Source organism: Elephas maximus, chromosome 1, assembly GCF_024166365.1.
Source record: "Elephas maximus indicus isolate mEleMax1 chromosome 1, mEleMax1 primary haplotype, whole genome shotgun sequence".
Lineage (NCBI taxonomy): Eukaryota > Metazoa > Chordata > Mammalia > Proboscidea > Elephantidae > Elephas > Elephas maximus.
In genome coordinates, this window is record NC_064819.1 from 25,089,025 (window position 1) to 25,665,740 (window position 576,716).

Sequence of the window (576,716 nt, forward strand, 5' to 3'; positions counted from 1 at the left end):
ATCTTCTCACAGGTAAAGTGGCCAACCATCCCTGGGAGTAAGGCATTTCCTTGGATGCAACTTTTCTAGTGTTAAAGATAGTTCTGGATGAACCTGGAGAACTGGTCACCCTACATCATTTGTCAGCTTTAGGCTTGGATACTTCTTCCTCTAGGAAGCTTTCCTTGAGCCCCTGAAGTTCTAGACTGTTAGGTCTCCCTGCTGAGTAGTCTAGCCCTATTCTTCACTCCCCTTTCATGACTCTTCTCACATTCGTGATTACTAAGTTCATACCCATTTTCCCTCTTATCTAAGTAGCTGTCCTTGTGCCACCTCCACTCCTACCATCCTGGTCTGAGCCACCATCATCTCTTTGTTGAATTACTGCAGTAGCCTAAATTTTCTTGCTTGCACTCTTGTCCGTTTCAGTGTAGTCTCAACACAAAAGCCAAAGTAACTTTTTTAAAGCATATGACAGATAATATCACTCCTCAGCTCAAAATCTTCCAATGATTTTCCAGCGTACTTCCAAAGTCATTGGAAACCCCGGTGGTGCAGTGGTTAAGGGCTATGCCTGCTAACCTAAAGGTCAGCAATTTGAACCCGCCAGGTGCTCTTTGGAAACCCTGTGAGGAAGTTCTCTGTCCTATTGGGTCTCTATGAGTTGGAATCGACTTGATGGCAGTGAGTTTGGTTTAGTTTTTTTCACTGATCACTGCAAGGCCCCACAAGGTCTGGCCTCAGTTAACTCTCGGTTCTTATCTCCTCTTTACTCCCCCCTTTACTTAGCTCCAACTTCCCTGGTCCACTTACTCTTTCTTCGACACACCATGGATGCTGCTGACTCAGGGACTTTTCTTGTATTACTGCTTCTGCCTGAACCATTCTTCTCCCAGGTGTCCACATGGCTCATCTGTCATGTCCGTCAAGTCACAATCAAAGTTCATCCTCTCAGAGAGGCCTTCCCTGACCTCCCTATTTACAATAGGTCTCCTGCAGCTGGTACTCCCACTTCCCCTCTCTGCTTCATTTTCTCATAGCACATACCACCATCTAACATGCTACTTATGTCTTACTTAATTTATTTTGTTTATTGAATATTCCCTCCACCCAGAATATAGTTCGTAGGAGTAGAATTTTTTTGCTTTTAGTCACTTCTATATTTCCAGAGTCTAAAATAGTGCCTGACAGAGAGTAGAAACTCAAAAATATTTAGAGTGAGGAAATGAATATGTATACACGTGATTAAATGAAGGAGTGAACAAACGCAGTGGAAAAGGCAACTGACTGAGAGTCACAAGTTTTAGCTCAGCCAGGCAGAATTTGGGTGACTTTGAGAAAATTACCTCCTCATCCTAGTTTTGTATTTTCTAAACCTATAAAATGAAGAAAACCCACTGCTGTAGATTCCAACTCATAGCGACCCTGTAGGACAGAGCAGAACTGCCCCACAGAATTTCCAAGGAGCACCCGGTGGATTCAAACTGCGGACCTTTTGGTTAGCAGCTGTAAGTCTTAACCACTATGCCACCAGGGTTTTCTATAAAATGAAGGGGTTGGGATAAATACTTCTTAGTGATTCTACTAGTACTGGTATTGTCAAAGACCATGTGTCAATGCTAGGTAAGAAAAGAATCCAAACTTTTAAGTAGGATTCAAAAGCAAGAAAACAATAGCAAGAGAAAGAGCAACCTTGTGCAAGTTCCAATTGAGAAAAAAACAAAAAACAAAAAAAAAACAATGTACTAGGAACCTGAGAATCCCAAATCTGAGGAAATGCAAAGAAGGCAGGTGACTGCGCCAAGCTGACACAGATAATTTGTTGTAGGGCTAGGATGAAACCTCATCCCAGCTGCAAATTACTCTAGCTGCCTGGAAAATGAGACCGAGGAAGGGCCAATCACTATCTGATTACAAAGCCCTGTACAGATACAATTTGTGATTAGAACACTGCCTGGAAATTTTTCTTCACACCCATCCAATGGCTCCCAGTGTGGGTGTATTCTCAAATTAGTCATATGAGAACACAGAGTTTAACAGAAGAGAGACAGAAGTTCTAGAATGTTCCATTTGAAAAACTATCATCCCTTCAACAAAAGCAAATAGCGCACTATGCATACAACTTTGTCTCCTGCCGTGCTTGCTGTCTCAGGTGGGAGCAACGAGTCAACCCTCATTTAAAAGTGGGTATGTGGGGAGAGGGTACAAGGGCTGGATTAGTAAATTTAAAAGAGACAATTCAAGTGCTACAGCTGCCACACCCGGAGTGCAAGGGACCAGACTGGTTATTCAACTTCTTCTGTATAGCTACTGTGTGGATAAAAACTCAAGCTCAGTAAGGTCAGCGAGTTACTCCGCGGTAACCAAATCCCTGCTGTTGTGATGATTATCGGGGTGATCTCCCTCTGCCGTTGTGGTTGAATGGGATTTTGCTGTTGTTGCCTTGTTTGGTAGTACGGCTATGGCAAATATTGCAAGTGCAATTGTTGCTGTTGAAATGTCCTCTTGGCAGCTCTTGGTGTGGGTATGTGGGTGTGTGTGTGTGTGTGTTGGCCATCCTACCCAGTCTTTACAGAGCAGCTCTGGGAACTTGGTTTCCACCACAAGGAAGTAACCATGGATTGGATTTAGATTCAACTAGTATATATCAAATTCCAAGTTCATGCCAGAGGTTGTATTGGTTGTTTTGTGCTGCTTCAAAACCTTCTGAACTAGTACCATTGGTTTGATAGTACAGATAAGGAAACTGAGGCTCAGAGAGGCTACCTACTCAAGGCCCTACTAAGAGCAAGCTGACAAGCCAGGATTTAAGCTGAATCTCTGACTACAAGTCCAATGCTGTTTCCATTTTACTGCTGCCTCATCATGAAACGGAAGAAGGAGCAATGATGTCCAGACTGGAGACCTGGGCTAAAGACACTGTTCTTTCTACAATGCCTTCTGCATGTTCTTGTAGCTTTACCTTTCTGGTCCTTGGTTTCTTCATCTGCTTAAAAAAAAAAAGTTGCCGTTGAGTCGATTCCAACTCATAGCAACCCTGTAGGACAGAGTAGGACTGCCCCATAGAGTTTCCAAGGGGCACCTGGTGGATTCAAACTGCCAATATTTACCACTGTGTGAGACAGGGATAATCAGGGCTGCTTGAGTTGAACCAGAGGTTAGGAATTTGGAGCTACGTCCACTTGCCCCTCCTCGTCTTGCTCTGTGGTATCCCTTGAGCTCTGTGTAGTAATACATTCCAAAAGCTCTTCTGGGTAAGCTCGAAGTCACTGCCAGCTCTAAAGCACTCCAGGTCTATGATTCTCACTATAGATCTATGGTGCCCATTGTAGATTTATGGCACTTACTGTAGGTCTATGATAGTTACTATAGATTTATGGTTCTCAGAAATCTCTACTCATATCCAAATGCAGACTATCAAGTCTCTCCTCTAGATCAGTACTGCAACTAGTCAGACTTCAGACTCAAGAATATAAATGTCTTCTTAGTTTACAGAATCATAAAATGTTAAGGGTGGAAGAGACCTTAGATAGGAACTAGCCCAGTAACTCCACATATCTAATAAAATGGCAATTGTTTCTAGTTTTGGAGCCCTGGTGGTGCAGTGATTAAGAAGGAGGCTGCTAAACAAAAGGTTGGCAGCTTGAATCCACCAGCTGCTCCTTGGAAACCCTATGGGGCAGTTCTACTCTGTCCTATAGGGTGGCTATGAGTCAGAATCGACTTGGCAATGGGTTTTAGATGGGAGTTTTTGTTTTTATTGAGTAATGAAGTCTCAGAGAGACTATTTGCCCAAGACAATGAACTAGTGTCATGGATTGAAATGTGTCCCCCCAAAATATGTACTAATTTGGCTAGGCCATGAATTCCAGTCTTTTGTGGTTGTCTTCCATTTTGTGATCTGATGTAATTACCCTCCATTTTGTGATATGTTGTGAATCCTAATTTCTGTCTGTGGTTATAATCCCATTTGTGAATGTGTTGTGTTTGTTATGTTAATGAGGCAGGATTAGGTTATGTTAATGAAGATTAGGTTGTATTCGTTATGTTAGTGATACAGAATTAAGGTGTGTCTTGAGTTAATCTCTTTTGAGATATAAAACAGATTAAATAAACAGGCTAAGTAGTAGAGTTGGAGGAAGAGAGATGCCAAGTTACATGAAGACCCCCCAGGAGCAGAAGCTCAGAATAGACAAAGATCTTTCTCTAGAGCCAACAGAGAGGAAAAGTGTTCCTCTAGAGCTGGCACCCTGAATTTGGACTTCTAACCTTCTAAACTGTGAAAGAATAAATTCCTGTTTGTTAAAGTCACCTGCTTGTGGTATTTCTGTTATAGTAGCACTAACAGACTAGAGAACTAAGACAGCTAGGTAGCCATCTTCTACTTTATCAGCTATCCTCTGTACTCAAAAAAGGTGATATTTGCAGCATATAACAACCAGTAAGTTCTAACCAACCAGAAAAAGTAAATCATTAGGGAAGGATCCAAGGGATCCCTCTATGTCAGGCCTTATCCTTTCAGTTCCTGGATTCTGAGAAGGTCCCATAAGTACTGGAGGAGGAGAGATGGAGGTGACCAGGGAATGGGGTAGTCTAGGGTCTGGGGCTGGAGGACATGACTATTTGTAAATGATCCGGGATTATTTAATAACTGGCATAGCCATTCTGGTGCATAACAGTGGAATATCAGTCTTAGCCTTTAAATATTTATTCAACAATAGAATCCAAAGTTGCAGGGTTTTCTTGTAGTTGCTGAAACTTATTTTTAAGGCTACTGAGGCTTTGTCCCACTGCTAATACTGCTTCTTTTTAAGGTGGGAAAAAAAGGGGCCAGGAGAGCAGAATTTCTACCAGGTAAGTGTCACATCAAGGAATTCCACCCAGATCCACACAGGTGCAGACTGCTTCTAAGGGGCATTGACCTACAGATAATGCTGTCTCTAGTAATTAGGTTGACATCATCTAGCAGCTTGAGAGGATTTGAATCCCTTTCATAATTCCTGTCACCTCCCATCTGGTGATGAAAACTCCAGGTTGGAAGCTGGTGATTATGCAAAAGCAAATGCAAGGGAACTGAAAGGTTACACTCCTCAAGGGAAACATTTTCGCAGAGTTTGATCCAGGCACAAGGGGAAGCAAAGAGCTGAGGTCCTAGCTGATCACGGGTGGGACCATAAACAGGGAGCCAAGAATCATCAAAGAATTTTATACCCATGGGAATAGAAGGCTCCCTCGTGGTCACTTGGTCCAACCCCTATGTAAGACTTGAATCTTCAAAATAAATCATCTGCAACCTCATCGAGACTGGAAGGTGCACTCTTTCTGGATGACCTGGTCTCCGTCACTTCCCAATATGTCTATAGATTGTTTCCTCAAATCGCAATACTCTTCCTCCTTCCTTGCTTCTTTTTTGGCCTATCTCCTGTCTTCCCTGCCTCATTTTAGATACTATTTTCTTCCAGGAGTCTTCTCTGATTTTCCGAAGTCTGCATTGGATGCACCTTAGAAATGCTTCTACAGCCTCATGTAACAGTCATTGCATTAGTGTTTCTGTCTCTGCTCCATCCCCAGACTGTGAGCTACATGAGGGGAGGTACTGGTTCTGTCGTGACTAAGGAGCTCTTAACACAGGGCCTAACACCATGAAAGCATTCAAAACATGTAAATGAATGAGTGAATGAATAAGTGAAGGCATTGCTGCAACTTGACTGCTTATAAAGTATTAGCATTTTAATCTTATAGGATTCTTGCCATGCTTGTGAAGAAGAGAAGACTTTCTATGCTCTGAGAAGTAATACTTTTATTCCTATTTTATGGATGAGGAAAACAGACTAGAGGGAAAGGGAAAAAAAATCTGATACATATTTAGAACATTTTATGGGCCACTCACTCTGCTAGGAACTTTCAAACCTTTATCATTTTTATGCTTGTAACTGACTTTTGCAAAGTTATTTTTTATCAAACTTTTAAAAAATTTTATTTTTTTAATTTATGTAGTTAAATTCACTCTTTTTGATGTACAGTCCCATGGGTTTTGACAAATGCGTACTTATGTGGCCACCACCAAACTATAACATAGAACTGTCCCATCACTCCCCCCAAATTGCTTCCTACTACCCCTTTGGAGCCCTGGTGGCTCAATGGTTAAAAGTTTGGCTGCTAACCAACCTATCCCCACTCCTTGGCAATCACTGATTTGTTGGCCGGCTCTGTATACTTTTGTAGAATTTTAACAAAATTTCAATATTTATTAACAAATAAAAGAGATCAAGCCTCAGAGAACTTAAGTAACTTGCTCAAGGTAAGAAGCTTGTGGGTGGGTGATGAGATTTTGCCTTTGAACCCAACACTTGTGATTCCCTGTAGAGGCGCAAAGTATGAGTGTGGAGCCAAGGAAAGTAGCTGCCACATTACATTCTTCAGCTCACATGTCACCTTCCATAGAGGGGACTCTGTCCCAGTCAATGTTCTGTTACAGGTAGTGCAGACACTGCCTCATTACCGAAGGCACCATCTGATAAAACTCCACCTCTGATCATTCACTAGGTGCTGAGGGAAGACTCTGTTCCTACCCAACGGAATAATCCAAAAACCATTATGATCTGCAGGCTTCTTAGTAGACCATGGTGTAAGAGATTGGTCTGTTTCCAGTTGCCTCACTTACCTCCAAGACAAGAGGGTTCTGGGAGGAGGGCACTACTAAACATTTAGCCTCCCGACTCACCAGCTTCCCCCGAAGGCCTGGGGGCCCTTTTCCAGAAGTGGGTAAGACTGCAGGTGAGCCTGGCTTGCACAAGGTGGTTGCTGCTGCTAATTGGGTTGATGTAATTAACATTTGTGGTTGTTCTCCTGAGAAGCCAGCCATGGTCTCAGCATAAGCAGCCTAGCCTGACCAGTCTGGAGCAGGGAGCACACGTCTTATTGGAACACTGCAAGCAAATAGGTTTAAAAGCAGCTTCAAAGGAGGAGCCTGGACTGCCGCTGGAAGAAGGCCATTTCCCTGGGAGGTGTTGGCATTGCAGGCCGTGAGGGATAGAGAAATCATTTTATCTTCGTCCTGCTTTTAAATCAGGGTGGCAGGATGTTGGTGCCACTTTTGTCTGAAAGATAATCTCTTTTCTAAATAAAAAATAAATAAATAAAGGACTTGAGACTTGTTTGGGGCTGAAGGAAGTGAAGTGAGCTGTGACCTGCCCTGAAGGATCCAGGAAATAGTTATAGGTCTCCTACTTCTGCCAGGTCACATTGCAGCTCCTTCTCCCCATCATCCTGAGACTCTCTGCCTGTCTTCTCTTTGTGGACACCTGAAGAAATAATTTGCAACCCACCCAGCAGCTCTATGGGAGAAAGTCCTGGAGATCTGCTTCCATAAAGATTCAAAAACCCTGTGGAGTAGTTCTGTCACATGGGGGTAGCTCTGAGTCAGAATTGACTTGACACCACCGAACAACAACAACAGAAAGTCTTCCCTTCAGTCTTACATCCTTTGTTGCATAACATCATCTAACTGTACCACCCAGTGAGGTTGGCTCTGCTTGTGAGGGCTTCTCCGATCAGGGACCCAGACACTTTAGGTGCAGGAGTCTCCAGAGAACCCTGCTTTTGAGTTCTGCAGTCTCTGCTGAGGGCCTGCAGAGTGGTAAAGAACCAAACTCAAGGCTTTAAAGCCAAATTGGGGAGAGTAAGTGGTGAAAGAAAAGCCCCAAATTCTGGCCCAGTTACTAGCTGGATGATCTTGGAAGAGCTGTTTACCTTCCATGTGAATATTATCTTCCTCATCTCTACAATGGAACAAATGATATCTATGTCACAGAGCTGTAGACAGAATAATGGACATCAATTGCCTGGCATACAGAACACACTCAATAGCAGCTATTATGGTCATCCATATCATCATCATCACCATTTACTCACCATTACTCACCAGTGTTAGACATTTTTATAGATTAAGTATCTGAGGTGCTCTCTATCTTTTGCTGCCAATCCACAATATAATACAATACATGGAATGCTCCACTAATGCCCAGTCTTTATTCCGAACAGAACTTCTATCCTGAAAGCCTCTTCCTTTCCACCCTAAACAGGCTTATATCACTGAAAAGTAAGTATATAAGAAGACCTTCTCTCTCCCTGAGCCCAGAGCCCAAGATGAAGCCTACACTTCCAGCCCTTACCCCTTTCTTCCAGATTTTACTTAGTCCCTCTGGTCTTATAGAATCAAAGTTCTCCCCTAAGTACAAGGTGACTTTCAGACAAAATAAAAAGATGGTAAGAAAATCTCAGGGGGCAGTTGTGGTTCAGTGGCAGGATTCTGCCTCTCCACATGGGAGACCTAGGTTCAATTTCTGGCCACTGTACATCATGTGCAGCCACCACCTGTCTGTCAGGGGAGCCTTGAGTGTTGCTATGATGCTGAATAGGTTTCAGTGGAGCTTCCAGACTAAGACTAGGAGGAAAGGCCTGGATATCTACTTCTAAAAATCAGCCAGTGAAAGCCCTGTGGATCACAATGGGCTGGTCCTCAACCGATCCTGGGTATGGTGCAGGATTGGGCAGTGTTCCATTTAGCATTTGTGTATGAGGTAGCCATGAGTCAAGGGTCCCCAGGACTCAGGAGCTGACTTGGCACAGGCTAACAAAAACAACAAAGAAAATCTCAAGAGATCACAGGTCGGTAACACACAAAACTAGATGTCTCTTGCTTTTCCAACTACTGTAGCTCTCCCAGTCTGGAGATGTAAGTAGTGAAGGTGGGTGCCATTCCATCTGCCCAGGGCAGGTATTTTTATCCCCTGCAATCTCTCCCTATTTCAGGTTCAGTTTCCTGGGCATCAGGAGAAAGGGTGTGAGACCTACAGAATAAAAAAAAAAAATTTTTTTTTTAACAGGTATGTTCAAATCATGAAACATGCGATAATTCAAATGCAGAAAACTACCCTTTAAGCTCAGCTAACTAATGTAGGACTAGTCGATGTAATGTTTCACTCATTGGATATTTCTTGGATCAAAATGACATCAGATCCCCTTTTCTCACTGTCTTTAATTAGAGCCATCTCATTCCATTTCCTTCTTAGACCCCGACAACTTGAAAATTTGGGCAAAATGAAAAAGGATGTGGATGAGGTTAAAAATTAATTCACTAAACAGTCCTTTAGTTCATAGGAATCCTGGCAGCATGTCTGAGGTTAAGGGTTAATTTAACTGGTGACTCTGCCCTTTAAATATGCATGAACTCTTCATCACACTAATATTTGGAATTTATGGATCAACTCTCACCTCAAGGCTTGGAGCTTGTGTTGACATTACCTCTGAATTCTCTTACCTTCTTTAGGTGAGGACATTAAAAAACAAAAACAAAAAACCAAACCCATTGCTGTCAAGACCAACTCATAACAATCCGATAGGACAGAGTAGAACTGCCCCATAGGGTTGTCAAGGAGCACCTGATGGATTTGAACTGCCGATATTTTGGTTAGCGGCTGAACTCTTAACCACTACACAACCAAGGTTTCCGAGGATATTAAGAACTTGGAGAAAATTTAAGATTTAGACCATGATCACATAAGAAGTGAGTAAAACTACTTAATCTCTCAATTCCTATTCTTACAGCCATCGTGGAGACTCAGTTTCTCACCCATAAAATTGAGATCATAATTACCCCTTTCTCATGGTAGGAAGAACTGTGTTAAAAAAACGGAAAAGAGAAATACCTTAATATCAACAATGATTACTTCTAGAGGTGGGATTATAAATTAACACTTTTTTTCCCTTATTTTCTAATTTTGAACACTGACTAATTTATGAATTTTGTTCTAAAGAAATATAGTAAAAAAAAAGTACATCTCTACTAAGGCTGTCTGCAGTGCCCTACAAAAGAGCTTTAGATAGTCAAAAAGCATACTGAGTGAGTGTTACTGCTGTTTAGTCACTAGTCAATTTCTTACCCACTCTGTAAACTCTTAGGTCTTACCAGACAATAGTCCCAAAGATGCTGATTCAAAGGGTATGCGGAGAATCATTCTGTTCTCTTACAGCCATTTAAAAACAAAAATCATTTAAACTATGCCTTTCTGTTCCAGTGCAATACATGGCCAGTAGCACAGTCCAGAATCACATCACTCTGTGTCATGCTATTGAGGTCCAGGTCTGGTAGAATGAAGAGAGCAGTTGGGTGAGGACACCTGGGGTGGGGAATAGAGCACTGAGTCATTCAATTCTCACCAGATGTTAGCTGTAAGACATCAGCCCACCCAACAGCCTTAGGCCAAGTCTCTTGGCCTCTGTTTCCCAATCTGTGGGCCCCAATGCTGACCAACAGTCCCCTCTGGCACCTTATAAGGCAAAGTTAATTAGAAAACTCACCTCGTAGGAATGCTACAGAGAAACCTTTCACAAGGAGTGGAGCCATAGAGCCCAGGGGCACCATGATGCAGTGGTGGAGTTGTCTCTCAGCTCCCAGACCTGATCACTCCCCAGCCAAACAAGTGGGTGACCTACATGGCAAAGGCCAGGCAACTTCCCACGGGGCCAGCCATGAGGACATAGCATGGGTGTGGCAGGCCCTCAGAGTGCGGGAGAAAGTACTAGTTACACCCTAGTGTCAAGAAGGGAAGGGAAGATGCCGACCAATTCACTAACTCATTTTTTAAAAATTGTATTAGTATAGATTGTCTGCTCCTAAGTATACTATCTGGCCTTAATGTGTCAAGGGCTGTGGTACGTGCTATAGGAAAAACAAAGATGAATTAGATACCCTGACTCTCAGGTCTATTGGAAAGGCTGACCTTAAAGTATTAAATGCTCTGTAACAATTGCTATAGGAGTCACTGAGTGGTACAAACAGTTAAGCCCTCGACTACTAGTCAAAAGGTTGGTAATTTGAACCCACCCAAAGGAGCCTCGGAAGACAGGCCTGAGGGTCTGCTTCTGAAAGGTCACAGCCTTGAAAACCTGACGGAGCAATTCTATTCTGAACACATGGGGTCACTGTGAGTCGGAACCAACTTGATGGCAGCTAACAACAACAATAATTGCTATAAATGAAGCTCTATACAAAAAGCCTTAGTAACAACCCAAGAGGATCAGTAAAGGTTTCACATGGGAGTTAAATTTGAATTGGGTCTGGTAGGATGAGTATGAGTTTGCCAGGCACTGAAAAGCATACCACTTGGAGAAGCATGTGCGTAAGAAAATAAACGGGAAAAAATAAGACAACATAAAAATTCCAGCTTTTGAAAATTCATTTTATCTCCTAACCATTCCATAGGTCTTAATCATGTCATTCTCTAAAATTTTCATGGAAGTTTCACCTCTTTACCTAAAATTTACAGTAAGACTAGTATTCCCAAAATAGTCCAACAAATCAAAAGGGAGGAAAGGGGGAAAAGGTAGGAGCTGAGCCATTAGGTCTTTCTCAAAAAAAGCCCACGTCTTTTCACTCTGAGACTTTAGGCTATTCTGTCTTAGAAGTAACATGAAGCCAAGCCCAAGGTGGCTCTCAAAGATTCTTCCACTCCATCTCCCAACTTAATTATTTGATGTAATTTTATACCAGGATGGTTGGGAACCACCCAACAGCCATCAGTGTCTATACATGTTTCTTAATGTTGCTATTCCTCTTGCTTTATCTCTCATGTTGTTTTTAATGTTCTTATTTCCCAACCTTCCCTACCCTTGGCTGTATAAGGAGGTGTCAACTTTCCTGTTGGAAACAGTTATATGCTTGTTGCTGCTCTCTAACACATAGCATAGAGTTGCCATGAGTTGGGATCTATTCAGTGGCAATGGGCTTGGGTTTTATTAAGTCCTTGGGTAGACAAACAGTTTGTGGCCATCTACTAACCTAAAGGTTGGAGGTTCGAACCCACTCAGCAGCACTGTGGAAGAAAGGACTTGTGATCTGCTTCCATAAAGACTACAAGCAAGAAAACTGTATGGAGCAGTCCTACTGTGTAGTGCATGGGATTGCCATGAGTTGGAATCAACTCAGTGGCAGAGGGTTTGGTGTTTTTTTTGTTAGGCACCATGAAGTTTGTTTATATATATTTATAATCATTCTGCACATATATGTATTTATGCTAATGGGCATTCCAGGAGATGTCTAGGAGGGAGCTGAAATTATGGGACTAGAAATAAAGAGAAATTGAAGCACTATAGATATAGATTTAGGAGTCATCTGCATAAAGCACAATGACTGACTGATATTATACTCTTAATAAACGTGTGTGCATAGTCAAAACTATGAACAAGGATAAGCTTTTCTCACAGAAACGTATGGAAGGAGAAGAAAAGAAGTTAAGGATAAAACCTTGTTGTAACAATTATTTTTACAGACCCAAAAGGATTATTGACAGAAAAGAAGAGATTAACAGGAAAGAAGAAGAAGGACAAGAGGGTCTTGGAAGCAAGGATCGAAGTGAAAACCCAGATGCTGGGTGCGATAAAAGGTGTGGATGTGAATGTGTGTGAGGTGGACTTGGAATGACTTAAAGGCCATTGGCTCCGACTCTAATCCGGGCCAATATCTAGACCCTAGATCTTCAGTATTATAACCACTCGTTTCCAGAGATATGGAGATGAGACTAAACCCTGATTAACCCAGAGACTTGCCTGATGAAGGGTATGCAGCTTCCTAATGAGTAAGAACCTTCATCCTGTATCATGATTGTCTAGTTTTATGATTTATTAATATAGCTTAAGATTTATGAGGAACTTTCACATACATTATGCCACGTAAAGCCTAAAATAAAACTTTGAAATAGGTCTTTTAATCTCTATTTTCACCGGTAAGGAAATTGGATTATCCAATGTTCTTGCTACTACATCACACTAAGGTTGCCTTGCTCAAAAATGGGAGCTGCAGAGTGGCCAAATACAGGGAGTCATTCTGATTTGGGTCCTGATACACTGGGACTTCTTCAGAAGATAGGATAACGGAATGATATTCCACAGGAAGAAAGAAATCCTTTGGGTATTTTAAAATGAACAAGCAAAAAACAAACCTATTGCCATCCAGTGGATTCCGACTCATAGCAACTCTATAGGACAGAGTAGAACTGCCTCATAGGGTTTCCAAAGAGTGGTTGGTGGATTCGAATTGCTGACCTTTGGCTTAGCAGATAAGCTTTTAACCACTGCTCCACCAGGACTCCTTGGCTATCTCGGGCTCCTAGATATTGATAATAGTAATATCATTTGCAGAAATTTTATAGTTTAAAAAGTACCTTTTTCACTTTAAAATTCCATTGTAAGAGCCTGATATTTTATTGAAGTACTAGAGTCAGAATTTCTATCCCCATTTTAGAGTTGAGGAAAATGAGACTCAGAGACAGTAAATAAACTACTCACAGTTATATGGCTACACCCACATATAGCTCTTCACATTCCTTACATGGAATTAAATTTTAAAAGGCTGTGGAAAAGAAAGTTGCCATTTGGTGATGTTCCAGAGAGAATTAGTGGTGGTGAGAATGGGGTTGGAGATAATTCCAAGATGACATATATTCTGCCAGAACAGTTAAGGGAGTGGGTTGGTGAGACTGACCCTCTGGTGCAGGTAAATATGAAGAGACATGAAGCAATATTGTAGGTCCAAATATCTCTGAAGCTATCAGGGGACTGTGAGTGACAAATAAAGTCTATTGCCAGGTGCATTTTGATTTGACATGCTCCCTTAGTCACATGGTGCTTCTTCTTACTTTCATGATAGGGTTAGGTATTAGGTGTAGATCTCTATCAGGAACAAACCATTGCCTCCCTTAAACTGAAATGAATCTTTTATGAGGTAAAGGGCCTTATCTAGACTGGTGCCTGAATAATTTAATGGTTTTCTGAACTAATTGTACCCAGAGGCATGTACGTTGAATAAATTAAGTGAGATAAGCTATCCTTATACCTGTGTTGGTAACATATCTCTTTTCTACCATGTTCTATTGCTGTAACCCTTCTGAAAAAGTGACTCAGTCTCACCTGAAGAGAAATGGAGCTGAGCAGTTGGTAAGGTGGATGGATATGTGGTCTGTGACTAAGCATTCCCAGAAGTGAGGGTTGGTTTTTTCCCTCGAGGCACAGTACAGTATGACAGCTGTTCTCCTGAGACTCCCCTGACTTGATTGTCAATTTCCTTAATCCAAGTTTAGTTAGTACCTAGAAGAAGCCATATTGAAGGGCAATAAGAAAATGTCCCATTTGGCAACTCTCCTCATGCCCGTCATAAAGCACTGCTGATTTATGGTGAGAGTAAAATGGATTCCATAGTACCCAATACAGCAATTTTACGGCAGTGGTTTATCGGAGTTTAGTCATTTCTAATGAGATTGAACCACACACGGAGGTGATAATGCAAGGTTTGGTCTAATCATTTGGTTCTCAAACTTGGTTGCACATGGGAGTCCCTTGGGGAGTTTTAAAAAAAAACATGCCAATGCCTGGGCATCAGAAATAGTAAAAGCCCCCATCCAGGTTCTTCTAATGAGAAGTAGAGTTTGACAACCACTAATCCAATCAATGCCCTTTTTTTGGCATTCGGTTTTCAGAACATTCTCATGTCTGTTATTCAATATCATTGACACAATGATGGTGTGCCCTGGTCCAGACAGGTATTGTTCTCTCCATTTTATTGTAGGTATAAAAGTCACACAGCTGGTCAGCTGCCAATGTCCTATTCCTTCTTTGGTATCTTCTTCCATTAGTCAACGTCCTCCTTGGAGTAAAGGGTGCAGATTACATGATTATATGAAAGTTAATGGTAACAGCTTTGTGGAGAAATACTTGGGTACTCAAACGGTGCTGCCCATAGTCCCACTCTCAATCTAGATTCTTATGATTCTTTGCACTAAACATTAGAATTCAGGTTGGTAATCTGTCAAGTCTTTTCTACCAATTCTATTGCAAAGTGAGACCCTAGAACATTCCTCAAAAACTGGAAGTTGAGGCATTAGAAATAATCCTCCTAGAATTTCAAGATATCTCAAGGTCAGCCAGACAAACCCGGTAAAAACCAGAATTGCAAAACAAGTATTTATACTTCTGTGTTTATAGGTACTGGTTATGTATAGTCGAGACGTGGTTTTGTGCTTCTTTGGCAAAACTGTTTTATTAAGGTTTTCCATTTGTCACAGAACAATATTCGGAGAGACTACAAGATATAGTGAAGAGAACATTAACTGGATTCCGAATCAGAAGAATAGATCCATTGTGCCACCACTAATTAGCATTAAGACTTTGTATAAATCACTTACATTCTCTGATCTCAGTTTCTTCATTTCCAAAATGGGATCAATGCTTAGCATACCTACCTAATAAGGTTGTTTTAAGATACAAATGATATATTCAGTGTGAAAGAGCAGAATTAACTAATTTTATATAAATATGATAATTTCATAGTAGATCCAATGGGGTCTTCTTTGATGGCTGTTATGGATTGAATTGTGTCCCCCCTCAAAATGTGTGTCAACTTGGCTAAGCTGTGATTCCCAGCATTGTGAGATTGTTCACCATTTTGTTCTGATGTGATTTTCCGATGTGTTATAAATCCTGCCTCTATGATGTTAATGAGGCAGGGTTAGAGGAAGTTATGTTGATGAGGCAGGACTCAATCTACAAGATTAGTTGTAATTTGAGTCAATCTCTTTTGAGATATAAAAGAGAGAAGCAAGCAGGGAAATAGGTGGACCTCATACCGCCAAGAAAGTAGTGCCAGAAGCAGAGCTCGTTCTTTGGACTGGGGACCCCTGCACTGAGAAGCTCCTAGACAGGAGGAAGATTGATGACAAGGACCTTCCTCCAGAGCCAACAGAGAGAGAAAGCCTTCCCCTGGAGCTGGTACCTTGAATTCAGACTTCTAGCCTACTAGACTGTGAGAGAATAAGTTTCTGTTTGTTAAAGCCGTCCACTTGGGGAACTTCTGTCATAGCAGCACCAGATGACCAAGAGAGTAGCCTTGGAGAATTAGAGAAGTCTCAGTTGGGCACTTTATTTTTCTCAACACAGATGTATAAACCTCAAGAGGAAATTCCTTTTATCATATTTATCAATATGGTACAATGAGATAAATCTGGGAAAAATACTGTCTGTATTTTTACCATAGGGCTAGCATAATATATATATTTTTATCACTAGCTGTAATTTATTAACTAATAAATATGTAAAGAAATATAGTAGTCACTTAAAAGCCATGTGTTCAAAGAATGTTTATGGACATGCTCATATAGTGATAAACGAAAAAAAAGCAGTATATTAACTTGTATATATAGTATTATGACAATATAACAAAAAATACAAAATATAAATTAATTCAACAAATATTTTGAATACCTACTGTGCACAGTTGTGAAGCGTTCTCATGGCCATTGCTCATAAACATAACTGGTTCAGTGGAAAATATTCCATAATATACTCATACCACAATTCGCTTGAACAATCTCTTCTTATTGGCTATTTAGAATGTTTGTGTTTGTTTTTGTGTTGTTATTATAGGGTGAGGTCTCAGCGCAAATCCTCACTGCTCAGAGGATCCTTTCTGGGTCCCTTGAGCTTGTACTTCATATTAAGCAATGTTGCGATAGTTATGTGTGTATATATTATTCATGCATATGTATGTATATAATGCATGTCTATATAATGTATATATGTATGTATATAATGCATGTCTATATAATGTGTATATATATAGATATATAATGCATATATAGACATATAAAAATACCAGAAAAAAAACCTCATTGCCGTCAAGTTGATTTTGACTCATAGTGACCCTGTAGAACAGAGTAGAACTGCCCCATAGTGTTTCCAAGGAACTGCTGGTGGATTCCAACTGCTGATCTTTTTGGTTAGCAGCTGAGTTCTTAAGCACTGTGCCACCAGGGCTCCTTTATAGACATATAGACATTTATAAAGTGTATATAAAAAATTTTTTTTATATGTGTAATATAATGTACGTGTATGTTCATACATATGTATGCATGTATATGTGTGCATACACATGTGTATGGCTTGGGGTTATAAAATTATAAAGTTATTTTTATTTAGTGAACTGTGCACCTCTGCAGATAATGTAAAATGATTAAAAAAAAAAAAAACGCACTAGGTTGAGATAGCACCTAGAATCTAGAGAAGATGGGTGAAGTGACCCAAAAGTGTATGGAGAGAAAAGGACCCTTGTCTTAAAAGAGAGAGTCCAAATGGTAGAACCTAGAGCCCCAGCTTCTGATTAACACTTGTCACATAAATGTTCTCTGGAATAGAATAAAGATCTTGATCAAGCTATCCAAAGATAGGGCAGGTTCACAGAATGTTTGCTTCCTTGGAACTCCTTGAGGAACATACGTATTGTTTCTCTCTTTATCTGCCCACAAGTTGAGAGCCTCCCCAGACCAGTTTTGCCACCAATAGGTGACTCCTTCTTTCCTAGTTTAAAAACAGATAGGAGAATAGTTAAATGCCTTTCCTTTCTCTTCATAAGAAGAGGAAAGAGAAAAAAAATCCTAAATAGTTTTGGAGGTAAATAGTGCACTCTATAAGGAAAGCTATAAAATTACAAGTATCAGAATTTTAAAGTTCAAGTTTAGTAAATGGTTCTATGATTAATTTTTTTTTTTATTCAGTGAACTTTCTTATACATAAATATTTACCTACATCTTTGATAAGATTCTCTAGTAGACCCTAGGAAGTAAAAACTCTAGGTCAAAGGATATGATTATTTTAAAGCTCCTTCAACATGTTGATCAACTTGCTTTTCTAAAGACTGCACTAATATATACTTACATCGAAATGAATAAAGTACTCATTTGGCCTTGCCTGCAACAGCAGTTAATTATTGTCAATTCACAAAATACAAAAAGATAATTCCCTTGTTTTCTTCAAACCTTCTTTTACATGTATCAGTGCAATTTTCACATTTTCTGTTACCATTAAGTATGAAGTGAGCTTCTACTTCAATTTGATTCCCTTTATCAAGTTGCAGAAGTTACCTTCTATTCCTAATTTGATGAGAGTTATCATGAATGGCTGTTGGATTTTGTAAATGCTTTCTCTGTATCCATTGAAATGATAATTTTTCTTAAGTATTCTGTTTATACTATGAATTACTGTGATTGATTGTCTAATTCTCAATGATTCTTGCATTCTTGGGATAACCCCGTTTTTTGTATGGTTTATTATCATTGCTATATATTGCTGGATTCAAGTTGCTAATATTTTGATAAGAATTTTTGCATCTGTGCTCATGAAAAACATTGATCTTTCACACTTTTTCATTTAATGTCTTCATCTGGTTTTGGTATCAGTATAATGCTAGCATCATGAAACTAATTCACCAGTCTTCTATTTTATGAAAAAAAATTGTATATGATTGATTTTATTTTTTTGTATACATGTTTGATATAATTCACTGGTGAAGCTATCTGGGACTGGAGTTTTATTTGGGTGAACCAGTTACCAACAAGTTGATTCCAACTCAGTGCAACTCCATATGTGTCAGAGTAGAGCTGTGCTCCACAGGGTATTCAATAGCTGATTTTTCAGAAGTAGATTTCCAGGCCTTACTTCCAAGGGGCCTCTGGGCGGGCTCCAACCATCAACCTTTCGGTTACCAACGAGTCTGTTAATCTTTTACTCCACCCAGGGACTCCTACTTGGGTGAAGGTTTAATTATAAGTTCAATTTCTCTAACAGATATCAGGCTGTTTGGCTTTTCTATTTCTTTTGTGTCAGTTTTAGTTTCATTCAACAAAGTAGTTCATTTCATCTGTTGTTGTTGGGTGCTGTCAAGTAGACTCTGACTCATAGTGACCCTATATGACAGAGTAGAACTGCCCCATAGGGTTTACTAGGCTGTAATCTTTATGGGAGCAGATCACCATGATCTCCCATGAAGCAGCTGGTGGGTTTGAACCTCTGACCTTTCAGTTAGTAGTAAAGGGCTTTTACCATTGTGCCAACAGACGATCACCTAGATTACCTAAATGTTGGCATAAATTTATTTAAAATATCCCCTTATTATCCTCTTAATGTTAGTAGGTTTTTCAGTGATATCCTTTCTTTCATTCTTGATATTGATACTGATATTTTGTGTGTTCTCTCTTTTTCTTATTCAGTCTAGATAGGCTGAATTGTGTTAACCTTTTCAAAGAACCAGCCTGGCCTAACTGATTTATTTTTATCCTTTGTTCATTTTCTAATTCTTTCATTTATACTTTTATCTTTATTATTTCCTTTCTTCTGCTTCCACTGTTGAGTTTACTCTTATTTTTCTAGCTTCTTAATGTCAAAGCTTTTTGGCCCACTATTTTTCTAATATAAACATTTAAAGTTAAAATTTCTCTTTAAGAATGTGTGCAGAAAAGATATAACATAGCAGGCCTGAGACTGCTATCCTTACAAAGCCTAACTTGCAAGGTTGGACCTTGGCTGACACCTGGAAAGTTAGATTTCAGGAGGCTTCCCACAAACCTAACTGGTAAGAGCGGCTCACTCTGCCTAAACTGTTTCTGCAAACAATACGGTTTATATTGAACAACTGCTTTTCTTCTGGGAGGATGGCATTTTTGGTACATGTTAGGCAGAGCCCTGATGGTGCAGCGACTAAGAGATCAACTGCTAAATGAAAGGTCAGCAATTTGAGTCTACCAGCCGCTCCTTGGAAACCCTATACTCTGTCCTACAAGGTCGCTATGAATCAGAATTGACTTGATGGCAATGGGTTTGATTTTTTTGTTTTTGGTTAGGCAGAGGATACCTATGTAACCAGCCCCAATAAAAGCCTTGAGCGCTGAGTCTCTAATGGGCTTCCTTGGTAGACAACATTTCACATGTGTTGCCACAACTCCTCGTTGGGGGGAGTTAATTGTGTTCTGTGTGACTTCACTGGGACAGGACACTTGGAAGCTTGTGCCTGGTTTCCTCCAGACTTTGTACCTTTTCCCTTTGCTGATTTTATTTGGGGGTGATTTTGGAAACTCTCAACACAGTACTGCTTGAGTTGCGTCCAGTTTTGAGATTCTGTGTTTTCATTTTCCTTAAATTCAAAATAATTTCTCGTTTTCCTTGTGATTTCTTCTTTGACCTATGAGTAAATTGTTTACTTTCAAAGTATTTAGGGACTTTTTAGATATATACGTTATTATTTTCTGATTTAATTCTGTTGTGGTTAGAACACATGCTTGGAATAATTTTAACTTTTTTATATAAACTGAAACTTTTTGTGGTTCATAATATGATCTATCTTGGTAGATGTATTTTGCATACTTGAAAATTTGTTTTTCTTCTTTTTTTCCATTCTTCTAATGTCTTTTGTTTTAGATTCAGAGTAATGTTAGCTTCATAGAATTAATTGGAAGTAAACTCTTCAATTATTTGAGAAGATTTTCTATAGAACTGGTATTATTTCTTCCTTAAATATTTTGTGGAATTCACTACACTGCCATCTGGGTTGACCTAAAGATTTCTTTGTGGGTGGCTTTTTAAGTAAAAATTCAATTTTCTTAATAGAAACAGAACTATTCAATTATCTATTGCTTCTTGAGTGAGCTTTGGTAGTTTTTGTGTTTCAAGAAATTTGTTTATTTCATCTAAGTTGTCAAATTTATTGGAATAAAGTTTTTCATAATATTCTATTATTATATTTTTAATATTGGTATATTACACACATTTTACTTCTGTGTCCTGACACCAGCTACACATGCAGCGCTTCTTCCTCTGACTCTAACCACCTGGAGCTAGGTGAGATCTTGCAAGTTAAAAGACACAATACTCCAGACAGCCAAGTAGACCTAAGAATTCAGGTGCCAGCCATAATCTTGGGAGTCCTGTGGGATCCCCTCACTTCTGACCTGCTGGCTACAAAATTGGGGGTTCCCTCTACTCCCTCAGAATACCAGCCTCAATCTCGGGGGCCCTCAACTCCCTTATTTCTGACCTCCTGGCTCCCACTACTCCCTTGGGTTAGGCAATTCACTGGACCTACTCACAGAACTCATGGAAAGCATTCTAATTACAATTATGCCTTTATTACAAAGAAGAGACACATGGACCAAGGTCTGGGAGGTTTCCCAATGCAAAGCTTCTGTGTCTCAAAGAGGGAAAATCACCCTCCCAAAAGTAAATATCTTTTGCCAGCCAGGAAGCTCATGGAAATTCAGTCCCAGAGTTTTTATTGAGGATTTTTGCCATGTCATGTGAGGTGATCATCATGAGGTGATTCATCGGGAGGTGGATCCCTCTTGCCATGTCAACAGGTGATCATCACAAGGTGAATTCCTCTAGTCTAGCCAGCTCCTACCCCAGAGTTACTTTTCCTGTGTAACTTGTCCATTTTGGAGTCCTTATGGAGAACACTTAAACTAATTGGAAAATTCCAAAGTTTTAGGAATTATCTCTTATGACCAAGGAGAAAGACCAAGTTCTTTAGGTCAAGCTAATGAAACTCCACAAAGGCAGAGCATCAACATAAATTATTTGGAATCCTGCATGAAAGCTTTGTCTCTTCAGCTCCATTATTTATTTATTCAATTATTTATATTAGTATTGACTTGTGGATATTTAATTTATACCCTGAGGTATAACTCGATATTACTTAATTTTGTTGCTAAAATTGTTCTAGCTGTAGCCATTGGAAGTTTTCACTTGGCCTCTTTGTCCCTTTGATATACCCTCAGCATTATGGGAATTTTTTTTTTCTTTGAGCACTTCCTGTACCCTCGTGAGTTACCAATTATGATACTCCTAAACGTGTAGGCAGGAATTAGACAAATGAGTTGGAGGATGGATGTTGGGAGCCAGATTTCCTACTATTGGAGTGGGAGTTTACAGATAAGCAATTGGTAACTTGTACCCCCATGGGTGGGAAAACCCTGGTGGTGTAGTGGTTAGGACCTACGTCTGCTAACCAAAAGTTTGGCAGTTCAAATCCACCAGGCGCTCCTTGGAACCTCTATGGGACAGTTCTACTCTGCCCTGTAGGGCTGCTATGAGTCAGAATCAACTTGACAGCAGTGGGTTTGGCTTTTTGTTTTTTGGACCCCCATGGGTACAGAGCTTATGCACAGTTTCTTTTGCTATTAGTTTTAGAAATTCCACTTATTTCTAAAGTTAATTAGATCAGCACTTTTTCCCCCACCTCCTTCAGTGATCTTGTTTCAGACACTTTTAATACAGTTTTATATTCTTGTCATAACCTGCATTCTTCCTGGGATCCACCCAACCTCCTGAATTTTTTTTTTTTTAATTGGCATACAGTATGGTTCACTCTTTGTGCTATAAAGTCCTATGGGTTTTGACAAGTGTGTAATATCATATATCCTCCATTACAGTATCATAGAGTATAGTTTCACTTTGCAAAATTACCTGTGCATCACCTCTTTAACCCTCTCCTGCCGAACCCCAGCCAACCTCTCTCTTTATAATTTTTTAGTCTCTATATAGTTCTTCCTTTTCCAGAATATTGGATTCATATAAAATGTTGCTTTTTCAGACTGACTTCTTTCAGTTAGCAATATGCATTTAACATTCCTCCACGTCTTTTCATGGATTAATAGCTCATTCTTTTTATCAGTGAATAGCATCCCGTTGTATAGATATACTACAGTTTGTTTACCCATTCGCCTGCTGAAGGACATCTCGGTTACTTCCAGGCTTTCTGGTAACCACAAATAAAGCAGCTATAAACATTTCCGTGCAGATTTTGGTATTTATATACATTTTTAAATCAGATGAGTGTATACTTAAGAGTGTGATTGTTAGATTGTATGGTAAGACTAAGTTTAGCTTTGTAAGCTTCTGCTAAACTGTCTTCCAAAGTGACTGTACTATTTTGCATTCCCACCAGCAATGAATGAGAGTTTTTGTTGTAGCCTTGTCAGAAATTGGCCTTGCTAGTTTGTTTGAAGCCATTCTAATAGGTGTGATGTAGTATCTCGTTGTTGTTTTAATTTGCAATCACTATGAACCCCCGAGGGGCCCTGATGGTGCAGTGATTAAGTACTTGGTTTGATCCCACCAGCAACTCCAGCTGTGGCAGTCTTGGAAATTACTGCCTTGGAAACCCTATGGGGCAGCTCTACTCTGTCCTATAGGATCCTATGAGTGGAAATTGACTCATTAGCAGTGGGTTGATGAGCCCTAGTGTTGCAAAGGTTAAGTGTTTAGCAGCTAACCAGCTGTGAACCGAAAGCTTGACAGTTCAAACCTGCTCAGTGGTTCCATGGGAGAAAGACCTGGCGATCTGCTCTCATAAAGATTAAAAAATCAAAAACCAAACCCATTGCCATCTAGAGTCAATCCTGGCTTATAGAGACGCTATGGGACAGAATAAAACTGCCTTGTAGGGTTTCCAATGAGCAGCTGGTGGATTCAAACAGCGGAACTTTTGGTTAGCAGCACAAGTTAACCGTAGTCCATAATCACCACGCCATCAGGGCTCCACTGTAAAGATTATGACCTAGAATACCCTCTGGGGGCAGTTCTACTATCACATGGGATCGCTATGAGTAGAATATCAACTTGAGGGCACCTAAAAACAACAGCGACAAAGGACATTGAGCATCTTTTCATATGCTTATTTGCCATCTATGTATTTGCTTTGGCGAGGTGTCTGTCCACATTTTTTGCCCATTGTGTTTTAGTTGGGTAGTTCGTTTCTTATTTTTTGAGTTTTAAGCAATCTTTGTATGTTTTGGGTACAAGTCCTTTATGCAAGCATTTTCTCCCAGTCTGTGGCCTGTAATTTCAGTCTCTTAACATTGTCTTTCAGAAAGCAGAAGTTTTTAATTTTAATAACATCTAATTTGCCAATTTTTTTCATGGATTTTTATGGATTTAGTATTGTATCTAAAAACTCATCACAAATCTCCAAGTCACGTAGGTTTTCTCTTATCTGTTCTTCCAGGAGTTTCATACTTTTGCATTTTAAATTTAAGTCTATGACCAATTTTAAGTCAATTTTTATGAAAAGTGTGAGGTCTGTGTCTAGGTTCTTTTTTTTTTTTTTTTGCAAATGGGTATTCAATTATTCCTGAATGATTTTTTGTAAAACTGTGCTTGCTCAATTGAATTGTCTTTACAACTTGTACATTGACTATATTTGCATATTATATGTGTTGTGTTAAGTCCTCTTACTTCAGTTTTCACCACTAAAATATGATGATACCTACATGTTTTTTTGGAGATGTTATTTATCAAGTTGAGGAATCTCCTCTCTATACCTAGATTGCTAAGAATTTTTATCATGAATGGGTGTCGGATTTTGTCAAAGGTGTTTGTTAGCCTTTTGTTGAGGTGGATGACACTGATGGATTTTCAAATGTTGAACTAGCATGCATACTTGGAATAAATAACACTTGGTGTGGTGTATAATTCCTTTTATGCATTATTGAATTGAATTTGCTTCTGTTTTATTGAGGATGTTTGCATCTACGTTCATCAGTGATGTTGGACAATAGTTTACTTTCTTTGTATTATCTTTATCTGGCTCTGGTATTGAAACAGGCTGCTCAGCCATATCTTGAATAGTACCTGAGCCAATTTTTTTTCCTTCTTCTTTCTCTCCTTTCCCTCCCCTAGCCCATCCCTGCCTCCAAGTAAGATCCTGATGTTAGCTCCCCAAATGGTTAAGTGTTAACCAATGTTTCCTCTAAGACTGTGGAAAACAAGTGATATTGATCTAAGCCTGTTAAATAAGACGAGGGGTGGTGCCACCTACTCCCTGAGCTGATGGGATAATGGCAGGAAAAGATCAACATGTTTGATAGTCTGGTGAGACAGATGACTTTAAGAGGAGATCATTCCCCTCTGTCTCCATATACCGGTATATCTAATAAAGCTCTTGCTACCCACCTCACCCCTGTCTCAAGAATAGGCTATTTGCAACAGGTGGCTCTATCTCGCAAAATTGAGGTAACAGTGTGAGGGTCACTCTGACTTCATAGAATGAGTTAATGTTTCCTCTGCCTCTATTTTCGGGAAGAGATCCTGAAGAATTGGCATAATTTCTTTCTCATATTTGGTAGAATTTATCAGTGAAACCATCTAGAACTGATTTTTTTTTTGGATAGTAATATAATTATATTACTAATATGCTTGTATCTGTCAAAGAAACTCAATTTCTTTGATAGACATAAACATACTCAGATTATTTTTCCTTATGTGTTTGTGTCTTTCAGGGAATTGGTCCATTTTTTTTCTAGGGTATCCAACATAGAATTGTTCATTGTATTTCTTCATATGCTATTAATGTCCTTGGAATTTGCTTTTAGGTGCTACCAAGTCAGCTATGTACAACAGAACAAAACACTGCCCACTTCTGCGCCATCCTCATAATCATTGTTATGCTTGAGCCCATTGTTGCAACCATGGCGTCAATCCATCTTGTTAAGGGCTTTCCTCTTTTTCATTGACCCTCTACTTTACCAAACATAATGTCATTCTCCAGGGACTGATCTCTCTAGATAACATGTTCAAAGTATATGAGACGAAATCTTGCCATCCTTGCTTCCAAGGAGCATTCTGGCTGTACTGCCAAGACAGATTTGTTCATTCTTTTGGCAGTCCATGGAATATTCAATATTCTTTGCCAACACCATAGTTCAAAGGCATCAATTCTTCTTCGGTCTTCCTTATTCATTGTCCAGCTTTTGCATGCATCTGAGGCAATTGAAAACACCACAGCTTGGGTCAGGCGCACCTTAGTCCTTAGAGCGACATCTTTGCTTTTGAGTCCTTTAAAGAGGTCTTTTGCAGCAGATTTGCCCAATGCAAGGCATCATTTTATTTCTTGACTGCTGCTTCCCTGGATGTTAATTGTGGATCCAAGTAAAATGAAACCCTTGACAACTTCAATCTTTTCTCCATTTTCCATGATGTTGCTTATTGGTCCAGTTGTAAGGATTTTTGTATTCTTTATGTTCAAGTGTAAGCCATACTGAAGGCTGTGGTCTTTGATTTTCATCGGTGCTTCAAGTCCTCTTCATTTTTAGCAAGTAAGGTTGTATCATCTGTATAACACAGGTTGTTAAAGAGTCTTCCTTCACTCCTGATGCCCCATTCTTCTTCTTGTAGTCCAGCTTCTCAGATTATTTGCTCAGCGTACAGATTGAATAAGTATGGTGAAAGGATACAACCTTTACTGACTTCAAACAACCCAGTATTCCCTTGTTCTATTTGAATGGCTGCCTCTTGGTCTATGTATGGGTTCCTCATGAGCACAATTAAGTATCCTGGAATCCCCATTCTTTGAAATGTTGTCCTTAATTTTTTATGATCCACACAGTCCAATGCTATTGCATAGTTAATAAAACACAGGTAAACATCTGTGATGGTTAAGATTGAGTGTCAGCTTGGCTGGGCCATGATTTTCAGTATTTATATGTGGTCACTCCCATGATGGGATCTGGTGTGAGTAACCAGTCAGTTGAAAGGGAATTTCCTCGGGTGTGTGGACTGCATCTGAATATATGCAGCTTTCTGGCTTTTTTTCTCACCTTGGATCCTGCAGCTGCCTCTTGTTGGTCTGACCTCCTGTTCTTGGAACTTGAGCTGTCAGCTTATCTGCTGATCTTGGGATTCATTGATCTTCACAGCCTGAGAGCAGGAGCCCTGCTCTCCAACCTGCTGATCTTGGGTTCACCAGCCCCTGCAGCTATGTGAATCAAGAGAAGCCTTGTGGTCTTGCCTGCCAATCTTGGGATTTGTCAATCTTCACAGCCTGTGGGCAGGAGCTCTGCTCTCTGACCTGCTGATCTTGGATTCACCAGCCTCTGTAGCTACATGAATCTGGAGAAGCCTCTATCCTGATCCACAGACTTGGGAGGTTCCAGCCTCTACAATTGTGTGAGCCATTTCCTTGATATAAATCTCCCTCTCTATATATTTTATGGGAAAACCTGGTGGCATTTTATATATATATTTATATGATTTACTGGTTTTGCTTCTCTAGGGAACCCAGCCTAAGACAACATTTTTCCAGTATTCTCTGCTTTCAGCCAGGATCCATCTGACATCAGCAATGATATCTCCATGTACTCTTCTGGATCTGGCTTGAATTTCTGCCAGTTCCTTGTCAATGTACTGCTGCAACTGCTTTTGAATTATCTTCAGCAAGATTTTACTTTTGGGTGATATTAATGATATTGTTCAATAATTTCCACATTTGGTTGGATTACCTTTTTTTGGAATAGGCATAAATATGGATCTCTTCAGTAGGTTGGCCAAGTAGTTGTCTTCCAAATTTCTTGGCGTAGACAAGAGCACAACAGCGGTGCACCTGTTTGTTGAAACATCTCAATAGGTATTCCATCAATTCCTGGAGCCTTGTTTTTTGCCAATGCCTTCAGTGCAGCTTGTACCTCTTCCTTCAGTACCATAGGTTCCTGATCATATGCCACCTCCTGAAATGGTTGAACATCAACATTGGGATTTGTAATAGTGAACTCTTTCACTTCTGATATTGGCAATTTGTGTCTTCACTCTCTCTCTCTCTCTTTGTTGTTGTTCCTTAGCCTGGCTAAAGGTTTTATTGATCAATTTTACTGAAATTTTCAAAGAACGAGTGTTCCTTTAGTTGGTTTTCTCTATTGTTTCTGGTTTCTAATTTCATTAATTTCTGCACTGAGTTTATTATTTCTTTCCTCCTGCTTGCTTTAGGGCTACATTCTTCTTCTTTCTCTAGTTTCCTAGAGTGGAAGATGAGATTATTAATTTTAAATAGTCCTTCTTTTCTAATGTATACTTTCAATTCTAAATTTCTTAATTCTTCTTTCACTGCATACCACAGATATTGGATTTCATTTAGTTCCAAGTACTTTTTAATTTGCTTTCAGACTTTTTTGATCCTTGTGTTATTTAGAAGTGTGTTGTTCAATCTGAAAATATTTAGAGATGTTTCACCTAAATATCTGTTAGTGATTTCCATCGTAATTCATTTATGGTCTGAGAACATACTTTGTATAAGTTCAACTATTGAAAATTTGTTAAGGTATGTTTTACTGTCCAGAATGTGGTCTTTTTGGTGAATGTTCCATATAAGCTTGAGAAAAACATGTAATCTGCTGTTGTTGGATGAAGTATTCTATAAATGTCCATTAGATTGAATTGATCGATAATGCTATTCAGGTCAATTATAACCTCACTGATTTTCTGCCTGCTTGATCTGTCAATTGCTGACAGAAAAGTTTTGAAGTCTCCAACTCTAATACTGATTTGTCTATTTATCCTCGCAGTTCTGTCACTTTTTGTCTCACATATTTGGATGTTGCGGTTAGGTGCATACAGATTAAGGATTGTTATGTCTTCTTAAATAACTTATCCTTTTATCATCATGTAATGCCTCCTTTATCATTGATAATTGTCCTTGTATCAAAGCCCGCTTTGTCTGTAATGGAGTCCTGGTGGCGCAGTGGTTAAGAACTAAATCTGCTAACCAAAAGGTTGGCAGTTCGAATCCACCAGCCACTCCTTGGAAATCCTATGAGACGGTTCTACTCTGTCCTATAGGGTTGCTATGAGTTGGAATTGACTCGAGTTCAGCGGGTTATCTGTAATTAATATAGCTACTCCCACCTTTCTTTTTATTGAAGTTACCCCGGTGTATCTTTACTTTTAACCTATCTGAATCTTTATATTTAAAATAGGTTTCTTGTAGGCAACATGTAGTTGCATCTTGTTTCTTTCTCCACTTGAATATCTCTATTCAGACCATTCACATACAACGTAGTTATTAGTATAGTTGGATTAATATACACCATGTTTTTAACTCTTTGGTTGCTTGTTCGTTTTTTTCCTTATTTCTTGTTTCTTTTTGCTTTTTTTTCCCCACCTTCTCTGGTTTTCATTGAGAATTTTATATGATTCCATTTTATCTTCATTAGCATATCTATTTCTTTTAAAATTATTTAGTGGTTGATACCTATTTTATATATATACACATATGTGTATTATATACATATAATCTTAAGATGGTGTTATTAGGTAAAGTAGAAGACAGCTTTATAATTGTTATAATTATTGTTTCTTTTTATTTCTAATAATGCTTATTGCCTTAAAAATCTATTTCTTATTAATATTGTTAAAAAAAATATTGTTACACCAGGTAAATTTTGGTTAATATTTGCATAGTGTATTATTTCTGTTCTTTACTTTCAACCTCTCCGTATCCTTATGTTTAAGATTTTGCTCTTATAAATTGAATACGTATTTTTATTTTTATCCAGTTTGAAATATTTTGTCTGTTCACAGGTTATTTATCAATGATACTTTTAAAATGAAATCTATCACCTTGCTATTTGCTTTTCGTTTGTTCCATCTGTTCTTTGTTCCCTTTTTTCTCTTTTGTTCCTTTCTTTTGGATTAGTTATATATATTTTTCAAATATTATTTTATTTTCTCACCTATTATTGGTTTTAAATTCTTCTTTCTTTTCTTTTAAAGTTTACCTTAGAGATTACAACATGAGTCTTTAATTATTAGTGTCTACTCTAAATTAGCATTTTTTCCCACATCTCCAAAAATGCAAGGATTTCCAGTTCAATTCCATTTCCCACCTTCCTGTCTTTTGTGGTATTATTGTCAAGTATTTTAATTATACGTATATGGTAGACCTCTCATTGAATACCATTATTGTTTTGTACAATCAGTATTCATTTCTTTTTGCCTACGTATTTACCTTTTTATTTACTTTTTCCCCCTCTTACTTATTTTTGTCTAGGATCGTTTTCCTTCTACCCAAATGAATGACCTTTAGTGTACTTTTTAGGGCCTGTCTGCTAACAATGAATTTTTTCACTCTTTAATATGAAAATTTATTTTATTTGAAAGATGTATTTACTTAGTGTACAAGGAACTGCCAGAAATTCAAGCCAGTTTCAGAAGAGGAGGTGAAACCAGGGATATCATTGCTGATGTCAGATGGATCCTGGCTGAAAGCAGAGAATACCAGAAGGATGTTTACCTGTGTTTTATTGACTATGCAAAGACATTCAGCTATGTGGGTCATAACAAATTATGTATAATATCATGAAGAATTAGAATTCCAGAGCATTTAATTGTGCTCTTGAGGAACCCGTACATGGATTAGGAGGCAGTCATTTGAACACAACAAGGGAATACTGTGTGGTTTAAGGTCAGAAAAAGTGTGCATCAGGGTTGTACCCTTTCACAATACTTATTCAATTTGTATGCTGAACAAATAATCAGAAAAGCTGGACTATATGGGGAAGAAAGAGGCATCAGGATCGGAGGAAGACTCCTTAACAACCTGTGATATGCAGATGACACAACCTTGCTTGCTGTAAATGAAGGGGACTTGAAGCACTTACTGATGAAAATCAAAGACTACAGCCTTCAGCATGGATCACACCTGAATGTAAAGAAAACAAAGATCCTCACAGCTGGCCCAACAAGCAATATCACGATAAATGGAGAAAAGATTGAAGTCACCAAGACTTTCATTTTACTTGGATTCACAATCAACATCCATGGAAGCAGCAGTCAAGAAATCAAAAGACACATTGCATTGGGCAAATCAGCTGCAAAGGACCTCTTTCGAGTGTTCAAAAGCAAAGATGTCACTTTAAAGACTAAGGTGTGCCTGACCCAAGCCATGGTGTTTTCGATCAGCTCATATGCATGTGAAAGCTGGACAATGAATGAGGAAGACAGAAGAACTGAAGTCTTTGAATTATAGTGTTGGTGAAGAATATTGAATATTCCAGAGACTGCCAAAAGAATGAACAAATCTGTCTTGGCAAATGTACAGCCAGAATGCTCTTTAGAAGCATTCTCACATACTTTGGACATGTTATCAAGAGGGATCAGTCCCTGGAGAAGGACATCATGCTTGATAGAGGGTCAGTGAAAAAGAGGAAGACCTTCATTGAGATGAATTGACACAGTGGCTGCAGCAACAGCCTCAAGCATAACAATGATTATGAGGATGGTGCCCGACCTGGCAGTGTTTGTTCTGTTGTACATAGGATGGCTGAGTCGGAACCAACTTGACACCTAACAATAACAACAACAGCATACAATATTAAATTATGATTTTTATTTTTCAGTAATTAGAAAATATTATTCTGTTGTTTTCTGGCTTTCATCATTTAATTGAAGAGCTAGGTTATCAGTCTTTTTGATGCTTTTTTGAAAGAAATGTGCCCATTTTTCTGGATGATTTTAAGATTTTCTTTTGCCATTGGTTTTTAGAAATTTTACTTTGCTGTGTCTAAGTGTGGTTTTATTTATATTTATCCGGACTGAGGTACATAAAGCTTTTTGAATCTGTGGCTTAATTTCTTTTGTGAGTTTTGCAGAATTCTTTTATCTTTTTTCTCTGTGTGTTTCACCTGTAGGACTGTTTCTAGGGTTTATTTATTTATTTTTGTCTTAGATTTTGACCATTTTGATCTATCTCCTGGAATAATCTATAATTTTGGATTCATTGCTGGACATTGCATATAAAATATGCACCTCTGTATATCTTTTTTTCTGGACTATCTTTTATTTTCTTTTGGATCACATATAGGTTAGAAGCAGATAATTTGAATTTTATAAGGGATTGTAATAATTTCAGGCTAAGTTTCAATCTTTGTGAGGAATGGTCTATTTTCAGTTTGCCTTTACTCCTAAAGAATCATAAGAGTTATGTAATCCATTATTTCTCTTCTTTTCCCATTTCTTCCAGGAACTTCAATGCTAAGCTTAATGCTCAAATATTATAAGTTTATTAACCTTGCTTTGTATGTTTATTTCTTGCTCCTGTAACAAATACGTCTTCTATTTGTAATTTAATTGTGTTGAATGAATGGATGAATGATGAATGAATGAATTCTAAAAAACACTTGAGAATAATTTACAATATGTGTACATTATTGTTAATATTCTGAAATGCCTTCTAGAATTCATTCATTCATCATTTATTATCAGCTCCCTATATTATTTAAGGCACCAATTGAGTTCTAAGTAGACCTATGGGAATGAATTCTACATTCCTTGACTTGAAATCATATAAGGGGAAAATAACTAGACAAACCAGTGACCGGAATAAAAGAAAGTAGAAAGAATATGTAAGAGATACATAAACAACCTGCTGCAGGAATACAAATAAAGTCATAATACAGTTTGTATGGAATGATGAGGGAGAAATTCCATGGAGGGGGTAGCATTGAGCAGACATATGAAGAATAAGTAGAATTACTAGCAGAGGGTGATTACTCCGAGCTAAGGTAGCAACAAGAATAAAGGTATAAGGAAGAGAAAAATAGGGCATTTTGAGAGAAGAATCTGTCTAAAGAATGGAATAGATAATGTGGGATATTGTTGTGGGGATGAACTAAGGGTGGGTAAGGCTGATCTAAAAACTACTTATTCTTATGCCAGTGATTCTCCTGGAGGAAATACGACCAAGTGTTATTCTTTGGTGATATTAATATTTGTACTTGTTCTTTAATTACCTCCCAAGAGATGTGTTTACTAAGCAAAAAGCAAGAAATAATGACTGCCTCCAGGGATGAGTGTAACCAAGCAAAGGGAAACACACCTGCCTTTTCGGTCACCAGTAGTAATATTTTAGTTTCTTGTGTCTTGAATGGTGTAGCTGAAGCCACGAGTTGGAACGGAATGCAGGCCCGCTCTAGTGTGATGACTCAGGCTGACTGTTAGACTTGCAAAACTGAATGTGGGTGGTTTTGTTGTGTAATCTTCTCCCTTAATCTTGCTGCCTGTAATGAACTGCTTCGACTGTCTCTTTATGTGAGTGCCTGTTGGAAGTAGGACATGCATGGAACTTTTTAATGGAATCTCATCAAATTTAAAGCTATGATTGAAAAATTGTTCCCCTTAGGTTAAAGAAGGTCTCTCTGGTTACAGAAGAAAAATAAAAGAAAGGATCAAGGCAAAGAAAGAATATCAAAAATCAAAGCCAGATTCAGCAGCTGGTCTTATTTTATTTTGGGATTTTAGAGTTTACAGAATAAAATAAGTTGGTCAAGTTTGCTTCCCGTTTGATGTGAATTTCAGTTCTGGGACTTAATGTTCAGAGCTAATGTTTAAATGCAGTGTTAGAGAGAAAATGTGAATATAGAGAATAAGAAAAACTGTATATATTAAGGAGAAATTGAATCACCAATGAATATTTTGTTTACCGTGTTGAAAAACAAGCAAAAGCGATCCATGTTTCCAGGTAGCATACCACCACTTCAACTGTTTCTCAATCTTTCAGTTAACATTCCTTCAGCAAACATTTATTGAGCACCTACTGTATGACAGGCTCTCTGCTAGCTTCCAGAAATAGAGTGATAAGAAAAATATAGTCACAACCCCTGATCTTCTGGAGCTTAGAGGCTAGAGAGGATCAGCAAATATTTATCAAGTAATCATACTTAAAAAAACCAAACCCACTGCTGTCAAGTCTATTCCGCCTCAGAGCTAACTTATAGGACAGAGTAGAACTGCCCCGTAGAGTTTTCAAGAAGAGCCTAGAGGATTCAAACTGCCCACCTTTTGGTTAGCAGCCATAGCACTTAACTACTACGCCACAGTCATACTTAGGAAAGAAAAATTACCAATCAAGATAAATGCGCTGGAAAGGAAGAAGCACAATTCTGCAAGAGCCAATAATAAAGGTATTATAAATAAATTTCTCCACCCTTTGCTGACCTCATGAGTGGATGGTACATAGTGAATTGGTAACACTGGCTTCTTGGTGCTGGGGAGAGAACAGGAATCTTAGAGTGAGATTCTTGCTGTCATGACAATTATGGCTTTTCCATTGTTGATAACCTGCAAGTCCAGAGGTTCCTAAGGATTTCCAGAAGTTAGGTTAGTCCTTCCCTACCTGGACTACCTCCTTGACTGGTCCTTTACTTTCTTCCAATCTGTCTTTGCAGTGCTGCCAGAGAGACATTTCCAAAACCCAGCTCCTAGAATGCCTCACTCCTCCCAACATTTTGCGAAATTTCTTTACCTGTTGTATTTCTCTGCTCCTTTTCATACATAGCCCAAGTTAGAAGTCCTGGCAGACAGAGCCTTCCATGATCTTACCAGACTCTATCTAGCCTTGCCAGATTTGCCTTTTGTCATCCCGCTTCCCACTTCACGCACCCCAGACTCCAGCACAGTTAGTATTTTGTAGCAGAATCCTACATTTATCTGAAATATAAATGTGCTTTTTCTCTTTCTGGAATGAATTCCATGCATTCTTTGCCTGGAGAGTCCTCATTCATTCTAAAGACCCAGGTCAAATGCCACTTCCTCACTGAAGCCTTCTTCTTCACCCTAAGGCAGAGTTAGTCATTTCCTTGGTGTTCCTTCAGCACTTTGCCCCTACATTGGTCATAGCTTTTGTCATATTATACTGTAACTCTGCTTCTGTGTCAGTTTATCAAATAGATTGTGAATGTTCTGAAGCTGAAGGCCAGGCCCAATGTAATTCTATAATCTTGCTTTGGTCCCTTTTATGTTGGTGCCTATTATTGTGTTTTGCATACATTAATATACAATTGTTGAAGGAAGCAAGAGGCCTGGGGTTTTTGGTGTCATGTCTTTTTTATTTCTAACTAAATGATGACCCTTGGTGCACTCTTATAGCCTGCTGGTATGAATGAAGTACAGAGCTCAGATGGTTCTTAAAATTGCAACTTTAAGGGCCAAATTAAGGGCTCTTTGATATTTAGGACTAAGAATGGCCCGTAGCCTACATGGAAACTGTGTATAAATAATAAATTGGTGCCCTTTTCTCAAGACTCTTTACTTCTGACTGTTGAAAAATTATCATTGTATATTGACTGTTGTAATAAGTATACAACAGATATATATATAAGATGTATATGACATATATATATATATGGTATATAAGATATCTAAAAAAAAGGTTACAATCTTTGGTTGTCGTGCCCATGTACAGTTCTCAACCTGCATGACAATATATAGTGGGTTTTTAGAGAGATAATATGCTCTCTAGTGTAAAGAAAATAAGATCCCCAAAGAAAAAGAAAATTATAAGTCAATCCAGCAGATGGATAGCATTATCATCATTTGTTTTTATGCCTATCAAGACTAATTGAAATGGGCAAAAAGAAGCCTAAAATGACTCCCAAGTTGTTGGATTAGGTAGATGAGAAGTAGAAGATGATGCTACTTACTACAATAATTGTGACAGGAAAACATTTTAAACCCATGATCAATTTTTTTCTGGTTATTTAATCTACATGTGCACACATGGGACTAATCGAGACAATAATTGGTCCTGGCCTTATTGCCTTAAGATAGAGAAGTTTCAAGACAAGAATTAGATTATTACTTGCTAGTGTTTACCTGGATTTCGGTTTTAAATCTCTTAAAGTAGCTTAGAGGATTTGAGCACAGAAAAAAATACTTAGAAGAAGATGAGAGTTGGATTCCTCCAGCCCATAGAAATTTTTGTTGTGTTATTTTTTTTAAATGTTTTATTGTATTTTTGGTGAAAGTTTACACAGGAAATTAGGTTTTCATGTAACAATTTCTCTACACATCATTCAGTGACATTGGTTACATTCTTCGCAATATATCAGTGTTCTTATTATTTCCATTTTGGTTGCTCTCTTTCCATTAATCTAGCCTCGCTACCTTCCCCCTCTCCACCCTTTGCCTTCTCATCTTTGGTCTAGGGTAAATGTTTACCATTTGGTTTCCTCTTGATAAATACAATATTCACTGGTGATATTATTTATTTTATGGGCCAATCTGTCACTTGGCTAAAAGGTGATCTCTGGGAGTGGTTTGAGTTTCAAGTTTACAGAGTATCCCATTATCACTCAGAAGGAAAGATGAATATATAGGCATTGGTGGGCATTGGAGAAAGTAGCCATGTTCTTTGCTCCAAAATGGGAGTACTGGGAAATTAACAACACTTCCATATGGACATGGTTGTTTGTGAGTTTAGGCAGATGGTACCCTAAACAGGATCAGAAAGGTTAGCATGCTCCTAAGCCTGCCATGGAGAGAGAGAGAGGCCTGTGTCGCCATAGGCATGGGAAAAATTAATCTTTCAGAAATGATTTTCACTAATTGATGACTGAGGACTAGATGGGATGATGAAATCCGTAGTGGATATCTGAGTGGACAGATGGCTGAGTAGACAGACCTGCAGTCCCACCACAATTCAGACTGAACTTCAGACAAAGAAGAAGAAAGCCTGACTTGACCAAGACTGTTTCTCCCATATTGACAAACTGCGAGCTTGAAATAAAAATTAAATCAAGTTTTAATAAAAATTAAAACATTGAATTTCTTGCACGTCTAAATTTGTGGGCTGTGATTCAATATGCTACAACTGGTAACAAAGTGAAGACTAGGCTTACTGGGCATAGAAGGAGGTGCGGACAAAGGATGATTGAACGATGATGAGCTTGAATTACCAATGAGACAGCCAAGTGCTATATGCAGAGAGTGTGGAGTACAAAGACATGTAAGGCATAGCCTCTACCTTCAAGAAGCTATAGTTGGTCTGTAAAGCCAGATTCATTTTTCAAAAGATCAGTAATGATCCAAGGGAATATTTGCTAAATATTACAACCACAGAAGTAACTCAGATGAGGGCATGATCAGTGCAGGCTGGGTAGCCAGAAAAGGCCTGACTACAGAGGTAGGTCTTGAACTTGGCCTTCAGAGAAGCATAACACTTAAGCAAATAAAAGAAGTAAACAATGGCACAGAGGTAAGGATGGGGCATGGTGCATTTGAGGGAGAGTGAAGGCTAGTTGCATTAGGACAGATGGCTCCCTTATGTTGGAAATAACTGTTTCCGCCTGGTCCAGGGAATGGTTCCAGTAACAGTACCAGCTTCCACAGAGTCAGTTTCAACTCCTGGTGACCCCATGTGTGTCAGAGTAGAACTGTGCTCCATAGGGTTTTCTTTTTGCTGTTGGTGTCGTTGTGCTTTAAGCGAAAGTTTACAATTCAAGTCAGTTTCTCATACGAAAACTTACACACACATTGTTCTATGACCCTGGTTGCTCGCCTGCAATACGACCGCACGCTCCTTCTCTCTGCTCTGTATTCCCCATGTCCGTTCACCAGATCCTGTCCCCTCTGCCTTCTCGTTCATAGGGTTTCCAATAGCTGATTTTTTGGAAGTAGGTCACCAGATCTTTCTTCCCAGGCACCTCTGAGTGGACTCGAATATCAAACCTTTTGTTTAGCAGTCTAGTGCGTTAATCATTTACACCACCCAGAGACCCCTCAAGGAGCAAAGGCATGAAATCATACTCGTCTAAGAGGTTGAAATTCAATCTGGAGTCAATGAGGGGCCATCAGAGGTGTGTAAGCAGAGGAACATCCTGTGAAAATAAATACATACAAAAAATTAATTCCCAACAATATGTAAGTATGCTTCTAGGAAACCAGGAGGGCTTGCTACATACAACCACTCTAGAACAGTCAGTGGAATGGGAGAGGCTATACTCAAAAGGCAGAGAACTAAAGATACAAACTGGAAACTGGGAAAAAGGGTCAACTAAATATCAAAGACTCACTAGTAGTGTATCTTTACATTACAGATTACTTATATGAACATGTTTTGCTCTTATTATCGAAAAGACAGCATTGTAACGTGAATGAATGAGTAACCCATGTTGACAATTGGAGTTTAGTTTGTTCATTGAACTTGAGAATTATGTGAGCTCCAGGGTTGTTCCTAGAAACTGATTTGATATTGATTTTCCTGGGTCCTTACCATGGGTTACTTGGCTCCACATGACCTGATATGGTGCCTACCAGTCTCTCTGACATTATCTCCTGCTACTCTTGGCTTGCTTCACTCTGTTGGAGCCACACTTCTTCCTATTTCTTGCACAAGACAAATAAATATATTTCTATCCCCGGCCTTTGCTCTTAATATTGCCTCTTCCCAGAGCATGACTCCACAGATCATTACATGGCTCACCTCTTCACTTCAGTTCTCTGCTCAGTTGATTTTACCACACAGGCTTTTCTTGGCCATCATATCTAATTAATAATTTCCTTCTTCAACCCTACGCTTTTCTTTTGGCCTTGCATCAGTAACTGACATTATAGACTCATTTGCATGCTTATTATTTATCTCTTTACTAGAACATAAACCTCTGTGAGGTAAGGTCTTTGTCTATCATCTCTGTAAGTCTTGCCCCTAAAAGGACACCTAATAGGAGTTCAATAAATATTTGTCATACAAATGAATAAATAAATGAAGAACATGGTAGAATTGGAAGGCTACCAAGGGTCGTATAGCCTAAACTTCCTATTTCACAGCTGGGGAACTGAGTTCTGAAAAGGAAAAATAGTTTGCCAAAAGTGGCAAGACTAGAACCCAAGCACCCTGACTTGAGCTATGAAGGACCATATACTCTTCCATTCATTATCGAGCATGGATCAGCTGGCAAAATCAATGGTTCCTGGAATTCTAAGCCACAAAATTTGATACTGCTTTATTAACAAATATAGATTCAACCTATGTCCAATATTCCTACTCCAGAAACTTCCTGGAAGATAACTATGTTGTCATTGGAAAGAACCATGGACTTAGAGTGCTAAGATTGAGTTTAAATACTCTATTTTAGTGGCTCTCAAACTCTTTGATCAGAATCTCTTACATTCTTACAAATTATTGAGGACTTCAGAAAGTTTTTTTCATGTGTGTTGAGTCTATCAACATTTTGCCTATGAGGAATGAAAAGTGGAAATTTAAAAATATTTTTTTATTTCAAAATAACGATAATAAATCCATTACATGTTAACAAAAATAACATTTCTTTTTTTAGGAAGAATAACTATATCTTCCAAAACAAAAACTTTAGAAGAGCGGCATCGTCTGGTTTAATAAACAGATAGATTCTCTTATGGCTTCTACATTCAGTCTCTGCAATATGTTGTTTTGAAGTATATGAAGAGATATAGCATTATGTAGATGTATTGTTGAAAAAGAGAGTAGTTCAATAGCTTTTACAGATAATTTTGCATATTTCATTTTTATACTGCACTGCAACTCAACAAGGGATAGTTTCTTAAGGCTATGTGTGATGTGAAATCTGAAACTATATTGTCTGAAAGTAGTACCTTTTATATTCTGTTACATTAAAATTTATTGATCTATTTTGTATTTTGTGTGGCTCTTCTATCCATGTGTGATTTTGTAACATAATGCATTGGCCATGTAGCAAAAAATCGGTTCACTGAATTTAGTAGATCATTCAGATGGTGTCCACACTATCCAAAAAATTACATTATTCATATTTTCATCATCACTGATTTTATTAGAAAAATCAGTAAGTGCTGGGAAGCTGTCAAGATCACAGCGGCAGACACAAGTTTTCTAAAATTCTAATTTTTGCTTGAAAGTTTGAATTTTATCACTGGTAACAAATGCCACCAGGTTCACTTTATTCATTTGCAAGAAAATATCAGCCAAATCCATGTTCTGAATAACCATAGTGTAAAAACGGCTTGGGGGCAGTGCCTAATCTCCTCCAATCCCACAAGGGGAAAGGAGACCCAAGATCAATAGTGCAAGGCTGACTCCCATGAGGCAGAGGCCAGACAATCCATCTTTACTAATTCTGAACCCAACCATTCCTCACAGCACTCTCTAATTCATTGCAGTGGTGACACAGAACTCACAGACCACATTCATGATTATGGGAAGTAACAGTTACCATTCGGGTTCAGGAACACTCAGGATACAGTTCTTCCATCAGGATAGACTCTCCCCAGCTATGCTCATGGGAATGCCTCTCCCTGGCCCTCAGCCTCTGCCCAAAGGCACTCTGCTTTCTCTCTCCATGGGCCGAGAAGCCCACCGTACCATTTCCTGCTGCTGGGTCTCTCCTACTGGCTCTCTTCCCCTGGTGGTGGTGGTGGTGGTGGTGGTGGTGGCGGTGGTGGTGGTGGCGGTGGTGGTGGTCTCCTCCTCTCTGCTCTGGAATTGTCTCTCTTTTAAGGCAAAACTGACCAATCCCCTTGGTAGGCTACAATTATCCTATCACACAGTCACCTGGGTGGGAGTTACAAGACCACGGCTAGAAAGGCCACATGCAAAAGTAATTAATCACATTGCACATAGTCTTTCAAGTAAAATGATGGTCCACAGAAAAAAAGCAGGTAGTGCAGCTCACTACTCAAACCATATTCGGAAGTGTTCTATACATACCTCCCATTTCATGCATAGAATATTTATAATGAGATTTAATAATTTTTAATACTTTTTTTACTTCTTCAAGAAAATTGTGGCTTTTTTTTTCCCTGTGAATGTGTGATGGTGAAGATCCATGAGAAGGTGACAGAAGGTTTTTACCCATCATTAAGTTTGCCTTTTCAGTGCAAATTTCAACACAATGAAAAAGGCAACTCATGTCTCGGTAATACTATGAAAGTAGTTTTGACCTCACAGATCCCTGAAAGAGTCTCAGGGATAATCAGGTGACTGAGGACCATATTAAATATTGATGCTTTAGTAGTTATATGAGTCCTTGGGTAGCACAAATGGCTAAGCGTTGGGCTACTGACAGAAAGGTTGCTGGTTCAAACCCACACAGAGGTGCCTCAGGCATAAGGCCTGGGGATCTGCTTCTGAAAGGTCACAGCCGTGAAAACCCTATCAAGCAGTTCTACTCTGCATTTGTGAGGTTGCCATGAGTCAGAATGGACAGGGTGGCAACTAACAACAGCAGTTATTAGCTCTCTTTTCTTGTTCAAATAATAACTCCAAGCCTCAGTTGCTCATGTGTAGAATCTAGATAATACCTTTTCTGCCTTATAGAGTTGTGTTGTTATTATTGTTATCATCATCATTATTAATAATCAACATTTTTTGTGACTTTACCATTTGGTGTGATTGGGTTGAAAGTTGCACTTGGTCATGTCACTTGTTTCTGGCAACCACTTCCCTACTTAATGAGGAAATTGAGTCAGAGAGAGGTGAAGTAACTTAAGTAAGGTCACACAGCCAGTAAGTGGATGAAACAAGATTTAACCCAAAGACTGACGAGCTCCAATGATCTTGCTATACCATACATAATAAAGCATATGTAGTACGCCAGACTATACATGAAAGCATCTGGCAGTGCCTGAAAATTGATAAATGAAGGTAACTGTCTTGAACAGAGAGTTCCAAGTCAAAAGAAAATTTGAGGGGATGTAGGAAACGTTGGTGGCGTAATGGTTAAGTGCTACCTTTTGTTAAACAAAAGGTCGGCAGTTCAAATCCTCCACGTGCTCTTTGGAAACCCTATGGGGCAGTTCTACTCTGTCCTATAGGGTCGCTCTGAGCCAGAATCGACTCGGCGGCACTGGGTTTGGTTTTTGGTTTTAGTGATAGTATGCTATTGGTGTTAAGGTCTAACCCCCAAAAAACATACCCCTTGCAGTTGAGTTGATTCCATGCAGTTGAGTTGATTCCAACTCATAGTGACCCTAAAAAAGGTGCCTTTAAAACTTTTTTTTTTTCAGATTAATTTTTTTTTTTTTTTTCATGTGTGCCCTTGGGCTTGGGCATGTTTCACTTCCCACAGTCAGCAATTGTGACTTCTTTTGGAGAACTTCCCCTGGGCGACTGGAGTCCTTTACTGGAACACAGAGAAAGCTGGAATTGTCTGGAAGATTACATACCCCAGGGATGGCTCTTTGCCAATGACTGGAGGTACAGGATTTTGAAAGCTCAAGCTCCGTGGTCCCACACTGGAACAACTTTGAGGTAATTTATTTTGAAATTCACATTGAAGCTTCTGTCTCCAGGACTTTACCTAACACTATCCTTGCTTTGTTGGCTCCCCGCTCCCCTTCCTATCCTCCTTCCCCCACTTTCTTACTGTTTTTTTCCTTGCAGCACTTTGTTAATAAATCATTTGTACATTAGGAATTCTTGTTTCTGGGTCTGATGTTAGAGGATCTTACCTAAAATAGTGACTCACCCAATTCCCGTTTAATGTCAATAAGAATAATATGGCCACACCTCAGTAGTCTTTTGATAGGCATCCATGCCTTTCTCTCCATTCACATTCTTCCAAGACTTGTAAATGCAAGATTCTTACTCACTGTAGCCAAGTGCAAGGGAAGCCTTACTGTAAAGTAATAGCATTTTGCAGGAAAATAACCTTGGGCGTGGATAGGTCCTGGTTCCTTTGCTTCCTGGAGTTCAAGCAGAGATTTGACCTAACTCATTTCCTCCCCACATTCCTGGCTGGTAGACAAAGGCAGAGAGGAAGGAGGAGCTGAGTCACCAAGGCTTAATTCACTTGTCTGTATCTTGGCCCCTAGAGTTTGCTTTAATTGAAGAAGCTTTCAGTGGGATTAACTTTGCCGCAAAAAAGCACATTGGGTTTCCTTTCAAGGAAAACCTTCGGCTATATTGGAACGACATGAATACTTAAGACCTTTGAAGAATGCAGGCATTTTCCAAGGCTGATGGGAACTGTCTCTCCAACTGAGCCCAGGGAAGTTAAGTCACCTTCCCCTGTGTTATCTCTGTCTATGCATTAGGAATCTCCAGGCACAGTGCTATGTGGGTGCAGTGGCACAAGCTGACTGCATCTGATGACACAGGTCCTCTCCCTTCAGGCCCACCTGGGGTTCTCAAACACTAGGGGGGTTTCCGGAAAGAAGACCTGAACAGGGAAGGCAGATTGTAGTTCTCACCTAACATCCTAGGAAGTAATTTCACTGTCAGGATGGTGCTAGTGTACTATTGCTTGGTTCAAGACAAACTGAACTATCCTTTGCCCAAGAAAATCAGAGAAGCATTTAGGAACCACCACCACGGAGTGAATGAAAGAGTATTACACTGGTTGTGAGGAGACCCAGGATGAGGTGGTCTCTATGAGCTCAGCCATTGACAAGATTCTACAATTTTGAAATTCTTTCAGTAGTATGAAGAATTCTATGGACATTTAATGGTTTCTGGATCATCTGGTGTCAACACAGAATGAGCAACTCCATGTATGTCACTGATTCCAGGGCATTAGAGATTTTCTGCTCCCTCCCCACATCTTGAAAAATTATAGAAACTACAAGATGCTCCAGGGGTAACTGAGCCACTGTCTGAATGTTATAAGGGGTGGCCAGCCCCACTGGTAATTTTTAGATGTTTAACTGAGTTGTAGAGCACCAGGAAACTAGACATTTTCTGAAACTGTAATCTTTTCAGAGGCAAAAACTCCCAAAGTAGGTGCAGTGGTCTCTCCTTCCTGGCCTTTCCACCACCAACGGCAGTTGCCACATAGTTGATTCCTACTCATGCTGGTCCCACGTGTGTCAGAGTAGAACTGTGCTCCATAGGGTTTTCAGTGACTGATTTTTCTGAAATAGGTTACCAGACCTTCCTTCCATGGCACCTTTAGGTGGTCTTGAACCTCCAAATTTTGTTTAACAGCTGAGTGCATTGACCATTTGCACCATCCAGGGACTCCTCCTGGCCTTTATTCATACACCTTTGTGTATGTTCCCAGCCAAATGAAGCCACCTATTGCCTGACTCCCTACATTGCCACACCCTCACAGCTTTGCTTGTGCTATTCATCCCATGAGATAGTCCAAATACTTCTTTCTCTCCAACATTACCCTCAAACTCCCTAATCTAAAGCATCTTTTCTTCCTCCAGGCTCTACCTAATTGCTTATGTCTCCTTCTCACTCTGGAAAGCCTTATAGATATTTGTTTATACATCTGTAACATCCACTACCTTCTCCCAAACCCTAGACTATGAGCACCTAAAGGGCAAGGATCAGGTTTATCTCACTCCTGAAGATACTCATAGACACTGGCATACAGTGGCCATTATGATCTTCCAGGCCCAGTAGCATTGGCACGTGTTTTATTCAACCATGTCAAAAGAGGCAGTGAGATACAGAGAGAAGAACAGGGCTTTGCAGTTTAAAAAAAAAAAAAAAAGTGTGTTTTAATCCTGTTTCTTTTATTTACTGTCTGTGTGACCTTGGGCAAGTTGTTTCAAGTCATTGGATCTCTGCTTTTTTGTGTGTAACATGGCAATATCAACACTTAATTTCCAGGGTTGTATAAGAGAAGCTCAATGTAAATAATAGACCTCAATAGATGGTGGCAGCTGTTATAATTATGTTTATGATTATTATTCTATGTCTATGAGAATGTATCTGTCTGTACAATGAAAACCCTAGGGAGCAGTTCTACTCCGCACACATGGAGTTGCCGTGAGTCAGAATCAACTTGACCGCAACTAACAACAACAACTACAATGGAAATCGACATAAAAATGGAATGGAGGAAATACTCTAAATTCTTGGTCTGAGTTCATGTGGGGAAATGACAGGGAAAGCTATATAGGCCTGTAGATGGAGTGCTTGATTTATTAAAATGCACACAGTTGCGTGTGCACGCACAGACATTGGTTTGTAGTAAATATGAAAAAATGTTAATCATAGGTTCGAGGGGGATAGGTAAATGGATGAGTGTTGTATTATTTTTTTAAAGTTTTCCATTTTTTTTTTATAGTACACATTCTAAGTTTATTGATGAAAATTCCATATGGCATCATAGAAGGTAAGGTTTTCTTTGTTGACACTGCATCCTTCTTCTTCAGTAGGAAGCGTGCCACCGGCAAGCCAATGACCAGTTGGGGAGAAGATGCAGTAGGTATTAGTGGGGCTTCACTTTCCAGAAAGAGTCCAGTTGAAGATGCCAATGGCCGGTCAGAGCTGCAAACCCCCAAGAGAGTACTTCCCAGCTGGAAACAAAGAGCCATCTCATCGCCACAGTTCTTGCCTTTTACACACAGAAGCTGAACCACAGCTGATGCCACACATCAGTGTAATTAAAAAGGAAAATTTGCAGAAAGAAATATATGTTTGTGTGAAGATACATTTTGAATATACCATTTACTGTCTACCTTTTCCCTTCCTTCTACTAAAAACCACTCTAGAGAAAGAAAAACATATTACCTGCATTTTTTTCACAGTATTTATTATTAACTTAAAAAAATAATCTATCAAACCTTTATTAAGCACCTAGTATGTTTTAAGAGAAGAAGCCCTGGTGGCTCAATGGTTAAGCCCTCGACTGCTAACCGAAAGGTCGGTAGTTGGAACTGACCAGCTGCTCTGTGTAGGAGAAAGGTGTGGCAGTCTTTTTCTCTAAAGATTACAGCCTAGAACACCCTATGAGGCAGTTCAACTCTGTCTTATATGGTCCCTATGAGTCAGAATCAACTGGACAACACACAACAACAACAGCAGGTTTTAAACCAGGAGCTCTGATGGCACGAAACTAGGTTGGTATCTGAAGGACTGATGGTTTGAACCCACCCAGCAGCTCCTTGGGAGAAAGACCTGGCAGCCTGCTTCTAAAGAATTACAGCCTAGAAAATCCTATGGGGCAGTTCTACTCTGTCACAAGGGGTAGATATGAGTAGGAATTGACTTGATGGCACACAATAACAACAACGTTTAAGAACTTCCTCTAGGGTTTGGAGTAGAAAATTGAGTATTAAATGGCCACAGTGAACAAGGAGCTTTCAATGTATATGTGTCTACAAAACAAAACCAAACCACAAAGCTGATTTTGGTAACATCCAAAAAGACAAAGGTTATATTAAAAATATTTAATAACCCTAATAGAATGTGCACAAACCATTCAGAACGCACCCACTGACCAATTAGATTGCGTGCCTGTGCTAAAAAAAATAAATGTTTAGTGAGTGGTTTCAGGCAAGCATCATCTATCTTGTGTCAAAAAGCACCTGGGCTTTTCAAAAGGAATGTTTGACAGACAGGCAGTGTAACTGAAAGTTAAGTGAGGGATTTATGTATATATATTTTTTCTGAAGTGTAGAGGTTATATTCGTTTTCTGCCTCACAATATTTAAAATGCTTTTTAGCTTTCAGGAACAAAAACAAGATCAAACTAAGTGGCAGAGGTCCATCAGTAATGTATCATAAAACAGGGACAAAACTGAGTGTTATATATAGTCATTCTAGTGGCCCGCAATCAAGAAAGCTTGTTGTGGAGGTGTGATTGGACTTAGTTCTTGAAGGAGAGGCAGCACTCTGAAAGATACGTTGAGACAGGTGAGGGAAGGGTCCAGCCATTCTGTTGGAGAGAATAGCATAGTAAATGCACAGGAGTATGAAAATTCAGAGATAGTTTGCTCATTCTACAAATAGTTATTAAGTGTCTACTAGGTTGGGATTCATCAGTGAACGATAAAAGGAATCCTGCCTTGTGATGCTACATTTTAGCAGAAAATATTGAGCAGCCGAGGTTGGCTGGAGGATCAGATGGAATTAGACTTAAAGAGTAAACCAGTGACAGGCTGTAGATGGCTGTTATCCTGTTGGCAATGGCCAACCATCGAAGAGTTTTCCTTCAACGAAGGGCTTGAGGAACCTGGGTGCATTGGTGTAATCTGAGGCTGACAGATTCTAGAACACTTATCCTGTCCCACCTACTGCAAGACCACAGGCTTCAGCTTCCTGGATGTATGTGTGTATTCAGGTTCAGGGAAATGACATACTAAAAAATTATGTGCTGATTTGGAGATAGAGGTGCCATGGAAAAGAGCTCTGAATTGGAACCAAAAGACTTGGTGCGACCCCAGATCCTACCACTAACTGGCTTTGTGAACTTGGACATGCATGTAACCTCTCAGAGGCTCAGCTTCCTCAACTGTCAAATGCAGCAAATAATGCTTGCTCTACCTATTTCAAGGGCTGTTCTTTGGAGTCAAAATATAATTTATATGAAATTTCTTAGAAAATTGTGAATCAGTATAAATGAACAGTATAAAGATGAATTCTTTCTTAATATAGTCAATCTAAACCATAAGACCTTTTACCAGACCTTCTTTTGCTTTGCTAATCTTCATTTTTTTTTAATGAATAACCCCCAAAAAAAAAAAAATCCAAGGATTCACCCACAGCAGACACATGGAGGTCTTCTCATTAAAATAAATAAATAAATAAAACTGTCACTGTGAGGTCATTAAATACATGTTAGGCCATTCTTAAAAAATGTTTTGCAGTATTAATTCATCTCACCTCACAATGGAGCCCTGATAACACAAGTGGTTAAGCTTTTGGCTACTAGTCAAAAGGTCAGTAGTTCCAATCCACCAGTCACTCCTTGGGAACCCTATGGGGCAGCTCTACTCTGTCCTATAGAGTCACAATGAGTTGGAATTGACTCGACAGCTATGGATTATGGGTAGTCTCACAACAAAGTTAGGTTGTACCAGAAATGTTCCCATTTTACACATGAGGCAAAGAGAATGTCAAGTAACTTTTCCAAGCCTGCCAAGTGATGAAGTCACGTTGGGAACATAGGGAATCTGACTACAGAGCCTAAGCTCTCATTTATCCTCTTATTCAACACACATTTTCCGTAGACAAGATTCAATGCGAAATACTAAGGTTGCAAAGAGCTTTGTTGCTGGCTATATAAGGCCATTTTGTATTTGACCATTTTCTTTGGTCTGTACTGAGTATTAAAGGCAGTACAGCTTGTCTGACATTATGATTAAACCAAAAAACCCATTGCCATGAAGTCAATTCCAACTCAGAGTAGAACTGCCCCATAGGGTTTCCAAGGCTATTAATCTTTACGGAAGCAGACTGCCACATCTTTCTCCCGTGAAGCAGCTGATGGGTTTAAACTGCTAACCTTTCAGTTAGCAGCTAACTGCTTTAACCACTGTACAACCAGGGCTCCTTTCAATGTTGCAATTAGTCCTAATAAAATCAGCCTAATAATGTGCTGTCTTGTGTCCAGTCCACTTCAGGCATTTACACTAAATTATCAGCCCCTGAAGGAATTTGTGTTTGTAAGTATCTGTCTAGACCCTGTGACTGATGAGACCCTTACACTATATTTGATTGACCTAAACTGACCTTTAAAATCGAAAGCCCAAACCCCTTGCCGATAAGTCAATTCTGACACATAGCGACCCTGGAGGACAGGGTAGAACTGTCCCATAGGGTTTCCAAGGAGTGCCTGGTGGATTTGAACTGCCAACTTTTTGGTTAGCTGCCATAATTCTTAACCACTACACCACCAGAACTTCCAACTGACCTTTAGTGATTAGCAAATCTATAGTCAAAACCCAGGTCTCCAAGACTCACTCCATTACTTTGTCCTTGTCTTCAAGGAATCTAGTTTTGTGCATATAACATCTTCTCTGTACACCTTATTTCTGACTTTCCCAATTGTTAAAGGAAAAAATGACTATTATAGACCAAAGAGGGTTCCTGGGTGGCACAAATGGTTTGCAATCGACTGCTAACCTAAAAATTAGTGGTTCAAACCCACCGAGCAGTGCTGCAAGAGAAAGCTCTATCAATCTGCTTCTGTAAAGATTGTTGTTGTTGTTAGGTGCCGTCGAGTCAGTTCTGACGCATAGCGACCCTATGCACAACAGAACGAAACACTGCCCCGTCCTGCGCCATCCTTACAATCGTTGTTATGCTTGAGCTCATTGTTACAGCCACTGTGTCAATCCACCTGGTTGAGGGTCTTCCTCTTTTCCGCTGACCCTGTACTCTGCCAAGCATGGTGTCCTTCTCCAGGGACTGATCCCTCCTGACAACATGTCCAAAGTACGTAAGACGCAGTCTTACCATCCTTGCCTCTAAGGAGCATTCTGGCCACACTTCTTCCAAAACAGATTTGTTCGTTCTTCTGGCAGTCCATGGTATATTCAGTATTCTTTGCCAACACCACAATTCAAAGGCATCAACTCTTCTTCAGTCTTCCTTATTCATTGTCCAGCTTTCACATGCATATGCTGCGATTGAAAATACCATGGCTTGGGTCAGGCGCACCTTGGTCTTCAGGGTGACATCTTTGCTCTTCAACACTTTGAAGGGGTCTTTTGCAGCAGATTTGCCCAATGCAATAGCTGTTTTGATTTCTTGACTGCTGCTTCCATGGCTGTTGATTGTGGATCCAAGTAAAATGAAATCCTTGACAACTTCAATCTTTTCTCCCTTTATCATGATGTTGCTCACTGGTCCAGTTGTGAGGATTTTTGTTTTCTTTATGTTGAGGTGTAAGCCATACTGAAGGCTGTGGTCTTTGATCTTCATTAGTAAGTGCTTCAAGTCCTCATCACTTTCAGCAAGCAAGGTTGTGTTACCTGCATAATGCAGGTTGTTAATGAGTCTTCCTCCAATCCTGATGCCCCATTCTTCTTTGTATAGTCCAGCTTCTCGTATTACTTGTTCAGCGTACAGATTAAATAGGTATAGTGAAAGAATACAACCCTGATGCACACCTTTCCTGACTTTAAACCAATAAGTATTCCCTTGTTCTGTCCAAACAACTGCCTCTTGATCTATGTAAAGGTTCCTCATGTAAAGATTATAGCCGAGAAAACCCTATGAAGCAGTTTTACTTTGTAACATACGGGGTTGCCGTGAGCCGGACTCGACTTGAGGCCGAGCATATAGACAAAACACTGAGTCTTTAGTGACAAAGTTTTACTGTCCAGAAGCAAACCAATCCAGCACAGAGTCTAGGTAGGTTGTTAAGAATGAGATTCAGGGGAGGAATGGGTAAGTCTTTTAAAGCCAGAGAGTGCATGTTGGTCTCTATCCCACATTAGGAAAGCAAAGGCTCCAAGCATGGTTGATTGGCTAGAGAAGATGTCTGGGTTTGCCAGTTAGGGAAGCCCTGGGCTGGTTGGAGGTGGTCTACGGTATTCCTGAGGTGCCTATCGGGGGATGATGGTGTCTGGATGCCTCTGGTATATACATGATGTGCCCAAGTCAGATTATATTGCCTTTCAGGTCTGCACTATTGCCTATAGGCTAGGAGGTCAGAACAATCAATGAGGTAGCATGAAATCAACCCATCACAAGTCATCCAAACAGACTTTCTAAAGTCCTGTAGTATGAAAGATGTGGTACAAAATCATTAGACCTAGTCTTCCCCTGGCTTTAGGAGATTGTCCATCTGGGAAGGACATTTGCCTCAGTCTCTCTAAGGGGTGCCAGACCTAGGGCTAAAATGATGTTGCTCTTGGGTCAAGACAAAACCCGGATTTTTCCAGAAGAAATTTTTGATAGATAGGTGGTCTAACTGGCAGTAGCTGAGAAGTATACTTATATATATGACTTTTTCCTTTTTGTTTTCTTTCGTAAGGGTAGGCAAATTTATTGTTCATCCTTAACCCAGGTACCACAGTGAAAATTTTCTTTTGTATTCATAAAAATAAAAAACCAAACCCATTGCAGTCTAGTAAATTCCAACTCATAGTAACCCTATAGGACACAGTAGAACAGCCCCACAGGGTTTCCAAGGAGTGCCTGGTGAATTCAAACTGCTGACCTTTGGGTTAGCAACTGAACACTTAACCTCTAAGCCACCAAGTTTTCCTTTGTATTCATAATCAAAAGCAAAAAAAAAAAATCAAAAGGATTAAACAAGTGGCAGAGGCAGAAGGAGATCATTTGCACAGCACCAAGAACATAAAATCCAGATTGGGTCTAACACACCTCCTTGTCTGAATTCCAAGGACTGCTTAAGGCCTTGGGTGTTTGTGGACAAACACTAGCATGGGGGATGGAAATACAATAAAGCAAACAGAGAAAGACCTGCTTGTAAGCAGCACCCTAGTTCCACTGAGAAAGAGAGAGTAATAATAAAAACAGCAAAAACAATAAGGGTCTTACTCTGGCATGGAAGAGAGACCTCTCCTAAGTAGAGGTTGGACTGGATTTCACTGAAAATGAGAAAGGAAGGTGTGTGGCCTAGCTGGCTCTTACTTGCTTTTGGCTAGTTGAATGCAGCCTTGCTATGAGATTCTGGATAGTTCCATTTCCTGTCTGAAACTCAGTTTCCTACTCCATAAAGTAAGGAGTTGGACTAGATGATTCTTAAGATCCTTCTTAGTCTGTGCTTCTATGATTCTAGGGCTGTGTCTTTCTTACGCTCTGAATTTCCCACAGACTTTTGCACTGACCAGAGGGTATTGAGGGAAGTTGAGTAACCCTTTGGCCAGGAAACACAAAGAGAGCTCTCATAGCAACAAAGCCCACGTGCCACCTCTGTGCAGACATTTGACAAGCTCTGCCTCACCGACAGATTCTCTTACCTCACCAAAGTTTACCACCTCTGATCTCACCATGAATGCACCCAACTCAGCCAAAGTGAGGAGGAGAGCCTGACATTACACAAGAGTACCATGGAAATAATTAGAGTGGAGTTTGTAAGAAAGTAGTCTTTCAGCCAAGAGACAGGGGAGCTCTTTTCCTGGGGGGAGGAAAGAATGCATGACACTCATGAGACAGGCAGACATTCACCGCTCCTATTACCCTCACCAAGGGAGGTCAAGGTGTTACAGAGGCTGTGATGATGAGGAAAGAACTGTGGTATTGTACCCCAGGACAAGAATTAATGAGGCTAAGGAGGTGAAAGATGAAGGGGTGAAGCAGCCAAGCTAGGTTATCGTGAATAGGATATTAAGCCAGTAAAGAAGTAGGGCAGTGTAGGAGAAGACAGAACTTCCATTGATACCCAAATGTTGATTGAACACTAGCCAGTAATGGGACAATATGGTGCCTTCTGCTGAGCCTTTGGTGAGACCAGCTTACACGTGATTTCCTGTCCTGCATGTAAATCTGAAGGTATCAGAGGCCTCAGGGTAGGGGTTGATAAATGAAGTAGCAAGCAATGACCTCCTAGGAGTGATTCAAAACTCCTGGCAAAATGCAAATAATCCTGGTGCCCTACGCACCATAGAGGGAATCGCCAGCCAAGCAGGAACATAAGGTTTGAGTGGAAGACGGGGTAAAATGCAGATGTCTTGGGCAAAGAGGAAGAAAGAGAAACAGGCAGGGAAAGGGGATTTTCTAAGGACAAGTTTCATATTTTACTGAGAGTTTATGCTGCTTAGTAGTAAGTCTCTTAGGGTGAGAACACCTTAGAGTCCCTGAGAAAGCAAAAAAAAAAAAAAAAAGGAAGGGAAAAGGAAGTTGAGATGTCTCTATTACAAAAATAGTTAAAAAAAAAAAAATTTTAAATAGCCAAAAAAAAAACAAACCCCAAAACAAAACCAAAACTAAACAAAAAACTTCCCAGTGGCCTGAGAGCCATTTTGAACACCAGGTTTTACAGGTTTTAGACAAATATTTCCTAGGCTTCTCCTGCCTGGGTGAGATTCACAAAAGGGTACTATTAGAGCATTCTTTTATGACTTCTCTGCTGGGTTTTTACAAAGCCAAGAATTTATTCTAATACACCAAATGTGCTGGTGCCTTGATGCCTCTTGACTTCCAGAATTCTTGAGAACAAACTTTCTGAACTTTTCCAAAATGCATTTGGCAGGAGGCCTCGCGGAATGACACAGCAGAATTTTCTCTATTATTTCACAACCCAGAACCTGACAGTGGGCTGATCTTTGTGTTCTTTCTCCTTTCATTCTCATTTAAAGTTCCAACTTTGCTCTATCCTAGGTATTGTTGAGTGCTTTCTCTAATCTTTACTCATTAATGGGGCACCAAAAGAAACCAAACCTGTTGCTTTCAAGTTGATTCCAACTCAGCGACCCTATAGGACAGAGTAGAACTGCCTAATAGGGTTTCCAAGGAGCAGATGGTGGATTCGAACGGCCATCCTTTTGGTTAGCAGCCAAACAGTTAACCACTACGCTACCAGGGCTGCCATTAATGGGGTACAGCAATATTCAATGGAAGGTATTGGTAAATTGGAGGAAAATTGGACACAAATGATGTGAACTGAGCTAAATAAATGGTAGGACAGAATGCTCAACAGGGACATGATTTGTAGAAGGTAGTACCTAGAGTTGAAGGATATCAATCTATTTTTCAAAATCACCATAGTTTCTTGTACAGATCCAACTGCCATATTGTCAAGATTATAGAGCAAATGTCAGACAAACTAAAGTGCCCGCAAAATGCTTAATTTTGTATCTGTTGCTCCCTAAGTTAAGTTTTCTCTGCTAGAAACTTCTTCCCAACAATTCACCCTCTGTATCCAACTTTTACTCAAATTACAAAATGCTATTCCTCCAAGGTCCTCAGCTGAAGATTCTCCTCTAGAATCGCAAAAGGGAAATTCACCTGCCTGTACTTGCTGTCCACTTGGCACATAGACTGGTTCAGGATTAGTGAAGGGAGTTACAAATCTTATAAATGTCAAGGGCACACCCAACATAGACTCTAAAAGCACCACTTTAAACTAATGAACTACTCTTCTCTGACGGAAAAAAAAAAAAGGTGTATGGATCTAAGAAGTTTCTCTAAAGAAGGAACAAGTTTCCAGATACTTTTAGTTCCCCGTTTAGTGAAGATTATGACTTTAAAGAAGGAGCCTACTGGTGCAGTGGTTAAACGCTTGGCTGCTTACAGAAAGGTCAGCAGTTCGAACCCACCATCTCCTCCTCATGAGAAAGATGTGGCAGTTTGTTTCCAGAAAGATTTACAGCCTTGGGAACCCTATGGGGCAGTTCTACTCTGTCCTATAGGGTCATGATGAGTCAGAATCGACTGGACAGCAGTGGGTTTTATAGCTTTAACAGAGGAAATTGTTTTCAAACAGTAACCTTATGTCTATAATGCAGAGATGTTTTATGCCATCCTTCAGCTCTCCCCCAGAAAGGATATTACTGAAACACAAGTTAGGGTTTCAAAGCCCTCATTTTACAGATGCTGAAACTGAGGTGCAGAAAGTTAAGAACCTGGCCCAACTCACCATACGTCATTCATTACAATGTCCACTCTGCCTCCCCCCATTTCCATGAAAATCTATTCATCTGTATAACTGATTTTGGAATAAGTATGAAGCATCAGGGGAAGAAAAAAAAAGAGATGTGTCAATCAAATTCAGAGACGTGTTAATGGACAGTAAGATTCTTATGGGTACAAAGAGGATGGTAGGAATCTGTATTCAAGGCTTGGAGGTATCTTATATTCTAGTTTACCTAGTAACGTGAAGGAGAAAAAATGGCTGAAGGAAGAATGAACACTGCCTCCCGCTAGAGAGCGGGTGCTCCGACTCAATATTATGGGTGTCTTCCCAGGGTCTTGGAAGGCTCCAATGTGTATCCACCACTCATGTACAATCCTTTATTTCATACCTTCATTTTGCCATGAGAAGTGCATTGCGTATCAACTAGGATCCCTTGGCTACCTTTTTAGGTCATCCAGAAGCTTCACACAAAAGCAGAAATGTAGTTGTTGGATCTGAGACAGCCTGTGTAAATCTGACCTAACTCAAGCATATTTAATCAACATTAGGTCTTTGGTGTCTTTTAACTATTAATATTAGGTAAGTTATTCTAATAATGCTCAGTATATCAGGAAAAAAAAAGGCATCATTTAGGATCTGGGTTCAATAAACTTTTTTTTATTTTTTATATTTTAAGCAATTTCACGAGTGCTTTTTACAGAAGAGTAAGGAGGTAGTGAAAAACATGAGAAATTTTAATAAGAAATCAAGCATAAAAAAATAAACATTACCTTCCAGTCAATTCCACAGCAAACCTAAAATTTTGTTCTTTATTATTAACTCATAGCTACTCCATAGGACAGAGTAGAACTGCCCCATAGGGTTTCGAAGGAGCAGCTGGTGGATTCAAACTGCTGACCTTTTGGTTAGCAGCCAAGCTCTTAATCACTGTACCACCAGGGCTCCTATTTCAGAGGTACATACACACAAAAGAGCAGATATCCTCTGAATGCAACGAACTGTTCATCATTTATCATGTACTCTGGTACACATCCATCTCGTAAAACTGATTTCAAATACGTTTCTGCTAGTTTCTAGATTGTCGTTACTTCTGGTTGTTCTTCTTGCACTTGCAACTCCAAAATGAAATACTTGAAAATAATTTTGGAATTGATGGCTCATAATTTTGTCATGGAGGGGATGACCATCTTCTTTGCTCCAAATTGTAAAACACTTTTAGATTTAGAAACACCAATTAGGATAAATCCGATGAGTTTAAAATTTCTGTATCCTTCGTTTCATTCCAGTTATCTTTGACACAGCCCTGCCTTCGGCATGTGTCCACTGGTGAACCCTAGGGGGTACAGTTTGGTGCATAAGCATCATAAGGGATGAAAGAATACTGTCATAACATCCTTTCAGAAAAACAGAATGATCAGGTTATTGTCTCAAAATATTATACAGAGAAATAATTCCTATTAAATGACCAACAGAATGAGATGACTACGTATCTTTTTTAGCCTCAGAACAATATTGATCAATCATTGAACCTTGTGTTTGAGAAAATTCACCTAGGATATCATCACATTGGGTCTGAGATTTAATTTATAACACCAATTTCACCATCATCATTAGAGTCTAGGGTACTGCTGGCTGTTTATACGTATCTTCTGATTTAACAGTTCACTTCTTCTGACGTGAAAAGAAAAGCCACTTTTTTTTAAAAAAGCATCTAACTCATTTTCAGGCAATTATCATAGGGTTTGTTGGGCCCTCCTATAAATCTAAAACACATTATGGAATGCAAATGGTTACAACTGTAACAAATGATTACAACTGCTCAAAAGAGAAATCCAAAACTAAATTGGGGTCCGAAATGTCACATTATAATGGCATTATAATGGCGAGAACTGTGAACATCATTAATCACTGATATACTCTACATCATCATTGATTAATGGGAAGTTCATAATTCTTTAATTTTCTTTTATTCAAATGGCAGCATTCTATCAACAATTTCATTTCTTGGAATCCATTTTCTATATTTTCAGGAAAAAGAATTGGAATCTATTGATACTCCTAGCTTAAGCTGAGCCTACCTTGCCGATATGACTGTATGAGTATCTTCATAACGTGATTACATCTATAAATCGAAAAGCAAGCTGACATTATATATGTTAGTCTGTTGAATTCTTTTTAAGTCTAAGGTATTATATCAGTTTCATGCCATCTAATGTACGCCCATAAAAGAATGAACTTTCTCATTTCCTTAAAAAAAATATTAGACCATCAAGAGATAATATTTAATTGGCTCAATCAACATATATAATAGCAAAGGTGACATTTAACACTGTGTTTATAAGGAGACATGGCTCCACCACAGCCCACCATCTGCAATGTCATTCCCACATACCAACTGCTGTTGAGTTGATTTCAACTCATGGTGACCGCATGTGTGCCAGAGTTGCACGGTGCTCCATAGGGTTTTCAATGGTCGATTTTTTGAAAGTAGACCTTTTTTCCAAGGCAACTTTGGGTGGACTTCACCTCCAACCTTTCAGTTAGCAGCCGAGGGCTTTAACTGTTTGCACAAGTTGAGAACTCCTTTGTTTCCACAAAGAACCAGAGCAATCTGCATCCTACTGTCATGGTGCTGAGGAGGGATTGCTGAACATCATGGGAAGCTCACTCAGACATTAGGAATGTCTGCAGTCTAGACCCTGTTCCAAACTCAACTTTTTCTGACTTTACGCAAGTAAGTGATTAAACCCCTAAGGGTCTCATGTACCAAATGAGGGTAGCTTCCTGGTCTTTCCTACTTCACAGGTTGGCTAAAATAAGAATGATTATTTATCCTGGGATGAAAAACATCAATACTTGAGTCTAATATTTCTTTCACTGTCTCCTCCTCAATAATACAAATGAGGTTGAATGACGCACACACACACACACATACACACGCACACACACACACGACATCAAGACAATACCATTTCTCATTATGTTTTTATTTATTGTCATTTTATTGCATGTCCTGGCAAATATAAGTGGCTTGTTAGATCTGCCTCTGGCTCGCCAAAAGCCCATAACACAAAATACCAAAAGACAAGCAACTGGAAGCTTAAAAAAAAAAAAAAAAAAAGTTATGTCTATAAGAAAGAACTTTTCAAAAAGCATATAAAACTTTTGACATTTGCATAACTTTTTGTACAATTATAAAAATAACAATAAAAAAAATACAACCCTTTGACTTTCAACATCCCACATCCTGCATTTTAGAGGAAACTCAATGAAAAAAAGACAAATGGATTTAATGAAGAAAGGTCTGTTCTCCCTTTCTGTTTATAACTACTTTCAAAGAAAAATCTTCCCCTTCTTCAGCTAACTGCATTGAGTTGAGGCTGCAAACAACTCCATTAAGCCCATTTCCACTTGTTCACTCTTATCGCTCTTAATACTCTTTCACCCTGATCCTACATATACATACACTCAGGAGTAATTTGCCACCAGGATGTGAGGCCAGTCAGGTGCCTAGCCTCAGCTACTGCTAAACCCATGAGATACACTACCAGAATTTCTGAGTACCTGGCGCTGCGTGAATAGTGCTGATATAGTTCAGACGAAGTCCTACATGGCTTATCAAACACGGCAACAGAGGAAGCCATTTGTCCTCCCAGCATTGCCAGGGCACAGCTTTCATTCTTACCCTTGAATGAGTTTTCAAAGCTGCATGCTTCTTCCGCAAATGAACAGTACTTCTTACCATTTAAGCGCAATAAAAAATGTTGAAATCAAGGACTCACTCTCTTTAACATACAAAATTAAAAAAATAACAATAAAAAAACAACTCCCCCCATCTTACAATTATGGCATTACCTCTTTAGTTGACATTTTATTCTTATTAAATGATGATGTTTCCATAAAAATATTTTAAAAAATTAAAAAAAAGGCTGCAATTGTGGTTCTGGAAAACTCACCAACCCAAGGGGAAACAAAGTATGCAATTCACATGCAAAACATATGTACACTTTTTAAATGAATCTTGTACATTACATCGTTGAGGCAAATTAGACCTTTTGCACCTTAAAACAAAAATGGCAGCTAGTGTGCAATGATAGTCCTTTACCAGAATGTACTGGAGGATATCAGAGCCCATTGGAATATATACAAAATAGCCTTTTTATAGCTTGAAATCAAAATAAAATATTTGCTACAAGACATGTTTCTGAAAGGTCAAGAGGAATGCTGTCATTTCCATGGTTTCCCTAAGTATGAAGACTAGTTACTACATCTATTTTAAACCTTAAAAAGATAAAGGTCAACAAGCTTCTACATGCAGGAATAGAGAGAAGAGGGGGGTCTTTAAAAGAAATATTTACCAAATAATATTATTTCTATTTCCAAGCAATTTTCAAGAATCTCAATTCATGGTTTGCTGAAGTCTCTTGCTGTTTCGTAAAGACTCAGAATTTCTGAATGGTTTTTGTTTTCCTTGGATGTTGTTAACAGGCAGTAAAACTTCACTGCAAGAACTAGACAGATGGCAGCCATCCCAATCAAATCAAATTTTATCCCAATAAGAGTAGCAAATTTGTCATTGAGTTAGTCAATCTAGTAGTGAAATTGAGTGTGAAGGCTTCAGTAATGGCAGCAAATGTCTTCCCAGCAACTACTATGACAGAAGGTGTCTTGTATTGAATTTGAGGGGGCAATACTGATACACCCAAATACAAGATTCCAGGTGTCTGAACTGGCTGCCACAGTCCTTTTAAGAATTTTGTCTGTGACCCTCATTCACCATTCTAAACCAAAAACCAAGTAAGATGTGTCATTTCCTTTAGTTTGTGTGACTGTATGAATACGGACTTTTTCTGGTTACTAGAGAAAATAACCACAAAGAGAACCACCATCTCTAGTAGGGATAGCAGTAGCATAGGATACACCAACATAGAGAACTGTGCACGTATATAGACAGGCTCACCCACATAATAAAGAATGGTAAATATAACTGAATTTAGCCAAAATTTTGATCTGACATCGTTTAAAAATCAAAAACTCAAAAGGATCTATACATCATGATCATATGTTTCATCAAGCTCTTGATACCTATTACCACATATGGTAGCCCTTGAGAGAAGGAACATAAATAAACCAGCCAAAAAGAGTAAAATAAAAAAAGTAAGTGCAACTCAATTTCTGTTCCTTTAAATTACATTTTAAACAATATTCAATGGCTCCCACCCAAAAATATATACTGTATATTTATATATTTATATATATAGTCTTAGACTATAAGGGTGAAAATGCTTTATAAAAGTCAATGAGAAATCTCTGCAGCTTAAGGAGACACCCACTGCTTTTTTGCCTACTTCTACCTAGCCATGGCCAACTCCAGTCCTGCAAGCAATAGATCTGAAGGCTTAGAGCCAGAAATGCAATCAGGCATCAGGCCAGATGTTAGCATTAGGTAAGAGGTAGCCTCTTACTTCTCTTTCCCTTAAGAGATCAGGCTAAGAAGAGGAAGGAGTTAGGTAGAACGCTTTCAAGATCAAGAAGTAGTGCCTTGTAGAGGGGTGGGCAGATAGGAAGACAGTAAGGAGAACCCACACAAATGGGCTCACTCTCCCTCTTCTTTGATGCGCTGTTGCTTGTTGCGACGAGCGTCCATGTCAAAGTTGAAGTCATTCCACTCGTCACGGGGCGGGAAGGAGATGGTCTGGCGGAGGGTGAAGCGTACAGCATCAATGACACGCTCACCCCGGGTCTCACTGGAGCCCACACTGACTGTAGAGGCACCGCTTGGGGTCCGCAGGAGGTGGGGAGGAGAGGAGAAGTCATGGAGCTGCCGGTGGTCCAGGATGCCCTTCCAGATGGCATGGCGGAATTGCTCAGGGATTTTTAGACTTGCCAAATCCTGTGGAGGGAGTTGGGGAGAATTAGGACAAAGAGACAAGCAACATTTAGGCCACATCACTATGCCATTCCCCCGTGGTCTGGTTTAATTGACCTGAATTTATTGACCCTCTGCACTGGAAAATAAAATTAGCTCTCTGATAGCCTTCAATTTTACATTTATCTAAACACAAAGATACAACCCTGAGGTGCCATCTCGGCTTGTGGATTAAAAAAAAAAAAAATTTTTTTTTTTTACTTCACTTATTCTTTACTGGCCTCGGTTCCTTCATTGGTAAAATGGGGATAATAGTCAGATTACCAAACCAAAAAGCCAAACCCGTTGCCGTCGAGTCAATTCCAACTCATAGCAACCCTATCGGACAGAGTAGAACTGCCTCCTAGAGTTTCCAAGGAGTGCCTGGTGGATTTGAACTGCTGACCTTTTGGTTAGCACAAATAGCACTTAACTACTACGCCACTGGGGTTTCCAATTAGAAGGTATAAATTCCAAAGAGAAACATAAGATGAAGATATCTTCAGATTCTTACATCTGCCTGGCTTTAATCACTAGAAGAAAGGTATTAAAGGGATGTCACCACCACTGGGTAGGATGAGGGGATGGGAAGAAGAGATTACTAACAGCTATTTATTGAGCACTTTCTATATGCCAGGCACTGAGCTAATTAATTTACATTCATGATCTTATTTACTCCTCAGATTAGTGGTAGATGCTATTACATCTGTTACATTGGCAGAGAAACTGAAGGTCAGAGAGGTTGACAAGTCTAAAGTTACATAACTAATTGAATGAACTGGAGGCCAAGGACAGCCTCTGGGACTATGCTTTTTCTAAAACTGCCATAGTGGCCAAAAGGTCTCTTGGTGTTTGGATAAATCAGGGTATCAAATGCAAAGAAGTTATGTCAATGTTTTATGGATGGGGGTGGAAGGCATTACAAAAAGAGTAAACCTTAACTAACTGTGGTGGCATCTCTTAATTTATTTACATTAGCTTGTTTCCAAGACAGCTCACATTTTTTTGTGAGGGCAGGATAGTTTGGTAGAAAGTACACTGTGCTTGGAGTCAGAAGACCTTGATAGAGGATCCTATTGTCACTGACTAGCTCTAGACCTTCATCAAGTCACTCATTCTCTACTTGCTCCACTGGTAAAATGGGGATGCCATCCCTTTCTAGGTCAACACATAGTGTGGGCACATATTTAAATGTGGATATGAAAGTATTTTGTAAATTATAAAACACACTCCATGAATCTTAGTTTTTATTACTACTCTATATTATCTTAGTACTTTATAGGGGATACTTCTAAAGATCCAAAAATTTAACCATATTCCTTTTTCCAGGAAAGAAAGCCAGACAACAGACCGGTGCTGAAAGACAAGCTGAGAAAGAGGTGTCTACTTCCAGCAATGAGCAGGAAGAAACTGAGGTGAGGATGAAGAAAATGGAAACATCCCAGCATTTCCCAACTCAGAAATCTGTAGTATGGTGCCATGTTTTTCCACGATATGAATAAATTGAATCCTCAGGTCATCAGAAAACCTCCCAAGTTCCTATTCTAGCAGAAGAATATGCTCTAGAAGATAATCCACAAAAAGATGACTTGGGATAGTTCTTGATATTCCTGAGACTCTAGGATCACCCTTCCTTCTAAGAAGTCCAAAGCTCCTTGCAAACCAGACTTTAATAACCTTCTGATCTCTGGACAAATTGTGGCTGGTGACTGACATGTAAGAAACCCGTGGCTCAGAGACTGGCACAAGACCCAGTAAACACCAGCAGAGATGGACTTGTGATGAGTGCCTGTAGATCCTAATAGCCAAGGGAACGTCTTGACATAATCCTCAGTAGAAAGTATAATTTTAAAAATATGGGGAAGGACAGATTCTATGTTCTGTCAAGCAGGGCTCTGTCACAGGAGACTTCCATTGGTTTTTCAACCACGGGGCCACTCTGTTGCCTTCATTTCTGTGATGGTAAAGTTATCAGAATTCTGTTGGAACTTACTTCTAAAGCTTTCTCTAGAATTTCCACTTATAATTTATTCCATCAAGGGGCAGCAGCCAAGGGTGATTCTTGGGGTGGAGAGGAGGTGGGTATAGGCTCAGCACAGCATATACTGGTCACCAAAGGGCTGGGGCATTCTCATGCTGAGGGGGCCTCTCTAGCATCGGTGCTCAAGGAGGGGGGGAAAGAGGTCCCAAACATAGAAGCAGCAGCAAAAGCAGAGAGCATCTTCTTCTACCCATGCAAAGCACCCTTAGAAAGCTGGAAGAGAGGGTAGTAAACCCCAAAGAGCAGCACCTGAAGAGCAGCCTGGGAGGAAAAGCAGATTGCTATAAACCAAAGCAAGACTAGCGCTTATGTGAGTTCAAGAAGAGAAATAGGAGGCAAGAAAAAGTTCTCACCCATCCAACTTGTTTCACAAGACAAATCAAAGAATATTATAGCTGGAAGGGAATGCTTTTGACTCTAATTTGGGTAACTGAGGCCCAGAGAGGCAAAGTTAAGTGATAATTCCAAGTTCTCACAACTACTGAAAAGGGGCATGGGATCTGAACCCATGGCCTGTGATCATTCTCAGTGATCAGGCAGGAGCAGTTGAATCCCCCTAAAGGTCTGACCTTAAGGAGAGGCAGAGAATGCCAGGTAATAGAATAACAGGGTAATAGGCTAGAAGCTTATAGCCCAGGGTTCTATTCCTGGCTCTGTCATCAACTCATCTAGGCAAATGACAATATTGTCTTCTCTCCCTATTTTTTAAGTGAGAATAACACCACCTGTTCCCTGCTATCCTTCAAATCCTATATGAATTAATGAGAGCATTTGAAAAGTTCTCTTAACTCTTTAGAAATTATAACTTTCTTGAAGGTGGGAAGAATATCCCCTCTTGCCCATTCTGCACGCTATAAGGATACAATAAACAACTGCTGACTGATTAGTGGCCTGGTCATTTCTCTAATATGGTTATGGGTTCCATCAAAATTGCAAATTGGGGGTACCACAATGACAAATCTTAAAACCTGGTGAAATTGAACTACAAGGTGGATGTCACTAGAGGGAGGAAAGGAAGAAATAAAACTCAAGAGAAATGTCTAACAGTTACTTACATCCATGGAGTAATGCTCAATCTGATAGATGGTGGTCAGCCCCTGGGTCGTGAAATAGTCCAGACATGATGAACAGCCCAACCTCGCTAAGAAACTGCAGAGGGAGGAGGGAGGAGGAAGGAGGAAACAGAAAAAGAAAGTTCACCCCAACTGCATTAGCGAGATAAAGGCAAACCCAACATTTTGCCATTGGATGCCCTACAGAAGAGACTATGGGCATAAAAAATATATGTGGGCCTTGGATTTGAAGTATGGAGATGACTAGTCACTTAAACCTCCAGTGCTGATGTTGAAACCAACTGTAAGGATTCCTGCAGAGCAGCAGTTTTCAAATGGAGATCTGGAAAATTCTAGGGATTTTGTGTGAGGAGCCATTGCAAAGGGTGAAAAGGAGGAGTAGTCAAGCTGGCCAATTCCCAGTCCTTTTGCCTCCTAGCTCTTCACTTCAAAGAGAGCATCCGCTTCTTTTGTTTTAGGTTTTGGGTATCTGTGTATGGATCACGTGATCAAGAAAAAATTGCAGGCCACTACTCTATGAAGGATTAATGCCTTTTGATTTCTGTCTTCAGCATACAGATTCCCTCCTCCTCAGTACTGGTGTCAGATTGATGCTGCCACCATCATCAGAGAGCCAGACCCTGGGTGGGATAAGTCATGCATTTTGGCCATTTCTGTCACTGACATCTGCTAGTACTGCTACATCAACCGCATGGGGGCCAACACAGATCATTCCAGCAGCCAAATGAAAGAACTGTTCTGCACGTGAAGCAGAAGAAGAACATGCACACTAGGTGTAAGACGTGGAGGAAACAGATGTTTCAGGCTTCATACATGTCTTTCTTCTGGCTGCCTGAAATTCCCTTACCTGGAAGTGTACCCACTTCCCACATGGCCAAGGAGTAGGGGTCATTAGATTCTGGAGAGTCCCTGTCAAATTTGTTAACACTGAAATCATTTTATGGAAACCCAATTCCACAATAATTGTGCCATGGTAGCTGAAAGCTATGAGGCCTAGAGAGCAGGATAGGGAGCAAGATAGCGAGTTCGTTGCCCTTTTTGGAAACCCAGCCCTGAGCACCAATTTGGAGGCCACAAAGGACGGTGTAAAAATGTGAGGGAGGAGAAAAGGGAGTAAGTGAAGATGAGAGAAACAGGCATGAAAAACCACATGCCTATAAACACACATTTTCACTTTTTCCCATGCAGATTATAGTTTTCTTTGATTAAACAATGCTGACTGCTCTGTAGATAAGAGAGAATAATAGGGGCTGTACTTCAACCATGGGACTGCTTTCTTTCATCCAAACTGTCTTATTAACTTTGATAGTGTCCACCCTCCACCACCCAGAGATGCTTAGTCCAGGCCGCCAGGGCCATATACTATGGACTCACCTGACAATGCTGCAATCTGTGGGGTACGGAGGTGGGGGGGTGCAGTGGGAGGTGGATGGCATGGAGAGCGGGGGAGGAAGGGCCTGGGTGGGGCTGAGTCCATTCATGTCTCCAGCCATAGGCATGTGGGTGCCCATCATAGGAACTGAATGGAAGCAGGAGGAACAGAGAGGGTTACGACCGTCATCACATTCCAGGATCCCAGTGGTCTATCTTGCCTGCTTTAATGTTACAAAGGGCCTAATCTATCAGCCTTTCTTTTCAGTCTGTCTCTCATTACACTCCTTCGCTCACCATATGTCTAGTCAGACCGAACAGTCATCAAACTCCAAACGAATTGCATACTTCTTGATCTTTGTGTCTTCTCTTAGGACAATCTCTTTCCACCCCCTTCTCTACTTTCAATTCTCTATCCAATTGCTCACTGCTCTTCACGCTAATATATTCTGCCTTATACCTGCTTCCACGGGTTGTATTTCTGTCTCTCTCACTAGACTAATCTCCTCAAGCATAGAGATTAGATCTTAGGCGTGTCTAGGCCCCTGCAGACCCTAGCAGAATGCCTGGCACAGAGTAGGTACTCAGTAAACACACCTTAAGTGAGCAAAATGGTGAAAGAGAAATCTTTGGAATATTTATTTGGAAATGGGGGGATCTATTGCAATATTTGTAGGGAACCATAAGCCTTATAAGGAAGGAGGCGATTAAAGATGATCACTTTTTCTTATGGTCCATTTCAAGATTGTATCCAGAAATAACACCAACTTGGGTATTTCACTAAACCATAAGCTGTAAACATTCACTGATAGACAAGAAAGGCTTAATTCCAATAATATTCATGAAATAAAGTTTGTTTTCAGGTGAAAAAAAAAAGTTACTGAACAGTATGCTAGAGGGGAAAGGTGTCTGTTACAAACTAGCTAACTAGTTAACCAAAGAGCGTAGACTTATTGAATCTCAATCTGTTTTCCCCTCTGACCTTCCTGACTACAAATAAACAAACAAACAAAACAATAGCTGTGAGGGATAATTAAGAAAAAGTAGTAAACTGTTAAGTTATACAGAAATGCAAAGGACAGTCAGCATTGTCACTATTTCACCATCCCAAGAGATAATGTGAGGAGTCTAAGATGTCACAAGAAAGAAAAGAAAGTAAATAAATAAATAAGCTGTACCTATTTCTTTTAGTGTCCAAGTATCATACCTGCCAAGGGGTCAGGTTTTGAGCATTAGGATTCATCATTAGTGAGAGAGTGGTCTGGCAGGTGTCAGGCAATCATGCCACATACCCTGCAACCTCATTAAAATATAGACATGTGCCACTAGACCAGAGAGAGTCACTATCCTAGCTTTCCAAACACTTCCTTAATAAAAGCCAGTCTCTTCAAGGCAGCGCTGAAGTATAAGTTAGAAGCCTTGATGAAAACAAGGAGGGATTTCAAAGGACAAGCCTGAGGCACTGGTTTTTGAATTACAGGATGTTAGCTGTGCAGTGCTCAGTCTCTCACACACCTGAGGATATTTTAGATGCCTCTGGCTTTTTACTATCATTTTTTTCTTTCATATTTGGGTATCCACTTTCCTAGATTTAGTTCCAGCGTATAAGATAATTATATTTATAACAAAGCTATATGCCAGTCATCATCCATTTGGAGGTCCAATTCTCACATTATATGTCTCTTGCATTTATATTTAGTTGATAGGAATAATTTATATGTGAATAACTAAAAGGGAGGTCTTTTTTTCTACAGGTCCATCCCCAATTGACAGAGAAGTTGAGAAAGCCAAGGTTGTAGGAATACAGAATCACAAAATATTAAACGTGTAAAGTGATAATTTTATAACTAAGCATTAGAGAAGTGACTTGTCCATAGTTACACAGCTAATTTTGCAATAGAGCCCAGATTAAAATCTAGTTCTCCAAGTTTTGAGTCCACCACACCATGCTACTTCCCACACATTGGATACATTCCCTTTCTACTATTTCAAAGGTTGGCAGTGGTGGGATCCTAGCCATGTTGGTAGGACATGGACTGTTCTTTTCACAGAGATTATTATCCATACTAAATTAACAGCCTTAGCTATTTCTAGCAGTATGCTTTGGAATGAAACACACATCTTAAATGTAAGAGTATCACTATGAGAAACCCAAGCCACTCAACTTCCATCTACTCTGTCCCACTCTTTCTCTCACTTAGCTTAAGAGCAGGCCTTTCCCCCTCCCTAGAGTAGAGTTTCCTCCTACACTAGCCCTGCTGGTCCTGCAGCTGCGGCTACAGGGAGATGGTCTTACTGTTGGCTCCCATGCCATCAGGAATGGTGGTGGGAGTGAGGGCGTTGCGCTGCTGAGGGTTGATAAGCTGGCTCACAGAAGGCAGCTTGTTCATGCTGTTCATTTTGTTCAGAGGTGGGGAGCTGTTACCGTATGAAGACTGTGACTGCATCGAGGTCCTGGAAACACAAACATGGAAATGATGGTGAGCACGGAACACCAACAAGTGAGGACTGTTCTTTCCCAATAGCTCTCAGTTGAAAACATGGTCTAGAATGTACATTTGCAAAAACAGTGCTCCAAGAGTGATGATAAGAAGTTGTTTTTGTTTCCGAGAACATTTCCTAACTAAGGAGGGAAAGCAAGACTATCATATTTTTTTCTGAATATGCAGCGTAAAAACTTGGATACTTTCTTTAAGCATCTCCTTTGTGAAGGGAAAATAATTGCATTTTCCTCTTTCTTTTATTATTCCCCCCATCACTCTCCCCTTTCTTGTCCTTTAACTCAAACAAGTTTGAAAGCCACTAAGGGAGAAGAACTGAGCAAAGACCCATTTGATTTATGAAAGACATGGCTACACCAACCTCAAATTGCAGCTGAGGCATTCTGTTTGGAGCTTCCTAGGCCATTTGGGCTGTCTGAAAATTACTGCCAGACTAATCAAACAGGGTATTTGGGAACACACCCTGATGCCATGCAGAAGCTTCAACTTGGAAATACGTTTCTCAGCTGAGACGTTCATGGGCTGTGACAGAACCCATTGGAATGCCAAGAGCCTCTCTACACAGGAGAACCCTGGAGCTCAAACAACTGTTCTGTTCACTTCCCACAAGTCTCCTGGGTGACAAAGGAACAAAAAAAATAAAGTTTTCCATTTAGCATTTGAAATTGAGTTCATCCTATTATGTATTTATGTATTATATTGAGATTCCCTATCTAACTGCTATTCCTAATATATATTTTTTTTCCAATATAGAACTAATGATGTATACTAGAACAGAGGCAGGATTTAGAGTTAGAAAATCAAGGTTTAAGCCTGCCCATCAGTGCATATTAGGAGGCTACAGGTTCCTACGCAAGCCACGTGATATCCTTGTCCCAGTTTTCTCACAAGAAAACTATACGAAAGTTATACACGTACTGTCTGAGTTAGATGTTAGAGCAGGAAAACTAAGATATAGCCCCACCATTAAGATGCTCATTGGGTAGTGGATACAATAGGGATAATTATCCAAGCTACCTCATAGGGCTGTGGTGAGAACTGAAGGAGACAGGATGAGGTAGAAATTTTAAAAGTATACAGCATTTACAATGAATAATTATTGTGACCACAGAATAAAGATTGGGCGTTAAGCATGTTTCTAATCTCTGGTGGGAAAAGTTCCCCTCTCACAATCCTCAGAAGTCCCTGGGTGGCGCAGTGGCTAATGCACTCAGCTGTGAACCAAAGGTGGGAAGTTCCAGTCCACCCGGAGATGTCTGAGCAGAAAGAATTGGGGGTAGAACTAGGTCTCCTGGCTCCTAGTCCAAGAGTTCTTCTGTTTCTTTCATTTTGTAACACCTTCCCAGAAATAAGATGGTGGTGTGTAATCGGTTAGAGAATCAGGAAATGGGTGATGTAGTAAGAGAAATGTGGGAGTCTGATTTCGGGCAAAGCACAAAGGATGTAATAAAGGGACCCAGGCTAGTGATTACCCACAGACTTCCTAATTCACACCTCTCCCTGGTGTAGGAGCTTTGCATAAGGCTCAGTACATTACGATCTACTTAGGAACATCGCCAGTCCATAGAAAAACACAGGGCAAGGCAGCAAGGGGATGCCTCGCCAGCTGCAGCTGCTTCTAGCTGCCTTTGTCCACTACGAACTATCTTAAAGATGCTAGGTAGCCTCAATTCAAAAGGCAGGTTGGTACTCCCTAAGGTAAGAGGCCTGCGCCTATCTCTTCTGCTCCCCCAAACCCACCAAGTGTACAGCAAGAGCCAATGGAAAGCACTGCTTGAACCATTAACGTCCAGCATTAAGAAAAGAACACATTAAAGAGCTTTGCATTTTCCCTGGACCCTCAGTTATAATAAATGCCTTCTTCCAAATCCTGTAACCACTTCATCCTAGCTTTCCCTTTGTGGCCTTTATTTTTGACTTTTTTACTATGTCAAATATTATTTTTCATTATAAGGTACCTCAAATTGTTATTGAAGAAGGCAGGTCACAAACCACAGATGAACAAAGAAGGAACATGGATTTTGGGTCAACCAAAGATCTGGGTTCCGCTTCTCAATTTGACAGAAATTAATTAAGTGACTTTGGATGTTACCCAAGTCTTCTGAGTGTCATTTTCTTCACCTGTACAATAGGCATTATACTGCTTTAGAAGAATTGCTATGAAGATTAACTGGCACCTTGCAGGTTCTCAGTAAACTTTAATTCCCTTCACTCTTCCCCTCTCAAATACTTAACGCTCTAGTTCCTGGTTAAGGGGGTAAGCAATATCAGAACTAAGGGGACAAACAGGTCAGAGGTGGCACAGATTCTTAACTGAGCAAATCTAGAAGTTAGGGTGAGGTGATGAATTGGGATAACAGAGTTTGAAAAGGTCAGGAATTCTGAATGCATCTCCCTTAATGTAGATGTGAGTTTTAATGCCACGAGGAAGAAGGTCAAGGTTGTCTGTTTATTATTAGGTTTCACAATGTCAGAAACAGAAGGGACATTCTGTTGACTTTTGTTCACTGTGGAAGAGGCAGCAAGGCTGAGTAAATGTGTGACCAGTTGAGAGGCCTTGAAAGAGAACCATATTGTCCCTTTGCAAATGTAATGTCATAGTCTGTTGTGGGCACCCCCCAAAGATTTCTGGGGAAGCTGAAGGGATGAAAAGTGTTTAAGGAGAAGAGGAGTTGTAACTTCCTGGTTCTCTTATCTTCCTCGTTACCCGCCACCCGAAAAAAATGATACGGAAACACAGCTTTCTGGTGGAAAAAAAATAACAAAGTCTAGGCCTCAGTATATTTTCTGAGAAAACTTACTAGATTCTTTTAGGAATCCAATGTCACAGAAGTATTGAAAGGCACTTTCAGGTATTTCTAGTTTGAAGAGAAATCCTGATGAGGCCAAAACCCAGTTCGAAACTCTAACAATTTAGGCTTCTGTACACCCTGCTAAGAATAAAATTCAAAATTTCAGAGCTGAAAGGGGTCTGTAGATCATCCAGGATCAGAAATTATGTTTCCTGATTTCAGATCTGGGTCGTCAAAAAAGTCAAATACTTGAGAGGACACAAATTTGAAACCATTCTCTCCACCTTCCAGGAGATGCCTACAATTCCACCAAGGGATTCTTTTCATTTATAGTTTTCACTGCCAATTATAAAGCAAGCTCTCTCGTAGAATCTGGTGTTACTTAAGGTAAATCTATTTCACCAAACCTTTTCTGGAATGCAGAATTTCAGAGAGCAAAGGGGTGTTGAGTGAAGAGCAGAATATCCGTGGTATGAAGAAAGTCAGAAAAAGTGAAGACATGGAATCTCAGCAAAATAATTGTAACTCCTTTTAAATGATACCCAGAACTGCCTGTAACCTTTTCTTTTTAGCTGGGTAATCTTGGTTCTAAGGCGAAGGCTTCAGTTACTTTCTAGTTAGGTTAACTGTAGTTTTCAAATATTTTGCATCATTTCAAATATGCACATTTATACAAAAGTCACTATAAACCCATCAAAAGCTGGTATAACCATAAGGTGAAAGAAAAAAAAAAAAACTTGAAAATCAAATATTAAAAAACTAAACATACTCACCAACTCTTTAAGGGATTTTTGAATCAAAGTTATTAAATTAATTGAAAGCACTTTGCGAGGGTAACAAGAACATTTAAATTTAATAATATACTTTTATCTCAAACATAAAGATATTTTCAAGTACTTCCCTAAGCTACTAGATTAATTATTTTTATGTAAAACAATTTATCAAGCTTGTAAAAGGAATGACTCAAAACTCAGAACATAGTGTAATTTTTAAAAAGGCTTTGGACAAGGTCCATTACAGATTTCTGGTTGAATATTTGCTAATGCCTTCATCATGCAAGCCATTTGATTCAATAAATCTGGATTTGGTTTAAACTCCTTTCAGTAAATTTGTGAATTTAAGATACAACTTGAGGCTGGTTTGGAGATGTCAACAAATGATACTATGGTGCCTGGCTCCCTACAACAAAATTAAACATGCATAGACCTAAAATATATTTTTAAGTTAGTTTGGGCATTGTAATTGATTCTTTGAATTGCTGACCCTGGTACAGAGTGCCTTAAATTAAAACAATCACATACTGATGGAAGTGTAGACAGAACCAAAGTAATTATTATTCTTGTTCTTTAGACTATACATAACTTAAATGAAAATATTCTAGAATTTAAGGCAAACAAAAAAAAAAAAACAAAAAAAGGCCAGAGAGACAGAAAAGAAAGAAACTTCAAGATAAACCAAGATGCAAAATTTTATTGAAAATTGAAATCACACATCCATAAAACAACAGCCTCAATAACAAGAAAGCATTGCCAAGGTGACACGGAGTAAAAGAGCTGGTGATCCAGTCTGGGGAGATGGGGAAGGAAGGATGTCTTTACAGTCTTTATACTATTGTTTTAAAATATGTCTTACAAAAAGAGAGAGAGATGATCTAAACTCTCTGAGTTAAAGAAAAAAAAGCAATCTGCTTTTTCTATCTTTAATTTCTAGGCCAGGTGTGTTGACTTTAACATTTGTCTACTAGGACTTCACATGACCCAAACATTAGTGTCCTGGACAAATGGGTCTACGTGGAATCAGTAACACGCCTGGGTTGATAGTAGGATAGAGCGAGTGGAGTTCCAATCGAACCAATTAGTCATAGATTTGGTGAGAGGAGTTTCCATCCCTTTTGGACATCGAAAAATAGTATATAAATGCCCAGGGAGTATTGTTGGGGTGTTTTTTATTAAAACCAGAACATGTGTTTACCTGCCTGGGTCTAAACAACTGTTTTTGGAGTAGGTCTCCTGGGTTTCCATATGCAAGGAAGACTTGCATCATATTAGATGCTGACATATATGGTGGAGGTAGGATGGGGCACAGCATTAAGGAACTTTCTACCGACATAGGAGAGGGAGATACTAATAACGAAAGCTCTCAAAAGAAGTCAAGAATAATCCCAAATTGGCTACTTATGGCAATTATCATCTCTCTCTGCCCAGCAGTACACTTGACACCTTAGTTTGTTACTACTTGCAATTTTATTGCATGACCAGCATTAACCAGGCCTGAGTCAGTCACCTGTCATTGACTTATACACAGACAATGGGAACCGTTTGCTCCTTTACTGAAAAAGGCATCTGAAGTTTGAGACCTGCTCAAAAGCTTTTTTTCTGAGGTTTAGAGACACAGAAAGTAACAGAAAAGGATTCCAATAAACATCTTAATGCCCCTCTCCCACTTGGCCCCTCCCTCCCTCCCAAGAAACAAGAAAAAAGAGCTCACAAACACAGTGGTTCCTGACTGACCAATGCTATACCTAAGGATACAAAATGCAGAAAACGTCCTTTCTTGTAAGGTTTTGCGTCCCTTCAAAAGATTTTCTCACTAGTGGCTGTGTGCCTTTGAGCGGTTGGGTCTCTCTGAGCCAAAGTGTCTTCAAGTCTTGCTTATGAGGGCTGGATACACAACACGTGCGCACACACACGCGCACACACACGCATACCCACATATACACATACACACATGGAAACACAACAAACACACTTTCAAAATGCAGAGATGGGGCTCTACGGGTAGACTGATCGGTTTGGGGGGTTGGAATGTCTAAAGAAGACGTCAGATTGTTTCGGAGTTTCTCTCCGGGGCTCCACAAGCTCATTCCTGAAGCAGGCTGAAAGGAGACTGCAGAGAGGAACCAGAGAAAAGAAAAGATGAAGGCTTAGGACTTCATACTTTCAAATAAACTAAAGACAGAAACACACTCCTCCTACCTTCATGATCATAGCATAGACAGAATCGAATGCCTGGAAACCCACTTGTGCTTCTTCCTTTTATCTGCCTTCTAAATTACTCAAAGTCTTCTCCATCTCAAGATTTTTATGAAGAAGAGATAAGACAGTAGTACTTAATCAAAAGTCTACAACAGAATCACCTGTGAAACCTTTAAAATTCCATTTCTTTGGATCTCTTCTGAGACCAGTCTTGGGCACAGGTATAGGCCATTTTTAACAGGTTCCACAAGTGATTCACATACACACTTCGGTTGAGGACTTCTGACAGATGGGAGGTCAAGGTGCTTAGCATATGGTTTACCGGACTAAATTAATTGAAAAATGGAATGCAGAGACAAGAATATACTTTAGTCTGTCACAAAATGTCATCTGCCCAATTATTATACCTCATTATTGTTCTTGTCTAGCCTAACTAGGAAGTATGAAGAAATACGATCTTATCGGTTTGGGGGGGTGCGTCATCAAGCATTTGCAAAGAACTATTAATGAGCATTTTGTATGTGCCAGATTGAGAAGGATAAATATCTTAATCCTTTCAGTCACAAACTTGGTCTATAAATGCACAGATCAAACTCATGAAAGCAACTTTTGCATAATTAAGAAATCAATTATGCAACAAGAATGCCAGGAACCAATCCTTTTATTTTGCTAAAAGTTGTGTAATGCCATGAACTGTTGGGAAACTGTTTCCCAGAGTGGCTTTTTGAATCACATTGGATTACTCATTTGAAAGCACAGAGCCATTTTCACTTGGTTAATGCTGGGATTGAGTAAACAATGTCACCAGGGAGAACTGGTATCATCTGAAAATAAAATGCCAGAATACAAAGTAATAGGAATCCAATTTATTGCCCACTACAGATCAGTGGCTTTTACTCCTTGTTTGCATATTAAATTTGGAGAATTGTCTTGAAGCAAGGATAGCATGAGACATCATGTGCTACAGATATTGGATTAGTGTTCTAGTTATGATAAGAGCATATGTGATTACAGATATCGAACAAGTGTTCTAATTCTGATAAGACAAGGATTCAATCTTTGAGACCTAGAACTGAGGACAGTTCTGCAGCTAGCTGTGAGAACTTAGAAAACTGATTTAATCTCTGAGTTTAATTAATCTTTCTGAGTTTCTCTTCATCACTAACTCAGGGCTCATAAATCTCTCCCCTGACTACTTCATAATGTAGCTGTGAAGTTCAAAAGTAACACTGTCAATTTTAAGAGCTTGTGCAACTCCATGACCTGTGAGGTTGAACGATAGGAAATGGTCATCTCTTTTTGACTTATAAAACTGGCAATTTCAAATATTCTGTAAATGTGGAGGATTTCTAAGTCAAACTAAGAATGATGGGATTAATAACTTCTATCAGTTTGAATATTTGTGTCCTCTGCTGACTTCTACATTGACAATCCTGAAGATACTGCTTGTTCTCCCTCAGATGCACTGAATTTGAGGGAAAAATACCAACATACTTGAAGATGATCATAGCCAGATGGGCTTAAAGCCACAGGACTTTCAGTTGAAATAACAAGGATAGATACCAGTTAAAGGATACATAGACAGAATATTGAAAATGGATGTTTGGTTTAGTTTTATTATTACAGCTTTCTTAAGTAAGGAAGCAGAACAAAATATTGCAGAAAGCTTTATGTCCTAAGTCTGATTCTAGTCCTAGCTTTATTATGAAATGGCTATGATATCAAAGCTACAGTTCACTGTCTCAGCTTCCTCAACTATAATATGAAGGTGCTAGAACAGGATATAGTCTTGAATATACCATTCTGTTCCAACATTCCATTCTTCTCTGGCTTGCATTATTAACGAGCCATAGTCATCAATTCATCAAAAAACAAAAGGAAAGACTAAGGGTACCTCAGGATGTCAAAGATTTGTATTACAATTCAAATGAAATTCATCATGTAGGTACACAAAACTATTTGCCAGATGAAAGCAAGACTCAGGCTAAGTGAAATTTTAACAAAGTGACAGTGACATGAGACCAGGATGGAAGCCAAGCAGCAAAATAAGCTTCGGTAAAAGATGAAAAGCAAAGAGTACTGGTTGGAAGTACAGAAGTCAAAAGATTACTGAGTAGGTCTCAAGTGATTTCTGCAAAGCTGTCTTAAGAGTTAATGTCCTTCCCCGGCAGTCATGGTCCCCAAACCTTCCATTGGCCCAGGACAGGAACCATTCCTGAAGCCAACTCGTCAGACATGGATTGGACTGGACAATGGGTTGGAGAGAGATGCTGATGAGGAGTGAGCTACTTACAACAGGTGGACACTTGAGACTATGTTGGCATCTCCTGTCTGGAGGGGAGATGGAAGGGCAGAGGGGGTTAGAAACTGGCAAACTGGTCACAAAAGGAGAGACTGGAAGGAGGGAGAGGGCTGACTCGTTAGGGGGAGTAAATGGGAGTTTGTAGTAAGGTGTATATAAGTTTATATGTGAGAGACTGACTTGATTTGTAAACTTTCACTTAAAGCACAATAAAAATTATTAAAAAAAAAAAAAAGAGTTAATGCCCTTGAAAATATGAAGGGAGGCAAGTACCACTCTAGTGTAAAGATTGAGTTTAACCTGTTCTCCCATTAGATTTCAGCTTCTAGAAACATAATCTCCTATACTGATACCACTGTGGACCAATCAACTAAAAATTTCTTCATGAATGATGCAAAGTCTCCTTGTATCCATAACAATTCGATTCATAATCACTCAGTGTCAAATCTATCTTCCATAAAGCCTATGATCATGAAGGTAATTGTGAAGGAAATTAAAAAAAAAGAAAACCATGCACAAATGAATAGCAAACAGAAAACCCTGGGGTGAAACTAATAGAAGTAATTAAACTGAAAATCCTGCTACCTTATAGAAAGTGTATTCACTTCCCACTAACCTTCCCTCTACTCTAAAGAAAAATACAAAATTGATTCCTTACCAGCATAAAATAGGTACTAAGTATTTGGAAAAGAAATTATAGGCATTTTCCAAGCTGGTGATTGCCAGGCAATTAGATTTCCAATTTTTCTTTGTGCAATCATTCATGCTCTTTCTTGGAAATTTGCATGAAAATAAAAGAAACTAAAAAAACCCAGCTGAAGAATATGGCAACCAGAGAATTTACATAGCTTTTTTTATAATAACCACTGTGGACCCATGTATACATAACGCTTCAAAGGCATACTTAGACCGAATGTCTCTATTTTGCAAAGATCTCATTTTTCAGTCTGTTAGATTTCCATGCATAAGTTATCACAGCTGAGGTTAGCTCTCACACACTGTGGGACATCATCTCAAAAACATGCATATGACACTTGTTAATGAACACACCAGGAAAATATTTGGCTACTAATTCCTCCCTATTTGTTTGAGGTCACATAAGTTAAAAAAAAAAAAAAAAAAAAGGTGAGACTATATCCCTAAATTCTTCTGTGTTTTTAAAAATAACACAGTTTTAAGATTAATTTTCTCCTTTGGTAAAATAAGATTGATTTATGAAACATGGATTGCAAAAATTTTTCCTTTAGAACAATGCCTGCCAATCAGACAGTAAGCATTGGATAAACTATCGTATGGGAACACTGGGCTATGTACTTTTATGTATGCCATATAAACAAACACAAATATAAATATCACATGCCCCAGGCTGACTGATGTTAACTCTCTTGACTTGTAAAGTCTCCAAAACAATGCCACTTAACTATTCCCTTTATTTCATGATCTTTAGAAGCTGTTTAAAATTGTTCTATTGACTTAGACAATGCTGAGAACAAACTTCCAGAACATTCCTAAGATTGAAAAGGTTTTCTGGTTAGGAGTTCACCATTTTAAACTCTGTGATGGCAGGAATCCCATCTTCCTCCTCTTTATCCTTAATGTTCTCACAGAGCAGATTTTCAATAAAGGTTGGTTACATTAATCAAATCAAGTCTCTGATCCTTATCTGACAATGGGGTTTCATCATTAAATGTATTTTGTGTCTCCATGGGCATGTCTACCTTCCTTGGACAACAGAGATCTCTACCGAAAGCTGCTGATGTTTTGTTAGATAAGGAAATATAACTTGAAAAATCTCATTAAGATTAGCTAAAATCTTTAATACCACTCTACCTTAGAACATAATAGTAGCTTCCAAACAGTAAAATCAAACCAACTCTGAGCCTCAAGAAGCAAAGAGAGAAATGTCACTCCTGTATGGAAAACAGGACTTGGCAAACTACAGTGAGTATGGTCCATGAGCTAAGGTTGATATATTTTAAAATGGTAGAAAGACATCAAAAGAAGTGTAATAGTGTGTGACACATGAAAATTATATAAGGTTTTATTTGTTTATGAAACTTCATTTGTTGTCTATGGCTGCCTTTGCACTACAGTGGCAGAATTAAGTAGTTACAAGAGACCACATGGACTAGAAAATCTATAATATTTACTACTTGCCTTTTTCTGAAAAAAAAGGTTTGTTGACCCCTGTCCTAGGTAGTCAAACCTTTTAAGCCATACCACATAATAAGCTACAATTTGGCCTGACAGAATTTTTTCCTGTTAACTGGAAAAAAGACAGGAAACAGTAATTATTGTAGGGCAATTCTGTCAGCATGATCTGCTAATGGATAATTCTTCTGAGGTCATTTTGGCTGAACCAAATTTTTCCAGAGTGAACGGGAGGCAATTTGGGACTGCTTCTTAATCGCTTACTGGCATGCATATCTTGGGAAAGGCATTATCCCCTCTGGGTTTCCCTTTCTTTGTAAATGATGTTACAGGTCTCCATTTCTTTGATCTCCGTTGTATTGTTTTATGAGAATTCAAAAGGTTTTGCACTGGAATATGTTGACATATATTCCTGCCTGATAGCTCCAATAATCCATAGAATTGGCAATTCTGTCTGCAACTCTGAGTTCTAATTCACCTTTGGAATACTCAGTGTTGCCAAGGACCTCATTAAGCTTTCTGCTCAGTCTCACATATAAGACTATATAATTATAATTTACAAAACTTTCATGTTAAAAGCAAATGGTGGGCAAAAGTGTCTTAAATGCTCAACTAGCCTAAAGTCCTTTGAAGAGAGAGTACAATTCTTTTCTGTTCCTCTCCTGCCCGCCCCGTACCCCATAGCCAGCAGAGAGTCAGGAGGTACTTCCTCTCTATCAGAAACACATTCCAGCCTCCTCAACTGCATGCATGTTTAAATAATGAACCCTCTTTGTTAAACTTCCCATAACTATCTCTCTATAGTAGCTAACAACATATCAGAAAAGAACCATTATTTCTTGTTTGTTTACATTTCTATTTTAAAGACAATCTTTGCCTTAGGCAGGAGAGTTTGGCTTCATTTCTTTTTCCTGAAGAGTAGAGTCAAATGTTTGAATTATTTAAATAGGCACAAATTATATATATTTTACATTTCTCCACAGAGATTCTGGCAATACTTTCAGTATAAATATAATATTTTAATTAAGCCAGGAAATGAGTATTCTTAACCACAGAAGGGTAAGCACAAACAGAGTCTTGAGTCGCCAACTTCCTTCCTTTCATGAGAGCTATTCTATTCTGGTTAGTCATACAACATCACCAAAGATCCAACCATCAGGGTAGAGCTGAATGTATAAATAAGCTGTCATGTACATTCTAATATGGTTGCAAAACCTGGCCCAATTTATCTAAAAATGTATTGCTGGAAGGCAGTCTAGAGCAGGAATGCTAAACCACGGCAATGTAATGCTATTTGCCCTTCTGTGCCCAAGCATTTTCCCAGTGAGCCTGCAGTCCGTCTCAGAATTCTTCTCAACATGACGTTCAAAGAGGTCACTCTATAGGAAAACCTATTTGCTATCCCTCACTTACAGCAGCTTCCCCAAAAGTGAATTTTGTGCATCCCAGGAGATATACAAGGCAATCCACTGGGATGAGGGAAGTGTATCCATTTTAAAATATATACATTATTACATAAATAGAGTATGGACTCAAAATTCTTATACTGATAGATGTGGTTGGAGCTGAGCAATAGAGAAGAAGAGAACTAACACTGTTAGTGTGGGTCTCTTTGGAATTCACCTGAAATGGTTTGGATTCAATTTCAGAACATGGGTGGAACTTCAGGAAGGTCGTGATTAGAGGCATGGAAGGCTGACGTGGAAAAAGGAGCCCCACGCCAGCTCATCTGACATGATGACCATCTGCTCTCTCACACCACAGCTTCTGCATAGCCTATCAAGCACCCTATTGCTGACCCAAATGAGCAGCCACTCCTGTTCAGCCCTCCTAAAATGGCGCACGGCCACACTCACTGTTTCTGAAGTAAGTGTTGGTGCTGCTGCTGCTGTTGCTGCCTGTATGTTTCAATCGTGTGCTGTGGAAGGTACTGCATGAGCTCCAGGGACTCTTTGATCTTCAACAGCATTTCATAGGTCTCACGGCCCCTCACCTACGGAAGTGAGCAGGAGGAAAAATAAGGACAAACGCAGATCTGTAAAACTATTGCAGTACTGTTGATTCTCCTTTTCATGGTGGGCTCTATTCTACAAAGTCACCATGAACACTAAATTAGTCAATCCTGAACCACGCATGGCTCCTTGGAAAAATACAGGTTCTTGTGGGTTTCTGATCTCAACAATTTTGTCAACCAATCCATGTGTCACATTGCTTTATGTGTGTTTCTGTTTAAAGACACCTTGTTTAATATATATTGTTGATCTAGTCACATAACTCATGTCTAACAGCACTACAGCTCATGTCTGAACAAAGCTTATCTAACACGTGTATTTTCCCCCAACAGGCATGTCATGGTCTTCTTATGCTTAGGAATACTAGACAGCACTTCTGAACTATGCTTGGGGGCCATTTTAAATAGCAAAGTCACCAAAGAAAAAGCACCAAAGTGTGAACATGTGGCATGAAACACACCATGAAGAGGACACTTGCTTACACAATGAGAACTGAAACAAGAAGGCAGAGCACTGCCCTGTTCAACCTCAGCGGGGAGGGTACATGCTGGGTACGTACATTTTACAAACTTGTGCTGGTCTGCACATGTCTGCAAATGACCACAAAAGGGCCATGAGTACTGATTTTGAAGAAACAAATAAATTTTAGCAGGTAGGTGGATTTGCAAATGTGGAATTCATAAATAATGAAAATTAACTGTATTTACCTCTAGATGGGGCAAGAGTTTTCAGCAAGGGTAAGATAGTCTCTCTTTAAGAGAATCTCTTAAATGCTTTTTAAAAAGTATGAGAAGACCCAGGGTGAGGCAAGTGAGGTGCTTAGGGTACTTGTATGAGTTTGAGAGTGAGTACTTTTTAAAATTTTTCACCCTAGGCACCCCATTTGCCTCAACTTAGCCCTCATCCTGACTATAAGAGGTGGACTTAATCAGAATTCATTAATGGAAAGCTTTTATCTTCCTTTTGTTGGGTTAACTTCTACTCATCCTTCAAAATCCATCTTGCTATCACCTTCTCTGAGAAGCGTTTCCTGATCTCACTCTTTTAGGCCAAGCCTGCTGTGCCTCTACGTATTCCCATAGCCCCATGTCTAGCTCTATTGAAGCATTTATTTCACTATATTATAACTGTTTGTCTCTTCGCTAGAAGTCAAGTTCTTTAAAGGTAAGAAACGTGTCCTGGTGATCTCTGAATGCTCACAGTCTAGCATATTTCCCACTCAGTAAATACTAACTAACCAAACAAAACCAAACCCATTGCCATCGAGTCGATTCCAACTCATAGAGACCCTACAGGACAGAGCAGAACTGCCCCACAGGGTTTCCAAGGAGTGACTGGTAGATCTGAACTACCAACCTTTTGGTTAGCAGCTGTAGCTCTTAACCACTGTACCACCAGGGTTCCACCAATTAAATAAATGCCAAATTAATAGAATTTTTCCTTCACACATAAGTTTGGCCAGGCCTTCACTAAACTTAAGATGTAACTTATTACAGAGTACCTTCTTCATTAATACAAACTGAAATTCCACTTAAAACAATAGCTTTTCAAGTGGGTCCTATCCTTTGAGCTAAAAACAGACGAAGTTTTTGGAATACAGGGTATGTCAGGATAATGTTAACTTAAATTTCACAAGTCCGTTTCTACGTGTAGTCTGGGAAAAAATATACTGAGAATCTTATCTCTTTGTCTGATTGGTCTGCAGTCTGTTGCTGGAGGGTCAAGCCCTAAAGAAGGTGGAGAAGTGGGTATGGCACACTTAAACTTGACAAGTTACTTTAGCTTCAATCCCAGGGCGGTGGCTTCCAGTCAAATCTTCTGGCCCTGTTTGCTCATGCCTTACGTCAATTTAGATGACTGGCACCAAGGGCTATACCAGTCATAAAAAAATTAGCCGCCACACTAGATGGCAAAGACTTAAAGCAATAAGAATTCAAAGAACTGAGACCATGGTCTAGTAAAAGTCACCTTAGTGATCCTGAAAGGGCTAACGTTCCTTGCAGGAGTGAACAATTTTTTTACATAATAATTGAGCTGAGCCTTCTGGCTATTCACATATAATTAAAGATCCTGCCTTGGTTTGCTTTCTTTATCGCACTCCCTAAAAGAAGTCATAGTCAATGCTCTATAATTGCTGTATTATCTACATTGTGAACTCTTTCTAACCAAATGTCTGTCAGAGAATGGTATGGCCATCCTGCCTAGCATAATCTTATCATCCTCAAATAATAAAGTACAAATTAATTTTAAATACCTGGGTAAAAAGAACTCTGTTAAGGAGTTAACTTTGACTGGGTGGATATGTAAGTGGAAGGGCCCAAGCCATTAATATATGCCAAAGCTGTGAAGGGAAGGGATAATTTACCGATTTTGTAAAGAAACATACTCTATGCTTTATGTTACTAGCTACTCTTGCCCTGTCCTATGGCCAAAGATCATCAGAAGATGATCACATAGTAAAACTCATTCAGAGAAGGTGAAAATGAAACGAAATTGAATACTCCATGGAGACTCACTGGCAAGTATAACAGCTCATCATCTGGGGATCTTCGTTTCTTGATGGATGTCATCTGGATGCCGTGTGTGTTCTGACGAAAAGCTGGCAGGGGAAAAATACAAGTTTTATCCTGGAAACATTTTTGAAGCGATAATACATTTATTTAACAGACAGTAGCATCAGTAAAACCTGTGAGATTAGAGTTTCTAGTCCTAACATCCATTTAATTAGTAGTGATTGTTTTTTCACTAAGTGTAAACCTCGCTATAAAGAGGAAGGGAAAAAGTGGGGAAGAACAAGTGAAACAAAGAAATTCCAGATGCTGGGAAATGGTCTTTGGTTTAAATAACCCTGCAGGAGTGTGTCTTTGAATAGCTGTTAAGGAAAGAAAGATAAATTGATTTTGTGATTTCATTTTTAGATCATTCATTTTCAAAAAGATAGATGTATTTTGTAGAGGTTGTCTTGCCAGTGTATTCAGCCTTGTGAGCTTACCATTCTCATTCTAGTACAGATCACATAACTGCTGACAGTTAATTTCATTGTCCAGGACCTCAGTTTTCTCTTTGGTAAAATGAGTGAATTCAGCTGAAAAACCCCTAAGTTTTCCAAAATTAGAAACTATATCCAGGATTCAAAGGACAGAGATGATCCTTCTATCAAAGTTCAGATAATAATCTGTTCTTACTAAAAGTCATAGAGTCATTAATTTGAGACCAATTGTGGTGCTCAGGCAAGAGGATGGGGAATATGCTACCAGGTAGACTTAGAAGTAAAATTAGGATGGATATCTATCTCTATCTCCCTTTCTCTTTCTCTGTGTCTCTACCTACCTATCTATCTATCACTGATTGTTTGAGGAATGATCAGAGAGAGCTTAACAGGAAAAGCAAACCATGCTGAACGGTTAGAACTTGATGGTGAAGGGTTGTTCTAACATTCTATTGTTCTCCTGTAAAATGCAATATGATTTCCATTTCTTCTGGATAATAACTAATGATAAGATCAAACTTTTTTTTTTTTTTGGATCAGAGTGTACTGCATTTTAAAATACTTGTTACTTCCAAGTGAAAAGAATGAAACTGGATCCATATCTCACACCATATACCTACATTAATTCAAAATGGATCAAGGGTATAATGTGAGAAGTAAAACTATACAACTCTTAGAAGAAAACATACAGTAATGCTTCAGGGCCTAGTTTTTTTTTTTTTTAGCATCTGATAAAATTATCAATATTTTAAAGAATTTTCTAGTTTACTTTTACCTTTATTAATATTTATTCTTTTATCCATGACTGTTTTTCATTTCTTTTCTTCTTTGGTTAAATATTATTATTTTAACTTTCATTATTTTTTTTTAATTTTATTTTTGGTGAAAATATACATATCAAAACGTAAAACGTGCTTCTATTTAACAATTTCTATACATATTGCTCAGTGACATTGGTTACATTCTTCAAATTTTGTCAACATTCTCGTCATTTCTGCTCTGATTGTTTCACCTCCATTAATTTAGACTCACTGCCCCCTAAACTTCTCATCTATGCATTAGAGTTACTACTGTTCTTTTGGTCTCTTATAAATAATTTTTTAAAGGAGTACAGTACTTAATGGTGACATTTTTTACTTTTTGAGTTAAATTATTTTGTCGTTGTAGTTTGCTTGTTTGTTTGTTTAAAGATGACTTCACAGGATAGTTTCAAGGTTTAAAGAGTATCCCAGGGCAATAGTCTCAGGGGTTCCTCCAGTCTCAATGAATCCAGTAAGCCTGGATTCTTTGGGAAGTTTAAGTTCTGTTCTACATTTTTTCCCTTTTTATCAGGATCCATCTATTGTGAAGGACCTGGTTTTTAACAATGGATTCTTAGATATGACACCAAAAACACAAGCATCAAAAGACAAAATCGATACAACGGACTACATTAAAATTAAAAACTCTTGTGCATCAAAGGACCTTATCAGCAAAGCCGAGAGACAACCTACAGTTTGTGAGAAAAATTTTGGAAACCAAATATCTGATAAGGGTTTAATATCCAGAACACATAAAACACCTGTAGTGATATCAAGCTTACACAAGCAGCTTTCTAAAGTCAAAATTCACTACAAGTTAGAAGCACATGTGGATCAGTGGTTATCAAACTAAACATCTGAAGTTCTAGGTTTATGGTGGTACAGCTCATGGACAAGGGCATCTGAGGGTGGGGCATGGAGCTAAAGATCACTCTCCAAATTCCACCCCCTTAAACTGGAGATGCTCTGTTTTAATCTACTTTGTTGCATTGCTGGTTCCTTGAAATATTTCATTTCTAAAAAGTTCTCACTGCTAAAAAATGGTTTGAAAACCACTGACCTAAATCATTGGCCTCACTATAGATACAGTCACTGGCCTCACTATAGATAAGGTAACTGAAGACCAAAGAGTGTTACACACATAAAGCTAAGCCTTGATAAAAACGTAGATCTGCAAATGCTCCTGCCTGTGCTTTAGGGAATGCGTTCTTAAATCTCACTGTTCCCATAGTACCCGTTGCTGTCAAGTTGATTCCGACTCATAGTAACCCTATAGGACAGAGTAGAACTGCCCCACTGGGTTTCCAAGGAGTGGCTGGTGGATTCGAACTGCTGACCTTTTGGTTAGCAGCTGTAGCTCGCCATAGCTCTTAACCACAAGCCACCAGGGCTCTGCTCCCATAGTAGGCAGGTGCTATTTTCAGCTCCTATGCTCAAGAACAAAAAGATAAACACCAAAAGATTCAGACAGTGGTTCTCAAACTTTAGCTAGCATTAGAATCACCCAGAGGGTTGACGAAAACACAGATCTCAGGTCATCAGACCTGCAGGTATTGAGTTAGTAAGTCTGAAGCCTGAGAATTTGCATTTCTACCAAGCTTCCAGGTGATGCTGATGCTACTCACCTGTGAATCACACTTTGAGGACCGCTGATCTAAGAAATACCCACTATGGCTACTTGCTTTTGTAAAGGTCTAGCACACAACAAGAATCCTTTTTGGCATCTCCATCAGTAATATAGCTGTGCCCACTGGCTCTGTGGCCACAAGTCAGACTCTGCCTCTAAAGCTCCGGTGCTCTATCATGCTCCTTCTCCAATGTCATCCTTCCCATATCCCCAGTACTCAAGAAGACTCAACCCTACCCCATGTGGTCACTACATCTACTTACGGCGCTTCGTACCATCACCGTTCTTTGTGCTGTCCGAGACTTGCTGCTTTCTGATGCTGTCTTCATCTGCCTTCCGGTCTCGTCCTGGGCAAGCACAGATCCGGGCCTCGAAACAGCGTCGGCCCAGGACTTGCCCACTAGGAATTAGAAAAGAGGGGAAGAAAGGGTTAAAATTAAAAAAAAAAGATTAAAGTCTCCTGGAGTTCTCCCACTTCCATTTCTGCTGCTGGCCATTTCCAGTACACCACCACCAGCAGCTCAGCCATTGCTGCTTTGAGGATGGACCCAAAAGCACTTGGCAGAACACAAAAGTGCTGAAATGACATAAGCAATGTTAGTAAATAACATTTCATTTGTTCTGCAAAGAACCTCCAAGCCATTAACTGAACAGCTGTATATGGCTACATATTTTGAAGGAAACTTGAGTTAAGCCAGTAGATGTCTCAGGATAAAATTCCCTCAGGCAGCCCAGACTTATTCAAAGAAACTGTTAAATGGCTTGGGGGCCACATGAAAGCAAACACTGTCTAATCGAACAATTCCAGTCAAAAGTCGAGAATTCAGGTATGAAACAACTTGCACATCTTCCTGGGCCTTTTTTTTTTTTTTTTTCCTTCTTTTCCCTTTACCCACCATCTTCTGTCTCCACCTTCTTAGATCCTTCATACGTTTGCAGCAAAGCTTTACAACACCAAGGACAAAATCAATGGTATCTCTCTGCTGCACGTGCAAATTAGTGATAAAGCAAAAACAACTTCGCTTTGCCCTCTGCCCATGCTTTTTGTAGAATGACAATTCTGTACATGCCACTTACTCTCTGGTTTCCAGAGTGACAATGATTAAAATTGGACGGCGGTTCATCCCTCCAACACAACTGCTGTTACACATGAAATTGTACAAGACTGTCGTGAATTCAGTGCCAACCTGAACACAAGGGGAAAAAGAGCCTGTGTTAATGATGGTTTGAACTACTGTTTCATTCTAAGCTCTTACCTCTGTCTAAATAATTCCACCATTTTTTTTTAACTTGTGCTTTAAGTAAAAGTTTACAAATCAAGTCAGTCTCTCGTATAAAAACTTATATACACCTTGCTATGTACTCCTAGCTGTTCTTTCCCTAATGAGACAGCACACTCCTCCTCTCCACCCTGTATTCCCTGTGTGCATTCAGCCAGCTTCTGTCCTCCTCTGCCTTCTCATCTCCCCTCCAGACAGGAGCTGCCCACATAGTCTCATGTGTCTACTTGAGCCAAGAAGCTCATTCCTCACCAGTATCACTTTCTGTCTTATAGTCCAGTCCAATCCCTGTCTGAAGAGTTGGCTTCGGGAATGGTTCCTGTCTTGGGCTAACAGAAGGGCCCGGGACCATCACCTCCGGGGTCCCTCTAGTCTCAGTCAGACCATTAAGTCTGGTCTTTCCATGAGAATAAATAATTTCACTTTTGATGAAGTGATAGACCTCTTTAGAGGCAAGGCAAGCTCTGAAACCCATTACAGATTCCTCATTGCTTTTCCTCTGGGGAAGTGTAAAGCTAAGGCTTGCACCATTGGACATTATATTAGGTGAGATAGGCTGTAACAGATACATGATTTTGACCCTGTTCATTAGCAAGCTGATACTTATCATCCAAGTCAAACGGGCTACACCACACACATGAATATCACCAGAAAGGGAGAGCTGAAAATTTACCAAAAATAGTGGAAATGCTCTAAGAACATTTTTCTCATTTGGATTAACAGTATAACATAGATTTGAATGCACACTTCCATCAATAACATCCTGCATCTCAAAAGGTCCTCAGAATTAGATCACCTAGTCCAAAGTGCTCATTTATGGATGAGGCAACTGAAGCCCAGAGAGAGGGTCATATGACAAAGGTCCACACAGCAAGCCAAAGGACTATGGGCTTGCTACTCCAGTGTTCTTTCCACCACACCACTCTGCCTTTACAAATCTGCCACCTCTTCTTTCCAATTTCAGTTGAGAGACTCCTCTTAGGCTCTCCCATTTGCAGTCTAATAGGAGGATACTTGGATCCAGCATTGGTGCACAGCTACTACCAGCTCCACTGCCAATCAAACTCTCTGGATAAAATAATGTCATGTATGAACCCAACTGCCAGTTCCATTATCATCTGCCTTTAGGAACGTGGGAACAAAGCCATGTTACCAAGTTAATTTGGTGTGAATTTAGGAGATAGAGCAAAGGCATGTGGAGAAGAGGAGGAGGTCACATATTTGAAGACAAGGACTAAGACAGTGACAGATGCTAGAAAAACTCTGTATCACCGAAAGAGCTGGTCTCTCCAATCTGCCGAACCCTCATCTTCTTACCTGGGGTGGCTCATAAGGTACCAGCACACTCTGTCTTCCTGTGATGGGATCTTCTACATATTGGGCGTGGCTGTTCCCTTCTACCCGAATCAAATGACTAGGAGGCGCAATCTGTCCTGTAGAACAAAGAAAGACAAGAGTTAGCTCCTGGACCTCAAAACAAATAAAGCAAAAGGAAACAACATGGACAGAAGGTTGGTGGTCAAACAAATGGTTTGTGTCATCAAGGGAATATACATCCTCGGAAAAGACAGATCCTGTTGCCAGATATCTAATATATGAAGACATCTCAACTTTTATAGTAATGGAAAGGACCAGAACGCTTATCCGTATCTGAGAGCGTAGTCTGTGTTTCTGGTGTTTAAGGTTAACAACGCCAGCATTTTACAGAACTCTGTGCCTACATCTGTGCCTCAGTCCATGGAGACAATTTTGCCAGCTTCCCTGGGAGATGGAAGGAAAAAGATCAAGTTAAAAAAGCAGTTTGATTAAAAAACTGGCTAGCTTCTTTGTGCTTAAAGGACCCCTAGGTTGGGGGACAAGAAAATCAAGCAAGTTCTAAAACAGCCTAGGCAAAGTTTCACAAAACTGTGATCCTTGGTAGAGCTCCAAAAGAAAGAAACTGTCCCAAGAACTGGGAGCCATAAAGGTGCTCTTAATCTTTGGCCATGTATTCCCACTCTAAAAAAAACTCCTCAATAACAGTAAAAAGCTTAGTGTGTAAAGACATCCTCTGCAGCAGAATATTAAAAAAAAAAAAAGGTAAAAACTATTGTGTTAAACAATGAGACTGCAGTTCAGAATAAATAGCTATGTCACCTCGATGGAACACAGGACAGTTATGTAAAATTATTACAAATCCCAGTTACATGGAATAATTTTTATGGCCTACTCTTAAGTGAAAAGCAAGATACAAATGTATGGACAGTCCAGCCAAGTAGATAAAACTAAACACATTGCCACTGAGTTGATTCTAACTCATAGCGACCCTATAGGACAGAGTAGAGCTGCCCCATAGGGTTTCCAAGGAGCGGCTGGTGGATTTGAACTGCTGACCTTATGGCCAACAGCCGTAGCACTTAACCACTGTGCCACCAGGGCTCCAATGTAGATAAGGACTAGAAATAAATGTACAAAATATAGTTGTGTTAAGGTGGAAAGATTTTCACTTTCTCTTTTTTAAATTTCTACCCATTCTTTTTTTACTTTTTTAATTTTTCTCTCCCATCTATTATATTCTCTATTTTCACACATTCTTGCTACCTGTAAATCTTTTTATTTTTAATTCTCAGCCCTCTCTCAGTCTCTCCATGTCCTGCATTTATTAGGATATTTTCTATATGAAGTATTCCAACTTCCAATCCCTCATGTCCCCTCATTACTATTTAATGGTTCCTAATGGCACTTTTTTTTTTTTTTTTTAATGGCACTGGATTTGGTTTTTTTATTTAACCTGTCTCTTGTCCTTCCTTTCCATTTTTGGGAACTCACTGCTTAGCCTCTTTTCACAGAAACATTACAGTATCAGATCTAAAGGGAACACTTGGAAATAATGACCTCTTCTGCAAAACAATTGTTGGATCTGAGGCTCAGAAGTCTGCTAAAAAGGCTAAGAGGGCCAAGAAAGAGTATGGCTAAGATTTATCCATGGTTAGAGCCTGAAGGTGGCCCTCAAGATAAGATGTTTGCTCCTCCAACTCCTGGTTCTTCACTTTACTGTCCCACCTCCCACATATCTTCTGTTTACTCTTCTAGATCTTCTATGTACTCCTCTTATGCATTATTTGGAAACCCCGGTGGCATAGTGGTTAAGTGCTACGGCTGCTAACCAAAAGGTCGGCAGTTTGAATCCACCAGGTGTTAGTTGGAAACTCTATGGGGCAGCTCTACTCTGTCCTATAGGGTTGCTATGAGTTGGAATTGACTTGATGGCAGTGGGTTTGCTTTTGATTTGGTATCCATTATTTGCCTTTTCATATCTTGTTCTTCTTTCCTCTTCCAGTTTTTCATTATTCCTTTCCATTTATGCTCCTTCCTCTAACCCTCCCAGGTCTTTATTAGTCTAGCCTTGAAAGCCATTCTGGCAAAGTCCTTAAAGCTGAAGAGTACTCTAGCCTGGGCTGAGAAAATCGGCTGCCATTTTCTTCTCCTTCCCCATATCCTTACCAAAATTATAATAGTAGTAGTAATAAAGGTACCAGTAGGGAGTAGGGAGCCAAGTCTAGGTCATCTAGTAATTACTAAAATTAAACAGTCCAACCATTTTGAGAGCCATACATTTCTTTACCATGATTCTCAGACACTGGCAGCCGAGACAGCAGACTGAGTTGCTGTCAGATTGCAGAAGTCTGAACCAGGAAGGTAGGCCTTAAACAAAAATCCCCCCAGGATCCCTACTTTCAAGAAGCTTAATTGAACAGCTAGAGATTTCAGTAGTCCTTACCCTCATTGAATTCACGGCTCAGCTCGTGATTGGGGCACCGTTTCACCACCTCAGTGACATGCTCAGCTTTCTTGTAGACAGGCATGGCACGGATGACGGCGCCCTGAGGAGGGGGGGTCATCACCTTGATCTGGATGGGGCATGTCTTTGCAATCTGGCAGTACAGCTTCTTCAATTCAGTGGAATACTGCATAGAGACAGGATGGAGGTGGGGGGAAGGAAAGAAATGACAGGAGATATTAATAATCCAAATCAAAACAAAACAACAAAAAAAATGTCCACTTTTTATACCCTTTATATCTGCATATTTACCATTGGTGAGAACTACCTGATGGTGTAGTGGTTACAATCTATGGCTGCTAACCAAAAGGTCACCAGTTCGAATCCACCAGGCGCTCTTTGGAAACTCAATGGGGCAGTTCTACTCTGTCCTATAAGGTTGCTATGAGTCGAATCGACTCGATGGCAGTGAGTTTGGTTCGGTTTTTGATATAGCTACATGACATCCAGCAATCTTATCAGCATGAGTTATATTATAAATCAAATTAATAGGTATTTTGCTATTTTAAATGAAGTCATACATTTATGAAAGGTTTCACATTTGTCAAAACACACTTATGTCGGCAGTCCCTGTTATCTTCTTTTTGGGGTGAAGAATCCTAGGCTTAGAGGAGTTCCAATGGTTAAATGCCATGAGCAGCTTCATCGGTTAACAGAAACTAAATGAAAATACAGTGTTCTCATGTACGGGTGATATTAAATAACAAACCACAAAGACAGCTTTCTGCTGAGCAAATTATAATGAACCTTGCCCTGGCAATACTCCAGAGAGATTCATAAGAATTAGGATACAAACAATTAAACAAAAATGGAATATCTGGCAGAGTTTGAAGAGATTGTACCTGAGGTCAACCAACCAGAAAATTGCAATACCAGAGCTCCATGAAACTACTGCACTTACCTCCTAACGTCACAGTGTAAGAGAATGGGAGAGCTAGAAGGGGCATTTGACCCTGTTTTGGTCTTACGCTTTCATGAAAAAAGGACTAGCCTAATGACACACAGCCAATTAGCCATTGAAATTGGCCATTGAAAACCCTACAGAGTACAGTTCTACTCAGACACACGTGGGGAGGGCGGCATGGGTTGAAATTTTTTTTTTCCTGGATGTTGTTTCCCATTCTTACCTTTGAACTACAGTGGAAAGCCTCCATTCTAAGTCTCACACTATGTTAAACCTTATCAACCCTGTTCTCTGGGTCAATGCCCCATCACTATTCCTACTCAGTCCGATGCTGGGGTGAAACCACCCAGGCACTGGAATTGCTGGCCAAGGCTGGGACACCTAGTAACACTTTTCCAAACAAACAGTTAACACACGTATACATGCACACGCAGAGGTGGCAATGCTAAGATGGCAGCAACATCTTTCCAGGGAGAAAGACATGGAAAAAGCAAGAGCCAGAATGGCAAAAGGATAAATCATCGATATGTGCTAATCCAACTCTGACTAAAGACAAATATCCTACCAAAAAGCACATTAAAAAAAACGTTGCTTTTCAAATAGAATCTTTATTTAAACAATCTTTCTGTCTCTCCCAAGTATTTCAGCTCTATGAAATTTTCAGTTAAAAATTTCCCAACGTTAGAAATGAATTGTGTAATCACTTCTCTGTGCCCACAGGCCAAGGATTAAATGCAGCAGAAGGGTTTTACGTAGCTTGCAGGAATAAGAAACATGCCAAAACTCTGTTACAAAAATAAAATTCTAGTTGGGAAACACTGAATTCAATCTAGACAGATATGTTTGCTTGCATGTTTTTAAACGAATGGCTTTACAAACAAAGGCATTGTCTTCGGACAGGTTAAGAACTCACATTTACTGAAAAGGCTAACAGAAAATCCTATCCATTTGTGTGCTAGTTAGATCCACTCTCACCATGAGTTTCATGGAAAGATGACTGAAAAATAAGTCTGTCAGCTAATACCCCAAGGCCTAAGCAAAAAAGGTGTCCTTCCAAGTATATGAAAATGGCAAAATAGGATTGTAAAAAAAAGAAGGGTAAGCGGTCAGAGTAGAACAGTTTCTTAAGAGAAACATTACATTTCAATGACTGATATACTTTACATCAGGCTTGACAGACTAAGATGTAAAGTCCTCAGAGTAAAGTTACAAAACAAAAACTAAAACAAAAAAAACCTGTTGCTGTTGAGTCCATTCTTACTCATAGCAACCCCATAGGACAGGGTAGAACTGCCCCACAGAGTTTCCAAGGAGCACCTGGTGGATTTGAACTTCCAACCCTTTGGTTAGTAGCTGTAGCACTTAACCACTAAGCCACTAGGGTTTCCTGAGAATAAAGTTAGGCACCATCAAGTGTTAATTCTCAGTCATTCTCTGAGTGGGGAGTGGGGAATCTCATTTCTGTGTTTAAATAATGACAAATAACAGCTTCTACCACTTACTCAGGAATGGTGAAAGGAAATGTAATACCTTCCCACAACACTATGGTGACGGTATTACAGGTATACAACCTCTTACTTGGAACACCTGGGGCAGATGTTTCAGAATCAGAATTGGTTAAGTTTTAGAAAGGGAATAAAGTACGTTACCACGTATAAACATCTCCTTCAGGATTTAGGGCAGCACCCTATAATCACACGTTAACATTTTGACAGAACTGATGAACATTCACACTCACTTGGAAATGCCTAAAAATAGCCTGGCTAGCCAGGTTTCACCTACCACAAAGTGAGTTTGCCACAAACTTAAGGGGGGGAAAAAAATTAACACAGCAACTTTTGGTCTTCAGAGCTCCTTAAATTTCAGAATTGTGGATAAAGAATTATGAACCCGTATTACTGTCTCCATTTTATAGATAAGAAAAGTTAAGACAGAAAGGATTTGCCAGGGTCACTCAGAACAGCCAGTTAGTTAGCAACCAGCACATAAGAGTCTGTCCTCCTCCTATGACAGTCCCTCTTCTCCGTTCTCTTGGCTCCAGAATACAACTTTTGTACTATTTACATTTTATTTCTAATTCCCAATGTTGTGGTTCTTTTCTGAATTGACTTGGACTTTCTACAGTCTTCCCTAACATTAAAATGGAGCTCAAAAGTGGTCTACTTAACAACAATTACTCGCTATTTCTCAGGATAATGTTTGGTCCCTTAATTTCCGGCAAGGTAGCAGGTGATGAGTTGATAGAACCCTGGGCTAGGAGGAAGCAGACCTGTACTCTAGTACAGCTGTCTTCTAAGCTCATACTACAGTCCAGGTCTGCTTCCCTCTAGCCCAGGGTTTTATCGACTCATAGCTGTGTTCTATTATGGCTCTGCGTAATTCAAGACTAAGGTTCTACCCTTTAACATGGCTTATGAGGACTTTATAAGGCCCTTCAGGCTCTGGCCCCATCTTATCCTCCCATAAATCCCTTTCCCTCACATCTCTCACTCCATGTTCTACTCATACAAACCTCTTAATGCCTCAAATACACCACAGGTTTATCACTCACAATTCAAATATGCTATTCCCTGTCTGCGACATTCGCGGTTTTCCTCTGTTCTCCACCCGATCCCAGTACAATTTAGATGTCAGTCCCCAGCTAGAACTGCACCTGGCACTACAGACCATGTTTTCCAATTTTAGTGATGAGGGCTTCGTATTTGACTACATCAAAATATCTGACCAGGGCTAACTTCCATTACATTTATTGCTTTTGGTTAAAGTATCAGATCTGCCATTCAGAACTGAGAAAGGTATGAAGTGGTCTGGCAGAATCAGTTCTTTAAAAGGTCAAGACTCTGCGACTCCATTTGCTTTACTGTTTGCAAATTGGTTCCATGACAACTTTCAACAGTTTTCCAGCACTAAATCCCGTCTCCTGGACCTACAGTGTATTAATAATTTCTTAGACTTGCCCTGTTTCCCTTATCCTTTACCAACTAACAGTCACTCTCATCTTTTCTAATTTGTTTTTTATAATAACAACATCATGTACGCATGGAAATCTGAAAAAAAAGAAATATGGAACATATTTTTCCTATCCAGAGACATACACCATTCATGTTGTAGACTTTTTTCTATACACACACACACACACACACACCCCTTTATTCAAACTGGGGGCATATCATAGTTTTGTTTTTTTTTTTTAATTTGACATCTCATGAGCATTTTCTAATTTAAAAATATGATTTTTAGTGGTTCAATTATATTATCAAGAAGAGATGTACCGTAATTTTATTTAATCATATCTTTCTTATACAGTATATATTTTATTCCAGCTTAGAGATATTTAAAATAACACTGCATAGCACAATTTAGTACTTTTAAGGTACATACTTGAACTTAACTCTAGAAAGTTTTTTCCCTTCGGTGAACAGTAAGACAGTACACAACACTGGGGAAGCCGGCACAACTTGTACAAGGCAAGGGCATGGAAGCTCCATAAAAGACACATCCAAACTCCCTGATGGACCAAACTGCTGAGCTGAGGGCTGTGGGGACCTTAGTCTCAGGGAACATATAGCTCATTTGTCATAACATAGTTTACAAAGAAAATATTCTACTTTCTACTTTGGTAAGTAGCATCTGGGGTTTTAAAAGCCTGTGAGTGGCCATCTAGGATACTCCACTGGTCTCACTCCTTCGGGAGCAAGGAAGAATGAAGAAAACTATAGACACAAGGGAAAGATTAGTCCAAAGGACTAATGGACCACATCTACCACAGCCTCAACCAGATTGAGGCCAGTACAACTAGATGCTGCCCGGCTACCACCACTGACTGCTCTGACAGGGATCACAATAGAGGGTCCCAGATAGAGATGGGGGAAAATGTAGAACAAAATTCTAACTCGCAAAAAAAGACCAGACTTAATAGCCTAACAGAGACCGGAGAAACTCAGAGACTATGGCCCCCTGATACACTTTTAGCTCAGTAATGAAGTCACTCTTGAGGTTCACCCCTCAGCCAAAGATTAGACAGGCTGATGAAACAAAATGAGACTAAAGGGGCACACCAGCCCAGGGGCAAGGACTAAAAGGCAGGAGGGAACAGGAAAGCTGGTAATAGGGAACCTAAGGTTGAGATCCGAGAGTGTTGACATGTCATGCGGTTGTTACCCAATGTCATAAAACAATATGTGTACTAACTGTTTAATGAGAAACTAGTTTGTTCTGTAAACCTCCATCTAAAATACAATAAAAAAGAAAAAAGAAAATATACAGAAATGGATGAATAAATTTTAAAAAAAGAAAGTTGTTTTTTTCTTTTTCCTTTTTTCTAAAATTACATTCCTATTCCTTCTGCACTTAATAATTTCCAGGAACATGTAAGTCTGACTTTGGATCCCAATTCTCTCTTCACCATACATTTTATGTACTCAAATACTACTGGTTGGCACCTTTCATTTTTATTTGCATTCTGGAAACTTTCTCAAGCTTGTTCTTCTTATCATGGTTTGTAGATAGTTTTCTAGAGTTAATTCTGTTCTATTCTATTCCAAATGATGATTTGCATTCTTCTACTGCACTGAAGTGTCTTTCCTTGTCACATCCATCTCCCTTTTTAACTTACCCAGTTAGCTTTTCACCTCAGCATGTTGTTCCAGTTTTATTGGTTTCTCTCTCAGCTTTATAAAGCTTGTATTTCATTACTTTGTATTGAAGCAATCTTCTAATTATGTCTTCCAGTTGCTAGGTATCCTTTCTTTGATTATGTTTCCTTATAGTTACTTAGTTGTTTTTTTTTTTAATATTGATCCCTAATTTGCCATTGTCGTTTGCCATCAGTGGAACAAGATCCAGGCAAAGCTACTGTTGTCATCTTCCACGTCTCTTTGACCTTTTTCAAATGAATTTTAACAGTCTTTTAAGTAGAAAAATTGCTACAAGATTCTGTCACTCGCTTAAGTATCCAACTCAGACATTTCTCTTGCATTCATAACCTTTTAGTGGAACGTTAGGAGTAACTACATTAGAAGTGGCTAATCAGCTGTCATTGTAAACTGCAAATATACTTTCTTCCCACATGCACATCAATAGATAATTATCTAACAGACGTTTACAGAACACGTACTACATGATTTCAGGTACCCTGCACTGCCTAGCATGGTACTTGAAATATGAAATAAGTTGAGAGAAAAATCACTCAGTCCCCACCCTTGAGTTGCTCATAGCCTAGAAAAAAAAAAGAGTAAAATACAAACAACCAAAATAAACTGGGTATTGCAGCAGTTATGGGATTACAGAAGATACAGCAATTAATTACTGATTAATTAATTGATTTGATATTTACTGATCATACACTGCAATCAAGGCACTGCTCTAGGTATGCAAATTCAGCAGTGAACCAAAGCAAAGTCCACGCTCAACAGGTGCTAACATTCCAGTGCAGACAGTTAGAATAAACAAAGAAATACTACGTTAAATGGTGATGTGATATATATATATATATATATATATATATATTTTATATACTTATATAAAAGTAAATTTAAAAGAGGTAGAGAGTCAAGGACCAGGAATTAAGGGCAAACCTGTTGCCATGGAGTTGATTCTGACTCATAGCGACCCTACAGGACAGAGTAGAACTGCCCCCCATAGAGTTTCCAAGGTTGCAGTACAAGGTGTATATTATTTTACACAGGATTGTCAGGGAAGAGTTCTTTCATAAGCGATAGTTGGGGAAATATCTGAAGGAAGTAATGGAGTAAGCCATACATATACCTTGGGTAATAGTGTTCCAAGCACTGGAGACAGCAAGTGCTAAGGTCCTGGGGTGAGTATACCTGTCATGGATGCCAGTATAGCCAAAGAGCTGTGAGAAAAAGCTAGAGTGGTAGGAGCTAAGATCAGAAAGAATATGGGTGCCCAGAGCATACAAGGCCTTGTAGATCAGGGCAAGAACTTCACTTTTTCTTGATGTGAGGCAGGTGACATGATCTGATTTATATTTTTATAAGACCATTCTGGCTGTTACGTGAAGAAGAGACTTTAAAGAATAAGGATGGAAGCAGGGGGACCAGTTAGGAGGCTAATGCAAATAATTCAAGTGAAAGATGAGAGTGGTCTGAAGTAGCAGTGGAGGTGGTGAGAAGTTGTTGGTCCAAAAACAAAAACCAAACCCAGTGCCATCGAGTCGATTCCGACTCATAGCAACCCTATAGATCTAAATATATTTTAACCAGATTTGCTTATGGACTGGTTGGGGATAAGTCAGAAATATAAAACAAATGCACTCAACTAAAATGGTAAAGAAAGACTTCATAGAGGTAGTAATGTTTAAACTAAGGCCTTAAAGAATAAGTTACCATTCACCAGTTGGACTGTGCATCCAGGGATGGGAAGAAGAGAAAGCACGGGAAGAAGAGAAAGCATGGGAAGAAGAGAACACAGGCTTCCGCAAAGAGAAAATACCATGAGTCAAAGCAAAAGCATGGGAATTGTGGTTGAAATATAGATGGACTGGTGGGAGGAAAAGCGGTAAATCAGAAAGCAATGAGACTAAGCTATGAAGGCAGCTACCAGACTCTGAGTAGCCTTGGATAGCTCATGAAACAGTTGGACTCTGCCAGGAGGCAAAGAAATTACTGAAGATTTTAAAGCAAGGGAAAGACCTAATTAGTTCTATGTATTCAAAAAGACAAAGCTGGTGGCAGCAAGACTAGAATTAAGTAGGAAGAAGGGAGGTGTTATTCAAGAAATGAGTAAGGCTTAAATGAGAAGTAGAAATAAATGAAAAGGTGGTGATATGGGAGAAACCTTCTGGATTTACTAAAATTCTAGTTTGCATAGTGAAAGATACACATGGAGGCACCAAAACAGACCAAGAAACGTTATCCATTAGAATAAAAGATGCTTGTAAGATTAACAGAAACCCTGGTGGCATAGTGGTTAAATGCTTCGGCTGCTAACCAACAGGTCGGCAGTTCGAATCCGCCAGGCGATCCTTGGAAACTCTATGGGGCAGTTCTACTCTGTCCTACAGGGTCGCTATGAGTCGGAATCAACTTGACGGCACTGGGTTTGTTTGGTTTTTGTAAGATTAACACATGATTTGCTTATCCCTCTCCTAAATTCAAAGCAGAATGAATGAGCTACTTTTAACATGCGGTACCCAATAGCAGATGGTCAACTGACAGCTGGTTTGTCAGTGAATGGATCTTCAAACAAATAGAGAAAAGAAAGGACAATGTCTTAATTCTGAAGAAAGAAATTATAATAACATAAGCTAAAACCAGAACTAAAAGACCAATTTTGTCACGAAAAAGGAAGTGCTCAGCTATAAAACCCCAAGCAATGGGAAAAAGATTTGTCCAAGGCCAACAATTATGTCCACTGTTTTACCGAATGTAGAGTCCGAAGATCCAGATTTAAATTCTGCCTCCTCCATTTATTCCGTGTGCCTTTACACAGACACTTCACCTCTCAGAAACATATAGTAAAATCAGTCATAATACATATCTCGGGGTTAAGGGAAAAACAATGGGTGAAGATCCTTAGTAAACTGCAAAAACCCACTGCCGTTGAGTCGATTTCAACTCATAGTGACCCTATAGGACAGAGTAGAACTGCCCCGTAGAGTTTCCAAGGAGAGCCTGGTGGATTCGAACTTCTGACCTTTTGGTTGGCAGCCCTAGCACTTAACTACTATGCCACCAGGGTTTCCAGTAAACTGCAAAGTTCAATGTAAAAACCATGCATTGTGATTAATATTGAAGCTCCATATTTCTATTATGCTCCACATAGAGGATTTCATGTAGCTTAAATAATTTTGAGAGCACTATGAAAACATCAATACAACTGGTCAGGAGATGCTTGTTGCCAGACAACAAATGTCTGCTGATGTTTGGATATTAATCAATGAATTACACAGTTCCTATTTATCAGTTGATCATAACTAAATTCTGAACCACACCAAGTTACTGGTTTCATTTGTTTAAAAAACTAAATTAATTTGGTTTATCCTCCACCATGCCTTTTTTTTTTTTTAATACACAATCATTTATCCATAAATACTGTATATGTAATATACTTTTGTAGTTCTTAAAGTTCATCTAAATAATACTGTTCTATATTTACCCTGGAAACCCTGGTAGCATAGTAGATAAGTGCTACAGCTGCTAACCAAAAGGTCAGCAGTTCAAATCCACCAGGCTCCTTTGAAACTCTGTGGGGCAGTTCTACTCTGTCCTATAGAGTCACTATGAGTCAGAATTGACTTGATGGAAACAGGTTTGGTTTTTTCGGTTTTATATTTATCCTTACCAACCTGATATTTCCACTTCAATGTTTTCAAGCTTTACCTGTGTTCTCACATACAGATATATTTCATTTATTTTAATGGTTGGAAGGAGGAAGGGGGATTAGAGAGAATGGAGAGGGGGGGCTTTTGCTTTATCTGTAATACTTTTTAAAAATTAGAAGCTATATGGCAAAATGTTAACATTTTGGTGGGTACTCATGTGTTTTAATACTCACTGTGTTTTTTATATGTTTGAAACACTGCAAAATTTAAAATTTTAGTGGATAAATTTATCATGGGTAGTGCCAACCTGTAAAATTGTTGCAGACCTATGGTGTTAGAAGATTTCTCTACAGAATCCAAAATGTTAGAACCAGAAAGAACATTATAAGATGTTTTGTCTAGACCTCCTTCTCCACTTAATTTTCAGATAAAACAGTAAGATAAAGTTTGTTTACTAATTCAAGAAATATTTATTGAGCACCTGCTTCATGCCAGACACTATGCTCGTTATCAAGGACCCAGTAGTGTCCCTTACCCTAAAGCCATGGTCTAAAGGAAACTCTTACGTTAAACCAACTATTTCCTAGAATTGTGACACAGGCTATGAAGAAAAATCAGAGAGCTACAGGGCAAAATATGGGGCTCTAGTTAGTCCAATGGTATAGGAGGGCATCCCTCAAAAAAAGATTTCTAAAGGTTGCAGAACTAAAATCTCAGTAGTGTTGGAGTGAACTAAAATTCTCTTACTTCTAGAAAGGCAGTGTTTGTAGTACTACCCCCCAAAAAACCCATTGCTGTCGAGTCAATTCTGACTAATAGCGACCCTATAGGATAGAGTAGAGCTGCCCCACAGTTTCCAAGGAGGTCCTGGTAGATTTGAACTACCGACCTTTTGGTTAGCAGCTGTAGCTCTTAACCATTACACCACCAGGGTTTCCTTACAGTACTACGTAACACTCCAATTACTGTGTTTCCACAGAAAGCTAAACTAACATTTTAAACCAAGGACTTGGCTCTATATTTCTCCATATTCCTATTACTGAGTTACCAATTTCAAGGCATTTTATCATTGTTAAGATTTTCTTGGAAAGTTAGATAAGGAAGAGTCAAGCTTAGAAATCATTCAATTTGGCCACATCACTTAGAGATGAGGAATCCAAGCCTCAGGAGAGGAGGCTTGCTCAAAAACACTCAGCAACAAGGACCGTCTTGACACGTAGACCAATGTTCTTCCCCACGTATCATGCTTCATAGCGTGAGGCCGAAGTGGAGCTGGTGTATTTGGTCTCAGAGGGAATTTATATAAATACAACATAGAATTAGAAAAGCAAGTATAAAGCACAGAGGCCATCAAAAAAAAAAAAACAATGATCAATTTTCTACTGGATTACAAAGATATTACATAACACTTTTTCCCTCAGGATCACATCTTTTTTAGATGCATAAATGTCTCGGTATTGAGATTTTCTTCCCTAAATTGTAACTATATTCTCAGAAGGACAACTCAAAAGTCAAGAATAATGTGACATCACCACCAATTATTTTAAGGACCAGTTCTACACCACCAGGTTCTAGGCTTGGTTATGTCAGTAGTGGGTTGGACTAATTCTTTTACATATTTAGGTAAGACAGCTGACGCAGTTGTGGCTCTTTAAATTATATAATTCTTAATGTTAAATCAGAAAAAGAAATACTGTGAGAGCCAGAGAAAAAGAATAACACAAAGCACAAATGAAAGAATTTGCTCCCAAAGAGGGAAGAGGTTGACCGCTTGAAAGACGTTGACATCTGACATTGACACTCACCGAGGAGTTCAGCAACTCACTGGATCTCTCTGGACCTTGAGATAATCATCCAAAGGGAGAAACATGAAGGAACTTTGTTAGATGATCTCTAAGGTTTTCTCCATTTTGAATATTTTATATTAGAGAAACAAGTTCCCGGTTCACAGTGGTGAGGTAACCCTTTACAATGTGGAAACCAAAGTGTTCGTTATCTTTCTGACTTCTGACCAGAAATATATCAAAAGAGTAAGAATCAATATATTTACTTATGTATATGAATTTCTCTTTGTTTGTTCATTCCCAGGAAGCATTTGCCCATGAACAAGATCGAAGAGCCAGGTTTTTTGTTTGGCTTGAATCAAAATTCCTTTTTCACAGACATGACAGTTTTGAACATCCAAGCAAATAAAGCATTTCTACAGTGGCCTGGAACAGAGGTGCCTCAAAACTAACAAATGAACTAAACTCTTTCTTGCTATGCAATATCCCTGATAAAATAGAAAAATGTGAGCTTTGCCTAAGTTTTGTTCTGTTTTGGAAGGGAAGGGAGGAGGTTTCACATTTTGAGGTGAGCTTCTCAAAGCCAAATATCATGTTTAAATAAAATAACTCCAGGGGATTTTAGAAAACAAGAGAAAATTCAACTCCTTTACTAATAATATGTTGCAAAAAGAAGGGGGGGGGGGGAGGATTCCAGTGACTAGGACCTTACCCTGTCACCACCTGCCACAGTAGACATACTATATTACACGCTCTTGGCTGTAAGACTGGTAATTCAGTATTACAATGCGTACAGATCCCAGCTAATATCAGCACACACCTGCATAATCTAACAACAGCTCCCTTTCCTAAAGGGGAAACAAAGACTCTTCCTTGTCTTCCATCAAAAAGAAAACACGCACACACATACACATGCACACACACACACAATCCTACCCCTTTCAATCTCTTCTAGAAGAAATGTCATACTGTATGCATATTCCAAATTACATGGCTATCTTGACTACAAGATCTCCACATAATATGGATGAAATAAACTTCCACTGAACAGGTAAATCAGTAATTATATAACCCACCTTAAAACTCAGTCTCTCGTCAAGAAAAGCAACTCTACTGGGCAGTGCCAAAGTAAAGCTGATGCTACAATGTCAGTTTCCAGATCCAACCACACTTGGCAAGCTATCATGCGAAAAGAAAATGTTTTTAAGTTTTATTCTAATGTATTACTATGTATATTATGATCTATTGGTCATTAACCCACAGAAAAATTGATCTTAGCTTATAAAACCAGATGTAGCTGTGGTAACACAAATTACCTACTCTGAGAGGATGCCTGGATCTTAAAAAAAGAGGAAAATCTAACCAAAAGGGTTAAGTACATCAGTAAACATTAATTTCACCTTATTTTTGGCTTTCTAGATGAGTTTTCGTTTATTAAAATTTTTTCTTTAAATAATGAGATTTACAAATAATTTAAAAGATAACTACCATTCACTAACAGGAAATTCTGGGGGAGTTTCTGCTTTATGGCTCCAATTTTCAGAGAGTTCAAAGACTGTAAGAGATAAAATGTAGTCTGTGCTACCTTAAAAAAAAAAAAAATTGGACAAGGAAAAAAAAAAAAAAGCCAAACCCAAAAGCTGTTACACCAATTCTACCCGTTCAAGTCTAGCCTTGATCAAGTACAAAGCCTATATTAACTTAGAGCTATCTTAAACATTCACCACAACTTAAACTTTTATTTTTCAGTTTCCTAGAGAATTGTCCAATTAAAAATACACTTTTACAGAGGTAAGAGGGTGGTGAAATCAATAATTGAAATTGGTAGCCATGAAGATCATACTAAACAGATGGGGTAGTCGGAGAGGAAAAAAATAAATGTCTGGCAGTTGACTTGGTAGGGCAAGGGATTAACAGGAAAGAGCAATGAGATATTTGAAAATAAAACTGTAATAATTAAAATTCAATTTTTGATCAAGAGACTTTGGAAAATGAACTAGAAACATCCAATTCACTTAAGCCCCAAAAGAAACCTAGTCAGAAAGAGCGGGCTACAGCTTCAATGAGCAGTGCACCAAAAAAAAAAAAAAAAAAGAGAGAGAGAGAGAGAAGGGGAGTGAATAAATTTATACAGATTTGGGGGTGGGGTGGGCATGTCTTCTTGAGAACCTGGCTTTAAAAGATTAGGTTAAAAACCAAAATATCAATCAAGAGCTAATTAATTATCCCTCCTGTGACAAGGACCACAGTTTTATCATCCCACTTGTAAAGCACACCTGTACAATGGAGCAGTAAATATCGCCCGAAGAACTGTGGACAGGAAGTAGGGGAGACAGCGTTCTAGTCCTACACCTGCCCAATGCCTTCCTGTATAATCTTGGGCAAATCATTTCCCCTCTCTGAGCCCAAACTTCTTCATTCATAACCAAGACATTCCACCTTAGAATTGTATCTACTTCAAAGGAAGTATGCAAACAGGTGCTGGCCACCATATTCTACTGAACGCATAGGAATGATCAGTCAGGAGAACCCAAAATTGGCCCCAGAGTTGGCAGGCGGTATTCACTTCTCCTCCCCCACCTCCCTTCCTGCCACGGCCGTCTAGCTGCTAGACATGTACAAGTTGTGCTCTATTAGTTTTTAAAAAAACCCTTCCTCCAAGCACTTTTCCTGATGGCCCCAGCCAAAGGGCCGCCTGTTGCCACCTGTCAGTTGTGGGGATTAATTACCTGAGCTGGGGCTGGGAGCGGCACATTCTTCCTGGGGCCGCGCCCACAGATGTTGACATCAAGCAGGTGGGCCGTCTGCAACCCGCTTACCGTGAAGACCCGGCAGGAGCCTATGGGGCCTGAGAGGGCTGGGGGTAGGGGGAGCGCTTACACTGTACTACAATGAAGCAGGGAAGAATGTGCCCTGGGACCTCTCTCAGAGGCCACAGCCAGTTCTGCGGCCAGTCCTGGGCACCAGCCCTGGAGGCAGCTGCGGCCTCCCTGCTGGAGGGCAGCCTGTTGGCACCAACCAGGATCAGTCTTGGGAAGGGGGTGGGGGCGGAGCCTGTCAGACTAGTTCTCGTTGCCTGAGGGCAAGCATTTGGAAAGCAAGTTTAAAAACCACTGACAGACCTGATTGGTAATTTTGCAACTTTATCTCCCCAGGAGGGTAAAATGACCTTTCATTTAGTGTCTTCTGCCAGCACCACCCCCTGCTAGCCCCACCATTCACAGTTACCTTCTCCAAGCAGACATTGGCAGGCATTTATCAGAGTGACTGGCACACAGCAGATGCTCAATAAATGCTTCATATGTTTCATGAAGTCACAACAACCAGGAGAAGAAGGCCAGGCCGAGATGATTCTCCTGTTTTACAAGGGCAGAAACTAGGGCTTGAAAGTTTGGAATGACACCCAAATAAATGGTAGAAGTAAGTACTGAATTTTTGGTAGGCTGTCTTCTTCCCATGGAGCCCTGGTGGCACAGTAGTTAAGAGCTGAGTTGCTAACCAAAAGATTGCCAGTTCAAATCCACCGAGCTGCTCCTTGGAAATCCTAGGGCAGTTTTGTCCTATAGAGTCACTGTGAGTTGGAATCTACTTGACGGCAATGGGCTTGGTCTTCTTCCCAGTGCTTGTTAAGCATCTACCTGCATGCTACTTTCCTGACCACCTGATGTATGTGTGCTGCCTGCTCCTCAATAAAAAAACCTGGACATTTCCCAACAATCCAGAAAGCCACAATTACCTGCAGAGGAACGTTGGTGGGCAGAGAACTCTTACCCCCACCCCCAATGGACTTACCTAGTTTAACTTCCCAGTGTATAAACAGCACAAAAGGCCCAGAGAAAAGACCACACCAGAAGTTAGCAATAGGGTCAGGATTAGAACCCATGATTTCTAACTTCCAACTCATAGTCTTCTTGCTGTAAAACTTTCCTGTATGTCTTCTCTTTAAGAAGATGCTATCTGGGGGCAAGGTTGGTGGGCATATTGGAGAGCTTCAGGAAGATGGGTGTGCATGCACACACACATATACACACAGTCTAGATGGGAGACAATACATGCCAACCACCTGGCTTTCCTTCCACTGCAGCAGCAGTGTGTCTGGAAGACCCAGCCACACTCCAGACACCCTGTGCTAGGTTTCAGCCTTCATCTGCTGTTTCAGGAGAGAAAGTGTCTTCCCTGTCCCTCAGATGACTTACTGCCCTGACCGCCTGCAAAGCTCTGGGCTACTACACCTATCATTTCTCTCTCCTCGGAGCCACACCTGATCACCCTGGTCTTTCCTTAGCCCCTACCTTGGGATATCAGGAGGGCAGCTTTGGGTCATAGTCCTGCCCTAGGCTCAGGACACCGCCCACCAGAAATATGTCTTACTCCCTCATCCTGGACAAAGGCTCACACTGCAGCTCTCGAGGAATCCCTCCTGAGTAGCTATCTGTTTGCAATCCCTGGATGAATGGAGTTGAAGACTATTATCTATACTTCTATGCGCATTCTTCCAATCTCTATTAAAATAACTCATGGTGTACAGTTCTTAAACCTCTAGTCCCTGCTGAAGAACACATCTTTCCAGTGAACAGAACCATGTTTAGAAACTATTCATTGCTAGAAGACAACTTAGAGCCCTATCCTACATAGGATCAGATGGATCTTGGCTGAAAGCAGAGAATACCAGAAAGGTGTTTGCCTGTGTTTTATTGACTATGCAAAGGCATTCAACTATGTGGATCATAACAAATTATGGATAACACTGCAAAGAATGGGAATTCCAGAACACTTAATTGTGCTCATGTAGAACCTGTACATAGATCAAGTAGCAGTTGTTGGAACAGAGCAAGGGGATACTGTGTGGTTTAAAACAAGAAAAGGTATGTGTCAGGGTTGTATCCTTTCAGCATGCTTATTTAATCTGTATGCTGAGCAAATAATCCAGGAAGCTGGAGTATATGAAGAAGAACGAGACATCAGGCAGGATGGGAAGACTTATTAACAACCTATGATATGCAGATGATATAACCTTGCTTGATGACAGTGAAGAGGATTGAAGCACTTACTGATGAAGATTAAACACTACAGCCTTCAGTATGGATTACACCTCAACATAAAGGAAAAAATCATCACAACTGGACTAATAAGCAACATGCTGATAAACAGAGAAAATACTGACATTGTGAAGGATTTCATTTTACTTGGATCCATAATCAATGCACATGGAAGCAGCAGTCAAAAACTGAAATGACATATTGCATAGGACAAATCTGCTATAAAAAAAAAATAAAATATGTATTTATTTTTATAAAAGACCTCTTTAAAAATCTTAAAAAGCGAAGCTGTCACTTTGAGGACTAAGGTGCACCTCACCCAAGCCATGGTATTTTCAATTGCCTTATATGCATGCGAAAGCTGGACAATGAAAAAGGAAGACTGAAGAATTTATACATTTGAATTATGGTGTTAGTGAAGAGTAATGAATATAACACGGACTGCCAGAAGAATGAACAAATCTGTCTTTGAAGAGCACAGCCAGAATTCTCCTGGTAAGCAAGGATGGCAAGAGTTCGTCTTGCTTACTTTGGACATGTTTAATACCCCAAAAAACTCAAACCTGTTGCCATCGAGTTGATTCCAACTCATAGCAACCCTAAAGGACAGAGTAGAACTGCCCCACAGGGTTTCCAAGGAGTGTCTGGTGGATTCGAACCACTGACCTTTTGGGTAGCAGCCGTAGCTCTTAATCACTACGCCACCAGGGTTTCCAGGTTTGATACAGGAGGGATGAATTCCTGGAGAAGAACATCATGCGTGGTAAAGCAGAGGGTCAGCAAAAATAGGAAGACTCTCAATGAGATGGACCGACACAGTGGCTGCAACAATGGGCTCAAATGCAGCAATGGTTGTGAGGGTGGCCCAGGACCGGGGAACATTTTGTTCTGTTGTACACAGTGTCGTTATGAGCTGAGCTGACTCAAATCACTTAACGACAATATTTTTTGGCCCAGACACTCTTTGGAAGATAACACCAAGCATATTTATTCTCTTTCCTTACAGATCTGTTGCTTGTTTGGGATTTTTACTTGTACGTCAACCCTAAAAGTGAGCCCTCTATTCCAATCATGGTAATTTGCCTCTCTATCTGTGGGATACTCTTGCCTCTAGAAAGCTAGACAGGCCAGTCTGATGAGAAGACATTGGGGAGTATGTCTTTTCAGAATGGAGGGTAACAGCATCTATTTATTTCCATAAATGACAACATCACTAACCCATCTGTAGAGTCCTTAACAGTTTTAGAGCATTTTCATTCACCTTATTCGTTTAATCCATAGCAAATATTGTAAGAGAATCATCTTCACTCCCTTTCATCAATGAAGAATCTGAGGTTCCAGTAGGTAAACTGGTTTGCTCAAACCAAAGTGAGGATAGGATACTAAGCCAAGCCTCTTCTCTAAGTATTCGCTTCCAATCCAGGGCCCCTTCTGTACACGTATGCACACCATACATGTGCACTGTATGATGTCTTCCTGTATGTTCAGTGGCGTCTCTACCGTGTTCAAGTCACTGTACTACAAGCAAGGATGGGAGGGGGTGAGGACCAAGGCCCTATGCTCCGGAAACTTGCCACTTGGGAGAGATCAATTTCTATACAAATATGTCTAACACACAACAGAATATAAAATTAAAGCACACATAAAATGAAGCATGGATATTAAAGTGGTTGCTAGGTTCAAAGCCCCAGGAGGTTACTGAGAAGCCTTGAGATGTTCTTTTATCACTGCACATGGAGGTAGGATTGTAAGCACTTCAACAAGTATCCTCCAATACAAATCCTTACTGTGCGTGGTCACTCCATCTCACACACATGCTCACACACACACACACACACACACACATGCACAAATGTACATAATTAAGCTCTCTTTTAGAATATCAAGATTTAAATACCCATTGCCTGAAGTGGAAGGGAAAAAACTAAACAGATCAGTTCACTCCTAAAACAACTATACATCTCCCATTTTCAGGTTTTAATCTCTAGACTGAATTATGGATAGAGTTATCTAATAGTTTGGAGGACTACTGTGCTTTAAAAAAAAAAGACTAGTATCTGCACCTTTCAAAGAACCACAGCATTTTCTAAACACCTTTCAAAGAACCACAGCATTTTCTAAACACCTTTCAAAGAACCACAGCATTTTCTAAACCCAGTGCATGCTTAGATACTGTGAATACTGGTGGCTGAGTGATAAGAGCTATAAAAAATCAGACCTGTGTTTAAAGTATAAAAGCCTTAACACTTACTGAGCACGTATTACAGGAGCCCTAGTGGTGCAGTGGTTAAGAGCTCGGCTGTTAACCAAAAGGTCAGCAGTTTGAATCCACTAGCCACTCCTTGGAAACCCTATGGGGCAGTTCTACTCTGTCCTACAGGGTTGCTATGAGTGAAATTGACTTGATGGCAATGGATTTGATTTGGCTACAGTCTAGGCACTTTGCTAAGTTCTTTGCATAGAACAAACCAAAACCAAAATCAAACCCAGTGCCGTCGAGTCGATTCCGACTCATAGGGACCCTATAGGACAGAGTAGAACTGGCCCATAGAGTTTCCAAGCAGCATCTGGCGGATTCGAACTGCCGATCCTTTGGTTGGCAGCTGTAGCACTTAACCACTACGCTACCAGGGTTTCCTTGCATACAATAGCATCTTATTTAATCTTCGTAGCAACCTGTGTGGTAGATATTATTACTCTCATTTACCAGACAAGTGAACCAAGGCTGAGAAAGTTGAAGTAAGTTGTCACTGTTTTCCCAGCTACTAAGTAGCAGGGCCAAGTTCAACTCCACATATTCATGCCTTCAGGGCCCTTGATCCTAACCTGTACAGATGACAGCACAGGGCTCTGGGGGCTCCCAGACCCATCAGCAGTCATTAAAGTCAGACAGACCCAGGTTCAAACCCTGCTCCATCACATTGCTGGCTGTGCAACCTTAGTCAAGAGATTTAACCTGCCTGAGCCTCAGATTCCTCATCTCTAAAATAGAGAGAATACTGCTACCCACCATAAGCTTGTTGTGTGGGTCAAAGGCAGGGGGTGGTGGTGGTATTGTGATGTTCACATTACAGTGCTTAACCCAAACCAGTGCCTTCTCAAGGTGAGTCCAGGTGTGTCAGAGTAGAACCGTGCTCCAGAGAGTTTTCAGTGGCTGATTTTTTTGTAAGTAGATCACCAGGGCTTTTTTTTTTTTTTTTCCTGAGGTACCTCTGGGTGGGCTAGAACCTCCAAACTTTCAGTAAGCAGCTGAGTGCGTTAACCAACTTGTACCACCCAGGAACTCGGTACAGTGCTTAAAATCCCCAAACCAAACCCATTGCCGTGGCATTGATTCTGACTCATAGTAACCCAACAGCAACCCTATAGGACAGAGTAGAACTGCTCCACAGGGTTTCCAAGGAGTGGCTGGTGGATTCAAACTGTCGACCTTTTGGTTTGCAGCTGAGCTCTTAACCACTATGTCACCAGGGCTCCTGTACAATGCTTGGTCCATAAAAAACACTTGATACACACGAGCTACTACCATCATTGGATCACATTGTTTAGTCTCAGTACTTAGTTTCAGCTTTATTGCTAAGCTAACGACCAGCAAAATTCCTCTAGTGACACAAACTATCTTCAAAACAAACTTCAAAACATCAAACTTTGACTCGATTACTAGCTAGTGGTATTTTATGGGAAGAAATATTCCTGGGGTGAATCGAGGAACAAAGAAAAGTTGAGACTGAAAGAAAAGCAAAAATTAAAATGGACTATTCAACCAGTCTGCCAGGCGCTCCTTGGAAACTCTATAGGGCAGTTCTACTCTGTCCTATAGGGTCGCTATGAGTCGGAATCGACTCGATGGCAGTGGGTTCGGGTTTTTTTTTTTTTTTAATTCAACCAGTATAAGTGAAATTGATATAACTGAATCCTCCAGTCCATCTCTGAGGTAATTAATAACATACTATATTTTGTTTTGTTCTGCTTTTTTTTGAGGGGATGGGGGAACTTCAGGTTTCACTTTGTGCTCCTACCTACAATATTCAAACTCTAATCCGACTGTACCGTCCTCTCCTTCTCACAGGAACTAAGTCAGATTAGCAAAGAGTTTTAAATCTCTTCATGAAAGAGTACCAACAAGAATTGTTGAGAATCATTGTTACTCTGATATTTTATATCCCGCGTTCCTTTCACCTCTCAGAAATGGATGCCGGGGTGTAAATATAATAGGATTTAAAAATGAGGGAAATGGGTAACCAATGGATTTCAAAACATAAACAGAGGTCATGCCTGTTGATATACTTCAACTTTTTGTTTTTACCTGAAGGTACCAGGTGATTTGTAGAGGGCTACAAAAGTCAACTGGCACCTACAGAGAAAACCTGAAGGAACTTTAAGGTTTCTTCAATGACATCTGCCCCCAAAGTTCCAATTGAACAACGATGAGGTGAATTTCTTTCAAGGTTATACCATCTTACCGGTCAATTGTTGAGTTTCTTTATTCTCTATAAGTACAGGAAGTCAGTGTGCTGAAACACGGAGATACTAGGGGTATTATTAAAACACTGAAGAAAAGAAAGGTGTAACTTAATAAATTAGATCAGATTTGCTCTTCAATACCTTTAAGGCAAGTCTTAAACTTTTGCTTTCCTCCCCCTTTCTAAATGTATCCATGAGATCTGAAATCATTTTGAGATGTCTATTTCCATGGTTAGGACCCCCAGTGGTGCAGTGGTTAAGGGCTCAGCTCCTCACCAAAAGGTCAACAGTTCAAATCCACTAGCCAATCCTTGGAAACTTAATGAGGGCAGTTCTACTCTGTTCTATAGGGTCACTAGGAGCTGGAATCAACTTGACAGCAAAGAGTTTTTTTTTTTTTGGCATTTCCATGGTTGATAATTAGGAACTGTGTGACCCACTAATATGTATGTGTTTTCTTGGCAGGGGCGGGGAGGGGGGTTGAAATTTAAACAAATTCTTCTTCCCTCTGCTTTCAACACCTCTTAAGAGCTTATCATAATGTTACTTCCTATTTTTTTATAGTTCACTTGTTTATGATGGAAACATGCTTCATCTTGCTTGCTTTTTCTGAATTCTTTATAAACCTAATATTCTAATTAGCCCCGGTGGGGGACAGAACACAATATTAACTGTGCTGGTTATGCCATGAAGTTACAGAACACATCTACTAAAATGTTCTAGCAATAATAGTAAAACAATAAAACAAAGCTCCTAAGAACAGCTGCCCTTGCCAACAAAGTTTGAAACACTACCCAGAAGGCAAAAAGGAAGGAAACAGGTGAGACACCAAGAAGGAAGAAGGGAGGCAGGAAAAGAAACGGAGGTGGGAAGAGAGGCAGGGAGGGCCAGGAGCCTGTGGAAGGTAAGTGTGGTCACTCAGCTAGTTCTTAAACTCATGTGCAAAGTTCTCTGTCACCTCAAAACTGCTGTAGCCAGTGTGGTGGAAGGGATGAAAACAACTTAGAGAGTTCTTACCTGAGCTGGGACTAAGGCTGCCAGATAAAATATAGCCCATCCAATTAAGTTTAAATTTCAGATAAACAGTGAACAATTATTTTATTTAGCATAAGTATGTCCCCCAAAATTGCACGGGACGTGTTGTTGCTGTTAGGTGCCATTGAGTTGGTTCCGACTCATACGACCCTACAAGACAATTTAATGAACCCTACGTACCCATCACCTATCTTCAATAGTTGTTAATATGTCAATCTTGTTTCAGGATAGAGGGGATTTTGATGGGAAAAGAATGAGGGGAGAAAGATAAAGAAATATTTTGGGTAGAGGGAAGAGCAGAAAAAAAAGGCATGGGGGTACGGAAACTACAAAAATCATCTTCTGATGACTGTGAAAAATCTCATCAGGCTGTGGGGGAGGGTAAGTATTTGGAAACACACCATTCATACTGTGAAGAACACGGTACCCACAGGATTGAATGGCTTGCTCCCCCTAGTCACCAAATATGAGCATAATCCCAAGAAAAGTTATGTAACTTCTCATTTGAGAAGCAAGGGTGATACCTGCCAACTCTACAGGTTTGCTATAAGAATGAAATGTGATAATAAATATATGCATGTGTGTGTGTTGAAAATAAAAGGCATTTTACAAACTGAAAGGGATTATTGTGATTAGTTGGAGATGGGGTCAAAAAAGAACCCTGTGATCAGAGCATGAGGTTCTTTAAGGTCAGTGTGTGGTCACCAGCAAGGGCCCATTGGCCATCCTGGATCTGAGCTGTTTGCTAGAAAGGTCCCTTTGCCCAATGCTGAATAGGAAGATTTGGGAAAAAAAAAAAAAAAGTGTCTAGGAGTAGTTGTGGGGCTAACTGTACCAGCTGAAGCAGAGGTATAGGGGCTTGCCATGGAATAGCAGTGAATGAGAATAGGTTCAAGAGATATTTGTCAAAGCAAAATCAGCAGGATAGCATTCACTTTAAGTTTCTCAGGTGAAAACTGTCACTAATAAAGGCTGATGGTTCTTGGAAACTTCCAAAACTTTGGGTATGTTCAGCTTCACACTTTATGCCAACTGAAATAAGAAAATCTACTCTTACAAGAGGGATTACTTGGCATTATACATTGAATATTTAATATATCTTCTTAGAAGAAGCAAGTATAAAAGATCTCTCCTTGCAGAACTGATATTTCCCTGAATGTGGAACATGGAATGTGGATGGAGCCAAGAAAGAATCTCCTGAGAACCCTGAATGTGGAACATGGAATGTGGATGGAGCCAAGAAAGAATCTCCTGAGAACAGCAAATACTCATAGAAATAAACCACTATCCATTCACCCAAAAGGATAGGTATCCCAGGCACTTGCTTTAAGGGTAGGCCATCTGAGAGGAACATGTGACTAGCAAGCCTAATGCTTCCTAACCTACTTCTCTGGAACTTCTTAGAACGGTTTGGATCCCAGACTCACACTGGTTATAGGCAACAGCTGTTGACAGGATTGGGACTATGCATGCAATGAGAACATGTATCAATACTGCCATTATGCTCATTCATCTGAGACACTGGGAGGTTGGTATACACATGCCACAGTCAATATTTTCACTCATTTTATCTTACTGGCCACCAGATACATTTCTAATTAAGACTTAGGCAAAAAATTTCAAAGGTGCTCAAGGTATTCCCACACAGGGAACCAAGGGGAGTGAGCTAGTAGAGATCCCTCTCGTTTTAAATGCCTTCATGACGCTTTCTAGGGCTTTCAATACCGGGAGTTGAATCTTTATCAAATTTGACCATATATCTGTATCCTTCTAGCCTATACAAATCACTCTGCATGTAGCTCAATAAGCTATACAGAATCAGGGAATGTAAATCTGGAAAGACTTTAATTCTCAAATTCTATCGCTCTGTACATGTAGGATCCCAATGTGGGCCTAGGCCTTGACTCCACCAAGGTCACCATGAATTAGGGACAATTCCAGATTTACAACCCAGGATTCTTATATTACAGGACTCCTTTCATGGGACCAGACTATTCATACCTATCCCAATCAAGACTAAAATATTTAGAAATGTAAGATCTAGCTTTCAAACCTAGAAAATGTATGTTCTGTAACTGTTTAGCAAAGAAAGGAAGGAAGGAAGGGAGGGTTGGAGGAAGAAAGGAAGACAAACCAGCATAAGAGAGCAACATTCAATTATTAAATTATTATATTCAAACAAAATAGAAAAACAAATGAAAAAATTAAAAATGATTTTTTTTTTCCAAATAGTGACCCGTCCCAAGCATATATTTATGTCCAGATTTAAGAATTGTGTTCCCAGTGAGAAAAAGGGTGTGCTTGTTCTGTTTAACGCACAGAACAACCAAATTCTCATCAAACCAGTTGGAGCATGGTCTTAGTCACCATCATAGAAGATAACAACCTACAAGTGCTGCAACCCAGAGTCCAAGTCCTGTGAAGAATCCAGGCTGTGGGAACAGCAACAGCGGGACTGGGAAGATCCATGTGCAAAAATGATACAGAATACGTAGCCTTACCTTGTATTTTTGGTGATGACCAGGAAAAGTCCCTAATGGAAAATTCCTGGCTTAGACTTTATTAGAAGGAGTAGGCATGTCCATAAATTTGAACTACAGCACAAAACCCACTCCCCCCACCCCCCTTTCTAGCTAGCAGGTAAGCATAGAAATCCACATTTTCCAAAGAAAATATTAATGAATTCCCCTTAAGTCTCTCCCCCCACCAAAAAAAAATTAGAAGAAGAAGGAAAAAAAAAATCTGTCAGACTATCAAAGCACTGTGATTGCCAGTAAAACACATCATTAAGGTGAGTAATTTTCCTGTTTACTTCAAACACTTTTTTTCCCAAACTCAAACCTGGGCAGGTCCGATCAGGTAAGGCTTTGGAACGAGTAAAAGCGTCCCCAATTTCCACATAAACGCTGCAGGCCATGGGGCAAAGACAAGTCTCAACTGAACTCTCCACAGTAGTCAAGCTTCCCGGCGCCTCTGGTCTTGTCTCTCTCATACTTTACAAGTATCGTCATGTCTCTCAACCTTCAAAAGCTGTTTTATCTGCAACACACATGCACACATGCGCACACAGCCCATTTCTTTTCTGTTTTACCTGGAATTAAAGCATTGTACACACTGAACGTTTCTGCTTTGTAACACCTCTTTCTTCCTACCTCTTTCAAAATTAAGTATTTTCCACTCAGAATTTATGAGTTCTTGCTGTGAAGACACATGGCAGAGTGCAAAAGAATAATCTTTCTTTGTTTTTTTTCTAACTTTTATTAATTTTGTTGTAAGACTAATCTTTTCTAATTGTTAAAACTGCTCTAGCTTTGAAGTCTAGGGATGTAGAGATCTGATTTTTCTATTGTTGTGGAATTAGGTTTAAAAAAAAAAAAAACCTCATTGCCATCGAGTCGATTCTGACTCATAGTGACCCTATAGGACAGAATAGAACTGCCCCACAGACTTTCCAAGGAGCATCTGGTGGATTTGAACTGCTGACCTTTTAGTTAGCAGCCGTAGCACTTAACCACCGTGCCCCCGTGGTTTCCGTGGAATTAGGTACTACTGCCTTTATAAAACCGAGGTTTTTCAAGGTCTACTTTTATGCAAATATATCTACTGTATAATTTTTGTTTTGCGTCTAGAAAAAAAAAGGGGGGGGGCGGAATTAGAGAAAATTGCTACCCTTGATGTAAGATTAGTCTTTCGGTGTGGTCTATTCCCAAAGAGAAAGGAAGCTGGAGTTATTAGAGTCTAGTGTTAGATCTATTTTGTCTACACAGAAAGATGGGTAGATCTCCTTGGGTGATTTCCTGGTCTATAAAATAGGGCATTAAAAAAAGAAAATGGCCCTAAATCACAGAGTTATTGTGAGTACTACTGTTTGCAAAGTTCTTTACGTTCTTCGGGTGAGAGACATTGGGCTGGTTATTAAAACACTGCACTTAGATAACTGTAAACGTACTCACAAATTGGAAATGCAATTTTCAAGCCAAAGGCACAGTATTTTTTGTTGTTGTTGTTGCTGCTGTTCATTTTTCTTTTTTTTTTTTTAAACTAGTGATGAGCTTATTTATTATACACCAGTCTGAAGGACTTATTTGCTACTACACTTTCACCCTATCTTTTTTTTAATGTCATCATCAACACCACAACCATCTTCCTCAGCACACTGACTTTGTTTTAGGTGAAATGAGGACAGAAGAGATTAAATAATCAATGATACATGGCTAAAACTAAGTGGAAGCTCCTATTATTTCCCCTTCTCAGGAGAAGAGGGACCAAAAAAAAAAAAAAAAAAAGCAGCCTAGGATGAGGAGAAAGCCCACTACAGAGTCAATTCCTACTAATAGTGACCCTATAGGAGAGAGTAGAACTGCCCCATAGAGTTTCCAAAGAGCGGCTGGTGGACTCGAACTGCTGACCTTTTGGTTAGCATCCAAGCTCTTAACCACTGTACCACCAGGACTCCTGGAATGAGGGAAAAACTTAGTAAATCAGATTATATTTATTATTTACTCAGAGAGCATTAAGAAAAATTCAATCCCACCTTTTTCCTTGCTCTCTTTATCTCCTTAGAAGAGCTTAAATTTTGGCAGGTAAAAATGAGAGCTAGAAAATCGTGATAGTGTATTAGTAGTAGGGGTCTTGCGTTCAAGGGCCATTCATTCTTGGACTTATAGCCCAGCTCTTCTATTTATTTGCTAGATGACTTCAGGCCTGTAGAGGTTAAGTAACTCTGCATCTGTAAAATGGCAATATCATGAACTAGCTGGCAGAACTTTGTATGAATTAGTTACCATAACGTAAAGTACCTTGTGGAGTTCCCAGACAAAAGCAGACAATAAATAGCAACTACCAATTCTACCTCCATCATCTAAATTCTGGAGTTTCCAGTTCCTGACAACAAAATACCCAATACAGGAGAATATGCACAACTGACCCTACTGCCAGGGATCAAAATTTAAGTCAAGTATTTCTGTTTTAATAGAAAATGAAAGGAGGAGCACTCTTTATTTTATCCTTTGTTGCTGTATCATTACTGTAACTTTGAGTTTTTGCTGGAGCACTATCTCCAGAGCTATCGTATCTGAGTTGACATATACTGAGGAAGGCTGGCCCAAAGCAACCTCCTGTGACTCAGGGGTTTGGCTCTAAAAGCTCTCCATCTGGCAGTCCTCAGGGTTGACTATACGAACAGTATGGCCCATTAAGCTCTACATGGAGAAGTCTCAGCTAACTTTCATGTTTTCCATTGACTAGCCTGGGTCGGCAGTTTGAATCCGCCAGGCGCTCCCTGGAAACTCTATGGGGCAGTTCTACTCTGTCCTACAGGGTCGCTATGAGTCGCTATGACTCCTAGTGGAGTTCCTGCGTGGTACAAACTGATAATACAACCAGCTGCTAACTGAAACGTTGGAGGTTTGAGTCTACCCAGAAGGACCTTGCAAGAAAGGCTTGGTGATCTACTTTCAAAAACCAGCCATTGAAAGCCCTGTGGAACACAGTTCTACTCTGACAAACATGGGGTCGCCATGAGTCGCAACCGACTCAACAGCTACTGGTTGAGCCACCTAGTAAAATCCAATGAGGAGAAGGAACTAGAGTGCTCACATTGCCTCAAGATCGATTTCCTTCTGACTGGAGCATGATAGCTTTCATGGTACAGCAAGTTCCAGGCCCAAAATTTAAATGCCAGCCCTATACCTTGTAAATCAAAACCTAGTATTTACCGGCCAAATGCCTGGTTCTTTAATTATAGCGTTCATGGAATAAGGAATTTAGATTAGGAAGGAGAAGAGGAACAGATTCCTAGCACACTCACTGCTGTGGTAAAATGACCACCTGACCAGAAAACAAGAGTCCCAACTCCACGATCTAAGAGCCTAGAGGCTCAGGCTTGTCACTTCATCTCATGGCTTCCTGTGTCCTCAACGTCAACATGGAGATAGTGACGACAATACTGAGCTCGGAGTGTTATTGTGAAGCCCAAATGATATCACGGAAATGAACGTGTCCTCCTGGATATTAAAAAAGTATAAATAAAACCATTACTTAAAAAACACCCTCTTTAGAAACACCCTCAAGAAAACTGGAGAACTTTCTTCCTGCTCAAGCTATCCTCTGCAATGAATGTATATTTAAACCAATCAAGTGAATGAAAAATAATTCAAGTACAAATATTCAATAGGCACAGAAACAACTCAGGGACTCAAGGAACCTCAAGCAGCAGATTTTAGTTGCTATCCTCTATATCAAAATTATTAGCGTTTTTGTCACTGACCGTATAAGACTGTTCTCACCTAACTGGACTCTGAATCCCTGATCAGTTTTCATTTCAGAAGTTAGCAGCATCCGTACTGGGGAGGGAATCCACACAGACAATAATGGACTAGGCAGATCCTCTGAGTTAGCGCTTTGAGCCCATCTCCTTCAGCAAAAGCTGGTGCAGAAACGTTTGGGTTTTTTCCATATCCCTAGTACTGTAGAAGGAATCACTGGGTGGTATAAACGGTTAATGAATTCAGCTACTAACCAAAAGGCTGAAGACTTGAGTCTACTTAGAGGCACCTCAGAAAAAGGCCTGGCAATCTACTTCTGAAAAACCAACTAGTGAAAACCCTTTGGAGCACAGTTCTACTCTGACACACAGGGGGTCACCAAGAGTCAGAACTGATGGAAAGGCAACTGTTACTGGTAATAGGATGATTTATACACATTTTTTTTTCAAAATTTACAGAGTTCCACTTGATTGTTATGTGTTTAAATTACTCCAGATCTTATAAGATGCCTATTCCATTTTTACACATTCATTCCTTTGTTTAGCCAGTATCTACTGCATGTCTATCTACTGTTTTCCTCCAAGTCCCAGAGAAACTTATCTTTATTTTTTCTTGTGGCACACATTAATTTATCTTTTATTATAATTATAAGCCTCCATTTGTCTTCCCTGCCAAGAGACTGAGAACTTCCAGATGGAGGCCTTCCCTTATCTGTCTTTCCCTCAAGTGGCAGGCATAATAAAGCACCAGCAACAACCACGAAATTGCATGCTATGTAAAGAGAAATGACACTTGTATAAAAAACAAAAAAACCAAGCCCATTTCCATCGAGTCGATTCCGACTCATAGCGACCCAATAGGTCAGAGTAGAACTGCCCCACAGAGTTTCCAAGGAGTGCCTGGTGGATTCGAACTGTATAAAACAAGCAAATGAAAAAAATATATATATTTGAGATTAATTAGTATGTTATTGAGGTCTGTGGAAAAAAACTCATTATTATGAAAGGAAAGATGCTGATGGTTTTCAACTCTTGCTACTAAAATGGAAGTTTTTTACTCCAGTGAAATTGTTGTTGCTGTTATTGTTAGGTGCTCTGGAGTTGGTTCTGACTCATAGCAACCTGATGTATAACAGAACTAGACATTGCTCGGTCCTGTGCCATCCTCACAATAGTAAATATATTTGAGCCCATTGTTGTAGCCACTGTGTCAATTCAACACATAGAACTGCATTTAAATTTCTGGCCTGGAAGTTGATGTGCCATGATACCCCATTTCCAATTGTTTTAGAATTGCTTTATTTCATTTGATAAACTTTGTCCCCAGTCCTTGCCATGAAAATGTGAATTACAGTAAATCAAACTGAAGGACAGATGGGTTTTTGTTTTGTTTTGTTTTGCAAACCCACAAGCTATCAATCCTTTGTATCTGGAACTGAGACTGACTGTTACAAGGGTAACTCTTGCTACAATTTGTAAATGCCAAGCTTTATTCACCAACCGGATTCTCTTAGTCAGATCTGAACTGAGCTCTAGATAAGCTTGAACTGCCTTTCAGTAAACAACAGTTTAATATTCTCTCACCAAAGCACCCCTCCCTCCCAACCTTTTTTAATCCTATTAAAAGGCCAGTTGCCTTTCTTAAGAGACTTCCCTTAGAAATAGAATCAAAGAAAGTGAAAGCTGATGGTACAGCTAATATTTAATCAGTATTGATAACTCTCAAATTATATCCGGAAAAATCACTGCATTACTCCAGAAAAAAGAATTTCTCCTGGTTGGGAAAAGTGAAGGTTACATTCTGGTTTGGTGAATCAAGAATTAAAGAGCAAGTATTTGAAGAAAACTGTCAGAGCAGTATAGAAGTCTTTGACAGCTGAACTTAGAAATGAAATGAACTAATTTTCAAAGAAGCTGTTTCAAACACTGTCTAGTTATATCTTTAAAATAACACATGTACTCTTCCTGGCTCTTCCATTCCCTTCCCTAATGTCAGGGTCTCTAAGAATTGACAGTGGGAGTTTAACTTGCTTGCACGGATCTAGGCTTCAGAATGAATGCTTAATGCTCTTAATCACATTATATTTGGTGTCAATTAGAGCCTTCTCCAGTGTATAGTTCTCAGAAACAGCATGTTCTAAGCACTAAGCAGGAAGAAATATTTACTTCCTGAACTTTCTTTTCATAAGCTTGGGTATCTAGGCAGGTGATTTAAAAAGCCTTCTCTCTTGTTCCAGTTTCTATTAGCTAGAGTTAGTATTATGGTATCTGCCAAGAACTTGGAATCCCCTTTTCAGTACCAGCAAAAAAATAAAATGTAGTTCATCAACACCGAATATCCTCTGTGATAAATCCATGATCTCCAATGTTCAGCAAAAATGAATGAAGGGATTTTATGATTCAATTCACTAACATTCATTTAGGACCAACCAAGGGTCAAAGCACAATTACATGTCTCTGCTTACTGATTTTGGACAAACAGCAGTGCTATTTAATAGCATGCTTTTTCTCTGAATTATGCCCGTAACAAAAGTAAAAGATGCTTCCATTTTCTTTGAGTCACTGTTAAAGCTATTATTTTCACTCAGTAAAAGGCCAAAAGTGTTCAGTCCTATACTTACGATAAAAAACAGGAAGAAGGCGTAAAGATTTAGCCCAATATCTTTCTTTCATAGATAAGAAAACTGAAGTCCAAAGAAGCAGAATGGCCTGGCCAAAGCCCTCAAGCCAACCAGTGGTTCCTAGGCCAGAGCGCTTCCTTCTCCAATAAATAAAACTTGTCTCCCAAACATTTTCCATGCAAGGATGTGCCTTTATCCAGCCAATTATATACAGGTGGGTCCTCTCATATGCAAAGCAGTGAGATAAATAGGCAAAGGCACTGCTAAATAAAGTAAAGGGCAGCAGCAGAAAGTCTCCAAACACTTGAAAAAAGAAATACATTGTTCAGCTCGTCTGTTGCAGTACTGAAAAGGAGTAACTCTCAAACAACTGTGCAGAAAACTACAAGGTTAGGTGTCAAAGCAGCTCCAGTTATTTGAAATGGGATTCCACCCCTGAAATGTAATTGCAAATCCACCCCTATCATGCAGCCACCTCCTTATCTGTTTCTTGAACTAATTCAACAGTCTCCTAACCAGTCTTCCTGCCTTTAGTCTTCCCACCTCCACACTGCTCCCAGTTATCTTCCTCCAGTGGAAATATGATGTCACCCACCCCCTCCCCAAAACCCTTCCAGGTTTCCTCAATGCCTGCCAGATTAGAGCCAAACTCCTAAGGATGGGATTGAGTCCTCCTCCCTCTGGCTCTGCTGACTTCTCTCCAGCTTCATTTCTTGCTACTCTCCCTTCCTCCAATCATTCTGCAGGCCAGGTGTCCAGATGTTTCCTGCTTCTAGACTGATAGACGTGTCCACTTTTCCCTGCTTTTACCCAGCCTAATCCACTAACCCTTTTACCGGGAACCCTGGTGGTATAGTGGTTAAGTGCTATGGCTGCCAACCAAAAAAGGTCAGCAGTTCGAATCCACCAGGCACTCCTTGAAAACCTTGTGGGATAGTTCTACTCTGTCCTGTAGGGTTGCTATAAGTCAGAATTGACTCGACGGCAATGGGTTTTTTTTTTAATCCCTCTACCTGGAATGCTCTTTCTCATTTTCCCTCCTTAGAGTACCCTACTCTTCTTTTGAGACCCAATTTTAAATGCCAAGTCCTCTGTGAAATCAGGCACATCAGTCTGTTTTCTGTGTTGCTATTACACTTTGTTCAGACAAGGAATATAATCTGACAAATATTTGTTGAGGCCCATTATATGTGCTAGCATTGTGATACAGAGATGAAAAGACAAAGCTGCTGCCTCTGAGTTCACAGGGTAACGGGGAGGCAGACAGACACGCCATGCACTGTGATACTGGATATATGTACAAAGTGCAATGAACACAAGAGAAGGAACCCCTGAGTATAAATGTGTGTGTGTTAGTGAGGAGGTATGGAGGGAGATGGCCAAGGAAGGCTTCATCCACAGTGAATACTCCAAATAAGTCTTAAAGAATGAGTAGGACTTTGCCTAGTAGACAAAGGGGGAGTTAGCAGGGGGACATTCCAGACAGATTATAGCATCTGTCACACTGAATTACGGCTAGGTTTATCAGTCCTCCCTGATAAATGGTGAGCCCTTTGAAGAAGAGCGAACTTACCTATCTACCCATATGATTACCTATACCATTGAGTCCTAATAATAATTTGCATGATTCAACGGCAGGCACTGAACTAGGGGCTTTACATACTGAATATTCAACAACCTGCAAGGGAGTTTATTCTTACCTAAAAAAAGGAGGAAACTGAGTCTCAAAGAAGTCAGGTCACTTGCTCAGTCACCCCAGCAGGTAAACTGTGGAGTTACATTTGGTTTTCTCCAAAGTGTACCTTCTGGTGCTCAAGAAATGCATTTTGAAACTCATGGTGTTTCAAAGTGAACTGTGACAGTTGAGTCCCTATGATATGGGGCCTTCAACTTGGCTTCAACAAAGGCACTTGGGGATACGTATGCACACATACATGATAGAAAACATGCAAAGCACCATTTGGGGAAATCCCACCAGATCCATGGTAAGAGCTTAATGGATCACACCATATTTGGGATAGTAAACTTCTGAGAATGTAAAATTGAAAATATTTCAAGCAAATCTTTTTCTTTCCTAACACTGACTTTTTCATGTAATTACTGAACTTTCCAGGTAGTTGGTATTTCTTGAAATTTGCTGATAAAGAATTCTGTTTATCTTTTTATTGGAAGATGTTGCTTAGACCCGGACTCTGGTAGAGTCCTTTCAGATGGTGTTTTATTAATTTCTCTCAGATGAAAAGTGTTTGTGTCTTGGAAAGCCAAGGGAACTTAAAAACATGATGAAAAATATGCATCGTCTCTCTTCCTAGAGACAGCCATTGTTAAAATGTTGGTATCTATGAAACCACTTTTAAAGTATGTTTGAACAAAACAAAACCCCAAACCCACTGAGGTTGAGTTGACTCTAATTCAACGTAGACTAATGCCTTTTCCAAGAAGATGAGCAAATACAATTCATCCAGATTCATTTAAGTGGCAAAATTCTGCTGAATATTCTTGCTGTATACAACACTTACAGTTGGCTTGGGCTATTTGAAAAGGTTAAGCTTTATGAAAAAGAAAATTCTAATTGTATTAACTGCCTTTATAGAAACTCAAAAGATTTTACTAAACGGAACCACTAAACTTTAAGTTTGGGAAGACTCCTCACCATCTGTATCACCATTCTCTACCCTGATCTTGCTTCCTTTCCCTTTTTTTCCAAGCAGCTCATGCACTTCTCAAAAAGGCAGCAAAAAGCAGGTGGGGGTAGGGGGAGGGACTGCAGAGGCAGTGCGAAAGAGAAGCCTTTCTTGTGAACTCCGGACATTTGTTATACATTACTGAACATACCCCCAGTCTTCTTCCTGAAAGGTGTGCTGAGAAGCAAATCATGGTCATAAAATATTACAATTTTTTTAAAGCACAGAGATGTAGGAAGATACATAATTAATGCTTATAAAAAATCTAAGGCTTCCCACTATCTCTTTCACACAGGATATTTCCTATTGTGTGTGTGTGTGTGTATGATAATTAAAAAGTACAGATGAAAAAAATTCCTGTTGTTTAATTGAAATTCCTGGCTTTTCTGCTCTATCCTGTTGTTTTCCTTTAGATCAAGTTTGAGCGATGCCTCTGAAAATTTGGGAGGAAACTGTCAAGTATTTCTCTTATTACTCCTTGCAGACAATTTCTACTTTGAAAGTTGAAAAACTTGGACAGCACAATTTCTCCATGCCTATCCTACTGTTGAATTATAAGTAGATTCATGAACTATTCCTAATCTTTCTAGTATTTTTGCATCTACTTCATATCAGCAGCCACTTTTATGCCACTTGGCTCAATCTTGGCACTGCCCAAACTCTATCAGGTTATATATTTTAACCACCAGGCTCTTAATCCATATATCTGCTATATAAAGCCATAACATTTTAAAGCGAATCCTGTAAAACTTGATAAATCTTTTTGGTATTAGACATGTTTGAACAGGTATTAAAACAGAAACGAGTCTTGGCCCCATCTCATACAGAATAGGTTGGTTACAGATGTTCTCCTGCAAGCTACGTCTTGCCTGTTACAAGAACATTCATCTCCCGAACACATCATTTCACCTACTTTGCCCGAAGCAAAACAAAACACATGCACAAAAATCATAGGCTGGACTTCTTTTTTTTTAATTAACTCTTTAAGAAACACTTACAATCATTCTACATCCTTACAGAGGAAAACCAAACACCGTTTTTTTTTAAATGCCATGATCTGATGATAGCTTAGTTTTCTTTCCCTCTGCAAAAGGTAATGACGATATGGCAGTCTAGCCTGTGTCTTCATTTTTCCTACCTACAAATTCAATACCTGGGCCAGCACTGACTCAGACAGCCAGAGACATTAGCTCATGGCAATGATTCAGTCATGAGAATTCTGACAAGAGCCTCTCCCCTCCCTGGTTCTTCAAGGGGGAAATTGGTCCCTGGAAGGTATGGCTTATGATCTAGGCACAGATGGAAACGTGTCTGTGATAAACGACTTGTAAGAAATGGGCCATGCTATCTGTGACAGCGGCCACCCCCATAAGAAAATAACTGTCTCCTTAGAGAAGCAGACAGCCCAACAGCATCACAGCACAACTTAACTAGGAGAGGCTTAAACCAGTTGCAGTCGAGTTGACTCTGACTTATGGTGACTCCATGTGTGTCAGAGTAGAACTGAGCTCCATAGGGTTTTCAGTGACTGATTTTTCAGAAGTAGATGACCAGGGCTGTCTTCCAAGGCACCTCTGGTTGGGCTCAAAGCTCCAACTTTTCAGTTAGCAGCCAAGCTTGTTAGCCGTTTGCACTACCCAGAAGAGCCTTATCCCCCCCACCCCCAAAAAGAAAAAAGTCCATTGCTATAGAGTTGATTCTGACTCACAGTGATCCTACAGAAGAACCTTACAGGGGCCCTTCTCTGGAACACCCAGCTATTTCAGTAAGTGCAGAAAAAAAAAAAAAGTATGAATTGTTTTATATAGTCTATTTTTTCTAGAGGGAGCAAAGAAAGGCAGAAAAGTCAAGCACTTGAGAGCTAGTAGACTTCTGGCCTTTATAATCAGGGACACGGTAGGGAGTTTTTAAAACAGGCTGGATAAGAATCATTTCATTCAGTGAGTATGTTCAGCTTGGACCCCAGGTGAAAGGATGTGAAGGTTAATTTTGCAAGACTAGAAGCTGTCTTACCTCTACTTCCATCCCACAGCAGGGTGGTAACAGTTTGCATAAGGGGTCTTTCTAGTGAAGAAACCACTTTCACCTTGTTATCTCATTTGATCCTCACAACAACCTGGGAAGGTAGGGATCATTATTCTGCTTTTAAATATGGGAAAACTAAGGCATCCAGGATGCAAAGCAATTTGCTCAAGTTCCCAGCTACAGGCTGTCAGCTGATTGTTCTCTGACAGATCTGCTCTTGTAAGACAGCTGATCATTGGCCTCCCTCCTTCTCTGGCTCTCCATTCTTCTCCTTGCCTTTCTCTCTAGCCCCTGTAGGAAGAGACTTCAAGAACTGATACTTGCCCTCAAATCTGCCATTCCCACTGAGTGCACCATATCACTGAGTGATTATCCAGCCCCACCATCTTCGGTCTGCACTACTACGGTAATTTCTAAACTGTTCTCCCTTATTCCAATTTCTCTCCAACTAACCTGCACACACTATCAGATTAATATGCCTTATATGCATCTGAGTATAATAATTCCTGTGCTCAAAAAGTATTCCATGTCTGCATACTGCCTGTGGCATATAGCTAAAATGCCTTAGCCTACAGAGGCTGTCCCATCCTACCTACTGAGCCTTATCTTATATACAAGCGTTTCCTATATACAATCTCAGCTTCAGGCAGAATAGTAGAGTTCCTATCTCAGCAAGAGCACAGCAGACTTGCCTCTGTGTATTTACTTGGGTAGCTCCCACTGCCTACCTAGAAAGTCTACTTTCTTCCTGACTTTACCAGCTACTTTGAACAGAGTAGCTCAATTACTGTCCTCCTCCCCATATTTCCAGCCAGGAATGACGTCTCTTCTGGATTCATAGAATTTTTCATTCAGAGGGAACATGAGAAGTCACTTGATTCATTCTCTCATGTAACACTTGAGTCAAGTATCCCGCCTCTCTTTTCACAACCTTTAGTGGCTAAGAGTTCACTATCATTGGGGACAGTGCATTCCATCCCTAGAGAATTCTGATCATTCTTTACTTTGAGCTGGAATCTGCCTCCTTGTGACTTTCTCTTCTTCGTGGTAATGGTGCCTTCTGGGGCCATCCAAACAAGTCTAGAATGCAGCTAGTTTCAGGAGAGATGGCGGTAAAGAAGGAGCTCTGTACAAACCATTAACAATATCACCCTACAGAGCACAGGACTGACCTCATCCTTCTGGATTGAGGCTGTAATAACGAAAATCCCTCAGTCCTCTCTCCCAGGACAGGTTAATTTATCTCAAAATTGTGCCTCTCAAACTGAAATAATTGTAGATCAGAAATATATACTGCAGTGTGCCCGAGTATATCTAAAAGCCATAAGAGAAATACTGTTTATCTTCCTGGAATCACAATTTAAAATATTTTTTTTTAAAGACAGAAATATTTATACATGCATACAAACACGCACACGTATAACATATATTATAACGCAAACTTAAAATAAGTTTTATAGCAAAACCAGACATACATTATAGGCCTTCTATGGAGCACTTCATATTATATGCTTGGGATTCCCCAAGGTTGGCATTCATTTTCTTCTGTTCCTAATTGGGGTAAAGGTTTTGAAAAGTATGGTTCTAATGTATCACTGCCACCACACAGAGAAATGCTAGGCACCAGAAGACAGAGCTTCTCTGTGGAGAGGATTCCTACAAAAATCTTCAGAAAATCTCTGTGTAATGCAGGTTTAGTCTAAATTCTAATTTTAAATACATTATCTGTTATGGATGGAATTGTGTTCCCCCAAAATATCTATCAACTTGGCTAGGCCATGATTCTCAGTATTGTGTGATTGTCCACCACTTTGTCATCCGATGTGATTTTCCTATGTGTTGTAAATCCTATCTCTGTCATGTTAATGAGATGGGATTAGTGGCAGCTATGTTAATGAGGCAGGACTCAATCTACAAGATTAGGTTGTGTCTTAAGCCAATCTCTTTTGAGATATAAAAGAGAGAAGTAAACAGAGAGATGGGGGGCCTCATATCACCAAGTAACAAGAGCAAGGAGAATAGCATATCCTTTGGATCTGGGGTTCCTGCACTGAGAAGCTCCTTGACCAGGGAAGATTGATGACAAGGACCTCCCCCAGAGCCGACAGAGAGAGAAAGCCTTCTCCTGGAGCTGGCACCTTGAATTTGGGCTTCTAGCCTCCTAGGCTGTGAGGGAATAAATTTCTCTTTGCTAAAGCCACCCACTTGTGGTATTTCCATTATAACAGCACTAGATGACTAAGACATGATCCATCCCAATAACTGTAACCATTTCACAGGCATCATGCTAGGCATTTTATATTCATTATTCATTATATTCTACCAATAGCACCACTACCTAAAAGAGCACTGTCCTCATTTTAGGGATGAGGAAGTTGCCTAAGTGTCTTGCCTAAGGCCACAGAGATATTAAGAGGTGGAATTCAAGCCCAGGTCTCTCTGAGCACAAAGTCTGAATTCTTTTCCCTCCACCACTCTGCCTCCTTAGGCACTTTTGTTTGTTCTTTACTAAAAAAGCCACAGTCCCTGTTTTCAAGAAGGGGTGAGGATGTGGAAGCTATCATTTAGATGGGTCACAATATTTGTATCCTTCATCTTGAAAGATAATTATAAGAGACACTGTAAACATCTATTATATTTTTACAGGATTATATGCTTTATATTACACCTCACTGTAATTCAGGAGTTGAAAAGGCACTTTCATTTAAAATCAGAAATTTATGGAAAGAAGATCATTCCCCGTTCTTCTTAAATACTTCCAGGTTTTGCATTTTCCATTTCCGAAGTCTAAATTCTGATGTCAAACAAATTAAGAAAGCGATAAATTAGAAGCTGAACTATGTTCCACAGCCATATGCCCAAGTGACAAATTTAAAACAAATTTGCAAATCATGGGGAAAAAAAAAAAGAAAATCTGCTTGTTAGCTTGGAAAGGCTTATACCTACTAGTTAGAAGGATGTAACCTTTCTTATGGAAACCCTGGTAGCACAGTGGTTAAGAGTTATATCTGCTAACCAAAAGGTCAGCAGTTCTAATCCACCAGGTGCTCCTTGGAAACTCCGTGGGGGCAGTTCTACTCTGTCCTAAAGGTTGCTATGAGTTGGAATCAACTCAATGTCAACAGGCTTTTTGTACCCTCTCTTACTGTCTATATAACAGTGTAGGCAGTACCCAGGCAATATATGTCCATTCTAATCCCTGCCTTTATAATTTACTTTGTCCTGATGTGGTCCTTCGTATGGTAAATACAGATGGTCCTCTACTGGGACCAGCAAAAAAAGAGGACAAAATAGCTATGGTAATTCCTTTGTGTATGTGGATACTCATCAGCTCCCAAGGAGGAAGAGCTCTCCACAGTCACTGGGACCCTCCAAGGTAAACAGTATGAGCGTTAGGCTCAAATCTGTGCTCCGTGAAGCTGTGTTTTGATTGGTGGAAACGTAAGCTTAGATTAAAAAGTAACTGATGACAAAAGAACACTTCTAAAAGAAAGAACATATAAATAAAAAGTGCTTGGATGACATATGGCATGAACTCAAGACAAAAGTATCTTGAGCTACGCCCTACACTTACAAACATAAAACCACCACTAGCACACAGGAAGGACCTTAAAATTTTATTGTGTATATTTATTTCACTAATGTATAGACAGATATTTACTGAGACTATCTTTCCTGGAAATTTCAAAGCATTCTAGAAAAGTATGTAGAATGACATATTTACCACATTTGCTGAATAAGACCACCTAAGGTATTGGGTTATTATGAGAATGCATAATTCTTAAAGAGGAGGAAGGCTTGTTAGGGAAAAAGAACATAAGAAGTCCCTTTTCCTTTCCTGAAAAAGCTAGGTCCGCGCTAAGAAGACAACTGGAGGGAATAAGGATGATGAGCTCATATTTTGAAGGGAAAACTATAGAATGCAGTAATCGAAGAAGTAAAAGTTTTAGATTGAATTTGAACATTCTATTTGAATTGGTTTTGCTTCTTTCCTCAAGTTAGAAGTCCATTTCATGAAAACAGACCATTGCAGACCTATAAAAGTGTCTCAGAGAACATCCAATTATCAAATTTATTTATTTATTTACGTGATAGAATGTAGAATGATCCACACACTATTTTTTTAACAAACCATTTTTATCCTCCTGTCTCTTATTCCTCCTTCTGATTCTCTTCTCCCAGTTTCCACTCCGAAAACCAGAGAGTCTAAGCTGATAATGAAACTTGATTGGGCAGGGAAGGGGAGAAGGTTCTATAAAAACTTAACCAAAAAAACTGTTCCCAATACAATTCTTATACCTATTTACACCTACATCTACCAGGCTTGCACAAAGAGAATCATTACAAGTGAAAACTGTGGTGTGCTAAGCCACAAATCAATTCTGAAATATGGATACCCTATAGAAAGTTATATGGATGGCTATATACTTAATTGCTATTTGAGGAGAAACTAGACTGGGAGAAGTCCATAGTTTCTCCTGGTCTGCCTCTGACTGCATCATCTTCTTTTCTCTAGATCTCAGATTCCCTGCCTACATCACTGGCCATCTAGCTTTTACACCAAAAAGCACACAGATTATGTTTGTCAAATTACATGATGATTCTCAGACACAAAATATGAATATCTATAAAATATGCCTTTGCGACACCCATGAAAGCATAGGGTATAGCCTTTGAAAATAGATAAAAGTGACATATAATCCATTATCAGTGAGTATTATGAAAGAACAATAGAAGCCTAAAGAATGAATTCTCTATTGGTAACTCATGGAAGGTGACAACTTGATTTACAAAAGACTGATTAAGGCAATATTAAAAATGATAGTTATTTGATAAGTATCTTCTGCAGCTCAAAATGAAGACATCTTAAAACTGTGTGCATTTATTTATACTTTTATACCTTCAAGGTTTTTAAGACACATTCCGGGCATGAGGAAAAAGCAAAGAAAAAAGAAGTCGCTTTCCTAAGTGAATTAGCTCAAGAAAAGATGATTAATAATCACAAGAAGGATATATTTTCTAAACATCTGTTCTAAACGTGAAAGGACAGAATAACTTTTTCCAAATCTCTATCAGGAGAATGCTTTTTATCTTCCCTGTTGGTTAATCTACTTTGGCTAATTATCAACTGTACATTACTTCCCAAGGTCCATACCCATTGATCTCATGGCTTGCATAGAGAAGTTGGAAGAGTGAGTATAGGTGATAAACACAAATAGATGATGTTTAGAGAGAAACACCAAACCCTGGGTCTAATGACAAACTGTATGCCCTATTATCTTCACTATCACCAAGGCAAAGGAATAGAGCCTCCTCAAGTGCCTTCCAAATCCTTCCGATACCCAGCTGCCTTTGGAAGTATTTGACCCTCTCAAGACTGCCCTGCTGTGTAAGTGGGGGCAGGAGTAGTCAGGGATGGTTAAATTCGCACAGAAACAATGAGTATCAAATCAAATAGGGTTGAGTTTTTCATTTGTTTTTTCTTACAAAATCCCTAGTAACATCTTCAAAAATTGATTCAACTTCTTATCCAAGATAATTCAATTTCTTAAAATTTCTACAGTACAATACTATTTTTTAAAATATCATTCCTAGCATAGGAATACACTTTCAAAGTATCCATTCTAAATTTCCTAAAGAAAGGTAGGAGAAACATAGGCTTCTCAAATTATTCCCTGTCAAACATATCAAAGTTCTAACATGTCAAAGGGTTTATTGTTGTAACAGCATATCAATTTTAAATAAGCCAAGTTTATAAAAACAACTGTAAAAATTTTATGTTGTCAGTAAACTTAACAATACACATATGTCAAAGAGTACAAGATATTTAAGCAAATTTAATAGGACTATGAGAATCATTTTGCTATTTTAAATGATTACAGTTGTTTATAGCAGTCATAGCTTTGATTTTATGATGTACAGTTAATCATATCTATGACTTTTTTTTTCATGACTTAAAAAAAAAAAGATGATAATTCTTTGGTCAGAAATGTAATCCATAATTATAACATTGTTTCTATGGGAAAGTGTGATTTGCTTTTCCAAGAATTCAAAGTAGTAAAAAAAAAAAAAATCTAGTAGAGGCAATTTATATTGTTCAACTCCAGGGCTCTACGTTAATAAATATGAAAAGTAAAAATTTACACACAGGGTAAAAGGAAAAAAAGTAAGCAGAGGGTGTGAGGGTGGACGAATATCTCTCTAGCCCAAATTATAATTATTGCCAAATAATTTTAATATTGTCAAATGATTATAAATAATTCCTTCGTTATGCAATTATGAGTAGCATATTTAATTATATAAACAGGATTTTTAATTTTTATCTTTTTAGAGAAGAGAGTTTTTTTTCTCAAGACCCAGTAAAAATTATCACAATTTAAAACTTTTTTTACTGCCAATTCTTTTTAAATATTACTAAAACATTGAGACTCTTAAAAAATATATAGCTCAATAAAAAAAAGAATTTTTTTTTAGCAGTTGTCAAATTTAACGAAACACATTTTCAGAAGAAACTATTTTACATTAATATATAAATACATGTATACATATATAAAATACGTTTTCATTCCATATTTATGCCTAAGGATGAAGAAACATAAAACATAAATCCTTTCAACTGGACCAACAAGCAACATCATGATAAATGGGAAAAAGATTGAAGTTGTCAAGGATTTCATTTTCCTTGGATCTGCAATCAACAGCCATGGAAACAGCAGCCAAGAAATCAAAAGACACATTGCCTTGGGCAAATCGGCTGCAAAAGGCCTCTTTAAAGTGTTAAAAAAGCAAAGATGTCACCTTGAAGACTAAGGTACGGCCTGGCCCAAGTCATGGTATTTTCATTCGCCTCCTATGCACGTGAAAGCTGGACAATGAATAAAGAAGACCAAAGAACTGACGCCTTTGAATTGTGGTATTGGCGAAGAACATTGGCTATACCATGGACTGCCAAAAGAATGAACAAATCTGTCTTGGAAGAAGTACAACCAGAATGCTCCTTAGAATCAAGGATGGCAAGACTACATCTCACACACTTTGGACATGTTGTCAGGAAGGATCAGGCCCTGGAGAAGGACATCATGCTTGGTAGAGGGTCAGCAAAAGAGAGGAAGACCCTCAATGAGATGGACTAATATGGTGGCTGCAACAATGGGTTTAAGCATAACAATGATTATGAGGATGGCGCAGTACCAGTGTTTTTTTCTGTTGTACACTGGGTTGCTGTAGGCTGGAACTGACTTGATAGTACCTAAAAACAACAGACACACACATACACACAAGTGTGTGTGTGTATATATATGTCTAGGGATATATAGCTATATCTATTTTTGGGGTATAGCTATATATATATATATATATATACACCCACATACAGGTATATAATATATATTTATGTCTAGGGAGATTTATATATATATATATACACACACACACACACACGTATATATATATATGGCTTTATTTCATGTCTTCCCATAAATGAAAAACCTCAGAAAACTGCCTGAACTGTAAGCATGGACACGATGTGGTATTGAAGCAAGTAAATAAAAAGACAAAAATGCAGAATGAGATACTAACATATCTTGTTTTGAGAGCTTTATCTCTCAGGCCCCCCAAGAACTTCATAAACTTTAAGCCTCACAGCAATCCTGTCAGGTATATAATACCCATTTAACAGATGGGCCAAGACAGAGCAACTTGCTCCAGATTACCTAGCTTGTTAGTACCCAAAAGTATTCCTTCTATGTCCTGTGTTCTACTTAACGAGCCTCGTTCATTAAGAGTTTGTCAGATGACTTCTCAAATTCCCATGAGGACCCTTAAGTAATCATTATTCTCCCTATTTAATTCAACTTGGAAACCAATCAAAGAAAAATAAAGTCTTCTGAAATGGTGTCATTACCTTATTCATTGTATTCTGCACAAGACTTAGTGTAGATGCTGGTTAAACAGCATAAAAAGCAAAACAAAAACAAATAAACAACCTATGAAGGAGCTCCTGTTTGACCAGTGTACTTGGAAATATAATTTTAACTCTGTCTAAAACAGTTTTTTTTTTTTAAAACAGTTAGGAATTGAATTCTCCATTCTTCAGACTTTTCTAATACACTAATAAGGTGGCAAGTTATATATATACATATATATATTTTCACTAAGAAACCATGATTCTTCATTATTAGATCCAAATTAAAATGAAAGGGCTTGTTCTATTTGTAAAGCCAGAATCCATTGTTAATTTACATCACAATAAATTAGATCTAGGTATCCGGCCACTCAATGGCAATGAGGTTTTTTTTTTTTAACTGGCTACTATCAAATTTTCTTTCAAAGTTCAGCTGGGAGGAGCCTGATGACAGGGTCATGTTTATTATTAAAAACCTAAGGAAAGACTGCTACTACGATCATTACCTCTAGAGCTCTGTGTCTAATTACAGGACCTCTTGTTCTAAAAATCATTCCAGGTCTATAACACATCTGCAGAGCTTCAAAGTGTCTAAACTTAACCTTTCTCTTCTACAATAAACTCTTCTTTAATCTTGAAGAATCAGAAGTTGGTGGACAGAAAAACCTGTTATCTCAAGGCTCTTTTTGGTCACAGTGACCTGAATGAACATAATAGTTGCTGCTGACATAAAATCATGAGGCTTTATTTTAGATGCAACTGGTTTCACTCATGAACGCTTATTGCTACATAACCTTCATGAGAAAACTACATCTGTTTTTCTCCAGCAGAATGGGTGAGAACTATTGAGTCGGGCTTGGTCACAGGCTAGAAATGGCTGATTTAGGGGGATACAATCAGGAGGAGAAGATGTAAAGCTCATATGTGGGTATGTACCAAGATCAACAACCCCACAATAAATGACACACATCATTCAGGGCTGATTATAAGTTCACACTCATTTTCAAGGATCTCCGTTAAGCTTAATGACATACTGTATTTTTTTCTTGAGTCATTAAAACATTTTTTCTTATTCTCTGTTTATACCTCAATTTTCAGGTGCGTTTTTCCAGCAAACACTCTATGTGCCAATTAAAAATAAACCATCAGTAAGCTGAGAAAACTGATTTCAAGCCCTTTAAATCTCACTGCCTTTTTCTGATTATATCTTGGGCCAATTTTAGACAGTTAGTTACGGAGTTCCATAAATGTACTAGTGATAAGAACAACAGCAAACCAACAATGAACGCTTCCTTCATGCCAAGGAGCCAAGGCTGCATATTGTTAGATTTTTTATAAAATAAAAATTGGATTAAGGAGGTAAGAAGGTCATTTATTACAAGAAACAAATGAGAAAAATCTACTTTTATGATACATTGCTTAAGTTACTTTCGGAGCCATGGCGGCGCAGCGGTTAAAGTGCTCAGCTGCTAACCCAAAGGTCAGCAGTTCGAACCCACCAGCTGTACTTCGGGAGAAAGACGTGGCAATCTGCTTTTGTAAAGATTACATCCTTGGCAACCCTATGGGGCTGTGCTCCTCTGTCTTATAGGGTCACTATGAGTCAGAATCAACTTGATGGCAACGGGTTTTGATTTTAGTTTATTTTAGCAAGCAACTAATCTATGTGAATTTGAAGGGATAGAGAGTTATTTCTGAATAAAATATATCTACTTACAACCTTTTTCTTAGATACTTGCTCTAGCTTCCAATTATTTCATTTAAAATTTAAATATTTTTTCCTAGTTACCTTTAACATACTGTACAGAATTTCATTCAGCCTGTCTACTGTTCTGTTTGGCTTGTAATGTTTTAAATTAATCACATATATAGATAACTATTATGTGAAGATCTGAAGATATTAGATGCAAATCCAGGTTTCTGGCTGCTCTCGAACAATCTGTTAACACCAGGGCTACATTCCCAAATGGGAACAGGCTGGGATTGGAAACCAGATGATCCTGTGTGTAAGCTGTTCTGAAGTCCCCACGTTTAACATTTCACTTATTTATGCTAACTCCCTGGCCCCACTGACACTTAAGTTTACTACCTCTGAGATAATTCTACCACCTCTGAGATAATTTGTTACTAGACTGTACTACAATAGATTGCTTTCGTGTGGCCTTTCTCACCAGGGTCATGTAACTCCCATCCAAGTGACTGGGTGGGACTGTGCAAATAAGGTAAGTGTGGCCCACTAAGGGGATTGGTCAGTTTTGCCATCCCGCTAGGCTTAAAAGAGAGCGAGTGGATTTCACCACCACCAAGGAAGAACAGCCAGGAGCGCAGCGTGACCTTTGGACCTGGGATCCCTGCACTGAGAAGCTCCTGGAACCAGGAGACCCGGAGAGAGAGAGAAAGCTGTAACACTGAAGACAGTGAGAAACGGTGGCAGAGAAACGGTGGCAGGAGAGACCAGCAGGAGCCAGCATGGCGAGCTTCCTGGAGCATGGAGTGAGAAAACTGAGTACCTTTGGGCAGGAGGTCTGCTGGTGGAGTGGTGTGCCCCAGGAACTTGGTAGAGCTAGGTTTGCCAATCCATGGAGTTAGAGCTGAGTGCCTTCAGGCCGAGGCTTACTGGCAGAGTAGGGTGCCTCTGGGCACTTATCAGCAGAGCTAAAAGAGCTTTGTAACACTTGCCTGAGCAGGGCAGAGGCCAAGGGCCAGGGAGATGCCTGCCTGTTAGTATGGCTGGGAAGAGGCTGTCCTGATGGAAAACTGTATTCTGAGTATTCCTGAGCCGGAATTGTAACCTGTGGCTTCCCTGATAAACCCCATAATCATATTGCCTGTGAGTTCTGTGTGGCCACCACGATGAATTATTGAACCCAGCAGAGAAGCAGAGAGTGCTGTGAGAAGGATGGTTCATGTCAAAATTGGTAAAGAGAAGGCATGTCTGACCTCTGACTCATAGGCATCAGCCTTGGGCTGTTGATCCCGATTCTCCTTCTCCCTTGTGAAGTTGGAGGAGGTCAGACGCCATCTTCACACCATTTTCACATAGTCAAAGTGATTTTTTTTTTAATGCAAAGGGCCTGATGATACCATTCTTATTTTTTATCAAAATTTCCATTGTGATTGATTCATATCATGACCCTCCCCATATATACATTCCATATAATCCAAACTTCTTTTAACCAACTGGGAAGGTTAAGCTACTCTGGAAAATAAGATACTGAATAGCTAGGAATATACACAGGAACCAAATTGATCACAAATTGACCAAACTGCCTTTGAATTGTGGTGTAGGAGAAGAATATTGAATATACCACGGACTGCCAAAAGAATGAACAAATATGTCTTGGAGGAAGTATAACCAGAATGCTCCTTAGAAGCAAGGATGGCAAGACTATGTCTCACATACTTTGGATATGTTATCAGGAGGTACCAGTCCCTGGAGAATGACATCAAGCTTGGTAAAGTAGAGGGTCAGCAAAAAAAGTGGAAGACCCTCAGTGAGATGGATTGACACAGTGGCTGCAACAATGGGCTCAAACATAGCAACGATTATGAGGATGGCACAGGACCGGGCAGTGTTTTGTTCTTTTGTATGTAGGGTTGCTATAAGTCGGAAGCAACTCAACAGCACCTAACAACAACAGTGATAACATAAGAAGCGAGAGAAGAGGATTGAGGGAGCAGAGTAGGAGAAGCAAGACACAGAGGAGAAGAAGGTAAAGGGAAAGGAATAATAAGAAGAAAAGAGAAATAAAAAGGAGGTCTTTTGCAGCTATTCTTTTTGTAGTAGAAAAAGACATGCAAGCTTTATTTAAATTTTTATTAATTTCTTTTTAATCAGTAGTCAGTTCTGGTGATATTCTGGTAATATTCTCTTTTAAATGGAAACTCTGCAGGGCACTCAAAAAATCAGAAGTGTGTGGGAGCGTGATAAACATCACATTAGGTGAAGCTGGTTTATCACAAGAACATTAATCTAGAGTCAGTCTAAACAAATTAGGAAAAACAGGCTGATTCACTTATTCTCTCTGGACTGGGGACAGCACCTCAGCAACATACCTTCAATGAGATGTTTATTTTTAAAACCAAAACCTAGAGTTAGGTAAGTAAACTGAACAATCACCAAGAGTCTCCAACCGCTCTATCTCATTCATCCTCAAAACTCTGTGAACTAAGAAATAGCTTGGATAACAGGTTAATGTGCTCAATGTTATTATTTTCGTCATCATGGGAGGGGTACAAAATAGCACCCACCTATGTACCTTGGGTGATTCATAGGTCAGCTATGACAAGAAGTGAAAATAGCCTTGTTATGATTACCAAATTTATCACTGGCAGAAGCCAACTCTGCTGACTTCTCCCTTGTGCCTCTCCAATGAAATAAAAAAGACACTCAATTATAGGACTGCATCAAGCTTCAGTTAAGGCTCACTTTGAGCGGAAAAGTGCTTCCCTTGGGTGAAGAAGCTGGTAAATCATATTCGCCATTGAAAAGTGTCTCTGTACATCATGTCCTTTTGATGGGCTATTCTTGAGAGTCTCGAGATTCCAGAGGACCAGGCAATGGGCTGGCTTGCATTAGATTTCTGCAGAGCTGGCAGCGTTATTCTGGCAGTCTTACATTACAGGTAACCTGATGACAGGGAGGGTGGGCCACAGGCTGCGCAGTGCACCCACACAGCCAAACAGAGAGAGCTTGCAAAAGAATGATATGCTGAAATCAATGAAACTCTCCCAGGAACTGGCTGTTCCGTTTCAAACACCACATCCCTAATCTCTCCACTTGCTCAAATCAGATTCTCCAAAACTCCGAACGCAATGTGAGGCTGCCATGAAGAAAGGCAGAGGAAGAACGCTCCCTATAAATCATTAGTGGAGGCAGAAGGGACCGAATTCATGGACAGTGAACAATCAGGGTTGGCACTGAGGGATACTGCTTGGAATTACAATAGTTTCCTTTTCTGTGAAGATAAAGAAAAAGAAAAAAACTCTCTTAATATTTATTAAGGGGCTACCGCTGGAGATTGTGCTGGGTAAGGCAAAAAGTGATCACGTGTCCAGTAGGCATGGTTACTACCCCAGCCTGTGTCCAATAAACAAACCTAGCCTGAGGATTCTCACAAAACATTGTTTGTACAGTTGTCAAGCTAACAAAGGTGGGTGAAGCCAATAATCAAGACAGATGGCCCTGTATTCCCAGAGAGGCCTCGTCCCTAGACTCAAGCACAACAACAACTATAAAACACATTCTACATTCAGAGGTGGGGTTCAGTCCTGTTAATTGAATTCCCAAGAAGGTGCCATGGAAAGCTATCTTTTCCTCACCAGCAACCCCAAAAGCATTCCATATCAGTACATGTGATTTTTAATGGCCATATAGTATTTCCTTATATGGACCTGCCACAATTTATTTAACTAGGTCCCCGTTAGTGAGTGCTTGAGTTGTTTTCAGTACCCTGAAACTACAAACTACTGTGCTGGCTCTTCAATAAGTGAGGTTCACTGTTATACTTTGTTTATCATGGGGAATGTAAAAAGACATCCCCAGATTAAAATATAAAGAATGCACAGCTAAAACCAACATATCCTGAAGTCTGGAAAGGGACCATCTGTATATTTGGATAGCGGACAGGATCAGAGTCCCTTGAGGCTGCAGTATGCATGTTAATGGCCCCCAAGTATTTTTTTTTTCTTTTAAGTAGTAAACATTTTGTTTTTCATCCTCTCAAATTATTCCATACTGTACAACTGAACTTTCAACAAAACTATAATAAATTAAATTCTTGAAACAAAAGGATTCAAATTCAGAATGGATAAACACTGTGTGCATAGGACACACTATGTGCCCAGCCAGGCACTGATAGGTGCTTTTACACATGCTATGTTTTTATGTAATCTCATGTTAAGGAAAGTATTAACATCCCCATTTTCTGAGGGAAGAAAGTGAGGTTAAGAGGGACTGAATTCTTTGAGAAGATCTCACATGCTGCTGGCAAGTTTCAGGGTTGAAATCTTTGCCTAAATTTCTTGCCATCTCCAAATTACCATTCTTTCAACTGTCTGTGGCTGAATGCAGTCAGCTACAATCCTAGACCAGTATTACACTATTTCAAATGACAGATCAACTATATTGTAGAAATAAGAAGTCAGAAGCTAAATCTTAAATTCAGTGTTTAGTGTATGTGTTTGTATGCATGTGAAATATAGAACATGAAAAAATGTTATCACACTTTATTTCATTGGAAGGAGCTTAAAATAAATGCAATATTTTTTATAGAACCAGAAACAATCACATTTGTTATTTAAAATATATATATAAAAAAAACTCATTGCCATCAAGTTGATTGTGACTCACAGCGACCCTACAGGATAGAGTAGAACTGCCCCATAGGATTTCCAAGGAGCAGCTGGTGCATTTGAATTGCCAACCTTTTGGTTAGCAGGTGAGCTCTTAACCACTGTACCACCAGGATTCCATTTAAAATACAGAGAAAGGAAAAGCAAAAAAAAAAAAAAAAAAAAAAGCATATATATTTTAAATATATTAATGTAAATACTTTAAATATATTAATGTAAATATTTATAAAGTAAAACCAGAAATGAAAAGGGAGTACTCAACACAGAAGGGTGGCAAGTGACAAAATAGTACTAAAAAGATTTTTATTCAAGATTTTTAAAGAATTATCAGAAGACTACGCAGTAAGGGTAGCCTTTCCCTCATGACAGTTGCTTTTGCTGCTTCCAGTTCATGGGCAGTTTTAAAACATAGGGTTTCATTTTGGAAATTTCCTGTAAAATGCACGGATGCCTTTGAAATATGTGCTGTGTATTCTCAACATAAAAAAAGTCCTCCATCAGCTGGGCTGCAGGGTGAAAAAACCAGCTCCATGCTACCCAGGGCTTGCTGCCGTACTTCCCTGCCTTCCATCAATCACGAGGAGACAGTCTAGACAGGATGGACAGACTTCAACTGGGAGTGAAGGGGCCCAGGTTCTTCTCCCTCCTTGGCTGGTTATTAGCCGCAGAACCTTTACTTCCATATGTTTCCTCATTTATAAAACTGAGGATAACTTCCTTGATGATGATGCTCAAGTGAGACAAACGCAGGAGAAAATACCTTTAAAATGTGAAGTCTATGCAAAAATGTGATGCTACTTAATTTGACTTGAAGAGTTAGATTTTGCTATGGGCAAGATACAGGTGTCAGTGGCTAAGAACATACATCTTTTTAAATGATCTCAGAAGCTACTCAGATAAGGGTTCAATTGTCTTTAAATCAAAAGAAATGCAATCGTGCCTAAAATAAGCCTGGTTGTGAACAAGAAAGAGCTTTAATCAAAATATAAATAATATAAATACCATATGATACACTAGAATGAACATCTAATCCAACCACCTTATTCTGTAAAGTCTACAGAACAAACAATAGGACAATTCAATGGAAAGCCATGAAGGTCAGAACAAGTTAACCAATGTCACTTAGTTAATGGCATAGAAAGCACCTGATTAGAATCTAAGTCCTTTGGAGAACTTTCTGTTCTGATTTACTATCATTTCATCTGAGGAAAGGGTAGGTTTCACCATCCTCATTATACGTAGGCAGAGAGTAAGATTTAGAAAGTTGAAGTGACTTGGTAAAGGTCACACAGATGATCAAGACTAGACTCCAGGTTTTCTGTCTCCCATTACCCCTTTTTTCCAGAGTGCTGATATTCCAGCCATCACGTGTAAGAAAATTTTATTGGTGTACTCCACATTGAAACTTTACCTTTTCTTCTTAATCTACCATTTAAGTAGAAATCCTCTAACCTTTCTAGTGAGACAATTCACTTCTATGAGAGAAGAGGCTTTGAATGGGGGAGGCTTAGTTGCGTGCTCCGTCAGATTGAAAGAGACCTTAAGATTTTTATATGAGGAGTGTGGTAAGAAAGGAAGAAAGAGGAAGATTAATTTTATAGTTTACTTACATCAAGCTCCCTCCCCATAGTTCTTGGACTATTTTAAAGGGAAGTTATTATTCATTCAGTAGTCCCAAATATACCTAGCATTCCCTGAGTTGTGCTCACTCATAACAGAGCCCTGAATGTATTTGTCAACCATAAAACCATTATTATTGAAAATCAGTGATTGTAAATGTCTAATAAGTAGCTGCTGTTGTAAGACACAGCGCTCTGCTTAGAAAATGGTTATCCAGTGGTTCTTCAGCAAAGTATTAGAGTAATCAATCAATATTTATTTAAGGCTTACCAACTCTAAATTTACTTACCTGTAGTATCCATTTCCAGGATTATAAATACAAAAGAGACTAAAGATTATGACATAATTGGTAAACAACACATGGGGGAGGGGGCCAAGTTTTAAACTAGTAATTATACTTCATGGTTGAAATATTAGCCACAGCAGAACCTTTTTTCGAACACAAAAGGAAATAAAGTTAAATAAAACAAAATTAATTTTTAAACAAATTTGGGACATTTAGATGTGAAATGCTGGAAAGAAAGAACAGACACAATCTGGTGGGAAGGACAGAAATCAGAAATAGGTAACGTTAGGATGTCAGGTAACGTCTAGGCTGCCAGCTTTCCTCACTAGTAAAATGCTAATGGTAAAACCTGTCCCACCTACTTCATGGAAACCCTGGTGGCATAGTGGTTAAGTGCAATGGCTGCTAACCAAAGGGTTGGCAGTTGGAATCTGCCAGGCGCTCCTTGGAAACTCTGTGGGTCAGTTCTACTCTGTCCTATGGGGTCGTTATGAGTTGAAATCAACTCGACGGCACTGGGTTTGGTTTTGGTTTGGACCTACTTCATAAAACATTGTGAGGTCAAAATGAGAGAACCAATGTGAACTTATTTTGGGATGTAACAGGTGTTGGGAATGCAGATTATTTTAAACACTATGCACAACTAGATTAAAGTCTCCAGTGAACTGGATACTATATATGGCATAAAAGTAGAAATGCTTTCCAAAGAGACCTATGTGTCAACGGTGGGGACAAGTGGTAAATCAAATTCTAAACCTACTTTTCTAAAAGGTGGCAATATTTGGAAGGTTCCTATAATCCATGAACTCTTTAAATTGTCTGGCAAACATACATGCCACTTTTATCTTGGTCATTCTTGGACTGACCAATTAAATCCAGTTTTATAAGCTCCTCCCTTATATCAGAGCTGTACTTCCATTAAAATACATAAAATAATAAACTTTGAAATAGAATAAACAACTTTGTACCTTTATAATTTTTAATAAATTCTATGCTTTCTTAGAAAAGTTATACCGTGTATGCAAAGAGTTTTTGTTTTGTTTTGTTCTTCTCCAGTGAAATCAGAATCTCTTTGGGCTAGTTCAGGGCCCTGATGTGTAGATTAACAGGCTTCTTCTTTTTGAGGAAAGAAAAGATGTTTCTAAATATATAAACATATATGTATCAATGAATTACGGTTCCTTTAATGGAGCCTACGTGCATAACCAAATTTAGACTTCCCCTCATAAACGGAGGAAACCCTGGAGGCGTAGTGGTTAAGAACTACAGCTGCTAATCGAAAGGCTGGCAGTTCGAATCCACCAGGCACTCTTTGTAAACTCTATGGGGCAGTTCTACTCTGTCCTATAGCGGTGCTACGAGTTGACTCAACAGCAGGGGTTTTGGTTTTGGGTTTCATATATGCAATTTCTTATTTTATCACAGTGTAATGTGAGATTTCTCTCTTCAAAATAATATGGGGAAATACCTCATATTCTGGGAATTATAAAAAAATATCCTATGATTATGTTACTTCGAATTGGCATAATGCTTTACGTTTTCCAGTGTGTTCACACAAAGGACCTTACAACAGTGTGACAATACAAAAAAAAAAAAAAAACTCATTGCCATTGAGTGGATTACAACTCATAGAGACCTTATAGGACAGAGTAGAGCTGCCCCCACAGGGTTTCTAAGGAGCAACTTGTGGATTTAAACTGCCGACCTTGTGGTTAGCAGCTGAGTGCTTAACCAGTACACCACCAGAGCTCCACAAAAGGTGTGTGAAGCAGGCAGGAAAACACTGGCTGAAATTGTTAGAAGCTCTCTCTCTCTCTTTGGTACAGTGTTAAATATTTTAAGAAAAAATGTCTTTGGGAAGTGGGGAGGAGAAATCTTTCACCTTTTAATATGGACTTTTTTATGCTTTGAGAAGGAAAAATGCTGAAAGGAGAGCTTTGCACTTGGGGGTCGTGCTTAATGACAGATGCGCGTGGCTGGTTCCCTTACCGTCCAGGTGGCCGACTTGGCTGTGCTTGACTGCTGGAAGGACACATCGAAGCTGTGCGGGCCTGGGTAGTCTGTGTTGGAGGGGATGGCAGGTGATGGAGATAGGGCATCGAAGGTGGAGCTGGGCTGTGCGTATGGCGAGGGTGCCGTGACGCTGTTCTGCGCGTGGTCTGTATTGTAGGGACTGGTGGATGAGGAGCCGTTCTGAATCTGCTGGTCCATGCTGTTCAGGAGCCCCAGGTTTGTGTACTGTGGCTGCAGGACACCCAGAAACCCTGACGTTAGCCTTTAAGCCACCGATCATTACTCCGAAAAAGGTATCATCTGGCACATGCATTGTCATCCAAGGTAAAATCCCCATCTGTGATATAAACACCCCAAGAGAAGTCTGGGGCCTGTGTGTTTTGTAATGACCTGCACAGACCACACTGCTGTTACCTGGAGTGCTTTGTGACTACCTCCACAAAATCATTTGAAAGTAGGTTATGTGTCTTGACACACTGGGCAAGAAACATGCAGTGTGAAATACAAAAAAAAAAAAAAAAGTCCAAACCCATTGCGGTCAAGTCAACTCCAACTCAGAGCAACTCTATAGGACTGAGTGTAACTGCTGCACAAGGTCTCCAAGGAGGAGCTGGTGGATTCGAACCGCCAACCCTTTTGGTTAGCAGCTGAGCTCTTACCCACTGTGCCATCAGGGCTCCACAGTGCTTCTCAGGGTGCTCAGTGTGCAGTAGCTGCTCAAAATTCTCTTAAATAAGTTAATACTCTCTGTTATATCATCATCATCATTTTTTTTCTTCCTGCCATGGTATTTCAAATGGAAAAGACCACGTGATAGTCATGTTCCAGAAAGGATGTAAATATCGAATTGTGGTATATGGGGGAAAATTAGAGGATTGGATGACCTCCAAATTTCCTTTCAGACCTGTAATCTCACTTCTGTCCTATCCTAGGGTACCAGTAGTCTTCCCAAGAAACTATTTTCAGAAAAACTTTTGGGGGGGGCATGCGTGGGTAGTAGGGTTAAGAGAGCCAACTATATATTTAAAAAAGTAATATGCTAGTATAACATCCAAACATGGTCTAATGTTTTTAATCTTCTTTCATTTTCTCTGTAGCAGTTTATTATTTTCTGAAGTAGAACACGTATAAGGGATATACTATGTAGACCATGTCATTACGAATAAAGTCCTATTCTTGGTATAATTCAGCATCATATAAGCTCAGGAAGTTCCTTGTACCAGATGCCTGTCAGTTTTCTATGTGAACAGACTGCAGCACAGAGAAGGTGCTCATAAGATGTTTATGGAAAAATGGATTAAGTTGTTCCCATTTAACCTGCAAAATAACTTGACTGTATTTCTCTCAGAGCAAAAAAGAAATTTGCTCAAACATCGGCTGATAAGCAGGGATATTGAAACCAAATATTCTGGCTCCAAGTTGAGGGCTCCGGCTACTCCATCACAACTAGAAGCCTGATCAGATAAACGAGCTTCGTCATTCCTAAAGCCTAGTCAAATTTAACACATTTCCAGAAGGGGCAAACATGCTATGGTAAAGATTTTCCTTTGTGAAAACTTCTTGGCACACGGAAATCTCATTGTTTCTGCAAGTTAGCAAAGGTGGAGAAAAACAAAAGGAACAAGAGAAAGGCAGCCCTGTCCACAGTTATTTTATTAAGAAAACATGGAGCTTGGGTCTTCAATAGAAATATAACCCTTAGAATCACAGGCTAAGTAAAACTGTGGAGAAGGAAATCCCAAGGATTTGAGAATATTTTAAATTAAACCTGAAGTTGAATAAAATGATTTTCTTGAGCTTTCATTATTTCACATGGGGGAAAAAAATGGACCCCTTCATTCCATCCAGTCCAGTGATCATCTGTCTAAATGTTCACGGCCGCACGCCCATTCCATTACATTTGTACATTCACATTCCATTGCAGAACGCCATGGCCCCATTTGCTCTTCAAATAACTATTCATCTCTTTACACTTATCCCTTTGCTGACAGGAACAGCTGTTTGTCTCGCCTTCTCTCCCCTCTGATTTCTACAAGTCCTATTCCTCTCTATTCTCCATCCTTAGCTCTCCCTCCTGACAGGTGCTGCAAAAAAAAAACCAAAAAAAACAACGACGAGGTAAGGCAACTAAAAAAAAAAAAAGTTTTTTTTTTTTTTTTTTAGGGGAGGAAAAAAGTAAAACCTGAGGCCGGTACAAATGCGTCCACACTCCACCCCTGTCTGAAGGAAAGCTTTTAGGTGTCCAAGCCTGAGGCAACAGCCAGAGAAGGGGATTGAGAAGATATTCTTTGTGTTCAAGTTAAGGGTCAGCATACAAAGCACTCATGAACGTCCTGTAGGGATCAGATAATACTCCCAGAGGCACGTGCTTCCCCAGAGCAGTACAATTAGAGAGGCAGCCGCCCCTGACAAAAGGGACAAAGAATCTCTCTGAGCACTAGTGGGGGGGGGGCGGGCAGTAAAATGCCTGCTGGGCCATCCTTTTCCTCCTCCTTCTAGCTACACAGAATGGAACTGCAGTTAATTGTGGGCTTGGATGAGAACAAAGAAACATGAGCACTTTGAATTTTTTTTTTTCCATATATGTAAAGAGAAAAGTTTTGGGACCATGTTTTAAAAGCCAGTGAGCAAACACTCAGGGCTTCTCCAAAGACTTAAGAGAAAAGGAAACTCCGTTTACCTTTGAGTCACAAAGGAGGCCCCCAGAAGAGCAGTAAGATTGAACATTCTGGGTGGCATCAAAGAATTAGAAATTGTATTCCAAAAATTATTAATAGCACTCTGGCTGCTAATGGGTCTACTTCTAAGTGTTTCAGTTTTTAATTCCATACAGTTCCAGGTAAAATATTTTACTTAATACAACCCACACAGGACTTGCTACCAATTTTCATATTTCAATTTATATAATGTACATGCATACCTCAATTTATATAACATAAAGCTAGTATTCTCAGGATTGGGCAAAAAGCTGCTTGCTATTCACTGGAGCCCTGGTGGTGCAGTGGTTGAGTGATACAGCTGCTAACCAAGAGGTCGGCAGTTCAAATCCACCATTTACTACTTGGAAACCTTTATGGGGCAGTTCTACTCTGTCCTCTAGGGTCGCTATTGGTTGGAACTGAGCTCATGAAAACAGGTTTTTTTTTTTTTTTTTAATCCATGATAAAAATGGAAAAACGCATTCCAATTTAAACTATTCCCAAATCATGCTTTAAAGAAACATAAGCCAAGTAGCATAATCAATTGCCAAAAAAAAGTATAAAACCAACACTGCTTATTTTGAGTTTGCCTGAAACTAACACAAGCAACAACAAACTCACCATAACAAGAACTGTATGATTGGAAAGCTACTTGAATATTTCTTACAGTCTTATTAAAAATCAGTAAGTCTAAAAGTGCCATAAGAAACAATATTTTAGAAGTTAATTTAAAAAATATTTCATAAAAATATAGAAATAAAAGAAAGAGTTTAGCTCGCTTATTCTCTTCTTACTGAAGAGACATTGGACATGTTGGCAAAGTATGATGGGAGCTGAGGGGCAGATCAGCATAGCCAAGAACAACTGTTACCCAGGTGGGGCCATTTACATAGTTTGCAAGGACCTCTGCAAGATAAAAACGCAGGATCTCTTGATCGTAATTAATTTCAAAACAGTGACAGCACACAGGGTCCTATGTGACTGAACAGTTTGCACACTGTTGAAGCCAACCTTGTGCCCAAATCAATGTGAGTAATGCCTCTTCCTTATTTTCCAACAAAGTGAAGCTGGTAGGGTGACAGAAGCAGTACCTATGGCTCTTCTTCCTTGGTCAGTAATTCCATAAACACAGAGGGGGAATTTTATAAGTATTATGCTAAGGTGTTAATTCAATGTCTGATGATTTACAATGACAGATAAAAAAAAAAGAATTTCTGAAATTGGAACATGACACTTTGGTATCACCCACAAAAACTGCCCTTGGAGGAAATTTTAAGCCAACAGAGCTCTATGTGACCCCATACATCCCATGTGTATTCTTATGCAACAGCCCAAAAAACCAAAACCAAACCCAGGGCCATCGAGTCAATTCCGACTCATAGTGACCCTATAGGACAGAGTAGAACTGCCCTATAGAGTTTCCACGGAGCGTCTGGCAGATTTGGACTGCTGCACTATGCCACCAGGGTTTCCTATGCAACAGAAGTTACTAGAATAGTTGACAGGAAGTAGGAAGAAGATTCTCCCTTTCCAACTAAAAGGTATCTTGATCTGCAAGCACTCCAGTTCAACGTAGGTTGAAGCAATGAATGAATAAAAAAGTTATATATACCATCACGTCTGAAAAAAGAGAGTTTTCTTTCTGCAACACATAAAAGGCAAAAATGAACATAATTTTTTTTCTACGTACTATGCGCTTGATAAAGTAGAATAGATTTCCTCTGAATTCAAACAGATGCTTCGTTTCTTATAAAATAACTGATATAGAAGACTCACTGAAAAAAAAAAAACCTGTGTCTATAGCTGGAATCTATTCTGGTTTATCACAGGCTAGCTGATGAGACTACAGAAGGATGGTCACTGGGACTTAATATACTCCAAGTAATCTCAGAACACCCTAGGGGATTGTGAAACAAGGAACTGGTGTGATAAGTGTAGGATGACAAATATTCTCGAAACACTCACTTTCACTATTAGGACTGAGCAAGTTTAACACCACCAATTTCCAAATTGATATAGGGAAACATGTTTTCTTGCTCTCTCCTCCCGTAAGTTGTTTTGGATTCTCATAGCCATCAACAGGCTCTGATTTATTTCTTCGCTACACTACAATTTGGATGCTTGAAATATTAGCCATAGAGAGGACTAGGTTTTTCCTAACTGTTGTTGTTCGTTGCCATCGAGTGGATGCTGACTCATGACAATCCCATGTGTGCAGAGTAGAACTACTCCATAGTGTTTTCAAGGCTGTGACCTTTTGGAAGCAGATTGTCAGGACTGTCTTCCTAGAAATCTAAAATATTTCAGGCGCCTCTGGGTGGGTTCAAACCACCAACCTTTCAGCTATTGGTTGAGTGCTTAACCGTTTGGGCCGCTTCAGGGACTCTTCCCGACAGTCACTGCTTTAAAAGTGTCCTGTGAATACTATCCCTGCAATTTCTTGTTGCCTTTCTTGCATTACATTCATGTAATGATCTTAGATTCTGAATATGATATGGGACTGCATTTCTTTATCACTCCAGTGGTAATGTACCAGTATATATTGCTGTAAGCAACGCTCAGTGTTGAATACCTGCATTTTTGCTTACTTAAAGTTGAAGATGTAATTACTTTCCTATAAAAGAATTCAACATCAAAAATGAATTTCAATCAAGTCATTTGGCCAGTGCAACAGATACAGGGTTTGATGTAATACAAGACTCAGGCAGAGTTTGTGTTTCTGAAGATTGATATCCTCCAATTTATGTGTGTAAAATAAATTTTATAAGTCCCCCCTGACCCCAAATATTACTAAGGATAATTGCTAATTTATGAACATGGCAATAGCCAACAATGCATTGCAAGAGATTCATGAGAAATGGAAAGAGGGCCCGATCAGGGCAGGAGCATTTACTGTTGGGATATGTAGTTATAATTTATCTTAGTTCAAATGGGTCTTTTTCACAGAAGACAATACCTTGTCCAAGTTTCACTTGGAAGAAATTTCATTTATAATCTGTGACTGACCATTAGATGAGGCCAGAGAATTGGATGCTCCTCAGCACTCCTTAAAGTCCTGTATGGGCTCTAGTCATGAGAAAGAACTCTGGACTTAGACTTGGTAACATGGGGTCTAAGCCTCAACACTGCTGCTAACATGCTGTGTACCCCTGGGCAAGGTGCTTGCACAATTTGGACCTAAGTTTTCTATAAAGTAAACAGTGTATACAATGAGGTGGTTGAATCTGATGATCAAACATAAAGGATGCTCCGGTTCTAACCTTCCATTAGTTAAGGGTTATGGGCATCCCAATCTGGGAAGGTCTTTTAGAATAATGAGATGAAACTGCTTTCAAAAATGTGTAAGATAGCTATTTTTTTTGGTATGGATTTGCCAGGCCAAACCTGGAAATCCAAAATGTTTCGGGCAGCATATATAGTTTCCTCAAGTGATACAACCTTTCACCTCAGGCTTCATGGAGGAGCTTTTGTGAACATTCTAAAGCCCCTCCTGGGAAAAGAAAACAGTTTTCTTCATGACCCTGGCTTTACAAAGTATTTGTTCAATTATACTCTAGCAGACAGTACTACATTTTCAGCCCCAAATATCGGCGGGATAGTGACTTTTCAACAAGCACTGCCTGAGGGAGAAATGCTTGTCATTTTTTTTGTCTCCCACCACCTGCCTCACCTCAAAGAACGATAGTTTGTTTTATGCTAGAATTAAACACAATTGGCTTAAAGTGCTCCATTCGAGGTTAAGAAGACATTTGTACTATGATGTCACATTAAAGCACCGTTCTTTCTACTTAAGAATTTATTTACCACCACATTTTTCTCAAAACCAGATTTTGTTAGGTGTAAAATATTTGGCTTCTTGTGTCTTTTAAAATGATCGTAAAAAGTCAATGTTTGGAGGTAAAGTATAGCTATACCTGTAATGAACAAAATTTAAGAATGAAGCGTTTAAGAATACACATACCTACAAAGACAGTAGGTTAGGAGTTTACTAGAATGTTTTATCTTCTGACACAAAGCGTCAAGGGTCCTTTGAGGGACCAGATTCCATAACTTGAGAGCCACCTAAAAGCCCCCTTTCAATGCCACAGAACAACAGGTGAGACAAATATAAACACAAAGCTGGCTGATCAGGTGGATGACAATGTCAACAAAAATTAGACATAGCATTTGAAAAGCTAGGATGTTTGAAAAGTATTGAAGTTACTATTCAATCCAAATATCACTAAGTTGGCAGAGCTCACTTAAAGAAAAATAAACATTAAATTCTAAGGTTTTTAGCAAGTTCTTCCTTCTAGTAATTAAGAGAAATGAGCAAAATACAAATTGTGAGGCATCTCGCTTCTAAATCGAACTGGCATCACCATTACCTGCCAAGGAAGCCTTAGGCTTAGCAGACAGCAGGGAGGTATAATTTTAATATTCAATAATTTTTCTGGCAGATATTAGAGAAAACTATTCAGAATGTCAATTTGTTCAAAGTGAACCGAGAGCTATTTATTAAAATTGAGACATAAGTAAATAAGAGGCCATTTTCAATCTATAACAATGACTATGTTTCAATAGCTCTGTTTAGCAGACTAATGGTGACGTTTAGAGAAAGACCCAATCAATAATGAAATTCCTTAGGGAAGGCCATGCCATCTCTATGAAAAGTACACAATGATGGCTTTAGAAGCTCAGCAGTTTTTACCTTTGGTTGAAAATATTTACAAATAATTTTGATAGTGTATCTGACTAGTTCACATCAGAAATTGTGACTTAAAACAATGGGATTAAATGTGATTAGTATTTTATCACATGAGGTAACTTTGCTCACCATGACATGAAGCTGAAGATATATCAATTTTAATAAAATGATATTGACCATCAAGAGTTAAAAAAAAAAAAACTGAAGTATATTTAGCATCCATAGTCAATCCTTTCTATGCAAAACCAAACCCAAAACAAACCCGTGGCTGTCAAGTTGATTCCGACTCTAGGACAGAGCAGAACTGCCCCAAAGAGTTTCCAAGGAACAGCAGGTGGATTCGAACCGCACCAATCTTTTGGTTAGCAGCTGAACTCTTACCCACTGCACCACCAGGGTTCCTCTATATGCGAAGAGGTTTAGCTATTCCTACTACTACTTTTATTAACACCCTTACTGAGTTCTTACTGTGTGCCTTAGAGTGTTCAAGTATATTACATGTATTTACTCATTTATTCCTCAGGAGATCCCATGTTTTATACATATTTTATAGATGAGGAAACTGAAGCTCTATAAGATTAAGTAATTTGCCTAAGGTAGTAACTGACAGAGCCCGAATGTAAAACCAGTAAATCTGGCTTCAGAACCCGCTTTCTTAATCCTTAATTTGTCCCATATCCTTCACTCTGATCACATGTAAATAGCAGTCACTCAAATTTCTGCCTGGGGTTTTTATCTCCAAGTTAGACTCAAGGAAAGTACTCGTCTTATATCTAAGGAAAATGTTTTGCACTTATCAAAAACAGACTATAAAGCTGTCTTTGGGTATAAATTACAAAGAAGAGCTAGAGGTCTGTCTCCTTGGTGCTACCACCTGCAACTCAAGGAAATCCAGTCATGATCATGTCATTTGAAAGCTTCAATCCCTTGAAGGGCTTCCTGTTCTCTTAGAATAAAGGTACCAGGTCTTTAAAATAGTCTATGAGGCAATGGTGGGAGCTCTTGTCTTTGCTGATTGAAGAACAACCACATGGGCCTTCCTTCAGTTTTTCAAAGGTAGGCTCCTTCAGTCCTTAAGTCTTTTGCACACACAGATCTTTCTACTTGGAAAACCCATACCCTATCCTACTCCCTGGAGCCAGTGGTGGTTCCACGGTAGAATTTTTGCCTTCCATGCAGGAGACCATTGTTCAGCTTCCAGCCAATGTACCTCATTGCAGCTACCATCCATCTGTCAGCGAAGGCTCGTATGTTGCTATAATGCTAAATACATTTCAGCGAAGCTTCCTAACAGAGACTAGAGAGAAAGGCCTGATGATCTACTTCTGAAAATCAGCCAATGAAATCCTATGGATCACAATGCTCCTATCCACAATCGATCATGGGAATGACTCAGGACTGGACAACATTTCATTCCATTGTGCACGGGGTTGCCATGAACAAGAGGCCAATGAGACGGCAGCTAACAACAACAACAATCTTATTCCCTGGTTGTTTCCCAACATATCTTTCAGTTTTAGCTTAAATGTCCTCTCTAAGAAGTCTTCCTTGATTGCCCAGATAGGTTATTCTCCTTGTTTCACACTTTCATAGCCCTCTAATTTTCCCTTTGTATCATGTAATCATAATTGAAATTAATTATCTCTATAGACTTTTTTTTTAATATCAGTCTTCTCTGCTAGACTATAAATTTATGAGCCACAATACCTGCCTTGTTTAATGCGAAATAACCAATTCCTGGAATAGACACAGCAGATGCTCAGAAAATATTTATTAAAGAATAAATGCAAAACACTGCAAGATGATAATCGCTTTCAGAAAGTACCTATTTTATTCCAACAAAACATAAAAATCAACACACAAAGTACTGATCTGTATTCTGAAGCCAGTCTGTCTCCAAATTGGCTTCATCTCCTTCTGTACTATTGCCAGAAGAATGTTATAGCGTAACCCTGAATAATCTCTATGACCTTTAATTTGTGTTTGGCTTTGTGTTGGTAGGTGGGAATTGTGTTTTCAGCATCAGCTTTTATGGGAACAAGTAACAGAAGAGCCAGTCCTGTCACTCACAAGGGAGTGAGTAATACTCAGTAGCTCACACCTAACTGGGAAGTTTGTTCATGAGCTTCTACTTCCTTAAAAGAAACACATACACACTTTGGTGCCAAGACAGTGTCTTTTACCTGATGGTTTAGATTTTGTTTTGAATGCATCTAGGTCAGCAATGAGAATTCAAATCTTTGCGATCACGGAATTATTCACTTCCTATTGATGATGCTTGCGTGTCCAAAACAAAAGTTGCTTTGGAAAGAAACCACCCAGAAAGAAACAGGTTTCAATGAAGACATCATTTCTAGTAGGTAGGTTCCCGCCTCTCTAATTTCCATGATTTTTTGCCCAGTTAGCCAGAGTTCAGTTTTAGAATAATGCCATAATTAACGGTTTACAAATTATGTTTTGAGGAACTAAGATTACAGTTTATTACGCTCACAAACCATTGCTTGCAAATGGTATAAATTCCTGACTTCATTTCCCAGACCTTGTAACACACGCTCAGAGGTTGGCATCCTTAGCCTTTATCTGCAAATGGAAAAGTGAAGCGTAAAACAACAAGTATGCTACTCAGTCTTGTTACTATATATGTACATATTCAAATTAGAAGGTTTCATGGGTTTTCATTTGCTTTGGCCTGCCAAATCCTCGGCTACCTTTTTCAGATTTGAGCTAAAGTTTTTTAGTGACTTATTACGCTGCATAATCAGACTTGGCGACTCACATAATCTTGGAGCATTCCTTTACGCTGTCACTTTTAGCTGCAAGATGAAACTGAAGTGCCAGCTCTGCAGAACACATGCTTTACTTTGAAAAGCCACTCATCTATTAATTTCATTCTATTTACTCCATTATAAAACTAACCATCAATCAACCCGTTTAATAATTACAACAGCTCATTAGTGTCTTCTTTGAGAAAAAAAAAAAAAAAAAGAGCTGAGATACCATGTTTGAGGGCAAAATGACTTAAAGATTTCTCCGACATCTTTAGTAATAACAACACGGAAAATAAAACGGTGAAGTGTTTGCAAGTCAACAGGCTTATTCACCCAGAGCAAACCACCCACGTCTCTGTTGATGATCGAGAGGCATGCAGTGGGCAAACTAAATCCACAGAACAGTGTGGAAGCGAGTAAACACTTTTAAAAAATGACTGCCAAGCAAGATAAAAATCCAATCTGCTTAGTTTTTTCTTCTTTTTTTTAAAGAAATCAAACACATTCTCTGTCTCTGTGGGTAATCCATTACATGAAGGCAGCACACACTATACAATACTGACCTCGGGTAGGGTACAATTCTTGCCTTCCTCATGGATGGCTTTGTCTTTTAAAAGCTTGCTTGCCATTTGCAGTATAGTGGGAAAAAATACCCGGGCTCATGAAAATTAAGTAAATAAGAAAGACTTGGAAGCGGCCAAGAAAAACCATATGATTTTGTGATCTGCATAAGGTTCTGGTGGGCAAGGCTTATACAGTGGGTGTGATTGCTTTCCTTTCCGCATAGGCCGTTCACAAACAGCTCTTCCTGTGTGCATGCATGCATGCTATATTTCTATCTGGATGTATCCCTCTATGCAAGAGCAACATCCACGTGCTCCTGCATGGTCAGGGAACATGAGACAGTGGCCCTGTAGAAGATACAGAGATACAAATGGCACATCCTCTACCCTCTAAGAGCCTTCATTCTAGACAGGGAGAGAGGGAACTTGGTACGCACAGAGAGAAATGAGGGAAGAACACAGTTTTATATATATACATATATACACAAACACACACACGTATATGTTCAGAGGTTCTTCTGAATGCGGAAATCTGAGAAATTTTTAAGGAAGAAGCATCTCCTCAGCCAGGCCTTAAAGAATGGCAAGGATTTGATGTAGAAATAAATAATATTTGGGGGGGGGTGGAGATCTTGGAGGGTGAGGGTAGAAAGGATGGAGAAAGAGAAACTCCCTTTTCTGAAAATCTCACTCCCAATTTTCTGCCTCCTGAGTGCTTTGGGCTGTGGTCTGTTGAAATAACTGCCCAGGCCTGGGGACTGTAACTCGATTCCTGCCTCTCCCAGAGTTACAGTTTCTTTCTGTGTACCTTGTCCGGTCCTCAACATTAGTCTGATGACAAAGATGCTCATGGTCTATTTTAAAGTAATCCAGCCATTCCCAAAACATCTGATGTTGCCCTTCGAGAGGGTAATGGTTTTCCTTTTAATTCTGATTCCATCAATACAGACACTAATCCAGACCGATTTGAGTAAACAGGGCATATTCGCCATTGTCTCTGAGATCTGAGAAAGAATGAACTTGAGAAAGATCACTGCCTGGATTGGAAATGGCCCCTTTGGGTGTTTTGCGTAAACTTAAAAGGAAAAAGAAAATGCCTGTACAGTGTTGTTTCCAAAGCAAGCTCACTTTGGGGGTAGAAATTCTCATATGGGGTATTATACTAAACTGTATCTATTAGTGGCTTTAGCACCAATAAGAAAGTAGAACTCTTTCTTTTGTAGTGTTTCCAGAATAGCTGACGAGAGCGTTTCATAAATTTCCGCCTCTGGCAACACACCACAGCTTGACTCAAAATTCCTTCTTTCAGCTTTTATAAGTAGATCTTTTTTTTTTTTTGCCATTCAAGAAACACAGACAAGATGCAATTCAGATTACACGTTTTTGCATGAGATATCAATTTACGCTCTACACACATGTACTAACATTCCAGAAATGTTTTATTCTTGCCAGTTACTCCCCCATCTAAAATCAACATGTGCTTTATCTTAACACCAGTTTCTGAATTTGAAATTGACAGGTGAACATTATCTGGTGAAACCATCACAGCCAGCATCTGCACCTCAGTCCAACTTCATTTTGCTCTTGGAAAAGAAACTCAAATGATTGCATTTAAGAAAACAGAAGAGGATATAAAAAGTGAGTCATGATCAAACACTAAATACATCTGAAAATGAGAAATCTCTAAGATTTCCTTTTTGCAGAAAATGGAAAGGAATACCCTCTGAATAATATAAAAAAAACAAACCCGTTGCCACTGAGTTGACTGCGACTCATAGCAACCCTGTAGAACAGAGCAGAACTACCCCATAGGGTTTCCAAGGAGTGGCTGGTAGATTCGAACTGCTGACCGTTTGGTTAGCAGCAAAGCCCTTAACCACCAGGGCTCCCTGAATAGTAGAGGTATGCTATAGTCTCAGACCAAATAAGGAACTCAAATATGGGGAAGTATAAAGTACTGTTCCTGAAAGGACTTCATTTAATAATTTCTTCAAAGAAGGTTGTATGGCAACGCGTAGTTTGTGAAATTCACTGTTTTCCCTTAGTATCTGCACCAGGTTAAAAGGAGGACAATCATATACTAACACTGATACTTGCAAAATCCACTTCAGGGAAGCGGAGGATTACGTTGGTAACAAAGAGAAAGAGATAAGATACAAGCCTGACGTCCCCCTATTTATTATAAAGCTGAGTTTTCCCTCCTATCCTGTCTCTCTGAAAATCTTTTGTTGTTGTTGTTTGTTTTTTAAATATTCTATTGTGTTTATTGTGTTTTGGGGAAACTTGCCATAGGAAATTAAAAAAAAAATTAGCTTCTCATTTAACAATTTCTATACATATTGTTCAGTGACATTGGTTACATTCTTTACAATATATCAGCATTCTCGTTATTTCCATTATGGTTGTCCTGTTTCCATTAATCTAGCTTCCCTGTCCCCCCTAGCCTTCTCGTCTTTTGTCTGGGGTAAATGTTTACCATCTGGTTTCATCTAGGCAATTATTTTGAGGAGCACAGTACTCACAAGTGATCTTTATTTTATGAACCAGTCTGTCATTTGGCTGATAGGTGACTTCTGGGAGTGGTTTGAGTTCCAAGTTGAAAGAGTATCTCAGGGCTATAGTCTCAGGGGTTCATCTAGTCTCTACCGGTCCAATAAGTCTGGCCTTTTTCTTTTTTTTTCCTCTTCAAATCTTAAATACAAATGTGCATCCTTGCCCAAAATGAAATTGGCAAACTTTATGGCAAAGGTTTGACATACCAAGATTTTAATTTTGTTGTTGTTTGTTTATTTGCTGGGTAGCAGGGGTGGTTTGTTTGTTTTTTAATGGACATTTGTATTTTCTTCTGCTCTATTATTTCCCAAATGATATTCTCATCTTGACCAAACATCATAGTTGGTATGTTCACTCATACATTTAGCTCTGGGATTACTATTTGTGTTTAGAGCAGTGACCAGAGAAAAAGGTTTTCTTCTCCTGATTCTAAGATGCCTATTTAATAAATAAAGCTTGCCCTTAATTACGTAGGAGGTCAGTCTGGCTTTTGTTCCTAGATTTGATTAATTTAAAAATGTAATTACCAAGTCCTTTTAATGGGTAAGACGCCATCTGTGTAGAAGTTTTAGAAAATGGGAACAGGGACCCCACTACCTCTCCTAGCCCTAAAAATCATTTGGGCCAATCTTCTCCCTCCCTACAGGATGCTGCTTGTCACTGCTAAAACATATAGTCAACATTCTGGGTCTCACATTTTGAACGCTTTTCAAGCTTTCAACATAGACAAGGATTCTAGCTCTGAGTAAAGACTCTACCATCTTTTGTTGTTGTTCTGACAAAAGTTTGCCAATTTGTCATAAGTATTAAATACAGATCAGTGTTTAAATCAATACATTCTCTTCTCAAATCATGATACCACTCCCCTTCATCTGCTCTTGTGCAGTTCCTTCTTGCATTTCAGTTCATGTTCTACCCTCTACCCAGAATGATCTTCCATCTCTCTCCCTCCTCAGTGAGTCTCGTCCTCAAACCACGTGAAACAATACTTCCATCGTGAACATTTTTAACTCCATTTCATTGTCTCTAAGAGTCTTTGGGATTCCCTACCACATTCTGTGGGATACTGGAATCACCTGTGGACAGCTCTTAGACTCCCTCAGACTGAATTCTCAGAAGCCAGAGCCTGTGACTTGCTCATTTCTGATCTCCTCAAGGTACTGGCACAGTAACTGTTCTTAAGTAGCCCTCAGTAGGTACTGGGTTGCAAGGAAATGCTTCTTTTAGTGGGGAAAATAATCTAAGTGGTTTGTATCCAGGGTATCAAAATCAATGCTTCATTGGCAGCCAAATCTATTCTGCTTTTTCATTTTAGGGTGAGGTTTCAAAGAAAATAATGAAATAGAGTTGGGGCTTATCTATAAGGTAGGATTTATCTTCTAAAGGGGGACACTTTTGAAAGTTAAAGGCAATGCCATTAATAATTACTCTGAGATAGTAGGCATACATAAGAAATATCCAAGCAAGGCAAGACTAATGGCGCCCAACTTATCTCTGTCAGGGGCCACAGATATTAACGGAAGTTATGAGCAGAGAATATCCAAGTTGTATGAAACTTTAGAAACAATCCATTCCTACTGCTGCTGCAAATGGTCCCAGAAAAGTGATGGATATTCCTGCAAAATGGCAGCCAACGTGTGATGCAGAGAAATGTGTTTTAATGTTTCCGGGGAGTCTTGAACAAAGCCATTTATTCTTCTTGAGTATTCTTTAGTAGAGTTCCAAATACGCCATTCCTCTGTTCAAAACCCTTCCACGGCTTGCACAGCCACTGTATTAAATCCACTCTTTTCTCGGTGTTATGGCCCTCCGTAAGTCACTCCAGCTTACCTTTCTCGCCTATTTCCTAACTCTCTCATACTTTCAATTCTATCTGAACTATTTGACACTTAGGTGTGCAGGAGCAATCAACCGACCTCTGTGCCCTTGCTAATGCTTATTTCTTCACCTGAAATCCTCCTTCCCGCTTATATTTCTAGGACTTAGGAAGTTCTACCTGCCTGTCCAGGTACAGCTGCATCCTACACATACATGTAGACTTTCTTGATCCTTCTACTTTGAGAAAATCTCTTTCTCTCTATATTATGTTGCTTACACGTCATATGACATGTAAGGTCTGCCTTACATGTAAGTGTATTATAACTGTCTACATGTCTGGCTTACCCCTCCTATGAATTGTATAATTCTTTGGTGTAGAAACTGTTTCTCACTTGTCTTTATATCCTATGTACCTTTTATATATAACTGATAGTAAAAAATTTATTAACAATGAGTAAGTCAGTCCTTTAAACTGCCATTTCTCCTCCTCATCACTATCATTCCTGAATAGCAACAAAGTGCAATGTAAATAAAAGGTCTAAGTGCAGATATAAACTGTTTAGAGAGTTACTGCGTTAACAAGACCTATTTTGCCGATTTCTTCTGCCCCTGAGCAAGATCCGTAGTTTAACTTTTGGATTAACTGTTTCACCTTGACACTTCAATCTGTTCTCTCCAAAAACTACAACCCTACTGGACGCTCTCCACAGACTCCTCATTCCCCTAAATGGACACCAGGCAATAATACTGCATCAGTCGTCTGACCTTTTTCTTATCATACATTCAAAAGATAAGTGAGAGTCCACTGAGTTTGAAAAAATTTCACCTTCAAAATAGCACAACTTTTCTGGAAAAAGGTTGTTTTTCACTGAGCTATCTTTTTAATCTCTGTGCTCATTCTTCTTTATTTATTGACATAGAAAAATTGGGAAGTTAAAAAAAAAATTATCCAACAGGGGAAAAATGTTTAATTCCATAAGGATACTATGAAGAGAAGATTTTTACCTAACCTCCTTTATCCTTCCAGCTCAGAGTTCAGTCATATACATGTCAAAGAAATCTAGTGTGCATTGGCGGTAAAATACTTCTCAACCATTTGACCCCTATCCCTCCTTTATACGTATAAAAATTTGTGACTTCAGATACATGCTCCCCTAACAGGCAAAATACAGAATCTAAATTCTGTATTTGCTCCTCATCTAAGAAATTTTTTAACAATTTTACATTTGGGAAATGTATGTCGTGTGATGAAAGAACAAGTAATATTAGTGGTTGCTATGAATAACCCAGAAATTCATTCATGGTTTCCACTGCACAACTGGCACCCCAGTTGAGGATCACTGCTCTTCTAAAAAACAAAACAAAACAAACATGCTTTTCCTTATCTAAGTAAAGGATAAGTGATTTATTATCACCAAATCAGTTTTCCAATAATAGCGAAAGAAGGTATGATCTATGTAATCTGTGATCTGAGATCTCTTTCTCCCAGTCCCCTCTGGGCTTGAGGGCACCCAGTTGTAAAACAAGGAGTGCAACCTAAGGCCACAGCATGGGGTGAGGAACACAGACGAGCTGACACCTAAATTAAACCTGCAGTTTCTGCTTTTCACTCTGTGTTTTTGCACAGCTCAGAAACACAACATGGGAAAACCTACAGCAACGGATATATTTACTCTCAATAGAAAAATTACTCCTATTAAAAAATATATATACTAGTCAATAGAAAATGTATTGGGGTGGAAGAGAGTATTTCTTTTAGCTGTGTAGATCCAGTGGTCAATTAAATGACGATGAACTGGACTCAGAGTTTGTACTGTTGCCTCAGCACTTTTCTTGTTGCATTTAATTTTGTTACAATAAACTTTTTGGAGCATCTACTATGGACCATAGTAGTCCTCTCTGGAGTATATTTATCTCTCTTGAGTATCACGGAGAAAAGAAAAAAAAAAGTTAAGTAAACAGGACTCATTTATGCACATACAAGTCTTTGAACTGCAAAAACCCCAATTGGTAAAATTAGGCGTTTCAGTATATGAGCCCTGAAGTTCCATTTAATTCTAGAACACCGTCACCCATTCCCCAGAGTATCTTTCCTTCTGCATCCAAAGCACCAGAAGGGGATTTTAGTAAAGATCTCTTTCTGAAGAGGAGTGCATAAGACTCTCACAGAACCAGGTCAGTGTTTTTGGCAAGAAAGGTGAACTACAACTTAATCCGTGAAGAATTTCCTTTCTCTTGAGCCTTTCCCTCTGCAGGTCTGAGATCAGTCCCAGAGGCTGTGTCATTCCAAGCCTGGCACTGGGGAACGGGGCTTGCTTAAGGCCTCTGCGTTGTAACCCAAGGGTAGAACCTTAAAGCTGTGCCTGTTACATCCTGCCAAAATTCTCCTCCCTTCCAGACCCTTTCCTGTTCATTAAAAGCTTCCCAAAATTCAGCTCTGCTTCAGGCGGGGGGTGGGGAGGTAGGGGTAAGTCGGAGACTGCTAAGTTGTGGAAAAGAGGGTAGAGAAGGCTTGGTGGTTTTGAGTTATCAACCCAAAGAGATGACCAGCAAATCAAATAAAAAACTATTTGAGGTTAGAAAATGGGTTCTAGTTTTAAAATAAGTTTCACGCTCACTGGGATCTCTGTGCCTTTTTATTCTTAATCTGCTCAATTTCTACCCGTTCTTATGCTATAAGAGTAGATGGCTGTTTCTGTATTAATACAATCAGGTGAATCCCAAGAACATTATAGCTTTAGTATGGAATTTTAGGCTTCTCAGGGCCATGCGGTCCTGGGCATTTCATAATACTCAGATGCAGAGCTACATCTAGCTATGGACAACTAGTTATTAAAGCATAACGCTATACAGAAAGGAAAGCTGTCCTTAAGTAAGACAATGGAAATCAAGGCCACGCAGATATCATATCACACACACATTGGTGGAAGAATACGGACGTCTTGACCGCAAAGTGGAATAAGATGCAAGAAGGTAGGAAAGGGCAGCCATATTATTTCACAGGTATCTTCTATGCTCCATAGCAAACAGAGCCCTTTGAGCTCCCAACCACACATTTACCATAAGTTTTGAAAAACTCAAAAGCATGTAAAGGCATTTTCTTTCATCATAAGGATGCCATATTCTCACATACAACATAACTCTTTCGCCTCCATAAAAGGCAGCAATTTCTACAGATAACTTCTATTTAGTTTTTTTTTTCCTTTTATGAGATTATACGTAACTTAAAGTATTTACTTCTTCCCACTTTGTATCAGCGTTATATTTTTCCAGTAGATAGCGCTGAGCCAACTTATACTTCTACCCCTTTATGCCATCCACACATAGTCAGATCCTAGCCTTAAAAACAAAGTCTGCTAGGGTTTGCATATAAACACTTGTGTGATATAGCTAACGAAGAAAAGACAAGACAATTTCAGATATGAGACCCACAGATAATTTTCTTACTGTTTGAAAGCTGGACAAAATTGGGTCAAATAGAAACAAAAAAGAGAGCCTTAAAAGTTACTTCCATTTTTTTTTTTTTTTTGAATGGTTGGGTAACATTTTAAGCTAACTTTCCATATTAAGGCCAAACAAGAAACTCAAGTTTCTCTACCGAGGACAAGCAAACCTGCTTGGATCTTTTAAAGGAAAATAGGTACTTCCTTTTCCTTCTCTAGATAACTTGATATTTCCCCTGTATATTTACACAGTTCAGGTGTCTAGACAATAGCACAGACAATATGATAGTGCTGGTCCTGCTTTGCCGGCCTTTACTCGACTCTTCTTTTTACCGTCTGCACCGGAACACCCTGCCAGTACTATGCATTTTGTTTTGATTTTAAGGAGCTCAGCTTTAGCACCCTTTCTACTTTTCCAAGCAGTCACCTGCAAGCATTTTCATCTGAAACACTGAATGAACACTCTCTCTCTCCCATGCCGCACCATCGCCACCCCCCCATCTGATTAGTGTCAACACAGCTGCCCTATTCTGAGGAATGTAAACTAATATTGTTCTTAGACCTCCCTCGACCTTAGGAAACTTCCTCAAAGTCTTACAGTCTTAAGGAGTTGTTTCTTTCTTCTTTTTTTTCTTATCCCTTTGCCCAATGATTTAAATCCCTAAGACCTTAAACTTGTTAAGGAAAGATCAGCAAGGCAAATCATCAACTCCTTAAAGAAAATCGTATATGCTGTCATCCGTAGGTACATTTATGGATGTATACATATTTGAAAAGGCACTGCTTCAAGATAACTTTATTTGTCATTACACAGTGAAAGTCTTAAGGCATTCACCAGATAATAGGGGCACTACTACAGTCCCCTCAGGATTTAGATGGGTCTCTGGGTTGATTTAACGCACAACGAAGATGGCTTTACAAAAAAAAAAAAAAACCTCACCTGATTATTTTGGGAAAAAAAAAGCTTCATTTGCTTTTAGGTTGAAGTCTGGAGATAGAACTATGCTAAGAAATTATTAAGTTTGTCTTACTGGTAGGCGAATACCCAACAGAAGAGTTATTTCAATATATCTAGCAGAATGTGATTGGCTTTCTCAAAAAGCGACTTTACAAACTCCTGAATACGGAGTTTCTTCATATATATCATGTCACCCAGAATCTTCTTCCTTTTCTCTTATTTCATCTCCTACTTAAGAAAGAAAGAAAAAAAAAATCTTACAGTCACCATTAAAAATATTAACCAAGATAAAGAGATTCCTACACACAATTTTTAAAAACATTATATTGGGTGACCGAGAACCACACATATGTAAACTTTTATTTTAAAAAATTAAAAAAAAAAATCTCTAAATGGAATGCTAAAATCTCAAATCCTTACCTCACTAAATTGAGTCTGGGCATTGTTTTCCAGGTACAACATGTTAGCTGTAAGATTGATCAATGCCGCTGTCCTCTCTTCAGGCTCCAGGATTTTGTCAACCCCCCCACCCCCTCTGAGACCCTTACAATATGAATCTACTAAGAAGATAACAGAACTCAAGGCCCCCTCTCTCTTTCTCTCTGTACATAATTTAAGGTTGCCTCATATATAGCCAACTATAGGCATGAGGGGGCGGGACTCTTCTCTTTACCTGTCCAATCCATCAACTTCCACCTGGACTCCTCCACTCCAATGGAGTGAAGCCTCTCCCATCTCATTAAGTAGTTAGAATTCCTTATCACCAATCTTTAAAAGAGGAAAAAAAAAAAAAAAAGGAGAGAGACAGAGAGGTAAAACTTTCCCCTGTCTCCTTCCTAAGAATGTGCACTCTCTCTGAAAAACAAAACAAGCTCTCCCCAAACAAACCGTACCACCACCACCACCACGACCTGCAGAGGCATTTCAGAAAGTTATTTTACACTTTGTACCTAAAGAGAAAAACTTGAGGGGAAGCTTTTGAAAGTTGCTTTTTTTTTTTTTCTTCTTCTTCTTTTTTCTGCTGTCCTTAATCTAGATGTGGGGTCTTAAGAATGATTATGACAACGTAGAAATTAGGGGGGACATCCTCAAATTCACCGTTATAGTTCCTCAATATAAAAAAAGAAAATCCACAGCTTGATAGCTGAAAAGTTTTCTACTTATTCTCCCCAAAGCAATGCCAGTGGTTTCAGGCAAAGCAAGGCCAAGGTAAGCCAGCTGATTTTTCGGAGCATGTTTCAGTAACAATTTAGATCATTGGTCCCATTAACTTGTCAAAACAAACAAACATCCATATGATGCGCAGGAAATAGAAATCCTGGGAAAGGTGCCCATTAAAAAAGAATTTAAAAAATAAATAAAAGCAAAAAAAGAAAACACTGCTTTCTGTTGTTATTTTTTGAGTCATAGAAATAACACAATCAGGTGTGTATATTTGAGTATTTCTTTTCTCTATTATATCTGCTTTTTATTAATATTCAAAGATCATCTTTTTCTGTAAACAGGTAATAAAAACATGATTATTTCACATGATGCTTCTATTTAAATGACTGCTAGAAAGAATAAGTCTTAAAGGATGAGAGCTCAATTAGTATTTGCCTTAAAAATATATTTACATAATCATTCATGTTGAATTTGGCCCTGGTTACCTAGTTTTTTTTTTTTTTTTTTTTTACCCTGACTTAGTGAAGGTGAAATGCACCCTGGTGGTTACTTTGTGATTCACTAAAATACTCTCATTACTGTTAAGTATTCTAGGTAAGTAATTCAGTTAGATTTCTATCTGAATGCCACCACCCCCAGCCCAACTCGGGAAGCTATTTTGCTCTGTCTTGCCTGAAAGTTATAAATGGCCAAGATAGTTACAGTGAAGATTTAGACTACATCTGAAATTTAGAAGACAATAGGATTAGAATCCAGAATGCACTGGGGTATAAATTTTAGAAATAAAACTTGGAGATATGTTTGTGAACTTGGATTTAGTTTGCCACTTTCACATCCACAAAAGGCAGGCAAATAAAGGATGCTGTGATCATAGGGGTGATATTGCTTTCAAAGCCTCTGAATGCTTGTGGCAATGCTTATTTTCTTTACAGAGTCTTCAATAACATTATTTGATCTGATGTGTCCAAGGATGTGACAATACTCAATAACACTACACGTTTATATCAGATATAACGTTCATTTCTTCACTGAAATATTGGAAAGAATGACCTTATAACTGTAATTAACCAAATGGGCAGTGGTAGGTAGCAAAGAAAATTGACTTACGAACTGCAGCATAATTATTTGTACCATGTCTTTAAATTTTACACCACAGACAGGTTAAGAGTCGATAGTAAAGGGCAGGTGGCTTCTTCTCTAAAAGCCATGCTCTCTTCCAGTGGTTCAACACTGTGGATCGCCCTGGGGATGGATCAGTCAGCGTGCTTTTTAAAAACCGATTTCAGGACCTGGCCCCAGATCTGCTGAAGCAGGCACTCTACGCTGTGTTCCCAGCATCTGTATCTTTTACAGCCTGCTAGGCTGTTCTGATGAGTCAGATCTGGGAGGCAATGCTCTAGAGCCAATCTCCTTAGTACAACTGCTCAGAAAGTCATTTCTGGATATTCTTTCACACAACTGGAGTTGTGTAACCATTTGAAGCTCTAGATCTAGGGCTCACATTATCAAAGAAGCATGAATGTTATTGTACCAAAATGCAAATAGACTATCTTTCACAAAGTCCAAAGATATCCCATAGGGTTTCATGGTCTAAAAAGCCAAATTCTACCTATGTTCCAGCTCGGCCTTCTGCATGATCAGGTTGACTATGGTCTCTTTCTAATATAACTACTAAGATTCTAGACCAAATCTAAGACAACACGTTTGCCACAGCCACTTGAGAACTTTGGGGCGTTTAAGGGAAAAAGCACTGGACTAGGAGTTAGGAGATACAGGTTCTATTCCCAGCTCTGCCATTAGCTAGCTCTGCGTCCTTGGGGCAAGTTCCTTGATCGCTCTGGATTCAGATTTCTCACTGTGAAATGTGGGATATAACTAAGTGAATTCTAAAGACCTTTACAAAGATGAGTCTCAATCTATGCCCAGAATTCAGGGAAATGATTGAGAAGATAACTCATATTTCTCTTAGTTTAGGGGGATATCTGCACCTCAATTTGCTCATCTCTGAATTGTACAACTGAGGCAGTGGAATTGCACAGACACTAAGATGCTTAAATGACAAGGAAAAAAAGGAGAAATATGCTGAAAAACTTGTGGTAAAAATTAGCGAACAGCCCATTTCCGTGAAAGGGTTAATTAAAATACATCTGATAATGTTTGATTTCAGCATTAGTGTGGGTACCTGATCTCAATATCATGCATCTATTTAAGAAGGAGGTAACAAGGGAGTAACAATTCGCTGCACTCACCTGGCTGCAATGCTTATCCATGGATCTCCAAGGTTTAGCAATGTACATTAATTTTCCTAACGACCTTGTGATGTAACCGAGTTATTATCATTGTATTCTGCAGATAAATAAACAAGCTCAAAGATCCTAAATGGATTTGCCAAGTCCTCAGGAGTCAGAACAACCCAATAACCACTGAGCAATTTCCCTCAGACTTCTTAAAGCTGTATGGCCTCAGAATTAGGGGTCAGCCCTGCCCCCTGGGATGGAAATGCCAGAGCTATAAATCCATAGCTTTGAGAGTAGAGCAACTCTTAAGACATGGGGTCAACACATACGCTCTCTAAAAGTGACACTGTTACCATTTTGTACAATATCCTTCCTACTAATTAATGATATAAGAGCTCTTAGTATATTGAAGATATTAACTTCTTATCATAAACGCTGCAAATATTTGTGTGTGTGTGTATATATGGTTTTTCAAGCTTGTGTATAGGTTTGTGGTTTGCTTTCTGATATAGAGGAATTCTGATTTTTTCTACAGTCAAATTGATCACTTTTTCCCCTTATGACATGGTTTTTTTCAGACATGGTTTCAAAGGCCTTCCTTCAACTATATCATCATCTCATATTATTATGGTTTTATTTGTTAACGTGCAAATCTCTTAACTCTCCTGAACTTATATTGGTGTAAGAAACAAGTGAGGATCTACTTTTTCTCATTTCCCAAAAGTAGTTACCATAAAAAAGCCTTACCATTTATTGAATAATTTCTATTTTTTCCTCTGATTTGAAATAATACCTTCATCACACACCAAATGCCAATGGCTCCATTTTATTTTCCTATATGACAAAGTTAAGCAAGTATATAAATCCTTAGTGCACAGAAAATATTTGTTTGCAGTTTGTAACCTACCATTGTGAGATTGGATAGGAGTCCCTCGGAGGCACAGTTAATGTGCTCAGTGGCTAACTGAACGGTTAGCGGTTTGAGGCCAATCAGAGATGCCTACTTCTGAAAAATCAGTCATTGAAAACCATATGGAGCACAGTTCCCCTCTAACACACTTGGGGTCACCATACATTGGCATTAACTTCATAGCAACTGGTTTTGGGAGATTTGGGAAGGGACCAACCTGGTACCTAGAATATTCAGTTCTACTGAACTGAGAGAGAGAATGGAGATTAGAAGAAGCCAAGGGTTTAGGTAAATTTGGCTAGGATTAGAGAGTCATTTATTAAAGGAAACAAATATTGCTGATTTGTTTTTATAGCAACAGTTGAGACTCTAAGAAAGAATGTGTCCTGATTCTAAACATATCAATCCTTCTGTGCTTTAACCCAAAATTTACCTGAGTGAGGTAGAAAAAGGAATATCCAGCAATATTCGCCTTCTTTATAAAGCTCCCACACGACCACTTCATCTTTCCAAAAGAACAACTCTGATCACATCACATCTCAGGGTGCCCCAGTGCTACTGGAATAAAACCAACTATTTAGACAGGCATTCAAGGACCTTCAAAAACTAGCCCCAAATGTCTTTTAAGCCTCATCTTCTCTATATTCCACTGTGCTTGCTACTGGCTGGCTACAACTGATCATTTCTGTTCATCTGCTCAGTCTGGTCCCTCAGGTTGGATGGAATGCCTTCGTACCCTTTTCCTGAAATATTCTAAACATCTTCAAGGATCCTTTAAATGCCATTTTCATGAGTACTTCTCCAATCCCCTAGACAAAATTAAATCTTCTCTTATATGAATCTGTATAAAAACAGTAGCAGAATGTTGCCTTACAAGGCAACAGGTTGTCTACTTGCGTGTCTATGAACTTTTTGAGGTCAGAGTACTCTTCTGTTCATCAGAAAGTTTAGTGTCTTAAAGCATGATGCAGATAAGATCAATTGAACAGTTTAGCTCTGTAAGAAAGAACTAGGAAGTTGAACGCTAGATTTTTTCTTTTTTTCTCCAAAGTATTTATTATGAGGGAGCCTTGATGGCGCAATGGTTAAGAGTTCGGCTGCTAACCAAAACGTCAGCTATTCAAATCCACCAGCCCGCCCGCTCCTTGGAAACCTGATGGGGAAGTCCTACAGGGTTGCTATGAGTCGGAATCAACTCAACAGCAATGGGTTTTGTTTTTTGGATTTATTATGAGACTGACATTTATTTTACAGAGATACATTTCTTGTAGGATCAATGCACAGTATCTAATTACAATAGAAGAAAGAGAAAAATGATGCTTTTCCAAGCTCAGTACCTCAAACCCTTAATAATTATTTGTCAGAAGGGAAACTTGTCAGCATGATAAACCTGCAAGAGTCAAAAAAAGTCAGAGTTTTGTACAGCATATAGGAAAATGAGGAAACATTTCAAGTCTCTACAGAACAAAATCAATTAGATTTTTTAAATGCCAGCTACCATTAAGTTGGAAACCCTGGTGGCATAGTGGTTAAGTGCTATGGCTGCTAACCAAAAGGTCGGCAGTTCAAATCTACCAGGCGCTCCTTGGAAACTCTATGGGGCAGTTCTACTCTGTCCTTATAGGGTCGCTATGAGTCGGAATCAACTCGACAGTAACGGGTTTACCATTAAGTTAAAGAGCCCCTGGCAGTGCCATGGTTAAGCCTTTGGCAGCTAACCAAAAGGTTAGTGGTTCTAACCCTACAGCAGCTCAGCAGGAGAAAAGACCTGGGGATCTGTTCCCATAAAGATTATAGCCTAGGAAACCCTATGGAACAGTTCTACGCTGTCACGTAGGGTCACTATGAGTCCAAATCAACTCAATGGCACACAACCACCATTCAGTTAAAGGATGGCCAACAAAACATCCTGGGTAATTTTTGAAGCTCTTTTCTTTCGAAAGTTAAGATCTTGATTTCCTTCCCCTATCTTCCTTGAGTAGATGAGAATTAGCACTTATCTTCCTTGAATAGATGAGAATTAGCACTTGTAGAACCACTGAAGAACACTAAATTAGTTCACCAAATAAATTTTCTTTTTAGTCTGCGGCTAAATTCCAAGGCAAGTTATGAATTAATATTCATTTTGGGCCTATCAGCTAGGCTTCGAAAAATGGGTAAGCCTGAAAGGTATAGAAAAGGAGATGAGTTCTCCCTGTATCTTACAATTCTACTCAAGCCATCGTTTCTTACTTGTGGAAATGCCCAAGTAAAAGGCCAAATAATGGGCAGAGTTCAGATTCTCTCTCTCTCCAAAACCTACCTGACACACTTGGAAGTACCACACATTGGAATCAACTCCACGGCAACCGTTTTTTTGGGGGTTGAGGAGGGACAAACCTGGTACATAGAAAATTCTAGCAAGTAAGAAATGGAAGCAACCTTGTGCTCCAAGACCTATATTTGCATCCAGTGAGCAAATCTGTCTCCAAATTTACGGATCAGGCACTGTTCAAATCACTTTACAAATATCAAACTCATTTAATTCTCCTAAGAAACTTATGATGTAGGTACCATCATTGTCCCTATTTTACAGATGAGAACACTGAGACTCAGATGTGGATATAAAGTAGTGGAATCAACATTAGATCCTGTCTGTACAGTTTGGTCCTAGAATCAAGGCATTCAAACACTGTGTTCTAGGGCTGGAGTGAGTTTTGAGTCTTACCTCTTTTTTCTTGTATTTACCCTTCCTTCAATTTCAAATTTTACTTTTTTCAATTTCAAGTCCATGGCAGCCCTACACACATTTACCAGACACCCCACTCTATGATTATAATAATAACAGTACTTCTACTACCTCCCCAGATTTAGATAGTGCTTTCCTTTTGAAGGAAACCCTGGTGGTGTAGCAGTCAAGAGCTACGGCTGCTAACCAAAAGTTGGCAGTTTGAATCCACCAGGTGCTTCTTGGAAACTCTATGGGGCAGTTCCACTCTGTCCTACAGGGTTGCAATGAGTCGGAATCAACTCGATGACAGTGGGTTTGGTTTTTGGTTTGGTTCTTTTTGAAGGGCTCTAAAACAGTCCAAGTAAATAGAGTTTCAAACTTACAGAGGTAAAATCATCTCTCCTCAGATTATCTTTTGTTTTGCATTTAAACATTTTAGATTATAAAAATAATATGAACCTTAGGAGAAAAACTAAAAAAAAAAAAAAAAAAGCCATCCACAAGCACACCATTCAGAAAGAACTGTAATTAACATTTTCCATGGGCTTCCTTCTGTGTTGATGTATGTATGGTGGAAACAAAATTAGGATCATATTCCATATAATATTTTTCATTATAGCATTATGAGCATTTTCCCACATTAACTATTCCACCTACTAAAGTATCAGGTCAAACGGTATGGATTTAAGACACTTGTTAAATTATTTTCCAAAAAGACTGCACCAATCACATTCATATGAGGATACCTACCATAGCATTGAGGGCTATTATTTTCCAACCTACAAAAACATACATTTTCTTGTTTGCTAGTGAGATGAAATATGTTTCAATACGACTATTCATCTTTTGTATTTCTTCTTTAAATGGCTTAGTAATGACTTTTGCTCCTCCCATTCCCCCCTTTCCACCCTGTTGGAGTGGGAGTGTTTTTTTTCTTGATAAATATATCAACACTTTGACATATTTGCAAATATTTTCCCAGTTTCTTTGCTTTTTAGTATTATGTATATTGAAATAGGAGTCCCTGGGTGGCGTAAACAGTTAAGTGCTTGGTTACTAATCTAAAAGTTGGCAGTTGGAATCCACCCAGATGCACTTTGGAAGAAAGGCCTGGTGATCTAAAAGATCACAGCCATTGAAAATCCTATGGAGCACCGTTCTACTCTGACACACATGGGGTCATCCTGAGTCGGGGTCAACAACAACAAGTTTCATTTTTTGGTTATATTGAAATAAGAATGCTGACTTTTTTTTTTTAATTACCAAAAAATTACTTCTTTAGGATTTCTTTCATATCTTTTTTGTTTGTTTATACTATAAATACATTGCTGAAAATATAGAAAATACAGTTCTATGGGAAAAATGTAGTATTTATCCCAGAACCTACAGGTGACCCCAATTAACATTTTAGTATATTCTCTGTCAGACACACATATTACAAACAAGTATGTAACTGTATATATGAGATCATAGATTAAATATGTTTTGCTAAATATGTGTATATATGTATATACATACATATACCAACTTTTTAAAATTAACCTAATACGAGTGCATTCCAAGGTTATTAAATGCACTTTCTAAAACACTATGATTTTAAATTGCTACATAGATTTATTGAATTAATTTCACTATTTCCCATCCATTGACCATTCCATTTGATCCCCCACCCTCTTTTTTTTTTTTAACATTAGTACCTTAATGCAAAAAATACTACAGCAGTAATTGAAATACACTCTGAGAAGCTGAATTATACAATTAAAAGATGAAAATATTTTAAAGGCCAGTAAATTGGTTGATTTCTAGATATTATACCTATTTATGTTTAGACTGATAATGTACTAGAAAGCTCATATTATCACAGCTTCACTGGCAGATAGTATTTTTTTTTTTCCATTTTAGCATGCATAGGTCACTATCAAATTAACTTCCTCCACTATTAAAACCAAACCAAACCAAACCCATTGCTGTTGAGTTGATTCCAACTCTTAGTGACTCTATAGTTATATGTTATTTATTAAAGTGAGTACACTAATGTCCATGCTGATTAATAGGTATATTCTGGATTTGGGGTTTTGGGGTGAATTCCTTTTGTTGAATGTATAGTTAATAAACTAATAGTCACTCAAACTAATCCCAGAGCACAGCACCTTTTTCTGGTTCCATACTGGAATATACCTCGGTATGATTCTAGATTTTAATAATTTACTTACCCTAAAACCAAAAGAAAGGCAACCTACCTTGCCATTAAGGATCTCACATAAAAAGGCATTGTGCTAAGAGCTAGGAAATTTGGGTTAAGTTCTGGCTGTTTCAGTAAATTGATTATATTACCTGAAGCCAGGGCCTTTCTTTGTCCATATCTCCATTTTCCAATATGTTAAGTGACAGGGAATTGAACTTTATTTTGTTATACACCTGGTGTCATATTACGGTGATTCTAGCTTCCTTGGAGATCATGTTTGTCCATTTTTGTCTATAAATTCATGTTTGTCTATACATTCAGAGCTAATGACCTGATTCTCAGCTATGAAATACAACCTCCCTATCAGCTTTATAGCCAACATCTTTTCTTAGTAGTACTTCCTAAATAGAGAGCCAGCGATGCAAATGATTTTATGTTTCTATCAAGCTCTCAGCACTGGAGATTTTAGGTTTCACTTTAATTGCTCCAACTTTTCTCTCCTCCACAGGAATAATAGGTTTGGCAAGGGATGTCTCATTCTTCCTGGAGGCTGTATTTTGAGGCAATTCAGCTTTTTTTTTTTTTCCTTACATAAATCCTCTCCACCCTTTGCAAAGCAAGAAAGAAAAAAGAGAAAAAATCCCTAGGCAAAATAAAAAGAAAATGTATTCACTTTGGGGAAATCCTGGGGGCACAGTGGTGAAGTGCTATGGCTGCTAACCTAAAGGTTGGCAGTTCAAATCCATCAGGCTGTCCTTGGAAACTCTATAGGGCAGTTCTACTCTGTCCTATAGGGTTGCTATGAGTAGGAATTGACTTGATGGCAAGGGTTTTTTTTTTTTTTTTGAGTATCCACTTTGGAGTACTGGATGAACTCCAGGGAATATCACATTTTGCCTCTCTTTAATTCAGACTCTGAGAGAGATCTAGTGTCCCCTCTCTGGTTTCAACTACTGCTGGTCTGCACTCACCTTTAATTATAGGATGCATGTCCCACTGGTAGCTGCAGTTCAGCTCCAGGACACAGGATGGAGAACTCTTAAGTCTGTGACTTTGGGGAAACTTGGAGAATCCCATCTGTGAATCCCCCACCCACTATTCACCTTATATCAGGGATCATGGGACCGAAATAAGCTTTCCCAAGAGCCCTGTTCCCAGGTATATTCTTTGCTGCCTTGTTCTGGCTTGCCCTTGCCCTAGGTCCTAAGTATAAAAAATTAGTGTATACAAATTTGGTTTATAAATAAAAAAAACATGTCCCCCTGTGCTCATTCTCTGAGTTACTATGAGATCTTGTAGCAGATACCTAGCTTCTCTGTTTCTTGGTTCTCTACAATGAGGAAGGGTTGCCCAAGCCCTGTGGGCCTTCTGAGGTCCTTTCTGGGGCTGACATTCTCAAATTCTCTGTAAGACTACTTCCTTACTATGTAAATACTTTGATAATGACTGTTTTAGCAGAAAACAACCCTTTACCACAAAATGCCACAGCAAACAAGGAAAGCTGCATTTAAAGACAGAGGAAAGTCAAAAAGATCAGCAAAAAGAAAGGCCAAAGCTGTAGCTTGACCCAGGATAACCGATACACCTACCATTGGAAATTCAGGCATGACCAAAAAAAAAAAAAAAAAAGTGTTTTTCAGGAGTGGCTAAGTACATCCACTGGCCCGTCTCCCAAGTGTAAATGTCACCAAACCCAAAGCCCATTTGCCATCGAGCCAATTCTAACTCATAGCGACCCTATATGAAAGAGTAGAACTGCCCCATATGGTTTCCAAGGAGTGGCTGGGAGATTCGAACTGCTGACCTTTTGATTTGCAGCCTTAGTTTTTATCAATTGTACCACCAGGCTGGTGTAATCTCCCCTCTGTGACAACAGACTATGGGTAAAGCATCTGTCTTTGGAAACCACTTCCATTCACTGTTAAGCGCAGGGGTTTGGGTGGTCTATGGTCCAAATCATTATAAAGAAATAAAAATAAGTAACTTCCTGGTGTTACTTATGTCAAGTATCATGAGTACAGGAGAGAGGTGAGCTTAAATGTAATTAGAAAGCAGGACCTACTGAGTAAGGTTTGCAGGTGAATCTTGGGGATTGTTTTCCAAAGGCAAAACCAAATCCAACTTAAAGGATACATGAAAAATATCGTGGCCAGAACCACATGATCTCTTCTAACTTTAAATTAGTCTTTATTTCTGTTTAAAAAGCAAGATGAAAATAAAAAAAAAACAGCTATTTGTGCACCTGTTCCAACTCATGGTGACCCCACGTTTGTCAGAGAACAACTGTGCTCCATAGGGTTTTCAATGGCTGATTTTTCAGAAGTAGGTGGCCAGGCCTTTCTTCTGAGGAGCCTCTGGGTAGACTCAAACCACCAACAACCTTCCAACTTCTCAGCAGCTGAGTGTGTTGATTTTTTGCACCACCCAGAGGTCAACATGAGTCAAAATTGACTCCGCAGCAACTGGCTTTTCTGTTTCTGTTTAGAATCGTCTTTATTGAGAACTTCTATTGGAAAAGTCCTATTAACAGGCCAAGAAGAATGAAATAGTTTGGGGCTATCTAATCAGAGCATTAGCCTGTATATTATGCTCTATGGCTTACAGAAATTCAAGATTTCATAATTTTTCAGCTTTGTAAATCTTGATTCTTCTGTTCCCTCCAGTAGTCAAACTCGAATGTATTTTTCGACACACGCCTAATGTGTTACCTACGTTTTATTCAACACTAGTTGAGTATCTGCTATGTGAATTCAGCACCGTGCCAAGATCTGTGGAACATTTCTGTCTCCTGTAGGCAGCCACTCTCCCCTGTGCATTCTCAACAATCCCGAGGACGCCTATATTATATGGCAGATCTCATCTCATCACTTCTTAATTCTGTCTTCATGACTCCCACACTAACATATGAGCTCAAGGGCAAGGCTGATGCCTGACTCAGTCCCAATTTACCTCTGTCTTGTACAGTATGCATGGTAGGTGCTTAAATTCTGTTTGCCAGATGACTGTCCTGATTTGGTTCACCCAATAAGACTGTAAAGTAGTCATGGCCTTATGCTAGGTTCTCAGAAGAGGAAACCAGGTAGCAGAGGGTTAAATGTTATGTTCAAGTTCACATAGAAAGTATACTAAAGACTTGAGCTTGGAGCCAGGTCTGCTGTCTCTAAACTGCACACTGTCCAGTGCCACACACATTACCTGGTCACAGAAGAGATTACTCTCTCACATGCCTGCCCAACAATGGGGAGAAGTTGAGTTACTGAGCAAATGACTTCTTCATTGGATGCTCAGCAAGGGGAATAAGAGGTTCTGTCACTGCAGATGACTCCCATAGATCTTCTTTCTACTTTAGCAGCTTTTTTCCTCTATGTGTTGGTCTCCGAAGCTTCCTGCTGTCACAGACACAATAAAGTAACTTAACTCCAGCTCCCCAAGCCTGATTCACAACTCGATTAAACAGTGATGCAACCATATAGGTGTGCCTCTGTGACCGGGTGGTTAAGCCAGATCTTCTGGCGTTTAGAAGCCGCTGGTTTGATTTTGTAAGAAAACATTATCTGCATCGATCTTCAACTGGACAACTGTGCAAGAGTTGTCAAAAAGAGAAAAAAAATAGTAACTGTGAGATGTGTTACATTTCAAAAATGTAGCCACTTTCCAGCAAACACTGAAGTTTACTTTTGGACTGATGTATAAATATGGCTTAAAAGTAAGGGGAGACTCAATACCATAGTTTTGTAATAACAGTGAAGATACCATTTCCATCAAACAGAAACCAGTTGTGTTCAATTGTGTTGATTCAAATAAAAATGTGGCAAAGTCAGGCTTTATTATGAATAACCTGAAGACACACACACACAAACCACAGAGTAGATGGCTCCAATAACTTCAAATATAAAACTGAAAAATTATTTTTTAACTCAGTTGCTAAGTGAATGAATGAAATGTGCACACTATACCCATTTTGATCAATTACTTATGCTCTCGCCTCTAATTAGTTCTTTTTATTCACTGGGTCTTATAATTCAGACAGATTCCCTGCAGATACCCTGTGGTGGTGAGGGGTTTAAACTACAGGTTCAAACAGCTAAGTTGATGAACTTGTAAGTGGTGTGTGCCATATCAGTGAGTAAGATTATTACCAAATCAGGGCACTGATGTTTGAGCATCTCTTTAAAAGACATACTCACTTTCTTTTCTCCCAACTCCTTGCCCTAATGGTTCAGATTCTTCCAATTTTTACTTAGCAAACATAATAAATTATTAGTCATGGTCAATAGATAGACTTTTTTTTTTTTTTTAATTGTACTTTAGATGAAGGTTTACAGAACTGGTCTCTCATTAAATAGTGCACATATCGTTTTATGACGTTGATTAACAACCCCAAAACGTGTCAATACTCTCCCTTCTCAACCTTGGGTTCCCTATTACTAGCTTTCCTGTCCCCTCCTGCCTGCTGTTGATATAAACTAAGACTCATGCACAATGCTGAAACATCAGACAACTTCCCTTTTTCTCTCTATTGTTACTTTAGAGAGAAACGGGTCAGAAATGCTTATTGGTTTGTCTAATTAAGAAAATTTTCAAATATGAGTTTTGTCTCCTCTTCCTTCCTAACCCAGGAGCCCAGAGAGGAAAATGAAAGTCAAGGCTTAAGTAAATAGTAGCCAGTTTAAAAACTAGTTGATTTGATTTTAGGATAAATAAATCAGCTGATTTGATTTTATCCTAAAATCAAATCATAGATCTATCAGGATAGGGTAATGCTAGAAGAAGTATTAGAAATCTTTCAGACACCCTTATATTTATCCTCATACCTACACATGCACACATACACATTTCATTTCAAACATTAAACATGTCCTTCATTGTACATGGTTCTGCAATAGACCTAGAGAGGTACAAGACTTAGTACCTGTCCTCACAGTTCCTCATGTGGTAGAGGAGACATACCTAATAAAACTAATATGTTTACAAAGTTAGAATGAAGTATGTATGAAATAGTAACTAAAATAAATGCTAAGTGTTACATTACAAGGGACAGTTCTGTGGAAACACAGAAGAGCGATTAATTCCCCATGAGGAGATAAGGAGTTGGATGTTTGAGCTTGAGAAGGATTTAAAAAAAAAAAAAAAAGGAAAAAAAAAAACAATGGCATAATCCAAAAGACAGAGATATGAAATTATATACTCAGAACAAGATGGAGTTAGGTGAGCCTGGAGGGACATGGGACACGGGAGATGGTGGAGGAAAGATATGTTGGGATCAGACTCTTCACTCAATACTTTAATCATTACTCTTCAGTAGGACTATTCTGGCTCAGCAGTTAGCAATCAATTAATTTAGTCAGTAGGACAGGCTATCTGATAAACACATGTGACACAGAGTAAGAAGGAAATGTCGGGCTAAGGCTGTGGTAGTTTTAAATCTCTGTATCATTCCCATACTTCAGGTAACTTTAAACCTCCAAAAAGCTTTATGACTTAACTATGGACTTTGCTGAGGATAAAAATGTGAGCTAGATCATCTATTTCTCATGACTTTATCTGTAAATTCTTTGGATTAAAAATAGAAAACGTTCACATGAATTGAAAAGGTATTAAAAAGACCCTAGACTTCTAGGGACTGCCTTCTGCCATTGCCATTGCCAAAGATCAATGTCAGCTACTCTTCTTCCTCTCGTTCTCCCCAGGGAAGTGTGCCAAGTCCACCCATTGTCACAACAGCATTTGCCCTCTGACCCTTAGCAAACAACTGCACAGGATGCCTTTTTAAACTGCTGGATATGACACCCTTGTTTCTTTAAAGACTGACCTGCAGGGTTAATTAGAGAGTTAAACACTCTGCCCATCTGGGGCTAACATGTACACTTAGACCCATGAAGCAAAGCGAGTCCTCCTAGCAGATCCTAGCCTTGGAGGACTCTAACCCAGCAGAAGCTACCTATGTTTTCAGGATAATTTCAGAAATTCAGACACAAGGACCTATTTCTTCATCATTACCCTTTAACAGGACTATAACTCTTAGTCGTTAGCAGTCAATTAAACATTTGGTCATAATTCTTTTTCCATTATTTCTTAGGACTGTAAATGGACAGGACCTGGGGGGCACAGAGGTTAAGTGCCTGGCTGCTAACCAAAAAGTCAGTGGTTCAAACCCACCAGCTGCTCTGTGGGAGAAAGATGTGGCAGTTGGCTTCCGTAAAGATTTACAGCCTTGGAAACCCTACGGGGGCAGTTCTACTCTGTCCTATAAGGTTAGTATGAGTCAGACTCAACTCAATGGCAATAGGTTTTATAAATGGACACACTCATAACGATAGTGCCACCTTCTCTTCTTGCAACCTTGCAAGGACAAGGAAGGGAGGGAGGGCTCTGTCACTGTTCTGGAGGGTAATGTGTTATTCCAAAGATAAGGGATGAAAGGGAATGCCTGCCTTATAATGATGACAACATGGGTGATAAGTCAAAGCAGGTTAAAAACAGCACTGAAGAATCAATTCAGTAAAAGACTTTAGAGATCATAAAACCAAAACTTCATTTTGTTGTTGTCAGATGCCATCGAGTCTGTTCTGGCTCATAGAGACCGCGTGTACAACAGAATGAAACACTGCCTGGTGTTGCGCCATCCTCACAATTGTTGTTATGCTTGAGCCCACTGTTTCAGCCACTGAGTCAATCCATCTTATTGAGGGTCTTCCTCTTTTCCCCTGACCCTCTACTTTACCAAGCAGGATGTCCTTCTCCAGGGACGGGTCTCTCTTGATACCATGTCCAAAGTATCTAAGACAAACTCTCACCATCCTTGCTTCTAACGAGCATTATGGCTGTACTTCTTCCAAGAGAGATTTGTTCATTCTTAGAGATGGACAATATGAAAGCAAGACAGCAAATGTGTGTCCCAATGCTTTGCAAGTATTTTATGAGTGTAAAAGGGCTTTCCACATCTCCTTCTTTGAATTGTGTTTCAGATTTAAAGTAATTGCATTACTTATTACATTTAACTACGAGAAATGCCTAAGTTTATACTCGTGCCCATGGCTTGTATTCTGAAGGTATTAGAACTGCATCTCAGGTACCCCAGTCAGCTGATTCAAGTTCTGCTTAAAAGCCTATTAAGTTTTTGTCACTAGGACAGGTTATCTAATAAACACATCGAAGTATTAATAAATAGTAACCACTGTTTCTCTCTGATAAGAAGGTTTTCAACTCTAAGTTTGGCCCTTACAAAGGGTAAAGAAAATTGTATGAATTAATGAGAGAGGGAAAATTCAAGATATGCAAGAAATGATAACAGGTGCTCCAGACACAGACATATAATGGATATATGTCCAAGTATGTTGGAAGTTATCTTAGAAAAGACTGGAAGTAAAGAGAATTCCCAAACAGATGGTAAGAATCTTGAGAGAGATAAAACTAAGTGAAAACAAGGGAAGGAAAAAAGAAGTACATTAAGATCTAGATAGTTGTACAGAAGACAGTTTTTACCTTACACTGAAAGATGAAACAAGTGTAGCATTCTCTGAGCTTGGAGTGAAATAAAAGAAAGGACACTAATTTGGGGGAGAAAAAATTTGAAGTTGTAAAAAACCTTATGTCCTCATTAAACTAAATCAAGGGGATACCTCCAAAAAAAAAAAAAATCCTAAACCCATTGCCATTGAGTTGATTCTGACTCATAGCGATCCAATAGGACAGAATAGAACTGCTCCCTAGGGTTTCCAAGGAGTGGCTGGTAGATTCGAACTGCCAGCCTTTTGGTTAGCAGCCAAGTTCTTAACCACTGTGCCACCACAGTTCTTCAAGTGGACACAACGCACCACAAACACCTTCCCTATACATAGTTCAAGGAGCTTTGGTGGTATAGTGGTTAAGCACCCGGCTGCAAACCAGAAGGTCAGCAGTTTGAACCCACCAGCTGTTCCATGGGCGAAAGATATGGCAGTCTGCTTCCATAAAGATTACAGTCTTGGAAGCCCTATGGGATAGTTCTACTCTAAATCTGCTTGATGGCAATAGGTTAAGAAGTAATCACTATTCTGACTCTATCAACAATTAGTTTTGCCTGTTCTTGAACTTCATATCAATGGAATCATATAGTATCTTCTGTGTCTGGTTTATTTCACTCAACAACATTATGTCTATGAGATTCATCCACATAATTAAATGTAGTTTATTCTTTTTTATTGCTGTGTAATATTTCATTGTGTAAGTATACCACAATTTATTTATTCACTTACTGTTGAAGGGCATTTGATTTGTTTCCAGACTGAGTCTATTATGAATAAAGCTACAGTGAACATTCTTATACATGTTTATTTGTAGATGTAAGCACTTACTCCAGTATCAATTCTATAGGAAAGAGTTTTTTTTTTTTTTTTTTTAATTCATAGTTCAGGAACCCATGGGTGGCACAAACAGTTAAGTCCTTAGGTTACTAACCAAAAAGTTATCAGTTCAAATCCACCCAGAAGTGCCTCAGAAGAAAGTCCTGGCAATCTCCTTCTGGAAAGTCATAGCCATAGAAAATCCTGCGGATTGCAGTTCTACTCTGAAACACGTGGGGTCGCCATGAGTCGGAGCTGACTTCACAGTAGCTGACTTGAGTTTTTTTGGTTGTTGTTCTTTTATACATAGTTTATAACACAACCTCCTTTCTGTAGAAAAGACTTGCACCCAAAACAGCCAACTGTGGACCTGGATCTTGAGCCTGTATTTGATAACAGTAACTAACAGTTGAATAGCACTTCACAATAACAAGGACTCCTGGTGGCACAGTGATTAAGTGCTCAGTTGCTAACTGAGAGGCCAGCAGTTAGAGCCCACCAGCTGCTCTGAGGGAGAAAGATGTGGCAGTCTGCTTCCACGAAGATGTATAGACTTGGAAACCCTGTGGAGCAGCTCTACTCTGTTCTGTAGGGTGGCTGTGAACTGGAATCGCCTTGATGGCAACGGGGTTTTGGGTTTCACAGTTAACAGACGGACTTGCTATATCTGACCCAATTTTTGAAAGCCTTTTGTATTTGGCTTGGAGAGCAGTGGCTTAGAGTCAACAGATTTGGTGTAAACTCTAGGTTCTGAAACTTAATAGGTCTGTGGCCTTGGAGAAGACATGAAACTGCACATTTATTAAATGGGGATACCACCATCTATACCACCTCCCTTAAAAGATAACCATGAGGGTAATCAAATGAAGTAAGTATTTTATAAATCATAAACCAAAACCAAACCTAGTACCACTGGGTCAGTTCCAACTCAGAGAAACCCCGTAGGGTTTCCAAGGCAGTAAATCTCTAAAGACGCAGACTGCTACATCTTTCTCCTGCAGAGCCACTGGTGGTTTTGAACCACCGATCTTTCAGTTGGCAGTCAATTGCTGTAACCACTGTAACACCTGGGTTCCTATAAACTATAATGTGGAAGGTAAAAATCTAAGAGTTAAGAATTATGAACAGTATATTGATGCTGTCAAAATAGGGATGCATATAATATCTCAATCTATGCTGAACAAATAATCCGAGAAGCTGGACTATATGAAGAAGAATGGGGCATCAGGATTGAAGGAAGACTCGTTAACAACCTGCGTTATGCAGATGACACAACCTTGCTTGCTGAAAGTGAAGAGGACTTGAAGCACTTACTAATGAAGATCAAAGACCACAGCCTTCGGTATGGATTGCACCTCAACATAGAGAAAACAAAAATCCTCACAAGTGGACCAATGAGCAACATCATGATAAGCGGAGAAAAGATTGAAGTTGTCAAGGATTTCATCTTACTTGGATCCACAATCAAAAGCCATGGAAGCAGCAGTCAAGAAATCAAAAGACTCATTGCATTGGGTAAATCTGCCACAAAGGACCTCTTTAAAGTGTTGAAGAGTGAAGATGTCACCTTGAAGACTAAGGTGCGCCTGACCCAAGCCATGGTATTTTCAACTGCATCATACACATGTGAAAGCTGAACGATGAATAAGGAAGACCGAAGAAGAATTGATGCCTTTGAATTGTGGTGCTGGCGAAGAATATTGAATATACCATGGACTGCCGAAAGAACAAACAAATCTGTCTTAGAAGTACAACCAGAATGCTCCTTTGAGGCAAGGATGGCGAGACTGCGTCGTACATACTTTGGATGTGTTGTCAGGAGGGATGAGTCCCTGGAGAAGGACATCATGCTTGGCAGAGTACAGGCTCAGCAGAAAAGAGGAAGACCCTCAAAGAGGTGGATTGACACAGTGGCTGCAACAATGAGTTCAAGCATAACAACGATTGTGAGGATGGCGCAGGACTGGGCAGTGTTTCATTCTGTTGTGCCTAGGGTCGCTATGAGTCGGAACTGACTGGACGGCACCTAACAATGACAACATAATATCTTTGTGTGGTTTCTCTTCACTCTGCTTGGGAATCAACTCACTAAAGAATTTGGTCATAAGGAAAGATGGCAGTGAAGGCTCTATTATACATACCATGGTCCTTTTTTATCTTCCTCCAAGTATGAAATTGTGTTTTAAAGGAAACACTATTTGTCAGGAGAAAACAAATTATCTCTTTAGACACACAGTAAAACATGAAGCATCTAGCCATGTACTAAACGGTTTGTTTTTTCATTTCCAGAGATATTTTTCTGCTCTTCAAGGAACACACTGGATGAACCTGTATTGTCTTACCTCTTAAGGGAGTTATATCCTCTTTCTTACGTGTAGTAATTACAGAGTTAAAGGCCAGACTTCTTGGGTGGTTAGATCTGATGGCCTTTTACAATCACGCCTAACCCTGGGATTTCTATGATAAAAAATAAAAATCACACACAATACAGTTGAACTAGTAAAAAAGCCACAAATAGAGAAAATGACTACATACCATTTTCATGTCACTTGGCATTTATATTTCATGGTTTAATGTCTAGAAAATTATTCCTCGTGTCTGGGAAATAAGGAACAAAGTTGCCTCAAAAAATAGCCTTTTACTGTTTTCTAACTTTCCAAGGAACTGGCTTCTGGATTTTGAGTCATAGTCTTCCAACAGGAAAAAAAGTTTTGGCTTGGCAGCTTACGCTTTTTGTCTGAATTAAATAGATGTATACAAAATTAATGAAGGCAGACTCAAAGAGATCCCTAACAGAGTCCATCAACCTTATTAAACACAGCTTCACTTTATAATGGTTTCTTGGAGCCATAATGGTCTGCAGCTGTCTGAAAGATTTACTGTCTAAGGGCTTTGACCTAAACTAAGATTTACAAGGGAAATTTCTGAGGAGTAACATAAATGTAAGAGTGAGGATTATTCAAAGGGAACGAATCTGACACAATTCAGAAGGGATTAAAAATACTTATATAGTAAACGCCTTCCTCAGTTTAGTAGAAGCTTCCTTTTGCAGATGCAAACATTGAGAGGGAAAGTGCATACAAAACATTGCTTCAAGATCAAGATAACTTTTACAGTGATTACTTCATATCCTGGTGACTTAAGCTTCCCTGTGAAAGAAAAAAAAAAAAAACCTTTACCACTGATCTTCCTTTGGAAATCTTTTCACTGATTTATCGATTGCAAAGGAGGGGTATGGAGTAAAAGAGAGACCCCATTCTCTTCTTCCACTAAGGGGCCTTGATGTTTCAGGATCCAGCTGCCTTCAGATGCTCAGATAAAAGCCACTAAGTGCAAAGTAGTCGTATTGTCTACTTATTACCTCCACTTATCTGCTTATTCCCTCCTTGAAGTCCTAGTTCTGTCTGCAATATCAATCACTTCTCCGGCAGCTTGTCTCACTACAAAGGGATGATTTGATCCCCTGCTTAGCCCTACAGAAGCAGCAGACTCATGCAAGACTAATTCATGACACCACCAAGGCTACGGGACGAGATTATCTGGGAGGTGGGGGTGGCATGTTATTAGAACACAATTCTTGAAAATGAGGTCGAAATTCAATCTACCTTCCCATCAAACATGATACAGTCTAGGCACTAAATTGGCATTGGGATAAGCACCAAACACATTAGCAAAAAAGCCTTGATACTTTTTCTAAATAAATATGAGCTACAGTTGGGCAGAAGCCATGGTGGTGCAGTGGTTAGGCACTCAGCTGCTAATGGAAAGGTCAGTGGTTCAAATCTACCAGCCGCTCTGTGGGAGAAAGACGTGTCAGTCTGCTTCCGTGAAGATCACAGCCTTGGAAACCCTATGGGGCAGTTCTAATCTATCATATAGGATCGTTATGAGTCAGAATGGACTCCATGCAATGGATTTGGTTTTTGGGTTTAGATAGTTGGGCAAGGAGTCCCTGGGTGGTACAAACATTTAACGCATTTGCCTACTAACCGAAATGTCGGAGGTTTGAGTTCACCCAGAGGTGCCTCAGAAGAAAGGCCTGGCAATCTACTTCTGAAAAATCTCACATTGATTTTTCAGAGCATCATTCTACTCCAACACACATGGGGTCTCTGTGAGTCAGGGTTGTTACAGCTGAGCAAAACGGCACTGTGACAGCAACCATCTCCTACTATCCAAAAAAGATTGGCAGTCTCAAGTAGGTATGTCCAAAAACACCAAACCAAACCCAGTGCCATCGAGTCAATTCCGACTCACAGTGACCCTGTAGGACAGAGTAGAACTGCCCCATAGAGTTCCTAAGGAGCGCCTGGCAGATTCGAACTGCTAACCCTTTGGTTTAGCAGCTGTAACACTTATCTACTACGCCACCAGGGTTTCCAGTAGGTATGCAGTAACTGGTAAAATATAGAGTAGGTTTCAAAAGATATTGTGTAAGTACTTCCAAAAACAAAATCCACTGCCATCGATTCCAACTCATAGCCACCAGATAGGACAGAGTAGAAATGCCCCATAGGGTTTCCAAGGAGCGGCTTGTGGATTCGAACTACCGGCCTTTTGGTTAACAGCCATAGCTCTTAACCACAGCACCACCAGGGCATCAAGATATTATATAAGTACTTCCAAACACACACACACACACACACACACACACACACACACACACACACACAATTGCCTTTGATTCCGACTCATAGGGATCCTATACAACAGAGTAGAACTGACCCGTAGGGTTTCCAAGGCTGTAAATCTTTATGGAAGCAGACTGTCACATCTTTCTCCTGGGTAGCAACTGGTGGGTTTCAACCACAGACCTTTTGGTTAGCAGCCAAGTACTTAACCACTGCACCACCAAGACTCCTTTATAAGTATTTAGAAATTATTAAAAGAAAGCATAATAATATAGCAGAAACAATCAAGAAACCCGGATTCTGGGCTGTATCCTTCACCAAGCGATTGCACGATCAGTAGCTTGCCACTTTGTTTCTCTGAGCTTCGGTGTTCTCTTTGGTAAAAAGGCATTAGTGACTAGGTGATCTCTAAGGTCACTTTCAACACTGACATTCTAAGTCTGTGAGTACGGTTCCAGGTAAGGATGAGAAACTAGACTAAGCTGGCTTTTCATTAAATTCGAAACAGGCTTTGCCTTTGGGAAGCTATACATAAAACTGGGGGCCAGGAACAAGAAGCATATTAACAGAATATATCTGTATGAACTCTTAGACTCGTTATAACGGTTTGTTTATTTAACTGTCTTCATTAGCTGCTTTTAGTACATCAAAGGGTTGTTCCCAAACCTGACAATTAGCCATGTAAACAAAAGCGCAATTTATCACTTTGCCAGGTTCAACAAAGTTCCTGATACGCTATCAAATCCAAATGGGAACAATATCCTGAGTAAAGCCATTAGGTTAGATGTACAAATATTAAATAGGGTCTTATACATAGGGCTGATATGAGTCAGGATTGACTTGACGGCAACAGGTTTGGTTTTTTTATACATAGAAAGGTTTCGACACATTTTAGGAAGAAATGAAATCAATCAATGAATTTGCTGCATGTTGATGCAAACTTCTTACTAATGGACATTAACAGATAGACCCAAACTTTTTCTGTGTTAGTTGAAAAAGAACTAAGATCTCACTCTCAAACACATAACCAACCAACCAACCAACCAAACAAGCCTTTATTCAGTCATATATTGTACTGATACTATGGAGTGTGCCCAAATCTTCAACTCAGAAGGTCTAAAAAGATTTCCTAACCAATGCTGGAAATACCTCCCACCGTCAGTTTTGTCTCTCAGCTTTATTATAAACATCACCTAGACGCTGAGTAATGTAAGACAACGTTAAAAAGAACGCATTTTTTTAAGAACCTACTCTTTTAACATTAGTACGCCTTTTACTTAGTCATAGTACTAAGCTGTACATTCATAAAGGTAAGTGGCTTTTAATAACATTTAATTACACCAAAAATCCAAGGAGATAATGTACGTGGAATGGCATTAGATACCACTGCACGTTGTTGTGAGGATCAAGGGCAATAATGGATATAAACAACTTTTTTAAACTGCAAAAGAAACCCATTGTCGTTAAGTCGATTCCGACTTATAGCGACCCCACAGGACACAGTAGAAATGCGCCATAGGGTTTCCAGGGAGCGCCTGGTGGATTTGAACTGCCGACATTTGGTTAGCAGCCCTAGCTCTTAACCACTACACCAAGGGTTTCCTTAAACTGCAAAGGGTTACTTCAAAGTTAGATATTTTATTTATTCATTTATTTGTTTTTCATGAGTAGGTATCATTTTCTAAGGTCTTATAGCAATTAGCTTTGATTCATTCAAATGAAAAGCTCTGACATATTACATGATTTGTATAGTGGAAATGAATGACTAATTTCAAGAGAAAACTTGCGATGCTAAACATTTTGTCCTGCCTAACAATCCTCTTCAAATTTTATCAACTCAGAGGAAAAAAAAAAAAAGTTCTTCAAAAGGTAAAAAGAACAACCTTCTAGGCACAATATTTCTGATAATTGCCCTAATATGTGAACATCTATTGATTAATTCTATTACAAATTCCTTACCAGATGTCAAAGAAGCATTTTAAACTGATAGTTACACATTCCAGATGAACAACAAAGCAATAGATACTGTATTGGGGTGACAAAAAAATTCAACAAGGATAGACAAAAATGTTGGTGGGATTGCATCCAGTTTCAAAACATACATCAAGACAATTGCAGGGTAAAACCAACCTGATTTTAAATTAACAGGGAATGTTAAAGACCACTTTTGTGTGGCCTCTCTTACGTTCTGTGGAGAATATAGAAGACTCAGACTACACCATTTTTATTAAGGACTTATAGGATAGAGTAGAAGTGCCCCACAGGGTTTCCAAAGAGCACCTAGTGGGTTCGAACTGCTAACCTTCTGATTAGCTCTTAGCCTATGCTCTTAACCACTATGCCACCAGGGTTTCCAATGATTTATAGAGCTAAGTTCACTACTTCCCCAAACAATTCAACACGTATTTGCTGAGCACTAATTGGTGCCAGGCTTCCTGATGTGTCTTACAAAAAAGAAAAATATGATTCCTGCTTTCATGGAGTTTTGAGCCAGGCTGGTGAACAATTTGAGGAGATTTATGAATCTGTCTGTGACTCATTCTTGGAATATACTCAACGGTGAAAATTTTCATTCTTTTTTGTTTGGAAATAGCCAAAAATTCACTCAGCACTGACAAATTTTAGTATATAAAGTGATTGATCAAATTGTGTAGGACAATTTGAGTTCAGGAAAAAGAAAAAAAAAGGACATGGCATTAAAACAATGACACATTTTCTTAGGCTTCTGGTTTTCTCTTATCATTGAAGGTGAAGGTCAAGGAGATGCTCCAGCAATGGCCACAAAAAGGCCAGCATTGCCTAAGTTGGCCACTCCAAATGCCTAAATAACCCATTGCCGTCAAGCTGATTCCAACTCAAAGTGACCCCACAGGACAGGGTAAAACTTGCCCCTAGGTTTCCCAAGACTGTAGTCTTTAGGGAAACGGACTGCCACATCTTTCTCCCACAGAGCCCCTGGTGGTTGGAACCTCTGACCTTTTGGTTAGCAGCTGATTGCTTTAACCACTGTGCCACCAGGGCTACATTTAAATAGATTCAATCATTTAAAAGTTTTATTTCTCTAATGATGTACCTTTTATAGGGTACATAAAACATCCATGATGTATTTATTATAATCAGGTGTTTGCTAAGTGACCATATTCATTTTATCAATATGATGTGTAATTTTAAACAAATTACTAAGTTTCAAATGAGTACTTACTAAATGGAAGAATACCAAGGAAGGATTAAACATAGCACCTACATCCACTGGGCATGCAGCCTATAATCCAAGTAGAGGGTAGAACTGGCTTGTCAGACAGAAATCACAGCAAAAATACACACACAAATAATAACATCTATTAGACTGGTTAGCCCTCCAATATTCTCCAATATCCCTAGGGATTAACAAGGGATAATGATTAACGAAATAAAATTTTACTTTACTTTTTATCTAGAATAAATGTCTACTCTGTTATTCAACTTGATCATCGCACAGAATCAAAATTCTGAAGGAAGGGAGAACTTGCAGTGCCTTTAACATGAGACATTAAAGAAAGACATACACGCACAGGGTCCGAGAACAACAATGGCGAACCTTTAACAAGCACGTCTTAAGACAAGGCATGATTCTGAGTACTTTATATGTGTGATCTGATTTAATACTCTCATCGGTCTATGGAGCCCTGATGGTGCAGGGGTTAAGAGTTCGGCTGCTAACCAGAAAGTCGGCAGTTCGAATGCACCAGCCACTCCTTAGAAACCCTGTGGGTCAGTTCTACTCAGTCCTATAGGATCGCTATGAGCCAGAATTGACTCTGGCAATGCATTTGTTTTTTTGGTTTTCAGTCTATGAAGGAGGCACCATTATAATCCACACTTTGCAATTGGGAAAAATGAAGCATAACCCAAAACCCAACCCATTGCCATCAAGTTGATTCCAACTCATAGGGACCCCAAACCAAAAAAAAAAAAAAAAAAAAACCAAACCTGTTGCATCGATTCTGACTCATAGAGACCCCACAGGACAGAGTAGAACTGCCTCACTGAGTTTCCAAGGAGCGCCTGGTGGATTTGAACTGCCAACCTTTTGGTTAGCAGCCATAGCACTTAACCACTATGCTATCCTACAGGACGGAGCATTTCCAAGAATTTCCCATGGTGTTTCCAAGGCTGTAGTTATTCTGGAAGCTGACTGCCACATCTTTCTCCCAGGGAGAGACTGATGAGTTGGAATCTTTTGGTTAGCAGCAAAGCGCTTAACCACTGTGCCACCCTCCTTAAAATGAAGCATAAACCCACTGCCGTTGAGTCGATTCCGACTCATAGCGACCCCACAGAACAGAGTAGAACTGACCCATAGAGTTCCCAAGGGGCGCCGAGCGGATTTGAACTGCTGACCTCTTGGTTAGCAGCTGTAGCACTTAACCACCATGCCACCAGGGTTTCCAAAATGAAGCATAGGGAGGTTAAATAACTTGTCCAATATCACAAAGCTAGTAATAGTGGACCTGGACTTTGAACAGGGCTTCTCTGCAGACTGACTTGCTTTTGTGCCATCTTGGAATGAAGCTTCTCTGGCCATCTCTGTGCACACATGTGTACTGCAGTTGTACCTGTGTGGTGGTGTTTTCTTTTAATTCAGGTCTGTGCTTTATCTATTGCACACACATGGAACTGTACATAAACTCTGTTTACTATGGCACCTGCAGGCTACTGCCAAATAAGTTTTCAGCGCATGCACTTTTAACAGCCCAACGATGGCAAGTCAACTTCTAATGCAGTTTTTGTTGTTGTTTTCTGTTGTTGAGTTGATTCCGACTCACAGCAACCCTATCAGACAGAGTGGAACTGCCCTGTAGGGTTTCCAAGGAGTGGCTGGTGGATTCAAACTGCCAATCTTTTGGTTAGCAGCCTAGGTCTTTACCATTGCACAACCAGGGCTGCTATATCACAGGTTATTTTAGCGCTTATTGTACATTTTGGATTTTTTGGTTAGACTTGATCGTTGACGGTAAGATTTGAAAGCAATTGTTTGATAACAGTGTTTTAACTTTAAACCAATTTCTCTACCATTGGTCTTTCTGAATTTTGGAGCAATTTGACAGTGATCCAGAGATTGCAAAGAATGTTTTGTTTTTTTTTTAAAAAATAATTTGCAGCTATTTATATTTGCGAATCAAGATTTTTAAAAAGAATTACACAATAATGAAAACGACATCACTACCAAAATACAAAAGAAATTGGAGCTTGAGGCTGGTAAAACACTGTAACTTTTATATAAAACTATCCCTTAGATTGGGTTCATTTAAAACATCCTCATTGTGTTCAAAGACTGACTTAAAAAGTAAAGGTTAAAGCAGACCAACATTTGCTGAGCAATTGCTATGTTACTATGAGGAGTTTATACTTGTTATCTCATTTAGTTTTCACAATAATCATATTAACCCCACTGAATTGAAATCACACACTCTATCCATTTAGTTATGAACTACACATAATAAAATGTTACATGAGTGATTAACCTGCTGCCTTGGAGTCAATTCCAACTCATAGTGACCCTATAGGACAGGGTAGGACTACCTCCGTAGGGTTTCCAAGGAGCAGTTGGTGGATTTGAACTGCTGACCCTTTGGCTGGCAGTCAAGCTTGTAACCACTGCACCACCAGAGCTCTGCATGAGTCATTACCACTCAAAAAACTAAAGCCTAGAGAGGGTTAGTTATCTGTACACCCAGAGCATTTCAGTACCAAAGCCAAACGTTCTTAGCACTTCAAATAAATCTCTAATAATAAAATGCTACTTAATCTGGCTTCTGTGTTGGCATGCAACATGAGATTTCACTTTTAAGGTTACTCTAGGAAAAAATGAATATAAGTTCTCTAGGTGATTTTGTAAGTGAAGACACTAAAAGTAGAGAGGGTAGTGACATGTGTCAGGTCACACTGAGAAATGGTATAGAAATTATGACCAGAAGCTAGGCTCGGGAACTTCCAAGGCAGGATCTTCTTCTCTAAACGGTAGTCTAGCTATGGGGCTGTGTGAATCTGAACTTTCTCTCCTCTTCTAATTCAGTCATAAAACAAGTGTTTCTTTCCATTGCTTATCCAGTGATTTTGCCAGACTCTACATGGCAAAAATTGACACTCATGGTTTCCCAACCATGAGCTACTCCTTACCTCAACCTCTTGATAGATGAGTTTGGCAGGTTTCCTCACATTTTTACCAAAGAGGAAAATGAAATGAAAACTGAATGCCAAACTCCAAATAGCTTCAGGAATTCCTTTAAAAAAAAAACCAGCAACAAAAATGCCTCTTACATCCTTTGGCCATTCACACTTTCTCCGTTCAGAGAAAGCAAGAAATTCAACTTCGATAACACCATGAGCACCCTCCCATTTCTACTGCAAAAACTGAGAGATAGGCACAGTTTTACTGCCACCCCCCCACCCCCCACTGAATTCAAATGACAAACTCTCCATTTAGTAGGAATTACACACAATCAGAATAATAAGATGTGACATGAGTCATTACCACTCAAGTTTTTTTGGTAGGACTGGATGAGCAACTGGGCCAGGAAAGAAAAAGAAAAAAAAAAAAAAATCCACTCACACCTCACCTCACGTATTGTCTAAGAGAGTATTATATACTGAAGGAGACATTTTAAAGTATGTACTTCATACTTATTAACTACCTCAGCATGGACTAAAAACATTTCATATGTTCATATGAAGGTTGTGTAGGGCACGATCTATGTCAATCCACAGTTTACTTCTTTTGTCTCACATGTTCTTTTTTGTTAACTGATAAAAAGCCAGCAAAAACAACATATATGTAGGATTTTCAAAAAATCACCCTTAGGCCGAAGGAGAGAAGTAGGCGTGTGATAAGGAGAAAAATTTACATCAAGAGAGTTTAATTCCTGTGACCCCAGAGAACAAATCCAACTATGAAACATACCCTCTGTTTAAAAGAAAGCAAGGCAATCATTCTAACTGCTTTGGGTTTTGTTGTTCCAAAGGGAGGTAAGTTGGTCTGAGTATTCTTTTTTTTCTCCAACCAAGGAAGAGGTTTTGTGTGTAACATTCACCGCTTTGTTTTTTGTTTTTTTTAAACGTGATTTATGCTTCTTTTTAGAGAGGTTTATTTCTGAAGAAATCTGAATGAGAAGACAGTCTGTATGGAGCAAGACATTCCAATGAACTGGTTAGGCAAGTGGTTGTTTGGAAGGAACGCTGCCTCCAGGGCTTGTGCGGGAGATGCAGGCATCCCATTAGAAGAAGGAGTGGGAGAATAACAGGAGGACTCAGTTACTTCTCCTTTCACCAGCTCCAGACTGTATTCTTATTTGTGACTAATCTTCATTGGTGCAATCCCCTACCACCCACTCGCCTCCACAGAAAGGACTGATTAGGAAGCATTGGTTTTCTCAGATATAAAAAACATTGCTTTTGTGTATGAGTTTGGCACTCCCTCACCCCCATCACCGCCTCCTGAGAGAACAGAAAGAAGAAAACAGAATCACAAACGATATTCCATGCCACGCTGCTCGTATTTAACACAGGGTTTGTTATACAATAAATCCTGTGAAAGCCAGAACCTGTGTAAGGTGGCAACCTGTCAGAGAAGGAAAATCCAAATACTTTCCACTGAAATGAGCGATAGAAAAGTGGTAACACTGCTCACCGTCAAAAGAGGAAATCTTGCGAGATCCAGAAAAACAAGGCAGTTCCATCGAGTTCCAGCTCTCATAGGTTTTGCTGTACAATGTTTCAAGCAGAGCACATCGGTTGATATGTGCTTTTGCTGAATACATCTTAAAAATATGCTTGCATGTGCTATGTATCCATCATAGCCACACTGAGACACAGCCTTAGCAAGATGGAACTCAGGAGTAAAGAATTGGTGATTTATCCATTACAGAGCATGAGAGAACTTAGCAATCATGTAGCTCAACTCCATGCTTTTATGGATAAGGAATCTAAGACCCAGAAAGGAGAAGCTATTTGTCCATCAACAGAAAGCCATCTGGTAGAAGCAAGAGGTCTAGAAGTCAAGGCCTTAGTCCCATGCCAGTATTTTTCACCCAACTTCGCCATGACTAAAACACTGAATGCCTTTCCAGATGCAAGGGGAGAGTAAATTTATAAGGCCCAAAGTTGAGAACCCTTAGTTTCCCTTCTTGGGCAAAAGGACTTTGATGAGTTACTTGTTGAACTTCAAGAAATTAATTGACACTGGGAAACAAATGTATTCCAGTATGTTGATACCAGAATACATTCGCTTCTCAGCATCAATTATTCACAAAATAGGTTTTTTTTTTCCTCCTCCATTATCTTTCTCTTATCAAATTCAAGCAGCTGGATTGTTCCTTTTTCTGAATAGGTTTGTTGCTTTTTGTAAAGGAGATAAAACATCTACAAGACTGACAATCTTGGTGAAGTGGAAAGTAGGCTACATCTATTTAATTCTATAGCAGGGATAGTTTGTGCTGATTCCCTCATCTAGGGGAGACAGCATCGCTAAATCCATAATGTGCGGGTAAAGCTCAGGTTATAGACAATCATCTGATGCCCACCCAGACAACTAAAGGAGAGGACTATTTTTTAAAATGCTACATTTTATAAGGCCACCTAGTGTTGTTGTTGTTTTTTAATTGTGCTTCAGGTGAAAGTTTACAGCTCAACGTAGTTTCTCATACAAAAATTTATACACACATTGTTAGGTGACCCTAGTTGCTATCCCTATAATGTGACCACACATTCCTCCTTTCCACCTGAGATTTCCCATGTCCATTCAGCCAGCTCCTATCCGTTTCTGCCTTCTCATCTCACCTCTAGACAGGAGCTGCCCATTTAGTCTCATATATCTGCTTAAACTAAGAAGCACACTCTTCATAAGTATCATTTTATGTCTTATAGTACGGCCTATTCTTTGTCTGAAGAGTTGGCTTCGGGAATGGTTTTAGTTCTGGGTTAGTAGAGAGTCCGGGGGCCATGTCTTCTGGGGTCCCTCCAGGCTCAGTCAGACCATTAAGTCTGGACTTTTTACTGGAATTTGAGTTCTGCACCCTACTTTTCTCCAGCTCCGTCAGGGACTCTCTGTTGTGTTCCCTGTCAGGCGGTAGCCAGGCACCATCTAGTTCTTCTGGTATCAGGCTGAGGGAGTCTCTGGTTTATGCGGCCTCTTTTGTCTCTTGGGCTAATATTTTCCTTGTGTCTTTGGTGGTCTTCATTCTCCTTTGCTCCAGGTGGGTTGGGACCAATTGATGCATCTTAGATGGCCACTTGATAGCTTTTAAGTCCCAAGATGCAACTCTACCTAGTTCTAATTTAAAAGAAAGCAAGGAGCAACCTCCATTGGAACAAAGAGTACTCAATCCTAAGTCAGATTGTATGGATAATGAATCAGAAACTAGTTTCTGATTCATTATCCTCTACCACAGAGCTACAAAAATGAGATGTTAAAGCACCTGCTCTCTTTCTGTGTCTTTAATAGGGTGTGGTAAGAAATTGCTTGAATAATACCCATTAAGAGCTCTCAGCTTCTTGGGAGGATAATAAGTAAACACAATGAAGAACTTTTTTTTTTTTTAATCTAAAGTGAATTATATGTCTTTTCTAAGCACAACGAATAACTTTAATAGACAAAAGAGACCAGACTTCAGCTCATATAACTACACCTATGAACCTATTTCCAGAAACAAAGTGGAAAGCCAGAAGAACATCTTCCAAAGAGCTCAGTGAGAGATTTATACTGCAGTCTAAAAGCACGCCTTGTTTTGTTTAGTTTTATTTTATTTTTTTACCTTTTTGCAGATATCTTGATGAAGACTCCCATAATCCTTCTAGCTAGAAGTTACCAATCCAGCTCCTGGTTTTGTCAGCCTCGGTTTATATCTCTGTCTTAGCATTTTATCACCACGGTTCTTGTGTTCTAGTTAGAGGGCTAAACATCTCTATCCCTCACAAGATGGTAAACTAAAGGAACTCTCGTTTTTATCTTTGTTTCTACTCAAGAACTGGCAGTCAGTATACTCTGAATAAATGTTGGGGGAGAAGATACAGACAATGAAGGGACTTATCTGAAAGGAAGAGCCCCAGAGAGACGTAATCACAGCTCAACACACCTACTTCTCTTGACAATAACCACCTCTCTTTGCAGGGTTTGAGATCATAAGCATGGGCAAGCACCTTTATAATTCTTGCCCAACATTCTCTATCGGAGCCCTGGTGGTACAGTGGTTAAAGGCTCAGCTGCTAAACAAAAGGTCAACAGTTGGAACCTACCAGCCACTCCTTGGAAACCCTATAGGGCAGTTCTACTCTGTCCTATAGGGTCTCTATGAGTCAGAATTGATTCGACGGCAATATGCTTTTTTTTTTCAATCCTGTAGTAATACTGTTTGTATACTATGATCAGCTCAGCAAAGCCACCAAGGTAGCATGTATTAATATTTTCCTCAGCTGACCCCAACTTGACTATTTGTCTCTTCCCATACTCCTTCACTTGCTTGATTGGCTCCAGCCAAACCTGTTTCCACCACCTACCCGACCCCCATTACCCAATTTACCAAATTCACGTCTATACTAAAGAGTCTTAAAACGACAGTCCATACATATGTTCTTTTTAACTGGGTACTTAAAAAATAATAAAAATGTGAATTACTCTAGGTGAGGCTGGCATTCTCCAGTTCTCTCCAGGCATCTCACAGGACAACTTCACATTTAAGCTGGCAGCTGGTTTCCTAACTAACTTAAATAATTCTCTCTACTTAGAGTAACCTCCCTCCCTTCTTTTTCACAGGAGCCCTGGTGGAGCAGTGGTTAAGAGCTTGGCTGCTAACCAAAAGGTTGGCAGCTCAAATCCACCAGCCACTCCTTAGAAGCCCTATGGGCCAATTCTACTCTGTCCTATGGGGTCGCTAAGAGTTGGAATCGACTTGATGGCAGTGGTTTTGGTTTTTGGTCTTTTCTTTCATGTGGACAAGTTATTCCCTGAGATCTCAAATATGATAATCAGAATTTCTGCTGAAGTTTACTTAAACTCCTTTGGTGCTTAGCACTTTCTGTCTTGACTAGTGTTGCTTGTATGTGCTTCCCTTCCCATAATAAACTAGGAAGTGCTTGGGAACAGAATGTACTCTTTGTTTATTCATGAATTCCAAGATTGCCTCAAGTATAGTAGGCATCCAATGTTAGCTGGATACAGGGCCAGTGAGTTGCTTATTGCTAAGAGGTACTGAATAATCATATAGAATATTATAGGAATAATGTCCCTAAAGTTATGTAGCCTAGCAGTCATTGCTGCAAGACTGGACTCTGGTTTTTTGCTCAACAGTGACTACCTATTTATTGTCTTGTCCATTTATCTCTCAATATTTAATCAATAAATATTTTCCTGGGTGCCATCCTTTACCGCCATGTTCAGTGACATCATACCAGTCCCCTCTATCAACTCCAACTTGCGCGTAGTGATAGAATGGGGTCTTTTATTTAAATTTTGGGCTCCTAGTAAAGTGTCTTGCACTTTATAGCTAATCAGTACATACTTGTTGAATTGACAAGAACACAAGCTTGAAAGTTCAGTGTTTTTGCCAGGCAAGAGATTTTTACAAACCATCCCTGCAATTAAAGAAATTCAAGTATGAGAACTTGTTTAACAACCTCTTCCTGATGAAGGTACTTGTAGCCAACCACTATATAAAAATACGTATTTCAGTACTTCTAAAGTATTACATGAAAAGGAGCCCTGGTGGTACAGTGGTTAAGTGCTCGGCTGCTACCCAAAAGGTTTGCGGTTCGAACCCACCAGCTACTCGCACAGGAGAAAGACAAAGCAGTCGCTTCTGTAAAAATTTGCAGCCTTGGAAACCCTATGGGGTAATTCTATTCTATCATACTGGTTTGCTATGAGTCAGAATCAACTTGATGGCAACGGGTTTGTTTTTGTCTTAAAGTATTACAGTCTATCTTCTTTATTTTCTAAATATCATAATCCAGCAGAAACCCTTGCACATGTTTTAAGATGAATCACAGCTAGAGATATCTATTTTAGAGAAGAGCCTGGCCTAAAGGTTTCCTCTTTGTCATTATAACTGTGTACTCTTTGGCAAGTCACTTTCCGTCCCAAGCCTGAGTTTCTCTACCTAGAAAAAATATATAACCAACCAGTGGCAGTCTGGTTAATTCTGACTCAAGGCAATTGCACATGTCTCAGAGTAGAACCATGCTCCGTAGGTTTTCAGTGGCTGGTTTTTCAGAAGTAGATAGCTAGGCCTTTCTTCCAAGCCACCTCTGGGTGGACTCAAACCTCTAACCTTTCAGTACGCACATAAGCATGTTAACCATTAACTATTTGCACCACCCACACTGGCCTGCTAACCAAAAGGTCAGAGGTTTTGAGTTCATGAAGAGGTACCTTGGAAGAAAGGCCTGGCAATCTACTTCCATATATATGTGTGTGTGTGTGTATATATTTTAAGTCATTAGATTATACTAGTGGTTCACAAACTTTACCATGCAGAACCTCCTGGTAGGCTTGTTGAATGACTGCTGCCCTCCCCACCTGTCCCAGTTTCTGATTCTGCAGATCTGAGGTGGTGTCAAATATTTGCATTTCTAACGAATTCCTAACTCATGTTGATGCTGCTGCTCCTGGGAACACACTTTTTAAGAACCACTGAATTAAATTTTCTAAGAGTCCTTGTGGAGCCCCGGTGGCACAGTGGTTAAGCGCTCAGCTGCTAACCAAAAGGTCAGCAGTTTGAATCCACCAGCCACTCCTTGGAAACCCTATGGGGCAGTTCTACTCTGTCCTATAGGGGCACTAGGAGTCGGAATCGTCTGGACGACAATGAGGTTTTTGGATTAAGAGTCCTTGCAGTTCTGATTTCAGTATCATGCAGATTCAAATAAAATTATATTTGTATATCCAGTTCCAAAGCCCATGCTTTTAATCATCAGACTGAAAAAGGGAATATTTCATCATGCTAAAAGTATTGAATGACACCAAAATAACTAAAATAAAATGATATTTATTAATGAAAGTTATGAGATTTTCTTGTAAGTTCTATAAACAGACACATGAGTGCATTTTCTTTTAACAGTGGTCTGTCTTCTTTAAAACTTTAATTTTAGTTTGAAGAAAAACTCAGCTCTAATTTCAAACGGGAAAGGATAGTAAAGTCAGATTTTAGCAGCATGCCAGACCATCTTCAAAAATTACCTTTGTTTGTAGAAACACAAAATCAAGTCTATGCAAATTACTCCCCCTGCCCCGCATCAATAGTTACTCTGCTCAGGATTAATAATTCACTAGTTCCAAGTTTACTAGGTTCTGAAGACTGACGTGGTGCAGTGGTTAAGCTCTTGGCTGCTAACCAAAAGGTTGGTGGTTGGAATTCACCAGCTGCTCCGCAGGAGAAAGATGTGGCAGTCAGCTTCCATAAAGATTACAACCTTGGAAACCATATGGGGCAGTTTTACTCTGTCCTATAGGGTCACTATGAGTCGAAATTGACCTGACAACAACTGGCTTCTTTTTTTTTTTTTAAAGAGCAACAACCACCATTACCTCTGAAGACTGACCTTATGTCCGACTTTGTGTCAACTGCTTTACATTGTTGTAGTTGATGTTGCTAGGTGCCATTGTGTTGGTTCCAATGCATAGTGATCATATGTACAACAGGACAAAACACTGCCCGGTCTTGTGCCCTCCTCACTATTGTTGTTATGCCTGAGCCCATTGTTGCAGCCATTACGTCAATCCGTCTCACTGAGGGTCTTCCTCTTTTTTGCTGACCCCCTCTCTACTTTACCAAGCATGATGCCCTTCTCCAGGGACTGGTCCTGCCTGATAACATGTCCAAAGTATGTGAGATGAAGTCTTGCTACCCTTGCTTCTAATGAGTATTGTGGCTGTGCTTCCTCCAAGACAGATTTGTTCCTTCTTCTGTCAGTCCATGGAATATTCAATATTCTTCACCAACACCATAATTCGAAGGCATCGATTCTTCTTCAGTCTTCTTTATTCATTGTCCAGCTTTCACATGCATATGAGGCGACTAGAAACACCATGGCTTGGGTCAGGCGCAACTTAGTCCTTACAGTGACATCTTTGCTTTTTAACACTTTGAAAAAATCTTTTGCAGTAGATTTGCCCAATGCCATGTGTCATTTGGATTTCTTGACTGCTGCTTCCATGGGTGCTGATTGTAGATGCAAGTAAAATGAAATCCTTTACAATTTCAATATTTTCTCCATTTATCATGGTACTGCTTATTGGTCCAGTTGTGAGGATTTTTGTTTTCTTTATATTGAGGTGCAACTCATACCGAAGGCTGTGGTCTTTGATCTTCATCAAATACTTCAAGTTCTCTTCATTTTCACCAAGCAAAGTTGTATCATCTGCATATCGCAGGTTGTTAATGAGTCTTCCTCCCGTCCTGATACCCCCTTTTTCTTCATATAGTCCAGCTTATTGGATTATTTGCTCAGCATACAGATCGAATAGGTATGGTGAAAGGATACAACCCCGACAGGCATCTTTCTTGACTTTAAACCATGCAGTATCCCCTTGTTCTGTTCAAACAACTGCCTCTTGGTCTATGTACAGGTTCCTCACGAGCACAATTAAGTGTTCTGCAATTCCCATTCGTTGCAACATTATTCATAATTTGTTATGATCCACACAGTCAAATGCCTTTGCACAGTCAATAAAACACAGGTAAACATCCTTCCGGTGTTCTCTGCTTTCAGCCAAGATCTACCTGACATCAGCAATAACATCCCTCGTTCCACACCCTCTTCTGAATCTGGTTTGAATTTCCGGGAGTGATCCCTCGATGTACTACTGCAGCTGCTTTTGAATGACCCTCAGCAAAATTTTTATCTAAAGTAAATTTATCTCAATCTTAAAAAAACAGTTTTTTCCTTTCATAAGTAGGGAAACATAATGTCATTTAGCCAAAAGGTCACCCAAATAGTGAATGATAGAGCTGGATTCAAATCCGGGCAGCCATTTACTTCCAGAGCCACAATGCTTGAGTATGCTTTGTTGTTGGTGGCCATTGAGTCAGTTCCAACTCAGGACGACCCTATGTATGAAGAGTAGAACTGTTCCATACGGTTTTCAAGACTGTGACCTTTCAGAAGCAGATCTCCAGGCCTATCTTCCAAGGTGTCTCTGGATGAGCCCAAACAGCCAACTTTCCAGCTAGTAGTCGAGTGTTTAACTGCTTGGCCCACCCAGGGACTCTTCACTATACTACACAGCCTTTAATAGTAGATGGAGGAGCAGGTCTAGAAATCAAGAAACCAAGGTTTGGCCCTGGGGCTCCTGCAAAATCTATTAGGAATGTTGGAGAAGTCACCAGTGATCTCCATAGATCTCCGTTTTCCCACCTATAAATGGAACATTGGTCTGGAACTAAATCATCTCCAAAGTTCCCAAGGTCGTCACTTTAGAATTCTCCACGTTGTATACATTAAAACTATATTAAATCAGCTGGACGCTGAAGGAAAGCACAGGTGACTAATAGTGTGTTACTTCACACAAATCAGATTCTTTGTCAGCCAGCATACGCTAGGATTCCAAGCTGATTGGTTTTTAAGAGGATGCAAGGTCAGAATCAGCTCCCGTGTGTCTGCTGAAATCCCTTTCTGTTTATCTGCCCTCTTCAACTTTGTCATTCTGAATGCATATATACTAAGCACAGTGTCTTAAGTAACATTGCTGAGGTGATACCAAAGACAGGTGTTAGGGGAACAATTTCCCCCAGGCTATCATTTCCAACTCTGCCTCCTCAAAAAGAGAGAGAGGGGAGAGAGAGAAAAGGGTTCCTTTTCAGATTAAACACAGCGACTGAAAACACCTTCCCCTAGGCAATAAATTCTCTGCCAGTGTGTGCTGCAGTTTACCCAAACACCAAAGCAAAAAGCAAACAGTCCCTTTGTCAGGGAGGAGCTGTCACCTGTCAAGTGATGTTTGTGAATTTCTAGAGAAGAGAAAAAAAAGAAAACCCTTTCCCTTATTTTATTAAGCAGCCTGTTTGTTCAAGTTTTGAAATGCATACTTGTGTTTTAGGTAAAGTCCCTGACTTGGCACTGTTGAACAAAGTGGTGGCTATGTTTTACAAAGACGAGACCAGAAAAACAGTCTGCTCTTAGGAGGCCACCTGAATTCAGTTTAAACTGGGTGGATATTGAGCCACCCCAAAACTTATTTGGGAATAATATTTTTTTTTATAGATAAATAAGAAAGAGCAACTTTCCAAAAAAATAAGAGGGTCGTTTGCTACTTGGAATATGCTTGTTTTGCAGTCATGGAACTAGGACACAAATTTGACACAAAATATGGTTGGACTACTGTTGTAATGGTAATAAAAAAAAATCCAACCAGTTGCCCTCAAGTCCATTCCAACTCATGGCGACCCCATGTGAATAAGAATAGAACCAGTCATTTCTTCCAAGGCACCCCTAGGTGGACTCAAAACTCCAATCTTTCGGTTAGCAACTGAGCACATTAACTGTTTGTACTACCCAGGGACTCCTAACCAGTTGCCACCTAGTTGACTCCAACTCATGGTGACACCATGTATCAGAGTAGAACTGCGCTCCACAGGGTTTTCAATGGCAGTCAAGCTAAAAATCAAATCCATTGCCCTCAAGTCAATTCCAACTCTTAGCGGCCCTATAGGACAGAGTAGAACTGCCCCCACAGGGTTTCCAAAGAGTGGCTGGTGGATTTGAACTGTCAACTTTTTGGTTAGCAGTCGAGCTCTTAACCATTGCACCACCAGGGCTCCCTCAATGGCAATAGTCTGGGCATAATAGTACCAAAGAACAAAAAGCAAGGATAAAGAAATGCTGGAAGGAAAAGGAAAAAAAATTTTGTTCATCCCCGTGTGCAAGGCTAACGCTAGGGGACATTTAGAAACAACCCTTAATCTATCCCTTTTTCATCACTTCTTCTCCCATACTGTCCCCATCCCAAAAGGTCTGCCCACCCCACACCGAAATATTCTATTTTCTAAGATGTCCTACTCATCTTCTGTCAAAACTACCATCCCTTCCATAAAACGCAATTAAGGTGTATCAAGAGGGACTGATGACGTAGTGGTTAAGAGCTACGGCTGCTAACCAAAAGGTCGGCAGTGTGAATCCACTCTGCACTTCTTGGAAACTCTGTGGGGCAGTTCTACTCTGCCCTATAGGGTCGCTATAAGTTGGAATCGACTGGACAGCAATGGCTTCGGTTTGTTTTTTGAAAGAGGGACTGAGACCCAGGTTCAATTTCCGGCCCATACACCTCATGCACAGCCACCATGTGGCTATCAGTGGAGGCTTTCATGTTACCATGATGCCGAACAGGTTTCAGCAAAGCTTCCAGACTAAGATGGCTTAGGAAGAAAGGCCTGGCAGCCTACTTCCGAAAACCAGCCAATGACAACACTGAATCACAATGGTTTGATCCCCAAGTGACCATGTCAATGATGCAGTGGTTCATTCATTTGTGCATGGGTCACCATGAGTCGGGGGCCAACTCCACGGGAGCTAACAATGACATTTCATTTGGATATGCAAATGACTGGAAACTCCTTCAGGCATCTAGACATATTTACATTTTTTTTTTTTTAAGAAGAGGCTGTTTAACCAAATATTTTTCAAGCTTGCAGATACTTTTACACAGTTGGTACAACCTAAACTGATTAAAAAAAAACGTGAAAATAAATTTGATAGTATCAATAACTTTGATGTTCATACCATTTTACCCAGTATTTACACTTCTCAGTACCTCTCACAAAAAGATATTTTGTATGTAAATATTCTTCTTAAAAATCTATAAGTAAAAAAAAAAAAAGGAACAGGTAAATACATTATGGTACAGCCATGTGGTGGTATATAATAGATAATATAACAATTGAAGGTGTTTTGTAAACAAGTAAATCACAGGAAAATGTTCACCATAGAATGCAAAAAAATAAATAAATAAATAACAACAACGAAATAATAGTTGCCCAGTGCCCAGTGCCGTCAAGTCGATTCTGACTCATAGCGACCATACAGGGCAGAGTAGAACTGCCCCATAGAGATTTCAAGGAGTGCCTGGCGGATTCAAACTGCTGACTCTTTGGTTAGCAGCCATAGCACTTAACCACTACGCCACCAGGGTTTCCAAAATAATAGGTAGATCCCAAAATTTATATATGGAATGATTCCAAACATGTTTCATAAAACTCACTTCTTAGAGGAAAAAGAAAACTGGGGGGGGGGAGGGGGAGGGGGAGACTAAAGTGTTCATAATTATTACCTGGAGATTATACATACTTTAGATATTTAAACTTTTTAAGTTCTCTTCGGAATTGACTTGACGGCACTGGGTACTGGGACTGGGTACTTACAAAATCAGAGTAATTTATTGTAAGGACTAATACATATTTAGGGGTCCTTGTGGTTCAACAGTAAAGTGCTTGGCTACTAACTGAAAGATTGGCAGTTAGAACCCACCCAGCGTCTCCACAGAAGAAAGACCTGGCAATCTGTTCCCATACAGATTATAGCCAAGAAAACCCAATGGGGCAGTTCCACTCTGTAACACATGGGATCGCAATGAGTCAAAAATCGACTCGACAGCACCTAACAACAACAATACACATTTACCTACTTCAGAGAGTTTTTACAAGTAACAGCATAGGTAGACAATTGATAAGAAGAACGTTCTTCTTATCAATTGTCTACCTGTCCTGTTATTGATAAGAACATTCTTCTTATCAATTGTCTACCTGTGCTGTTACTTGCATTTATTGACTGCATTTTTATGTACCAGAAATTTTGAATGAAAACAAGTGAGATCATTTAAGAAACCCTAACAATTCTGTGAGGACGATGATATAGAAATTATGCCCATATATACATTCATACATTTCTTTTAATTCAATTTTAATTTGCTTTCTATCTGTCAGATTCCAAAACTTTAAAGTCCATAAATGGAGTTCAATCTATGTTCCTATTATTTTGGTTATTATGAACAACGCCATAATGAAGCCCTGTTTCTCTGTGTGTGTCTGTGTGTCTGTGTCTGTGTGCACTTGGTTATTTTTAAATAGCTTTGTAGGGTAAACTCTTAGCATGGACTGGACAAAGAGTAAGTGCTTTTAAAATTAATTAAAATAGACAAATTGCCCTCCACATACTCCCACTTGCTCTCCCCCTAATGAGTCAGCCCTTCCAGTCTCTCCTTTCGTGACAATTTTTTCAGCTTCCCACTCTCTCTATCCTCCCATCCCCCCTCCAGACAGGAGATGCCAACACAGTCTCAAGTGTCCACCTGATATAATTAGCTCCCTCTTCATCAGCATCTCTCTCCTACCCACTGTCCAGTCCCTTTCATGTCTGATGAGTTGTCTTCGGGAATGGTTTCTGTCCTGGGCCAACAGAAGGTTTGGGGACCATGACCGCCGGGATTCCTCTAGTCTCAGTCGCCCTCCGCATATCTTGTATCAATTTACATTCCCACCAAATCAAAAAACATACCAACCAACCAGCCCACTGCCGCCAAGCCTATTCGGTTTCATAGCAACCCTATAGGACAGAGTAGAACTGCCACCATAGGACTTTCAAGGAGCGGCTGGGGGATTCGAACTGCCAACTTTTTGGTAAGAAGCTGGGCTGTTAATCACTGCATCAGCAGGGCTTCTCTACTCCCACCAGTAGTGATAAAATTGACTGCTTCCCAGCAATTTCACGAGCACTTGTTATTATCAATCATTTATATCTTTCCTGATCAGACAGGTGTTAAATAATTTCATTGTTTTAATTCACATTATTTTTATTATCATTATTAGAGAGGTTGAACATCTTATGTCTATCCAACATCTGTATTTTTATCGTCTGTAAATTACATATACCCTTTGCCAATGGGAGGGTCTTCATCTTTCTCCTGTTGGTTTTTAAGTATTTATTTAGTACATCAGGGCATGGCTATTAAACCTTTGCCATGCGTTATTATGTAAATTTAAATTAGCACATCTACTTTTTCTATGTAAATTTCCCTTCAGTCAAATTTTTCAGTTTTATCTTTTAGAACTTCCAAACTTCACATTATGTTTTTTTAATAAATTATTATTATTACCAGTTATCCAAACTTGCACTAATTTTGCCTCTTCTTGATTTGATCAATTCAATTCATATGTCAAGGCCTAAATAAAAATTACCTTCTCTATAAAGGATTGCCAGTCATTCCTCAGGCACAATAAAGCTTTTTTTGTGCATCTTTAAGAATAAAATAAAACGTATACATCTGAGTATACATTATAGGTAAAGTTTGTTCACACTTGGCATTTCTGCCATATTATGGTCTTCTCAAGGACGGAGACTGGCTGGTTCACCTGTGTCACCAGGACATAGCATACAGTAGGAACTAAATAAGTACTTGTTGCTAGACTTAGTATGTGTGCGTAGCATCTTATATGAACCCCGGACCATATATGCTCTAGGACGTTATTCTAGATTCTGTGGCTTGTTGTTGTTGTTGGGTTCCAATGAGTTGATTCCAGCTCATACTGACCCCATGTGGCAGAGTAGAACTGCCCCGTAGGGTTTTCTAGGCTGTGATCTTTACAGATGCAGATCGCCAGGTCTTTCTCCCCTGGAGCTGCTGGGTGGGTTCAAACCACCAGCCTTTCAGTTAGCAGCCAAAGGCTTAAATGTTTTTGCTGCCAGAGGTCCTTTTCTGTGGCCTAAGGCTATCCAAATACATGCACACAGCCTAGACACCACTCTTTTCATATGTAGAGCTTAAAACTCTTCATATGTATCTGGGATGCTGCCTTATAAAAAAAAAAAAAATTTTTTTTTTTTTTTTAGATACAGAAAAATGGATGGTTTTAGCTGATTACTGCTAAACTCTCTAGGGAAAAACCCAATTCAGCTAAGAAGAGTTCTCCTCAAAGTATAAGTAACAGACAAATACAAAAGTAAGGGTTGTGTAGTTACTATCATTCTGGGAGAACATACAAGTGTTAATATCATTATCCACTTCTGGAAGACATGATGGAGCCCTGGTGGTGCAATGGTTAAGAGCTCGGTTGCTAACCAAAAGGTCAGCAGTTTGAATCCACTAGTAGCTCCTTGGAAGCCCTATAGAGCAGCTCTGCTCTGTCCTGCGGGGTCGCTATGAGTCAGAATCGACTTGACGGCAATGCGTTTTTGGTTTAGAAGACTTGGCAGTCATACTTACGCTGTTTATAATTAACGCAAACCTGATATACAAAGTAACTTATTAGACAGCAGAATCAAAACCAACAAGAACATAACACGGTGGGAACACAGGCTAAAATATGAAATCCATTGGAGAGGCTCCATTCACCCATGTTTACTAACCCAACGCAGTTCGTTTTGCTAGGCATGTTCAAAATCATTCTAGTGAACAAGTTATACACATTCTCTGCCACTCAAATTTCCTTTGTTCAGAATCAGAGCAAACATTGTGATGCCATTTCATAACTAGTTATTAAGGTGAGGGTTGTATCAAACGTCAATAAAAATAGGATGAATTCTTCAATTTCAAGATTTCCGTCCTTAATAATCAAACATGTCTTGCCATGTCCACCGATTCTTATTTCTTGCAAAGTGAAAGAATGCTTGGCTGACAGCCCAACTTTTTTTTTTTTTTTTGTTATGTTATATGCAAGAGGAAGGTAATTTATGTGCAGGGTTTAGGACTCACTTGGCTATTAGCCTATACATGGAAAAGCAAAAATATGCTAACAAAATAATGGAAGAGCCTCACATCATCGCAGCAGCAGTCAGATCAGAAAGACTGGGAATCTAACAGAAGTCTAGTTCTTGCTTTCCAAACTAGAACAACACTTTTTTTAAGAGCCTGAACAAGTCCATCATTTTTCCACTCAAGTTGCTGGGGGCTGGAGTGGGTATTTAGCCTCATCTATGTAACTCTGAGGGAAAAAGATGTAGCAGTCTGCTTCTGTAAAGATTATAGCCTTGGAAACCCTATGGGGCAGTTCTACTCTACTCTATAGGGTCGCTATGAGTCGGAATTGACCCAAGGCCAATGTGTTGGGTTTTGGTTTCTGTGGCCTTTAAGAAGCCCTAGTGACACAGTGTTAACCATGAAATTTATGGTTAGCACTCAACTGCTGACCAAAAGGTTGGTGGTTTGAACTCACCAGCTGCTCCGTGGAAGAAAGATGTGTCATTCTTCTTCCATAAAGATTTACAGCCTTGGAAGCCCTATGAGGCACTTCTACTCTGTCACATGGGGTCACAATGAGTCAGAATTGGCTCAAAGACAACAGATTTTTTTTTTTTTTTTTTTTAATGTGAACTTGTGGCCTTTGGAGTCACTGGGAGGTGCAAATGGTTAACATATTGGGCGGCTAACTGAAGAGCCAGAAGTTTGGAGTCAACCTCTCAGAGGCACGTCAGAAGAAAGGCCTGGTGATATACTTCTGAAAAATCAATCATTGAAAACCCTGTGGAGCACAGGTCTCTGACACACATGGGCCACCATGAGTTGGAACCGACTTGATGGCTTTCAAACACAGACATACATGAGGAAGCTGGAATACTTGTACCACAAGGAAGGATCCAGGATTCATATAACCCCCCAAAATCCACTGCTGTCAAGTCGATTCCAACTCGTAGCACAGAGACCTTATAGGATGGGGTAGAACTGCCCCATAGGGTTTCCAGAGAGCAGCCGGTGGGTTCGAGCTACTGACCTTTTGGTAAGAAGCCACGTTCTTAACCACTGTGCCACTGGGGCTCCATATAGAACGGAAATTTATAAGGAATGTCTCAGTTGTTTGGAGATAAAAACAGGGCAGCCAGAGACAGGCAAATTTGTTTCCTCAATCAAGTTCATTCTCAGTCTATTTTTATATTCCTTTTAATACAGTTGCTCCCAAGTGTCCTATTCTGTTTCCCCCACTGGCAAAACCCTGTTAATTTAGTTTTCCAGCTTTTCCTGAAACACCACAATCCCCCACTTATTACAATTTTTTCTATCCAGGGTCTTATTTCCTAATTTATCACTAAACAGTAGCCCTCAGTTTAAGTCCAAGTCCAAGGGGCTAATAAGTGATGATAAACGCTGTTTCATCATTAGGATTTTACCAGTGGTGTCCCTTACCTCTCCACAGGAGGGGTAAGTGTGCAGCATGTACTGCATAGAATCCCATGGGGGAAAGGGGAAGTTTCCCTACACAGGAGTCCCTAAATTTCATAGAAGCAGATGGGTACTCAAGAAGTAGAGCTCCAATTCTTCCTAAATGCAATGCCTTGGGGAAGACTGAGCAAAGACAAGGTTGGGTCCAGTGTCACAGGCAAGATGCAAAGATTGTCATGGACTGCACAGGTGACCCTAGGAAAGGTATTTAACCTCATTTAACTTTGTTTGCTTTGGTTTATCAATTTACAAAACAAGGATGATAATGTCTACTGTGCAATGTTATTGAAAAGACTAAATCAAATACCAAATATGTTAATCAGCAGCCACAACTGACACCTCAGAAAAGTATTGTTTTAAAAATTTGTAATACAGACTCGTAACAGGAAATTCTGGATCAATCTCAAATTGAATACCCCCAGTTTCAAAAAATTCACTCCTCCTATGAGTATTATTAAAAATCTATTTCAAATATGTATGTGTGTATATATGTGTATATATGTGTGTGTATACACGCATACACATATATATGTGTATATACACACACACATACATGTATTGATATTCAAGAAAAAATGTTGAACACAAATGGATAATTCCCTTAAGCATCCCTATTTCTTAAACAATAATGACCTAAATTTGACCTAAAAATCATAAAGATATCAAAGATACTACTTTGAGGACTAAGGTGCTCCTGATCCAAGCCTGGTATCTTTGATCACCTAATATGCATGCGAAAGCTGAACAATGAATAAGGAAGACCAAAGAAGAATTGATGTATTTGAATTATTGTGGTGGCAAAGAATATTGAATATACCATGGACTGCCAGAATAATGAATAAATCTGTCCTGGAAGAAGTACAGCCAGAATGCTCCTTAGATGTGAGCATGGCGAGACTATGTCTCACACACTTTGGACATGTTATCATGAGGAATCAGTCCCTGGAGAAGGACATCATACTTGGTAAGTAGAGGGTCAGCCAAAAAGAGGAAGACCCTCAACAAGATGGATTGACACAGTGGCTTCAACAATGGGCTCAAACATGGCAACAATTGTGAGGATGGCACAGGACTGGGCAATGTTTTGTTCTGTTATACGTAAGGTAACCATGAGTGAAAACCGACTCAACAGCACCTAACGATAGCCACAAAAATCATAAGGCAGTATCATTCTTAGCTAGACAAAACATCTATGGTAAGAACCATTACATCTGTGCATCTTCTTAGCTTTCTCCCCTTTTCATTGTAAGTCTCTTCTAACATGATCGCATGACTTGTCTGCCTCTTACTCAGATACTCCACTAGGTTTTCTCCAGAGTTTCTTTTAGTTGTTTTGTAAAAATATCAAAATGGACTTTAAATGACTTAAATTTTAGAGATCAGGTGGCATATCAGGGTACTTCTAAACAGAAGGGGATAACAACGGACATAAAAACAAGTAACCTAAAAAGCATAGCACTTCCTATACTGACGCACCTTAATCAGAAGGAAGGAACAGAGGAAGAAGGTAAAACAGGAAACTTTGCTGCTTTGACTGTTCAAGGAAAGAACAGTTCATTGATGAGAGATATTCTACGGCTATGCTATCCACATGTGGCAATTTAAACTAAAATGAAAGTTAAGTGCTTCAGTTGTACTGACCACATTTCAAGTGTTCAAAAGGTGCATGTACCTTGTGGCTACTGTATGGAACAGGACAGAATTAACATTTCCATCACGGAAAAAAAAATTCTTTTGAACAGGGTTGTTTGAAAGAGAACTATCGGACATTTACATAGCAATCGAATCCCATTTCTGATGACTTCAACAATTCTTGAAGACCTACTATGTGCCAGTATTGTAAAAAGCCTTGGGCATAGGAACATATGGTTCTTGTCCCCTTCACAGACAGGAATGTAAACAAGTAACTATAACATTGTGTAATAAATAACAGGACAAAAAGCATGCTTAGGTAACTTCAGAGGAATGACCTCTGTATCAGACTGGTGGTGAAGACTGAGACAAAAAGTCTTCCCAGAAAAGGAGGCAGAAACTGGATATTGAGGGAATTGGCTAGAGAGAGGAAAAGAACAAGAATGGTGTTCTAGATAAGAATATCTCCAACAATACAAAGAAATAAGAAACAGCATAGTTTATTAAGAAACCACAGCTTCAGTGTGTAAAAAGGAAATAACCACTCCTCCTCGCCCCCCGCCAAAAAAAGCCACTGCTGTCGAGTCAATTCTGACTCATAGCAACCCTATAGGACAGAGTAGAACTGCCCCATAGGGTTTCCTAAGCTGTAATTTTTATGGAAGCAGAATGCAACATCTTTCTCCTGAAGAGCAGTGGGTGGGTTTGAACTGCCAAACTTTTTTTGTTAGCAGCTGAGCACTTTAACCACTGTGCCACCAGGGCTCAGAAATAATAATAGGAACTGTAACTGAAAAAAAAAATGAAGGAGGCATATAATTCTTCATCTCCAACTTTGTAACTTTTGGTCTACTTTTATGAGTCCAAGAGTCAGAGTAGAAAAACCTGGAGAGAACTTAAAAAGATAGATTTGCTTCTTGTTGTTGGCTGCCGTCGAGTCGGCCATCAACTCATGGAGACCCCACGCACAACACAGTGAAACACTGCTTGGTCCTATGCTGTCAGTATGATCGGCTGAAGAAAGAACCATTGTGATCTGTAGGGTTTTCCTGGCTGATTTACTAAAATAGATTGCTAGGCTTTTCTTCCTACTCCATCTTAATCTGGAAGCTCCGTTGAAACATGTTTAGCATCATAGCAACATGTAAGTCTCCACTGACAGATGGGTGGTGGCTGTGCATGAAGGGCATGGCCCAGGAATCAAACCTGTGTTGCTTAGTCCATCAACCAAAAGGTCGACAGTTCAAATCCACCAGCTGCTCCTTGGAAACATTATGCGGCAGCTCTACTCTGTCCTATAGGGTTGCTATGAGTTAGAATCAACCCAATAGCAATGGGTTTGGTTTGATTTTAATCCATCAACTTAAGAGGCAATATTGTCAAGTCAACTGAGAATGTTTCAATTTTTAAATCACTGTCAAATCCAAACTTACACATATTTATGTTCAATTATAGTATCTTCCAAGGCCTTGAATGACCCACCCATTGGAATTATCTGTCAGTTTCCTTTTATTACCTCAAGAAAACTGAGAACTGCATCCTATGGGGATGGAAAGAGTCAACGTAAAAAATGTATTTTTTTTTCCTTGTCAGTTTAATGATAAAACAACCATGCATTTGCAAAGTTACAACTCTATATTTTTGGTTGTTTCCTCTCTCCATTTCTCATGCCACCTTATGCCGATGCTAAGAAATACATTCTACAGCAGACAAGTATATAGTGACAATTTCAGTAAAATCCTACATCAGGCAAGGAAGAGAAGAAATTTTTCTAAACCACTGTCTTATGAGCAGACACTCTATGACATCTCACCTGCTTTCTGCTTTTTTTTTCCTAGAAGTTTAAGCAGAAAAAGCAACAAAACTTGAGTGGTGAATAAATGATAAAAAATAAACCTACATGACTACGGAATACACAAATTAAGGGAATTTTGCCTAAAAGTCTCAGAAATGTATTTTACCATCATTAACCCATTAAACTCCTTAGTCTGTCTGGGCAGTGCACAGCACAGGAGGTCCTATCATTTTGTAAATGAGAAACGGAGGCCTTAGGTCATGAGAGACTCAGTGATAAAGACAAGAAAAGCCTTTTTCTATTGTATCATTTACTTCTTTCCTGTTACCCTATTACCAGATGCTTAACATGTGCGTACACATAGAATTTACTTCCTCTTCCTTCATTAAAGAAGGACAGATTCATGACTGAGGCAGTCTGCCATATTGGAAAATGCTTTAGAGTAGAACTCAGATCTGGATTCTGGTACTCTGCCTCTAACCAGTTGGAAAGTCTTGGGCAGGTTCCGTACTCTTTAAATCTGGTTTGCAATGAGGAACACTTCAGATAAAGGATGTAAGGTACTATTTCCAACCACCTTCCGCATACCCTTGCAAACTTATCTGTTATGGAGAGCTAAGATAGACCCAGAATTCATAAGCTTCTCCTACTCCTCCTCTGCTGACCACATTGACTCTTTCTGATGGCCTTGACCTCTAAAAGCCACCTGCCTTCTTACATGCCACTAAAAAGCCAGGGTTAGCAGAGATGCAGATAGCTTGGCTCTCAGAATAACGGGCAAGCCCATGCCACTCACCCACATGGGGTCACTCAGTTCTGAGTCCTGCATGCGGATACAGTCCATGCTAATCTCAATCTTGTTTGTTGCACCGTTTTCAGATGGTTCATCCACAAAGTTCAAATCAATGGGCTGAACTGAACATAGAGGCCTAAAATTAAGGGTAAAAAAGTGTGTTAGGCATGGGAAGGAAATACAACACACTCATCCAATTAGCTATAGTGACTTCTCTCTGTTGCAAAATTGGCAAGACATGTTGCTTGGAGATAGAAAGCCTTGCTCAACCACTTGCCAGATAGGTAATCTCAGGCAGTTCAAATCTAAGCCCTATTTTAAAATGGGAGCCCTGATCCCTGCCCTCTCAAAGAACTGATGGCTGGTAAACAGGAGACAGTGGATATATAAGAGACAGAGTATTTTATACCCGATCCCTTAGGGTCCCCACTGTTCTAATACTCTTCACTTTCTTCCTTATTTACTTAGTTGTTCAAACCTGCTCTTAGAAATGATGGTAATAATCCTTTTCATGGCCAGGTACAAATGACCAACAAAACTTAGTGTTTTGCCTTCTCAGCAGGTGCTTGCATTATAGCAGTGAATGTTGTTACAGTTGTTAGGTGTTGTCAAGTCGATTTTCAACTCACAGAGACCCCACATGACAGAGCAGAACTGCTCCATAGGGTTTGCTAGGTTGTAATATTTACAGGAGCAGACCACCTGGTCTCTCTCCTGTGGAACTGCTGGGTGGGTTTGAGCCGCTAACCTTTAGGTTAACAGTTGAGTGCTTAACCATTGCACCACCAGGGCTCCTTGTAGCAGTAAATATGAGTCTTTAAACCAAAGGAATGCATTTTGAGTATCAGAGTCATTGGGGAAACAATTTTGGATTGGACAGAGTCCTCCCAGAGTCCCCAAAATTATACCACCTTGGAATAATAACAATCTTGTGGTGTTGGAAACTGAATGAATCTCCACTGAATTGTGAACACAGAGATGCTACAAAGGGAATACCTTTTCCCAACAACATGTATGGATTTTTATTGATTCTAGAAACATGCCCTTGTAAGCAGTATTTTGACCATTCACATTTATTCCTTTACCATAGTTTGGCTATATTTCTTGCTTGGTACTTACTGTTCCAGAAAATCCCAGATATGCTGGAAAACCTCGGGACTGAGGAATTCACTTGTCTGTGTGCTCTGGGACATGGTGGATCGGTAGTAGCTTTCTTTCCAAGAGAAATGAGCTGGGGTTTCTACGAACCTTAAAAAGACAAAAACGAAACTGATTATAGTTTCTGTATTTATGACACGGCATATTTAAACTATAGCACACTCTAACAAGTAGAAAATAGCAACCAGATCTTTAAAATCATGCAGATAAATACAGCAGACTTTTACAAGTTTCACCACTGGTGTTGCTATGGGCAGAGTCATGGATCCCACTTGGCCATAAAACCAGACAGACCCATGCTAGACAAGCAAGTCTTCTACCCCAGCTCATCCTTCTGAACCAATAACATTGTTGTTACATGCTACACCTCCACTATTCAACATCTGTGTTCTGGAGATTTCAAAAAGAAAATAAACATCCTCTCATTAAATCTGACAGCAAGTCGGACCTATTATTAAATCTGTTTTATAAGTGACTCAACTGATTATCTGTTCATTCTGCCTCCAGCAGGCAAGAAGTAGAATCAGAAAACCAAAAAGAGCTCTGGAGATTTAAAATTCGTCCTCAGATTAATTACCCCGCTCATAACTATCATCTAAGAATCACGCCCAGAGGAAACAAAGTCTTTTTTTTTTTTTTTTAAATCACCAGTCCCTTAAATTGAAGTAGGTGTGGGTGGTTTTTAATTGGAATGTAGAAATTTATGTTAGACTGAAGGATGAACAAACACCTGAACACTTTGTAAATGAACAATTTCTGTTTCACTTTATAGCCTTTATTTAAAAAAAAAGAAAAATCGTTTATCCTTGATGCCTGTCTATGTGAAGGAAGATACCAGTTTTATCACGTGATGTTTTTACCAAATGTGAATGTCTATGTAGATCATCTTAATATGTGATTCACGGTGATTTTCAGTAGATCGATTTTACTCAAAAACAAATTAGCTAAGCTCTTCATCATTACTGCTAATGTTATGAAAAGTCTATAGAACACAAGGGTAGTAAATCACCTTCTTAAACATGCAAATCATAGTTCTGGTTTAGTTAGATAATAATGGAACATAATCATGTTGGATTAATTGATGAAGATTTCCAAGCTACATACAGCAGAACATTCATTTAATTAAATATACACAGAGCATAAACTATTTGCCAGGAAGCATAATGGACACTGGAAATATTAAAAAAAAAAAAGAATTATGGTTTCACCCTTTATGTTCATGGTGTAGAAGCTAAGACAGGAAAGCCAACCTAAAACAAATGCGGTTACAGTGTGTATGTATGTATGAATATACAGAGACCTCACATGTGCCAGGATAGAACTGCACTCCATAGGGTTTTCAATGGCTGATGCTTCAGAAGCAGATCCCCAAGATTTTCTTCTGAGATGCCTCTGGCTGGGTTGAAACTGCCAATCTTTTGGTTAGTAGTCAAGTGCTTAAACATTTGTGCCACTCAGGACTCCTAACGATATGTATCAAACCAAAAAAAAAAAAAAAAAGAAAGAAACAAAACACCAAACACATGGCCGTAGAGGCGATTCCGACTCACAGTGACCCTATAGGACAGAATAGAACTGCCCCATGGGGTTTCCAAGGAGTGGCTGACATTTCAGTTAGCAGTTGAGCTTTTAGCCACTACACCACCAAGGCTCCAATATGTATAGCACCATTAAAATACAAAAAGAAATATATAAAGAACCCTTAAATGATAAGGCTTAAGAGGAGTCCCTGAATGATGCAAAAGGTTGGAAATTCAAGTCTATCCAAAGGTGCCTTGGAAGAAAGTCTTGATGATTTTTTGGAAAAATAAGCCATTGGAAATCCTATGGAACATAGTTCTACTTTGACACTTAGGGGGTCACCATGAGTCAAAACTGACTCAACAGCAACTAGTTATTTTAATGGTATGGAATGGGTACTCTATGCCAACCCAACAGCATGAAGAAAGTACTAAATGCAAAAATCTCTTGGTGTGTGTTAGGAAATGTCAAGCAACCCTTTGTTACTACACTGTAAAACTCCTGGGCAGAGAATGCTGGGAGATGAAGCTGGAGAGGAAAGCAGAGACTTGGATGCTATTAAAAAAAAAAAAAAATTTGAATACTTCAATGCCTGTGTTAGTATATTTCTTCAGGAATTTTTTAAAATTAAGGTTCTTATTTTTAGAAAATTGTAGATTCACATGTGATTATAAGAAACAGTATAACAATAAAAAATAGAGTTATAAAAAAAAAAAAGAATACAGAGAGATCCCATATAACCTTTACCCAGTTTCCCCCAATAATGAATCATGCAAAACTATAGTACAGTATTATAACCAGGAAACTGATATGAATACAACCCACCAGTCTTATTTGGATTTCCTCAGTTTTACTTGTATCCATCTCTCTGTGGGTATTTAGTTCTACATAATTTTATCACATGTGTAGGTTACTATATCTACCACCTCTGTATTGAAGGACTTGAAATAAGAAGATAACACAGTCAGGATATATTTTATATTGATTAACCTGGAAGTTGTGTGGAGGAGAGATATACACCGTGTCAGTTTATGGGCAAAGTGGTTATTTAGAATGTTGCTTCACTAGCCCAAGTAAGACCATAAGGGGATAGTAGCAGTGGGTGTGGAGAAGATGGGAGAAAGCTCAATTATCACCAAAGAGAATAAAGGGTGAATTTGACATTGGATAGGCTACTAAGTGAGGGAGAAGGGAAAGTCAAGGATGACCTCCAAGTTTCACCTAGCTTGATTGAGTGATTGATGATTCTACTAAGTCAATAAATACAGTTGAAGGAGCTGGCTTGGAGAAGAAACAGAAAAAATAAGCTTTTTCTTAGCTTGTCGAGTTTGTGGTTCCATTGGCTATATAAAAAGTGAAACAGAGGGTTAGATAAACAAGTCTTAAATTCTGGTGAGAGGAATGGGCTAAAAGTTCAGAGACAGGAGTTCTCATCATAGGGGTAGATGAATACAACAATGTGGGTCCTTTTGGAGACTCTATAAATTAATAGACACTGTGATGTTAATGGAAACCCTGGTGGCTGCTAACCAAAAAGTTGGCAGTTCAAATCCACCAGTGCTCCTTGGAAACTCTATGGGGCAGTTCTACTCCGTCCTTAGGGTCACTATGAGTCAGAATCAACTCGATGGTAACCAGTACGGGAGGTGTTAATGGTATCTTGGAAGACAAGAAAAGAGTATTTAAGGAAGCATCGACACAGTTAAATGCAGCAGAGGAATCTAAGAAGTTAAGGTCTAAAAAGCACCAAGTGGATTTAACATGAGTAGTTCAACAGCAACCTTCACACCAGTACTAAAAAAAAAAAAAAAAAAGTACTAATGCTGGCAAAAATGCACATAAAAGTTGTTTGAGGAGTAAATAGAGGTGTAAAGAAAATATTCTTTTTTAATATGTTTATTTAGATGAGGAGAATTTGAACTGTACCTAAAGAGATAAAGTAGAAAGAAGGGAGCAAATTACAAAGAAGGGAGCAAGTGAAGAGGGAGAAATTTAAGATATTGGAAAGAAACAGAAGGACATAGAGGCAGTTCCTGGAAGAAGCAGGAAGAAAGGGGTCAAGTGTATAGGTAAAGATAATGGCCTTGAACTGAAATCCCCCGTCCCCATTCCAGGGTGTAGTAAAGGTAGCAAAATAGTGTGGATATAAATGTGCTCATAGAAGATAAACATAGGACATGAGTGATGGGCTGAATTTTCTTGATGAAGGAAGAGACAAAGTCAACTGCTGAAAATGATGGGGTGGGCACTGAATAGTTAGAAGAGAGAAGTGGGTGTTTGGAAATGTGGGTGAGGTTAGGGAACATTAATTTTTCATGGCCCCAAACTGTATAGTTTGAGGATTCTCTCCAGTTTATACCACCTGAGGATACGGGGAGGAAAACAGGTTAAAGCACTTATCCAGGGCTATTGTTTCCCTGGATGGGTGGATGAGAAGGATTGGGTGCTAGAGGATGGACAGAACCGTGAAGGCTATCTTAGGGTCCAGGCTGGAGAGGGCAGGACAAGGGGCTAGGACAGGGAAAGAAATAGGAGAACAGAACACAACAAAACAAACTAGAGGTCTCTGTGAAGCCAAAATGCAGATGTATATAGAATGAAACGTGAATGTTAAACTGGTACAGATTGGCTTAAGAGTGGGATATCAGAGTTTACAATATCCTTCATAGCTACATCCAGAAAATTTACCTAAAATTAGGAAAGAATATGGAATATTAGTATCTTTAATTTCATATAAATTAAAACTTCAAGTTAAAGTAACTTTTCTTTATTACCCTTTTGGAGTTGGGAAAGACTTGATTTATATACTACCAACTAGTGCAGAGAAAAGAAACACAATTTAATGGATGTAATATTGAAGTAAATGTTATGAAAAATATTCCCATGGGTGAAACTTTTGGTTATGTCTGATTTGCATTAAAAATCTGCTACACATAAAAATGGAGAAGAAAGGAAAATAAAAATAAAAACAACCCTTACTGGAGGAACCCCAAAACTATGGCCCCTGGAAGCTCTGCTAACCAAAAACTGAAACTATTCCCGAAGCCCACTTTTGAGACAAAGATTAGACAGGCTTACAAAACAAAAAATAACACATGCAAGGAATATGCTTCTTAGGTCAATCAAATATACAAGATCAAATGGGCAGCTCCGGTCCAAAAGCAGGACAAGAAAGCAGGAACGGAAACTGGACAAATGGACACAGGGAACCCAGAGTGGAAAGGGGGAGCATGCTGTCACATTGTGAGGATTGAAACCAATGTCACGAAACAATATGTGTATAAATTTTTGAATGAGAAATTAACTTGAGCTGTAAACTTTCACCTAAATCACAATAAAAAAACAAAAACAAAAACAAAAACAAAAACAAAAATCAAAGGTAAACAAAGGTGAACAAGCCCAGAAATGCAAAAAAAAAAAAATCATGTACATTATACCATCATTTGAGTTATAATGTACACGGACCTACAAACACAGTTCCAACATCCAAAGACCTACATCCTATGACTGGGAGCCTGACAGCCAGTTGAACACTAAAGGGTAAACACAGCAACACAAAGCAGACCCTTAGCAATAACGATACTCAGTGTATGAGATTCAATACAAAAGAATATGAGATTTTTTCAATGGGCAGAAATTTAGGGGCAGTTATTAAAGAGATTAACAGTTAACTTCACCTAGATCTTAAATAACAAAAGGTGCGAGACTGATTCAAAAAGAAAAAAAAGTCAGACAGAAGAAAGACATTATCACTTTGTCTAAGGCAGAAGAGGGGAAAAAAAAATCATTGGCTCCCCAGTCAATGTCCATTTCTCCTTCTTTCATTTATCTCCACATGGAATTCTGGTTTCTCTCTGGTCTTATTTGGCTTTCCCTTGTTTTATATCTCCCTCCTATCCTCCCTCCCCGGTTTCTCTCTGGCTTCTAAAAGACCTTTTATCTGTATTTCTGATGCCATTACCAACCAGCTTCAGCTCTCGGGAGGGTAACATGGAGGTAATCATCTCTGCTCTGCTGCCTCTCAGGGCGCCTACTCAATCTTCAGTGCTCTCTTCTCCACAAAGTATTTCTTAGTTCTTTCCTTCAAGTAAGGAGCCCTGGGACAGCCTCGGAAACCCTATGGGGCAGTTCTACCCTCCTATAGGGTCACTATGAATCGGAATGGGCTCAGTGGCAATGGGCTCTGCCTCAAAGTTTCTTGGTCTTGTGTTGCATCCCATCAATGTCAATTTATCCTAATTTGCTTGTACAACAATTAATCTACTGTGGAGGATTTTAAGTCATTTGAGGACAAAAACCCACATCTTTCATCTCTATATTTCTTGTAGTTTTATAATTCCTTGAGGCTAGAGTAGAAGGAACATGGATTTCAGAATGAGACTTAGGTTCAAATCTCAGCTCTACTATTGACCTGCTGTGAGACCATAACCAAGTTCCTTTTAATGTCTTTGCAATTCAGCTTCTTCAACTATCCTTTCTTCATAGAGTGGTTGGGACTTTTACTGGAAATAATGTGCTGGACAATGCCTGGTAGTCAATACACTGGTCCTATTAAACCAAGCGCTTCACAGTATGTATCTAGGCAATACCTGCTGAGTTGAACCAGTTTGTATTTGAAAGGTCTGTTACAGCTGTAAAAGTGCCACATAAAAGTAACATAATTATATTAGCCCTGTATTTCTCCCTCGTTTCTCTCCAGATCAAACTATTCTTCCTCTATCTGTGTCCTTGGGCCAAAAAAAAAAAAAAGCTCCCATCACTTCTCAGTTTCATCTAGACCACTTTTGTCTCAGACTTGCTACATTCAAGTGGGTAATTTCCTCCTTCTGGGCCTTAAACTTCAACAGGGCTTTATCATAAAGCACGAGGTTGGGTTTGGAATAGATCAGTGGTTTTTAAATTGTGTTCCATTGAAATCCCACGATTTCTAGGGTCTCGGTATGTTTACCAGAGGTAAAGGAACGGCCATGCTGTTGGGAATTCAGACACTTCTCTTTCGTGTTACCATGCTGATGCTCAGCTTTTACCTGTTTTATGTAGACTAGGGTTTTGAGCAAATTTCATTTGAAGAAATGGTTATTTCTAAAAAAAAAAAAAAAAAGAAAGAAAGAAAAAGAAAAATCAAGGGTCCAAGTTAGAAGATCTTTAAGGTCTCTTCTTTGCAAACTCAAAGCTGCCACCCATTCTCTGAAAAAATATACAAAACACTATAGAGAAGGAAAGAGATCAGCTGGTGTCATAGGGCTGGATGGGCAAGGAGTGAGGTCAATCCCACCTACCTTCCAAATCTTTGTCTTTGGGTAAATCTCAATTTACATAAGAACAATTACTCTGTTCAAACTTTTTGTCAAACCAGTCACACCCAAAGAAAGGAATCCTGAAATCAATTTCTTTTCATCTTGTTTTTCCTGGACTAACTATCCTACACTGTTTGTACTAACTCAGCTGAAAAGAATCCTGTTCTTGTCGAAGTGACCTGAAAACACCAAGGGGTGTTCTGTCCATCCTCTGCATTCTCTCCTGCTTTTCCTGTTCTTGCCCAAAGATCACCAGTGGAGTCTGTCACACCTTTAGTTTCTTTCAGTGTTCCTGAAAATTTCCCAACTCCTTAAATTTCAGAATTTCAAAAAACATTAGTTTCATAGAAGGATTTCAGAATTAATAGCCCTTGAAGACCATCTAGCTCAGCTTTTCCTATTTAACAGATGGAGGAGCTGAAGTTCCAAAGAACTGGTTCACACCAGCTTTGTCATGCTCAAGCTTGGGTTTTAATCCACAGTCCAATAAAAATAAATGTGTGCATCAGATAATGAACAATCCAACTCTTGGCCCTTTTTTTCAATTCCATTGTTATCGCTCTCTGGATATTTAAACACTCTTTACTTCCCTTTGGAAAATCCAAACTTAAAGCTATATAAAAACTAGAAATATATTTGATATTATACAAGCATTCTCTAATTCACTTAAACTAAAACAGCATTTAGCAGTGTTCCAGACTCATTGGCTACTGCTAGGTTTTCTGACTCAAAGGCCCTCCTCGACAGGATGTCAGTCATTCTGGTAGAAAGAGAACACGACACCACATATTTCCCAAAGAACAGACCTGGAGGCGCCTCCTCATTGCCTTGGATCACACTGCTTCTAAGCCAGCTTGCCAACATACAGCTCACATGAATCGAAACCTTTGAGGAGCCCATGAAGTGTCAAAGCTGGGTATGCCCTTAGAAACTATCCAGTCTTCTTCCCTCATTTCATAGGGAAACTGAGACTCAGACATGAGGAACTTACCCTAGATCCATTGTTGTCTTGGAGATCACTTGTGTTGGCCTACTGTTAAACTTTACGGAGTTTTGCAAGCCACTTGGGAAAAACAATTATTAAAATGTATTATTATATAAGAATAAACTTAAAATTAAATAAATTATATTTTTTAAAAAAGGTAAAAATTACTCAAACAAACTAAAAAGCCCATTGCCATTGAGTCGATTCCGACTCATAGCGACCCTATAGGATAGAGTAGAACTGCCCCATAGAGTTTCCAAGAAGCGCCTGGTGGATTCGAACTGCAGACCTCTTGGTTAGCAGCTGTAGCACTTAACCATTACACCACCAGGGTTTTTTCTATAGTTAACTATTATCTGTGCTCCTGAAAGTCATTAAAAAAAAATAACTCAGTGAAATCTTTCATATTAAAAAAAAAAAATCAAAATCCTTTCTCTCTGCAGATTCATTGCTACCCCTCTCTAATTCTGTATTTCAGTTAAAGGCCTTCTGTGCCAATGATTCAACTATGTATTTATTGAGCACTTATTCTGTGAAAGACCATGTCAGGGATCCTGTGATGAATGAGACACGTTGCTTCCTTGAAGGTTGTTCACAGTTCAGTGCTGGGAAGAGAACGTCTTCAATAGTTGTCTCATTTTAGCTTTTCGTGATAATCTTTTGTGCTTCAACGCCTAATTTCCCACTGGACTGTGACCTTCTTAAGGGCAAGAAAGCGTGGGTCCTTCATTTTGGTTTGTGCTCTACTTGCCTGGCAATTGGCCAGAAAGAAGACTTGACATTGATTAGGGTATGATTTCACTTCACAGGGCCTGCTTTTCCAGTTTATATGTGAGAATCTTTGAGCTCAGAGAGGATAAGGAAGGTATACAAGGTCACTCAGGTAGTAATGAGAGAGCCAGGATTTAAATTTAAGATTGTCCGACTTCAAAGCTCATGCTTTCTCCTATACTAAGTGGCACACAAAACCTTATTAAATTACATATGCAACTTCTAATTCTCATTTATTATAAAAACTGGGCAATATGAAGGTTTTATAATTAGGATTTTTTTTTCTGTAACAGAACAAAAGATCTTACTAATTTTCTCCCATCACAACAGTCACCGTTTCCCCACAAGAAGAGCAGGAAGTGAATTTGGAAACTTAGTACTGATAAAACCAAAAGCCAAACCCACTGCTGTCAAGTCGATTCCAACTCATAGTGACCTTATAGAACAGAGCAGCACTGCCCCATAGGGTTTCCAAGGAGCTGCTGGTGGATTTGAACTTTAGGTTAGCAGCCGACCTCTTTGCCCTTGTGCCACCAGGGCTCTTTAATACTGATAGGTGAATATTATTTAAAGATTCTACTGAGTCTCAATGTTTCCACAAGGAGATGATCCTTAAGAATTTAGTGTAAGAGAAGAAAGCTGAGGTCCCTATTACTTTCAAAGAGGACTTGAGCACTCAAAGGAAATGTCCCCAATCTTCAGATAAAAGTGATGCAAAACTCTGAACATGACTTCTTCATCTTCCGTCCATCCATTGATCCATCCATCCATCTACTGATCCATCCACCCATCCACTGATCCATCCACCTATCCATTGATCCATCGATCCACCCACCCACCCATCCACCCACCCACCCACCCACCCATCCACCCACCCACCCATCCATCCTTTATAATCCAACCTTTATATCCCACCTTTGTATATTTCCCAGAACAAGTCTTCTGGCTGGCCTCAGGAGCATTACATATCATATAATTCCTTTTACTTTTTTAGTTCAGAAAACATTCCTATAAAAAATACTCTGCTATTGTTGCAACTATTATCATTATTAATTTTCGTGCTTAGTTATAAGGACACTAAAGAGCACTTTGATGCCTTTTAGCATATTGCCCAAGTACCCAGGAGGAGTTAATTTATTCACATGCTTGAAATAACTTCACCACCAGAAATTCATTTGCATACTCTAAATCAGGCCTGTTAATATCTTTCCTTTGTTAGGTGGAAATCTTTCCTTTTCAACTCAATGTTGAAAAATGACTGGGCTGTCCTCTTCTCTCTTTATTAAACCCAAATTCAAACCCGTGTGCAAGCTTCACTCTTGGCAAACCAAACTTTAAAAGGAAAAAATTCATTTAGGGTATATTTTATGCCTTAAATTTTTCAACTTGCCAAAATTTGAACACACACAAAAAAATCATATCCCAGAAGTCTCATTTTATATCATATTGCTGAACTCACAGCTAAATTTTTAAGATCTCTTTACATATGTCAACACTCATTTCTCCCCTGTTCCACCATTTCTCCTAGTAATTCCTGCCCACTTGAGTTGACTCCTCTTTCGTCTTCAGAAGTCCCTTCTTTTCCCTCCACTACCTCTCTTAAGAATGATTGCCAAGGACAGCCTGCTTCTGCCATGACCTTTTACTATGCACTCCAGGCCCCAAGAGTCCTTTAAATTTCTACACATCTCACGTCAATTCAGCAGTCATCAATTCTTTGAGAATTACCTTTTCCTCTTTCAAATACCAAGTCATCAAAGTCTCATATTTATGCCCTACCCTCTATCCTAACCAAAGTTTTTTTTTTTGGAACCCAACTAATTTCATTCATTTATGGATTGTATACAGCTGTTTTTGTGCTACAACGGCAGAGTTGAAGAGTTACAACAGCGGCCATATGGTCTACAAAGTCTAAAATATTTATGATCTGGCCCTTCATAGAAAAAGTTTGCCAACCCCAATCTAGACAAAAAGACCTAAGATTTTAAGACAAATTGAAGTTTGACGTTTTTAATATCTTTATACCCCTAAACATAATAGAGTTCCTGACATAGTAATGGGGCATTCATAAACCTTTGTTGAATGAAGGAATGAATAGTCTTAGTTCCCCCAGAGAACACAGGCTGAATTAACTCCCCAGTCATTACTCTTTCTGATACATCACATTGACTTTTTGTCAGGAGTGAAGTGGATATTTCACTATGATGAAGGAGATAGAAAAATAAAGGAGACAGAAAAAATAAGCACAAGAATAAAGATATAGACACACACAGGAGCCCTTTGGTGCAGTAACATAACCCCATAAATAAGGTTCCCAGTGGTGAACCTGAGTCACCAAGTTCACATGGTGCACACTATTCTTCATTTAAAAAGACATCAAAGTATGCATTATTTTCCAGAAATAACTACATTCCAATATTAAAAAAAAAAAAAAAAACTATTTAAAGGGTTATATGCTCAACTCTCCACAAAACTCAATTATCCAGAATGACATATTACCTAACAGATCCTTTTAAAAAAATTTTTTTAATTAAATAATCAGGACACTTTTTGTTCCTTCCTGATCATGATCACACTTTGCCTGCTAGTACATTTTCTTCTTCACAGTTTCTAACGGAGTTTTTATTTATTGGAGGCAAGATCGCCACTTTAGTTTCTGGTTTCTGTGGCTTCAGAGTCCAGTACAGTACCTGGTACAAAGAAGTTGCTAAATCAATGCTTGTTGAAGGAAACGTTTGGAAAGGAAACCACAAATAACAATGCCAACATTTACAGCAGTAACAACAGTTAACATCTGATTGCTTTCCTGGGCAAGTGACTGCAAAGCGCCTCAGAGACCCTGGTTAATTTTTTCAACATCCTATGAGGTAGATAACAATCTTACCCCATTTTACAGATAAGAAAGCTAAAGCCTAATGGTAATGCACCTCCTCAGAATTACAAGGTAATTGAGGAGACTGGGGACTCTAGATCCTTAAGGACTTGGCCTCAGTGTCCCCAGTGTGACATTCACAAGGTTAACTACCTTGGACAAGTTACTTGGCTTCTCTAGATCTTAATTTCAAGTCTGAACAGTGAAGGTGAGAATAGTACCTGTCTCACAGGGCAAAAGAGAACCTTGAACTTTTAGGAGTTCACTTCCCCAGCAAGGAATGGTAGGTGTCATACTTTAAAGCACAGCAGGATCACTTGGGGGTTCGTTTGGGAAATGCCAATTCCCTGTCCCGAGAGTCTCTGTTTCAGATGACTGGGCATGAGCCCTAAGAATCTGCACTTTTTAAAAAATTACACTTGAAAACACATAGCTTTAGGATTCAACTAAAGTCTAAACACTTTGGAGTGTTTACTAAAGACAGAACACCTTGAAAAATCTGCATTTTCTCCAAATATTCGTTTTCAAGTAAGGAAGATATGACAGTCTTGCTCATTAAGATGTCTTTATCACTTGAATGAAAGAGCATGGGATCATAACTGTAACCAACGAGTTGCCGCGGAGTTGATCTTCACTCATGGCAACTCCATGCGTGTCGGAGTAGAACTGTGCTCCGTAGGGTTTTTAATGGCTGATTTTTCAGAAGTAGACCACCAGGCCTTTCTTTCGAGTCACCTCTGGGTGGATTCGAGCCACCAAACTTTTGGTTAGCACCTGAATGCATTAACCATTTGCACCACCCAGGAACTTCATAATAATCATAGTTAGCATTATATAACACATACTACATATTAACCATTGTTCTAAATGTTTTATGGATATTAACTTATGAATCCTCCTAACAACCCATGATAAAGTTATACTATTATAATCCTCATTTTACAGAAGAGGAAATTGAGTCACAGAGGGCTTAAATACCTTCCCCAAAGTTACACACCTAGTAAGCAAGGGGGCAAAGATTCAGCCAGCGGGCTGGCTCCAGAGCCTGAACTGGTGACTGTCACCCTGTGCTGTCTCTCAGAGCTATGTATGGAGGTCAGAGCCCTGTATCACAGGCCTGACTCCTTTACTAGTTGGGATGTCAGGCGAGACCCCACCCCTTTCTGGGATTCTCGTGCTTCTGGTATGAAGTGAGAGGGCTGAATCAGATGATTTCTAAGGCCCTCTGGTCCAAATATTCTATCACTTATTTTACAGGGGACTTTTGACCTTGCTACCTGATGGACTTCATCCCAAGGATTGCTGACAATAAGGCCTACTCCCTGTTCTAGTGATACCCTATTATTTTCCTTTACCTGGCAATTCACAAAACTTCCTTCTGAGTCAGCTGTCCTTTGTCATTCCTTCTTGCTGAGGAAACCAGGTAGCTCTGTCTTCAGAGATTGCCTTCTAGGTCCTGCAGTCTTTGTTCGTGCAGGCTTCCAGAATGCTTCCACCTGAGCTCGTTTTAACCTCATTATTCTCCCAGGAAGGCCCACCGTCTTCTTGCCCCATCCTTTGCTGCTCTCCTCTTGGGCAATGGCACTCTTCTGACCCAATCAATCCTTGGTAACATCTCTCCAGTGTCCTTCTTACCTCTCTACTTCCGCAATCTTGTCCCATTCCAGGATTAAAATATCAGGCTTGCTTTAGCCCCATATTTTTCAATCTGGCTACACTTTAGAATGCTCAGAATACAGATGCCTAGCCCTGGCAATCTGCTCCATAAAGATGACATCCAAGAAAATTTCATAGGGCAATTCTATTCTGTCACATGCGGTTGCTACGAGTCGGAATTGATTCAGCGGCACACAACAAAAACAATAACAGGGGTACTATCACTATCCCAGACCAGTTTAATCAGAATTTTGACAGGTAGGTTTCGGGCAGGAGTATGATTTAAAAGTTTTAAAGTTCCACAAGAAATTCTAATGTGCAACACGGTTAAAAATGCTGGTGTTGTAGCACAGGTGATTTGCAAGTAGGGAGAGTGAGCAAATCAGAAGCACCTGGGAAGCTGAATGCTCCTTACTCCCAGGGAGGGAAGTCTGGGCATGTGAATTACAAGTCAGCAAGCAGGCACCTCCCAGGTGGTTTGGAGAAGCCCCTTTATGAAACAAAGCTCTAGCCTAAACTCTAAAGCAAGAGGAACCGCTACACCCTCATGTCACTCACCTTAACAGAACAGCCCAAGGCTTCTCATTGCTGGCTGCACCAAATTAATACTTTTAATCATGAAAGGCAATGCGGAAGAAAAAAGCACATGGTGGTAAGATTCATATTCTTTTTCTCTCTCGGCACTAACTGGCTAGGTAACTTTGGGGGAATCCCTTTTCTTCTCTAGCTTCGTTTTCCCCTACGTGTAACAGAAGGTTATGACATTACAGCATAATCGCTAAGCTTCCTTCCTATTTTATTATTCTAATATCTTAAAGCCCACAACCTGTTGTTCCTCAGCTATCACACAACCAGCCTCCGTTCTTCCTACATTCAGCTGGCACCAGGCAATTCATCTAGGGAAACCTACTCACAACCCATGGTGAGGACCTTACCTCCTCCCACGGTGAAACAATGCCACAGCTGAAAAACATTTCTTCGAACCTAGTTAGTATACCAAGAACTCTTCTCTGCCCAAACTTCCACCCAGGCCTCTGAATCTCCGTGAAGATCTTTCCTGTCAGTGCCATCTGACAGCAACCCTATCTGATAGTGATCACCTCCTTCGTTTTCTGGGCTTCCCACCTCCTCCAGGCAGGCTGCATTTATGAACAAGGCTCAGAGAAACTTAATTAGTTTATGTATAGCCCACCCAACCCCTCGCCCAGCTAGCTGGCCAGCATTGCTCAGGGTGATTACAGTGAGATTGCTGTGTGGCCCCCAACAGTCTTTTTTGTTTGTTCTTTTTTTTTGTCTTAGTGTGAGAAGGCTCGTCTGTTAGGAGGTTTGTGGGTGTGTAGCAGAGAAGTGGTAATCATGGATTCACCCTTCCCCTCCTTCCAGCCTTTCATCGTCTTTAACTGAAGAGATACACCACGTAAAGAACGTTGGAGAGAAGATGGCCTCTTAGGCCGCTTCCAATGATAATAGATAGGTACTGTGTACAGGGTTTTTTTTTTTTTTTTCCCCTTCAAGTAACTGAAATATACTTAACCCTTTGGTGACTCATGGGCATACGGTATCCCAACAACTTTTTTTTTTATCTGTAATTTTTTTTTTTTAAATAACTTTTATTAAACTTCAAGTGAACGTTTACAAATCCAATCAGTCTGTCACATATAAGTTTACATACATCTCACTCCCTACTCCCACTTGCTCTCCCCCTCTTGAGTCAGCCCTTTCAGTCTCTCCTTTCTTGACAATTTTGCCGGCTTCCCTCTCTCTCCATCCTCCCATCCCCCCTCCAGACAAGAGTTGCCAACACAATCTCAAGTGTCCACCTGATATAATTAGCTCACTCTTCATCAGCGTCTCTCTCCCACCCGCTGACCAGTCCCTTTCATGTCTGATGAGTTGTCTTCGGGGATGGTTCCTGTCCTGTGTCAACAGAAGGTCTGGGGAGCATGGCCGCCGGGATTCCTCTAGTCTCAGTCAGACCATTAAGTTTGGTCTTTTTATGAGAATTTGGGGTCTGCATCCCACTGATCTCCTGCTCCCTCAGGGGTCCTCTGTTGTGCTCCCTGTCAGGGCAGTCATCGATTGTGGCCAGGCACCAACTAGTTCTTCTGGTCTCAGGATGATGTAGGTCTCTGGTTCATGTGGCCCTTTCTGTCTCTTGGGCTCTTAGTTGTCGTGTGGCCTTGGTGTTCTTCATTTTCCTTTGCTCCAGGTGGGTTGAGACCAATTGCTGCATCTTAGATGGCCGCTTGTTAGCATTTAAGACCCCAGACGCCACATTTCAAAGTGGGATGCAGAATGATTTCATAATAGAATTATTTTGCCAATTGACTTAGAAGTCCCCGCATACCATGTTCCCCAGACCCCCGCACTTGCTCCGCTGACCTTTGAAGCATTCATTTTATCCCGGAAACTTCTTTGCTTTTGGTCCAGTCCAATTGAGCTGACCTTCCATGTATTGAGTGTTGTCTTTCCCTTCACCTAAAGCAGTTCTTATCTACTGATTAATCAATAAAAAACCCTCTCCCACCCTCCCTCCCTCCCCCCCTCGTAACCACAAAAGTATGTGTTCTTCTCAGGTTTACTATTTCTCAAGATCTTATAATAGTGGTCTTATACAATATTTGTCCTTTTGCCTCTGACTCATTTCGCTCAGCATAATGCCTTCCAGGTTCCTCCATGTTATGAAATGTTTCAGAGATTCGTCACTGTTCTTTATCGATGCGTAGTATTCCATTGTGTGAATATACCACAATTTATTTACCCATTCATCCGTTGATGGACACCTTGGTTGCTTCCAACTTTTTGCTATTGTAAACAGAGCTGCAATAAACATGGGTGTGCATATATCTGTTTGTACGAAGGCTCTTGTATCTCTAGGGTATATTCCTAGGAGTGGGATTTCTGGGTTGTATGGTAGTTCTATTTCTAACTGTTTAAGATAACGCCAGATAGATTTCCAAAGTGGTTGTACCATTTTACATTCCCACCAGCAGTGTATGAGAGTTCCAATCTCTCCGCAGCCTCTCCAACATTTATTATTTTGTGTTTTTTGGATTAATGCCAGCCTTGCTGGTGTGAGATGGAATCTCATCGTAGTTTTAATTTGCATTTCTCTAATGGCTAATGATCGAGAGCATTTTCTCATGTATCTGTTGGCTGCCTGAATATCTTCTTTAGTGAAGTGCGTGTTCATATCCTTTGCCCACTTCTTGATTGGGTTGTTTGTCTTTTTGTGGTTGAGTTTTGACAGAATCATGTAGATTTTAGAGATCAGGCGCTGGTCTGAGATGTCATAGCTGAAAATTCTTTCCCAATCTGTAGGTGGTCTTTTTACTCTTTTGGTGAAGTCTTTAGATGAGCATAGGTGTTTGATTTTTAGGAGCTCCCAGTTATCGGGTTTCTCTTCATCATTTTTGGTAATGTTTTGTATTCTGTTTATACCTTGTATTAGGGCTCCTAGGGTTGTCCCAATTTTTTCTTCCATGATCTTTATCGTTTTAGTCTTTATGTTTAGGTCTTTGATCCACTTGGAGTTAGTTTTTGTGCATGGTGTGAGGTATGGGTCCTGTTTCATTTTTTTGCAAATGGATATCCAGTTATGCCAGCACCATTTGTTAAAAAGGCTATCTTTTCCCCAGTTAATTGACACTGGTCCTTTGTCAAATATCAGCTGCTCATACATGGATGGATCTATGTCTGGGTTCTCAATTCTGTTCCATTGGTCTATGTGTCTGTTGTTGTACCAATACCAGGCTGTTTTGACTACTGTGGCTGTATAATAGGTTCTGAAGTCAGGTGAGGTGAGGCCTCCCACTTTCTTCTTCTTTTTCAGTAGTGCTTTGCTTATCTGGGGCTTCTTTCCCTTCCATATGAAATTGGTGATTTGTTTCTCTATCCCCTTAAAATATGACATTCGAATTTGGATCGGAAGTGCGTTAAATGTATAGATGGCTTTTGGTAGAATAGACATTTTTACTATGTTAAGTCTTCCTATCCATGAGCAAGGTATGTTTTTCCACTTAAGTATGTCCTTTTGAATTTCTTGTAGTAGAGCTTTGTAGTTTTCTTTGTATAGGTCTTTTACATCTTTGGTAAGATTTATTCCTAAGTATCTTATCTTCTTGGGGGCGACTGTGAATGGTATTGATTTGGTGATTTCCTCTTCGGTGTTCTTTTTGTTGATGTAGAGGAATCCAAGTGATTTTTGTATGTTTATTTTATAACCTGAGACTCTGCCAAACTCTTCTATTAGTTTCAGTAATTTTCTGGAGGATTCCTTAGGGTTTTCTGTGTATATAATCATGTCATCTGCAAATAGTGATAACTTTACTTCTTCCTTGCCAATCCGGATACCTTTTATTTCTTTGTCTAGCCTAATTGCCCTGGCTAAGACTTCCAACACGATGTTGAATAAGAGTGGTGATAAAGGGCATCCTTGTCTGGTTCCCGTTCTCAAGGGAAATGCTTTCAGGTTCTCTCCATTTAGAGTGATATTGGCTGTTGGCTTTGCATAGATGCCCTTTATTATGTTGAGGAATTTTCCTTCAATTCCTATTTTGGTAAGAGTTTTTATCATAAATGGGTGTTGGACTTTGTCAAAATCCTTTTCTGCATCAATTGATAAGATCATGTGGTTTTTGTCTTTTGTTTTATTTATGTGATGGATTACATTAATGGTTTTTCTGATATTAAACCAGCCTTGCATACCTGGTATAAATCCCACTTGATCAGGGTGAATTATTTTTTTGATGTGTTGTTGGATTCTATTGGCCAGAATTTTGTTGAGGATTTTTGCATCAATGTTCATGAGGGATATAGGTCTATAATTTTCTTTTTTTGTAATGTCTTTACCTGGTTTTGGTATCAGGGAGATGGTGGCTTCATAGAATGAGTTGGGTAGTATTCCGTCATTTTCTATGCTTTGGAATACCTTTAGTAGTAGTGGTGTTAACTCTTCTCTGAAAGTTTGGTAGAACTCTGCAGTGAAGCCGTCCGGGCCAGGGCTTTTTTTTGTTGGGAGTTTTTTGATTACCGTTTCAATCTCTTTTTTTGTTATGGGTCTATTTAGTTGTTCTACTTCTGAATGTGTTAGTTTAGGTAGGTAGTGTTTTTCCAGGAATTCATCCATTTCTTCTAGGTTTTCAAATTTGTTAGAGTACAATTTTTCATAATAATCTGAAATGATTCTTTTAATTTCATTTGGTTCTGTTGTGATGTGGTCCTTCTCATTTCTTATTCGGGTTATTTGTTTCCTTTCCTGTATTTCTTTAGTCAGTCTAGCCAATGGTTTATCAATTTTGTTAATTTTTTCAAAGAACCAGCTTTTGGCTTTGTTAATTCTTTCGATTGTTTTTCTGTTCTCTAATTCATTTAGTTCAGCTCTAATTTTTATTATTTGTTTTCTTCTGGTGCCTGATGGATTCTTTTGTTGCTCAGTTTCTATTTGTTCAAGTTGTCGGGACAGTTCTCTGATTTTGGCTCTTTCTTCTTTTTGTATGTGTGCATTTATTGATATAAATTGGCCTCTGAGCACTGCTTTTGCTGTGTCCCAGAGGTTTTGATAGGAAGTATTTTCATTCTCGTTGCTTTCTATGAATTTCCTTATTCCCTCCTTGATGTCTTCTATAACCCAGTCTTTTTTCAGGAGGGTATTGTTCATTTTCCAAGTATTTGATTTCTTTTCCCTAGTTTTTCTGTTATTGATCTCTAGTTTTACTGCCTTGTGGTCTGAAAAGATGCTTTGTAATATTTCGATGTTTTGGACTCTGCAAAGGTTTGTTTTATGACCTAATATGTGGTCTATTCTAGAGAATGTTCCATGTGCGCTAGAAAAAAAAGTATATTTTGCAGCAGTTGGGTGGAGAGTTCTGTATAAGTCAATGAGGTCAAGTTGGTTGATTGTTGTAATTAGATCTTCCGTGTCTCTGTTGAGCTTCTTACTGGATGTCCTGTCCTTCTCCGAAAGTGGTGTGTTAAAGTCTCCTAGTATAATTGTGGAGGTATCTATCTCGCTTTTCAATTCTGTTAAAATTTGATTTATGTATCTTGCAGCCCTGTCATTGGGTGCATAAATATTTAATATGGTTATGTCTTCCTGATCAATTGTCCCTTTTATCATTATATAGTGTCCTTCTTTATCCTTTGTGGCGGATTTAAGTCTAAAGTCTATTTTGTCAGAAATTAATATTGCTACTCCTCTTCTTTTTTGCTTATTGTTTGCTTGATATACTTTTTTCCATCCTTTGAGTTTTAGTTTGTTTGTGTCTCTAAGTCTAAGGTGTGTCTCTTGTAGGCAGCATATAGATGGATCGTGTTTCTTTATCCAGTCTGTGACTCTCTGTCTCTTTATTGGTGCATTTAGTCCATTTACATTCAGGGTAATTATAGATAAATAAGTTTTTAGTGCTGTCATTTTGATGCCTTTTTATGTGTGTTGTTGACAATTTCATTTTTCCACATACTTTTTTGTGCTGAGGCGTTTTTCTTAGTAAATTGTGAGATCCTCATTTTCATAGTGCTTGACTTTATGTTAGTTGAGTTGTTACGTTTTTCTTGGTTTTTATCTTGAGTTATAGAGTTGTTATACCTTTTTGTGGTTACCTTATTATTTACCCCTATTTTTCTAAGTAAAAACCTAACTTGTATTGTTCTATATCGCCTTGTATCACTCTCCATATGGCAGTTCAATGTCTCCTGTATTTAGTCCCTCTTTTTGATTATTGTGATCTTTTACCTATTGACTTCCATGATTCCCTGTTATGTGTATTTTTTTTTTTAATTAATCTTAATTTGTTTGTTTTTGTGATTTCCCTATTTGAGTTGATATCAGGACGTTCTGTTTTGTGACCTTGTGTTGTGCTGATATCTGATATTATTGGTTCTCTGACCAAACAATATCCTTTAGTATTTCTTGTAGCTTTGGTTTGGTTTTTGCAAATTCTCTAAACTTGTGTTTGTCTGTAAATATCTTAATTTCGCCTTCATATTTCAGAGAGAGTTTTGCTGGATATATGATCCTTGGCTGGCAGTTTTTCTCCTTCAGTGTTCTGTATGTGTCGTCCCATTCCCTTCTTGCCTGCATGGTTTCTGCTGAGTAGTCAGAACATATTCTTATTGATTCTCCCTTGAAGGAAACCTTTCTTTTCTCCCTGGCTGCTTTTAAAATTTTCTGTTTATCTTTGGTTTTGGTGAGTTTGATGATAATATGTCTTGGTGTTTTTCTTTTTGGATCAATCTTAAATGCGGTTTGATGAGCATCTTGGTTAGCTATCCTTTCGTCTTTCATGATGTCAGGGAAGTTTTCTGTCAGGAGTTCTTCAACTATTTTCTCTGTCCCCCCTCCCTGTTCTGGGACTCCAATCACCCGCAGGTTATCCTTCTTGATAGAGTCCCACATAATTCTTAGGGTTTCTTCATTTTTTTAAATTCTTTTATCCGATTTTTTTTCAGCTATGTTGGTGTTGATTCCCTGGTCCTCCAGATGTCCCAGTCTGCATTCTAATTGCTTGAGTCTGCTCCTCTGACTTCCTAGTGCGTTGTCTAATTCTGTTATTTTATTGTTAATCTTTTGGATTTCTACATGTTGTCTCTCTATGGATTCTTGCAACTTATTAATTTTTCCACTATGTTCTTGAATAATCTTTTTGAGTTCTTCAACAGTTTTATCAGTGTGTTCCTTGGCTTTTTCTGCAGTTATCCTAATTTCATTTGTGATATCATTAAGCATTCTGTAAATTAGTTTTTTATATTCTGTATCTGATAATTCCAAGATTGTATCTTCATTTGGGAAAGGTTTTGATTCTTTTGTTTGGGGGGTTGGAGAAGCTGTCACGGTCTGCTTCTTTAAGTGGTTTGATATGGATTGTTGTCTCCGAGCCATCACTGGGAAACTAGTTTTTCCAGAAAATCCGCTAAAAAAAAAATGCAGTCAGATCCCTATCAGAGTTCTCCCTCTGGCTCAGGCTATTCAGATGTTAATGAAGCCGCCTGGGGAGGGTGAGGGAGGGAACAGAGAGATAGGAGAGTAGCACCTCAGAATATAGCCAGAGTTGCTTGTCTTGCTTGGAATGACTATTATATCTGAGATTCCCGCGGGCGCGTCGCCTATGTGTGCTGGTTGTGTGGAGATTGCCCCCGGGGGGTCTGGCCCACTGGAGTCACGGTCAGATCCTCCGCTTCCAGCCCCACGCCCAGCGTCAAGGCTCCCCTACTGGGACGGTGCACTCTCGACTCCAAAATCAGTCTCTGCCTCCCGGGGACTTCTCGTCCCTCCAGCCGCATGGCCGTGCCGCCTCCGAGAACCAGTTGGGCCTCCTCCCAGGGTTAGTTCAGATGGGTGGAGCAGGTTCCCGTGCTTGTGCCGTGACCGAGTGTCCCGGCTGGGACGCTGTTCTCCCCGCTCCAAAACCAGTCGCTGCCTCCTGGGGATTTCTTCTACCGGCTGCGTCCCACGCCGCCTGCGCAACCCGGCTGGTCCCCTTCCTGGGGTTAGTTCAGGGGGGTGGAGCAACTCTCCGTGTTTATGGCGTACCTGCGTCCAGTCCAAATCCCTGCGGGACGGTTCCCCGGCTCGGATGCTGCTCTTTCTGCTCCAAGACCAGTCACTGCCTCCCAGAGACTTCTCCTACAGGCTGCGTCCCACGCCACCCGTGGAACCGGCTGGTCCCCCTCCCAGGGTTAGTTCAGGAGGGTGGAGCAGGTCTTTGTGCTTGTGCCGTACCTGACTGGTACGCTGGCTCCAGGCTCTGGAAACAATTGCTGCTTCCCCGTATTAGTTCGTTCTCCGTCTCTAAATCTGTGTTTGTTGTTCAGGGTTCGTAGATTGTTATGTATGTGATCGATTCACTTGTTTTTCCGCGTCTTTGTTGTAAGAGGGATCCGAGGTAGCGTCTGCCTAGTCCGCCATCTTGGCTCCGCCCCCCTCCCAAAAACTTTTTAACGCCGCTGGAGCTCTATGGAAGTATAGTTTTCCCAATGAAAGTATTGCTTCCCTTCAGTGGGGACTTACATAACAGTGAACAGTGAAAGAAATGTTCGTTGAAGCAAAATACCTGGAGTAGGAAGCTTGCAAGTAAGGTAGCACAACCAGGAAGTATGATTGGGTAAAAATATTGTCTCTTTTGGCTTGTTTTTACCACTAGATAAGCCTTGTAAGCATATTTACTGTTTTTTTTTTTTTTAGGTGATAGTGAGCTGTGGTGGGCTTGGTTTTGTTTGTGTGTGTGTGAGTGTGTGTGTGTGTGTGTGTGTGTGTGCGTGTCATATTTAGAAAACCAGAGTTTCTCCCATGTATCCTAACAGAAGGCGCCCCACCATATTTTTAGCAACCAAGTTTCATTGGGACAGACTGTCATGCATCAATCAGCAGGCTGGAGAACACAAAAAGTTCAGTGGTAACCATGTAGTCTCAAATAATAGCTCTCAAAATTCATATTATCAACCAAAAATTTAAACACGCCCCATGACTCAGCATACTTCCATTAATGAAAATACATAGTATAAAAAAAAAATTCAAGCAGAAAATAATAGGGTCACCAAAGGACTAAACGAATAATGGTTAAGGACGATATTAAAAATAATATTTGGGAAAGAATAAAACAAGGAATGTTCACAGACCTCCCCTCCCTAGGTCCAAATTCTCCCTCACTGCCCTGGTCCTTTGACTTTTGAATCTGGGAATAGAGGAAGGAGAAAAAGGAAGAGCCAGGGAACTTAGCAGGGTTATTTTAGTCAATCAACAAAATAAAGAGCTCTGAGAGAGAGGTAGCAGGAAAAAAATGAAAAGTCTTGTGAACTGAGGTTTCTGAGGGAGAATTTGGGGCAGAGTTTGAGGGAGGGCAGATTAACAGAGTATAGTGTGTGTGAAAACTGAAAAGAAGACGAGAAGAAAGAAAATCCATGACTCAGAGCTATGAATTGGGTCTCCTTTAATTAATAACCTTCCAGAGAAAAGAACAAGTGAGAATTTCCAAAGAATGGGGTTGAATGAATAGAAATCTATTTGGTTGTTCTGCGTTTCCTAAATATAATACAACTGAGAGGACAAAGGCAGGCTAGTCATAGATTCCAAGGTACACAAAGCATGATAATAAGATACTTGTAGATTGGTTACTGCCTGTGACATTCTTCAAGGCTTGGGTTGTCTTATTCAATTTTTACAACAATCCTATGAGGTTATATATTTTACAGATGACAAAACTGAGGGTTAGTGATATTAAAGACCTTGTCCTACACAGTACTAAAGGAGATGGAACTGGGATGAAATCCCAGGTTTTCTGACCTCAGATTCCACTATGCTCTCTTAAAAAAAAAAAATCTAAATTGGTGGTTTTCAGATTTAAACAGAATCATTTATGATGCATTAAGAGAAACTCGGGTGTCCAGTCCCTACTCCTGGAAATTTTGATTCTGTAGGTCTGAGCAGAGAGAGAAGGAGACTGTCTGTGTGTGCTTTTGTGTGTGTGTGATTGTGTGTATAAGTTTTATAGATTACTCCTATTTTGGCCACAGTTGTGAACTATAGCTTTACCTTTCAGGAAAAAAAAAAAAAGATGTAAGAATACATGCACCAATGGAACAGAATTGAGAATCCAGACATAAATCCATCCACATGTGAGCAGCTGATATTTGACAAAGGCCCCAAAACAGTTAAATGGGGAAAAGACAGTCTTTTTAACAAATGGTGCTGGCGTAACTGGATATCCATCTGCAAAAAAATGAAACAAGACCCATACCTCATTCCATGCACAAAAACTAACTCAAAATGGATCAAAGACCTAAATATAAAATCTAAAACGATAAAGATCATGGAAGGAAAAATAGGGACAACGTTACGAGCCTTAATACATGGCATAAACAGTATACAAAACATTATTAAGAATGCAGAAGAAAAATTAGATAACTGGGAGCTCCTAAAAATCAAACAACTATGCTCATCCAAAGACTTCACCGAAAGAGTGAAAAGACTACCTACAGGCTGGGAAAAAGTTTTTAGCTACGACATTTCTGATCAGCGCCTGATCTCTAAAATTGACATGATACTGCAAAAACTCAACTACAAAAAGACAAATAACCCAATTAAAAAAATGGGCAAAACATATGAATAGACACTTCCCTGAAGAAGACATTCAGGTAGCTAACAGATATATGAGGAAATGTTCACGATCATTAGCCATTAGAGAAATGCAGATCAAAACTACAATGAGATTTCATCTCACTCCAAAAAGGCTGGCATTAATCCAAAAACACAAAATAATGTTGGAGAGTCTATGGACAGATTGGAACACTTCTACACTGCTGGTGGGAATGTCAAATGGTACAACCACTTTCGAAATGGATTTGGTGCTTAACTACCATACGATCCAGCGATCCCACTCCTTGAAATATATCCTAGAGAAATAAGAGCCTTTACACAAACAGATATATGCACACCTATGTTTGATGCAGCACTGTTTACAATAGCAAAAAGTTGGAAGCAACCAAGGTGCCCATCGACAGATGAATGGATAAATAAATTATGGTATATTCACACAACGGAATACTATGCATCGAGAAAGAACAGTGAGGAATCTCTGAAATATTTCATAACATTGAAGAACCTGGAAGGCATTCTGCTGAGTGAAATTAGTTGCAAAAGGACAAATATTGTATAAGACCACTATTATAAGAACTTGAGAAATGGTTTAAATGGAGAAGAAAACATTTTTTTGTGGTTATGAGAGGGGGGAAGGAGGCAGGGTGGGAGAGGGACATTCACTAATTAGTAGATAAGAACTACTTTAGGTGAATGGAAAGACAACACGCAATACAGGGGAGGTCAGCACAACTGGACTAAACCAAAAGCAAAGAAGTTTCCTGAATAAAGTGAATGCTTCGAAGGCCAGCATAGCAGGGGCAGAGGTCTGGGGACCATGGTTTCAGGGGACATCTAAGTCAATTGGCATAATAAAATCTATTAACAAAACATTCTGCATCCCACTTTGAAGAGTGGCATCTGGGGTCATAAACACTGGCAAGCAGCCATCTAAGATGCATCAATTGGTCTCAGCCCACCTGGATCAAAGGAGAATGAAGAACACCAAGGACACAAGGTAATTATAAGCCCAAGAGACAGAAAGGGCCACATGAACCAGCGACTACATCATCCTGAGACCAGAAGAACTAGATGGTGCCTGGCTACAACCTATGACTGCACTGACAGGGAACACAACAGAGAATCCCTGAGGGAGCAGGAGAGCAGTGAGATGCAGACCTCAAATTCTCATAAAAAGACCAGACTTAATGGTCTGACTGAGACTAGAAGGACCCTGGTGGTCATGGTCCCCAGACCTTCTGTTGGCCCAGGACAGGAACCATTCCAGAAGCCGACTCTTCAGACATGGATGGGACTGGACAATAGGTTGGAGAGGGATGCTGCTGAGGAGTGAGATTCTTAGATCAGGTGGACACTTGAGACTATGTTGGCATCTCCTGCTTGGAGGGAGATGAGAGGGTGGAGGGGGTTAGAAGCTGGTGAAATGGACACGAAAAGAGAGAGTGGAGGGAGACAGCGGGCTGCCTCATTAAAAAAAAAAAAAATAGGGGGAGAGTAATTGGGAGTGTGTAGCAAGGTGTATATGGGTTTTTGTGTGAGAGACTGACTTGATTTGTAAACTTTCACTTAAAGCACAATAAAAATTATAAAAAAAAAAGATGTAAGAAAAAGTTTATAGAAAAAAGGAAAAACATAATTTTGTAGAAAAGGACTCTCAAAAGGGAATTTGGTTCTAGAAAAATAGAAGACTCTCATTAAAACAGAGGCCTACAAACTCCTAACCACAAAAACTACTGTCACCTGTTTTTGTAAATGGAATGTTTTGGCAGCACAGTCATGTTTCTTCTCTGACGTATGTCCTATGGTGCTTTCAATCTACAATGGTGGAACTTGAGAAGTTGCGGAGTTGAGGATTTGTGACAGATTTTAAGGCCTGCAGAGCTGAAAATAGTTACTCTCTGCACTTTTATAGAAAAAAGTTTATCAACTTCTGGTCTAAAAATTAAAATTTTGATGGCACAATCATGAATACTGCAAATTATAATGGAGAGATTGGGTAGGTATGTTGGGAAAGAAGGTAAAATATTTATAAAGATAATTCAGAGGTATAAAAAAAGATTTCCGATACATTAGATGCAAAAAGAACATACATGAAGGACTGAAGTATGGGCAAGTAATCAGGAGAGAACAAAATGACCATTACGGATTCTGCAAGAACAGACTAGGAAGTTCATAACTCAGAACAACTAAAACTCGTTGCCATCAAGTCGATTCTGATTCATAGTGATCCTACAGAACAAGCTAAGGTTTAAAAAAAAAAAAAAAGCTTCAGATTAGGATTAAAGCCTGATGTATGACATAAGCATAAAAGAAAGTTGTGATTACGAGGAGCAGCATGGTGACCCTGAAAAGAAGTGCTATCACTTCCACCAAACCCTCTTGTAGCATTTCCACCATTTTCTAGGAACTGGTTTCTCCCCCTTGCATTCATGGGCTTTTCCTTCTCCACCATCTTTTCTTACCATTCTTTTCCATTTTGCAAATTGAGGAATTTGCTCTTCTCATTCAGTCATGTCTGTGGGATACTATTCTCTGGAAGGCACCTGAGTTTCTCACATAGGACCTTTAAACAGAAGACATTCATTCATCTGCATGTTCTCTACATTCCTGTTTATGCTACATACTCCCCTCTCCAAGGCTGCTAACCTAAAGGTTGGCAGTTCAAACCTACCCAGCAGCTTCACAGGAGAAAGATCTGGCTATATGCTTCTGTAAAGATTACAGTAAAAAAAATCATACGGGACAGTCCTACTTCATCACATGCGGTCACCATGAGTCAGAACTGACTCAAGAGCAGCACCACCACCACCACCACCAGCACCACCAGCACCACCATCCAACGGTATTTTCAGCAGATTTTATTTTAGGTAAATGATTCAGGGTAAATTTCAATGGTTGTTTTCTTTCCTTTTTTTTGCCACAATCTTACCTCACATTCATACTTTGTCTGCCCCCACGGAAAACCAGTCACTACATCACTTGATTAATTTGAAAATGTTAAACATTTCTTTAAGCATGACTATCTTCTCTAGTAACCATTAAATGTCTAAATGATACACCAAGAGTCTTCATCCTTAGTCTGCTTAATGTTGTGTATGCATCAGTCTCAGGTCCGATAATTTTTTCCTTTCAATAATTTACTCCAGGATAAACTCAAAGTGACTCCTATTTTAGGAGTTTATGTCCTCTCCTTCAGTCATGGCTCCCTGGTCATTCACTGCAAAGTTGTCCCTGACAATTTCCTCCAGACACTTGCTAATCAATGTTTTAAAAGCCCATTCCTAGTAGGTGCATGCTGGCAGATCCTCCCAGTTTATTCTGTGAAAGATTAGCACTTTTCACTTTGCCAGTCTGTATCCTCCGCCATCAGAGCACCTCCTTATGTTGTTATCTGTCTTTAATAACTTTGTTTCTGCTTCCTGGAGCCAGAGGGGAACAGCAGATTACACAGCAGCCTTTTGCCTTTTCCCATGTTGTCACATGCCTTAATTCTATCCTTGGGTATAATATGTTCCCCATTACTACCAATTCTATGTCTTCTCTTTCTAAGCCAAGTGTAAAGGCTGTCTTTTGGAGGCTGAATCCAATTTCAGGCTAAAAGACAAAAAAAAAAATTAAGAAAAACAGGACGAAAACGGAAAGTGCTCCAAAGGAAAAGGTCTTATTCAATGCAGAACAGACATCCTCAGCCTAATTTCCATGAGCAATAAACAGCTTAGAGATTGGACAAGCAGGACTACTTTTGATTAATGAGATCAACTTCATTTAACGAGGACACCCATTTGTTTTTTACCCATAGCCCTGATTTTAAATTTTCTCTGTGAACTTCTGGCTTGTGGGGTCATGTTATTACTGTAGTCATCTTAGAAAAACTGCAATCTCTTACAACTGTTCTCACTTCCCATTCAGTCCAGATGCTTCTAGAAGCAAACTGCTATCAGGACCTATATTCCTGCATTTGGGTTTGTTAAAGAACTGTATTCATTTATTTATTTTTCAAAGTTCTTATATTTGTCAAAATATTACACATAGCACCCTCTTGCAACTGAAAACATGACTTAATCAGTTAGAAAGATGAGCTTATTACATTATTTATTATGAGACGGCCTGTTACTAGTCCAGATAAGTGTGTGTATGCGTATGTGGGGAAGGTTATTGATCAGTGGCAATTACTATTTAATTTCAGAAAAATGCTGAAACATGGGAGCAGCTGTAGGGGCAGAAAACTCACCGTGCATGTGTTTTAGTTATCTAGTGCTGATATAACGGAAATACCGCAAGTGGGTGGCTTTAACGAACAGAAATGTATTTTTTCACAGTTTAGGTGGGAAGCCTGAATTCAGCACGCTGGCTCTAGAGGATGGCTTTCTCTCTCTGCCTACCCTGGGGGAAGGACCTTGTCTCTTTTCAGCTTCTATTCCTGGATTCCTTGGGTTTCATGTAGTGAATATCTTCCTCTCCATTTGCGCTTGTTTGCTTGCTTGCTTAATCTGCTTTCATATCTCAAAGGAAATTGACTTAAGACACACCCTGCCCGTTGCCCGTTGCCGTCGAGTCAATGCTGACTCATAGCGACCCTATAGGACAGAGTAGAACTGCCCCATAGAGTTTCCAAGGAGCGCCTGGTGGATTTGAACTGCTGACCTTTTGGTTAGTAGCCTTAGCACTTAATTACTACACCACCAGGGTTTCCAAGACATACCCCTCAATATCATTTTTACCCATATAATGCCCCTTCTACATTTATTTGCCAACCAAACTCTCCTCTGCAAGGTATTTTCAAAAGCGTGTTATGCTAATTTTTTTTTAAACAACATGTTTAAAAAAAAATTGGCATAGCAGTGCTTATGAAAATACCTTGCAGAGGGAGGGCGCGACTGGCAAACATAGAAGGTGCTCATTATTTGCATAAAAATATGGTAATACTGCCTCATTATTATAATAAAGAAAGTTCATTGCCAAATGTAATTCTAACCACAGGTATGTTGTTGTTGCTAGGTACTGTCAAGTCTGTTCCAACTCACAGTGACCCTATGTATAACAGAACAAAACACTGCCCTGTCTTGAGCCCTGAATTCAAACTTTTGCCTACTAGACTGTGAGAAAATAAACTTCCGTTTGCTAAAGTCATCCACTCGTGGTATTAGTGTTATAGCAGCACTAGATAACTAAGACAGTACAGTACCTAGAAGATACTTATAAATGGTAGAAAATGGTTATCACTATTACAAACTGGGAAACCCTGGTGGTGTAGTGGTTAAGAGCTATGTCTGCTAACCAAAAGGTCGGCAATTCCAATCCACCAGGCGCTCCTTGGAAACTCTATGGGACAGTTCTCCTTTGTCCAATGGGCCCGCTATGAGTCGGAATCAACTCCATGGCAATGGGAACGGGGATTCTAAACTGAGATCTAATATGTTAAATCCCCACCTCTCTAAAAACAATGAGTCACAGGAATTAGAATGAGGACGTTGGTTCAGTTCCTGGGAGCCTCAGTATTCATGTAAACTTAAGAGATATTTCTCTGGTAATTTTATGGTGTCTTGATGTGTTTTAGCAAAAGAAAAATCAAATCAGTGCACAGAAATTTATAGAGCAATCAATCTTACTATCACAAATAAAATGCATCGTATTTTATCTGTTTACAGTTCTGAAATTCTTCACATAACCAGCTGCTCTAATTTTTAGCATCATATTTACATTCCAGGTAGCTGTGCACAAAACCACCACAGTGGTAGTCTTAGAATCTGTACCCAGGACCTTACTAAGGGTATACAGCCATTTGCCACCAGTGGCTATATGTAATTGCAATCACATGTTGCTGACATGTATACACCTAAAAGTTCTTAGTGTTCATCAAAGCATGTTCTCTGGAAGAACAAAAGTAGCACATTCATAAAAACCGTTGCCATTGAGTCTATTCCAACTCAGAGCAACCCTACAGGACAGAGAAGAACTGCCCCATAGGGTTTCCAAGGAGTGGTTGGTGGATTCAAGCTGCCAACCTTTTGGTTAGCTGCCATAGCTCTTAACCACTGTACCATCAGGTCCCCAGCACATATCATAGACAGACCAAATATATCATCTCTGAGAACTTCATCTTTTAGTTTATGAGAACCTATTCTCAATGATCCTTTTTTTAATTACAGTAAAGGCTGACTACAGTAAAAACAAATTCTATAATCTCAAAACAAATGCCATAACCAGACCTTATTTCTTGCTCACACAAAGTCCTAGAAATCTATTTTTGTTCAGGCAGCTGTACTGTACAGCTTTCCTACATGTAGTGACTCATAAATGCAGATTTCTCCCAACTAGTGCCTCTGCTATCCTCTAGGGTCCAAAGACCTCCTCTTGGCTCACTATATTCAGCTTACAAATGAAGACAGAGAGAGAGAGAGAAGGATACTATGGATATTTTAGGGCCAAGTCTGGAAGTAGGGTCTATTACTTCTTATATTGCCCTGGTTAAAATTGTCATAGAGTCTCTCCTTAACTTTAAAGGAAGCTGTGCTCAAGACAAAAATAAAATAACCTGATGAATGCACAGCATTGTCTTCACCCCAGTGTCCTCCCACTGATGGAAGAATTATTGAATTCTTGGATTATTTTTGGTTTTTAGACAAAACTTTTTTAGATGCCTCTTATATGACTAAGTGTGTGTATATCTATCTATCTGGAAACACTGTTGGTGTAGTGGTTAAGAGCTACAGCTGCTAACCAAAAGGTCAGTAGTTCAAATCCACCAGGCGCTCCTTGGAAACCCTATGGGGCAGTTCTACTCTGTCCTATAGGGTCACTATGAGTCAGAATCAAGTCAACAGCGATGGATTTTTTTTTTGTTTTAAATCTCTCTCTCTCTCCCTCTCTCTCTCTACCTCTCTATCTTTGTGTGTATGTGTGTGTGTGTGTAAAATGATTCATTAACTCTCAGAAGTGTGCTCTAATTAAATATTTGGGGTTTGATTGCTCCATTCTCTCATACTCCCTCCTAAGAAGCCAGTCACCTCTCATTTTTTAAAGAATTTTGGAAAGATGTAAGGATGCACTCCAACTAAGGGAAAGCTATCAGAAACTGTGGTGTATACCAGCGAGAGATAAAAACTTGAAAAAGAGGTCTGTAAAACAGAGTTCCAGAACACTTAATTATGCTCATGTGGAACCTGTACATAGGTCAAGAGGCAGTCATTCAAACAGAACAAGGGGATACTGCATGATTTAAAATCAGGAAAGGTGTGTGCCATGATTGTATCCTTTTACCATACTTATTCAATCTGCATGCTGAGCAAATAATCTGAGAAGCTGGGCTATATAAAGAAGAGTGCAGCATCAAGATTGGAGGAAGACTCATTAACAACCTGTGATATGCAGACGGCAAAACCTTGCTTGCTGAAAGTTAAGAGGACTTGAAGCTCCTACTGATGAAGATCAAGGACCACAGCTTTCAGTATGGATTGCACCTCAACATAAAGAAAGCAAAAATCTTCACAACTGGACAGAGAAAACATTGTTGTCAAGAATTTCATTTTACTTGGATCCACAATCAATGCCCATAGAAGCAGCAGTCAAGAAAGCAAATGATGCATTGCATTGGGCAAATCTGCTGCAAAAGACTTCTTTAAAGTGTTAAAAAGCAAAGATGTCATTTTGAGGAGTAAGGTGTGCCTGATCTAAGCCATGGTATTTTTATTCGTCTCATATGCAAGCAAAAGCTGGACAATGAGTAAGGAAGACCAAAGAAGAATTGATGCATTTGAATTGTGGTGTTGGCAAAGAATATTGAATACACCATGAATTTCCAGAAGAACAAACAAATCTGTCTCAGAAGAAGTACAGCCAGAACGCTCCTTAGAAGCGAGGATGGCGAGACTTCATCTTAAATCTTTGGACATGTTATCGGGAGGAAGAAGTCCCTGGAGAAAGACACCATGCTTGGTAAAGTAGACGGTCAGCAAAAAAGAGGGAGACCCTCAATAAGATGAATTGACACAGTGGCTGCAACAATGGGCTCAAATATAGTAATGATTGTGAGGATGGCACAGGACCGGGCAGAGTTTCGTTCTGTTGTACATAGGGCTGCTATGAGTCAGAACTACCTGGACAGCACCTAACAAGACACATCCAAGTTGCTTAGACGACATTACCAAAGTATACAGAAAGAAATCTTCTAAGGATTTCCAGGTACTTCATTGCAAACATACACCTTAACAAAACTTTACCAGAACAAGATAGTTTTTTTTTCTGTACATATTCTTTGAATGTTGAGCTCTCTGCATTATTTTCCAGTATTTTCTGTGACTTAGGGCGTAAGCTTGAACTATTCTAATAGATGACTCCTGGGACCAGGGCTGAGACCTCATCTCTGTGTATATGTCTCTGCAATTTTACAGGGTAGACAGGGCACCAGGGCTAGGATGGAACACTGGGAACATGACCATCTTTCAAAACGTCGTGGCAGGGTATAGCTGAGCCAAAAAACATGAAGAGAGAACACTTAGAAATTTAATAGTACTTTTCCCACACTCCTTCTTATGAGAGCCTTTGGTTGTCATATAGTACACACACATACACACACACTTGCATCAACATTGTAGCCTTAATTTACCCACACCAAAACCAAACCAAACCCATCGCATTGAGTTGATTTCGACTCTTAGTGACCCTATAGGACAGAGTTGAACTACCCTGCAGCGTTTCCAAGACTATAATCTTTACAGAAGCTGACTCCCACATCTTTCTCCCATGGAGTGGCTGGTAGGTTTGAAACATTGAATTTTCAGTTAGCAGCCGAGTTTGCTTAACCTCTGCGCCACCAGGGCTCTAATGTTGTTGTTAGGTGCCATCAAGTCAGTTCCGACTCATAGCGATGGCATGTACAACATGAATATCTCATATAAATTGGAAAATGGAAAACTCAACTTTATCTAAGTTGCTTTTAGATTTTAGAGGTGTTAAGGATAAATGGGAACTACTGAAAATATACTTTGGACAGAATGAAGGCAATTTTTTCACCATTCTGTCCATGGTGGATAAAAAGACTTCAAACTTTTAACTTGATCAAATATTTCCTAATTAGTGGTTCGTAAAGTCTCTTAAAAGACATAAAAATTGATTTGGTAGTTAGTTGTTTTACAGTATTATTATTGGTTTGTTTATTTATATAATATGCAATCATAAATAGTATGAAAATACTGCATTTACGAAAAGTGGATTATAAAATTTTCTAGGAAATATATCCTGAATATCATAATATTAGGAATTTAATAATTGGCTCAAGCAATTGGTTCTAGATAGTGAATTCATAATACAATTGTTTGACTGTGATATTTATAAGAGAATTTGTTTTTTGAAGTATGTTTTATTATTTTATGCCATCCAAAACTCAAAGGGTAAACAAATTCGGGAGATGTGAAGCTTAGCTTTCCAAAGGTATAACTGGATCACTCCATGAAGTGGAGCATATTTAAGGCCGCTCCTTAAAAGTTTGGAATAGAATGATCTTGCTTCAAATGCAGGAGACCTAGCTCAGAAAAATAGGCTTATTTGTCAAGGAATTGAGGACCAACAAGAAAGTATTAAAACCTAGCCTTCTCTCCTACTCAAAGCAATAATGTATACAGATTGTTTACTCAAGAGCTGATAACCAGGCTCTTCCCTGCTGTTAGAACAAGTTAGTAGTTTGTCCATTCATTCATCAAACATTTACTGAGTACCTATTACTTGCCAGTCAGTGTGTTAAGTGCCAGAAATACAGAGAATAAACAGAATATTATGAGAGCCCAAGGGTGGGGTTGGAGATGGAGTAGGCATTGAACCCATATTTCTAAAGCTCAATAAAGAGCTGATCCTAAGCCTAATAACCAGAAATTCCAATCCTGACCTATATCTCTATGCTATGGAGGTCTGGGGCTAGCTCTCAGAGCTCCCAGCAAAATCTGGCTCTATCTTGAAGTTAAAGATATGTGTCTTAGCTATCTAGTGCTGATAAACAGAAATACCACAAGTGGATGGCTTTAGCAAACAGAAGTTTATTCTTTCACAGTCTAGTAGGCTAGAAGTACGAATTCAGGAGTCCATTTCCAGGGGAAGGGTTTCTCTCTCTGTCAGCTCTGGGGGGGAGGTCCTTGTCATCAATCTTCCCCTGGTCTAGGAGCTTCTCAGTGCAGGAACCCTGGGTCCAAAGGACGTGCTCTTCTCCTGGCACTACTTTCTTGGCGGTATGAGGTCCCCTGTGTCTCTTCTCCCTTCTCTTTTTTATATCTTAAAAGACACTGGTTTAAGATACAATCTAGAGGGGGTTAGAAGCTGGTGAAATGGACACGAAAAGACAGAGTGGAGGTAGGGAGCAGGCTGTCTCATTGGGGGAGAGCAATTGGGAGTATGTAGTAAGGTGTATATAAGTTTTTGTGTGAGAGACTTACTTGATTTGTAAACTTTCACTTAAAGCACAATAAAAACTAAAAAAAAAAAGACATACTCTAATCCTGTAGATTGAGTCCTGTCTCATTACCATAACTGCCACATATCATAGAGACAGGATTTATAACACATAGGAAAATCACATCAGATGACAAAATGGTGGACGATTCACACAATACTGGGGATCATGGCCTAGCCAAGTTGACAGATAGTTTGGGGGAACATGACTCAATCCACAACAATGTGGCAATAATGAAGCCTCCATAGTGCCTGAGTTTATACACAGGTCTGACCACATCACTTCACAACTCAGTTATCATCAGCTGTTCACACTCAAGTTTGATGTCCAAATTCAATGGAGTGTCTCTGAAGATGTGTTATGAATTCACTCCAAGCTTCTCTCACAATACAATATGATTTGTATCCTAGTTCTCATTTCAGAGATAATCCTTGCACTTTATGGCCTCTCTCTTTGCTCACTCTTTCCTTCAATCTAAAATAAGCTTCCACATTTGTCTACTTATCAACAATCCAGCTATTCTTCAAGCCTCAACTCAAATACAATTCTTCAGAGATGTTTCTTCTCTTCTCCAGTGAAGGTGAATCTATCTTCCTCTATATTTCCTAGATGCACTGCTTGTTCTCACTGAATTTTACCTTGCACAATAGTTAGTTACTTACATGTCTGTCTTCCCTCCATGTAACTGGAGACAGGGACCATGTATTACTGTCTGAATATCTGCCACTGTGCCTATGTAGTGCTTTCTGAAAAGTACACACTCAATAAATGTATATCAGTTGAATTGCTCTGCGTTTTCTTTCTCCAGTTTGGATACTGAAACTCTCAAAAAGAGGATAAATTCAAGTTTTGCCTACCAGCTAGCTACTACTTTTTTTTCAGGGGCCTCCAGTTCTTATCCACTTTAATCCTTCGTCACTCACCTTTGTTGTTGTCCTTAGGTGCCACTTAGTCACTTTAGATTTATAGTAACCCCAGTGACAGAACAGAACAGAACTGCCCCATATGGGCTTCGTTTTTTTTTTTTTTTTTTGGCTATAATCTTTATAGAGCAGATGTGGGTGGCTTTGAACCACCAACCTCTGAGGTAGCAGCCCAATGCTTTAACCATTGCGCCACCAGGGCTCCTGTTATGGGAGCTCCAGCAACCCATCTGTCTCTTCCTCCTCACACTCTTTATCCAAGCCTAGCGGCCAAAATTCAAATGCCTGAAGCACAAGGCACAGAACATCAGCGCAAGAATCTGGTTGTGTAAGACGATAAGTGGATGGATCTGTTGCCTAACATGAAAGCAACCAAGTTGTTGTGTTTTTTTTTTTGTTTGTTTTGTTTTTAATTACCAACCAAACAAAACATTCTGCAGGCTGTATTAAGCCTGTGGGCTGCCAGTTATAAAGCCACCCCTTCAACACAAGGCAACATACCATTCTGACAGCCTACTGAGCTTCTCCATTTGCTGTATCTTTGTTTACATTGTTTGTTTTCTCTACCTGGAGTGCCTCCATTTTATCTATTGAAATCCCCCTTTTTCAAGGCCTGGAGCCAATGCTACATCCTCCTTGAAACTTCTCCAGTCATTCCAGGTAGAATTGACATATTTTCGTCCACTGTGTTCTCACTGCATCTTTTAAAAAAATTCTAGTACAGAACTCATCAGCATTCCCTCACACTAGCTTTATTAGTGTATATTAGCCTTGTCTTACTTATATCATCATCATCCACTCACCCAACACAGCACTTTACACACATAAATTCTCAGCATATATTGTGGAATTAAATCCACTTTTCTTTTATCCCTGCCCTGAGCAGTAGCACCTGGGTTCTCAGTCCTAAATCCCACAAAGTTGCCAAAAAGCATGGTCAGCACTCTAAATATGGATGGAAAAACCTATGCTTCAAATAAATGATGGTCCCCGACTCAACAGGAAGGCTAGTGGCCACATCAAGGTTAGAAGCTTGACCTCTGACAACATATGACCTACAACCATGTTCCCTTAGAAATGGGCACCTTTCCCAATGAGTCTAACATTTCAAATGCTCCAAGAGAACAGAGGGACATTTGAATTGATGAAAACACTCTTGATATTGAACTTATTTATAGTTTTTGGAGGGGAGGGAGGCAGTTTGGTGAGTATGCTGTTAAAACTCTAGGAACTTGGCAGCATTCGGCATACAGGAATTCCCCTGCTCTGCATTTTAACACTGCTGTGATTTGTAGACATCACTATTTAACGAAGCGCACAGCTGTGCAAGAAAAGCAGGAGGTGGAGTTTGGCAGTGAAGGACCAGCAGGAAATCTGGCAGTCCATGTCATCTGGAATTTCCCTAACTCTGTCAAGTTGCTCCTCCTTCCTTCTCCCTCCTCTAGCTCAACCTTCAGTCACTCTCTCAAACCACCATTTTAATTATATAAGTAACCAAGAAGAGAAATCACAGTATAAGTCCTGACCTTTACCTCATCTTTAGCAAGTGTATTTTTGTAAGTCCAGGAACTAGAGTTAGACAAACCAGCTGGATAAAATAAGAAATGATCCAGATCTTAAGCTAAAACTGTAATGGAAACACAGAAGGAAGCTAAAAAAGAAATATCTTGGGGTAACATTATAAATGATTTAATTAAATGAGCCCTGCCCTTTCCTATTTTAGCTGCAAACAGAAGTTTCCAAAGCAGCCATCTAAAAGTTGAGAAAGCCTAGTGGTATTCTGTCAAGGTGGAGTTTTGTAGTTGAGTTAAAATCCTAGCTAAGTAACTTATTGGTCATGTGATTTGGGCAAGTTATTCAGCTTCTTAGAGCTATACTTTCCTTCTCTACAACATGGAGATAATAATGTCTACCCATAGGGTTGTTAGGAGAATTACCTGAGAAAGTATATTTCCAAGGCCTGGCACATAGCGGGAGCTCTGGTGGCACAGTGGTTAAGAGCTTGGCTGCTAACCAAAAGGTCGGCAGTTCAAATCCACCAGCTGCTCCTTGGAAACCCTTGGGGGCAGTACTACTTTGTCCTGTAAGGTCACTATGAGTCTGAATCAACTCAATGAGAATGGCTTTGTTTGCAGGGGCATTTAGGGACACTTGGTTAAGATGTGTTTTCTCTCTTTCTTTCCTCCCACCAATCCTCCTCAACACATACTGATTTCCATGGCATCACAGTATTGGAAACACTGGTGGTGTAGTGGTTAAGTGCTACAGCTGCTAACCAAAGGGTTGGCAGTTTGAATCCGCCAGGCGCTCCTTGGAAACTCTATAGGGCAGTTCTACTCTGTCCTATAGGGTCGCTATGAGTTGGAGTCAACTCGATGGCACTGGGTTTTTATAGTATAATCTAAGTCTAGTGAAAAACAGGCTTCTTTTGAAAACAGAGATTAAAGTAAGTGTTTGATATCTGGGGTGTCATTTAACACATTGTTCTTGCTATTACTAAGTAAATGATGTTATTGCATCTTTACTTCAAAGAATTCAAAGCATTTACTAACACATGTATTTGTTCATTTCCAAAATATTCCTATAAAGTACGAAGTAATAAATGTCCATCTTCTGAACAGAGAAACGACAACAAAGGTTAAGTTGTATGACCCAAGTCTTCAAAGTAGAATTATAAACCTGAATTATAGAATCCTTAACTGTAGCTTTCTTGTATTATCTTACTTCACATGTTTCAGTGTCTTCTTAGGAGTATCAGAAAATAGGACTAAGGATCCCCAGAAACATTCATTAAAGACATCATCAAAAAAAAGCAACTTTAATTTTTAAAGAAAGAAAACATCAATGCTCCATTCATCTCATTTGTCCATTAAGAATAAATAACATGAAGCTTTCTTAAATAATGCAAATTAAAGGCCTATATTGTATCTCAGTTTTAGATTTTGACTTCATAATACAAAAAAATAAAAATAAGTCAATTAGGCAAAGAAATAAAGAATGGATTAGATGAAAATATAATATTGATTTTTCCAAAGTCTTTAAAACATAACTATAATTTATTAATTCACCCCTTTGAAAACAAAGGCTGTTAGATAAAAGTAAACTTAAATCCCTACCAAGAAGGGGAAAGTGGTCGTTTATTTAATACTGCATCGTCCATAAAACCAAAAAATAATTACTGACTTAACCATCTGAGAAAACCCATATCTCATACTGCATGTAAATTTAAGTGACTTAAAAAATAAATAATATACTATAAGGTAATGGATTAAAAGTTAGATGAAAGAAGAAAAATTAGCAGTGCTAAAAAATACATAGATTTTGAATTAAATATATAATGACAGAATCGAAAATTGGATTCTAGCTAAGCAAGAGAAGAAGAAACAGTCAGGTAGATTATTATTTCCTCTAGACTTGTGTTCAGAAGGAAACTCTGGTGGCACAGGGATTAAGAGCTATGGCTGCTAACCAAAAGGTCGGCAGTTCAAATCCACCAGGCGCTCCTTGGAAACTCTATGGGACAGTTCTCCTCTGACCTATAGGGTTGTTCTGAGTTGGAATTGACTCAACGACAAAAGGTTTGGTTTTTGGGGGGGTTTCTGATCAGGAGCAATAGGATAATTTCCTAAGTGAATATATTTCTCATTGCTACTATCACTGACACTGACAAATTTTGCTGAAACAGGTTCCAAATTTGAAGTTTAAAGATGGTACATGTTGATAACAACTTACATTCACTGTTGGTGAATCGTTTTTAAGTTCTACGTGTGTTTAACGCAGCTTTAAAAAGAATGTTTTGTAATCTGCTAATCAGGGCCATAAAATTAATTCAGTAGGTTATAGCCAACTTAAAAAGAAAATAATAATAGAGGACATGAGAATGAAAAAAAAAAATTGGCATGGAACAAAATAGAATATATCAGATCCCAATGCATGTAGAATGGTTAGGTATAATTTTATGAAATTTCAGGGTGATATATTTATATGTATGTGTGTTTGAGTACAATTACGTATGTGTAAATCAACCTGTTTCTATTATAACTAACGTAGAGGGAGAGTGAAAGAGAGGAGGACACTCACTGAGATGGACTGGCATAGTGGCTGCAACAACGGGCTCAAGGATGACAATGATTATGGGAATGGTGCAGGACCCAGCAGTGTTTCATTCTGTTGTTTATAGGGTTGCTATGAGTTGGAATTGACTCAAAGGTACCTAACGACAACAACAACGTAATACATCCTTGCTCTCTGACCCAGCAAACCCATATCTGGAGTTATCTCCAAAGGAAGATTTTCAGAACAAAGAAAATACCCGAATGCACACAGATGATGACTACAGAATTGTTAATAACAACAATGTGTATATTTTTTATATACCTTTTTTTATATATATATGTGTGTGTGTATGTGTGTGTATGTATATACACACACATATATATGTATAGATATATATATACACACACATATATGTATATATATATATATATATATATATATATATATAAAACAAACCTAAAATTCAACACAGAGGACTGGTTTTAGTAAATCCTGGCAAGCCTACATTCCACAGTCTACGTAGTGCAGTCATTAAAACCATCACTATGTGGCAAATTCAGAAAAAAATGCATATATGATATATTTAAGTAATACAATTTTATCTGTGCTGTGATTATAGCTATGCAAAAATTATACAAGCATCTAGCGAGAGACTGGAAGGGAACAGGAAAAACAGAAATGTTTAATTGGCTGGAGTGATAAAATAGTAGTTGCTTTAAAAAAAATCTTTTTAGCTAATTCTGCCATAAAACTGGGCAATTAAAAATAATCATATTTTAGTATGGTTCTAAAATGCAATCAGTGCCAACAGCTCAATAATTATCAGCAAAGCTAAAATGCTTAGTCTGCAAAGATACCACTAAAATCTCAGGAAAATAATAAAAGAAAAACGCCTTACAGGAGCCATAAAGACATGAAGAGTGAAACCTATTATATACAGTTTGGGAGTCTTTTTTGTGTAGAAGAAATTATGCAAGATGTTGAGGATGTTTCCTTTTGAATCTGCAAGGCCTATTGTAGATTAGGAGCCTTGGTGGCGCAGCGGTTAAGAGCTCAGCTGCTAACCAAAAGGTTGGCAGTTGGAATCCACCAGCCGCTCCTTGGAAACTCTATGGGGCAGTTAAACTCTGTTGTATAAGGTTGTTATGAGTCTGAATCAACTAGACAGCAATGTTTTTTGTTTTTGTTTTTTGGCTATTCTAGATTAAGGAGTCCCTGGGGTGCATTGGTTAAGTGCTTGACCGCTAACCAAAAGGTCACCAGTTCAAACCCACCAGTTGCTCCTTGGAAGAAAGATGCAGCAATCTGCTTCTGTGAAGATTAACCAAAAAAAAAAAAAAAAACCCAAACCCATTGCTGTTGAGTCAATTCCAACTCATAGTGGCCCTGTAGGAAAGAGTAGAACTGCCCCAGAGGGTTTCCAAGTAGCACCTGGTAGATTAGAACAGTCAACCTTCTGGTTAGCAGCTATGGCACTTAACCACTACACCACCAGGGTTTCCCTATAAAGATATATATATATATATGAAGGTATATAAAGATTAGAGCCTTGGAAATCATATAGGGGCAGTTCTACTCTCTGCTATAAGGTTGCTATGAGTAGGAATTGACTCAGTGTCAAGGGGTTTTTGGTTATTCTAGGTTCCCCATTTAAGTGCTCTGAATCAGGCAATACTATAAGCCCTCTTTACGGCCTTCTCTTATATACTAAACAGTGGTAACCTGAGCTGCTTTAGTCCTAGAGAGTTCTTACCTTTCACCCAGTTGACACATTGTTGTTGTTATGTACTCACAAGTTGGTTCGACTCATAGAAACCTTATGTACAACAGAAGGAAACACTGCGTGGTTTTGCGTCTTCCTTCCTCACAATCGTAGTCTTTGAGCCCACTGTTGCAGCCATTGTACCAATTCATTGGTTGATACGTAGGATCTAGGTAATTCTTGGTCTAATTTATTGATGCTGGATGGGGAGAAGTATCCAAGCATCAGATGTATGGCTGAATGTCACAAGTGCTGTGACTTCACAGACAGAAAATAGGAAGAATTTTAAGGGCAAAATCCAGAAGTAAGGACTAAGGTCACAGTGGCAAGCTGATTTCTCTATTTTTCATTCCAAAATAATGTTTGTCATAAACCAAAAAAAAAAAAAAAACCCAGTGCCATTGAGACGACTACTGTATGCCAATTATTTCTACGGGGGGGGGGGGGGGCGGGGAGGGAACTAGGAAACAGTGGTAAAATATTACACAAGAAGTCCCCAACTTATAACATATTCAAGTTACAATGAATCACACCGTCTGTTTTATTTCTTTTGTGTGCATGTTATCACTAGTATTACATACAATGGTTGCAGCACGTAATTTGCTGTTATAATTCTCAGATGTTCACTTGCAGATATTCGATGTTATGATTTACAAAGATATTGATAATAAAAGGCAAAGATAATGAAAAATAAAAATGAGGTATTTGACTTACGCCAGAACTGACTTAGGACTGAGCTGTCAGAACAGAACCCTGTCGTAAACTGGGGACTATTTGTAATTTGATGTGGAGGTTCCATACATTGTAGCTGTCCTTTCTTCCAACCAACTGCACACGACTGGCCTGAAGTGTAAGTTAAATCTGGTTGGTATGCAAAAAGAGGGTATGTTTGGATTAGTTGTCCAAATGTCAACTAAGACAAACATTCTCTGGGACAGGCAACAATAAAGTGTCTTTATTTCACACTATGGGAACATTGGAGGTTCAGTGGTAGAATTGTCACCTTCAATGCAGGAGACTTGATTTCGACTGCCAGGCAATACACCACATGTGCAAGCCACTATCCATCTATCAGTGGAGGTTTGGGTGTTGCAATGATGCTGAACAGATTTCAATGGAGCTTCTAGACTAAGACATACTAGGAAGAAAGGCTTGGCAATCTACTTCTGAAAATCAGCCAATGAGCACTGTATGGATCACAATGGTCCAGTCCCCAACCAAACATGGGAATGGTGCAGGGCCAGGGAATGTTTTGTTCAGTTGTGCATGGGGTCATCATGCTTATGGGGCCAACTCCACAGCCACTAATACCAATAGTTTATGCTAAAGTGTAAATGAATGCTATCAGGTCCTTTTCTAAGAGTTTTTTTTTTTTTTTTTTTAGAGATCTTAAGGCTTTATCGTTGATTGTAGTGCCCCCATCACAGGCCAGGATGAGGTGACATAAGATGTAGTGGACAAGCATGCTGAGAATATGAGTTTGGGCCCCAAGTCTCCCAATAACTGTGTGACTCTGGACAGGTCATGGCCACTTTCTGAGCCTTTGTTTCCTTCTCTGTAGAGAAAGGGGTACAAGGTAGCAGAGAGCTGAATTCTCCTAATGTTGCAGATTGAATTGTGTACCCCCAAATATGTGTTGTAAATTCTAACCCCTACAACTGGATAAAGAGCCCTGGTAGTACAAATGGTTAACCTCTTGGATGCTAACTGAAAGGTTGGTGGTGTGAGCCCACTCATCAGCTCCACAGGAGAAAGATCTGACAATCTGCTTCCATAAAGATTATAGCCACGAAAAGCCTATGAGGCAGTTCCACTCTGTCACAGGGAGTTATGATGAGTTAAAAATGACCCGAAGACACTTAACAACAGCACTGTAGACATAATCCCATTTGAGAATAGCGTTTTCTTTGTTATGCTAATGAGGGCATCATCAGTGCAGGGTGTGTTTAAATCTCCCCACTTGTGGTATTTCTGTTACAGCAGCACTAGATAACTAAGACGCCTATGGAACATCAATGAGTCTGTGACCAAAACGGAGTGTTGCTGGGCCTTTTGGTTCGTCTTTGCAGGATGCCATAAAGGACTGTATTTTTAAAACTACTTTTCTTTAAAGCCCTAAACAGCTCCTTCCCTATCAGCTCCTCCCTGTCTCTCCTTTTAACCCCATCATATGTAAATCCTTCTCTCAGACTGGCAAAAAATCCCCAAAACTACCTGCCTTTTCTTTGCCTTTTCATATAGGTAGACTTCTGGTTCAGGTCCCAAGAAAATAGCATCAGTAAGCAGGATTTATGTGTATGGGGTAGGCTTTGGAGTCTGCCCTAGTTTCTACAGCCTGATTCCGGTTCTGGCTGCACCACTCACCAGCTGGCCTGGAACAAATTATTTAACCTCACCAAACCTAGTTTTTCTCAGCCACAAAATGGAAATGACTATGGCACCTACTTTGTAGATCTCATGAGCATTACATGTGATAATACCTATGAAGTACCTAGCACAATGCCCGAGTCATTGCTCAACATCTGTTGCTAAAGATATGATTAAGTAGTGGTTAAGAGCTCAACTACTAACCAAAAGATCAGCAGTTCAAATACACCAGCTGCTCCTTGGAAACTCTATGGGGCACTTCTACTCTGTCCTACAGGGTCTCTATGAGTTGGGATCAACATGACAATTTTTTTTTTACACATACATTATTTCTTATAATGTAAATAACTCTTTACCAAAAAACCCAAACCAAACCCACTGCCTTCGAGTCGATTCCGACTCATAGCGACCCTATAAATAGTTATATAAATAACTCTTTAAGTTAGTAATTATTCAACCTATATTATAGAAGAGGAAATGGAGCATGAGGGAGGGTTATTAAGTTTACCCAGATCACATTTCAAATGATAGAGCTAATACTCAAACCCAAGTCTGTGCTTTTTGCTCTACTCAACATTGATTCCTCACCTGGTTAAAGAGAGAGAAGCAGCGATGGCTAATCCACAGGACTTCTTCACCTTGGCTTCTCCTGTGGCATCTGCCCTGCCCATCACACCCTTGGCATGACCCAGGCTAGTCGCTTTGGGATCTGAGTAGGGGAGAAAGCTTTGTGGAATGTACTGTCGGCGTCCCACTCATCTTCTGAATGAGTAAAGAATTTAAGGCCCTAGGGAAGAGATGACTTACCAATCAAACCTCCCCCTCTCGAAGTCAAGAGACAATGAAGAGATAATCTCTGAGAGCAAGGAAAAAGCTCCCTAATGCCCTAAAGTCCCAGAGAGGCCCTGGGGGGTTTCAAATCTGAATCATTTGGGCTTAGAAGGAAGCTGGTTTCAAATAAACCTTCGGAAAGTTGAGACTCATTGTCAATAAATCTCCCCTACCGTTTCTGTCTGACATTTCACATTCAGTTAAGACCTTTAATTCCCCTAGTGAAGCCACTAAAACAACAAGAGGCCCATGGGAAACTTACTAACCAGCCCCTAATGCAGCTTCTGAACCAAGAACCTCCCAAAGGCCATTTCAGCAGGACCACCCCTCCAAGGCAGGCCTCCCAGTGCTAATTTCAGAAGAGTTCTTTGACCAAATTTACATATTGCTACGGAGCCCTGGCGGCACAGTGGTTAAAGCCTTTGGCTGCTAACCAAAATGTCGACAGTTACAACCCACAGTGGCTCCAGAGAAGAAAGATGTGGCAGTCTGCTTTCGTAAAGATTTCCAGCCCTGGGAACCCTCTGGGGCAGTCCTACCCTATTGCTGAGTCAGAATGAACTCGACAGCAGTGGGTTTATATTGTCACACAATGGTTAAGCCCTCAACTACTAGTGGAAAGGTTGGCTGCTGGAACCCACCCCGAGGTGCCTCAGAAGACAGGCCTTTTAAAACCCTATGGAGCGCAGTTCTACTCCGCACATACGGGGTTGCCGGGAGTTGGAATTGACTCGACTGCAACTAACATAAACCATAGCACACTCTTAGGAAGGTCCAAGGCCCCATAAAATAATGCACACGCATTCGGAAGTTTTCTACTTGCAGAAAAGTTACCCACTTCCCTGAGTGATGCGAATGGTTAACATGCTCAGCTGCTAACTGAAAGGTTGGAGCTTCAAGTCTGCCCTGAAGAAAGGCCTGGCAGTCTACGTTAGAAAAATCGGCCATTGAAAATCCCATGGGGCACAGTTCTCTGATACATGTGGGGTCTCCATGAGTTGGAATCAACTCCTTGGCAACTGTTTTTCGTTGTTGTTTGTTTACTTAGTAAGAGTAAATCATGCTTCTAGTTTTGAGCTGCAGGAGAGAAAAAGGTGATTTAGGAGAAAACAAAACTAGAGCCAAATCAAAAGAGAGCGGCCCTTCAGATTCAAAGAGCATGGTCCATCAACATTATTGGACACAACTGTGTGCCAGGAATTGTCACTCCTGCAAAAGAGGAAAGCACGTTTGGAGACGATGAGTGACCTGTTCAGCATTGTTTATCTATTAAATAAGGAAAGAGACTGGACTCCATATCTGGTAAGTTCAAGTCTAAGCCTCTTTTCACAGGGTCTCGTGGACATTTTTATTTTTAATTGCATTTTCCATAGGAGTTAATATTATCTAAATAGCTACTGTTCTGCATTCCTCCCACATTACCGTCTCAGCTTAAAAAAGTATGTATTTCCTCAGGTTACTGCAAATCCATTCTCATAGACCATTATCTCTGGCTTCTTAAAAGGTGGTTTCCAGTATTCAGTTGGACTTCCCCTGATCTCTTATTCATGTTGCGTATCCCTCACTTGGAAACCCTGGTGGCGTAGTGGTTAAGAGCTACAGCTGCTCACCAAAAGGTCGGCCGTTCCAGTCCACCAGGTGCTCCTTGGAAACCCTATGGGGCAGTTCTACCCTGTCCTATAAGGTCGCTATGAGTTAGAATTGACTCAATGGCAATGGGTTTTTATGCCTCACTTAAATTTCTACTCCCTTTCCCTAAAAGATTCGCCCCTCCCTGGTGGTCCAGTGGTTAAGAACTCGGCTGCTAACCAAAAGTTTGGCAGTTCGAATCTACCAGGTGCTCCGTGGAAACCCTATGGGGCAGTTCTACTTTGTCCTATAGGGTGGCTATGAGTCAGAATCTACTCCACAGCAACAGGTGTGGTGTGTTGGTTTCTTTATTGTGATGCTGAGAATCACCGGGAGAGAATTTTTGTAGCATTCACATCTTCATAGAAATAGACAAATTCTTAACCCCCTTTTGTCATGCATAACTCCTGAGGAGCAACTGATAATAATAATAACAACAATAAATAACATCTACTGAGACTTATTCTGTGCAAAAAAAATTTTTTTTTTTAGGCTCTAGTTGCCTTTATATGCATTTTCTCATTTAATCTTTACACTCACTGTGTGAGGCAGGTACAATTTATTTTCTCCTTTTTGCAATTGCGGACAACGATTCCTAGCTGTTTAATAATTTACTCTAAGCAGCTAGTAAGCAGGAGGCAGGATAAAGCAAGCAATTTTAAATAAGACTAATTTCTATTACCTTTGTTATTCAGTCTCCTTTATTATAAGTAATAGAAAGGTGGTGGCCCATAATTTCATCTTGCCATTATAAAAAATGGTTCATTATAGGTGAACATAATTTCAATCTCTAGTTTCAAAGTCTATCTCTCTTATTAGAAAACTTGGGGATCAATCTTAATTACCCATTACCAAAAACCAAAAGCCAAACCCGTTGCTGTCAAGTCTATTCTGATTCATACTAACCCTACAGGACAGAGTAGAACTGCTAACCTCTTGGTTAGCAGCTAAGCGCTTAACCACTGCACCACCAGGGCTCCTCTAATTACCCTTTAGGCAATCACGAATCACAGATTTTCTGGTTTGGATGGACCCAGGTAATGTGCCTAATCGTGGTACATTAACACCACTTTTGTGAAATCATAACTGTCAAGAAGAGTTGGATGATATTACTATGACCCTAGCCTTCTTATGTTCATAGAATGGGATATTTTGATTATTGCCATCACCATAATACTCCTAAAATTACTCCTGGGGTATTTAGAGTGTGCAAAAGAATTCACTATCTTAAATTCAAGAAGTAGAGAAGTCAGTGCTATCAGACACTCCTGTTTCCAGTTCTCTGTGTGCCACTGGTTTTCTTCAGAGTGCAAACGGAAAGTTTACTCTGACACATCAATGGGTATAAGGCATGTTATAGTGTCATAGCTGCCCAGTCAATAATTCCCATGAATCTCTGATCCTGAATACGATGCCATGTTCTTGCCGTGGTACATATCTGTCTACCTACCCTATAGAGAAAGCCCTTCATTTTGATTAGAAAATCACCATGTGATTTCTTAATATTCCCCATTTGGGACTTCCCTTGTGATTCTGGAAGAGTAGTAATACTTAACCAGCAGGGTTGCAGTGAGAATCAAATGAGACCATGCACACGGGCACCCCAAACTGTGCCTGACCTCAAGCAAGGTGCTCAATGAGTACTCCCTGAAACTGAATCTGTGAATGACGGCACTATTTTCTCCTAACGATCATGTTACTTAAGATGGAGACACATCAGAAAACCACCCTGCTCCTTCTACAGTTGCTGTTTAACAACCTCAATTAGAAAAATCAAAAGCATCATCTTTAGGTGCCTCGGGGCAGGCATTTAACCTCACGTTATTGCACAACCTGTTGATCTACCTTTTACCAAGGCTCATTTCAGACACTTCAGATGCCCAGGCAGATTAAACTATTAAGGCTTCTAAAAAGTACAAGGGGGTTTATCCACTTAGCACTGCAGTCGGATGAGAGTTCTCTAGCCACCAAACAGCACCAGCACACGTAACTCTTCTATTTCTAAAACAAGATACTGCCAACACTGGGATGGCTTAAAATCTATTTCTTTAGTAGCTGAAATCCAAGTGACTAAACATTTGTGTAAGGAGTCGTAACTCAAGTTTAACTAACTAGTCAATGTCAAAATTTAAAACATGAAGAATAGTTTCTTTTTAAGTTTTTCTGTCAGGGAAGAAATGCAAACTCTTTATAATAACAGAAATGACTTTCACTAAAATAAATACAATAATGCATAAAGCTATGTTAAGATATATAGGTTTACAATGTAGGAAACTCCAAAATTTTTTTTTTACACACATAATAATGCCATTTTTTACTCAAAGATATCATATCTATGTTGATGAAGTACAGCTATACTCTACTTTCCTGATATTCAGTCATCCTGGATTTTTTATGTCTTTGCTGTGAACAAAACAATGGATGGCTATGTGATTAATTCATGGCATTTGTATTCAAACTCAATGTTTTATAATTATTGGAATGCAGTCTCCAGGTTTCTTTCCTACCCCAATCTAAAATCGGAAGGATACATCCAAACTTTGGGTTTGGGTTTTCGGTTGTTCAAATTTCATGTGCAAAAAGTTAATAAAATATTTTCCTGACATCAAGCTAGCATGTAGAATGAGAAGGCTTATCCACAAAGAGCAGTTACTTTGAGTCAGGAGGAGTGAGTGTTTTCAAATCACTTATTAGCTTTGTGACCCAAGCAGTATCTTAACCTCGTCTGCTTCGGTTTCATCAGTAAAACAAGGATATTAAGAATAACCCCAGAGAGCTGCTGTGAGTGTTAAAATGAGGGAATGAGTACAAAACACCTTAGACAGAGGAGGTGCCCAGTGTGATATGTGAAGGAAGGAATTCATGAATTAAAAAACAAAACCAGGAAAATTTATCTTCCTGTCCCACTGATAGGTAGGAAAGTACTTATAAACATACATATACATTTACAGTAGCAACACCACAACCAACAAAAGACATACTTAGGCATGTTATTGTTGTTGGTTACCATTAAGTTGATTCTGACTCACGGCTACCCCATGTGTGCAGAATAGAACTGCGCCATAGGATTTTCAAAGCTGTGAACTCTCAGAAGCAGATAGCCAGGACTTACTTGCCAGGTGCCACTGGGTGGGTTTAAACTGCCAAACTTTCAGTTAATAGTCCAGAGTTTAACCATCTGTACCACCCTGGGACTCATAAAAGGACTCATACTTAGGTATAAATCTAGCAAAATAAGTACAGAATCTATCTGCAGAAAACTACAAAACTGTGACGGAAGAAATGAAAGAAGGTCTAAATAAATAGAGAGAAATTCTATGCTGATGGACTGGGTGATTCGATATTATTAAGCAACAATACTGTTAATATTGTTAATTATTGATAATAACAAAATCGAAATCCAGCAAGCTATTTTGTAGATACTGACAAACTAATCCCAAAGTTTATGTGGAAAGGTCAAACACCTAGAATAGCCAGCACAATGCTGAAGAAGGACAAAGCTGGAGGATTCACACTGCCCGATTTCAAGACTTACTATAAAGCTACGGTAATTGAGACAGCATTGTATGGTGGGAAAAAAAAAAAAAAAAAAAAACCAGATGTATAGAAAAATGGAACAAAATAGAAGGCTAAGAAATAGACCCGCATAAATATAGTCAACTAATTTTTAACGGAAGAGTAAGAGCAACTCAAGCATGATATTTTAAACATATTTGATACAAAAAAAAAAAAAAAAACCCAAACCTGTTGCTGCTAAGTTGATTCCAACTCATAGTGACCATATAGCACAGAGTAGAACTGCCCCGTAGGGTTTCCAAGGAGTGGCTGGTGGATTCGAACTGCCGTCCTTTTGGTTAGCAGCCATAGATCTTAACCACTGTGCCACTATAGTTTCTGATATTTGATGGTTGAACATAAGTACACAAAAAAACAGAACTTAGAGACATAGCTTACACCTTTTTATTAAAAGTAACTCAAAATGGATCACAGATCTAAATGTAAAACACAAAACTATAAAATTTCTATTAGAAAACATAGGAGAAAATCGGCATGACCTTGCATTTAGTAATAAATTTTTAGATACAACACCAAAAACATGATTTACAAAAGAAAAAAACTGATGAGCTGAACTTAAAAAAAGAGATTTCTGTTCTGTGAAAGGCACTATTAAAAAAATGAAGAGACAAGCCACAGACTTGAAGAAAATATTTGGAAAACACATAGCTGATAAAGGACTTGTATCCAGAATATACCAAAAAAAAAAAAAAAAAAAACCTGATGTCATCAAATTGATTCCAACTCAAATTCACAAAGAACTCCTAAAACTCAACAATAAGAACAGAAACAACCCAAGTTAAAAAATGAGGAAAAGGTCTGAACCAAAGAAGTTATACAAATGTCCAAGAAACATATGAAAAAATGTTCAACATCATATATTATTAGGGAAATGGAAATTAAAATAACAGTGAAATACCACTGCACACCTATTAGAATGGCTAAAATTTAAGAAAAACAAAACACCGACAAACCAACTGCTGGCAAGAAAGCAGAGCAGCAGTTAATTCTTATTCATCACTGGTGGAATGCCAAATTGTAGATACATACAGTTTGGTAGGTTCTTACAAAGTCAAAAAATAGTTTTACTGTATGATCCAGCAATCATGTTCCTAAATATATATATTCAGCTGATTTGAAAATTATATCTGCACAAAACCTGCAAATAAATCTTACAGTCACTTTATTCATAATTATCAAAAACCAGAAAAAAACCAAGATGCCTCAATAGGTAAATATGTTGCGGCACCTGCCTGTGATAGATGCTGTATTTTCTCACCATGACCATAACCTATTTTTAACTTGTTTGGATTATAAGTTATACCACATTTCTTTTGGAATGAGGTGCTGCGTGTGTTAAAAAAAATAGAGGGAGGAAAAGAAAAAGGAAAGAAAGGGAAACAAGTTGTAAAGAAAAAGAAAAGAAACAAAAACAGGCCAATGATATAAAAAAGGAAGGGAGAAAGAGAGGAAGGGAGGGATGGGGGAAATTTAAAAAAAAAAAAAAAAAGGCAAACAAAGAAGCATATGTTCTAAAAGCAAAATCCTAAACTGTGTTTCAAAAGCATTTTGTATTTGTTGAAGTGAATGTCAAATCCCTAAGGGGACAACTTTAAAAAAGACAATACCGGTATGTAGGGATGAACTCAAGCGTGTTTTAGAAATAATCAGTCACATTACTTTCAAGTCACAGCTAGTGTTTATCATTGAAACAATATAGAGTGCTAGAAACAATGCTCTTAAGGTAAGATTATAGGTGCTTCCAAGGATGACAGCTCAAACAATAAGAGAACAATTGAATTGTGGAAAGGAAGGTTTGGGAAACCTGTGTGCTGGTCCTGGCATTAACAAGCTTGACCTTGATCAGTCCACTTTCTATTCCTGGTATCAATTTTCACACTTTGAGCATGAATGTCTTGGGCAAGACGATCTCTCTGAATGTTTCCAGCTACGATGTTCTATGTTTTTATGAATCTCTAGTTTAAAGAACTGCCCTGTTTATATAGTAAATAGCAATAGAATTCCAAAGGGTAGCAACAGCACAACAAAACCATGATGGTTAAGGTTATGTGTCAGCTTGGCTAGGCCATGATTCTCCGTGGTTAGGCAGATATGATCCAATCATCCTCTATTTTGTGATCTGATGTGAGCAGCCAATCAGTTGAAAGGGAAATTTCCTTGGGGGTGTGTCCTGCACCCCATATACATAAATGTTCTGGCAAAGCCCGCTCTCTCTGGATCCTGCATCGGATTCATCATCCTCTGACTTCCGGTTCTTGGGACATGAGCCAGTAGCCTGCCATTTGACCTGCAGCTTTTGGGATTCGCCAGCTCCTACAGTCCCGTGAGCCAGAAGCCTGCCGTCTGACCTGCCAATTTTGGGTTCTTCAGTCCTGCAAAACCATATGAGTCAAGAGAAGCCTTCAGCCTGATGTCTGACCAACAGATTTGGGGCTTGCCAGCCTCCACAACTGTGTGAACCATTTCCTTGAAATAAATCTCTCTCTACATGCTTCAGTGGTTTTGCTCCTCTAGAGGACCCAGCCTAAGACAAAAACGAAACAGTCTTAAAGAAGAAACATCTGGTGCAGAGAAGATAGTAGGTAGACTGCGAGAGGATAGTAAGGTAGACTCCTAGACACTTAGACACAGTGTTGGAAGGAAGCTTTCATTTTACAGGTAGGAATTCTGAAACCGAAACAGGGAAAGGATCAGTAGTTCTCAACCAGGGGCAATTTTGCCTTCCAGGGAATATTTTGCAATGTCTAGAGCCATTCTTGGTTGTTAAATTGGGATGGCGGGATGATGCTGGTGGCATCTAGTGGGCAGAGACCAGAGATGCTGCTGAACGTCCTACAATGCATAGGATAAAATAGTCCCCCACAACAAAGAATATCTGCTTTAAAATATCAGTAGTGCTGTTGTTGAGAAGCCCTGAGTTGCCATGCACAATTATTTTTTCTGCATGTTTGGTGGTAAAAGAGAAGGTTATATTATTAAACCAAAAACCCCAACCAAACCCACTGCTGTCTAGTCAATTCTGACTCACAGTAACCCTATAGTACAGAGCAGAGCTTCCCCACGGGATTTCCAAGGAGCAGCTGGTAGATTCGGACTGCCGATCTTTTGGTTAGCAGTGGTGGCTCTTAACCACTACACCACCAGGGTTTCCCTGAGCTATGAGGGTATCAGGATATCACCAAAGACCAATGAAAAGATTATTCTGGCTGGAGAATCATGGAATAACAATGATTTATTCAGACAAACATGAGACCTCATTGACAGCTGGAAGGGCCACAGACTGTTAGAGCTAGGAATGGATTAAAGATTACTTGTTCTAACGGCCTCAACTTCAGATTGGAAAATAGAAGTCCCAATATGGTTGCTGGGGAAAGATGAATGATTCAATGCCACCCAACAAGTTAAGACCAGGGTCAGAATAATCCCATCTCCTGAGGAGTCCGGACCCCATTAAATTAAAAAGAGATGCATATTAAGTAAATACATACTCTACCTACTGTATACGATCTTTCTGGGTTCTTCCTATGTCGTTGATATAAGCCACATAGTAAAAAACATTATATTTCATTCTACTGAAAAGGAGACTGGAAATGTGAAAAGGGAAAGCGGCTTTCCCAAAGTCACAAAGCTAGCAAGTGGTAGATCTTGCATTTAAACCCACATCATCCCATTCTGAGACCAGAAATGTAGTTTGCATTACTCGGTATGGCAGGCAGATAGCAAGGTAGAGGAGACGAGGTAAGGATTCCCATGACACTGAAAATGACAGCGACAACGTAATCTTGAAAACTCAAGGTATTTCCCTGAGATAAATATAGATACAATATGTAAAAGTTTAGAAAATAAACCTGCCTTACCTGTTTTAAATATCTACCCTTCTTTCTACCTTCAATTTGCTGTCCCATAACATCTGAATAATATCTCCAGTGGACCATGCAGTATAAGTATTATTTTAACAGAAGAAAAGAATTTCTGAAAAAAATAAATACAGAAACTCCTCCTCTGGCTGACCTTAAGACCCTTTTTTAAAATAAAATCTCTTAATGGCTATGTTGTTGTTGTTAGTTGAGTTGGCTCCAATTCCTGGTGACCCCACGTACAACAGAACAAAAAGTTGCCTGGTTCTGGGCCACCTTTGTAATTGTTGGTATGCTCATATCCATTGTTGTGGTCACTGTGAATTTTGAGTGCCTTCTAACCTAAGGCATTCATCTTCCAGAACAGTATTGTACAATATTCTTGTGTGATCCATAGGGTTTTCATTGGCTAAGTTTTGGAAGTAGATTACCAGGCATTTCTTCCTAGTCTGTCTTAGCTGGGAAGTTCCACTGAAACCTGTCCAGCACGGGCAGCCCTGCTGCTATGTGAAATTCCAGTGGCATAGCTGCCAGCATCATAGCAATACACAGCACAGTATATGACAGATGGGTCACTGTCACAAGGAGATGATAATCTAGGATGTAGACCAATGTTTCTTATCCATTTTGGGGTCATGACCCTTTTGAACATCCAAAGTTGTCAATGATCTCCTCAGAATGACAGATACATTTGCAAACACGGTTTTTCACACAAATTCAGGGATTCATAGAAACTCTGGAAGCCCAACCATAGATTCCATATTCTTTAGGATAAGAATTTTTGTTTTAAAACAAGCTCTGCCTCTAAACAGATGCATGGCCTACAATAAGTTAACTGAACCTCAGGGTCTCAGGTTCTCCGTCTCTGAGAAGGCTGACTTGAACGTCAGCCACTCTGTGGTTCTGTGTTGCTGATGGAAAAAGCAGAGTATGGTGGAAGTCAGAAAACCCCATTCTGCCACTGCCTGGTGGTGTGATACAGGTAGGTTTGCTTCCTCTCTCTGGGGCTTAGTCTGTGCAACTGTAAATTAAGGAAGTAATACAAGATGACCTCTGACATACATTTCAGCTCTAAGGTTTTGAGATTCTGAACTCAGGGAAGAGCAAGATGGTGCAGTATACTTACTACTTTTTCTCCCTACTAAGCATCTTAAAGTCAGATTCACCTGCTCTAAACAACGACCCCACCATGAATTCTCAATCACTTTGTATAGACAAGACATCATACTTGGCTAAGTCACAGGGTGAATAGGGATGCTATAGTAGGGGATATCAACTTTTTGATCAGCTTCCTTGCCAATCTTTGTGGCCATAAATCCCTGGAGGGTTGAATCCTCTCCTGGATGCATCTTCACGTGCAGAAGGGCACAGTGATAAAGACTCAATTGGGTTTTGGATAAGAATGGGTCAGGAAGTAGCTTCCGAGTCGAAGGCCATGAAACAGCTGTTTCCTGGACATGGGAGCTCTGTAGCTGATGCTCTCAGTGGCAGGAGAGTGTGTGAACTTCATCCCCTGAAGCAACCAAGTGTATGTCTGCAATTAAGAGTCCTTTCTGTGGCACAAGAGAACAAGAATAAATCTTTTTTTTTTTATCTCAGGAAAGATTACAACTTGTACTCACATTCACTGATAACATTCCTGAATTTTTGAGACCTTGAGATCTGGAGATTTGAGTTAAATTATATACTTTTCCTAGGTGTCAAGTTACTCATCTTAAAAATGGGCGGGTTAGACAACACAACACCTTACAGGTCATCACCTCTAAAACATCTTACAGTTTGAAGAATTTAACATTAGTATATTTTGCTCAGAACCAAAATATTTCTTTTAAGCTACCAATTCTTTTTAAGAAGCCAGGCAATTAACCTTATTCCTAGACTTTTTGGATAACTACTGCTTCACTTTGCCTCTAATAGAATTGCACAGCTGTAACAGGTGAAACAAGTAGCAACCTTTCAGACCTCACCACATTGAGGATTTCTTTGAAATGAAAAGGAAATACAGAGCCATAAACACTCTAGTCTTAACAGATGTCCTCCCAAAGAGATCTCTAATTGTTTGCTTCACAGTTAATGTGTTCATTCCTTTATTTAATAAGCATTTATTGGACACCTCCTACATTCTAGAGTATTGTGAAGAAGATACTATTTCTGTTCTCAAGATGCTCCTGGTAGAGAAGCTTGATACAAAGCTTACAGTAATCCCATCACAGAGCTTTAGAATTAGAAGACACCTTACAGGGCAATTGAAGCTTTATATTTTCCTGTAATGGCATTTGATGGTCTTGGTATTGCTTGATTAAAAAAAAAAAACTAAGATAATTGGGAATCTCAGTATTTCTGGAAGCAGTGAGACTTCTCATTTCTAATTGTATTTAAAAAAACAAAACAAAAACCAAACCTGTTGCCATCGAGTCGATTCTGACTCATAGCAACTCTATAGGACAGAGCAGAACAGCCCATAGAGTTTCCAAGGAGCACCTGGTGGATTTGAACTGCTGACCTTTTGGTTAGCAGCCTTAGCACCTAACCACTATATCACTAGGGTTTCCTTTACATTCCTTTGAAATTACACAAGAAGAGCTCAGACTTTCTTCACAAAGGCAGTTCAGGCTTCAACTGAGGCAGAGATGGGAAAGGGGTCATCAAGTCATGCAAATGGCTCTTATCGAGGGTAAAATACAAGCTGATTTTTGAACCAAAGATGAAATAATTCAAACCAGGCTAGTGCTCTCCCCAGGTCTTGTGTGTGTGTGTTTTCTTTTTCATTTCTAAAATGAAAGGTTTGGATCATGTAAAAGCAAAGCTTTGCATTCATGTGAACACATGCCTAGGAAATGTTACAGTGAATGTTATGTTTCATCACAACTGATTCTAATCAGAGTGAAACTGATAAGGGATCGTGGACTCCGAGTGACCCTGGAACTCCAGACCCTAACTGGGCCTAACTGAGGACTCTTTCCTGACCAATAAATACGGGGACTTATTTTTGTCCACCTGTGTACAGTTCCATGGACTAATTCTCTCCCATCCTGAGTGCTAATTTTCAGTCCTTAATTAGCCCCACCTACGTAAACTTCCTCTTTCTAGCATTTAAAATCCCCGACTCTTCCCCTCAATAAATTTCTTAGTTAAAAAAAAAAAAAAAATTCATTTGTGGTGTGTTTCCTTACCTGGAAAGTTCGTAAACTTTGTACTTGTTTTTTAGCTCATGGGTCTTCTTTGATTTATTCTTTCTCAACTGGGTAGACTCTAAGATCCTGTCTAACTCTGGCAGTCCGTGAAGCTATGTTTCTGAGGAAGCCAGAAGCCATTCACCCTTTGAAGGCCAGGATATGAAAGTCTACGTCCCAAAGGACTGAAGGCATTCTGCTGGACCACGTCTCAGTGTCCTTGGATGGTGTTGCTGCCCTCCCTGCCTTTCAGAGAGTTCTCTTCCCAGCCACTCTTGTTTAAATCATGTTGCCTCACTCATGCTCTTCTGATCCCAGCCTCAGGGCTGAGAAGGAGAAGCAAAGACTGATTTAAAAAAATATATATATATATTTAATGCAAAAGTTCTCAGGACACATTCAGAAATCAGTGCCCTAGATAGCGGCCTGGACCCGGACATGTCAAAGCTCCCATTCCTTTCTGCCTTCTTCTCTTCCCCTGGAATGAGTGGTCAGAGCTTTGCACCCACTCTTTCCTTCTACCACAAATCAAGCAACTTAGGGATCCTCCAGCCAAGCTTTTGCAGGTGAAGAAAATGAGACCCAGAAATGCTATCATCAAGGCTGCAGAACTGCTTGGTGGTTAAGTTAGGGCTAGAATATAGCTTGCAATTCCCAGCGCAATGTTCTTCTTAATGCCGCATCCTCCTTCTCCCTGAATTTCCTTTTCCCCATAGTCACTTTTTTCTTTTTTTTTTAAGTTATATTGTTTTAGAGTTGTTGTTTTTTGAAGGAGAAATATATGATCCCCTATTCCTTCCTCTGAAGGGAAAATCACTGGGAAGGCACAAAGGCATTAAATAAATACAATCGTCAAATATCGAGTTCCTAGAAGGTGCAAACGGTTAAGTGCTCAACTACTAACCAAAAGGTTGGCAGTTCAAACCCACTCAGAGGCACCTTGGAAGTAAGGCCTGACAATCTGATTTTGAAAGGTCACAGTCTTGAAAACCCTATGGAGCAGTTCTACTCTGTGCACACGGGATCACCATGAGTCAGAATCAACTTGAAGACAACTAAAAACATCAAACATCTAATTCTACTGAAAAATGAACTGAAAAAGGGAGAGCTTTCTTTTCCTATTTTCCTCCTTCAGGTCCATCCTTGCATCTTCCACTGAATACTCATTTACTTAAAACTGGTCCTGGAAATAGGTTTTATGTTGATTGCTGTATAAATGCTTTCTGCCTTTATGGAGTTCACAGGAAACAATGTGCTGCAAGAGAAGTTCAAGGTAAGTGCTCCAGGAATTCAAAGAAGACCTAAGTACTAGGTGGGCTCTGGAAACCTTCACCTGGACTGGGCCGCAGAGGGAAAGAAGGCAAGAAGAATGCAAAGACAGTGACATTGAAGACAGAGAAGAAAACAGCTTGAGGTATTCAACACAAAGTAAGGCAGAGGAAGACAAAACAGGTAGGGGGGCAAAAGGAGAGAGATAAACTGAAAGAGAGACAAAAGCCAACATCTCCAGATCCTTTGGCTCTTGTTCTTTATATATACTCCAACTCATCCATGCTGCTTAGCCCCCTCTCCATGCCCCATCCCACCTTCTCCCATGTGTTCTCCTTCCCTTTCTGACGTGTCTTCTGCACTAAGACAATCTGATTTCTGATTCCTATCTTTAATTATTTCTGAAATAATTTCATTTTTTTAAAGGTAAGCCTTATCATTTTCTCCAATTCTGTGTGGTTTACCTCGTTTCTACTTTGCATGGGACCTGCCATACTTTATGGTCTTTGTCATGGATTGAATTATGTCCCCCCAAAAATGTGTGTATCAGTTTGGCTGGGCCATGATTCCCAGTATTGTGTGGTCGTCCCCCATTCTGTGCCTGTAATTTTATGTTAAAGAGGATTAGGGTAGGATTGTAACACCCTTACCAAGGTCACATTCCTGATTCCATGTAAAGGGAGTTCCCCTGGGTTATGGCCTGTACCACCTTTTGTCTTACAAGAGATAAAAGGAAAGGGAAGCAAGCAGAGAGTTGGGGAACTCATATGACCAAGAAAACAGCACCAGGAGCAGAGCGCATCCTTTGGGCCCAGGGTCCCTGCGACTGAGAAGCTCCTCGACCAGGGGAAGATTAAGGACAAGGACCTTCCTCCAGGGCCAACAGAGAGAGAAAGCTTTGCCCTGGAGCTGAAGCCCTGAATCTGGACTTTTAGCCTACTTCACTGTGAGGAAATAAATTTCTCTTTGTTAAAGCCATCCATTTGTGGTATTTCTGTTATAGCAGCACTAAATGACTAAAATGGTCTTCCTTATTTTCTTCCACTTTTTTTCTATTATTCTACTCTGTATTTATTGTTTCATTGTTTTTATTATACGCATATGTACTTTATCACTATAAAATTCAAACAATAAAGAAGATTATAGAGTAAAACATGAAAGTCTCCCATTTTCCCGTACTTCCCATCTCTCCTAAGTTAGCACCGTTAACTAATTTTTCCATTTTTACCTTTACATCTATATTTCTTTACACTTCTATTTTCTGAGTAAATACTTGTATAATACCCTAAAGATACATAGATGACATTTATATCACTTAACATGTCTTACAAAGTGTCACATTTGCATCCTTGCCTAATCCACTCCTACTTCCTACCCTTAATTCTAGACACTAAACTACACACAATTCTCCAAATGCAGACTTATTCATACTTTTATAGCTATTTACATGCTGTTTCTGATTTCTGAAATTCCCTTTCCTGTCTTTCCTGCCTTCCTAAAGTAGATTTGGTCACTGTCTCTGTATTACCCTCATAGCCCTCTGTCCAGCCATCCACCATTGTATGTATGGCAATTGTTTAATTGAAAGCTGGACAATGAAAAAGGAAGATGGAAGAAGAATTGGCGCATTCAAATTGTGGTGTTGATGGAGAATATTGACTATACCGTGGACTGCCAGAAAAGGAATGAACCAACCACTCTTAAAAGAAATATACAACCAGAATGCTCCTTAGATGAAAGATGGCAAGACTTCAGCTTCAGCTCACTCACTTCGGACATATCATCAAGGAAGATCAACTGCTAGAAAAGGACATCGAGTATGTTAAAGTCAGAGAAAACAAGGGAAAACTTCATTGAGATACACACAAAAAAACAAACCCAGTGCCATCGAGTCAATTCCTATAGGACAGAATAGAACAGCCCCATAGAGTTCCCAAGGAGCACCTGGCGGATTCAAACTGCCAATCCTTTGGTTAGCAGCTGTATCACTTAACCACTACGCCACCAGGGTTTGAGATAGACTGACACAATAGCCACACAAATGGACTCAAACATATCAACCATCAAGAAGAGGGTACAGGGCAGGGCAACGTTTAGTTCTGTTATGAGAAAGGTCACCACGAGTTGGAGCTGGCTTGATGGCAACTATCAACAACAGCACGATGTAAGGTTTTTGGAGACAAAGAATTTTACCTTGTTCAGCTTTCTATTCCTGTCGCCTAGCAAAGTATCTGGCCTACAGTAGGTATCAAATAAATATTGAATGACTGAATGGAAGAATAAAGAATGCAAGCAAAGCATTTCTTTTGGACGATATGGCCCCATAGTCTTCAGGGGTTGTAAAAATTTTAAAGACAGTCCACATCACGCTGTGGTTTCGTCTTCACTCCCTCACACCCTGTATTACAGTCATAATGATATTTTGCCAACTGCTTTCCTACAGTTGCTGAAGCTGCCGATGTCCAGGATGTAATCACATCTCGTTAGTCCCCAAAACTCCGAACACACAACCTTATAGAACCTATTTTTCATCCTTGGTTACATGTCTGAATTCTGTAGATTTTCCTCTGGTGAGAACATTGAGCGCTTTAACACTTTGAGAGCAGGTGCTGAGCTGCCGTTATTCCAGGTCATGCAAGACAGAGATTCTATAAATTCAGAAGTAGTGAGCAGGGGGCAAGTTGGCGGGTTCCTGAGATGACTTCATGCTCAAGTAGAAAGAGGAGACCGAGTCCCCAGTGAAGGAACAGAGGATGAAATCATCATCTTGGCTGCCTTTGGGAACTGAAGCTGTCCAACTATATGGCAGGACATTCAATATACTAAGTGTGATAGAAGATAGAACCTATTCACTGGATGCTGAGGCAGAAATACAGCTCTTCATGGTTTAGAAATGACATCTCTCCTACTGCTTACTGTGTCTGCTGCTCTGACATCTTGTATTTCAGCAACTGGGTTTTCAAAGAAAGATTTGGCTCTTAGAGGAAGAGAGAGAACTGAGCACATGTTATAAATGGTTACCATAGCATTGCATAGATAGTAGGTGCTTCACAAGGCAGCAAAAGGGTAATGGATGTGGCTGGCTTCCTTCTAGCTCTCTCATTTACTCACTAGGAAGCCTTGGGCAACGCATGTAATTGTGCTGTGCGTATTTTCTCATCTGTGAAATGGGGATAATAGTAGTTATCTATCTGATAGAGCTGTTGAGTTTCAATGAACAGACATATCTAAAGCAACTAATATCATGTCTGGTACACAGTTATATAAGTTATATGTTATTTTGTTTTAGGTAATGTCTTTATAATCGTTAAGAGTTTGAGCCATGGAGTAACATAAACTTGGACTTATATCTCAATTTTACTACTTAATAGCTGCGTGGTCCTGGCAAATTAATTAACTGCTAATTCTGAGATTTTTCATCTGTAAGAGGGAAACTGTAAAAACATTTAAACCATAAGATTAAATCTAAAAGCATTCGGAAGGTGCCTAGCATGATTCCTTGTGCATCGAAGTGCTCATTAGTATCATTTCTAATACTCTCAATGTGCCTTTGAGTAACTGAGGCTCCAGTGGCTCAAAGATCCATTGCCTCCAGGTGCCCAGTCTAGGATGGAAAGTGAGCTTCTGGCTTTGCTGCAGTGGGGTATGTAGAAAAGTCCAGAAGATCACAGAGGCAGGAGCAATGGCTGTGAGACTTGTTGACTGGGAAATTTCAGAGCAGAAAAAAAGGGGGAAAGTCTTTCCATGTAAAATAAATTAGGTAAACCATGGCAGATACGTCATAAATTGATCTTTTTGGGGGTTGATTTTGCTATTATAAATAATACTGTAATGAAAAACCTTGCATACAGTCTATATCTGATTCCCCACCCCCCCCACCCCCCCCATAGGATCAATTCTCAGAAATAAAACTGAGCAAACGGTGGGCTTTTGGCTTAAGGCTTTTGTGACATATTGCCATCCAGGATAACATAATAATTTTAAACTAGCAGTGTTGAAAAGTACCCATTTCCAAGAAATCTCTGTAACCGAGATACCAAACCCATTGTTGTCAAGTTGATTCTGACTCATAGCAACGCTATAGGACAGGGTAGAACTGCCCCACAGGGTTGCCACAATCTTTGGCTGTTAACTGTCACGTCGTTCTCGTTTTGTGGGAGAAAGATGTGACAGGCTAGCTTCCATAAAGTTTGGTAGGCTTGAACGGCCCACCTTCCGGTTAACAGCCAAGCACTTAACCGTTGCGCCACCAGGGCTCCTTACCTCTACAATACTGGCCAATAAATTAAAAAAAAAAAAAGTGCCAGTTTATTCAGGGAAAAAATGACTTCTCATTGTTAATTTGCTTTCTTTGGTTTCGGGCAAAGTTAAATATTTTTCATACTTGCATTGGCCATTTGTTGTCCTTTCTGAGGGAATTGCCTATTCATGTCTTTTATTATTTTTCTTTCGAGATCTTTTATTTTGCCTTGATAAATGAATATACATACTAAGAAAATCAATCCTCTGTCTGGCATATATTGAAATATTTTCCCTAGTTTGCTTTTCCAATTTATATATATAAAGTTATTTCAATGTATAATAAATATTTTACATAATGAAGTCAATTGGTCTTTTCCTTTATGGTTTTTGCCTTCACTTTTACATTTAGCGAGACCTTCTTCAAATTGTGATACATATACAACTATCTGAACCATTTACGTTATTTTATTTGTTTGTACTTTAATCTTTCCATTTTCCTCATTGACATGAGCACTGTTATTCTTTCCTTAATACTAATTTATGCCATTCTTATCTAAATTAACTTGCCACAAATAGCAAGATCTGTTCCTTGGATTTCTATTCTCTTTGCTTGATTTGTCTTTTCTTGCATTATTATTTATTATACTGTTTTATTGCTATGATGTTAAATATGTTTTAATAACCGGCAATACAAATCTGACACTAATATTTCAAATTTTTCTTGTCCATTTACTTCTGTAGATCATTTTGTCAAATTCTAGCACAAAACAAAAGCTCATAAGAACTGTGATTGAAATTGCTTGGCATTTGTACCATTTTATTTGCAGAGAAATGACATCTTTACGTTACTGTGTACTTCCATTCAGACAATGTTGTTTAGCACAGTATTGTGGTTTTCCTCTTATAGATCTGCCACTTTTCTTGCTAAGTTATTCCCCAGTATTTTATGAATTTGCTATCATTCTAAATAAGACCTGTTCCAATTAAAATGTCCACCTGGTTTAGCTGGTATGCCCACTGCCAATTCCGACTCGTAGCAACCCCACAGGACAGAGTAGAACTACCCCATAGGGTTTCCAAGGAGCAGCTGGTGGATGCCAACTGCCGGCCTTCTGGTTAGCAGCTGATCACTTAACCATTGTGCCCTCAAGGGAAAGCTATTACTATTTATTTTATATATATATATATATATATATACACCTGATTATAAACTACTACAATTTATGCAAATGGATTTTCAAAGGATGTAGAGTTCTTTTTCTTGAGTGTGTTAAGGTTTCTGAGCCCTGCTGGAATAAGAGGGAGGTAGGGGAAGACATGTCTTAACTGTTTCTCAGAAAAGCTAATTAGCAAACCAGAAGAGCTTTTTGCGTAAGTACTAAACCTCTGTCTTCAACCTCTTAAACAGATGACACATAAAAGATCAGATGACAAATGTAATGTCATTATACGTCTAGGCTGCAGTTAGTTGGTTTTATTTCAAGGCAGCTAACCCAGGCCACCAGGGGAAGGAAGGACACAACTATAGAATTCTTCCATTTAACCTGTTAACAAGTCAAGGTTGATTCAGGCATCAAGGCAGGGGATATAGATATAGACCAAGTAAACAGTGGAAAAAATCTATGGGCTGGAAATAGGGGAATATTTCCTACCTCTAAAAAAAAGAGTTATGTGACCTGGGGCAAATAGCACTCCCAATCTGGGCTTTATTAGAATGTGAGGTGAGAATACATTTCACATCTCTTACTGAATAGTTATCTTTTATAAAAAAAAAAAATCTTTCTAAAATGTATTATATACTTCCCAACCTTATTAGAGTAATAAAACCTAGCCTAATTTTCCAGACTTGGTATACTAGATAGCTTCCAGTAGTTGACTCATATCACTACAGCCCCAGATACAGAGGGTAGTTTTGCACCAGCTCAGGTTCATCACACATTGTTGGAGCCTCCTCTCAAACACATCTGATGTGTCTATCTGCTTTTTGCTTCAAGGCTTTCTCTAATGCTGCAAGAATCTGCTCAGCCTAGCGTAAGCACAGTCTGGATATGCAGACAGGTGTTGGCAGAATTAATGCTGCTAATCTTTAATTACTGGGGTCTGTGGCTGAATAGGAATCCCTGGCGGCATAGTGGTTAAGTGCTACAGCTGCTAACCAAAGGGTCAGCAGTTCGAATCCATCAGGCGCACCTTGGAAACTCTATGGGGCAGTTCTACTCTGTCCTATAGGGTTGCTATGAGTCGGTATCGATTCAGTGGCACTGGGTTCGTTGGTGGCTGAATACCCCAGCCTTCTATTTTGCTGGTGGAAAATTCTGGGAGGCATTCTGTATGTTTCTCAGGAGACCATGGTGGAAACAAGCCCCCATGGCCTGCAGGGGGAACTTCAACAAATCACTTCACATTGACTTTTCTGCTTCCCTAACTCACTCCCTTTGTTCCCTCTTTCTTGTTACCAAATAAACTACCAGCATCAAAGTTCCTGTCTCAGGCTCTACAATTGAGGAAACATGAATTATGACATTTAAGATTATCATTCCAAACAACCATGGAAATTGTGTTTTTTGGAGAGGGAGCCGTATGCCAATTTAGATGGTATGGACCAGGATAAAAGGAAACCTGGGGTTTGGAGGTTTAGGGTCATAGTTTCATGAACTTCACAGTTAATGGGCCTAATAATGTGTTTAGTGCTTTTGTTCTACTTCCAGTTCATTGCTCAATGCCTAGGGTCCTAAAAGCTTGCAAGCAGCCTTCCAAGGCACAATAAAACCCATTGCCAACAAGTCTATTCTGACTTACATCGACCCTTTAGGACAGAGTAGAACTGCCCCATAGAATTTCGAAGGAGCACCTGGAGGACTCAGAACTGCTAACCTTTCAGTTAGCAGCCATAGCTCTTAACTACTATGCCACCAGGGTTTCACCAAGGCACAATAGTTGGTCTGTATTTGCTTGAAGCAACACAGAAAGAAGAAGCATCAGGAATAGAAGGAAGATATGGAATGTGTTGGTGATTGCCTCTATGAACAACCGAATCCTTTGCCATGAGATCAGAAGAACTGGATGGTGCCCGTCTACCATTGCTGAACATTTTGATCAAATGTTCTATAGAAGAATCCAGATCCAAAGGGGGGATATGCAGAACAGAATTTCATATTCTCATGGACTCCAGACTTCTTGGAGCCATGAAGGTTGGATGAACCCTGAAACAACTGGCCTGAGATAAACTTAAAACATTAAACTAAAAATATCCCCTGAAGTCTTAAAAACCACACAATAGTTTAGCTTAACTAGTAAAAAAAAAAAAAAAAAAAGTCTGCCTTGAGCATTATGCTCTTTTAAGAGCTATCTATAAAAAACTCAAAACCAAATCTGTTGCTGTTGAGTCCATTCTGACTCATAGCAACCCTGTAAGACAGAGTAGAATTGCCCGCATAGAGTTTCCAAGATGCTGCTGGTGGATTTGAACTGCAGACCTTTTGGTTAGCAGCAGAGCTCTCGAACACTGCGTCACCAGAACTATCTGTACAAGATCAAATCGACAACAGCAACTTGAAAGATTAGATAGAAACCTTAGGGGGTAGTAAATTCATGTTAACGGGGGAGGAACAACTCAGAAAAGGAGGGGGAGAAAGGATGCACAACTGGAAGAATGTAATCAATGTTCCTAAATGCTACATGTAGAAATGAATTGGTGTATGTTTTGCTGTGTATATTCTCAACAACAACAACAAAATACATAAAAAAAAAAAAAAAAGAACCCTGGAATTTGCTATCTCATTTCCTTAGGGGGAAAAAAAAAGTTCCGCATATTGGTATACTTTTGGGTCACTTCCCACTTCTGTAGGGATCTGGGATGAAATATGTACATTGGTGTTTCTACTATCCATACATTGTTTAATGACTTTCCACCTTCAGAATTTATTAGCAATTTATTAGTAAATCAAAAGTGGTTTTCTCACCCTTGTGAAAATTAATCTTCACTCATGTTATCAGTTATATTTTGCTGGCTTTATTGTTTTGATTATGAGTTCTTCATCATTAAAGCAATGAGCACAAGTATCTCATTATCAATGTCCATAGAAGCAGAAGTCAAGAAGTCAAACAACATGTTGCATTGGGCAAATTTGCTGCAAAAGACCTCTTCAAAGTGTTAAAAAGCAAAGAAGTCACTTTAAGGACTAAGGTGTGCCTGACCCAAGCCATGGGGTCTTCAACTGTCTCATATGCATGTGAAACCTGGACAATGAATAAGGAAGACCAAAGAAGAGTCAACCCCTTTGAATTACTGAATGAAGATACCATGGACTGCCAAAAGAATGAACAAGTCTGTCTTGGAAGAAGTACAGCCAGAATGTTCTTTAGAAGCAAGAATGGTGAAACTACCTCTCACACACTTTTCAACATGTTATCAGGAGGGACCAGTCCCTGGAGAAAGACATCACGCTTGGTAAAGTAGAAGGTCAGCGAAAAAGAGGAAGACCCTCAACAAGATGGATTGACACAGAGACCACAACAATGGGCTCGAGCATAACAATGATCATGAGGATGGCGCAGGAATGGCAGTGTTTTGTTCTGTTGTACATAGGGTCACTATGAGTTGGAACCGACTCAATGGCACCTAACAACAACATCTCATTATTTTGCAAATGATTATACACAATAATAACAATAACAAAATTATTTCTGTTTACCGAGCTTCTATTTGGTTAAGGCTTTATATCAATTGCTTTAAATATATTGCTAATTTTGTTAACAATCTATCTGTAAAGTTGATTTTAGTAATAATGATGGAGATTTGGAAACCCTGGTGGTGTAGTGGTTAAGAGCCATGGCTGCTAACCAAAAGGTCAGCAGTTCAAATCCACTAGGTGCTCCTTGGAAACTCTACGGGGCAGTTCTACTTTGTCCTATAGGGTCGCTATGTGTTGGAATCGATTCAACAGCAACAGGTTTGGTTTTTTTGGATGGAGATTTAGAAACTGAGGTTAAGATAATCTAAGAAATTTGAACAAGTCAAACATCTGTAGAGGACTGAGCTGTGGTTTTTAACCAGGTATGTCAGACAATAAAATATATGCTTAAATTTCTCTCAGCAATGTTTCAATAGAGAAGTCTTGCTCATCTTTTGTTCAACTTATTCCTAAGTATTTTGTGGTTTTATTTATAATATTTTCCTCAATTTTGTTTTCCAATAGTTTATTACTTGTATATAGAATAAAATTATTTTGCATATTGACTTTGTATTATATGATCTTGCTAAATTTTATTATTGATTCTAGTACATTATCTATCTACCTAATGCAGATCCCTTAGGATTTTTTTTTTTTAATTTATATGTTCACATTATTTTATTTCTTTCTAACTCTTATGATTTACTTACTTACTTACTTAAGGTTTATTGTTCTGAAAGGGGCCTCCAGTACAATACTGAATGTAATTGGTGAGAACAAACTTTCTTTGTTACTAATCTAGGGTGGGAAATGATTCCATGTTTCACTACTAACTATAGCATTGTTGTTATTGTTGTGTGTCGATTCTGACCCTACAAGACTGGACAGAACTGCCTCTTAGGGTTTCCTAGGCTGTAATTTTTACTGGAGCAGATCACCAGGTCTTTTCACCTGTGGAGCTGCTGTCGGGTTCAAGTGCCAACGTTTAGAATAGCAGTGGAGTGCTTAACCATAGCACCACCAGGGCTTCTTAAGTATAACATTCCAAAACCAAACCAAATCCAGTGCCATCGAGTCAATTTTGACTCATAGCTCCCTAGAGCGGTGACCCTATATGACTCGATGGCAACAGGTTTGGATTTTTTTTTTTATTCAGATGATTATATGATTTACTCTTTCATTCTAATAATATAATGAATTAAACTGATCGGTTTTCAAATTTTGAACAAACATTGCATTACCAGGATAAAAAAACTTAGCTACCCTGGTGGCGTAGTGGCTAAGAGCTATGGCTGCTAACCAAAAGGTCAGCAGTTCAAATCCACCAGGTGCTTCTTGGAAACCCTATGGGGCAGTTCTGCTCTGTCCTAGAGGGTCGCTGAGTCAGAATCAACTTGACGGCAATGGGTTAGATTCGACATACTAATGGTTTTGTTAGGATGTTTACATCTATGCTCATGAGGAATACTGGTATGATTTTTTTTTTTTGTAATGTCTTCATCACATTTTCATATCACTAGAGGAATACTGGGATCCAAACTATCAGTTGACCTTAAATACTTCTGATTTTAGTGTGCTATTTATTTATTTTTCTTTCTGGAATACACAACAGTGTGCTTACTGTAGAGATCTGCTTCACTACTCTCTTTCTTCACTGCCTAGAAGAATTTCAGCTTCCTGTAATCGTTCTTCTTCTTTTCATACCAGTTGGCATTACTTTTGTGTAACACTCTTCAGAGACTCTGATTTTTATTAGAGGTATTTACTTCATCCTTTTTCAACCCAAATGGAGTTTTTCTGTTAAACAGCGACATTTTCAACAGTATAAAATCAGATATCTTGGTGTGGTTCCTATAACTATTAGTGTTTCCAAGTGATTGGAAGAATGATGTTTAATTAAATGCTACTCATTTGTTCACAAGTGGGTGCATGCTTACATTTGACAAATATGTTGTGGCTATAAACAACCTCCAAAAATAAGAAAGTTTTAATAAATATTTAAATAACTAGATTCTGATGTCAGTTCCTTTGCTAAAGAAAACTGCATTTTAAGTTAGATGTTAGATATTCATCACAGTTATTAGTCTTTATAATTATATGAATATGTATTTAGAGTGTTCATACTTTTTTTTTTTAATTTTCTTTGCCTGGTCTCACATTAAGGACCTGGGTTCAAATAACACTTTCATAAACTCAAGGCTACAATTAAGTCAAATATCCAGTGCTGTAAGTCAAAGTTGTACTTAAAAATAAAAAAGACAAGCCTTTTTTTAAAAAATAGAAGTGCTAATAAGACCTTAAAGGAACTTTCCTAGCTGTCTTGGGTGTAGAAATTAGCTAACTTTTATCTATAACAAGGGTAATTGGTATTATCAGTTAGGTTGCTTTCTGCTACAAGGAACAGACAACTCAATCTACTCCTTTCAGATAATGTTTCTCATACAACAAGATGTCTGCAGCATCATTCCAGAATTAATTAACACAGTGGTTCAACAATATCATCAAGGTCTCACATTCTTCTCTTATTCCTGTTCTGCCACCCTCCACCTGATGGCTTGTGCCCTCAGACTCATCCCCTCACAGGTGAAAGAGAGTTAGAGTGGCTGCCAGTATCACATCCATCTCATCCTCAAGTGGCTTCTACTTCAGTCTAGGTGGTATTTTTACAGAGAACCTACGGAACTAGGGTCTGATCCTGTACAAATGCAGGTTAGCAGGTGTAAAGACTGATTACAATATCAAACGAGTGTTGACTCTGTGGCTAGCAGGGGTTGATCAATATTTATGATATTCCTCTATTAAGCAGATACATGTTTAACTACTGGCTCTCCTGGAGGGGGGCGGGGGGCAGATTAAGAAGAGATGAGCAATAGCTCACTCTTATAGAATATTTCCACCATAGAGGTCCCATGAGTGTAAAATAACCTGAACCAAAAAAAAAAAAAGATCCACGGCCATCGAGTTGATTCCGACTCATAGCCACCCCACAGGGTTTCCAAGGCTGTAAATCTCTATGGAAGCAGACTGCCACACCTTTCTTCCGTGGAGTCACTGGTGGTTTCCAACTGCTGACCTTTCAGTTAGCAGCCAATGGCTTTAACCATTGTGCCATCAGGGCTCCTTTAAAAAATAACCTGAAGAGCATAGATAATAGTAAAATCAGTAGGAAGTGATGAGTTTTGAGTATTTACTACCTTCATTTTAATATTATTTACTTCGTTACACATTTAGATCATTTATTTTCTAATAATGGCTCTATTGAACAACCAGCTTGCCCAATTCCTGAAAATTTAGTACTGTGCTCTCACGATCTCTAAAGCATACCACTGTCTTCCCACTGGCCATCTCCCTTTTGTCTTTATTAAAATGTTAGCTTCATACCTTGTGCACACATGAAAGGTTACAGATTTTATTAAACATTGCACAAAGAGAAATACTGTTACATCATTCATGATAAGAACAGATGAAATTTTGTGACATTTGACGGCCAAGACAGAAAACTCAGCCATAGCCTGACAACACTAAATTTTTTTTTTTTAAGAAAAAGAAAAAAAAAAAACCTTATAAACAATAAAGTTCTATTGTCTCATTTCACTGACACTTGATCAAGAGAGAAGAAAAAAAATGGCACCTTGAATTAACTGTTGGGCTAGAAATCTTGAATTCTGAGTCACCATCTCTCAGCCTAGGCTTGAGTTTCTGCATGGGTCCGGCCAGGGCTCGTTTCCTCACAGGACATCGTTTTCTTCAGGGAGAAGACATGGAGGCAGGACCAGATCATCTTGAAGGTCTACTCTAGCTTTAACGTTTGTCATTTTGATTGTTAAAAATACCTTTCTGTGTGACTTTGAGCATAGCTCTCTGCACTTCGTATTTCCAGTTTTTAGGAAGAATGAGCCTAAGGAGATAAAGGCCCTCAATAAACTCTTTCTTAAATTTATGTTGAAAAACTTTGTTGTGTATTTTGTTATTGTTGTGGTTGTGCTTTCATGTCTATTATTATTTTACTTGTCTAATCCCCGCCACCCCACCCCCCTGCAAAATGCTCTAAGTTCTTTAAGGGTAGTTCCTATGACGGACTAGGGAAGGTGAAAAACAGAGTCTTGGGGGTCAGGGAGACCTGAGATTGAAGACCAGTTCTGCAGCTTACTATCTATATAACCTCTGACAACTAGTAATCACTCTTTGACTTCATGTTTTCCTGAATTTAAAATGTCTTGAGAATTAAAAGAACTAATGCGTTTACCCATACCCATTGCCGTTGAGTCAATTCCAACTCATGGCGGCCCTATAGGACACAGCAAAACTGCCCCATAAGGCTTCCTAGGAGCAGCTGGTGAATTTGAACTGCCAACCTTTTAGTTAGCAGCGAACACTTGATGACTGCGCTATCAGGGTTCCAAAGCACTTAGTAGGTATTCAATAAATAGTAGCTGTTGTCATTAAAACTATAACATATATCCAACAATGCTTAAGAAACCTAAGGAAAGAACCAAAAATGGATAAATAAAAAGTTCAAAGTAGAGGTGGCAAATAATATGTTATGATATCTACTTAAAAATAATTTTTCCCCTTTTCTTTGACTGACAGAATAAGAGAAACAACTAGCTGAATCATTTAAACTTCTATGACATATGTTTTAAACACAGAGCTAACTTCATGTTCATTTCCAAAAATTTAATTCAAGGTGCTATAACAAGCATGACTCATATAGCTCGATCCATAAGATCTTGCACTCCAGGTTGGATGAAGCCTAACTATGTTCTAACAAACTTTTTCTTTTAGAACACTTTTAGGTTTACAGAAGACTGGTGAAGATATTACAGAGAATCCCCGTACACACCAAACCATGCTTCCTCTATTTTTAACATCTTACGTTAGCATAGTATGTTTGTCACAATTAATGAGTTAATATTGATATATTATTATTAACTAAAGTCCATACTTTATTTAAATTTCCTTAGTTTTTACCTTACGTCCTTTTTCTGCTCCAGAACCCTATCCAGGATACTACATTCCATTTAGTTGTCACCTCTCTACGCATTTGCCTACTCTCAGTATTTCATATAAGTGAGATTACAAAATATTTGTTCTTTTGTGCCTAACTTGTTTCACTTAGCATAAGGTATTCAAGGTTCATTCATGTTGTAGTGTGTTTCATAATTTAATTTCTCTTTAGGCTGAAAAATATTCCATTGTATAGATAAATCACATTTTATTTATTCATCCGTCTGTTGATGAATGCTTGGGTTGTTTCCACCTTTTGGCTATTGTGAATAATGTTGCAATAAACACTGGTGTACAGGTATTTGTCTGAGTCCCAGCTTTCAAGCCTTTGGACTAGATACCTAGAAATGGAATTGCTGGGTTATACAATAATTCTATTTTTAACTTTTAAAGAAACAACCAAACTGTTTTCCACAGTGGCTACACCATATTACATTTTCACCAGCAAGGAATGAAAATTCCAGTTTCTCCTTATCCTTGCCAACACTTGTTATTTTCCATTTTTTCTGATAATATACATTCTAGTGTATGAAATAGTATCTCATTGTGGTTTTGATTTACATTTCCCTAATGATCAATGACCTAATGACCTCAGCAAGATGGATTGACACAGCGGCTGCAACAATGGGCTGAAGCATAATGATTGTGAGGATAGCCCAGGACCCAGCAGTGTTTCATTCTGTTGTTCATGGGGTCGCTATGAGCCAGAACCAACTCAAAGGCACTTAACAACGACCAATGCTGTTTAGCACCTTTTCACGTGCTTACTGGCCATTTGTGTATTTTTTTTTGGAGAAAGGGTTACTTAAGTCCTTTTCCTACTTTTTAGTTGAGTTGTTTGTCTTTTTGTTGTTGAGGTACAGGAGTTCTTTACATATTCTGGATATTAATCCTTCATCAGACATATGGTTCTATCCCCTCCCCCCTCCCATTTTTAGGCTGTCTCTTCACTTTCTTGATAAACATCTTTGGTGCACAAAAGATGAAGTCAAATTTATCTATTTTGTCTTTTGCTGTTCATGCTTTTGGTGTCATATCTAAGAATCTATTGTTAAAAACAAGTTCTTAAAGCTTTATCCTTTTGTTTTCTTCTAGGAGCTTTATGGTTTTATTTCTAATATTTCCTTTTGATTCTTACTTTTCCATTTCTTTCATATTGTTCATCTGTTCTTTCATATCGTCTGTTTTTTCCAACAGAACCCTTAACATATTAATTATTAAAAAAAAAAAAAAGTATTGCTGTCTAGTAGATTCTGACTTATAGCGACCCTATTGGACAGAGTAGAATTGTCCCATAGGGTTTCCAAGGACCGCCTGGTGGATTCCAACTGCCAACCTTTTGGTTAGCAGCCGCAGCTCTTAACCACTGTACCACCAGGGTTTCCATATTAATGACAGTTATGTTACATTCCTATCAGATAATTTTAGCACCTGCACCATATCTGAGTCTATTTGTGATGATTTTTTATCTCTTCGGACTCCTATTTTTCTGCCTTTTTGTATATCTTTGAGCTTTTTATTGAAACAGGATAAAATGTATCATGCAATAGCAACTGAAGTAAACAGACCTTCAGTATGAGGATTTATGCTTGTCTGAGTAGAAGTTGAGCTGTGTTTAATATTTGTGGTAGCTTCAAAGTCCTCTATTGACCTTATTTTTATTTGCTGATTTAAATTTGGGCTTCCCTTAGAGACAGTCTGTACCTTACAGCTCTTTCAGCTATAATACGTTATTATTATACTGGTGTCCAGTTGGTGTCCTGAGATGTTGCGGAGGGGGGATGTGCTTTCAATTAAATCTCAGTCTTTTAGTGAGACTCTGTCTCAGGGCTGTGATTTTCACAAGTGTTTCTACAACGGTATATTTTCCCCCGATTCTTCCACCTTTCCCTGATTGAAGCATTTCCAATTTATTTCCTTGTAATTCTAACCCCAGTTAACTATGTTCCCCCCTCACCTCCTTGCCATAAACCAAACTCATTGCCTTAAAGTTGATTCTGACTAATAGAGACCCTATACGACAGAGTAGAGCTGCCCTATAGGGGTTTCCAAGGAGTGGCTGGTGGATTTGAACTACTGAGCCTTCTTGGTTAGCAGCCAAGCTTTTTAACCACTAAGCCACCAGGGCTCCATTAGATAAGACAATAAGAGAAAAAGGGTCCTGAGTGGGAGGAACTCTCTTCTCCCAACTGGAATAAGCCTCTTGCAAAGCCTTTTCCCTTGTCAGTAGGCCTTTTTTGTGGAGAAAACTCCAGATATAGCTCACAATACTTCCTCTTCCTTGCTCCTGCCACAAGGCATCTTATTCAGATCTTCACAGCGAGAACCTGGTAGGGCTCCTGGAAGAAAAGGTCAGGATGTGTAGAACCCCAACTAAGTCTTAGGCCACCAGGAGTTTCTCAAGATTAAGCTAGTCCACACAACCTCCAACGAACTGTCGAAGTTACTATTTATGTATTCTTACCAGTTACGGTGCCGGAGCTTCTCCAGCTGAGCAGATCTCTGCTGTTTCTCTGGATGTGCCTGTCTCTCCATAGTTTGTAGTCGCCACTTGCCTTGTGACCTCAGCTCTCTTAATGGGCTCCCCAAAAGTTATTGATTTTCTGTTTGTCCAGCTTTTTCTTGTTGACAACTTCCAAGCTCTTGACATGTCGGAACTGAAACCAGAATTCTCCTTAACTAATTTTCAAAGAACTTGACACAGGCAGTTTCTCAGTTCCCATTTACATTGGGTTCTCCCCACCCCAGTGCCGTCGAGTCAATTCTGACTCAAAGCATTGGGTTCTAGTGGGCTAAAATTAGCTAAACAAATTATCATCAATGCTCTTCTCGCTCTAATTCTTTGACTCCATGAACAAATAAGCTATAGCATTTCTTCCTAACTGGTGATCAAGGCTTAAAAAAAAACCAGTGCTGTCGAGTCAATTCCAACTCAAGGCTTAAGAACAACTTATAAAAGGTATTCTAAAATGTTTAAGAACTTCTGCATGACCTTACCACCCAGGAGTTCTCTGTAAAATGCAAAAACTAAAAGTTTGGCTTCTCTCTATGAACCCAGTTTAGATCCTTTCCAGCTGATCAAGCTGAATAACAGATTATATTGAAGAGAATATGGCATAAAAGAGTTAGGTGTGGAAATTTCATGTTGAAATCTGAGTGTGAAGTGTCTCAATACCGAAGAGATTTCTAAGTAACTAGATCAGAAATGCAAATACAAAAGGTATTGGAGGTTTCCCCCCACCAGCTTATTTAGTCTATTGATTATTCTTTCAGTTTGTTTTTTTAGATATTTAGATATTTTTATAAACAGTAATTTAGACATTGGCATATCTAAGAATCTCAGTCACTGACAAGGTAAATAGTAGTAATATCGTATCTGTCCCACAAAGATTCAGCCGAAAAATACTTTCTAAAGTTAATTTATACAAAAACAAAAACATGTACCACAAAAACATGCATACCCTTTAAACCTTAGTAAATGCCCTAAATAGTAATATGGGATAATTTTGTGCCCCACTAACAAAGCTAGTAAACAAAATAATCTTTAATTCTAAGATTAAACTAATCTGCTTGCCCTATAGATGTAGAACATAAAACTTTGTTCCATATACTTTCAGTTTAATAACATACAGTTTTAATTTTGTCAGGACCCCGTCAGCCATTTTGATTTCTTGGAAAAATTGCAAACATTAAAGAGAGAAGGAAAGGAAGGAAAGATGGAAAGAAGGAACAATAAAAGAAGCTTGGTGGTCTTCTACTTAGGTAAATATTTATTTCATATATATATTGCATGCTTTTCCAAAATCCTAAATTTGGACTTTGAAACATTTTGTTGACAAATGGGTCATAGGCTTCCCCAGCTTTAGCTAAGAGGCACAACATAGTCTTACAAAGAAATGGAAGATTAGGTATATAGCATTTACCGTGAATAACATAAACACACATAAAGAAAGGATATAATCATCGTTTGATTCTTTAATCTCTTCAGCCCTATGGAGGATGGGCTGAAATTGAACCATTTCATCCCCAAGCATAAGGACCACATGAAAGACTTGAGAGGTTTCTCCCAAACTAGTTCTTTTGGTACTAAAATAACAAAGGCTAAGGATCCGTTTAAAATTTAATCCCTTAAAAAATATAAAGACCATAGTCAACAAGACAAGCATCTTATTATAAATTAAACCTGGTTTAGAGCAAAAGCTTTAGGAAAATAAAACACTCAGAGAATTTTTGCTTAACAATTACAGCTCATGAAAGCTTACCTCCCATATATTCAAAAAGGTTTGATTTTAGGTAGAACTCAGGTGTATTAAAAACCCGTCAGGTTTTCTGGTACCATAATTGGAGAAGAAAACTGCATGGCTTTTGATTCAATGAGTTTAAATTTAACAGATAACTCTACTGAGAAGAGATTTAGGATGTTTATATAAGACAATTCATGATAGTGACATATAACAGGGACAACTCAGAAACTGAGAAATAAGATTGATTGGCCTACCTTTGTGAGTAAAACAAAAATACAGTGGATTCAACTGATAAAGCCACTACAGACAGAGAATGCTCTCAGACCACGACTAGCCTGAAGAATTTACTGGCTGGGAAGTTGGTGGGGAGGTGTTGTGTTGGTCATTGGTCAGGGCTGAGGAACACGAAGAGAGCAGGTCTCCAGGTCTGTTCTGGCACATGTATGTTCTGGCCTAAAAACAGAAGTATCTATTTTATTCTTTCAATGGGTATATCTTTATAGAGTTAGCTATAGGGAGAGAGATGTGTCAGGCTATCAAATTGTGGAATGGCCTCCCATTTTTCAGCTATGCCATATTCACCTAGTAACATTGTGAACCTAATTTGGCTTCCCCTATGCTTTGGCTTTAGGAGAAGATTATGTTAGTCAACAGAAGTCTAGCCAAGATAGTCATATTTCTTATTGCTATAAGCAATAAATTGACTTTCTTATTTTCATATACCAATCTCTAGGGTTTGGTTAGCCAAGAAATCGATTTTGTGCTGATGTGAATATGTTGGTCTTCTGAACTTCCAAGGTTGAGAGCCAGCTTTGGATTGACATACTGGTTTGACTCAGGTAAGGCCAGGCTGTGGGAACCTACCAGGAATACCAGCTGGCCTTCTACAGAAGACATCTAATCCTGAAGTAAGGTCCATCGCTATAAATTTTAACAATTCTATTGGCTCAACTTTTCAATATGCCCTTGATAAGACCACTTTCCATCACCATCATCTCTCCTATAGAACAATGGCCCCAGCCTGAGACTCTACAGTCTATCCCCTTCGCTGAACACAGCCAAAGTGATTCTTTAAGATATAAGACAAAATAAAATCTCCTGTCAGAGAAAAATCAATCCTTCCTTACACCAACCCTTCTCAGAAGATCTCATTTATTTTTTCCCTTTTCTTGCTCACTGTGTTTCAGCCACTTCGATCTCCTTGCATTTTCTGCCTGAAATGCTTTCTTTCCCAAATTCCTTTCCTATTTGCCTCAGATCTCTGATCAACAGTTACCTCATCTGAGAGGCCTTATTAGATAACCATCCCATTTAATACAACACTTCTAACCCTATTACTATCTCCATGTATCCCTTCTCCTGTTTCATTTTTATACAGAAACTTATAACCACACAACATACCATGTACTTGTTTATTGATTGATCATATAAGCTCCATAAAAGCAGACACTTGGTTTTGTTCACGAGTTCATTAGGGACTTGCTTTGGACACATATGGCCCTCAGTACATTTTTTAAAATATAAATGAATGGTAGCAAGAGTGAAAGATAATATGTAATAACTAACAAACATATGCACACACACAAAAGCTATTTGATTACATTCCAGGAATCTAATTCTAGCTTTGTCATTAACTAGGCATCTTTGTGACACTGAGCAAGTCACTAGCTACCTGGCCTTTAGTTTCTTTACCTATAAAATGGAACTAATAATAGCTCTGTGGCTCCCATGAGGTACTATATGTGAAATCTTTTTTTTTTTTTTTTTTAATGATAAAAACTTAAATTTTGAGGGTTTGGGTAAAACAAGATGTCTAGGCTTACAAACAGAATATGTCATAAGGTTTAATGAGCATAATGCTGACTTCGGAGCTTGAAACCCTGTCAGTGCTGATACTCCCACGACCAGCTCTGTGACTTTAATCTGTTATTCAATCCTTTAAAGCCTCATTTTCCTGCCTAAAGAGAGCACATTTTTTGTCTCTTTTTCAATAATATTTTTTCACTCATTTTTTGAAGAAGTATATTAGTCATCAGTAAAAGTAATATAAACTGTTCAGGCTTTGTTCTAGGTGCTTGGGATAAATCAGGACACAAAATAGACAAATATCCTGGCCTCGTGTTGGTTATATTCTAGTGTTGGAATACAGGCGAGAAACAACAAACCTAATAGGCAAGTAAACTTATGGTATTTTGGAAGGAGATGTGTCTACATAAGGGGAAATAAAAAAACACAGTAGGAACTGGGGATTGGGAATGTGTTATGAATGGCAAGACTATCAAGTTGCAATTAAATATGGGCAATGACATTTGAGCAAAAACTGTGTCTGATAGACTTCCGGCTTCCCTCCTCTTCCTTCTCCCCTCTTTCTTTTTTTTTTATGCTTGAAATTCTAGAAATTATAACAAACTCCCAATGGTGTAGCTGAATGTAGTGCTGTATCTTTGAATACATGGTATTGTAAAAAAACAACAAAAACAAAAATACCTTTGGAACTAGTTTATTTAACCTTTCCATTCTGAAATCTGTCATTTCTTAATTACAAAATGCAGTTTATTTCATAGGGCCTCTTAACATAAGTGCTTAAAGGAATCAACATTTCCATTGCAAATGAAATAAGTAGCAGTATCTTTAGAATTAAACAGAGCCCTGGTGGCATGGTGGTTAAGATTTTGCTGCTAACCAAAAGCTTGGCAGTTTGAATCAACCAGCTGCCTCTTGGAAACCCTATGGGGCAGTTCTATTCTGTCCTGTAGGATCACTATGAGCTGAAATCAACTCGGGGGCAACGGGTTTTTAGAATTAACACATATTTTTTAGTCCACATATTTTAAAAATCTTGATTTTTATTACTGACTTTTGTATTCTGGGAAAATGCTCTAGCAGAGGACAGAGACCTTTTTTGTCTAGAAAATGTCCCCTTCTCTCCTCTTTTTTCTCCAGCCTTTCTAGAAGAGCTGTGGGCAAAATGACCAAGCAGCTGTATCTCCTCAGATGAGGTAAATGATGAAAGGGATGTAAAGTTTCCTGAGAGACACTGTCCACCCCCCTCAGAACAAGCCATATAGACCTTACAATGGCTTTCCAAGCAACACGACTAATTGATACTAACTCTGTCAGCCCTCTGGATTGTAATACGAAATCAGAGTAGCCACTAGGGAAGACTTTGTTGAGTTGGCCCTGTCAGAGAGGGGTTGGTGAAATTAGATTATAGGTCACATGTAATGATTTTGGTGAACTCTTCATCACAGAACTTAGACTTAGGAACCAGCTGTCCTCTTAGCACACATATTCACATTCTTAGAAACTTTTGTGAAGACCTACTTTTTAGGGTCCAGAATGACAGAATAGCCACTGTTAGCTTAAAAATTTAAAGTGAAGGACCATATCAGCATTTGTGTTGTTACCTGGTTATAAGAGATACTTCTCCTTGTCTATCAAAAACATATCCACCTGCAAACTGGCAAAGAGCATTCATGCCCATTTGTCAGGGCTGTTGGAGTTCTTGGAAGTGATAAAGTGCTAGACAAATGCTATTATTTATAGTCTGCCCCTATTCAATGAAAAGGTTCTGTGAGATGCTGCTGCCAAGAGTAGCATTAGTTACCCAGCCTGACAATTTCATATCAAAATTCCCATTGGTTGAAACTAAACAGAATTCTTTGGGCAATGAAAATCGTGGCATTTCTCTATGACTGGAGAAGCCTGTTTCAGACCCAGGATGTCTTTGGTTTCCAGCAGCGTTTGCTCTGCACACATTCTCACACTCTTCAACATGGTGGCGAAAGCTATTTTGTCAGAGAATGAATTATGGGTGTGGCCAGTAAACATCTCTAGTCTCAAACCAGATTCATTTGCCTTTCTCACTTTTATTTTCAACTCTGTCTCATAAGATTTATTTCTGTTGTTATGGGGAGACAAATTCCAATAGGTCAGGCTTCCACCTGCCTAGTATCTTCTATTTGTTTTTTTTATTGGTCTGAAGTGATGTATCATAGAAGGGGAAAGTGGGTGAGAGTGGGAAATAAAAGTAGAGAAATATAGAAAAAAAGCATTTCATCTGAATTAAATATTTATTGAATATCTACTATATACCAGATTAAATGTTAGACATGGGGTACATACTGAAATAATTAAGAGTTTAGTCATTTAAGTAAGTAAATACACACACACACACAAAAAAAACCCAATATAGACACCATAAAAGAAGTATTAATAAAATTCTATGAGATATCAGACAAGGGAAAAATCATATTATTTGTGAAGATAAGTAAGAGCTTCACTTATTCATCCATTCATCCACCCATTCATTCTTTTACTATGCATTTGTAAAGTGCCTACAATATACCTACGAAGTCCCACTGCTGTTGAATTGATTCTGACTCACAGCCACCCTGAAGGACAGAGTAGAACTGCCTCCCAGAGTTTCCAAGGAGCAGCTGGTGAATTTGAACTGCTGACCTTTTGCTTAGCAGCCGAGCTCTTACCTGCTACACCATAGTCCCTCCTCTTGAAAACTGTATAGTCTATTTCTCAAAGTTCAGTGTGCATCAGAGTCCCCTTAAGAGTGTGCTAAAACACATATTTGTGGGCTAGAACACTAGGTGCTGCTACTGCGGTGCTCTCGGGAGTACACTTTGAGGACCCACATACTACAGCAATGTTCCTCAAATTTAATGTGGTCATGAATCACCTTGTCTTCTCCTTAAAATGAAGACTCCCATTTAGTAAGACCGAGGTTGGGCACCCTGGTCCGGATTCTGTATTATCCCATGAACTATACTTTGAGTGGTGAGGTTCTAGTAAATAAACAGAAACTTGTAAATAGACACAAAAGGCATTATGAAATAAATAGAAATTAAGACAGTCCTTGAAGAAAGGATTGGATTTTTACAGGGAAAGTTGTGAAGGTATGCAGAGAGAACAGGTTTAGGGCAGGCTAAGGGAGTAAGAGAGGTTAAAGGATGAGAGACTGTGACCATAAAGAGAAGTGTATGATGGTATGTATGATTTTTGACCTGGAGTAATTTCATGTAACGATGAGGCTCAAGACAGAGTTGTGTGGGTTAAAAACTGGAATGGACTGGAAATGGCAACTCCCGGAGCTGAAGAAACCAAGCTGAACTGTAAGACTCTATGTGTAAAGGTCACCAAAGGGATATTGGAGTTTCCAAGGAGTTGGCAAAGGCTCGGGTTAAAGAGGAAGATGGGGCCAAGTTATAGAGGAGACACTTGTAAAGGTCAATTCACTGTGATGAAAGTTCAGTAAATTATTCAGATGGCATAGATTTCAGAAGACATGAGATCACTGAGTAAGGGTAAACAATGATCAGAAAACAGTAGTATGGAAATATGTTTCTTCGCTTGGTCCCCTGGATCAAAAGCATATGTGTGAAAGGTATTGCTTCTGTTGAAAAACACTGGGCAATATGGATGTTTTTAGAGAAAGATCAACTTTTAGTTAAGGCAAGCTAGCATAAGGAAAGTAAGTGAAAAGATGAAGAGATAGTGCTAAAAGAAGGTGGTGGGTTAAAATATTTCACCGGAAAAAATTTCACAATGAGAATAGAAATGAGGAAACATAGGATTAATTCAGATAGGGTTGAGAGTATGTGGAAGAGGATTCTACCTGGGTTGGCAAATTGCAATAAAAGAATTTAGGAAATGAAGGATTTGTGAGTTTCAGTGACACTGAAGGCTCTTGCTTAGTGCAAACCCAAGATCCAGCACGAGACTCTATAAAAAGTGTGTTAGTGAGAATGTCGAGTCTAGGATGGCCCATGTTCACATCAACACTAACTTGAAGATAAACCAAACCAAAAAACCCAAACCCGTTGCCATAGAATCAATTCCAACTCATAGCAAAACCATACAACAGAGTAGAACTGCCCCATCGGGTTTCCAAGGAGCTGCTGGTGGATTCAAACTGTTGCTCTTTTGGTTAGCAGCTATAACTCTTAAAGCACTGCACCATCAACTTGAAGATAAGCCATTTAGTAATATTTCAAGCTGTAGTGAAAAGGTCTCAATTCAGGCCTCATCAGCCTCTACCAAAAGAAAAAAAAAAACCCAGTGCCTTCGAGTCGATTCCAACTCATGGTGACCCTCTACAGGATACTAAAAAATAGCTTTGGACAAGCACAAAAATTTATCGTATTGTTAATTGCTGTCTAGTCAATTCCAACTCATAGCAACCCTATGTGTCATCAATTAAGATGCTCAAAAACAAAACAAAACAAAATTATTTTGACTTAGAGAAGTCTTTTGACCACCCATATTTTAGTTTGAAAAATCTATCAAGAAGAAAGTTTTCATTCATTGACTAAATATTTGAAAGAAAAATAACAAAATGGAAATATATATCTTCTAACACTTTTTTTTTTTGAAGAAGGTTGTAGTGTCAAGGTGGAAGAAAATTAGTTTCCTCATGGAATGCTTTAATAAATATACTGTAATTATTTACGTAGGTAAGAAGTAAATGATATGACTGAATTCAAGCACAAAAATGGAAGTTTCACTGAGAAAAAAATCAGAAGGAAAGCTAATGATAAATTTCAAGTAAAATACTTAAATTTTGGTATTTTTAAGGAAACTCTAAAAGTTGAACATCCTGATGAAATGTCAGGAGATGATGGGAAGTAAGGGTGGGCGGGTTAAGTGCAATTAAAACCCTCAGGAATAACATACACTCTTAAAGTAAAAATTTCTATTGCAGTGTTACCTCTGTTGTTAACTTGTTCTGTTTGTATTCTACTATTTATTCCAAACTATATCAACATCTGTAAAGAAGCTTACACTAAATACTATCTAGATAACCACGTGGCTGATTAACGTATTTTTACGCAAATAACACGCACCTTCTTCATTTGTTTGCTGGACACGCCCTCCCCCCCCCCTACAGGGCGCCCTCGCAATATCCACCATGTCAATCTTCTTCCACATTTTGCTGTAAAAAAAATTAGCATAGCACACTTCTGAAAATACTTCGAAGAGGGAAGTGCAAGGCCAGCAAACAAATGCAGAAAACGTGAGTTATTTGCGTAAAAATATATTATCACACTTACTTCCAATTTTATATTTCATGACACAAAATGCCTTATCAGTCTTAACACTGTTATGATGCAGGTTTTGCTCTCAATTATGAGAGAGTTGCCTGAGTTAATGGGATTTGAGAATGGTGTTTGCTGTTCAACTTGACAGTTAAGTTTGCTCATTTGAAATGAAAGAGAAAGCTACTGGAATTTCGAAAGTGGCAAGAGGCGTTCAAGCTCTTCCATTTCTTCTAACTTTAATGACTTCATTTTGAACTTCAAAAAGTCTAATTCGTGATACAAAGAGTCAGATATAAGTGGAGAATGGAAGGCAAACAAAGGATGATAGGATGTTAATAAGAATGTGGAGACAATTAATTCTCCCATAAAATTTCCCCAAAATATTATGGCTTAAGGTAAAACAAAAATGTTAATAACTGCCATTTTCAAAACCTTGACTAACCAATAAGTACACTTCACCCCATGTCCATTTCTCATGCTATTTTAAATGGAACAAAGTGACTTTCCGAGGATGGGAAGTGCCTAATTATATAGACCTCGGTCTTTGAACTTTGATCATAATTATAGTGCTTTATTCATCTGTCACTTGTTGCTTGAGGACTATTCCTTGGTGAGTTCTTTAAAGGAGATTGAGACCCTGTCAGAACAAATTTGAGCTGTGAAACAGCTAATCGAAAACTTGGCTCTCTTGACTTGAAACAGAAATTGAAAATTACCCTTTGCATTTCACAATCCATTTAGCTTTTAAGTAAGGTGACAAGATGAAGTCTCTTTTTAAGAACGTGGGTTTTTCTGTTGCTCAGTATCACCAAGAACTTTTTTTTTTTTTGAGCTTCTATTGGACTTTGGGTTCAAGTATTCCTCACTGCAGTTAAAACCCATTGCTTTCGAGCCGATCCCGACTCATAGCAACCCTATAGGACAGAGTAGAACTGCCCCATAGGGTTTCCAAGGAGTTCCTGGTGGATGTGAACTGCAGACCTTTTGGTTAGCAGCCATGGCTCTTAACCACTACGCCACCAGGGCTTCCTCACTGCACTTAGTGCTTCACAAAATTCAGTGTGCGAACGAAATATCTGGAATGATGTTTATTTTGTATTCCTCCCCCGGCCCAGTTTCTCAGAGGGAGGCATCGATGTAATCTCAAACCTAAAATTCACAGGGAATCTTACAGTACTGAATGCTCATGAGCTGCTTTTCTAAACGTGGTCTGAGAAGTGCATGAGTCAGAATTGTGTGGTTTTTGTCTACAATGCAAGGCAAGGCTCCACCTGGACTTTGATGTGACACCTCTCCAAATTCTTGACAGCATCAGCAGGAAGAATGTGTATTCGTGTGTTTCCTAATTGGACTTCAAGGTTTTAGAGTTGTCATCTAAGAACCAAACGTGCCTTCATGTAAAGCATTTTGAGGAACTTCAACAGATACTGCTACTAAAATTCCCTGTGTTCATCTTCTATCAGGAGGGTGGATGAGTCCTCAGCCAGCGTCGCTGGGTGTTATTTCTACACAAGCAGTTCTACTTTGAGGTCTAGGATTGTGTCTCACTTACATCCTCTATCATCTCCACTCAGAATCATAAGAAAATAAACTCAAGGTTTAGTTAAAAAAAAAAAATCAAAGTGAAAAGTAGTTTCATATCTACAAATTGAGAATAAAAACTTTTGACTGCTGCATTAGTTTTTTTTTACAATGTGAATGAGGCAGGGTTAGAGGCAGATACATTAATGAGGAAGAACTCAATCCACAGATTAGGCTGTATCCTGAGTCAGTCTCTTCTGAGATGTAAAAGAGATAGTTGAGCAGAGAGAGAGGAACCTCCTACCACCAAGAAAGCAAAGCCAGAAGCACAGTATGTCCTTTGGACCCAGTTGTCGACACAGAGAAGCTCCTAGATCAGGGGAAGATTGATGACAAGGACCTTCCCTCAGAGCCTACAGAGAAAGAAAGCCTTCCCCTGGAGCTGGCATCCTGAATTTGGACTTCTAGCCTCCTACATTGTGAGAGAATAAATTTCTGTTTATTAAAGCCATACACGTATGGTATTTCTGTTATAGCAGCACTAGATAACCAAGACACCATGTAACACACACATTCATAGATTCTGAGGATTAAGATGTAGACATCTTTGGGGGCCATTATCCCATCCACCAGGTGGGAATAATGAATTGGGAAACACATTATTAATGTAAAATACTATATAAACCAAACAAACAAACAAACAAAAAACTACATAGATCTAATAAAATGCTCTGTTCTATGACTGACAGAGCACTGAATTGGAAGTCAAGACATTTGATTTTAGTCCTGGCTCTGCTACCATTTTGCTGATCTGGACAAGTCACTTAATCCCTCTGGTATTCAGGTCCCTCCATTCTAAAATAAGAGAATTGAAAGAGACAAGCCAAGGTCATATCAAAACCCATAATTATCTTCATTCTTAATTTAAACAATTTAGGACAACAAGGAACGTAAGGTATGCCTATGTGGAGACATAGCTGTTGCCAGAAAGGAAGAACCAGTCTGCCGGAACCCTACATTGCTGTTGTTGTTAATTACCAGAGTCAGCTCCAACTCATGAAGACCCCATGAACAACAGAACAAATGTTGTTTGATCCTGTGCCAGCTTCATGATCATTGATATACTCAAGTTCATTGTTGCAGCCACTATGTATTTTGAGTGTCTTCCATTAACATATAAAGCAATATTCTGTTCTGATCTATAGAGTTTTTATTGCCTAATTTTCAGATGTTATTGCCAGGCCTTTCTTCCTATTCTGTCTTAGTTTGACAGCTCCATTGAAACTGGCCCACCAAGGATAACCCTGCTGGTATATGAAATACTGGTGGCATACCTTCCAGCAACATAGCAATATACAAGCCACCACAGTATGCCAAACTGACAAACAGAGTTAGGACCATTATTCAGAATATTTAATGGGAAAAAATTTTTTTTTTTTATGTGCTAAATTTTAGATTCATTTGAGTATTCGTTTAATAAAAAATAAACAGCAAACCAAACCCCTTGTGTAGAGTTTTCTTTTACAAGGAGATGGAAAATTAACCATGTACTCTTATTTATTGATCTTGCATCATTTCATCCATGGTTCAATATTTTAATTAAAATTAAATTAGTAATCAAGTGATAAGGCTTGGATTTCGACCACGTTCTCTTCTTTGCAACAGTCAATATCATCAAAAGGAAAATCTAAACTCTATACTTTGAACCACTCTTTTGATTGCAAAAAGGGTCTTTGCAAAGACTGAGGTAAGTTATCAGCACACCTAAACGCATACGTCAATAGGTTCAGATGCAAAGGGAAAAGACAGAGGGTGAGATCTCAATTTTGACTGAGAATGATTTTCATAGTCCTTTAAAATGTCTTAAAACAAGTCTGTGTGAAAATGCATTAACATTCAGTATTAAATTGTAACAACATCTCTCATCTGTTCTATTCTGTGATAAAAGGAAGTTCATGCATTAATGTAGCCTGGAGTTAAAAAAATAACATGATACGCTGTTCCTTTCCTTTTCAAAAAATTCTCTTTCATGGCTTTTTTCTAAAGAGAAGATCAGGAAAAGACAAATTTAACTCTGGAGATGACTATGATTATAGAATGGTTAAATGTAGTCTTTCTTAAAATAGGCTTTGTAAACTGAGAACCACAAAGATTGTCTGCTTAGAAAATCCACCTCAAACCCATTCACTCATTAGGTATCAAAGAGAAAATCATTCGAAAATATACAATATCATATAGATTTCCTATGGTGATGTTTCACTCATTCATTCATTTATTCACTGAGTTAGCTAGATAGAAAGATCGATATAGATAGGTATGAAAATACCATTCAGTTCTTAATATATGCAACAAAAAATTAAAATAGTTGAAGAAAATATATCTGTTATTAGATATGTAAGTGCCAGGGAGTTAAACTAATGAACATCACAGCCATGTCTTATTCCTCTCTGTACTTCCAGTGCCTAGCGCAGAGCAGATGCTCAGTGACAAACGCCATTCACCTCTTCAGTTTACTTGCTGGTTAAGTGTTCTTTACAAGTGGGAAGTACAGGTTCTTACCTACAATAATTAATTTGGCAAATAAATTGTCCCTTGACCATCTGTTACCATAACCTCACAGCTCTCTAACATTCCTCCCTTTCTTCCCTAAAAATGAAACACACCATGACTGAAGCTTAGAGCATTCTAGGAAATTTAAGAACCATTTTGTAGCACTATTATTGTCTAGAATTTTACAATCTGTCAAAAGCTGAGATGATATTTGCTCCGTGAATTATCAGGCTTCAGGGTAATATGAAAAGCAATCTCCTTATTTATCTACAGGCTTCCTTCTTCAATCACTGGAAATGTCTCTAGACAGAGATGTATAGGATTGATGTGTGGGCTGCTGGTCAAGAGAAGAAAGTTTCTTCTAAAGCTGAGGTAGATGCAAGCACCTACTTTAAGAAAGATACCCTTAGGGAAGCATTATAGGGCTCATATTTCATCAGAATTATGTTCTTAGAAAGATCATTTTAGAAGATTTTAGTAAATAGTGAGCCTGGAAAAAATTTAGAGAACAAGAAAATCTTTGGCATTTGTTTTTTATCGATCCAAAAATCTCTAACTCCAACTAAATGTGATTTTCAAGTTAGCCAAGAAAATAAACTCCAGAGCAATTTATTTCTGCTAATATTGTTGTTTGTGGCAAACAGCAAGGCATTTCAAGACCATCCACATTTCCCGTTTCAACCTGGGAGACCACAGGTCTGCTTCACTCTGTCTTTTTCCTTTTTCTCCCTCTCTTTTCTTTCTTCCCACCACCCCATTTCCCTTTCTGCCTTACTTTTCCTCTTTTGCTTTCTCACACAGTCCACTAGCAACCTCACAGGAAGAGAAACAGAGTCTATGTTGTCCACATTAATATTCAACATGGTGGCAAATTATATTAATGAGAAAAGATCACACATCTTTCCTAATACCCTAGGCAATTTGACAGTAACTAAGCCCTGTCCAGACAGCCGACTTCACTTCTGGTCTGAGGCTCCAATAGACACTGGTGGTGAATGACAACTTAACCCCTTTGTAACCCCACCGTTTTCAACACTTGGAGATCCTCTCGCACTAGTGTTATAAAATAAAGTATGAAATTCCAACATCAAACCTCACGCTGTTAAGTTAACAACATCACACTGCTACATATGACTTGAATGGCTCCCATAGCTTGGTGACTGGAAAAACACTGTTCAGATTTCATTTACCAGTTTAAAAATAGCAAACTCTAATTTGAAACACACACACACTGCACACCCATCCATACACCCTCAATGATCCTCCTTCTCAGTGCTAGGCAATGTTCCTACCTACAAACATAAATAAAATTCGGCATAATCATAGGTTTTAAAAGTCAGATTTGTCAAAAGATGCTGTTTGTTATGGAACAAATCGAGAAGAAAAAATATTCCTTAGAGCCAAAATGACAAGCCACAATCTGTGCCGTGTAACAATGGCTATTTACCTTTTTTTTTTTTTTTTGTCAAGTATGTGATTCTGTGTTTATTTTGGCTTGAGGATCATCCTCACATTGTTATTACACCCTCTTCCAATGAAATCTCTTCTTGGGTGGGTAGGTGCAGAACAAAGCAAAGAACAGATTTTAAACATCTTAAAATGGTGTTATAATTTTTTTTAAAGGGAAAATTGTTTTTAAATGTTGTCACTTTGTAGATCCAGAAATGATGGTTAAAAAAAATTAGAAAAGATGCTCAGACCACTTGAAGTCCAGAGAAAAGCCAAAATATTATCCCTGTGTTTACTCAACAAGGTTCCTCTTTATACAACTGCCAAAACACACAATACACAGGCACTCCGATTAAGTTTTGGTAGAAGTTACTTCACATTTCAACTCACCGCTGGATGTAAGGGTCGGGGCAGTATTGAAGGGTTGCGCACCGGGAAGTTTCAAAATTCATTTCCTTCAACTCTCTTTGATATCACCAAATGGAGAATGATGATACAACATATACACATATATACCTGTGTGTATATATATATATATAAAGCCAGGAGGCTAAAGGCAGCAGGGTCAAATGCTATCAGACATAGAAATTTAGACACCCCCTCCCCCCCACACATATTTGCAAAGAGGCGGAGCGTTTCTTGATTTTAGCCAATGAGATTCATCGAGTGACTAAAATATCATAAACAGTGGATTCTTACCAGCCGGGCATCTTTTCTTAAGTTGTTCTTCTCTCTCTACCTCGTCTTCAGAGCCCTTGTCACATAGTAGCCACACTTGTTGTTGGAAACTTGGTAGCATCTCTGAACTTCTGATCTCTCTGGTGATTGGATGTTGGCATAAATGGCATCAGAGTTTAATTTCAGCAGCCTGGGCTTTTATAACAGAACTGAGCTCTGTTGACTGTTCACCCTGCTCGGGCTAATTAACTTTTCTTTCTATCTGGAAGCTATCTTGATTTGAGAACCTCTGTGACTGCTTCTGGGGCTGAAATGTTTTGCTGAGCTGCTTAGGAAAGTGTTGTTATTTTTTTTTTCTCGCTCTCCCCTGCCCCCCCGCCCCGTTCTCCCTTTCAGCCAACCGCCTGTTGTGGTCACAATCTCAAATAGCAAAGACAGGGAAATTCCTTGATTATATTTAACCTAGAACTCACTGTTGGTCTCAACCAAGAGAAAAAAAAAAAATTCATTCACATTCCCTTAGAAGTTTTGCCTGCCCCACATAAAAGAAAATGAGCTTTAATGATTATGTCAATGCCTTAGTACACATATGTATAAGAATTTTCTCAAAGTGACATTAAAATGGGAAAATCATACATTATTTTAGAATATTCTGAAGCATATAAAAATTATTTTGAATTGTCTGTTAATAAAAACATTCTGATTTATTTCTGTTTCTATCGGTCTCTTTCACTCTCCAATGTATGTCTTTGTTTTGGTTCAACTACTGGCCCTTGGAATAAAACTATAAAATTTTTCAGATATACAAAAATTAATATAAATTCTGGAAAAACCTACTTACAGAATATTACCTTTCCTTTCTGAGTACAGGCTGTAAATTTGTCACAGTTTTGTGGATATGAAGAGTGGATGAAATATGATTCAGAAGCTAAATTAAAATACAATTTGTGTGCCCAAATGCCACTGACATGGCATCTTCAGATTGTCCCTCACCCCTTACCCACTGGACATCGGTAAACTGGTGACATTGGCTGATGTCAAAGTAGAGAGACAAGCTGAAGTCCTTTTCAGAAAAAACTTGACATTTCTCTAAAAGAAATTCTGGTTCAAAATATATTTCATTAAAAAAAAAAATAGATTTTATTTGCTGCTTCAGCCAGGATGGAAGAGGAAAGCTATTTAAAACTTGACATTCTCTTCCCTTCCTTAGCCTGAGAGCGTCTAACATCTGTGAATTGTGAAATTCACACACTTGCCGGCCTGAGCCCCAGCCAAATCAAACAGCTTGTTCTCCCAAACGTGAAACCGGAAGATCGTTTGACTAATGAATTAGAGATTGGCTCATTGGAGTTCAAGCATTGGGCTTCATTCCCTGGGATTGGCAGATGACCTGAACATACAAAGTGTCTGGATTGAAAACATTCAGCGTCCTTTGACCAGGACTGTGTTTCTCCCCTTTATAAACGGGGAGGTGAAATGATGCTCTCGATTCTGCACGGCTTCTCAAATTTTACTGTGCACCTGGGATCCAGGGAAACCTTGGTGGCGCTGATTCTGGTTCAGTAGGTCACATCGGGCCTGAGACTCTGCATTTCTGACACATTTCCAGGTAAAGCTGGTGCTGCTGCTCCTGGGACCACACTTTGAATAGGAAGGCCTAGTGCTCTTCCCAGGTCTGATATTTATAATTCAATCATTCTAGAAAATAAGCTGGAACTCTTTTAAATACTTTGGAATTACCAGCAAAGTTAGTAGACTCCCGATGAAATTAGCAAACATTCTTAGCACGTTCTAATTTTAAAATGTTTAATGGCCTAATATATTAATAATAATAATAATATCATTTCAAATGTGCCTTGACATCAACAGTTCTAAAAAATTCAAAATGTACTTAGCTTAAAGACAGATATTAAATGGCAAGTTGTATACAAATAATTAGAGAAAATATTGGCACTATTGTATTCAGGAAATACATCCAGAGAGCTACTTTGGCCAAGGACAAAAAAACAAACTCTCTAGGATCCAACACACATCAATAGCTGGTGGTGCAGTGGTTAAAGATGCTTGGCTGCTAACAAAAAGGTTGGCAATTCGAATCCACCAGCTGCTTCTTGGAAATCCTAAGGGTCAGTTCCACTCTGTCCTACAGGGACGCTGTGAGTCAGAATCAACTTGAGGGCAATGGGTTGTACTACAACTACTTACTTTAAAATGTTAAAAAGCAAAGATGTCACTCTGAGGACTAAGGTGCACCTGACCCAAACCAAGATATTTGCAATTGCCTCATATGCACTTGAAAATTGGAATGCATATGATGCCTTTGACTTATGATATTAGCAAAGAATATTAAATATGCCATGGACTGCCAGAAGAACAAACAAATCTGTCTTGGAAGAAGTACAGCCTAGAATGCTCCTTAGAAGAGAGGATGGTGAGATTGTCTCACATACTTTGGACATGTTATCAGGAGGGACCAGTCTCTGGAGAAGAACATCATGCTTGGTAAATGTAGACGGTGAGTGAAAAAGAGGAAGACGCTCAATGAGTCTGCACACCAGCTATTCTGCTCTCGTCTTTGTCCCGCTGCCCCCCATACCAGGGTTAATTTGATACTTGCAGACTGGCAGCTGGCAAACCAGATTGGGGTCAAATTCTGGGAGGTGACCAGCAACAAGCATGGCACCAATCCCACTGGCACCTACCATGATCACAGGAACCTGCAGCTGGAGCGGATTAACGTGTATTACAATGAGGCCACCAGTGGAAAGTACATGCTGGTGGACCTGGAGCTGGGCACCATGGACTCTGTGTGCTCAGGGCCCTTCCGGCAGATCTTCCTTTGGTCAGAGTGGTGTTGGGAACAACTGGGCCAAAGGGCACTACTCAGAAGGTGTGGAGCTGGTCTACCCGGTGCTCAATATCGTGAGGGAGACTGAGAGCTGTGACTGTAGGGTGGGGGCGCTGGGTCTGGGATGGGCATGCTCCTCATCAGCAAGATCCTGGAGATGCATCGTGACAGGATCATGAACACGTTCAGTGTGGTGCCCTCCCCCTAGGTGTCAGACATTGTGGTGGAGCCCTACGAGCCACCCTCTCAGTCCACCAGCTCACAGAGAACACAGATGACACCCACTACATTGATAACGAAGCCCTTTATGACATCTGCCTCAGAACCCTAAAGATGACCCCACCCACCTACGGTGACCTAAACCACCTGGCGTCGGCCACCATGAGTGGGGTCACCATCTGTCTGGGCTTCCCGGGCAGCTCAACACCGACCTGTGGAAGCTGGCCGTGAACATGATGCCCTTCCCCTCCTGTACTTCTTATGCCTGGCTTCACTCGGCTGACCATCAAGAGCAACCGGTAGTGCCTTGCCCTGACCGTACCCAGACTCACCCAGCAAATGTTTGATGCCAAGAACATGATGACCGCCTGCGACTCCCACCACCACTGCTATTGATGGTGGCCACTGTGTTAAGGAGCTGCCTGTCATTGAAGGAGATGTACCATCAGATGCTCAATGTGCAGAACAAGATAGTTTCTATGATGTTGCTTGTGAAGACTTTTGATTTGAATGTAAGGGAGGAGGAAGTAAAGGGCTCAGGGAAGCAGCAGCAGAGAACATTGAACATAATGTCAGAGAAGGGAACACTTATTCCTTCCCAGCTTCTAGCAGTGGAGAATATGCACCAAACTCAGGTATTCATATGACAAACCCTTCTCACATATGTTGTTGTTGTTGTTAGGTGTCCTTGACTTGGTTCCTACTCATAGTGACCCTATGTACAACAGACTGAAACACCGCCTGGTCTTGTACCATCCTCATGATCGTTGTTATGTTTGAACCCATTGTTGCAGCCACTGTGTCAATCCTTAAAAAAAAAAAATCAATTCTCACATATATTCATGTGAGTTATCTTACAACAGCTGTTTTATGAGCTTTATGCACCAGGTTACTTACTTTTCTGGGAACTCTCTGCCTGAGATCGTATCATTCCCTCCAGTCAGAATGTTTTTGAAGCCCCACCTGCACAAATCCACATCCTACAGATTCTTCAGAGACAAGTAAGCCTCCTTCATCCCTCCAGAGAGAAGGTACCTCCCTCCCCTACCTCTAATATCCTGAATCACTATACTTGTCCTTATTATGTAAAGGAAGCTACTATTTCTATGTGGATTCTAGTTATTTTTTATATACAAATTCTCTCCACTACCAGACCGTTAACAACTTGAGGGCAGATTTGGTATCTGAGTCATCTCTGTATCTCTAGGACTTAGTAAAATACCACGCCCAGGCATTGTGCAATGGAGGAATAACCTGTTTGTATCTTTACAAAAATCATCTAATAATGAAAAAGTATTGTAATGAATTAAAAAATAATTTCCATGAAACACTCTTTTAGAATCAACTTTCTTGAAGTATAATTTGCATAAAATGAAATTCGCCACTCTATGTAATCATTCGAGGAGCTGTTACAAACTGTGCGCCACTATATACCATATAGCCTCCATCACAACCAACATGTAGGACTTCTCCAACACCTTGAAAATTCCCCCATACCTTTCTATAGTCAATTCTCTGTTAACTCTGCCCTAGGCAATCACTGATCTCGGCTTCATATCATTATAGATGAGATATGCATCTCTAAAACAGTGCTACCCAATGGCACTTTCTTTGATGCTGGAAATGTTCTACGTCTGTTCTGTTCGATATGGACATACCACAATATCCTGACTACTGTGTTGGCAAACACAATGCTAGAATATCAGATAAATGGAGGCACACATTATGTACTCTTCAGTGTCTGGGTTTTTCGCTCAGCATGAAGTTTTTGAGATACGTTCACACTGTTACGTACATCTTTCTTTTTATGGGGCGGAGAAGGCTATTGAAATGTAGATTGTTTCCAGCTTTTTTCGCTATTAAGAACAAATTCTGGTCTCAGTTACACAATTATGGGTCAGAGACAGAAGCCCAATTGACTTTCTACCGGCCAGAACTTGTTCTTGGTCCTATTGAGTCCTATAGTGGTGGGGAGTAGCTGCTGTGGTGTGAAGAAACTGCTCACCCAGATTAAGTCTGAGCTCTGGTCCTAATTTACTCCATGTTGTTAGTCAGGTAGATGCATCTCTTTGACCCTTAGATTCTTTATCTTTAAGGAGAAGGATATATTAATTTTCTTTTGTTAGAAGAAGTAGAAACTAATTCTAGCTAACTAAAACCAAAAAATACAAACATACATAGGGTCACTCATAGAATGGAAAAGAAAGCTGAAAAACCAGGTTTTGGAGAAGGCTAGACCCATGATAGCTTCAGGGATCTAGGTAATAGTAATGAATAGAAAGTCACTTTACAGTGCAAACTGTAGGCACAAATCAGGCCCAAGAGTTTTTTTTTGAACTTGAGTCACTAGCTTAAGCTTCAAGTTTCCAGAAGGAAGATGGTATGGCTAACCAGAAGAAGTCTGAACACCTTAATTGAGAATCCCACCAAGACAGGGGCAGAGAGTTTCTCAAAAGCAAGTGGAGGTTGTATTAATCAAGGAAAAGGAAATACAGACAGAGGAGTTGAAAACAGATGCCACCACAGGGGGCTTAAAGTAGATGGTCTCACATGTTTGTGAGGGCTGTGGCAGTCTGTGGCTGTGTAACTGGAGAAACTAAATCTCTTTGTGTCAGGGTAACTGAACTTCAGGTCTGGTCCTCTCCAGGTTATCCTGATCTGACCTTCCTTTTATACTATGGAGACCAGGAAAGAACATTCTAGCATAATAGGTGGTGGAGTAAATTCAACAAGTGTCACCCAAATCAAAGGGACTGAGGAGTTTAGTTATTTTTCTTTTAAAAACACTTATCTGTCCATAGGGAGTCCCCGAGTGGTGTAAACGGTTAACATGCTCAGCTGCTAACAGAAATGTTAGAGGGTTTAGTCCACCCAGAAGTGCCTCAGAAGAAAGCCCTGCCAATCTGCTTCCGAAAGATCAACCACTGAAATCCCTGTGGAGCACAGTTCCACTCTGACACACCTGGGGTCACCATGAGATGGAATCGACTCAACAGCAGCTGGTGTCTATACATGACCTCAGTCCAACTTCACAACTCCTTCTTTACAGATAGGAAACCAGAGACCTCTTTGTTGAAGGATTCTACTAACCCTTTCAACTTTGTGCTCTACGGATCTAAAATTTACTGAAGATCTGAGATCTAGCAGGAGTAACACTGAGTCCAGAAGGCAAGTGTGCTGAATTGTGGTCAAATGCTTGTTTTTATATCTATGAAAACACACATGTATTGCAAGCTTAGTTGTGTGCTTCTTTGGAATGGGTTTGAACTCCACTTCCTTCAAGTCACTGGACTTTCAAGGAAAAAAAAAATTATATATATATATATATAAAAAATATATACACACACATATATTGCTTAAGCTAACCTCTCACAGTCCACAAAAAAGAAAAAAGATGCTTTGTGGGGATGTCCTGAGGAAATGGACACATTTCTACCCAGAGGGCACACAAGGAAACACAGAGGCCAATTGTGGGGGGACGAGGTTGACAGTTTCCCTCACAGACAAACCTGATACTCTCCGAGTCACACCCAGTGTCCAAAAGCAATGTGGGTGGGCTTCTTTTCCAGACATTGCGGAGCAGCTGTGTGGGGGCTGCTCCTCACTCCCACCCTGCCTTTGCTCAAAGCCCACGTGAGTAAGAGATAAATAAGGAAACACAGGAAGTCCTTATTTGGCACTGCCCAGGTCCCCCCTCCCCACCAGAACAGTGAATAGTCTATTGTAGATATAATACTTCTTTACTCTAAATGCTTGAGTGTGTATTTCCTAAAAATGAGGAAATCTCTTACATAATCACAATTCAATAACGAAAATCAAGAAATTAATATTGATAAAACACTATATTTACTCTACAGGCCTTATTCAGGTTTTGCTAATTGTCTCAATAATGTCTTTTATCACGAGAGAAAATCCTTGATCATACATTGCATTTGGTTGTCATGTTTCCTTAGTCTCTTTTAATCTGAAACTGTTCCCAGCCTTGCCTTGCGTCTCATGACACTGAAGTTTTTGAAGAGTACAGGCCAGTTACTTTGCAGACTGTCCCTCCATTTAGGTTCGCCTAATGTTTCCTCATGATTAGCTTCAGTTGTAAATTTGGGGCAGGAAGATCACCGAGGTGATGTTGCGTTCATCTCAGAGCATCATACCAGTAACTGCTTGGTTTTTGAAACCCAGCAATGGGTTTTTCCCAGTCCTTTTCTCAGATGCAGAATTACTGAGAACCTAATAAAGTTTAAACCTCAAGGCCTCTCACTTGTGTGGCCCCCTTCCAAGGCCCTGGGAAGTACCTTAGCAATATGTTTACTTGGTCATTTGTTTTGGCAAAATATGCAAATGTGAGATATTTTAACCACTATCTTTTAAGACCCTTGCTATTCTGACTTCCCCTCCGTCACCCTTCATCTCCCGTGGAAAACCAAACCAAACCAAACCAAACCCTTTGCCGTCAAATTGATTCGACTCATAGCAACCTCTTGGACAGAGTAGAACTGCCCCATAGAGTTTCCAAAGAGCACCTGGTGGATCTGAACTGCCGACCTCTTGGTTAGCAGCTGTAGCACTTAACCACTAGGCCACCAGGGTTTCCATCTCCTGTAGAGTGGTGCTGAAGTGGCTGTGGGATGTTTAGAATCCAGCAAGTTGAATTAGGGATACTTTTAGTTTGGGCTTGGGGAGATATATTTATGTGGTTTACAGTCATAGTTGTGTATTGCTAAATGAGTGCAAGTCATCCTAGTGTAGAAATGGCTTCCAAGAATATCCTTGCCCATGTGTTGGCTTGTTAGGTGTGGTGTCACTGAAGACACAGGGCTGAAGGTCGCATCACAGTATCAATATCCCCTATGGTACCTGGCACAGGAAGTGCATGCACGGGGAAGAGAAACAAGGCTTGAAATGCACAGAACCATAAGCTAATCTATGGAAACATTTCCTCCCTTTATCAGACATACAAGATTGTGAGCAAAGGATTTGGTATCATCAAGAATCAAAACCAAGGTTCTCCACTCTCTGTTATTGAGCATACACAGTTATAAATGTGCTGTACATGATTTGGTCATATGTGATGGGAAATACATGAAATAGGATTTATTTCTGTGTTTGTAAGAACACAAATATGTAGTGGTGCTACACAGAGCAAGTACGTCTGTCTGCGAAGTTCCATGATGTAGTCCTGGCAGTATATCAGCTCACACCGTGTCTTATCCAATGCATTCTGATCTTCCGGAAATTTGGCCATTCAAGATGGGACACACAGCAAAACTGCCACCAATGAAGTGAAACAGCCTGCAGGAAAGAGTGTTGCAAAGACAAAACTCCTAGACAATTTCATGAATGACTCAATAGTGTAAGAGCAGTATATGACACATTGATGGAGCTCAGTTCAACACAGTGACAATTTTAATATACACTTTAATTGCTTTATAGCCTTTAATGTCAGATACTTTTTCACAATTACTGAAATATGAAATATACCAAAATTCCCAAATATGATAGGAAAGAGTTTTCCTAGTGGAAGTCAAAGATGTAAGAGAAGAAAATGTTTGTATTGGCATCTTAAAATTTGTAATCTGTTGCAATCTTTTTTTCTTTTCTAAGTCAATGTTCATGTCTATACCTATGTTTGCATTTATGATATTTTGTTATTTTTTTAAGAGCCCCCGCCCACCCCAAAGCTTTAGGCCCAACAAGACCTGACTTGGCCCCCCTTTCCACACAGGCGTCCCATATTCCACGCGACTTGCGCTTTCTCTGCCTGTGCAGCCACCTCCAGGGCCCAGGTATATCTGTAAATCCCTCCTAGGACTTGCCCACAAGGGCCACCCAAACACTTTGGAAATATCATCTCTTTTCTATCTGTACTTGCTGGAAAATTCCTTGATTCTGCCACAGCCCTACATATGACTTTAAAGAAGCCATAACTATAATGAAGTCTTATTCCAGTTATTTATTTTTATTTTACTTCTTTCCAGCTAGATAAACTATGCTGTTGTGTGCCATGGAGTCAATTCTGACTCATAGGGACCCTATATGACAGAGTAAAAATGCCCCAGAAGGTTTTCTAGGCTCTAATCTTTACAGGAGCCGATCACCAGGTCTTTTCTCCCTTGGAGTCACTGGGTGGGTTTGAATCCTGACCTTCTGGTTAGTAGCCAAGTGCTTAACCACTGCGCCACCAAGGCTCCTTCAGGTAGACTATCAGCAACCTTCAGGCAGGGATTTGTTTACCATTTTATCTTCTGGATGTGAGCCTGGTACTTACTATACATTTGATTAGTCATTTAATTAACTTCTTCTCCTTAGTTTGGGCTTCAACCAGAAAACAAATAAACTGTGTTTCTAGAGTTGTGCATTTCCCTTCTCAGCTCCACCTTTCTAATAGTCTATAATTAACCCCTCAAGTCTGGATGCCACATGCCCATCTGGCTTTCAATCTGCAGGAAAAAAATATAAAAGCTACTTCTATTAGTAGCTTTTATTTATTTAATTTTCTATTAGCCTGTGATACAAGTCCCTGTCTCTCTACTCTCTGGACTGTCGTTTATAACCACATGGGGGAAAAAGGCCCTTTAGCGTTTATACACTCTTTAAAAAAAAAAAAAAAAAATTTATGGTGCTTTAATTGAAAGTTTACAGTGCAAATTAGTTTCTCATTCAAAAATTTATACATAAATTGTTTTGTGATATTGGTTGCAATCCCTGCAGTGTGTCAATGCTCTCCCTCTTTCCACCCAGGTTCGCCATGTCCATATATCCAGTTTTCTGTCCCTTCCTGCCTCCTTATCTTTGCCTTTGAGCAAGTGTTGCCCATTTGATCTCGTATATTTGATTGAACTAAGAGGCACGTTCCTCACGTGTGTTATTGTTTGTTTTATAGGCCTGTCTAATCTTTGGTTGAAAGGTGGACTTCAGGAGTGGTTTCAGTTCTGAATTAGCAGGGTGTCCGTGGGCCATAGTCTTGGGGGTTCCACCAGTCTCTGTCAGACCAGTAAATCTGGTCTTTTTTTGTGCATTTGAATTTTGTTCTACATTTTTCTCCTGCTCTGTCCAAGACCCTCTATTGTGATCCTTGTCAGAGTGCTTGGACTTAGTAACTGGACACCACCTAGTTCTTCTGGGCTCAGGTGCTGGAGGCTGTGGTTCATGTGGTATGTTAATCCTTTGGACTAATATTTTCCTTGTGAATTTGTGTTTTTTTCATCTCCTTTACTCTGGATGGGATGAGACCAATAGCTGGATCTTAGATAGCTGCTTACAAGTTTTTAAGACCCCAGACGCTACTCACCAAAGTAAGATGTAGAACATTTTTTTTAATGAACTGTGCTATGCCAATTGACTTAGATGCCCCCCGAGACTATGGTCCCCAGCCCTGAGTCCCAGTAACTCAGTCTTTCAAGGTGTTTGGATGTGTCTAGGACTTCAACACTTCTTCTATGACTTTGTCTTGGCCAAGTTGTGCTGACCTCCCCTTAATTGTGTGCCATCTTTCCCTTCACCAAAGTTAACAACTGTCTACTATCTACTTAGAGGTTTCTCCTTACTTCTCCCCTCCCTCGTAACCATCAAAGATTGGTTTTGTTTTTTCTGTGTGTAAACCATTTCTTGGGTTTTTATATAATAGTGGTCTCATACAATATTTATCCTTTCATGATTGACTTATTTCACTCAGCATAATGCCTTCCAGATTCATCCAATTTCTGAGATGTTTCACTGATTCACCACTGTTCTTTATTGTTGCATAGTATTCCATTGTGTGTATGGTACACATTTTTTTATCCATTCCTCTGTTGATAGGCACTTAGGTTTTTTCCCTCTTTTTGCTATTGTGGATAATGCTGCAATGAACATGGGCGTGCATATGTCTATTCGTGTGACAGCTCTTACTTGCCTAGGACATATTCCTGCAAGTGGAATTGCTGGATCCTATGTTATTTCTGGAAACCCTGGTGGTGTAGTGATTAAGTGCTACGGCTGCTAACCTAAAAGGCTGCCAGTTCAAATCCGCCAGGCACTCCTTGGAAACTCTATGGGGCAGTTCTACTCTGTCCTATAGGGTCGCTATGAGTCGGAATCGACTCGACGGCAACAGGTTTTTTTTTTTTTTATGGTATTTCTATTTCTAGCTTTTTAAGGAGGTGCATATTGTTTTCCATAGTGGTTGTACCATTTTACATTCCCACCAACAGTGTGTAAGAGTTCCAATCTCCCCACACCCTCTCCAATATATATATATTTTTTGATTCATGCAAGTAATGTTGGGCTAAGATGGTATCTCACTGAAGTTTTGATTTGAATTTCTCTAATGGCTAATAATCACAAGCATTTCCTCATGTGTCTGTTAGTCGCCGGAATGTTTTCTTTGTTGAAGTATCTGTTCTTGTCCTTTGCCCATTTTTTAAATGGATTATTTGTCATTTTGTTGTTGTTGAGGTGTTGAAGTGTTTTATAGATTTTAGAGATTAGACTCTTGTTGGATATGTGGTAGCCAAAAATTTTTTCCCAATCTGTAGGTTCTCTTTTTACCCTTTTGATGAAGACTTTTAATGAACCTAATTGTTTAATTTTTAGAAGCTGCCAGTTATCTAGTTTATCTTCTGGCATTCAAGCATTGTTTGTTATGTTTTTTTTTTTTTTATTTCAGCCATGTATTAGGGCCCCTGGTGTTGCCCCTATTTTTCTTCCAAGATCTTTATCATTTTAGGTTTTATGTTTAGGTCTTTGTTCCATTTTGCATTAGGTTTTGTGTATGGTGTGAGGAATGGGTCCTATTTCTTTTTTCACAGATGAATATCCAGTTTTGCCAGCACCATTTGTTAAAAAAGATTGTCTTTTCCCCATTTAATGGACTTCAGTCCTTTGTCAGCTGACTATAGGTGGATGTATTTATGTCTGGGTTCTCAATTCTGCTCTATAGGACTATGTGTCTGTCATTGAACCAGGCTGTTTTGACTGCCATGGCTGTATAGTAGGTTCTGAGATCAGGTAGTGTGAGGTTTTCTACTTTGTTCTTTTTTTTTTTCAATAATGCTTCACTTATCCAGGGCTTCTTTCTTTCCCATATAAAGTTGGTGATTAGTTTTCCATCTTGTTAAAGCATGTTGTTGGCATCTGGATGGAGATTGTAGTATATCTGTAGATCATTTTGGGTAGAATTGACATTTTCACAAGGTCGAGTCTTTCTATCCATGAGTATGGTATTTTTTTCCATTTTGGTTTCTTGTAGTAGTGTTTTGTAGGTTTTTTGTACAGGTTATTTTATTCCTAAATATTTTATCTTTTTAGGGGCTATTATAAATGAGTTTTTTTTTTTCCTTTTCAAAGTCCTTTTTACTGGTGTATACGAATCCAACTGAGTTTTGTACGTTGATCTTGTATCCTACTACTCTGCTGACCCTTTCTTTTAGTTCCAGTAGTTTTCTTGTGGATTCTTTGAGGGTCTCTATCTACAATATCACATCATCTGTGAATAGGGGTAGTTCTACTTCTTTCTTTCCAATTTGGATGCCCGTTATTTCTTTTTCTTACCTTATTGCTCTAGCTAGGACTTACAGCACAATGTTAAATAGGAATGGTGACAAAGGGCATCCTTGTCTTGTTTCTGTTCTCAGGGAAATTCTTTCAGCCTCTCCATTGAGAATGATGTTGGTTGTTGGTTCTGTATAGACTGAGAACTCTCCCTTCTGTTCCTATTTTATTGAGAGTTTTTATCAGGAATGGGTATTGGACTTCATCAAATGCCTTTCTGCATCAATTGAGATGAACACGTGGTTCTTTTCTTTTGTCCTATTTATGTGGTGGATTACATTGATTGACTTTCTAATGCTGAACCATCCTTGCCTACCTGGTATGAATCCCACTTGGCTGTGGTTTATTTTATTTTTTTGATATGATGCTGAATTCTATTGGCTAGAATTTTGTTGAGAAGTTTTGCATCTATATTCATGAGAGATATTCATCTGTAATTTTCTTATTTTGTGGTATCTTCACCTGGCTTTAGTATTAGGGTTATGCTGGCATTACAGAATGAATAAAGGAGTATTCCTTCCTTTTCTATGTTCTAAAATAGTTTGAGTAGTACTGGTGTGAGCTCTTCTCTGAATGTTTAGTAGAATTCTCCAGTGAAGCCATCCAGATCAGGGCTATTTTCTGTCGGGAGTCTTTTTTTTTTTTTTAATTACCTCTTCAATCTCTTCCCTTATTATGGGTTGGTTCAGATTTTCTTTCACAGTTTGTGTTAGTTTACGTAGGTAGTGTGTGTTTCTAGAGATTTGTCCATTTCCTCTAGGTTCTCAAATTGGTTGGAGTACAATTTTTCAGGGTAATTTGTTATGATCGTTTTTATTTCAATTGGGTCTGTTATAATGCCCCCCTTCTTATTTGGGTTATTTGCTCCCTCTCCTGTTTTTTGTTTGTCAGTTTGACCCATGGTTTGTTGATTTTGTTGATCTTTTCAAAGAACCAACTTTTAGTCTTACTGATCCTTTCTACTGTTTTTCTGTTCTCTATTTATTTCTGCTCCAATATTTATAATTTTCTTTCTTCTGATTCCTGTGGGCTTCTTTTGCTGTTCTGTATTTCTATTTGTTTGAGTTGTAGGGCTAACATCTTGATTTTGGCCCATTCTTATTTATTTATTTGCTACAAATTGACTTCTGAGTACTGCCTTTGCTGTGTCCCAAAAGTTTTGGTATGATGCATTTTCATTCTCATTTGATTCTGCGAATTTTTTTATTCCATATTTCATTTCTTCTATTACCCAGTTATTTTTAAGCGTTATTTTTAAGCAAGGTGTTGTTTTCCATCTATTTGATTTTTTTTTCCCCTTGTTCTTCCTGTTACCAATTTCCACTGTTATGTCATTGTAATCAGAGGGAATGCTTTGTATTATTTTGATATTTTGGATCTCATTGAGTGTTGTTCTTTGGCTTAAAATGTGCTCTATTTCTGTGATTGTTCCATGTGCATTGGTAAAGAATGTATACTTTGCTGCTGTTGGGTGGAGTGTTCTATATGCCTACAAGGTCAAGTTGGTTGATTGTGGCCTTTAGGTCTTCTGTATCTTTGTTGAGTTTCTCTGGATGTTCCATCCTTTACTGAGAGTGGTGTGTTGAAGACTCCTACTATTATTGTGGAACTGTCTATTTCTCTTTTCAGTGCTGCTAGAGTTTGTTTTATGTATTTGGAGCCCTGTCATTGGGTGTGTAGATATTTATTAAGGTTATGTCTTCTTGATGGATTGCCCCTTTAATCATTTTATAATGTTCTTCCTCGTCTTTTATGGTGGATTTTGTCTTAAAATCTATTTTGTCTGAGATTAATATTGCTACTATTACTCCCTTTTGGTTACTGTTCGCTTGCTATAGTTTTCTAATTCTTTGATTTTGAACTTATTTATGTCTTTGTGTCTAAAGTGTGTCTCTTGTAGGCAGCATATTGAAGAGTAATCTTTTTTTTTTTTTAATCCATTCTTCTATGCTCTGCCTCTTGATTGGTGCATTTAAACCACTTACATTCAGTGTGATTGTCAATAGGTATGAGTTTATTGCTGTCATGTTGTTGTGCTTTTTTTCTTTGGTGTGGTGCTGACGTTTTCTTTCTTCCTCTTACTTTCCCATGCTGAGTCCCTTTTGGGGGGGGGATTTTCCCTTCATTTCTTTTGTTATCACATATTTTGTGGTTACTGGGTGTTTATATTTTTCTTCTTTTTTTATTTTGATGAGTAAGTTTGTTAACTTTCTTTGTGGCTACCTTGAAATTTACCATTATCTTCCTAAATTTGAACCAGTTTTTTATTACTTGATGGGAGGGAGAAAGAAAAGTAGTAAGGAAGGAAAAAAGAGAAAAAAAAATGGTGGTGTAGCAGGGGTCGGCGAGTGGGGGCGGGTGTACCCAGGGGTCAGAGGGAAGAGAGGGGAGGTGGTATATAGGACTAGGTGGACAGGAGAAAGAAAAGAAAAAAAAAAGTGGCAGTGTGGCAGGGTCGGTGGGTTGGGGTGAGGCAGACTCAGGATGGAGGCAGCCAGTGGCTCTCTAGCTGTGGTGGAGCTACAGAGCTTGAGAAGGCGGGGGGGGGGGGGGTGGCATATGGGGCTAGGTGGGAAGGAGAAAAAAAACGAAGAAAGGGAAAAAATGGTGGCATAGTGGGGGCCAGTGAGTAGAGGAAGGGTGGTCCCAGGGGCCAGTGGGGAGGGAAGATGATGTCGGGGGCTAGGTGGCAGAGAGAAAAAAAAGGAAGAAAGAAAGAAAAAAGTTGCATGGCAGGGGTTCCAGGGTGGACCTGGGGAGGGGGCTCTTATTGCGGACCTCGGTGGTAGGGGCTGTTGGGATGGGGGGCGTTATTGCTTCTACTCACCAGAAGGGTGAGGAGTGGGAAAGAATGTTTCTCTGGTTACCTGGTGCTCTGTCTCCTATTGGGAGCTCCATGAGGTTGCCTTCCCTTATTCCCTGTGTGGGGTCATTGTTGGTTGTGTTTTAAGATGGCGACAGTGTGCTGTGTTAGTTGGCAGGGGACCTCACCCCATATCTCTCCTCATTCTCTGTTTTCCATCAGTTTCTTCTTCCATTCAGTGTATGATCTAGTTCTTTATCCCGTCATTTGCTGCTCGAGTTTCCAGGATTGACATTTGTATCTGTTCTACTTAGCTTTTCAGTTATTTGCTGCAGAGAGACAGCATGATGCATCTGTCCAGGGTGTCATGTTGGCTCCATCTCCTGCACACTATCTCTTAAATCCCTTAACCACTTTCATTCAGAGCCCACTGGCCAAAACTAGTCATATACCCAGTAAATGCAAGAAGCTGAAAAATGTCAGGAAACATAGTATTATTAGGTGGGTTTTTAATACCTCTGCAACAAGGTATCACTCTTATGAGTTTCCACATAGATAATACCCAATTTCCCAGGTCCAACTTAAATGGAAATTTCCCTGTGAAACTTTTTTCTGATTTAAAAAAGTATGAAATAATTTCTCCCTTTTCTATTTCTATCATATTTTCTCTGTATACATTTAGATAAGCACTTTTGAACTAGTGTGGTAGTATGTGTGTGTATGTGTGCATGTGTGTGTATGAGAGAGAGAGAAATGGAGAGAGACAGAAAGAGACAGACAGAGACTATGTGTATGTTTGTGTTGCTAATATAATCAAACATTAGATTGGGGCCATGGAAGCAAAAGTTTTAAAAGATTGTCTATATGATACTAAAGATTCTATCCAACACAAGAGTCTATCATGCCATGACTGTAAACTACTTGGGGTTATATTTACATATGGCCTAACTGTCCCATCTAGTTTTCAGCCTGTATAACACCACTTTGTTCCAAAATGATTTCAGGTAGCTTGTAAAATACTTACACTTCTTATAAGAAGATTTAAAAATACACATGTAGGTAAATAAGGAAATCAATAATCAGCATAAACATCAAGGGTTAGAAAAATAAGATGAAACCAATATATAAAATGTATTACATGACGGTCACAAAATATATTTGTTTACAAAGTGTATTACATAAGATTCTATACTTTTGCTAAATGACCATGAATGTCTGTGAACTTCTAGGCAGCTGGATATCTGTTGAGTGAATAAGGAAAAAAAGATTATGTATGTTGAGTCTTCCAAATAAATTAACCTTTAGCTCCTAATCTCTGAATCTAATGCATTTATTTGCTTGCTTATTACCAATAAATTATAATGGGTGATGCTGTGATGAGACCTGAATTTCTAGCAGGTTCTCAGTATAATTCTCTCATAAGACTCCTTGACATTTGTTGATTTGATGGTTGACAAATAGAGTCACCACACATATTCACTGAGAGCCTCCCATGTGTGCCTTTCAGTGCACTGGGTGCTATTTGTAATGGACGAATCAATCCAATCCAGTCCCTAGCTCAAATAGTCCCAGTAGGGTTGAGAATTACTTTCTTTTCCTTTTTGCATCTTAAACTTCATAGACAAGAGAATGACTATGGTGTAGCTAAGCTCCTAAATTACTAGTAACCAATTTCCCTGTTGGGTTTTAGATTAAGGGTATCTGGTGGGGCTGCTAACCAAAAGGTCAGCAGTTTGAATCCACCTGCTGCTACTTAGAAACTCTATGGGGCAGTTCTACTCTGTCCTGTAGGATCCCTATGAGTCAGAATTGACTGGACAGCAAGGTGTTTTCTTTTCTTTTTTTTGGTGCCTGACTAATACTGATAAGAATATGTTTATTAGTATTCATGAAGCATGTGTGTAGGTGGGAGAGAATAAAATGCAACGTTCTCATTTACTCTCCATGGCTACTTTGAACCCAAGAGAGACAGCTGTGGCTGAGCCTCTCCCTAAGACCCACATTCGCAAATTTGTGCCTGATAGTTGAGTATTGCTCATCAGAAACTCCTAAAAGCCATAATTTGTGGAAGAATGGGAGACTGGTGTGAACCAACAAAACAAGGCCAGATCTATATAATCCAAACCGTATGTTTTCTTAAATAGTCAGGTTCTTTTCTGGTATGTAGCTTCCTGCAATATAGTGTTTATCTTCAGAGTACAGCTCCCAGAAGGGGAGCTAGACATTTATAAATGCGTCTTTTGAAAATTAGCTGTCTCAAAGTTAAAAAGGGAATTTAGAGATCATTTACTTGGAAAAAAATCCCAGGAAACGGAATGACTTAAAAATAACAACCCTTCGTATAGTGGTTTAGATTGTGTAGAACACTTTCACAGACATTATCTCATCAAAGCCTCCCAAATGTCATGTAAAGTAGATGGCTAGGACAAGTGGTGTCATTACCTCCATTTTATGTATGAGGGAGCTAAGACTCAGACAGCTTCAGAAATAAACTCATGATCACATAACCATCAGTCACCATGGCCTAGAACCCAGCTCTACTCACTCCCAGACCTTAGACCATCCCCTTAATAACATAACAGCAATTAAATACTATGATATGCCTGGTGTTGTGCTAGGCTCTGGGAAAATGAAGATAAACACAGAGCCTCTCCCCCTTTTCTATAATATTACATTTTCAAACATTGAATTTTTATAGTGTTTGGTGTTTACTAAATATTTCATGTCCATTACCTATTTAGATAACCACTAAAAACCCTAGGAGGTAGTCAAATTATGTTTTGTTATTTCTGTTTTACAAAAGAGGAAATGATCAGTGGCTCTGTATTAATCATTCAGTTTCATGGAGGTAGGAACCAAGACCAGAGCCTGCTAAGCCTAGGTTCCCCTGAGGTAATTACCACATCATCGCTGACGAAAGAAGATTCAGAATCTATTTGTGTATATTTTTACATCTTAGAGCCCTATACAGCATCTTTATCACATGCCCCAGTGTCTTTTCTATAGTTGAGTGAGTGTGTGATAACATAGGTTCCACCAATGTCAGTCCCTCAAGGAAGGCATGAGCTCAGGACTCACACCCACATTTGGGCCAGGAATCAAGAATATTAAGTCTGTTGATTTTGAAATCTGGGTTGTGCAGTGTTTAAGCATGTGGGGGTGGATGCACTGATAAAATGCTCTGTGGGATGGAATTGATATTCTGGGCACCCTTACAAGGGAATCCACCTGGGTTGACACCTGAGTGGGTCTTCTTTATGACACATTCTCAGTGCCAAGTCATCCAAAGAGTAAATTTAAAGTGCTACCTTAATAGGAACACACACTTCACTAAAGAAGATATTCAGGCAGCTAACAGATACATGAGAAAATGCTCTCGATCATTAGCCATTAGAGAAATGCAAATTAAAACTACGATGAGATTCCATCTCACTCCAACAAGGCCGGCATTAATCCAAAAAACACAAAATAATAAATGTTGGAGAGGCTGCCGAGAGATTGGAACTCTTATACACTGCTGGTGGGAATGTAAAATGGTACAACCACTTTGGAAATCTATCCGGCATTTTCTTAAAAAGTTAGAGATAGAACTACCATACAACCCAGAAATCCCACTCCTCAGAATACACCCTAGAGAAATAAGAGCCTTCACATGAACAGATATATGCACACCCATGTTTATTGCAGCTCTGTTTACAATAGCAAAAAGTTGGAAGCAACCCAGGTGTCCATCAACGGATGAATGGATAAATAAACTATGGTATAGTCACACAATGGAATACTACACATCGAAAAAGAACAGTGACGAATCTGTGAAACATTTCATAACATGGAGGAACCTGGAAGACATTATGCTGAGTGAAATTAGTCAGAGGCAAAAGGACAAATATTGTATAAGACCACTATTATAAGATCTTGAGAAATAGTATAAACTGAGAAGAACACATACTTTTGTGGTTACGAGGGGGGGAGGGAGCGGGGGTGGGAGAGGGTTAGTTACTGATTAGTTAGTAGATAAGAACTACTTTAGGTGAAGGGAAGGACAATACTCAATACACGGAAGGTCAGCTCAAATGGACTGGACCAAAAGCAAAGAAGTTTCCGGGATAAACTGAATGCTTCAAAGGTCAGCGGAGCAAGGGCGGGAGTTTGGGGACTATGGCTTAAGGGGACTTCTAAGTCAATTGGCAAAATAATACTATTATGAAAACATTCTGCATCCCACTTTGAAATGTGGCGTCTGCGGTCTTAAATGCTAATAAGCGGCCACCTAAGATGCATCAGTTGGTCTCAATCCACCTGGATCAAAGGAGAATGAAGAACACCAAGCTCACACGACAACTATGAGCCCAAGAGACAGAAAGGGCCACATGAACTAGAGACTTACATCATCCTGAGACCAGAAGAACTAGATGGTGCCCGGCCACAACCGATGACTGCCCTGACAGGGAACACAACAGAGAACCCCTGAGGGAGCAGGAGAACAGTGGGATGCAGACCCAAAATTCTCATACAAAGACCAGACTTAATGGTCTGACTGAGACTAGAGGAATCCTGGTGGTCATGGTCCCCAAACCTTCTGTTGGCCCAGGACAGGAACCATTCCCGAAGACAACTCATCAGACATGGAAGGGACTGGACAATGGGTAGGAGAGAGATGCTGATGAAGAGTGAGCTGCTTGTATCAGGTGGACACTTGAGACTGTGTTGGCACCTCTTGTCTGGAGGGGAGATAGGAGGGTAGAGGGGGTTAGAAACTGGCAAAATTGTCACGAAAGGAGAGACTGGAAGGGCTGACTCATTAGGGGGAGAGTAAGTGGGAGTATGGAGTAAGGTGTACACAAGCTTATATGTGACAGACTGACTTGATTTGTAAACGTTCACTTAAAGCTCAATAAAAATTATTAAAATAAATAAATAAATATATAAAAAATAAAGTGCTACCTTAGAGTTGAAAAACTGAACTACCCTTTACTGTCTTTGGGTACCAAAACCAAAACCAAACTTGCTGTCAAGTCGATTCTGACTCATAGCGACCAGTGACACAATTTCACATTCTTTTTCCATGAACCCACTGATCCATTTCAACCATCCGGATTCCTATCCAGAGTTTCTAAGGTTGTGCTTCTGAACAGAATAAATAATTTTCGCCATGGACCGGGACCACACTTAATGACATTATGATAATGACTGTAAGGAATATAATTTCAAAATAAGAATTATCCTGGTTTTTCATAAGACACTGACTATACACACATAGAGATATGTACATATAAAGAACATGTATAGGTAATAGACAGAGAGATGACAGATAGAATGATTTTATTTATATAGAGACACGTGGATATCTATATGTATATGTGTGTACATATATAAATAAATATACATTATATAGTGTATATAGGGTCGCTATGAGTCGGAATCGACTCGACGGCACTGGGTTTGGTTTGGTTTTGGTTTCATCTATATATATACATGTAAAAAGAAAGAGAGAATTTACTAGCCAACTTTCTCCTGTAATTTCTCCTCCAATGCTTCTTTTTCTGCTAATGTCATCTAAATAATTAAGGCAAAGTTGAAAAACAAACAAACAATAAATCCTCTAATGGAAGAAACAAAACAATCTATACAATATATTCTCATATTGTGGAAAAATTTATATAGACACACCTTCACCAAGGCAAAATAAAAGAAAATTCACAAACTCTTAATGGTAATTATTTCTGGTGATGGGGTTATGGAGTGAAGCAAGTATTCTTTATACTTTTCTGTATTTTTTAAATGTTACAGTCAATATGCATCATTTCTGTATTCATAAACAACCCACAAGAAACATAATTAAGACTGCTGGATAATTTTTTTAGTTATGGAGTTATTTTTAGTTACGAAAAAGATGATTTTAGGTGGTTCAAACCTATAAAAAGCTATAAAATTGTAAGAGATTGTCTCTGGACAATGTGCATAATAAAGAGGTGTCATAAATTATGTCAGTATAAGTAGAAGCTAAGAGAATATATCTTAGTTCCTTGACATGTTGTCTTAAGGCTCTGCATGGAAATTTTATACTAAGGAATGGGGAAGCCTACACTCACCTTAATTTGAAATATACCCAGAAATGAGGCACAAAGAGGTTAAATGGGAATTTAGAGTGTTTCTGTTGAGTTGGTTGGATGAGGGTGGAATTGTGTGACCTAGGGTCACCAGGTAAGAGGAAAGTATTTCACCACACATTCTCCCCACAGACAACCACTGGCTCAAGGAAAGAAATGGCCCTTGTGAGGTATTTGGATTGGGAGCATGGCAGCCATGAAAGTACATTGTTCCTTCTGTGGTTGTGAGGAGCATAACTGACTGACAGCCACAGCTGCTGCTCCTTGGGTCCACATTGTATTCTTCCTGAGGCCATGCTTCTTCTGGGCTGCTCCCAGCCAGTGACTGAACATGGTGAAGCTACTAAAACAGGCCCATTCTTGTGAGGGACCTCATGCCTCCAACAAGTGGTTTTGACTTAAGATCACCTCAAGGGTCTGACCTAACTTTTCTTGACACTGTGCTTCTCCTCTTCATCCTTGACAGATCGTCTCCTTAATAAATCATTTCCACATCTAATTCCATCTTAGGGTCTGTTTCTTGGAGGATGCAAGGTAGTACAAGTGGTACTGAGTGTGGTCCCAGAAAATAGATGGAGGCTGGGGTTTTGGGACTCCTAGCCAATCAAATATGATGCCACCCTGAGTGGTCAGAGTATGGCTACTTCCTGGCTCAAGGCAGGGGCTCACCCACTAGAGATTTCCTAGATGGTGATCTGAGAAAACATCCCATTGGAAGGGTAGACCCTCTCAAGTGCAAAGATTCAGGCATTTATAAGATATGGTGGGAACAATGCCTACAAGGACAGAAGAGTAATATGCTTCCTACTAAATTGTATTGGTGCTCTACAGAGGGACATTGAGAAACCAGGGCTTCAAATTGGTTATTTTCAATTTGACCCCCTGCTGAGAATTTGAATTTCGACCTGGGTAATTCTGCAGATCCTGTTAAAATGTAGATTCTTATTCAGTATATGTATACATAAGAATCATCTGGGGGTCTTGTTAAAAAATATATAGATTCTGATTCAGTATATCTGTATCCAGTGCATGTATATGTAAGAATCACCCTGAGGTCTTGTTAAAATGTAGGTTCTGATTCAGTATATCTGTAGTCAGTATATATACATAAGAATCACCTGGGGTCTTGTTAAAATGTAAATTCTGACTCTGTACACATGGGGTCAAAATTAAAATTCTTAGCAGGAGGTTGAGCTGAAAAGACCCAGTTCAAAACGCTGTGAGAAACTGAGGGCCCTTAACAAGCAGTTAAAGACTAAGTATGAGAACCAGATGGCTTCTCTGGTAGCCTAGAGATGGTTAAGGGCTTCTTTGCAAGAACAAATGAGTGAAGCCAAAAAGTAAACAGAGAATTTGGTACTTGTAGTCTCAGAGTGGCAGAGACATTTAAACACTCAGTCAAGGCTGTGTGGAAAAACCTGGGACCCTGAAACATGGGATAGGGATACTGAATGGAAGCCTCTGATGATGTTCATTCTGTAGACTCCCTTAAATCATCAGATCTTATATAGATGGACCAGACCATCCATTCCTAGTAAGAGAGATCCCTTCTCTCATGCTGGAAGATGCTACAGAGTCCTCTTTCCCACACAGCAGCAGATGTCCTTTCTCAAAAGTGCCTTCACCCCCTCTCTTGGCTGCCAGGCCCCTTTTACGCCCCTAGATAGGGTAAAATCCCAGCATAACCCAAACTGGGAATGCACTAGAAATTGTAAGTGAGAAAGTAAATTATATATCAAAGGTGTTGCAAGATTTAGCTAAGATGTACGAGCAGAGGCCATGGGAATATACCTGGTATTAGATTTTTGAGGCTACTTGATTGAGGGATCTGGAATGTAAAATACATAAAGAAAAGTTCACTGACTTTGGGGCACTTTCTCACAAGAGAGGATTTAACACCCTGGCAAGGACTCAAGTAGATGGGGCAATGTCCCTGCTAGGGTGGCTCATAGCAGCCTGAAGAAAGCAAGCTCAAAAACGGCCAATGCTAAGTAAGGGGGAATTACCTGTTTCCCTGGGTGATAGTAAAGGAAAGTATCAAGAGGCTAAAGGAAATGTGCACAATGAAATGAATATATAATGTGAGGCCATAGGTCTACCATGGGAATATGCTGTTGTCAAGTCAATTCCAACTCATAGTGACCCTACAGGGCAGAGTAGAACTGCCCCATAGGGTTTCCAAGTTTGTAAATCTTTATAGGAGCAGACTACCGTACCTTTCTCCCACAGAGTGGCTGATAGGTTTGAACCACAGACTTTCTGGTTTGCAGCTGAGAGCTTAACCACTGTACCACCAGGACTCCTAAAGAGGGTGCTCTGAGGACACATTATTCACCAAAGCCATGAGAAATGTGTTTGTGAGAGGGGCAGCAGACAGGGGTTCAAAACTGGTCCATTCAATTTGAAACCTCAGCTGAGAATTTGTATTTATAAGAAGTTCCCAGGCAATGCCAGTGCTGCTGCTTAGGCATCAATTCGGAGAACCAATAGTAAAGCAGTGGTTCTCAAAATTTCTTATACATAAGAATCTCCTGGGAATCTTGCTAAAAGATAGATTCTAATTCAGTATAACCGGGGTGGTAATGCAAATTCACAGCAGGGGTTCCAACCGGAACAAACCGGTTCTTAGCCCTGGCAGCAGGATCAATAAGAAGTAGGAGAGTAATCACAGAGCTGGGCTGGTGAATAGCCACGGTAACCATGACCGTCTTCTCCCAGGAGAGGCAAGGTGGTGGCACTTACATTCCAAAGCCAAGAGGTAATTACCATAATGACCAGTAAGGTCAGAGGTCATCCAAGGGGACTTGACCAGCATGGAGTTGTAGAAATGGCTACAGAGCATGATATCCCTAGGGTCAGAACAGATGGAAGCCAGCAAGGTGCTGTTTAACATCTACTGCCAGGAAAAGTAAAAATGGGGGAGCAGGAGGCTGAAGTTGTTGACGCCAGGAAAAGTAAAAATGGGGGAGCAGGAGGCTGAAGTTGTTGACACCGGTACAAAATGCACAACAGAATGAAACACTGCCAGGTCCTACATCATCTTTAAAATCGTCGTTATGCTTGAGCTCATTGTTGCAGCCACTGTGTCAATCAACCTCGTTGAGGGTCTTTCTCTTTTCCTTCTCCAGAGACTGATCCCTCCTGACAACATGTCCAAAGTATGTAAGATGCAGTCTCGCCATCCTTGTTTCTAAGAGCATTCTGGTTGTACTTCTTCCGAGACAGATTTGTTCGTTCTTTTGGCAGTCCATGGTATATTCAATATTCTTCACCAACACTACAATTCAAAGGCATCAATTTTTCTTTTAGGCTTATTCACTGTCCAGCTGTCACGTGCATAGGATGCGATTGAAAATACCATGGTTTTGGTCAGGGGCATCTTAGTCTTCAAGGTTACATCTTTGCTTTTCAACACTTTAAAGAGGTCCTTTGAAGCAGATTTACCCAGTGCAATGCATTGTTTGATTTCTTGACTGCTGCTTCCATGGCTGTTGATTGTGGATCCAAGTAAAATGAAATCCTTGACAACTTCAATCTTTTCTCCGTTTATCATGATGTTGCTCATTGGTCTGGTTGTGCGGATTTTTGTTTTCTTTATGTTGAGGTGCAATCATACTGAAGGCTGTGGTCTTTGATCTTCATTAGTAAGTGCTTCAAGTCCTCTTCACTTTCAGCAAGCAAGGTTCTGTCATCTGCATAACGCAGGTTGTTAATGAGTCTTCCTCCAATCCTGATGCCCCGTTCTTCTTCATATAGTCCAGCTTCTCATATTATTTGCTCAGCATGCAGATTGAGTAAGTATGGTGAAATGATAGAACCCTGACCCACATCTTTCCTGACTTTAAACCAATCAGTATCCCCTTGTTCTGTCCGAACAACTGCCTCTTGATCTATGTAAAGGTTCCTCATGAGCATAATTAAGTGTTCTGGAATTCCCATTCTTTGCAATGTTATCCATAATTTGCTATGATCCACACAGTCGAATGCCTTTGCATAGTCAATAAAACACAGGTAAACATCTTTCTGGTATTCTCTGCTTTCAGCCAGGGTTCATCTGGCATCAGCAATGATATCCCTGATTCCATGTCCTCTTCTGAAACCAGCCTGAATTTCTGGCAGTTCCCTGTTGATATACTGCTGCAGCCATTTTTGAATGATCTTCAGCAGAATATTGCTTGCATGTGATATTAATGATATTGTTCCATAATTTCCACATTAGGTTGGACCACCTTGGGAATAGGCATAAATATGGATCTCTTTATTTTCTTTTTTTCCAGTCAGCTGGCCAGGAAGCTGTCTTCCATATTTCTTGGTATAGATGAGTGAGCACCTCCAGCGCTGCATCCATTTGTTGAAACATCTTAGTTTATAGTCCATCAATTCCTGGAGCCTAGTTTTTCACCAATGCCTTCAGAGCAGCTTGGACTTCTCCCTCAGTACCATCAGTTCCTGATCATATTCTACTGCTTGAAATGGTTGAACATCAACTAATCCTTTTTGGTATAATGACTCTGTGTATTCCATCTCCCTTTGATATGGAAATTCCTGTGTCATTTAATATTTTCCTCATAGAATCCTTCACTACAGCAACTCAAGGTTTGAATTTTTTCTTCAGTTCTTTCAGCTTAAGACATGCTGAGCATGTTCTTCCCTTTTGGTTTTCTATCTACAGCTCTTTGCACATGTCATTATAATACTTTATTTTGTCTTCTTGAGCCGCCCTTTGAAATCTTCTGTTCAGTTCTTTTACTTCCTCATTTCTTCCTTTTGCTTTAGCTGCTCCATGCTCAAGAGCAAGTTTCAGAGTCTCCTCTGACATCCGTCTTGGTCTTTTCTTTCTTTCCTGTCTTTTCAATGACTTCTTGCTTTCTTCGTGTATGATATCCTTGTTGTCATGCCGCAACTCGTCTGGTCTTCGGTCACTAGTGTTCAGTGCGTCAATCTATTCTTCAGATGGTCTCTAAATTCAGGTGGGATATACTCAAGGTCATATTTTGGCTCTCATGGACTTGCTCTGATTTTCTTCAGTTTCAGCTTGAACTTGCATATGAGCAATTGATGGTCTGTTCCATAGTCGGCCCCTGGCCTTGTTCTGAGTGATGATATTGAGCTTTTCCATCATCTCTTTCCACAGATATAGTCAATTTAATTCCTGTGTTTTCTATCTGATGAGGTCTATGTATATAGTCGCCATTTAAGTTGGTGAAAAAGATATTTGTAATGCAGAAGTCGTTGATTTTGCAAAATTCTATCATTCGATCTCCGGCATTGTTTCTACCCCCAAGGCCGTATTTTCCGACTATTAATCCTTCTTTGTTTCCAACATTCACATTCCAATCACCAACAATAATCAATGCATCTTGATTGCATGTTCGGTCAATTTCAGACTGTAGCAGCTGATAAAAATCTTCTATTTCTTCATCTTTGGCCCTAGTGGTTGGTGCATAAATTTGAATAATAGTCATATTAACTCATCTTCCTTGTAGGCATATGGATATTATTCTAACACTGACGGTGCTGTACTGCAGGATAGATCTTGAAATGTTCTTTTTGACGATGAATGCAACACCATTTCTCTTCAAGTTGTCATTTCTAGCATAATAGCCTATATGATTGTCCAATTCAAAATGGCCAATACCAGTCCATTTCAGCTCACTAATGCCTAGGATATCGATGTTTTTGCATTCTATTTCATTTTTGGCAATTTCCAATTTTCCTAGATTCATACTTCATACATTTTCTGGTTCTGATTATTAATGGATGTTTGCAGCTGTTTCTTCTCATTTTGAGTCACGCCACATCAGCAAATGAAGGCCCCAAGAGCTTTACTCCATCCATGTCATTAAGGTCAACTCTACTTTGTGGAGGGAGCTCTTCCCCAGTCGTCTTTTGAGTGCCTTCCAACCTGAGGGACTCATCTTCCAGCACTATATCAGACAATATTCCACTGCTATTCATAAGGTTTTCACTGGCTAATGCTTTTCAGAAGTAGACTGCCGGGCCCGTCTTCCTAGTCTGTCTTAGTCTGGAAGCTCAGCTGAAACCTGTGCTCCATAGGTGACCCTGCTGGTATCTGAATACTGGTGGCATAGCTTCCAGCATCACAGCAACACCCAAGCCCCACAGTACAACAAACTGACAGATACATGGGGATGATTCAAAAAGTAGGGGAATTGTTATATATTGAATGCTGTCAGGAAGTGGGACAATTCTATGATTGGATATCTTGTTGTTGGTGTTAGGTGCTGTCCAGCTGGTTCCGACTCATAGTGACCCTATGTACAACAGAATGAAACACTGCCTGGTCCTGCACCATCCTTGTCATGGTTGTTATGATTGAGCCCATTGTTGCAGCCACTGTGTCAATCTACCTTATTGAGGGTCTTCCTCTTTTCTGCTGACCCTCTACTTTACCAAGCAGAATGTCTTTCTCCAGGGACTGGTCCCTCCTGATAATATGTCCAAAGTATGTGAGAAGAAGTCCCACCATCCTTGCTTCTAAGGAGCACTCTGGCTGTACTTCTTCCAAGACAGATTTGTTCATTCTTCTGGCAGTCCATGGTATATTAAATGTTCTTTGCCAAGACCGTAATTCAAAGGCATCAATTCTTCTTTGGTCTTCCTTATTCACTGTCCAACTTTCATGTGCATAGGACGCGATTGAAAACACCATGGCTTGGGTCAGATGCACCTTAGTCCTTAGAGTGATACCTTTGCTTTTTAACAGTTTGAAGAGGACTTTTGCAGTAGATTTGCCCAGTGCAATGTGTTGTTTGATTTCTTGACTGCTGTGTCAATGGGCATTGATTGTGGATCCAAGTAAAATGAAATCCTTCACAGCTTCAATCTTTTCTCCATTTACCATGATGTCATTTATTGGTCCAGTTGTGAGGATTTTTGTTTTCTTGGATATCTTAATGAATCCTGCCTATATAGCAGGACAAATGAAGTAAAACTAAAGCTATAGTTGGATAAAGACCATCAGTCATTCATATTAGCTAGGATAGGGAATGTCTGGTCATTTTTGTAGTTTGAACAACATTCATCTTTTTGATTGTGTTAATAACTGGTTACAGAATTGTCTTATTTTAGTCCTGATGTATCATACTCACCATCAAAATCATTATTACAAGAGGCCTTGCCTGATGATGACATTCTGTGAAATTGTTCTTATGCTCAATAAGACACAAAGAACTAGCTGAGTTCAACACCGCTTCTACTACTGCCAAGGCTTAGCTTTCAGGGGCTGCTTTTCTGTACTTCAAGGTCAAACTTGTTTTATGGATAAGTTGTCTCAGTAAGTGGATGCAAGCCAAAAATGGACAAAGGCTCTCTCCCAGCCATATCTGAGGATGGCACTGAAAGACATTGGAGAGGGAAAATATTCCCAGTGGATGGAGTTGTGAATGATACACCTTGTTATCTACTTTGTGTGGAAGGAAAATTGGCCTAGATAGTGGTCAATGGCCTGGCCATCTTGTCAGGGACCTGGAAAGAAAAGAAGATCGGAGGTCTAGAGTAGAGTCATGGACATATGGCATATGGCAGAGAGCACAAAGTATGATTTTTGTATCACATATTAACTCCCATCAGAACTCAGGGAAGAGGACCCAAGTAAATACATATGATTATGTAACTGTGACAAGTGCCATAAAGGAATCAAAAAGAAAAAAAAAAAAAGGCTTAAATAGTGAATAATGGGAGGAGTGGTGGTGGTGGTAAAGCTACTTTAGTATAAGTAATTAGGAAAGGCCTTTCTCAAGAGGTTGTTTAAGTGAGAACTGGAGGTTAAAAAGGAGGAAGCCATGTGAAAAGTAAGGTTAAGAGTGTTCCAGGTAGAAGGAACAGCATATGTACAGCCTTGAAGTGGGGAGGCGCTTATAGTGTTCAAGGGTTTGAAAGAAGACAGTGTGTCATGACCAGAGGGAGTGAGGGGAGATGACACAAGAGAAGACTGACATAGGCAGGAGCCATATCATACCAGGCCAGGAAAGGAGTATGAGTTTTATTCTAAGAGTAACGGAAAAAATTTGAAAGATTTTAGATAGAGATGTGACATGGTCCAATTAATACTTTTAAATGATTACTCTGAACTGCGGGTGGAGAAGGGACTAGAGGTGGAACAACAGTGGAACAGGAAGATTAGTTAGGAAACTTCTACAATAATCATGTGGATTATTAACAATCCAAATTAAGACAGGACCTAACCCTACCTCATGAATGGGTTACATTGTCTATCCTTGAGTGGGAAGTAGCTGTGCAGGTGGATGACACAGCCTCCTTATTACAACTAACATTCCAGTGTCTGATATTTGACCAACTCTGCTCCCAAAATATGTGCTATGGTGTGCACATAGTTCAGCAGGATCAGTACTGGTTTAATATTAAGACCTCAACCCCTGCGCCAGATTCTCTCAAACACCCATCTTCAACATCGAGTTCTTTGAAAGCCAACTCCTACAGTAAATTTCAGAATAAATATACTACATATCAGTCTCTGCCTCTGCTCCTACACTGAAGTAAAATAAGAGAACCTAAGTAATGAAGAAAACCAAGAGTGCGTGTACATGTATCTGTATACCTAGTGCTTGTTACAAGGGTCTGAATGCAATAAAAAAAAGAAAAATAAGTTCCCACTTAACCTTGTTGGTGGAAACCCCAGTGGCATAGTGGTTAAGAGCTATGGCTGCTAACCAAAAGGTCCGCAGTTTGAATCCTCCAGTCACTCCTTGGAAACCCTATGGGGCAGTTCTACTCTGTCTTAAAAGGTTGCTATGAGTCAGAATTGACTCTACGGCAATGGGTTTGGTTTTTTGGTTTAAAGTTGTTGAGCTAATAAGTTGTCTGGGATACCATCAATACAGGGCTATATTTCCCAAAGGAACACAGAGTCCTCAAGAACGCTTGTTAACCCTAGATATAGTCTAATGCCCTGATCGTTGCCTATTTCCCTGTCTTTCTTACTGTGAAAGACATCGTGGCCTTCAGTAACCCTGGGTGACCGTATGTCCAAGATTTCAGGTCCATGACCTGAAGAATGAATCACAAGAAGGCTCATTTCTATAACTCTGATGACAAATGAGCTGGGAGGATGAGAGTTAATGAACTGAAGTTCTTAAACTAGACTCTACCCACTGCTTTTATTCCTTCTAAACCCTCTTCACTCAGCCTAATGTTATTCTTAGTCTTCAAAAAAAAAAAAAAGCCAGTGGATGATAATAACAAACTCACAACATTGAAAGCATTACAATTTGATTCTTATTTACTCTCTATTAATGGTATCAACGGAGTATTGCTATTTTCAAAGAGAAAAAAAAAAAAGGAAAATTCACTTTGCTTCTCTTTGGCTCACAATTTACAAGATAAACTTGGCTTACAATTCCCTCTTCATGAAATTTACTTTTCATCAACGTATGAACAGAAGTCTAAAAGGACTCTTTAAGATATGATTAAAAGTTACACTAAAGTAATTTCTCACGTAAAAAAAAAATTTTTTTTTTTTTAGTTCACTAGTATTATTCATTGGGAACCTGAACTTAACGAATATAAATCCAGAAAATATAAGAACAAAATGATACAATCAGGCTGGTGGTATCTCAACTAGATAGTAAGAAAAAGACAAAGAAAAAAGAAATCATTATATGTAACAACAGTATTTTTCCCCCAGAATCCTAAGATTGAAACTATTTGTGTCCATTCATTAAATTCATATTTTATGCCCCAAATCTTGGGGGTGGGGGTGGGGGAGTATTGCATATTTCTGAGAGGCAGAGAGTTTTGTGAAGTTAATAAAATGTACTTTTTAAATGTTAGTATTGAAGGGCTGATCATGTGGGTTTCTTTGGAAAATTATTAAAATATTCTTATTCATAATCTTGACAGAATAATAGGGGCTTAGTGTTTGGATAACAAATTATGGCATTGCTGATTGGTGCTCTAGTTTCTTGTTGAAAACAATAAAGGGCAAAATAACTTCAGAGGCAATTTATATAAATAGCTGATAATATACTTAAAGCACATTCTGCCTTAAATTTGCTTGGAAATGAGGTACAAAATGAATAAAGCCAAGTAAACTGAATAGTCAGAGAAAGTCAAATACATAACACTATTTTATATCATCTGCTGCCTGTGAGATTTTGATTTGTCATGGTCTAATGCCCTGATCGTTGCCTATCTCTGTCTTTCTCACCGTGAAAGACATTGTGGCCTTCGTTAACCCTGGTTGACCATATGTCCAAGAATTCAGGTCTACGACCTGAAGAATGAATTACAAGAAAGCTCATTTCTGTAACTCTGATGACAGATGAACTGGGAGGATGAGAGTTAATGAACTGAAGTTCTTAAACTAGACTCTACCCACTGCTCTTGTTCCTTTCAAACCCTCTTCACTCAATCTAATGTTATCCTTAATAAATGTCTCTCACTAAGATATTCTCACGCGAACACACACACACCTTACTCCTCCACTTTAATTAGAAACTGAAATCTGATTACCTCCATAACTTATTTTATTTAAAAAAAATTTAGGTTATGGTAGTTAATGACCTCATAACCTAAGAATCTGTTGTGATCAGAGATCATTATATCTTGAGCAATTTAAGATTCTTTCCCTCTTTTGATAAAGGCTAACCCTCCCAAATCTACAGTCTTTAAGTCAAATGAAGTTTTGAGTTATGTTGGCTAGCCTTTCGTTAAGTTTTACTACAAATATCAGAGTAGTATAATCATATGAGTTTTGAAGACTGAATGTGGGTGGTATTCAAAATTATTTTATGCTCAGCTTAAAAATTATATAAAACATTAAAATGAAAAATATTATAATTCTGCTATCCGCTATTTTATATTTTGGTATTTCCTTCCAGACTTTGTCTAAAGGCATATAAATGTAAGGATTTGGAAGACTTTTGGGAATATATATATATATATATTCTCTCTCTTTCTATATATATGTGCATGTATGTACATATATATGTATATATATATAATAGGAAATGGAAAATATATATGTACATACATATATACAGAGAGAAATGCAGACTATTATTACATATTCTATTTTTTCACTTAACAGTATACCAGAAGAAATTTTCATATACTCAAAATAGTCACAAATATCATCTTAAATTGCTTTATGTCTATTGAGTTGAAATGCACCCACTTAGTCATTTTTTACAATAAAAAAATTGTAACTTTTAAAAAATTTTTTTTTCACAATTTGGAAATAACAGTAAGAAGGCTATATTCTCCTGGATAACTTTTCTCTCTAGAATTAATTTTTTAAATATATTTTGGAATAATTTTTGACTCATAGAAAACTTGCAAAGATAGTATAGAGAGTTCTATATACCCTTCACCAAACTTTTCCCATTGTTAACATCGTAAATAACTGTGGTACATTTGTCCAGACTAAGCAATTAACATTAACATCAACTAAACCACAGACTCTAGACAAATTTTACCAGCTTTTTGACTAGTGTATTTTTTCTGCTCAAGCATCTAATTCAGGATATCACATTGCATTTACTCTTTATGTTTCCTTAGTCTGCTCTAGTCTGTGTTGATTTTTCAGTCTTTCCTTAAATTTTTTTTACTTTGACTCTTTTGAGGTGTACCCCTCAGATATTTTGTAGAATGTCTCTTATTTTGAATTTCACTGCTGTTTTGTCATGAATAGACCAGGGTTATGGGTTTTTGAGAATATCAAAAAAGTGATGTGTTGTTCTGTTCGCATTCTATCAGGCAGTACACAGTAATAACATGATTTATCAGGTGATGTTAACCTTGTAAATGTTGAAAATGAGGTTGGAAAACTCAAACTAACAATTTTTTGTTGTGGTGGCAGATAATAGCTTGGCTGAAAGAATTCAGTGGGTGGTAGAGATTCTGATATTCTAGACACTGTCCTTATAATTGGCATAATATGTAGATTTTTTTTCAAAGAAGGGGGAATTCCAAAGATATATTACATGGATATATCAGCATTTTAAAAAGTGGAAGAAGGGTCTTAAACGCTAGCAAGCGGCCATATAAGATGCATCAATGATTCTCAACCCACCTGGATCCAAGGAGAATGAAAAACATCAAGGACACAAAGTTTTTATGAGCCCAAGAGACAAAAAGGGCTACATGAACTAGAAACTACATCATCCTGAGACCACAAGAACTAGATGGTGCCTGGTCACAACCAATGACTGCTCTGACAGGGAATACAACAGAGAACCCCTGAGGGAGCAGGAGAACAGTGGGATGCAGACCCCAAATTCTCATAAAAAGACCAGGCTTAATGGTCTGACTGAGACTAGAAGGACCCCAGTGGTCATGGCCCCCAGACCTTCTGTTGGCCCAGGACAGGAGCCATTCCTGAAGCCAACTCGTCAGACATGGAAGGGACTGGACAATGGGTTGGAGAGAGATGCTGATGAGGAGTGAGCTATTTGCGTTAGGTGGACACTCCTGTCTGGAGGGGAGATGGGAGGGTAGAGGGGGTTAGAAGCTGGCAAAACGGTCATGAAAAGAGAGACTGGAAGGAGGGAGTGGGCTGTCTCATTATGGGGAGAGTAATTGGGAGTATGCAGTTTTGGGTTTTTTTAGTAAGGTATATATAAGTTTATAAGAGAGAGAGACTGACTTGATTTGTAAACTTTCACTTAAAGTACAATAAAAATTATTTTTAAAAAAGTGATAAAACCCAGAAAAAAAAGTGATAGAAGGTATTTTATCTTGTAATCTTACTTCATGGACACTAGTAGTTTACCTCTCTTTCTTTTTTGTCCTTTCTCCATTCCTATTATAAACAAACTTTCATAAATTATTTTAAATTTTCTCCTGTAAACAGTAACAATTGGTTTTGTAGATGACAGTGATGTTTAATACACCACCATTGTTCCTCTGAAGTTTTATTATAATGTATCTAGATGTGAAATTGATTTCTTTTTATTTATCCTACTTGGAATTTGTTGAGCTTCTTGAAACCATTTGTTGATGACCTTCATCAGTTCTGGAAAATTATCAGCCAATATCTTTTAAAATATTGATTGCATTCTAGTCTTCCTTTCTTCCAAACACTTTTTCACATTTTCGTCTCTGTCTCATATACTGCATTCTTGGTCATTTTTTCAAGGTTATCTTTTATTTTATTCATTCTCTTATCTGCTGTTAAACCCACTGAGCAATTTTTTTTTAATTTTGATTTTTTTTTTATTCCTAGAAAGCTTTAGTTAGTACTTTTTTAAATATATATATATGGTTATTTTTTATAGTGCCTTATCCCAACATACATATTTTTAATGTTTGCCTTTCATTTCATTAAATATAGAAATGTATACATTATCTACTTCTGCATAAAATTTTACCTTAAAACTTAGCTGCTTAAAACAGCTGAGGGCTTAACCATTGCTCCACCAGGGATCCATAACCCACCAGCCACTCCCCAGGAAAAATATGTAGAAGTCTGCTTCCGTAAAGATTACAGCCTTGGAAACCCTATGGGGCAGTTCTACTCTGTCCTATAGGGTGTCTATGAGTAGAAATCGACTTGTCAACAACAGGATTTCATGGCTCAGGCAGACATATATTCCTATCAGAGCACAGAAGCCAAAAGCACATTTATTTTTTTCCTAGTTTCTGTGGGTCAGGAATTCCTGTACCACATAGCTGAATTATTTGCTTTGCATAGACTTTCACAAGATTGCAACCAAAGTGTCAGCCAAGACTATAGTCATATCAATTCTTGATTCATGTTGTTGATGATTGCATTTGGTTCCTTGTAGCCTGTGGGATTAAGAGCATCAGTTTTTCAGTACCTGTTGGTTGGAGGCCATATTCAGTGCTTTGTCTTGTGAAACCTTCCAACATGACAGCTTGCTTCATCAAAGCAAATCGAGAAGGCGTGAAAGAAAGAGTGTTAACAAGACAAAAACTACAGACTTTTTTCAACCTAATCACAGAAGTGGCATTTTATCACTTTTGACTTATGTTTTATTTGTTAGAGTAAGTCATTATGTCCAGACCACACTGAGGGAAATGGAATTACATACTAGGAAGGGGATATTATTGGAGGGCATCTTAGAAAACTGTCTATCTCAAGTAAACAACATTTTTATAGACTATGTCTAATAATTCCAGTATCTGGAGTCTCTGCAGACCTAGTTTTGCTCTGTTTTTACTGGTTGTCACTCATGGTGCCTATTTCCTTGTGTATTTTGTTATTTTTGATTGTGAACTTTCACTTAAATAATATTCATTTCTGGAGATTTTTGAGCCCTGGAATAAGGTTAGTTTCTCTAGGCAGGATTTGCATTTGCTTCTACTGCTGCCTGTGGGTATTACCTGTCAATATGAAGTTAAGTTATAATTTTGAGATGTTTAAACCAACAGGGTAGTATGAATTTAGGCTGAAAACTTGCATAACAATTACTTGCTATTTCAAATTATAAGTCTTGATGTTTTCTTCCTTTACTCTGTGTTTAGGTTTGTGACATTTGATTTTCCTTAGTATTTCCTGGAAGTCTGCTTCTGTAAAGATTATAGTCTAGGAAACCTTATGGGGTAGTTCTATTCTGTCACATATATTGTTGCTGTGAGTCAGAATCTACTTGACAGCAACGGGTTTGCATATATACGCAGATCCTTGATGAAAGTACACTTATGATAAAATGTTTACTAACACTGTGGAATTTCTTGTCAAATTTAAGTAAAACCGTATATCTACTGTAAGTTAATTCTTTTCTTTCAGAAGTAGACTGCCGGGTCCTTCTTCTATCTCAAGAATAGATTTGACACATTGAACACTAGTGACCAAAGACCATAGTGGGATGACATCGAGGACATCACATATGAAGAAAGCAAAAGGTCGTTAAAAAGACAGGAGAGAAAGAAAAGACCTAAATGGATGTCAGAAGAGGCTCTGAAACCTGCTCTTGAATGTTGAGTAAATAAAGCAAAAGGAAGAAAATGATGAAATAAAAGACCTGAACAGAAGATTTCAAAGGGCGCCTCAGGAAGACAAAGTATTATGATGACATGTGCAAAGACCTGGAGATAGAAAACCAAAAGGGAAGAACATGCTCAGCATTTCTCAAGCTGAAAGAACTGAAGAAAAAATTCAAACCTTGAGTTGCCATACTGAAGAATTCTGTGGGGAAAATATTAAACAATGCAGGAAGCAACAAAAGAAGATGGGAGGCACACACAGAGTCACTATATCAAAAAGAATCGGTCAATGTTAAACCATTTCAGGACGTAACATCTGATCAGGAACTGATGGTACTGAAGGAAGAGGTCCAAGCTGCACTGAGGCGTTGGCGGAAAACTAGGATCCGGGAATTGACAGAACACCAATTGAAACGTCTCAACAAATAGATGCAGCACTGGAAGTGCTCACTCATCTATGCCAAGAAATTTTCAAGACAGCCTCCTGGCCAACCGATTGGAAGGGATCCACATTTATGTCTATCCCCAAGAAAAGTGATCCAACCAAATGCAGAAATTATCAAAAAATACCATTAATATCACATGCAAGCAAAATTTTGCTGAAGATCATTCGAAAGTGGCTGCAGGAGTATATCAACCGAGAACTGCCAGAAATTCAAGGCAGATTTAGAAGAGGACGTGGAACCAGGGATACCATTGCTGACGTCAGATGGAACCAGATTGAAAGCAGAGAATACCAGAAAGATGTTTACCTCCTAAGGCATTCTATTTTGTGGATCATAACAAATTATGGATAGCATTGCAGAGAATGGGAACTCCAGAACAATTAATTGTGCCCATGAGGAATCTGTACATGAATCAAGAGGCAGTTGTTCGAACAGAACAAGAGGATACTACATGGTTTAAAGTCAGGAAAGGTGTGTGTCGGGGTTGTATCCTTTCACCATACCTATTCAATCTGTATGCTGAGCAAATAATCCAAGAAGCTGGATTTTATGAAGAAAAAGGGGGCATCAGGATTGAAGGAAGACTCATTAAAAACCTGTGTTACCTGCATTATGCAGGTGACACAACCTTGCTTGCTGATATTAAAAAGGACTTGAAGCACTTACTGGTGAAGATCAAAGACCACAGCCTTCATAAAGAAAATAAAAATCCTCACAACTGGACCAATAAGCAACATCATGATAAATGGAAAAAAGATTGAAGTTGTCAAGGATTTCATATTACTTGGATCCACAATCAACACTCATGGAAGCAGCAGCCAAGAAATTAAAAGATGCATTGCATTAGGGAAATCTGCTGCAAAAGACCTCTTTAAAGTGTTGAAAAGCAAAGATGCCATCTTGAGGACTAAGGAGCACCTGATCCAAGCCATGGTATTTATCAATCGCCTCATATGCACATGAAAGCTGGACAATGAATAAGAAAGACTGCAGAATTGATGCCTTTTAATTGTGGTGTTGGGGAAGAATATTGAATATACCACGGACTGCCAAAAGAACGAACAAATCTGTCTCGAAAGAAGTATGACCAGAATACTCTTAGAAGCAAGGATGGTGAGACTGCGTCTTATATACTTTGGACATGTTATCAGGAGGGATCAGTCTGCTTGGTAAAGTAGAGATTCAGTGAAAAAGAGGAAGACCCTTGAAGAGATGGATTGACACAGTGGCTGCAACAATGGGCTCAAGGGTAGCAATAGTTGTGAGGATGGCGCAGGACCAGGCAGTGTTCCTTTCTGTTGTGCATAGGATCACTATGAGTAGGAACCAACTCTCCAGCAACTAACAACACTGTAGGTTAGGTGGCTGAATTTTTTTTTTTTTTTTTTGGCTTTAATATTATCAGCAAGCAACACAGGTATTTTTGTTTACATCTTATTTGTAGGAAATTGAGCCACAGGAAGGTCACATGCCTTTTTTTCCCACTCCATATATGGTCTCAGTGAGAACAAGTTATGCCACTAGAAAACAAGCGTGCTGTCAGAAAGCTCTGAGATCCTCAGTGAAAGTCACTGGGGAACAATACAACAATGGAGCTTGCTCATTGGCATTACTCAGGAGGAAGAGAATTAAGATGTCAGTAGATGTATGTTCAAGGAAAGCCCCTCTGCTTATTTCTTGTGTGGCTTAAGAAAACGTTATTTGCTTTGGTCCTCAAATAAATAAAACATGTAAAATGAACTTCTTATCTGTGTCTTAGGATTTTTAGAGGATCAAATAAGGTAATTAATACAAAAAAAAAAGTACTTTATAAACGGAAAAGGTGGTTTTCTAAGTTATGTTTCATATTATTTTTCTATAAGGTAACATAACAAGATATAATTTAATTAAACTGATATTTCCCATATTTAGTCTTTACTTTTTTCCCTCACTCTCAAACAATCTAAAGGCTCATGGTTAAATCATGTATCTGCAGCAACCTATAAGCCTGTTATACCACGATTTTAGACAAGACCTTGTTCATATCTCCCTAAAGATTATGTTGCTGTTGTTAGTTGCCCTCAAGTCAATTCCAACTCATGGTGACCCCTGTTTGCAGGGTAGAACTGCTCCACAGAATTTTCAAGGCCCTGGGGTGTAGTGGTTAAGAGCTTGGCTGCTAACCAAAATGTCAGCAGCTTGAATCCTTGAGGGGCTCCTGGGAGTTCTACTGTAGGGCAGTTCTACATTGTCCTATAGGGTCACTATGAGTTGGAATTCACTCAATGGCAATGGATTTGGTTTGGTTTTGGTTTTAACCTATCAAGCAGATCTCAGGCCTGTTACTCGACGTGTTTTGCTTGGAGTGGGTTCCATTTGCCAATCTTTAGGCTTGTAGTCAAGTGCTTAACCATTTGCATCACCAAGGGACTCCCCAGAGATTATACTCTGCTAAATATCCAGGAAGAAAATTTGCAGAGACCTAGCTATCTCTTTTCTCCACCTTGTGTTGATATAGAACATGTCTAGCCCTCTTTTTAATTTTTTAAATTTTTCTTGAGGGCGCTCTTAGTTTGTCTAGGTGGGTAGAGATTTGGGGCAGAGGGTGAAGACAGTGAGAGTGAATTAAAAAAAAAATTCTATCAAATAGTTAGATATTGTTGCTAGGTGTCATCAAGTTGATTTTCAACTCCCAGCAACCCCATATGACAGAGTAGAACTGCCCCATAGGGTTTCCTAGGCTATAATCTTTCCGGCAGCAGATCATCAGATCTTTCTCCCAGGGAGCCACTGGGATGGGGGGGGTGGGGGAGGTTGAACTGCCAATCCTTTAGTTAGCAGCCAAGCGCTTAACAAATGCACTACCAGGGCTCCTAGATAGTTACAAAGATGAGAGATAAATAGTAGATAGATTTAATGAAAGCCTCTCTTCCAAACACATTATATTTATTAACACTAATTGTTCCACTCACTTTGCAACCTAGGTTTTATGTTTCATAGACGAGAAAACCAAAACTCAGAGAAGTAAAAAAATTGTCCAAAGTCATACCACAAGGAGGTGGCAAGTCTAACATTCAGACTCAAGACTGTCTAACTCTAAAGACCATGTTCTTTGTATAATGCTTCCCTATGATATATAAGATTATTATTTTTTGTTAAAAAAATAGATTTGTGTATTTCAAGTACTCTATTAACCCATTTATTCATTTGCTGACCATTAATTCAAGATAAATTATAGAGCCTTGGCTGAAAAGTCAGTTTTGGGGGATAAACTTAGAGAGGTATTTTTTGTTTGTTTTGGTTTTGATTTCTTTTTGCTTTGATTTGCTGATGGGAAAATGAAAAGACAAACATTCTCTTTCCTAGATGAGGGCTGAAATTCTGAATTTTTAGGTGAAGTATATGCTTTCTTTATGGTAAAAATGATTTCTAGTAATACTGAAAGGAAAAATATATGGGTGATATGCCTAAGTAAGTCAGAGGACAGGAAAAAAATTTTGGAACTCCAGGACTCTGCTTCTCTTGTCCATGAAGGCAATAACAACTAGGATAGAACACAATCTCTATAAGTGAACACCTGCTGCTTACTTGGGGTGTCAACATGGTACCTTTCAAAGGAGAAACAGAAGTCAGTGTGTACCTCGGATCTCTCTCTCCCCTCCCTTGGCAAACAAACAAAACTAAATCCTTAAAGGAAAAAAAACAAGAAAACTTTTCTGCCTCCCCATGCTCCTCTCAGGAATTGTTGCTGTTACCGTTAGGTGCCGTCGAGTCAATTTCAACCCATAGCAACTCCATATGAACTCCATGTGACAGAGCAGAACTGGCCCAGAGGGTTTTCTAGACTGTATTTTTTTTTTTTTTAATCTTTATAGCCAGAATGCTCCTTAGGCGCAAGGATGGCGAGGCTACATCTCACATACTTTGGACATGCTATCAGGAGGAATCAGTTCCTGGAGAAGTACATCATGTTTGGTAAAGTAGAGGGTCAGTGAAAAAGAGGAAGACCCTCAACAAGATGGATTAATACAATGGCTGCAACGATGGGCTCAAGCATAACAACAATTGTGAGGATGGTGCAGGAACGGGCAGGGTTTCGTTCTGTTGTATATAGGGTAGCTATGAATCAGGACTGACTGGGTGGCACCTAACAACAACAACAACAATCTTTACATAGACAGATTGCCAAGACTTTCTCCCTCAGAACTGCTGCATGGGTTAGCAGCCGAGAGTGCTGGATGAGTTGTACCACCAAGTCTCCTTTCTCAGTAATTAGTATATTTGCTACATAGGAAAACAGGTCATATGGTAAAATCATGGAAAAAAGAAAACAAGACTAAAATGGCCTACACTGATCTTACAGTTAAACTTATTCACCCTATAGGTAGGAAAAGAGAGGCCCAGAGAGGGGCAGTGATTGGCCCAGAAATTAGAAACCAAGTTGTAACCAGAACTTCAATCATTTGCTTTGAACCCACTTCTTGTTCCACCACACAATGTCACAGGGTTGCTTATGTATAAACCCATTGCCTTTGAGCCAATTCCTACTCATAACAGTCCTACGGGACAAAGTAGAACTGTCCCATGGGGTTTCCAAGAAGTGGGTGGTGGATTCCAACTGCCGACCTTTAGGTTAGCAGCTATAGCTCTTAACCACTGGGCCACCAGGGCTACTGCTTATGTACAGGGGAAGAGAAATACACATTTAACATTGTGGGAATCAGCATGTGTGCCTGTCCCACCATATAACTGGAGTTCAACGTTCTTATCGTCCTAGCAACTGAGGCCTGGCGTAGAAGAGGCCTCAGATGTCTCTCCGTCACAGTTTATTTACTCATGAAGCTGAAAAACCTACAAATGAATTCTTAACCCAGGAGGGGATCTACTGCAGCACGCAGGTTCTGGGCTATTAAAATGAAGCATGTGCCTGCATCGTAACAATAGAGTGCTCGTTATGAAATAGCAGACTCTACGAGCTATATAATCTAATACAGGGCAATCCAGAATTTGTGAACGGAACTTCTGGTACAAAAAGAGAGTGTGTGAAAGTGGTGTCATGATGCAACGGCTGCTCTCCACAGCCCAAAGAAGAGGCTTACAAGTCCAGCCAAAGAGAATTCACATTTTCTGGAGCAGATGCATCGCTGGCTGCGCAAGGTGAATTTACTGTGCATTATGCTTTAATTATAACTGCACTGTAGCCATCTGCTCCACTTCATTCCCTAATTATAGATGCAAAAAGCATTTCACAACTCCCACCCATAAAAAAGATCTGAGGGATTTCATGGCAGGCTTGCCCGGAGCTCCTCCCACTTTTCTTGGCCTGTGGACTCTCCCTTCAATGGTACATCTGAACCAATGAAGAAAACGTTCGTGACACAGTGATCACCCCAGAAGGTCTGGGGTGTCTGAGCTTGCTCCATCTATTAATAACTCTCTTCTGCTGTTTTTATATTCATTTTGGCCAGCCCTTCCTGTGCCATGGTCAGATTTAACTTCTGTTTATGTACACTTTTTTATATCTAGCCTTTTCCCAAGAAAACATTTACCAATTAGTTCTTTCATTTTATTTTGTTTCTTGTGCTATCACTGAAACATCTCTCTAAATGCTTCTGAGGACCCAACAAAATAGGTGTTATTGTCCTCACTTCTCAGTAGGGAGGAGAGATTCTGAGAGTTTGAAGGTTTTCCTTTGGGTGACACAGTTGGTCAGCAGCAGAGGCAGGCTCGAAGCCACATCTCAAGATACTGACTCACTCTTTCCACACACATTACCAGGATGTATCAGTCGAAAGTGGCCTGTAAATCCCCACCAGTACAGTTGAGGTGTGCTGGAGCCAGTTAACATTGCTTGACAATTGCGATTTGTGGGCATCTCTTTCAAACCCCATGGCCAGTGACTCATGTTGGTAGCTTGAAATTGGCTGCCATGGGAGGATGAAATTGACAAACAAATGCAGAGTTTCCTCTTACTCTTCAAGAGCCAAATGTTAATCATTTACCAGAATGCCACTGTACATGGGAAATAGATGTCTTTACTCTCAGTAAATAACATCATTAGAAGCACAAGCCTCTCTTCATTTCTCAACTTGAATAGTGTACATATGAATATCACTTTCAGATGAAGAAAAGCTGGATTATTCAACTACAGCTTCTCATAAATTGCTGTTTTAATACTCGAAAGATAGGATAGTAACCTGATAGAATGGGGGCTCTTTCTCTTACTCTTTCAGAATTTTCTAATGAACTCTTTGGCTTTAAAATTTTTCATAGTTTAATATTGGAGTTCAGGTACTCAGGGAGGCTCAAGATGTTACACAGAATCCCCAAAGCAGGAGGTTCCAGGAAGACAACTGGTTCTTGACATCCAAGTTTACTCCTACCACATACTGGCAGGTGAGGGAATGCCTTTGTGGAAGCTAGATATGAGCATTTCTGAAGAAGATCAAACGGCTACACATGATTTTTTTCCCCCGGGTGCTAAAAGTGAAACAATTTGTTGCAGGAACAAGAGAAAAATGAAAATTCCACATCCGTCTCTCCCCCCAAATATCTTGGGCTTTCAAAAACCACAGATTCTAGCTATTCGTGAGATTTCAGATCAAATCCAATAGTAAAGTCATTAAAAAAGAGCACATCAAGCCTGAACTAAAAAAAGCAGTTTAAAACATCAAGTATGGGACCAAAAATAAGGACTGACTTTCTAGGCAGAAAATGAAACATAAGCTTTTCACTAAACATCTAGTGCAAATCTCAAATCCCAAGGTAACAGAAGCACAACACTAAAATTCAGCACATGTTATGCTGATTAGAAATTCAGATTGGTTCTCTATATAGCAAAGACAGCTGCATTGGATGCTATGTATGCTTCTTAATGGACATTTGAAATTATATATGTGCTGATCACAAAAAAATTTATTTGTGGTGACCTCAAAAGTAGTCAAAGCTGAGAGGAAGATTAAGTAGTAATAAGTAACTGTCAGATTCCACTGTTGGCTTTTTTTGCAAACCTTAGTGGATCTACCTTCAGAAAGTCTCTAACAGGCGAGGCTACTCAGCTAAGGGAGTACTGACTGACAGTCAGGAATTTGTTGCCCCAGGTCTATGTAGAGCAAATAATCCAAGAAGCTGGACTATATGTAGAAGAACAGGGCATCAGAATTGGAGGAAGACTCATTAACAACCTGCAATATGGAGATGACACAACCTTGCTTGCTGATGGTGAAGAGGATTTGAAGCACTTACTGAAGGAGATTAAGACTACAGCCTTCAGTGTGGATTGTACCTCAACATAGAGCAAAAATCCTCACAACTGGACCAATAAGCAACAACATGATAAATGGAGAAAACACTGAAGTTGTCAAAGATTTCATTTTACTTGGATCCACAATCAACACCCATGCAAGCAGCAGTAAAGCAATTAAACCATGTATTACACTGGGCAAATCTGCTGCAAAAGACCTCTTTAAAGTGTTGAAAAGCAAAGATGTCATGGTGAGGACTAAGGTGCATTTAACCCAAGCCACGGTATTTTCAATCACCTCATATTGCATGCCAAAGCTGGGCAATGAATAAGGGAGACCCTGAAGAAGAATTGATGCATTTGAATTATGGTGTTGGCAAAGAATATTGAATATACCATTAACTGCCAGAAGAACGAATAAATCTGTCTTGGAAGAAATATGGCCAGAGTGCTTCTTCAAAGCAAGGATGGTGAGACTTCATCTCACGCAGTTTGGACATGTTATCAGGAGGGACCCGTCCCTGGAGAAGGACATCATACTTGATAAGGTAGAGGATCAGCGAAAAAGAGGAAGACCCTGGAAGAGATGGATTGACACAGTGGCTGCAACAATGGGCTCAAGCATAGCAATGATTGTGAGGATGGGGCAGGACCAGGCAGTGTTTCGCTCTGTTGTACTGTTGTACGTGGGGTCGCTATGAGTTAGAACTGACTTGGAGGCACTTAACAACAACAAGATCTATGTAACATTAACTAGAAGAAGGGTCACGAGAACATATAAAGCAGTGGGGAACAGTATAAAGAGGCAGTATATTATAGTAATTAAGAGCAGCTCAACTGCCTGATTTGACTTCCACCTGTGCTGCTTTCTAGCTGCCAGACCTTGGGCAAATTACTTAAACTTTCTCTTCCTTGGTTTTCTCATCGCCTATATATGTACAATTATAGAACTGCCTTCTTCTTAGGATCGCTATAATGATTAAATAATGATACATGTAAAATGCTTAGAATGGCACCTGATTTCTAGTAAGTGTTCAGTAAATGTTAGCTTTTAGCCCAGTCAACATTTTCATTTCATAAGACAAAAGAGCTAAATCCTACAGAGGTTAAATGCATTATCTAAAGTCACATGGCCAAATTAGAGGTAGAATCAGGATTAGAAATTACAGCCTTTTTTCCATTCTCTCACCCTTTCTCTCAACATTGTGGAATAGGTTATTTGTATTTATTCAATTCAATAAGTATTATCACATCCTTCTTGAGGTTGGGGTATTAGGCTAAGCATTTCTTCCTTTACAAAAGTAAGGAGTCCCTGGGTAGCTCAAATGATTAAGCGCTCAGCTACTAGCCTAAAGGTTTGGCAGTTTGAGCCCACCCAGAGATGACTGGGAAGACAGGCCTGATGATCTGCTTCCAAAAGATCACAGCCTTGAAAATCCTATGGGGCCGTTCTACTCTGCACACATGGGGTCGCCATGAGTTAGAATCAACTCGACAGCAATTGATGAAAGTGCTAAATGACAGGTTTAATTCTCAAACAAGGTCTTCTGACTCCAAATGAAGTATTCTCATCTCTTCAACATGTGATTTCTCAATTACATGTTTTTAGAATTGTATCTTATACATTTGTTTGTAAAACAGGAAAAACCATTCCTAGAACAACAACAGCAGCAGCACCAGCAGCAACAGAAAAAAAATCCCACGAAACTTATGGTTATGAATAGTGTAAAAGTGTTTGAATCCATTGCTGAGGAAAATAAGTACTTTCCAAATACAAAGAAAAGGAAAGACCAAAGGAAGTAGGAAACTGGGTGAACAACAGAACTTTCAAGTCCACTAATTTACCCATGCAATGACAGAGCCAGCTTCCAGAGACTGACATAAGGACTGGGTCTGTATCCCTAAAGAGGGGATATTCTTCTGAAAAAAAACTATAAAATATGGATTAGCACCATACGATCTATTAATGGTTTGTCTTTAGTTATTTCTTTAATCTGCAACCCTAAAAATAACTCAAAAGGAAGAGGCTGTCAGGCCTCATTGAACATTATTATCACTACCGTTTTTACTGCTGCTGTTGCTGGTGTGGTCTTCCATCATTATTCACTTTGGGTGTTCTTCCATTCCTGAAAGAGTATTAATACATTATTTTCCCAGAGTACTCCATGTTCAAAATGAAGATAGTGGTGGGGTGGAGAAGGTTGCTGAGAAATCAGGCTCTGGTTAGAAGTCTAATACCTTGGTGACTCCTGGAAATTAATAAGTCCAGAAAATTCATAAAGTCTGAAATTCAAAGCCATTGATTACCTTTCCAGGGCCAGTTAGGATATAGGCATGAGTCCAAGACAGTGAAGTGGCTGGTAGTAGCACGAACTTGGTCCAAAAGTAAAGAAACAGGTAGACAAATTCTAAGAACAAAGAGATATGTATAGGTGCAAAGATTGAAGTACAGCAGAATGGAGGTAAACTGAGAGCTGGAAAAATGAATGTAATATTGAAGCAATTTCCATAATTAAAGACTGGACAATTGGAAGAAGATCTGAGAGCTGGAGGGACTATGAGGTAAGCTTATGCATTAGCCAAACCTGCTGACACACTTCAGTTTCTTTTTTGCCAGCATTGATGTTTGGTACCATACAAAAATCCTTAGCAGTTATGCCTTAAAATCTTGGCAAATCTCTCTAGGATTCACCTTCTACGTGGTGTCCTCCAAGAGTTGACTGTCTGGTGTGTCCTGATTTCATCTCGTAGATGGAAGAATCTCTATGATTCTGGTTTCTGCTTTTGTCTAGATTGTTCAGAAGAAATCTTTACCCCTCAGTATGGTCTTTAAGATTTTCTTTGACTTTATATACCTCAGGCCAAAGGCCAGACCAAACCAATACCCTCCACAGGCCCTCTGACTGTCTTTAAGGTCCATCCCTCTGGTTCTTACTAAATGAGATTCAGTTGGACATAGTGGTTTGCTAGTAGTGTAGCAGCAGCTCTTTATTAGCCAGGCTCACATCCAGGTCTCAAAAATGACATGTAACGCTGTACAGTGTTGAAAGAAGCCTATCTTCTATGAACCCTATGCTTCCCTTTTTGTCAATTAGTTACTTTTCTCTAGCTTTTTCCTGCTTGAGATCGTAGAGTTTCTTGCATTTGTGATGTTATGTTGTTCACCTGTTTTAGAAAATGTTTGGCCAGAATTTTTTCAGACGTTGCTTGCGCACCACCCTCTCTCACTGGTCCTCCTGTACTCCAATTATATGTACGTTAGATATGTTTTTTTCTTTCTTTACACTGTTGCATATATCTCTTAGTCTTTTTTTTTTTTTTTTAATCATTTTTCATTTGTTGCTTCAATCTGGATATTTCCCACTGACCCGTCATTTAAAACAACAACCTTTGTTGTTTGGTTTCTAATCTGCTACCAATTTTGTCTCTTGAAATTACAAGTTCAGTTTAGCATCTTATAGTTCTACAAATTTCCAGTTAACTTGTTACAAATTTTAAGTTTCTGGTTAAATTATTTATCTTATTCTCTATTTTCTTAAATCTTAATCCTGGTAATTTTTAAGCCCCAGTCTGATAACTGGAAACCCTGGTGGCATAGTGGTTAAGAGTTATGGCTGCTAACCAAAAAGTTGGCAGTTTGAATTCACCAGGAGCTCCTTGGAAACTCTATGCAGCAGTTCTACTCTATCCTATAGGGTTACTATGAGTCAGAATCGACTTGACAGTGAAGGGTTTGATTTTCAGTTTTGGTCTGATAACTATGCCATCTGAATCATTTATGGGTCTGTTATAATTAACTGCATTTTTCTCTAAGGTTTAGATCATTTGATCCAGTTTTACCATGTTCTGTAATTTCTAATTTGATGCCAAATATTTTGGATGAAATATTTGAGAGGTCATTATGTTATATTATAATGAGTAATGTTATACTCCTCAAATACTTCTTCTGGTAGGCAGGTAGAGTACCAGCAAATCACCTTGATCCTGACAAGGGCTGGTTTTGGTCTTATTTCAGGACTATTTCAGCTTTGCCTATGCTTTGAATACCTAGCCTTTATATCAGCACATGGTCCTTTCTCCTAGGGCATTGTGCCCTGCTGGGGTCACAAATAAAAGCTCTGAAAATTTACCAAGGCCCCTCCACCTGACTTGAAGTCCAACTTCTGCTGTGTCTAACACTTCATGATTACTTCTGCTCATGTCTTCAGCCTACATGCCACTGCTTCATCTGGATTTCTTTCTTCTATATTTCTAGCCGGGCACATGCCCAGATTTGGAGTTGGACAATAACTCAAAAAAATATTTATGCATCTTTTGGAGCTCACTTAATGGGGCTTCCACCTCTCTGGGATTTTGCACCTAAAGTCTTAGCCAAGGTGGTAGCCAAAAACTCCAACCTTTGGCCTTGTAACCAGTAAGACTGTTGCTTTCTCCTTGGGCTCTTCACCCCCTACCCAATGCTGCCTTACGTGAAAATCGGAAAATTCTCCCAGAGAAAATTTAGGGGTAAATTTAGAGCTCACCACTTATGTTTTTATTTTGTCAGAATTCATAGCCCTCAACTCATATCTGCATTTTTGCTCTAAAATGCCTTAAAATACTTGTCTACATTTTTAACAGTTATATTTGCCCTCAGTATAAAAGTTAGCACACTACAAACTATTCTGTCCTGCCTGAAATCCAAGTTTATGAGTATCTTAAATATGCAGATTAATGCTTATTTTATAATCCATGGATAATCGCTTATTCTCAATTGTAATTAATTAGATTCTGAGCAGTTTACAAAAATGCCATTTGTGAGATTGGTTTACTAAATAGGAATAAAAAATTTAGTATCAAGCAAAAGCAAAGTAAGCAAACATATAAACCAGAAAAGTTAATATGGTTCTGTATATGAGCTTCATATTTGGATCTGAATTTCCAAGCAGCCTAGGCAAAAATAAAAAAAGGAAACATAATCCAATACATAAATCTCATTGTCAGGAGGACAAACATATGTCAGACAGAAAACATAACTCTTTCATAATATAAATTTTTAAATAAAAATATTTTGTATGAGACTTTCTATAGAGGTTTTCCCTCGAATACTAAATTAAACACCAAGGTGATATCATTAAACAATAAAGCAATCTATATTTGTTTGCACTGACACCAGACGAGAGCCAAACATTTACCAAAACCTAAAGGATAATATGCGTTTCTGCTACCTTTTTCTTTTGTTATATTTTCCTTCTTATTTCTTCAGAAATACCAGTCAAAAATGAACAATAAACAGAAATTCCTATTTTACTTCTGTGTGTAGTTAATATTTTGCAGCAACCTTTAAAAGAGGCATTGAGGAGATTTCCCCAATCGTATATATTTTCTGAACTCTAGTTTAATAAATTTAGAAACCAGAGTGTAGGTATTGCTACCAGAATAATTACACAGACAGGATGTGTTCAAACTTATTATATGTCATTGTAAGGCAGTCCTGCCTGTTAGAAGATGCAGCTGAGTTTCAGATAAGTGTCCTTGTGTTTGCTGAATGAATGAATGATTGAATCAATCAATGAAAAAGTACATTGATTTTTGCCCCAGACTTTAGGACAGTGATCACTTCACAGACAGGGTTAAATGACCCCAGCTACAATATTTGGAGGGATTGGCAGGTGAGGAAGCAGGCATCACAGTATCTACTTTCCAGATTCATCGGCATGTTTTATAAGCCATCTGTAACACTGCTGTGATACCTCAATTAACGAGGCCTTTGGAAACAAAGCTCCTTTATAATCCAGTTGGCAGCATTCACAATAGCTCATAAACATGCAAAGCATGCTACCCCATCTCATTCAGCTTGGTGACAATGTACCAATTAAGTTGCATGTGTGCACATAGCAAAATCACTGTCGTGCGCGGCTACCATTGGCATACAGTTAATAGGACTGATCTCAGTATTCCTCTGGCACTGTTTAGCTTGTCCTCTCCTCTTGGCATCTTTTTTTTTTTTTTTTTAATCACCTTTCCTCATTTAATGGAAATATTTCCTCCCACACTAGTGCCTTACGTCCTTTAGTTCCTCAGCTAGTTATCTCCAGATCTATGGAAATGTAAAATGGAGGTTCTGTGTGTTTCCACTGGGGGTTGTCTGACTTCTCAAATTTATGTGCGGGGTAGTAAGCATCCTAACACCACACCTCCCTATAGTGCTGGAATGGATAACAAGCATTTGAAAAAGAGCACTGGGCATTCTATGATCTAAGTTCCGAGTGCTCCCTTGCTGACCTGTCTCATGCCCTTCAATAGTCAGTCTTTTTGGCTGAGCCTGTTTCCACAATTATGAAATGAGAGTGTTAAGGATCTCTAAGATCCCTCCCAGATCTAAATTTCTATTGTTCAAAATCCATGACTGAAATCCCAGGGAAAGAATTTATTATCTCTCTCCCAACTCTAAGAGTTGGGGGTTCTGGTTGATGCTTTTTTTGGGTATGAATGAATGGGTATGGGTATGAATCATGTAAAACATATTTCTTTGATAATATTTTTCTTGAAATATAAAGGAAAATCTCTCTGTGATACTTAGTAATCTCACACACAAAAAAAAGGTTCGAGAACTAAAAAACTAAGTGGTGTAACACCACCTCTATCTTCTCGGAATCTGGGCAGAAGTTTCAAGAGCCAGGATATGATTCATCAAGTTATTTCTTCCTTGTCTCTGCAATCATGGAAGCATGTATCAAAATGTAGCCTCCATCAGCCTGTGTCTCTGAGTTTCTCTGATGAGCAGAACTCTCTTTTCCAATCAACTTTGGACACATACTAAGAGAGGGAAAATTTTTGTAGTCTTAAACTACTGAAAAACAAGCGAACAAATCTGAAGTGTAAATTGTCAAACCCAACTTCCTCCCACTCTGGTTCTCCTTCCTTCTTCACTAGCCCCAGGCATTTGGAAAGGAGAAAAAAAGCAAGCAAAGCATATAATTTGGTGTTAACAGATTATAACCATTGGTAAGGTAACACTGGGCATTTTGCCTGTAACTCTTCAGAGAGAATATACCAGAGCCCAGAATTTTGCTACCATGAGCAGTGGTGAGGGACTTAAAAGGTGGAGTAGCACTTCTTCACTGATGCTAAAACATGTAAATGTATTCTGTCTGCTCCTTTCCTGTTTTTCTGCCCTTACAAAGTCCTGGAACCTAAGATTGATGAGGACCTTATAAGAAATTTTGTCAAACGTTCCTCTCAAGCAGAATCTTCAACACCCCTTCCAACACCACTTCAACACCCCATGCTTGGATTTCACTTTCATACATTCTCTTTGATAGGAAAATCACCTATTAACAAGGCAGCCAGCTCCTTGCTTTATAAATAGCATCAACTCTAATAAAGTTCTTTTCTCTATTTTGAGGTGAAATACGATTCACTATAATGTCTACCAAATATGATTCTTAATTCTACCCCATAGGGCCACACTTTAATTCTTCTTACCCTGCTAACCCTTAAAATATTTGAAGACATAGCACAGCCTCCAAAATGAAGTTCCTTTCATTGAAGGAAAGTTCTCCCAAAGAAGGAAATTGAGTCACAAAATGGGTTCACAGAGGAGATGATAATGAGGATGTAAAATGATTTCCAGGTGGCCACAACATCATTATTATTATTGGTGCAGATGGAGTGAAAATTAGGTAGCAGGGAAGAAGCAAAACCTTCAGGTCCTCATATCTTCAATCAGTTTGACTTATCCAATCAGCAAGAACAAAAAGCAGTTGGCAAGAGTTCTCTTATGGTAGGAGAAAACTCAGTCGCACATGCCCCTTTTCTACTTCTGTCTCCTCTGACTCCCTTTGTTGCTAATGGTCTAAAGTGAAAGTCTTTGCTGCAAGGTTACTGTGGACTAGAAAGACAAGAGAGATGAACCAGTGAAGTTACTAAAGATAAGCACAGTAAGGATAGCTAATACACAGAGGATGACACATCCCAATAGCAAAGGAACCCTTCTCAGATAGAGAAATGAGCAACATCTAACATTACAAAACCTAAAACGGACAAAAACACTGCTCTAACTTGGATCATAAATAAAGCACAAAGTGAGGGTGATGAGATCAGCAAAAGCACAGATGAAGTCTTGGGCTTTTTTTACCAGAGTAGTGTGGCTACTAACAAGATAGTACAAATATAGGCTACATTTATGGAACAGTATTTCCAAACAGAGGAAGTATACTGTGCTGTGGTCAGGTCACACCAAGAGTACGGATTTGTCTACCACGGTTTTCAAGAAAAGCAAACATCCTGGAAAGTTTTAGGATGAATGTGGCTCAGGTGATAAAGCAATGCAATAAGAAAGGCAAATGAAGGCTTTTGAGGATATTCAACCTGGATAAGAAAGAACCCATGAAGAAATGTGAATGTCTCTTCTGGGGAAAAAGAATTAGAGCAAATACAAATGGGAGCACATTTCAGGAAGGCAAAATATGGCTCAATATGAAGAAGGACTTTAAAAACAGTGAGGGCTATCTAACAATATAATAGGATATCTTAAACTGTATAAAAATTAAAGCTGGACAGTCTGGGAATATTAAGGGGGCAATTCAGGCATTTGATGAACATTCAAGATTGGTTTAGTCCTTGAAATATAAAAACTGACCTCAGGATCCAGATGGTACCTTGAGATTTGAGTTTACTGTGGTCTTAAGACACGATACATTTAAGCAGGAAGGGTTCCAGACTACAGGCCTGAGTTCTAGTTAGTGCTTTCCACTAAACAGTTGAGTGGCCATAAGCAAATTATTTTTCCTTTCTGGACTACAGTTTTTCCTACTACAAAAGGCAAGGATTTGGACTTAAATCAGTGTTTTTCAAACTTAAGTTACTGCCCAGAAGTAGAAATAATCAATATAAGTTGAATTGTTAAAAAGTACTCAAATTGAAGCTGGGGTGAGGAAACCTCTTCTCCCCAAGGCTTCTTGAAGTAGTCTTTGAGGAAGCTCTTCACAGTTCCTCACATTGTCCAAGGGGCATGTGTTATGGACTGAATTGTGCCCCCCACCCTGCCCCAACGAAAATGTATGCCAACTTGTTTAGGCCATGATTCCCAGTATTGTGTGGTGGTCCACCATTTTTTGATCTGATGTGATTATCCTATTGTTGTCCCTAACCTCTAGGGTGTTAATGAGGCAGGATTAGAGGCAGTTATGTTAATGAGGCAGGAGTCAATTTACAAGATTAGGTAGTATCTCCAGTCAATCTCTTTTGAGATATAAGAGAAAGAATCCAGCAGAGAGACTGGGAAAGCTCATACCACCAAGAAAGCATCACTAGGAGAGAAGCATGTTCTTTGGAACTGGGATTCCTGTGCAGAGAAGTTCCTAGTCCAGGGAAAGATTGATTACAAAGGCTTGCCTCCAGAGCCAACAGTCAAAGGCTTCCCCTGCAGCTGACACCTTGAATTTGGACTTCTAGCCCTCTAGACTGTGAGAGAATAAACTTCTGTTTATTGAAACCATACGCTTGTGGTATTTCTGTTATAGCAGCACTAGATAACGAAGACAGCATGAATTGCAAGCTATTGTCTCACTGATCTGTGGCAGACTAGGATTTGTTGTTCTAAGGTGACCCAGCATTTCCTATCTCATAAAAAAAATTTATGAGCCTACAAAAGGATTCAGGGCTTTGAAAGTTATCAGAAAAGTTAATTGAGGATTTGAAATTTTTAGCCCACATTCAAACATCATTCCCTGAACATGTTCTGCATCTTGCTATTTCTGGGCCCTTGTTTATTCTCTTTCCCAGGTCTGGAATATCCTCCCACTTCTTTGCAATGACCCAAATGCTATTTAAAAAAAAAAAAAACATTGCCATGGAGTCAATTCCAACTCATAGCGACCCTATAGGACAGAGTAGACCTGCCCCATAAGAGTTTCCAAGGAGCGCCTGATGGATTTGAACTGCTGACCTTTTGGTTAGCAGCCGTAGCACTTAACCACTATGCCACCAGGGTTTTCCCAAATCCTACACACCGTTTAAAATCCAGCTCAAATTTTCTCCAGAAAGAATTCCTAAATAGCCCCATTTCCAACTTTATTGAAATGTCTTGGAACACTATATTATACATGTTTGTTTTGTTATTCCACAAGAACTATGAACTACTTGACATAACAAAGTATAGAACTGTTTGCTGCCTGGGGTTAGGAGTCACAGTTCCATCACTTGGTAATTGTCTGACCTCGGGTGGGCAACTTAACTTCTTTGAGCCTCAATTTTATCATTTGTAAAATGGCAATGGATCGGCCTCCTCAAAAGTGTTTTTGTGAGAACCAAATGAGATAACACCTGAAAAACATCTGGAACAAAGAAACAATTTAAGTTATTAATTCCATCCATCCTTCTCTTTGGCCAGATAAAAGGAAATTTAAACATTTAGGCGGGGTGGGGGGGAGATCTTTTCCCTTTTTGTGCCTTGGATATCTCTACTGCCTTTCTTCTTTTGACTCAGCCATCAAGAAATTAGTTAAGGAGGAGAAGGCAATATTTCTTTCATTAGTGATGCTTTATAGAATGCCTGCTTACATATCTGATATCATTTGATCCTCACAACAACATCTTTTGGTAGTTATTATTCTCTTTCATTTATAGCTGAGAAAACGGCGGCTTAAGGATTAAGAGGCTCAATCAAAGTCACTCTCTGGTTGGAGAGGAACCCAGGCTCAAAATTCCTTATGCCAAAACTCATGATTTTTCTATTCTGTCTTGCTGCGTAAGTGAAGCCTTTTTGGTTTCTGTCCTTGGAGAAGTCTTAATGCTTCTTTTTGGTGTGAGTCCTGGGGAAAAGGAAGAGAGAACTCACTCTAGATCAGAGAGGGCAAAGAGAAGACAGGCCTGCTTCATCCTGACAGGAAACAGCCTGACTCGATCTCGCCTTATCTGTGAGAATCCTCCCTCACAGAGCTACTCTGGGACACCAAGATTTACAGCCGTAACCTATGGGAATAGCCATGTTCCTCCCTCACCCTTAAAGCCTGTTTCTGAGGTGTTAAACTCTTCTTAAGTGGAGTTCTTTATTTTCTCCAGCCTTGCCCTTGCTTGTTTCTAGATCACTCCACAATTTACCTCCCCTTTTCCCCCCATATCCTGGATTTCTCAGTCACATGGGGCTGTCCCCGAAGTTCATTAAGGGCTGTTTCCCCTGGCACAACAGTTATAACGGCTCCTAGGCCCTTGGCTGAGACCCGCAGATCCAGAGTGATCATTGAAATAAACCCAGGCAATTCAGCAATCCTAAATTTGGGAGGTCTGGTTATAGGAAAACCCATAAAACTCCTGATGCAACAGTTGCTGACATATTTTGCTTCCCTCCCTTCCCCACACACCCAGCTGCCCACATCTCACCCTGATATGTAGTACAGCAGAGTCACGCATGTGTTTCTAAGGGGAGGATCTGGCACCAGCCCCTCGCTCCCCAGGGCATGACTCGGGATTAGGTATAACCGGTAACTCACCACTGAAGGCGCTTTGCATGAAGGTAACCATTTCAGGCAGAGGGCTGTTTCTTCACTCCAGCTGACTTAATGACAGACGACGGACTGCTGGTGCCACTCTGACCTCGACAGGAACACACTGACTTTCCTTCCTCTACATGACAGACAGAAACACGCCTAAACCCAGTGCCGTCGAGTCGATTCCGACTCACAGCGGCCCTATAGGACCAGACGCTGTCAACAAAACGTCACCAGTGGTTTCTTCTTTGTCTTGGTTTTGAAGTTCCTGGGTGGCACAAACAGTTAAGTGCTCGACTGCTTAACCAAAAGGCTGATGATCTGAGGTCACGCACAGGTGCCTCGCAAGAGAGCCCTGGTGATCCACTTGTGAAAAATCGACCGCTGAAAACCCTACGGAGTGCGGTTCTCGTCTAGGCATGTGGGGTTCCCGTGAGTCGGAATCGATCTACTTGTGAAAAATCGACCGCTGAAAACCCTACGGAGTGCGGTTCTCGTCTAGGCATGTGGGGTTCCCGTGAGTCGGAATCGATCTACTTGTGAAAAATCGAACACTGAAAACCCTACGGAGTGCACTTCTAGTCTAGGCATGTGGGGTTCCCATGAGTTGGAATCGATCTACTTGTGAAAAATCGACCGCTGAAAACACTACGGAGTGCGGTTCTCGTCTAGGCATGTGGGGTTCCCATGAGTTGGAATCGATCTACTTGTGAAAAATCGACCACTGAAAACCCTACGGAGTGCGCTTCTAGTTTAGGCATGTGGGGTTCCCATGAGTTGGAATCGATCTACTTGTGAAAAATCGACCGCTGAAAACACTACGGAGTGCGGTTCTCGTCTAGGCATGTGGGGTTCCCATGAGTTGGAATCGATCTACTTGTGAAAAATCGACTACTGAAAACCCTACGGAGCGCGCTTCTAGTTTAGGCACGTGGGGTTCCCATGAGTTGGAATCGATCTACTTGTGAAAAATCGACCGCTGAAAACACTACGGAGTGCGGTTCTCGTCTAGGCATGTGGGGTTCCCATGAGTTGGAATCGACCTGACGGCTACTGGTTTTTGGTTTTGTCTTGATTAGGAAAAAAAAAAAAAGGCAATTGAAGTTAGGATTCAGACAAACACATAGGTTGTGCAGGAGTTACCAAAACCCAAACCAAACCCATTGCTGGTGAGTTGATTCAGACTCACACGATCTTGTAAGACAGAGTAGAACTGCCCCACAGGGTTTCCAAGGAGCAGCTGGTGGATTCGAATCACTGACCTTTCGGTTAACAGCCAAACTGTTAAGCACTGCACCACCACGGCTCCTATGCAGGAATTACTCCCCCCTAAAAAAGCTAAGTGCACCCTAAGGGGGGCGTTCCAAAGAGAGTGGCAGAGAAGAAGCATTGAGTATGTTTCTTTCTACCTATCCAACATTCTCAGCAAAGTTGCAGGAAAAAAAAAAAAAAAGAAAAGAAAAAATCAGGGGGAGCGCCGGGTTCCTTGCCCTCTAAAAAGTGGAGGATTGAGAAGCATTTTTATCTGTGCACTCTGAGGCCATACAGAGATTAACTTTCATTGCTTGGGTACGCACTGTGTGTCAGGCATTATCCAAGTGGCTTGCACATTTGCTTCATTTCATCCTTACAACAATATGGTAAAAAACATATTATAACGATCATTCTCAGATAAGGAAATTGAGGCTCAGAATGCCGGAAAGTCAGCAAGTGGAAGAATCTGGATTCAAACCCTGCTCCCTCTAACTACAGAGTTCTTTTGACTATTCCATGCTGAATAAGTAGCTGTCATGTTCTAGACTTCTAGTCCTTGCTAATCTGTTCCATTCCATGTCTTTCAGAAGGTCATTTTAGTAAGGTTATACTGAGCTTCGGTTGAGCACTGTCCACAAAACCAGCACTTGAGAGAATATAATAGAAGGCAGCTAAGGGCCTCTCCTTATGAAGTTTCAAAATTAATTTCAGTGCATTAAGCAAGTTGATAAGTATGTTCAAAATTATGTAGATAGATGCAGATTGGACTTAAGAGCCAAGGAGACTCAATAAGGGAATGATGGCCGACTGTAGGTCCTTCATCTGGAGAGTCTTCATGGAAGAAATGGTCTCTGAAACCATGAAGACTATCTAGGGCAGTGTACTGGGGAGGAGGATGGTTGAGGGTCCATTGTATGCATTACTCAATTATTTTTCCCCACTAAAATTTTTTGTCAAACAAATTCCTTATTTTGCAATGCACAGTAATCACAGAAATAGTTCTTCAGGGCATATCCAGGCTCTTCAACAAACACGCTTGTGTACTCTCTAGTACTTAATTTAGAGAACATGCTATGGTAGGTAGATTCCCATTGCCATCAGGTCGATCCCAACTCATAGCAACCCTCTAGGACAGAGTAGAACTGCCCCAAGTGTTTCCAAGGAGTGCCTGGTAGATTTGAACTGCCAACCTTTTGGCTAAGCAGCCATACCTCTTAACCACTATGCCACCAGGGTTTCCCTAGATAGATTACTAGAGTGCAAATTGAGGCTCTCATTTTGATGCATCTGCTTTGACGATGGCAAGTCTTTTCCTTCTTTGGCCCTCAGTTTCCCCAAAAATTATAACTCAGAAAGGATAATCTGTGAGGTTTCTTCTAGTGTTGGCATGCTATAGGTCCTCTCTCCAAAAGTTCATGTTTCTTAGTAAAAGGAACAGTAAAATGGGAATCTCAGGCCATTGGCCCCAGAAATGACCAAACCTTAGCCAGGTATGTGAACTTAAGTAACTGTTTCCAAACTATAACATGAACAGACTGGAGAAGTCCTCTAGAGTCTCTTTCAGTCTGACATTTGATGAATCAAAATATTCTATCTTAAATTATACCTAATAAAAGTACCCATTTAGATAAGAAAATGGAAGAAACAAAATAGACCTCCCGAAGGCACCAAATTGATAATATTCATTTAAATTAGTTTTGACTGGAATATCGCATCTTTTGCAAAAAAACAATGACTCACAAAATTAATTAGCCTCTGCTTTAATTAAATAATAATTCTGTTTAATGCCAATTAAAATACCACATCGGAGTCAATTCACTGTAGCAAGGGGTAGTTAAGGCAGGAAACATGCTCATTTGCCCTGTGGAGCTGGGTTGATGACTGAGACACTGGAGCTCCTGATTTCCAGATAGGCACCCAAGGCTCAGAACCACAGGAAGAAAATTCCCAGAGGCCATGGGTGCAGCCTGCTCTGATGAAATCTTGCATACCTTAGCTTTCTTCATCAGATTATTTTGCAGGTCCTATTATTAAAGACACAGAGAAAAATCTGGTAACATTGCTGAGTTTTTCAGATGCAGTTCCAGAAGCCAGACCGTTTTTGTCCAACGAGGCATTCTTCCAGATAACTCCCGTTATGGCTGGACCGAAGAGACTCTGATTTCTCTGAAATGGAGTGTGGTGTCACCCATGAGAGCCCTGAGTAGTCAAGACAAGGGAATAGTGAAATAATAATAACAAAGCTTTCTCTGCTGCTGCAACCAGACGCAATCTTCTTCTCCTTTGAAATGGCATGACTTTAGTTTATGCTAGTTTAAGGCACCCACCATAAAAAAAAAAATAAATAATGACCCTAGAGGACAGAGGGGCCACCATATTTCCTGTTACGTTTTATTTTATTTTTAAAAATAATTTTTATTGTGCTTTAAGTGAAAGTTTACAAATCAAGTCAGTCTGTCACATATAAGCTCATATACACCTTACTACATACTCCTATTTACTCTCCCCCTAATGAGTCCCTCCTCCCAGTCTCTCCTTTCGTGACCGTTTTGCCAGTTTCCAACCCCCTCTACCCTCCCATCTCCCCTCCAGACAGGAGATGCCAACACAGTCTCAAGTGTCCACACGATGCAAGTAGCTCACTCTTCATCAGCATCTCTCTCCAACCCATTGTCCAGTCCAGTTCATGTCTGACGAGTTGGCTTTGGGGATAGTTCCTGTCCTGGACCAACAGAAGGTTTGGGGACCCTGACCACCAGGGTCCTTCTAGTCTCAGTCAGATCATTAAGTATGGTCTTTTTATAAGAATTTGGGGTCTGCATCCCACTGTTCTCCTGCTCCCTCAGGGGTTCTCTGTTGTGCTCCCTGTCAGGGCAGTCATCGGTTGTGGCCGGGCACCATCTAGTTCTTCTGGTCTCAGGATGATGTAAGTCTCTAGTTCACGTGGCCCTTTCTGCCTCGGGCTCATAGTTATTGTGTGACCTTGGTGTTCTTCATTCTCCTTTGGTCCAGATGGGTTGAGACCAATTGATGCATCTTAGATGGCCGCTTGTTAGCATTTAAGACCCCAGACGCCACACTTCAAAGTGGGATGCAGAATGTTTTCATAACAGAATTTATTTTGCCAATTGACTTAGAAGTCCCCTTAAGCCAGAGTCCCCAAACCCCCGCCCTTGCTCCGCTGACCTTCGAAGCATTCAGTTTATCCCGGAAACTTCTTTGCTTTTGGTCCAGTCCAGTTGAGCTGACCTTCCCTGTATTGAGTATTGTAAGTTTCATTTTTTATGTAACTGTGTTACAGCTCACATTGTTGTTACTGTTAGTTGCTGTCGAGTTGATTCCGATTCATGGCAGACCCCACGTGTGTAGAGCAGAACTGTTCTGTGGGGTTTCCAAGACTGTGACCTTTCAGAAGCAGATCACCAGGCTTCCTTTCTGAGGCACCTCTGGGTGGGTTTGAGCCTCCAATTTTTTGGCAAGTAATTGAGTAACTAGCAGTTTCGATCACCCAGGCTGCTATATATGTCACATAGAAAGTTTTATTCTCTTGACTTAATAAGGGTATTAATAAAGGCTTTTTTGTTGTTGTTGTTTTAAAGTAATTTGTGATATATAAGGTTTTCCCATATATTTATACTGGTGGATTTGAACTGCTGACATTTTGGTTAGCAGCTGAATGCTTAACCACTGGCATCACCAGGGCTCCCTGCACACAGTAGGTGATCAATAAAGATCCAGTTGAAAAAACAGACTTCCTAAGAGAAGTCCCACGTGAAGAACAGAATTACAACATTAATAGTCTCTCCACAAGTGCAGTTATTGATTGTTTGATGGTAATATATGAAAGAAACCACCAATAAAGAGTTAAACAAATTTTTTTCTAGACACAAAGCTAAGTGTGGTAGATTCAGAATGGCCACAAAAAAATTGCTACTTCTCCCATTGAGAGGTGGAGACTAATTTTCCTCTCCTTGAATCTGGGCTGGCCTTAATGGCTTGCCTGCTTAATAGAATGGAACAGAAGTAACACTGTAGGATTTGCAAGGCTAGGTCATATGAAGTCTTGCAACTGGGCCTCATAGAAAGTTGCCATGTAAGAGAGTCAACTACCCGGAAATTACCATGCTGGAAAGACCATGCAAAAGTGTTCTTTTTGGGAGTCCCAAATAATCCCAACCTTCCAGCCATTACTGCCAAGGGACCAGACATGTTGATGAGGCTAAGAGACCCTAGACTAGACCATCTGCCAGTTGAATATTCTTCAATGATCTATCAATGCCCTTGGAGCAGAGTTTCTCAGCAGAGCCTGGCCAGAATTCCTGACCCATAAAATTGTGAGCTATAATAAAATGGCTGCTGTTTTAAGTCACTAAGGAGCCCTGGTGACACAGTGGTTAAGTGCCTGGATGCTAACCAAAAGGTCAGCAATTTAACCACTACAGCCTTGGAAACTCTGTGGGGCAGTTCTACTCTGTCCTATAAGCTTACTATGAGTCAGAATAAAATCAACTTGATGGCAACAGGTTTAAGTCACTTGCCTTTGGGGTAATTTGTTACGCAACCATAGGTAACTAGAACACCAAATTATAAAGAAATAGGAAAGAGAATGTGATGCAAAGAACTCACTTTGGCCTTTGTCTTTGTTTCCTGAAAGACAGAGCTTGGAATTCCCCAGCAACCAAGATTACTTTATTATGTAAAACCTCCAGAGAGCACTTGAGAAGGTGTACCAAAGAGTGTGGGCCACAAAGACCACACCTGGCAACTAACCTCAGGAAGGGAGGGGGCATAACTTTAAATATGCATATTCAATTATTCAATCAATCATGTCTATGCGATGAGGCCCCACTCATGACTGTGCAATGAAGCCAATAAAAGGCTTTGAAATGGAAGTTTGGAGGCTTCCTGGTTACTAAAAGACCTCAGTGCATATGGGAGGGTAGTATAGCCACTAGGACATGGAAGCCCTGTGTTGGGAATCCTCCTAGAGCTTGTGATTCTTCGTATCCATTTTTTGGTTATATTAAAATTGTTATAGTGCTTATAGCTCTTTCCATGAGTTCTGTGAGTCAGTCCAGAGGATTATCAAATCTACAGGGGGCAGTGGGAGGCAATAGGGGCTGGTGTCTGCCTATTTGGCAGTGATAAGGACAGAGTCCTTCTAAATTGTGAAGATCCACCTCTGGGTGGCTGGGGGACAGAGATGGGCTGCACAGACAGATGCTCTGAAGGACAGAGTCCTTCTAACTGGTAAGATCTGACCTGGGTCTGGCTTGTTAAGGTTGGAGAGAGAAAGTGCACAAGTGTGGCTGGCGTCAAAGATAATGGAGAAGAGAGAAAGTAGGGATATGAGTAATGTTTGCATTTTGAGAATTGGACTTATCTCAATTTTTACTTCTGAAGGGAGTAGCTGTAATACCTTATAATGTGCTGTTTATTTCCTCAGTGAAATCAGAAGCTGAAATTTGCAAATCATAGCACCTTAACTAATCTTCAAGAAGTCTAGAAATCAACTGCAACTGCTCAAGTCAAGTCCCTCTTTTCTTTTTATAAATTTAGTAAACCTACTGGGAGTACCTACTATGTGACAGACACTGTACTAGCTGGTGACTGTGAGCCTCTAGTTTCATACGGGAGAAAAACATGTCATTTCCACGATGGTTAGATGCATGGACTCTGAAGTCAGACTACTGTTCAGCAGGAAAGACTCCATCCCTGCCCCTGTGGCGACTCTACTTGTCCCTGGAGTGGCCAATGACAAAGGCTGACTAACTTCAAATGGCCAAGTTATTTTAACTGCTTGGTTCTTCAGTGCTTCTTCCATGGTGGAAAGTTTCTAGGGGATGTTAATATGTGATACCAAAAAAAAAAAAAAAATCACGTTTTGTTGCCACTTCCATATGTCCATGCATATACCACTACATCAGATCTTCTTTTCTCCAATATTCTTGTCTTTTTCCTACCCTAACTTGTCTGGCCATAACTAGGTGTGTGATCTGGGGTAACTGTTTCTCCCTCTCTGGGTTTCAGTTTCCCCAAGCGTCTGACCAGACATCCAGACCATTGATCGTTACCCAGGATTCTGTATATATTCTCTCCTTCAGTTATATCTCCTTCCATGAAAAATGGATAACCAGGTTCACTGCTCACAACTCCATGTTTTGGGAAGATTTTCCTTCTCAACTGTCTTTTAAGGCCACCCATGAACGTGGTATAATGAAGCACCATCCATTTTTTTGCTTGTACCCATATAGCAAGGTAATCCATCTGCAACCCAAGTCTGAGTTTTTCCCTTTTCTCAGGATCCCCCGCTTAATCATAGACACAGGCCAGGGTAGGGTCACTTGTACAACTGTGGTGATGACATGAAGGTTTGGACTACATACTCATACAATTTATCATGCCCTCTGGTCCTGCTTAGGCTCAAGCCCAAATACGCCATTTCCAGTTTGCAATGGGCTATTGCTGGATCCATCTGACTTTATGACATGGTGTGTCTCTTAAGAGCCCAACTCATAATGAACAATTCCAGACTCATGTCTCTGCCAGGGCTCAATCACATAACAAGAACTATTTCTCAAGGGATGTATATTTCTCTACTGCTGACAGCATAGTCTTGTTTTAGAATCTAAGGAGACTGCACTGCAATTCTCTAACTGAAGCTTGCCATGAACTCCATACTATATCTTTTCCCACCATCGACACCTCCAAAATCATAAAGTCTGCTGGATCATTTGATCCAAGTGGCAGAACTGATTTTACTGTGAATTGGACCTACTGCAGAACTCTTTCTGTGCTGCAAGCCCCATCAAAAGCTGGTAGTCTTGCATGCCACCCAGTGTTTGGGTCACAGTAGTATTCATAAGTGTGTAATTTGGTCCCAGAACCCAAAGAGATCTACCAGGTGCTGTGTTACCTTATCTGTGGTAGAGGGCATAAGATGAGGCAATTTTTCTGTTGCTTTGGAGGGGATATCCCAGCATGACTGTATCACAAAATGACAAAAAGAGGGAAGAAAGGAAGGTTGGCTGGAAGTATGCAGTTCTAAGAAAGTTCTACAAGGCTGTCAGGAATTCTTGAGAGCAAAAGTCAGTTTTGAGAGTAGTCCTCATTGTCCTGGATCGAGTCTGCCTTAGTGAGCCTCAAGTGCACCATCACTGGCTGAGAGAAGCCATGAGAAGCATAGTCTCAGTGCAAATGCTGTAATGGATTTCAGAGCAGAGCAGTGGAACCATAGGTCCATCGTGCTGTCTACAGTCAGAAATCATATACAAAAATAGCCTCTGATTGTTAAATAATTTCAAGCTGAACTAAATTCAGAAACAGATACCAAGTCACATTAGCACACTATGACTGCAAACAACAACTCATGCAGGAATTGTTCATATATTTGTGGAAGGGATCTCCCAAATCCCCTAGACTTTTTTCAACCAATGCTTGTACCATATTCTACGCCATTAGTTTTTGTTATTGCTGGCAGACAAGTACAGGATTTGCCTTATGGGAATTTCAATCTAAAAAAGAAAGGTGGTATTTTCTACTACTTCCAAATTTATCACTTGAAAATCATTTCAAGCTTTGTCCTATAGTGTGGGTGTCGGCAAAACTTTTCGATAAAGGGTCAGATAGTGAATAGTTCCAGGCCATACAATCTCTGTTGCAACTACTCAACTCTGCCATTGCAGCACAAAAGCAGCTATAGATTAAAAAAAAAAAAAATTTTTTTTTTTTTTTTTTATAGATAAGACATAAAAAAATGGACATGGCTCTGTTCCAGTAAGACTTTATTCATGAAAACAAGAAGCTGGCCAAGTTTGTCAACCTCTCCTATGGTACCCAAAATTGGGGCTCATGAGTTCTGTTCTTAACTTTTATCATCAAACACGTTACTTTGGAAAGACTGCGTTTTCCCATCTTGTTCTTGGTTTCCCCATCTGTAGAACATCCTGTGTTCACAGACCCTAGCACAGTGTCTGATGCATGGTAACCTGTAAGATTTGCTGAGTCAGCAAACGCAGAACCACATGATAGACTTTGGCTGGATGACTGCAAGTCTTCTTCCAACTCTAATAATCTCTTAATATGTCAGCTAATCCAGGGAGTTAAATTTACCTCTAGACCTCTCCAAATCATGGATTCTGCATGTACCAATGCTAGTGAGATTAAACAAAAATGCAAAGGGTTCTAGTCATCTAAATCAAGCATGTGTGGGCCCACATTCAAGGGCATTGTTGAAAAGCTTGGGATATCTCTCTAAGCTGCCAATCATTCTGACTTAAAGGAATCCCAAAGGACAAAATAAAAAGTCCAGCTTGGAAATCAGCAAGATCCTACCCATATATTCATTGCTTTGCAGCCATTATCTTATATTTGGTGACACACATTATCTTGATTTCTGTGAGCTACTATATAAGCCCATCTCCATTTTTCTCCTATGTAACAAGAGAACTTGTTATACTATTATCAGTATTTTACCCAAGTCACACACACACACAAAAAAAGGGCATAATAAGCAAAACACCATAAGAATTTTAAGAATTCTGCTGCAGACCTAAGAGAAACAAAATCGTAGAATGAAAGAATGGTAGGGACCTAATATGTCATCTAATCTTTATTTTACTTTGGGGAAACTAACTCAGAGTAACCTTCTAAAAAAAATGTGCAGCAGATCAAGTGACTTCTCTATTTAACATCCTACAATAGCTTCCCAATCATAAATTCACTTGACAGGTATGTATCTAGCATCTGGATTATACATTGAAAACTTAGGGCTGCACAAAACATACTTTGTCTTCCTTTGTGAAGCTTTCTTGTGGGGAAGAAAAGTATTAAACAAATAATTACAAAATATAATTATAAGCCCTGAGAAGTGCTATAAGAGGAAGGAAGACTGCTATGGAAAACAGGTGGTACCTGATTCAGATTGGAGCAGGGAGGACCTTTCATTTGAGCTACAATCTGAAGGTATGAGTAGAGGTGTCCTAGGCAAAAGTTGAAGATAAGAACACATGAGGTGGAAGGAGTAATAGCATATGGGAAAGTCCTGAGAAGAAAAAATTGGTTGCCTTCTAGTAACCAAGTTTTGTTTGTCAGGGCGAGGGGAAAAGCAGTATAAAATGAGATTAGTGAATTAGACCAGAGCCAGATCATACAAGATCTGAAAATCATGTTAAGGCTGTAAACACAAAGAAAGGTTTTAGCTTGAGACTATTATGGTCAAATTTTCCTTAAAAATGGCCCCTTATTCTCCTCTCCTTTTTTAGAGAGTCTATTAGACAGAGGCAAGAATAGGTGCAAGATGGTGAGTTAGAAAGCTATTGTAGTAATCCAAGGGAGAGATGATGGTGGCTTGGACTGAGGTCATGGCAAACGAGATGGAGAGTCATGGGAAATGTGGGATACATTTGGAATCAACAGGGCTTAGTGAATAATTGGAAAAGTTGAAGTACACTATATATGTACTTAATATGAGATAAATAATATTTGTTAACTCAATGACTGAGGTGAAGTGAGTTCGCATGGTCAAGGAAGACAGAGCTCAGTCCACAGCCTAGGCTTCTTAACGCTCATGAAGTGCTCCTTCCAGCTTACTATTCTATCCCTCTGCCTTACCAACAGTAGAACTTTGGCTTGCTATTTCTCCTATACAATTGAAAACTTGCACAGTTTATTGTCAATTAGACCAGAGTTCAAATTCTGTTCTCTTGTTATCTTATTCAAATATTTTTTCAACCTCTCAATGATTTGATTTTCTCATGTAAAAATGAAGAGAGCTTACTGAACAAAGATTTATTGAGTATTAGTTGCCAGGCTCGGTTCTAGTGCTAAGAACATAACAGTAAACAAACTGTCAAAATCACTTCTATCGTGGAATTTACTCTTTACTGTTGTTGTTGGGAAGGCATAAATGTGCCAGTTATTTTCTCTGCTCCAACCCTGTGCCTCCTATGCTCTTCTCTGTAACATATGGGAGTAAGAGCCTATATTTCCCTTACTGCCCTGCTACCAACTGACATCTGGCTAGATTCTGCGATTGGGAAGCACTGGCGGAAGACTGGAAAGCAGGAGGCTGGAAAGGGCCCTTTTTCTCCCTGTTTTTGGAAGCGTCTCAGGCAGTGGCAGCAGGAGTGGCAACAATATGTATTTCTGGATTCATGCTCAGGCAGCGGTCTCTAAACCATATCAGTGGTCTCTAAACCATATCAGGGTCAAATCAGGAAAACAGGAACTATTCTAGATATTTCCCAAAATTTGCTGTTAGGATTTGGTTATAAAAATATTGAAACAGCTGAAAGATGAAAAGAGAGATACTTTACTCAGAGACTAGGAACTACCATCCCAAGGATCAGAAAAGCACACAGGAAAATACTTCTGCCCAGAGCAAATGTGCCACCAACATTTGCTGGGTCGCTGGTACTCCTGGAGCCTCCAGTGTTGCTGCTGCTCCTGTTGGAAGTTCTACAACTGATGCTTTGCATGAAGCTAAGAGCTTCTACTCCTGCTTACACTGTAAGTACTTCAGAGCCCAAAGTCTCTCATCATTGTTGCCTCTAAGACATATTCCATGAGCACTATGCCATCTAGACGGTTGGAGCCCCACTGCTCCTTCTGTTGGAATCATACTTGAGGTATGGCTACACACAAAATAAAGTGGTTTCTCCTTTCCTTCTTTATTCCAATATCCTGATAAGTTCTCCCAATGACAGAATCTATCTTACAGCTAGATGATAAAGAAGTCTGGGAAATGTAGGTTGTAGGCTTCCAGCCTTCTGCCATATAGAGGAACACAGAAGGGCAAGGATGGAATTGTAAGTTAATAGATAAATAACCAGCTCGGTAAACAAAATGCATCAGCAGATCCTATGCTATGTTAAAAGGTAATAAGTGTTATGGAAAAGTAAAGCAGGGAAAGAAGATGAAAATTACCAGGGCACGGGGGTGGTATTTAAACAGGATGGTCAGTACGTGCTTATTTGAGAAAGTGGCATTTGAGCAAAGGCTATAGGGATTATGGAGTGAGCCATGTTGACATCTGGTGGAAGAGTGCTCCAGGCACTAAGGACAGTAAGTGCAATGGCCTTGAGGCTGGAGTATGCCTGGAGTTTTGGAAGAACAGCAAGAATGCCAGTGTGGCCAGAGCCCAATGAGGTAAGAGGGTGTAAGGTAGGATCAGAAGTCAGAGAAGTAATGAGAGTGTGGAAGAAGGAATAGGATCACATCGGGCCTTATAAACCATTGCAAGGATTTTTCCTTTCACTCTGAGTTAGAATGGGGCCATAGGTAGATTTTGAGCAGAAGAGTGGTATTATATGACCACTTGGATAATAATATCTATCGCATAGACTGCTGTAGAATTAAAATAAATGAAGACATACACTGTCTAGCACAGTGTAGGGAACACAGTCCACAGATTATTGCCAATTTGCTTATCATAATGAGCGCTAAAAAAAAAACAAAACCCAAACTTGTTGTTGTCAGGTTGATTCTGACTCATAACAACCCTGTAAGACAGTAGAACTGCCCTGTAGGGTTTCCAAGGAGTGGCTGGTGGATTCAAACTGCTGATTTTGGTTACCAGCCAACCGCTTAACCACTGTGCCACCAGGGCTCCTAATGAGTACTAGAAACTGTAATACACCCTTTAATGGAATTTCCCTGGCTCTACCTTGAATACTCTTGGGTATGCAAATATCTCCTTTCAGTCCAACTTAACATTGGGTCTGGAAACCCTGGTGGCATAGTGGTTAAGTGCTATGGCTGCTAACCAAAAAAGGTTGGCTGTTCGAATCCACCAGGCGCTCCTTGGAAACTCTATGGGGCAGTTCTACTCTGTCCTATAGGGTCGCTATGAATCGGAATCGACTCGACGGCTCTGGGTTTTGTTTTTGGGTAACATTGGGTCATTTTGCTGAACAATTGGGCTGTAGAAGAGTTATGAAATAGAGATGAGTACTTCAGGTGATCAGAAAAATTCTAATCTTGTTAAGAAATCTTTTGAGCTATTTCCTCATCAGAGGCTTAATAAATTGTCCTCACATGCCTCTGCCACCTTTTAGAGGCAGGCTTATTCCATTTTTTCCTGAAGGTGTAACAGGTCCACATAATCCCCTTCTTGAGGGACTCAGTCTAGATTAGAAATCTACAGATAATGAGTTGAGATATAGTTAATTAATTTCCATAACACAGGTGAATAAAAATTACTGCAAAGACCCAGAGAAGAAAGGGAGAGTTACCACGGAAGTGAGAGGTGAACTGGATCTTGGATGATAATCATGATTCTAACTGTGAAGAAAAGAGAGAAGATATTTGAAGTGCCCAAGTGCAGAAGTCTAGAGGTGTGAGGGCAATATGTCATGTCAGGGAAGGGCACCTCTGTAATATCTCTTTGTGCCTGTATGGTATTCTATAATCAGCTATCCAGCACAGCTTCCTTCAAATAAACCTTTGGTGAGCATCTACTATGACCACAGAGAAACTGTTCTAATGAAGAGTGAACAGCCATGGACACCATTAGACCAGGATTATTGCAAAATCAAAGAGAGAGACAATAAGGACCTGGATAATGGAAGATGCTGCAGATGTGGACAGAAGGAACTAAATGCAGATGAAATTGTGTAGTTAGACTCCATGGACCTTGGTTATTGAAAGGACGTGGGGTAACCCCATGTGAAGGATGTATAGGGGCAATTACAGAATTAAAAGCAAGTTTAAATTAGACTTTAAGTTGCCTTCTTGGCTTGAGGAGCTTTACTTCTTGAGAGAGGGCTGAGGAACAACTCTCACACTTACCATTTCAGGTGACTCCCTTGGTTTCTGGCTTCTGTCTCACTCAGGCAGCTTTCTGTACACCTCCTGTCCTGGGTGCTGGGAAGACCAGTAAAAGCTTATTCTCTAAGCCTGTAATGCTCCTCAGAGGATGGAAACAGGTTTGCAGCACAGTGCAGTGCAGCTTGGTCTTGCACTGGGAAAACTTAGCTTTGAGTCTTGATGCCAATGTTCCCCGAATGTCACCACAACCGAAGTTCTCAAGATAATGGTGAGGGTAAAAGATCATGGAGAATAAAAGAATTTGTAAGCTGTCATGTATTGTACAAATACCACTAATCTTTATAACCTTTCTGGCTTATTTAATGTTTTATTTAGAAAGCAATACAAAACACTTTAATAAAAAATAAGCAATATAATGCTAAATTTGGATCCACTAGTAATGACTGACCAAACTGAAGTGGTTTTTTCAGTCTTGAATTAGTCTTGACAGGTCACCCTATGGGCTCAATAGACCCTTTTTAGCTAACAACAGTAAACCACGAGTTTTCTGATTTAGGCTCCTCCAAGGGTGGCTAGCGTAGGAATTGTTACATGACAAAGTAGCAGCACTGCTTAGAAGGGAGCCAACAGAGTCGCTGCTGGCTCCAAATGAAAGGCTGCTGCACCCAAGCCCTCCTTATCATTTCCTTTTCTCAGGGTACTTTTCTTTGCCTCGCAAGAGTCAAAACAATAGTAGCTGAGAAGCTGGCATCAGCTTGAGTGACAGCAAGTTTTCCAAGACAGCTAGTTGATTGATTGATGGATGATGATGAATGTTGTCTAAAAGAACAGAAAGCTGTGTTTCCTTTTTAAAACCACTCAAATTTGGACAACATGGGCCAACAGTCAGACATTTCTAAATTTAATGTGCATTTCATTTCCAAATATGCAAACGACGATCAAAACCAACGCCCACCAGGAACCACACACATTAATAAGTGTCAAAGAAACTCAAACATCAGAAAGCTCCTTTTCCACCTGCACAGGTGCCACAAGTCCCAGTTGATGAACTGACAGTAAAGAGAACACGGTTATGCAAATTCTAGCTGATGAAAATCATAGCAAAACTTCTCATCTGTAATTTCTCTTACTTTGTCCTATTGAAAACTCTACAGTTGGTAGCTGGGGAAGGGGCCTTCAAGATGACATAATCCAGACCTTCTTTTTCTCGTAAGTAGAGAAAACCAAAGTCTTAATAGGGAAGGTGGTATACCAAATTATTGGCAAAGACATGGGTACTTTTGCTCTCCATCCTCAAAGCCCATTGTAATTTTTGTTGTACCACTACAAAAAGGTACAAATGGCCCACTCCAATTAGGATAATTCAAGTTGGGTTTATCTACAAAACAGAATAAATAGAAAGTTGTGGGTGGGAGACATTAACCTGGAGGAAAAGAACACTACAGAGCTGCTGCCTATCTTAAAGAGATTTCCTAGGGCATGGGAACCAAAGAAATAAAAAGTCTAACTTCATTCTTCTCCTCACTTCTGATCTCCGTTGGCTGAACCCAACTAGAAGGTAGAAGGCGTGTTGATGTGGCCCCTGAGTCAGGTTCCTGGGGCAAAAGCAGGTGAAGAGTGGATATGGAAGGGGAAATGGTAATCAGGCCAAGAGATATCTGTTATCATATCTCATCTCACAATGGACATGACAGCAAGAAAAAGACAACAGGAAGGGATAGAAAAAAAAGAGTGAGAGAACAGAATATAACTATCTAAGGCAGGCTAAAAAAGAAAGCTGTGCAGGGGGACTTATGGGAATTTCCCATTGACCATCTGCTGTTAAATGTGTCTGGGGAAATTTTAAGAGGCTTTAGGATGCAGGGGCTAGAGTCAAAAACAACCTTAAAATTGCAGCTGCAGTTTATTTTTGTTTGAGCAACTTGATACACATATTCCAACCAATGGGAGGTCTTGCAGGCTGCCACAGACAGTGCTATGGAAAAACTTCTAAACTATGCAATATTGTGATGCTCTCACAGTTTAAGTTGACACCTTCCTTAGAGGCTTCCGTATCGTAGACAGAGAAGTATTTAGCAAAAATTTTTCATTTAAATAAAACAGTCCTGTGAGACATCTGAACCAGGTATTTTCATTTTATTTTGTTCCCATTTATAGAATGGGAAATAGGGTTAGGCGTCAGGATGTATGATTTGACCTGCCCAAACTATCTGATCTAGTCAAGTGTTTTATATATAGGCAATAGTCTGTACAATCTATCAAACTTTCATATGATCCTAGCAGGGAATTTGGGCTAGCAAGTCTCAGCTTGGAGCCACCATTTGGAAATACGAGAGAGGGCATTTTGGCTGTCACAATGATTGAGGCATGATATCGGCATTTAGTTACTGGAGCCTGGGATTCTAAACATTTTCTAATGTGAGGCTCAATATTGTAAAATCAAGAATTATCCTGTCCAAATAAATACTAACCAGCTCAACCAGCCCACTGCTGTTGAGTCAATTCTGACTCGCAATGACCCTACAGGACAGAGCAGACCTGCCCCATAGGGTTTCTGAGGAGCGGCTGGTAGCTTTGAACTGCCAACCTTTTGGTTAGCAGCTATAGCTGTGCCACCAGGGTTTCAATAAATACTAAAAGCCTCTGTAATCAGAAATTCTTAAATTAAGATTGTCTCTGTATAGTTAGCCATGACATTATTTAATAATAATTTAATCATTATTTTATATATATATATATAATATATAGATTCATATATATACATATATATGAATCATCTGAAGTATGCATAAAAAATGTAGATTACTTGGCTTCCCTCTCACCCAAAGATGCTGATTCAGTAGGTGGAGATGTGGCTCAGAATCTACATTTTAAAATGTGTATCCCCATACAGGTAATCTTCAGATAATTCTGTGGGAAATAATGGCCCAAGTTTTTCAAGAGGGAGCATACCAAAGACACCTATTAAAATTATAGACTTATAACCCTCTTATCTCTCACTTATCTACCTATCCATCCATCCACCTACCCCTCCATCCACCTACATCCATCCATCCATCCATCCATCCATCCATCCATCCATCCATCCATCCATCCATCCATCCATCCATCCATCCATCCATCCATCTTTCCTTTCATCCTTCAAACTAATGTACATTTCCATTTAATTCTGACATTGAGAACCTGTTTCTTTATGACAATTATTTTTTCTTATCACCTCTACTACCCTCGGTCCTTTGATATTCAGACCATACCAATTTAATCAGAATAGCTACAGGTGAGTTCCAGAGATCAATGTTTCATAAGACTGCCCAGGTAATTTCAAGGTAAATCCAAGCTAGATAACCAGGAGTTTAAATCCTTGCTACTCAAAGTGTCGTCTGCAGACCAGCAGCATATGAATCATCTTTGGATCTTGTTAAATTTCAGATTTGGATTCATTTTCTCTGGGGTGGAGCAGAGATTGGGCATTTCTAACAAGCTCACCAGGTGATGCCAGATGAGTCACTGAGACTCCACCTTCAGTTTCTGCTCCTGAACCTTATACTTGGGCTTTGACCCTGCTCAACCTCACTGTTTTTTAGGGACCCTGGCTGTAGCAAGCCTCCTGCTCTTAGGTTCAAGAATGTCTGCTGTGGAAATCCCCCCATCCAACCTCAACCCTGCAGAGGACTATTCTAGGCACTGGGTGAGAATCCACAAGCTGAGAGGTTTTTGCTTCGTCTGGCAGCATTAGAAGCTACTGCTGATTATCCAGTAGGCACATATCTGTTGTGTGCTTTATGTTTTTTTTAAGTTCAAACTACCACTGTGTGAGCCAGACTGTTAACTGTCTGCCCTGTCTACTTGCTGAGCATCTGCTGATTGTTTTCTGCTCGTGTCAAGCCTGATGATTGTCAAACCTCTGGCCACCAGTGGAAGGGTCATGAACGGAAGGAAACTGGTACCACCAGCTTTCAGTTAGTTCTCAGTATCCCAGTCCTTTCACCCCCAGTTAATCATACTCTGCATCCTCCACTGCTTAGAAAGCTCTTGAGACCTCTATCCTCAAATGAGGCTTTTGCCCCTTTCAGTGCTGTTTCCTTTACTTGGACTGTCCTTCCCTAGCTTCTTCACTTTTTGAACATCTTCATCCTCCAATGTTCAATTTGATGTGATCTTCACTCTCCCTCTTTCTGACTCCTCTCCACCATGAAAAAGTAATCATTCCCTGGAATCTAGGTTCTAGACTTGATGCTGTTACCACAGTACTTACAATATTATATGAAACAGGGTGTCTATAAAGTATGTAAACATAGATGATACCACATTACTGGTTTTACAGATTGATGAGGTACTTGACAGTATACATTATTAATGATACATCATTGACATTGTTGATGACGTCCTAGATTTAATGGATACTCCATATTTGTTCATGCAAACTCCCTGTTGATTCTATGTTACCTGAAGTCACTGAGCAAGCAAGCAAACAAACAAACAAACCCATTGCAACTGAGTCAATCCGGACTCATAGCGACCCTGTAGGACAGAGTAGAACTGCCCTTCCCTATAGGGTTTCCAAGGCTGTAATCTTTACTGACACAGACTGTCATATCTTTCTCCCAAGGAGCAGTTTGTGGGTTTGAACTGCCAACCTTTTGGTTAGCAGCCCAGCACTTAACTACTGTGTTACCAGGCCTCCTCCCCTGAAGTCACAGCTTTGTCTGATTCATTTTTCTGTTCTCAGCATCTAGCATAGCTACTGGCACATTTGTGAAGTTTAGTACAGGTTGTCAAATAGAGACGTAAGTTGATTGCTATTAATGATGCCTTTGTCAATAGATTCTACTGAAGAAATAATGGGGAGATTGTTATACTATAGAACAGAGACCCTACCAAAAGATACTTTACATTTATATGCAGAAGAGGTCTTCCCAATATCTTAGGTAGCAAACTCCACAGTCTCTTATCTCCAGAAGTAACTTCCGTATTTCCTCTTTCTGGGATACCTATAAAGCCCTCTTCGGGATACTCTTAAAGGGTAGAAGGTCAAAGATGACTGAAATACGGAACTATGCTTTGAAATCAGAAGACTGAGCCTTTGTGGCTAGACACTCTGATGAGTTTTCTAAAGAAGAGTGGAAGCCCGGGAGGTCGGGTTCCCCCAATCCCAGCTTATAAACTGATATAAACGAGAGAGAGTGGTCTCCCAGCTGTCATTCACAACCTTTCACTTGGGGAAAGTCACTCTTAACTTGTTAAAATAAAACCTCCTCCAGGGTACACAGTCACAGCAGAAATGCCTGTGGGTAACCAAACCCAGAGTTACACCTCCAGTCAAATGAGTCAGTTTCTCTATGCATTTCCACACCAAGGTGCAGAAGAGAGCAGCCAGCTACGGACTGCTCAAGTCAGCACAGTATTTGTATAGCCAGAAAAATGCAAAGGCAAGGAATTCTCCTCTCTCCAGGAGTGCCCTCTGAGGTCATGCTTGCCCTACTCAGCTGCAGTTGCTTCCAAATGCATCTCTAAGCAAAACAGCTGCAATTCCAAAGGATCTGAGTACTAACAAGTCCTTGGGTCACCTGATTATGAAACCCTTGAAGTGCTGAAGAAGGTAGTGTAGGCATAGGTTGACAGCTTCTGTTATACAAGTAACGCATGCTCAATGCAGAAAAGTTAACAAATACAAAGAAGCAAAAAAATAAGACAGTAAAACCATCTGAAATAAAACCTCAGCATTTGCAGTATATCCTGCAAAATTATATTATGTGTGTGTATATCTATACATTAAAAAAAAAAAAAAAAAAAGCCCGTTGAGTTGATTCCGACTCGTAGTGACTCTATAGCACAGAGTAGAACTGCCCCATAGAGTTTCCAAGGACTGCCTGGTGGATTTGAACTGCCGACCTTTTGGTTAGCAGTCATAGCACTTAAGTACTAAGCCACCAGGGTTTCCCTATCTATTTATCTATCTATCTAATCTATCATACCCATATACACATATTTTTGTCAAAAAATTAGATCATATTGTACAGTTTTAAAATCTGCTGTTGTTTCACATAAGAATATATCATGAAAATCATTCCATAAAAATTAATACTACTTCCTTATATGATTTTAATTGTTTCTTACTATTCCTCATGTAGGAATGCAATCTATTTAACAAATTCCCTTGTGGTAGACATATAAATTGTTAAAAAATATTTTATTATTATAAAAAAAGCTGTGACATTCTTTTAGCACATGTGGAACTGTGAAATCAAGAAACACAAAAGGCACTGTCAAAGTGCCCACCAGAAAGTGGGCCTATTTACTCCCATCAAGAGTATTTGAGAACCCCTTTATTTTCTGGGGAAACCCTGGCGGCATGGTGGTTAAGAGCTACGGCTGCTAGCCAAAAAAAGTTGGCAGTTCAAATCCACCAGGCGCTCCTTGGAAACTCTATGGGGCAATTCTACTCTGTCCTATAGGGTCGCTATGAGTCAGAATTGATTCGACAGCAACGGGTCCGGTTTTCAGTTTCAGTTATTTCCTGGGAGCCCTGGTGGCGCAATGGTTAAGAGCTCAGGCTGCTAACCAAAAGGGCAGCAGTTTGAACCCACCAGCCACTCCCTGGAAACCCTAATGGGGCAGTTCTACTCTGTCCCATAGGGTTGCTGTGAGCCAGAATCAACTCCATGGCAACAGGTTTGGGTTTTTCTTTTTTTTTTTTTTTTGGATTTATTTCCTGATATCACTTTCCCCAAGATTGCCATTTAAAAATCAGCAAATTTAAAGTGAATATGATACTTTTTTTTAATTTTGGTTATTTTAATTACTGGTAAGATTTTACTTTATTGACCATTTAGATTTCTTTGTGAAGTTTCTGTTGGTAATTTTTGCCCGTTTGTTCCCTGGGGTGTCATCTTTTTCTTAGAGATCTATAAAAATCATTTATAGATTATAGCCACTACCCTTTTGAAATATACGTCACATATATGTTCTAGTTTATCATTAGCTTTTGAGCTTTGCTTCTTGTACTACATAAAGATTGCTTTTCAGTGCAGTACATCTATCAATCTTGTTCCTGTGGTTTCTGCCTTTGGAGCTTAATTTATAGAGCAGGATAGTGATGGAAGCTGAAAAATGAATGCAAGAAAAACTGCCGTTTTTAAAGTATTGCCTTGTTTTGAGAAAGTTGCTCCAGTTGACTGATTAATTACCCAATTCATGGTTCACAGTTCATGGACAGGCACCTCCCATTGGAAGGAAGTGAATTGGCACCTGCAAGCAAGTGACAGGAAGAGGCCAAGACAAAGATACCAGGAGGAAAACCCCTGAATAAGGCCTGGGCTTATGAATTACCACATAGCCCAGTGATGTACTGCTAAAGGTTTAACAGCTGGCTCTCTGGGGGAAGATGTTATGCATGTTCTTAGGTATGTAAGTTTAAGTTTTAGTGATATATGTTTGTGTAGCACACATTTACAAATAATAAAATATACAATATTTTTATTGTAAATTCCACATAGCCACTTGATTCTCACAGAATATTTTCATTGATTTTTCCTCTAAATTCTTATCCATAACCAATCTATTGTTGCAATTGATGAATGAATATAACTTCAATATGAATGGTGGCTGATGCTTTTAGGTAAACCAGTAAGACAAAAGTGAGACAACAAACTTTGGTTTGTCAAAGACCAAAGCTACTTATTTGCTGAATCAGATAACAGTTTTTAAATACTGAGATGATATTTCCTCAATTTTGGTGTTATTCATGCTATAATGACTCCAAGTATGATACAATTGAAATTCAGTCTGCATTTTTAACATTTCATCATCACTTTCTTCACCATCAACAAAACAATAAATCAGCCCTGACTTGTGGAATTTGCTGAATTTCGTGGGGTAAATATTTTCAATATGGCCAATTTCAAGCTACCAATATGATGTCACTAAATGTGGAATGAGGAAGAGATGTTAAGCTCAAGAACATAAATAATAGTAAATGTAGTAAACCAGGAGTGACAAGTTTTGAGAATTGGTTATTTTTGTTTCAATATAATTTAATTGTAATTTATATAATTTAACTTCAGATAAGAAGTGTGTTTATTGAGTTTCTGGGTGATAAAACATTTAAGGGTCTTGGCTGCTAATTGACAGGCTGGAGGTTCAAGCCCACCCAGAGGTGCCTCAGAAGCCCTGGTGATCTACTTCCACAAAATTAGCCACTGAAAATTTTATGGAGCACAATTGTGCTCTGACACCTTCCAGCCTTTCTCCTTTCTGCTTCCTTTGCATCTCTTGAGATGCTCATTTGCTTTTTTTTCCCCTTTTAGTTGGTTAATAGGGTGAATTGTGTTGACTGTGAATTATGTGAACGATAAACCTGTCTTAGATTACTAGGAAAAAACCCACTTGGTCACAGGGCATATTCCTTTTTATATGTTATTGGATTTGCTTTGCTAAAATATTTCTTAGAATTTTTGCATCTATATTTATGGAAAAATATTGGCCTACAGTTTTTTTTCCTGGTACTGTCTTTGGCTGGTTTTGTGACCAGGATAATGCTTGCCTTGTAGGATGAATTAGGAAGTAGTCCCTCTTCTTCACTTTTCTGGAAGAGTTTGTGCAGAATTAGTACTATTTCTTGCATGTTTGATAGAATTCAATGAAGCCATCAGGGTCTAGAAAAAAAATTTTTTTTTTTTGGTGGCAATGTTTTTCACTAGAAATTCAGAAATATACACACATAAATATATAAACTTCACAGCGCATTTTTAAATTATTTTTGCTTAAATACTTTATTGTAACTTAAAGAGATTTAAATAAAAGTCCTTATAATTACCATTTTTAAAGCTCTTCGCGTCTTTGCACAGATACGCGTTTTCATTTGGTATCACTTTCCTTTAGAATTTCTTGTGAGCAAGTCTCTGGTGATGAATACTTTCAGACTCTGTACATGTGAAAAGTATTTTATTTCACATTCTTTTTCAAAAGATATTTTCTCTGGGTAAAGAATTTTGAGTTAGCAGTGGGTTTTTTGTTGTTGTTTTCTGTCTGTCATTACTTTAAAAATACTGTGCCAGTCTTCCAACTTGTATTGTTTCTCATGAGAAACCTTTTGCCATCCTTGTCTTTGCTCCTTTTTATAAAATGCACCTTTTTATTCTGCCTTGGTGCAGTTTTCTTCATATTTCCTGTACTTGGGTTCATTGAGCTTCTTGAATCTTCTGAGATTTTTTTTTCCCAGTATATTTCCACTCTGTGTTTCATTTTGCAGTGTTTTTTTTTTTGTTTGTTTTTTTGCTATTTCTTCAAGTTCACTAATTTTTATTCTGAAATGTCTAATCGATTGTTATATCCCATTTAGTGTAGTTTTCTTTTCAGATATTATATTTTTTATCTCTGAAGTTCAGTTTGGGTCATTTTTATATCATCCATGTCTCTGATTAATATGCTCTGCCTTTCCTCTAGCTTCTAGAACATATGAATCAAAGTCATAAAAACTCTTTCAATATTTTTGTCTAATAATTCTTTCACCTGTGCCATTTATTGGTCAGTTGGGATTGACTGGCTTTTCTCCTCAATATGGGATGTATTTTTCTGCTTCTTTGCTTGTCTGATAAATTTTTATTGTAAATTTTACCTTGCTGGGTACTAGATAGTTTTGTACTCCTATAAATAGTCTTGAGCTTTGTTCTAGTGTGCAGTTAAGTTACTGCAAAACAGTTTCATCCTCTTTGGTCATACTTGCAACAGAGCATTTAGTCTGAAGTTAATTTTTGCTCACTACAGAGGCAGCACCCTTCTTAGCATTCTGATATCCTGCACCATCCCCAAATTATGAGGCTATCCATTCTGTCAGTTGGGAACAGGCACTGTTTCTCACTTAGTGTGGGCTCCAATGACTTTTCCCTGTAATACTTACACATGTTTTCCCCGCTGGCTTCAAGAAGTTTCCTCACACACGTGTGCTAACCAGTACTCTGCGGAATACTTTAGGATAACCTCTGTACTTCTCCAAAGTTCTCTTTTCATTCAGCCTTCTCCTCCCTTCTATACCCTGTTCTATGACCTCTAGCTTCCTTGGCTTCCCAGGCCCCAGCTGCATCTACTCAACTTTTGAACTCCACCTTGGAAACTCTCTTAAGGCAGTAAGCTGGGGTAATTACAGGTCTCGCCTTATGTATTTCCTGTCTCTCAAGAATCAGGTCTCTTCACTGCCTGACATCCAGTGCCACTATGTATGTACTTTGTCAGATTTTTATTGTTGTTATTTCAGGTTGTATGTAAAATGGAGTAAATCCAGGCCATTACTGCATTTTGATCAGAGGCAAAATTCCAGAAAATATTAATTTTAATGTCATGTAATATATCAATATATTTCTTATAGTTCTTTTAATATATCTTTCTCTATTTTCTAATACAGGTTTTAAATGTCAGCCATTAGCATTTAAGTTTTTAATCAACCTAGATAAAATTTGCACATGACATGAAATAGAGACTTAAACACATTTACTTCTCTCATAGCCAACTTGTTTTCTCATTGCCATCTATTCAGTGGAGACTAATTTCCTCACTAATATGAGTCGGAATCGACTCGACGGCACTGGGTTTTGTTTTGTTTTTTTATGCATAGACAGCTCTGTCCTATATCAAGTTCTGATATATGAAAATATCTAGTTTTGGGCTTTCTGTGTTGCTCCATTTGGTCTATTTTTCTATTATTGATATCCTTTTGTATTGGAAACCCTGGTGGTACATTGTCTAAGAGTTTGGTTGATAACCAAAAGGTAGGGAGTTTGAATCTACCAGTCGCTCCTTGAAAACCCTCTGGGGCAGTTCTACTCTGTCCTATAGGGTTGTTATGCATCGGAATCAACTCCACGGCAACGGGTTGTTGTTGTTTGTATATATTAAGTATTTAAATTTAAAATGATAAATAATAATAATATATTTAGTGTGGTATCATTTTGAGAAATTGTCATCGGATTTATATAGCAAAAAAAAAAAATCCAGAATTACTTGTATCACATTTCCCAGTGCTATCCATCCTTCTTGTAAATTCTTTTCTGAAAATCTTCCTAGTAAAACCTTTAAGGGAAAAGATGAGGGAGATGTTTGTTGATCTCTTCATTAGTCAATTACCTCTAAATGTTCCTATCTAATAGGTTTTAATTACTTCCAATGAAGCCCAGCAGGCCCAACATACTTCTCAATTACCAACACCTTCCATACATCTCCAAAGTCTGCAGTTTTGGCTCTTATTCCACTCTCCATTCCCAGTCTGCTTTTCAGTCATGAATTTATTTTTATCTCCTTCCTTTATTTTTCAGAAGGATGACACGGTTGGCTTCTTTTCATTTCCATTTTTATTGGGAAACATTTCAGATGTACAGAAAGTAGTATAAGAAATAACGATATACCTGCTATCCAGAACTCATCAATGTTGAGGTTTTGTAATATTTGTTTCAGATTTCTCTCACTCTTATTTTTTTTAAAGGTGAAATAATATATGGAAGTCAGTCTTTCCCTCCTTGCCTCTGTGGAGAAAACCAGTGTCTTGATATCAGTATGTATCTTTCAGTCTGTACTTTCTATCTTACTAAATATATGCCTCCACAGTCATTTTAGTGTTGACTTCTGTGTTTAAAAATTATGTAAATGGTATCCTACTGTATGAATCATTTGGTAATTTACTCTTTTACACTAAGCTTTTAGTGTAGAAATCCATCATGTTGATGCTTTTATACCTAGATGTTTTATTTTGCCTAAATGCAAATTAACTGCCTTATCTGCTGTTCATTTGAAGAAACAGCAATCTCTTCCAGCTCTAGGTGAAAAACTGGATGCTTTGGAGCTCTGCATGATGGAGAGATGGTAGACTACTCTGCAGTCCTGTAGGACTTTAAAGGATAAGTTTTGACTATGGGGTGTGTCCCTGGGTAGTGCAAACGATGAATGCACTGGGATGTTTCCAAAAGGTTGGTGGTTTGAGTCTACCCAGAGGCACCTTGGAAGAAAGATCTGGTGATCTACATCTGAAAAATTGGCCATTGAAAACCCCATGGAGCACCGTTCTATGCTGACACATGAGTTCATCATGAGTCAGAGTAAACTTGACGGAAACAGGTTTTGTTTTTACTATGGATGATTGTGGACTTTAGAATTTAATTTCTGCCTAAAATGCCCTATGTTTATCCTGAGTAACAGATTAAATGTGGATAGAAAGATGAGTCTTGGGATTTACAAGTTCTGACTTAGATAACTGGTTAGATGATGGCACAGTTATTAAATATAAGAAATACATGAAGAGGAGAAGGTTTTATTGAGATATTAGTAAGAAAAAAGAAACAGACTCTGGCAGGAGCTGGTATACCTCTTCCTGGTAACAGGAGGTAGAGGTGCTGCCATTAAAGTGACTAAGCTCCAAAAATTTACATTTTCTAATTTTTCCATTCAGGTTTCAAGTCCCTAGCAAAGAGAATGTGAATGGTGCTGCTTGACCCTAACAACTTTGTCCAGTCAATCAGAGGGAAATGGCACAGGCCACGCAGTCACCCCAATTTTCCTCCACTTAAGGGGAGAGGATAATTTAGTTTTCTGACATGTTAAATTTGAGATTCCTACAAGGGAGACCTCCAGGAGGACTGTGGCTAAATTGACTGGAGTTAAGGAAAAATCATTGCTAAAAATAGAGATATTGGAGTCAGCTATATACAGAAACCACAGGGAAGGATGATTTGTGCACGGACTGAGAAAAGGGCTGTAGATAGAATCCTTGAGAACACTTTAAGAAGAAGGTAGAGGAAGAGGAGGAAGGTGCCCAGAAAGACTGAGAACTGTCTAAGAGCTAAAGAACAAAGAGCCTGCGAGGGCTAGCGTGCTTATCACAATGCAACAATGATCCAGAAATTTCTCTTCCAAGTTTTATAAGAAAAGGAATATTACAGGTGAAGAGATCATCATCTATTTTCTAGAAAACTTGTAGCACGGTGGTTAAGTGCTACGGCTGCTAACCAAAGGGTCAGCAGTTCGAATCTACCAGGCCCTCTTTGGAAACTCTATGGGGCAGTTCTACTCTGTCCTACTGGGTCACCGTGAGTCAGAATCGACTCGATGGCAATGGGTTTGGTTTGGTTTATTGGTATATCCAAAGAGCAATATTACAAGTATCATTCTCAAGATAAACAATGAGGGAAAACCCAAGTTTTTGACTTCTCAGGTTCTAATCAGCCACAATCGTTCTAACACCATTCCTTTTGGATTAGCTTTTTTTTTTTTAATTCTATTGTGTGTTTTAGGTTAAAGTTTGCAGGGCATATTAGTTTCTCATTCCAAAATTTATACACAAATTGTTTTGTGACATTGATTGCAATCCCTGCAATTTGTCAGTACTCTCTTCCTTTCCCCTTCCACCCTGTGTTCCCTGTGTCCATTCGTCCAGTTTTTCTGTCCCTTCCTGCCTTCTCGTCTTTGCTTTTGGGCAGGTGTTGCCCATTTGGTCTTTTATACTTGATTGAACTAAAAAGCATATTCCTCACATGTGTCATTGTTTGTTTTATATGCCTGTCTAACCTTTGACTGAAAGGTGGATTTTGGGAGTAGCTTCAGTTCTGTTTTTTTTTTTTTTTTCAGTTCTAAGTTACTAGGGTGTCCGGGCACCACAGTCTTGGGGAGGATTTCTCTTTTGACAAACATTCACAAGGGAAAATCGGAATAAATTTAAAGGACTGATAAGAAAGTATGGAGCTGAAATGCTTTATCCAAAGAAAAGGCAAAGTTCTCTAGCCAGAGAGTAGGCACCTGGGAGAGTGTAAAAATCTCCAGTGAAAACCTCTGAGGATTTATATAGGCATGGAGGACAGCGTCTTATGAACTAAAAATTCTACAGGTTTATTTTCCTGGGTGGCTCTAGGGGATGAGAGTCACGTATCCTGAACTGTGGGATTCTGCTGACTTTTTACGCATAAGGAAGTAGGTAGCAACAATTGTGACCTAAAGCTTTGTTCTCCTATAGGAAAGTCACAGGCATTTAAGAACTTGATCTTGGCTTTTTGTCACCAATCTGGAAACAGACAGAAGTTAAGTTTTAACATTCAACCAATATATCATTTTTCACCATAAGCAGCTAGCCAGTTGTCTGACTGGATTTAACTACCTTCATGTGTCTGTTCTTCATATAGGCTTGTGTGTGTCAACACAGTCATGTCAGCAGAAGAAAATCTGACACAATCAAAATAGTCAAATGGATTAAAAAGGAAACTATAAAAACTCAACCAATCCCAAATCTCAAAACACAGTATTTATAGTAGGAGAAAAAAAGAAATATTAATATTCACTCTTAAATTCGAGGTGAATGTAGGATGTGTGAAAAACCTGACTACACCTAAAAGTACAAAGATAAATAGCAATTCTGTGAAAAAAAACTTTCATTTTCTTGGTGTACTTTTTTTTAAGAGCTAAAAATACTGTGAAACTTACTTCTTACGTTGTTGGATGGGACCTATCCCTGCCTGTAAGATAAATTTTCCCTCAAAATTACTATAAGAATCCATTGTTATCGAGCGGATTCTGACTTATAGTGACCCTATAGGACAGAGTAGAACTGTCCCATAGGGTTTCCAAGGAATGGCTGGTGGATTCGAGCTCCTGACCCTTTGGTTAGCAGCCTAGTTCTTAACCACTGTACCACCAGAGCTCCAAAATTACTGTAGGAGGTTACGATGTTTTGGAAAATCTGATTTAACCTATAACGTGAAACAAATAAATACCATATAATGCCATAATGGAGCTCTAACATATTACCTTTGATATATGCTGAAATAAAGGATTACTGATATTATTCTATTGATACCAAAATTAAACAATGGAAAACAGTGGATCTTGAAACCCACTGCTGACTGGATGGCTAATATTTTAGGTAGATCTTTATTGATTAGAAATTATGTCTTCTATCAATTGTGAGTTCAATTTTGAGAACTGAACTCACTAGTAAGGCCATTTAACTTATCTTTGTTTTTGCCTACATACAAATGTAAATATTAACTCTGCCCTGCTGTCTTGCAGATACTCTAGATACACAGGGATAGAGGAAGGGACCAGGAAAATAGGAAATCCATGCCATAGTTAGGAAAAAATGCATTTATACTTGTCAAATGGTGGATATATATAATACCTCCTTTGCAGAGAATAAAGTTCTGTAAGTGAAGAAGAATAAAAAACGGTTTTGGCTTGACCAGTGTCACATAACCAGTCAGGAAGAGAGCTGAGACTCCTAACTCCTTGACCAAGTGATAGGTTTCCACTGAATCACTGCTTTACTCAGCGATTGGTATATGATAGAGGCTTACCTGAAGAGCAACATGGCATAATGGAGAGCAGAAAAACCACATAGACTTCAGAGTAAAAAACAAACAACTGGATCGGAATCCTAGCTCTGACACGTAGTAGCTATTTTGCTAAGCAAGTTATTTACCATCTCTGTGTCTCCACTTTTTAGCTATCCATTCTCCAATTTTAAGTAATAATAATGCTTATCTCAAAACTCATTGCTGTTGAGTCGATTCCAACCCATAGGGACCCTTTAGGACAGAGTTGAACGGCCCCATAGGGTTTCAAAGGAGTGGCTGGTAGATTCGAACTGCTGACCTTTCAGTTAGCAGCCACAGCACTTAGCAGTAGTAGCACTTAACTACTGGAAACCCTGGTGGCACAGTGGTTAAGTCCTGGGGCTGCTAACCAAAAGTTCAGCAGTTCAAATCCACCAGGTACTCCTTGGAAACCCTATAGGGCAGTTCTACTCTGTCCTATTAGAGTCACTATGAGTCAGGATTGACTTGATGGCAATGGGTTTTGGTTTTTTGGTTTCTTATCACATAGCACTGCTAAAGAGACAAAATGAGATGATGTATATGAAGTGTTTTGTACGATGGCCAGCATATAGTAGGCCCTCAACAAAAGCTACTTTTTTCTCGCTCTAATAATATATATATATATATATATAGTTTAATGGAGCTGTGGTAGAACAATGCTTAAGTGCTTGCTGCTAACCAAAAGGTCAATGGTTCGAGCCCACCAGCCGCTCTGCAGGAGAAAGGATCTGGCTATCCGCTCCTGTAAAAATTACAGCCTAGGAAACCCTATGGGGCAATTCTGCTCTCAGTTGGAATCAACTTGATGAGGCACAACAACAACATGTACTGCTTAGCATATTAGTCAAGACATTTGGCTGCTAATGACAGAAACCCAACACAAACCAAACAGGGTAAAACGAAGTACTTACTGCTCAGATAATCAAACTGCAGGAAGGGCAGGGTACTCAGAGATGATTAGGAGCGAAGACTTGTGTACTGCCAGGACTCTTTGCATATCTCCTCATCACTTCTCTTTGATTGCTGCCCTATTCACTCAGATCCCATCACCCTTTACCTTGTTAGAAATGTGGCTTATGGCAAATCCCAGCCTTGAAGTACCTGCTTTTCCACTATCGGGGTAACTAAGCCTATTTCCCTGGTCTCAAATTAAAATATCTGATTCTCATTGGTCATTTCCACTCCTGGACTAATCAACTCGGAGAAAGTAAGCAGGATACCATTGTCGCTTCAGCTTGGATATTGTGTCCCCTTAAAAAATGGGACTTGGGTCATTATTAAGCTGAGAAGCACACACTAGGAAAGCTTAATTAGCCATAAAGTTGGGTGAAATAACAAGCTATCAAAAAGTACATGAGATATGATACAAATTATGTAAACTTTAAAGATACACAAAATGTTGTTGGTGTTAGATGCCTTGGAGTCGGGTCCCACTCATAGCGAACCTATGCACAACGAAATCAAACACTGCCCGGCCCTGCGCCGTCCTCACAATCGTTGCTGTGTTTGAGCCCTTTGTTGCAGCCACTGTGACACTCCATCTCGTTGAGAGTCTTACTCTTTTTCACTGACCGTCTCCTTTACCAATTATGATGTCCTTTCCCAGGGACTGGTCCCTTCTGATAACATGTCCAAAGTATGTGAAACAAAGTCTCACCATCCTCACTTCTAAGGAACATTCTGGTTGGGGTATTTATGGACATATACATGAAGTAAAAGTATATGTAGAAATGTATACACTGAATGCATACGGTGTGTATATATAGGAAGGACATACACTGAATTCAGACAGTGGTTTCCTCTGGGAAGGAAGATAACGGAGAAGTTTAAATGTATCTCTGATGTTTTAGTTAGTTAAGCAGTAGGAAAGGAAGGAAGGCATGAGGAAGGGAGGGAGGGAGGGACGGAGGGAGGGGAGGAAAGGAAGGAAGGAAGGTAAGGAGGGAGGGAAGGAAGGAAAGAAGGAAGGAAGAGAGGAAGAGAGGGAGGAAGGAAGAGATGGAGGGAGGCAGGTAGGGAGGGAGAAAGGAAGGAGGACAAAAGGAAGGAAAATGAGAGAGAATGATCTGAAAAAACTACAACAAGGGTTTTTAATCAAGCCAGAGTCTCAAATTGCAATATTCATACTGAAGGAGAAAAACAACATAGTAACATCTCTTAAAAAAAAATCGTTGTTGTTGTTGTTTGTTATCATTCAGTTGATTCTGACTCTTGGTGACCCCATGTGCACAGAGTAGAGCAGCTCAATGGGATTTTCAAGGCTGTAACCTATTGGAAATAGATCGCCAAGCCTATCTTCTGAGGCACCAACCTTTTGTCTAGTAGTTGAACTCTTAACCATTTGTTCCACCCAGGGACTCCAAAAGAAACCACACCCAGAAGCATTTGCAGAATTACTGAGATGAGTGCCCACTATATTTAAGTTCTCATTCATTTTCTATAAGATGCCATGTTTTTTTGAATTTAGCTCAGGTATCTTTAAGGTATTACAAACTCTTCTTGATACAGTCCTACTTCTAAATCAACTAAGGAGTTCCTTGTTGTTATCATACAAAACACTCTACTGAGTGTTCAAATAAAGGCTGATTTGTTGACAAGATGTTAAAATAATTAGCAATCTCTTGAGACAACACCACCAAAAAAAGAAACACTCGGTCATCAATTACTAAAGAATATAGAAGACAATGTTTCTTTGTCAAAAGATCTGGAGCCAGGTAAATATAAGAAAAGATGCAGTTCTCAGATGAGTTTTAAAAATCACTGCTGTCTGTCAAAAGAGAGAAAACATACAATGCGCTTTCTTTATCATGAAAAAAAAACAAAGGGAAGCAGGAAGGAGGCTTATACATGAGTGATACTTGTACATCTTTTATATGGTTTAACAAAATGTAGAGATGGGATAAGTGGAAAACAAGTCTTGTGCTTATGATATGCATGAAGGACTTGGTACCCCTCATTTTAAGCAAACATGACACAAAAATAAAAAAGTAATGAAAGAAAAGCTTGTGCTTTATTTGTTCTATAGAAAGACTCGAAGTAAGTTTTTTTTTTTTTTTTAGAGAGCTTCCTTAGTGCATTGGAAGTCATTTTAAAAACAATTTATTGGTTATTTATAATCAGCCCGGCTCCATGGACATGTAGATATTCCCTGCCATCACCTCTAATGGCAGAGACAAAGTTAAAATACATGAAACATCAGATCTGAGCGGAGGGTAAAAAATTCTTAGGGCTTATTGTGTGTGGACTCTGTGATTGGGATGGATGGGGAGAGGTTGAGAGACCACAGATTGAAGATCCAGAAGGAACAGAGGCACCATTGTGGAATGATCAGGGTAGTTGTTCCAAAAAAAAAAAAAAAAAAAACCCAAACCCATTGCTGACGAGTTGATTCTGACTCATAGCTACCCTACAGGGCAGACAGGCAGAGTGGAACTGCTCCATAGGGTTTCCAAGGAGTGGCTGGTGGATTTGAACTGATGACCTTTTGGTTTGCAGCCAAGCTCTATACCACTGTGCCACCAGGGCTCCGTTGTTTACAATCCTATTAAAATATGATTCAGTGTACAAGAATTTGTGTTAAACATTCATTTTGTCTACTGTATCTTTTTTTTTTTTATCTTTAAACACAGCAAAAGGATTAAAAAATGTATTCAAAGAGCCACTGGTTCCCTTCCATGTTGCTTACCACAGGCTTTTTGTGGGGTGGTGGGGGGCAGAGAGGGAATGATCCATAATTCTTTTGAAAAGAACTTTCTGCCCCTCATAAAGAAATGATTGCTGGTCTGCAGTTTTAATTTTGGAGCTACAGTTTTGGAGACTCATGACAGATCTTGTCCTGCACTGCATATCATCAGTCTGAACAAGCCTGTCTCTCCTTATGAGCTTCCCTGCGGTGGTTAGGGGTGAAGAGTCTATCCACTTCTCAGGGTAAGGTTCAAATATGTCTTATTTTTTACTCTATCTTCAGAGTCTAGCACAGTGCCTGGCTCATGGTAGGTGCTATATCAAATCTGTTGAATTAATTAGTTAATTGATTAAGGCACAAAGCAAAAAGAACCAAGAATGATTTTTCAAATCTCCTATTGAAAAAAACTCTTCCTTCGGCATCTATCATGCACCAATTCAAGAAGGATTTCATTAATGTACATTACCACATGGCAAGGCATTTTGTAATGTGATAAGGGGACTTTTGCCTCAAAGACACCTGTCTGAATCCATCCCAAGTGGCTAGAGGCTGAAAGTTACTGCTGCCAATATGAAGGGAGCCGGCAATGGATTAGGGTTTCGATCCCAAGGAACAGGTGTCCTTGTCATAAAATCAGTCACAACTATGAACCAGAGAGGTTAGGGACTGGATGAGCCACTAAATAAAAACTTGCATATAATCTAGGTAAGTCCTATGGAGGAAGTTCATGGTCCCAATGTAGCAGCTAAATATGGGGCATGGAAGATGCTTAAAGCACTGAAGACATTAGGCCCACGTTTGAGCCCTGATTCTGGCATGACATGGCTTCTTTGCTTTGACAGAATGTTCCAGGAGCATCATCTACATTTTCTGCACCCGACCTCAAATTAACCATTCTTTTAGTGGGAAACAGTATTTCAGCACCACTATTTGAGTGCTAGCAATGTTCAGTGCTACTTGATTGGGCATTGTTTCTAGGCCTGTTCAACTGAAAGAACTAAGAAATATGTATTTCCTTGTCTTTCCCATGGAAATATATATATTTATATTCCTAGGAAATATATATAATATTTATATTTATGTTCCCTAGGAAATATATATATATATACAGATTACATAAAAACCCATCCACTGCCGTCGAGTCAATTCCGACTCATAGCGACCCTATAGGACAGAGTAAAAGTGCCCCATAGAGTTTCCAAGGAGTGCCTGGTGGATTCGAACTGCCGACCTTTTCGTTAGCAGCCGTAGCACTTAACCACTACGCCACCAGGGTTTCCGGTATTTATTACATATATATATATATATATATATACACACACCCAAGTTCTTTCTATTTATGTGTATTTTTTATACATATACATATATATGTGTATTTACATGAAAGCCCTGGTGGCACAGTGGTTAAGAGCTCAGCTGCCAACCAAAAGGTCGGCAGTTCAAATCCACCAGGCGCTCCTTGGAAATTCTGTGGGGCATCTCTACTCTGTCCTACAGGGTCGCTATAAGTTGGAATCGACTCGACGGCAACAGGTTTGGTTTTTTTATATACATATTTAAAAGAAAATATCTTATGGATCCAATATTAACACTTGCAATTCAAACTCAGGGCTACAGAGTTTGTTTTGTTTTGTTTTTTATCCTCTTATGTATTATGTCCGGGAATCCCTGGGTGGCATAAATAGTTAAGCGCTCTCAATTAACCACAAGGTTGGCAGTTTGGATCTACCTACAGATCCCCTGGAAAAAAGGCCTGTCATCTACTTCCAAAGTAACCCAGCCATTGGGAACTCCATGGAGTGCAGTTCTAGTCTGAAACACATGGGGTCACCATGAGTCAGAATCAACTCCACCATAATTGGTTACTGGTCTGGTATCAGGTCTGTATCTCCTTTCTTCCAAAATGAGGACACTGGTTCTCAAGGACATAGGGAATGACAGAATTAGAATATCTCACAATTATTTATTTCCTTTATGCCATATTGCATATATGACGATTTCAGAATAATAATCCTAATTATACCACTGCCAATCTAATTACTAAGGACAGGTTATATGTTTTGTCTATGTTCTCTCCATTCTCTTCCCAATTTTTATGGGTGTGTTGGATCTCTTCTGAACATACGGCCATTACATACTATATACTCCCACTTTTACCTCTTGTTTAGTATTAGTTCTCCAACTGTATATTCAAAAATCAATGCCAGGCCTTATAATGATGTCTCTATAATCATTTGGATTGTCTGAAGCTTGTTGTTGTTGTAAGGTGCCATTGAGTTGGATCCTACTCATAGCGACCCTATGTACCACAGAACAAAACTCTGCCCAGTCCTCACAATTGTTGTTATGCTTGAGCCACTTGTTGCAGCCACTGTATCAACCCATCTCATTGAGGATCTTCCTTTTTTCCACTAATCCTGTATTTTACCAAGCATGATGTCTTCTCCAGGGACTGATCCCTCCCGACAACATGTCCCAAGTATGTAAGACACAGTCTCGCCATCCTTGCTTCTAAGGAGCATTCTGGTTGTACTTCTTCCAAGCTTGGCCTCTAGCAATTCCTTAGATTGGGTTCATGGAGAAACTATTCCTTGCAGTTCTTGCACATTGATAACTTCATGTTTTCCTTTTCTATTTGAAACTCTACCTTGCCTAATATAAAATCCCCAGTTCATATTTTATTGATTATCTTAAATATACTACTCTATTTTATTTTGCCATACAGTATTGCTGTTGAAAAGGATGATGTTAACCAAGTTTCCTTTTCCTTATAAATCACTTATTATTTTTCCCTCCCACTGCAGTGGAGTCAGTTCTGACTCAGCAACCCTACAGGACAGAGTACAATTGCCCCATAGGGTTTCCAAGGCTGTGTATCTTCACGGAAGCAGACTGCCACATCTTTTTCCCATGGAACAGCTAGAGGGTTTGAACTGCCAACCTTTCCCTTAGCAGCTCAATGCTTAACCAGTGTGCCACCAGGGCTCCTTTTTTTTTTCCTCCTCTAGATGGCCAAATAATTTTTTTGTTTACAATCAAACAATTTTACTAGAATTTGTCTTCATGTGGTCATTTTGGGTTGATATTCTCAGACACAGTGAGCACTTTCAAAATGTAGTTTCGAATCACTTTAATTCCAAAAAAGTTTTGTTTTTCTTAGTTTTTAGTATTTGTTCTGTTCCCTTAGGATTTTGTTGTTGTTGTTTGTTTCTTCAATTTTTTTTTGTTGGCAGTTTGAATCCACCAGCTGCTTCTTGGAAACTCTATGGGGCAGGTCTACTCTGTCCTATAGGGTTGCTATGAGTCGGAATCGACTCAACAGCAAAGGGTTTGTTGTATTATCTGTATGTTACATTTTCTTTGCCGATTTTCAATATTTTAATCCCCTTTTCTCAAGTCATATTTATGTTCTTGTTTCTTTTTGGTTTAAAATGTTTTCTCCCTATTACCTCCCAATTTTCTTAAGGCAGTACCTGTTGTATCCTTTTGCTTTTGTGTTCCTTTTAGTTTATTCTTTATTTCTGAAATGATATTCTTATTCCTAAAACCTCTAATTCTTTCTTAAATTCCATTAGGACATTTCTGAGTTTTTCTAATTCTGCTTTCTGGTGTTCTTTCATGACTTGTTATCATCTTTCTTCACGTCTTTTAGGTTTTCTTGATACAGAGGATCACACTTCTGGCTTGTTCACACCCATGTCTTTCCAACTTGTTTAAATTGTTTTGTAGGGATGTTATTCTATTTATCTTTTTTCTTATAATAACGTTGTGTGTAACTTGACCTCAGTACTTTTGGACATATTTATGTAGAATTAATTTTTTTTTTTCTGAACTTTAGAAAGAGGCTTGCTTCTGGGAAGCTTCTTTTAATTCACAGAAGCCCCTTTTCTGTTGTTCTCTTGTAGTGTTCAGTAAAATTGTAGCTTACTTTCTGAGACTTCCTGCCTCAGCTTCTCTCCCCACCTTGATCTGCCTCTACTATTCCCTTGTCTTTACTGTCCCTATTTTTGCTCAATTTTGAATGTAGTTTCATCTTTGTGTGAAGACTGTCCTGGAAAGGAATGCTGGCTGGTCAATTTTGCAAATTTATAGGGGTCAGACTGCTTCAGAGCCTTCTGACCTGACCACAGGCCACACTTACTTGTCTGATATTGAACAAGCAAACCCCTCCCAGTTTCAACGCTGTTCTTGACTTGGCCTGTTATGATTTATAGTAAATATCTATTGTCTATTTGGGTTTTTTTGTGTGTGTTCAAGTCTGCAAAACAGGCCCTGATGATTTCTTCTGTTTTCATCTATGCAGAGGCTGGTGCCATGCTGGCTGTTGGTGTATTTGGGGATTTGTAGGCATTCTTTGTCACCTAACTTAATTGTAAATGTTATTTACAAATTTTTTGTTTTTGTTGGTTTGTTTGTTTGACTTTGGTGTTGCTCTCTAGTTGCTCTGTTTTTATATGTGAAGTCAAGAGACTGAAAAACTATGTTGCCACAACCATCTTTCTACTAAAGCATTAATCTTAAATGGCTTCGGGGATTTTAAAAAATTCTGAAGACATATTACTATCCTTTCCTCCAAACTGTGTTGTGGTAGCCAGCTTCCTGAGCTAGAATCAGGGTAGAACTTGAAAATGCCTAGTCATTGGATTACTGAACAAAGCTAGAGTCAATGGAAAAGCTTTTCATCTGTAGCAGACATAACAATCATATCACGTCGCTCATGCTCTGAGTCAGCATGGGATACCGTGGAACTACACAGACAAATCCAGAATAAAGGACATTATACAGAAGAACTGACCTGGTCTACGCCAAAGAAATGGTATGTTAAAAAAACAATAGGTGCAGGTCGGTGGAGCCAAGATAGAGGAGTAGTCAGGCGTTTCCAGTGGTCCCTTTTACAACACAGACCTGGAAAAACAAGTGAAGCGATTATACTTATGACAAGCTAGCAGTACTGAACATCAAAGGCAAAGTTAGAAAACAGACTGAACAGCAGGGGGAGGGAGAGATGATTCAGAAGCGGAGAGGAGTTGCCGGACCTGGGTGGCTGGGAATCCTTAGGCACCACTCCCGGGAGTGACTGCTGCAGGCTGGTGGTAGCGTTTGGCCACAGTTTCCTCAGGGAGAAAACAACCAGCCACACAGCCTACTCACAACTCTGGAACAAGAGAAGAATGGTGCTCTCGGCAAAAGCTAAGTACTTGTGTATATTTTACCACGCCCCCAGCCCCCAAGCCGGCTTCGGTGGCTGTTGACGTCCCTGGACCTGAGATAGGCCCTGCTGAGCACACCGAGCCGTTCTCCCAGCCTTGGAGAAAGAATAAATTCACAACTGGGGAAAGATAATCTGCCAGCTCCACTAACCTAGGGAGCTCAGGACAGAAGCTGCTCCTGTCCAGGCATAAATGGTCCGTGATTTTGAATACCTTTCCCCCCTGCATGAACCTGCGTGGGCCTATTTCAGGGGAATAGGCCCTTGTTGGCAGACTGCAACTGTTTCAGCTGTGAGGTGGAGAGATGGATGTATGATGTTTGACACCTCTTTGCCTATTAAACACGGTCCTCACCTACCCACATCAGGGGCCTAAGGACTCGTGGCTCCACTCAGGTCACCCAGCCACCCACGACAGGGGTCCAAAGATAACTGGTACCTCCCATGATCCATCTGCAGAACCCACCCACCTGTGTGCTCTAGGGAACAGGGATGCGCTTTCCTCACAGACATGGGGTGCCCATGGTCCATGTGCAGAACCCACCCGCCTGCATGTTCTAGGGAACAGGGATGTACTTTCCTCAGACACTCGGCGGACAGTTGTCAGCCCCCTGCCTTGTTCAGAGCATGACCCTCTGCTGTAACCAGATGCCGGTACCTAAACCAACCACCCCTGCCCCTCTAAGTCTGGAGGACAGAACCTGTACCACACACTTGATGACCAGCTACCTGGACACCTGAGCTGAATCCATACAAGAAAAGTGAATGGACTCCAAGGCTGATATACCTGATAACAGCTCTAGCCATGTGGTGACAGGACGTTAGAGCTTCAAAGGCAAAAATAATCAAGCTACCTCACTCAAGCAACCTATTTGGGCATATCAAAACAAAGCAAGAAGCTAGGATATAGTAAGCAAACATAAAATAAACTAATACAATAACGTATAGGTGACTCAGAGACAACAGTCAATATCAAATCACATAAACAGACCATGATCACTTCAACAAGCTCTCAAAACAAAGAACCAAGGGATCTTCTGGATGAAGGTGCTTTCCTCGAATTACCAGATGCAGAATACAAAAAATTAATACACAGAACTCTTCAAGACATCAGAAACAAGATCAGGAAGCAGATCAGACAATACACAGAACAAGCCACGGAACATACAGATAAAGCAGTTGAAAAAATTAAAGAGCTTATTCAAGAACATAATGAAAAATTTAATAAGCTGCAAGAATCCATAAAGAGACAGCAATCAGAAATTCAGAAGACTAACAATAAAATTACAGAATTAGACAATTCAATAGAAAGTCAGAGGAGCAGAATTGAGCAAGTGGGAGGAAGAATTGGTGAGATTGAAGATAAAGCACTTGGCAACAATATATCTGAAGAAAAATCAGATCAAAGAATTTTTAAAAAAGAAGAAACCCTAGGAATCATGTGGGACTCTATCAAGAGAAATAACTTATGAGTGATTGGAGTACCAGAATAGGGAGGAATAACAGAAAATACAGAGAGAATTGTTGAAGATTTGTTGCCAGAAAACTTCCCTGATATCGTGAAAGATGAGAAAATATCTATCCAAGATGCTCATCGAACTCCACATAAGGCAGATCTTAAAACAAAGTCACCAAGACATATTATAATCAAACTTGCCAAAACCAAAGATAAAGAGAGCATTTTGAGAGCAGCTAGGGATTAACAAAAAGTCACCTACAAAGGAGAGTCAATAAGAATAAGCTCGGACTACTCAGTAGAAACCATGTAGGCAAGAAGGTAATGGGATGACATATAAAGCACTGAAGGAAAAAAATTGCCAGCCAAGAATCACATATGCAGCAAAACTGTCTCTCAAATATGAAGGCGAAATTAGGACATTTCCAGATAAACAGAAGTTTAGGGAAATTGTAAAAACCAAAACAAAACTACAAGAAATACTAAAGGCAGTTTTTTGGTTAGAAAATCAATAATATCAGGTATCAACCCAAGACTAGAACACTGGACAGAGCAATCAGATGTCAACCCAGATAGGGAAATCACAAAAATAAATCAAGATAAAAAAAACGCTCAGACTCTCAAAACAGGAAAATAGCGATGTCATTATGTAAAAGCAGACAACATTAAAACAATAAAGAGGGACTAAGAAATGTAGTTATAGATCTTTCATATGGAGAGGAAGACAACAATATAAATAAATAAAAGGTCTAAACTTAGAAAAACAGGGGTAAATATTAAGGTAACTACAAAGGAGACTAACAATCCTACTCATCAAAATAAAATACAAGAAAAAAATAGAGACTCAGCAGAAACAAAATAACAACAACAAATAAGAGGAAAAGACAACATATAAACAACTCAGCACAAAAAATTAAGTGGGGAAAAAGAAGCTATCAATAACACACCAAAAAAGACATCAAAATGACAGCACTAAACTCATACCTATCCGTAATTACACTAAATGTAAATGGACTAAATGTACCAATAAAGAGACAGGGAGTGGCAAAATGGATAAAAGAACACGATCTGTCTATATGCTGCCTACAAGAGACACACCTTAGACTTAGAGACACAAACTAAAACTCAAAGGATGGAAAAAAATATATCAAGCAAACAACAATCAAAAAAGAGCAGGAGTGGCAATATTAATTTTTGACAAAATAGACTTTAAAGTTAAATCCATCAGAAAGGATAAGGAAGGACACTATATAATGATTAAAGGGACAATATAGCAGGAGGCTATAACCATATTAAATATTTATGCACCCAATGACAGGGCTACAAGATACATAAAACAAACTATAACAGCATTGAAAAGTGAGACAGACAGCACCTCAATTATAGTAAGAGACTTCAACACACCACTTCTGGTGAAGGACAGGACATCCAGAAAGAAGCTCAATAAAGAAATGGAAGATCTAAATGCCACAATAAACCACTTGACCTCATAGACATATACAGAACAGTCCATCCAACAGCAACCAAATATACTTTCTTTTCTCGTGCACATGGAACATTCTCTAGAATAGACCACATATTAGGTCGTAAAGCAAACCTTAGCAGAATCCAAAACACTGAAATATTACAAAGCATCTTCTCTGACCATAAGGCCATAAAAGTAGCACTCAATGACAGAAAAAGCAGGGAAAAGAAATCAAACACTTGGAAACTGAACAATACCCTGCTCAAAAATGACTGGGTTATAGAAGACATGAAGGATGGAATAAAGAAATTCATAGAATCCAATGAGAATGAAAACACTTCCTATCAGAACCTTTGGGACACAGCAAAAGTAGTGCTCAGAGGTCAATTTATATCAATAAATGTACACATACAAAAGGAAGAAAGGGTGAAAATCAAAGAATTATCCCTACAACTTGAACAAATTGAAAGAGAGCGATAAAAGAAACCCTCAGGCACCAGAAGAAAGCAAAAAATAAAATTAGAGCAGAATTAAATGAAATAGAGAACAGAAAAACAATTGAAAGAATTAACAAGACCAAAAGCTGGTTCTTTGAAAAAATTAACAAAATTGATCCATTGGCCAAGCTGACAAAAGAAAAACAGGAGTGGAAGCAAATAACTCTAATAAGAAATGAGATGGGCGATATTACAAGAGACCCAGCTGAAATTAAAAGAATCATATCAAATTACTATGAAAAATTGTACTCTAACAAATTTGAAAACCTAGAAAAAAATGGATGAATTTCTATAAACACATTACCTACATAAGCTAACACAAACAGAGGTAGAAGAACTAAATAAACCCATAACAAAAGAAGAGATTGAAAAGGTAATCAAAAAACTCCCAACAAAAAAAAGCCCTGGCCCGGGCGGCTTCACTGTAGAGTTCTACCAAACGTTCAGAGAAATACCTACTACTAAAGGTATTTCAGAGGATAGAAAAGGATGGAATACTCCCAAACTCACTCTATGAAGCCAGCATATTCCTGATAACAAAACCTGGTAAAGGCACCACAAAAAAACAAAATTACAGATCTATATCCCTCATGAACTTAGATGCAAAAATCCTCAAAATTCTAGCCAATAGAATGCAACAACATATCAAAAAAATAATTCACCATGACCAAGTGGGATTCATACCAGGTATGCAGGGATGGTTCAACATTAGAAAAACAATTAATATAATCCATCATATAAATAAAACAAAAGACAAGTACCATATGATCTTGTTAATTGATACAGAAAAGGCATTGGACAAAGTTCAACACCCATTCATGATAAAAACTCTCAGCAAAATAGGAAGAGAAGGAAAATTCCTCAACATAATAAAGGGCATTTATACAAAGCCAACAGCTAACATCCTCCTAAATGGAGAGATTCTGAAAGCATTCCCCTTTAGTTTGGGAACCAGACAATTACGCCGTTAATTACCACTCTTATTCAACATTGTGCTGGAGGTCCTAGCCAGAGCAATTAGGCTAGATAAAGAAATAAAGGACATCCAGATTGGTAAGGAAGAAGTAAATGTATCTCTATTTGCAGATGACATGATCTTATACATAGAAAATCCTAAAGAATCCTCAAGAAAACTACTGAAATTAATAGAAGGATTCAGCAAAGGATCAGGATACAAGATAAACATACAAAAATCAGTTGGATTCCTCTATACCAACAAAAAGAACATTGAAGAGGAAATCACCAAGTCAATACCATTTAGAGCAGCCCCCAAGAAGATAAAATACTTAGGAATAAATCTTACCAGAGACGTAAAAGACCTATACAAAGAAAACTACAAGACACTACTGCAAGCAACCAAAGAGACCTACATAAGTAGAAAAACATACCTTTCTCATGGACAGGAAGACTTAACATTGTAAAAATGTCTATTCTACCAAAAGCAATCTATAGATACAATGCAACTCTAATTCAAATCCCAATGACATTTTTTAATGAGATGGAGAAACAAATCATCAACTTCATATGGAAAGGAAAGGGGCCCCGGATAAGTAATGCATTACTGTAAAAGAAGAACAAAGTGGGAGGCCTCACTCTACCTGATTTTAGAACCTATTATACCATCACAGTAGTCAAAATAGCCTAGTACTACTACAATAACAGAAACATAGACCAATGGAACAGAATTGAGAACCCAGACATAAAACCATCCACATACAAGCAGCTGATACTTGACGAAGGCCTAAAGTCAGTTAATTGCGGAAGAGAAAATCTCTTTAACAAATGGTGCTGGCAGAACTGGATATCCATCTCCAAAAAAATGAAACAAGACCAATACCTCACACCATTCACAAAAACGAACTCAAAATGGATCAAAGACCTAAATATAAAATCTAAAACGATAAAGATTATGGAAGAGAAAATAGGGACAACACTAGGAGCCCTAATACATGGCATAAACAGTACACAAAACATTACTAACAATGCACAAACCAGAAGAGAAACTAGATAACTGGGAGCTCCTAAAAATCAAACACCTATGCTCATCCAAAGACTTCACCAAAAGAGTACAAAGATTACCTACAGAGAGGGAAAAAGTTTTTAGCTATGACATTTCCGATCTGCGTCTAATTTCTAAAATCTACGTGATACTGCAAATACGTGATACTGCAAAAACTCAACTACAAAAAGACAGCCCAGTTAAAAAATGGGCAAAGGATATGAACAGGCACTTTAGCAAAGAAGACATTCAGGTAGCTAAAAGATACATGAGGAAAAGCTCACGATAATTAGCCATTAGAGAAATGCAAATCAAACTACAATGAGATTCTGTCTCACTCCAACAAGGCTGGCATTAATCCAAAAAACACAAAATAATAAATGTTGGAGAGGTTGTGGAGAGACTGCAACACTGCTGGTGGGAATGTAAGATGGTACAACCACTTTGGAAATCGATTTGGCACTTAACCTTAAGAAGCTAGAAATAGAACTACCATATGATCCAGCAATCCCAATCCTTGGAATATATCCTAGAAAAATAAGTGCCTTTACACGAACAGATAGATGCATACCCATGTTCACTGCAGCACTGTTTACAATAGCAAAGAGACGGAAGCAACCAAAGTGTCCATCAACAGATGAATGGATAAATAAATTATGGTATATTCACACAATGGAATACTACGTGTCGATAAAGAACAGTGAGGAATCTGTGAAACATTTCATAACATGGAGGAATCTGGAAGGCATTAGTCTGAGTGAAATTAGTCAGTTGCAAAAGGACAAATATTGTATGAGACCACTATTATAAGAACTCAAGAAACAGTTAGAGAAGAAAATATTCTTTGATGGTTACAAGTGGGGCGGGGGGAGGGACAGAGACGGGTAGTACTAATTAGATAGTAGACGAGAACTATTTTAGGTGAAAGGAGACAACACACAGTACAGGAGAGGTCAGCACAACTGGACTAAATCAAAAGCACAGAAGATTCCTGAATAAACTGAATGCTTCAAAGGCCAAAGTGTAGGGGCAGGGGTTTGGGGACCATGGTTTTGGGGGACATTTAAGTCAACTGGCATAATAAAATCTATTAAGAAAACATTCTGCATCCCACTTTGGAGAGTGGTGTGTGGGGTCTTAAACACTAGCAAGCGGCCATCTAAGATGCACCAACTGGTCTCAACCCACCTGGACCAAAGAAGAATGAAGAACACCAAAGACACAAGGTAACTATGAGCCCAGGAGACAAGAAGGACCACATAAACTAGAAACTACATCAGCCTGAGACCAGAAGAACTAGATGGTGCCTGGCTACAAGCGATGACTGCCCTGACAGGGAACACAACAAAGAACCCCTGAGGGAGCAGGAGAGCAGTAGGATGCAGACCCCAAATTTTCATAAAAAGACTTAATGGTCTAACTGAGACTAGAAGGACCCCAAAGGTCATGGTCCCCAGACCTTCTGTTAGCCCAGGACAGGAACCAATCCCAAAGCCAACTCTTCAGACAGGGATTGGACTGGACTATGGGACAGAAAATGATACTGGTGAGGAGTGAGGTTCTTGGATCAACTAGACACATGAGACTCTGTGGGCAGCTCCTGTTTGGAGGGGAGATGAGAGGGCAGAGCGGATCAGAAGCTGCCCAAATGGGCATGAAAATAGACAGTGGAGGGAAGGAGTGTGCTGTCTCATTAGAGGGAGAGCAACTAGGAGTATATGGCAAGGTGTACATAAATTTTTGTATGAGAGTGACTTGATTTGTAAACTTTCACTTAAAGCACAATAAAAAATTAAAAAAAAAAACTATAGGTGGGAAAGAGTCACTACGCTAGTAAAAGAGATAACAATCAGAAGCAAAGTCACACTGCAATAAAATAGCTTTTTACCCCAAGTACTGTGTGAAGGCCTAGTTTAATGTGTTGTTACTGTATTGTAGATGAGAGACAACAAAAAGAAGAAAGGAGACAAGTCCTAGCCCACGATTATTATCTTGGGGACAGACACTTTGATTCCCTAACTGCTGTTGATGGGAAGTAGGGGAATGAATACCAAAGGGCATGTATAAGGTGGTTAACTTCTGGGTGTCTTTTGTCAGATATTTTCTCTATATGTAGTTCAAAGAGACATGTCTGAGGAGGTCATCTAAAAAAGAAAAGCATTTTTTCTTAAATTTCTGACATAATTTCAAACTTACAGGAAAGTTAAAAGAATGGTATGCAGAAGTTTTTCTCTGAATCATGAGAGAGTAAGTTACTATCATGATGCCCTCCCAACCCTGAATACTTCATCACGTAATTCCAGCAAAGGCAATCTCATATAACAACATACACACACACACAACAGCTGCCATCAAGTGAATTCCAGCTCATGGCAACCTCATGTGTTTTAGAGTAGAACTGCACTCAGAAGTTGACCACCAGCCCTTTCTTCCAAGGCGCCACCAAGTAGATTCAAGCCACCACTTTTTCAGTTATTAGTCAAGCACTTAACTGTTTGCACCACCCACAGGCTTCATATAACCACAAAACAAACAAACAAACAAAAAAAAAACCTAAACCTGTTGCTGTCAACCTGCCTCCAACTCTTAGCGACCCTACAGGACAAAGTAGAACTGCTCCATATGGTTTTCAAGGAGTGGCTGGTGGATTCAAACTGCCAGACTTTTGATTATCAGCCGAGGTCTTAACCACTGCACCACTAGGGCTCCATAACCACAGTAAACCAAAACAAACCAAACTCTTTGCTGTTGAGTTGATTCTGACTCACGGCAACCCTATAGGACAAAGTTGAACTGCCCCACAGAGTTTCCAAGAAGTGCCTGGTGGATTTGAACTGCCACTCTTTCGGTTAGCAGTCATAGCTCTTAACTGCTATGCCACCAGGGTTTCCATAACCACAACAGAGTAATTTAAATCATGAAATTAACATCAATTCTTTAATATCATCTAACCCTCAAACCGTACTCACCTTTCACCAATTTCCTCAGTAATGTCTTTCAATGTAAATATATCCAGTCTTTTACATGTAGCATTACGTTGTCATGTTTCTTTCAATCTAGAACAGTTTGACAGTCTTTCTTTGACTTTCTTAACCTTTGAAAAAAGAGGACGGTTTCAATCCATGGCTCTGGGCTTGGCCATTGAATAGATAAGATGTCTTGGTAGGATAACTTCTCCATCTGAGATGTTATTTTCTCCATTTGTAAAAGGGTTGAACACCTCCAAAGCCTTTTCCCGCTTTAAAATTTCTAGAATCTGTCCTAAGCTGACTCTGCTGCATGAAACCAACTTAATACCTAAACCCAGTCATTCACTTTACAAATGAAAAACTTGTAGATGGTTAAGTTTAAGCCTACTCACATTGCCAGAAGGTCGCATCAATGGCAGGTCAGCAGCCTCACATTTAAAGGATATTATAAGCGTGACTTTGACCATTTCTTAATGAAAAGAAGACAATGTCAAAAGCAGTAAGAGGCAGAGAGTAAAGTTTCATAACAAAACCGAATCAACAAGTTCAAGCCCAAGAAACTCAAGGCACTATTGAGCAATCACAACCTATGGACTACAGCTGAACTCCAAATAAGCCCTTTACATGGACGCTCTACTCTTTCAACCAGAGTTGCCTTTAACAGGAAGTCTTCATATTCTGGGACAAACATGAAATCTAAAAGAAGTCAGCCCTCCCTTTTCCCTCCATTGATTGTTTCGAGGACTCTTAGGATTGCATTCAATCTGGGTTCCAGGAAGGAAGCTGCCTCCTCTTCAAGTAGAATGCTCCAGGCCCCCATGCCCCCTCACCTTACTTGGACACAAGTTTTATATCAAACATTAGTGGAAAGCAAACAAAACCAATTCTCAGACTGCTAGCTTCCTTTTATGAAAGTGAACTGAGAGCAGGCTATCCTGTTACAACTCTTAAAAAAAAAACAAAACAAAACAGTCTAATTCAAATCAATCCCCAACCCACACACACTCCCTCAAACCATAACACTGTGTTAACACAATCCCAAGGTGGTCGAGTGGTTTAACCACAAATATTCTGGTGGCCTTGTGATCTGACTCTTAGTTTACACAGCTGAAACGGGATGGCTGAGGTCTCTAGTCAGCACAGAGAAGGAAGGAAACTGTGATGGATAGGTGCCCACTGTGGTCAAATGTGGTCAAATCTGCCTTTGGACAGATATAATGGGGTTTCCATGCCTGAAAAGAAAAGAAAAGCCAAAGAAAACAAGAGGGAAAACCATTCATTCAGCAAACATCTAGTACATACTGGAAATTGCTGAGTTGTGGAAGGGTAGTAAAAGGAGGGAGAATTCAAAGAACTATTAGCCTCTAGGCTAGGCATGACACTACATAAAAATAGTTAAGTGCGGTAAGAAATAGAGAAAATTCTATAGAAAAGGAATAATATCTGATATTAATGGACTGTCAGAAATGTATGATAAAAGAAAGGGAAAGAAGGAATGGAAGAAAGGAAAGGAAGGAAGGAGGAAGGGAGGGAGGGAAGGAAGGATGGAAAAAAGGAAGGAAGGAAAAGAGGACAAATAAAAGTTCTTAGTTCTGGTTTTGAAGGGGAAATGTAAGGGAATTTACACAAAGAGATAAAAGAAGAAGAATAAATTAGACACCCTAAACAGTTGAAGAGGAAACTAAACAAATTTGGGTGAAGTTATTTAAAAAAAAAAAAAGTATATACAGCCACTTAGTTTGAAATGAATTATCTTGGCTCTGTGTCCTACTGGATAAAATAGCTTGCCTTCCTACAAGAGAAAGACCAGTCCATAGACATGACATCTTTTTCACTCAGAAACCAGCAGAACTGATTTATTTTAAGGCAGCAGCCATCTTGACTGAAAACTGTGTTTGGCTCCTAATATCCTGATAATCCAGCCCCAAGGTGTCAAAAGATAGGTTACTGTTACCAGGCTAGTCAATCACACTCACTCTTCTGGAATGACCTACATTTGCCTGCTTTGGAACTGCTCACCCTGCACCATACTCCTGGGACTCCATCACTACCATCTCTACAAGTCCAAATCCTACCCATGCTTTAGGACTTGGTCCATGGTCACATACTGTTTCAGGCTTCTACAGCTCCAACAGGAGATGATCATTGTCTATTTAAAATTTTCCTAGGACCTTGTCCCTGCCTTAGGGCTCTTAATACATACCACCTTGTTTCATGGCTTTTGGTACATGCCCCATCTTCACTGTAAGCCCCGGGGACACAGAATCTGTCTTACTCATTTTTACCCATTGAATCATGACTAAACAGGGCTAAGGGTTCAACAATTTGGTAACAATTGGATAACTCTGCTGGTGTCATAGAATGAGTAACTCTGCTAAATGCATAGCCAGTATAAGCTAGGTTGTGCCACTGTATAAATAATACCAAATTGCAATGACTTAGACTGCAAAGGGTTATTACTCATTCATAATGCAGTTCCATGATAGACTGATTGGAGGCTCTTCTCCACATCATTCTCTCTTAGGTATGCAAGCTAACAGAGCTTCTATAACCTGGGACTGTGGCAAGCAGAAGTGAATGAGATGAGTCACATGGCCAGTTTGTAAAGACTTTTGTTTGGAATTGACAGGCATCAATATCTTCACATGCCATTGGCCATATGAAATCACAAAGACATGTGTTATTTCAAGAGGACAAGGAAATGCGATTACAGCATGTAATGAGAATATTCAGTGGATAGCTCTAATGATTGCCAAGAAGATCACACAAGGACTTTGAGTCTGCAAGATTGAGTTCCTCATTGTGTCACTATGGAAGGATCGTGGCTCCACCAAAAACCAGCTGTAAAATAATTTAGCTGAATCCCTGAAATAGAAGACAGGCAACATGGGATTCCATCTTAACCATCTTCCCTATTATAGGTAGACAGACTGCCAGATAGGTATAGATACAGATATAATTATAGATCTTTTTCAACAAATGGGATCTGAAAATCAATTACATATATTGTTTTTATAAGGCAGTGTGCTACCACTGGGGGCGTGGGAGGGGGGAATCTGTTGCCATTGAGTGGATTCTGATTCATAGTGACCCTGTAGGACAGAGTAGAACTACCCCATAGGGTTTCCAAGGAGCGGTTGGTGGATCTGAACTGCTGACCTTTTGGTTAGCAGCCAAGCTCTTAACCACTGTGCCACCAGGGATAGAGGGATATATTTTTGCTCTTAGGAAGTGAAACGCATGAAATCATAAGAAAATACTGTATCTAATAAAGAAATAAGTAAATCAATTAAACATTATTTAATAAATGCTACGTTTTGGTATGCTTTTTGCTAACAGCATAGACATTCAGGGAAGACAGAAATGTAGGAAAAGATAGTAGCTTTCTATGTCAAGCAAAACCTGGTAGCATAGTGGTTAAGTGCTACGGCTGCTAAACAAAAGGTCAGCAGTTTGAATCCGCCAGGTGCTCCTTGGAAACTCTTACTGAGCAGTTCTACTCTGCCCTATAGGGTGGCTATGAGTCAGAATGGACTCGACAGCAGCAGGTTTGGTTTTTTTTTTTTTTTTTTCCTTCTATGTCAATGAAATTACGCTAAAGCTGAATGATTTAACCTTTGGCAGAGAATACATTGTTGTTGTGTACCATCAAGTCAATTCCAACTCCTAATGACCCAATAGGACAGAGTAGAACTGCCCCATAGAGTTTCCTAGGCTGTAATATTTATGGAAGGTCACCAGGTTTTTCTCTAATTGAGCGGCTGATGAGTTTAAACCCCCGATCTTGTGATTACCAGCCAACCGTTCAAACACTGTGCCACCAGCGCTCCTTGAGAGAGAATATAGGTCTGTGAAAAAAGGGCCCAAGATAAAGGATATTCTAACTGCTTTGAACTTGTAAGTAAATTGTTAACCCTTTAATTAATATTGGTATAACGGCATACCAGCCATTTTTTATGCTTCTGGACCACCTTGGCACTAAATGTATTAGAATTGGAATAATGTACTACCTACAAGGTCCAAATCGTACGGGGCAGTTCTACTCTGTCACTATGAGTCAAAATCGACTCAACAGCAATGGGTTTTAAAAGGTCCAAAAAAAAAAATACAAACCCATTGCTGTCAAGTCAATTCCGACTCATAGTGACCCTGTAGGACAGAGTAGAATTGTCCCAGAGGGTTTCCAAGGAGCACCTGGTAGATTCAAAATGCCAACCATTTGATTAGCAGCCAAGCTCTTAACCACTGAGCCACCAAGGTTTCCCCTCCAGAGCCATAAAAAGTTGCTGATATACAGTTACTCTAATGGTAACGGAAGAGTGCATTCAGCGTCAAGGTAGGTCTCTTTTGAAATGGGTGAAGCTCAGCAGAGCAGAGTTAGAGCCTCACTGTAGTGTAGGTTGAGCATTCTATTACGTGATGCTTCCTGGATGTGTTAATTTGGTAAACTTTTGCCTTGTTTTCCCTTTATTTCTGTGAGATGAGGCTTGCAAGCATAATTACAGCTTTCCTGTGTGATAGTTAGGGAGCTCTGATGGGTTTGTTTTGTTTTTTTCTGTGTCATATCTGCAAAACCAGAGGCTCCCCCGTGCAACCTAATGGAAAGACACCTGCAATAAATTCTCTATTTAATTCTTATTGGTATATTGTCACACCACAGATCAGTCATGCAAAAGCACCACTAGCCTCATTGGTGGATTGTATTATCAGGTCCTATTTCTCAAAATCCATATTGCCAACCCAAAATTTAAACAGACTCAATTAGTAAGCATGCATTCCAATACTGCAAACACATGCCATCAAAACATTAAAAAACAACAACAACAAAATTGGTAACTATACTGGAACGCTGGTGGCACAGTGGTTAAGAGCTTGGCTGCTAAACAAAAGATGGGCAGTTTGAATTCACCAGCAGCTCCTTGGAAACCCTTGGAGTAGTTCTACTCTGTCTTACAGGGTCTCTATGAGTTGGAATGGGCAATGAGTTTATACTATTTCTAAATATGTACCTATCAGACAAAGATTCCTGAGATTTCTCCGATATTTTACCTTTATCCAAAAGAAAAATACACATAAATATGCATGTCTGTCTCTAGAGATGTGGAAAACAAAAATGGAGGGTGGGAAGACAAGAGGGGAAAAAAAAGATCAGAGATAGAAGCAAGGCACTGGAGTAGCAAGGGCAATTGGTTCAGGATCTAAGGCACAATTCAGTTACTGTCACCAGGGCACCCTAGACAGCACTCAGAGCAAAGGAGGGTATTTATTATACAGAACCTTGGAAACATGTGTACCCTCAAAGGAGCTTAAAGGGCCAGAAAATCATTCTTAAAAAAAGAGAGAGACAGAAAGAAATATAGGCTTGGTGATCAAAAGGCTTTGCATCGCACTGATTTACTAAGTCTCCTGTAAGATCCTCAGGTCAAGATACCATCCAAGGATCTCCGGAAATTTATCAATGTCTCTATAAACAAAACTACCCTTTACTCTACCCATGGATTCAGGTAATTCAAGAACAGATAGATATGGAATCTCTTCAGCTACACTCATTAAATGAGAATTTTCATGCCTTGGGTCTCTCTGGAGAAGCCCCAGAGGCCACAATGGGGCTACTCTGAAGAACCTGGTCCCTACCTCGGAACCCATCACCCACCATTTTTACCTTTTGATATGCTGAGATTTTTCTGATGATTTATTTTAAAAAAAAATCTGAATCTTTAAAGTTTTAGTACTGATGCTCTAAAACATCGTTTAAGGCAAATCGATTTCTTGACTCAGAAAGATCACAAGGAAGATGAGCAAGAAAGATGTTGAACGGAAGGGCTAGAGAGTTTAGTCCAGCGGGTGGCTCCACTTTCCTCTTTCCTATTAGGCCATGTTCCAAGTATAGGTCGTTTGAGAACAATGATAGCACTCAGATGCGGCTGTAGGCATTCTGAATGGACCTGGTGCCATATTACTTCAATGCAGTGATTCTAAGCTCACGTGATTTTATGAACCATAACATCAAATAGCAATGACAAATGGGGAAACAAATCACAACCAGGGACACGAGTCAAATAATTTACTGGGTCCCTGACTATATAAAGAAATGGATTTTAAGAATATGTTACGAAAGTCATAGACCCATGTGAGGTATAGTGATTTACTGATGAAGATTTGGAAAGTCAGGCAGAGAAGAGATAGTTACATACTTGTTTACGGTTCAGTCACTGCATTTACAGATTCTTATGTGTATGTCTGACTCTCCTCAGAGAAGCTTCAGACCTCTAAGTGGAAGATTTGGCAGGTTTTGGATACTAAGGCCATTGATAAAGACTTCTGCTTTCCTTTCTTGTCACCTAGGCCAACAAGAAAAAAGAAAAAAATCTACATCACCACTATCTTCTTGGCAGGAAACAGTCTTTCTTTTTCCACAGCTTTCATTTTTACCACGTTGGCCATTTCAATTCATCTGCATGTGATGGACGAACTACCTACCCTCTATGCTACCATATACCTCACTGGTTTGAATAAGAAGACTCTCCTACTCTAAATGAAATGCTTCTAATAGAACTCATTCAAAAAAGAAGAAATAATATTACTGGGCATGTCATTTTTGTCAGGTACCTTATGTGCATTTTGGTCGTTTGATTGTCATAACACTTGATAACACTCTTGAGTTGCACCCTCAGTTTGTAGACGAGGGATTTGAAGCTCAGAGAATTTCCTGGGCCAAGGTAGGTCTGCTCTTCCCTCTGGACCACTGCATTTCTTCAGGTCTTTGTAGACTTTTTCCCTCAATTTTGAGGAGAGAGATTACAGTTAACTGTAGATGCACTGAAATCACCAGGAATTGTGCAACTACTCGACTAGTATTTTTAGTTCTTTGTGGTTGTTTTAATGCAAATCAACTCTTGTGTAAAGAATTTATATTCCTCTGTGTGTGTGTCTGTTTCTGGCTTATAACGAAATTCTTGGAATACACTGTATGCAACTCTGTCGTAGACAAAGCCATACTCGAGGCTGGAGTTACAGAAATGACTGTGCCTACCTTGAAATAAGAAACCCTGCTGGTATGGTGGTTAAGCGCTGCAGCTGCTAATCAAAAGGTCGGCAGTTTTGAATCTACCAGGTGCTCCTTAGAAACTCTATGGAGCAGTTCTAGTCTGTCTCATAGGGTCACTATGAGTTGGAGCTCTGGTGGCACAGTAGTTAAGGGCTACAGCTGCTAATGAAAAGGTCAGCAGTTTGAATCCACCAGCTGCTCCTTGGAAACCCAGGGCAGTTCTACTATGTCCGATAGGGTCGCTATGAGTCGGAATTGACTCGATGGCAATGAGTTTTTTGGTTTTGGACCTTGAGGTAATAAGCAGAGAACCCATGCTTGTTAATAAGTATCAAGAAAACATATCCAAAGACCCTCACAGAAGATGCTCTACTACATAACATGTTACCTTCTCAAAACCTATAAGCCGGAATTATAGAAAACAAAAGGTCTGAACATGACTAACTCTGAACTGTGTTAGGAGAGACAACTTTCCTCTGGATACATTTACCAGCTTTATTTCAACCCGGAGCAGATTATGCCTTCTTCTTTATATTTCAGTTACCCAGGTAGATTTCCACAAAAGTGTCTATGACTGGAAAATACTTTTAAACTACAACTATAGATACACTCATACACACACATATAAATGTACACACACACAACACACACATATCCCTACTGAATTTCAGTTCTGGCCTTAATTTCATTCACTTTTATTGCTTGCTAGTTTTAAATTTTACTACATCTTGAGGTTTTTCTAGGGTACCAGTGATGCCCGTCTATCCATTTTGGTGAAGAAATGGCTCTCAATTTGCTTGGATTCACAGGCCCCTGACGCACACAGTTCTACTTATCCCCCTTTGGACTAGAAATCTCGACTTTCCTCAGTCACTGAGACGTGTTCAGCACCCCAGTGTTACGCAGAAATTTTAAATACAAGTCTTTAATTTAGCATATCCACCCACAAGGTTCCAGAAGCTTAAGTCAGCACGAGTGTTTGGTAAAATATCACTCTGGAAAAAAATAGTACATGTGAGAAAAATACTGTGAATTTAGAAGCATTTGTTTTACAAACTGCAGATGCAGAGTGAAAGAAAATGACATCTCACATGGATATTAAGCATTCCTACATAACACATCCATCTGCAACATGTTTTACAGGCACTTACACGCTCAACCTCACCACACACAGATTTGCACAGGAGGCACAAAACAGCTGACCCCGTTTTACAGATGGAGAGAAGAGAAACACGGAAAGATTACATGAATTTCTCAAAGTTCCCAATCAGTCTTCAGACATCTGTCATTGGGCAAGAGTGAACTAAGTAAGCCAAACCAGCATTTATTAAAGCTGAAAAAAGAAACCAGTAGACGAAATAGCACTGGCTCCAGATTTTCTCTGTAAGAGGGATTTGTTGGCTGTGACCTGGTTAAAAGGGTAGAAAGTGGACTTGTCTTGAAGTCGTGTTTATATAGCAAAACAACAAAAAACAAATAAAACCTGTCTTTAATTAGATTATATGCTCATTTGGAGAGGAACAGTAAAAAACACTGGAGACGTTTAATTCAAAGAATAAATGAAATTGGGGGACAAGATGGAGATGGACACTCTTTAATAGCTGAAGAATGGAAGGTCTTCCATCTAGTAAGGGCAGAACTTGGAACAAGAGGCAAAAATAACAGGAAGGAAGATGTTTGGCTTTTCCTCCAGCAATCATGAGTTTTTTGTTACTAAGTTTGTGCAGACTGAGCAGATTCAGGAGCAAGACACAATAGACATTACTCAAAATGTTGAAATAAAATGCTGGCAGTTAAGCTGGAAGAGTATCGGGGTGGTGGAGTTGTGTACTGGTTACACTTTGTGTCCTGCTTCTATGCCCAATTCATTCTCCTCAGTTCTCTGCCCTGGTCTGTACCTTGGGAAGTTGGCCTCCCCAGACTTTGCCACCAAGGCACCCTTGCATAATGGATGATGCAAGTAAGAGGCTGAAGAATGAGAAAAGACAACCCATGGTATACATTCCAGCCCTACTGTTGCCTCCCTAGATCTACAAGACTGTAACAGTTCTTGTTGTGTGACTCCACTTTTAAACTCCAACTCTTATCAGATCCTGTAACATCATTACTTCCCCGTGCTCCACTGGGCCTGGGATGGTAATCACTTTCAATGTTGATCATTCTAATTCTGGGCTGCTTCTGCCCTTGTCGGTCCTCCTAAACCTGCCCACAGGTGTACAAACCATTCAGTAAAGTCTCCCCAGTTACCCTGCTGTTTGTGTCATAGGATGAGCTGGCTAATTTCCTCAGGGCAATGGTTCTCAATCTTTAGCCTGCACCAGAATGACACAGAGGACTTGTTAAAGCACAGATTGCTGGGTCCCACACCCACAATTTCTGACACAATGGGGTGGGGTTCAAGAATTTCAATTTCTAACTCGTTCTCAGGTGATGATGCTGATGGTCGGGATGCCATACTTTGAAAATAATTGCCTCATAGTGATTCCCAAGCATGGCCACACATCAGCATCATGTCCTGAAATACATAAAAATACCTACGGATTCCTGGAAGCCACTCTGGATCTACTGAAACAGAACTTGAAAGATCGGAGCTTTAGGATGTGTATTTTTTAAGGTTTCTCAGAAGATTATGATGAAGCTGAAACTTCTTCTCCAAGAGCCTTGCAATTCTGAGATAACACAAAAGCAAGATGTTATTTATTCTATGCCTGTTGTCTTAAAGATGATGAGATGACTCTGACCCTGCCTGAAAAAGGAAGAGGAACCTTGTTCCTCCTCTTCCTCCAAGATCCAGTTCAGCAGCTTTACCTTTGGGGAGGGGCAGCTGCTCTGAATGCCCCAAGGAGAGGTGATCACACATTCCCTTTTGTTTTACCTGACAAACACCTTTAAGAGTACAATGCCTTTGCCTTGTTGGCTCTCATATCTGACACCCCTGGTGAGCTCCTTGAGGATAGGGATTTGATCTTTACCAACTTTGACTCACCAGCACTTAGCACTTAAATCTTTAGAATTTAGCACCTGGCCTGAGCAGAGTAAGCCCTAGGGGTGAGGGTAGTAGTGGGAGGAAAGATTGTTGAATAAATGAAAGAAATGATGGGATGAATGAATAAATGTTGTTCTTCCTTGCACTGGGCAAATCTGCTGCAAAAGATCTCTTTAAAGTATTGAAAAGCAAAGACGTCACTAAGGTGCATTTGACCCAAGCCAGGATATTTTCAGTTGCCTCATCTGCATGGGAAAGCTGGACAATGAATCAGGAAGACCAAAGAAGAATTGATGCATTTGAATTAGGGTGCTGGCAAAGAATATTGAATATAGCATGGACTGCCAATATAATGAACAAATCTATCTTGGGAGAAGTACAGCTATAGTGCTCCTTGAAAGCAAGGAGGGTGAGATTTCTTCTCTTGTACTTTGGATGAATTACCAGGAGGAACTAATCCATGGAGAAGGACATCATGCTTGGTAAGTCGGAGGGTCAGTGAAAAAGAGGAAGACCCTCAATGAGATGGATTGTCACAGTGGCTGCAACAATGGGCTCAGACATAGCAATGACTGTGAGTATGGCGCAGGATCGGGCAGTGTTTCATTCTGTCGTACATAGGTTCATTATGAGTCAGAACCTACTCAACAGCACCTAACAAGGACAACTGCCTCACCTTTCCCATTGTCAGCACAAAATAATCATAAACTTTCATTTTGCCCTCAGACACTGATTTTTACAAATACCTTTGCTGAAGCAGAGGCTGTGAAGTGAGTTGGATGGCCTCAGAGATCTTTTCTGTCTCTGAACTTCTTGGTTCAACATGTAATTGAAAGGACTCAATCTCCCGCTGACTGACAGCTTTGACAGCTGCTGTTCTCAGGATGTCAATGTATAATCTGTTATTCTACTTACCAATTTAAAACTGAGCAGAGACATATGCACTGTCAGTCTCGTTCTTCTCGTCTTGCCCCTGGTTTCCAGTTCCCCCTCCTCTGCCCTGTTTTATCCCCACTCTCCCTCATGTCAATGAAGTGCCTTATGATTCGGAGCAATTCCAAAGCTCCTCTGCCCTGAGCTAGAAACTGGATTAGCGCTCATCTCCCCCAAGCATTATTACGGCATGTTCATAGTGGGAGCTCAAGTTTAGCAAACTAAAAAAGCTTCATAAATTTGAGACTGTTCAAATAATAAATGGATTTTTTTCTTTCTGCTTAGCCAAAAGAAGGAGATATTAAAGTGAATAAGAGTAATAATAAAAAGCCTGTTAGCAGCACGGGTATAATTAAACTGAATAGCTCACACAAAGAATAAAGCTCTGAACACTGACTTCCTCCGGGACCCACCCCACTACACCCAGACCTCGCCTTAGAAAGGTATGCACCGCTTGCCATCCTGATGTAAAACAAACAGCTACAGTCACTCTCCAGTCTACAATGGGGAGAGGAGTTTGACTTCCTGTCTCAAAAGCTCGTCCAGCCTTTGGGAGCAAAAAACACCTAATTTTCCTACACTCAGTGTTCCAGACACCAAAACTTTAGTTCCTTGAATTGACAGGATGGCGGACACTAGGTGATGAAGCTCTGAAGCTGGGACATCTGATGTGCAGTCAGTTTAAAAGTGCATTTTCATCTGTGCCAGAGAAAACAGCCAGCAGCACCTTAGGGGCACTTGGGTTCCCAAAGCTGGTCTGCAGATCACCTGGAGGGCCCTTCCTTTGGGAGCATACATTAGAAAGCTCCAGGGGGAATCTCAGGAACAACAGGTAGGGCTGTTGCCAGCTTCACTTTCTTTCCTGGAGCCTTTTTTTTTAAAACCCCACACAGAACTGGTCACCCAGACTAGGCTACACCAGCCTTCTTTTCTCACCAGCTATGGGTCCAAGTCTGGGATGAAGATTGGAAAGTATTTCTTCATTACACTTGATCAGCTCAGCTGAGTTTCTACGAGTTGAAATCAACTCTATGGCAATGGGGTTTTTTTGTTTGTTTGTTTTCCTACAAAGAGGCCATTCATACAGAGGCCTCTCCTAGGATCCTCCCCTTTTAGGGAAACACACAAGATTCACTCTACGATGAATATTTTTAGGTATGATTTTTGTATTTTTAATCTCAGTAGCTTCTCTTGTTCTTTATTTCCCTTTGTTGTAATTTTGAGACTCACTGTCTAGAGAAAAGGAAAAGCCACCACACTTCCACAAGCATGGGGGATTAATTACATCTCCACTTTTCAGCTGCATTTACTCTTACCCCTTCTCAACTTGGAAAAAAAAAAAAAAAACTCTTCTGAGGTGGAGCACCAATTCATATGCAGTTCTCCTTCCATCTATTCTATTACAGTCAACCGGTTGGTCTTCAGCTTTGAAACTAGTGGCTTTACCAGTTTTATAGGAAAGAAAGTCCTTTAAAACAAGACAGAGCCTTAAATGTCATTTACTGTAATGTCCCCATTTGAGAGTTGATAGAGTAGAAAAGCAGAGAGAGGAAGAGATTCATCTGAGATCACTAAGAAAGCACATGTCACATATTTTCCATCTTTGTTAGAAATTTTCTTTTTTTCTCTAGTGTTAGCACAGTTGATATTCACGATGCTAACCATATTTATCATGGTATTCTGAAAATACTAAGTCCATGATAAAGCAAAATTAATTGCTCATGGTAAGCTTTCCATACCATATGAATGAATTTGACAATTCACTTGCCTTCTCTAGGTCTACCTATTCATTTTAATAGAAGTATTGAGTGGTGATATTTAATGTACCTTCAAGCTCTAATGTTCTCTGTTGTTATACTCTCAATTGCTAATAGTTATCAAGGTGGTTACTGTCCTCTATTACTGAAGCCTCCACCGAGGCTTTCTCCCCTGCAGCCCGCCAAGCCATGGCTTCTAACTGTGGTTTGGCCCGACCACACTGTGGCCCTAACCGCAGTTTGAATTTGGTGCCAGCATCCAGCGCAGGCACGAACCAGGATTTTGAAACACGTGCAGGACCTGAAGAGCTATGTCCTCAGTCTGTCCTTGGACCTGAACATCACCGACATGATTCAACATCCGGACCTCCAAATACGGACATGGGAGGGCTGAGGGTGGAGAGCTCCGGGCACCAAACCCCGAGACGCTATTTGAAATAAAAAGCTCCCCAACCCCCTCAGACAACGAACACATGGTCTTTTGGCTGCTAAGCCCCATTTTGCTCCTTGTTTGTACAGACAATAAATTTCCACTTTCTGTTTCCCTTGCAACTGGTGGGATTGGCATCCATCCTATTTCAATCGGCTAGTAGGACAGGACAAGAACCCCCGTTTGGTTACATTGCTGTGGATTATCAAGAGTTAAAAGAGCATATTTATGCAAAAAGATTAGTATGCATCATATATTATACACATAAGATTGGTCCTAAGAACATGTTGGAATTATTCCCTTAACATTTAATTAATTTTATATCACTATGTTTTATTTCATTTTATCTACCAGTCATCTGTCAAAATGTCCTGTCACCCATGGTGGACAGGTTTCAGTGGAGCTTTCAGATTAAGATTGGGAAGAAGGATCTGACAGTCTGCTTCTGATGGAATTACCAGTGAAAACATTATGAATAGCAGCAGAAAACTGCCTGATATAGTGCCTGAAGATGAACACCTCAGGTTGGAAGGCACTAAAATACAGCTGGGAAAGAGCTGCCTCCCCAAAGTAGAGTAGGCCTTAATGACATGGATGAAGTACAGCTTTGGGGGCTTTCATTTGCTGATGTGGCATGACTCAAAATGAGAAGAAACAGCTGAAAATATCCACCAATAATTCGAGCATGGAATGTACAAAGTATGAGTCTAAGAAAATTGAAAGTTGTCAAAAATGAAATGGAAAGCATAAAGATCAATATCCTAGGCATTCCCAGCTTCAATGGATTGGTATCGGCCATTCTGAATCAGACGACTACTATTCAAATTTACACACCAACAACTAATGCCAAAAATGAAGAAATTGAAGATTTTTACTAATTTTTGCAGTCTGAAATTGATCGAACATGCAATCAAAATGCATTGATAATTACTGGTGATTGGAATGAAAAACCTGGAAACAAAGAAGGAGGATCTGTAGATAGAAAATATGGCTTTGGTGATAGAAATGACGCTGGAGACTGCATGACAGAATTTTGCAAGACGAAGGACTTATTCATTGCAAATACTTTTCTCATCAAAATAAACTGCAACTATACACTGGATCTTGCCATATGGAATATACAGGAATCAAATCGACTGCATCTGTGGAAAGAGATAATGCAGAAGCTCAATAGCGTCAGTCAGAACAAAGCCAAGGGCTGCTTGCTGAACAAACCATCAATTGCTCATATGCAAGTTCAAGTTGAATCTGAGAAAATTAAAACAAGTCCACAAGAGTCAAAGCACAACCTTGAGTATATTCCACCTGAATTTAGATACCATTTCAAGAACAGATTTGACCCACTAAACGCTAATGACCGAAGACCAGACAAGTTGTGGGATGATATCAAGAACATCATATATGAAAAATGCGAAAGGTCATTAAAAAGAGAGGTAACAAAGAAAAGACCAAAATATATGTCAGAAGAGACTCTGAAAGTTGCTCTTGAACATAGAGCAGCTAAAGTGAAAGGAAGAAATAATGAAGCAAAGAGCTGAACAGAATATTTCAAAGGACACCTTCAGAAGACAAAATAAAGTATTATAATAAAATGCACAAAGACCTGGAGTGAGAAAAACAAAAGGGAAGAATGCACTTGGCATTTCTCAAGCTGAAAGAATTGAAGAAAAAATTCAAGCCTCAAGTCGCAATACTGGATTCTACAAGGATTCTACAGGTAAAATATTGAAAAATGCAGGAAGCATCAAAAGAAGATGGAAAGAATACACAGTCACTGTAACATAAAGAACTGATCAACATTAAACCATTTCAGGAGGAAGCATATGATCAAGAACCAATAGTACTGAAGGAAGAAGTCCAAGCTGCACTGAAGGCATTGGCAAAAAACATGGTTCTGGGAATTGATGGAATATCATTTGAGATGCTTTGACAGTGACTCATCTATGCCAAGAAACAGCTCTCTGGCCAACTGACTGGAAGAGATCCATATTTGTGCCCATTCCAAAGATAGGTGATCCAAAAACTGTAGAAATTATTGAACAATATCATTAATATCATATACAAGTAAAATTTTGCTGAAGATCATTCAAAAGTGGTTGCTGCAGTACACCCACACGGAACTACCAGAAATTCAAGTCAGATTCAGAAAAAGACATAGAACAAGGGATATCACTGCTGATGTCAGGGAGATCTTGGCTGAAAGCAGAGAATAACAGAAAGATATTTACTTGTGTTTTATTGACTATGCAAAGGCATTCTGCTATGTGAATAATAACAAATTATGGATAACACTGCAAAGAATGGGAATTCCAGAACACTTAACTGTGCTCATGTGGAACCTGTACACAGGCCTAGACACAGTCATTGAACAGAAGAAGGGGATACTGTGTGGTTTAAAATCAGGAGGTGTGCATCAGGGTTGTATCTTTTCAGCATACTTAATCTGTATGCTGAGCAAATAATTTGAGAAGCTGGATTATATGAAGAAGAATCTGGCACCAGGGTTGAAAGAAGGCTCATTAACAATTCGTAATATACAGATGAAACAACTGTGGTTTCTTGAAAGCAAAGAGGATTTGAAGCACTTACTGACGAAGCCAGAGACTATAGCCTTCATTACACCTCAACATAAAGCAAACAAAAGCCATAACAACAGGTCCAATAAGTAGCATCACGATAAAAAAAAAAAAAAAAAAGATAAGCAGAGGAAATACTGACGTTTTCAAGGATTTCATTTTACTTGGATCCACAATCTATGTGCATGGAAGCAGCAGGCAAGAAATCAAATGATGTACTGTATTGGGCAAATCTGCAAAAGATCCCTTTAAAGTGTTGAAAAGCAAAGATGTCACTTTGAGAACTAAGGTGCGCCTGACCCAAGCCATGGTATTTTCAGTCGCCCCATATGCATGGGAAAGATGTACAATGAGTAAGGGATATCGAAGAAGAACTGATGCATTTGAATTATGGTTTTGGTAAAGAATATTGAAAATACCATGGGCTGCCAGAAGAATGAACAAATCTGTCTTGAAAGAAGTATAGCCAGAATGTTCCCTAGAAGCAAGGATAGTGAGACTTCATTTTACGTCTTTGGACATGTTATCAAGGAGACCAGTCCTTGGAGAAGGCTATCAAGCTTGGTAAAGCACACGGTCAGTGAAGCAGAGGAATAGCCTCTATGAGATGGACTGACACAGTGGCTGCAACAATGGGCTCAAGCGTAGCAACTGTTGTGAGGATGGTACAGGACAGGCAGTGTTTCATTCTTTTTACATAGGGTTGCTGTGAGTGGGAACATTTTTGAGGGCACCTAACAAAAATATTTCATTTTATAAAAGGAAAATGAATAGAAATCATGGATCAGAAATATGAGTCCCTTTTTTTTTTGTTGTTCCAACTTTACTATTAAATTTTACTGTGTGAACTTCGGCAAGTCACTTCATTTCACTGAGCCTAAATGACTTCTCTGAAGTGGGTTACGGTTTTAAAGTGTTTAAAGAAATAGTTTCATATAAAACCACTCAAATTATTAAAAAACAGAAGAGGTCATTATCAAAAACAACTCCATTTCCTAGTGAACATCATACAAAAATAAGAACAAAATTTAAATCGTCCTGGCTTCTGTGCTTCAAACATATACACACACACCGATAAACTGAGAACTCCTGGCACCAGGTCAGCATCTTCATAAACTGATTTGCTTAGAAAGTTGCCAAAGTCTTACTCTTGTACACAAAAACCTACCTGAACCATCTAGAAACAAAGGCAGGAGTATAGAGAATTTTCATCACCATGCTGTACTAAGGATAAATTAACTAAAATACCCAGGGTGCTTTTCATCACTGGAGTAAATCACCTTTTCAGTAGAGAAGATACATTTCGTCAGATGATCTCCTTAATGCAGAAGGGTGTGGCAGCATAGTCTTCTTCCATACTGTTTCCTCCTCTCCCAGCTATAGTCACCCTCCTTAAGGCAAACTAGAAGATTCTGTTTGGTGTAAAGAGCAATGGAAGTCCGCACCCAGTATTTTTAGGACCCAACTGCCGTAGACTGCCTGATTTATTATGTAGATAGCCTGAAAATTATTTAGGTAGTAACAGTGCATGATTAACTTCACATAGACATTTTAATAGACCTCAAGTCAACATATGTGGTAGAAAGACAATCTATTTGCTTAAAAACCTTGATGTAAGGGTCTCAAGGAGATTGAACCAGATGAGTGGTGCTCAACACTGTCTGTACGTTAAAATCCCCTGCTGACTTTTGAACACTGTTGATGCTCAGGCTCTGTCCTACACCACCATTAAAGCAGGATCTCTGGTGATGGGGTCAAGGCATGGGTATTTTTAGGAGCTCCCAGGGGATTCAGATGTGTAGCAAATGTTGAGAAGCATGGGTTCCTTCTGAATCCAAGTAGGGAATCCAATCATCAATGACAGTTCAGAGCTGACCTTAGAGTTAAACATTGAAATCTAGAATGTAAATGAGAAAGCTGTTTGAACTAGAATGTGTCCACCTTGTGCCTACTCACGGGGGCAATGGTCCATAATCTTGTTACTGTGCAGATGACACAATGAAAAACGTGAAAATTAAAGTCTCAAAAGATCACTCGACTGGTTTAAGGAAAACGGGGATGGCTGTTTCCTATTATAATAGTCAGTACCTTAAGGTTTTTCAGTTTTCCATGACTGGGATTGCCTAAGATACACCATCCAACAAAACAGCACCCCAAAAGTACTGTTGCCTCATTCTGGCAACGAAAACTGTGTTTTCCCTTAGGCCCTGCTTCGTAGGCTGGGGTTGCCATGGGAAGCATGACTTTATTGAGATGCCAGAACAAACAGGTTCTGAAACCACCGCGGCATAACTTATAGAAAAAGCAGCCTATAAATCAAAGAGAGCCCTAGGGTCAAAGCCACTTAGACACACACACACAGTCACACAGACACACACTCCCTGAAAAATATTACAAAGGAGAAGGTGTGTCAGGGAAGTATAACCAAAATTACTGCACGTAAGTAATAATACCCAAAATTTACTTGCCTCTTTCATCCACAGTTCTCAAAAGACACAGAATGTGCTAAGATTACTTGTCTTTTGAAAGTTTTCCAATGTTCTGAGGGATAAAACAGGAGGGACTCTGCATATAAAATCAGGCAAGTGGGTATGACTGTAAGGGGTCATCTACTCCATTCCTCTGCTTTCAAGCAGACAGTGAAACCAAGCCATTTCTCTCCTTCTTGGAAGAGTCAATTCAGCACCATTCCAAGCCTTCTATTTTGCTCTAGAGAACCCTTTCCTAGTGGTCATTCTACTGGGACAGAATTTTAAGCAAGCTCTCCTATCATAACATTCAGGTGCCAGTGTGAAACTCTAAGCAGGATAACTCCTATTAAACTAGACACTTCTCTCCGCCATTCTCCTCTCCTTTGGTTTCCTATTGTACAGAGAATGTCCATTCTGCCACTAAAGAGTCAATTCCTTTAACTGTGGGGAAAAGGATCTTATACCCTTAAAAGCTTGGAAAACCCCAGAGAATGCTGACATTTAAAAATTATTTCCAATGCCTACATCTACTCCTGACACCAATGTTTAAGTGCCCTTGCTCGGCCACCTACAGAAACAAGGGACAACTTGTCCCCATCCCAAGCTAGGAGGAAAGAAAAAGAAAAAAAAAAATCAGTAGGTATCACTTGCTCCCACTTCTTTCCCTCAGATAATCCCACTACTCTTAAGAATGCTAAATTAGAATGCAAGATTAAATACGGAATTTTTAAAGGAAAAATTTTAGAATATAATCCCACTTTGCCATTTAGTGGAGCCCTGGTGGCGGAGTGGTTAAGAGTTTGGCTGCTAACCAAAAGGACAACAGTTTGAATCAACCAGCCGCTATTCGGAAACTCTCTGGGGCAGTTCTACTCTGTCTTATAGGGTCGCTACGAGTCAGAATCGACTCGACGGCCATGGGTTGCCACTTAGTACAGGATTACTTTGCCATGTAAAAAGATGAGGACGTTTTCAGAAAAGAAGCTCTCCCTGCAGTGGAGGTGCCTGGATGCTATGCACTCATGTCTGCTCCTCCTGTCATGGGTTTCTGCAATACCCACCTCCACGAGAAGGTACGACTCAGCCCTGCTTGGAGCTCTGAGCTAAATCCTGACTATCGCCATGTGGTTGACTTGCATCTACTTCAATACCCTGAAATGCTACCGAGACAGACAGGGAATCAGACTGGCTGAGGTAGGTAGATAAACTCTGGCTCAACACTCCTAATCGAAGCCTACACACAAGCTTCGCCGCCCCTCCCCTCCTATGGGTTGTGAAAATGTATTCTCTTCTGAGTACATAACCTTTTCTTACATTTTGTCAGCAGCACGTAAATGGTCACTTCCTCAAGGTTGTTTTTCGGGTTCCCCGCCAGGTATGGAGCTTGCATAACATCCCAGAGTGGGTCCTGTTCGACTCCCCAGCAGCCCTCGCGACGGACTCCATCTTTGTTCAGACAGCCCTGGAAGGGCGTCCATCTTGAGTTCTGGCTGCGCGCGCATCTGATTTTCATACTCCCGCCCCTTTTCTTGGTTTCTGTCCTGTCCTTGACAGCTAGTCACCTCCCTAACCTGTCAGATAAGTTGCACCTGAGTGAATTTCTTGGTAACTTGTTCAGTGCACTGGCTTTCCTTGAATTGCCTTCTTTAGTCATCTTCCAAATTCAACACCTCCTAAATGAGGTGAAAATCACAGAAAGTTAAGTGCTTAGGCGCAGAGGAAGTATGCGGATGGGAACCAAATCTGAAATAATCTGGAGATCAAGTTGTGTGTTATTGTATTTCTTTTTTTCTTTTGTTATGGTTTTCTAGTCGTTTAGACAATTCAATCTGTTGAACTCGGCAATGGAGTAAACTTGTGAAGCAGCTTTGTTGTAGTGAAAGGAATTTTACACTAATTTAAATGTCTGAATGACTTTTAGTTTGTTCATTGGCAAGTGAAGTTATTTTCTTTGGGCTTGAGATTACTTTTGGGGTTTTTTATGTGGATCAAATAAGATGTGAAAGGTGTATGTGTATACACACACATATATGCATATGAGTTATAAGAGGTAAAATATATATATATATATACACACACAGACATTTATATATGGAGGTCTGGTGGCACAATGGCTAAGAGCTCAGGCTACTAACAAAAAAGTTAGCAGTTCGAATTCACTAGTTGCTCTTTGGAAACCCTAAGGGGCAGTGCTACTCTGTCTTATAGGGTCACTATGAGTCACAATCGACTCAATGGCAATAGGCTTTTAGATTTATATATTTATGCATGTACCTACATACACTGTTTTCTCCTCTCTTCCTCTCCCTAATGATACAAGAACAGAGTGGTAACGCGTATGAAATCTCCTTAAGCACTTCCTCAGAAAAATTTTAGAGCCATTTGGGGAGTCCCATACTGTCAAGTACAGGTTAGGTAGGTGTCTTTGGTCACAGTCACTAAGCCACAGTTACACAATTAATCATTTAGTACAAAGGTTTGGTCTCTGCATTTATTTCTCTAATGTACATTTTTCCCAGGTTTTTTCCTGGGCACTTTAGCTAAAACAGAACTTCAAAGAAGAAGTCCTCCGCTCTTGGGACAGCTTCAAAGGCTTTCTGCAGGGTCAATTAGCACCTATAAAATGTATCTCTGTTGTCACTAATGGCTATTAAACTGGAATGAGGGCTAATGAGGACTGATAACCACCACCTCATGGGATTGCTGTTATGTAAGTGGAAAATAGCCCCTAAGTCTTTGTTCTGAACATCGAATGTATGATTAATTTAGGATTCATTAACTCGTGTAGATTAGGGCTTTTTTTTTTTAATGGTTCCTGCAGGTAAAGAGCTTTGCTGTGCATCTGGCAACAAGCATAGCTTAGGTGCCTGCCTGGCCATTAAAATAGTTGGCAAGACTTCCTGATGAAATGAGAACTGACCCCTTCTGCCCTCTCCCATGGTGTAGATGTGCTCTGAGAAGTTCCAAAAACTCAAGTGGGCACATTAGCACCAGGTAATAGAGCATAGCGTCTAGGTCATGGAGCAAGACTAACTGAGATCAAAACTTAACTCTGCTGTTTCTATCCTCTTGACCTTAGGTAAGTTAATTCACCCACTTGTACCTTTATTTCCAGGTCCCTGGGTGGTGAAAATGTTTTGCACTCAACTACTAATCTAAAGGTTGGTGGTTTAATGTCACGAAAGAAAGGACTGGTGACCCACTTCTGCAAAGATTACAGCCAAGAAAACTCTATCGAGCAGTTCTAGTCTGTAACACACGGAATTGTCATAAAGAGGAATCAACTAGATGGCAAAGGGTTTGGGCCTTTGTTTCCTGTCAAGTTGATTCCCACTCATAGTGACCCTACAGGTCAGAGTAGAACTGCCCCATAGGGTTTCCAAGGAGTGGCTGGTGGATTTGAACTGCCAGCCTTTTTTGGTCAGCAGCCAAGCTCTTAACCGCTGTGCCACCAGGGATTCATGTGTGAGATAGGGCTAATAAAATACCTATCTCTAGGAGCTGTAAGGAGTGAAAGGAATAGACAAAACACTCAATGGTCACTCACATTTGGTGACCATGTGAATGGATTTTTCATTAACAAAGGTAAGTAATATTTAAAGTCAACGATGAAATTTTTTAACTTTGAATTTTTATTATGTTTACAGGATCTTACATGAGTCTCTCTCAAATTATCATATAATTATAAATATACACATATATATACATTTCTATATGATATAGATAAAGTGATTCGATATACAGATTTTTGCTTTGTGTCTTTTTTGATTTGTTTCTTATGATTATAAAATTAGCACCTTCTAAACCTATTTTTGAAAGAACCAAAAAATACAAAGGAACAGGAAAAACTTCACCTATATACCATTACCCAGAGACAGCTACAGCTGTTACTTTCTCACATTCTCTTTTAAACAATTTTAAAATCAGGAATACCACAGAATTAAAAATAAAAACAAGTATTTTGGACTTATGAAAGTGTATTTGATATATATGAAATTTCTGGTAAATGTAGGATAACCCATTGCCACCTGGTGGATTCTGACTCATATCGACCCTATAAAGATAGACCCTATAGGACAGAGTAAAACTGCCCCATAGAGGTTCTAAGAAGTGCCTGGTGGATTTGAACTGCTGGCCTTTTGATAGCAGCTGTAGCTCTTAACCACTATGCCACGAGGGTTTCCAAATATAGGCACTGGTTTTTCTGCCTGTTAATATTTGGCTCCTTTTGTTATAATTTCCATTTTTTCCTCAATTCTTGGAATCATATGGTGGTGAGTTCAGGCCTCAGCCACACTACCTACTGCATGAGAAGATTTAATGGGCCATACAATGTAAGTCCTTGGGTCCCTGCCTACCCTATCTTAGGAGCTCTGGATAATTCCGATCTGTTTCTCTTTCCTACCTCTCCTTCTGCTCCTTTCCTATCGAAGATGAGTACTTTTATTCACCAGAGTTCTCTGGAAATGTTTCTTACGGAGCTCCAGAGTGGGGAACAGATTGTACCCCTTGCTCAGTCTTGTAGGGAGGGTGAGTCACATCACAAAAAGAAGGGAAAGTGAAGGAAAGAAAGCATGAGTAAGAAATTTTCTTAAAATTTCATTGTGGGACAGATTCTGAAAACTACCATACAGCTCTTTTAAGAGAGTCTATTTGAAAAATTCATCATTTTTCAAGAATTCTAAAGTTGGATTTTTGGTTTGGTTGGTTGGTTGGTGGTTTGGGGGATGTATGCGTGGGCGGAATAGCCCTCAAGAGAATCAAGCTACATTCCTCTTCCCTCTGAAAATAGATCAGCTCCAAAAGTACAAATGGTAAGAGCTACTATTTACTGGGGTTTATTTTTTTTTTCTATTATAATATACCACGTACTACAAAGTACGAACAAATCTGTCTTGAAGGACGTACAGCCAGAATGCTCCTTAGAAGTTAGGATGGTGAGACTTCATCTCACTGACTTTGGACATTTTGTCAGAAGGGACCAACCACTGGAGAAAGATATCATGCTTGGTAAAATAGAGGGTCAATGAAAAAGAGGGATGATCTCAATTAAGATGGACTGACACACTAGCTACAACAATGGGCTCAAACATAGCAATGATTGTGAGGATGGCACAGAACTGGGCCACATTTTGTTCTCTTATACAGAAGGTCACTATGAGTCTGAACTGACCCAACATGATCTCACAACAGCAATAACTGTATGCTGCTCTTTGCTCTTGGTGAAATTAGAAATAACACTCTAAGAGAGGATCTGTTCTATAGCAAAAGAAATCTCCTTGGTGTTTCCCATGTATGTGACAAAATTTCCCAACTTGAAGCCCTTGCTTATGCTTCTTTTGGAAAGATTGCCTTTTCCTCAGCTCCCCAACACTGAATTTCAAACAAAACTTAAAGTCTCAGTGGAAACATAAATTCCTCTGAATGCCCGGGTTATTGACCTATAACTGTCTTCCGATCTATTCTTTTTTTCTTTCTTCCATTTGTGTTCTCACTGGCCTGTTTTATCAGCTGTATTAGATGACTGTATACATTCCAAGCTTTCATACTGTTTAGTGTACTGCCTGGTGCATAGTAGGCACTCAATAAATATTTTTGGAATTAATGAATGTTCAAATGTATCCCCAGTAGTTCAGTTTTCTTTCTTTCTCTCCCTTTAATGAGAATTATAAATGTATGAATGAGGTTTACCTGGAGACTTTTACAATTCTCTGACAATAATAGTTATTGCTGTTATTATTACTATTTTATGTTGAAGAACAATATTTACATAGCATTTCTTAAAAGCTATGAAAACAAAACATTCCTCTTAACTTTGGCTGAGCCACGTTGAAGGAAAAGGCTTGATTAGGTGATCATGAAAGGGAAGCAGTTGCTAATCCCTAAAACAGTTGCTTGTCACTGTTGCGGAAATGAAGAATACGCATGCAAAAACACAGCAACTCGGGATTTATTTAGTGAAAATAAGTTCCAGCTTCCGTCTCTTGTGGTATTTAATATTGCTGAGACATGACTAGAAATGAGGAGCTTCATAGTTGATAATCATATTTAATAATGCTTCTTAATACTGCCAGACTTCTTCACACTTATAAATCACTTTGCACATACGGAGTAATATCCCGAATGAGGATGCACGACACAAGGGCACAGAGGGGTTGGGTTGTCTAAGCTCATCAAGCAGTATACTGTTAATATTGAAATAAAAAACTGATCCAAGTATGCTTTATGTGATTCCTCTCATGTTATGTTTTTCTTTTTTCATTATAAATCATTACTTTGAAAAGCTTATACATTCCCTTCAATTTTTACATGTATATAAAAAAATTTTTTTATATATATACACATTCTATTAATAAAATCTATATGCATATTTGTTTAAAACAACATTAGGAAGAAATCTGTAGTGAGAATTGCACCCTTTAAAAAATTAAATATATGAGATCAAAATGACAACAGCAACTCTAAAGCACAGATAAGAGTGTTAAGAGGCGTGGAGTCTAAGTTAACGATAGTGACCATACAGGCAGAAAACCGAAAACCAAACCAGTTGCCGTTAAGTCGAGTTGATTCCGACTCACAGCAACCCTATAGGTCAGAGTAGAACTGCCCCATAGAGTTTCCAAGGAGCACCTGGTGGATTTGAACTGCCAGCCTTTTGGTTAGCAGCCACAGCACTTAACCACTGCGCCACCAGGGTTTCCAGTATGAGTAGAGAGAGTGGGAATTGTTCGCACAATGTAAAGTATGTGACCATTGTCAACAAACTGTACTTGTAAAAACTGTTGATTAGATGTATGTTTTCATGAAAAAAAAAAATCAACATCAGGATTATTATAAATATGCAGTTTTATATTTTGTTTCTGTACTTTATATCGTGTCTATTTTTCCATGTCAGTATATATTATTTGAAAGCATGACTTAATGGCTGTATAATATCCAAATGTTGGGATACATCATAAAATCATTTATCCATTTTTTTCCACTGTCAAACCTTAGACCTTTGGGTTATTCCTAGGTTTTTTTTTTTTTTTTCTGTCATAAATGATACTGCAATGAATATCTATATATTCAGATTTGTGTGTACATCTTTACTTACTGTCTAAAGTTATAGTTTTATATGTGAAATTACTCCTATTTATTTTAAGCTTGATGAATCTACGAAGCTAAAAGAAATATAATATTGCAAGTTATCTGTAGTATTGTGGTTCTTTACAAGGACTGAGGTTCAGAGTCTGAAATAATAGAAAGACTTATAACCTGGGACCTAAGAAAACAAACTTCTAACCCTAGCTCTGCCTCCAGCTACTGAAGGCGGCAGGAGTTTCTGCTCTTCGTCACCCTAGATAAAGTAGGAGACTCTTCTCAGTTCCCCACATTAGGATCAATTTAAGCAGGAATTTTTGAACTTCACTGTACATCAGAATCAGACAGGGGCTTGTTAGAACAGAAATGACTGGGCGTACCCCAAGAGTTTCAGATCCAGAAGGTCTGTCTAGGGTTAAAAATTTGCAGTTCTACCAAGTTCCTAGATACTGCTGGTCTAGGCGCCACACTTTGAAAACAAGTGAAGTAAAACATATTTTAGAAGAGGCGCCAGGATGGTGAGGATGCAAGAGAAACGTCCTCACTTACTTAAAACAATATGTAAGGTGTAAAAGTCAAACCAGAACCTTTACCTGGAAAGAAGGAGAGAAGAAGGATCACTGAATTCTATCCCTTTGAATCTAATCATTCACTTGGGACTCATGGTGATTTCTTTCCCCACAATGCCACATCCCAGAGATGAGTTGCCATTAATAGTCTAGGCCAAATGTGGCTTCATATTCTATCCACTAGTTCCCTTGAAAATAGCTGAGACAAGATAGAATCGTTCAAAGTTACTTTACCAACACTAAAGATGAATTGAAAGACAACAAAGGACAAGAAGCAGAACAATGTCTGGCTTGCATAGTATGAATATTTGACCATTCTGTTACTTAGTGAATTCTGAAGAATTCAAGGCCTGAATCATTGCACACTCACTTGCCCCAGATGGCTGCCTTGCACCTCTGGTGTCCCAGGACTCCTTAGTCCTCTGACATGGTTCCTTTGCTTTACTGAACCTGGTCTGCCTCCATATGGCAGGAACTGTGCCCCTTTTTTACCTTGCAGGTGATGTTCTTCTGGACACGCTGCAGTTAAGGTTATTTAAGGCCCAATCTACTTGGTCTAGCTTGGTCTTAAGGATCCCCGTTGGTGCAACCGCTAAGTGATCAGCTGCTAACTGAAAGGTTGGTGGTTTGAACCCACCCAGCAGCTCCATGGGAGAAAGACCGCCAATCTGCTTCTATAAATATCACAGCCTAGGAAGCCCTATGGGGCAGTTCTACTCTGTCACGTGGGCTTGCTATGAGTTGAAATGGACTCAATGGCACCTAACATCAACCACAGCTTGGTCTTGCCTCTTCTTCAGGCATCTAGGACTGACCAAGAGTTAACCCAGCCTGAGTCACCCAAGACCCAGTGCCTATACACTAGGTATGTACAGATAGGTTCAACATAATAACGCTTTTCTAAAAAAAATAATTTTTATTGTGCTTTAAGTGAAAGTTTACAAATCAAATCAGTCTCTCACACAAAAACTTATATACACCTTGCTACATACTCCCGATTACTCTCCCGCTAATGAGACAGCCCGCTCCCTCCCTCCACTCTCTCTTCTCATGTCCATTTCACCAGCTTCTAACCCCCTCCATCCTCTCATCTCCCCTCCAGGCAGGAGATGCCAACATAGTCCCAAGTGTCCACCTGATCCAAGAAGCTCACACCTCACCAGTATCCCTCTCCAACCCATTGTCCAGTCCAATTCATTTTGGAAGAGTTGGCTTCGGGAATGGTTCCTGTCCTGGGCCAACAGAAGGTCTGGGGGCCACGACCACCGGGATCCTTCTAGTCTCAGTCAGACCATTAAGTCTGGTCTTTTTATAAGAATCTGGGGTCTGCATCCCTCTCATAATAACACTTTTATCATAGCACAATTTTATCATGTGTGTAACAGGAACTCTGTACCTGCAGTAGTTGGGCAATGAGAGAAGAGTAATGGCTATTTTTCTGTCAATAAGTGGACAGGAAACTATGCACAATTAGAGTAATTGGAGGACATTGGAATGTCAATTCTCTGTACACTCAGTGGGTTTTAATTAGGGTCTTTCAATCATGTGGTCCTAAGGAATGAACCTAGGGTGAGCACTCGAAGGCAAAAATCAGAGAAATAATATTTATTGAACACTTGTCATGTATTGTAATAGATTATAACATATTGTTTCTGAGAAATACAATTGTCTAAAAGTAGAACAGACCAACGTAAAAGGCAATGAGTTGCCTGTTGTGGAAACATTCAAACCAGAGCAATGTTCAAGTTCCAATTCTTCCAATAAACCTTCTGGTTACTCACGTTCTCTGAATCCTGGTACTCATTTCATTTTTTTCTACCTGATCTTTCTGCATCTACTTTTGCCATCCACTGCAGTTAGAGTAATAATTTTAAAATATGAAACACTTCATACTTCTACTTAAAACACTTCAATGACTTTCAAATGCACTTGGAACAAAATCCAAGCTTTTTAACATGCCCTGCGTAACATGGCTCATACCACCTCTCTGATCTCATTCCTTCCATTCTCCTCCATGTCCACCATGCTCCAGACACGTAGGTCTTCTTTTTGTTCTTTGGATGGGCAATGTTCATGCCTTAGCCCCTTTGCCCTTGCTATTTCTTCTGTCTATTATACTCTCTCCTCAGAGCAATGCTGACTCCATTTTCTTATGCAGATCTCGGCAAAGCATCTCCTCTTCAGGGAGACCCATCCTAACCACCCTGTCTAAAATATAAAACTTCTACTTGCAACCAGCCACTTTTTAACCCATATTCTTATTTAATTATTTTCATAGGCCCTACCAACACTTTACATTACTTTCTTGATCAGGTTACTTGTTACTGTCTTTCTTCATGCCAGAATGTGTGCTCAGTGAGAGGAGAGGCTTTGTCTGTTATTCATTCTAGGCTGCATCCTTAGCATCTAGAGTAGTGCCTGGTACATAACAAGAAGGAAGGAGGAAAGAAAGAAGGGAAGGAAGGAAGGAGGGAAGGAAGGAAGGAAGGAGTGAAGAAAGAAGGAAGAAGGGGAGAAAGAAAGGAAGGAGGGAAGGAAAGAAGAAGCGAAGGAAGACACAAGAGGGAATTAAAAGGTTTTAATCTACCTATTTTGAAGCATTTTATTAGCCCACAGGTGCTTTACCAAGTAATGTACATTTTAGTTATAAAGATTTTGTGGGGCTTTTAAAGATAAATAAAGTGACACACAATCCAACCCATGTTTCTTCTCAACCACGCAAATTGTCTTATTCAACCACTCTCTGCTTTAGAGATGGAGAAATTAAATGGCTGTGAGATTGACTTGCCCAAGGTCATGTGTCAGAGCTGAGACAAGTCTTTCCACTGCATCACCCCGGAATTTCTTCAACACTCCAACAAGACTTACACCTTTTCTCTAAAGAAAGCAAGAGAGAGCTCAGAGTCCTTATTTTTAAACCTGCATTAAATGGAAACCTTTGGAAGAGCAGGTGGTGGTAATGCTATGAATCTGGCTCAGCAAGGGAACACTGAGGTCATGATATTTTTCACATTTAGTAACTTCAAAAATATAGACATGATGTAAACTTCCTAAGACTCGCTGCCAGCCTAGTGATACTGGTAACTCTGGGCAGGAGGGCACATCATTGGTTAGACAGAGCCATTGTGGCCAATGAGCTTTCTCTCATCAAGAGAGATGCTCTGCTAATGCTTTCAGAGGACTGTCTTGGATTCACATCCTGCTTACAGTAACACTAGCAAGGCTGCTTAAATTTCTTGTTAGATACATGACAAAAATATCCTATGATGTGAAGAAGTTGCTAAGACCAAATAGTACCTACTTCATACAGTTGAAAGATTTAGTGAGTGGATGCATTTGAAGTGCTTTGCACACTCTCTGGCACTTTGTAAGTGCTCACTAAATGTCAGTTTTTGCAACTAAAGAAGTGGTTGAAATGAAGGTAAATTGGGAAGCTTGATTTTCTGAGTTAAATTTAATGGCACACACTCAGCCTAGAAGCCTTCTATGGATGATCGCATAATCGTAGATCAGACCTGAAAGAGACATTTACAGTGATCACCTGTTTATAAATGAGATAATTAAAGAAAACAAACAACAACAAAACAGACAAACTTAACCCAGGGCAGCGGCAGAACTATGATTAGAACCCAGAACCAGGATTAGAATCTAGTTCATTGCTTTTTTCTCTGGCCATATTGATCGTGCTTTGCACTTGGTTCTTTTTAAAAACTTCATTCTATTTAAAATACTTGCAGCTCCTCAATGACAAGACATATAACTCTACCTTTAGACTAGGGCCATGGTATTTTCAATTGCCTCATATGCATGTGAAAGCTGGGCAATGAATAAGGAAGATGAGAGAAGAATTGATGCATTTGAGCTATGGTGATGAGAAAGATTATTGAATATACCATGGACTGCCAGAAGAGTGAACAAATCTGTCTTGGAAGAAGTACAGCTAGAGTGCTCCTTAGAAGCAAGGATGGCGACACTTCATCTCATGTACTTTGGACATGTTATCAGGAGGGACTAATCCCTGGAGAAGGACATCATGCTTGGTAAAGCAGAAGGTCAGCAAAAAAGAGGAAGCCCCTCAATGAGATGGATTGACACAGCGGCTGCAATAATGGGCACAAACATGGCAATGATTGGGAGGAGGGCACAGGACTGGGCACTGTTTTGTTCTGTTTATGGGGTCGCTATGAGTCAGAACTGACTCAAGGGCACCTAACAGCAACAAAGGTGATCTTCGGAGAGAGAAAAAATAAATGCATGGGATCAGGTACCACGTTGAATTAGAAGTCCGTTTCCACACCATAATTTAAATTTGTTGGTCAGTCTTTTCCATTATACTGAGTTTCCCTATATTTAATGGAGAAGGGACTTTTCCTATTATTCCTCTCTGAGTTCACAGTGCCTAACACATAGCATGCCATTTAATAAATATTTGTTGATTAAAATGAAGTGAAGGAGTTTTTTAGCTGCTTCTAGCTCTGATATTCTAGGATTGGGTGATTGAAGTGTGGGAGGGAGCCGAAGAAAATCTTTAACTAAATGGGTTTTCACAAGCATACAGAAAGGCTACAAGGAGATGGATTGACGCAGTGGCTACAACAATGGGCTCAAACACAGCAAGGATTGTGAGGATGGCACAGGACCAGGCAGTGTTGCGTTCTGTTGTGCAGACGGTTGCTATGAGTCAGAACTGACTTGATGGCACCTAACAACATACCTCAAATTTGGGGAATTAACATTTTCTATTCCTGCAGAATGATCCCTAGGCTAATTCTAATTTACGGCCTGTGCGTGGTTCATCATTTTGTAAACACGACCCCATGAATTTGTATGTATACCTATATGTCTATCTAAGAAAGGAGCCCTGGTGGCGTAGTGTTTAAAATGATCAACTGCTAACCAAAAGGTCAGTGGTGTGAAACCACCAGTGACTCCAGGGGAGAAAGATGTGGCAGTCTGGTTCCATAGAGATTTACAGCGTTGGAAACCCTGTGGGGTTGCTATGAGCAGGAATTGACTCGACAGCAGTGGGTTTGGTTTGGTTTTATATATCTAAGAAAACTGAAAATTATTTTGATGACTTTATTTCATCAGTGTCCCCCTGTTGCTGTGTATATATGTTTTCTCATAAATCAAATAATTTTCTACTATGAATTTCCATATAAACTTCAGGATGTTTTAGCTCCAATTGGTTGATCTTCAACTGGCATTGAAGTTTTGGGAGAAAAAGCTAAACAATTCCCTTCATCTCTGTGTAGATGGAGGTGGACAAGATTGGTGCTTGCCACTTGGCCATTAGCGATGTTTGTTTGCGTTCATCAGCAATTAACCTTATCCAGAGGAATAAAAAGAAGAGTACCTTGGCCTGAGAATGTAAGAAACTGAGTTTAAGTCCTGGCTCCAGTGCTTTGCACACTCTCTAATTGTTGGAATAGGTAACTTCCCATTTCTGAAGTTCAGTTTCTTGATCTGTAAAACCAAGTAGAATCCACTGGATGATTCGGCTCCCTTTCCCAAGAAGTCAAGATCTGTCAATAAACACCAAAGGTTTAGGAGACGTCCCAAATAAATTCCTACTGTACTCCCACATGCCTATGAATGACTTAGTAGCAGAAAATAGCCATGTTCCTCTCAATGTGGATTTGGCTTTCTCCAAATCCAAGCAGCTGGACAAATAAGCAGATGCATTTGTGCTACTACAAGAGAAAACACAAGGTTGCCTGCACTCAAGCAGCAGTGTTTTCACAAGTTCACTGATAGATAATTTGGGATTTTTCACCCCCACATCTCAGTGATCCCAAAGCTCTGCCAATGTGATCTCTTCATCTCCATCATATTTTCTGTGTCTCTCTCCTTATTCTAGCCCAGGGCCAATGCAGAAGTCAAACCCTCCACCTCTCTTATCTGGATCACTGCAACAGCTTATCATCCATCCTTAGCTTCACTCTCCTTCCATCTATTCTCCTCTTTGTCCTGGGATGGTCTCTCTAGAACATAAATCTGACTTTGGTCCAGACCTTTTTAGAAGTCCTGAAGACTCCTGATTGCCTTCAGAATAAAATCGAAACTATTTATCTTTACTTTCACATGATTTGGCCCCGACCGATCTTTCTAATTTCAAGCCCTTCCCCGCTCCCATCCACACACCCTACATTCAACCTGAAGGGAATGTGTATTTCTCTAGAATAAGTTTATATTAATTGAGCACTCGCAAAGTGCCAGGTGTTTTTACATATATTATCTCATTTAACCAAAGACTAACACTAAAAAAAGATAGGTATTATTGTCTCAGTGTTAAAAGAGAGTTTGGGCAACTTCTCCAAGATTACTCAGCTGTAAGAGAGATGGCAGGACTCAAACACAGGTCTGTGACTTCAAGATCTTTCTACTTGGCCATGCTGCCTTCCCAAAGACACTTTACACCTCACTTCTTTACACATGCTTGCACCTCTTTCTGGAAGGTCTTTACCGTTTCTACTTGTTTCAGACCCCACTCATTCCTCAGGTCCACCTAAGATGCCACAAACTCTGTGATTTTTTTCTTTTAATTCTTCTAATGCAATGAATTGTTCTCTCTTCTGTGATCCAGTACTTTGCTTATAGACACTCATGCCCTTATAAATTATGTTAGAGATGTTGTGTCCATGCCTTAGGTTCCTATGGAAATGTAAGTTTCAGGAGGGCAAGGGCCATGTTCCATTTAACGCTACACCTGTCATTTAGTACGGTGCCTGGAACATGGCAGGTGCTCATTAAATCTCTTTCAGAGTGACTGAATACATAATTAAGATATTCCTGTTTTCACCTATATTATGCTCATTCCTAAATTTAGAGCTCTTAGAGATATGGGGAAATCATCACTAAATACTGCACAGTCCTTGAGGTTGACACAGAAAGAAAACAAAGAAAAGAGCCTAGCTCAAACTTCAAAAAACAAGTTTTTACTCTGAAGGGTTACACTAGTCATGATAGAACCGATGACTCCTAAAACGAACTGCAACCATTTTCTTGTAAATAATTCAAAAAAAAAAAAAAACTTTTCTACTGATATTGTGGTTAAAAAATAGCTATTCTGTCTAAATTGCTCAAACATTAATCTCTTTCCAATCTTGGAACAAAATAAGCCTTCCAATCTTTCTGTGGGCATAGGTGGTGATGTTCTCCCGTGTGAAATCGCAATAAAGCAGAGGGTCAGATGTGTTCCAGAGCAAGTGCCACACTTAATTTATTGCAACAACAATGGCAATTACAGATACAAGCACATGGCCCAGTCTAAGGCTTTTGTGGAAAGCATTACTGCAGTCACCCAACAAGACTCTCCAGATTTAGTAAACATGCCTATTCACCCATCGGGGGAAGAAGTTGTCTCAGCAATCTCACACACCAGAAGATATCATTTGGAAAGAGTCTGCTAGCTATTTTACAGAGGGTATATAAAGGCAAATGAATGCCAGTAACTGTCCTTCACGTCTCTGAAATGGCATTAATGAAAGAGAAAGCTTTCTTTTTTATTAAGCACACAGAGACTCACAGTTCGGTCAATTCCTGTCCACAATGTCGCGCCTCTCTGTACCCTCCATCTCTGCCATGATGGAGAAAGAACTACTACAACTTTTCTTCCTTTTATCTCTCAACTCTCTTTTTTCACCTTTGGGCCAGAATAATATTCCTAAAACACAGGTTGTATCATGTTACCAGTTTTCACGTAAACCTGGATAATGGAGCAAGGCTTTCGAGACCTACCTCAGTTCGCTCTGGAATGCCTTTTCCCATCGCATAAAACTCTCACAATCCTACATTCTCCAAGGTACAGCTCAGTTATCGCTTTCCCAAAGAAGCAGGCATCCCAGTCCCAATTCAAATGACTCCTTTCTCTAAATGTTGTTGTTGTTAGGTGCCGTAGAGTTGGCTCCGACTCATAGCGACCCTATGCAGAACAGAATGAAACACTGCCCGGTCCTGCGCCATCCTTATAATAGTTGTTATGCTTGAGCACATTGTTGCAGCCACTGTGTCAGTCCACCTGGTTGAGGGTCTTCCTCTTTTCCGCTGACACTGTACTTTCCCAAGCATGATGTCCTTCTCCGGAGACTGATCCCTCCTGACAACATATCCAAAGTATGTAAGATGCAGTCTCGCCATCCTTGCCTCTAAGGAGCATTCTGGCCGCACTTCTTCCAAGACAGATTTATTCGTTCTTTTGGCAGTCCACGGTATATTCAGTATTCTTCACCAACACCACAATTCGAAGGCGTCAACTCTTCTTCAGTCTTCCTTATTCATTGTCCAGCTTTCACATGCATATGATGTGATTGAAAATACCATGGCTTGGGTCAGGCGCACCTTAGTCTTCAAGGTGACATCTTTGCTCTTCAACACTTTAAAGAGGTCCTTTGCAGCAGATTTACCCAATGCAATGCGTGTTTTGATTTCTTGACTGCTGCTTCCATGGCTGTTGATTGTGGATCCAAGTAAAATGAAATCCTTGACAACTTCAATCTTTTCTCCTTTTATCGTGATGTTGCTCATTGGTCCACTTGTGAAGATTTTTGTTTTCTTTATGTTGAGGTGCAGTCCATACTGAAGGCTGTGGTCTTTGAACTTCATTAGTAAGTGCTTCAAGTCCTTTCAGCAAGCAAGGTTGTGTCATCTGCGTAACGCGGGTTGTTAATGAGTCTTCCTCCAATCCTGATGCCCCATTCTTCTTTATACAGTCTAGCTTCTCGGATTATTTGTTCAGCATACAGATTGAATAGGTATGGTGAAAGAATACAACCCTGGCGCACATCTTTCCTGACTTTAAACCAGTCAGTATCCCCTTGTTCTGTACAAACAACTGCCTCTTGATCTATGTAAAGATTCCTCATGAGCACAATTAAGTGTTCTGGAATTCCCATTCTTCGCAATGTTATCCATAATTTGTTATGATCCACACAGTTGAATGCCTTTGCATAGTCAATAAAACACAGCAAACATCCTTCTGGTATTCTCTGCTTTCAGCCAGGATCCATCTGACATCAGCAATGATATCCCTGGTTCCACGTCCTCTTCTGAAACAGGCCTGAATTTCTGGCAGTTCCCTGTTGAATGATCTTCAGCAGAATTTTGCTTTGCGTGTGATATTAATGATATTGTTCTATAATTTCCACATCCGGTTGGATCACCTTTCTTGGGAATAGGCATAAATATGGATCTCTTCCAGTCAGTTGGCCAGGAAGCTGTCTTCCATATTTCTTGGCATAGACCAGTGAGCACCTCCAGTGCTGCATCCGTTTGTTGAAACATCTCAATTGATATTCCATCAATTCCTGGAGCCTTGTTTTTTGCTAATGCCTTCATAGCAGCTTGGACTTCCTTCCTTCAGTACCATCAGTTCCTGATCATATGCCACCTCTTGAAATTGTTGAACATCGACTAATTCTTTTTGGTGTAATAAATAGCCGTATTTATTTTTTCTGTGCTTTATATTGAGTTTCTGGCTTGTAAATTTTAAATGTCCCAAGGACAGAAACCATGTCTTACTTATTTCTGTATCTTGCAAAACGTCTAATGAAGCAGCTAACCAAGTGTTTATACTTATTGAATGAATGACTGAAGAACAAATGATTTTCTTGTAACTAAACATAAGAAAGATTTGGGCATGACAGCCTTTTCCTCAGAGAAAATTCCTTATCTCAAAGTGTTATCTCAACAAGGAAGATTCCAGTGAGGTTGTGGAGAAATATCATGAAACTGCAGTCATTAACCAAAAAACCAAACCAAACCTGTTGTGGTAGAGTCGGTTCTGACTCATAGTGACCTTATGGGACAGAGTAGAACTGCCCCATAGGGTTTCCAAGGAGTGGCTGGTGGATTCGAACTGCCCACCTTTGAGTTAGTAGCCAAGCTCTTAGTCACTGCAGCACCAGGGCTTTCATGGTTCCAAACAAGCCCTTATACCCTGCTGGCTTGTGGTGTCCATCCAAAATTAAACATATAAATGTTTTTCAGTAGGCTAGACTTGCAAAGACTTAAAAACAAACAAAGAAAAAAAATTTAAATGAAAGAGGCTTTAGACTTGCCCCCAAACTTAAAGTCCGGCAAGGGCATATAACTCTAAAACGTCTTTTCAGTGTTTTGAGATATATATCTCATATATATGAGATCAGAAATACCTAATATTATATTTTAATTTAGATTAAATGTTTTAAGTTGAAATAGGAACTTCCTGATTTTGCAAAAGCTCACTGTATTTGCTTAATATCCATTAAATGAGTTGCATATTCGTGGAATAAAAAATTGACTGAGATAGAGTGAGGTAAGTGAAGCCAGAATTAGGCCAGGCCAAGAATGTCCACCAGTCATTGTCAGTGAAGCTGGGATGAGAATCCACACAGTCTAGGTATGAAGACCAAAAGTTATTGTTAGTTTCAAAGAGCAATGTTACCAACTCTACTGTCAAGTCTATTGTTTTTTTTCTGTTTTCCAATCTGTTAGTTGTTATATTTGAGTCCAACTTTTTTTCCATAGGTTCACTTTATTGTTGCCTTTCTAACTTCTAGTTTTTCAGGCTTGGTTACTACCTTTCTTTCTTGATTTCTAATGAAAGTATTAAAAAGAAGATTCTGCCTTTGAGGTTAGTCTTGGTTCTGAATCATGAATAAGTTACCCTAGTTATAGTCAGGCATGAGTAAATTATGATATATCTATATGATGTAATATTATGCAACACTTTAAAAAAATTTCTAAATGATGTTGATCACAAACAAAAAAATATTCACAATGAGTTGCTTAGCAAAAATAAGCTCTAGACATTTTATATAGTGTGTTTCAGTTTTTTAAATGCACTTACGGTATTTTTGCACAAATAATGCGTGCCTTCTACATTTATTTGCCAACCACACCCTCCCCCCAGAGGTATTTTCATAAGCTTCACTATGCCAGTTTTTCTTTACATGCTGTTGTAAAAAAATTATGATAGTGCACTTATGAAAATTCTTCACTGGGGAAGGCGAAGTTGTCAAACAAATGTACAAGGCGAGTGTTATTTGAGTAAAAATATGGTCTAAGCTTTATTTTGGAAGGCTACTCATCAGTGCTTATCCCTCAGAGGTGGTATTATAGTTGCATTTCGTTTTATTCCTCATGTCATGGTATGTTTCTTTTTTTTTTTTAGAACATGATTTACTGTTATAATCACATAAGAACAGTTCAGGTTATTTTTCTAAACAATGACTAAGGTAATAACATGTATGGGAAAATACTTATGATAGACTATTAAGTTAAGAACACTATTAAATATACTTTAATCTCTTAATCCTGCAATAACGAATTACACACACACACACACACACACAAAGCACAGAAAAAAAAAACCTGGAGATAGACAAAAATATAAACTGGTCTGTTCCTAATAGGAGGGGCCAGTCCCTTTAGAAGGACATCATGCTTGGTAAAGTGGAAGATCAGAGAAAAAGAGAAAGATCCTCAATGAAGAGGATTGACACAGTGGCTGCAACAATGGGCTGAAACATAGCAATGATTGTGAGGATGGTGCAATACCAAGCAGAGTTTTGTTCTGTTGTACATAGGGTCACTATGAGTAGAAACAAACTAGACAGCACTTAACAACAACAATGTTCCTAATTGTGAGATAGTAAGTTAATTTCATTTTCTTCAATATTTTTCCAATTTTCTGCAATGAGCTAAAATGTACTGTGTAAAAGAAAATAAGAGAAGTTATTCAATAGAAACACTTATTCCACAGAATTGTGAGCATCTGCATGGCCCCTAGGCTGTTCAAGTAGAACCCCAGCCACATTCCTGCCTCTTTCCTTGTCCCTTTCACATTCAATTGATGAGCTCCCTAGATTAGAAGGCATTCAAAATATACAGTGGCTGCAACAATGGACTCAAACATACCAATGATCATGAAGATGGCACAGGATGAGTTAATGTTTTGTTGTCAGAGCCAACACAATGACAACTAACAACACCACTCTTCGAACAACCATGTCTTACCCAGATCTATAAGCTCACTATCACATTACGTGGTGGGAACTTGCACATAAAAGCATGTGATTAGTAGGAACGTTTAAAGAAAAGTATTAAAAAGAGGATTCCGCCTTTGAGTTAGTCTTGGTTCTGAATCATGAATAAATTACTATAGTTATAGTCAGGCGTGAGTAAATTATGATATATCTATGTGATGTAATATTATAAACCTCTATAGTATTATAAACCTCTCTTTTTCTAAGTCATGGCGACCTGGTATTTCAGAAATCTGTGTCATTTTGCATCAGCTAGCAGTTACAAACTGGATTATTCAAACATTTGAAGCCTATTTATGAGCTCTGACTTATGCAATGGTGTATTTTAATTTGGACTAAATTACTATCAAGCTGAAACGCTACCTCTTAATTTTTCAAAAACTAATTATACTTTGTTAATCTCTATTAAATACATGATATATTTTAAGATACTTAAAAAAAAAGTCGCCAACAGAATGAGGTAAGGGAGGCCAGGAATTGGACCCAATTGAATATGTTCATCTGTCCTGGTTGAGGACTGTGAGGGGATTGGGTCCATTTGAAGAAGCCAGAACTGGTAGATCCAAAAGCCAGTTGATGTTGAGTGGACTCCAACTCATGGCGACCCCATTGTGTCAGAGTAGAACTGTGCTCCACAAGATTTTCAGTGGTTGAATTTTTGAAAGTAGATTGACAGGCCTTTCTTCCAAGGCACCTCTTTGTGGACTCAAATTTCCAATCTTTTGAGTAGCAGCTGAGCATGTTAACACTACACAGGGACCCCAGAACTGATAGAAAGTTCTCTAATTCATAAGTATAGATGACTTCAGAGATGAGAGTAAATTCTGTGTGTTTGGGGAAGTGTGGAGGTCTAGATATCCAGTGATGCACCCTGAATAATTTGGCATTATAAGGATGGAGAACACAGCCAGATGATTAGAAACCAAAGAGAAGCGGTCAGTAGGGGAATCTAGCAAGAAGTCTAATTCTATGTAACTATTCAAGAGATGCGCTATTTCTCAGTCTTGCTTTATATGCTCCCATGCACGATGTGTAGGAGAGCTGGCAGCATTTTTCCGGCTGGTAACAACATGGTCCCTTCATGGTTATTTTCCCATCTCTCACACATTAATAATGAGGAACATGTTTGCTCTCTCTATAGACTAATGGAACGGTTCTCAATATTTAACAAGTCTCCCAGGTCCAATTAAAATTGATCTGTCCTTGAGATGCAGAAATGCCTTTAAAAATCCTGAAAATGTAGGGGTGGATACCATAAATAAATTTGCAAGGGCATTTGGTTCAAAAATGCCATACACCAAAGTGGCAGGGAATGGCTGAGTAGCACACTGCCTTCATTCGTGGTCATCCAGACCAGCCCCATAGGCAATGGATGACTCTGCAAACAGAAACTAAAGGAATGGATTTCTCTGAAATCCTTGGCGACACCATGGCATTTCCTTGGAACCTACATAAAAGAAGAATTTTCCCTGCTTCTGCATAGAAGCCAACTTGAACTGAGTACGAGAGGACTCCAGGTTCTAATATGTTACTTCTTGGGTCTCTTCAGGCTTACGGTGTATAGGTGGGAAGTGGAGGTAAAGACGGTTCCCAGGGAGAGCCAGTAGGTCTCAGAGACAGTGAAGGAGAATACGTTAGCAACTTCACAGGTAGTAATATCTACAAAGATTCTGGAAAAGCTGTGATAGGTTCTATGTAATGAAGGCAAGCCAAGTTCATAAACACAAATGGGAGATATTCCTTGAAGGTTCCCAGAAATAGTAGGAAGGAGGGGGAATTTTGCAAAGGGTTGAGGTCATATATATTAGGAAATATCAAGAGCCAATCAAACAGGGGGCATAGTTTAGTAGGTATAAGAGTTGGAAATTCGGAGCCAGAGGGCCTGACTTTGAATACCACTTTCTAAACGTGTGAACATGGGCAAGATATTTAGCCTCAGTAAGCCTCAGTTTCCTCCCCTGGAAAGTAGGGAGAGGGGACACACGCATGCCTTTGTATTCTCTGTATTCACTAAGTTGCCTTGACTCATAAAGTGAGGAACAACTCCACCTTCTCCCTTACATCACACTCCTCTATCCATGCGACTTCACTGGAATTGTTAATCTAATTGATCCAAACCAGAGAAGTTCATTGGCATAGTGAGGATATCTTAAAGTCAGACTTCATGACCCTCTTTCCTATTCCTGACCTCCCTTTAGGAAGCTGACCACGCTTGCATGCTTTGTTGTAGCCTCCACTTCAGCTGAAGACTGGGTCTTCACAGCCTAACCAATCTTCACTCTCTTAAGCCTCAGGCCTAAGCTGTGTGCTCCAATCCTATTTCATAAGAGTTGTCCTTTGTGGGATTTACCAGACATTAATAATATCAGCATTTTCTTTCCCATTTGGCTTTTGATTCCTTTGTGAATGTGCTCTTTGGCTAGGAACTCTGTTAAGAGGAGGGATGAGTGGTAGAATTTGGGTGCTGACCCAGCCGCACCTTCAACCACACCCATAATGCATCATTGTGCCTTTTCATAGGATTTTGGGTGGATTAAGTAAGAGAATACAGGTAAAGTGCTAAGCACAGCCCTTGGCATATAGTGCCCACCAATGAATGATAATTATTGTTAGTAACACACATGGATCGCAAATATGTACCATCAGCTATCTGTACCTGATCATAGATACCAAGTTCTGGGAAAAGTGCTCTGGGGCTAGACATCTAATCCTTGATTGATGGAAACTGAAACAATGTGACTATTCTGAACTCAGCGTGAATCCGCCCCTGCTCCCCCAGGTTAAATAAGAAAGTGAGTTTTTTTTTTTTTTTTTTTTGAGGTGTACTACTCTCTCTTCTGGGAGATTCCACTTGGTGGAATTTTCTGGTTATGCACATAAAAGTATCTGCTCTTTGGCTTTTGGGTAGCCAAAGTGGGTGAGACAATATGGATGCAAATACCTCAGACAAATTTTGCCAAATCCTTCTGTGACAAATTCTGTTTAATAATGAAAAAAGCAGTTTCATGCCCATGGAGAGTAGGCTATATCTTCTCAAAAGATTTTTATTTTCTATATTAAAGATTTCTTTTAGATATTCTCTTTTAGGACTGAAGACCACAGTCGGGCATAAGGGACTAGAACTCAAGGAAAAACCTGGTAGAAGCATGTGTGATCTGAAGAGTAGGCCCTAGCAGTGTGGTGGAAGGCCAGGAGCTGCAGAGAGGGACACAGGCAGCCCTAGACCTTTCTGATGTGATTTGCAGGTAGGCACTAGGAAGCATTGTTCAATATCCAATATTTAGTTTTCCCATTCTGGTTTTGCAATTCCTTTCTACTACCTTCCTGTCCTTGGTAAATTTTTTTGAACCTCATGTTCAGTGCTTGAGGGAAGGCAGAAGAATTATGCCTGTGATTAGGGGAATCACTAAGGGAAGAGGATAAGTAGCCCACTGTCTTAGTCATCTAGTGCGGCTATAACAGAAATACCACGAGTGGATGGCTTTAACAAAGAGGAATTTACTCTCTCACAGTTTAGGAGGCAGGGTGCCAGCTCCAGGGGAAGGCTTTTTCTCTCTGTCAGCTTTGGGGAAAAGTCCTTGTCATTGATCTTCCTCTGGTCTTGTTGCTTCTCAGTGCAGAGATCCTGAGTCCAAAAATCACCTTCCATTCCTGGTTCTTGCTTGATGGTATGAGTTCCTCTCCTCTCTGCTCACTTCTCTCTTTTATATCTGAAAAGAGATCAACTCAAGATACAACTTGATCCTGTAGATTGAGTCCTGCCTCATTGACATAACTGCCTCTAATCCTACTTCATTAACGTCATGCAGATTAGGATTTACAATACATAGGATAATCACAAAATTGAGAACAATCACACAATACTGGGAATCATGGCCTACCCAAGTTGACACACATTTTGGGGGAACACGATTCAATCCATAACACCCACCAACATGACTGTGAGGCTGAAGAAGGTAAACCAAAGAGCCAGTTGAAACCAGAGTCTGAACAACGAAAAATGTAAAGATTTCTGCAGAATCTTCAGAGGCACAACAGCAGAAGTAGACTTTTGGCAGTAATGTAGATTGTGCATGCTTTATAGTGCTTGGATATTACAGGATAGGGAAATTTGTAAGGATTGAGAACTTGAACGTTAGGGTAAAAATAAAGAACTAAGCAACAGAGACCAGGCTTTGGAGAAGTTGTCCTGTTTCTGCATCTTGTCCCTTTTGACCTTGAACATGTCCTCTTCCCACTCTAGGCTTCAGATTTCTCCTCAATAAATAAGCCTCGGGGTACACTACCTCTAGGTACCTTTTGACTCTCAATATCATTGACTCCCTTGCTCTATAATCAATCTATATTCAAACACATTCGATCAAACATTTGGGTGTTTACCATGTGCTGGGCACCAGGAAACACAAGGATGAGTAAGACGTGGTTTCTGAACTCCAGGATCTTACATTTGAAAGACACAGAGAGACAAATGCATAAATATACAGTGTAAGTATATGCACAGTGGACAGGTTCCAGATTGAGGATATTAGATGTAGCTTGCTAGAGATGACTCTCTCAAACTGACCCTCAAAGCGGCCTCAAGTTGTTAATTTGACTCTTGCACCATCTCCTTAATTTCAGGGAGTATGGTAAGCATAGGTGAGACCTCTCCTTGCTAATAGCCTTTCTGCAGGAAAGGTACAGATACTCTCAGAAAGGAACAGATCGCTAAACAGTAGCAATAGAAATATAGCTATGGAGGATAGAGTCAGCATAGTGAAAGGCAATGGACTGGGTTTCAGTAGACTCATTCTGATGGCCACTTAATTTGCTGTGTAACTGTGGGCAATTCAGGAGACCACTCTGAGCTTCATTACTCTCTTCAATGAAAAGGGAATCATACCGTTCTTTTCCTCCTCCAGAGGACTGTCATGAAAATCAAGTGAAGTACTGCATATGAAGATGCTTTAAACAATTATGAAGAAGCTTCCCCATTCATGGAGAATAAACTCTGAAGAGTATGTTGTTGTTGTTCTGAGGTGCTGTTGAGTCAGTTCTGACCCAGAGTGACTGTATGTACATACTGAAGGGTATGACTCTCCTTTAAAGACACAAGGACAATGTCTGGTACAGGGAGGGACTATTGCAGAAAAGTGGGCAGTGTTTTACTGTTCTCCTTAACAAGTGGGAGACTGCAGTCTGAGAACAAAGATCTTGGAGGATTAGATTGTCTCCTAAGCAGTCTCAGAGACCTATATGCCATCCTTGAGTAAGGAGGAAACAAGAACGACCCTGGGTGAAAGACAAGAACAGTGTCTGTGAGGGGCTGGGTGTCACGCATCAGTCACGGTGACAGCTGCCAGGGCTCAGATCGGAGGACTGCAGCACAAGAGGATGGCCACTGGATTGAAACAGATACATTCCCGAGGCCTTGTATCACATGCCCAGAATGGTGGTCCTTGCTCATCTGAACTCATTCCCCTACTCAGCTTCCCTGAGTGTGTGCTTTCCTGGTAGCCATATCTGCTTTCCTACCAGAAAAGATTACTCATCGGTGCTCTCACAGCCCTGCCATCAAAGCCAAGGAGAGTGCCTGCCACCCTGCTGGGACCACACGATCCCTAGACCTGCAGGTTATGAAGCCCAGAAGCTCCACAGGCACGTTCCCTGGAAAGCCAACAGGGCTGTGCAGCATGTCCATCACACCCTCAGTGTACTTAACACTTAAGATCGTGTTTGGACATATTCAGAGCAGCAGAAAGCCATGCTAGGGAAAGGGTGCAGGCTTTGAGTCACTGACCTCAAATCACCTGAAGGGAAGGGAAATCAACTTATATAGGAACTCATGGTTACTGGATGGTATGGTAGGGCCTGTTCCCAGATTCCAGAAACTTATCCTCAGAGCCACTTTCAGAGGTAGTTATTTTTATTGCTACATTTTGGATCATGGAGCTGAGGCACAGAGACGCTAAGTGACTTGCCTGAGGTCACCCAGTGATTGAGCTGAACCTAGAAATCCAACCCAAATCTGGGCCATTACAAAGTCTATGCTCTCGACCTCAGTTTCCAATCTAGAAAATGAGAGTGGTGGTGCTGTCTACAGTCCCTTCTGTCTCCAGAATTTTTTAATTCTTTTAAGGCATGTGCTCTGGGAGTGAAGTATTTTATTTTATTTTCTAACTGTGAGGACTATTTATATCTTTCTACTCACTTTGTCCTTTCTTCCTGGCATACATTAAGTGCCTAAAAACAGTAGTTGGATTTAATTGAACTGTATTTTCAAAACCTCATTTTCCTCATCTGTGAATTGATAATAATGGTCCCTGAATTGAAAGACTCATAAGGTTGTTGTGAGGCTCAAAAGGAGCTCCTGTGTTTGATAGCACTTTTAAAATATGTATTGTTGAAGTATAATGTACATACATACAGAGAAGTATATATATAATAACTGTATCCAATGATTTTCTTAGAAGGAATACTCTAGGTCCAGATCAAGACACAGAATATTACCAGAATCCCGGAAGTCACCTTGGGCTCCCTTCCATTCACTACCCTTCCACCCCAAGGATAACCTCTGTCCTGGTGCCTAATGGCACTAAGTACTAAGTACTTAGTACTAAGTGGAATAATACATATGCCTTCTTGTGTCTGACTTCTTTCCACTTGTTTGTGAGTTTGTCCTTATTATTGCATATAATCTAAGGTCATTCTTACTCATTGGTGTATAATATTTCATTATGTGAATATAAAAAAAATTTTTTTTTTTTTATCACCACACTGTATTTATGTATTCTACTAGTGGTGGGCATGTGGGTAGTTTTCAGTTTTTGAGTATTAAAAATAGTGCTCTCATGAACATTCTGGAGCCCTGGTGGTGCAGTGGTTAAGAGCTATGGCTCCTAACCAAAAGGTTGGCAGTTCAAATCCACCAGCTACTCCTTGGAAACCCTATGGGGCAATTCTACTTTGTCCTATAGGGTTGATATGAGTTGGAATTGACCTGATGGTATACATTTTACTATGTCTTAGCTGGACATATGAGTGCATTTCAATTGTGTATACCCCTAGAAGTATACATACATTTAGCTTTAGTAGATACTGCCAAACAGTTTTTCCAAAGTGGTTGTTATCAATTTATATCTCCACCAAAACTTTGATAAATTGGACTATATTAAAATTAAGAACATTCGCTTATCAAAAAGACACCATCAGGAGAATGAAAAGCTTCTCACAAGTGGCAGGAAATATTGCAAATACATATATTTGACAAATATATTAGGCAAACTTGTTGATGGTGGTGTCCTCTCTCCTGCTTTTGATAGGGAACTTTATATCACAGAAGGTCAGATCTAGAAAGACCCTTTGTTGTTGTGTGCCATCGAGTCATTTCCAACTCATGGCAACCCTATAGGATAGAGTAGAACTGCCCCACAGGGTTTCCTAGTGGTGTAATCCTTAAAGAGTTCAGCTGATAACTGAAAGATTGGCAGTTTGAACCCACCAGCAACTCTGTGGGAGAGAAAAAAAAAAAAAGACCCTTAGATATGGTCAAGTTCTATCACCCATTATATTAATGAGGAAATTGAGACCTAGATAATGGAAGCGGCTTACCAAAGGCTGGTCCCAGAGCTGGGAACAGAACTTGGGTCATCAATTCTTGTTTGAACTCCAATACTTTTTTGTCAAATTGTATACATAATACAGGAATTTAATAAACATGGATAGGTGGCTTACTCTGTTTTCATGAGTGTCTTTTATGTACCAAGCTGTATTAGTTATATATTGTCTGTAAGAAATTACCATAAACTTAAAACAACACATTTGTTATCTCATAGTTTCTGTAAGTCAGCAATTTAAGCATGGCTTAGCTAAGGTTTTATAAAACTGAAGCGAAAGTGTTGAACTAAAGGTGGGCAGCACTCTCAACTGAAGTTTCTACCGGGGAAGAATCTACTTTCAAGCTCACTCAGGTAGTTCACAGAATTGATTTCCTTGTGGTTGTAGGATGGCAGGCCCCAGCTTTTTGCTGGATAGAGTGTGGAGGCTTCTGATAGCTTCTAGAATCTACTCAGCATTCTAACACAGTTGCTTATTTTATCAAACCAACCAGGAGAGTGTCTCAAGTGAGTTTGCTAAGAATATGAAGTCTTATGTAACGTAACAGAACCATGGGGAGTAACATTCCTTTACCTTTTCTATATTCCATTGGTTAGAAGAAAGTCACTTATCTTGTCCAATCTCAAGGGAAAGGGGTTATCTAAGGACTTCAATGCAAGGATCAGGGGTCATAGGGGAGAATACCATAGAAATTATCACTCAAGCCCACTGCTCACAACCTTAAACATATCATTTCAATCAGTTCTATAGTAAGCATGAAGTAAGAAATGTATCCAACATCAGCTTATTTATGATGTGTCTCATAAATGGGTGTTATCAATATTATATGACACATTATAGTTTTGCTTTTGAAAATTACTATTCTTGCTAATTTGATTCCAAGTTGAGTTATTTCTATTCCAGTGAAGAAGTGCCTGCGTTATTTAGCTTCTTTATAGTGTGATACCCTGGGCTAAAGCTGAGGTATTCTGTCCTACTTAAAACTATGCTTGTAAGGCCTCATTAATTAGGTATTATTATTATTGAAAACTGAAGAAACTGAGGTACAAAGAAATTAAGTAATTTTCTCAAGGTCATTCAATTAGTGAATAATGGAGTTGGAAGCCAAATGTAGCTCTGCCTATTATCAAACACAATGTACGCACTCTCTGTCTAAATTTTATTCCACAGATAATCGAAAGTTGTTTACGTTTCCCAAGTAAGACAGTGTCTTAGTCATCTAGTGCTGCTATAACAGAAATACCACAAATGGATGGCTTTAAAAAGCAGAAGTTTGTTCTCACAGTCCAGTAGGCTAGAAGTCCAAATTCAGAGAGTCAGCTCCAGGGGAAGGGAGCTCTCTGTTGACTCTGAAGGATGGTTCTTGTAATCTGTCTTCCCTTGATCTGGGAGCATCTCAGCCCAGGAACCTCAGGTCCAAAGGACATGCTTGCTCCTGGCACTGCTTTCATGGTGGTATGAGATCTCCGTGCCTCTCTGCTCACTTCTCTCTTTTATATCTCAAAAGAGATAGGCTTAAGACACTATCTCATCTTGTCAATTTCATCAATATAACTGCCACTAATCCTCTCATTACATCTTAGTGATAAGATTTACAACACATAGGGAAATCACATCAGATGATAAAATGGAAGACAATCATACAATACTGGGAATCATGGCCTAACCAAGTTGACAGATATTTTGGCAGGACACTATTCAATCCATGACAGATAGAAAGAAATTGTATTCCACACTTTAGGATAATTAGAAAAAGCATTGGAGATACGAAAGACAGGGACTATGAGCTACACAAGGGTGGAAACCATGAAGATGTTGCTCACCTCTGACTTCTAGATGCCTGGCACAACCTGTGATATATAAACAATTTTCAATAACCACATATTTAAGGAATAGAGAAAAAAGGGAAAAAACAAAGGGAAGAAGGGAAGGTTGGAATTATCTATGGCAGTATGAGTTGTTTAGTAGGACCTTCTTGACCAGCCTTGGGAAGTAGAGTTCACCAAAACCTAAAATCCTAGTTTGGATTGCCAAACAATATGAGCAACCTTTTACTGTACTCCAGCAGAGTCCTTTCCTTTTCTCTGATTTTCATCTCATCTCTGATATTTATCCTAGGTATATACATCTGAAAGGAGCCTTGGTGGTCCAGTAGTTAAGCACTTGGTTGCTAAACAAAAGTTCTGTGGTTCAAACTTATTAGCCATTCTGCAGAAGAAAGATGTGGCAGTTTGCTTCTGCAAAAATTACAGCCTTGGAAACCCTAGAGGGCAGTTCTGCTCTGTCCTGTAGGGTCACTGTGACTCAGAATCGACTCGATAGCAATGGGACTGTACAGATCAGAAAGGGTATAAGCCTGAAAGATGGGAGGAAATGAGGATGAGTAATGGAGACAGCTAGTTCCATATCTAGCTTACATTCTCGTTTCTTTCTTACTAACAGAGTTCTTGTATCCTTAGGACAAATAATGTGCCCAGCCAAAAGACTGGATTTTCTAATTTCCATTACGGCTACAATGGCTATGTTTTAGCCATTGAGATGTAAGTCAAAGTTTTGGGGAGGGGTTTCTGGGAAATTTCCATAAAGGAGACAGAACAATCAACTGGGAAAAGCCCCTGTTTTCTTTTTCTAGCCTTCAAAATGGATGGAAGGTTGGGGCTCTAGTGGCCATCTCAGACTATAGATGGCCTTGAGGATAGAAGTCATGCAGTAGAGAATCTGAAGTCCTAATGATGGTGGAGATGCCATATCAGTTCTGAACTTAATTCCAAGCTTAATCTCAAACTTCTCTTACATAAAGGAGAGTAAAATAAATTTCTACTATTTTAAGACAATGTTACTTTGTAGTAGTTGTTATATATAGTTGAATCTAATTCTAAGTAATATCAGACTCTGATGTACTGAGACTCACAAGCAGGTCAAGAGTACAACAAAAAATACTTGTCAATTTTAAAAAATTAAAATTTTTAAGCCAATCAAATATCTCCACATCAAAGCACATAAATCAAAGCAGAGATAGAAAATGTCAGAGCCATTTGATTGTGTGGATCATAACAAATTACAGATAACATTGCAAAGAATGGCAATTCCAGAACACTAAATTGTGCCCTTGAGGAACCTGTGCATAGACCAAGAGGCAGACATTGGAACAGTGCGAGGGGATACTGCGTAGTTTAAAGTCAGGAAAGGTGTACGTCAGGTTTATATCCTTTCACCATACTTATTCAATCTGAATACTGAGCAAATAATCTGGACTCTTTGTAGAAGAATGCAGCATCAGGATTGGAGGAATATACTCATTAACAACCTATGATATGCAGATGACACAAACTTACTTGCTGAAAGCGAAGAGGACTTGAAGCACTTACTGGTGAAGATCAAGACTATAGCTTTCGGTATGGATTGCATCTCAACATAAGGAAAACAAAAATTCTCATAACTGGACCGATGAGCAACATCATGATAAACAGAGAAAAGATTGAAGTTGCCAAGGATTTCGTTTTACTTGGATCCACAATCATTGCCCATGGAAGTAGTAGTCAGGAAATCAAACAGCATGTTGCATTGGGCAAATCTGGTGCAAAAAAAAACCTCTTTAAAGTGTTAAAAAGCAAAGATGTCACTTTGAAGACTAAGGTGAGCCTGACCTAAGCCATGGTATTTTCAATCTCCTCATATGCATGGAAAACCTGGACAATGAATAAGGAAGACCAAGGAAAATTGATGCATTTGAATTAGGGTATCGGTGAAGAATATTGAATAGACCATGGACTTCCAGAAGAACAAAAAAAAAAATCTGTCTTGGAAGAAGTACAGCCAGATTGCTCCTTCGAAGCAAGGACAGTGAGACTTCGTCTCATGTATTTTGGACATGTCACCAGGAGGGAACAATCCCTGGAGAAGGAAGTCATGCTTGGTAAAGTAGAGGGTCAGCAAAACAGAGGAAGACCTTCAATGCGATGGACTGATAAAGTGGCTGCAACAATGGGCTCAAGCATAGCAATGATTGTGAGGATAGCACAGGAACAGTGTTTTGTTCTGCTGTACGTAGGGTCGCTATGAGTCGGAACCAACTCGACAGCACCTAACAACAACAACATAGCAAATGTCGGTGCTTTAAAAAAGTCCTTTTACTTTTTCTTTTACCGACATAGATAGACCATATATTTCAGCCTCCCTTGCAGTTAGTATGGCCATATGACTAAGTTTTGGCCAATGGAAAGTGGCAGAAGTGATGTGTACCACTTCCAGAATGGCTTGTAAACTTTCACCAGAATATTCAATGCTCCCTCCTTTTCCCCTTTTCAGCTGACAGGAGAGGTCTTTGATGAACTAGATCCAGGCACAGCCACAAGATGGAAGGAGCCTGGGTTCCTGAACAACTACATAGAAGACAACCAGCCTTGTATTTTTACATAATGGAGAAATAAACTCCTATGGTATTAATCCAGTGAGATTTTGGGGTTGTTGTTACAGCAGTTAGTATACCATGACTAACTCAGCTAAATTGGAACAGCAGTATCAAAGAGTCAAAATACCAGGTAACCATAAGCACATTAAGTGCTATGATGGGAAGTCTGAGCTCTGAAACCAATTAGCTACATAATCCAGGGCAAAAAACTCAATCTCTCCTATCTTTCGTTCCATCATCGAAAAAACGAGGGCAAATATCACCTACACTAGAGGATTATTTAAAAGACTAGCTGATATAATTTTATGCAAAATGCACCAGTGATATAAAGATTAGCTACTAACAGTATAAGTAAAAGGAAATAAGCAAAATTAAAAGCCCTGAGATAAGCACAGCAGCCAAAAGAATGGTGCGTAGACAACCCACTGCAGAAATAGGCTAACCTATTTAAATTACCTTGAAGGGTCTTGCTCATGAGTTCATTCTGCTTACATTCTTCTGCCAAGTTCTGGCAGAAGGCTTTTCTCTCTCAGGATTTCCGTTGAAGAAATTTAGAGAACAATTAAAAATGACCTTACATCATGAGACTGCTCCAGGAAATGATTTAGATTGTAAATATCGATTCAACTTTCAGCATACGCTTGCCCAGGTATAGTACACTGCTGCCTAAAATGGATGTGAACAGGCACTGCTTCACTGGTAACTATGGCACAGCCAATTCTGTTTGGTAAATATTGGCAATAGTCAGGGATATTAATTAGAACAGCCACCAAATCCAGAGCACTGTGTCTTGTCTTTGGTAATACCAAGCAGAAAATGATGCATCATCGCCTTTAGAATTTGAACAGTGGCCAATATAGACGTGTTAAGTATGATTTTGCCTTGAACAAAAGGTCCTGGAAGATGCAACAGGCATGAGAGTATATAATTTCCAACTCTCATAAATAAATAAACAAATAGAGCCTTGTGACTTCAGAGGATAAAGACCTTATGGAAGTGCTAGCATGCCACACATGGCGTGATTGACAAGCCCCAGGTCATTATGCCCCTAAACTCTTTCTTGATTGCCTGTCCTCAAGTTACATATTCTTGGTGAGTATCTCCACCTGGTTGTGTTCGGTCACTTAATTTTAGAGAACAATTTGACAATATTTAATAAAATTGAGAGTCATACACTTCATAAAAAAAGACCTTCATTTTTATGCAAAAAGATGTGGAAGAGAATGCTTACTTATTGTAACATTGTTCTTAAGTATGAAGAATCGGAAACATTCTAGATATCCACCAATTAGAGGAATGTTCAAGGAAACTGTGGTATAGTTCTACAGTGTGATAACAATCAATAGTTAAAATGAACGAACTAGATCTGTATGTATTTATATGAATGAATACTGAAAACATAATTTTGAGTGAAAAATAAAGTAATATGCAAGGATGCGCCCAGAAAGACAACATTCATGAAAATTCTTGAAGTGCACAGCCATTATGTATTAATTATGGATGCATATATTACATGTTGTTGTTTTCGTTAGGTGCCATCCAGTCGGTTCTGACTCATAGCAACCTTATCTACAACAAAACGAAACACTGCCCAGTCCTGCGCCATCCTCACAATCGTTGCTATGCTTGAGCCCATTGTTGCAGCCAGTGTCAATCCATCTCATTGAGGCTCTTCCTCTTTTTCGATGACCCTCTACTTTACCAAGCACGATGTCCTCCAGGGACTGATTCCTCCTGATAACATGTCCAAAGTATGTGAGACAAAGTCTCACTATCCTTGCTTCTAAGGACATTCTGGACTAAACTTCTTCCAAGACAGATTTGTTTGGTCTTTTGGCAGTTCATGATATATTCAATAGTCTTTGTCAAAGCCACAATTCAAAGGTGTCAGTTCTTCTTCAGTCTTCTTTATTCATTGCCCAGGCTTCGCATTTATCTGTGGCAGTTGAAAACACCATGGCTTGAGCCAGGTGCACCTTAGTCTTTAAATTGACATCTTTGCTTTTTTAACACTTTAAAGAGGCCTTTTGCAGCAGATTTGCCCAATGCAATGTGTTGTTTGATTTTTTGACTATTGCTTCCATGGATGTTGATTGTGGATCCAAGTAAAATGAAATCTTTGACAACTTCAGAACTTTCTCTGTTTATCAACATGTTGCTCATTGGTCCAGTTGTGAGGATTTTTGTTTTCTTTATGTTGAGGTGTAATCCATACTGAAGGCTGTAGTCTTGGATCTTCATCAGTAAGTGCTTCAAGCCCTCTTCACTTCCAGCAAGCAAGGTCATGTCGTCTGCATAAGGCAGGTTGTTAATGGGACTTCCTCCAATCCTGATGCCCCGTTCTTCCTCATGTAGTCCAGCTTCTCAGATTATTTGTTCAACATACAGATTGAATAGGTATGATGAAAGGATACAGGCCTGATACATACATTTCCTGACTTTAAATCATGCAATTATTCCCTGAAATTACTCCCTAAAATTTATTCTCCCTTCTTCCCTAGTAAAAGTGGTTTTAAATGGGCATGGCCATCCAAATAGGTTCTATATTTTCTTACCTTTATTATTGAGTTTCCCGAAGAACCTTTGTGTATGTGGATTATATGTATCAATGGAGTTTTTATGTGATACAAACAATTATTTCTCTTGGCTACTAACCAAAATGTTAGCAGTTTGAATCCATCCAGAGGCACCTGGGGAGAAAGGCCTGGTGAGCTACTTCCAGATGGTCACAGCCATTCAAAGCCCTATGGAGTCCAGCCCTACTCTGAAAGGCACAGGGTTTCCGTGAATCAAAACTGGTGTGACAGCGACTGGTTCTTTTTTATAGCTGTTAATATTTATCATATTGAAAATTAAAACTGAAAATTTATAAATATATGTATTTTTCATTAAAAAACATAATAAGTGTCTTCAAGTTAATATCATTTTTGTAAAAATAGCTAAAAATAAATTTAGTGAGTTTCACATTTTTGCAAATCTTTTTCACGTCTGGCTTTATTCAAGAGAAGTGCAGTCTCATCTGTTTTTGCATGGAATCTATTGCAATAATGTTGTTTTTGTTAAAGTATATGAAGAACACTCAGCCTCACACAAATATATAGTTGGAAAAGGGAAGAGCTCACAAACCTCTTGAAAGAATCCCAGGGGCCCTAGGAGTCCTCAGATAGCAATTTGAAAACAGGAGTCCTAAGAGATGGTGAATCAACAAAATGTTATGGATTAAAGCAGACTACAAGACTACCACCTCCTGTGGACTGCTACTTGAGAGAAAAATAAACTTGTATTTCTTCTGAGCCACCATGTTTTGAGGACTCTTAATTGCAGAAGATTCGTCATTACTTTATTGTAATACACAGATATATAATCAAAGTATAAAATGTGATCCAGAAATATATATACCCACTTCAAAATGTGATTTGAACAAGGTACAAAAGGGCTTCAATTGTATCAATAAAATAGTATTTAAGAAATATATTTGAAGAAAGTATGGGAAATGTCAATTTTTGTAACATCTGTGTAGTGAACTGGGTTTGTTTGTGTGTGTGTGTGTGTGTGTGTAGTGAATCGTTGTTGTCAGTTGCCGTCAAGTAGTGACCTTATGTATAACAGAACGATACTGTTGCCTGGTCCTGAGCCATCTTAATGAGAGCTGGTATGTTTGAGTCCCTCGTTGCGGCTATTGTGTCAATCCGTCTCATTGAGGGTTTCCCTCGTTTTTGCTGGCCCTCTAGTGTAGCAACCACGAAGTCCTTTTCTCAGGGTCAGTCTTTCCTGATGATGTGTCCAAAGACAGCCAGATAAAATCTCAACATCTGTGCTTCTAAGGAGCTTTCTGTTTGTATTCCTTTTAAGACTGATTTGTTCTTTTGGCAGTCCTTGGCATATTCAATGTTTCACCAGCATCACAATTTGAATGCATCAGTTTCCCTACTGTCTTCCTTTTTCATTGTCCAGCTTTCTCAGGCATATGAAAAAAAAAATGAGGCTACGGAAAAGCCCATGTCTTGGGTCAGGCACACCTTGGTCATTAAAGTAACATCTTTGCTTTTTAAAACTTTTTTAAAGAAGTCTTTTGTGGCAGATTTGCCCAATGCATTACCTTGTTTGATTACTTGACTAGCACTGCTTCCGTGGACATGGGTTGTTAATCCAAGCGGAAGTTGGATTAACTGCAGTTTTTTGAACTGACAACTTCAGTTTTTTCTCCATTTATCACAGTGTTGTATAGTAGATATTGGATGATTATTATATAGTTTTCTGTAAGTCTGAATTTTTTTATAATAAAATACATGTTTTGGTGGGAGCACAGCATAAAATCTATAAACCTGTACTCAATGAATTTGTCATTATTCTCTTAAAATGCACAGGTGAGTGTCTCAAAAAAATATTTTTACAAACATGAGCTCATTGAACCTATTAACCTGTTGCCGTTGAGTTGATTTTGACTCATAGCAACCCTAAAGGACAGAGTAGAACTGCCTCATAAGTTTCCAAGGAGTGTCTGGTGGATTCAAACTGCTGACCTCCTGGTTAGCAGCTGTAGCTCTTAACCACTACACCACCAGGGTTTCATTTGAACCTATTGAGATAATGTAATTCTAAAAATTCAATGCAAATTTTGAGGAAAATCAATTAAATGAACATGAAATATGCACTCATAAATAAATGATCAAACAAAAACCAAATAAATGATAGGAAGTCTTATTCACTATTGTGTTTACCTGTAGTTTCTTTAAATAAGAAACATATTTTCCTGTTGCTGTTGTTGTTGTTAGGTGCCCTCACGTCAGTTCCGACTCATAGAGACCCTATGCACAACAAAACGAAACACTGCCCAGTCCTGCTCCATCCTCAAAATCGTTGTGATGCTTGAGCTCATTGTTACAGCCACTGTGTCAATCCACCTCGTTGAGGGTCTTCCTCTTTTCTGCTGGCCCTGTACTCTGCCAAGCATGATGTCCTTCTCCAGGGACTGATCCCTCCTGACAACGTGTCCAAAGTATGTAAGACACAGTTTCGCCATCCTTGCCTCTAAGGAGCATTCTGGCCTCACTTCTTCCAAGATAGACTTGTTCATTCTTTTTGGCAGTCCACGGTATATTCAATATTCTTCTTCGACGCCACAATTCAAAGGCATCAACTCTTCTTCGGTCTTCCTTATTCATTGTCCAGCTTTCACATGCATATGATGTGATTGAAAATACCATGGCTTGGGTCAGGCACACCTTAGTCTTCAAGGTGACATCTTTGCTCTTCAACACCTTAAAGAGGTCCTTTGCAGCAGATTTACCCAATGCAATGCGTGTTTTGATTTCTTGACTGCTGCTTCCATGGCTGTTGATTGTGGATCCAAGTAAAATGAAATCCTTGACAACTTCAGTCTTTTCTCCTTTTATCATGATGTTGCTCATTGGTCCAGTTGTGAGGATTTTTGTTTTCTTTATGTTGAGGTGCAGTCCATACTGAAGGCTGTGGTCTTTGAACTTCATTAGTAAGTGCTTCAAGTCCTCTTCACTTTCAGCAAGCAAGGTTGTGTCATCTCCATAATGCAGGTTGTTAATGAGTCTTCCTTCAATCCTGATGCCCTGTTCTTCTTTACGTAGTCCAGCTTCTCGTATTATTTGTTCAGCATACAGATTAAATAGGTATGGTGAAAGAATACAACCTGGACGCACACCTTTCCTGACTTTAAACCAATCAGTATCCCCTTGTTCTGTCTGAACAACTGCCCCTTGATCCATGTAAAGGTTCCTCATGAGCACAATTAAGTGTTCTGGAATTCCCATTCTTCACAATGTTATCCATAGTTTGTTATGATCCACACAGTCGAATGCCTTTGCATAGTCAATAAAACACAGGTAAACATCCTTCTGGTATTCTCTGCTTTCAGCCAGGATCCATCTGACATCAGCAATGATATCCCTGGTTCCACGTCCTCTTCTGAAACCAGCCTGAATTTCTGGCAGTTCCCTGTTGATATACTGCTGCAGCCATTTTTGAGTGATCTTCAGCAGAATTTTGCTTGCGTGTGATACTAATGATATTGTTCTATAATTTCCACATCCGGTTGGATCACCTTTCTTGGGAATAGGCATAAATATGGATCTCTTCTAATCAGTTGGCCAGGAAGCTGTCTTCCATATTTCTTGGCACAGACCAGTGAGCACCTCCAGGGATGCATCCATTTGTTGAAACATCTCAATTGATATTCCATCAATTCCTGGAGCCTTGTTTTTCGCCAATGCTTTCATAGCAGCTTGGACTTCTTCCTTCAGTACCATCAGTTCCTGCTCATATACCACCTCTTGAAATGGTTGAATATTGACTAATTCTTTTTGGTATAATGACTCTGTGTATTCCATCTCCCTTTGATACTTCCTGTGTCATTTAATATTTTCCCCATAGAATCCTTCACTACTGCAACTCAAGGCTTGACTTTTTTCTTCAATTCTTTCAGCTTAAGACATGCTGAGCGTGCTCTTCCCTTTTGGTTTTCTATCCACAGCTCTTTGCACATGTCATTATAATACTTTACTTTGTCTTCTTGAGCCGCCCTTTGAAATCTTCTGTTCAGTTCTTTTACTTCCTCATTTCTTCCTTTTGCTTTAGCTGCTCGATGCCCAAGAGCAAGTTTCAGAGTCTCCTCTGACATCCATCTTGGTCTTTTCTTTCTTTCCTGTCTTTTCAATGACTTCTTGTTTTCTTCGTATATAATGTCCTTGTTGTCATGCCACAACTCGTCTGGTCTTCGGTCACTAGTGTTCAATGCATCAAATCTATTCTTCAGATGGTCTCTAAATTCAGGTGGGATATACTCAAGGTCATATTTTGGCTCTCATGGACTTGATCTGATTTTCTTCAGTTTCAGCTTGAACTTGCATATGAGCAATTGATGGTCTGTTCCACAGTTGACCCCTGGCCTTGTTCTGAGTGATGATATTGAGCTTTTCCATCGTCTCTTTGCACAGATGTAGTCAATCTGATTTCTGTGTGTTCCATCTGGTGAAGTCCATGTGCATAGTTGCTGTTTATGTTGGCGAAAGAAGGTATTTGCAATGAAGAAGTTGTTGGTCTTGCAGAATTCTATCATTCGATCTCCAGCATTGTTTGTATCACCAAGGCCATATTTTCCAACTACTGATCCTTCTTCGTTTCCAACTTTCGCGTTCCAATTGCCAGTAATTATCAATGCATCTTGATTGTATGTTCGATGAGTTTCAGACTGTGGCAGCTGATAAAAACCTTCTATTTATTCATTTTTGGCCCTAGTGGTTGGTGCATAAATTTGAATAATGGTCGTATTAACTGGTCTTCCTTGTAGGCATATGGATATTATCCTATCACTGACAGCGTTGTACTTCAGGATAGATCTTGAAATGTTTTTTTTTTTTTGACGATGAATGCAAACCATTCCTCTTTGAGTTGTCATTCCCAGCATAGTAGACTATATGATTGTCGGATTCAAAATGGCCAATACCAGTCCATTTCAGCTCACTAATGCCTAGGATATCGATGTTTATGCGTTTCATTTCATTTTTGATGATTTCCAATTTTCCTAGATTCATACTTCGTACATTCCAGGTTCCAATTATTAATGGATGTTTGCAGCTGTTTCTTCTCATTTTGAGTCATGCCACATCAGCAAATGAAGGTCCTGGAAGCTTTACTCCATCCACGTCATTAAGGTTGACTCTACTTTGAGGAGGCAGCTCTTCCCCAGTCATTTTTTGAGAGCCTTCCAACCTGGGGGGGGCTCATCTTCCAGCACTGTACCAGACAATGTTCCACTGCTATTCATAAGGTTTTCACTGGCTAATTCTTTTCAGAAGTAGACTGGCTGGTCCTTCTTCCTAGTCTGTCTTAGTCTGGAAGCTCAACTGAAACCTGTCCTCCATGGGTGACCCTGCTGGTATCTGAATACCAGTGGTATAGCTTCTAGCATCACAGCAACACGCAAACCCCCACAGTACGACAAACTGACATACACGTGGGGGCATATTTTCCTAGAGTTGGCATATTAGCATATACTTTCATGCTATTACTGATTTATTTGTTTATCAGTTTTTAACTTAAAATTTTCAAAATCACTTACAATTAATTATGTATATTGTTTTTGTTAGTTGTCATTGAATCCATTCTGACTCATGGTGACACCAGGTGTGCACAGTAGAATTGCTCCAGAGGATTTTCAAGGCTGAGACCTTTTAGAAGCAGATTGCCAGGTCTTTCTTCCAAGGTACCTCTGGATGGGTTTGAACCACTAACCTTTTGGATAGTAGTCGAGTACTGTTCTAGTCGTTTTGTTCATAATAACTGTTTTGATCTTTACAACAGCCCTCTGAGGTGGGTACCATTAATATCATTCCTATTTTACTGATAAAGACACTAACTCCCTGGAACGAAAAGCAAATTGATCAGGGTGGCACAGCAAGTAAATGATGGAGCCAAGATTTTAACTCAAGATGACTGGCTTATGAGTCTATGTGGATAACCATCATGCTATGTTATCTCTTAAAAATCTGGCCATTCTCCAAGACCCAGTTCATAGCTTTTCTCTTCCACAAAGACTTCCTCCCAGCCAGAATGCATGTCCTTCTCTTATAGAGTGTGCTTAATTCATGATAACAGCACTTTTTAAACTCTGTCTTATATTTTGGTTAATTATTTATATCTTCAATTTCTTTTACCATCTTCTAAATTCATAAAGGACAGAAACAAAATCTTAATTTGCATGCTACTCCTGTCTATCCTTCTCACTTATATGATTATAGGGAACACTGGTGGATGTTCTGTATATTCCCCAAATTAAATGAATCAGACTTATCATCCATAAAAGCCCCAGCCAAATTCATGCTGAAAGCCGTGCAATTACTATATTCAGTGCATACTCAGACTTGGAGCTAACAATGACAGAAAGAGGAAAACAAAAGAAAACATAAACCCTACCAAAAAAAAAAAATCCTAAATATATTTTATTATATTTAACAAGCATAAGAAGAGGGAAGTACTGTTGAGAAAGAAACCCTTTGTACTTTATTCCATCCTTTCACCCTGTGATTTGTATCCAGAGAACTTGCTGGGCCAGGCAGTTACCTCACACAAGACATAGGACACCCACGGCTATGGAAAGTCCCCTGAAGTCACCGGAACATACACAGGAGTGTGTGTCTGTGGATATAAATATAAAATGCTTCACTCACCTCAGCCACTGAATCTGACCTCATTTGCCGATGCTACCTTGGCTATGCCTGGAGGGGAAGGAAAGAAGAACATCTTGACCAGCTAATGCTTTGACAGATGCAGAAGTGGCACGTGCCTGAGAAATGTACAGGAAGCTGGTATACCCTGAGTGCATCTTCACCTTCGCTATCCTCAGAGACCCAGGGACAGATGGAGCCATACTGGCTCACACCGCATCTTTCTCCAGAAAGTTCCTTTTTTTTTCTCTCTCTCTCTTTCTAACATAACTCTTCCTTGTAAAAGTAACATGATCTCATTGTTTAAAATGGAAACAAGAGAAGACAAAACAATTCATTATCTCCAATAGCTAAGCACCACCTGAGCACTTCAAGCAATCTCCTTGTCATCTTTCCCTTATGCCTTTGAAAACCTAATTGTGTTTTGTTTCTAGCCAATGTTCTGGATATAAAGTAGCATCATTGGAAAAATGCTTAAGTTACATCTGGGGTAATGATAACACTTATTCTCCAAGCCAGACAATTTTGAGAATAAAAGGGAAGTTAATATTAATTGTGAAAATTTTTGAAATCTTTGTTTATCAATCAATAAATTGGTATATAATATTGACATACCTGAAGATAGTACTATTCAAAAACTATTTTCAAAAATAAAATTTACTCTAAAAAAATTTAAGTAACATTTATCCTAAAAACTTTCTGTATATTAGTGACCTGTTCTCAACAACCCAAATGAATGGTTATTTTTTATATATGTTCACAAAACTGACTCATTTTCTTAGTTGTATCCGTCTCTAATATCGTGCCTGTGGTGCTTTCTGAAGAATTTATTTTTTCAATATGATCTTATTATTTTAATTTTCAGACAATTTCCTTGAAATCTTTTTTCAAAGTTGCATTTTACAATTAACAAATTTGAAATTTTTGACATTTTCAATTGAATTGTCTCTCTCTCTTCAGAGCAGCTGAAATACTTGATAAGTTCAGAGCAAAATTTGATGACTGGAAGATGTTCTCGATTCTAAGTTTCATGTAAAAATGTGTAAATATTCCAGCCCAAATATTTTCACAAGGACTGTTTTCTTCCTCTGTTTAAGGTACCTTTCTTCAACAAATTTTTGTACAAGTCAAAAATCATCACATAATTTGTCTTTTTGTTATTCTTTTGAAAGTTTCACCAGATTTACAAACTGCAAAATAAAAGACCTTCCGTATTTTATTTCATTCTAAAACAATATAAATGTATCCAATGTAAACAGAAGCTTCATGAAGTCTCTTTCCACAGTTTGGCATATTCCAAAGCATAGTTAATAATTTCAAAATTAAATCTTATACACAGTTTGAACTTTCATCATTTATTTTGTTTTCTTTATCTCTTGCTTTTGTAGGAATACATTTCAGCAACTTTCATATTTATAAGCTTTATTTTCAATTATTAAAATGCTCTACAAGTTCCAAAACTAAAGTTTTCTGATGTTCCACTCATTAAATACTTAGATTACTAATTCTTAGCTGACTTTGAGTGAATGAGTGCAAGCAAAATGTAAAGGTCTTATATACAAAAAGTCCAATGTTATTGAAAGACACAGATTTATTTACCAAAAAAGAAGTCCTTTAAAGTTCAAATGTTTCAAAAATCAGTGGATGACAAGCAGAGCAAAGAGAAAAATCTCACATCACCGTGCTAAAACATTTTTTTATATTCAACATCAGCTCCCTCACAAAATTTTCTTTCAAAATAGGGTATCTCAATTTATTTAAACTTTTATTGTTATGATTAAACTTAGAAACAATATGTACCTTTTTGACCTTATAAGCAATACTGTAATGAACATGTCTGTGTTGCCTCAGACATAACTACCTTCCTGGGTCATTGCATCCTCATTGTTTCTGCACCATCTTGGAGGTAGCACCAGGCTGAGGGCTGGAGACTCCAACTTTAGACTCCAGCGTACTGTGAATGTGAAAGCAGACTCTTATTTTTATTGTATTTGGGTTGACCCATGCTTAGTTGGATATTTCTCAATAACTGCTAACCCCTCACTTCACACACTTCAATATATTTGGTCCCAAGATTGGGGAAAAGAAGCCTGGTGTCTGATCTTCTTACTTTCATCTTTTTCCTTTCACCAACACTGGAACTGGAAGGAATGGACTTCTCCTTCTTTTTTCTTTCTGTATGAACGGTAGCTTCCTTAAACTAAAAGCTATGATCAAGTTTTTGAAACCTTAAGGGTAAAGTAGGCAATGGAGGAATTTAGAAAACTGTTCTCTCAGTAACAAACCTGGTTTTGAATCTTATTTATTTATTTATTGCTAATTTAATGATTAAAGAATACTCAAAAAATTATTTTTACATTTTCTTAGTTTCATTTTATTTATTTTGTTGTTGTTTTGATTTTTCCAATTCTGCAGGTAAGTGTGCTTGAACTCACAAGAGACACAATCTGACAACTTGATCTAGGGATATAAAATGGCAAGACCTTGAGCAAAACAAGGACTGTAAAATTGTTGTTACTGAGATCAACAGCTTTCCAATTTTACTTTTATTTTAAAGCAGGATTTGGTGACCTGGGCCACTGGCCTGGATATTTGGTAATGTGATAATCTCTTAGATTTGCTTAACTCTTTCAGGTTTCCAAAGTCTTCACTGTTTTTCATACATTATTTTCTTTTCTTTTTTTCTTTAGCTTGACCTTTTTTTTTAATTGTGCTTTAGATAAAAATTTACAGAGTGAATTAGTCTCTCATTAAACAATTAATACACATGTTGTTTTGCGACATTGGTTGCCAACCCCATGAAGCGTCAACACTCTCCCCTTCTCGACCTTGGATTTCCCATTACCAGCTTATAATTTTTATTTTCCATGAACACTAGAAAGTATTATTAATTCCATTTTACAGCCAAACCGAGACCCAGAGAAGTTAAGCGATTTGTTTAAAGTGGATGAAAAGAGCAGAGTAGTATAGTAGAAAATCACCCTGGATTGGAATTCTGACTCTACCACTGACAGGTTCTGTGATTTCAGAGAATTTGTTAATATCTCCAAGTCGTTTCCTTATCTGCCAATCAAAGTTAGTAATGTTCATATCCAGGTTATGATAAAGAATAAAAATCTCAATACCTGTGAAAGACTTTGTGTTCAGAGCTTGGAAAGTACAGTGCAATGAGTATCTTTATTTGGCCTTTCTGGCCCTGAATTTGTTACTCTTCCAAAATGATTGGGCAGCAATCTTGCAAGTGAATGGTCAGTTTAATATCTGCATAATAGGCCTGCAAATCCACCCAATAGGATTGGTCAGTTTATGATCTGCCTAATGGATTGGTTAATTTATGAAAACTATGCCCTGAAATTGACAAGAAGTGTCCATATATAAGCAGCCAATCTCACAGAAGTTTTTGGGGACCTCCTAATCAACAAGAGCTAGAAGAGGATCGTATCCTTTGGATCCCGGGCTCCTTGTGCTGAGAATTTCCTAGACCCAAATAAAAGAGCTATAATACGGCTCAAGGGCTGTAACACTGATGACCAAGAGAGATGGCTGTGGTGGGTAAGTCAGCCCAGGGAGCGGACAGCAATGCAGGCAGTGGCTGCGATGGCCCTTGAAGAAGCTGCAAAGACAACAGACCCAGATGGTGGCAACAGAGTGTAAAGACCTAACACAGCTGAGAGCTGGGAGGAGCAACTGATAGCCAAGACCACCAAGCGACATCACTGAGTTTCCTGTTTGAAAGTTTCCTGATGGATGAGAACAGGGCTTCAGACCAGCTCTTCCCAGTTAAGCCACGGCCAAGGACATGAAACAAGAACAGACCCGATTTTTCAAAATTAGGTGAATCAGAACTATATGTGGAATGGGAAAAATGACAGGTCGAAGCTCTGCTGGAAAGTTAATCTCCTTTTTAGAAAACAAGGCAGTGTTTACGCATTGAATAGCAACCAATTGTCTTGCCCAGAGAATTTTGAGCAGTCAGAAACAGCTGTTTCGACTTTCAAAGATGGTGGCCCACTGAGCTGCAGTGAATGTGTGTCGCTGTCCACAGTACTGACAAAAATCCTATGGCATGCATCAGGCTCCTGAAAGGACTCACTACACCTCTTCTGAGTCTCCCGTTCCAGGACTTGGTCCAGTGATTTTTCCTGTTCTGGTTATCGCTCCTGATCACCCAAATTTTAAAACTTTGGGTCTGTTCTGGTTTCGCTTCATCTGCCATTAACCGAATCAGTTCAAACTGGTCAAGAGCCCTGGGACAGAATGAACATTGGTTGGGGGAAGGGTAAATGCTTCCCCTGTGAGACATAAGTAAGCCTTCTTTTAGACATTGAGGGCCCTGGCTACGACCTCTCTCTAACCTCATCCTTAGCAGATCTTTGTTTCTGTTTACATCCTTCTCTGTTATTAAAGTTGTTACTTCACTTACGTTTTTTCCTTAAGTTCTCTCTGGCCCTTTCAATGAATTATCAATCCCAATAGGAAAGAGTGCCTTAGGAGGAACTGCTGTTGTTGGAAATGGAGAAGTTGGAAACAGAGGTGTATTCAATTTCTGCCTCATAGGAACCAGCTTCGTGCTGATTCTTACATCAGGGTTATCTTTACAGAAGGTAACAGCCAGTTTATTGAATAACAGTCTAGTGCTCTTTCTTTGATTCTACTGATGATTTTTTTTGTTTGTTTGGTTTTAAGTAAATCTTAAATTTAGAACAATGACTTACTGTTTCACATCTCATATGTTAAGGATCAGCAGAGATAAGAGAGAGAAATTTAACCGGAAGGGATTTTACATTTGATTTTTACATTACAAAATAATAGAACAATAAAAAGCAAAATCTGTAGGAACAATATATATTAACCCCTCTATCCACTTACAGAAGAACAGGCATGGAAGGAGAAAAGACCGGCCCTGAGTACTACACGAAGAAAATTGCATTTCCCTTAGAGTTCTGATCTCTGAAATCAGATCCACACAGGATCTGATTCAACACAAAGGCTTTTAACGTATTATCCTCCTCAAATTGGGCCAGAAGAGCCATAGGTTTTACCCAAGAAATGAGGAACCCTGCCAAAATTCCACCAGCCCTGCATGCTTACTGGGCATCTACTAAGTGTCTGGGACTGAGCCAAATGCTCTGGGGGACAAAGTTGAATAAGGCATGGTCATTGCTCTCTACTCTAGTGGCGGAAGCAGGCACACACACCAGTAACTTGATTCTAAGGCAGATGGTGATAAGTGTTATCTTAGATCACTGGAGGAGACAGGTCACACGACTGGAATAGCATGAAGTCAGGCCCGAAGCTGAGGCCATGCTGTTATTTAGAAATGCTATCAGGTTCATCTGCAGCTTTGCAATGGTCCAAGAAACCCTGTACGTTCTTGTCCTGGGTCTGCTGGGTCATAGAATGCTTCCACCCACCTCTCCTGGACTCTACTGTTGAGGCCACTAGAGTTTAAGAGTGTATTAAAACAGATGGAAGGGAGAGGTTTGTTCCACTTAAAAAAAAAAAAAATTCTAGAATGCCTAGCACTATGGAAAAAAGACCTGCTTAAAGACTCCCTTTCTTCATCTCCCAGCATGTCACAAGATGTGCCAAACACCAGAGCCCCCAGTTTTGCAGCCATTCAGGAAGCAAACAAAACCAAAAATGTTTAATTTGTTTATTTTTCAAGGGTAGTTCTTATCTCCTTCAGCTTTGCTTTAGCCGTTTGCATGTTCTGTCTCCCTGACAGGAACGGTGAAGTGTTGGAGGACAGGGCCCCTCCCTCTGACTCACTTCTTTGTCTCCTGTCGCACCTAGCCAAAGCTTTATCATACCAAATAATCAAGTTCAATAGAATTGGATTGAACTTGTTATTTTTTAAGCCCTTCCCCATTTCCCAACTTGGTGGCAACTTTTCCAAAATGCCTTCAAGCTTAGAACTAAAACATAAAGGAAGAAATAAAACTTTTCTTTACTAAATATTGAATCCTGTTGAATGGATTAAAAAAAAAAAAAAGGCTGGGGGGAGGAATTAACTTGCATGAAAAAAGGAAGGAGGACTTGACTAGATGCCCAGAGGCCTAAGCTCCATCCTTGACTCTCTGTGACCTCAGACAAGCTGACCCCTCCTCAGCCTGTTTCTTCAACTATCAAACAAGAAGGCTGAGCAGGTTTATTGCTAAGACTTTTTATTTCAAGGGATCTATCATTAACATTCTGATTGTTCTTTACACTATCTGCAACAATCATAAAACATAATAATTTACAACGCATTTATAGATGCTTTGTTCTATGCTAATATGCATGAAACCGTGACTTAACATTCACGTTCTATGAATTTGCTGACTATATCGAGCAGGAGGCCAGATGAAGCTGAGACAGTCCTTTTTTCTGGCCTTCTCATAAGCAGAGATGACCTCTGGGGCTTACTCTGGCCTAGATCAGATTCCTGTGGTCAATTTCAAACCAAAACCAACTGTTGGTGCTTTGGAATGGACTAGTCTCTGGTGTGAATGAAACTAAGAATCCCACAGATTTGTGCTTCTATGAGTACTGGCCAGACCCACTAACCAGAGTTCAAGGCAGGCTTCTGGCAGAAGATCCTTTCTTCCCTCTTTTTTCTTCTTTACTCAGTCATCACGGCTTACCTCTCCTGTATGTTCATGGCTTCGATCAGTCACCACCTAAGAGTGATGATTACCAAATCAGGAATACTAACCTGAACTGAGATTTCAGCTCATAACCCACTTTCAGACTAACTAATCGACATCTTCATTCTGTGTCCCTCGGGTCTTTGAAGCTCAATGATATTCACACCTAACGTATTGCTTTCCATCATAACAGCACCTCCTCCTAACCTCCCTGGCTCTTTCAACAGTGCCAATATTTTTCTCATTAACAACTTGGCTCAAAACTTCCAGTTCAGTCCTAATTCCTTTTCTTGAATATCCATTGCTAATCAATAGCCAAGTTTAGCAGATTCTCAGGCCTTGTCATTACTTATTTAGTGTGATCATTAAGGTTGTGTGTCAGTATGGATGGGCCATGATTCTCAGTGGTTTGGCAGTTATGATGTAGCTTGGCAGTTGTATGATGATGTGATCACTTCCATGATGAGATCTGATATAATGTGATCACCTCCATGACATAATCTGTTGTGAGTAGCCAATCAGTTGAAAGGGAGTTTCTTGGGGCTGTGGCCTGCATCAAATATAACTGGACTTTCTGGCAAAGCTAGCAGGCTTTCGCTTGCTCTGAATCCTGCAGCTGGCTCCTGTTTATCTAACCTTCAGTTTTTAGGACTTGAGATAGCAGCTTACCTGTTGTCTTGCCTGCCAATCTTGGGATTCATCAATCTTCACAGCCTGTGAGCAAGAGCCTTGCTGTCTGACCTGACAATCTTGGGTCCTTCAGCCCCTGCGGCTACACGAATCAGAAGAAGCCCCTCTCGTAACCCATGGACTTGGAACATTCCAGCCTCTACAACCATGTGAGCCATTTCCTTGATATAAATCTCTCCCTCTCTCTCTCTATGTATATATATATGCTGTACTGGTTTTGCTTCTCTAAAGAACCCAGCCTAAGACACTTATTCTTCTTGTTGTTGTTGTTGGGTGCTGTCGAGCCAGCTCTGACTCACAGCAACTCTATTACAACACAAGGAAACACTACCCAATCCTATGCCACCCTCACAATCATTGTTATTCTTGAGCCCATTGTTGCAGCCACTGTGTCAATCCATCTCATTGAGGGTCTCCCTCTTTTTTGATGATCCTCTACTTTACTAAGCATGATGTTCTTCTCCAGGGACTGATGTCACCTGATAACATGTCCAAAGTATATGAAAAGTAGTCTCGCCATCCATCCTCCTAAGGAGAATTCTGTTTGTACTTCTTCCAAGACAGATTTGTTCTTTCTTTTGGTAGTCTATGGTATGTTTAATATTCTTCAGCAACACCACAATTCAAAGACATCAATTCTTCTTCAGTCTTCCTTATTCATTAGACACTTAAGAATGACCTTAATTTTTAAATCTACACTCACTGACCTCATTCACCGCACACACACTCTAATCATGCCATGACTCTAGTTAGAAACATTCAGAGGCTCTCTATAGTCTACCCCATAGTACACTTTTTAAACACTGGCGTTGAAGGCCTTTCATGATCTGGCATCTCTACTCTTCCAGCTGTATGTCCTGCGACCAAGTGAACTGCGCATTCTCCAAACCTGCACTCATAACACATATTCCTTTGTAATTGTCTTCACTTATTTAGTATGACTTGCTGTCTTATCAAAACATGACTCCATTCTCCAAGGTTCAGTTCAAATGGCCTCTTTCCTGACACATCTTTCTTAAGCCAAATGTGTGTTCTTTATCTTCAGAACCTCACAGGTCCTTTTGCCTTTTTCCTTCTAAGGGCACTTAACCTTACTCTGCCTTATATTGTGGTTAGTTGCATACTTACTATATTTTTTCACAAATAATGCACCCATATAAATAGTGTGCACAAACATATAATGTGTGACATAGCTTGCTTAGGAAAATAGTGAGGGGGGTTGTGCGGTTGGCTATTTGCATGAAAATATGGTATTTGTCATTGCTGTTCTGCTAGACTCTCAGTAACTTGAAGGCAAGATCTGCACTTTATTTGTCAGCATGCTCCATGGTAGATAGGAGTGAGTTGGGCTGAGCCAGAAGCAGAACTACATGAGTCAAGCTAAAACAAAACAGGAGATCAACTGCCAAATGGTTTTGTCAAGCCAACTTCTGAGTTCTGGTTTACTTGTGAAAGCACACTTTCAGAATTGAATTTGTTATACCAGGTTACATGTCAATGAGCATCACTGGGAAGACTGACTTATCAAAGATTTCCATGCAGTTTACATTGAGTGGGGTTGCAGCAGGGAACTGAAAAGAAAAGGTGCAAGAGAGAGCGAGGAAAGACTTCAAGGGCTACCATGTTTTTTTTATGTGTAATATTCTATGATATCAGCTGAGAGGACGACAGTTATAACACAGCTACCTTTCACAGACTTTTGCAGAAATGCTGTTTTTATGACAATCTGAAAATCCCAGAGCTGGGTGAAGTTTTAGAAAAAAGGAAATTTGGAAAAAGGAGGTAGCTGCTTCAAATCACAAATTTTAGTCAGCAGCTGAACCAGGATTGGGACCATTTATCCTGATATCTAGTTTATTCTCATATGTCTTGTTAGCCTTTTTCCAGTCATCTTTTCTACTGACTTAGTCACACAAGAATTCCTAAGACTAGAGTGTCTATATTTAAGTTCATGGAGCAAAGGGGGAAACCCTGGTGGCATAGTGGTTAGGATCTATGGCTGCTAAGCAAAAGGTCAGCAGTTCAAATCCACCAGGTGCTCCTTGGAAATTCTATGGGGCAGTTCTACTCTGTTCTATAGGGTTGCTATGAGTCGGAATCGACTTGATGGCAAAGGGATTTTTTACAGAGCAGTGGGTGACAAATTGGATCTCCAGTGCTCATTCGCTGTCATCAAATCATATGACAGTTATGTGTATGTCTGGTTCCCAGGCTGGGATGGTGAGGTACTGGAGGACAGAGCTCCTTAGCTTACTTTACCTCTGAGAGCACCTTGTAGATGTTTTGCTTTATTTAATTGTTCAAAAAATTTTTTAATTTATCGGTTAAATTTAGTATAAAATTCTCCTTTTCCACAGCTTTTCCTCATGTCCCAACTTTTATTATAGCCACCAAAGGTGCAAGTGATTTGCGCTCGACTGCTGACTAAAAGGTCAGCAGTTCGAACCCACCAACTCCACGGAGAAAAGATGTAGCAGCCTGCTTCTTTAAAGATTACAGCCTTGGAAACACTATGAGGCAGTTCTACTCAGTCCTATAGGGTCACTATGAGTCACAATCGACTCAGCGATAATGGATTTGGTTTTGATTTGGCTAACCTAAAGTTTGGCAGTTCAACCCCCACCCCCTCCAGCAGTACCATGGAAGAAAAGGCCTGGCAGTCTGCATCCATTAAGACTACAGTCAAGAAAACCCTATGGAATAGTTCTACTCCATAACACATGGGGTTGCCATGAGTCAGAATCAACTGGATAGCAACTAACAAGAAGACAGGGTCATTGAGTTGAACTTGCCAGGTGAAATTCCTTTTGTAAAAGATTGAACTTGCTCTTTAGACAGGTCCACACATTCTTAAAGGTCAGTCAACCCCACAGTACAAGCATCTGGCTCTTTCAGTCGGAAACCTAGACTTTTGGATGTGAAGTGAGCACATTGTGCTTAGCCAACCCTCAGTGCAGGGACAGTGTGTGCCCTGGGCCAGACCCTGTCCCTCTACCTCAGCAGCTGCACCCTGAGCAGGAGGACCAGAGACATGGCCACCTGGTGCTTATTCTCTTGTTCCACCTGACAGGAAGATGGTTTAAACTTTCTCCTGCACAATGCACTGGAAGCAGAGGAGGGAAGGAGACCAAAGGAACTGGTCAGGTTGATTTCATCAGCTGAAGCAGCACCTCCTCAGTATTTCTTTGAGAAAAGATATTTGGCAGCTTAAGCAGAGCATGCTCAGGCAGATTCCATTTAACAGGACATCTGAGCAGTCTTCAGTCTCCTTCTTCCCTCCCTTCAACTCCCCCCTTTCTTCTGCCCCCAGGCAAGGTATTTTTGAATTTTTTTTGTGTGTGTGTGAATTGAATGTTAACAGAGAAGATCTACAGATTTAACTTTATTAAACTTGCATTTTTCTTCAATACTGAGTTCTCAGAAACAGAGCTTCAGAAATAAGTATGCAAGATAGGCCCTCCTTTAAAAAAATATTTATGTGTGTGTTTCCAGAGACAAAATAATATGCTTATTATAGAAATTTCAGAAATATATATATACATGTATATATATACATATACACATAAAAACGTGTATATATATGTATAATGGAAACCCTGGTGGTGTGTAGTGGTTAAATGCTATGCCTGCTAACCAAAGAGTCAGCAGTTCCAATCCACGAGGTGCTCCTTGGAAACTCTATGGGGCAGTTCTACTCTGTCCTATGGAGTTGCTAGGAGTCGGAATCGACTGGACAACACTGGGTTTGGTTTTTTTGGTTTTTTATATATATACTGGATTACTTGATATAAACAATTTATAACTTATTACTTAAATATATATCAAAAACATTTTTTCATAATAGTAAATTTTCTCCCACAGCATACTTGGCCACATAGTACTACATTATATGGCTATAGTAAAAATCATTTAGTTCTGCACTGTTGGATGTTTAGGGTTCCTTTCTTTGTCACTATGTACAACACTGATAAATACCTTGTGCAAAATCTTGCTCTGTTGTACATGTCGTTGTTGTCCTTAGTTGCCGAAGAGCCACTAGAATGTGTTCTCTTTCCACTTTGTGAGAGATAACACTGAACTTGAGATTCTCAAACGTAGCCTGTTGGACTGCAGGAGGTTTGGGAAGCTTAGAGAGAGCAAGGAAGAAAAAGCAAAGAACCGCAGCTGTGACTTCCCTCTGTTTATTACAGCACATATTATACCGTTGCCAAAATTCCTCTCTGTTAAACAACCTGCTCCAAGACTCCCTCAGACTTTAATCGATCCACAGTTTCTTTAATGCACTCATCCTTTTAATTATAGCCCTCGAACATTCAGAGACCCAGGTGGATCAGTACTATAGGAGGCATGTCAAGTTTAACCAGTGCAGTTCAATGGGTAAAAGTAATTAAAGGAATTTCATTCTTTACTTTTATCCACAAATGGGCTTTAAAAATAGCCAATCCATAACACTTACCAAATTTTAGCCATTCTTCTTAACCTTGCAAATACTGTAATACCATTCTGCTTAGACCCTTTGTTATGTAGATCCCCTTAGTCTCCTTCTCAGCAAGAAGACTCTTTCCTCATTAGAAGGAAGTAAAATGGAAAGACCCATTGCCATCAAGTCAATTCCAACTCATAGCGATCATAGGACAGAGTGAAACTGCCCCCAGAGTTTCAAAGGAGGGCCTGGTGGATTTGAACTGCTGACCTTTTGGTTAGCAGCTGTAGCTCCTAACCACTATGTCACCAGGGTTTCCAAAATGCAAACAGGAGTAGAGAATTCTATTTGGTGGGCTAGACATGATGAGCTTATTGTTAGTTGTTTTTGCCCAATCACAAATCATTTCTCAAATATTCACTGAAATAGAACAAGCCAGGAACTTTGCTAGTTCCTACAGGGAATGAGAGTTGGAGAAGAAAATCTTTACTATTAAGAATGTTACGAGCTGGTTTAGGAGGTGAGGAACGGTGAACTATCTGACAATAGGATTGGTCTTCCATCAGAGGAAAACAAGGGTTACTGGTGAATGGTGCCCTGTTTCAAAAGGAAAGGAGGAGCAGTCCAGGGTCTTTAATGTCAATGTATTGAACAAGTATGTGCAATGAAAGCAGAGTGAAGGGTGCAAACACTTTTGATATTTAAGCCTAACCTCCAGGAATTTATAGTCCACTTAGTGAAATGATAGATTTATGCATGAAACTGTGAATTAGCAGTTATTAAAGGAATTACATAATGAACAAGTGCCAACATATTTTAAAATAGAACCCACTGCCATTGAGTTGACTCCAACTCATAGTGACCGCATAGGGCTTCTGAGCCTGTAAATCTCCACGGAAGCAGACTGCCACATCTTTCTCCTGAGGAGCCACTGGTGGTTGCGAACCCAACACTTTTAGGTTAGCAGTTGGTCGCTTTAACCACTTCACCACCAGGGCTCCTTTTAAAATAGAAAGAGATCACTTCTTAAGCGGTTGATCAGAGTAGTTAAGCGTTTGGTTGCTAACCAAAAGGTCAGCAGTTCGAATCTACCAGGCACTCCTTGGAAACCCTATGGGGCAGTTCTACTCTGTCCTGTAGGGTTGCTATGGGTCAGAATCGACTCCATGGCAACGGGTTTGATTTTTGGTTTGGGACAGTTCAAATAGAGTTGCTAGTGGAGAGACAACTGGGGTTACAAGGATGATATTGAGGTACCACCACTTAATAAAATGTGCTTGGACTCCATGTGGTCTTCTTATTTCATAATCTTTGGTATCTACTGCGAGCCAGACAACATGTAAAATTCTGGGATACAATAATTCGTTAGTCATAGAGCTACACTCAAGTTACTGCAAGGGGAAGCCAATCACATTTGTATTCTACTTTGCAGGTTACAATCTTTATTCACACATATTCTTTCAAGCTCGATGAAAACTTAGCAGCTCCTGTCCAGAGGCAGGATGAGAAGGCAGGAAGGGACAGAAACTGGTTGAACAGACACAGGGAATCTGGGGTGGAAAGGGAGAGTGTACTGTCACATCATGGGAATTGCAACTAATGTCACAAAACAAAATGTGTATACATTTTTGTATGAGAAATTAACTTGAGCTGTAAGTTTTCTCTTAAAGCACACATACACACACAAAAACACTTAGCAGGGTTAATATCACTATTTCTTATCTTACCCATAAAAACAATACATAACAAAGCAAAACAAACAAACAAAACCCCCTACTTTTTAGGGTTGTCACTTAACCTGGATTACATGAGGCTTCAAAGCATTTTCTTTTCCCCATACTATAGTTTATAAATAGCTACTGCTATAAGAGAATGCTTTGTAGAAATGAGATAAATTTTAGGTCTTTGATGATTCATGATTAATTATTCAGTTTAATAATCATGCTGATCATTTTTATAATTTATTTCTTAGATATTTGTCTTTTCCTTATTTTAGAAATTCATTATTCCAACCATTAGGTAACACATATTTCAGCATCTGGGAATAAACTGTTTGCTTTCTATGACATTTACTAAGAGCCAAGGCGTTGGTTTAGCTCATTATTCAGCGCTGCATAGTTTCTCATGATTTTCATTGAGTTTTGTACTGAACCAATTCATTTTAACTCCTTTTTCAATATTTTATAAGTATAAATTTTAATCTCTTATATCCTACAATTTATTATAATGTATAATACATTGAGTCGTTTTCTGCTAAAATACATTATTATTAATGTCTGATAGAAATGAACTGGCTATGAATATTTTTTAACATTTATATTGAATAGTGAATAAGGTCTATGATTCCAAAAAATCTGGCAATTGCTATAAAATTTAAGGACAGACTGCCATACCACTTGTGGTAGATATTTTTGTTCTGGGCCCTTTTGCACACTGCCCTAGTTACCTGGCTTGTGCCATATAAAAAATACCATAAACGAGTGGCTTTAAAGAATAGAAATTTATTTTCTCACAGTTCTAGAGGCTAAAAGTCCAAACCAGGCTCTCAGCATGTTGATTCCTTCTGTGAGTCTCTTTCCTAGTTTCTGGTGTCTGCCAGCAATCTTTGGTGTCTATCTGCCTTTGTGTGTGTCTCTCTTCTATTCTGGTCTTTTATCATTAAGAAGTGATGAGGTTTAGGATCCATCTTACGCTAGTATGACCTCATTAATATAAAAAAAGAAAAATCCTATTTCCAAACAGGATCACATACACAGGTTCAAGGGCCAGGAATTCAACACATATTTTGGGTTAGGGGGCATAATTCATTACAGAGCACATACCTTGTTGCATTTAATTCTCAAAACAACCCGCTAAGGTTGAATTACCAGGTGGCGCAGATGGTTAGGCATTCCACTACTAACCGCAAGTTTGGTGGTTCGGATCTGGCAATCTGCTTCCAAAAGGTCACAGTCTTGAAAATCCCATGGAGCAGTTCCGCTCTGCACACGTGGGGCTGCCTTGAGTCAGAATTTACTCCATGGTAACTAACAACAATTTTACAAATGAAGGTCCCTGGGTAGAGCAAATGGTTTGCACTTGATTACTAACTTACAGGTTGGCAGTTCAAATCCACCCACAGGCACTGAGGAAGAAAGGCCTGGCAATCTGCTTCCATAAAGATTACAGCCAAGAAAACCTTGTAAAGTAATTCTACCCTGTAACACTTGGGGTCACCATGAGTTGGAATTGATTGGATGGCAACGAGTTTGTTTGTTTTTTATTTTACAGAATAATGAAATGCTCTTAGAAACATTTATAAATTGACCCAAGACCACAAACCCAGCAAGTGGGAAAGCCATGGCACGTCCAGATAAATGACTGTCACCCCAGGATGGAAAAGTGGAAAAACAGGTATCCATGATGTTATTTTCTTGTGTTGCTGAAACTGGTCACTATAACCAATTTGCACATCTAGACTAAAATGTCAAAACATCTCATTATCATCATTCCCTATTTACCAATAGAGTTGGGTCTTCAAACAGCCTTATGAAAAAGGCAATGAGTCCATTGTTATTGTAACAAACTTCATTATTCTTCCTCTTGGATTTGCTTTAACTTGGAAACTGATTGCAGCTGATTTATGCAAATGTGTAGTCTTATCTGAACTATACGTAATCCTCTCCTTCCACCCTCGCCAATTTCTACCCCCACAATGTACTTATTTTCAATGAAAACAGTAGTTCTGACAGAAGGTACTGGAGAAAATCTCTTCTGAAATCAATCATACTGCCGCAAACTTGATAAAATGACACCTTTCTTTTCATAAATGCAAAATCTTCTTGCAAACATTAATTTTAACAATACATCCTCACACAGTACGTAGGACATAAACTAGATAACATGCTCTCTGCCATTTATTGAGCACCCTTTATGTATTACAGGCAATATCTCTTTTAATCTTCACAGTTGAATATCCCCATACAGACAAGGAAAGGAAACAGAGTCTGGGTTGAGAAGTTACTCAAGCAAAGTCACACAGTTAGTCTGTGGTAGAACCTGATATAATTGTCTGATTCTAAAGTCTGTGAACCACTTACTATCTGTAAGACCGCAAAATTTGTTTAATTTTTTCCAATTACAGGTTCCTCACCTTTACATTTTGGTGGGTTTTTCACCTTTACATTTACGCTATTAATAATCGCCCTCCCTACTCCACAGGATGGTTAAGGAGGTAATGAATGAAAGTGAGAATACTTTGCACAAAGTGTAAAACAGGACAGAAACAAACGTTTCTGCCCATCTATCTAATCCATCGTCCTCACAACATGGCCTCTGCTGAGTGAGGCCTTTATTTTTCTTTGAGCCAGAGCTCTACCTTTCAAAGCAGCATTGGAGCTACAATTCAGTTTCAAGCTCACTGTCGGGGTGAACAGCAATGCACAATGAGTCTCTGAGGTTGTGTCTTACAGTCCTGCCCCATCCTGTTCATAATGGCTAATCTTGGAGGAGGTAGAGGTATTGTTCCAGACTAAGGGTGCCTTGTGTTCCCCATACCTTCATTTAACTGAGGACAGTTAACCACACCCTCATATGAGATGGCATTTTAGGGGAACATTCCTTGTACAATTTGAAAATGGTAAGGTAGCTTGGACATTTGGAAAGTGCCCTATAAGAGTCAAAACCTAAATTTTGTGCATGGCTTTGCTACTTACTAGTTGTATGAACTTAGGCTTGTCACCTTTGTGGGCCTCATTCTTCTCATGTATAAAACAAGAAGGATGGAGTATATGATATGCATTTGTTATTAAAAAACCATTTGTTAGAACCTACCATATGGCAATTCATATGTTTGGAGTTGATGCTACTGAGGTGGATGAGTCCATGATTCCTGCTGTGAGGATCCCAATATCTGGTGGGAGAAATAGACATAAATCAATAATAATAACAATTCATTCTAATGATTTCTAAAGGTTCTTCCAGTTGTAAGAGTCAAAATAAATGTCCTTTCCTTGTAATGTGTGTACACACACACACACACACAAACACACTCATATGATAGCAAATTTATCACAGAAAAGTTCAAGCAGAGACAGACACCAAAGAGATAATTGCCAATTAAAGAAGCGCTATCACAGAGGAAGGAGCCTGGGTGGCACAAGCTGTTTGTGATCGGCTGCTCGCCTAAAGGTTAGTGGTTCGAATCCAACCAGTGGCTTCATGGAAGAAATGCTTGGCCATCTGCTTCCATGAAGATTGTAGCCAGGAAAACCCTTGGAGCAGTCCTACTCTCTAACACATGGGGTTGCCCTGAGTTGGGGGTGACTTGATGGCTGCTAACAATAGTAACATCACACACAAATAAGAATGGTAAACATTTTCTTACTTAATTTCATTTGCAATTACTTTGTCCATGGGGAGACACTAACTATAAGAGGTTTATAAAAGCTTTGTTGAAATTAAGTGAACTATAGCAAAAAAAGTTGTTTCCACTTAGTTTTGTAATGACAGGGCCGTTTCTGAAGTCGGCTGGATTCTTATGCAGAGTTCTGCTCTGGAAGGTCTCCAACTATCATAAAAACCCAAAAACCAAACCCACTGCCATTGAGTTGATTCCGACTCATAGCAACCCTATAGGACAGAGTAGAACTGCCCCACAGAGTTTCCAAGGAGCGCCTGGTGGATCCAAAATGCTGACCTTTTGGTTAACAGCTGTAGCACTTAACCACTACGCCACCAGGGTTTCCCTTAAAATGACTTTCCTTGATGATTATTTTCCTGGTGTACAGAAGGAAATTTGAAGATTTTAAGAGAACAATCACATAGGATGTCTTGGTTATCTAATGCTGCTATAACAGAAATACCACAAGTGGATGGCTTTAGCAAAGAGAAATTTATTCTCTCACAGCCTAGGAGGCTAGAATTCCGAATGCAGGGTGACAGCTCCAGTGAAAGTCTTTCTTTCTTCATCAGCTCTTGGGGAATATCCTTGTCATCAATCTTCCCAGGTTGAGAAGCTTCTCAGTGCAGGAAGCCTGGGGCCAAAGGACACGCTATTCCCTGTATCTCTGCTCCTGTCTTTTATATCTCAAAGGAGATTGATTTAAGAACAACCTAATGTTGCAGATTGAGTCCTGACTCATTAACATAACTGCGTCTAATCCTGCCTCATTACCATCATAAAACAAAACCAAACCCATTGCCCTCGTGTGGATTCTGACTCAAAGCAAACCTATAGGGTGGAGTAGAACTGCCCCATATGGTTTCTAAGGAGCACCTTGTGGATTCGAACTGCTGACCTTTTGGTCAGCAGTCGTAGCTCTTAACCATTACACCACCAGGGACTTGATGTCCCCCTATGTCATGGATTGAATTGTGTCCCCCCAAAATGTGTGTCAACTTGGCTAGGCCATGACTCCCAATATTGTATGATAGTCCACCATTTTGTCATCTGATGTGATTTTCCTATGTGTTGTAAATCCTACCTCTATGATGTCACCCTAGTAATGATATTTGCCTTATGTATTATTTGGTATTAATATCATTGTCTTTTGGTTGGTATTTTCATAGTATATCTTTTTCTATTCTTTCAGCTTAACCTCTGTATCTTTATGTTATATGTATACTCTTTAACAGTATTAGGTTAAAAAAAATTTAATATGATAATATTTGAATAATTTAATCCATTAACATTTAATACTTTTACTGATCTACTTGGTTACATTTACTATTTTCTCCTTTCTATTCAGCTTATTATTCTCTACACTTTCTCTCTCCCTTTTTACTCTCTTTTGGAATTATTATTTTTATTATATTTTACTATTTACTGTTTGGAAGAACGGAGCCCTGGTGGTGTAGTGGTTAAGCATTTGGCTGCTAACCAAAAGGTCAGCAGTTTGAATCCACGAGCTGCTCTTTGGAAACCCTATAGGGCTGTTCTACTCTGTTCTATAGAGTTGCTATGAGTCAGAATCAACTCAACAACAATGGGTTTGTTTTGTTTGGAAGAATGTGTTGATTTTCCATTTTTTTAGTAGGCTATGGAAAAATTACAACATGATTAACATACCAAAGTCTACATTTATTTAATACCCTTACTTTCACTCTGAACAACACAAACCCAAAAACCAAACCCACTGCCATCAAGTTGATTACCGACTCACAGTGATCCAATAGGAGAGAGTAGAACTGCCCCTATAGAGTTTCCAAGGAGTGCCTGGTGGATTCCAGCTGCCGGCCTTTTGGTTAGCAGCCGTAGCTTTTAACCACTACACCACCAGGGTTTCCCTGAACAACATAAAGACCTTAAAACATTTCATTTGCCATACTCCTGACTTATATTTTATTGTATTTTTTTTTAACTCTGTGATAATTTATATTTTCTAGGTATGCCCTTTCATGCTACTGTGCCCTGATAAAGACAGAATGCCTAACCATACAACTAGAGCTGCCCATCAAGAATTGGGTTCTGTCAGGCTCACCAAATGATATGGTCAGATAGGCTCAGTAGCAGTCCATCACAAGATGGAGATTTTACCTGTAGTTGGATGTAAGCAGGGCCAGAAGGCATAACCAAGCTACTGGAGTAGGTAGCTGAGATGCTCATGTTATCCACCATTGTTGCACCGGTGCTTTTCCCTCTGTTCATACTTATGGTTGCGTGGGAGTCTCTTATGATCAACTGATAGAAAAAACACTAAATATATTTCATGGATAGCTAGGCTCCATATCTGAATATACACAGAAAATGGAAAGCAGCTTCACCAAAGGCCCATTCAGAGGTGGCCCTGAAAGAGAGTTGTAAGGAGAAATCTTTCAAATAGACAGAGTATGGGTATAATATACTGAGTCATTAATTTTATGTAGAAAGGAAGTGGTCTGAGGTAAGAATATATACAGATCCATGGTTAGTGGTAAATGGTTTGGCTGACTGGTCAGAGTTCTGAAAGGAGAAAGATTGAAAAATGAGGATAAGGAGTTCTGGGGGAGAAACATTTGGACGAACATATGGGAAAGACAAAAGTATAAAGATCTTTGCATTGCATGTTAATTCCCACCAGAGAGTATCTACCACAAAAGAATCAGTAAACAACCAAGTAAATAAAAGAACTAGCCAGTTGATGCCTTTGAATTCTGGTATTGGTAAAAAATATTGAATATACCATGGATTACCAGAAGAACAAACAAGCCTGTCTTGGAAGAAGTACAGCTAGACGAGAATGCTCCTTAGAAGAGAGAATGGTGATTCTTTGTCTCATAATTTGAACATATTACTAGGAGAGACCAGTCCCTGGAGAAGGACATCATGCTTGGTAAAGCGGAGGGTCAGCAAAAAAGAGGAAGACCCTTATCGAGACAGACTGACACAGTGGTTGCAACAATAGGCTCAAACATAGCAACAGTTATGAGGATGGCACAGAACCGGGCAGTGTTTTGTTCTGTTGTATATAGGGTCACTATGAGTTTAACTGACTCAAAGACACCTAAAAATGACAAAGATGATCTTCAGAGGGAGAGGAAATAAATGTGTGAGGCCAGGTACCACGTTGAATTAGAAGTCCATTTCTACAACATAATTTAAATTTGTCTATCTTTTCTATTAGTCTGAATTTCCCCATATTTAATGGGGAAAAGACTTTTCCTATTATCCCTCTGTGAGTTCCCAGTGCCTAACACACAGTATGGCATTTAATAAATATTTGTTTATTGAAATGAAGTGAATGAGTTCTTTAGCTGCTTCTTGCGCTGATATTCTAGGATTCAGTGATTGAAGTAGGGGAGAGGGCTGAAGAAAACTAGATGAGGCTACAAGAGGGGTTGACACAGTGGCTGAACAATGGGCTCAAACATAGCAAGGATTGTGAGGATGGCACAGGACAGGGCAGTGTTTTGCTTTGTTGTATATATGGTCACAATGAGTTGGAACCGTCTCAATGGAACCTAACAGCAACAACAACAAGCCAGTTGATGTCAGCCAGTATCATTTATCACCCTCTGCCATACCTGCCCAGTGGCACAATGGGTTCACGGGAAAAACAAAAGAAAAAAACGGTCTTCACTTTTGAGTGTGTAAGCATGTTTTTTACTTTTTTTGGGAGAGACAATTTTAGGATTTTGGAAAATCAGGCTCTTAGTAGAGAGGCAGAGTAGGCTTGGAGGCAATGGATGGACTCAACAGTATGGTTCCCACTCACCAAGTCTGATGCAACTGCTGCCACTGTTCAATGCCTAACCTTCCAGAAAAGGAGACCAAAGTTGGACCCCAGAGAGAGCATTATCCCTTGAGGAGACAAAGTTGTCACTTGCTGGTAGGTCGATTCCATTGTGCCCTTTCCATCTTGAAAGAGGAAGCAATTTATCTTGGCTGGAATCAACACATGTTCCAGGTACAGGTTTGCCTTTTCTGCAAACACCTAGTTAGTCAGCACCACTAGCCAAGGATGTACAGAGCATTTGATACGCTGACATAGGATCTCAGGTAACATCATCTGGGACCAAGAATTCATCTTTGCAGCAAATGAAGTGCAATAATGGGCACATGACCAATGGGCTTATGACAAACTGCACAACGCCAACACTGTTTGCATAATAGAGTAATAGAATGGCCTTTTTAAGGAACAGTTGATGAGCCAGCTTAGAGATCATACACTTTGAGGTAGGGGTGACATCCTCCAGGAAGCAGTATGAGCCTAAATGAATGACATTATATGGTACGGTCCACAGTAGGTAGATTGTAAGGCTTTAGGAACCAAGGAGTGGAAGTAGAAGTGGCCTCTCTTACCACAACTCCCAGTGACCCATGTGGGGGAATTTGTGCTCTGTGTCTTCACAGTGTTAGTATCTGTAGCAGGGACAGATTACCCAATCAGCAAGATACACATGGGCTTACTTGTGCTTACTTATTAATCTGTAGTGCACAGTTTCTCCTGCTTTGTGGTCAATCCCATGTGAAATTGTGCACTACAGTTACTAAGTAAACACAATTAAGCCTGTGCATATCTTGCTTACTGTAAGCCTGTGTGTACCTTGCTCCCTGGTCTGTAGGCCTAGAGATCTTTATTGTCAGGCAAGGTGCTGATTGAAAGAAATGATAGATGAAGAAGATTCCAATTCCCACCATCTACAGTGACTGAGAGATAGGAAAATTAAAATATTAATAATAGTAACAGCACAGGACATTATGAAAGCACAGAGAAGAGGCTCCCAAGTCAAACAGTTATGTTTTTCCGGTGGGCAGGGATACAGGTAGGGTGGAAAGAGGATTAGAAAAGGCTTCCAGGGAGAGATGATGACTGAAGTCGATTTTGGAGGAAGGAAAGGAGTAAACCCTATAGATGTAGAGGGGAGGGCCATTTAGGCAGAAGGGATTGCATGTGTGAGGACAGATGTATAGAATTCAGGAAGTCCAGTGGTGTTTGAGAGGGAAAGGAATGTGCCAGAAGGTAAGGCTGCAGAGGTAGACAGAAGACAAAGCAGACGTGTTTAATGCCAAGGATGCCTGGAGGCCATAAGAAGTCATCAAAGGGCTTTAATCAGGAGAATGAGGTGATAGGATGTGCAGTGAGCAAAATGAACTGAGAATGCCCATTATTGCGTATCATTTCCTCAACCCAACTGGGAAAGAAAAAGCCTCCTTTTGGCAACAAACCCATATCTTCAAAAGATTTATAGACTTCTGGAGAAATTCCAGTGTAATACTCTTTTAAGTTCAGAAGCAACTGTTCTTCTGAGGGGAAAAAAAATAAAGCAAAACAACATTCTTCACTTTTGAGAGTGTCAGTATGTTTTTTACTTTTTGGGGTAAGAGACAATTTTAGATGTTTGGAAAATCAGGCTCTGATTACAAAAGCAGAGGACGTAATTACCTCAATAATGAGTTGTCTTAGAAACCAGAATTTCCATTACGAGGACAAGAAAAGCTGCAAGAAAGTCCTCCTGAGCTGGAACACTGGGTTTTAGTTCTGCCAAAAAAAAAAAAAAATCATAAATTAGCTCAATCAAGAGCAACTTTTTGCAAGTGACTCTTCTCGGTGGAAAAATAAATAAAAATGAATTGCTAACAGGCACTTGCTAATTTGCCACCAGTTAAAACACCTCCATTTCCCAGGGCCATTAAGGGACATGAGCCTCTGGGTAGCACTTTTTCATTTCCTTTGGGATTTCAGATTTAAAGCCCAGGATGGATTAGAAACCTTGTTCCTTGAATATGTTCTCCTCAACATGAGCCAGCTTCCCTCTGTGCTCACATACCACATTTTTATAAAGCGATCTATCTTTGTGTCTGTCTTAACTTACAGGATTGTGAACGCCCTAGGCATGAGACTTTTCTGTGGGTTGCAAGAAACGTGCCATTTAGAGCCAGGGGGATTTTGAATTTCAACCCTCCCACTTGCTAGTGACCTGAGACAATGGAAGCTCCCTGGGTCTCAGTTTCCTTGTCTGTAAATTGGAGACACAAGGCTTTTGATGAAATGCCCTGTGTTCCTTTAAACAATGGTCCCCAGCCCAAGCTAGACATTAGTATCACCAGGAGAAACTTCTTTAAAAAAAACTTACACCCAGCAGGGCTTCAGTGAGCTCTCTGGGTTTGAACCCCTGCTGAGAACTTGCATTTCTAACAAGTTCCCAGGTGATGCTAACGTTCCACTCCAGATATACTGAATCAGAATCTACATTTTAGTAAAATCCCCAGGTAATTCTTATGTATAATAAATTGTGAGAACCGCTGCTCCACTAGTGGTTCTCAGAATTGGTCCCTAACCAGTAGCATTCGCATCGCTTGAGAACTTGTTAGAAAGGCAAATTTTTAGCAGGGGTTCGAACCGGAATGAACCAATTCAAAGCCTGGTGCTGGTCCCTTAGCAGATATCCTGATTTAATGGGGCAGGGCATTTGTTGTTGTTTTCAGCTCCTCAAGTTACACTACAGTAGTCACAGGTGACAATAGTGGACAACCACTGCCTTAAACAAGCTGTCCCAGCTGTGCACCGCAGAACAAGCGCAGAATCCAATGGCAGCAGGCTCTGTCATGCCCTTCACGTTGACTTAGTTAACAGGTGGTGGAGGTAGGTTAGAGACTCACTTGGAAGATCAGGCTTTCTTTTATCTCTGTCTTTTGGTGGCGTTAGAATGCCCCAGCAGAAGGGGAAAAAGGGAAGCAGAGATTTCACTTTAGCAAAGCGGTATTAAACTGAGGAGCCAGGAGTAGAAACAGCAAGAAAGCAGCCTGATCCCTTTAACTCCAAACGTGGTCGTGGAACACTGGGAACACTACACAGAAGCCGCAGAACAGCTAAACGTCCACCCTTCCTTCTGCAAACAGTGACCCCTGACAAGAGGCTGTGCCTCTTGTTCAGAGGCCTGGAAAAGCATCTCATATTAGGAATGGAAACTAATACCATGTGAGTGTTTTCTAGGAGCTAAGAAATTCTCAAATTTGGCCTCACAGTATTCTGCCTTCCTGTGTCAGTCTACAAAGGGAACTCTGCAGCTCTCTGGGGACTGAGAGGACGTGAAGGTGAAATAGAACCTCTCCTAATAAATGGGGAACATAGTTTTCCTGCTTAGCACACACAGAGATTGCTCAGCCTCTAGACTGCTCTGCGCCAAGTGGTTTCAAGCCTTAGTGTGCATCAGAATTACCTATGGGGCTTATAATTACCATATACAAAGCCACAAAGATGATCTCAATAACATTTAAAAAGGAGAACCTATATACAAAAAGAAAGAATACGACCCTGACACACACCTATCCTGACTTTAAACCAATCAGTATCCCCTTGTTCTGTCTGAACAACTGCCCCTTGATCCATGTAAAGGTTCTTCATGAGCACAATTAAGTGTTCTGGAATTCCCATTCTTTGCAATGTTACCCATAGTTTGTTATGATCCACACAGTCAAATGCCTTTGCATAGTCAATAAAACACAGGTAAACATCCTTCTGGTATTCTCTGCTTTCAGCCAGGATCCATCTGACATCAGCAATGATATCCCTGGTTCCACGTCCTCTTCTGAAACCAGCCTGAATTTCTGGCAGTTTCCTGTTGATATACTGCTGCAGCCGTTTTTGAATGATCTTCAGCAGAATTTTGCTTTGCATGTGATACTAAGGATATTGTTCTATAATTTCCACAACCTTTCTTGGGAATAGACATAAATATGGATCTCTTCCAGTCAGTTGGCCAGGAAGCTGTCTTCCATATTTCTTGGCATAGATGAGTGAGCACCTCCAGCGATGCATCCATTTGTTGAAATAGCTCAACTGATATTCCATCAATTCCTGGAGACTTGTTTTTCGCCAATGCCTTCATAGCAGCTTGGACTTCTTCCTTCAGTACCATCAGTTCCTGCTCATATGCCACCTCCTGAAATGGTTGAATATTGACTAGTTCTTTTTGGTATAATGACTCTGTGTATTCCATCTCCCTTTGATACTTCCTGTGTCATTTAATATTTTCCCCATAGAATCCTTCACTACTGCAACTCAAGGTTTGAATTTTTTCTTCAGTTCTTTCAGCTTAAGACATGCTGAGCGTGTTCTTCCCTTTTGGTTTTCTATCTACATCTCTTTGTATATGTCATTATAATATTTTACTTTTTCTTCTTGAGCCGCCTTTTGAAATCTTCTGTTCAGTTCTTTTACTTCCTCATTTCTTCGTTTTGCTTTAGCGGCTCGACGCTCAAGAGCAAGTTTCAGAGTCTCCTCTGACATCCATCTTGGTCTTTTCTTTCTTTCCTGTCTTTTCAATGACCTCTTGCTTTCTTCATGGATGATGTCATTGATGTCATGCCACAACTCGTCTGGTCTTCGGTCACTAGTGTTCAATGCATCAAATCTATTCTTCGAATGGTCTCTAAATTGAGGTGGGATATACTCAAGGTCATATTTTGGCTCTCATGGACATGATCTGATTTTCTTCAGTTTCAGCTTGAACTTGCATATGAGCAATTGATGGTCTGTTCCACAGTTGGCCCCTGGCCTTGTTCTGACTGATGATATTGAGCTTTTCCATCGTCTCTTTCCACAGATGTAGTCAATCTGATTTCTGTGTGTTCCATCTGGCAAGGTCCATGTGTATAGTTGCCATTTATATTGTTGAAAGAAGGTATTTGCAATGAAGAAGTCGTTGGTCTTGCAAAATTCTATCATTCGATCTCCAGCATTGTTTGTATCACCAAGACCATATTTTCCAACTACTGATCCTTCTTCTTTGTTTCCAACTTTCGCATTCCAACCGCCAGTAATTATCAATGCATCTTGATTATATGTTTGATCAATTTCAGACTGTAGCAGCTGATAAAAATCTTCTCTTTCTTCATCTTTGGCCCTAGTGGTTGGTGCATAAATTTGAATAATAGTCAAATTAACTGGTCTTCCTTGTAGGCATATGGATATTATCCTATCACTGACAGCGTTGTACTTCAGGATAGATCTTGAAAGGTTCTTTTTGACGATGAATGCAACACCATTCCTCTTCGAGTTGTCATTCCCAGCATAGTAGACTATATGATTGTCGGATTCAAAATGGCCAATACCAGTCCATTTCAGCTCACTAATGCCTAGGATATCGATGTTTATGCGTTCCATTTCATTTTTGACGATTTCCAATTTTCCTAGATTCATACTTCGTACATTCCAGGTTCTGATTATTAATGGATGTTTGCAGCTGTTTCTTCTCATTTTGAGTCATGCCACATCAGCAAATGAAGGTCCTGGAAGCTTTGTTCCGTCCACATCATTGAGGTCGACTCTATGTTGCAGAGGCAGCTCTTCCCCAGTCATCTTTTTAGTGCCTTCCAACCTGGGGGGCTCATCTTCCAGCACTATATCAGACAATGTTCCACTGCTATTCAAAAGGTTTTCACTGGCTAATTCTTTTCAGAAGTAGACTGCTGGGTCCTTCTTCCTAGTCTGTCTTAGTCTGGAAGCTCAGCTGAAACCTGTCTTCCATGGGTGACCCTGCTTGTATCTGAATACTGGTGGCATAGCTTCTAGCATCACAGCAACACACAAGCCCCCACAGTATGACAAACTGACAGACACGTGTGTTTTATTGATTATGCAAAGGCATTTGACTGTGTGGATCATAACAAACTATGGATAACACTGGGAAGAATGGGAATTCCAGAACACTTAATTGTGCTCATGAGGAACCTTTACATAGATCAAGAGGCAGATGTTCTGACAGAACAAGGGGATACTGATTGGTTTGCATCAGGGTTGTATTTTTATTTAATCTGTATGCTGAACAAATAATACAAGAAGCTGGACTATATGAAGAAGAACGGGGCATCAAGATTGAAGGAAGACTCATTAACGATCTGCGTTATGCAGATGACACAACCTTGCTTGCTGAAAATGAAGAGGACTTGAAGCACTTACTAATGAAGATCAAAGACCACAGCCTTCAGTATGGTTTGCACCTTAACATAAAGAAAACAAAAATCCTCACAAGTGGACCAATGAGCAACATCATGATAAACAGAGAAAAGATTGAAGTTGTCAAGGATTTCATTTTACTTGGATCCACAATCAACAGCCATGGAAGCAGCAGTCAAGAAATCAAAACAGGTATTGCATTGGGCAAATCTGCTGCAAAAGACCTCTTCAAAGTGTTGAAGAGCAAAGATGTCACCCTGAAGACTAAGGTGTGCCTGACCCAAGCCATGGTATTTTCAATCACATCATATGCATGTGAAAGCTGGACAATGATTAAGGAAGACCGAAGAAGAGTTGACACCTTTGAATTGTGGTGTTGGCAAAGAATATTGAATATACCATGGACTGCCAAAAGAACAAACAAATCTGTCTTAGAGGAAGTACAACCAGAATGCTCCTTAGAAACAAGGATGGCAAGACTGCGTCTTACATACTTTGTACATGTTGTCAGGAGGGATCAGTCCCTGGAGAAGGACGTTATGCTTGGCAGAGTACAGGGTCAGTGGAAAAGAGGAAGACCCTCAATGAGGTGGATTGACACAGTGGCTGCAACAATGAGCTCAAGCATAAGAATGATTGTGAGGATGGCACAGGACCGGGCAGTGTTTCGTTTTGTTGTCCGTAGGCTCGCTATGAGTCGGAACCGACTCGGCGACACCTAACAATAACATATACAAAAAAAAAAAAAAAAAAAAACCCAAACCCTTTACTGTTGAATCGATTTTGAATTGCCCCATAGAGTTTCCAATGAGTGCCTGGCAGATTTGAACTGCAGACCCTTTGGTTAGCAGCTGTAGCACTTAGCCACTATGCCACCAGAGTTCCCAGAAACTATATTAAAAAAAAAAAATGTATAGGTAACATTAAACAAATATGAAATAAATGCAGAAATATAAAGGTTCTCACTATGTTAAATTTAGATTCATGCATTTCATTCTCCGAGTTTCTTGATTTGGTGGGACTAGGGTGGGGCCATAGAATTTGCATTTCTAACAAGTTCCCAGGTGATGCTGATGCTGCCGGTAGAGGATTAAAGTCCATGGTTCCTTGTGCTAGGAAGATGCGTCCGATGGAGTTATCAAGAATTGAATACATTTGCTCCCAAACCAGTTTATGATTTTTTTAGTGTAGTTAAATTAAATATTAGCTATCTAATAAAATATAAGTATGAAGAAAAAAATATATTTGTTTTTCTTTGAAAGTGAAGTAGAATACTTTGAAAATACCCTACAAGGAGTGTTGCTTTGGAAAAAAAAAAAAGCTGTCAAGTTAGGTACTTGTCAAGTGAAAAGACAGAAAGATTACGGACGGGGAGAGCCCTAGAACACTTGAATTTCTGCATTCAGATTGCCTCACAGGTGTTTATATATATATATATTCTATTCCTCTTAAAGGTATTGACACTGGAAAAGCTCTTGGTACTAAATCAAAGTATCATAAATTCAGTGTATATTTACGTACTTTAAATGAAAAGAGAATGTTTTAGGTGTGTATCATTTTTTGATTCTTCTCTTTAATTCATTATTTTCAAGTTACTGACCAAGTTTGATACCTGTAGCTACTGAACTTACATTTTAAGGATGAACGAATAGAAAAATAAACAAGTGTGGGCATATAAAGGTGTTCAGCAGCTAAAGAGAAAAGAGAGCTTTATTCAGAGGAGCTAGAAAAAAAGCATTTCACAAACACACGCACACAAACTCATACATGTGGTGTATCTATATATATGGGAACCTTGGTGGCGCAGTGGTTTTCAGGCAATTTTGTTTCCTTTGTTATAAGTTTATTTTCTTCCCTGTTTATTTTAGGACAACTTTGTCATGATTATTAATTTTTTAAATTTTATTTTCCAACCAAAAAGTCAGCAGTTTGAATCCTCCAGCTGCTCCTTGGAACCCCTGTTGGGCAGTTCTACTCTGTTCTACAGGGTCTCTATGAGTCAGAATTGACTTGCCAGCAGTGGGCAACGGGCTAGCTATATCACAAATACTGTTATAAGGAATATTTTTTTTCCTAAATTGCTTCTCCCTCTTTTATCTAACATTTAAATTGCTGAGAATTTCTTTTAATATTTTTACCTGCTGTAATTTTATGTTTGATATAATATATTTTCCACCTTACAAAGTTGTTATTATTATTATAATAAATAGTCCTTTGAGACTTGAGAAAATATTTTATTTCTAGTATTTGAAATTGAATATGTATGTAATCATGCATTTTAATTAACTGCTGTGTTATTTTTGACATCTTGCTCTAATTTAGATCTGTAATGTTATGGTAAAGTCTTCCATTTAAACTGTGTCCTGTTCTGCCTCTAAACTTCTGGAAATTCTTAAAGTACCAACTGATGCATTTCCCATTCTGTAAGCCCTTCTAATGTAGTACTATATTTAGATTGTATATATTTGTTAATAGCATGTGGAAAACTAAGTCCCATATTTTGGCAAATTTTTCCTAAAGTTTATTTAGAAGAAGAAGAAGAAAAAAAAAAGGTCAAGAGTAGTTTATTAAAACTATGAATAATTAGATTACAGACAGAGGAAAAACCTTATCAGTTATTAGATCATATTATCACCCTGCAGTAAAAGGTTAGCCCAAGAATAAATGTTTCAGTGGAACAGGGATGGATCGTCCAGATGTAGATATGATTAAAGATAGAAATGTTGTATGAAAAAAATTAGAGCCGCTAAAAATCACAAGGAGAGATGCTATTAATCAATGTGTAGTGCAGGGAAGCGGTTGCCGTTTGAATAAGACTAATTTATCTTCTTATTGCATACAGTACATTCTTTATGCCTAGACTCAATGAATCTTTTAAAAAAATTGTGAAGACTAGAACAAAATCGTGATCAAATATATGGGCATGAAGGCATGTTCCAAACTGACAAGTGATGAACAAGAAAGATCAATAGATTAACTAAAGTACAAAATAGGATGTTGTGCTTTCATGAACTCATGTAGAGAGATGAACAATAGGTGATGTTTTTGTTGCATGCTGTCGAGCCTATTGTAACTCACAGTGAGGCTATATGATAGAGTAGAACCGCCCCATAGGGTTTCCTAGGCTGTAATCTTTCTAGAAGTAGATGGTCAGGTCTTTTCTACTGAGGAACAGCTGGTGGGTTCAAACTGAAGACCTTGCAGGTAAGTAACCGAGCACTTAACCACGCAAAACCAGGGTTCCTAGAAAGGTGATAGACCACTTTATATGGTTAAAATAAGGACATAGAAAAAGAAAAAAATAACATAAAAATTAGTTTCTGAAAATTGGACAAAAACAGTACTCGTTCTTCATAAAGATCTTTGGAAAATAAAATTTAAAAAATTAATAATCATGACATAAAGTTGTCCTAAAATAAATGGGGAAAAAAATAAACTTATAACAAAGGAAACAAAATTGCCTGAAAACTATGGAAAAATGCTTACTGTCACTAAAATCAAAAAAGGCAAATTAATATAATGAGATACAATTTTGAAATACCAAATTAAAAAACATTTTAATGATAATATGCAGTGCCAAGCAGTGTGCAGGGGAATAGACGTTGTCATCCATTATTGCTTGAACTCTTCTGGAAAGCAATTTCTCCATTATGTGTAAAAATACTCATTCACAGTTCTTTTAACATTTTGACATCTCAATTTACTAATTTTAACATTTTAGCTTCACCCTAAATAATTTAATCATGAATGTGCATCTATGAAGACAAGCCTAGCTATATACCAGAGATTCATGTTCTCATGGGTGGAGTTGTTGCTGGGAAATGGCTGCCCAGCCCCTTTTGCACATAAATGGATCCATATGACTAAGTTCCTTCCAGCCAGTGAGGTCAAAATTAATGGAATTCACTTCAGGGCCTGACCAGGTTCAAAGCTTAGCTTTGCCATTACCAACATTATGTTGTTGCTGTTGTGTGCCGTCGAGTCAATTCCTACTCATAGCAACCATACAGGACAGAGTAGAACTGCCCCAGAAGGTTTCCTAGGCAGTAATCTTTATGGGAGCAGATCACTGGGTCTTTTCTCCTGAAGAGTGGCTTGTGGTTTCAAACTACTGAACCCTCGGTTAGCAGTCGAGTGCTTTAACCATTGCACTGCCAGGGTTCTTTTACCAACATCATAACCTTGAGTAAACTGCCAAACACTTTGTATCTGAGTTTTCTCATCTGTAAAACTGGTTTTATAATAGTGCCTACCTCTTACGGTTAAGAGTTAAAAATGAGTTAATACATACTAAACTCTCAGGCCATGTCAGTAGTTGAGAGAAATGTCAGTTTCACCAAAGCAGTCAAGAATGCCAAGATAGGGTTTCACCCCAGAGTAGAGTTGTTTTTTTTTTTTTTTTTTTGCCCTGGTCACTAGGGTGGGCAATGGGTCCTATAATGAGGGAAACTGGCCAGAGCATGCCTGCTCCTGAAAAGTCAGAGCAAAAGCATTGAGATGGAGCTGTAGTGTTCACAGTGGCATGGAATCTGTGCTATGACACAGGAGATGCTGTCAGGGCTACTCAATCGCCATAGACCTGAAGAGGTCAATCACCCTGTCCCTGCCAGTGAACCAAAAGGAGAGTCATATAGTTGCAGTTTTCTAGGGAGTTTGGGTGTGAGCCCATGTAAGGAGCTTGAAGGTGAACTATTATGTAACTAAGGCCTGCAGCTAGAAATAGAGATACAAACACAGCTAAGATAGAACCTCAAAAAGACACCTCCACTGACGCCTTTGAATTATGGTGTTGGTGAAGACTGTTGAATATACTACGGACTGCCAGAAGATCGAACAAATCTGTCCTGGAAGAAATACAGCCAGAATGCTCCTTAGAAGCAAGGATGGTGAGACTTCATCTCACATACTTTAGACATGTTATCAGGAGGGACCAGTTCCTAAAGAAGGACATCATGCTTGGTGAAGCAGAGGGTCAGCGAAAAAGAGGAAGACCTCAACGAGATGGATTGACACTGGACACCACACTGGGCTCAAGCATTAACAATGATTGTGAGGATGACGCTGTACTGGGCAGTGTTTCCTCCTGTTGTATGTAGGATCACTGTGAATCGGAACCCACTCGATGGCACCTAACAACAACAACATTCTCTATTGTTTATTTATTCAACAACCAGCTATACAATGCTTATTATGCAAAAGGCATTGCTCTAGGAACTCCACAAACCTTCACCTACTTAATCCTTGTAACTGATCACTGAAGGATGTTCTGTTATTATCCATACTTTACTGACGCAGTTAGGCAGATTGCCAGAGGTCACACAGGTAGTTAAGTGATAAAGTCAGAATTCAAACGCCAGCAATCTGACTCTCCAATATATTCTCTGAGCCACCAAGCTCTGCTGCTTCTTACTATACCAATGAAGAGATGCCTATTAATGCAATTTTTTAATGGAGCTTTATATTTTTAAAAAGTCTGAAACCAAATCCATTGCCTTCGCATTGACTTTGACTAAAAGCGACCCTGTAGGACAGAATAGAACTGCCCCATAGGGTTTCCAAGGCTGTAAATTTTTAGAGAAGCAGTCTGCCACATCTTTATCTCTCACAGCAGCTGGTGGGTTCAAACCCCTGACCGCTTATCATAACCACTGCTCCACCAGGGTTCCTCTGCTTCATATTAGCACAGCATAACTTCAAATTTACATAGAGCAGTTATAGTGATTACCCACAGATTCTGGTCTTAGTCCCAGGAGAAAGACAAGATTGGTATTAATTCTCACTTTACATAAGGAAACTTTGAGGCTCAGACAATTGAAGTAACGTTCTAAGGAACACATAGCTTAGATCCTAGTTGTTGCTAGATTACTGGTCTAGTATTCTTTTCTTCATGCCACACTAATTTTTCTTAATTCCTTAATGTCCTTTGAGGAGAATTTAAAATAATATATATATATTTTCTTTTCCATTCCCTCCAATGTTGGCAGAGTGATTGAATCAAAGAGGGGAACTTTCTTTCTTTTTTTTAAACACGGAAAGTTAAGCAAGTCTCAAGATCACTAAGAATGTTTGATTTCAATCTTTTCAGGTAACCCATTTACTTATTAAGAGTCATGAAGGCTTTTGAAGCTCGGCACAATTGTGCAGGATGACTGGGTAGAACATGGCAGTCCCCATTCGCCCTTCATCTTTAGCCAGCACGTTGTATTGCTCCTTTGCCAGCTAGTGAGGCAGGCAGGCATGTTAGCACACTGCATAGCAAGGAACCCAAAGATTTGGTAGAAAAAACCCTGGGGCAGCAAGATGGGGACCTGGGTTCAAGTCGTATAACCAAAAACCAAACCCATTGCCATTGAGTTGATTCCGACTCATAGTGACCCTTTAGGACACTTTAGTGACCCTTTAGGACTCATAGTGACCCTTTAGTGACCCTTTACGACAGAGTAGAACTTCCCCATAGGGTTTCTAAGGCCGTAATATTTGTAGAAGTGGATTACCTCATCTTTCATGCTTGGTAGGTTTGAACCGTTGACCTTTTACACCACCAGGGCTCCTTCAGGTCATATATGAAATCATAATTCACTGGGAAGGCTTAGCAAATCTCTTAGTACTTTAGACCACATTTTCTTTTCTTTTAGAATAGGTGATTGCTAGACTTCCCCAACTTCTCGACTCCTTTATTGATTCAAGCTCTTCCTTGGTCTCTGCATGTGCCTCTGGACAAGTTGGGCCTCAGTTTTTTCATCTATAAACTAGCACTAATAATGCTTTCCTGATTATTGTTCTGGATTGATGAACACATTCAAGAGAATGTTAAATACAAATCACTTTAAATATAAAATATGCTTTATAACAGCCAAATATTTGTTAAACCCACTGTGGTAAAGTCAGTTCTGACTCATAGCAACCCTGGAGGGACAGAGTAGAACTGCCCCATAGGGTTTCCAAAGCTATAAATCTTGACGGAAGCAGACTGCCACATCTTTCTCCAGAGGAGAGGCTGGTGGGTTGGCACTGCTGACTTTTCAATTAGCAGTCAAGCACTTAATCACCACACACCACCAGGGTTTCTTACATACTTGTTACCCTTAACTAATTAGAAAAAAAATGTTTATTACTATTAACTGATTAATATTTCAGCAAGTGAACGCATTGCTACTGATCTTTATAAAGCCCTTAATGGGTTAAATGTTTGGACATCTGGTGAAATACTAGCCTCAGCTGTTTAAGTGACATCTTCTTGGGTCAAATTTCTCTCCTCTCTCCAGCCCATCTGCTCACAGCTTCTCATGATAAACACTTCTGAGTTACAAAGCAAAGAGTACACAGCAACAAGAGAGGGACAGCCTCTTGGAGCTTAACTAGACAATAATATCAGAGTAAAAACAGCACCCAGCCATATACTCTTCACTCTCTCAACCCCACCCCATGCTGCATATCCACCACTCCCCTGCTCCACCTGTCACAGACAATTCCAGAGGGGAATTAAGCCAAAGGTAGGAAATCAAAGTCAACCATGAGTGATGAAAGAGGAGTTACAGACATTATGGGTAAAAGCAAAATGAGGTGGAAAACCTAGGAGTTACTTGGCCTTGGTTCAATGAAAGTAGAATGCATTGTGTGATTGATACTCACAGGAACAGAATCATCTCAGTGCAGTGTCCTGGGGGTGAGGGCACTTGGCTTATCTAGGTCTTGTACGAATTTGTAACGAGAGCTCAGCAAGAATTACTGAATGTTCAGCCTCAGTTTCCACATTTCTAAAATAAGGTAGTAATGGTGGTAGCAACAAACATGTACATGACTGTTGTCATAAGGCTTACATAAAAAAAATTTGTATGACAGAGCTAAGCATATGGTAGATACTGAATATCTTTTATTGACTGGAAGCTAGTATACTGAAAAGAGCACAGGACAGAGAAGCCCTTGGATGCTCAACTGAGGACTCTTAGATGTCCAAGTCTCTAGGCAATTAGTTATATGAAGTTTCAGAGTGGAGGAGTACAATGATCAGAGCTGAGATTAATATTCCTGGCTGTCTGTTTGCTCTTATGGAAAATGAAGAGATTATATACAAGTTGTCTAAATTCCCTCCTTTTTTAAAATCTTCTGAGAACCCATAAGTTCTATTCTCTTGAATGTATTATTACCTTTAGAACCAAAAAGTTCCATCATTCCACATGTATTCTGTGTGCATAAACACACTCCCAAAAGCCACTTTATCCACCCTTGAAGTAATGAATATCAAACTGATACTGTTTTTGTAGTTGCGTGTACCATTGAATTGATTCCGATTTATAGAGAACTTAGAGGGTCATTGTGAGTTGGAATCGACTCAATGGCAACAGGCTTTCATAGGACAGAGAAGAACCGTCCCATAGGGTTTCCAAGGCTGTGATCTTTACAAGAGCAGATCACCAGGTCTTTTCTCCCTTGGAGATGCTGAGTGTGTTCAAACCGCAGCTGAGCACTTAACCATTGTGCCACCAAAACCTGCTGCCACCTAGTTGATTCTAACTCATAGTGACCCTATAGGACAGAGTAGAAGTTCCCATAGGGTTTCCAAGGAGCCAGTAGTGGATTCAAACTCCCAACCTTTTGGTCAGCAGCCTGAGCTCTTAACCACTGGGCCACCAGGGTTCCACTGTGCCTCAAGGGATCCTTAAAAATGACACTAATAACCATTAAATAGATGCATACATATAATGGTAATGGTGGTTATTTCTTAATGGTGCAATTTCAGAAGATAATTTTAAGAAGTTATCCTGGGCTGTAGTTTCTTATTCATCCCTATGAACATGCATTCCTTATGTAATAAAAATAATAAAAAACAGAAAGTGGTGTCCATGTCTGGAGGAAAGGAAGCAGAGCACAAAGTGGAAATTAACTCAGCACTTTTCACTTTAGGTGCAAATAATGTAATATTATCTACTGGTGCACTCTTTATAAAGAAGGTCATTTGTCTCCTGCCACTGGAAAATAAATAAATAAATATGTTTGTCCTATAATGATCTTTAAAAGGACCCATAACTTTTTTCTCTGGCTTTGCTTAAGCATCAGGTACCTTCATTCATCCGTTCAACCAACGGTGTCCAGCATTTGCCAAGTGCTGAGTTATGGAGTCAGGACACATAAATCAAGGAGATGGCCTCTGCCTTCAAGGGTGGAAAGTAATGGGGATAGTCCACATACTGCTGGTGTAGGAATCAACTGACACACCTACTTTGGAAAAACAATTTGATTAGTTGTTGTTACACTTAATGGTGAGCATTGCATATTTTGGAAACCCTGGTGGTACAGCGGTTAAGAGCCTGGCTGCTAATCAAAATGTTGGCAGTTCGAATCCACCAGGTGCTCCTTGCAAACCCTATGGGGCAGTTCTACTCTGTCCTATAGGGTAGCTATGAGTTGAAATTGACTCAGTGACAACAGGTTTATCGCATATTTTATTACTCTGCATTTCCATACCTAGATGAAGCTCTTGTACATATGCAAGTGTTGTGTGTGTACAAGTACTAGTCACGTAAGAGCAATGTTTGTAATAGAAAGAATAAACCAGAAATAATCCAATTATACATGTGAATGAGTGACAGCTGCATGGAGCAGTATACAATGAATTTCAAAAACAAAATGTTGAATGCCAAACAAGTCATAGAAGACCAAGTAGAATATGGTTTCATTTATGTGAAGATCAAAACAGTAAAAACTAAGCAATATATTGATTGACTAGATATGCATACATCTCTGGTGAATTACGAGAAACGAGGAATGATGAATTACTTTCAGGATGGTGGTTACCTCTGGGAGTGGGGGAAGAGATGACTTCATAAATGAAAGGAACTTGGAGAACTTCAAAAGTATTGGGAATGTGATGGATATGGGGGTAATTATTATATTGGTGGTTAGTCTTTAAATTATATAAATATATCATGTACACTGTACAAAAATATTTCATTAAAAGAAATAATATGTACACATTTGGAAAGAAATACACACCCTCCTCTCAAAACCCAACCTTGTCTCTAAGGCCCAAATCAGACATCTCCTACATGGAGTCTCTCCTGAAATCACCAATGTTATTCTCCCTTTTCGATTATCCTTTATTTTCTTTTAATTAAACTTGTCTTACTATAGTTTTCAATTTCCACTTTATATGAGCATAGTTTAAGTAATGGTCTTATCACATAAAGACTGCAAGCATCTTAATCATAGGAACTGTGCTTCATTATCTCTTTGTTATCCATAGTAACCAGCTTGGGGATCAGTTGTGACGTAGTTCAAGAATACTAGGACTTGCCCTCAAGAGTTTTGAGTTCAAATCCTGATACTATGATTTAAAACTTAGGAAACTTTACAATCAGTTTTTGCTTCTGTGAAATGATAACTTGCACCTATCGAGATCAGGAATTCAGTGTTTTTCTGAAAACTCTTTGAGATATTGTCTGCTAAATTACATTAGGAAATATTGTATAAATGTATTTGTAGGTCCTTGAACATAGTAGGTTCTCAACAAATATTTGTTGAATGGTTTTGACACAGTCATATTTTATCATGTCTTAGCACCCTAACAATGCCTTTAAAAGGATGAGACAACTTGTACAAGGGAAGGAAGGTATTGCGTCACCCAGGAAGCACTCACATAGGAAGTACTCACCCAGGAATACTAACTTCATTAAAAGAGGTAGGCGGGAATTTTTCAACCTTGAACCTTCTGAACTGGAATAAGCTGTTGATTGCCTTGCTTTCCAACCCCTTGTGAGAAGGAGTTGTCAGAGGCCACCTACAAAAGAATGAGAATAAGACTGACAGCACACTTCTCTTCATCATCTATATAAGCTAGAAGGCAGAGGAAAAATATTTACAAAATTCTGAGAAAAGACTATTTCTAACTTAGAACTCTCTATTCTGCCAAACCATTAATCAAGTGTCGATATAAAACAAATGACCTCCAGACATGCTCCAACCCCAAAATTTTATCTCTCATGTACACAATCTGAGGAAGTAAGTTGTTAACATACTCCAGGAAAACAAGGAAATAACAAAGAAAGAAGAAAACATGGAATGGAGGAAAGAGCGGTTTTGATCTAGAAGTGGGGTGACTCCCCAGAAGATATGCTTACCTCAGACATAGGGGCAGTCCCTATGGCAAGGGAATTCCATGCAACTGTCTGTGTGATCAAAAGCCTGGAAAATGTGGGCATATGACAAAGCCATGCTAGTTGGTTTTAAAGACTAAAAGGAAGGTAATTTAAAAAAAAAAAAAAAAAAAAGGGAAGTTACACAGAATAGGCATAGTATAAAAATAAAGTGAATCCTTTTTAACACAGATTCTGGGAAAAATATCCACCAAATAACACACAGGGATCATGGCATTAAATTTTTAGCAAACAAAATGTCCCTAGAACAGTTTAGCATATAAGCCCTGAAGTGAACAAGATTTATAGATTCATAAAAATGTCACCTGCATTGGTTTTCAACATTTAGAGTCAACTTATATGCAAAGTGAAAAACAAAAAAAAGTTTATCTTTCGTTTCAGAAGCTAATGCAAATGTTGTCCGCCTTGAAAATGTAAATGTCAAGGTATGGCTGACAGAAGTTGAGAGTTGGAAGGGGAAAGTGGTGTGACAAAAAGATAAAAAAGATGGGGCTGTTAATTTCCTTACTTTACATAGTGAGGTGTTGAACAGTACTTCTGAAGCTGGTGAAAGAAGAACTAGAGGTATAAGTATCAAATTTATTCAACTTAAAGTGGTAGAACTTATGTTGAAAAGTGTAAATATAATCAATAGAAAAACTAAAAATTATAATAACACTATGTAAAAATTGGGAAGAAATGGGAGATGATATAAGCTTGCTATGTATCTTCATCTTGCCCAATAGAAAGTCAGTAGGTGTCACATAACATTTACAAATCAAGAAATAGAGATAGAAGCGTCCTATTTAGGGCTTGGATGCAGATGAACTAATTTCATAAATGGTTAACCGTCCTGAATGGTGGAAAAGGATAGGCTATAGACTGCCGATTTTCATTGGAAGCCTTTCTGTGTTTTTTTTTCTTGTTATATGCATATAATTTAATTTAATAAAAAAAAATACATACCAATGGCAGAAAATTTGAAAAATCATTCAAAATATACCCGTAACATGTGCACAAGGATGTTAGTTGCAGTATGTTCATAAAGTTACAAATTGGATTTTTAAAAAATCTATCACTCAATTAAAGAGTATGGGATGTCCTTGTATGGAGTTTAATACAGCCCTGAAAAGAACTATATGGGAGAATTGTGCTGACATAGGTAGGTTTCTAACAACTGTAGCTGGAACAAGAGAAGCTATAGGATATGTTCAGTGTGATAACATGTATGGAAAAAGATACATTTCTACAGATATAAATATGTACAGAAATTGAGAGAAAGTGTCTGAATTGCCAACAGTGTTGACTGGAATCATGAAGGGGAACATGAGCTGGGCTTTAATGTTTGTTTTTTCCTTCCAAGAAATTTTTTTTTTTAATTCAATATGTTTTTCCACTTCTATTGTGGAAAAGTAAAGAGCTTAGTATAATGAACTCCTATGTACGTACTTCTCAATTTCCACAATTGCCAACTCAAGGTCCATCTTGATTCATCTATACCTGTATCCTACTGACTTCCACTCTTTATAGAGAATTTTGAAGAAAATCTCAAACATGTCATTTCATTTGTAACAATTTAGTACATCACAAAATAATTATCCACCTAAAAAAATGAACAATAATTATTTAACATCATCAAACATTCAGTTAAAGTTCAATGTTCTGATACTTTCATGAATATTCTTTGTTTTACAATTTGCTTGTTTGAATCAGTATCCAATATGTATTAATTTTTTAATGTTCTAATTTTTCTGTGAAATATTTTAAATTAACAAAAAATCAGAAAATAATGAACAGATATGCACATAAATACCCCCTAGATTTATATGTTATTCAATTTTCTCATATTGGTTTCAGGTATTTTTAAGAAGTGAAAACATTTTTGTTATAAAAATTACAATCATTTCTTTTAAGAAATAAAACCTGTTTTTTGACATATGAAAATGCTAAGAAATAGAAGTTTAGTTAGTTAGATGCCATCAAGTCAGTTTTGACTCATACAACGGAATGAAACACTGCCTGGCCCTGCGCCATCCTCTCAATTGTTGCTATGCTTGAGCCACTGTGTCAATCCATCTCATTGAGGGTCTTTCTCTTTTTTGCCTACCCTCTACCAAGTACAATGTCCTTCTCCAGGGACTGATTCCTCCCGACAACATGTCCAAAATATGTGAGTAATCTCACCATCCTTGCTTCTAAGAAGCTTTCTGGTTGTACTTCTTCCAAGACAGATTTGTTCATTCTTTTGGCAGTCCATAGTATATGCAATATTCTTCTCCAACATCACAATTCAAAGGCGTCAATTTTTCTTCAGTCTTCCTTATTCATAGTCCAGCTTTCACAAGGATAGGAGGCGATCGAAAAGATCATTGTTTGGGTCAGGCGCACCTCAGTCTTCAAGGTGACATCTTTGTTTTTCAACACTTTAAAGAGGTCTTTTGCAGCCCATATGCCCAATGCAATGCATCTTTTGATTTGACTGCTGCTTCCATGGCTGTTGATTGTGGATCCAAGTAAAATGAAATCCTTGACAACTTCAGTCTTTTCTCCATTTGTCATGATGTTGCTCATTGGTCCAGTTGTGAGGATTTTTGTTTTTTTTATGTTGAGGTGCAGTCCATACTGAAGGCTGTGGTCTTTGATCTTCATTAGTAAGTGCTTCAAGTCCTCTTCACTTTCAGCAAGCAAGGTTGTGTCATCTGCATAACACAGGTTGTTAATGGAGTCTTCATCCAATCCTGATGCCCCGCTCTTCTTCACATAGTCCAGCTTCTCAGATTATTTGCTCAGCATACAGACTATATAGGTACGGTGAAAGAATACAACCCTGATGCACGCCTTTCCTGACTTTAAACCACACAGAATCCCCTTGTTCCGTTTGATAGACTGCCTCTTGATCTATGTAAAGGTTCCTCATGAGCACAATTAAGTGTTCTGGAATTCCCATTCTTCACAATGTTATCCATAGTTTGTTATGACCGACACAGTTGAATGCCTTTGCATAGTCAATAAAACACAGGTAAACATCCTTCTGGTATTCTCTGCTTTCAGCCAGGATCCATCTGACATCAGCAATGATATCCCTGGTTCCACATCCTCTTCTGAATTCAGCTTGAATTTCTGGCAGTTCCCTGTTGATATACTGCTGCAGCTGCCTTTGAATAATCTTCAGCAAAATTTTACTTGCATGTGATATTAATGACATTGTTCAATAATTTCCAAATTTGGTGGCATCACGTTTCTTGGGAATATGGATCTCTTCCAGTCGGTTGGCCCAGTAGCTGTCTTCCAAATTTCTTGGCATAGAAGAGTGAACACTTCCAACACTGCATCCATTTGTTGAAACATCTCAACTGGTATTCTGTCAATTCCTGGAGCCTTGTTTTTCACCTATGCCTTCAGTGCAGCTTGGACTTCTTCCTTTAGTTTCCTGCAAGTTGTTTATGAAATCTGAATTCCAGTGCCACTAACCTGTTCTCCTATATTTTCTTCTAAAATTTTTAGTTTTGAGTTTCATGTTTTAATTAACAATTAACACCATTTTTAAAGGAACAGAAAAATAAAAACTTTCAGTCCTCAGAAACCGATTACTGTTAACATTTTATTGTTTAATTCCATTTCATTTCTATACAGATGTGTTTTGTTACCTAATTGATATGAAACATTACCTACAGTTTTACTTTTTTTTCATTGAATAACACTTCATATTAAAAAAAAAAAAAGGGAGGAGGAGCCCTGGTGGCACAGTGGTTAAAGCGCTTGGCTGCTAACTGAAAAGTTAGCAGTTCCAACCCACCACCAGCCGCTCCAGGGGAGAAATATGTGGCAGACTGCTTCTGTAGATTACAAATAGCCTTGGAAACCTTATGGGGCAGTTCTACTTTGTCCTCTAGGGTAGCTATGAGTTGGAATCGGCAATGTTTTTTTTAATTATTAAAAAAAAAATCCAGAGGCGGGGCCAAGATGGCGGACTAGGTGGACACTACCGCGGATCCCTCTTGCAACAAAGACTCAGAAAAACAAGTGAATTGATCACATATATAACAATCTACGAACTCTGAACAACAAACACAGACTTAGAGATGGAGAACGAACAAATACGGGCAGACAGCGATCGTTTTCAGAACTAAGAGCCAGCGTACCAGCTGATTACCTGGAAAATCTAGTTTCCCAGTGATGGCTCGGAGACAGCAGTCCATATCAAACCACATAAAGAAACAGACCATGACAGCTTCTCCAACCCCCCCCAAACAAAAGAATCAAAATCTTTCCCAAATGAAGATACAATCCTGGAATTATCAGATACAGAATATAAAAAACTAATTTACAGAATGCTTAAAGATATCACAAATGAAATTAGGATAACTGCAGAAAAAGCCAAGGAACACACTGATAAAACTGTTGAAGAACTCAAAAAGGTTATTCAAGAACATAGTGGAAAAATTAATAAGTTGCAAGAATCCATAGAGAGACAGCATGTAGAAATCCAAAAGACTAACAATAAAATTACAGAATTAGATAACGCAATAGAAAGTCAGAGGAGCAGACTCGAGCAGCTAGAATGTAGACTGGGACTTCTGGAGGACCAGGGAATCAACTCCAACATGGCTGAAAAAAAATCAGATAAAAGAATTTAAAAAAATGAAGAAACCCTAAGAATCATGTGGGACTCTATCAAGAAGGATAACTTGCGAGGGATTGGAGTCCCAGAACAGGGAGGGAGGACAGAAAACACAGAGAAAATAGTTGAAGAACTCCTGACACAAAACTTCCCTGACATCATGAAAGACGAAAGGATATCTATCCAAGATGCTCATCGAACCCCATTTAAGATTGATCCAAAAAGAAAAACACCAAGACATATTATCATCAAACTTGCCAAAACCAAAGACAAACAGAAAATTTTAAAAGCAGCCAGGGAGAAAAGAAAGGTTTCCTTCAAGGGAGAATCAGTAAGAATAAGTTCAGACTACTCAGCAGAAACCATGCAAGCAAGAAGGGAATGGGACGACGTATACAGAGCACTGAAGGAGAAAAACTGCCAACCAAGGATCATATATCCAGCAAAACTCTCTCTGAAATATGAAGGAGAAATTAAGATATTTACAGATAAACACAAGTTTAGAGAATTTGCAAAAACTAAACCAAGACTGCAAGAAATGCTTAAGGAGATTGTTTGGCCTGATGACCAATAATATCAGGTACCAGCACAATACAAGGTCACAAAACAGAACGTCCTGATATCAACGCAACTCAAATAGGGAAAGCATAAAAACAAACAAAGTAAGATTAATTCTAAAAAATAAATAAATAAACAAAATAATGCACATAACAGGAAATCATGGAAATCAATAGATAAACGATCACAATAATCAAAAAGAGGGACTAAATATAGGAGGCATTGAACTGCCAGATGGAGAGTGATACAAGGCGATATAGAACGATACAAGTTAGGTTTTTACTTAGAAAAATAGGGGTAAATAATAAGGTAACCACAAAAAGGAATATCAATTCCATAACTCAAGAAAAACGTAACGACTCAACAAACATAAAGTTAAACATTATGAAAATGAGGATCTCACAATCTACTAAGAAAAACATCTCAGTGCAAAAAAGTATGTGGAAAAATGAAAAGGCCAACAACACACATAAAAAGGCATCAAAATGACAGCACTAAAAACTTATTTATCTATAATTACGCTGAATGTAAATGGACTAAATACACCAATAAAGAGAGAGTCACGGACTGGATAAAGAAACACGATCCATCTATATGCTGCCTACAAGAGACACACCTTAGACTTAGAGACACAAACCAACTAAAACTCAAAGGATGGAAAAAAATATATCAAGCAAATAATAAGCAAAAAAGAAGAGGAGTAGCAATATTAATTTCTGACAAAATAGACTTTAGACTTAAATCTGCCACAAAGGATAAAGAAGGACACTATATAATGATAAAAGGGACAATTGATCAGGAAGATATAACCATATTAAATATTTACGCACCCAATGACAGGGCTGCAAGATACATAAATCAAATTTTGACAGAATTGAAAAGCGAGATAGACACCTCCACATTTATAGTAGGGGACTTCAACACACCACTTTCGGAGAAGGACAGGACATCCAGTAAGAAGCTCAATAGAGACACGGAAGACCTACTTACAACAATCAACCAACTTGACCTCATAGACTTATACAGAACTCTCCACCCAACTGCTGCAAAATATACTTTTTTTTCTAGTGCACATGGAACATTCTCTAGAATAGACCACATATTAGGTCACAAAACAAATCTTGGTAGAATCCAAAGCATCAAAATATTACAAAGCATCTTCACAGACCACAAGGCAATGAAGCTAGAAATCAATAACAGAAAAACTAGGGAAAAGAAATCAAATACTTGGAAAATGAACAATACCCTCCTGAAAAAAGACTGGGTTATAGAAGACATCAAGGAGGGAATAAGGAAATTCTTAGAAAACAACGAGAATGAAAATACTTCCTATCAAAACCTCTGGGACACAGCAAAAGCAGTGCTCAGAGGCCAATTTATATCAATAAATGCACACATACAAAAAGAAGAAAGAGACAAAATCAGAGAACTGTCCCGACAACTTGAACAAATAGAAAGTGAGCAACAAAAGAATCCATCAGGCACCAGAAGAAAACAAATAATAAAAATTAGAGCTGAACTAAATGAATTAGAGAACAGAAAAACAATTGAAAGAATTAACAAAGCCAAAAGTTGGTTCTTTGAAAAAATTAACAAAATTGATAAACCATTGGCTAGACTGACTAAAGAAAAACAGGAAAGAAAACAAATAACCCGAATAAGAAACGAGAAGGACCACATCACAACAGAGCCAAATGAAATTAAAAGAATCATTTCAAATTACTACGTAAAATTGTACTCTAACAAATTTGAAAACCTAGAAGAAATGGATAAATTCTTAGAAAAATACTACCTACCTAAACTAACACATTCAGAAGTAGAACAACTAAATAGACCCATAACAAAAAAAAGAGATTGAAACGGTAATCAAAAAACTTCCAACAAAAAAAAGTCCTGGCCCAGACAGCTTCACTGCAGAGTTCTACCAAACCTTCAGAGAAGACTTAACACCACTACTACTGAAGGTATTTCAAAGCATAGAACAAGACGGAATACTACCCAACTCATTCTATGAAGCTACCATCTCCCTGATACCAAAACCAGGTAAAGACATTACAAAAAAAGAAAATTTTAGACCTATATCCCTCATGAACATAGATGCAAAAATCCTCAACAAAATTCTAGCCAATAGAATCCAACAACACATCAAAAAAATAATTCACCCTGATCAAGTGGGATTTATACCAGGTATGCAAGGCTGGTTTAATATCAGAAAAACCATTAATGTAATCCATCACATAAATAAAACAAAAGATAAAAACCACATGATCTTATCAACAGATGCAGAAAAGGCATTTGACAAAGTTCAACACTCATTTATGATAAAAACTCTTACCAAAATAGGAATTGAAGGAAAATTCCTCAACATAATAAAGGGCATCTATGCAAAGCCAACAGCCAATATCACTAAATGGAGACAACCTGAAAGCATTTCCCCTGAGAACGGGAACCAGACAAGGATGCCCTTTATCACCACTCTTATTCAACATCGTACTTGAAGTTCTAGCCAGGGCAATTAGGCTAGACAAAGAAATAAAGGGTATCCAGATTGGCAAGGAGGAAGTAAAGTTATCACTATTTGCAGATGACATGATCGTATACATGGAAAACCCTAAGGAATCCTCCAGAAAACTACTGAAACTAATAGAAGAGTTTGGAAGAGTCTCAGGTTATAAAATAAACATACAAAAATCACTTGGATTCCTCTACATGAACAAAAAGAACACCGAAGAGGAAATAACCAAATCAATACCATTCACAGTAGCCCCCAAGAAGATAAAATACTGAGGGATAAATCTTACCAAGGATGTAAAAGACCTATACAAAGAAAACTATAAAACTCTGCTACAAGAAATTCAAAAGGACATACTTAAGTGGAAGAACATACCCTGCTCATGGATAGGAAGACTTAACATAGTAAAAATGTCTATTCTACCAAAAGCCATCTATACATATAACGCACTTCCAATCCAAATACCAATGTCATATTTTAAGGGGATAGAGAAACAAATCACTAATTTCATATGGAAGGGAAAGAACCCCCAGATAAGCAAAGCATTACTGAAAAAGAAGAAGAAAGTGGGAGGCCTCACTCTACCTGATTTCAGAACCTATTATACAGCTACAGTAGTCAAAACAGCCTGGTACTGGTACAACAACAGGCACATAGACCAATGGAACAGAATTGAGAACCCAGATATAAATCCATCCATGTATGAGCAGCTGATATTTGACAAAGGACCAGTGTCAGTCAATTGGGGAAATGATAGTCTTTTTAACAAATGATGCTGGCATAACTGGATATCCATTTGCAAAAGAATGAAACAGGACCCATACCTCACACCATGCACAAAAACTAACTCCAAGTGGATCAAAGACCTAAACATAAAGACTAAAACGATAAAGATCATGGAAGAAAAAATAGGGACAACCCTAGGAGCCCTAATACAGGGCATAAACAGAATACAAAACATTACCAAAAATGACGAAGAGAAACCAGATAACTGGGAGCTCCTAAAAATCAAACACCTATGCTCATCTAAAGACTTCACCAAAAGAGTAAAAAGACCACCTACAGATTGGAAAAGAATATTCAGCTATGACATCTCAGACCAGCGCCTGATCTCTAAAATCTACATGACTCTGTCAAAACTCAACCACAAAAAGACAAGCAACCCAATCAAGAAGTGGGCAAAGGATATGAACACACATTTCACTAAAGAAGATATTCAGGCAGCCAACAGATACATGAGAAAATGCTCCCGATCATTAGCCATTAGAGAAATGCAAATTAAAACTACGATGAGATTCCATCTCACACCAACTAGACTGGCATTAATCCAAAAAACACAAAATAATAAATGTTGGAGAGGCTGCAGAGAGATTGGAACTCTCATACACTGCTGGTGGGAATGTAAAATGGTACAACCACTTTGGAAATCCATCTGGCGTTATCTTAAACAGTTAGAAATAGAACTACCATACAACCCAGAAATCCCACTCCTCGGAATATACCCTAAAGATACAAGAGCCTTCACACAAACAGACATATGCACACCCATGTTTATTGCAGCTCTGTTTACAATAGCAAAACCTGGAAGCAACCAAGATGTCCGTCAACGGATGAATGGGTAAATAAATTGTGGTATATTCACACAATGGAATACTACGCATCGATAAAGAACAGTGACGAATCTCTGAAACATTTCATAACATGGAGGAATCTGGAAGACATTATGCTGAGCGAAATGAGTCAGAGGCAAAAGGACAAATATTGTATAAGACCACTATTATAAGATCTTGAGAAATAGAAAAAACGGAGAAGAACACATACTTTTGTGGTTACAAAGAGGGGAGGGAGGGAGGGAGAGGGTTTTTTATTGATCAATCAGTAGATAAGAACTGCTTTGGGTGAAGGGAAAGACAACACACAATACAAGGAAGGTCAGCCTAATTGGGTTTTTTTTTTTAAAAGCAAAGAGGTTTCCGGGATAAAATGAAAGCTTCAAAGGTCAGCGGAGCAGGGGCTGGGGTCTGGGGAACATGGTTTGAGGAGACTTCTAAGTCAACGGGCAAAATAATTCTATTATGAAAACATTCTGCATCCCACTTTGAATTGTGGCGCCTGGGGTCCTAAATGCCAACAAGCGGCCATCTAAGATACATCAATTGGTCTCAACCCACCTGGAGCAAAGGCAAAGGAAGAACACCAAGGCCACGTGACAACTAAGAACCCAAGAGACAGAAAGGACCACATGAACCAGAGACCTACATTATCCTGAGACCAGAAGAACTAGTTGGTGCCCGGCCACAATCGGTGTCTGCCCTGCTAGGGAGCACAACAGACAACTCCTGAGGGAGCGGAAGGCCAATGGGATACAGACCCCAAATTCTCATAAAAAGACCACACCTAATGATATGAATGCGACTAGAGGAATCCCAGAGACAATGCTCCCCAGAACTTCTGATGGCACAGGACAGGAACCATCCCCGAAGACAACTCATCAGGCATGAAAAGGACTGGTCAGTGTAGGGGAGAGAGATGCTGATGAAGAGTGAGCCAATTAAATTAGGTGGACACTGGAGAGTGTGTTGACAACTCTTGACTGGAGGGGGGATGGGAAGATAGAGAGAGAGGGAAGATGGCAACATTGGCACGAAACGAGAGACTGAAAGGGCTGACTCAATAGGGGGAGAGCAAGTGGGAGAAGGGAGTATGATGTATGTAAACCTACATGTGACAGACTGATTGGAATGGTAAATGTTCACTTGAAGCTTAATAAAAATTAATTAAAAAAAAAATCAAAAGACTCATTGCATTGGGTAAATCTGCTGCAAAGGACCTCTTCAAAATGTTGAAGAGCAAAGATGTCACCCTGAAGACTAAGGTGCGCCTGACCCAAGCCATGGTATTTTCAATCACATCATATGCATGTGAAAGCTGGACAATGAATAAGGAAGACAGGAGAAGAGTTGACGCCTTTGAATTGTGGTGTTGGCGAAGAATATTGAATATACCATGGACTGCCAAAAGAACGAACAGGTCTGTCTTGGAAGAAGTACAACCAGAACGCTCCTTTTATAAAGCAAGGATGGTGAGACTGTGTCTTACATACTTTGGACATGTTGTCAGGAGGGATCAGTCCCTGGAGAAGGACATCATGCTTGGCAGAGTACAGGGTCAGCAGAAAAAAGGAAGACCCTCAACAAGGTGGATTGACACAGTGGCTACAACAGTGAACTCAAGCATAACAAAGATTGTAAGGATGGCGCAGGACTGGGCAGTGTTTTGTTCTGTTGTGTGTAGGGTTGCTGTGGGTTGGAACCGACTCTATGGCACCTAACAACAACAACATCAATTTACATGGTGGTATGTTGTGGCCCTCTAACTAGATCCCAAGCCACTCAGTGCTTTGTATACAGTAAGCATTTCTGGGCTGCTATGGAGAGGCCATGGGATGCCATATTAACAGCAAAATGCCACGCTTTGAATCCCAGAGTGCCACGCTTTGGCACTTTGGATCCCAGCCCTGCAACTTACAATCTGTTTGACTTTCAGAAAGTTATTTAATATCTTTCTTCCTTAGTTTATTCCTCTGTAAACCGGGGATAATAATATTAACTTCCCCAGACTATTGTTGGGAGTCTTAAATGAGGCAATATATGTAACCCACTTGGAAGGTTGTGTTACACATAGTAAGAGGTATAATAAAATCAAAAAACAAAACAAAACAAAAAAATCCATAGTAATTCACAGAAAGAGAGAATGAGGCTGGAGAATTCATGCGAGATATGGAAAGAAGACATGTATGGAAATTCTCCATTACATATATATTTAGGGTACATGCAACCAAAACCTGATTAAGTCTTTTGTTTTTCTATAGCCTTTTATAAGCTTTTTATGTCCCTCCCTTGAATAAACTTTTATAATCTTCCTAGTACTTGTTATTTGTATCTCTGCCTCTCCTGTTAAATCATGAGTTCCTTCAGGTCAGGGATAAATATCGCTCATCTTTGTATCACTAATTGGACCCAGCAAATGGTAGGTGCTCAAGAAATGTGGAAAATCAGGTGGTGAAGTGAACACTCAATTAGGAGTCAGGGGACTTATGTTTAAAACCTAGTTCTAGAAAAATTTCTTCTAAGGCTCAGTCTTTTCATCTGCAAATTGAGGAAAGGAAACTAGATAATCTTTAGGTTTTTCTAACATTCCAGACAGTCTGATTCTTTTAAAAGAATGTATTTAATAGGGTTCATAAATATTCTTCAAAATATTTCTATTTCATGAGCCTATTAAATATCCCAGTCTTTCAACAACCTATGACATCTAACTCTAACAGGTGTTTACTTACACACAGATGGAAATTGTGGTCCCTTAAGACTGCCAATTTTTTAGTAGAGATGTCCTTGCAGGTTTGGATGGATGAGCTGTTTTCTGGTAAGGAGCCATCAGAATACCAGAGATGAGCTTAGCACAAGATGACCATTGGTGCTCTCTTACCACCAAGATTTCTAGCAGAATATGGGACCATGTCATTTCCTGGCTAGTGTGTCTATCCATTTGTCCCATGGACTTCAACCTGATATGACCAGCTTGTGATTACATCTCCCTCTAGTGACTAAAACCTTCACATAATGCAAAGTCTCCTGTGGTACAGGAGAAAGAAAATGTGGCTAAAAAAAATAGAAAATACAAATTAAAAAGATAATGTATTTTTCCTTTGAAAAGTCAAGGAACACTGTAACTATTGCTCTGTGGGAGATGCAGCATTTTTCATGCATTCTACTTTGCATTTGAAATAACTAAAGCTCAGGAGGCGTTTGTGTGTACGTGTCTGTGTGTGTGTATGTGTGTGTTTGAAAACCAAATAGTCCAGAGTCTGTTCCATTAATATACCTTACCAGAATAATCATCTCCCAGAGTCTCATATCAACATTAATACTCTCCAGAACAAATATAAAAGACAATAGCCCCTCTTCTATTCACTCTCTACATAATTATACACATGGAATATTTTCTTATACTAAGGAAAATAAATATCTGGAATACAGACTTTCAACCCAATGATCTACCTTCTTAAGAGATATTAGTAATGACGCTTATCCAAGATTAACTTACAACCAATGCTTGGAGAAGAAAGAGAGACCAGAGGGAAGACATTCATCTTAGAGGGCTATAGCTCTCCCAAGAAAGGTAGTAGAAATGCCATCATTTATACTTGCACCATCCCTTCTTCAATAGTCTATGTGTTTCAAAGGAAAAGAGTAGGCAAATAAAGAGCTATTCATCCAGTGCTCATCACAAACTAAACAAGGAGAAAATTTTCCTTGGGTTGGCATAGAACTTGTTTGAGGTCTCATAAATAAGAGGCCAAGCCAGTGATATCACCTCGAGAATCTAACCTCAGGACGTCTCACCTTTCACATCAAATACCCTAATCCCCTCTGTTGAGTGCAACTTCAGGTCAAGGGATTAGGATGTCCTGGACCTTAAAGAAAGTATTGGCAGTCACCAAAAAGATCATTTTGGCAGCTTTCTTTTCATTAAAACTGGTATATCTGAGATGGAAGCTAGGAGCTAGGCACTGGGAAAGAAGGGATTTTCACCAGCTCAATAGGAAGTCCCTCTGATTTCTAAGGCCCATTTCTCAGTTCATTTTATGAAGGTCTTAATACAGCTGTCCTGTCATTTTAGACCAACAAGGTCAGTTTATTTCACCATTGATCTTGCAGATGGGGAATAAAAGAAGTCAAGTCTGTGATTTCTACACGGTTGTACAATATTGAATTGGCCTAGACATTGGAGGCTAATCTGCCAAACTCTTCCATTTTACAGCACAGAAAACTGAGACCTCCAGTGGGTAAGAGAAAGGGTAGAACTAGAAACCAGATCTCAAGATTCCAAGGACAGCATCTTTGTTTGTTTTTCAGAACAGAATAGAGACCACACACCCAAATAAACCAGAAAGCACACATCCAAATAAGTGTAGATTTACTTTTTGCACCATACAAAATATCCCTCTTAGAAGTTTACAGCTATTTCAATGTTACTATTGTTAGAAATGTATTTAGGAGCCATCTTTGGCCATCATTATACTTTGCCTATGGCTCACTGAGGAGCCCTGATGGTGTAGCGGTGGCACTGCTAACCAAAAGATCAGCAGTTCAAATCCACGAGCTCCTCCTTGGAAACCCTATGGAGCAATTCTACTCCGTCCCATTGAATTGGAATTAATTCAACGACCACGAACAATAACAACAACAATATGGTACATTATGAGTGATTTCCTTAGCTATTAGACTGTTAGCTCCTTAAGAGCCCAGTCTGTGTTTTATTTTGCGTGTACTTTCAGCACTTAGCATATCCCTTGGTATATAGTATGTCATCAGAAGTATTTTTTAAACAAAATCAGCCAATGTTCATCTTTTGATAGAACATTTAATTATTGGAGATAGTCAGTATCATGAGAGGAGCCCTGGTACATAGTGGTTAAGAGCTTGTCTGCTAACCAAAAGATCAGCAGTTTGAATCCACCAGTCGCTCCATGGAAACACCTTGGGGCAGTTTTATCCTGTTCTTTAGGTCACTATGAGTCAGAATCAACTCAATGGCAACAGGAATATCATGAGAAAAATTCAAGATAATAAAAGCAGTGGTCAAGTTGGATAATCTAGCTCATCTGACTCAGAGTCCTTGCCTCTTCCTCAGAGTAATTTGAACACAGAAACCATGACTTATCCTCCCCCAAGTTCCCACAGTGCCTTTTTCAATTCTTGCACAGCAAGAGAACCCTAATAGGTACTCAATAAATGTTGGATGAATAGTGGAGTAATAGTGGTAATTTGGACGAAAATAGAAACTTCTCTTGTTTATGGGGTGCTGAAACAAGAAATGGAAACCCCGTGTGGTGTAGTGGTTAAGTGCTACGGCTGCTAACCAAGAGGTCAGCAGTTTGAATCTGCCAGATGCTCCTTGGAGACTCTATGGGGCAGTTCTTCTCTGTTCTATAGGGTCGCTATGAGTCGGAATCGACTCGACGGCAGTGGGTTTTTTGGTTTTTCAAACAAGAAATAATGGCACTATTTCTTGGAAAGGAAAATTTGCTTGAGCTCTTACCAAAGTTCTAACCCTTGACTAGCCACTTTGAACTGTGATATGGGATGAGAATACATTGTATGAACCGTAGATTGTACCAGAAACTGACATCCAAACAGCTTCACCTCCCAACATCCTGACCCAGAGTAGAAGAGATAGTGTTTTCTCTTTAGCAAGGACCTCAGCTTGTTCTTTTTAGGATTCAATATATACTCATGTCACTAACCCCTTGCCAGTAAGATTTATGCATTAAATAAGGAGTATTTATATACTGGCGGATTTGAACTGCCAAACTCTTGGTTAGCAGCCATAGCACTTAACCACTACGCCACCAGGGTTTCCAATAAATATAGTGAGTTCTCTGACACTTGCTGGGGCTACTTGTGCTAGGTATTTGGAATTACACACATTTGACTTTGCCTGGGATGTCAGGCTGTTAAAAAATGCCATCTGGGAGTAATGCACCATGGTGGATTTTCTAAGAAAAGCACAGGACATTTAAATCATAAAAGCCTTTTTAATTAATGTGCTTAGGCAAAACCAGTGAAACCTAGCTACCCAGGAAGCATCTCTCTAAATTCATAGTTGATTAATAAGACTCATGCCCATATTCCCATCAGATCCTATATTCTTTTGGAACAAGAGATAAATAACCCTTGGTGGTGTAGTGGTTAACAGCTACTGCTGCTAACCAAAAGGTCAGCAGTTTGAATCCACCAGGTCCTCCTTGGAAACCCTATGGGGCAGTTCTACTCTGTCCTACAGGGTCACTATAAGTCAGAATCAACTTGATGGCAGTGGGTTTTGTACGGGTCTTATTGCCACACATTGTCCTGGGCGGGGTTGGAGGTAAGTTAGTTCTGGAGATAAGATCTTCAATTGTTGGGCTAGCTACTAGGACGGTCAACAGTGCTATGAGAGTTTTCTCACCATCCAAAATGTTTTTTTTTTTTTTTCTTTTTGGAGGAATATACATGAAATATTATGTTTCATTCTCTAAAACAATCTCCCTCTATTTGAGATCTTTAATATATTCTAATTTTTCATGAAGTACTTATAGTTTACAAGGTGTTTTACCACTCAATTGGTTTCTAGAGGAGATCAAGTCCCAGACATACACAAAGACGGGTGTTTCGTGGGGGAAGGTAGGGGCTTTGTCTTCCACACTGGTTCTATCCTTTTAGTTTTCCTGGCGTAACTCCCCATTTTAGAGTGCTTATGAATATTCTGACACATGGGGCAATTCAGATGGGAACTGAGCAAAACATCAGGGCAGGATGGAAGACACTTCTGTTAAGTAGTCAGTCAGTAAGGCAAGTTGTAGGCTATTGTCTTATTGTCTATATCCCAGCAAGGAAGGTAATCAAAGCCCTTGACCCATGCGAAATCCTGTCCTCACTCCAGTGAAGACTGAATCATTGAAGGGAACTCTGATTTCACTCCCATGTGGCTCTTAAGCCCCAGCCAGCAACAGCCCTTACTTGAGAGTGTGCTCAAGAGGTGGTTGGGGTCTTGAGGTGTTTGCTCCTCCCTGTGACACTCAAGATCTGCTCCTGTCTTCACAGGACCTGCTGACCACCCTACTCTCCATATCATCACAGTCTCTCTTTTCACACAATGCAAGGGATACTTTCAAGTCTTCAGAATGGGAAGATTTTCTATTTCCCCTCCCATTCCATATTCTCCCAAATCTGTGAATTAAGCACGTGAATTCAACCCAGCCACCTGAAATCAAGATTTTCAAAACTCAAAAGCTAAAAACTGACTCCATTTTTCTCTGTCTTAACATTATACCTTATAACAACTGTCAGGTGTACCATAAACTTATTTATATAACTCTTTATACTCACATAGACAAAACATAGTTTACAAGAGACATATCTGAATGCTCCAAACTTCTTATCAATGGATCTCTTATCTCAATAAGCTTTTTTGTTCATTTATTTGTTTGTTTCCAAGGCCTTATTTGCCCTCTAAAACTCTCTGGTTGTTAACAAATTATTTTAAATTTTTGTAAAGCCTTTCTTTTGCTTTATTGAATTCCCATAATTCTACTCCTTTAGTATTTACTCATTTTTATTTATCTAGCTCCTCAATTACCAGAGAGAGTGTCAACCTATTCCTGAACTTAAAGAGGCTCATCCTATAATGGTTTTCTTTACTTAAACAAGTTGAAAAGTTAAAAATAAACAAAGCAGAAGTGATTCTGGGATAATAAAAGATTTTTACCTAAACTATCCCAAGCACAAAGACACAAAAATACTAGTCAAACATGAAGGGCAACTTGAAGGACAGTGGGAACTGCTTTTATCATAGATATACCTGAACTATGTTCCCAAGCCAGTCATATTCAGCTTAACAATAGCTAATGTATGCTGACGCTAAAGAGTATTTTTATAAAGATTTTTATTTAATTAAACCTCACCCATTTATAATCCATGTAAACAGACTTAAAGACAAAACACAAAACTCTCAGCATCAGTATCCTGGTAAACACAGTAAAAGAACAAGTGAAGATGCCAACAGTGAAATTCATAGTTTCAAGCACCATAAACTCGGTTCCTGAGACTTAAGAGTTGGATCCATGGTAAGGAAAAGGGGATTTTTCATAAACAAGAATGTGCTTTCATCAACATGAACCACAGTCAAATGTTATTATAATATTTTTTTTTATATGAAACTACAGAAGAAAATTTGCAGGTAGGGAGGAATCTTTGTGGCTGATTATTTTCCTGTTCGTATCTTCAGCTTTTTCAGAATGCATCTTTGCTGTGTGAATTAGATTCTTACCAGTTAGCCTCCTTGAGTCTCCCTAGCCTCAAAAATAAACTTGAAAACCTAACACCTATATCACCTATCATTTATGTCAATGTTGAAGAAAGAATCAATAGAATTTCTTAATTTTTTTAGGATATAGAGATGAGAGAAAAAGATGATCACGAACAAGATATTTGGCTCAAAGATCTGGGAGGATGGGGTTGCCATCAGTTGAGTTGGAGAAGCCTGTGGATAGGGCAGTTCTGAGATGTATACTCCTCCAGTAGTGTCCCGGCTTACTGAGAATATTTACTGTAGTAGCAAAAATCTAGGAGTCAGAGTGCTGACCAATCCACTGTTTAGCCCAGGCCTAGCATACATGGCCTACAGTTTGTTGGGTTCCATGGCAAAATATTTTTACATGTGATGGCTCAAGATATTTCAATATCGAAAGGCCAATTGCCACCAAATCGGAAAGGTGGGTCACAGTCATCTAAATGATAAACTCTATTTCATGGGATACTTATGTTCCCTAATTGTTTTATTATTGAGCCTGGTGATGCAGTGGTTAAGAGCTCAGGCTGCTAAACAAAAGGCTGGCAGTTTGAATCCACCACTCACTCATTGGAAACCCTATGGGGCAGTTCTGCTCTGTCCTATAGGGTTGCTATGAGTCGGAATTGACTCCATGGCAACTTTTTTTTTTTTTATTATTGAATACATTTTGTTTGTGGGAAAGAATTTTTGATGCGTGTTAGAAATCATTCTCCAAACACTTTTTCTTTTTTTTTTTAAATGCTGTGGACTTTTAGACATAATCAGAAGATAAAATTCTAGCTGGGATGGAAGATACCATGATTGAAGCAGTTTTAACATGAGAGTGTTCTATTAATAATTGTAAGCATGAACAGCTCCTACTCTCTAGCTGACAAATTCCTTCTCTTAAAAACTGTAGGGGTGCTAATTTATTCATCCTTTCTATTGGGAAGTCAATAGACATCCAAGAGGTATAAATAAAGAAATAGAAATTTCAGCCAATTTAGAATTATAAAGGTATAAAACTGTGAGTTGATGTTGAGAGGAAGTGTTAATTTCATAGAAGGGATTCATTAGATATTATGTCAATTGAAGTCTGAGCAGAAAACAGATGTCACACTGTTGTTGAGGAGAGTTTAATGAAAGGCAATTTACAAAGCTGTGGATGATGTTTAGGTAAAACAATAAAGGCTGATTAAGTACCCCGATTCTGCCAAGGCATAGGGGAAGCGGTAGTTACCAGCACGTGGCATGACCTATCACTGCAGGAAAGGGTCACTGACAGGAACTGTGGCTAAAAGCAGCTGCAGTCGTAAAGGTAGGAGCCACCACCCAGTGACATCACTAGAGTTGTTGTCACCCAGTAGGGTAACTCATGGTGTCACCCTTCCATGGACCACGTCTCGTACCAGACAATACAGAAACCTTAGTGATTGTTTTACACTGATGTTCCTCACGAACCGTAATTCCTTTATACCTCTGAATGTAACGGCAATAGTAGTGACAGAAATAACTAGCAAAATTAAAATTATACCCTTAAATTATAGTATGCACAGCCTACATCTAGTTACATTTACATAATCTCATGTGGTTAAAGTGAAAAATTGACAAGGAAATGAGAATTTGAAGTAAAAACCTTTAAGAACGACATCAAAATTATGTTCATTTTTAAAATTAAACCTTACTGCTACAAAAGATGTATTAATGGATTCAGTTTGCATAGTCAATAATGGCCCCAAAAATGTAGACGTTGTAGACAAATGCATATGAAAATATATTCATAAGTGAAATAATACTATAAAAATACACAGGAAAAAATACTCAAGCCTTTCAGCACTTAGTGAACATCTTGACTAAATCAGAACTTTCTTTTCCTGGCCTCCAAAGCTGTGAAGGTGTGAATGATTTCATTGAAATCAATGCATTTCACCAACTCACTTTCAAATCGATAATATGGTAAGATCAGGAAGCCTTGACTGTCCCATGGTAGGTTGCAAATAGTTCTTTGTAAGTTTCAGCTTTAAAAAGCTCCTCTCACGTGAAGATCGTCAGAAATAACTTTGGGCTTAGGGAAAGGGTTGGGAGAGATTCTATGAAGTCCCATTCAGCTATGAATGTCAAAACGTCTAATGTTGTCCAATCTTTGGCTTCTTCCAGATCAATCCCTGCTGCTCTCAGGTTCCTTCTCTGCCTTCATGTTTCTATTAAAAGCTCACTCTTGGATACCTCGTCATAGAAAGTGGTCAGTCTTGGAATGGATACCTTTAACAGTTCTTCAGTGGTAAATATGAGACTTTTCACTTGAACAGCTCAAACATGGCTAGTACTTCCTTAATGGCTCTTCACCTGATCTGGAGTTCAGAATAAAAGTTATCAATGCATTCAAGCATCACCCTTTTATTTTCTTCTTGCAGAGTGAGTCCAGCATCGCTCACCTGCTCCCCATCCTCTGCCAGACCCTTCTTGAACCTAGCTGTTCTCTCTAAGGCAATCCCGTGGTTGTCTGATTTTAAAAGTGCCTGTTCAATTGCATGTTTCACTAGGTGACTGTGTTCCTTGTGCAGAAAAAGTCTTGGCCCCTCTAGCTTTGTCATCACCTTGTCAAGAGGTAAGCCCTTAGTCTGCAGGTGCTCCTGTGTAAGATTCACTTACTGAACTACATCATACCGGAAGTACAGGTAGCACAGAAAAGTGAGTTTATAGACAGCAGGCAAAAGATCTTGTGCTGCTCCTCTTGCGTCCAAGTTTTAAAGAGGATCACAAAGAGCTTCAATGGCCTCCGCAAACTTATCCAAATTTTTTTAACTGGCTTAACTGCAACATGATAAGAACTACAGCGTTGTGTTGATAGTCTTTTCACTGACACTCCAGTGTGGTCAACCAACACATCTCATCGATGGGTGGAAGCAGCAAAGAGAGAAAACATTGTGCCAAGAGCTCTAAAACATGTCATACAAGATGCATTTTCAGCAACTGACCCTACAAGTCAAGCAAATGGTCCTCACATCCATTTGGGGACTCTATTATTTTCTGCTTTGAATTTTTTTTTTTTTTGATTCCTTGTGTTTTCATTAATGGAAGTATGCTGAATCACGGGGTGCATTTAAATTTTTGGTTGGTAATACGGATTTTGAGAAATATTATCTGGGACTACATGGTTACTACTGAACTTCTTGTGTTCTCAAGCCTGCTGATTGATGGGTGCAATGAACTTTGGTTGCTAAAAATATGGTGAGGCACCTTCCATTAGGTTACATGGGGAGTCTCTGGTTACCCAAATAGGACACACACACACACACACAAAACAAAACCAGTCACTAGGGCTCTCTATCACACCAAAAAAAAGGAAAAGAAAAACCCATTGCCATCAAGTTGATTCTGACTGATAGTGACCCTATAGGACACAGTAGAACTGTCCCATAGGGTTTCCAGAGAGCGGCTGATAGATTCAACTGCTAACATTTTGGTTAGCAGCTGAGGTCTTAAACACTGTGCCACACTGGAAACCATAAATATGCTTACGAGCAGGGGCGGATTAACCAGTAAGCACAGTATGCACTGGCTTACAGCAAGCAGGCACACACGGGCTTAATTGTATTTACTTACTACCCTGTAGTGCACAAGATGTGGTGAAAAACAGGTGAAATTGTGCATTACAGGTTAGTAAGCAAACACAAGTAAACCTGTGTGTACCTTGCGTATTGGGTAAACTGCCCCTGCTTACAAGGTTTATCTAAGGGTAGAAAAGTCAAAAGAGACAAAGTTTTTACCCAGTCACACTTCCTGATTGCACTACCTTATTCGAAGCCTCATACTCCAGGTATTATGTTTCAACTAATGTTTCTTTTGCTTTTCACCCTTACACAAGTCTCCACTGAAGGGTAGCAAAAGGGAGGAGAAAAGTATACTCCCAAAGAATTCCAGAGGCATAAAAAGTGGTTGGGATACCACATGCACAGCAGTGATCAAAGGGTTAAAAATACCTTTCTTGTTCTTTCCTTTAATAATGGTTTGTACACCTCCATGGTTTCCAGCCATTGTGGCAACATTTTCATAACCTTGAATGCAACAATCTTTATGTCCAGTCCATCACTTTCCAGGTTTTTAAGAACATCAGAACTTAGGTCAGCAGCTTTTTGTACCTTTAAAGAGAAAAATCCTAAAAAGATTTCTTTCACTTCAACTTTCCTGTTGTTGATTTTTACCCATCTGATCACTTTGGACATCTGGTCAGTATATGATATGTCAGGTATGCTGTGGAACATGATACCAAAGTACTTCCCAGAATCTATGACCATGACAATCTTCTCCTTCACATTTTTTGCGAAGGTATTTATAAATTCACTGAGTTTTTGATGCAAGATAAGAGGCTGATACTTTAAGCTGACATATGCTCCTCTTTAATCTCAATAGGTGCACTTTCAGCATTGGATCGTATTTTGAAAGCATCTCAACCATCTCAAGAAAGTGCCTTTTATTCAATGAAGGTTCATCTTTCTTGTGGCCACAGAATGCCAGATTCTGTTTGGCAAGAAACAGTGTGATATCAAGCAACCTATGCAAGATGTCCCTCCACTTCTTCTCCACTTCCATCAAAGCAATAGTATCGGTGTCAGTGATCTCGTGCAGCCTCTGCCCTGCTGCCAATGTTTTCCACTTTTCAAGACGACATAGGTGTTCCTTGGATGTCTCATGTTTATGTACTTCCTGTCTCAGTTTCCTCCACTTCTGTACCTCCACTCACAAATTTCCATGTCATATCTGTAGCTCTAACAGCAAACAATCAGCAGCAAAACAGTACAAATTGTCGCGGAAGAATGAGTAAACAAACCATCCATGACCAGAGAATTTTCTTGCCAATTGGCATTACCTTGTAACACTGCTCTCTCCAAAGCTGAGGTCCATCTCCCTTTGCTTTTGCATCTTACCTCGCTGCAGCATTGGACGGTCTATCTTTGTTCTGGAAAGAAATACTTCCCCTTTTGATGACTTCAGCCCCAAAATGATCTGGAACTGGTGTCTCCCAGAAAGAAACGTCACACCAAATTTGCAAACCTTTCTCCTTAACGTCACTTATCTCACTTATAGTACCTCGGCTAGAGTCGCTTTCAGCGCTTTCTTTTGCTTCAAATTCTTCCATTTCTACTCTTGGCTCTTCTGCAGAAGGCATGCTGGCATCGGAAAAAAAAAAAAAAGAAGAAGAAGAATCAGCTTTGTGAACTGGAGTGTGTTTTGATGAAACCTGGCCATCATCTGGTCTTTTGATGTATTAAGCATGGATCCAGCAAGCCTTTTGAGTGATTTAATTCCTGTCTCTTTTGCTTTTCTTTACCGGCAGCCACTTGGCCTCTTTCACTTATGCACTCCATGTGGCATGGTAGGTGTCCTTGTACAATTAAAAAAAACAAAGATAAATTATCATTATTTGAAAAAAAAACAATAAGAAAATGTAAACCTCTTGAATATGTTAGTTCTAGCAAAAGTAAATTTTGACATTCACTATTTTTAAACCATAATTCAAACTTAAATGCTGAAAATTTAAAGTCAGATGTATATTTGCACGGAAGTGATGTTTTTAAAGAAAATTAAAAAACTTTAAATTTAAGATTTATATTATATTACTAAACATGTAACAAGAAACGTAGCATTTACCCCTCTACACGTTTTAAACTGTCAATTTCTCTATTAGTTGTCAAAGTTATATAATCAATAAATGTTACGCATGTAAGTTTATCAATTTTAATCATAGAATAATATAAATATAGTTGTAAATATAATTGCTTAAATGTAATATTTCTTAGATTATATGAGTACTAACAACAAAACTGTTTTCTAAAATTTTTCTATGTTGAATTATAACATTGTTATACATTATTAGTAACTGAACAGAGGACTTTTTTTGTTATTTGCTTTTTCCTTTAATTACTACTTCATTCTCAAAAAAGTTATTGATATTGGTTCACAAATACTAATTGCCACAAAACTGTAGCTAAGACACTAGAAAGTTTGACAAAATTAGTGACTATAAAAACAACCGGCAGCAATAAAAACAAGAGTACACGCTTGTAGCATGCATGCAGATGAAACCACATGGTTCAAAGCATCATTGTAATTGAGTAATAATGAAAGCTCTGACTGGAGCACATTAGAAGGTTCAAAAGTAAATTAGCATGGAGTTTTAGCCTTGTAGGTATATTGACACATGTAAGCTGGGCTTTTGAAAAAAAATTTTGTTGTTATAATTAACTACAAAGAAGTTTTTTAAAAAAATAGTAAATTTCTCCTGAAACACTGACAAAAATTTTATAGCAAGTCATTTTGGTGTCACCCCCTCTGACAGTGTCACCTGGTGTGGTCCACATCCCCCGCACTCCCTTAGTGACGTCACTGCCACTGCCCACCCGTGGCCCAATAGAGAAGTAGCCAGAGGGACAAATACTCTCCCTCAGTCTCCTAATGATGCCTCCCATTGGCCAGACTCAATTGGAAGCCAGAGGGCATGAGAGCCTAGATAGTGAAATCCAGAGGACAGCCTTCTAAGTTGCAGTGCAGCGTGGAGACAGGTGGAGAATGGCCTCGAAGATGTATATATAACCCGGTCCAGACACTAAGATCGAAAGCTTAAATACATTAAAGTGCTAGAGACTGGTGGAGAATGGACTTGAAGATGTATACATAATCCAGCCTAGACACTATCTAAGATCAGAAGATTAAATGTATTAAAGTCTTCCACGAAAACACATACATGTCTACAAAAACAATTGTTTTTAAAACATTTTAATATATATATATGTGTGTGTGTATACATACATATATATACTCATATCTTTTGTGATAAAGAAGTATATATATATGTATATATCAGCAAATCCTTGAATTTCACTTCAGATACATTTTAAATAACTTAAATTTAATTTCCATTATATTCAACTAATATTATATTTAATAATCTTCATAAAAGTTGCAGTACAGCACCATTTTAAATGATTTCTATTATCTATCTTTCTGCGTACGTACATATATATTACTGTGAATATATATGTCTCTATATATATACATAGATCTGAAATGATGTGTAAATAACGTATAAATAGAGTTACATCTGGATGGTAAGGGTTCATTTGTTTTTTAACTTCCTTTTTTGAACTTTTCTGTATTACTTAAATTTTTAATAGTAAAAAATGTACAATAAAGGCTACAAACTAAAAATATATATTCCTATGTGGGGGGAAAATACACCTACTGATTTGGGGCACACTTCTTCAAATGCTATCTTTTCCATGAGACCTTACTGGCCATCACAGTCATAACTACTTCCCTTCCTCCTCTGTCATTTCCATTAAAAAGTGAAACTACAGCACCAAAGCAAAAAAAGGAAATGAGGTCCACCCATGGAGCCTGTGATCCATGACAGAGGGGTTGGTAATGAGGTAAGAGTCAAGGTCAGGTAGTTGGAGGAGGTCATTGAGAGATTTTGTGAGATAAGCAGGAGGAGGTATCAAGACATACTATGAAGAACTTGAGTTAAGGAGCAAGCACCAGCAAAGAGCCAAGGTCACTGAGAGGCAAGAGCATAGGGAATGGCGGCTAAGAAAATAAAACAAGTTCTGGCTGATGGCAGTCCTCTCCTTTTGGGGTAATTTCTAGGGATTCTATGCATGCTTTCTGGTCCTGCCCTACATGGTCTTAAAGGCCATGCCTGGCCCCTGACACACACTCATCTTCCAGAACATTTGATTTGTACTTTCCTTATACTCTGCAGCACGTTCTACCTTATTTTTAAAATTTGCCTTTTATATGACTCATCAAACTTTCAATGTACCCATTTATCTATACGAGTATGATTTCATACCCCAAAACTCACTGCCATTGAGTCAATTCTGACTCATGGTGACCCATTAGGGTTTCTGAGGCTGTAAATCTCTACGGAAGCAGACTGCCACATCTTTCTCCTGTGGAAGAGCTGCTGGTTTCAAACCGCTGACCTTTTGTTTAGCAGTCAGTAGCTTTATCCACTATGCCATCAGGGCTCCTTCGTGGATTCATAGGTTTTTATTTTTATTCTCTAATTCGATATTTTCTTTACTTATTTCAGTGCTTAAATTGCCCAGATCTGGCCAGTGGAAGCCTCGTTGAGCTGGCTTCTCTGCCCTTTTGGCAAATCCTCATTATTCTTTGAACATCTCTGCCACCACAAGGTATTCCAGGTTCATCTTGTACTTTCCCAGCCCTAGCCCTAGGCACAGCCATTACTCCCAGGATTCCTCATTCCTTCGAGTGGGGAATGCTATTTCAAAACCAAGGTCTAAGAGATCTTACCTATGCTTATCACTAAGGGCATGTCACCACTGCCAAACTGTCAGTGTACATAGCTAGTGAGCACAGCTGCACACACACATGCACACACATTTACACTTACATTTACTCATACATCTATCAATCTATCTATGTAGTCTGTGTACCTACCTACCTATCATCTATCTATCTACCTACCTATCCATCTTAAAAATCATGAGTTCACACAGGTACCTTCAATTCTTATCCAACAGCACAGTTGTCTTTTTGTTGTCTCTCTTTCCAATTTTCCTACTCCTTTCTCAAATGGTGAGACACTTGATTCCCATTATATTTAATAGTCTTACTCATTTGATTAATCCTTTTGTATGTTAAAAAAAAAACTCCCTTCTCTGCCACCACTCACACCCCTAGATAGATATCTACCTTCCACTTCTGGGGTTCCAAGGTCCCATGTTGAGCTATCCCTCCCTCCACACACAGAAACCCTTTTCATTCCTTCCAGGTCCTAACACCCTGTGCTGAGCCATCAAACCTGCACTTGGACATCACCCTCATACTTGTTGGGCTCTGAAATCACACTCCTGGTTGCCCTGATTTTTCCCAGCTCCCTGTATGGACAATAAACTTGCTATTGGGCTGAATTATTCAGGAACGGAATGGAAGGGAAAGAAAGGTTAAGAGTGCAGTTTATTATTTTAAATGCCTATATCAGAAAAAAAATGACAAAGACAAAATCAATGAGCTAACTTTCCACAATAAAAATAAATCTAGAAAACAGAAGAGCAAATGAAAAGAATGGAGCTTTCAATTAAGTGTGAAAATCAATGAAATAGAAACTGAAGAGATAACATGAAAACAGTTAAGAGAGGCAAAAATTAGTTCTTCGATAAACACCTTAGCAAGACTGCTCAAGAGAAAAAGACATAAAAAGATGTAATTAGCAATACCAGTGACAGAAGAGGGAACATTACTACAGAAAGCAAAAGAATAATTAGAAGATATTATGAACAACATTATGCCAATAAATTTGACAACTTAGATGGAATGGACAAATTTCTGAATAAGTGCTACTTACTAAAATAAATGTAAGAAGAAAAAGGATATCTGAATGCTTGTCATGGATTGAATTGTGTTCCCCCAAAATACATGTCAACTTGGCTAGGCCATGATTCCTGGTATTGTGTGATTGTCCACCATTTTGTCATCTGATGTGATTTTCCTATGTGTTATAAACCCTACCTCTATGATGTCAGTGAGGCAGGATTAGAGGCAGTTATGTTAATGAGGCAGGACTCAATCTACAAGATTAGGTTGTGCTTTAAGTCAATCTCTTTTGAGGTATAGAATAGAGAAGTGAGCAGAGAGACAGGAGGATCTCATGCCACCAAGAAACAAGAACTGGGAGTGAGCGCATCCTTTGAAGCTGGAGTCCCTGCACTGAGAAGTTCCCAGATCAGGGGAAGTTGATGACAAGGACCTTCTCCCAGAGCCGACAGAGAGAGGAAGAAGTCCCCTGTAGCTGCCTCCCTGAATCCTCAGTTCTAGCCTCCTAGACTCTAAGAGAGTAAGTCTCTGTTTGCTAAAGCCATCCACTTGTGGCATTTCTGTTATAGCAGCACTACATGACTAAGACAATGCTCATATATCTTTGGAAGAAATTTAATAGTTGATCAAAAACTTCCCCACAAAGGGAGGTCTAGTCAAAGACAGCTTCCTGATGAAACCTAGCAAACCCCTAAAGAAGAAAATATCAGTGCTTCAGAATACAGAGGAGGAGGGGAAACACTTTTCAAGTCATTTTATGAGACCAGCATAATCCTGATACTAAAACCTGACAAAGACATTACAAGAAAATTAAGCTACAGACCAATATATCTCATGACCAAAGATGCAAAAAAACCCTAGCAAAATATTAGTAAATTTTCCAAATTTAAACTACACCACCAGGGTTTCCTTAAACCACACAGTATGCCCTTATCGGCTTCATCCATGCACAGATTTCACATGAGCACAATGAAGTATTCGGAATTCCCATTCTTGCAATGTTATTCATAATTTGTTATGATCCACACAGTCGAATGCCTTTGCATAGTCAATAAAACACAAGCTAACATCCTTCTGGTATTCTCTGCTTCCACCTAGGATTCATCTGATATCAGCAAAGATATCCCTGGTTCCACGTCCTCTTCTGAATTCAGCCTGAATTTCTGGCAGTTCCCTGTCGATACACTGCTGCAGCCGCTTTTGAATGATCTTCAGCAAAATTTTGTTTGCATGTGATATTAATGATATTGTTCAATAATTTCCACATTCAGTTGGATCGCCTTTCTTGGGAATAGGCATAAATATGGATCTTTTCCAGACGTTTGGCCAGGTAGCTGTCTTCCAAATTTCTTGGCATAGACAAGTGAGCACTTCCAGCATTTGCATCCATTTGTTGAAACATCTCAATTAATATTCCCTCAATTCCTGGAGCCTTGTTTGTTGCCAATGACTTCAGCACCGCTTATACTTCTTCCTTTAATACCAGCAGTTCTAGGTCTTATGCTACCTCTTGAAATAGTTGAATGTCATCCAATTCTTTTTGACACAGTAATTCGGTGTATTCTTTCCATATTCTTTTGAAACCTTCTGTGTCATTCCCCCCCACCTCACCCATGAGAAAAAGAATAAAGAATAAAAAGCTAGATTCTAGAAACTATCTGTTATAGATTAGCTTTTATTCCCCCAAAATACATGTTGTAAATCCCAACCCTTAAACCTGTGATTATAATCCCATTTGAGAATGAGTTTTTTTGTTGTGTTAATGTGGCAATATTAGCGTAGGATGTGTCTCAAATCAATCTCTTTTGAGATATAAAAGAAGATATTAAGCCAGCAAGCAATTAAGCAAGCAGAGATGGGGGAAGATATTTGCCAAGCCATATGAAGATCACCAAGGAGCCAAGGAACAGAAGCTGAGGAGACAAGGACCTTTTCCTAGAGCTGACAGAGAAAGTTGTCTCCTAGAGTCAGTGCCCTGATTTCAGACTTCTAGCCTCCTAAGAGTGAGAAAATAAATTTCTGTTTCTTAAAGTCACCTGCTTGTGATATTTCTGTTATAGCAGCACTAGATAACTAAGACACCATCCATCAATGACAAAGAAACAGACAAGATAGGCGTTTAAATTCCATACCCAGTATGAACAAGCTGAAACATGTTTACCTTCCAATTTTATTACCCATACCTGAATAAGAGCGGATGTTTCATTATAAAGTGACATCTTGTTTTTCATAGTATAGACTAGAAATTTTTCTTTCCAAAATCTTCCAAAATGATTAAATGAATAATATTTTGGTGTGAAGATTGAATGACAACTAGAAATGAGAATATTATAAAGTGATGCTCAGGCCAGGCTGAATTTCAAGTGACTATTCCCAGCAGTTACATAGTGAAAAAGACAGATATGAACATTCCACTCATTGCAACAATGTGGTGCCCTGAATTAAAGAATTTTGAAGGAAACAAACTTTATTATTATGCAAGGATTATTACAAGAAAATGAAAATTAAATGAGTGGATGAATCAATTAAGAAAGAAAAGAAGTGATTTCCCTGATTGCAGAGAGAAAAAAAAAAGACAAAATTATATTATTGAATATTTATTTTAATGGTATTTTCTGAATCTTTCTACAGTGATACTAGTTGCTGCCAAGTGAATTAGGACTCATGGCAACCCAATGCATGTCACAGTAGCACTCAGCTCTGTAGGGGTTTTCAACAGTTCATTTTTTTTTTTTTTTCACGTAAGATAAAATATATATTACCATCACCTTTCCTTAGAAACTTTAGCCTTCACAGCATTTTCTTTTCCACCAGGTTTTGGAAGCACAATTATTAATTTCTAAGTGGAAGGCTTAAACTTAGAGGGGCAAACAAGATTGCATTATAATTATTTTATTAGTCACTTCTCCCAAATTACAAGTTGAAACTCACAGACTAATAAAGGATCGCTTTCTGGTATGTGAATCGTTAAATCTGAAAAATCTTATGAAGACATAAACTTAAATCCACTTAACAATCATTTGAACAATTAATCACTATGGACAGAAAATGTTGTTTTTAGGAGTCGTGGAGTCGGTTCTGACTTATAGCGACCCTGTGTACAACAGAACGAAACACTGCCAGGTCCTGAGCCATCCTCACAATCGTTGTTATGCTTGAGGCCATTTTTGCTTCCGTTGTGTCAAACCATCTTGTCGAGAGTCTTTCTCTTCTCCGCTGATCAAAAGTTCATTTTTTAGAAGTTGTTTGCCAGGTCTTTCTTCCGAGTTGCTTCTGGGTGAACTTGAACCTCCAACCTTTCTGTTAGCACCCAAGCACATGAACCATTTGCACTATTCAGGGACACCTTCTACAAGGATAGAGAAATATAAAACCACAGTCCTCACATTTGAGGAATTCAGTTTTGTGAGTGAACGAATGTATATGCCAATATTGAAATTACAGTGGAACAAGAACTAAAGAAGATTGTGTAAATTGCAAAGGAATAACAATATTGTGGAGGCCTAGGGAAAGAAGTAGGAAAACCTGGTGGTGAGGTGATTAAGAGCTCTGGCTGCTAACCAAAAGGTTGGCATTCGAATCCACCAGGACCTCTTTGGAAACAGTATAGGGCAGTTCTACTCTGTCCTCTAGGGTCTCTGTGAGTCAGAATTGACTCGATGGCAATGGGTACTGTGGTAACGGGTAGGGAAGGGAGTAGTCAGAGATGGCTACAAGGAAAAGAAGTTGTGAAGGAACAGTGATAAACCAGTAGTGGGAGAAGCAGAGGAAGTGCATTCTGATACGGAACCATCAGAATCAAAAACATGGTAGCACGAAAGTGTGTAGCATATTCAGGGAACTGTGAGTAATTCAATACCTCTAAAGCAAAGTGTGGGAGATGGGAAGGTGATGAGGTTGCAGATCTGGTCAGGAGAAAGAATTTGCAGGATCTGAGATACTATTCTGAGGTTATGGAACCAAGCATGGAAGGTTTTACCCATTGGAGTAATACCAAATTTAAAGCGCACTGGTAGTCTGGCTTCGTCTGGAGTCAGGGTGAAAACTAAAATGCTAATATATATAATAGCTTGCAGGAGAGGTGATGTGGGCCCAATCCAAAGTCATAGAAGTGGGAATGAAAAGTAAATTTGAGGATATTTCGGAGGCAGAATCAATAGAAATTAGTGAGTAGTTGGATGTGCAGGGTCTGTATGAGGAGAGAAAAATCACGGCTGACCCAAAGGCTTCTTGCACAGGTGGCTAGATTAACCTAGGCATTGCTAAAAGATGGCTTTGAGTAGATCAACTTTCAAATTGTAGACTTCTAGAACTAAGTTAATAGGGGTCAAAGCATAAGTAGAAGCCTTAGTTTCTTAGTGGGGATTTGATCCATACTTCTTTTGTGAATAAAACTTTAACGAAATAAGAGCAACCCCGAATTTTCTAAGCTTTTGGTAGAGCCTGAAATGTCAATTTTCCTTGCCAGAAGGATTCAGGCATGTACCATATTTTTACCCAAATAATGTGCGCCTTCTACACGTGTTTGCCAACCACCCCCACTGCCCCCCCAGAAGTATTTTCACAAGTGTGTTATATTAATTTTTTTTTTACAGCAATATGTAAAAAAAAAAATGCCACAGTGGCACTTAAAAAATACCTCACAGGGGTGGGGGGAGAGAGCACAGTTAGTTAGCAAAGAAGTGTAGAAGGCATGCGTTATTTGCGTAAAATACAGTAATTCCTTTCTAAACATTGTGGATGATTCACTCGGCATGATTTATGACCTGTCATTAGGTAAGAGAGAAGAAGAAGGGAAATTGCAACAGAACAGATGAAGGTGAGGTCAACCAAATATGTTGAATGTGAGCACCTGCAATTCATACTTAATGAGTTATTTTAGAAGTTTCAAGTTGAATGAGCACAAAAACCCCTGTGGAAACAAATATCTCCACCCAGAATGATGTCTTCTCTTACTACACTCTGGGATCTTGCTCTGTGCTGCTGAAAATGAGTTAAACGCATTTTATGACTAAGCCCTGCTGGCATTATTTGCATATAGTCAGAATGCTATTATCGAAGTGAACTTTTTCTCACTTTTCCATCTTCTGCCTCTACATTAGTCCATACCCTGCGTTATCTACTGATTCATCCCAATCTCAGCCAGTCTTCAGACACTCAGCTTCATACTCCATGTTTGACCTCAGGGCACCGTTTTTCAGGAAGCTCCCAGTTACCAGACCACTCTTTACCTCTGAGGAACCCTAGCTCAGATTGCTGGTTTCTTGGGAAGACCCAGGACTATGGATCAAGAGATCTGAGTCCTATCATTTCATTTCACCTCATCTCAAATTTCCACTCCTTAAAGTGGGAACAGTCATTTCGCAGCTAACTGGCCCATAGTGAAAACGAAATGGAAGGATGCTGTCAAATGTTCCTTGTAAGCATAAAATGCTAGACAAATGCAAAGGATTGTAATTGCCATCTAACCTTTCTCAGCTATTTTATACATATTGATTGAATTATATGAACAATGAACCTCAGGTTCCTCTTTTCTATTATGAAGGTAAAAATACTGCCTTAACAGGGTGGTTATGAGAAGAAAAGGAGCAAATATGTAGGGCATGTTGCACAAGTTTTGGAAGCACTGAATAAAAGGTGGTACGCTTGGTAGAAATATTGGTGTTATTATTGTTATTGATTCATTCCAAAGTAATCAGGGTTTGACCCTACTCTACCTGTAGTGTACAAATACGTTGGTCACTGGGGACAGTGCAGATGGACTGTGCAGAGAAGGTGGTGCAATCCTATACAACATGTGGGATGGAACAGTAGAGTACTGGTCATTTATGTAGTAGGTGCAGCCTAGGCCAAGGTCTTTGCTTGGCATAAGTACAGCACTACCCATTTCTAATAAATAGAGTTGATGAGATAGTGAGTTTAAGTGGCTTTAGAATCCCAGCCTCCAAGAATGAGGACCAAGACAATTACTTGCATTTTGAGCCACTGTTGGCATTGAGCTTGAGCTGTCCTTTCTGGATCTTCTCTTGGAGATGAACTTACTATAGGCAAGTAACAATCATTACCCCTACAGATGTAGGAAAGGTTTAGCCTGACCTTGACTTCAGTTTCTAGAATTGGACAAGATTCTAGAGATCATTCAGTGCAACTCGCTTATTACACAGAAGATGAGAACAGGCTCCAAGAGAAGAATTGACTTTCCAAAGGTTGTACAGCTTCTTGTTCCTTTATTCTGCATGTGATTGGTCTCTGCTGGCCAAGGTCACCTTGTTGTTGCTTTTCTGAGGCTGAGCACCTGGGTGGTTTCTTATCTGAGTCTTGGATGGCAGCCAGGCATGCAGATGGGCAGAAGTAGTTGACTCAGACTTGGGAACACTTTGCGCCTGAGGAGCCATGGTATGGTCTAAAAGAAAGGTGTGGGCTTTGGGTGCTTCCCCACAGCAACCGAGTTTTGTCAGCATGACTAGGTGAGTAAGGAAGAAGGAGCATTGCCCTACCCTGCAGGACTCCTGCTAACAGGGCATGGGGCAACTTTGATTACTCACCCAACTCAGGATATGCATGGCTCAGGTAAGCAGAGCAGAGAATGATGGGGGTGGTAAGTCAGCATGGAAAGACTGGAAAGAGGATTTTGCTTTCTTGGGGAAAGAGCTTTCTTGTTTTTTATTCAGTCCTTCATTTATACAAGAGATATTTATTGGTTGCTTACCATATGCCAGACAGTATGCAAATGTTTAAATATTCAAAGGCAAATAACACGGCTTCTGTTTTCAAAAAATTTATAGTAAAGTATGAGAGATGACAGGTGAAATGCCAAATATCATAAATAACAATGGTGAACACAAAGCACAGTGGGAACTCCACGGGGAACTATGTCTATGTGTGTTTTTGTGTGAATGTATGTGGTGTTCAGAGAACTTTTCCCAATCATGTATTAGCTGAGTCTTTAAGGATGCAGACAGGCTCTGATGTCAGAGGCGTGAGAAATCACAGCTCTTGTGAAGAATGAATAATTCAATATGGCCGGAGTGCAAAATAAAGAGTACGAATTATTTGAAGATGCTTAGCATGCCACTATCAAGCCTGTGTAGAAATGTTCCAACCCACTTTGCTCTTGAGCAAACTGCGGCTCAGGGAGATAAAGCCATTCTCCTAAGACTACAAAAGATACCAAACATCAGACCACAATTAGACTGAACCTGCACTTTTTATGTGTCTCTCAGCCTAGACTCTGAATGACACATTTGAAGAAAATTATCTCTAAGCTTTCCTCTAATTAAAATCAAGCAGTAGTTGGGAACTCAGCTGCCATTTTCTTATGGAAACTGTGGCATATATACTGGTTAGGTAGCCAGGTTTATTTTACAAAAAGCTCCTCGATCTATAATGTACCTATACTACTGAACCAAAATAATGTGAGTAAAGGAGTGTGAAATATAACTAAGCTTCAGCTTGGAATGCCTTGAAAAATCTCACCCTCAGCCTTGGAGATCCTGACAGGTAACAGATGGACAGGGTGTGAAAATGCAGAAAGAAAACTATAGACACAGGTCACTAGGGACCCACGAATTGCGAGGCACAACGTCTTTTCCAGAACAATTCCCCCAGGGTTGCCTCTTAACCCTGCAGTCTCTACATATCAATTTTTTTTTTCTTCAGGAAACCTTTCCATGATACCACCTGAGGTATACAGCCAGCTTTTCTCGTCTTTAATGTTCCATAGATCTTCTTTTTCCCTCCTGAAACAAGCACCCCCGAAAAAACTGATGTTTCATAGAGTTCTATCGCTAAAACCTATGAAAAATCACAAAATTAAAAGACCCCCAAAGCCCCTTACATATTCTTTTCTCAAGTCAATCCTTTGGAAAAAGTCAAAAGTCTGACCACATCATTACATAACTGCCAAATTACATCATTGCATAACTGCCAAACCACTGAGAACCATGGCCGAGCCAAGGTGACACGTAACCTTAACCATCACAGCAAGCGTTACTCTCACCTCGCACTGCAGCATTGGTTAGTGCCAGACATACATTGTTACTGTGCAAAATTGTTGAATAGTAGGTTTTTTACTATTGTAGTACATGTGAAATGTCAAATAATGAGATAGCCAATAAATGAGGAGTTGTTATAGTTGCTAGATGCCACCCATTCAGTTCTAAATCATAGTGACCCTATGTACAACAGAATGAAATACTGCCCAATCCTGCACCATCCTCACAATCGTTGTTATGTTTGAGCCAATTGTTGCAGCCACTGTGTCAATTCATCTTGTTGAGGGTGTTCCTCTTTTTCTCTAACCCTCTACTTTCTCCAGGAACTGGGCCCTCCTGACGACACATCCAAAGGACACGAAATGAAGTCTCACCATCCTGGTTTTTAGGGAACATTCTAGCTGCACTTCTTCCAAGACAGAATCATTCATTCTTCTGGCAGTCCATGGTGTATTCAATATTCTTTGTCAGCACTACGATTCAAAGGCATCAATTCTTCGTTAGTCTTCCTTATTCATTGTCCAGCACATGAGGTGACTGAAAATATCATGGCTTGGGTCAGGCGCACCTTAGTCCTCAAGGTGACATCTTTGCTTTTTAGCACTTTAAAGAGGTCTTTTGTAGCAGATTTGTCCAATGTAATATGTCATTTGATTTCTTGATAGCTGCTCCCATGGACTTTGATTGTGGATCCCGGTAAAATGGAATCCTTCAATATTTTCTTTATTTATTATGCTGTTGCTTATTGATCCATATTGGTCCAGTTGTGAGGATTTTTCTTTTGTTCATGTTAGGGTGTAATCCATACTAGAGATTGAATGGATTACAAACTACCACAGTATGACAAACCAACAGAGGAGTGGTAGAAGTTAGGAGTAGTTCTGTGTTTCTAGTGCGTATATATGTATATATAAAACCAAACCAAATCCAGTGCCGTTGAGTCGATTCCGACTCACAGCGACCCTATAGGACAGAGTAGAGCTGCCCCATAGAGTTTCCAAGGAGCACCTGGCAGATTCGAACTGTCACCCTCTTGGTTAGCAGCCATAGCACTTAACCACTATGCCACCTGGGTTCCTATATATATACATACCAAAAAAAAAAAAAAAAACAACTATTGCTGTCGAGTCAATTTTGACTCATAGGACGGAGTAGGACTGCCCCATAGGGTTTCCAAGGAGTGGCTGGTGGTTTGAACTACTAACATTTTGGCTATCAGCCAAGCTCTTAACCACTGTACCACTGGGGCTCCATAACCCAAAACCAACCCACATGTATGTACGTATATACATATACATGGACTATTTTAAAGTGTTAATATAACTTAAGTTGAATTTAGCAAAGCAACAAAACGTGAAATGAGTCTGAACTTGCTGATATTAAAAGTATGTTTCTTTGCTACAATAAATATTATTTCTTAAAGATGCCTCAAGGTTTAAAAAAATTAGTTATGGCAAAAACAAGGGAAATCCATTGTGGTTTAACTACATACTTTGAATGTAGATAGGTTTGTGGGTCTCTTGGCCAAAAAATGAGCATATGAGAACTATAGAGATTGGTCCATCACCACTCCCCCTAGTTCGTAGTTTCTGAATGTTTATGAAATAGACATTCTGTTCTTTCACCATAATTAGCAAAATTGTTTGGGATTTGTTCTCTTTTTAAGCGGAGTCACTGCTTATCACTGGTCTTTTTTTTTTTTTTTTTTTAAAACCATGTCATCTTCATTTCTGGGTTCTTTATTTTGATTCATCCTTTAATTGACTAGATTTTTTTGTCAAGAAATGTTTTCCAAAAGGGCTTATGTGTGCTATGCTTCCTGGAGAATGTCTGACTGTTCCTGCCTTTACACATGAATGGTGTCTTGGCTAGTCGAATATTCTTCAGTCACAGCCTCTTTCCCTAGAAACTTTGAAGACACTGCAGAACTGTAATCCCAAATTGAATGTTACTGGAGAAGAGTTTGATTTTGGCCCGCACATTTAATCCCTTCTAGATTTGCTCTTTCTAACTGGATCCTGGGAAATTATTTTATTTTATTTTTTTCAGGTCTCTTCATCTTCTTTGCTGCTTTAGGGAGATAAAACATTACAGATATGATTCAAACTGCTTATGATTTCCATCCTAATCCTAATCCCAGCCCCTGCCTCCACAGAACCTCTGTTATGACCTTCTGGTACATGTCTCCTAGGGCATAAATGCAAGAGCTTCTCTTTGAGTGGAATTGATGGGTCAAAGAATGTTTTCTTCGGCTTTTTTAGATATCTACAAACTGGCTGTACGATCTTATTTTTTCACCAGTAGGTAAAAAAGTTCCCGTTTTAGCACTTACCCTTAAAACACAGTGTGACATGGCAAAGTGGTATATCATTTTTACTGTTATTGGTTTTGAGGTAATATCTATGCTGCTGAGTAGGTTTCCCTATAGAGCCTGGTTTATACACATAATATATTCCTTGAAGGTTTGTAAAAATCTACATAAAAAACATCTGGGCTCTGAATATTCTGCAGAGAACACTCGGTTCTCCATTCAGTTTTTATAGTTGTTATTCATTGAATTCCTGTATATTTTTTCTTGAGTCCAATTTTGTAATTAATGTTTTTATCAATTATGGTCACCTCTTTCATTATTCCTATAGTATTTATTGACAATATTAATTACTTATTAAACATTTAACATGGATAATTGAATATTTAATATACAGTCATGCATTGATAATGTCTCGGTTACATTCTGTGAAATAGGACGTTATGTGATTTGTACGTTGTGCGAACACCATATTATATACTTAGCAAGCTTTATGGGATACCTTTCATTTCACTTCCAAATCAATACTCCTCCTTGGCCTCTTGCTCCTGCTATCACTAGGACTGGTTTTGCTGCGTTTAGGAACCATGATGCACTTCACAGTAATATTTTCAAAGGAAAATTAAACAAAGCGATAACACTACAACATTCGAGAGACTTGCAATACACGAGATTAGATGCTGTTGCCTAAGTGTAGGGAGTAGGGAAAGTTCACATTAACATAAAGATAGAAAGTACAATACAGTACATACATAAGCCAGTAACAGGCGTTCATTATGACTATCAATACATACGCGTTGTAGATGGTTAGCAATATGGAAACCCTGGTGGTGTAGTGGTTAAGTGCTACATTGCGACCAAAGTGTCAGCAGTTGGAATCTGCCAAGCTCCTTGGAGACCCTATGAGGCAGTTCTACTCTGTCCTGTAGGAGTGCCATGAGTTGGAATCGACTCGACAGCAACAGGTTTGATTTTGGTTTTGGTACCATTATATGCCTGGCAGCGCAATTGCTCTGTGTACAAGAGACATTAGATACCCGTGTTGCGTACAGGAAGCTGTTGCGTTCACTACATCCGGTTACATCCACTACAGCCCATCCTCCCATCAGAGTTTACTCCACGGCAATGGAGTTTTTTAGTTTGGTTATTCTAACCTTACAGGATCACGAACTTATATGGGGCCGGACGTTGCCCAAATGAACATTATCCAGCGCATGACTGTATATTTATTGCCTTTTCTTTTTTTCTTATTTAATTCAGATAGAGATTGTCTATTATATCACTAAGTTTTGCTTTTTTTTTAATTGGCTTTTGATTTTGGCATTTACTTTCTCTTTTTAAATTATTTTCTGCTCCTAGGATTCATTTTTCCTTCCCCCGAATTTCTTTAGCTTTACACAGTTCTTCTTTTGTAGTTTCTTGACTGGAATGTGATTTTTGCATTAACTTATTTCAGAATGTTTTTCTTCGTTTGCAAAATAGTATTATTGTTGGGAGTAGGGTGGGTATTTTCTTGTCTAGGTGATTTTTCATTTAATTCCACTTTGGTTCAAGAACATGGCCTAAATGATGGTTATTTGAAACTTATTGCAATTTCCTCTGTGAAGAACTCCTTTTTTAGTTACAAAGGATGTTTAGATCAAATTAATTTTGTTGTCAAATCTTCTTTATCCAGTGCTATTTTTTTTGTCAGATAAATAGACTAGTTTCTGATACAAGTGAGTTACAAATCTCCCACAATGATTATGAATTTGTCCAATTCACCTAATGAATTACATATTTTGAGACAATAGTGTTTAGTAATTACAAGCTTATAATAACAATTTGTTCTTGGTAGATTGTGGCATTTGTCAATATGATTGTTATTACCTTGCTGTTGTGTTTTTTAATCCCATTAGAAAAAATAATTAACAGCTTTTATTTTATAGTAAATATTTATTAAGCTCGGTTGCTAACCAAAAGGTTGGCAGTTCAAATCCACCAGCTGCTCCTTGGAAACCCTATGGGGCCATTCTACTCTGTCCTATAAGGATGCAGAGTTGGAAATGGCTCGATGTCAGTGGATTTAGTTTTGGTTTTAGACCATCTCCTTAATTAATTCAATGAACATTCATAGAGTGTTTACTGGGAACCAGACCCCTCCCAAGTGTGACAGTTAATATTGTGTGTCAGCTTGGCTGGGCCATGATTCTCAGTGTTTATATGTGATCACTTCCATGATGTAATCTGCTGTGAGTAGCCAATCAGTTGAAAGGAAGTTTCTTTGGCAGTGTGGCCTGGATCCAAACATAAGCAGACATTCTGGCTTTTTGCTCACTCTGGATCTTACGGCTGCCTCCTTTTCACCTGACCTCCCGCTCTTGGGACTTGAGCTCTCAGCTTATCTGCAGATCTTGGGATTTCTCGATCTTCACAGCCTGAGAGCAGGAGCCCTTCTCTCCAACCTGCCAATCTTGGGTTTGCTAGCCCCTGCAGCTATATGAATCGAGGAAGCCTCTATCCTGAGCCGTGGATTTGGGATATTCCAGCCTGTACAATCAAGTGAGCTGTTTCCATGAAATAAATCTCTCTCTATATATATTTATATGCTTTACTGTTCTTGCTTCACTAGATAACCCAGCCTAAGACACCAAGGCCCTGGAAAAATAGAGATAAAAGCAAGAAGTTGTGCACTCGAGAAGCTCATAGCCTAGTGAAGACAAATAACGAAGATGCAATGTGGAATATATTATTAAAGCACAGAAGCGGTTGTAGTTAATTCTGATAGAGGCTCGTAGGAAAGGGCTTGGTGAGAGAAGATGTCACAAACAAAATGCCACAGAATCCAGGCTTTAAAGAATGAGACAATTTCAACAAGGTTAAATGAGGGAAGGTCATTTCATGCAGAAGCGAAGAGATGGGATGTGCCTGGCTTGGTTGGGAAGAACAGGTAGTCCAGTGTGGTTGGAGTGTGAGGGACAGGGAGAGAACAGTGATTGATGCTACCAAATTAATCAATAATAACAACAGTCATAAGCATAACAACAATAATAATAATAGCTAACATTTTACAATGCTTACTGTATGCCAGGCACTGTTTCAAGTTATTTACATATGATATTCACTTAAGCCTCAAAACATATCATTGAGAACGTTATTATTATTATCTTTGTATTACAGATGAAGGAACTAAAGTACGGAGAATTTAAAAGTTTGCCAAAGTCTCAGAGCTAGAAAATAGCAGAAGTGGAATCAAAATTCAGGCCTTGGACACCAGAGCACAGGCTTATAAACACACTATTTCAAGTAACCATACATGGAGACAATTTTTACAAGATCAGCTGCTATCACCGAAAAGTATTCTGATTTAATTAATTTTTCTATTTCCTGGGCTAAAAGGATTCCCAGAGACAATGGTTATTTGTACGTACCATCCAGGTCCAAAAAAGCAGAGGCAACACAGATAGGAACTGACAAATACCTTAAAGCTTGTTGAACCTATAGCCATCTTTAAGAATTGATTATGGGTTTTCATTAAGAAAAGCTGAGCTATGTATGCTGTGAGAGGAAGACTGTGTTAAAACAAGCCCTCAGGAGAAAAACCATAGTTGACAATGTCAGCTAGTCCTGTCACTGTGGAAGTGCCAGCCTGTGAATTATTTCAGGCCCTTACACAGCCCTGAAGCTCTTATGGGCAAATGGTTTTATTTAAAACTTTTTAAACCACTTTAAGTTAATTCACTACTGTATTTCTGAGTTCTGGCCTCAAGCCAGCATATCCCCAGTCCTAATTTGCGTCCTAGTTGAATTCAGATTTTAAACGTCATGTTGCTAGTGAAGCCAGCCCCAACTTCATCTACCTCCTTGGGGACTTAGAGAAAGCACTGCCCTATAACTTTCCCACACTTAGGGGTGCTGTACTGCTATGTTCAAACTTATCTTTCTAAAAAGGGATCTTGTGAACTCGGCCAACAAAAGCTGCACTAACATTCTAAAATTGATTTTAACAGACTCTGTATCCACAGAGCTAACCTCATTGCCAGCTTCCTTTAACCACTTTACTGACGGTTCAACAAGTCCCTCTTCCATGAGAGAATCCAAATCCCAAGTCTACATTTCCAACACTTCCATGAGTTTGACCATATCGGTAAACTGGAGAGTCCCTCAAAATGCTCTACACTCTCTTTCTTCTGAACTTTATTGATGCTATTCTTTTACTCTAGAATATCTTTCTCCATTCCTTTCACTCCAAACCTGACAAAATTCTACCCATACTCTTTCTCAATTTTATACCCAAAATGCTTTGTCAAGGCCTCCAAAATAGCCCAGATCAAATGTCACTTGGTAGTGCACTATCTGGTCAAAGTTATTACTGTGGGTGCTTTTTTCTTTCTCAACTGTGAGCCCCCCGAGGATGACTCTCATAGTCTATACAGGGCTTTCATAATTTCGTACATACAGTTTATATACATAACGTCCTGTATATCGAAGATACTTCATCCACCATAATGGTATTTGGAATTGAATAAAATAGATGTGTTGAAATCTAAAGCTTTATATTTGAGACTGGAAGGAATAGTAAAAAGATAACTAAACCATAAGTCAAAAAACTTGAATTCAAAGCCTGGCACTACCACGAATATCTTTTTTTTCTCTCTGGGTCATGGGAGGCTGAGTTAGACAATTTTTAATGTTCCTTCTGATATTTAGAATTGGTCATTCTATGATATCCCCTTTAGTATCTTACACATAAAGTATTAATTGCTTCTACCACCAACCCCAAATACAACTTGAGAAATTTAGGAAACCCTGGTGGCATAGTGGTTAAGAGCTATGGCTGCTAACCTAAAGGTCGGCAGTTTGAGTCCACCAAGTGGTCCTTGGAAACCCTATGGGGCTGCTCTACTCTGTCTTATAGGGTCGCTATGAGTCAAAACCGACTCGACAGAAATGGATTTGGGTCAACCAGTCAATCTGCATAGTATAGCCTTACATTCCCTAATATTCTTGACAATTTGACTGATCATGAAAACCCTGCTCTAAGAAAAAATTTGAATGTAGATTTAGAATTAAAGCCTACTTTCACTGAAAAAAAAACCGAGGTCCAGAGAAGTAAGCTATTTTCTCAAGTCAAACAAATAGTTTCTAGCAGAACCCATACTCAAACCCAGAGTTCTCAACTTCTAGGAAGACCTTTCTTCCACAAGAACTAAGAATTTAAATATTTAACTGACTTAAAAGGCTGAGATGAAGGTAATGAAGAGGAAAATTAAGGAAACAAGGGTGTGTTTAGAGCTACATCTGGGGTACTTAAATGTAGTGGAAGTAACCACTGGGTTTTTGAGAGATGGTGTAATTGTAGTATATATGAATTGTAGTTCAAACATGCAGGTGGGAAAATTTCTTATTTTCTTTACTTTTTATATAGCTCAGCCTAATGTATATGTTGGATCTCCATCTTACAAGGCACTGGAAACTTAGTCTTCATCATGTTAGGGTTTCTCTCCCCTTCCCAAGTTTTCATCCAAGTTCTGAAGAATTTATGTAAAGGTACTAAGAGGTATCTGGTCCTCAACTGCCATCTAAGCATCTACTGAAATATCCTCCAGGAATTTGATTCGTAGCCCTAGGTCCACACAGGACATGGATCAGTCATCCCTTATTCTCAAAACCAAGAGATCTGGTTCTGTGTGTCTCCTTTGCCCCCTTCTGCTGCCCCTGGGCCACATCAGGCCATAGAAGACTCTGTGAGGCCAAGATCCGACCTGCATGCATTGCACAGTCATTTCCACTCTAGATCTTGTTTCTTGCCCAAGCTTTTCTGGGAAGCAAGGCACAGGCCACTCAGCTCTCTAATTTCACAAATTTTTAGGGTTGTTCTATGATCCTCCCCAGGGTTTTGGCCTGGAGTAGAGTAACTTTTTCAGAGTCCCATAATACCTACTTATTCCTTGCTTTTATTGTAACTCAGTTATCTCCCCAACCTAGGAAATATTTTCTTTACTCTTTAATTATAGATTTCAGATATATACATAATAGTAAAAAAAATTATAAACCTGTGTACCCATAATCCATCTTGTTGCATCTATAGTCCCACCCACTCCCAGCAATGTTATTGTGAAGTAAATTTCAGATATCAAATCTTTTCATCTGTAAACATTTAAAAAAAAAAAAAAACACATTTAAGTGACCTCTAAAAGACAAGAATTCATTTTACAAACATAACACAATACAATTATCACAGAAATACAACAATAACTCCTTAATATAATCAAATATCTACTTAGTATTCATATATTTCATTTGTCCTTGATTATCTGGATACCCTGGTGACGTAGTGATTAAGTGCTATGGCTGGTAACCAAAAAGTTGGCAGTTCAAATCCACCAGGTTCTCCTTGGAAACTCTATGGGGCAGTTCTATTCTGTCCTATAGGGTTGCTCTGAGTCGTAGTAATCAACTTAAGGGCAATGGGTTTGATTTTTTATTATCTAATAAATGTTTTGCATTTAAACAATATGTCTGTTTGATGGGACCCAAAAAAGAGCCATTCATTGCTATTGATTGGTATGTATCGTAAGTCTCTTTTCATGTATAGGTAATGTCTCCATCAACAACCTCCACCTCCTCCCTCCCCCCCCAAAAAAACTTTTCTTGAAATCACCAGGTTGCTTGATGTGTAGATTTCCTGGGAATCTTTCTCTGGACTCCAGGTGGGGAAGCTTCCCCACCCCACCCCCCACGCATATACACATTTACTTGCTCTCGTGGTAAACTTATTTTTCAAACCCCTTTCCATTTAAAAAAAAAATTTTTTTTTTCTTTTTTTTTCCATTGCCAACTGTATTAGCGTCTGAGATTTATACCTCAAATCTGAGTGGTTTAATACAATAGCAATGTATTTTCTTCACAGTAAATTTTAGAACAGGTGTTGCCGATCCTCCAAACAGTGGCTCTCCTCCATTCAAAGATTTGGGAGCCCGGGCTCTTTACCTTTTGTGATTTAAACATGGCTTTGGAATTTTTTTTGGAATTTGCCAAGCCTGTCCTTTCCACTCTAGTGAGCCAGTGCGGAGGGGAAAGGAGTGTGGATTATCCCATATAGGAGGTGTTTCTGTTTTTAATGGACCAGGCCTGTATATTCCATGGCCATGCCTAAATACAAAGAAGGCTGGGAAATAATATTTAGCTGTGTGCCAAGAATTACAAACCAAAAAAACCAAACCAAACCCATTGTCATCAAGTCAATTTCAACTCATAGCAACCCTATAAGACACAGTAGAACTGCTCCACAGGGCTTCCAAAGAGCAGCTGGTGGATTCAAACTGCCGGCCTTTTGGTTATCAGCCTGAGCTCTTAACCGCTGTACCACCAGGGCTCCAAGGGGCTCTGAATAGTCAATGCAATCTTAAAGAAAAACAAAATAGGAGGATTCACACTTCCTGATATCTAACCATACTATAAAGCTACAGTAATAAAAACAGTATGAAAATAAACCCGTACATCTATGGTCAATTGATTTTCAACAAGGGTACCAAGTCCATTCAATGGGAAAAGAATAGCCTTTTCAATAACTTGTTCTGTGAAACTGGATCTCCACATGCAAGAGAATGAAATTGAACCTGTACTTCACACCATATACGAAAATTAACTCTAGATGGATCAATGACCTAAACGTAAAAGCTAAAACTTAAAAACTCTTAGAACAAAACATAGGGGTAATGCTTTGTGATCTATTTTTTGACAATCAATTCTTAGATATAACATCAGAAGTGTAAACAATAAAAGAGAAAATAGATAAATGGGATTTCATCAAAATTAAAAACTCAAGTGCATCAAAAGGACTTCATCAAGAAAGTGAAGAGACAACCTACAGAGGGGGATAAAATACTTGGGAACCTTATATATAATAATGGTTTAATAGCCTGAATATACAAAGAACTCCTACAACTTAACAAAAAGGTAAACAATCCAATTGAAAAAATGGCAAAATACTTGAATAGACATTTCAAAGGAAATATTCAAATGTCCAACAAGCATGTGAGAAGATGTTCAACTTTATTAGTCATTAAAAAACCAAACACGTTGCCATTGATTCCATTCTGACTCACAGCGACCCTATAGGACAGAGTAGAACCGTCCCATATGGTTTCCAAGGAGCATCTGGTGGATTTCAACTGCAGACACTTTGGTTAGTAGCTGTAGTTACTAAGGAAATGCAAATCAAAATCACAATGAGATACTACTTTACCTCCCACCCACAGAATGGCCATTACCAGCAAAATGGAAAATAACAAGTGTTAACAAGGATGTGGAAAAATTTGCTGGTGGGGGTGCAAAACGGTACAGTTACTGTGAAAAACAATGTGGCGGTTCCTTAAAATTTAAATGTAGAACTACCATATGACCCAGCAATTTCACTCTTGTGTATATGCACAAAAGACTTGAAAGCAGAGACTCAACCAGATATTTGTGTATCAATGTTCATTGCAGCATTATACAAAATAGCCAAATGATGAAAACTACCTAAGTGTCTGTCAACGGATGACTGTACAGACAAAATGTGGTGGATACATACAATGGAGTATTATTCAGCCATAAAAAAGATGAGGTTCTGATACATGCTATGACATGGATGAACCTTGAAAACATTATTCAAAAGGAAATAAGTCAGACATAAGAGGGCAAATACATATGATCCCACTTACGTAAAGTATTTAGATAGGCAAATACATGGGGCTGTCTTAGTTATCCATGACAGGGGCTCAAGTTTATTAGTGGTTACCAGGAGTTATATTTTTTTTTTATGGGGAGTTATTGCTTAAAGGGTACTGAGTGATGAAGGAAAACTTGGAAATGGATAGTGGTAATGGTTGTATAACATGGTGAATGTAATTAATATCACTGAATTGTACATGTGAGAATAGTTAAAACAGCAAGTGTTTTGTTATATATATTTTACCATAATAAAATATATTTTTTTAAGTGAATCAGGTTGGGATAGTTCTGTTATTCTGTTTCTGGTCTTCTGCTATGTTTTGTTGTTTTGTTTTGCTTTAAACTTGAGTCAGCTTTAGCCCTGAAGCAATCTGTGCAGCTAAAACTCCAAATGCTTGGAAATGAGAATTTGTCAAGGTAACCCTTGCCCTTTTTCACTGCCAGGCTGAGAGTTCCAGCTGGAAATAATAGCAGCTGCTCCTGGTGCCCTAGTTTAGGAAACTTCCCAAATACAGCTTTGGCTTTATCCTATTATAAGTGCAGACATTTCAAGATTCCATGGAATGGGACACGACCCATCTATTTTATATTTGGATGTTACTTTTACTGAAGATGGACTGTGGGGGGCGGGACAGGAGGAAGGGATTGAGTGAGAGCTTATTGATGTCAGGTGAATGATATCTATATTTTTAGAACACCTTTCACTTCCAAGAATGTGTCTCTCTATCTCAGGATTCTCAGTCCTACCAGCCCCTCAAAGTTAGGGTGTGTTACACTTGAGTTGAGAAAAGGTGAACCAGGTTAGGAATTGGACCCATCCAGCTTTGTGGGTTACTCTCCTCCAGAGAACCTTCTTTCCTAATGTGGAAGGGAGCCACCATTCCACTGTTCAGCTAACAACCTATTTTTATGCCCAGGAAGTAAAGTTATTGCAGAATCACGAGAACAGGAGACTGAAAGAATTTAAGAAGCAATCCATTCCAACTTGAAACCACTTAAGAAGAATTTTTCGTTTGCTTTCCAGTGGTGATGTAGGCTATCAAATTCTCCTCACTATGTGCCGAGCTGATTTCACCAAAGCCTAAAATTCCTGTCAATTTCATAAACAAAAACATAGAGGTGTTTAACAGTCTAGACAAGATTTAAATGTAGTGACTACCTTACTACAGATACTTTCTTTTATAGGAGAGTCACCTTTTGGTAAACAAGATCCAAAACCACACTATTCTTTGATGAAAATATATGAACACGTTAAAAGCAAAGCAAACAAAACAAAAAAATCCAATATAAAAGACTTAAGTCAATGAAAAAGACTCACATCAAAACACGTTACTCAGAATTCCTCACCCTTTAAGATAAGGAGATTCATATTGTTATTAGCATTCTGAATATCTACACAATGATTAAATTTGAGTTGTAGAATCTGGAAGTCAGGAAAAGAAATGAGATATTTAAAGGAGTTCCATATTTTTACCAATGATAAAATGGGGACCAAGAGAAGTCAAAGGACTTGCTTAAAGCCTCCTAGATAATTATTAGTAGAATCCTCACTGCCTGTTTGCACTATAGAGTACTACCTTCAATTAATTACTAAGGTACCCTGCAAACATCTGATTAAAGTTTCCAAGTATTATTGTTACCAAATAGCTTCAGCAGGATTTAGCACAACATTGGATAAATTAGACATCTTTTTTTTATATATACTTTTTATTGTGCTTTAAGTGAAAGTTTACAAATCAAGTTAGTCTCTCACACAAAAACCCATATGCACCTTGCTACACACTCCCAATTACTCTCCCCCTATTTTTTTTTTTTTTTTTTTTAATGAGACAGGCTGCCCTTTCCCTCCACCCTCCCTTTTCGTGTCCTTTTCACCAGCTTCTAACCCCCTCCACCCTCTCATCTCCCCTCCAGGCAGAAGATGCCAACATAGTCTCAAGTGTCCACCTGATCTAAGAAGCTCACTCCTCATCAGCATCTCTCTCCAACCCATTGTCCAGTCCAATCCATGTCTGAAGAGTTGGCTTCGGGAACGGTTCCTGTCCTGGGCCAACGGAAGGTCTGGGGGCCACGACCACCGGGGCCCTTCTAGTCTCAGTCAGACCATTAAGTCTGGTCTTATGAGAATTTAGTAGACATATTTAAAGAACCTGTGATGGACTAAGTTTGTGGTGAAAGCATTGAGTTTGGGAAAATCGCCTGTTTGAAAAGGCCGTTGACCTTAAGTCAATTACAGAAAAACAGACTCTGAGGATGGAAATCAGCAGTACAGTGTTCTTGTGCGACTGCTGCCTCTGAATTGCTGGATGACTTATGGTAATTACTGAACTTTTCTAAAATGAAGCAATTTAATTAAATCATTTCTAGGGCCTCTGAGAAAGCTCCCTTGGTTCACCCAGCATGGCTGCTCTTGCTTAATAAGTATGTATTGAAGGAATTTTGCCCATATGTTTGGTGAAAGATTCTTTCATCATATTAAGCATAGACCATGTCTTTCATTAGAAGAATTAATGAGGGAATGTTAACCAGGAATATTGATTTGTTTTACAAAGGACTATCCTCTATATAACCTTTGTGAGGTAAGTCCTAATGCTTTAGAAAAATAAATACATAAAATTAAGTCTTAAAAGGAGTCAAAGACTTGAAAGATAATATAAAGTAAGTAAACTTCCTATGGAAAATGAGCTATATTAGCAGTGGCATTTTTAGCCTTAGAATTGACCAACATGGAAAATGGAGAATAAAAGATGAAAGGTAAGAAATGGAGGTGGGAGAATGACTTCTTAAGTTGAAAAATTACTGGAATGTACTGGAAGTCCTGTGGGAAAGGCAACCTGCTTGCTCTAGACCAACATCTTAATATTACACAAAATGCCCTGAACAGGCCATTTCTTATTCTTTCCTTAGCAAAATATGTTCAAAAACATGTTTTGAGATGTTGATCTCCATGAAAATAGATATTTTATAACTCAAGTGATAGATTATATTTGTTTTACAGAAATGAGTATTGCAGTAGATTTTTCTAGAATGCAAAACACACACGAGATTCATCCTAAATATTGTACTGTTTGATACTAACAATGAGTTATAAAAAATTTTTTTAAAATGCATTATAACAAAATGTAGCCTAACCATCTATCAGACAGGAATCTTGCATAACTTAGAGAGTAATAGGAAAAAAGTTGGACTTCCTTTCCTGAAGGTTCCACCTTTGTGTTCCTGCCACATTCTTTAAGGACTTTTATCGCAGCACCGGTAACTCATTACTATACCTAAGCGTTTACAATTTGGCTTTCTCCAATGAATTAACCTTTGAGGACAGAAACCAAATCTTATCTCTCCACATACCCAGGTAAGTCCTGGTACCCGAATATGTGAAATGTTTTTAAATTAACTCTTGAAAATTAGGATCTGTATTTTGGTGACATTGTCACACTCACACATGTTTATACAATCACAGGTTTGCCAAGTCCCTTATCCTTCCTCATCTCCAGATCCTTAATTTGAAGAATGCAAATAACAGTATAACTTAGCCCCGTCATAAGGTTATTGTTAATCAAATTAAATAGAGGATGTGATTGTACATTGTAAATTGTAATTGGTTCTAAAAAGAGAATTATTATTTAATGAAATTGTGCATATTTTTTGGTGCTCACCATTTAGTAACAAAAAATTAAGGCACTAAGAAGAAAAAATAAATTAAGCTTTCACAGGAATGTACTTTCGGCATTAAGAAGGATTTTTTTTTTCTTTAGTCAATATGATATTAACCGCTTTCCTGAAAGATTATTAGTAGTATAAGAAATCAGTGCGATTGCATTAAAACTTTTACTGGAAATTTATTAGTTCGCACAACAGGGCATTTCACCACAGCTGTCTGCATGACACTGGGCTATTTATCCTTAGTAATGGTTTTGCTCAGAACATGAATATGAAGGAAAAAATACAGACCAACTCACAGCGCCTATCACTTTATTCCTCTTTCATAATGCTCGCTTTTTGTATCTGTTCCAATTCAGTACCTTCTCCATCACTAGTGGAATTGGTGTATATCAGGCTGCCTCTCTCAAATCTCCTTTAGAACTGTTTCTTGCCGAATAAATCCTCATTGGTCGATTTATTAACTTACATTGCTTTCACTATCCTAGTCTGTTTGTCTCAAAATACTATACATTATTGCTTTCACTATCCTAGTCTGTTTGTCTCAAAATACTATACATTTCACTTACGCAGTTACCTCATTGAAAACCTAGAACCACCCTAGAATCCAACTTACGATCATTATATATAGTATATAGCATGACCATAGAGGAATCAAAAACTCAGGAGAGTCTTTACATTTCTATAACTTAGACCCACAAATGTGAAAGACACTTTGGGAACCATCAAATGAACTCTCTTCCTTTTTTATTGGTGTAAAAATATAGATAACAAAACACATTTGCCAGTGGAACATTTTTTCACATTCATAATTCAGTGAGACCAATTACATCAATCAACTTGTGCAACCATTCACCAACATCCTTTGACTAGAGAGTAAGAGAATTATTGTTCAAGGTCCCTCAGCTTATTAGTGGCAGAGATGGAATTAAAACTTCAGTTTCTTGACTCCAAATTTAGAGCTCCTTCCACTGAACAATTCTGTTTCCTTTTATGGTGCTAAATTTTTAAATACTCAGAATCATTCAATACCTCTAAATGGCCTGGTGTAAATTCCAAGAACCGTTAGGCTTCATTCCTTCTGGGGTCACCCTGACACACAGCCCTAAGCCAGCCATTTTCACACCAACCAGAGACCAAGGGAAGTGTCTGTGTTATTGACCGTGTGTATGTTGGTTACTACAAGTATCTGCAATTTTAAGGACTGTCCCTGGATCACGTTTCCCTGCAAGCTGCACTGCAATGACCCAGACACAACACTGACAGCTGTGGAGTAAATAAATAAAAACAGAGTATTTTGATCCTAATGGGTTGGGGGCGGGGAGGGTTGATGATGAGAAGAGAGACAGACAGAAGGAAACAGCCACAGCTGTGAAAAGAACAGATGCGAGCCAGCAGTGAGGGAGAGAGAGGGTGAGAAGGGGAGGAGAGAAAAGATTAGGGTTCTGCCAATGTCAGAAATGTTGGAAGCTCTTGGAAAGGGATACACATACTTGGGACAGGTGGGAAGTGTTTACATTAAAACCAGAATATCAAATGCCTTCCTAAATGCTGGCCACATCTCTAGAGACCCAACTTGACCCAAAGGAAAAAGCTATGTCTTTGCCCAGGGAGCCCATTACCAAGATAGCCTCCAGAATTCTTTATATTCCATTAAAATTCCTGGACATCAGCTGTGTGAATCAACACATTATACTGTATGCCAGTGTCTTTCAAAATGTGTCACTGGACCAGCGGCATCACCAACACCAAGGAATCGAAAGAAATGCAAATTTCCTGTCCCCATCCAGACTTAGATATGACATGGCACCAAGATATCAATCATTATTTTAGGGCTTGAACAACCCTTCTGATCCATGCTCAAGATTAAGAAACACTGCTGTATGTGCAGAAACCCTGGTAGTGTAGTGGTTAAGTGCTGTGACTGCTAACCAAAAGGTCTGCAGTTTGAATCCACCTCGCGCTCATTGGAAACTCTATGGGGCAGTTCTACTCTGTTCTATAGGCTCACCATGAATTGGAATCAACTTGATGGCAATGGGTTATGGGTTATGGACTCTATGTGTGCGATACCACTCAGCTTCCTCAGGTTTCCCCATAAACCTGTCACCCCAGTCAATAAGCCTCCACTCAACTTTACACCGGGTCCAATCTGGGTTCTGCAGAGATCAGTAAACAGATATTATCTAAGCACAAGTCTCCCCATAGGAGCAACAGATGCCAGAGACCATAAAGCTTGTGCCTCTAAGAGCTGGGGAAACAGAGTAGCTAAACCCACAGGACAAAAACCTGAAATCTATGCATTGATGCTCCATTTAGGAAACGGCGTCTAACACATCCCATACCAGACACTGAACCAGTGCAAGCAGAGCAAGCTTTATCTCAAAGCCCTTTAAAATAGCCTCCCACCGGGTCTTTCATTTAAGGAATGCAAGATATTTTCCAAACCACTAAGTTTCTGAGATTGAGCATGTCAGTGTCTAGAGGAGTCTCAATGCATAGAACCACCTAAGGATAATTCATGCTTAAATCAAAAGAGCACTCAGACAATCATTCCAGTTTAAAGAATTTCATCTTGGACTTCTAGAAAGGCCCTGTTCTCTCAGACATTGAAAATCACAGAGGCCACAGTTTGTAGATGCAGTATAAAATAATAGGACAATGTGCTGATTGCTTACCCTGTGTCGATCACTTTGTCCTTGTCTAATTTAACACTCCGAATATTCCAATAAGTGAGGTAGGAGCTATTATCATTTCAGAATGAGAAAACAGAGACTTAGCAAGGTTACACAACATGCCTGAATTCAACCTGCTTATGAGGGGCCAAAGTTGCATTAAAATGAGCTTTGTCAAATTGTAGAGACTGAGCTTCTAATCACTACAGTGTACTCCCTCTGAGAACAGATGATGCTAATGAATACTTACACTGTCCTTCAGGGTTTACAAATCCTAATACCCTCCATCTTCTTTAATCCTCATAAAATTTGGCAAAATGTCTTGGTAAAAACCGTTAATGCCCCACGTAAGAGATGAAAACACTCAGGCCATGTGAACTCGAGGAACTGGTCTTGGGTCTTCTGGTTGGAAAGTGCAGAGCTAGGACTTCTGAGCCCTAAGACTTTGCATCTTCCCTTGTACCACAACAGTAGGTCATAGCTGGCCAAGTGGGGCATCATGGAGACATGTCATGAAGCCTCTCTCCAAGTCAGTGAGCAGAGGGGAATAGAAGAATCGCCGGCCTGTCCCTGGCAAAGACAGGAAGGGAATGGTGGTCATCCCCTGAGGTCCTACCAGCAGTACAGCATTTGATGTTCCCCCTTTTACTCTAACCAGTGAGTGCCATGTGAATTGGAACAGTATTGAGATCCTAATCATTTCTCTCAGTGTGAGAGGAAACAATGAGAACGAAAAGCACAGAGGAATACAGTTCTTCCCAATATCCTGTGAGTCTTTCTTTCTTTGGTTCCTTGTTCTTTTGTCTGTACGTGGACCAGAGGATCTATAAGCTCTGACATCTGCTGATACCATTGGCTTTGGGCAGTCAGTTTAAAGGAAGGAGCCAGGACGCATTCTGTTCTACCTTCTTCCCAGCAACCCTAGTTCCAGGGGCCATGGCCAGCCTTGTTGGCTGTCTACCACCAAAGTCCACACTCTCCTTCAAGGAGCCTATGCCAAATAAATTCTCATCACAATTTTTTTGGACAAACTTTACCTTTTGTTCTGATGAACCAGCATCACACATCAAAGTATATTTTCAAAAATAAGATACAAATAATGGTGTTAAATTTAATTTTGAATGGACATAGATTTTGATATAAAGAGAAAGGTCCCATATTTATAAGTCAATTTTACCAATGCTGGACTTCTCATCCCTAATTATAAAATAGGTATAAAGTATAAAAAGAAGAAAGAAGGGTTTATGTTAACAGTAGCACGGCTTCTCGAATCATTCAAATACTAGTTTATCTAGAAGGTTTTGGTTAATTTTTAATGAAATAAAATATATTTATAATTACTCTACACTGATTTCTTAAAACATCTAGGATCTACTCTTTCCCCCTTTCCCCCCATATGACCATATTTATTGCCCATCCAAACTCTATATACATATATGTGTCCACACACACACACACACATACACATTTGACATGCATGCTGTAGGGAAAAAAATGCTAAGCTATAAATGCAAAAGCATTAATCAAAAGCCATACAGGCAGGAGCTGATTATTAGTCTCTTCTCTACTCTATTTATATGACCTTGGGCAAGACTTTTAACATTGCTGGTCCTCAGTTTCCATGCCTGTAAAAAAAAAAAAAATCCATCACCTGTCTAATTCACTACTTCACAGAAATCTTGTAGTGATGAAAAGGAATCATTTATGTTAAATAGCTTTGAAAACTCTATGGCATTATACACGTGAGGCATTCTTACCGTGATTATATGATTATATTTATTTCCCTTTTAACTTTCCTCCAGCCCTCCCTCCTCACACCATATAAAGTGAGTGTGCCATCATCTCATAGCTGTTGCCTCTCTCATTAACTCTTTTTCATGTCCTGGGAATTTATGACTAATTAGCTTGATGATCGCATAAATCTTTTTATTGTTACTATTTATTTTCTCTGTTACTACGACATCATTTCTTCAAAAGTTGGGCGTGCTGATTATCAGCTTTTAGTCAGAAGATCCAGGTTATGATATTTATTTACTAACGACTGAGAAGTTTCAAGGGACCCCGGGCGGTGCAAACAGTAAGGAGCTCAGTTGTTAACCGAAAGGTTGGAGGTTTGAGCCCACCCAGAGACACTGGGAAGGAAGGCCTAGTGACCTACTTCTGAAAAATCATCCATAGAAAATCCTATGGAATACAGTTCTACTCTGACACACATGGGGTCACTATGAGCCAGAACGAACTTGACAGCAGCTGGACTAAAAAAATTCAATCCTTCTTTTTATTCTTCTTTCTATTATTTTATGAATTTTTATTAAGAAAATATCACATTCAATATTTTAAACTAAATATTTTTATAAGTTACCTCATACTACTACATCCCCAGGAACTGATAGTAAAGTTGTTGCCACACACAAAAAACACACACACACACAGTTTTTTCTTACCTTAATAAAATTTAAATAAACATATTTTACCTTATTATGTAAATGTTACCTTGAACAATGTAAATGGGAGGACTGACAAGAACTACTACAAAGGAGAAAACATATGAATGGATTCAAATATGTAAGTGAAATTTCATACAGGGGTAATTGACAAATTTCAGCTTTTAAATACTAGATTGGGAAAATAAATCGTTAAGAATAATGACAAAAACAGAGTACTTTCAGCATTACACTAAGAACACATTCAAATCTGTAAGCAAAAATACTGAGACACCAATAGACAAAGGAGCAGAGTATTCACTAAAACCAAAAAAACAAACCCATTGCCCTTGAGTCGATGCCGACTCATAGCGCTTGTGTCAATGCCGACTCATAGCGACCCTATAGGACAGAGTGGAACTGCCCCATAGAGTTTCCAAGGAGAACCTGGTAGATTTGAACTGCCGACCTTTTGGTGAACAGCCATAGCTCTTAATCCCTACGCCACCAGGGTTTCCAGTATTCACTAACTTGTCTTTAAATGTTGGTTCTCCTCTCTTCTCTCTCTATACACTCTCAGCCACCATGATTTCAACCACCACCCATAGGCTGATAGCTCACAAATCTTTATTTTCATCTCAGATTTCTATCCTGAGTGTTAGACTCATATATCCAATTGCCTACTGATCAATTCCATTTTGATGTTCCACATCCTCTTGAAAGACAAGAGTTTAAAACTAAGATTTCCATCTTAGATGTTCCAGCCCATCTCTTCCTCCTATACTCCTTATCACAGTAAATGGAACCACCATCTGCCAGGACAGTCTGCCAGATACTTGAGCTTCATTTTTGGTTCCTTCCTCTATCCCCATTCTTCTCTGCTCCTTATCACACCACTCATTAAATCCTGTTCATTTACCTTTCTTAACAGTTCAAACTCATGGCCTTTCCTCCCCATATTAACCTGCCCACTACCCTAATTCACATCTCACCTCAGTTATTGCAGAGCACCCATTTCATCTTCCTCCCTCCAGTTTTAAATTCCTCCAATCTGCACTGTATCCAGAGAGCTCTTTGAAAATTGCAGATCTCATCATGATATTGCCCTGCTTCAAACTTGTTTTGCTCGTAGGATAAAAGTCCAACTCCTTTGCAAGAGTAGGAAGACTTTCATAAACTGGTGGTCCAGTCATATCTCTCAACATGCTTCATCCCAACCTACCTTGTAAATTATGGTATCTACAGATCTATAAACATATCCTTCTCTAAAGTCTTCGTGAGTCTGCACACGATATCCATTCTGCCCAAAATAACTCCTCATTTTCCTGATTTTTTCATCTCATTAATAATTTTCAATTTCACAAACAGAGAGTTCAGATATCACATTCCCTAGGTAGCTTTTCTTGACAGAAACACTCTTTTTTTTATTTCAGACCATTCTGGATACACCTCTCTATTGGCCTATTATGATGTTATGATTGTTTCTTCAGGTGTCTACCTGAAGACCCTGAGTTCCTGGAGGGAAGATACTACGTCTGCTATCTCCGTATCTCTGGTGCCAAGTACAGAACCTGGCAAATAGTAGCTGCTTAATGAATACTTTTGCAGGTGAAAGAAAAGATGAAAAAATGTTCAACTTAGCTATTAATGAAATAAATGCAAATAAAAATAATCTTGGTGTGTTGTTGTATTAGTTATCTATTGCTGGATAACAAATTACAGCATGACTTGTGGATTAAAACAACATATATTTATTATCTCACTGTATTTGTAGGACAGGAATCTGGGCATGACTTAGCTGTGATCTCTGCTTAAGGTCTCTCACAAGATGGGAATCAAGATGTTGGTCAGAGCTACAGTTACATCAAGGTCCAGCTTGAGTCCAAGCTTAGTCACTGGTCGCTGGCAAAATTCAGTTCACCATCAACTGATGGACTGAGGGCTTCCATTCCTTGTTGGATGTTAGTCACAGGACACCCTCCATTCCTTGCCATATGAGATGTGATGAAGCTTCTCCAACATGACAGCTTGCTTCATCAAAGTTAGCAAGGGACAAAATCTGCTGGCAAGAAGAAGTCAGTCTTTTGTAACCTAATCACAGAAGTGACACTCCTTCACTTTTGCTCTATTTTACTTATTAGAAGTAAGCCACTAGGTTCAGAAGGGTATTACACAAGTGTGAATACCATGAGGCAGGAATAATTGAGGGCCATCTCATAAGTCTTCCTACCACAGCCATCTTAAACTTGCTAAATTAGCTTTCATACATGTTCTTGTTGTTAGTTGCTATCAAGTCATCTCCAATTCATGGCATCCTTATGTATAACAGAAGAAAACATTGCCCAGTCCTTCACCATCTCCGTGATTTTTGCTATGTTTGAGTCCATCATTGTGGCTATTGTGTCAATCTATCTCACAGAGGGTTTTTCTCATTTTTGTTGACCCTCTATTTTACCAACTATGATGTCATTTTCTAGGGATTGGTCTTCTGTGGTATCCAAAGTAAGTGAGTCTAAGTCTTGCCATCCTAGGTTCTAAGGTGCATTCTGGTTTTATTTTTCTGAAGATTGGCTTGTTCTTCTAGAAGTCCATGGTATATTCAACATTCTTCACCAACACCATAGTTCAAACGCATCAATTCCTCTTCTGTTTTCCTTTTTCATTGTCCAGCTTTCTCATGCATATAAGGTGATTGAAAAGACCATAGGTTCAGTCAAGTGCATCTTAAATCAAAGTGACATCTTTCCTTTTTAAAACTTTAAAGTACAGGTAGTCCCCAACTTACGACAAGCCGTATTTAAATGCCCTCTCTTTTTTTTTTTTTGTACATCTTACTGTAATACATACTCCATACCATGTTGCAGCACATAATTCACTCACAGATGTTCAAAGATCAGATTTATAAAGATATAGATAATAAAAGGCAATAATAATGAAAACTAAAAAAAAAAGAGATTTGACTTATATCAACTTACGACAGAGTCATTGGAATGGAACCCGTCATAAGTCAAGGACTACCTGTATAATAGTCTTTGTTGACTATATATATGTATACATTCAAAAGGTAAAATACTTAATGCCAACAAAATTAAAATAATTTTCTTTATACTATGGAGGCAGCTGTACGACTTTGGGAAAAGTCAGTTTATCTCTCTAAACTTCAGTTTGCTATCATTAAAATGAGGGTAATAATATTCCCTTTATATGTTTTATAGGTTACTGTGGGGAACAATTTATAACAATGGTATGAATGGAATTGGTAAATTGTAGAAAGTGATACAGAACTGGGGGAATTTGGTTTCATGAGTTTGTTGGTCCTGGTGGTGTTTGCAGGTAGATTTAAGCCTGGGATCAGAGCCAGCATTAGCAGCCCATGAATCATCACTCAAACCCTTAGTCATAAAGTGAAAGGCAAGTCTGAGCTATTCTTTGATTTGCTGTGGTTTTATGCCCTTTATAGCCACACCTACCTATGTAAAAACCAAGAATTTGTAAGAAATTCATTTGAAATGCTTGTTCTATTGGATATAGCAATCTTAGGTACAACCTTTTCATGATAAGCCCAGGTTGATTTTGGTAACAACTTGCAACTGGTTTCCAGACTTGCCCTTACATAATCTCAGTGAATCCTAATTCAGCCTCAAACTTTAATGAAGACAGAAACCTTGCACATCAGGGCAAAGAGCTGCACTTGTTACTGACCTCCAATCAACACAGCTTGGGCTTCCAAGGCTACACAAAAGATGTTAGTGTTTTATCAGTTTAATGACCAGGGAAAGGCATACACATCTCACTCTAGGCTCATTACCATAACCCAGTTTAAGAGCACAGAGACCACAAAACTGCTGCTGTGTGTGCTGCAGCAGGTACTGCAGTAATTCTTGGCTCCAGCATCTTTGTAGGGCTAGGAAAATGTTAAAAAGCACAAGGCCTTGGGCAGCCTCTAGGGGAACTGCTGGAATGTTGTTTATCTTCAGACCGCAACAACTGGTCCAGCGTTTCACAACAGAAGGTCTGTCCTGGAGCTCAGACATAGAAGGCTTAGAGAAGCAAGGCCTGAAATAACCTCCCTTCTCTCCTACCTCCTGTCTCCCCACCCTCCTGGACCCTTCTCCTATGCAAGAGTTCACATTGAAAAAAAAAAAAGAAAGAAAGAAAGGCACAGCCAAGGCAGTGACCTTGAAATAGATACAGCTTTCCGAGTCACTTGCAGGTAACTCAATACTCTAGCTGAGATGAGAGACAGCCTGGCCCGGCAGGACTTTAGGTGACTGGAAACCAGAAACGATGCCTCCTTTTATTGTCTTAACCCCTTGGTTCACAAAAATTGTTGTTGTTAGCTGCTGTCAAGTCAGCCCCTGTCTCATGGTGACCCCATATGTTATAGACTATAACTGCTCATAAGGTTTTCCTGACTGTAATCTTTAGGGAAGTAGTTCCCCGGGCCTCTTCTTCTGTGGATCTCCTGGCAGGGTTTAAACCACCAACCTTTGGTTTAGCAACCCATCACAAACTGCTTGTACCACTCAGGCTCCTTTGATAAAAACTATCCATTTGTATACAGCATCTGTGTTTTCAAAAATTCAAATATGTTCTCTCTGGTCTCTTGTATGAGAAAAAAGGGAAACTGGCACAATTATCCAATTCAAAAATAATAGGAAATGCCTGGTCACTTCTTTTTAGCTTCACGTGATTTAGGGGAGTCAGTTTTAAAAGGTCCTCATAAATAGCTGTGACCTTGGATGGTTCAGTTAACCTCTCTAAGACTATGCAAACATTCAGAGGGGAGATGACAAGGGTCTATATTCAAGGCTGAAAAATGAGGGGGGTGCATAAGCCTTTAACTAAGGCTCACTCAAGCTCTAGGGATCTAAGAATCTTCTTGGCAGAGAGCACAGAACTGAGAAGAACCTCGGCGGTTTGATTCTTTAATGAGGTGGGAGGAGATTGCTGTTGAGAAAGAACCACAAGAATGTCTCTGAGCTATTTAGGAGTCACACCAGGGTAGTCTTAGACTGGGTTCTCTAGAGAAGCAAAACCAGTGAAGCGTGCATATATCTCTATATATAGATATATACAGAGAGAGTTATCTCAAGGAAATGGCTCACATGGTTATAGACGATGGAAAATCCCAAGTCCATCAGCTAGGGGTCAGGTTGGAGGCTTTTCCTGACTCATGTAGCTGCAGGGTCTGATGAACTCAAGGTCAGCAGGTCAGGCAGTAGGCTGCTAGCTCACAGGCTGTGGAGGCTGACAAATACCAAGTTTGACAGATAAGTTGCTAGCTCAAGTCCTAAGAACCGGAGGTCAGATGATAACAAGCTAGATGCAGGGTCCAGAGCAAGAGCCTTGCTGGAACATTCATTTATACGATGGGGGCAGACCACATCCCCAAGGACACACCATTTCAACTAACTGGCTGCTCATAGCAGATCTCATCATGGAGTTGAATACATCATTACATAACTGCCAAATTACATCATTGCAAAACTGCCAAACTACATCATAACTGCCAAACCACTGAGAATCATGGCCCAGCCAACTTGATACACAATCTTAACCATCACAGTGGTATTTACGATTGGGTTTTTCGTGCCTCCATCACCCAAACTGCTTTTCCACGGCTGTCTTCAACTCAGCCCTTCTTTTTTCTGAGAGAGAAAGAAAGCAAAGCACTGAATCTAAGGGGAAAAAAATGTCTTATTTTGAACATACCAGTATGTAAAAGCGCTTGGTCTGCAGACAGATGATTAAATAGTAATTGTTTAAGAAAAACAGAACTACTTCATTCCCAACTCCTTTTGGAAACACGTAACCCTTAGCATTCTGGCAGGTCACCCAAACCCATCTATTGCTGTCAAGTCGATTCCAACTCATAGTGACTGTATAGGACTGGGTAGGACTGCCCCATAGGGTTTCCAAGGAGTGTCTGGTGGATTCAAACTGCTGACCTTTTGGTTAGCAGCCGTAGCACTTACCCACTACACCACCAGGGTTTCCAAGAGATACATAATACTCACATTTTGCAATGAGGAAAGGCACAGGGGAAATAAATAGGTAAAAAAGCCAATTTGAGTATCAAGCAAAATAAAATAGAGGCACAAGCAACAGATGATAGTGATAGAATGCAGAGAAAAGCAAACGATTTTGGCTGTAGGTCTCAAGAAGCCCTTCCAAGAACTCACACTACCATTTGACCTGAACCTGAGAGGGTAAGCAGGATCTTGATAAAGAGAATATGGGGTAAGCTCATTTCAAGCTAAAATCAAAGCAGTGGCAAAGGCGAAAAGTGAGAACATACAGATGATACACATGGGGGACTAGGAGGAGATTGTAGACTCCATAACAGGTTGCCCAACCACACCCTTCCCCGTAACTCCAGAAAGAGCCTTGCTTCCAAACATTCCTTCGTAGCATCTGTGCACCAGATACATTCCTTTTGGAGCAGCATACTGAGGAAGTTAAAAACTCAGACTGTGGGGTCCTGTCGCCTCTGTTCAGCTCCTAGCTCTGCCACTTCCTAGTTGTGTTATTTTGAGCCAGCTGGCTAGACTTTGTGGACCTCAGGCCCCTGTTCTATGAAATGGGGATTATAGCAATACCTGTCATGAGAATTCAAATGAGCTCTGGTGGTGCAATTGTTAGGTGCTCGCTGCTAACTGAAAGGTTGGATGTTGAACCCCACTAGCTGTTCCTCACGAAGAAGATGTGGCAGTCTGCTTCCTTAAAGATTATGGCCTTGGAACCCCTATGGGGCAGCTCTACTCTGTCCTATAGGGTAATTGTGAGTGGGAATTGACTCCACGGCAGTGGGGATTTGGTTACTGTAATTTACCAATTTTATTTTTCTTATCAGATATTGTTAGGTGCCCTCAAGTCAGTTCCAACTCGTAGTGACCCTATGTACAACAGAAGTAAACACTGCCCAGTCCTGCACCATCCTCACAATCATTGCTGTTTGAGCCCGTTGTTGCAGCCACTGTGTCAGTCCATCTCTTTGCAGTTCTTGCTCCTTTTTGCTGACCCTCTATCTTACCAATCAGGATGTCCTTCTCCAGGGAAGATCCCTCCTGATAACAGGACCAAAGTACTTAAGACAAAGTCTCGCCATTCTCGCTTCCAAGGAGCACTGTGGCTGTACCTTCTTCCAGGTCAGACTTGTTCGTTCTTCTGACAGTGGTATATTCAATATTCTTCAGCAACACCATAATTCAAAGGCATCAATTATTCTTCTGTCTTCCTTATTCATTGTCCAGCTGTCACATGCATATGAAGCGATTGAAAACACCATGGCTTTAGTCAGGCGCACCATAGCCTTCTTTGTTTTTTAACACTTTAAAGAGGTCTTTTACAGCAGGTTTGTCCAGTGCAAAATGTCTTGGCTGCCACTTCCCTGGACGTTGATTGTGGATTGAAGTAAAATGAAAATTCTTGACCACTTCAGTATTTTCTCCATTTATCAAGATATTGCTTATGGGTCCTGTTGTGAGGATTTTTGTTTTCTTTATGTTGAGGTGCAATCCATACTGAAGGCCGTGGTCTTTGATCTTCATCAGTAAGTGCTTCAAGTCACCTTCGCTTTCAGTAAGCAAGGTTGTATCATCTGCATAGTGCAGGTTGATACTAAGTCTTTCTCCAGTCCCGATGCTGCGTTCTTTTTCATGTAGTCCAGCTTCTCGGATTATTTGCTCAGCATACAGACTGATAGGTATGGTGAAAGGATACACTTTGCTTGACTTTAAACCCTGCAGTATCCCCATTTTGTTCAAACGACTGCCTCTTGGTCTAAGTACAAGTTCCTCATGAGCACGATTAAGTATTCTGGAATTCCCATTCTTCTCAATGTTATCCATAATTTGTTATGATCCCCACAGTTGAATGCCTTTGCATAGTCAATAAAACACAGGTAAACATCTTTCTGGTACTCTCTGCTTTTAGCCAAGATCCACCTGACATCAGCCATGATACTCCTTGTTCCACATCCTCTTCTGGATCCAGCTTGAACTTCTGGCAATTCCCTGTTGATGTACTGCTGTAACCACTTTTTAAATTATCTTCAGCAAAATTTTACTTCCGGATGATGTCGTTCAACTATTTCTTTATTCTGCCTTATATTAGATATGTATTCCTAAAGTGGCCAGTTAGTAGGATGAACTCATTAAATAACTCCAGAAAGCTCTTTGTTATAAGGCATTCAACTAAAGCCCAGCTGGAAAATGAGGTGTCCCAGGATGCCTGAGAGAACTGCAACACACAGTAACAAGTTAAATAAGCCATGTTAACAACTCCTGTGTGATCTATCACATTCTATCCAAATTCAGAATTGCAAATATAAAAGAAAGAACAATATTAACACCTATGAGGCAATAACAACTTTCAGATGGTTACAATGTAAACTCGATTATATTCAAAGTATAGATAGCTGATTCATTTGGATAAGCAATTCTTTTCATGTGCTTCATCCCGAATTCACATCCAGGCCAGATTTTAAATTCAGCTCCAGGAAAGAGCACACAAAAGATGAACCCTAAATAGAATGGATGAAAATTTTCAGTGAAACAAATGTAAAGAATAACAAAAAAAAAACAAATGCTGCAGCAAATATATTTGGAAGCAGTGGCCTTACATACTTGCATGGATATTTCTGCGTGATAGATCCTAAAAAGTAGAATTGGTACATCAAAAAGTATACTTTGAAACTGTGATAGGTACTGCCAAATTGTCCTTCAAAATGATTTATTGTAGCAAGTTACAGTAACTACTTGTATATGAGGTGCCCTTTCTCTCACACCTGGGTCAACAGTCTTTCATTATAAGGTGCCATTGCGTAGATTCTAACTTCTAGTAACCTCCTGTGACAGAGTAGAATTGCCCATGGGGTTTTCTTGGCTGTAATCTTTAAGGAAGCAGATGGTCAAGTTTTTCTCCCACAGAGCTGCTTGGTAGATTCAAACCACCACCTTTGGGTCAGCAGCTGTCCGTTTAACAATTGTGCCACCCCTAGACTTTAAATCATCTTTTTAAACAAGAATAAGAGAGACAAAAACTGTAAAAAATCTAATTTCCACTAATAGGTTAAGGATTCAGTAAATGTTAGTGTAACCATACAATGGACTACTACTCAACAATGAAAAAGGAAAAAAATTACAGATACACACAGCAACACTGATGAATCTCAAGAACTGTATGCTGAGTGAAAGAAGCGAGACAAAAAAGAAAATATACTGTATGAAACCCTAGAAGAATTTCTAGAATTCTGTGCAATCCTGGAGGAGACAAAGGCAGCCACAGTGACAAAAATCTGAGGCTGGGAGTGAAGGTGGGTTGTCCACAAAGTGACACGAGGAACTTTTTAGGGGACTAACAATGATCTATGTCTTGATTGTGGTGGTGGTTAAAGGGTGACTATATTTGTCAAAGCTATATCTCAATAAAGTCAATTAAAATAAAAAAGATATTAAGACCACTGGGAGAGAGTATCAGCTCCAGGACTCACATGTGATTTGGATTATAAATTACCCTGGAATTTAGTGGTTTTCCCCCATTGCAACAGCTTTCTTCAGGTTATTATTTTATTTTCCCTCTCACTTTCCCGGAACCAATCCCCACCAGCAGTGCTGAGAAGTAGAAAAAGCTTTGCCCTTGCTTCCATTGCTATCAAGTTGATTCCGACTCACAGCGTCCCTATAGGACAGAGTAGAACTGCCCCATAGGGTTTCCAAGGCTGTAAATCTTTACAGAAGCAGACTGCCCCATCTTTCTTCCAAAGAGTGCCTGGTGGGTTCAAACCGCCAACCTTTTGCAGTTTACCTCCTTCAGTTTTAGTTTCACTCTTTGTAGCATGTTTGTGGTTTCATTTTACTTTCTTTTTTTTTGCCACACTCAGAGATTTCATTGAGAAGGAAAAAAATTAAATAATGAGTAAAAAAGCTCTTTGTATTTTGTATTGCATTGCTTTGAGGCAATCTCACAGAACATATATTCATAGCTTGTAAGTGAGAAAAGTATTAGATATATTTGAATCAACGTAGGCAACTCCCTCTTAACTATACCTTGGAAACTCTACGCGGCAGTTCTAGTCTGTACTATAGGGTCGCTATGAGTCGGAATCGACTCGAGAGCAATGGGTTTTTTGGGTTGGGTATACATAGATTTGTCAGTTATTAACAAAGTTGGGGAAGCGAGGATAATGTTAATAATTAAAATTAACAGTAATTACTACATGAAATAACAGTTCTAAGCATTTCACATGAATTATCTCATTTAATCCTCACTACAACCCATCAGGTAGGTACTATTATCTCCACCTTACCTCCTTGGCACCTCTCATATCTCCCCTCCTTTCCATCTCCACTTTTTGTATCTCACTTATGGCCATAGCCTCCTATCAGGTCTCTACCCTCAGATTTGCTGTCTTCTCATCTGCTGCATGAATACAGAGAGAGCGATCTAAATGCTAAAGTCCAACTTGTTACTTTTCTACTTAAAATTCTTTGAATGCCTCCCTATCACTTTCGGGATAAAATTCTAACTGTTTGGGTTAGCACACAAGGGCCTTTATGATCTGGCTCTGGTCTACCTGTTGTGCCTTATCTGACCCTCAAACCCCCAAGTCCATTCAACTTTCCCTCCAGTGAGTTGGAAATACTAACTCTTCTTGTTCTTCCATGCTCCTAGACCTTAGTATATACACTCTTTTAGCCAGACACTTTCTTCCATCTTTGCCTAAGACCTAATTACGTTTAAAATTCAGCCCGTATCAACTTTCTGAACTCTACCTTACTCACCATTATCTCCTATCACACCTCTACTGTAACACGTAACACAAGAGACAGCATCCTGACTGGTGTCCTGGAGTTTCCTTCCCACTAAGAGCTCCTTGGGAAACCCTGATGGCATAGTGGTTAAAAGCTACAGCTGCTAACCAAACGGTCGGCAGTTCAAATCCACCAGGCACTCCTTGGAAACCCTATGGGACAGTTCTACTCTGTCCTGTGGGGTTGCTATGAGTCAGAATCAACTTGATGGCAATGGGTTTGGTTTTTCATTTTTGTTTTTGCTTTTAAGAGCTTCTTGAGGGCCAGACCTTCCCTTAATTAACTTCTTACCTTCCAGTGACCAACATAAAATTTGACACATATTAAGGACAAAAAAATTGCTGAATCAATAGATGTGAAATGGTAAATGTCTTAAAAAAACAAGATTAACACCAAATTTCAAACTCTGAATTGCAGACTCTAAGGAGGGTGATAGACAACTGCCGTGGATTGAACTGTGTCCCCCCAAAAGTTGTGTTGATGTCCTAACTCTTTGTACATGTGAATGTGACCTTTACTGGAAATAGGGTTTTTGAAGGTGTTATCTCTTAAGTTGACATGAGATCGTACTGGAGTAGGGTGAGTCCTAATCCAATCTGAGTAGCGTCCTTATAAAAGAGAAGAGACTCAGAGAAACAGACAGACAGAAGGATAGCCATGGGAAAACACATCTATAAGCAAGAGAATGCCTGGAACTACCAGAAACTGGGAGAGGCAAGGAAAGACCTTCCCCTAGAGACTTCAGAGGGACCGTGGTCCAGACTACATATTGATGTGGACTTCCAGCCTCCAGAACTGTGAGACTATACATTTCTGTTCTTTTAAGATCCCTGACCAATCAGCCCATCGCAGTCAAGTCAATTCAAACTCATAACGACCCTATAGGACAGAGTAGAACTGCCCCGTAGGATTTCCAAGGAGCAGCTGGTGGATTTGAACTGCCAACCTTTTGGTTAGCAGCCTAACGCTTACCACCTCGCAGCCAGGGCCCCATAAGCCACCGGTTTGTGGTGTTTTGTTACAGCATCCCTAAGAAATTAATAAAGTAACTGAAAGAAGATTCTAAGTTCACCATCTGGGGGCCTTAATGACCTGACTGTAGCCTTGGTTTGACCAAAAAATGTCTGAGGCCAGCTTAAGGACCCAGAGGCTGTAATTTTGCTATTTTGATCTCAGCTGAAATCACAATGCATTTGCATGAGACAGTAATCACTTAACTGCCTTACTGCTAAGAACACTAATATTTTGGCCCTTCCAGACAGGCTTGGCAATGTGATTAGAAGCCATTTGAAAAATGACACCCCACATTTCAAGGGAGCTTTAAGGCCTCTTCTCCAATCCCAGCTTCTGATCCTTTAAAACCTCCTTTAGGAATTTTTTTTTCCTTTCTTGTGTATGTTTATTTAAAAAAAAAAAAAAATGAGAATAAGAACTCTCCTTTGAAACTACACCTACCTGTCAAATTATCCAATATTTATTTAGGCAATATCCAAGTCCCCGCATTTAAAATAAATCTAAATGTTTTCTATCAAGCAGCCAATCCAAGTCTACTCTAGATTATGTGGCCAGTCATTATTCTTCTTTGTCAAATACGTATAAACAGAAATGACTTCATGAGTTTTATCCTTATACTTGGTCTTCCCCGTTTCCTGCTGAACCTTGATATACAGTTTTGGTCTCAGTCAATGTTTGCACTGTGTCCTTATAAACTAGTAGAATTTCAGCTTTGGATGGCAACATGATGTGGGATCCTTTCTATACGATATCTCTGCCAAGGGCTGTATTGTTTCTGTTTGAAAATTCCCTTGAGAGAAAGCTCTTTCATACCTAGGAGCTGCCCACCCCATCTTTGGATAACACTATCTATATCACATTGTGAAATCATGTTTTTTTTTTTTTTTTTCCTAGAGCTTTCACAACAGTAGTCTTAATTTATTTCTTAGGGTCACAGAACACAAGTATAATCCCTCCTCCATGCCAGTTCTTTGGAGGCCTTGGTGGCATAGTGGTTAAGCGATATGACTGCTTACCATAAAGGTCAGCAGTTTGAATCCACCAGGTGCTCCTTGGAAACTCTATGAGGCAGTTCTACTCTGTCTTATACAGTCACTATGAGTTGTAATCGACACAGTGGCAATGGGTTTGGTTTGGTTTTTATTATTGTTATACCATGCAGCTGAGGGATTAGTAGGTCAGACAGTGTAGTTTCCAGAGAGGGAGATGTTGTTTAATGGTAACAAAGAAAAGACAAATCTAATTCTATCAACTACCCACCATTATGATTAAAAACCTTCCAAATACCTCCTCTAACCTTTTTTCCTGGTTAGTTTCCATTTCTTCCTTAAGTCTCTTAGCCTCTCCTGACAGCCCCAGAACAATTTGTGCCTACTTTTTACATATCTCTTATGACACAAATTGGGATTTCCTATTTCCTTATTTATCTACCTGGCCTGACTAAACATAGTTTCATTGACATCAGGGACTATATTCTGTTCCCTCCTTATTGCCATATTCCCATATTCTGGAATAACGTCTGCCATCTGGTAGCTGCTCAATAATTACCTGTTGAATGAGTCAATGATGCAAGGGGCTTCTTTCTTCCTGTACAAAGGCCCTTGCAGCCTGAGTATAATGAGAGCTTTTGTTCTACTCCTAGTTGTTGGCGAATGCCGATAGCTCCCACATAGAGAGCTGTACTTACAGGTCAATGTCAAAATCACTGAGGCAGCAGTTTCCCAAGAGGGATCCATCCAAACCCCTGACTTCACATGCACAGGGCTTAGGAGAGACAAGCACCTTGTCCTGAGAGAGGCCTAAAAAAAAAAAAAAAAAACAATTAGCCCATGGGAAAGAAAGGAGAACAGTGATTAGGTCTCTGTGCTAAGCAGGGGACTAGAAAAAGTGCGATTTTCATTGTGCCTCTGTCTAAACCTCCCTTACATTTTCTCATGATTGCCTGTAATAAGATTTCTTAATTGTTCAGGAGGTTTAGAGTGTGATTCCCAGAATGTATAATTATCTCCATTATTCAAAACAAAGGAGATGCACGCCAGTCTGAAATAAATAAATAACATAGCCTCCAGCAGAAAATTGAGCCCACCTCTCCCCTCTACCTCCAGGTTATTTTTTTTTTCTGTTTTTTTTTCCCCCCATGTCCTCCCCACCATGAAAAGTTCCACAGCTCTATCTCTGTGGGCTCTCATATTGCACTGGTAAGATAAGAAAAAGTACAAACAGCACGTGGGTCCTTGGACAGAAAATCTTGCAGTAGGGCACATTGCCCCATCAGGGCATGGCTAGGGCAAAGTGAATTTGCCACACACACCTTCCTGATCGAAATCAGTGTTTTTCTTTCTTCTCCTGCTCTTCAGGAAATGCATTATTCATTCATTGTCCTGAAAGCCTTTGAACAGTGGCTCTGGTTCCAGCAGTCTGCTCAGTCACTGCTTGTTGTTGGGTGCCTTCATGGCAACCCCATGTGACAGAGTAGAACTGTCCCATAGGATTTTTTGGGTAGGGTCGCTAGGAGTCAGAATTGACTCGACGGCAATGGGTTTGGTTTTTTTCAGGAGATTGCCAGGTCTTTTTCCTGAGGAGCTGCTGGGTGGGTTCAAACCACCGACCTTTCAGTTAGCAGCCGAGCCCTTAGTTACTTCTTGCCCCCTGCCTATTATCCTTGGGACTCTCAGGTGGTACAGCATGGTGAGAAAAGACCCTAGATGGGATTCAGATGACTGTTTCCTCAAGTTGTCTTTGCCACATGACTTCTCTGTGACTTTGAGATGTTACTTTTCTCTGGGTTTTCGTTTTATCATCTTTAAAGGAAGACATTGACTTACACCAGTAATCTTTCCTCTCTCTCTCTCTGTATATATATAGATAGATAAATATCCATATATATAGATATACAGATATATTTGGAATAGTCAGATAGTAAATATTTCAGGCTCTGCTGGTCATATAATCTTTGCTGTAATTACTCTGCTGTTGAAGTGCAAAGGCAGCCACAGGAAAAAAAGAGTGAGTATGGCAGTATTACAACAAAACTTTATTTAAGGGCACTGAAATTTGAATTTCATACAATTTTTACATGTCATGAAATGGTTTTCTTCTTTTGGACTTTTTTAAAATGGGTTAACTATGTAGATGCCATTATTCTTAGCTCACGGGTCATACAAAAACAGGCGCAGAACATATTTTTCTTTTCTTTTTGTCCTTTAGGTGAGAGTGTACAGCTCAAGTTGATTTCTTATAAAAAAATTTATACACGTATTATTTTGTGATGTTAGTTGCAATCGCCACAATGTGACAGCACACTCCCCCTTTCCACTCTGCGTTCCCTGTGCCCATTCAACCAGTTCCTATCTCTTCCTGCCTTCTCATCCTGCTTTTGGACAGGAGCTGCCCATTTAGTCTCATGTATCTGATTGAATTAAGAAGCGCATTCCTCAGGTGTATTATTTTTTGTTTTTTTAGTCCTGTCTAATCTTTGAACAGTGGGCTTTGGGAATGGTTTCAGTGTTGGGTTAACAATGCATCCGGGGGCCATAGTTTTGGGGGTTCCTTCAGTCTCTATTAGACCAGTAAGTTTGGTCTTTTAATGTGAATTTGAGTTCTGCTCCACACTTTTCTCCTGCTCTATCTAGGACTCTCTGTTGTGTTCCCTGTCAGGGTGATCATTGGTGGTACCTGGACACCATCTAGTTCTTCTTGTCTCAGTCTGGTTGAGTCTCTGGTACCTGTGGTCCTTTAGTTTCTTGGGCTAATATTTTCCTTGTGTCTTTAGCTTTCTTCCTTCTCCTGTGCTCTAAGTGGACTGGGACCGAATGATGCACCTTAGATAGCCACCTGCAAGCTTTTAAAACTCTAGACGCCACTCACCAAAGCGGGATGCAGGACATTTCCTTGATAAACTTTGTTATGACAATTGACCTAGATGTCCCCTGAAACTGTGGTCCCCAGACCCCAGCTTCAGCTACTCTGTCCCACTTGTCCATCTTTGGTCCATCCATGGTTCTCAAAGAGGACCTCTAAAAGTTCTAGGGAGGAATGCCTGGTAAGAATACAAAGCAGCACACTTTGTCCAGTGATTCTGATTTGACTTTTTTTGCTACAATATTTAACTTACTTTGAATTTCAAATACAATTAAATATAGGTATGTGATCTTTAAATTTATCAAACCCATTGCCTTCGAGTTGATTCCTACCCATAGCGACCCTATAGAACAGAATAGTGCTGCCCTGTAGGGCTTCCAAGGCACAGCTGGTGGATTCGAACTGCCAACCTTTTAGTTAGAGTTGAGCTCTTAAACCACTGTGCCACCAAGGCTCCAGGTTTATCAAAGAGAGCTTAAAGAAGTTGAGAAACTCTGATTTTGATGATCTCCAAGGCCTTCAGGCTCACCTTCTATTACCCCCTTGGAATGGATTGCAGCTGATCTTCAGCTTCTAGGGTGATTCTGGGCCACCATGGGTTGCACAGCATTTGTCAAATTTCATTTATTCATGGCCATGACAAGGGAGCTGAGGCATGAATAATACAAAAGAGTGGATTAAAAAAATCATTTATTCTGCATTCGGCTTTAAAATGCATCATGAACTTTTTTCCCCTTCTGAAGATTTACCTTCTAATCCCTTTTGCTGATATGAAAATGAGTTGGCATTACCTGAGCTCACGGTGGATTATGGTAGAATTGGGATGCAGAGGTAAGATGTGCTAGAAATTCAGTCCCCAGGTTAAATCTTCCTCTTTGATGTCTCTTGTCTCTCCCAGCCACTGGTATTTTTCTTTTTCTCTATTTCCGCAATTTTACCCTCTCATCTGAGACATACTGTTGTCTTCCTCCTTCTGACCATGCATCCTTGGCTTGACCCCAGCTCTGGGACTACCTTAATATTTATTAAGCGGCAACACACATTCTTCTTCACCTGGTCTTGAGGTTAGGACCCAGTAAACACCACATACTTGAATAGTTTACATAGTAATTGGTAAGGAAATGATCGATAACAATGTATTGATTTCTTTTTTTCCCCATGCACTCTTATAGAAAGGTTCTGCCATGGCTTATACACAAAGAGAGGTGAAATAGCCTTGTATTTTTCACCCAGGAGGATGTCACCACCCTTAACAGTTTGGCAGACCATTAAGAAATACGAAAGCACTCTGAACTGGCCAAGCAAGTTCCTTGCCATCCTGGGTCTTCTGGCTATTCCTTCATAATGCACATCCCTTAGGAAGACTTCCTGTCCATACAGGAGAAGGCAACAAAGGGCCTTAAATTACCACGGAGCCTCTAATCACTACCTGAGATGCTAGGGGCAAAAAGGAGTTCTTTGACTGACATATGATTATCTCAACTTACACAGACAGGAGATCAATCATACAGGAATAAAGAGTCCTATGATTTCACCTGGACAGGAAGTTAATAATATAGGAATAAGGAGACCTATGCATTTGTCTGGAGGGTCTTCTTAGCATATCTCTTGGAACTCTGCAGCAGAAGTGCCTGAATTAGTTAAAGGCTGGGGATGTGGGGGTTCTAGATTCTAAATGTTGGTTAGCCATTCCTCCTTGTCAAGTAATTCGAACCACTATTTTCTAGGATGTAAATAATATTACAAAATAGTAGTTGGTGTGTTATGTCCTTCCAATTTCTCCGATTTTGAAGCTATGCTCTTCAGTATCATATCTTCGGGGTGGGTTGTTACTGCAGAAAATCACACATGAGAGATGATCAAAGGCTCAACTTCTGAGTTTCAAAATAGGCTTTTGAAGCCCATGGCAGAGAGGAAAACTTCCAGAGAAAATGTTGTTGGACCTGTAAGAGCCTGGGTCTTGTCAGGTTCAATAATGAAGATTTTGGCATAGATTAGTTCTGACATAGAAACAACAGGCATAGATTGGTTTTCATATTGACCATGGCTAGATACAAATTTGGGGAAAGGGAAGAGGTGTGAGAATGCTAATGAGAAGCTTAAGAGGTTTCTGGGAATGTGATTCTCCCCACTCAGTGGTTAACTTCAAGGAGTTGGGTGGGGGGGGGTGTTTAAACTAAGTATAAAATTAAAGTATTAAACTTTCTCAGCATGAGGTGATCTGAGATTACAGATAACCTGGGACCTACTCCCATATGGATCCTGGCTGGGTCCTAGGGTAACACATGCCAGCACAGAGGAGCAGCACTGAGCAATGAGTAACGCTATATCAAGTCTGGGCAAAAAGGCCAAAGAGAGGAGTCAGATGTGTCTACTTCCTCAGAGCGGCATGAGAAGGTATCTAGAAATTGTCTTCATCTATTCAAAGGGCTCAGGGACCACTTGTAGACCTGGGAGAGTCTCATGGTCATGAAAAGGCAATGTCAAAGCTGAAAGTGATACGGAATATATGTGAAAAGACTTGGTGGTATTTCAATAGCAAGTATTTATTGAGTGCTGACTATGGTGGTGCAGTGGTTAAAAGCTCAGCTGGTAACCAAAAGTTCTGCAGTTCGAATCCACCAGCTGCTCCTTGGAAACCATGTGTGGCAGTTCTACTCTGTCCTGTAGGGTCACTATGAGTCGAAACTGACTTGAAGGCAACAAGTTTGGTTTGGTTTTTATGTACCAGATACTGTTCTAGTCACTTGGGATACTTTAATGGAAAGAAAAAAAAAGATAAAAATCTCTCACTTCATAAAGCATTTTGATGATGGGCAGATGGGGAGGGACAGAAAAGAACACAACAGAAGAGCATGTAAGAAGCTGATAAGTGCTATGGAGAAAGATGAAAAAGGCTGGGAGGAGAGTACTGGATTGTAGAAACAATTTTAAATATAATAATCAGCAAAGTTCTCAGTGAGCAAAGACCATAAGTGGTTGAGGGAAAGCCATGGAGATACCTGAAAATAGCCAGTCCAAAGGCCCTGAGGTAGAAGCATTTTTAAAGTATTGGAGGAACACCACGGAGGCCAGTATAGTTTCTTGTGATGAGTTAAAGATGAATAGGGGAAATGAATATCAGATAGGTCACACACATCCAGATAATGTGGAGACATGTGGGCCATTGTAGACTTTGGCTCTTACTCTGAGTGAGTCACTGTTTTGAGCAGAGGGGTGACAAAGTCTCATTTCATCTCTCGTGGGTTAACCTTAGATGCTCGGAATAAAATAGCTCGTAGGAGTCAAAGGGGAAACAGACAGCAGTAAGGAGGCTATTACAAGAATCCAGGTGAGATACCATGGTTGCTTGGAGGGTGCTGCATTGTACAGGAACATAAGGGGTTGGATTCTAGAAGTATCTGGATTATAGAAGTAACAGCACTTTATAATAGGCTAAATGTGCATTATGAGAAAAAGATCAAGGGTAGCTTTAAGGTTTATGACCTGACCAAATAGGATAGAGATGCCCTTAACAAAAGTTGGGAAAACTGAGAAAGGAGAAGGTCTAGGGTACAGGTGATATCAAGAATTGGTCTGGGACATGTTAAGTGAGAATTGTATATTTTACTTTTAGGAGGAGGTGGGATCTAGTATACACTTGGAGGGGTTGTCTGTGGTAAGGAGGGAAGGCGTGGAGTACATGGTCATTCATGTTGGTAGGTAGAAATGAAAACATCTCAGCTAATACCAGCTTTCACTGATACAACTTAGGCCCAGATGTTTTCCCCACGATGTAACATAAGCCTTCTCAGAGTTTCAATGGACTCTTCTCAAAGAAGAAGACAATGGAATTCATGGATTGGAGGAGTTCAAACTTAAAGTGATTAAGTTCACTCAGAATTGAAAAAATATATATGTATTTGCACCAACAGAATTGGGTCTTAAATACAAATTTTATACAAATGAATTACAATTTCCTTTATGTATCTGTGTTTTCTGTTTTGATGGTATTGTATGTGCTACACTTTTTAATAGCATAGATGCAAGAAAGAGAGTACGATGAGTACGTAAGCTTAATGAAGAATAAACTCACAAGTAAATTTAAAAGTAGAACGGAAAATCGAAGACCAAGGAAAGAGATGAGAGGCTTATGCCAACTGATGGTGGAGGCAGACAATGGTCCTGCTATTTTTTGCTTTGTTGGCAAACATCTGAAGGCAGCTTTTATATCCAGGGAACAGACTTTTGAGTGACATTGACAATCAGAGGAATCTTCAGAGGAAGATGACTCAAGCCACTTCCTATGAGGGAGAAACTTGTAGAAGACTCAGTGGAATTATCTTCATCTTCTTCATGCATCTAAAGAGCTGGCATACACAAACCCATTGCTGTTGAGTCGACTCTGGCTCATAGTGACCTTATAGGACAGAGTAGAACTGTCCCATAGAGTTTCCAAAGAGTGCCTGGTGGATTTAAACTGCCGGCCTTTTGGTTAGCAGCCATATCACTTAACCACTATGCCACCAGGGTTTCCGTAACAATAAAAAACAAACCCAGTGCCCTCGAGTTGATTCCGCCTCATAGC

The 576,716-nt window shown here is 39.3% G+C and overlaps 1 protein-coding gene, 1 long non-coding RNA gene and 1 pseudogene across 11 annotated transcripts; 1 reads left to right on the forward strand and 2 right to left on the reverse strand.

Moving 5' to 3' along the window:
* Nucleotides 1–56,615: 56,615 nt before the first annotated feature.
* TP63 (tumor protein p63) lies at nt 56,616–404,935 on the reverse strand. 10 transcript variants are annotated; one of them, XM_049880462.1, is made up of 15 exons: nt 404,868–404,935; nt 395,676–395,785; nt 212,722–212,850; nt 211,606–211,738; nt 142,539–142,793; nt 89,219–89,405; nt 86,776–86,891; nt 85,256–85,365; nt 84,442–84,578; nt 81,279–81,361; nt 78,607–78,743; nt 66,326–66,483; nt 64,033–64,177; nt 62,641–62,734; nt 56,616–59,529 (listed from the first exon to the last, which is right to left on the reverse strand). In XM_049880462.1, the coding sequence occupies exons 3-15, from the start codon at nt 212,793–212,795 to the stop codon at nt 59,233–59,235; spliced, it is 1,926 nt and encodes a 641-aa protein (XP_049736419.1). In that variant the 5' UTR covers nt 212,796–212,850; nt 395,676–395,785; nt 404,868–404,935; the 3' UTR covers nt 56,616–59,232. The 10 variants fall into 10 exon arrangements, with proteins under 10 accessions (XP_049736419.1, XP_049736426.1, XP_049736408.1 ...); XM_049880469.1 differs by lacking the exon at nt 404,868–404,935 and adding an exon at nt 404,476–404,513; XM_049880451.1 differs by lacking the exon at nt 395,676–395,785 and having other exon boundaries at nt 404,868–404,877.
* LOC126057207 (tubulin beta chain-like) lies at nt 303,728–348,161 on the forward strand (annotated as a pseudogene).
* A 60,411-nt stretch (nt 404,936–465,346) lies between the features above and the next one.
* On the reverse strand, nt 465,347–501,448 carry LOC126073620 (uncharacterized). The gene is made up of 6 exons (XR_007516796.1): nt 501,311–501,448; nt 499,721–499,875; nt 486,145–486,240; nt 480,113–480,191; nt 474,853–475,003; nt 465,347–465,512 (listed from the first exon to the last, which is right to left on the reverse strand). It is a non-coding gene; the product is annotated as an uncharacterized LOC126073620 (long non-coding RNA).
* Nucleotides 501,449–576,716: the final 75,268 nt, after the last annotated feature.

Bases quoted from the DNA above. Each gene is read 5' to 3' on its own strand.
- TP63 (XM_049880408.1), bottom strand. From the start codon at position 287,292: ATGGAGAGACAGGCACATCCAGAGAAACAGCAGAGATCTGCTCAGCTG. The intron at 212,851-287,221 runs GTAAGAATACAT...TGTCTTTTTAAG, and splicing joins AAGCTCCGGCACCGTAACTG to GTTCGTAGAAACCCCAGCTC. The intron at 84,579-85,255 runs GTAAGTGGCATG...TCTAATTCCTAG, and splicing joins GTCACTCTGGAAACCAGAGA to TGGGCAAGTCCTGGGCCGAC.